Genomic DNA, 527,625 nt, shown 5'->3' with positions numbered 1-527,625 from the left:
ATTATGATCATCATCTTTGAATTTATTACCACCCTCCCATTTCGTATTTATTTAACTTTCTTCCTCTTTGCTTCTTTTTTCTCCTTTCTCATCTCCTGTTCTAGTCATTGAATTTTCTTAATATACTCCCTTTTTCTAAACACTTCTACTGATTTGGAATTTATACCTATTCTATTTCAGTTCTTTAGTGGTTACCCGTAAAACTAACGTACAGATATAACACCTAAGATTAGTCAATATCTTTATCCCCTTTCTTTAAAGATAATTTTAAGCAAATAAACAAAAATAACTAAAACACTTTAACTCTCAAGTTCCTCTCTTATAAACTATCTATTGCTATCTTGTATTTTTAAATTCCCCCTGATGTTTATACAGTGGTTTTCTCAGTGCAGGTTAGGAGTGTTTTCTTTTGGAAAACTATGCAAGGAAGAAATAAAGGCAAGTAGAATGAGATTTGGCTCTTTGCTGTTTGAGGTATACTAACATTGAGTGGACAGCGCATGGGATTTGCTATTAAAGAGAACTGTGCCCAAATTCCTGCTCTTCTACTTATTAACCTTGAGACCTTGGGCAAGTTGTTTCCTCATTGTAAAACAAGCCTAACAAAACCAATTTCTCAGTATTGTTTGAGGACTAAATGAAATACTGTACTAAAAATGTCTGGCATAAAATAGGTGCTCCTTACAAACATAAAAAAGCTCCAGCTGAAAAGGAAAAGAAGTGGAGGGAATACGACTTTTATGTCACATAAATTAGATGGGGAACATTGGCCCTCATTCCCTCAATGAAGGAAGTCATATACTCTGCCATTAGCAGCTCCTCGAATTAGAAAACCATAGATTTTACCAAAGTTTACATGTAACAGATTTTTTAAGCTCCCTTTTAAGTAAGTGACACTTTGGTTTTAATCATCAGAACAGCCACATGGGGTAATTCTTGGCATCCTCATTTTGCAGATGAGGAGACTGCATTTCAGGGATTAAGCAATTTGCCTGAGGTCACAGAACGTGTAAGAAACAGAGCCAGCATGTCGAGTTCTTAGCATGTAGGAGTCCCATCAAAGACGTAGAAGAAGAATCAGGAATAGAGGTACAAAGGCAGGAGCAGTAAGGAAAGTGGACTACATACTCCTTAAGAACTTTGTTGGGGGGGCGGAGTTTGGTATTGGTTTGTAGTCTAGGGAAGCAATCATGTTTCTAGGCAAGTGGGAAGGAGCTAGTGGAAAGAAAAATGACCGAATGCCAAAGAGAGAGGGACTGATTCCCGGGAGAAGGTCTGATGCCCAGGTTGAGGAACAAGGCTTATAGAACTCTATTTCTTCAGAGCTGGTAATAGAAGCATCAAGGAAAAGAAACGCACCACAAACGTTAACTGTTGTTATGACCTAGACTGGAATCTAGCCGTCAAGTGTGTTTTCTTTCCCGTTGCCCCAGGATACAGCAGCTGCCCTCAGTACAAAGGTCTGATACAGACCGGGTCCAGTCTGTCCCTCCCTTTCCCCAGCCTCCAGCCCACAACACCCCTCTACTAGACATGTTCCTTGGTTGGCTTTCCTTCAACTCTGCTTCCTGCACCACCGCCTGCCCACCCACTTACCCAGGGGCCTGGCCAGTCTTCCTCAGGTGCCCCTTCCTCTCATCCCTACCCTAGCCTTTTTTAGCCCAGGGAAGGACCTGAGGGACTCCAAGCAGATGATGGGACAGGACCTCAGAAGCTTTGCCTGACCCAGCTGGTGGGTAGCAGCTGTCACTGAGCCCAGAGCAAAGTGGGTGTCATTCTGTCTGCCCAGTCCTGCCTCTCCCACTTACACAGCCCTGCCCCTGTGGACACCCAGTGAGGCTGGCGGCAGGCCGGGGATCACGAGGGTGGAGGCTGAAGAGGTGGGGGAAGGGTAGAAACTGGGGGGCTGGAAGAGTGGGGCTATTTGCATTTCATCTTCATGGAGGGCAGGGGTGGGCACTGCAGCACCCAGAGAAAATATCATAGGGCCGCTAACTTGAACGTGAAAATCATTTAATGATACCTCTGCTTTTTGTGTCAGCCGGAAAGTGTCTCAAAACCTTACATTTTAATTTCTTTACCGATAAGAATTCATTGAACACTGACTTTGTGCAAATCATTAACGTTGGCTTGTCCAGAAATGATGTTAAACAGTTCCCATTAGCTAAGTGTCTCTGGTCATGAGGTGTGGAACTTTTAGAACTTTACAAATGGTTACACTGAAGTTATTTATTTAATGTATTATTTATTATTGTAATATTTTGGAATGTGTTAAAGGAAAATATTTTTTTAATTTATTACTTACCAAATCATAGGTATTCAGTTTATTCATTCAATAAATATGTACTGAGCACTTACTATACCTGAGGCGTCGTATCAGGGAGATGGCTGGACCCTTACCACAGAGAGTGATAAGTGCCATGATACATGATAAGTTACCAGAGCACATAGAAGGGATGCCTAAACCAATCTCGGATAGTTGAGGGAGGCTTCCTGGACGAAGTGACATCTAAAGTGAGACCTAACTCCCATTCATTAGCTGGACCAAGTCGGGTATGGAGGGGTGGCGTGGAAGGAAAGAAGGCAGAGGGAAAGAACGGATTCTTTATAAGAGCTCAGAGGCAAAGGAGAGCTCTGCTGGTTCTTTCATGTTCTGAAAAGAATTGTCATATGAGTGTTAACCACAGTATGGTGGTGGTGAAGTAGAGCTGCGGCTGAAGAAACGAACAGATAATGGATCACGAAGGGCTTAATACAACAGTGAAGGCTTTCTGAGTTCACATCTTTAACATAACGATAAGAGCAAGCAGTGAGCACATCATCTGATTGATTAATTAATCCTTTGAACTCCTAGAAGGCAAATTAGGTTTGATTATAACAACTTATTATCTTCCATCTTTAAAACCCTGATATTATGTCTTCAAAACTAGAGAGCACAGGTACCATTTTTAAAGATCTCTTTTCTAATAGTTTTTTTAAGGAGGCTAAAGGAGTAATGGAATCATAGGAGTGAAGATTGAAGCGGGGAGGGAGGTATTTTGAACAAGCGTGGAAATCCTCTGACTAACCAGTCTGGCATCTTGAAAGATCTGGAAATTAACAGTTTCCTCCAGGGTGGAGTAAGAATACAAGCTGAAGCAGGCTGTACCCTTTGGGGAGGGGGTGGGGGACAAGGTTGGAAACTTATTTCAAACACAAGTTCTTATAATGTAGTTTTTGAAGCACTGCTTTGAATAAGGAAATCAAAGCGAATAAACAATTGCAGGTTCACCTGGCGTATTATTAGAATATATGATATTCTTGCCTCACAGTCTAAAAAACACCCTATCTATGACTAGACATCAGATGAGTGTACCTACAGAGTGAACTTTCCTAAAGAGAAATTTCCTGTTGGAATCAGTCAGCGACTAGGCCACAGAATTAGTCATGTTGTTTAATTTGTTGAAACGTATCATTAACAAGATTAAAGGCTTTCCAAAAGCTGGGATTGAAGGTAAAGGGTCATTAGCTGTGAACAACGATATGCCTCAAAATGAAGTGGTGATTTATGAAATTAATATTCTAACCGTTTCTTCTCAGTAGTAAAGATAACTGTAGGTTAGCATTCTCAGCGAATTGAGAGAGAAGCAGATAGATTGTGACAGAAACCTAGGCCCTACCGAGGCCAGCTCTCCTCAAGGGTTCTTCAGAGATAAAGAAAGTGCAGAAGGGGACAGCATGCCTCCGAATTACTATGAGGCTTTGTCCCAAACCATGATGCAGTCCCTTGCTGAGCCAGGGTAGGCTGAGGCAGGCCTCTTTTGCCCTTTCTTCCCTGAAAAACAAACTGGCTTTCCTTGCCTTCTTTTCTTACTACTCTAATGGTGAGGAAAGAGCAGTCCAAAAAAATATACATATATAGTCACTCCCTCCACTTCCCCAGTCCCCAACCTCTCCTTAACTCCTGTACGATCCAGCTCTGCCCTTCGCCACCACAGAAGCCAGTCTTGTCAAGCTCACCAACATCCTCCACGTTGCCAAACCCAATGGACCCTTTTCAGTCCTCACCTAACTTAGCCTTTCAACAATACTTGACTTTTACACAGTTGACCACTCCCTGCTTTTGGACTTATGTCCTTCTCTTGACGTCCATGTTTACAAAGAACCAGAAAATGACACTCGTTTAGTTTTCTTCCCTCCTCACCTGCCACTTCTTCTCCGTCTCCTTTGCTGGCTTCTCTTCCTCTGCTCATCCTCTGAATGCTGACGTGTCCCAGGGCTCAATTCCAGGGCCATTTCTCTTCTCTATGTGCATAGCACAGGGAGATCAGCTCGGTGCTTTGTGACCACCTAGAGGGGTGGGATAGGGAGGGTGGGAGGGAGATGCAAGAGGGAGGGAACATGGGGACATGTGTATGCATATGGCTGATTCACTTTGTTATACAGCAGCAACTAACACAACATTGTAAAGCAATTATACTCCAATAAAGATGTTAAAAAAAAAAAGATTTCTACTTTTACATGCTGATGGCATCTACGTTTCTATCTCCAACCCTGACTCTTCCCCAAACTCCATTCTCATATATCCACCTACACTCTTGACATTTCCATTTAGATATCTAATAGGCATATTAAATTTAACATATCCAAAACAGACTTCGCCTGTAAACTGTTTCTCTCTCCGTTTCCCCACACCAATAAAAGGTACCAATATTCACACAGTAGCTCAAGTGAAAGACCTACAATAAGTCCTCTTTTACCCTCAACCCCCATATCCAATCCATCACACATGCTGACAACTTTACCCCCAGAACGAATCTATCCATTTCTAGCTCTCTCTACTTTGACCCTAGTGCAAGCTGCCATGATTTCTTACTGGCCTATTGCACCAGTGTCCTTATTGGTCTCCACTATTGCCCCTCTTACTCAGTCCATGTTCAACATGGCAGAAAGAATGACTTTTTTTAAAGCATAAAATCATGTCAGTTATCTGCTTAGTATTTACTAATGGCCTCAAATACCACGCTGAAGATATCCAAAATTCTTGCTAACGTGCTAAAATTTTCAAGTGCTTTAAATCTGTCCCCTGCCTACTTCTCTGACTTCACGCCATGCCACTCTCCCTCCATTCGCTATACTCCAGCCACATTGTCCTTTGTGTTCCCCAAACATGTCAAGCATCTTCCTGCCTTGGAGACTCTGCACAAGCTGTTCCTTTTGTCTGTAATGCTCCTTCCCTAGTCTTCACGTGGTTGCTCCTTTTCATTCAGTGTTATCTCCCCTAAGAGGTTGTCCCTGCCACTCAAACCAGAGTATTGTCTCAGACTCTCTCAGTTACTTCACGCTCTTTTATATTCTCCACAGCACTTATCACGGCCTAATACTATCTTGTCTTTTTACTCTTTCATTTGTTTACTAACTAACTGTCTCCCTTCTAGAATGTTTAAGCATCACGTAAGGACAGATCTGGTCTCGTTCACTGCTTTATTCTCAGTACTTATGTGCCCGACACATAGTAGATACTCAATAAATTATTGTTGGATGACTACTTTGTCTCAATGTCTAAAAGCTGACATTTGTATAACACCTGCTAGGAGTCAGAGACTGTTATAAAAATTTTACACATATGCCTTCATTTCAACCCCAAAGCACCACTGGAGCCAGGTACCATGATTTCTGTACTTTACAGATGAGAAGGTAGAGGTGAGAGGTCACACATCTAGGAAGGAGGAGCTGGGATTTCACCCAAGCAGCCTAGCTCCAAAGTCTATGCTTTTCAATACTGAATGACACTGCTTGGCTTAGGTCGCCCACTGAGGCCTTCCCAGGTCGGGGAGGGACCCTCCGGCCTATCAGTCCTCCTAACAGCCCTGAGACAAAGAGGACCCTAAGAGAAGGCAGGAAAAGCTGAACACTGTGTTAAGAGAGAATGTCATTCTGATCTTAGACCTTTGAGGCTAGTGTTGTCATAGTGGGATGCTCCAACCCCCCCGTGTATGTGCGTGTGTGTGAGTCAATGTGTCCACTCCCACCACACCCCACCCCCAGTGCAGAGAGGGGAAGGAGAATGAGGGCCAGCATTCCCCTGATTTGGGTCAGTCAGAGGGGAGGAGATCAGTACAGCAATGAAGAGCCCTGCCTATACCTCCAAGAGGCTGCTGCCCGCCTGTGCCTTTGCCCATGAGTTATCCCCCTAGGACCCCGGACCCATGAGAAGGGGACTCAGCTGCTTGAGATCCGCATATGATTTTGCTATGTCTCTCTGGCCACAGCGCTCAGAGGGCGCCTTTCACCCCTCCCAGGACCTGAGACCCCTCTTCAGCAGGGATTCTAATTTCATCTCTGATCTTCCCTCTGCCTCTATAAATCACGGTGAGTCCAGTCACCAGTCATGAGCACAGAACAGTTAAATCTTGCAAAGCAGTCAGACCCAGGTCCACACTCTTTCCCCCTTTCACCACGCCAACCTGACCACTAGCATCTCAAGCCACCACCTCTCTGGATCCTTTTCTCCTTCAGCTAAGTCTAGTCTAAAGCTAAGACTGTTTCCTGGGAGACAGCCCTCTGTGCATTTGTAACAGCCCCTGCTGCTCTGCCAGCCCACAAAAGACGTCCCACTCTTTCTGTACCAATCGGACTCCCCTTAGACCAGCCTATCAAATACTTTTTTTCAGTAAGGCCAATGTTTAGATTTTTGATGGTCTAATTTAGTCTTGCCTCTGTCCAAGAAGAAATTACTTTTGCTATGTGGCAAGTCTGCCCATTCCTTTGTATTTGATCACTGATGGATTTCACCACTCTGGGACCCTGAAATCCTTAGCCACAATCTTGGCTTATCTAAGATCCACAGGGACTTCCCTGAGTCCTGCTGTCAAACCACAAAGATCACTAAGCCAGGCTTTGTTGCTCATTTCTCTGACTATCTTCCCACATAATTACAGAGAACAGAGATCTGTAACTAGAACTAACCTGTGAGCTTGCAGTAGCAAGTTCAGAGAGACTGCTGATAAGCCAGAGGCATTCCCAGAGTTGAATACTACACTGTCTTCTTCCTTGATCCTGGATTGGCTCGAAGATGCTAGCAAAGATAGGAAAACAGTAAGAAGTTAAGGAGCATGACCTGGGGCAAACCAACCCAGAGGCACATGCAATTCACAATTAAAAAGCCAAAATTCTCACACATCAAAACACTGTTTATCTGAGGGTGACCCATGGTGACCAGGTGGAATTTCACCACTCTTGCAGATAACCAGCAGTAGGTCATGTGCAAGCAAGGTGGGTAAAGCTAGATAGAGAAAGGAAATAACTGGCTAAAGCACAGAATTTTAATTTTGTCTATGGAAATACACAACATTACTTCCCATCCCATCCTCAAAGGGGAAGGGTTCTATGTATAAATATGAATTCCAGTGATATTCCTCTGCTCCTTCAATGACACACTATCATCTACTGAATCAAGTTCAAGCTCTTTATTGTGTATTCAAGACCTTTAAAAATTTAGCTTCACCCATGCTCCCTTTTTTAGATTATCATTCATTCACTGTGTTTCCCAGACTCTGGAATTTCATAAACCAGAGAAATTTTTAATTGAGAGATCAATGTGGAGGAAGTTGTAGTGGAGAGCTGTCATTCAAGGCTGCTCAAAATCTTTTGAATACCCTCTCTGCAGTGTGATAATCCTCTATAGTGTAAACCCTCCTTCCCAAAGTCAAGTCCACAAAGCTCCACTTCTCAGCCTCTCTGGTCTCTAGGCTTCAGATCTGTGACTGAGGTTCTGCCAATAAGACACACCCCCAGGAGACTTTGATCTTGGCTTGTTCTGGGGGAAGGGTCTAAGCCTAGACAGGGTGGTGTGTGTTAGCTGCTCTGATGGTGGCTTCTGATTGGACAAGTTCCTGATCCAGAGAGAAGCCACTCTTCACTAGCGAAGCCAGTTTTGCAGCGAGGTTCTGGGACTCCTACCTGGAATTCAATTCTTTAGTCTTCAGGACGGGCTATCTTTTCAACTTCATAAATCCCTTTAGATGTAAATTAGCTAGAGTGGATTTTTGTTTATTTGTTTGCAACCAAGAACCCTATCCAAGAGAGTTGCCTATTATTTTAGTTTGACAAATAAAATTACTTTAAAAACAAAAAGATTTCCTTTCCAGTCAATTGGCATCAGAGATTCACGTCTGCTTAAGACTTTTGTTGTCTATGTGTATGTGCCGGTGCGGGGAGTGGCAATTTTCATTCAGAAATTTCATTCATAAGTTAGAGGAGGCAATGAAGGGAGATACGATCCCACATCAGCCCAGGGAGAGCTAATAAACATGGCATCAGAGAACATCTTAGGTTCCTCTATCCTCCAGACAGTTTCAATAAAGGCAAACAACAAAGTCAGCTCACTTCCTCTATCTTTACCTTGCTACTGTCCTCTGAATAATACCCAGCCTGCCTTCTGTAGCTGCGATTCTGTAGAAAAAAATCTCCACCGTGAAGACAATTCGTCATTACCAAGTAGCCATATAATTTGTTCAATTGCTACAGTAGTTTATCGTTACAATATTCTAAATTCAGTAGCCTTGATGGTTTGGAAATTTATTTTCCATTAATGTCTTTTTCTCTAGACCATTATCTTACGTAGAACAAGAGAAAAAGAAGAAAGAGGCAGAGAGATCATAAGGAGAAGACAGAACCATGGAGTTATGGAGAGAAAACACCGAGAAAGAGAAGGAAAGAATATGTTTCAAAGCTAGGAAACATCCTAGACCAAATTTCCCTTTCTCTTTGCATAGGTACCTTGTATTTCCCTGATGCCATCCCACTTAATTCTAATAACCATCATTTAGGTTGGTAAACAGACTGATATAGCAGATTCTGCCTAAATGAAGCCAGTGGCTATGCCATTTCCTTGAGAACACCTTCCCTGATTCCTAGACCCTTTTTTATAAGCTCACATAGCATCATATATGTCTTCATTTTAGTACTGATCATACTGTAAGTAAATAATTATGCAGAAAGAAACTACTATTACTGTCATTTCGTAATAGAAAGGTCTTTTTAATGTAAAAAATATTTAGGAAGAAACAGCCTTATTTTAAGAAGATGCAAAATGTTTTCAAATGTAGAAAAATCACACCATAATTTAAAATACACATTTTATGTAAGTGTTTTTTATACAAGTTTGTTGACTTTGGCATCTTTATTGGACGCTGCAATAAGGAAGGAAAGCTCAAATGTCCAACTTGTTCTAGTAGTGTGGTTTTTAACAGTTCACCAAGAATGTCGAGCAATGGATGCCATATTCTTACACAATCCAGCAATATTCTGGGTGACCTAAGAAAAGCTAAGGAACAACAGTTCCCACAAGTTTAGCTGCTGTTTCCATCTTATCCTCAGAGCATGAGGCCAGGTGTCTGGCTGGTCAGGCTGCAAGAAGGACTCTCTGCCTGGGGCTGCCCAGCTCAGGCCTTGAACAGCCCTGAACAGTCAGAGATCCATATCAGAAGGATGCTGTGGGGGCCTTCCCTGGTGGCGCAGCGGTTGAGAATCTGCCTGCCAATGCAGGGGACACGGGTTCGAGCCCTGGTCTGGGAAGATCCCACGTGCCGCGGAGCAACTAGGCCCGTGAGCCACAACTACTGAGCCTGCGCGTCTGGAGCCTGTGCTCTGCAACAAGAGGCCGCGATAGTGAGAGGCCCGCGCACCGCCATGAAGAGTGGCCCCCGCTCGCCACAACTAGAGAAAGCCCTCGCACAGAAACGAAGACCCAACACAGCTAAAAATAAATAAATTAATTAATTAAAAAAAAGAAGGATGCTGTGGGCCCGAGGACACCGGGGAGGAACTGGCTTTAGCCTGTGGGCAGGTATATGGAGACCACCTTGCTTAGCCCTTCTAACCATTCTCCGTACATGTTCCTTTTGCTCCCTTCTCCCGAGGTGTTAGAGCTAGGAGCTTGTGCTTTATTCGTATCTAGTTTAGAAGTATTTGAACACTTTTAATAATTTTTCCTCTTTGTCAGCCATAGTACATAACTATGGTATTTTCCAATATAATTTCAAAGTTTAACTGGGGTATTTATAATTTACTTTGGCAGATGCTCTGTAAAGATCATAAAGCTGTTTTTAGTTTCTGCATGAATATATAATGGCTTTACCATTTGTTGGAAGAAACATAAAAACAATCAGTCTTCATTCCATATTACTGTTTTTAAATTCTCAGTCTGACTTCTGTAAGAATCAATTGACTTCTATACATCAGTTCAATAGAATTAATTCCAATAATAGGCACAGTTTACCAATCGGGTGTTATTAATACACAACCATCTCTAATCTTAAAATTAATCAAAGTGATTTTAAAGGTCTTCTTCAACAAACATGACATTTTTTTACAACTGGCAATTGCACACCAGTAATATGAAGATCCAAAGATAATGACTGAGTCTGGTATTGGATTTTCAAAATCAAATTTCTTGAGAGGAATATTTGACAAATCATCTCAAAATAAGTGCCCTCAAAAACCATTTGATAGGGACTTCCTTGGTGGTGCAGTCGTTAAGAATCTGCCTGCCAATGCAGGGGACACAGGTTTGAGCCCTGGTCCGGGAAGATCCCACATGCCGCGGAGAAACTAAGCCCGTGTGTCACAACTACTGAGCCTGCGCTCTAGAGCCTGCGAGCCACAACTACTGAGCCCACATACCACAACTACTGAAGCCCGTGCACCTAGAGCCTGTGCCCCACAACAAGAGAAGCAATGAGAAGCCTGTGCACTGCAATGCAGAGTAGCCCCCGCTTGCCACAACTAGAGAAAGCCCCCGCACAGCAACAAAGACTCAATGCAGCCAAAAATAAATAAGTAAATAAATAAATTTATTTTAAAAAATCAATAGCAATAATCAGTTGTGCTTTATAAAATCCTATTCATCCCCTATGTTCATAGAAGCCCTATTCACAATAGCCAAGACATGGAAACTACCAAATTGTCCATCAAGGGATGAATGGATAAAGAAGACATGGTACATATATACAATGGAATACTACTCTGCCATAAAAAAGAACGAAATAATCCCATTTGCAGCAACATGGATGCAACTACAGATTATCATACTAAGTGAAGTAAGTCAGAAAGAGAAAGACAAATACCATATGATATCACTTATATGTGGAATCTAAAATATAACACAAATAAACCTATCTGTGAAAATGAAACAGAATCAGGGACAACGAGAATAGACTGGTGGTTGCCAAGAGGGAGGGGGGTGAAATAGGGTTGGACTGGGAGTTTGGGATTGGCAGATGCAAACTGGTATATATAGAATGGATAGACAACAAGGTCCTACTGTAGAGCACAGGGAACTATATTCAATACCCTGTGATAAACCACAGTGGAAAAGAAGATGAAGAAGAATATATAGATATAACTGAGTCACTTTGCTGTACAGCAGTAATTAACACAACACTGTAATTCAACTATACTTCAATAAAAAACAAAATTTTAAAAATCCTATTCATTACAGGAACAAAAGATATATCTAGGGTAAATAGAAATGTGTAAGGTTTATATGAAGAAAACTATAAAACTTAGCTAAAGGGCATTTAAGAAGATGCAGATACATCCTATTCCTGCATGAAAAGATTTAAATATTATATAAATATAATATTTATATATACAAATATTTAATATATAATACTACATATATTACGTATAATGTTAATTTCCCCCAATTGATCTACGAAATCAATGCAAATCCTGAAACCCCAATGCTTACATCCATCCGTAGACATTAACATGCAAAGATGTCCCTAATATATTTAAAAGCAATTTATGGGACAATATGTACAGTATGATGCCATATTTAAAACAAACAACAAAAACCCTGTGTGTGTCCACATATACTTGCACACAAAAAGGTTTAGAAGTAAACTACTAGGACCGTTCTGTTAATTGAAAAAAATTCTAAATATCTAAACCTATACAATCAATCAATATAACCATATCTATATATCTGTAGATTAGATAACCAGTATATATTCATGCACAAACCAACCTATAAAATTATATATGATATACCACATATACTCAATCAATCAGTATAACCAAATATCAATTTACCCAATAAATCATGTACCAAAGAGTTATATTTGTCAAATATCCATTTGATAAAATATAGAAAAGTTGAAGTTCCTTTGAAGAAGTTTTTGTTTTAAGATTTCTACTTTTGCCCAACAGTCCCACTACTGGGTATATACCCTGAGAAAACCATAATTCAAAAAGAGTTATGTACCACAATGTTCATTGCAGCACTATTTACGATAGCCAGGACATGGAAGCAACCTAAGTGTCCATCAGCAGATGAATGGATAAAGAAGATGTGGCACATATATACCATGGAATATTACTCAGCCATAAAAAGAAACGAAATTGAGCTATTTGTAGTGAGGTGGATGGATCTAGAGTCTGTCATACAGAGTGGAGTAAGTCAGAAAGAGAAAAACAAATACCGTATACTAACACATATATATGGAATCTTAAAAAAATGGTTCTGATGAGCCTAGGGGCAGGACAGGAATGAAGACGCAGACTTAGAGAATGGACTTGAGGACGCGGGGAGGGAGAAGGGTAAGCTGGGACGAAGTGAGAGAGTGGCGTGGAAATATATACACTACCAAATGTAAAATAGATAGCTAGTGGGAAGGAGCCGCATAGCACAGGGAGATCAGCTCGGTGCTTTGTGACCACCTAGAGGGGTGGGATAGGGAGGGTGGGAGGGAGATGCAAGAGGGAGGGGACATGGGGACATGTGTATGCATATGGCTGATTCACTTTGTTATATAGCAGCAACTAACACAACATTGTAAAGCAATTATACTCCAATAAAGATGTTAAAAAAAAAAAGATTTCTACTTTTGCATCTTCTGAGGATTATTTAACTAACTTATTTAACATATTTTAGGTAAACAAATAGATTTTAAGCTACTAATTGGAAAAAGGACCAATACTCTCATGAGAATAAAAATAATCAGAGCATTTCACACTTCTTTGTCATCTCCTTCATCTTTTTTGTTTTGTTTTATTTTGACATGATGACAAAGAGGAAACTGAGACAGTATAAGTTAAGTCATTTTCTCTGGTAAACTATAAATGAGCTTTTAGAATCATAGTTCATACTATATACCAAAATGAATTCTCAATGAGAATTACCCATTTTGGAATTGCTTCTGACCAAGGAACTAATTTTACAGCAAACTAGTGGTGCAATGGGCTCCTGTCCATGGAATTCACTGATCTCACCAAGTCCCCATCATCTAGAGGCCCCTTAGAGAATGCTGAAATGGTGCAAGGTTGGCATGCTGTCCTATAAGATGGAGTCCATGCTTTCATGCTTTGAGCCAGTGATTAATATATGTTGGTGTTTCTTCCACAGCCAGAATGCCAGGTCCAGGAATCAAGGTATGGGAAAGGAAGTCACTTGGGTCACTTTCACATGTAAGAACCCACTCACAAATATTTGCTTCGTATGCCTGCAACTTTAGGCTCTGCTGGTTTAAGGTCACAGTTCTCAAGGAAGTAATGCTTCCTCCAAAGTCTACAACATTTCTTCTATTGAACTGGAGTTTGAAACTATTAACTGGCCATCTGGAGGTCCACTGAATTAACCTGAAAAGAGGAAGAGAACACAAGGTGCCTCCTCCATCCTAAGCCCACTAAGAGAACAGCAGCCATCTTTAAAAGTTCAACAGTAATAGAAAAGCAAATCCTAAGAGAGATGTCTTAAAATTTAAAGAAATTCAAGAGAAACCTGTAGGCCCAAAGAAGCAGATCTCTCCAATTGAATCCATGAACAGTGTTGCCAGAGAAAAAGAGAAGAAAATTCTAGAACGAGTACTGAAAGAGATCATTGAAAATAACTTCTCCTCAGTTAAGAAAGAACAAGAAGTCTCTCTTGAGTATGTGGAGGACTATTCCTGGATGTGTACTTGTCAAATTCTTGAACTACAGAGGCATAAGATATTTACCGGAAACAGATGAAGAGGAGAGAGAGCTATCCCTTAAAGATTCAAAGAGTAGATTTTTTTTTTTTTTGGCTGCCTCAGGTCTTAGTTGCAGCACGCGGGATCTTTTTTGCGGCATGTGGGATCTTTCCTTGCGGCACACGTGCAGGCTCAGTAGTTGTGGTGCGAGGGCTTAGTTGCCCTGTGGCCTGTGGGATCTTAGTTCCCTGACTAGGGATCGAACCCACGTCCCCTGCATTGGAAGGTGGATCCTTAACCACTGGACCACCAGGGAAATCCTGAGAGTAGAAGTTTTTTAAATTTATACAATAAAGAGGACATAAGCAAGCCCTAAGCATAAAATTATCATAGATCTCCTGAAAATGCTTGATTCTCACTGCAAATTCATCATAATGGCCTAATGGCCCTGGGGTTTTTTGTTTGTTTGTTTTGGTTTGGCTATTTTGTTTTGGGCTTTTTTTTGGTGGGGGGGTAGGTGTTGTTTGTGTTTAAGGCAGAAGAAAGTCTTTTGCAAACAGAGAACCTGAAGGAAAATTTGAACACAATCTGCATCTACAAAATAAATTACAAAAGATCGGAGCTATAGAGAGGAACAGTAAATTTAAGTGATTTTGATGACTATCACAGCAAAGGTAGTTAAGTACCTTAAGTAAAGTGTTATTGTTATGAAATCTAAAATATAAAAAGAGAACACAAAACGTGAGAAAAATGTTTCTGAACTAAATTTAAAGTTTGAAAATGATACTAAAGGATAAACACAAGCAATCTATAATAAAACTTGGTACATAGTAGGGAACTCAATAAATGTTAATTTTCTTCCATTCCTATACCAAAAGAATCTGTAAAAACATAAAGAAACAAAGGAGAGGTGAAAAAAAATAGCTGGATTTTATAAAAAGCTAGGATATAAACATATTGGAAAATTAGAAAGCAATTTTATTGATAAACTGAAGCAAGAGTTGGTTTTTCTGTGTTACCAAAATTGTTCAACCACAGGATTAACTGGGCCAAGGGAGACAGACAAAATTTAAAACTCTAAAATAAGGAAAGATCTACAATAAATAATATGAAAATGATTAGAGGCTGTCATATGCAATTTGTATATAAGTTTTTAAACCTAAGTGTAAATTTCAAAGACGATATGAAATAGACATGATATGATATGACATGGCATGAAATAGAAAACAAAATTTGAGAATTCTTCTGTTCTTTCAAAGCTCAGGAAATTATTCCCTCCCTAGAAGTTTGAGATAAAAGTCCGTTTCATTGTCTTGTCTTTGTAACCTGAATTACATTGGTTCTGGCCTCCATCCAATCAAGCAGAAATTTCCACATTTTACAGAATTCTGCTCGGTTCTCCCAAAATTTGGCGGGAGGTCCGTAGAAGGTACTTCAAGGAAGCTGTGATCAGTCCAAGTTGCTGCCTTCTTTGACTGTTGCCAGACTCTGCTGATGACATTGTCCTTGCCCTTCTAAGGTGCAGATCTTCTCAAACCTCGTGATGTTAAGACAAATTGCCATACTCACGTGAATGGCGGCTCTCTTCCACCTGAGTGATAGTCTGTTACAGGGTTCCCACAGTAAGATTAACGGGGTAAGGAGGTGTTCCAGAGTATAGTAAGGTCTGTCTTTTGGTTTACACACAGCTTCTTCCCCTCAGGGCACAAACTATCTGTCTTGGTTGAGACCGTTCATATTGTGGCCACCACTCCCGTTCGACTCTCAGACTCTCTTCCCATCGTGCTTGACTCCTTTTACGGTGGGCTCTGCCACAGGGTTTATATTCTTCTAGTAGTTTATCACCTCTGCTCACAACCCCTACCCTTATAACTCACCCACACATCAGTTCTCCTTGTGCCTACATCTATGTCTACAGCCCAGGTAGAAGCAAGATTTTATTTCTCTCCAGGAGTCTCCTGGCTTCCATGTAAGTCAGTGATGCAAGCAGAGGTGGGCAAGGATAGCAGGTGCCACATAACTGCACTTACCCAGTGAGTTCAAACTTCAGCCTTGACCTAGCTGGTATGTGCTGTGTATTATATGCGGACCCAGTCAGGTATCGCTCTAGGTACTGCAACAGATGGAACTTACTTAATACAATGATAAAATGCATGTGAGAGTGCTATACAACACCACATACAATGGAAACCATTTTTAATAAAGTCCCCAATGAACTCTTAAATGTCAAATCCACTGGACAGTTTACAGCGTTAATATACTTGATTTCTTTGCAATATTTAAAGCTGTTGGACACTTGTTACCTCTCGAAACTTTCTCTTTGCTTAGCTCCTCTTATACTTCTCCGTTCCCCTATCTCCTGCCTGTCTACCACACTCTCTCAGGCCCTTCACAAGGTCTTCTACTTCCACCTACCTTAGCACTTGCTAAATATTTGCTGAATAAATTAGCACTGATAATCAAATATTTATAATATGACTTAAGCAACCATTTTATAATTAAAAAAAAAATCTTTCACTAAAAAAATTTCCAGGCTATCAACGCTTAAGCACTTTGTCACAGAGAGTTAACTCAATTTTTGTTTTTCTGAAGAAAAAATTCAAGACTAGAAGTGAAGTCGTGCACTTAAAGCTCTTGAATGAGTTAAAATCAAAGATCTAGTGACATTTATACATGCCTGACTCCTGGTTTTGAGCTCTGGCCTCAGACAATACTACCTCTTCAAATAATAAGCAAATAAAAATTCCCGGGGAAGTGACAAAATGCCAATAGGCATTGTTTCTTGTCATTTCCTTGTTTCAGTTTTAATTTACTTATTTGTCTGTTTGTTCTGTGAGAAAGAAGTTAAGAAAGAGCCATATACAACATGCATATTTCTATCTTGTCTATTTCCTTCTCTCCTCCACCCCTAATAATATTTTTAGAGTTTTGAAAAGTAGTTTTCACTTAAATAGATTTAACTTAGTGAGTTTATATATAATATAACAAAATTATTCATTTGAATTATTTTTTATTGAATTATATTCACATAAATTCATTTGTAATACAACAAACTCACTCGTCAGAATATATTTAGCTTACTTAACTTATAACAACATTGGATTATTTTACTGTAAATATCCAGCATACCCTGCATTCGAAAACATTAATTGCTAATTTGATTGACTTTCCATAAATTGCTTGAGTGAAGTATTTTAGGGCTCTATGAATTGGTTTTTAAGATTTAGTCTTTGGACTGTGAAAAAAAAAAAAAAAAAACAATAAAAACGAGGTGTGATGACTCCATAATTGGAACGTAGACCTTCAAGACCCCACATGACGTACTCCCAATCCCACTCCTTAACTCTCTGGCTTTTTCTCCTTCTACCTCCCCCTCACTCACACTGCTCTTCCTTGCTGTACTTTATTTATTTATTTATACTGGAACACTGGTTTATTGTATCAGGATATAACCCAGGAACAGCGAGATGGGAGATATGCATAGGGCAAGGTATATGAGAAGGAGTGTGGAGTTCCCAGGCCCTTACCAGGCACCTCCCTGAATTTCCACATGTTCACCAACCCAGAAGCTCTTCCTTGCTATACTTTAAATATCTAGGCACGCTCTACCTGAGGACCTTCTACTCAGGAATGTTCTGTACTCAAAACCTCTCATGACTCACAAGCTCACGTCTTACAAACCTTTGCTCAGATGCCACCTTCTCCACAGGCCAACTCTGACCACCCTGTTGAGAATTGCAACCTGCCCCTCCCTCCCAGGACACTCTGGGTCTCCCACATACCTTACTCTGCTCTGCTTTTTTCCATAGCACTTCTCATCTTCAAACATTCCATATAGCATGTATGTCCATGTTAAATTTGTGGCTTTAGTGCTTACTGGGACAGAACTTAAGCTGAATTTGAGGCTCCCTCCCACTCTTGAGAAAGAGACAAGGCATAACCACCTGCTTACTCTGTTCACAAAGTATCAGCCAAGAGGGGAGGGAGATGCCTTAGGTTCAGGGCTTCAATCTTTTAAAGGGACAAGTTTTCTGCATTTTCCAAGTAGGTGTCTTAGCTAGGACTTGCTCAGGGCCATGACACCGTGGAAGTCACATACCTTACAATAGAAGGGTCTGCTGAGTCACTGATAACACTTGGATTTCAACAAGAAGCCTCACACTGCTAACAGCAATTGTGAGCTTTAACAATCATGACCTCTCTGGGGGGCATCCATTTGTGTCCATTCACAGGAGCATCTGTCCTTTAGGAGGAGGGAGACACAAGCGGGGTCATTTGCCTTGGTCTCCTCTCCTTTCCAGACCCACATAAAGGCAACCATATACCTCTGCCTACTTTCTGGACATGATAATCAAAAACATTGGGAAAAGAAGAGGAAGAGAAGAGCCTGACCTGGATAATCCAAAAATTATTGACTGAATTGTATGACTAAATTTAGTACTTTTGCCTGAAAAGTACATAATAGGAAAATATATGATATTCAATAAATGGTATTGAAACATTTGGAAAAAGATAACATTATATCCCCATCTTATACCTGATATCTTACACCTGAGTAAATTCCAATAGATTAAAGTGTGAAAAAGAAAAACAAAAAAATACATAATAAAATATAAATTAATATGCATTTATTATTAGAGTGGAGTAAGCTGTTCTTTATAGGTCACCAAAGGTAGAAAAGAACAAATTTGAGAGAGTTCATAGTTCAAACTTTTATACAGAAGAAAAGATATAAACAGATTTAAAAAGAAAGCATACCAAGGAAAATAGTTAAAGGCCTAATTTCCTTCATATAGAAAGGCTTTATAGAAATAAATAAGAGAACAGAATGTTTAAGAGAAAGAAAATAGTCTAAGGAAATGAACAAGCAATTCATGCAAAAGGAAGCCAGAAAGAAACCAAGAACAGCCTTTACCTTGACAAATGCCTAGTGCTGGTGACTACTGTAGAAAACTGATGTTCTTAAATACTTTCTGTGGGAGTGTAAATTGGTACACATTTTTAGAGACAGTGTAGCAATAAGAACCAAGATGAAAAAATGGATGTACTCTGTGATATAGCAATTTCATTTCTAGCAAAGTATACTACGGATATCTCATATACATAACCAAATATGTGTTTAGAAGGATGCTCATGGTTGTTTTTTTTGAAAAGCCAAAACCTGGAACTACCTAAATGTCCATCAACAGTGGACATCAAATAAATAATAGTATATATCCAGACAATGACATTATGCAACTGTGAAGTGGCATGAGGTAGACGTACGTGTACTGATTTGGAAATACATCCATGATATTTCATTGAATGAAAAAAGTAAGCTATAGAACAGTGGGAAAGAAGGGATTATACTTGTGGGCAAACAAACAAACAAAGGATATCTATAAATGTGGTGGAATAATCCTTTGAAGTGTTTACTAATGTGTCCCCCTCCTGCTACCATCACCTCCTCTGCCACTGCCTTCCACCCCCTGACAGCCAGGGCAGCCCAGGCCCTGGGGAAGCTGGGCCACAATGGAACAGAAAACAAAAGAATCAATTCTCAGCTTTTTAGTTTCAAAATAGAATTTTGAAACTCCTGGCAGAGACACCTGTAAGGCAGCTTCTTTGGCTGGGACCGAGGGAGCAGCCTCAGGATTCCTGCAAAGAATCAACAGCCAGTGGACACCTCTGGACCGGCATGAGGCAACACCATCAGCAGATGCAGCTTCGGCCACCTGGCCACCACCAGATGCCCATCCGGAGGGCTGATGGGTGGTAGCCCAGAGCCAGAGGTAGTGGTGGGCATCAGGGTAGATGCCTGCGTGTGCAGGTCTGACGTGTGGCTGGCCATCTCCTCTACAAGGCCTCTGAGCCAACCCCTAGGAATGTAGAACGACAGCAATCCAGGGCAGAGGAAGCTCCTCAATTGACGGAGAAAAGCCTGAAATGCCTGTGTTGTCTTTGAATTGACAAACATTTTCTGCCACTTGACAGAACTGGTGCTCCAAATAAAGCTTAAGATGTTATTTTTAAAAAAGATACATTTTTGCACTTCTGAATGTAGTGTCCTGAAAATAATCATGCCTGCTATGTATAGATATATGCTTGTTTATAAATAGAGATATTCAGGAAGGTATTTCATAAATTTAACGTGGGACACCTCTGGGGAGTGAAAGTGAAGGGATGGGGCAGTAGGGACTTTTCACTTCCACACCATTTGAATTTTTGAGCATGTATTCATCTTATACTCTTTCTTAAAGACCCTGTCCTTAAAGGGTCGGAGTATATGAAATCAAGCAGACAGATAAAGAAATATTTGCAGTAGAGTGTGATACGTGCTCCATTTCAATGTCCAAAGAAGCACAAATGAGACCAGACAAATGTTCCTTAGAGGTGACTCTGCAAGGGTTAAGGTGACTCTTTGAAGACCCTGAGACCTGTTGTAGGTGCAGTGTCCACTGAGATCCCCTCCATCAGGTTTATTTCAGGTGTCTCCTGAGGACCTCATCTGTGAGGAGACGATGAGTTAAGAATTAAATTTCTGACCTAGATCCAGGAAGAAAAGAAATGAAAACTTGAGCAATCCAATTGTATTAATTCATTCACTCCTTTATATGAACACATACAAAAGCTTGCAAATAAAATTCTCTTTTAAAAGACAATTTTTAGAGTGGTTTTAGGTTCACAGCAAGCTTCAGGGGAAAGTAAGAGATTTCCCGTATACCCTCTGTCTCACACGTGCATGGCCTCCTCCGTTATCAACATCCCCCAGAACGCTGGTACCTTTGTTACAATTGATGAACTATGTTTACTCAAAGTCCGAAGTTTACCTAGAGTTTACTCTTGCTGTTGGACATTCTGTGGGTTTGGACAAATGTATAATAACATGCATCTATCACTATAATATCATACAGAGTATTTTCATCAAATGTAACATTTTTAAAAGTCTGATTGGAACAAGCTTTGCAAATAAGAGCCAAAAAAATTGATCAGTATCCTTGAAATATTTTTCACCATGTGAGTTTCCAAGAGTGGTACATGTGACAAAGTAAAGAACATCTATGTCAAATGAACTTATCTACGAAACAGAAACAGACTCACAGACATAGAGAACAGACTAGTGGTTGCCAGGGGGACGGGGAGGGATGGATTGGGATTCTGGGATCAGCAGATGCAAACTATTATACGTAGCATGGATAAACAACAAGGTCCTACTGTACAGCACAGGGAACTGTATTCAATATCCTGTGATAAACCACAATGGAAAGGAATATAAAAAAGAATGTATACATATGTATAACTGACTCACTTCGTTGTACAGCAGAAATTAATGCAACATTATAAATCAACTGCACTTCGATAAAATAAATTAAAAAAAAAAAGAACATCTGTGTCTTTACTGCATTTACAAGGTTTAAATCCTGCCTCTTCCCAGAGTGCCAAACGGAGGGACAACTTGTAAAACTTTAAACATGGCAGGAAAGACTATGTTTTTATTACTACTACTCTTGTTATTATCATCAATATTCTTCTTTTTTTTTTTTTAAGATAGTAGTCATCTTTACTTTTTAAAATTTATTTATTTTTATTTTTGGCTGTGTTGGGTCTTCGTTTCTGTGCGAGGGCTTTCTCTAGTTGCGGCAAGCGGGGGCCACACTTCATCACAGTGCGCGGGCCTCTCACTATCGCGGCCTCTCTTGTTGCGGAGCACAGGCTCCAGATGCGCAGGCTCAGTAGTTGTGGCTCACGGGCCCAGTTGCTCTGCGGCATGTGGGATCTTCCCAGACCAGGGCTCGAACCCGTGTCCCCTGCATTGGCAGGCGGATTCTCAACCACTGCACCACCAGGGAAGCCCAATATTCTTCTTATTGATGGGACTTGGGAAGGGTAAAAAAATGAAGTGGCATTTGAGCAAAGGTTAAACAGATATCTGGGGGACATGAATTCCAAGCTGAGGGAATAACAAGAGCAAAAGCCACAGTGTGGGAGCCTGAGGTGTTTGATGACAGCAGGAGGTCACACAGGTCAGAAAGTTTACAGGGCGCCACTATGAGGACTCAAGTTTTACCCTGAGTGCGATGGGAAGCCCAGGGGAGGGAAGGTTGTGCAAATACGACTTAGAATTTAATGTCATCATTGGGTTGTTATGACTGTCAGGGCAGGGGCAGAAACAGAGCCTCGTTAGAGGTTAGTGCAACACACACATTCTGTGCAAGACAAAGGGTTTGTCTTTCCCATGTGGTGCTTCTGAACTGCCCCCAGGTGTCTTCTTTCTCTCTTTAAGGCAGGCCTCATTGTTCACTATAATTTAATCTCACCATGTAATAACGGCGAGGGTGATGGGTGATTAGTCCAGAGCGATTTTACCCCTCAAACGTTCATAAAATAATCTCTTTTGGGTAGTAATTACTGAAAACTGTAGGTAGGAAGACCAGCAAGATGGTAGTTAAGGCCTAGAACGAGAGAATCAGGAATAAAGACCATGTTTTTGTTACTATTACTATTGTTATTATCATCAATATTCTTCTTCAATATTCTTCTGATGTGGTGGAGACAAGGGAGCTCAAAGATGCAGGAGTTAAAGGAGTTCAGAGGCATGGCCTGAACGTTTAAAAATTTAAGGCCATTTTTTTTTTTTGGCTGCGCCATGTGGCTTGTGGGATCTTAGTTCCCCAACCAGGGACTGAACCCAGTCCCCTGCAGTGAAAGCTCCGAGTCCTAACCACTGGACTACCAGGGAATTCCCAAGGCCACTTTTAATCAAATTATTGTCGTTTTATTTTGAAAACACGGGCTTCTTCGCAGAGTAGGGGATGGCCCTTTGTATATCATGATGTCGTTTCAGGCAGTGGAACTACCGCAGGAGTTCACAGTTACTCAGAACAGGAGGAAGGACTTTCCCAAAGGGCTGCCCTAAATAGAACAGGTAATGAAGAGCGACCCATTCCCTGAATCTGAACAGCCTCAAGCCAAAGCTGGAATGACCACTTGGATTCTATGTGTGTTATTTTGCTAGGGCTGCTGTAACAGAATACCACAGACTGGGTGGCTTGAACTATAAAAGTGTGTCTTCCCACAGTTCTGGCGTCTAGAAGTTCATGATCAAGGTGTTGGCAGGATTGGTTTCCTCTGAGGCCTCTCCACTTGGCTTGCAGATGGTTGTCTTCTTGCAGTGTCCTCACATGGCCTTTTCTCTGTGTGTGTACATTCCTCACGTCTCTTTGTGTGTCCAAATTTCCTCCTCCTATAAGGACACCAGTCAGATTGGATTAGGCACATTCCAACAAACTCATTTTAACTTAATCACCTCTTTAAGGCCCTATCTCCAAATACAGTCAAGTTTTGAAGTACTGGGGATTAGGTCTTTCACATTTGAATTCGGGAGAGACAAATTCAGTTTATAACTCAATGATGGTATATGTTTTTAAGAACCACAAACATACATAACCAAAAATGGATTCCTACCCCAGGGAATAAGTACAGAGGAAGAACAGAGATGAAATTTAAGTGCACCAAAGTACATTGAAAAGAAAAAAAAAAATGCTTAGTACAAGTTAAAGAAAAACATTTCCCTAAAGAGTTAAATCACTGTCAAATCATTTCAAGCCAGTGGTAAGCTGGGTTAATTGTCAAATACTTCAGCAAGATCTAGTGGGGGAGTTAACAGCAGTTATTATCTTAAAAAGAACACATTTCTTTGAAATGCTGTTATGTTTTAGAAGCATATAAAAGGTTTCCAAGGAGAGCCCCTTTTGTGTAATGGTGCACATCGAACTGAGGGGTATGCGTCATTTCTGGGTGACATCTGTGGGTAAAGTCAGAAAAATCCAAAGGCTGCACACTAGATAAAGGTAAATTTGCTTGAACTGGAAGATTTGAGATAGCTTCTGAAGATGGAACACACAAAGCTTTGTAAAACAGAGACAATAAAAGGGGAAATAGCAGGTTTTAGAACCTTGTAGGTTTCCTGCTGTTTATAGCTCACAGATCCAAATATAGTTGTATTTTAAGTTTTTAAAACATTCATTTTGTGTGAAAATCCTTCTCTATAGATAGTCTTTGCCTTAGTGGAACAGGCTAGGAATGGAATATCCGTTAACTTCATATGTCTCTTTAGTAGGAAATGATGAGTACCAAGGATTCCCTCGGCTATCTAGATTTTCTGAACATAAACAAAAGAACTTCTGGGGAAAGAATAGCGGAATAAATAACATTAAAATGAGAGAAAGGAAAATAAAATTAAAATTATTAAAGATTAAAATTGATTTAACTTAATTTTAAAGTAACTAAAAATAAATTTAAAAGGAAAAAAATACATCCAAAGAGAGCTACAAGCGTGTGTTATGACTAATTCTTACGTCTCCTAAATTATTATTTTCTCTCCCGGCACTAATCCCCTTCAGAGACCAAGAGCTTCTAGCCCACTTCTTTATGCTCTATTCCAGCTCTTTCTCCTGAGATTGGTATTTGGGTAGTATGAAACAACTGAACATTTGAAAGTGCCTTGGTAGTGAGTTTTGTTTGGTTTTGTTCTTTTAACGTGAATCCATTAGACATCTGCCTTTATTACATCTGTAAAGGGACCCTCAGTCTAATAAAGCTCTGGATGCATCTGGGCCATGCATCAAATACCTCTGAAGTATTTAGGTGCCACTGTGATGAGAACTTCATAAATAATTATATGCTAGGGCATCACGTTATTCACTAGTGAAGCTTACTCTCTTTAAAGTTGTTTTGAAGAAATCATCTGTGAAATTCCAGTAAAGGATTCATCAGTTTTTTTTAATCCCCCCCTGCGCCCAGCCTACTTTGGCTGTCATCTCCTGTATTCCGTTTTGCTTACAAACGTCCTGAGGGAGATGAAAGCAATTCGAGGGCAGTGCCACTACTGATTCCATCTTTATCACTGTCTCACAGGTACTTTGTTCTAGTCAGGTCCCCCAAAGAACTATTGTTCTGGTTTTGTTCATGGCTAATCTGAGATGGTGTGTCACAGTTCCAAGGAGAGGCTGAATCTCATAATCACTTTATCACCAAGAGAAAAACAAATCAAAAGCCTACTCTGTGTCTGTGGCCTACTTTTCAAATGACTTTCCAAAAATCTTCTACATAGACAATGCGTTATTCAAATTTTTACCTTCACAAAGTGAAAGGTATTACAGTAGGAATAGACAGCACTAAGCAAGTGTTGTTGGCCAAAGATTTGTCTTCCTTCCTTCCGTATTTCTCTTCTTTCTCTCTTAATCTCTCTCTCTCCTTCTCTCTCTTCTACCTGCTTTTATATATTTACATAATGTCTATTTTAATCCACAATGTCAGGGAACTGGCCTTTCAAAGTGGCAAAGCTGAAAAAGGTAAAGCTTCAATGATAATTCAATGGAATAAATGCTATGACAGCAGTATAGACTGGATACTATTAGAGCATGTCTTAGTTTGGGTAACTCCATCCATCTAAATCAGAGTCTAAGAAAAATATTTGGATACAGGTAGTTTATTTGGGTGGTCATGCCAGGAAGCAGAGGTGAGTAAGTGGGTGAATGAGAGAAAGAAGGAGAAAAGCTGAAGAATGTCTTCAATGTGCAATGATGTCCTCAGGGGCATAGTGCCACTGGAGACCCTCTAAGTAACTGTGTGGAAAGGGCCTGAGATCACCTCACTGGATTGTCTGCTGACTCTTGTCCCCTGCTAATTGGGGGTTGCCTCTGGGGGTATTAGCTTCTGCCACACTTCCATGCTGCTTCTGCAACCAGGCTGAGCACTTTCTCCTTGATTCAGAGAAAGCTCCAAGGCAGCAAAACACAGACACATTTCAGAGAGGACTTGATGTGGGGAGTGGGTAAAGCACATAAAACTGTCCCCAGGTAGGACAACAGGATGTGGCACAGAGCACCACAAGTATTTGCTACAGAGAGTATCAAGGGGCTCTTAGTTTGATCTTGGGGTGGTGGAGGAAGAGGAGGTTTCCTAGAGGACACCAAGTCTAAGCTTAATCTAAAAACAAACAACTAAACAAATCAAAGTATTGATGTAAGATCCCTTCCCTTTTCACAATGTTCTAAGTCCATAAAATGTATAATAATAATAGACTGCCATTTAATATACATTTCAAATGTGTAATATTAATAGACTCAGCCTAATGGGAGCCCAAAAGAAAAAAAAAAGCACGTGAAGGGGACGTCATGGTTGAGATGTGGAGTATTCAGGATTTATCCTAAACAGATTCTTCAACAGCCTCAGCACCATAGCAACTGTGAACTCAGTTAAATAACTTTTCTTTTTCCTCCATCAGTTGTTAGTGGTTTCCTAAAGTTGCTCACCTTTGGATAAATTTATCCTTCCCTTTTGGCTCTACAACAATTTTTAACCAGTCCCTGTATTAAATCTCCTCTGTCTGAAATGCTTCAAGTGGTTTTTTTTTTCCTCCTGAATAGAGACTCACTAATATACATACGCGGGTGTGTGTCTATGTGTGTGTGTGTTACAGAAATATCCTTTTATTTGCACTGGTAATATCAAACTGTTCATGTTGTCCCCTATTTCATTTTTTTTCAATTAATAAAACATTTTGGAAATCTTTCCACATCAGCTCATATGAGCTAGATACCTCATTGATTTTAAGTGCTGCAAAATTTTCCCTTGGTGGGACATACCACCTTTTATATAACCCCACTGGTGAACATTTGGTTGTTTCTAAGGTTTTCACTATTACCCACAATGCTGACATTAACAAACTTTCATGTAAGTATTTGCATACTTGCACAAGTATATGGGTAGAATGACACGGAATTTCCAACTTGCTCCAGTTTTAAAAACTGCATTCAAGACCTAACCACTGTCTGTGGCCTACTTCTGGTAATTGGGTCACAGATTTGATTTTCCATGTGGGAGTTTTGTCTTTATTTTACCAGTACCCAAGTCCCTAAAGAGCCAAGACTCTGCTTTGCTCTTGTCTAGACTAAAACTGTCTGCAGAATTGAGGAGGCAGGAAGAAGAGAAAAAACCTCAAAATTAAAAGTTATGAAAATCATGGACTATTTAGGTGAGACTGACCACACACACACACACACACACACACACACACGCACACACCCCTCTCTGGAACAAAAACAGGAGGAATTTACAAGCATCTCACTGAAACTTGTAGAGGGAAGAAATTCTTAAAAGTTTCTACTTAGCAAAAAGTGATAAATACAAAAAGCAGACTGCCAATTATTGCTAACATGATGTGTAGAATATCAATGTTATTATATGTGGTACACTGCTTGTATTATATTAGGGAATATAAAAAATATCTGTGAGGTTTTTAAACATTTGTTCTCAAATTCAGTCCTCATAATCTTTTTTTCCATAAAATCGTGAAGTTGGTAACTGGAGTCAGTGGAGATTTTCAGGGCTCTCTCCAATTCCTACAGTCAGAAGGGCCTAATACACAGTAAGTCTACCCGGGGAAGGTAGTGGCATTTCTGGTGGCAGTTGTGCCTGAGATGTGTCTTGAGTGTGAAGAATAGAGTTTGTCCATCTGACCAGATAAGAGGGGATCCCCAGGCAAGGAAACATCATGGACAAAAGTACGTAAGCCTAAAAGAGCAACCTGTGTTCAGGAACTGCAAGCAGATAAGTATTGCTGGAACATAAAATAGAAGGGGCAGTGTATTAGGTATCTATTGTTTTGTAACACACTACCCTAAGTTTAGTGGCTTAAAGCAACACCCATTTATCAGCTCACAGTTTCTGTTTTTTAAGAGTCTGGGATGTTTCACCTGGGTCCTCCACTTGGGGTCTCCTGAGACTAAAATCAGGGTGTTGGATGGCTGTAACTTCACCTGGAGGCTTGGCTAGGGAAAGATCTGTTTCCATGTTCCCTCAGGTTGTTGGCACTTGTAGGACTTGAGGTTACAGGACAAGGTCCCTGCTTTCTTGCTGGCTCTTGGCCGGGGACCACTCTCAGCTCTTAGAGGTTACTGTCAGGTCCTTGCCATGTGGCCCTTCCATTTTAGCAGTAGAGAACCCCCCCTCACAGTGGATCCCTCTCTTGCCTTGAATCTTTCTAACTACTGCTTCTGCAAATAGAAGGAGAAAACTCATTGCTTTTAAAGGGCTTATGTGATTAGGTTAGGCTAACTTGGATAATCTTACTTTCAACTTACTAGTGACCTTAATTCCCACTGCCATCTTAGAATTCTGCCTAGCACAGGCAGAATCTTGGGAAATGATGTTGAACAAGCCACAGTTCTGGATGCTTCATTTTGAATGGATATTGACCACCTAATGGATGTCTAAAGGAAAGCAAACTGGATGTTAAAGGACTAGAAAACCTCATAAAATAAAGTCTCTTACTTCAGCAAAACTGAGGTGCTTTGCCTCAAGAGGAGGAGACCAAGTCAAATTTTGAAAGGCTGTTCAAAGAGGATGGCTTGGCTTTATCTATGCAGCAGCTGACCGACCGTGGGTGGAAGTCACAGGTAGAACTAGTGCAGTGGAATACAAAGAACTTGTATTCTCTGCATTCTTGTATTCTTTTTAAGGCTCTTAAAAATATTGATCCTGGGACTTCATCCAAATCTGTGGATCCAGAGAATCTGAGAGTAGAGCAGATGATCTTTTACCCAGAGTCAAAATTGCCTCTTTTTTTCATGCTTTTTCCTGTTTATCATATACTTAGCCCACCACCACCACTAACACTGTTTTGTTCCTTTGGGTTTCTCTTAAAGGGGGACTCAAGTCATACACCACGCAAACTTTCTGAAGTCCCTTTGAAGTAAAGTGATATGAAATGTTATATAGACATGAAAAGTTTAAGTGACTGTGGCTGCCTTTTTTTCAGCTACCAAATGGGAGATTGTAGGCACATGCTATAGCATGGATAAACCTTGAAGACTTTATGCTAAGTGAAATAAGCTAGTCACAAAAGGGCAGATACTGCATGACTTGACGTACAGGAAGTACCTATAGTAGTCAAATTCATAGACAGAAGGGGGATGGGGACTTGTTTAATGGCTACAGAGTTTCAGCTTTTCAAGATGAAGAGTTCTGGGGGTGGATGGTGGTGATGGTTGTACAACAATGTGAATGTACTTAATACCCCTGAACTGTACACTTAAACATGGCTAAGATGGAAAATCTATGTTATGCATATTTTAACACAATGTTAAAAAAATTTTTTTAAAAACAGAGATTGTATCAGTGAAAAGGTCCTAGAGTTCCTTAGTGAGGGTCTTTCCCTGGAGATTCCTACTGTATCTTCATAGAACTAAAGCATTTTCATGGAAAAAATTTTCCCAACTCAATTTAATGATTTTTTTTTATTGAAGTATAGTTGATTTTAAATGTTGTGGCAATCTCAATTTAATGATTTTTAAGAATCCTGAACTTCAGCCATAGGTTGGCTACATATTGGAAAGGAGCATAGCTCTTTGAATACAGACTATTTTAATATATTTGATTTATTTTATTTGGTACATATTGTTAAACAACCACTTGACTAGATTGTGATATAGAAGAAAACACAAACACCAGGACTTGTTTCCAACAGGCAAGTCTTCACAGAGTGATAATAGGTTATCTATAATAGGACCTCTTCTTCCTCTAAAATAAGTGTACAAATAAGTAAATATTAGGGTTCCAAATTCCACCTACCTTCATATTCATGTCTAGTTGCTGAATATGCCTTGTTCTAAATATAGACCAGGCAAGAATTGAATGCTAAACATGATCAAGACCTGTCTAGAAATAAATGCTATTAGAAACCTACAATGCTAACCATTATTTTTCCACTTCTAGGAGAGCTTCTATTTTACAGCCTATTTCTAAACTAGAGATAAATCTCTCTCGTTTCAAATTCCTTCTTTCTTAAATTTTCATATATAATATTAGATTTTAAAATTTCTACCCCTGAAACAATTTTTAAATTTGGCATTAGCATAGTATTTGAGGTTTCATTCTTTCAGAAGCCATCACATATGTAATTACACATACTGAAATTCCCCCTACCCTGCTTCCCATGCTGATCTTTACAACACTCAGAAGGGTTTTAAAGTAAAGAATCTCATCTCGTTGGGTTACATATTTTCTATAGTAGCCTCTGTCTTTTATGTTAGTGATAAAATAGCATCAGCATTTTGTTGCAAATAATGAACAGATCTGAAAAGGAAAATAAGGAATATTTTGTACTCTTCCCTGGGGACTTAGATGTAAACTCCCCATTAAAAGCCAATTAAAAAAAAAGCCAATTAAAAGTTTATGTAAAATTATATATTACTATATATATTATATATATGTATACATATATAATTACATAAAATTATTATATATGATGGTAATGCTCAACACTCATTTGTTTATTTCTGAAGGCAGGGATTTAGAGTCATATGTTTTCTAATTACTTAGGCTAATGCCTAACTCTGTTGTAGAGGCTACTGATTCTCCACCTGTAAATCAGAGAGACTGGTGTCTAGGAGTTAAATATGACGTAGGGTTAATTGCAAAATGCTTACAGCACTACAGAAGGCACCCCCTTTCTGTGCCCAATCTGTCGACACCCACGGGCCCATGTTGTGGTGTTTGAGGCCACGGCCTCCACTGCTTCTCCAGTGTCATCATGAGGTTAGCCATATTTGGCTCTTATCTCTATTGGGTGTTTCATCACCATGACTCTGCATGCGAATGTGTGTACATGATACAAAATTAGTCCAGGCTGGAGGCACTTGAGAACGTTCTGTTCACTGACCACAAATTTTAATGAAGCATATAATCTGAACTTGGGTTCTGTTCAATTATTTGACTCCTTAAAATTGTTTACCTTTGTGGAAAATTGTCAGCAGTTACAATCCAATCGTTTTTTCTTGTTTTTTTTCCCCCTTGGCTATAGACCTAAGCTACTGAATTTCTTTTCAGTTCTCCATGGTGGCCATGATATCACAGTCTAGCCTTTTTTTTTTTTTTTCCTGGTTGTGGCATGCTTTTAAAAAATTCTTCTCCTTTTTAATATATTCTATATACTACTAAATTTAACTTTTTTTCATTATATTATTTTCTTTCCTTAAATATGTACACACTTGTCTTCCTCTTTTTAAATAAACCAAACTCTTCCTTATTCAAAAGCTCTGCCATGTATTAAAACTAAAACATTGTTTTTCTTAATTAATCTATATGAATAACAAATTGCATTATGGTTTTCTTGTTAAATGGAAAGGGTTTGTATACATAAATTTCAAGGAGGAAAAGTGAAAGGCATCACTTAGAGGCTCACTAAACTGCTAACACAGCATTATACTGCTTACATTTCACACTTAACTCAATCTGATAAGCTTGGTTAGATAACATAGCTAGAGTTTAACATAAGAAATAGAGTAGGTTAGCATTTCTCAAAGAGTGTTCCATAGACCCTGGTTCCATAACATGTTCATTGTCATTATGCCTGAAATGGATTTTTTATCCAAAAAATTGGGGAATTGGGGAAGCAGTGGTTTAAATAAAGTCAAACAAGCTTATTTCCTGAATAACTTGTAAGCACACAGCATAACCTTTAACATACCAATGTGCATTGTATAGCTCTAAGATTTGGATACAACAAGTAGCATTTCCAGCATGTGTGTCCATGTTTCAGAACACTGATAAAACACACTCTGAGTAATACTGAAATACTGATGAATTCTTGATGATTCGTGAATAGTCTGGCATGGTATACGGTTAGTTGAAGCAATGATCTAAAATATTTTAGTAGTTTCTAAGAATCACATTGAAAAAACTGCATAAAAAGTCTTGAGGTCCTCCACTGTCATTTACGTAGTTAGCTTCATGTTATTTATGCAAAGACAGGTGAGGCATGAGATGTGTGGCCTGTTTGGGGGCTAGGACATGAAGTGAGTAGACAGTAGTCCATTAGAGCAGCTGCTGCCAGGGGAATGTCTAACAATCCCACTCCGGAGATGTCACTGTAATGCCTGATGGAGAATCTGTTTTCAGCTTGGACCAAATGGAAAGTTAAAATTACTTCCCCCCAACCTCCACTAACACACACACACCAGTGAACGCAGGAGGGAGGGAGCTCAGTGCAAGTTTGCAGGTGTGCCTTTTCTCCTTCTTCCTTTGCACACAATGCAGACCCGTGGCTGAGAAGTGCAGCAACCAGAAGGTGACTGTGGGATACCTGAGAATAGAAGCTGATGGGCTAAGGAGGGCAGGGCAAGAAGGAGAAGAGAGAGCGTGGCTCCCTGAGAACCTCCTAGAACCAGTGCACAGGCCCTGGACTGTGGCGTCTGAGTGTTTTGTCACAGGCCGCAAACGAAATCCTATTTGTTTAAGCTACTGTTAGTCAGGCTTGATGTTATCTGCAGCTGGACACCTTCGTAACCAAACCAATAGTCTTTCTTGGCTGGGAAAGGACCGCTGTGGCAATAATACATCTGCAGAACAGGTAAACGGGAAGTCAGATGAGGCTGAGCATATCTGACAAAACAACGGGATGAGCCTTCTGGAGGCACAGTTTCCTGAGCTCTGAAAGGCCTCTTGGGAGGAGCTCATCCTGTAGAAAACAGATGCTTGATATCGTGAGACTGACTCGGTCAGAAAGCTTTGGCTGTTGGGAGAGGAGGGAGTATTATGGAAACAGCACTGATATTCAATTATCAATCTCAAGTATCAAATACTGATGTTTAAATGTGTTTCCCGACCCAGGACTCACTGGACTTCTGTTGGGTTATTAGGAGGAGGGTATCCATAAAAGAAAACCTAAAGGAGACCCTTACCTCCACGGAACCTCAGCACAAGCTTGGCTCCCTTCTGCTTTAAGAACGTAACACGTAAGAGACACTCTCCTCTGCTCTGGAACACAACACTGAAATGCTCTGAGGCCTTAAAAGCTCTGACGCATCATCAGCTGCTTCGGGAGGTGCTGATGCTCCAGCAAGTAAGTGGGTAGATGTCAGGTGTGCTTTGGTGGTACCCAGTGAAGAGAGGAAATTTGTTTGCAGGGACATATGAGATATTGTCTGGGGACTCCCAGAAGTGTCTGGGGGAGTGTTTGCAGGGGACTTCCTCCTCCGGGTAAGCTGGATGGGGCAGAAGTCCATTTACCCAAAGGTAAATTCTAGTAACGTAATCCCATCTAGATCCATAGGCTGGTGAAACCTAAGGTGATTTATGTTACAGCAGCTGCAGAAGTGTTAAGCCACACACTTGGCTTCATCCCTTCTTTCAGCCCCTCGGGGAGGACCTCTTCAGGGCGGAGAGCCACACCACCTAGCTGGAGGACTGACCGGATTATAAACCCATCTTTCCCTCTCCCTTCCCTATGCTCTCTCTCTCTCTTGCAGAAGAAGGCGTGGGCTGTATGCGTCAGTTTAGGTAACATCTTTGATTCTGGCATTTAACTAGGAAACTGGGTGAGGCGAAAGAGAGGAGAATGTAGAAGTTGGCTGCTCAGTGTTGGCCACAGGCTTAGGAAGAGGACACACCGAATGTTACAGTGTCTGTGTTCTCCAGCTCGTTCAGTAGGACAGGAAAGCAGACAAAGATGCAGGGAAGAAATTCTAGGAGAGTATGCGTGTGGCTGGAATAATTCTCTGTATTTCATTTCTTATAAATCATAGCCCAGCGATAAGCAATAAGCAGGATTCAGGTACACCTAAGTGGAGAAACTCAATAATACATACTTGGAGACTAAATGGGGGCAACACTGAAATGAGTTCATTTCTCCCTCCTTCTTAGTGAGTATGTGTAATCACACACACACACACACACACACACACACACACGGGGCATCCCTGAGCATTCCTCTGCCCTACCCAATAGTTGAACTTCTTCAAAAAGAGGGAGAGGGACAGAATTTGGGAGGAAGGCAAAGAGATAGATACATAGAGAAGACCACAGACTTGATTCTTGGTTTTGCACTTGCTAACCATCAAATTGTGGGTAAGTCATATACTGTCTTGAATTCTTAGTTTCATCACTTGTGAAATCCTGTACTATCTACCTCATAAGGGTATTGTCAGGAAAATAAAAGATATGTGTAATAAAGCACTTTGTAAGCAGTGAAGTGATATGTGGATGTTCCTTGTTTGTGCCGTGTGTTCAGAATATTTTGGCATCCAAACAGGGTGTGCAGAAGAGGCCAGAACTTGGAGTGCTGCAGGGTGATTCCAGCAGGTATCCTGCTCAAAAAGGTCAGAGAAATATGCAAGATTGGAAAGATTATCTGGATAGTGAGAATCAGGAAAGCTAAACATTGAGTACAGGGCAGGAATGTCCAGATGTATTTCAAAGGTCTTCATTTGGCTGGAATCATTCACTCTTTTACCACCCAAAATTGTATAGGTCCAACAAAAAGAGAAATACTGTACAATTCCACTTATACAAGGTACCTAGAATAGGCAAATCCATAGAGACAGAAAGTAGAATAGAGGTTACCAGGAGCTAGGGAGACAGGGAATGGAAAGTTATTGTTTAATGGGTACAGATTTCCTGTTTGGGATGATGAAAAAGTTCTGGAGATGGGTAGTAATGATGTTTGCACAACATTGTGAATATAATTAATGACACTGAATTGTACATTTAACAATGATTAAAATGGTAAATTTTAAATTATGCATATTTTAACTGCAGAAAAAGATATTGGTTCAGTCCCCAAGATTTCAAAGAATTCTAACACAGAAGAGCAGTAACAGCATGCTATTTTCAATCCAAGGCCGTGGAAATACACACACTTGGGTTGAAAACCAGGCTTTTTCACTTAATAGCTACGTGAGGGGCCTTATCTTTAAAATGGGGATACTAGCAGATCCTGCCTCACGACGTTGTTTGAGAGTTAGCGGAGATAATGTAGAAATGTACTTAGCAGAATGCTCAGAACATAATAGGTGCTCAATAAAGGTTCACGCTTGGCAGCAGTGGTAGTGAACAGGAGGCCCTGCTCACACTTATGTGCTGTGTGTGAGCAGAAAAGACTCACAAGTCTGGGCTTGCCCCAGCTGAACAGGAAGAGTCTAAAATATGCAAATGAATCCTCACTACAGAGGGAACAGTGGGGATAGAATTCCTAAGATGCTCTTGAAGAAGAAAATGGAAAGAGGATGGTTGATGATTGGGGTTGGGAGTCAGGATAATAGTGATTCTATCCTAAGTAGGGGGGGATTTAAGTTGCTAAAAGACAAGGAGGGCATCTTGTCCCATTTCTTCTAGTCTTGTACTTTGGGCAATGTTAGATACCTTATGGAAGGAAGAGAGGGAGGGAGAGAGGGAGGGAGGGAGGAAGGAAGGAAGGAATTCAGTCATCTCGAGGCTTCCTGCCTTGGTTTCCATTTGTTGACACATTCGTTGACACATGCTCACACATTTTCCCAACTCCACTAAGACACAGCCCTGCCGGGAGTGTAGGCTCCACTCTCTTTGATTTTATTTTCTCTGCAAACACCTGTAGTACACAAAAACCTTTTTCTGCTGCAGGAGGGCAACTGGAGCTAATGTGGAGAACTTAGGCTGGGAATTGGAAATGAATTTAGTATTTTTAAACTTTTCCCCCCAGAAATAAAATGAAATCTGGGCTTTTGAATTCCCTCTGATCTACTAAATAAAAGCTTTCTTTTTCCTTTAGCTGATTTCTATCTCTAGAACTCACATATGATCCCGGGTTTTAGAAGAAGCGCTTGACTTGCTAAATAAAAAGAATGAGAAGAGGCACACTTCTCCCTACACCTTCCTGGGAGCTGCCGCTGCCACGTCTTGCTCAGTCAATGGAAGTGGCCTGTTTAACTTTTGAGAAATAGTCAAACTGTCTTCCAAAGTGGCTGTACCATTTTACATGTCTATCAGCAATGTAAGAAAGTTCTAATTTCATCATATCCTTGCTAAGACTTGTTATGGTTGTCTTTTTTATTATAGCCATCCATGTGTGAAGTGGTATCTCATTCTGGTTTTGATTTACATTTCCCTAATGACTAATTATGTTGATATCTTTTCATGTTTTTACTGTACTTTAACATACCTTCTTTGGAAAAATGTCTATTCAAATCCTTTGCCTATTTTTAAATTGGATTATTTCTTTGGTTTTTGTCATTAAGTTGTAAGAATTCTTCATATGTTCTGGATACAAGTCTCATATCAGATATATGATCTGCAAATATATTCTCCTTTTCTGTGGAGTTGACTTTTCACTTTCTGGAAAGTGTCCTTTGAAACAAGAATTGAGTATAAAAGCAAAAGAAACCATCAACAAAATGAAAAGGCAACCTAGGGAATGGGACAAAATATTTGAAAATCATCTATCTGATTAGAGGTCAATATCCAAAGTACATAAAGAATTCATACAACGCAATAGCAAAAAAAAACTTTAAAAAAATGAGCAGAGACTCTGAATAGACATTTTTCCAAAGAAGACATACAGGTAGCCATCAGGTGCATGAAAAGGTGCTCAACATCACTAATCATCAGGAAAATGCAAATCAAACCAATGAGATATCACTTCCTACATTTTAGAATGGCTATTATCAAAAAGACAAGAAATAAGAAGTGTTGGTAAGGATGTGGAGAAAGGGAATCCTTGTGTACTGTTGGTGGGAATGTAAATTGGTGCAGCCACTATGAAAAACACTAAGGAAGCTCCCCCCAAAATTAAAAATAGAACTACCATATGATCCAGCAATTCCACTTCTGGGTATTTATCTGAAGGAAACAAAAACACTGACTTTAAAAGATATATACACAACCATACTCAATGCAGCATTATTTATAATACCTAAGACATTAAGACAACCCAAGTGTCCATTGAGATGAATAATATCTATGTATTTGTATGTATATGTATATACATATACACACACAATGGAATACTATTCTGCCATAAAAAGGAAGGAAATCTTGCCATTTGTACAGACAACATTGATGGATCTTGAGGGCATTGTGCTAAGTGAAATAAGCCAGACAGAGAAAGACAAATATCATATGATCTCACTTATATGTGGAATCTAAGAACAAAACAAAACTGGACTCCTAGATACAGAGAACAGATTGGTGGTTACCAGAGGGAGTGAAGGTGGGCTGGGCAAAGTGTGTGAAGGTGGTCAAAAGGTACAAACTTCCAGTTATAAAATAAGTATGTCCTGGGGATGTAATAATGCACAGCGTGATGACTATAGTTAATAATACTGTGTTGTATATTTTAAAGTTGCTAAGAAAGAAGATCTTAAAAGTTCTGTCATAAGAAATAAACAATTTGTAACTATGTGTGGTGATGAATGCTAACTAGACAGATTTTGGTGATCAGTTTGCAACCTATACATATATTGAATCATAAGGTACACCTGAAACTAATGTAATGTTATATGTCAATTATATCTCAATAAAAGTAAATTTAAAAAATGTTAAAACATAAGAAAGAATTGAGTATAACTTTGCATGTCACATATAAGAGTATCATTCATGAATTAGGTGAGGTGGAGAAAGAATTGAAAACCAAGAATGGCTGAAGGAGTGTCAGTGTTTAACCTGGAAAGGTGAACTATAAGGTGATGTTTGCTTCAAATCTTTAAATATATAAAGAGCTACCATATAGAATGAACAGCAGACCTGATACGAGTCACTCCAAAAGGGAAAACTGGTACCAAAGGTGGAAGGAATAGAGCAGATTCAGATTCAAATTAAATGACTTCTTTAATCTCAGAGTTGTTTAACTAAAATGAGCTTTCCTGGGAGCTGTCTATAATGGAGGCATTCATGCAACAATTAAATGGTCACATCTCAACAATGTGGTTGGAGAGAATTCCGCATTCTATGGGGAGTTAAGCTAGATAATCTGCTGGGTTTCCTCCAGCGTAAATTCTGTGATTCTACTAAGGTACACATTTTCAAATTATAAAAGATAATATTAGCTAACATAAAAGTTTTTCTTTTCACTTAATCAAGATCTGTGAGAATTTTGAATAGTCATGGTAAAGTTATATTAAAAAGTAGCCATTCCAAAAAAAAAGTAATTTGGTAAAAACCATTCTAGAAATACTGCTCAAAACTTTAAAAGTTTGGAGGTTTTAGCATCCTAGAAAAACAATGTTTTACAATTAATAGAGAATTATTTCATAGTATGATAGTTCCTGTCATGTGTTAATAAATAACCCAGACAAAAATAAACATGATTCTTGCCCATTTAAGTTCATTTTTTTTCTCTCAGTTGTAGGGGTCAGATCCAAATATTTTCTCAGAGCAATGTTACTCTACTCTCCTTCTGTGGGCATGACAGGTAGAAGAAAACTGCTAAATTGTTCACAGAGCGTAACAGCCAGATAATAAAAGTTCTAGAAAACATTGGTTAAAATATTTCCTGGCCCATGGTACAGAGAATAAAAGAAAAAATTCCTTTAGACACAGAGCTTAGTATAAAGAGCTTGAAGCACAAAAAAGGTCAGTAAAATCATTGTTCATTTTCCTTGGAAAAGTTACAAAGCCCAGAAATAAAGTCCAGGAGAAAATTGAGCGTGAAAAAGAAATCCAAGGATAATTATTTTTACTGCTATAAAGCAGGCTTAGCAATAACCACTCAGCCACTTGCCCAGGGCAGCTGAGAATTTGTACCAGATGAACAATTAATAAAGAATTTTGACTAGATTACTCTTATGGGAAGGGTTGACTGGTCAAAGCAGAATCACAAATTGGTAAATGTTTTAAATTTGTTTTCATTTTTGTTTAAGAAAGATGTAGGGAGAGGAAAAATAAAAGTCCCAGAGGGACTTAGAAAAGCAAAGAAGATACAACTTTAAAAAAAGAAAAAACAGGGACTTCTCTGGCGGTCCAGTGTTTAGGACTCCACGCTTCCACTGCAGGGGGCACGGGTTCGATCCCTGGTCAGGGAACTAAGAGTCCGCATGCTGCACATGTGCGGCCAAAAAATAAAAAATATAAAACGAAAAACAGAGCATGAGCTCCTAGAGTACAGATCATTTCCAGGCCTTAACCAAAGGAGATTCACAGTAAATGTTAAAATACAGCAACAATAACAAAAATAGGGACGGTAAAACAAGGTAACAAATTCACCAGAGGGAAAAGTATAAAGGATTACTTAAACGTAAGAAAATATTTGTTGAAAGAAATACTGATTCTGAGGGGGAAGCCCACACACTAGGAGGACTTACATGCATCAAAGAGGAGCATAAACAACTGCGATCAAAAAGTTTAGAATTAGTAGGAAAAATGGTTTTAACTTTAAATTTCTTTTAAATAATTAAGATATTAGAAAATACCTGCTCATGTAAGTTTTTCAACAAGTCCTATCATAAAATGGGTGAGAGTCAGATATAAAAACTAGGGGAAAATGTGTAGTTGTTTTGCTGTTGTTGTTTTCCTTTTTTCTTTTTTTTTACTAACGCAGACTCTCATATCCCCTGTAAAACTCACTGTGGTCTCATTTAAACAAACAAATGTGCTTCCTGGTAGCACTAGAGGGGCATCTAATGGTGAAAAAGTACTATGGTGCTGCTCTTTGGAGGCCTGACTTCCACACCTAAAGCATTAAATTATTTCAGGCCCATAAGATGCCTTTCTACATTAGATTCGGTTATTTAATAAGAAATGGTGACCCAATGGCTGCAGTGTATTGCAAGACGGGGGTTGGGGGGGCAGTTGTGGAATAGTAAAAAGAAAATCTAATTAACTTCTAGATTGGTGACTCCATTTTTCCATCTGTAAAATGGGGATAACAAAATCTATCTTTTGGGCTCTCATGGTGCAAATTCAGTAGACTTCAACCCACCATGGATGGCATAAGTCGCCTCTGGACTTATTACCTAGGAACTAGGCCCCTCAGAGCAATCTTAACTGTTTCTGAGGTGCTCCAAGGGACTCCGAGGTGAGCTCAGGAATAGCCTCACTGGTCCTCGCTCCAGCCTCTTTGTCAGGCTGTCACGCTGCTGCTACAAGGATCAAAGCTCTGCTGAGAGGTCCTCCTTCTGCTCTCCCAAGCTTCCCATTTTTTCCCCCCTGCAACGTGGTAAATACCAACATGTGAGTTTTAAAGGTGATTTCCTGACATTTAAGGGACATTAGAAAGGACGTATGACCGTGAGACTAACTGTAACTTCCACGCAGGTCCAGACCCATTCTAGGACCTCTCAGTGTGACCACCTCTAAACACCTCCCCCAGGCCCCCCTTCCTCGTGGCAGAGTGTGTCAGGCCCTTGGGGAAGCAGATGGGGGCATGGGGCTGGGAGTGCAAAAGGTTTACTGGGGAATAAGACCTGCGGGAAGAAAAGGGAGGCTCTGGGATTGGGTACATGAGCCATCAGATGAGATGCAGATCTGACAAAGATCCTTCGTCTCCAACGGGAGCTCAGGAGCAGAGACTGTCTTTGCAGAGCTGGACCTGAAGGAGTTAACAGCTGGAGACTGTCACTGACCATACTCCTCACAGCGAGGCAAGACTCTTTCTTGAAAGGTTCTCTGAGCAACACACATTCTTGTGTCTGCCACAAAGCTCAACACAAACCCCACTCCAAATCACCAGAAATGCCTCAGCATCACTTTGCTCCCCATTCTAGCCGAACTGATCCCCGACCCCAAGAGAAGAGAAAGTCTGAGGCCTGATTTCCATAGCCTCATGTCTTACCCCAAGACAGACCTCTGTCCCACAGGACTGACAGTGAGAATGTCCATTCCACTCACAGGAAACCCTACTGTCACCCACAAGAGTGTGGCCTGGCCTATGGCCCTAATAAGATAAACACACCAAAGTCTAATATTAGTATATTCCCCAAATATGGATTATTCTATTTTGAAAAGTACCACATGTGCCACATCAAGAGCAAATCCAAATGACACTGTGCCAATCTCAGTAAAGATCCTTATCAGTCTCTTCTCTTCAAGGGTGCCATAATCTTGGAATCTAGTTGTATCAGGCGCACCTTTTTAAAAGAACAATATTCTGTAGAAGTGTTTAGAGTCATATTTTATATGTAAATGCAAGGAATTATCTATATAGTATCAAATATTTATGGATGTATGAAAACATTCTTGACTGAATTTCTCACTTTCCTTCTAAATATAACTATCATGTACTTTCAAATAGTGAGTAATCACCAGGAACAAGCCAAAGTTTAAGAAGAGAGCATTTAAAGCATTTTCTGATTTTCCTCTTCATAGTATATACTTAATATGGTTAGCTTTGAGCTCAAGTACAGATTTTTTCCAAGACTTAATTGCAAGACATTTGTTTGGAACTCAAAACTTACTGCCCATTGAAGCAATGCATTTCCTTTCCTGGGTGAACCCACAAAAGGCAAAGTATCTGGAACTGTGAGGCCTTACTTTTTCTTCTGTTATAAAATACACTTAGAGATATTTTTAAGCAGACAGATAATTCACTCCCTTTACAATACAATTCAGCATGGCTACTCACTGGAAAAGAAAACCCGAAAAATAGGAACAGAAACTCCAAAAGGAGGAGGGACGAGGGGCTTGCAGGGTGGATGTGAAGAGAAAGGCTGAACTAATGTTCCCCTTCCTCTTTTCTGATTTCGATTTGTCTTGGCTTTCACCATCTCTTAATTTCTCCAGTCTCTCTCCATTACCTTGAAAACACAAACCCATGCTGCTGGGAGTGATGGGAAGGGCAGTAATGGAAATTTCCTGCTCTTTCTCTCTCCTGCTTTTGCCTGTTCCTCCAGTGCCGTCTCTCATCTCCATTTCTCTCTCCCCAGTCTCCTCCATCTTCTCTCTTCTCTAGAAAGCCTTGTCTAGTGTCCTTCCTCCCTGAACCACATGCCCCATCGTTCCTTATAATGTATTCTTTCCACCTTCCAATTCACGCCTTGTTTGTCTCTTTCTTGTGCCCTTGGCCACCGCCGAGGTCGGGCTCTCACCCTCTCTCTTCTGCAACTCACATGATTCTCCCTGCCTCTTCTCTTCCGCTTTTCATCCATCCTCCATCCTGTAAGTAAGACACATTTCATCATCTTGCTCTCTTACTTAAGGATCCTGGTACTCTCGGTATCAAATCTAAACTCCTTATATCTGGCTCCCGTCTACCTCCTGTCATGCCCTTGCCAATCCTCCATCCATTTCATCTGACTGATTCCTTCCTAGACCCTCAAGCTGGGGTGGGCAGGACTCCTTCCGGCCCCTCAGTGTATTCTTCTAACTTAGCATTTCTAGTTGCATCCTTCTGCTTCTCCTATGAATCTGTGAGCACCTTGAGGGTAGACACTAAGTCTTTTATCTGTAGTGGAGTGTTGCAGGATTAAGTTCACTCCACTCCCAGTTTTGGGCACAGTGACAAGTAAAGTGAGGCCCTGGAAAAAGGTGAGAAGTGATGAGGAGTGACAAGGTCTAAGGAAGAGCAGCACACGTGAGAGGTGTGTCATTCTGGGCGTCAGAGGCTCTGTACTAGCATAAGGGAAAGGGATCCCCAGTGAAGGAGGGAAGTTCCCAGCAGCTGATGTGAGAGAGGACCACTTTCATAGCAGCCCGCTAGAGCACAGGCAAAGAACTGGGGCTAAATGGACACAAGTAAGCCAGGAACTTCTCCTGTTGTAATATATTATACCATAAACAAAAGCAAATATTAAAAATCAGCAACACAGCTCTAATGCTTAAGTCTTATATGCTCCATTGAAAATGAATGCTAAAAATTCTTTGAAATGCAGTAATTCTTGTGAAAAACACTTCCTATATTTTTCTAAAACAAAAAGAAACAAATATCTACATCTATCTATCCATCTGTTTATCCATCTACCTATCTATCTATCTATCATCTATCTATCTATCTATCTATCTATCTATCTATCTATCTATCATCTATCTATCTATCGAGTACATTCTGAAACAAACCCTGCTGAATGGTACTTAATAAGGAATATTAGTTAAGACTCCCTTTTGCGTTATGAAATCCTCCTTTATTTTACAAAGCCTTTTCCTCTCAGGCAAATCTTGTCCTAAAAAAACAATGCTTTTAACACGAGCAACAAAACTAGACCCAGATTCCTGGTAACACAAACATTTGTCTTAGAATTTAAAATTCTTAGGAGTTGGGGGTGGCCATCTATTAACCATGTCAGGCCATAAGGGAAACACCACTTCACTAATTCTGCAACGGAAATTCTTTTTCTTTTTTCTATCCAAATCTGCTGACGCCCAGAAACAACAACAACAATAAAAATCAATCAAGGTCTACATAAATATGTAATTTAATATAGGTTTTAAAAAGAGAAATAGAAAGTGTTCCATTTCATACTTTAGTACAATGACTATTTAATATATACAGCAAATAAAAAATACTGTTGTTCTTTCTTTGGGTAATGGGGAAGGCAGAGAACAAGGGAAGATGAGGAAAGAAATAGAATTAGAAAGAGATAGAAAGATCTCTTGAGATAGAAAGATCCAGAGACAGAGACCCCAGAGAACTCAATATGCAAGTGGAAAGATAGAGAAAGACAAAGAGCAGAGCCAGAAAGGTAGAAGGGTTAAGCTTTGGTGGTTGATTGAATGTGAGGCGTGAGAAGAGAAAGATGTTGCAAAGGACATAGAGGTTTCAAATCTCAGTAGAAGGTGGTACCACTAACCCAGATGAGGAACACCAAAGAGGAATGGGATAGGGAAAGGAGCTATCTTGATAGACATAGTTTATTTGAAGGAGCTGTAGATGAACCAGGTGAGGTTATACTTAAAGAGTTGAAAATACAAGACTCAGAGCTAGGGACTTACATTTTGAATTCATCCCTTTAGAGATGACAACTAAAACTGTGAGAGTGAAAGGAAGTGCTAGGTGGAGAGTGAAGAAAGAAAAGTGCAAAAGTAAACGTTAAAGAACGACCTCAGAGGAAGCATACAAACGGCCAACAGGTGTGTGAAAAGATGCTCAGCATCACTAATCATCAGGGAAATGCAAATCAAAACCACAGTGAGACATCACTTCACACCCGTTAGAATGGCTATTATCAAAAAGACAAGAAATATCAAGTGCTGGCCAGGATATGGAGAGAAAGGAAGCCTTGTGCACTGCTGGCGGAAATGTAAATTAGGGCAGCCACTATAGAAAACCACTATGGAAGTTCCTCAAAAAATTAAAAATAGAAATGCTATATGATCCAGCAATTACACTTCCAGGTATTTATCTGAAGTAAATTAAAACACTAACTTGAAAAAATATATGCACCCCCTGTTCATTGCCACATAATTTACAGTAGCCAAGGCATGGAAACAACCTAAGTGTCCATATATTATAGTATGTGTATAAACACAATATTATTCATCCATAAAAAAGAATGAAATATTGCCATTTTCGACAGCATGGATGGACCTTGAGGGTGTTTTGCTAAGTGAAATAAGTCAGAGAAAGACAAATACCATACGATCTCACACGTGGAATCCTAAAAAAAATAAAATGAGCTCATAGACACAGAGAACAGTTTGGTGTTTGTCGGAGCACCAGAGGCAGGGATTGGGGGTGGGCGAAATGGGTGAAGGTGGTCAAAAAGTACGAACTTCCAGTTATAAAATGAATATGTCCTGGGATGTAATGTACAGCTTGGTGACTATAGTCAATACTATATTGTATATTGGAAAGTTTCTAAGAGAGTAGATCTTAAAGGTTCTCATCACAAGAAAAAAATGTAACTATGTGTGGTGAAGGATGTTAACTAGACTTATTGTGGTGATCATTGTACAATATCTACAAATATCGAGTCATTATGTGTACACTTTTTATATGTCAATTGTATCTCAAAAAAAGTGAAAAAAGGAATGGCTTCATTAAAGTATTGTGATAACTTTTTAAAGTGAAAGCAATGTGATTGAATATGCAGCATTATTTTGCAATATTTTGGTTTGACATTTTGTGATATATTGATCTAAATGCCTATTTCTAATTTGATTTATGGTTATACTTTGCTTTAATGATAAAGTATCTTGCAAAGATACACAGAATCAAAGGGAAGAAGTGAATCATTGGCACCACTTACTGAAAAAACGATACTCATTCTTCTATTCTATACATTAATTATGCAAAAGTTTTTACTGAAATCCAGATGGTCGATTTCTGTCTTTCCTGGTATCAATTGGTTGTTCTCGCACGTTAATTGGGAAGTGTTGTATTTTTAAATTTTTAACAAATAGGTTGAAGGCCCACTGAAGCTCTTCATTTGGTAGATCTTTAAATTGGTTAGAAAATTATATTTCCAAGTTTTCTCTCAAGTTTTTTAGGTGTGTAGATATGAAAGGTTTAGTAGGTGTCGTGTTTGCATTCATTAGGCAACAAAATCACTTCACGATGAAAACATCGCCAAACTTCAGTTTTCAAAATGCCCCTCTCTGTAATACAGGTTTGTTTTGAAAAGTAATTAATTTCTCACTCTTCAGCTGACTTCGTTTCAGATCTGATTAGACCATTGCTATTTCCTAATGTGGCTGACGGAAGCCACTTGCTAAAAGGTCATTTCTGCCATTTCCTGTTCCCTCACAATATCATCTTCAATCCATAGCTTCTTTGCAGGGATAATTAAAACCATTTGTTCATTTTTTGAGGATTAGTTTGTTTAAAACTGGTTATTATAACCCATAAATCCATGTAAACTGCAGTTTGTGGCAACATGCTGAAAGCAAGTGAATGGATGAGATCACAAAGGTCAAGCTCATCATTGCCATGCCCAGTCTTCCCTGGGACATCTTGTGCACCTGACATGACGCAGATGGAGTGGGAGTGACCATGCTATTCTGTACATAGACGTTAGTAAAGCCTTGAAAGTGGATTTCAAAACGTTAGGAAAGCATGATTTCCTACTCATCTTTAGATTAAAAAATATATATAAATAGGATTCTATTATTTTCTCCCCATACCCCAGGGGTTGGTCTTCTAAAACCCGGAGGATGTGTGTCCCCACTTTGGAGACTACTGCTTCAGAGTAGTAGTTCTCAAACTTTAGAGTATCCAAGAATTTCTTGGAGGTTATTTATTTATTTAAGTCAGATTTATTGAGGAATAACTTACATGTAGTAAAATTGACCTTTTTTTTAAAAAGTTTTATTTATTTATTTATTTATTTGGCTGTGTTGGGTTTTTGTTGCTGCGCGCGGGCTTTCTCTAGTTGCAGCGAGCAGGGGCTACTCTTCGTTGCGGTGTGCAGGCTTCGTACTGCGGTGGCTTCTCTTGTTGCAGGGCACGGGCTCTAGGCACACGGGTTTCAGTAGTTGCGGTTTGCAGGCTCTAGAGTGCAGGCTCAGTAGTTGCGGTGCACGGGCTTAGTTGCTCCGCGGCATGTGGGATCTTCCCGGACCGGGGCTTGAACCCGTGTCCCTTGCATTGGCAGGTGGATTCTTAACCATTGCACCACCAGGGGAGCCCTAAAATTGACCTTTTTAGGTATATAGTTATATGAGTTTGGGCCACTGTGTGTATAACCACCACCACAATTAAGATATGGAAAATTTCTATCATCCCCACAAATGACCTTGTGATTCTCTGCAGTCCGCCCCTTCTCCCTACCATCAACCCCTGGCAATCACTGATGTGATTTCTGTCCTTATAGTTTTTCTTAAAAGTTGAGATAAAATTCACATTAACTTACAATTAACCATTTTAACCATTTTAAAGTGCACAATTCAGTGATTTTTAGTATATTCACAACGTTGTCCAATCATCACCTCTATCTGATTCCAGGAGATTTTCATCACCCACAAAAGAAACCCCATGCCCATTAAGCAGTCTGGAAATATTTATTTTAAAAGCTAGTTAAACATGCAGATTCCCAAGTCCCAGAGATTCTGATTTAGCAAATATGAGTTGGGGCCCTAGAATCGGCATCTTTAACAAGCCTCCTGGTGTTTCTGATGCAGGTGGTCCCCAAACCACATTTTCAGTAACTCTCTTCTAAAGAGAAAGCTATTTCAATGTAGCACAATACAGTCTAATTTTAGAAGAGACATACATGTAGTAATCAGACTGTTTCCTTAGAAGTATAACCTAGATCTCCCTGGGACCTCACCATTGTCTTCCAACAAATGAGGTCTCATTAGCAAGGACAATTAAATTTTTTCTTTCATTAACCCCCTGCTCATTCAGGACCTCTATCTCCTCAGCAAAGACTCTTCAGATATTTCTGAGCATCTACAAGGGATGTTTCACATCTCTTTGTCTCTGTCCTCTAATCAAAGTCACTTAAAGACTCCCTCTAGTGTCACAATTCATGGTGGCCATGCCAAGAATGTCAAAGTCCATGGCAAATATACTGTCTTCCACGCCTCCCTATCTTAGGCTGGGTTCCCTGACTCTGAGATGGAGAACTGTGGGCAGAAAGTTTAGGCAGGAATGCTCTCAGGAGATACACCTGCAAAGAAGGAAGGAAGGCAGATTGAGCAGAGGGAGAGGCCAAGAGCTCAGCTAGTGTTGTGGCCAAATCTGGAGAGAGGATGGCATTTCAGTATTGTCCCATATTGAGGCAAGCCACCTGGACCTTTGTATTCCTATCCTGGTCTAGCTGGCTTGCCTAGTAAAATGACTCCTACTATCATTCCTGAGGAGTCTGAGCCCCTGTTACCATGATTCTGCAGCTTTTGTTATCTGTTAGTTTACTATTAAAACAAGCAAGTGAGAGCCAAGAGACGCTCCTGTGGATTACTTCGACACCCTGCCCCCATTGTGTAGTGGCATCTCTTATCTTCTCCTGAAGATCCAGATCTATTACCCGTCCACCAAGCTCCAGTGAGAAAGGGATTTTGACAGAAAATATCATAATACTCCTGAAGTCAGTGGAGCTTTAAAAGACTGTACTTTGCCTTTAAGATGCTCTGATGTGTAACTTGTTTATTAAAAAAATATTCTAGGTGGAAAAGAAATAATTTGGTGAAATATTTCTGAGCTGCTCTGTTCTGATCCCACAAGAAACCAAAACTCTTTTTTCATCAAGAAATCAAAACTCTTCATTGATCCTGAATCCTTGTCTAGCTACTTCCCACCTCTTTTCTTTCAAGGACAAAATATTCAAAAGATAGTCTATACTAGCATTTTCCAAAGCATCTAAGAAATACTGCTTTCATAGTATTGAAAAGCAATTTTATGGTAAATGCATTTGGGAATCTTAGTTATTAGTAATAGCTAAGTTTTGCTGATGGCTTACTATAAATCAAGCATTATGCTAAGAGATTTCAAAGAATTGTCTCATTTATTTTATTCAGGCAGTTACTCATTCAACAAATATTTATTGAGTTCCTACTATGTACCAGTCCCTGTAATAGATGCTGGGACTATAATGTAATATAGCAACTACAAAAGACATAGTTCCTACCCTTGAGGGGCTCACACTTTAGTGGGAAGAGAAATATTAATCAAAGAATCACAAACAAATGTAAAATTGCAGTGGTGCTTAATGATATAAAGGAGAGATACATGGTAGTGTAGGAGAATATAGTTGAGAAATTGAATTAGAAAAGTTATGGGCAAGGGGGGAAGTGGGGAGGTGGTGGTGGGATGAATTGGGAAATTGGGATTGATGTATACACACTAATATGTATAAAATAGATAACTAATAAGAACCTGCTGTATAAAAAATAAATAAATAAAATTAAATTTTTTAAAAAAAGGAAAGTTATGGGACTTCACTAAGAAGCTAGAAACTGGGCTGGGATTGGAATAATGAATAGGATAAGTTCATTATGACATATATAATGAATATATATATATATATAATATATTCCAGAATGAGAGGAAAGAAAGAATGAAGAAGAAAAAATGTTTAAAATTATTGACCAAGAACATGGGATGTCTTCCCATTTCTTTGTATCATCTTCAATTTCCTTCACCAATGTCTTGTATTTTTCAGAGTATAGGTCTTTCACCTCTTTGGTTAAGTTTATTCTTAGGTATTTTATTGTTTTTGATGTGATTTTATTTTTTTTTATTTTTATTTTTTTTAAAGGAATTCCTTTATTTTTATTATTTATTTATTTATTTTTGGCTGAGTTGGGTCTTCGTTTCTGTGCAAGGGCTTTCTCCAGTTGCGGCAAGCGGGGGCCACTCTTCATCGCGGTGCGCGAGCCTCTCACTATCGCGGCCTCTCTTGTTGCGGAGCACAGGCTCCAGACGCGCAGGCTCAGTAGCTGTGGCTCACGGGCCCAGTTGCTCCCCCGCATGTGGGATCTTCCCAGAACAGGGCTCGAACCCGTGTGCCCTGCATTGGCAGGCAGATTCTCAACCACTGCGCCACGAGGGAAGTCCTGATGTGATTTTAAAAAGGATTGTTTTCTTGCTTTCTCTTTCTGATAGTTCATTATTAGTGTATAAAAAGCAACAGATTCCTGCATATTAATCTTGTATCCTGCAACATTACTGAATTCATTTATTAGTTATAATAGTTTTTTGTCAGAGACTTTAGGGTTTTCTACATATAGAATCATGTCATCTGCAAAGAGTGACAGTTTTACCTCTTCCCTTCCAATTTGGATGCCTCTTTTTTTTGTCTGATTGCTGTGGCTAGCACTTCCAATACTATTTTAAGTAGAAGTGGTGAGAGTGGACATCCTTGTCTTGTTCTTGATTTTAAAGGAAAACTTTCAGCTTTTCACCATTGAGTATGGTGTTAGCTGTGGGTTTGTCATATATAGCCTTTATTATGTTGAGATATGTTTCTCTCTACCAACTTTGATGAGAGTTTTTTATCATGAATGGATGTTGAATTTTGTCAAATGCTTTTTCTGCATCTATTGAAATGATCATGTGATTTTTATCCTTCCTTTTGTTAATGTGGTATATCACATTGATTGATTTGTGGATATTGAACCATCCTTGCATACCTGGAATAAACCCCACCTGATCATGCTGTATGATTCTTTTTCTATATTGTTGAATACGGTTTGCTAATATAATTTTGTAAATCAACTATACTTCAATACAAAAGCTATTGACCAAAATTCTTCCATATTTGATTTTTAAAAAAAAATCAACCCATAGATCCAGAAATCTTGGTAAATTCCAAGCAGGATAAATACAAAGAAAACCATACCTAATCATACCATAGCCAAATCACTGAAAACCAAAAATAAAGAAAAAAATCTTAAAAGCAACCAAAAGAAAAAAGATACCCCCCACACCCACACACACAAGAAGAATCAAGCTGCCTCTCTGGTCAGAAACAGTGGATTCTAGAAGACAGTAGGCTTTAAAGGACTGAAAGAAAAAACAAAATTTCAACCAGAAATCTACATCCATTGAACATATCTTCCAGAAATGGAGAGATTACAACGTTTTCAGATAAAAATGGAGAGATTCATTGCCAGCAGACTTGCACTTCAAGAAATGCCAAACGAAATTCTTCACACTGAAGGGAAATATTACCAGGTGGAAGTTCAGATCTACAAGATGAAATGGAAGACACTGGAAATGGCAAACATGTGGGTAAACATATATGATCATTTTAATCTTTTCTTTAAATTTTAAAAATCAAGGGCACATGTGCAGAACTGCATATGGTCAGGTTGGCACCACCACTCCCAACTGGGCTACACTTCCTAGAATCCCTATGCCTGTGTGGTTCTAGGTAAGAGTTGACCAAAAAAGAACTTACCTGAGATCTGGAAAGCAGAAATAAAGCAGAGGCCATTACTCTGGAAAGGCTGTGGTGGTCAGACACACCGATAGACAGGTGCAGAGATAACTGGCTGATTTCAGTTTGCCCTCATTCTCCTTCTGTTCTGTGTCCAGCTAACCTTGCCAACTGCTGAACCTGCTGAACCTTCTCACCAAGAGTGACCCCAAACTCAGCACCAAGTACTTGACTGCAGGCCCACAGAGCATTAGAATTACTTTGGTAAAAGTTGCCAACAACTACCATATTTTCTTTCTGATATGTGGTACTATTTTTAGTCTTCAGCTTAACTGACTTCCCTTTATGGTATTTGACGATCTCACTTTCCTTAAAGCTATCTGCTCTACTCTTGGCTTTGTGGACACTATAATCTCCTGGTTCTACCTCACTGGTTGCTTTCCAGTCTCCTGATTTCATCTGCCGATCCTAAAACTGTGTGCCCTTCAGGGTTCTGTCCTAGGTGCTCTGTTCTTCTCACCCAGCACACTCTCTGAGAGTGATATTGTCCATTAAATCAGCAAACGGAAGTTGGAACTCTACTAGCTACTGGGAGACCAAAGATAAAAGATACTGATCCTGCCCTCAGGGTACCCAAAGTCTATTGGGGGAAACAGAATATTAGTAGAAGCTTGTTTATAATATAGCAGAGTGAGTGGTGGGAGAAGGTCGGACCATGAAGGGCCTTATGTAATTATAAGGAGTTTTGAATTATTCTTGAAGGTAAAGGGAAATCAGTCAAAGATATCATGAAGTGACATAATTAGATTTTCATTTTAGAAGGATCATCCCAGAAATGATATGGAGAAGAGATGAGAGGGATGAGAGGGTAACAAGATTGGAGACAGAAAAACAGGAGGTTTCTGCAGCCAACCAAAAAGTTATGATTAAGGTCAGAACCAGGACAATGGCAGGGAGATTAAGAAGAGGGGAGAGAATAGATGGCTATGAAAGAGGTAAATTTGACAGGATTTGGTTACCATTTGGATATAAAAAGTAAAGGTATGAAAGGTTTAAGGAGGACCTAAGGTTTCTAATTTGGTTAACAGATTAAAATGGGTTACTACTGAATAGGATAGGGACCAAAGGGGAGAACAAGTTTTGAGGGAGAAAGGATGAGTTCAGTTTTGAGTCTAGGACACCTGCAAGTCCTTATATTAGGATTATTCAGTGTTGGCACTATTGACAATTTAGGCCGAATAATTCTGTGTTTTAAGTGGTTGTCCTGTTCATTGCAGGATGTTTAGCAGCATTCCTGGCCTAACCTAGTAGATGTTAGTACCGCCTTATTCCCAGTTCTGAAAATCAAAAATGTCTCCAGACATTGCCAAATGTTCCTTGGGGGACAAAATCATTCCCTGTCGAGAATCACAGATTTAGATGGAGATTGTCCCCAGGGTTTCAACTGCCACACATAAGCCAACATACTCACATTTGCATTTCAACCGACCTCTTCTTCCCAACTCTAGGCTCATACAATAAACAGCTTACTAGACATTTCCAGATTGGCTGGGCAGGATGAAGGCCCAATGCAGTTAGGGATGATATTTATGTTCCATCTGCACAAATTCTATTCAAAATCCCATTCAAGGTTGTGTCAGTTCTTTAAAATGCATAAGGGGCACAAACTGTTGTCAAATTCTTGTCTGTATAGAGTTTGTATATTTAGGAATGTATTTTTGAGAAAGAAAATTTAAATGAACTAAAACAGTGTTAAGTTGCTGCTCTTCTTAAAATAAAATTGTTTAGATTTTTTTTTTTTTTTTTTTGTACAGCTCTACCTTCTAGAGGTTTCACTGCAGTAAGAAGTAATGTTTGGGGGACGGTAGTCCTCAAAGGATGTCCTGCAGATGTCACAGCACAGCTGACCTTTCCTACTTAACATATTTTGTACAATAGTAAAAAATAAAGTGCACGGGAACTGTTTGGGGGATTCTGAGGTGCACCCACGAATCTTCACGAGCTGTGATGTGTTTTTATGTGGCCGCCTGACATGGAGCAGGCAGAGTGGGGCTGGCTGAGCTGCCCATCCCGTGCCAGTGACAAGCCTGCCCACACTGGCCTCAGATGCCCAGTGAAGCCACTGAAACGAGTGAGGGAGGGCTGTGGAGAACTCCTTTCAGTTTTATCTCCATCAATAAAGTGGCCTTTCTGAAAAAAAAAAAAAAGGGGGAAAGTGAGAAAGAAAAAATTTTATTTTTATTTTGGGACTCTCTTTTCTCCTGGGAGTAATGGCTCCTTAGTACCTAAATAGGTAGATCTCTTAGGACCTTAGGGAAATCTGTGAATTCAGAAACAGACTGTTCACTTACCTGACATTGGCCGGATAATAGGGTTGTCCTAAATTCATGGATTTAAATATGTCAAGGAGAACTCATTCTCTCAGTGTGGGAATACAGCTGACATTTTGGCCTTCATTTTATTATCTTCTCCAATAATACAATGAGAATATGTTTAGAGTAGAAAAGTTTTAAAACATAAAAAGGATAAACAAACATGTTCACGAACTGACTGCTCAGATATAACCTAGATTTTATATCCTTATTATATGTTTTTTAAAAGTTGGAATTTTTTTTTTTTTTAAATAGGAGCACACCACTATTTATTTATTTACTTATTTATTTTTGGCTGTGTTGTGTCTTCGTTTCTGTGCGAGGGCTTTCTCTAGCTGCGGCAAGCGGGGGCCACTCTTCATCGCGGTGCGCGGGCCTCTCACCGTCGCGGCCTCTCTTGTTGCGGAGCACAGGCTCCAGACGCGCAGGCTCAGTAATTGTGGCTCACAGGCGCAGTTGCTCCCCCGCATGTGGGATCTTCCCAGACCAGGGCTCGAACCCGCGTCCCCTGCATTGGCAGGCAGATTCTCAACCACTGCGCCACCAGGGAAGCCCTAAAAGTTGGAACCTTGTTGGATATATAGTTTTGTGTTCTAGCCTTTTAAGCAGTACATTGTGAAGATTTTATGACTCTACTATGATTTCGTTAGCCATTCCTAGTGAACAATTTGTTTTCAATATTATAAATAATGCTGTACAAAACATCCTTGGACCGAATCTCTGATACCATCTCTGTGTATTTCCTCAAGCTAGAGTCCTAGAGGGGTGTAAAATGTTTCCAGGCTCCTGATGCATGCTGTATTGCATCCCGGGAAAACCGTGCCACTTTACACACTCACCTAATGTGTAAGGTAAGCCCCTTACCCCGTTCTTTTCTTTATTATCAAGGCTTTAAAAAAAATTTTTGCCTGTCTGATGTGCATAAGCATTTTTTTTCACCTTAGGATGGGCCATAAGATTTGTGTTATTAGTTGTTTTCTACGAGGTCCAGTGCCCATTGTTACAGTGGGGAAGGAAGAGCATTCAGGCTGATCTGCTGCTTGGGGAGCCTAGGCCCGGTCACCATGGGGAGGGCTGTGAAGTGGGTTTGCAGCCCCACACCCCTGTATGCTCAGATGCCTCCTTCAAAGTCCCCTGCCTTAGGGGCACCCAGCATCTTTATGCTTCTCTCCCCTATCCAATCTTGCTCTCTAAAGGATTTAATAGATGTTGGTAAGGCTAAATTTCTTCACCACGGATAGGCATCTAAATTTTGATTTTATTTGTTTTACTTACAAACACAATGGTAAGTTTCTTCTACCCTGCCGGGTCCTACAAGTCTTGGAGGGTTAAGAGACGACCCCTGTCCTGAAAGACTGAGCTGGTCCTGAGATCTCGTCCTGAGAAAGCGAGATCCATGCCTGTATGTTAAGTATCTACTCTTGAAACCTGAAGGACCAAGTGGCAGAACAGAGGGAGGGAGGAAATAAGGCTGCCTGTGGGAGCAGGCAGACCTGTGGACGAGAGAGTCCCAGTTTGCTCTGTTGGTTGGTGTGTTGGCTTTGTGCTGTGGATGTGGTGGTATACGATATTCTTTCCTCTCTTCCTCCTTCTCTCCCTTCCCTTTCTTCCTTCCTTTTTCACATTACAAAAACAACACATGCTCGTTTGAACCTGCATTTGTTACAACAAGCATGTGTTATTTTTGTAATTTAAAATAATACCAAAGGAAATAAAAGGTTTTCCCTTTCCCCATCATCCACCCCTCTGAGGCAATCATGTTAACAGACTGGTATGTGACCCTCCACACCTCTCCCTGCACTTACACAACACGTACCACCATGGCCTTGGGGGGGACCTCTTCCCTTCTTTTCCTTTTCTTATTATGCCTATTACTATTATTATTATGCCCATTACCCTGCAGCTTGCTTTGTTAACTTAATAATACATCATGTACGTCATTTCAAATCAATGTACATAGGCTAATTCCTCCTCCTTTTTAAAAATAGACAGTTTTTCACTAAGGAGAGTAATAGGTGCACATGGTACAAAGTTCAAGCAGTACAAATGCACATGGCGAAGTGTTTGTCTGCCTCCCATCCTAGACCCTCAGTCCTTTACCCCAAAGGTGACAACTGTACATAATAACAGGATGTTAAGAAGGATTTTTCCTTTCTCCCTGGAATTGGCAAGTAGGTCCAGAGCTGAGGACAAAGAGGCAAAACGACTGTACATTCTAGAGTCCTGCCAACATTTGGGGCTGGACACCTTCCCCTGAGTTGACTTGAGTGGCCGAGAGGTGCCCTAATGCCATTAGCAGGCACCCTGCCTAACGCCCTAGTATATAAGAAGAGGGCTGGTGAGGTGAGAGAGGAAACTGTTAACGTGGGCCTTAAGCAGAGACAGAAGGTAGTTTTCTCGTGCATATTACCCCTCGCACCCCCGAAGCCAGGTGAGCGGGGAAGGGTCCAAGGGGAAGACGATGAATGGGGTTGGCCGTGGCACAGCCGCTTGCCCATGATTTTCCTCAGCATGGATCCTAGAGTTTCCTGTGAGTCAGGAGCACAGTTTCATGGAAAGAAGTGAGAGCCACGTGGCTGCTCCACGCCAGGGGACAACACCAGCAGCAAAGGCTGTGGGATGTGCCACAGGGCAGGAGCGGAGCAGGGGGAGGAAGGCTGCTGAGAGGTGGGTGGTCTCCTCAGGACACTATGGCGGAGGGGGGAACGCTGGGCCTACTGCCCTTGAAGTGCCCCCTTTGGACAATGGCCACACAGAGGGCAAGATGACCACGGTTTAGCTAGAAACAGTGTCAAGCAACAAGGAGAGGATTATAATTGTACCCACGTAAATAAAGAGACCTTCATTCTCCGCCCCAGATGTCTTCTCAGTCTGGGAAGCTCTGGGCAGTCGCTCTCCATTGGAGTAGTGCCACCTCATAGAGTGCAGTTTGGAAGTTTGTGGAGGTGCTTTTGGGAGCTGTCAGAACGAAAGGGAACCATTCTTGGCACCCTTGTCGGGGACCAGGGATGGTAGACGACCTGTAGTGCACAAATGCCACCTTACTGTAAAACGTGTCCCACACAATTATTCAGTGCTCTGCTCGCTCACGTAAGTGAGAAACCTGTATATGATTATCTGAGCCTAGGACCAAACTATGTTTTAAATGTAAATATCTTTATAATCTCATTTTAATATTTATTCAAGTATATAAATACAAAAATTATTTGCAATGTTTTAATATTTGCTGAATTTCATTATGCAGTGATTATGGGTTATGATTTGGCATGCCCCTTCTCCAACAACCCTAAACTTTTAGCTAGGGGCTATGGGACACACTGTGGTATTTCTGCTATAATCGCAGGATTTCATTGAGTTTGTAAAAGGGTCTTATTAAGTAGTGTAGACTTTGAACAGGCTGAGATGGTTGCATTTTTGTTTTAAGTCATTTATCATGTTTTCCTCCTGCTCTAATTGCACACACTAAGGGGAAAGAAAGAGAATTACTGTCTGCTGAGAACCTGAAATATGCCGAGATAATGCTGTGGAACTAACTTGGAATCCTCAGGATCACTAGTTTTCCATTTTATTCATGAGGAAAGTTAGGCTTTAATTATGAGTAAAGTAACCTGCTTGAGTCATCTGTCTCTCCCTACTCCCCGGCCCCCTCGCGCCCCCGGCCCTTTTCACTCACATTTTGAACTTCAAGTGTTTTTGTTTCTCTTTTATGCAAAGTAACCACCTTTTCTCAAAGTGACATCCTTCTTCTTTGGTGGTCGTTTATATCCCCAAACTCTGGTTTCCTTTGGGTCACAACCTAAATTGACTCTGGCTTCTTTCTCTTTTGATTTTCACAGATAATTTTTCACATGTAACTTTTCTTCTACAGTGGCTCCTGAATTTCACCTTCTCTTCCTAACAGTCAAGTCCCTTGACACTTCACATTTGTATACAGGTAGGTTATGTATCTTCTCTAAGCCTAGGTTTTCCATTTGTAAAATAGAAATAACAGTGACTGCTGCTTAATAAGAGCTCAATAAAGGTTACCCAGGATGCCAGTAAGGAAAACAGAATTTACAACTACTACTGAGCCTTGGCAGGCCCTGAAGGGGTTCTATTCAGACCCCAACCGGTGTACTGCAATCCAGTTCTGGCACTGACCACCTGGAGTGAGCACAGATCCCACAAGTTAAAGGGCATAGTCTACAGCATGAATCCCCTCACTTTAGACCAACTGCCTACAAACCTGGGGGGTTCCCAAGCCCCCCTCAAGTGCGATAATTCACTAGAATGACTTACCGAAATCAAGAAAATGCTAAGCTTATGATTACAGTTTTATCATAAAGGATACAAATCAGGAACAGCCAAATGAAGAGACACATAGGGTGAGGTCTGGCAGAGTTCCAAACACAGAGATTTCATGCCCACTCCCCGTGGAATCAGGGTTCATCACCCTCCTAGCACACTAATGTGTTCACCAACCAGGAAGCTCCCCTCGGCTTTGGTGTCCAGAATTTTTATTGGAGTTTTGGCCATGTAATTAAGCTCAGTCTCTAGCATCCCTCTCGTCCCCGGAGGTCAGGAGGTTGGGCTGATATCACATGATCCAAGGCTCCAACCCTCTAATCACGAGGTTGGCTTTTCCAGCATGACTAGCCCACATCAGGCTCTTTCACCATGAGTCACCTCATTAGCATAAATTCAAGTGTGGCTCAAGGGGCTCAAGAGTAACAAAGACACTCCCATCTGTGCCCAGAATCTGAGACAAAGACCAAATTCTTTATATGACAGTCTCCAAAGCACAGTGTGAAAACCATTGACCAACGGAACAAACTCTAAGCTTTTCAACATAATACAGCCTAAATAGATTATAAATTCCACAAGGGTAGGGATCTGGCTTATTCACTGTTATTCCCCCATAGAACAGCACAGTGCCTAGCATACAATGGGTGTTCAATAATGTGTATGGAAGGGTTTCCTTAAACTCAGTCATATGTTGTCTTAGGACTTTTTTTTCCTAGTTACTTCAAGCACCAAGATGTATTTTCCCTCCGCCACATCTAGTGTGTAAGCTCCTGGAGGCTAGAGGCCACTGAACACTCTGACTAAGTGTGTGATAAATGTGATAATCCTCCATTGTGAACAATCTCAGAGAATGATTTACATCAAATGGCACTGTAGTTTAACAGAAAACAGATATCATACATGATCTGGCCAGAACACAAATAATTCACAATGGTAATTTCAGAAAATCATTTACAATTAAATTCTGGTGTCTCTTGTTTAATTGAGAAAAGACTATAAAAGTTTAGGGTGTGTGGAATCGCTTTAGAAAAAGGGTAAAGTGTTCTAAGAGATAGCTTTTTTTTTTCTTTTTTTTTCTACTCTGTTGAGGTGTGATTGACAAAACCGTAAGATATTTAAAGTGTACATCACGATGATTTGAGATATATATATATATACACACACACATTTTGAAAGGATTCCTCGCTTCCAATTAATTAATACATTCATCACCTCACCTTTTTTTCCTAAGAACATTTAAGTTCTACCCTCTTAACAAATTGCAATTATACAATACAGTATTATCAAGTATAGTCACCATATTATACATTAGATCCTCATACCTTATTCATCTTATAATGAAAGTTTGTATCCTTTTACCAACCTCTCCCTATCCCCCTCAGCCCCCAGCCTCTAGCAACCACTTTTTTACTAAGAGATAGTTTTTGAAGCTGTTAGTAGATTTACATTTTATTATTAGAAATATTTCTTAACATTTCTCTCACTCCAGTGATGGTCAGTGTGCTTGGTATGAAGTCATTTTAGATGATGAGGAACTGCACTCTCTTTCCCTCCTTCTTACCTCCCACTCCAACTATAAATATAAATGACTGTTTACTATAACCATTTGGTTCTGAGAAAAAAGACTTTTCCATAACCTACTGCCCACATCCATGCCTATTTCCTCTTTGCTAACTATTTTGATTGTTTTGCCCAGACCTAACCACTTCCTATTTCTTCTCTTGCCTCTATTTACAATTTTGTCCTTTGGAAATTACCACTAAATAGTACTGCTTGTCATCTACACCTGGACCTGCAGTCTTACAGGGGTATTGCCAAAGAATATAGTTAAAGTGACAAAAATGGACCGAAAGTGACTAAAATTTAAATATAAAAGAAACTAGTATCTACCTCATACCCATTAGGAAGGCTGCTGTCAAAAAACAAAATAACAAGTGTTGGTGAGGATGTGGAAAAATTAGAACTTTTGTACACTGTTGGTAGGAATGTAAAATGGTGGAGCTGCTGTGGAAAACATCATGGTGTTTTCAAAAAATTAAAAATAGAATTGCCATGTGATTCAGAAATTCTACTTCTGGGTATATATACAAAAGAATGGAAAGCAGGGACTAGAAAAGATATTTGTACACTCATGTTCATAGCAGCATTATTCACAAGAGCCAAAAGGTGAAAGCAACCCAAGTACCCATCAGTGGAAGAATGGATAAACAAAATGTGGTGTATACATACAAAAGGATATTTTTCAGCCTTAAAAAGGAAGGAAATTCTGACATATGCTACATGAACAAAATTTGAGGACATTATGCTAAGTGAATTAAGACAGTCACAAAAGGACAAATACTGTATGATTTCACTTATATGATGTGTAAAGGAAAAAATATGTTGCCTGCCATTCCGGTTCTACAAGGATCAAGCCATTAGCCACTGCAGTTGCCCACTGACAGTGTGCCTGAGGGGAATTCAGGATGGTGAAAAACAGGAAGCATTCTGGGCTCTGGACACCAGTCCCTAGATAGTTAAGATACATATCTAAGGAAAAATTTCAATGACCCCAGATTCCTGCATCTTCCCATACAGAGAAAAGCACTAACATCATTAACTTGAGATGCCTGTTCTTTGTGATAAGCGGTAATCTTTTGATGTTTGACTACATGTTTTTAATTAATTTATTTATTTTTGGCTGCGTTGGGTCTTCATTGCTGCACGCGGGCTTTCTCTAGTTGCGGCGAACGGAGGCAGCTCTTTGTTGCGGTGCACGGGCTCTAGGCGCACAGGCTTCAGTAGCTGCAGCACACAGGCTCAGTAGTTGTGGCTTGCAGGCTCTAGAGCGCAGGCTCAGTAATTGCAGTGCATGGGCTTAGTTGTTCTGCGGCATGTGGGATCTTCCCGGACCAGGGCTTGAATCTGTGTCCCCTGCATTGGCAGGTGGATTCTTAACCATTGCACCACCAGGGAAGCCCATGTTTTTTCCCCAGTGAAAAAATTCATACATATCCTGGCTCCTCCTTTACTTCTTTGAAACAGTTTCTCAGAGCTATCTGAGAGGTTGTCTCCAAGGCTACAGTTCTCAGTAAGACACTGAATAAACTCAACTCACAGCTCTTATGGTGTGTGTGTGTGTGTGTGTGTGTGTTTACATTGACAGATGTGATGGTTAATTTTATGTGTCAACCTGTCTGTGCCATGGGATGTCCAGTTATTTGTTCAAACATTCTGGGTGTGTCTGTGAGGATTGTTTTGGATGAGATTAATATTTGAATTGGCAGACTGAATAAAGCAGACTGTCTTCCCTAATGTGGGTGGCCTTCCTCCAATCAGCTGAAGGTTTGAATAGAACAAAAAGGCTGACTCTCCTATGATTAAGAAAGAATTCCTCCTGCCTGACTGCTTGAGCTGGGACTTCAGTCTTTTTGTGCCTTCAGACTCCAGCTGAAACATCAGCTCTTCTTGGGTGGCAAGCCTGCCAGATTTCAGACTGGGGCTACACCCTCAGCTCTCCTAAGTCTCCAGCTTGCCAACCGAAGAGCTTCAGACTTCTCAGCCTAGATAATTGTGTGAGCCAATTCCTTATAATAAATCTCTTTGTTTCTCTATCTTTATGTCTATATTTATATCTATACATCCTGTTAGTTCTGTTCCGCTAGAGAACACTGCCTATTACATATGAGATACCAACAGTAGTCAAATTCATAGAGAGAGAAAGTAGAACAGTGGTTGGCAGGCGCTAGGAGCAGGGAGAATGGGGAGTTGTCGGTTAACGAGTATAGAGTTTCAGTTTTGCAAGATGAAGAGAGTTCTGTGGATGGATGGTGGTGATGGTAGCACAACAATGTGAATGTACTTGATGCCACTGAACTGTACACTTAAAAATGGTTAAGGTGGTAAGTTTTATATTATATGCATTTTGCCATGATTTAAAAAATTTTTTGTCCAAAAAAATGACTTAATAGTCTTATGTATTAAACATACCGAAGTTAGCTGTGATGAAAATAACCAAATGTGACAGTGTAACTGTCATTGTGTAATTTACCAACCTCATTATCCATGGTTTGTGTTATGAAATCTGGTATTGGTGGGTGTAACGGCAGTCATCACCAGCCTTTGCCAATTTCTTGAGACTTGTTAGAATGTAGAATAAAAAGAACATCATCATTTACTCAAGAAATACTTAATGAGCACTTACTCTGCCAGGTCACGTGTTACACACTTGGGAGAAAAGGTCCAACCAGATAGTTCTCCTGAAGCTTAGGGTCCAGTGAAGGAGACAGGCAATAAAAGGCAAATAGTACCTATAGACTGTGATAAGGGTAATGAGATAGAAATTTAAAAATAGAAAATAGGGAAATACTTTGATAAAGTGAATAGGGAAGCTTCTCTGAGAAGTAGAATATTAAGCTGAGAACTGAAACTGAGAAAGAACCAGTTATGGAAATATTGGGGGAAGAGCATTCATTACAGGAAGAGGGAACAGCAAGAGTAAAGGCACAATAATCCCTGACCTACTTAAGAAAGTGGTGCTTACATGCAGTGGCATGCCTTAAATGGTGCTGAGTGAAGGGGACTTCTATAAGCTTACAGAGTAATGAAATAGGAGATGTGACATTTTGGCTATAAAATAAGAGGGTAATTAATATTCTGTGATGACTAGATTCTTTTTAAGAAATATTTTGAGGATAAATGTTTGTACAAAACTTTTAAAATCCCTAAAATAAACAGAATAGGTCTTAAAAATGTGAGCATTTGTTGATTTTTATCAATTAATTATATTCACTATGGGGAGACCATTTTTAAGAGATCTTATAGATAATCCTTTTAAATAGAGAAAATTGGTCTCTAATTTAGCTTCTTGATAACTCATATATGATGAAATGGATTTGCAATTGTGGTCCTTAGACCAAACTCAGTATTAGAACAACTGATGTAATAGGTATTAAATCAAAGAGTGGCTCTGGCAGAACAGGTTTCTAGAATACTGGAAAGTATAGAGCAGGGACACCTGGGCTCGCCCTGCTCTCCCTTGCTGGCCTTTAATGGTGCAGGAGTAAAGTCAAGGACAAAAAGAGCCTGACAGCAATACTTCCTTAGTTATAAGTACATAGGTTGATTAAGTTTTTCCTGAATAGGCCTTGAGTGTGATGGAACTTATGGTGCTAGAAGGGTTGAGATTTCCACACTTGACAAGACCTTACATTGAGTGGACAGTTGTGCTGGAAGGATGTTCCCCCATTTAGGAACTTTGAGGGCAAAGGGAAATACTCATGTGTGGCCATCTTGCTTCCACCAAGATTTTCCTTTGCTAGTAAGTTAGGAGCTTAACGTAATTAATAATCTACAGCCCACCATATTTCCACATATGTAGGGAGGCTCTATAAAGTGGTGAATACCAAGGACAGCCATATCTCTCAGTCAAGCATCTCTGGCAAGACTTCAGGCATAAGAGCTGGCATCAGTCAGAACTCTTGAAATTATGAGTGACAGAAAATCAAGTCAAACTTCTTAAGTAAGTATTATTTACTCACAGATATACAAAGGGATGGTTCAAACTTGGCCAGTTCAGGGTTCAAAGAATATTGCCAGGACACTGTTTCTTTTGTTTTAATCATTTGTTTTGCTTTTCTCTGGCTCAGGCATGCTCTCCCTGAATTACAGCAAAGATGGCTCTGAGAGTGCTTGACTTACATGGGGGCTGTGAACAACCGTAATTTTAGTAAGGAAGAGTCCTTGCACCCATAGCCAACTCTGATAAAGTTCTCTGGTGCTGAATCAAGCTCTGTGAGTCTGAGTCATATGCCCAACCCTCATGCCCGGTGAGGTGGGATTAGGTAACTGACAGCCTTACCAGGTCTGGGAGATGCAGGTACTGAATGGAAAAGGGCTTACTTCCATTAGAGGAAGTGGAGGAAGTAGTTTCTCTCTAGTGTAGAGAGAAACCTAGATATTGATGCTTTGGGGGAAAAAGGATAGAAGAAAGTTGTGCCTTTTTATAAGTTTTCAAATGTAACCATAGTTACTTAGTAATTAAGACTTCTAGACTCTTCTCCAAACACCGAATTTACATTTAATACCCACTTAAAATCTTTTAAATTATCAAGTTACCTAATTTCTGAAGATTGCTTACTCAAATTGTTAACGTTTCCTGAAAACCTATAGTGTGATCTGCTAGACACTTTACATATATTATTAAGTCCTCACAACACCTTATTGAGCATTATTATTTCTATTTAAGATGAGGATATTGAGGGCCAGAAAGGTGGGTAATTTGCCCAATGACACACAACTAGGAGTGATGACGTGTGACTGGAGCCCAAATTCACATAGTTCCAAAGCCCATAGTCTTCCTACTTCATACTTCTTCCTTGGTCCAACTTATTTGCTCACAAGTATTTGAGGATTTGAGCTGCAAAAATGTAGAGGAGGGAAAAAGCAAGGGTGTTGACAACCTACTGAAAAAGTGTTAATATTCTTAATATGGAGAGAATTCTTAAAATCAGTTAGAATAATATTTCAAAAACTACATGAAGGATAATTAGACAATTAGTAACAGAAATACAAAAGACTTTTAAACTTATGAATAAATGTTCATCCTCACTGGTAATCAAAGGAATAAAAATTAAAATAGCAATGGATGTTAGTTTTGGGGTACTACATAGACAATGATTTCCTTTCTTTTTCCTTTATCCCCCCCTTCCTCCCTCCCTCCCTCCTTCCCTTCCTTCCTTCCCTCCTTTTTTTCTTCCTTCCTTCCTTTCTTTATGATATCCTGTGTAGGCAAGGGATCATGGAAGCTGAGACGCTTGTACAAACTGATGGGAGTAAATATTAGTACAATCCCTTTATTTTACCCAAATTTAGTTTTTTTAAGATTGTTATGAGAAACCATCAATCCCCTGAGCCGCCCTTCCCATCTCACAACTGTTTTCGAATATTTTAGGTGATTCTTGGTATTTATCTTAATATCTCTAACATCATGCTTGTATTGCTACTTCTTGAGTTTTCAGAACTATCTTGCTAATGCAGTCACATCATAATTTTGGCTAGCTTAATATTCAATATTTACATCATTACGGCTATGTAAATGCCAGGTACAGTTGAACCACATACTACACTATACCTTTCCAGCACATTCTATTTTCCTTGAAATTAATAATTTTTTGTTCTTTTAGCTTTTCATGTATTCATCATTAACTCACTACATTCAAATCCACTAGTGTTGTTTTCCATTTTCTTGACAATAACTAGTGACTCTGATCTTCTTGAAGAAGTCTCTTTGAACCCTGACCTGATCTTATGGAGACTGGTGGCCTTTTGGCCTGTTGCACAGCTACCTCCTTTGGCTCTCTCTTCACTGTCATTTGGGAATTCTCTTTTCCTATCTTGTGTCACCATGTCTTTTCCCCAAGGTCTCTTCCTCTTTCTTGCCTTACTCCCTCTCTTCCTGTGAAAAGGTGCATAGGAAATAAGTTGTTTTTGAGATTTTGCATGTCTGAAAATGTCTCTCTTCTGTCTTCACTCTTTTTTTTTTTTTAACATCTTTATTGGAGTATAATTGCTTTACAATGTTGTGTTAGTTTCTGCTTTATAACAAAGTGAATCAGTTATACGTATACATATATCCCCAGGATTCAGTTTTGTTTTTTTTCCCTATTAACTTTGTTCTTTTGGTTGTTGTTGTTGTTTTTAACATCTTTATTGGAGTATAATTGCTTTACAATGGTGTGTTAGTTTCTGCTTTATAACAAAGTGAATCAGTTATACATATACATATGTCCCCATATCTCTTCCCTCTTGTGTCTCCCTCCCTCCCACCCTTCCTATCCCACCCCTCTAGGTGGTCACAAAGCACGGAGCTGATCTCCCTGTGCTATGCGGCTGCTTCCCACTAGCTATCTATTTTATGTTTGGTAGTGTATATATGTCCAAGCCACTCTCTCACTTTGTCCCAGCTTACCCTTCCCCCTCCCCATATCCTCAAGTCCATTCTCTAGTAAGTCTGTGTCTTTATTCCCATCTTACCACTAGGTTCTCCATGACCTTTTTTTTTTTTTTTTTTCCTTTCCTTAGATTCCATATGTCTTCACTCTTAATTGATAGTTTGGCTGGGTAGTAATCCTTGGCACAAATTTTCTTTCAGAATTTTGAAGGCATTGCTTCATTGTCTTCTGGCTTCCGCTACTGCTATAGCAAGGGCAAATTTCTCCCTGGGGGAAATGTACTGTATAGCAAATATACTTCTTGCTATAATGTACTCATACATAAAAAATACACTGCAAAAGCACCATTTCTGCATTCAATATTCAATACATTTCATTTATGCATTCAATAGTCAATAAATGTAAATATTGTTTAACAGTGCAAAAGTAAAATAAAAAGTTATCTCATTAGCATCTTATTATACCCTGTTAAACAGGCACCTGGGGTTATATTGTTTCCCTCTCTTTTAGCTATGACTTTGGAAGTCCAATGTTATTCTGATTCTTAATTCTTTATATAAAGCCTGACTTTCTCTCTGGAAGCTAGCAAACTCGTTTCTTTGTCCTCAGTTGACTGATATTTCACAACCAGCTTCCTTGGACTGAGCCCTTTTAATCTGGACACTTCCTTCATTTCTGGGAAATTTTCTTGAATTTTGATGATTCAGTGATTTCCTTCCTCATTAATTCTATTCTCACCTTCAGGAACTCCTGAGCTCTGGACTTGTACATTGGACCTCCTGGACGGATCTTCTAATTTTGAAATATTTTCTTTGTCTTTTTGTTCCCCTTTCTGGAGGATTTAATCTAACTTTATCCTCTAAACTTTCTGCAGAGTTCATTTTATCTCTGCCATAAAAATTAGTCTTTACACGTGACTAACTTTTGCCTTTGTTGATTCTTTTTCTTATCTTTGTTTTTCACTTCATTAATTTTTGTTTATGTCTTTATTATTCCTTCTTTCAACTTCTTTTGGATTTAATCTATTACTGTTTTTTAAACTTCTTAAGTTGACAAATTAGCCTATTAATTTTTAGGCTCTAAGCACAATATGGCTTTAGTGCCACATCACAGGATTTAATAGGAGGCATTTTCATTAATGTTCAGTTTCAAGTGTTTTCTAATTTTTTTTCTTTGACTCATGAGTATATAGAAGTATACCTATTATTTTAATTTTCCTAAAATTGATTTCTCATTTGATTGCATTAAGATCATAAATAATGTCCTTTATTTTTTTATTTTTGTTGACACTTGCTTTGTAGCTTTTAATATAACCCATTTCTAATGTTTTACTTGTTCTTGCAAATAACAGACACTCTCCAACTGATGCTTTTTGTTTTTTTTGTATGTTCATCAAATAAAGCTTGTTAATTGTGCTGCTCAAATATCTTATATATCTACTGAGTTCACTTTAAATTAAAATCCTTGGCTTACATTTTTCTTCATAACATGCAAATACTGTATCATGCCTTAAACCTATCTGAGTTTCAAGTAAAAGCCACAATTCTTAGAGGGAAAAAAAATAGTTCTACCTAGAATCAGGAAGACAGATGTGATTTCTTGCTGTTTCCCTTTGCAGATTTTTTTTGTAGTCCACCATTTAGCTAACTGTGTAGCCCTTTGTCAGTTCTGGCGTTATGCTGGGGTCTTCAGTCTACTCCCTGCCCTGTTGGTGCCCCTATAGCTATGGGCACCAGGGACAGTAGATATCCCCAGGGCATCCAGCACCTTCAGTGAGTCCTTACCTTCCCAGACTCTTCTTCCAGCTTCATTCCTGGTTTCAGAGAATTTCCCCTACTTTCACATAAATTTACAAATTCATTTTAAATGAAAATTTAAAATAGTTTATCCAGCATTATTAGGTGTTTTGTAGTGGGAGAGTTTCTGCTAGTGTAACTTTCTTACTTTACTCCTCTCTCCCTCTCGCTCTTTTCCTGCCAGTGTCCTAGTTTAAAAACATTTTATGGATGTAAAAGGGCCATCATCTGTTTTCTTCTTTCCTTTTTCCCCCAATTCCCTACTCAGTTTTTATTTTATTTTATTCTACTATATTTATTTTATTTTTTATTCTGGTTACTTGCAGATGAAGGGAGAGCACTTAACAAAGTGTTGACGAGGATAAAGAGGTGGGACAGCCTTCGCAGCAAAACAGTAACAGAAAGAACTGTTGTCCAGCTTTATAACTGAAATATGTGGGATGTAGGTGATCTTCTATAGTTATGGCTAAAGATGCATCTTCTTGGGCCCTTTCAGACCTACTGGATCAGAATCTCAGGGTAGGGGTGGGGAATGAAGCCTGAGAGTGGACATTTTAACAAGTTGTCCGGATGGTCAGGAGGCACACTAATGTCTGGGAACCACTGGTATGGACCTTTGATTTCTCAGTAGGGTGGGCAGTAAGGAGGGATGAAGCAATTGGACACAGCATGGATGGATTATTAATTGCACTTTCCATCTAGTTACAGTAATGTGGCAGGCAAGAAATATTCCTCCCAGACTCTGGAAAAAGTTTAACAGTAAATACCAAATTTTGGCAGTGTGTTTTATCAAAAGTACTAGTTATTTTAGGGAGAATTTGAGAGAGAAGTTACCTAGAGGTTATGATGGACATCTCTTAAAATAAAACACCTCTGGTTCATCTATTGAACTTTCCTAAGGTCTACTCTTCTACTCTTTCTCATTCAGCCTCATAGCCACAAACTGGGGTCTCTTGTTTCAAGTTTTGTTTTTTTTTTACCGCCACATACCTAGAACTTGATGCTTCCTGTCTTACTCAATTCATAGTTCCTGTCACAGATTAAAATATTATGATCAGATTGATCAAATATGATCAACTGGGTCATCTAGTGGTGACCCAATTTGCCTATAAGATGAAGTCCAACTTCTTCATTTGAGATTACCCAGCCATTCAAGATTCTTCAGTCTATAATCTTTTCCTCTTTCTCTGACAATACCTTGCCACTCTCCAAAGACTATGCCTCTCTCACCTGGCTGGTTTCAATATCTCTGTAAATTAATCAGGCTTGTCAGGACTCTAAGCCTCTACTCATGCTTTCTATCACTCTTCTTTGTTTATCCAAATCTAAACTAGCGTTCAAAGTGAAGCTCAGATGCTACCTTTTCTCTGGTTGCATTTTCTTCTTCACATTGCAGATCTGTCAATCCAAAAACTCTTCACCATTTTTCCACTTCCCAGAGGTTAGCATGCAAACTCTTTCCCTTGCATACAACATAGCCCCACTTTCTCTTTCTGGTCGCATCTCTACAAACTACTTTATGCACTTGACCTCCAGACACAGTGACTCACTTTCTGATTCTCAGTCTTGCCACGCATTTTTAGCTTTCTGTACCTTCGTACCTGTTCTTTCCTTTGCCAGATATGACTTGCCCTTTTCTCAGCCTGAAAAATTCTTGCATATCCTTCAAGAACCTCTTCAAACATTACCTTCTCTGTGAAATCTCCCTGACTTCTCCCAGGTGAAACACTCCACCCCAGAGTACTTTGAGTCTAAATATCCTAAACATGTGTCTCATTGTGTTGTAATTCTTTATTTGTATGTCTGTGTTCTATACTTGATGTGAGCCTATTTGCTACACAGTACCTGGCAGAATACTGTTATCTAATAGTTGCTCAGTAAACGTTGCCCAATGACTGAACACTGTAACCTGTATTGATCTCCCCAGTGCTGTAACTGCAAGGGCTCTTAGTGCTTATACCAATCATTTTGCTAAATTGCCTTAGATTATTCTTTCACTGTTTGAAGCATGTTCTAGATTCCAGTAAGATTAAATGGAGATGCCCTGGTCAAGGTACTTAACTCTCCCAGCCTCAGTTTCTTCATCTGTAAAATGGGTGATAATAATAGCACCTCAATCAAAGTGTTGCTGTGTAAAATGAGACAATGCATTAAAATATTCAGCACAATGCCTGACACACTCAAAGTGGCAGAAGCATTTCATAAACTGTTACATTCTACATTTATGTCATTATCCCTTAGTATTCTCAGAGGGTTGATGTGAAGATTATATGAGAACATATACGTGAAACCATGTTGTAATGCACTATGCAAAACTAGTTACCTTTATTTTCACTGTCTCCGCAACTAGGTTAGAAGCCCGTTTCAGCCTGAACACATTAAGTCCAATCCTCAGCAAGATGCACAAAGCCTTACCCAGCTCAGCTTCTTTCTTTTAAAGTCTCCCATCTTCTTCTCAGCACCCATCACAGGGTCATGCACATGTTAGGCACTCAAGGTAGATTTAAATATAGTAACAGCTCTAGAATTAGCAAGGCCTTTAGCTGAAAGTGAAGCCTTCTGCATTCTTTTTGTTTGATGGTTGTTTTGTATAACTTGCTTGAAACATTTTTCCTTGGTCAATGGACTCCTAATATTTTGGAGATGCTGTATAATTGTATTAGGCTTAGTTTGCTTTGTGGTAGGACCACTTCCCCTTTTGGCATGGATAACAGGGAGGCAGCCTTAGCCAGGGTCCTACTTTTTTCTCTTACTAAAGACATAAATTATATAACTCTTGCACTGCAGAACGACTGAAAAAGTGTTTGATTTGGGTCCTTTCTGACATTTTGGCAACTTCTATGTATCACTCCCCTTTAGAATTTATTAAGGTGTGGTAGTACAACATGTAGAAAAAATAAATTAAAAGGGTAAGGCTTTCAGGTACTGATTGGAAACACAGGTATGGGTACAAGGAATCCAGATAGGTGAAAGTTCCCACAATCTTCAGAAAACGTACTCAATTTCTGAAAAGGCTTTGAAGCAGTGTACAGGGAAAGCGCAATATATTAAGACAGGGCCATTAACCAAGAGAGTCAAATGCTTCTTAAACCCTTAAGCATTTCCTCAACTCCCGAGCACAGGGGAACGACTAGAGGCCTGCCTGGGGAATCCACGGGGACCATCGCAGGTGAGGGCGAGGAGGGCGAGGCGCGCCCCGGAGCCACAGGCTTGCAGATGCTCCGCCCGGCGGCGGGGGCCGATTCCCTTCGCCCCGCTGGGCCAGGGCGGCCCGAGACGGCTGAGCCGGCCGCGCCGGGGGAAGGAGTTTCCGGCGGACTCGGCGCGGTGCCGCTTCCTGTCCCCCTCGTCGCAGCGCCTCACGCCGCTCGTCCGGGACGCGGCTCGCACCGGATCCCCCTCCCCGTGCCCAGCGACGCCCCCGGCCCCATGCAATCCCGGCTCCTGCTCCTCGGGGCCCCGGGCGGCCGCGGAGGCCCGGCTGCGCGGCGCGTGCGGCTGCTCCTGCGGCAGGTGGTGCGGCGCCAGCCGGGCGGCGACGCGCGGAGCTCGGAGGTCAAACTGCTGCACGCCGGGGCGGGGGCCGACACAGGTAACCCCGGGACGCCTGGAGCGCGGGGCCCCTGCGCACCTCCGCCCCCCCACTCCCTGCTGCTTCAATTGGGGAGGAGCGCTGCGCCGGGAGCCAGGAGATCGAGGTTCTAGTCTCCACCTCGCCGCTAACTGCTGTGTAACGCGGGGCCGGGCGCTTGCACTCTCTGAGCCTCATTATGTAACCCGTGGGAACTGGACTTAGGTTTCCGATGACCTGCAATAGTGCTTTCTCCTTACCGCACTGCTTCTTTCACCTCCCGCCGCCCCCCCCCCCCCCCCACCCCGGGATTCTGACTTAGATTACAGCACACGCAGAGCTTAATGCAGCAGCCCTCAGAGGGTGTTGAAAGCTGGACTTGACCTTGCTCTCTGAGTCCCAAGGGCCTGGAAGTCAGTCTGTGCCATGTTCCAGACAGGGTTAGTGGCGGCTTAGAAGTGTACGTTCTCGCCAAAGGACCCCTCGTTAGGTTTTAAATGTATCCACGAGCCTTTCCAAGTTTTACTTGGAGTTTTCATTTCTCACAGATTCACAACTTCTTAGAACTGAAAACCACAATTTAATTTAGTTAAAACCCCTGACTCTATAATTGAGGTAATTGAGACCCAGAAAGGAAAAGTGACTTCCAGAAGATCACACAGCTAACCCTAGGCTGTGAAAGCGCAGAGTCCTAACCACTGGACCACCAGGGAATTCCCAGCTCTGATTTCTAAGCGCAGTATTTCTTGGCTCTATCTGAGATGGTTTTAGGGATCTGTGTGTGTGTGTGTGTGGGTGTGTGGGTGTGTGGGTGTGTGTGAGCGCGCTGGAGTTAGAGCATCTGTGCTGGTTAAGGGAAGGGATGATGTATGTTGTCGCTCCACGTGAATGGCTAAGTGATTCTAGGTAAGATTTTGTCAGTGTCATTGCTTAGAATAACGGAGGTATTCACCTGAAACTGCTAGTTTCATGGTTCTTCTTGCGCCCCCCATCCCAATAATTTTCCTTGTCAGAAGTGAGAGAGTTTAAGTCCCATCCATTTCATCATTCATTCATTAAACAAAAAAATTTTTTTCTTTTTCCTGTACAGGGTTGTGATTTGAGATTTTGCCCCTTTATCAATTATTATGCTTCTAGGGTGTTTGTTTGTTCATTTGTTTTTTAGTCTTTGAGTTGTTTATTTGTTACTTTCTCCTTTGTCCTAGAAGGCAGAGGTCAATGGTAGAAGTGTAGCATAATCTATAACTCGTGCTTTGGAGTGAACAGTCTGAGTTGGAGCCCATCTCTGCACCATCTAGGTATGGGGATTTGAGGGTAGGTTACTTAATTTTGTGTCCCAGTTTCCTTAACTGTAAAATGAGGATAAGGAAAGTATATTTGCTAGGGTTGTTGTAAGGATTTAGTTTATACAATCCCTGGCACATATTAATGTTCAATAAAAATTAGCTTCTTTATTATTCTTAGTGTATGTTATTTTCAGCTATGTGAGATTTATTGTTTCCTTGGCTTTAGAAGAAATGAAACCAGTTCCTTTTAGGTTTGAACTGTGAGAACTGTCTAGGTAGGCTGATGGAGCAGGGTTAATTCATGGGAACTTTAAAAAGAAAAATGTTCTTTATACATGAATAATACATGTTGATTATAAAAACATTAGACACGGCCTCAAAATTTGTGGTATGTCCAGCAAATCAAAGTACAGGCTTTGCTTCAAATATGAGAGTCATGTACACATTACAAACAACATATTAACTTCTTAGACTCAGTCACTTAGCATGACACCACATGGAGTAAATTATGTTAACCCTACTTGCCTTGCCACTGCAAAGATTCTCAAGGTTGAAGGTATGAGGGCTGTGGATAAATGTACCTGAAAACTCACCAGAGATCTGGACTCAAGTAAGAACAGCTGTGAGCCAGGTAAACAGGAGGCAAGTTCTGGGCTTCCCTGGGACATAACATTGGCCATCAGGGTTGAAGTGTCCCATTTTGAACCGGATGTCACACACAGACAAATGTAAACCACAAATAGCATTATGCTGTAATGAATTACAGTTTAGATTGGAAAGATGCTCTCAGCTGCACTCAGACATGTGACTAGTAATTCACCTCTCTGCAAGTAATTGACCTTGCTTCTTAGTAGTTTGGAAAAAGAACTAGACGGATACAAATTATATACTATTCTTATCTCTCCTGGGCTGTATGTATGTCTTATTTATCTTTATATTCCTTTTTGTGCATGTCAACTCTTTGTACCTAAGAAGTATTCAGTGGCTTATTATCTTCCAGTTCATGCAGAGAGGGAGCAGGAGAGGCTGGAATTGCCTTGTTGGCTTTCAAGATAGGAACTTTATAAAGCCTGAGAAGCAGAGGGAAGAGAGGGTCATTTTGTTTAAAAAAAAAAAAAAATCCCCAAACCCACTGCTTTTTATCTTTTGCTATTAGGTAGTCTAAACATCCATAATTTGTAAATTCTTTATATCTCTTTACACTTCAATTGGTTGTATTGTCTGTTGGTTTTAGGAACAAAGCGGTTAACAAGGAGGTTAGCTACTGCAAAGAGTTGTTTTTTTTTGTTTTTTGTTTTTTGGACGGCTGCGCGGTTTGTGGGATCTAAGTTCCCCGACCAGGGATTGAACCCAGGGCTTCAGCAGTGAGAGTGCAGAGTCCTAACCACTGGACCGCCAGGGAATTCCCCGCAAAGAGTTTTCATAACGATTATTGTAGTGTTTTCACAGAAGGAGCCAAACTAGTTCAGTAGGATTCTGATGTCAGACAGGCTCAGATATACTATAGATTAAGATCAAATGATAAATCTGGAAACATAACTCTATAAATCCACTGTGACACATTGAGTGCCATCCTTTTACACCATTATTATTAAAGGGGTTCACTATTTTATCTTTTTGACTTTTGTGTAGAAGTTTGTTTATAGAAATATTTAAAAATATTGATACTTTTTGTACAAGAAATCTGTTCATTGTAGTGAAAAATACAGACAAATCCCCTAAAATATAATCTTTCCATGCAAATTCATGATTGTCATTTTTTTGTGTGTGTTACTACTATCAGTTTTTGTAAAATAAATATATAATATGCATTTATACAAATACATACTTCTTTTTAAAAAATGGAATCATGTATGTTTTACAGTTTATTCTCACTTAGCCATTATTGTTAACATACTAACATAGTGATAAATATTGCTATATATGGTCATTTTAAATAGGCATTAAGTTCATACATTTATCCGTATAATTTATTTTACCAGTTTCCCATGCTTAGACATTCAGGTTGTCTATTTTTAAATATATAAACAGTGTAATAAACATCCATCCATATGTATTTTTGTAACTTTAAGATTATATCCTTGGGTTATAATAGAACTAATGACTTTGGGGAAGGGAAATATAGAACTCCTGCTTCAATTCAGAAATATGGTGTAAAGGGAAAAACTGTACTGTGTGTGTGCAGGTCTTAGCTCTGTATTTACTAGGTATTGAACTTTGGGGAAATTATTAACTACTTTGAACCTGCAGCAGGCTATTTTGACCCTGAGGACATTGTGACTTTTGTGTATTAAAGAATTTAGCAGTAAAATCCCAGAACAGTTGTAACCTAATAAATTGCTGGACAAACAATTTATTGGGAACATGCAGACTAGCCTGGAAATTGCTGATATATTTGGTTTTCTCTTGGGTCTAAGTTTTGTATTAAAAAAAAACAATGGTGACACTTACGGGTTCTTAACCAGGGGTAATTCCCGTTCCCCAGGGGACATTTGGCAGTGTCTGAAGGCATTTTTTGGTTGTCCTAACCAGGAGGAAGGGGGTGCTACTGGTATCTAGTGGGTGGAGGCCCATGAATCTGCTAAACATTCTACAATGCACAGGACAGCCCCTAACAATAAAGAATCATTTGGCCCAAAATGTCAGTCGTGCTGGCTGTTGAGAAACCCTGAACTAAACCAACTTCTTTGGTTGGTTTAGTTCAAAGCTACAAGTCATTGAATTGTGAGTCCATTTCAGAGTCGAATGTCCTAAGGTGTGTATATTCATTAACTTAATTTGTAGTTTACAGTTCAGAAGGCATTAAGCATTAAGCATCTCCCATTTTAGGAGAAGGGCTACCACAGATGTGCCTGAAATACGTAACTAAGAAAAGCATTTTTGAGATTGGTAAAGATTTTGACAATAGAACAGCTTTGAAATATCTGAGGAAAATACCCATATTTCTCCTGGGTTAGCCAAGAACTAAATACAAATTATTAATCATATAAAAAATTTAAAGTCTTATTAGAAGCTATCAATACAAAATAAAACTCTGACAAAGCTATATACTAAAAAATTTGTTATTGATTAAACGTTGAAGAAAGAGCAAAATCTTTTTGGTATTCAGTCCACGCTGATGGCCACAAAGGAAAACAGAGTTGCAGAAGATATAATTGGTGAAATTGTATATGGACAAAAAAAGTGATTGATAAATCCTCACTATAAAATAATTCTTTAAATAAAAGAAAAATAAAAATGTGCTTTATAAAAATTGATCAAGGAGTTCTTTTGGCTTAATTTTGCTCGAAAGCTAACTTACTTGATGAAAATTTATGAACGCTAGTATTATTCTGATTAAAATGTTTGTTTTCAGAATATCCTCAGGGTCAAAATGTTGTATATTCTTCTCTGAGTATGTATCGTCTTTGTAAAGTAGGGATAGCTACACTTGCTTTGCCTGCCTTTACCTTACAAAAATTGTTGTGTTAGTCAGCAGTCATTAGGTTTTTTTTTTTTAATTTTAATTTTAATTAATTAATTTATTTATGGCTGTGTTGGGTCTTCGTTTCTGTGCGAGGGCTTTCTCTAGTTGTGGCAAGCGGGGGCCACTCTTCATCGCAGTGCGCGGGCCTCTCACTATCGTGGCCTCTCTTGTTGTGGAGCACAGGCTCCAGACGCACAGGCTCAGTAATTGTGGCTCACGGGCCTAGTTGCTCCGCGGCATGTGGGATCCTCCCAGACCAGGGCTCGAACCCGTGTCCCCTGCATTGGCAGGCAGACTCTTAACCACTGCGCCGCCAGGGAAGCCCAGTCATTAGGTTTTAAGTGACAGAAATGTGCACAGAAAAGCATATGATTGGTTCACATAGGTGTGAGGTCCAGTGGCTTCAGGCTGGACTGGATGCAGGATATTAGAACATCTGTAGGGCTTGGGCTCTCTCTGTCTTTCCCCATGGTTCCCCTAGTCTCCACTCTTCCTTTATTGGATCTACTTTTTGCAGTATTGGTTTCAATGTCTGGCAGGCTTTCTTCAGCTGGTAGCAGTGACAGCCTTACTGACAGCCCCAGACTTTGACTCTCCTTACAGTTCACAATGTGAGAAGAAGAGAGAATATCTTTTCCTGTGAGCTCGGAAAAATCCTGGTGAGAAATCTTATTGGCCAAGCTTGGATCACAGGCCCATCTCTAAAACAACCACTGTGGTCAGAGAGTGGAATGTTCTGGCAGGCCTTGTGCAGGGTACTCATTTCTGGGCATTTGGATGCAGGGGTAAAGGTTGGGAGGGGTGGTATAAACTACGCAAACCAAATTGGGTGGGTTCCTCACTGGAGAGAGGGATTCTGTTGTCAAAAGAGGAAAGAATATTGGGCATGTAAAACAAAACAGCTGTCCACTAAAAATCAAGTGAGTAATGTCCGAACAGGTTTGTACAAGAGTGTTATGTAAAAGATATATTAATTATTATCTTGAATATAGAAATTATTTTCCTGTAAACTTTTGGGAAATCCCTTTAAGTTAAGATCATTGCAAGTGATAAAATCAAGCCTTGTTACTTTAAAAATGGCCTTAAATTTGATTTCATTTGGAAACTCTTCGATTCTTTTCAGGGTTTTTAATTTTCAAGTCCATATTTTCCATGCTTGAATAAAATATATAACTTAATATATTGGTAGTAGTAGTTATGTGACAGTTTGTGTACTGTACAGGGATTTAGGTTAATCCGTTATGAGTTATGTGTGCTTCCTTTTTTGCATTATTTGTAATAATAAATGTAATTAAATGTTAAGCAGCTTATTCTATAACAATTTGTACTTTTTGTTAACTCATTCTTAGTTATTCTAACAATTTCCATTATGAGTATCTTATATTATTAACTAAAATCTTTTTAAAAAATGATTGCACTTGACCAAAGTATTTATTTGGTTTATTTGAAGAGAGGCATACGTTAGTTTCTTTTGCCTAAATTGTATTACCTGTTGTATAAGTATCCGCATTCTCCTTTAGATTAATACTTACACTACTTCACTTATATGAATCCTTTACAAATAAATGACTTGATTTCTTTTCTTTTCTTTTTTTTTTTACATTTTTGGTTCAGTTTTTTTTTCTTTTTAAATGACTTGATTTCTGAGCATGTTGGAAGATGGGCTATTCTCAAAGAATACAGAAAACAGGGGGTTGAAACAATACTTAATTAAGAAAACAGTATCTATTTAAAGTGTACCAGGGCTTAAAACAATACTTAATTAAGAAAGTAATATCTAAGTAGAAACTATAATCATTCATTCATATATTCACTTATTGAATACCTGCTTAGTTTGAGGTATTATTTTTGGCACTGGGAATACAAAGGTGATTAAAACATAGACTTGGCCGAATGCTATAGTCTTATAGACCGAACAGTGGTCTTCAAACATTTTTCTCACTTATCGCCTAAAAGGGTTTTGCAAATATATATCCCTTTATACATTTTTAGGTTGATATCTAGAAATTTCCCTGATAAGTATGAATAGTTGAAGAGCATGTTGTTTCCATTGTGTTGTAAATATTGACATTTGACACAAAAATTGTTACAATACTCTTTAAAATGTATCTTTTAAATGTGTCATCTGAAAAAAATGCACAACCTAGAAGTTGAGAGTTATATTTTATTTGGTGAACTTTCTGAGGACTTCAAGCCCAGGACACAGCATCTCAGATAACTCTGAGAGACTGCTCCAAAGAGGCAAGGGGGTGGGGGGGTGGGAGCCAGGATATGTGGGAGATTTTGCAATAGAGACCAGGTAGTTGGAACATCAAAAGATTACTGTTAGTTAAAGAAAACCAGATTTATCTCAAGGTAAGGAATTTAGTGCTTTTCTATGTATGGGAAGGTGCAAAGTCTGGGTTCATTGAAATCATTCCTTTGATATGCCCCTCAGGTATTTGGGGCCAGTATCCTGTGCTTTCTTATCCCAAGTCTCCTCAGGGTGCACTGTCAGGGGTGGCATTTTGTTTCCATCCTGAGCTCCCTCAGGGCTCACCTTAGGGGTGCCTGTAATGTGGTGGCTTGATGGCTGCAACATCCTTTGTTTACTGATATGGCAGGCAGTATTTTAGTTCACAGTCTCTCTGGCCCAAATTTGACCAATGTTTGGAAGACATTTCATGACCAATTTTTGTCCCATGTTGCTAGGAATGCTCATTCCTAGGTCAGGCAAAGATTCTTGTTGATATGCAACTCCAGGTGCTACTTTCTGGATTAGGCCCTGTTGATAATTTAAAATTCTCTGGATCCTCTATCTTACTAGTCTGTTATGATCCAGGAGATATTTTCTCTTGTTGCTTCTCCCCATACCTAGAATTACACTGTTACAATTATTCTATGTAGAGTTATAAATGTGATCTAATTCCTCAAGATGTTTAGCCATTATCAATTTTGTTGGAGGCCTGGTTACACATTGGGTAATGTAAGAGACAAGAATCTTATAAAATAGGCAGGGTGTAAGTAATACAGCTAGTAACATTGGCAGTCATAGTGCAGCAGGGAGACACAAATCATAAACAGTTTAGAAACAAAGAACAAATTAAAACAATGATTAGTGTAACTAGTTGTAATCTGGTTGCAATAAACCATCAAGAATTTGGAGAGAGAAAATTAAATCTAGTTTTGCACCAGCTTACTTTTAACAACAATATTCACTTACTTAATTAACTTTAATCTAAACCTAGCCAATCCTGACCATCCACAAACCTTCCATCACTTTCTGTATCCATATTAGTTTCTCCCTTATTTTTTTCCATCCAGAAAGAACCAGCTCTAAGGTAAGCTTTCTTTCTTTTCCCTTAATAAAATGCAATTCCATTTCTAATATCTTCTTTACAGAAAAACACACATTCTACTTTCCTACTGTATACTGAAATGTTTACGTTATTATTTCAGTTAGCTTTCATTACATGTTTAAATTTGATGGACATCTCAAAGACACAGGAAGAGAAATGCCAGTTCCCTCTACAAGGCTTTTGTTTAAGGTCAGAATTCTGAGAAGATATTTTGTCAAACCGGCTTTTTAACTTAACTGCATACACACACACGCACACACACACACACACACACACACACACAAATTAGCCCAACTTGGCCATTTAAGGTTGAGATCTCTTTTAGTATTAAAATTTAGGTACTTGCAAGTGTGATCTGGCTGGCGTATTAGTTGGAGGTTGGCTTTCTGATGCCCCTTTAAAGATGTCAGGTCAGCCTCCTCCCCAACCTCTCAGCTCAGACTTCTTGGTTTCCTTTACTGAGCAAATCCCAGGTTCCCCTAATGTCTTCCAGTTAGGGGGGTCTCCCAGTGTTTTTCAGCCAGGCTCCCCTAATGTTACTGAGTCCAAGCTCACTCTGCTCGCTGCATGACAGGCCAATAAATCGGAGACAGGTGTTGAGGCAGGGAATAACGACTTTATTCAGAAAGCTGGCAGACCGAGAAGATGGTAGACTAATGTCTCCGAAAAACCATCTTATCGGGGTTTGGATGCCAGTTTCTTTTATAGAACAGAGAGGGGGAGGAGATGAGGAAGTAATGTAAAAAGGCCATAACATTTGCAACTGTCCCCTGGAATGGCCAACCTTGGGGAGGGGATGTGTTCATTTCTTCTTTCTTGCAGTCATCCGCAGGTGGACAGGGTCAGGATGTACAAAGGCACTTTGGTTTAACATTCAGGCAGAGGGGCAGGGTTCCCTGAGGCAGTCCATTGCGTATAGACAGCATCCTTTTAGTGAACAAAAGCAGCGGAAAGCAAAGGTTAAAGTAAAAGAAACAGATCCAACATATAATCAGATTTGGCTCTTCCCTGTTACACTAACACCTTTAGATTAGGGGGGGTCACTCCCTAATGTCTTTCAGTTGGGAAGCCGGGTACCTGTTAGACACCGCCAAATGAAACTCAAGATCATCAGCCATTAACAGATCCTAGAACCAGGAGAGACCCAGGTTTGTCTGGACTCTGAGGAGGCGGATGGGCACAAGAGGCCTCTTCTGGTATCAAGGTTCTGGATCCTTGTAGAGTTTAGGCAAAGGAGAGAAGTATGCTCTGGGTCCCTTTGTAATTGGTTGCCAAAACTGTCGACTGAAAAAAATGTACAACGTAGAAGTTGAGTTATGTTTAATTCGGTGGACAGTTTGAAGACTTCAAGCCTGGGACACAGGATCTCAGATGACCCGGGACTGCTTCATCGAAGAGGCAAGGGGGGAGCCAGGATATATAGGAGTTTTTTCAATAAAGACCAGGTAGTTGGGACATCAAAAGATTACTGTTAATTAAAGAAAATCAGATATCTCAAGGTAAGGAATTTAGCGCTTTTCTATGTATGAGAAGATACAAAGTCTGGGCTCATTGAAATCATTCCTTTGAGATGCAGCTCAGATATTTAGGGCCAGTATCCTGGGCTTTCTTATCCCAAGTCTCCTCAAGGTGCACTGTCCGGGATGGCATTTTGTTTCTATCCTGAGCTCCCTCAGGGTTCACCTTCGGGGTGGCTGTAATGTGGTGGCTTGATGGCTGCAATGTCCTTTGTTTATTGATATGACAGGCAGTATTTTGGTTCACAAATGGAATCAGAATATCCTAGTAATTTGTTAGCTACCATCTCTTTTTTTTTTTTAATAGTAATCTTTTATTTATTTATTTATTCTTATATTTATTTTTGGCTGTGTTGGGTCTTCGTTTCTGTGCGAGGGCTTTCTCTAGTTGCGGCAAGCGGGGGCCACTCTTCATCGCGGTACGCGGGCCTCTCACTATCGTGGCCTCTCTTCTTGCGGAGCACAGGCTCCAGACGCGCAGGCTCAGTAGTTGTGGCTTACGGGCCCAGCCGCTCCGCGGCATGTGGGATCTTCCCAGACCAGGGCTCGAACCCGTGTCCCCTGCATTAGCAGGCAGATTCCCAACCACTGCGCCACCAGGGAAGCCCAGCTACCGTCTCTTTTTGAAAATAGATAAAAAGCTCATCTTTAACTGTCAGAAAATGTATGTTATTTCTTTATTTCCTTGATTTGTATTGCAATTACACTTACTCCTCATAATTTTATCTTAATATATTCTTATTCTTGAAAGTTTTATCTTTATCATATTTTTCTGCAATGAAAAATGTCTAAATGTTAAAATGTTTCTATCATTGTAATTATTAGAGCACAATTGTTCAAAAGAACATCAGTATGTTTCAAATTTTTTTAAAAACTAAAATTTTGTGGAAACATACCTATTAATAACATGAGTAGCAGTTTTTCCCAGTTGACTATAAATTACTGTAATTGATATTCCCTAATTTTATTGCTGGAATATAAAGAGTTTTGATATAGCAATATCACTCAATTTTTTGCAGACTTTCTAAGTAAAAAATATGTTGATTTATTATCAAAATGATATTTTTAATGATCTATAAACTGGCAACTTGATTATAGCCTTTTCATTTTGTTCATGGCAAAGAATTGGAAACCACTTGACTTGCAAGTAAAGTCACTGACCCAGCCAATAGAATCATTCTGCCTCAATATCTGGGAAGTTCACTAAAAAGGCTTCACCAAAATTTATCAAATGGCTATGGTTATTTTCTCACATAGAGGCTGCTTTTTTATTCTAATGTACTCAGAAAGAGTTGTTAAAATAAAACTTTCATTCAACATACCTTTGCCACCACAATATTTTTTGGAGAAAACGCTTTTACTTTATCACGTTTAAATACTTTCTGTCAAATTCTTAGTTTTCATAATTAACAAAGGTAGTCTGTACTGTCAATCCAATCAGCCAAATTAGACTTTCTGGCAGAAAAAGTATTTTTCCCTTTAATTCAAATGAATGTGTTAATGTATATTTTAAGAAATGTTATAAAAACCACTGAAAAATAAATTATGGGACACATTTTGAAGGCTAGATTACTAAAGGCAGTAAAACCAACAATAAAGGAATCTCATGGTTACATATTTAAGTTATTTATTTCATAATATATGATAATATAGTTTTGCTCTTTCATGTATAGTAAAGTAATATAGTTAAAATAATTTATTTATGTAAAGAGGACTGTGGCAGAAGTCATGATATTATTTTATTAAATGTGTAATGAACTTTGTTTATGGGCCTTAGAGAACAGTTAAATAGAAATCATGTATAACAATCAGTAATAAATTCATCCATTTCTTTAGACCTCATGATCAATCTTTGCCATTGTATTTAGTGGAACAGAACACTATTTGGTTCAGAAGCTAGTATATAACCTTTTCATTGTAAGAGTTAGAAAATAGCATTTTATAAGATGAGGAATGACTATATTGGAATGAATATTTCATGATGATGTTTGTTTGAGAATAACTTTTTATCTACCTTTTTGAAAGATATACATCTGATCTGAAACATTTAAAAGTTTTCCCTGTGGTTTTTATCCAGTGTATTGTGAAAAATTTGGTAGTGCTGAAATCTATTTCAGTTACATTAAAATGAATCAGGGCTTCCTTGGTGGCGCAGTGGTTGAGAGTCTGCCTGCTAATGCAGGGGACACGGGTTCGCGCCCTGGCCTGGGAAGATCCCACATGCCATGGAGCAACTAGGCCCGTGAGCCACAACTACTGAGCCTGCGCGTCTGGAGCCTGTGCTCCGCAACAAGAGAGGCCACAACAGTGAGAGGCCCGCGCACCGCGATGAAGAGTAGCCCCCGCTTGCCACAACTACAGGAAGCCCTAGCACAGAAACGAAGACCCAACATAGTAATCAATCAATCAATAAATAAATCTTTAAAAAAAAAATCAATCAGCATTAATAATGTGTACTGCTTCAGATGTTCAGAGGTGCCTTTTTTTTTTTCTGTGAATAGCATGTTCTCAAGATAAGAATTGAGAAAAGCTGGACAAATAGCTTACCTTTAAGGTTGTGAAAAGCCAGTTTTTTTTGTTTTTGTTTTTTGTTTTTTTTTTAATCAGTCATCAATTTTATACACGTCAGTGTATACATGTAAATCCCAATCGCCCAATTCAGCACACCACCATGCCCACCCCACCGCGGTTTTCCCCCTTGGTGTCCATACGTTTGTTCTCTACATCTGTGTCTCAACTTCTGCCCTGCAAACCGGTTCATCTGTACCATTTTTCTAGGTTCCACATACATGCGTTAATATACGATATTTGTTTTTCTCTTTCTGACTTACTTCACTCTGTATGACAGTCTCTACATCCATCCACGTCTCAACAAATGACTCAATTTTGTTCCTTTTTAATGGCTGAGTAATATTGCATTGTATATATGTACCACATCTTCTTTATCCATTCGTCTGTTGATGGGCATTTAGGTTGCTTCCATGACCTGGCTATTGTAAATAGTGCTGCAGTGAACATTGGGGTGCATGTGTCTTTTTGAATTACGGTTTTCTCTGGGTATATGCCCAGTAGTGGGATTGCTGGGTCATATGGTAATTCTATTTTTAGTTTTTTAAGGAACCTCCATATTGTTCTCCACAGTGGCTGTATCAATTTACATTCCCACCAACAGTGCAAGAGGGTTCCCTTTTCTCCACACCCTCTCCAGCATTTGTTGTTTGTAGATTTTCTAACGATGCCCATTCTAACTGGTGTGAGGTGATACCTCATTGTAGTTTTGATTTGCATTTCTCTAATAATTAGTGATGTTGAGCATGTTTTCATGTGCTTCTTGGCCATCTGTATGTCTTCTTTGGAGAAATGTCTATGTAGATCTTCTGCCCATTTTTGGATTGGGTTGTTTGTTTCTTTAATATTGAGCTGAATGAGCTGTTTATATATTTTGGAGATTAATCCTTTGTCCGTTGATTCGTTTGCAAATATTTTCTCCCATTCTGAGGGTTGTCTTTTCGTCTCGTTTATGGTTTCCTTTGCTGTGCAAAAGCTTTGAAGTTTCATTAGGTCCCATTTGTTTATTTTTGTTTTTATTTCCATGACTCTAGGAGGTGGATCAAAAAAGATCTTGCTGTGATTTATGTCAAAGAGTGTGCTTCCTATGTTTTTGTCTAAGAGTGTTATAGTGTCCAGTCTTACATTTAGGTCTCTAATCCATTTTGAGTTTATTTTTGTGTATGGTGTTAGGGAGTATTCTAATTTCATTCTTTTCCATGTAGCTGTCCAGTTTTCCCAGCACCACTTATTGAAGAGACTGTCTTTTCTCCATTGTATATCTTTGCCTCCTTTGTCATAGATTAGTTGACCATAGGTGCATGGGTTTATCTCTGGGCTTTCTATCTTGTTCCATTGATCTATGTTTCTGTTTTTGTGCCAGTACCATATTGTCTTGATTACTGTAGCTTTGTAGTATAGTCTGAAGTCAGGGAGTCTGATTCCTCCAGCTCCGTTTTTTTCCCTCAAGACTGCTTTGGCTATTCGGGGTCTTTTGTGTCTCCATACAAATTTTAAGATGATTTGTTCTAGTTCCGTAAAAAATGCCATTGGTAATTTGATAGGGATTGCATTGAATCTGTAGATTGCTTTGGGTAGTAGAGTCATTTTCACAATATTGATTCTTCCAATCCAAGAACATGGTATATCTCTCCATCAGTTGGTATCATCTTTAATTTTTTTCATCAGTGTCTTATTATAGTTTTCTGCATACAGGTCTTTTGTCTCCCTAGGAAGGTTTATTCCTAGGTATTTTATTCTTTTTGTTGCAATGGTAAATGGGAGTGTTTCCATAATTTCTCTTTCAGATTTTTCATCATTAGTGTATAGGAATGCAAGAGATTTCTGTGCATTAATTTTGTATCCTGCAACGTTACCAAATTCATTGATTAGCTCTAGTAGTTTTCTGGTGGCATTTTTAGGATTCTCTATGTATAGTATCATGTCATCTGCAAATAGTGACAGTTTTACTTCTTCTTTTCCAATTTGTATTCCTTTTATTTCTTTTTCTTCTCTGATTGCCGTGGCTAGGACTTCCAAAACTATGTTGAATAATAGTGGTGAGAGTGGACATCCTTGTCTCATTCCTGATCTTAGAGGAAATGCTTTCAGTTTTTCACCGTTGAGAATGATGTTTGCTGTGGGTTTGTCATATATGGCCTTTATTATGTTGAGGTAGGTTCCCTCTATGCCCACTTTCTGGAGAGTTTTTATCATAAATGGGTGTTGAATTTTGTCAAAAGCTTTTTCTGCATCTATTGAGATGATCATATGGTTTTTATTCTTCAATTTGTTAATATAGTGTATCACATTGATTGATTTGTGTATATTGAAGAATCCTTTCATCCCTGGGATAAATCCCACTTGATTGTGGTGTATGATCCTTTTAATGTGTTGTTGGATTCCGTTTGCTAGTATTTTGTTGAGGATTTTTGCATCTACATTCATCAGTGATATTGGTCTGTAATTTTCTTTTTTTGTAGTATCTTTGTCTGGTTTTGGTATCAGGGTGATGGTGGCCTCACAGAATGAGTTTGGGAGTGTTCCTTCCTCTGCAATTTTTTGGAAGAGTTTGAGAAGGATGGGTGTTAGCTCTTCTCTAAATGTTTGATAGAATTCACCTGTGAAGCCATCTGGTCCTGGACTTTTGTTTGTTGGAAGATTTTTAATCACAGTTTCAATTTCATTACTTGTGATTGGTCTGTTCATATTTTCTGTTTCTTCCTGGTTCAGTCTTGGAAGGTTATACCTTTCTAAGAATTTGTCCATTTCTTCCAGGTTGTCCATTTTATTGGCATAGAGTTGCTTGTAGTAGTCTCTTAGGATGCTTTGTATTTCTGCGATGTCTGTTGTAACTTCTCCTTTTTCATTTCTAATTTTATTGATTTGAGTCCTCTCCCTCTTTTTCTTGATGAGTCTGGCTAATGGCTTATCAATTTTGTTTATCTTCTCAAAGAACCACCTTTTAGTTTTATTGATGTTTGCTATTGTTTTCTTTGTTTCTATTTCATTTATTTCCACTCTGATCTTTATGATTTCTTTCCTTCTGCTAACTTTGGGTTTTGTTTGTTCTTCTTTCTCTAGTTCCTTTAGGGGTAAGGTTAGATTGTTTACTTGAGATTTTTCTTGTTTCTTTAGGTAGGCTTGTATAGCTATAAACTTCCCTCTTAGAACTGCTTTTGCTGCATCCCATAGGTTTTGGGTCATCGTGTTTTCATTGTCATTAGTCTCTAGGTATTTTTTGATTTCCTCTTTGATTTCTTCAGTGATCTCTTGGTTATTTAGTAACGTATTGTTTAGCCTCCATGTGTTTGTGTTTTTTACGTTTTTTTCCCTGTAATTCATTTCTAATCTCATAGCGTTGTGGTCAGAAAAGATGCTTGATATGACTCCAATTTTCTTAAATTTACTGAGGCTTGATTTGTGACCCAAGATGTGATCTATCCTGGAGAATGTTTTGTGTGCACTTGAGAAGAACGTGTAATCTGCTGTTTTTGGATGGAATGTCCTATAAATATCAATTAAATCTATCTGATCTATTGTGTCACTTAAAGCTTCTGTTTCCTTATTTATTTTCATTTTGGATGATCTGTCCATTGGTGTAAGTGAGGTGTTAAAGTCCCCCACTATTATTGTGTTACTGGCGATTTCCTCTTTTATAGCTGTTAGCTGTTGCCTTATGTATTGAGGTGCTCCTATGTTGGGTGCATATATATTTATAATTGTTATATCTTCTTCTTGGATTGATCCCTTGATCATTATGTAGTGTCCTTCCTTGTGTCTTGTAACATTCTTTATTTTAAAGTCTATTTTATCTGATATGAGTATAGCTACTCCAGCTTTCTTTTGATTTCCATTTGCATGGAATATCTTTTTCCATCCCCTCACTTTCAGTCTGTATGTGTCCCTAGGTCTGAAGTGGGTCTCTAGTAGACAGCATATATATGGGTCGTTTTTTTGTATCCATTCAGCAAGCCTGTGTCTTTTGAATTTTTATTTATTTTATTTTATTTATTTATTTATGGCTGTGTTGGGTCTTCGGTGCTGTGCATGGGCTTTCTCTAGTTGTGGCAAGCGGGGGCCACTCTTCATCGCGGTACGCGGGCCTCTCACTATCGTGGCCTCTCTTCTTGCGGAGCACAGGCTCCAGACGCGCAGGCTCAGTAATTGTGGCTCACGGGCCTAGTTGCTCCGTGGCATGTGGGATCTTCCCAGACCAGGGCTCGAACCTGTGTGCCCTGCATTGGCAGGCAGATTCTCAACCACTGCGCCACCAGGGAAGCCCAAGCCTGTGTCTTTTGGTTGGAGCATTTAATCCATTCACGTTTAAGGTAATTATCGATATGTATGTTCCTATGACCATTTTCTTAATTGTTTTGGGTTCGTTTTTGTAGGTCCTTTTCTTCTCTTGTGTTTCCCACTTAGAGAAGTTCCTTTAGCATTTGTTGTAGAGCTGGTTTGGTGGTGCTGAATTCTCTTAGCTTTTGATTGTCTGTAAAGCTTTTGATTTCTCCATCGAATCTAAATGAGATCCTTGCCGGGTAAAGTAATCTTGGTTGTAGGTTCTTCCTTTTCATCACTTTAAGTATATCATACCACTCCCTTCTGACTTGTAGAGTTTCTGCTGAGAAATCAGCTGTTAACCTTATGGGAGTTCCCTTGTATGTTATTTGTTGTTTTTCCCTTGCTGCTTTCAGTAATTTTTCTTTGTCTTTAATTTTTGCCAATTTGATTACTCTGTGTCTCGGTGTGTTTCTCCTTGGGTTTATCCTGTATGGGACTCTCTGTGCTTCCTGGACTTGGGTGGCTATTTCCTTTCCCATGTTAGGGAAGTTTTTGACTATAATCTCTTCAAATATTTTCTCTGGTCCTTTCTCTCTCTCTTCTCCTTCTGGGACCCCATAATGCGAATGTTGTTGCGTTTAATGTTGTCCCAGAGGTCTCTTAGGCTGTCTTCATTTCTTTTCATTCTTTTTTCTTTATTCTGTTCCGCAGCAGTGAATTCCACCATTCTGTCCTCCAGGTCACTTATCCGTTCTTCTGCCTCAGTTATTCTGCTGTTGATTCCTTCTAGTGTATTTTTCATTTCAGTTGTTGTATTGTTCATCTCTGTTTGTTTGTTCTTTAATTCTTCTAGCACTTTGTTAAACATTTCTTGCATCTTCTTGATCTTTGCCTGCATTCTTATTCCGAGGTCCTGGATCACCTTCACTATCATTATTCTGAATTCTTTTTTGGAAGGTTGCCTATCTCCACTTCAATTAGTTGTTTTTCTGGGGTTTTATCTTGTTCCTTCATCTGGTATATAGCCCTTTGCCTTTTCATCTTGTCTATCTTTCTGTGAATGTGGTTTTTGTTCCACAGGCTGCAGGATTATAGTTTTTCTTGCTTCTGCTGTCTGCTCTCTGGTGCTTGAGGCTATCTAAGAGGCTTGATGGGAGGCTCTGGTGGTGGGTAGAGCTGACTGTTGCTGTGGTGGTCAGAGCTCAGTAAAACTGCAATCCACTTGACTGTTGATGGGTGGGGCTGGGTTCCCTCCCTGTTGGTTGTTTTGCCTGAGGCAACCCAACACTGGCGCCTACCTGGGCTCTTTGGTGGGGCTAATGACAGACTCTGGGAGGGCTCATGCCAAGGAGCACTCCCCAGAACTCCCTCCGCCAGCATCCTCGTCCCCACAGTAAAACAGAGCCACCCCCCGCCTCCACAGGAGACCCTCCAACACTAGCAGGTAGGTCTGGTTCAGTCTCCCCGGGGGTCACTGCTTCTTCCCCTGGGTCCCTATGCGCACACTGTTTTGTGTGCGCCCTCCAAGAATGGGGTCTCTGTTTCCCCCAGTCCTGTTAAAGTCCTGCAATGAATTCCCACTAGGCTTCAAAGTCTGATTCTCTATGAGTTCCTCCTCCCGTTGCTGGACCCCCAGGTTGGGAAGCCTGACATGGGGCTCAGAACCTTCACTCCAGTGGGTGGACTTCTGTGGTATTAGTGTTCTCCAGTCTGTGAGTCACCCACCCACCGGTATGAGATTTGATTTTACTCTGATTGCGCCCCTCCTACTGTCTCATTTTGGCTTCTCCTTTGTCTTTGGATGTGGGGTATCTTTTTTGGTGAGTTCCAGTGTCTTCCTGTCAATGATTATCCAGCAGCTAGTTGTGATTCTGGTGTTCTCTCAAGAGAGAGTGAGAGCACGTCCTTCTACGCCGCCATCTTGGTTCCTATCCATCTCACAGCCCAAAAAGTTTTTGAAGCTTTTTTTATTTTGCTCTCTGAGCTCTCCCATCTTGGATTATTTGACAATACTCACTCACACTTCCTCACTCTGCAATATACTGTATCTGACACAGGCCAACACAGGCCAAAATACTCTGGTCAATTCTAAAGCTACTCTTCACTTTTAGTAGAACTATATGAGATGGAAAGAGCATTCCTAGGCAGGTTTATGTTGGTTTGAATACTTTTGAAAGCAGGCTTCTCCTCAACGATAATTAAATATGCCCCTTTGTTTGGTCCCCTGGAGCAACGCACCGTTCACCATAGTAAACTAAGTGAGAGAAGGGCTCCTGAAAAGATCTGTGGGGATGGAGAGCCTGTAGGGCCATTCTCAGTCAGGTTAATGTTAGGGAGAACACATGGAAGTGAAGATCTGAAAACTGATCCCCTTCAGACTGCCATGCTCTGTCCCCTTGGAAAGTCCTTGTGTACCCTAATTTAAAGACTCTTAAACAGGAGCCATAATCAATAGTTGTACAGTGTGAGAAATGATATTACAGAAGGATGAGCCAGATACTATGCAGAAGGACAGGAATGGAGTGATCAATACTTGAGTGAGGTGGAGATCGTGCAAAAGGCAAAGTTAGGGTAGATTCAGTAGGGAGATGAAGATATCTGAGGAGTACTTGTGTGAAGGAAAAGTGTGGGAGATGTGGAAGGGCTTCTAGGTCAAGGGAATAAAGCATCAGTTGCTGAGATAAGAATACAAGAGTTAGAGCTGGTTGGAGATGGTTGGACGACATACACAGAGAATATAGAGTTCTGTGTTTCTCATGTTAAATTTGAGGTGTCTCTGGAATATCAAAGTAAAGTGTCCAACAGGCTACTGAGAGGTATGGAACTCGGGAGAGAGATCTGAGCCAAAGTAGACATATAAGACTTTAATTGTACAGAGATCAAATGTGGGCTATGGGTACGGATTAGATGACTCAGTCAAGTGTAGCATGGTAACAGCAGATGGCCAAGAACCTAAGCATTTGAAGCAGGAAGGGCAAATGCCTAACCCCTATGAATGTCTTTTTCCTCTTTGCCTACAGCAGACGTGGCTAATTGATCACTGCCCTGTTTCTTAATGAGTCCAATTTCCATTGTGATTTCTTCTTTGGGTTTTTTGGAAGCTTGTTTCTTGATTTCCAAATGTTTAGAGATTTGCCAGTTATCTTTTTGGTACTAAGTTCTAGTTGAACTCCATTTTGATCAGAAAGCATACTTTGTATGATTTTAGCCCTTTGAAATTTATTAAGACTTGCATTATGGTGCAGCCGAAGATCTAATTTGATGAATGTTTCATGTGCATTTAAAAAGAATATGCATTCTGCCATTGTTGAGTAGTGTTCTATAAAGGTCATTTAGGTTAAGTGGTTAATAAGGTTTTCAGATCTTTACGTCTACACTTGGTCTTAGCCAAAAGGCCAAGAACTGGTTGTTTTTATTTCTATATCCTTCTTTTTTTTTTTTTTCTACTCTTCCATCACTTACTGAGAGAGATATAGTAAAATATCCAGATATGATTTTGAATTTTTCTCTTCCTCCTTTCAGTTCTGTCAGTTTTTGCTTTATGTTTATTCCCCAGCTCCCTTTTTGCCAGTCACCACCTTAGGTTTGCTGTCTTCCCCCACAAAGGGTCACAGCTCCTTTCAGGAGTTATTCTAAATACACTCACTCTCTCTCCTTGCTCTCTCCTGGCCCCTTCAGGCCCAGTGGTGATAATGGCTTTCTGTTATTGCTAGTCCCAGGGTACTGCACCATCCTTGTTGGTTTTCCCGAACTCTACCCATACCTTCATAAATGGTTCCTTTATTATTCTCTCCTCAGTTATTCACTTTGAATGGACTGTCAGTTTCTTGCTGGGCCCCTGATTGATAATGGATATATTTAGGAAAAGCATTTCAGTCAATAGGAAAATCCAGTGCAAAAAGAAAAAGCCTGAAATGAATATATGTCTGACATGCTCAAGGAGTAGCAAAGAGACCCACATGGCTGGAGTAGAATAAGTGAGGAGGACACTAGTAGGAGATGAGCTCAGGAGGGAAATGGGGTGCCAGATCAGAAATAGCCTTTTAGGCCATTGCAAAGATGGGGGTTGAGCAGAGGAGTGGCATTACTTGGTTCCTATTTTCTTATGATCACTGTGGCTGCTCTGTTGAGAATTAACTGTAGGGTGCAAGGGTTGAGACAGGAGATCTGTAAGGGGGTGAGAGGTAATGCTGTTTAAATGAGAAAATGAACTTAAGTAGTAAACCCCTACCTGGCTTGGGTCAGCATTGTGGTGGTAGAGGATGTAGAGAGAAGTGGGCAATACTACATATATATGTAGTGCAGAGTCACTACAGTTTTCTGATGGGTTGTGGGAGAGAAAAGTTAAGAATGGCTGCAAGATTTCTGGTCTGAGAAGCTGGAAGGATTAAGTTGCCATGAGTAAAATTGGGGAATACTGTGGGTGGAACACACACAGATCAGAAGTTCAGTTTTGAATATGTCAACTTGAAGCTGACTGTTAGGCACCTCAGAGTCTGTTGGTATCCATGCTTCGAGTTCTGTGGTCTGGATTAGAGATATAAATTTGGGAGCAAGCAACATATTAGTTGCACTTAAAGGCATAAGACTAGATGAGCTCATCAAGGAGAGGTTATAGATAGAAAAGAAAAGAGGCTAGAACCGGCCCTCCGCACCCAGTGATCGGAAGTTGAGGAGGAGAGGAAGAAAAGGCAAAGAAGACTTGAGTCATAATGAGGTAGGAGGAAAAGAGAGGAGGTGAGAGGGCAAGGAGGAGAGGGCAAGGAGAGAGAGAGAGAGAGAGAGAGAGAGAGTGGTGCAATCCCTGTGGAGTGAGTCGTGATTGGACGCAGGGCTCTGACTCCACTCCAGAAATCACAGTGGTCAGCTCTTCCTGCTACCTGTACCCTGGCAGCCAAGCTGTGGCTAACGACATAGGCTTGGCCGGTTCAATGTTCCTGCCCATGACTTTGAGTCATGAAGGGGTTGTGCAAAGGCTGCAGGAGCAGTTTATTTATGGCAGTGCCCTTTTTATTAGAAAATATATCTGAAGACTTTAAGGATGAAGAATCATGACTTTTGCATCTTAAGGTAGTGTGTTTCCAACTTTCCTACAGGTTTGAGAAATATCAAAATAAAATGGGGGAAAAAGTTGTCCTCTGACTGTGTTGTCCCACAGTATGGATCTAATGGTGCCTGGGGTGGTATCTCAGTGAGTTTATCCTGGGGTGTGACTTTGACTGTGCTTCCTGTTGCCTTCCCTAACATATTGTGGACTAGTTTCTGAGCCTAGGTCTTTTCTTGATGGGTTCATGCTTCCTTGAGGTATTTCGTAGAACTGCTGTAGCAAAAACCCCAATGTCCTCATACTAACCTAGTTTGAGATGGAGTTTCTGTCACAGTAGTTCTGTGAAATAGCTCACAGGAACCATGGGTTGCTTAGAGTCAAGATTAAATGAAATAACATAAATAAATATGTCTATAATAGTATTTGCCAAATAGCTGGTACTCAGTAAGTATTAGCTGATGTCTAGACTAATTCAGAGGAAAATTCCTTTGATTTGCACTCTAAATGTATGTGCATTCTGTATTAGAAAGTATACCCGTGTTTTACACAATGTTTCTACTTATCTCTTAATTTAGCACATACCTGTAATATATTTCTTCATCTATAAAAACTTTTTTTCCCATGGATTTACAAATTTCCTCATTTATAAAGTCTCTGTCTCACATATTTGGGGAATGTGTAAAGGACTTAGAAGATAGTAATCATTCAACAAGTGTTGGCTGTTGTTAGTACCATGATTTAAGGCCTTATTCTCCAGGACACCTCACTAGCTCAAAACTGGCAGTGTTGAAAGATGTGTTTTACACAGCTACTTTTTCTAAGTGTTTTTGAGCCCTTTCCAAGTGAAGTTCCAGTTGCAGATGGGATCAATATGTCTATTTTGCTGTTGGAGAGAGCAAAGCAGAGATTATTTGGTTCACTCCTGCACTTTAGAAGATCAACCAGAAATTAATGCTACTTTAAAAAATTAGAACCATGTAGAAGTGACTGAGAGCTTTTGCTCTGTTTTGCTTGTTTCATGCAGGAATTCTTGGCATATATGCCACTGGGGCTTTGCTCTTTTCATATACCTAGAAATGTTGAATTTGGGAGTTATGTTGCTAGAGAACTTGAAGTTGTATGTAGTAAAAATAAGAACCTATAAAGATGTAAAAAGGTTGCAAATACATGTTAAAGATACCACCTTATGGGTGCTTTGGATGATCTTAAACAAAAATGCATCCTTCTGTATTGTTGACTTTATTAGTATTGCTATTAATGAGAAAATAAAGCTGGTTAATATATTTTATAGTATTTCACCGTTTTGCTAAAATAGCATTTAAAAAGTGAATTTCACCAACACTTCACTTCTTCTTTATATATATAACTTATACTATGGATACTAGTTGTACAGCATAGTGCCTGACATAGACAGGTGTTTCTACGGATGCCCAACACAGACAGATCTGTGGTACACACATCCCTCTCTGTAGGTCAGGAGAATCATTGTTGCAAAAGCCATAGTGTGTTGTTTTCTTACTTGTCTCTTGTAATGGTTGTGTTTCTGTATTCTCTTTTTAGGTGATACAGTTAATATTGGAGATGTATCCTACAAGTTGAAAACGCCTAAGAGCCCGGAACTTGTGCCACAGAACTACTGTAAGAAACAATCATTTATTTTATGAATTTATCACTTTGTATCACTTCATCCATGAATATTTCAGTAAAATATTTATTTTTCCACATATTGTTGTTTCTGTTTCAACTGAAATAAAATTTATACTTAATAAAATGCACAGATCTTAAGTATTCATTTTGATTAGTTTTGACAATTTTATAAATGTGTATAACCACCAAGATTGCTTTCATCACCTCTGAATGTTCTCTTGTGCCCCTTCCCTGCCCTCCTGCTCTCCTGCTCTGGAAGCCACTGTTCTATTTTCTACCATGGTAGATTAGTTTTGCCAATCTAATTCGTTCTTCAGCTTTCTATAAATAGAATCATATAGTATAGTTTTTTTTGTGGTGTGTATTTGGTTTCTTTCCACCGAGAATAATTTTGAGGTTCATCCATATTCCTGTACCGATCAGCTTGCTTTTAATTGCTGAGTAATATTCCATTGTATAAATATACCATAATTTATTTGTTCTTTTGTTGATGGACAGTTGGATGGTTTCCATTTTTGGACTTTTATGAAAAAGGTACTGTGAACATTCCTGTACAAGTCTTGTAGTCATAAGTTTTCACTTATCTTAAATAAATACCTAGGAGTTGATGTGTCATAGGGTGGATGCCTGTTTAACTTTACTAAACATTGCCAAAAAGTTCTCCAAAGTAGTTGTAGTGTTTTACCCTTTGACCAACAGCAGTGTTCCACATCCTTGCCAACCTTGCCATCCTTTTAGATTTTACTCATTCTACAAAGTGTGAAATGGTAACTCATCATGGTTTTTGTTTTATAACAGCTGTATTGAAATACAATTCATATACCATAAAATTCGCCTTTTTAAAGTGTACAACTCAGTGGTTTTTAGCATATTCACAGAGTTGTGCAACCATGCCACTATCTAACTTTAGAACATTTTTCATCAAGTCAAAAAGAAACCTCACACTCATTAACAGTCACTCCCTGTTTCCTCCTCCTCCTCTTCCCCCTGCTGCCCCTCTAGCCTTTGGCAATCATTAATATACTTTCTGTTTCTTTGGATTTGCCTATTCTTAACATTTCATATAAATGGGATCATATAATATGTGGCCTTTGTGTTTGGCTTATTTCACTTATAATGTTTTCAAGGTTCATTCATGTTGTAGCATGTATCAGTGCTTCATTCCTTTTTACAGCTAAATAGTGTTCAGTTGTATGGATATACCACTTTTTGTTTATTCATTCATCAGTTTTGGGATATTATGAATAATACTGCTATAAATGTTCATATACAAGTTTTTATACAGACATATGTTTTCAGTTTTCTTGGATATGTGCCTAGGAGTAGAATTGCTAGGTTATATGGTAACTCTGTTTAACATTTCCAGGAGTTATCAAACTGTTTTCCAAAGAGGCTGTACCATTTTACATTCCCACCAGCAATGTACGAGGGTTCCAGTTCCTCCATATTTTCAACACTTATTATTGTCTGTCCTTTTTATTGTAGCCATCTTCATGGGTATGAAGTGGTATCTCATTATTGTTTCGATTTGAATTTCTCTAATGACTCACAATCACTCCTTTGCTCAAAATCATGTCAATTCTTTTCTCAGAATTCCTTAAAGCACTCTAATACCTTAGGAACAAAGGTCAATCCTTACCTCTCATGATCTAGTCTCAGCCTCATCTCCTGTCACTGTACTTCCCCTATTCTATGTTCCAGTCATTGGGCACAATATAAAATAATTTTTTGTTCACTTTTCAGATTCTTTCAGTAGACAATGCGCTCCTTGAGGGAGAATATCTCACTTTCATCCAATACAAATTTCCATTGACTCTACCTCCTAAATGGCTCTGCGATCTGTCCTCTCTACTCTGTCCCACTTCTCTTTTACTGTATTTTTTTTGAGGTTTTTTCTGTTGGCTTTTTTTTTGGCCATGCCACACGCATGCAGGATCTTAGTTCCCTGACCAGGAATCAAACCCATGCCCCCTGCAGTGGAAGTGCAGTGTCTTAACCACTGGACCGCCAGAGAAGTCCCTTGAGTTATTTTCTTAGTGGTAATTCTAGGGGTTATAATTAACAGTTTAACTTAAAACAAACTTGTTCATATTAATACTAACAATTTCAATAGTATATAAAAACTTTGTTCCAGTATAGCTCTGATCCCTTCTACTTCCTTTGTACTATTATCGTCATACAAATTATAGCTTTATATATTAAAAATCTAGTGACACAGTTTTGTAATTATCATTTTATGAAATTGTCTTTTAAATCAGATAAAAGAAAAGAGTTACAAACAAAAATATGTTTATATTGTTTTTACATTTACATATATAGTTACCTTTACTGGAATGCTATTGTGTGGATTTGAGTTACTGTCTAGTGTGCTTTTATTTCGGCCTGAAAGAAGGACACTCTTTAGTATTTTTTATAGGGCAGATCTGCTAGAGATGAATTCTCAGTTTTTATTTGTCTAGAAATTTCTTAATTTCACCTTTACTGTTTGAAGAATTCTTGGTTGACAGTTTTTTCTTTTCAGCACTTTGAATATGTCATCTTACTGCCTCTGGCCTCCATAGTTTCTGATGAGAAGTCAGTTATTAATTTTATTAAGGATCCCCTCTACATGATGAATCACCTTTCTCTCTGCTATCAAGATATTTTCTCTTTGTCTTTGTCTTTTGATAATTTGACTATGATGTATCTGAATGTGGTCTCTATGAGTTTTCCTACCTGATGTTTGTTGAGCTATATATACTATACTTTCATTTACATCACATACCCTTTGTACTATTGTCAACATATATTTTAATTCCATATATGCTAAAATACTACGATATTTATTGTCATTTTTGCTATAACAGTGATATTTATTGTTATTTTTGCTTTAAACAATAATAGAATTTTAAATAAAATAAATATATAGGTGCAAAATGAAGATAGTTTTAGAAGCTTTTAATATTTTTCCATATTTTAATGCTTTATACTGCTTTTTATTCCTTTCTGCAGATTCAGGCATACATCATCTGAAAGCATTTCCCTTTAGCCAGAAGAGTTTCTTTTAGCATTTCTTTTAGTATGTTTGCTAGATGTGCATTCTCTCATCTGTTGTCTGTCTTAAATTGTGTTTATTTTGCTTTCATTTTCAAAGCATTTTTTTTTGTTATTGCTGGATATGGAATGCCAGTTTTTTTTCTTTTAGTACTTTAAGACACCATTTTATTGTCTTCTGGTTTCTATTGTTTCTAATAAAAAGCCAGCTATAATTTTTGTTTTTTGCCTGTTTGTAACTTGTCTGTTTTCTGTATCTGCATTTAAGATTCTTTTTTTATTTTTTATTTTTCACCAGAAGTTTGGCTTGATGTACCAAGGTACGGTTTACTTTGAATTTATCTTTGTTGGTTTCTCTAAGCTTCTTGAATCTATGGGTTAATAACTGTCATCAGTTTTGGTAACTTCTTGTCCATAACTAAGTTAATTGATTCTCTCTTCTGTTTCGTATGTTCAATGTTAGTCCCATCTGATGATTCATTCATTTCGGTTAATATATTTCATTTCTACCATGTTCATTTGGTTTTCCTTTTTTTTTTTTCCAATTTTTTGGTCACGCCGCCCCACATGCAGGATCTTAGTTCCTCCACTGGGGATGGAACCCACGCCCACTGCAGTGAAAGCATAGAGTCTTAACTACTGGACTGCCAGGGAAGTCCCTAGTTTTCCTTTTTATTTTTCATCTCTCATGCTTGAATACGTGGATGGGAAAGAGTTGGTGGTAGGTGCAGATTTTCTCTGTTGCTGGGACTTCTCATCATGCCAGCCCATGTATGGCCATTATAGGTTTGTTAAAAGTTCAGCTTGTTTACCCTGACACATCTATGGCAGATTCTTCCTCCTCTTGCCATTCTACCAGGGATGAAAGTTAGCTGTGGGTCTCTTCTCTCCTTGAAAGGGCTCGTTACTTTCTATAATCTAGTTCATTTAGATTTCTTTGTATCCTTAGCTGTATGATGGATTTTAAGAAACTGTGATTTTTGTAGATTAACTGGTTTGTCCTGGTTGTTATGTTGGAAGTGAAATTCTCTTGCAATTCTCGCCATCCTAACTAGAAGTGGGAGTCAGGAATATTTATTTTTGATGTTCATTATTTAATGGTTATGCCTAATCATATTATTTTAATAGACAGGTTTTCTTTTCTAGGGGTGAGACTAATGGCTTAATTCTTTAACAAGTTGTTATACTTGTCTAGAGAAAAATTAACAAAATAGATCTATAACATCTTACATGTCATAGGTACGTGATAATTGAAAAAAAAAACCCACTCATTTTTCCTGATTTCTGGGTCTTTTCTTATTATGAATGTATCTAACTTTTTATAATAAACTTCAGCTGTGAAGAATAATATCTGCTCTTGATAGACAATAAGAAAAGTGCTATATAGTTTGAGTTCTGTAGGGAAACAACTACTTGGTGGGGGGAAATTATGTTTAAAATTTTGACTGTACTACTTTCTAGATGTATGAATTTCTTTCCTTCCTTCCTTCCTCCCTCCCTCCCTTTCTTTCTTTCTTTCTTTCTTTCTCCCTCTCTTCCTTCCTCCTTCTTCCTTCCTTCCTTCCTTCCTTCCTTCCTCCCTTCCTTCCTTCCTTCCTTCCTTCCTTCCTTCCTCTCTCTCTCTCTTCCTCCCTACTTCCCTTCTCTCCTTCCCTCCTTCCTTCCTTCTTTCTTTCTTTTTAGATGTGTTAATTTCCATAGTCATTTAACTGCTCTGAGTCTCCTTGACTATATGGGGATGATCATTTCAACGTCACTGATATATTGTAAGGATTAAATAAAATAGCATATGTGAAATATATACGATAGTGCCTGGCACATAGTGCTGAATACATATGAGTTCCTGATACAACCATTTCCCCAGTCTCCTGATTGATTCTTGTTCCTTTTCATTTTCCATTATCCCATGCCTGTGACACTATTGAGTATGGGGATTACTAAAGTCTGCTGTGATTCTGCTTAAGAGATAAGCAAAAAACAGTTTCATCTTCATTCAGTCTTATCCCTAAAAAATGAATCTGGAGTATATTTCAGCTGGATTTAATTTTGAGTTTGCCCTCAGTTAGGTTGTTTGCAGGATCGCCAATGTTGGTAGGTTCTTCAAATACACTTCAGTTTAAAAAGATCAAACTTAACATATTTACAGTGTGGAAAGAATGTTGGCCTTTTCAGTCTCACCTAGACCTGAAGCATGGTCATTGCCTGATAGCTATCAACAAGGGATAGCATTATCCATCCCTTCTTTTAACAACTAAGATGCCATAGTCTCTTGTCTGGGGTCTGCTGAAGTACTTTGTCATAATCACAGATACTTATGCATTTTGAGGATCTTCTTATTCAGTGAGAGAATTAACAAGACTGTCTGTACTAGCTTCAAGAATTCAAGGGATCCTAGCAATAATATCAATTTAAAAACTTGTAAGCATGCGCTTTGAATGAATGTATTCTCATACTTTGCAAATGACTGAGGGACAATACAGTGGCTGGCTCAGACCAAGTCCCAAAGTGTAAAAGGTATCTGTTCCTAAATATAGCAAAACTCCCATAAATTGTCACGAAAACCCCCCAGAAAAACAAAGAAAAGCCCTCAACATTTTCTGGTTTACATACTTTCAATTTTTATCATTGTTTGCATGCATCTCTTATGTAATCAAAAGTTTTCATTTCTTTTGTGTTTCGTTATTAGTAGCTTACCCTTTGAAATATATCAGAAGAGAGTTTATACTGAAATCAGCTGGATGGTTTGTGCCTGCTATCCATTCATCATTGTTCCTACCATATATCAGGAGGATGATAGCATATGTTTTACCCAACAGTAAATTGTTATATTGCCTCTGCTAGTCTTTCTTACGAGCAACTGTGCCATTTGTAAGAAAAAGACTGTTGGGCGTTTTTTAACTTGAAATAGGAAAAGTGGCCAAGCTAATTCAACCAAAATCTCACATATTCACATAAGTATTATGTGGTTGCTACACATTGATTAGACAGATATATTGTACTGCATAATATAACATGTTTTCATGCATCTATTTACTGTATCATGTTCAAATACAGTTCTTTGAACGTTTTCTCCCTCTCTCAGGGACTATTTCCAGAATGGGAAAATTACAGTTCTTTGGCTTCATTCTTGCTATTACATGACTGATTAGAGATTATGGGTTTTGGCCATGAGAGAACTTTGATGGATTTTTTTCTCTCTAAGAGTTATTTTTAAAAATATGTTAAAATATTTTGGAAATGGTGTTTTGTTGAAGTTTGATACCCTATTACTTTCCTTCCTGTATTTATGCTTCATTTTAGCTTTTTGCCTTTTGGATATTGAATATTTTGAAATGAAACATAAAATGATAGACTTTTGTTAAGGAAAGGAACTTTAGCAATTATTATCCTCTCTGGAACTCATTTTATAGTCAGGAAAGTAGGATCACAAGAAAGAGGTCAGAAGACTAATTAATTAGTTGCAAAACCCAGATTTCCTGACATCTGTTTGATTTTTCTTTTATAGTCTGCCACAGTGTCTCTGGCGGCTTTCTTTAGAGTAAGTCCTGCGATGTTAGAAAACTCTTTTGGAATTTAAAAGTGTGAAGGATTATTGAAAAATATTGAAATAGTTGAAGCATGGCAGTTTTATTTTATCTCTATCTTAATTAAAGTCACTATTTAGAGCATTGAAAAATTCAATGTATTTTGTATTATACAAAATATATACAATATATATATTGTATAATACAATACAATTGTATTGTATTATATATACAATACAATACAATATAATACAATACAATTATTGTATTTTAGTAATGAAGAAATAAAAGTCACAATGTTGAACTATGATCCCTGATATTCATATTTAGCATCTATTTAATGGAATGGTAGAAATTCTGCTAACTGGCAGAAGCTATAGACTGGAGGTATTCTTAAGTGGAAGTCTAAAATTCAACTAAAAACCACACAAAAGCAGTATTATCTCTTCAAAGTAAAATTTCTTAATTCACTGACCATTTGATTGAGATAATGAATGCTTATATTTTGTAGTCAGTTGTCAGTTGACAGAAACAGAACTGTTTCTGTCTTCACAGCATTGGGCACAGCAGGACATCTTTTTAGCTCCAGTATCTAGCCCACTGCCTGGCATATAATAGACATAAGAGTTGGACTGTTCTTTAGTTTTTTTATTATCTAGGTCTTGTTACCTCCTGCCTTGACCATTATAACTTCCACTTATCATCTGAGTCCCTAGTCTCTTACCTGCAAGTGTTGAAGTGGATAATTGAAGCTTTTTTACCTTTTTGTATAAAAACCAGATCTCAAGGCTTAGTTGAAATTGGCAGCTGTTGAAAAGGGGTTCCTTCATGTTTTTGTGCTTGAAGTTAAATGATATTGTATCAAAGCTGGTATTTCTTCCAAGGTTTGACTTATGAAGTGGTGCTCCAAGGTAGCAAGTTTTCAAGAGATGACTTTAAACCTGACCTCAGAATTATATTTCTGCTTCCTTACATAATCTTCTTGTTGCAGTCAGTGAACCATTTATATGTGAGGTCATTTAAGGTTTACTGGACACGCTGAACTCTTATCTAAGCAATTAGGGCCCATAAAGATTTACTGCAAGAATTACATCATTGTGCTCTTAAAATGGTGAGTTTGGGCATAATTAACAGGATGAGAGTTTTTTTAGGGGGGAAAGAACCTTTGTCTTTAGTTTGTAAATGATTTTAAGAGGTTTGAGAAATTCATCAATGTTATAAATGACAGAATAGCATGGAAAAGCTATGTCATTTTTGTGTCAGGGTAGATAATGTGGAACAATCAGTGCAGCTACTTGTCAGTTTTAATAAATTAGTGACAGAGGTTACACAAAAGGCCTCCAGGGAGGTGTTACCTCAGATTCCCTTACTTAATCCTCAGTGCTTGAAAAATAATCTGAGAAGCAAAGCCTCCAATCCTTAAGACTTGCCTTATTTTTACTAGTCTCCTAATTGCCTCTCATTACATGAGAATTTACTTTGGAAAAGGATTTCATTTGAGATTTCTTTAGATATATTTTTAAGCATAGAGTCCTCAAAAGGAAGAGTTCCACCAACTTTTAAAGCTCCTGAACATGCCCTGAAGTTTCCTCTGGGGTCTCTATAGCAGTGTTTATTCAGTGCCTAGTTTTTCTTTAATCTTCTTTCTCCCAAGTACCATATTGAAGATGACTTAAAGTTTATTGATGTGTTTTATTGCTTTTTATTTTCTATTTAATGACTGTTGTTGCTTTCTGCAATTTTCATTGCAGATGTACAGTTTTTGAGCTAGGTAGTATGTTAAATAGGCTTCTTTGGATTTACCTGGCAATTTAACCACCATTAATGACATTGTTTAAATGAATTCAAGTACTAAACCCCTAACTTAAAAATCACATTTTCAGTGCATATATAACATATATAATAGGCAGAGGTTTAATATCCTTTATATACAAATATAGCATATAAATTGATGAGAAACATCATATGATCCAGTAGAAAATAGGCAAAGGGTTTAAATAGGCATACTACAGGACAGGGAATCCAGATGGGCAATATGTGCATATGTACATATGTTCTAACCCTGCTTAATAGTTAGAAAGATGCAAATTATACAATAAGATAGCAATATTCATACATCATCTGGGCCAAAATTAAAAGGAATTATAATGTCCAGTACCTACAAGGTCGCAGGGAAATGGCATTTCGTACATTGCTATGGAAGTGTGAGTTCATTTGACTTGTTTGGAAAGTAATATGGTAATAGCTATTAAAATAAAATATCTTCTGGATGTAGCAGTTTCTTTATTAGGGTCTATCCATTAAGGGAAAAATCAGCAGATAAAAAAGATATTTGTACACAATATATATTGAAGCATTTTGTTGTTTTTGATAGTGACAAAAACTAGAAGCAATCTGAGTATATCAGTAGAGGAATAGTTGAGTAAATTATTTTACAGATATATTATGGAAACTTCAGCTGTTAAAAAAGAATAAATTAGATTTATATCTGTGGACCTAGAGGGTGTCCATATGATGTTGTTAAGCAAAAATGGAAGACTGCAGAGTAGTATATAAAGTATGACACAATTTTTGTTTTTGTTTTAAAAAACAAACAAACTTGGAACACGCTTTGCAGGTGTATTATATGTCTCCCTGTACACAGAGAAAAGTGTGGAAGGCCGAACTCCAGGCTCTTTGACTTCTTTCTGGGGCATTGGGTTAGGAGTGGGGTTAGAAATGGAAGGGATCATTTAATTTTTCTTTTTACATTTTTGGATTTTTTTCTTTGTTATAGTAAGTATATATTAGACTGTAACTTTAAAAAAGCTATTAAACTCCCATGTTTAAAGTGAAACTTTATTAAATTAGAGAATACATCCATTATAACTGCTTTTTCTGTGATCTGACTCATACAGGTAAAAAGTTAATGCTTTGTGTTTAAAGAATTTGACAGGACCTAAAAATTCTTGCTTCTTCTGAGATGTGTTCATAACTAAAGGTCATTCCTTGATCTCATTTTATGTTTTTGATTATTGTTGTCTTGTCATGAATATGACTAGCTACATTAAGACCAACAAAGTTGTCTTTTGTAAATTATCACAATTTAGCAATAGTTTATGGATAAGCATTTTAAGAGGCTGAATTGCAAATTGAATTTGGGGTATTAAATTGTGATCTATTGCTTAGTCAAAATATTCTAATATATGTCACCCATCAAATTGCTACTTTCTCTGTGTATCACAATTCTTTTCTACTTCCAGTATGGCTATGATTACTTTGCAATATGGTTTTTCAAAAGAAATATAACTGTTTGTTCCTATCACAAAAACAAAACATCAATACAAAAACTTGGGAAACACTGAAACAAAGGATAAAATGCAAATCATTCGTAAGCCTAATTATAAGCACTGTTAACATTTTAATTCTAATCTTTTAAAAAATAGTGTTATAAGTGTAATTTACATACAACAAATTGTACATACTTAATGTACGACTCCATAAATTTTGATATATGTATGTAACACATACATATATACATATATGTTACATATATACATATATGTAACATATATGTATGTAATATGTATGTAATATGTATGAAACATCACTAAAATCAAGATAATAATCAAATAAATTCATCACTCTGAAAGGTTTACTTGTGCCCCTTTATAATGTCCCCTGGTTCCTCCCTTTTCTGGGAATCACTGATCTACTTTGTAATTTATTTGGATTTTCTAGAATTTTATGTAAATGTAATAATACAACATGTGTTCTATTTTTGTCTAGCTTTTATCTTCATGACCTAATGGCCTCCCAAAGACCCCACCTGCGAATACTATCATATTGGCAGTTAGGATTTCAACATATGAATTTTGGAGGAACACAAACATTCAGTCCATAACTGTGGTGGACTGAACGATGGCTTTGTCATATTTTGGTATTTGGGTAACACTGATCTCATAGAATGAATTGGGAAGTATTTCCTCTTCTTCCTGTGTTTCCCTATGCAAATACAAGAAAATTTGCATAAATACTCTTATTCTAACACCTCTACACAAAAAATGTATAGCTTGATACTTAATGTATATGTATATGCTCTGATTTATTTAATGTATATTGAAGTATTTTTCTAATTTTAAGAAAAACTGAATACCTTTTCTATGCTCAGTACTGTACTGGCCAGTATTATACTTCTCATTTAATTTTGAGTACAGCTATCTGTATTAGATCAGTCCCGTCAGCCCACTTTATAGATGAGTGGCTTATATAAGCTAAGGCTTTATACGTATGCATTTTTTTCCTTTGACACCTTCAAAGGACCTTATTGTACTTATCTTCGTGTTCTTGGTGCTAAGCATATAGAAGGTCCTGCATACATGTAACTGTGTGAACGACTTAATTTCTTAGTTCAGTTAGCGCATGTGGTAAATAATGAGGACTTAGATTCTAAACATATTGTATTATGTCCCTTGCTCCGCTGTTTTTCCCTTTGATGTCCATTATATCCTAGTAGAGAGTGATACATGGTAGACAGGTCACAGTTTAGTAAATGAGCGTGCACTTGCAGTGAGATTAGTTGTGATTCTTTTGAAATCTCTCTTGAGATGGTAATGCATGCCCGGAGTGTGATGAGCCTGGGTTCAGATTCTTTCTGAGCAATCTTATAGGATGACGCTGGTGAATAAAATGTAATGTCTTGGGAAAGCACCTCACACAGGCTGTACTAGTTAGGTAGGTTCCTTTCTCCCTTATTATTTCAGGGTGGGCTCTAGGTGCAGAAGGTAATTTGAGTGTAAACCCAGAAGCTCATTCATGACCACTGAGTCCACACCTTGCAGCCTGCTGTCCAGGGTGCACACCAGGTAGAGGACTGTGCAGGTGAGGATGGGCTTTTAATATCCTTCCACACCTAGTTCTCACTGTCTGAGGGACTGGACAAGGTGCTTTACCTATAATCCTCACAATAACTGTACTCAGTAAGTATTATTACCACTCTTTTGAAAATAAGGAAACTTAGGCCCGGGAGATTCAGAATACTTGTCCAAGGACACTGATAAAGGACAGGATGAGAAATCACAACTAGGTCTGTTTGGCTTCAAAGGCTTTTTCTTTCCATTATATTATGTTGCCCCTTGGGATACTAAGAAAACATCACTAGTTTATATTTATTTATTTATTTATTTATTTATTTTAACGTCTTTATTAGAGTATAATTGCTTCACAATGTTGTGTTAGTTTCTGCTGTATAACAAAGTGAATCAGCTATATGCATATGTATATCCCCATATCCCCCCCTCTTGGGTCTCCCTCCCACCCTCCTTATTCCACCCCTCTAGGTGGTCACAAAGCACCGAGCTGATCTCCCTGTGCAATGCAGCTGCTTCCCACTAGCTATCTGTTTTACATTTGGTAGTGTATATATGTCAATGTTACTCTCTCACTTCATCCCAGCTTACCCTTCCCCCTCCCCGTGTCCTCAAGTCCATTCTCTCCATCTGTGTCTTTATTCCTGTCCTGACCCTAGGATCTTCAGAACCATTTTTTTTTTTTTTAGATTCCATATATATGTGTTAGCATACGGTATTTGTTTTTCACTTTCTGACTTACTTCACTTTGTATGACAGATTCTAGGTCCATCCACGTCACTAAAAATAACTCAATTTCATTTCTTTTTATGGCTGAGTAATATTCCATTGTATATATGTGCCACATCTTCTTTTTCCATTCATCTGTTGATGGACACTTAGGTTGCTTCCATGTCCTGGCTATTGTAAATAGGGCTGCAATGAACATTGTGGCACATGACTCGTTTTGAGTTATGGTTTTCTCAGGGTATATGCCCAGTAGTGGGATTGCTGGGTCATATGGTAGTTCTATTTTTAGTTTTTTAAGGAACCTCCATACTGTTCTCCATAGTGGCTATATCAATTTACACTTCCACCAACAGTGCAAGAGGGTTCCCCTTTCTTTACACCCTCTCCAGCATTTCTTGTTTGTAGATTTTTTGATGATGGCCATTCTGACCAGTGAGAGATGATACTTCATTGTAGTTTTGATTTGCATTTTTCTAATCATTAGTGATGTTGAGCATTCTTTCATGTGTTTGTTGGATATCTGTATATCTTCTTTGGAGAAATGTCTAGTCTTCTGCACGTTTTTGGATTGGGTTGTTTGTTTTTTTGATACTGAGCTGCATGAGCTGCTTGTATATTTTGGAGATTAATCCTTTGTCCGTTGCTTCATTTACAAATATTTTCTCCCATTCTGAGGGTTGTCTTTTCGTCTTGGTTATGGTTTCCTTTGCTGTGCAAAAGCTTTTAAGTTTCATTAGGTCCCATTTGTTTATTTTTGTTTTTATTTCCATTTCTCTAGGAGGTGGGTCAAAAAGGATCCTGCTGTGATTTATGTCTTAGAGTGTTCTGCCTATGTTTTCCTCGAAGAGTTTGTTAGTGTCTGGCCTTACATTTAGGTCTTCAATCCATTTTGAGTTTATTTTTGTGTATGGTGTTAGGAAGTGTTCTAATTCCATTCTTTTACAAGTAGCTGTCCAGTTTTCCCAGCACCACTTATTGAAGAGGCTGTCTTTTCTCCACTGTATATTCATGCCTGCTTTATCAAAAATAAGGTGACCATATGTGTGTGGGTTTATCTCTGGGCTTTCTATCCTGTTGCATTGATCTATATTTGTTTTTGTGCCAGTACCATACTGTCTTGATTACTGTAGCTTTGTAGTATAGTCTGAAGTGAGGGAACCTGATTCCTCCAGCTCCGTTTTTCTTTCTCAAGATTGCTTTGGCTCTTCGGGGTCTTTTGTGTTTCCATACAAATTGTGAAATTTTTTGTTCTAGTTCTGTGAAAAATGCCATTGGTAGTTTGATAGGGATTGCACTGAATCTGTAGATTGCTTTGGGTAGTATCGTCTTTTTCACAATGTTGATTCTTCCAATCCAAGAACATGGTATATCTCTCCATCTGTTTGTATCATCTTTAAATTCTTTCATCAGTGTCTTATAGTTTTCTGCATACAGGTCTTTTGTCACCTTAGGTAGGTTTATTCCTAGGTATTTTATTCTTTTTGTTGCAATGGTAAATGGCAATGTTTCCTTAAATTCTCTTTCAGATTTTTCATCATTAGTGCATAGGAATGCAAGAGATTTCTGTGCATTAATTTTGTATCCTGCTACTTTACCAAATTCATTGATTAGCTCTAGTAGTTTTCTGGTAGTATCTTTATGATTCTCTATGTATAATATCACGTCATCTGCAACCAGTGACAGTTTTACTTCTTCTTTTCTGATTTGAATTCCTTTTATTTCTTTTTCTTCTCTGATGCCTGTGGCTAAAACTTCCAAAACTATGTTGAATAATAGTGGTGAGAGTGGACAACCTTGTCTTGTTCCTGATCTTAGAGGAAATGTTTTCAGTTTTTCACCATTGACAATGATGATGGCTGTGGGTTTGTCATATATGGCCTTTTTTATGTTGAGTTAGGTTCCCTCTGCCTACTTTCTGGAGCATTTTTATCATAAATGGGTGTTGAATTTTGTCAAAAGCTTTTTCTGCGTCTATTGAGATGATCATATGGTTTTTCTCCTTCAATTTGTTAATATGGTGTATCACATTGATTGATTTGCATATATTGAAGAATCCTTGCATTCCTGGAATAAACCCTACTTGATCATGGTGTATGATCCTTTTAATATGCTGTTGGATTCTGTTTGCTAGTATTTTGTTGAGGATATTTGCTTTTATGTTCATCAGAGATATTGGCTTGTAGTTTTCTTTTTTTGCGACATCTTTGTCTGATTTTGGAATCAGGGTGATGGTGGCCTCGTAGAATGAGTTTGGGAGTATTCCTCCCTCTGCTATATTTTGGAAGAGTTTGAGTAGGATAGGTGTTAGCTCTTCTCTAAATGTTTGATAGATTCGCCTGTGAAGCCATCTGGTCCTCGGCTTTTGTTTGTTGGAAGATTTTTGATCACAGTCTCAATTTCAGTGCTTGTGATTGGTCTGTTTATATCGTCTATTTCTTCCTGATTCAGTCTTGGAAGGTTGTGCTTTTCTAAGAATTTGTCCATTTCTTCCAGGTTGTCCATTTTATTGGCATATAGTTGCTTGTAGTAATCTCTCATGATCCTTTGTATTTCTGCTGTGTCAGTTTTTAATTCTCCATTTTCATTTCTAATTCTGTCATTTCTATTTGAGTCTTCTCCCTTTTTTTGTTGATGAGTCTGGCTAATGGTTTATCAATTTTGTTTTTCTTCTCAATGAACCAGCTTTTAGTTTTATTTATCTTTGCTATCGTTTCCTTCATTTCTTTTTCATTTATTACTGATCTGATCTTTATGATTTCTTTCCTTCTGCTAATGTTGGGGTTTTTTTGTTCTTTCTCTAATTGCTTTAGGTGTAAGTTTAGGTTGTTTATTTGAGATGTTTCTTGTTTCTTGAGGTAGGATGCTATTGCTGTAAACTTCCCTCTTAGAACTGCTTTTGCTGCATCCCATAGGTTTTGGGTCGTCGTGTTTTCATTGTCATTTGTTTCTAGGTATTTTTTGATTTCCTCTTTGATATCTTCAGTGATCTCTTGGTTATTTAGTAGTGTATTGTTTAGCCTCCATGTGTTTGCACTTTTTACAGTTTTATTCCTGTAATTGATATCTAGTCTCATAGCATTGTGGTCAGAAAAGATACTTGATACAATTTCAATTTTCTTAAATTTACCAGGCTTGATTTATGACCCACAGTATGGTCTATCCTGGAGAATGTTCCATGAGCACTTGAGAAGAAAGTGTATTCTGTTGTTTTTGGATGGAATGTCCTATAAGTATCAATTAAGTTCATCTTGTTTAATGTGTCATTTAAAGCTTGTGTTTCCTTACTTATTTTTATTTTGGATGATCTGTCCATTCGTGAAAGTGGGGTGATAAAGTCCCCTACTATTGTGTTACTGTCGACTTCCCCTTTTATGGCTGTTGGCATTTGCCTTATGTATTGAGGTGCTCCTATTTTGGGTGCATAGATATTTACAATTGTTATATCTTTTTCTTGGACTGATCCCTTGATCATTATGTAGTGTCCTTTTTGTCTCTTGTAATAGTCCTTATTTTAAAATCTATTTTGTCTGATATGAGAATTGCTACTCCAGCTTTCTTTTGACTTCCATTTGCATGGAATATCTTTTTGCATCCCCTCACTTACAGTCTGTATGTGTCCCTAGGTCTGAAGTGGGTCTCTTGTAGACAGCATATATACAAGTCTTGTTTTTGTATCCATTCAGCCTGTCTGTGTCTGTTGGTTGGAGCATTTAATCCTTTACATTTAAGGTAGTTATCAATATGTATATTCCTATTCCCATTTTCTTAATTGTTTTGGGTTTGTTACTGTAGGTCTTTTCCTTCTCTTGTGTTTCCTGCCTAGAGAAGTTCCTTTAGCATTTGTTGTAAAGCTGGTTTGGTGGTGCTGAAATCTCTTAGCTTTTGCTCGTCTGTAAAGGTTTTAATTTCTCCATCGAATCTGAATGAGATTCTTTCTGGGTAGAGTAATCTTGGTTGTAGGTTTTTCCCTTTCATCACTTTAAATATGTCCTGCCACTCCCTTCTGGCTTGCAGTGTTTCTGCTGAAAAATCAGCTGTTAACCTTATGGGGATTCCCATGTATGTTATTTGGTGCTTATCCCTTGCTGCTTTTAATGTTTCTTTTTTGTATTTAATTTTTGATAGTTTGATTAATATGTGTCTTGGCATGTTTCTCTTTGGTTTTATCCTGTATGGTACTCTCTGTGCTTTTGGACTTGATTGACTATTTCCTTTCCCTTGTTAGGGAAGTTTAGGAGTATAATCTCTTCAAATATTTTCTCAGATCCTTTCTTTTTCTCTTCTTCTTCTGGGACCCCTGTAATTCACATGTTTTTGCATTTAATGTTGTCCCAGATGTCTCTGAGACTGTCCTCAATTCTTCTCATTCTTTTTTCTTTATTCTGCTCTCTGGAGGTTATTTTCACCATTGTATCTTACAGCTCACTTATCCATTCTTTTGACTCAGTTATTCTGCTATTGATTCCTTCTAGAGTATTTTTAATTTCAGTAATTGTGTTGTTCATCACTGTTTGTTTGCTTTTTAGTTTTCTAGATCCTTTTTAAATGTTTCTTGTATTTTCTCCATTCTGTTTCATAGATTTTGGATCATTTTTACTTTCATTACTCTGAATTCTTTTTCAGGTAGATTGCCTATTTTGTCTTCATTTATTTGGTCTTGTAGGTTTTTAACATTTTTTTTTGTCATTTCTTTTTTTTTTTTTCTTTTTTGATGGGTTGTGCTGTATCCCTGTCCTACTGTTTGTTTGGCCGGAGAGGTCCAGCAGTGCAGTTTGCAGGCAGTTGGATAGAGCCGGGTCTTGGTGCTGAGATGGGGACCTCTGGGAGCCCTCACTCCAATTAATATACCCTGGGGTCTGAGGTTCTCTGTTAGTCCAGCAGTTTGGACTCAGAGCTCCCACCACAGTAGCTTGGACCCGACCTCTGGCAGGGAACCAAGATCCTGCAAGCTTTGTGGCATGGTTAAAAAAATAAATTAAAAAAAAAAGAGAAACAAAGAAAGAAAAAATGGAGCAGTACAATATCAAAGAATAAAAAACTAAATAAAATTAGAAAGATAAAAAATATATTAGGAAAAATAAAATATAATTGAAACAACTGCAAAAAGGTAAAATAAAACCACAACAGAAAAATGAGAAAAAAAAAATGGATGGGGGTAGTAAGCCAAAAGGAGAGAACAATAACAAAGTATAAAGAATAAAAAAAAATTAGAAAAATAAAAGATTTATTAGGAAAAATAAAAATATAAAAGAATCAACAACAATGAATCAACAAGGTAAAACAGAAACCAAATCTGAAAGAGGAAAAAAGAAAAAAAAAAAAGTCTTGCTATGGGGGCAGAGTTTAGGCAGGGGTGGAACTTAGGGAGGGACGGGGTTTAAGGTGGGGTGGGACCTAGGCTGGTGGGGGGGTGCCTTTTGAGCATAGGGCAGGGACTGGACGGGGCCTAGGTGGGGTGATGTTCTCACGTGGGGTGGGTCCTCAGCTTAGGACCTGCGGGGAATGGGAGAGGCAGCAAGTTGAATGGAGCACCTGTGGAGTGTGGAGTTCCGGAGTTTGGAGGTAAGGCCCTGGGTGAGTGTGTGTGGGTGGGGCTTAGACCCAGCGCCTTGGAGGGGGTCTCAGAGGGGGTCTCCAAGTGTAGAGGTGGGGCCCTGGGGGCTGTGTGTAGGGGCGGGGCTTGTGCTCTGCACGGCAGGAGGGAGGCTCTTTCCCCCACTTTCTCCCCGAGGGTCTCCCCCATTGCCGCTGGACCCGTAACCGTGGGTGAGTCCAGCTGGGTGTAGGAACTTCTCCCCTTCCCTAGCCACCCTTCAGGGGTGCTGGTCCCAGAGGTCCAGACTTTACTTTTCCTCCCCCTTCCCTCCCTCCCACTCCCTCAGAACCCACGTGGCTGGAGGGGGCCTAGCTGGGCAGAGGATCAGGCCTGGGATCTCAGCAGGTTCCTGGGGGTCTACGTGGGCAGAGGAAACCTGGCCACGCTCCCTTTTGATCCTCTGCCCTCCCAGTGATTTCCCCAATTTCCCCCTTCGGGCGTCGGATCCCTTCCCTTCCCCCAGCTGCCCCTCAGGGACGCCAGTCCTGTCCAGCCTCCACTTCTCCCCCTTTACTCCTCCCACACCCCATGTCCTACCCGGTTGCTGGGGGCTTCCTCCTGTCCCCTTAGGTGTCCGTGGTCCCCCACCAGTGCCGGTAGTTGCCCTAGTTGTGAGGAGACGCAAATTCCACCTCCTCATAGTACACCATCTTGACTCTGCACCCCCGTCACTCATTTTGAAGGATTTATTAAAACTGAATTTGAGCTCTGCATAATTTTCTGAAATTTTAATCTTTACATATAAGACAAATTTGAGTCTGTGGAGGGAGAACACTATAATTTATGTTCCTTTAATATAATTATTGTAAAGCCCTTGAATATGCTTGGCCAAAAATATAGTACCTATTTTTTTGAAGCAAGTATTGGCTAGGAATTGAATAAGGAATTTAGTCTAACTTGAACCAGATGTTTTATTTTTACAAAGAGTAGGAAATCCTAGAATATAGGATCAAGCTCTCTGGTATTACTCTGACATCGGTTTATCATTACATGGACTCTTGAAAGGTAGCATCAAAACCACAATGAGGTATCACCTCACACCGGTCAGAATGGCCATCATCAAAAAATCTATAAACAATTAATACTGGAGAGGGTGTGGAGAAAAGGGGACCCTCTTGCACTGTTGGTGGGAATGTAAATTGACACAGCCACTGTGGAGAACTGTATGGAGGTTCCTTAAAAAACTAAAAATAGAACTACCATATGACCCTGCAATCCCACAATTGGGCATATACCCTGAGAAAACCATAGTTCAAAAGGACACGTGTACCCCAATGTTCATTGCAGCACTATTTACAATAGCCAGGACATGGAAACAACCTGAGTGTCCAACAACAGATGAATGGGTAAAGATGATGTGGTACATATATACAATGGAATATTACTCAGCCATAAAAAGGAATGAAATTGGGTGTTTTGTAGAGATGTGGTTGGACCTAGAGTCTGTCATATAGAGTGAAGTAAGCCAGAAAGAGAAAAACAAATATCGTATATTAATGCATATATGTGGAATCTAGAAAAATGGTACAGATGAACCTATTTGCAGGGCAGGAATAGAGACGTAGACATAGAGGATGGACATGTGGACACAGCAGAGGAAGGGGAGGGTGGGACAAACTGGGAGATTAGGATTGACATATATACACTACCATGCATAAGATAGATAGCTAGTGGGAACATGCTATTATAAAGCACAGGAAGCTCAGCTCGGTGCTCTGTGACAACTTAGATGGGTGGGATGGGGGGGATGGGAGGGAGGTCCAAGAGGGAGGGGATATAGGTATACATATAGCAGATTCACTTTATTGTACAGCAGAAACACAACACTGAAAGCAATTATACTCCATATAAAAAAAAAAAAAGATAGCATCTTGTGCCTGGAAACATTGAGGTCGGGAATTTCTCTCGTGCACTGGGCTGTGTTTATATTAGGTTATGCACGGCAGTTTGCCAGTTTGTTTTGCAGATGTTTGTAATGTACAGTCTAACATCTTGTTTCTATTTCTGGAACACTTTTAAGTATGACTCATGTTTTCTTGAGGTCAGAAGTTTCAAGCATTAATGTAAAATATACCACAGACACCACACAGTAGTACCTAATGCTTTCTCTCAGTAGTTTAATGCGACTTCCTGACAAATTAAACGTTTTCTTTGACAAAATACGCTATACTAAAATATGAATAGGTGAAAACGGGATTTTTTTTGAGAAGTGAGTTCTCTGATAACATAATGTAAACAACAAAATGAATTTGAAATTTTGATAAAAGTAGGTATCATTGGTATCACCAAAGCCCAAGAAATAGAATTAGTGTCCATAAAAGCAAGTCCACTAAATTTGATGGAGCCCTGTGTGGTTCATACTTGTAGGGAAAGTCTTGGACCTGAAGATAGAGCCTGTTAAAAAGATTTTAGAGGAGCAGTAGGACATGTTGGCTGGAGTGCAAGCTTTGGACTCAGTTTAGGTCTCAGTCTTGGTTTATGAACTTATCAACTGTGGACAAATGATGCCACCATAAGAACTTTGATTTTTTTTATTCACAAAACGGGGATAATGAATATTTAACAAATGCTTATACTACTATTGGACACTGTTCTAAGTGCCTAATTTAATCCTCATAACCACCTTATGAGTAAGTTCATTTATCATATCCATTATACAGATGGAGAAACTGAGCACAGAGAATTTAAATAACTGATTAAGGTTGCACAGTAAACAGCTATACTAAAACAGTTGGCATTTAAACAGTTTGGGTTGAGTCTGTATCCTTATATGCGGTAGTCTGCTACCTTCTAGGGTTGTTGTGAGATCTAAATGAGAGTATGAAAAATCATTCGTATTTTTACCCAGCACATGACAGGAAGGCAATAAATTGTGACTATCATTATGAGTTATTAAGGGAAGACAAAAGAAGGGAAAAGAAGAGGTCTTGGTGAGGGTATAGCGTAGACTACAAGGCAAGCCACAGGGTTCAGAAGCTGCTTATCTATATTAAGAAACTCATGTAGAATTGAAATGTAGAGGCAGGCATTTCCGGATGCCTCTGGCAGGCATGGAGTAGTGGCAGTACTGCCACTGGTTGAGAACCATTGTTGAGTGGTAAGAGCAAAGGAAGGGACTGCTGGGAATTGTCAGATATGCCTTAGGGCCAGTGGTTCTCAGCACGTGAGGACCATGCTGAATGGAAGACACTCCCATGAACATACTCAAAGTTCTACACAATTCCCAGGATCAGGCTTTAAATAACTCCATCTCCATGCCTTTCTCTCCCACTTAAGAAAGTACACTGGTGTACAAACTGCTCTTTTATTCTAATTTTGATTCTTCTTCAGTTTGCTAAGAAAAAGATAAATTATTCCTAAATGTCAGCACTTTGCTAACACTGACAACTTGGGAGGGGAAGACCTCACATTTGATTAGGAAATCCTGCCTTCGATTTAAAAAAAAAATCTTGAAAAGAAATATGAGTTCCAGGGTCAAGGCATTCAAAATGGAATGGAACTATACTGAGACTCTGTCATTATGAATAGTTACAAATAGTTATAAATAATAAAAGGTGGGAGGAAGCTGAAGAGACCAACTTGGCTTTACCTGATAGAACTTTGGAAATTTCATATTTTAAATAGTCAAGTCCAGGTAATGAAAGGTCAGGCACATTGCCAAAGGTGAATACAAAGAAGCAACGTAAAACTTTAAGAATAGTGTAGAGAAGACCTGTGGCCAAAGTAAACTGAGATTTGTGAAAATGTAAAAAAACCCAAAGTGTTTACGTTTTTAATTATATATTTGATATCAAAGTAAGAAGAGGTGGTAGATCTGCAGCACAGGGAGCTTTGTGTAATTTTACTGATAGAGAAATTAGAGCTTCTTAACTCTTATTTTGTTTCATCCTTAAACAGCAAGAAGATGGACTTATCTTGAAATAAGAAAGAGTAGACCATATATGACAAAGATTTAAGCCTGGAGCAGGAAAGAAAAATAGTTAAGTGGACATCTGATAGTTAAGAATGAGGTACAGGTGAATTGCTTCCTAACGTTGTGGAGCTCCTTGAGAGATTCTCAGAGGTATAGGTCTTGGGGCAATGTTTTTTATTCTGTTTTTCATTATTGCATTCCTAAGAACATTTTCCCCCAATTGTCTCTCCCCAATTCCATGGAATTTCAATGCACAGATATATTGTATATCTGTTGATGCACAGCATCCCTTTAGTGGGCAACAGACCATTGTAATAACTAAGAATTATTCTCAAGTCCCCCTCCAAGAACGAGTTTTTGCCCCCATGCATGGTGTAGAGGCTTCATAGAGGACAGGAGAGGGTGATGAGTCTCCTGATTTTCAGACATAGAAGCATTGCTTTGGGGAAATTATAAAATGGTTTAATGTGACCTCAGTGATGTGACACACCAATCAGTCTGCCCAAAACCTTGTCCTTGATCTTCCCACCATGATTAAGAAAATCAGAAATTTATCTTTATTTTTTCCAATGATTCAATGTTAACTTTTTTTCAGGGAGGGTAGGGGGAACCACCCTAACAAGATTATGCTGTTGGTGGAGGGGGCTGGGGGAAACACAGCTTTAGTCCTAGGCAAGCGTTCTTAGTTTGATCTTTGAATTCTTTCATGACCTTCCTGGATGATTAAACAAAGTTTAACAAGTATGGGTTATTCAACACATACAGAAGACTTTATGCTTTTTATATACATTTACACACATACATATATATACATATACATAATATCAGTATTGTATGTGTTTATGTATAAAATGCAACATAATAGTAAAAGAAACACTGTACCCACACCCAATTTAAGAAGTAGAATGTTGCGAATACCGTTGAATTTATCCATGAGAATCTCTCTGATTCCATGTCCAAGTATCCTGAATTTATCATTCTTTTGCTTTTTCAAGCACTGTTTTATCACATATGTATGTATTTGTAAAGAATTCAATTTGCTAGTTTATTGAGCTTTATCAAAATAGTGATATTAATCATTAATGTATGATTTATTTTGTGACAAATTTTTTTCTCATTTAAGAGTTAAACATATTGTTGGAAGTAATGGTAGTTCATTCTGTTTTTTGTTGTTGTTGTTACATAATATTCCACTGTGTGCTTTTTATCCATCTCCTGTCTCCAGTTTTATTTTGAGCCACACTGCTGTGAGTATTCTATATGTCTCGATGTATAAGGGCAAGAGTTTTTCTTGTATACCTAGGAAGGCACTTGCTAGGTCACTGGGTGACTTATAAGTGAGCAAACACAAATTAATTGTATTAATACAAACATTTAAAAAAATGTTTAGGGAGAAGATGAGTGGATTGATGGGTGATTTAATAGTAGAGTTAGGGACTTCCCTGGTGGTCCAGTGGTTAAGACCCCACACTCCCAATGCAGGGGCCACGGGGTTCGATCCCTGGTCGGGGAACTAAGATCCCGCATGCCACGTGGCAAAAAAAAAAATAGACTTAGAAGGGCATTATACGGAGTAGTCTTCTATTCCCAAAAGAGTTGGTGTACAATAGACTTAAATTCTAAAGAAGTCATTTAAGTCTACATCAGACTTCCTGTGAAGTTTGAGAGATCTCACAACCCAGTGCCAACTTAAGTTATAGCTTTAAAAAATTTTTCAAAACTGTGATAATCATTAATTGTCTGGGATGATTTGGTCATATCCCCTTTTTAGAACAAAAGAGGTGGGCTTTAAAATTGTGACAAAGTAATGGTACTAGCTGCTCATATCACCCTTGAAAATCACTTTCATTCCTTTGGTGACACATTGTTCAAGCATTCTTATAAGCTTTTTTTTTTTTTTTTCTGGCCACACCATGTGGCTTGTGGGATCTTAGTTCCCCGTCCAGGGATCAAACCTGGGTCCACAGCAGTGAAAGCCCAAGTTTTAACCACTGGACCACCAGAGAATTCCCGTTTCTTTTTTTTTTTTTTTTCCGTTTCTTAATAAGCTTTTAAGTATGGGATTATGTGAGTCTTTGTGATGTAATAAACTTTGTTCTGTTATAACATTAAATCATAATGGTTTTATTGTAAAACAGTGTGAAAATTCACCAGATGTATGTATGAATGTATATATGTGTATATGTATATATGCATGTGTGTGCATGTGTGTATATATGTGTATGTATATATACTATATATATATTTTTTAGCTTAATGTACTGTCTGCATTGGTTGCTTGAAGACTTATATGTAGTATTCTGATTTGCATTTCGTTTTACCTTTTTTCCACCTTAAAGTTTCAGACTCTCTGGCTCAATCAGTAATTCAACATCTAAGATGGATAATGCAGAAGGATCTTTTGGGGCAAGATGTCTTTCTAATAGGACCTCCTGGGCCTCTTCGACGCTCTATTGCTATGCAGTACCTGGTAAGCAATGAATTCTTGTGGATTCCTAAGGGTCTTAACTTTGATAAGCTATTTTGTAAATAAATTAAGAATTTACAAAAATATCAGGATTAGTCATTGCTTTAAAAATGTTGATGTTGAAGGGTGATTTCTTTATAAAGCATTTGGAATAATTTACTTGGGAAGTAAATGTACATTTGCCTTTCATAGCTTTAGCAAATGTTGTTGTAAGTAGAAAACCCTCCACTTCCAGTAGGAAAGAGATCTATCTAAATTCAGGCAATGAGTAGCAGATAGAATCAACAACACTGAGATTACAAAACAAAGTGTAGTTTTATACTACTCAGGAAAAATTCTTTTATCTTCGGTCCACATTTTGAAAAGCCAAATAATTCTGACTTTTTGATGTTATGTGGTCTTTAAAGGGAGCCTAAGGATTGCAGAATCTCTCTTATGTGTTAACTTGCACTCGTTTTTTTTTTTTCTTAAATAGATGAGAAAATAAGTTCAGAGAAATTAAATAACTCACTCAAGCTTTGTCCAGCGAGTAAATGATGGAGCTAGACTTCAGATCTCACATTGCTTCCCCTTTCTGACATGTTATCCTCTTAAATGTTTGTAGTTCTCTGAGTACGGTTGTGAAGTGAGTTGAAATATTCAAATCTTGACACAAATTTAAAAAAATTTACAGGACTTTTTTTCTACTACTTTGTCAGCATTAATAGGCATTGCTCTAATGATTCAAGGAAGAACACTATCAGATGAAGTTGGTCTGTTCCAAAGATACTTTTTAGGAAGAAGAGAAAAAGCTTACTTAAAGTTTCCTTTTGTAACTTGATATTAAATAATTGATTTCTAAGCTATTGAAATATACTTCTTGGTACTTTCAAAATCATGTAGGGCAGGAATGATAAAAATAGAATGGACATATCAGAAACTAACTCCCTCTAGCTCATAAATTTCATACCTTTTATTTGTTCCTAGAACCAGTTTGTGAGGTACAATGTGCCATTGTAGTATTATCCTCACTTTATTAATATACAAGGCAAAAGTGTCTTGTCTAAGAATGCAGAGTCAGCCCCCGAAAATCCCAGGTCTAGAACCTCTTTAGTTTTAAGATGTGCACTCACTACCTGGCTTATTTCAAAGGCCACAATATCTCACTTTGATTTTGTTTCTGGCAAGACTTTGAAGCTTGTTAGAAATGTGGAATGAGCCAGGTTAGGAGATTATGGGAGTCTTGTTGGCTCAAAAATGCACCTCAAGTTTATAAGTATAAAGCTTGTATCTTAAAAAAACAACAACCACCAAACTTTAAATTGTGAATTAGAGCTGAGGCGTCTTTAGGATGTGGAAATACATGTAAGAAAACTTAATAGCCTAAGCTGCCTTCCAAACTCTGCAATGGGTACTGCTGTCATTAGATATAGGATTCTATGCATAGTAATAGCCAGAGTAGATGACATCTTTAAAGGCAGAAATTTGGGGGGCAAGCCTGTTGAACCAATGAGAAATTAAATAGAAATAATTTGATAGTTGTGTTTATTTCATATTTCACTCATATAAAATGAGTTTTGTAGATAGTTCAAAAAAACTCAACAGACCTCTGCCGCCTCGCCCATCTGCTGCTCCTGGTGCTGTCTGTGAGCTTGCTGGTACCACTTCTGTGAAGCAGCAGCTGAGGAGACCTTGGTGCTTGTCTTGCCTGGTGAAGGGTCCCAGGAAACTCAAGACTGAGGATAACATCCTCAGTGTGGCAGTTCAGGGTGCTACCGTGGTACAATTTAACAGTAAGAGGCATACACCACTTTGTCAACCAATGTGAATGACAGGGTTTTTCATTTGGGAGATGGTATTCAGACAATCAATTAAACAAGACAGGAGGTCTTTCTCACCTTCTGAGATGGCCCACACTCTGTCTGTGGAGTGTGTTTCTCTCTAAATAAATCCACTTCTTACCTAAAAAAAAAAAGAAAATTCTATAATTAAGAAGTCAGGGCTTCCCTGGTGGCGCAGTGGTTGAGAGTCTGCCTGCCAATGCAGGGCACACGGGTTCGAGCCCTGGTCTGGGAAGATCCCACATGCCGCGGAGCAACTGGGCCCGTGAGCCACAACTACTGAGCCTGCGCGTCTGGAGCCTGTGCTCCGCAGCAAGAGAGGCCGCGACAGTGAGAGGCCCGCGCACCGCGATGAAGAGTGGCCCCTGCTCGCCGCAACTAGAGAAAGCCCTCACACAGAAACGAAGACCCAACACAGCCAAAAATAAATAAATAAATAAATAAATTAAGCAAAACAAAACAAAACAAGACAGGAAGGCACTGTGATGTGTTCCAGAAGTCAGAAGGAGGTATCTGCTAAAAGAAAACCTGCTACTTAACTCCAAAATTGTGCTCTCATGGGCAATTCATTCTTTTTGTTTTTTGTTTTTAATTTTAATTATTATTTATTTATTTATCTTTGGCTGTGTTGGGTCTTCGTTTCTGTGCGAGGGCTTTCTCCAGTTGCGGCAAGCGGGGGCCACTCTTCATCGCAGTGCGTGGGCCTCTCACTATCGCGGCCTCTCTTGTTGCGGAGCACAGGCTCCAGACGCGCAGGCTCAGTAATTGCGGCTCACGGGCCCAGTAGCTCCACAGCATGTGGGATCTTCCCAGACCAGGGCTCGAACCCGTGTCCCCTGCATTAGCAGGCAGATTCGCAACCACTGCGCCACCAGGGAAGCCCGCAATTCATTCTTATTTAGAGAAACATCATTTGGTATCACCACATCTTCACCACTATGGTGTATGTTTTCTCTATTTAAAACTTTTCCCTTCTTTCCACATATACTGAAATTTATGGGTGCATGGGAAACAGCACATTTTAAAAAACTAAATGACAATAATAATATATTTTTATCAGCATCACATCGAGGCAAGGTGGAGAAAAAAAATCCCATTGTGTGGAAATATCCCCTTTCACCATTAATGGCATGCTCATTCAACTTTTTTCTTAATACTCGTTCAGTAAATTAATTTGTTCTTCCTGTTTAGTAAAAACATACTGTATGCCTTATTGGATTGGAGCATGTCATTGCTTTTAATTCAACGTTGTAAAACCAAGGATAATGTTAAAAACTTTTTGTACATAGTTGCTACATATATGGCAAAATTAATTTAGGGATAGATTAATTATTCTAAAAGAAATGGATTCTGGATGGTTTCTCCTTCAAATCAAATGATTTTTTGTGTGTGAAATAATAACCCCTTTACCCCCCTTCTCCTTCTCATCTTACTTCTTCTTTTCCTTCCTGAATAGTTATGTATGTGTCTCTCCTGACTAATGATATTTACCTTATTTTCACACTTGTTAAATACCTAACATATTGTATCAATATATAGTTGGTAAACATTGGTTCATGTAGTAAATTAATTTAAATCACCCTTTTAAAAAAAGATGAACACTACTTACAGAGATGACTATCGTTTGTCTGAAAATCAAGTAATAGCCAAATTATTACTCTTGATATTTGAAAAGAACTCTACAGGAGACATTAAGATTTATAAGATCTAATTTTGATTATTATTGCTTAAGTAGTAAGTAATTAAGTCATAAATTATTACACACAGTAAAAGTAGAGCTCTGAGGAGAGATATATACATATTTTGGTTAATGCTGAATTTATTGCATTTTTCTTAAAGCTGAGGCTCAAAAGGCTTTAATCTAGAATTACATTTAAAATGCTCTTCTGTAGAGTGACATTGTCAGATAACTGGCTCCAAAGCATATGTTGGGAACTTGATTTTTATTTTGGGACAATTACACGCTCTGCTCTTCAGGAGTTGACCAAACGGGAGGTTGAATACATCGCCTTATCAAGAGACACCACTGAAACTGATCTCAAACAGCGTCGAGAGATCCGCGCAGGCACGGCTTTTTACATCGATCAGGCAAGTGCTTACCACACTCCAACACATGATTGTTTACTCCTGGTCTTTAAGAAATTGATTTTTGAAGTAGAAAAAGAGTAGCTCATGTAATAGTGAAAGATGGATGTACTGTGCTCTCTCAAGACAGATTTAATTTAGTTTTTTGGTTTTCCTGTTCTAAACTAAGAAGGAAATGCCTTCTTAGTTTAGTACTAAATAAGAAGCCATAGTTGAAATTAGTGGTTCTAAAATGTTAGCTAAAGATCAATATGCTGATTTCTTAATTTTCAGTTGCTTCCTATTAATTGCCTATAGAAATTTGTTTTTTTAAAAAAAGAATTAAGGCGATTTTAATATAGGAAATTCTCTAGCACATTTATTAAAGTATTCGCAATATAAAGGTCAAGTTTATAAAGCTTTATTAAACATACTGAAATTAGATATATACTTCCAGGAACTGCAACTTTTTGGAGAGAGTACATAGGTGTAGGTTACCAATTAAAATAATATTTTTTGAAAATTATAATGAAGCTTGTTGTACATTTCTTTAAATATATTGCTTAAAATATTAAATATTGTTCTTTGTTAGGAATACCTAATAGAAAAAAGGACAGAGGCTTTAAACATTTCATAGACAAAAGATTTCAAATATTCAGTAAATTCGTGACAAGATGCTTGATCTTCTTGTTTATAAAAATAAAAATTAAAACACTAGTGAGCTGCTGTTTTTCTTTCACGTATCAGATTGGTAGAGATTAAAGAATTTGCTAATGTCCATTGTTGATGAGGAAGAAGGGATGAGGAATCAGCATTGCTGTTAATGGGAGCGTAGATTGATGCAATTTTGAAAGAAAATTTGGTGACTATCTATCAAAAGAAAAGAAATTAAACATATTTGTATCCAGCAGTAATATTTCTAGCAATTTTTCTTTCCAATGTTATTCACACAAAGTGTGTGAAGTTATATATACAAGGATGTTTATTGTAGCATTGTTTGATATCATATAAAACTGTAAGTGAAAATTATAATGATGTACATTTAGGAGACTAATTAAATAAATAATGGTAACTAGAATTCTCTGTCACCATTTAAAAAAATGAGATGAATCTATATGAGGTGATAGGAAAGAAGTCCAGGATATATGAACTGAAAAATAAATGAAGTTGCAAGACAGAATATATAATATGGTCCCATTTGTGATTTAGAAAAAAAGAAGAAATGTGTAAATGTTTGTGTGTACATTGAAAATTTCCAGAAGGAAACACAAGATTCAGTAAACAGAGCTGACCTCTGTAGAGGTATGACTGGGCATTTGGGGTGAGGCAAGGAAAGAACATTCATAGTTGTTTAAATTTGAAGCTTTCCCAGGAGTGCACACTATTACTTATAATTAAAAGAGCGAAATTGTAAGAAACACTGAGTGAAAGAATTTTTGGAGACCAGAATATTCACATTGTCACGTAGATTGCTAATTAATTACAAAAGGAAAAATGTACTTAAAGTGATTTGACAATAACTACCTTAAACAGTGGTGAGCAAACTTAGCATCATATGGTGGGAAAATCTGAGAAGTTCAGACTTGCAGCAATTAAAAAAGTAGTGCTTTGTGGATGAAGCACATGAGTGTATTTAAAGAAATCCATTTTATTCACATAATGCCAAATGTTCACTTTATTTCTAATTATAAATGGGAAAAAAATGTACTTTTACAATGCTTGCTTCTTTTCTGGACCCAGTGAGGATGAAATGAAGGAGATGGGATTTGAGTTGAGATAGTGAGGGACTGAGGAGAGAGATTAGAAAATGAGACCACAGCCTGTGTAGAGGAGAGGGGATAGGAATATATTTAAGTGACAGTGAAAGAACTGGTTTTGTCTGGTAGAGCATGGATTTAAAAACATATTTTTTGAGTGGATTTTATACCTACATGATTGTTGCAATGCAAATAGTAAGGAAGAGAAAGGGATTTTTGTATGTTTATTATTTTAAAGACAGCTTAAAACTTTGCCTATTCAGAAATCTCAGAAATGGAGTTATTTTAGGTAACTAAGTTTATTGATTAGCTAAAGATTTATTTCTTGAAGCATAATATAAACTACTTAGATGAAACTCTGATATTATATTCTCCTTGCCATTCTAAAAAGCATAGTTTCAGATGATATCTATTTTACCATTTATAAAATATTTAAAGTGCTATGTAAATGTATGGTAGTATTTTATACTTTGTTTTCTTGGTGAATCCTACTTATTATGATAAACATCAGCTCTTTAGGATGCTGTAATGCACTGACACCTTCAGAGCCTGTGATGGAGATATAGGCATGTTAGTCCTTTCTCTAAGTTGCTTCAGGCTGTTTATGAGATTGTATCTGATTTTTTTTTTTTCTTCTCTCTTATTTGGCAGTTAACATTCCTTACTGTTTGCTCATAATCGGATCCTATCAGCTCCTTGCTTAAAGCCATGCAATCCCATCACACCCAGAATAAAATCCAGACCCCTTAACAAGGCCACCACACTCTTCAACCTCATCTCCTTTCTTCTTTCCCTTGCTTTCTAGACTCCAGCTACAGTGACCTTCTTGTTCTTTTAAAAATAGACCAAGTGCTTTCCAGCCTCAGTGCCTTTGTACCTGATATTTCCTCTGCTTGGAATGACCTTCTCCCGGATCTGTATATTCCTGCCTCCTCGTCATTCAGCTTATAAATTCTCATAACATCCTATAATCACTGATCACGCCCATGCCCTTTCCACATGAACCCTGCTGTCATATACATAATGTAATCTTCAGAGCACCTATCACTCTCTGAATTTACCTAATTATTTCTTTGTTTTCATGTTGATTGTCTGTCTTCCCCACTAGAATGTAACTATTTTGCTTATCTCTGGCGCCTAAAAACTGTTTGGAATGTAACTGACACTTATATTTTATGACAGGTTTCTCCTTTGGTTAATCAACCTTGTTAAAATTTTAAGTAAATTAAGAATAAATAGGCTCTGGATGGGACCAGGGGGCTTTCCAATGGAAAATATCTCTGTCCTTTTGACATCCATTTTGAGTCATCAGAATGAATAATTACCATCTGAATTCTAAATATTTGAATTTACCAATTGATTACCAGCTACTCATGTTTGTTAGAGTGAAAGATCTTTATTTTATTTAGAAATTTCTTTTATTTAATATTCTTAACCATTGACTTTGATGTCTGGGATCAAGGGAAAGGCAGTATCCACATAACCATCAGGTGAGGTTTCCTAACGTAGGTGGGCCAACCTAGATGAGAAATACCTGTGGCCATCTAGTGGGTGCTAAGGAGAAAAAGTTTGGGGTTTTCAGTGTGGTTGACATTGTATGCACATATGACTGATGTCCAGGTAATTTCTAATTGACATTTCAGCTGGAAACCTTGACAAAACTCCCAAATCTGAGTTGGGGGTCATGGCCATAGACTGCTTTTTTTCATGCAGGATTTTGGATAATTGATGATAAAATGAGAGGTTGAACTCAATTGCTTCTCTTGAAGATCAAAATTAGGTTAATAATTCTGTAGTAGGGAATTTATATTTTCTTTCAAAATAATGTTTATTTCTTCTGATGAATAAAGTCATAAATGCTCATTTTATAGATATATATGTGTGTGTATACACATATAGTATTTATTAATTAACAAATATTTATTGAAATGACTGCTGTGTGTCTAGGTACAGTGAACAGAAGAAACAAATTCCTCCCATCATAGAGCTTATGTTTTAGTGGGGGAAACAAAATAAACATAGTAAAGAAGGATAGTATAATAGAGCAAGTGATAAAGAGCATAGGGAAGAATATAAAAATTATTTATCTTCCCCTTCAAGACCAACAGTGTGAATATTTTCTGTATTTCTTTCTATGATGCCTATATTCATATCTATTTAATCAAGTATAGTAATTTTTACAAAAATGGTATACTATGCATATAAAGTTTTACATTCTGCTTTTTTAAAAACCTGATATTTTTTTAGGAGCATTTTCCTGTGATATTAGATATTCCTCAAAAATATGACTTTTAGTGTCTGTACAGTATTTCATCAAATAGATGTGACATTATATATTTAATATTCCCATTTTATCTACCTTCCCATGTTGTTGGTCATTCAGGTTCTTTCTAAGTTTTCACTGTTATAAATAACTCCTTGGTGAATATCTCTGTACTTAGATCTTGTTATTACCTTGGATGATTTTTTTAGACTTGAATGCTGGAAATATAATCAAAGGGTCTAGACATATTCAAGAGTCTCAATATACATATATCGCCAAATTGCTTTCCAGAAAGGGTGTTCCAACTCATACTCTCATCAGTATGCACTGAGTGATTGCCTCATGGATTCTTGTCAATATTGAGTATTTCCATGTATGTACTTTGCCAAACTGATAGACTTTAATTTGCTTTAAAAAGTATTAACCAGGTTGAATCATTTTTACGTTTATTGGCTATTGCTTCTGTAAGATGTCAATGAACTGAGTGGATATAGAAAAGGAGAGAGATACTGATGAAATAAACAAGTTACCATCTGTCAAGGAAATGTTGACATATACCCCATGTTTGTCTATGTAAATATTTACTGTAACTTATCCACTTGTTAATGTGAAGGTAACTTAAATATTCTTTTATGCAATTGTTTTGCTAAATAGATTATAGGAACTTTTTGAAAAGAAAAATAGGTTAAAGAACAGAAATATGAAAATTTATATGACATTATGACACTTATGGAGAAATAAGGAGATTAAGATTTTTTGCTACCATATTAACTTTCATTTGTCTTTGAAGGTAAAATAACCCAAGAAAAGCCTAAATTGTTGATATTCTAACCCTTTAAAAATCTTTTACTCTAATTTTTTTCCTTACCTTACTTGTTGACATTCTTATCATTAATTCTGTTTATTGTCCTGTGAGCCAAAGAGTCCTGTGTCCAAAGAGCCGGAGAGGAAGACTTTTAAGTCATTATACATTGCTTGCATTTCTCAAATATAAGCTGTTACAAATTAGCTAAGCTACAAATAAATTGTGATTAAGTTTTTATGTCTGGCTGACAGGAGAGACACTCTATATAGCGTTAATTTGGGGAGTAGAAAGCCAGGATGGGGAGCTTCAAATGATTTTTTTCAACTTTTCTAAACCAGTAACTCTTTTCACGCTAGAATCTTGTTAATTTGTTTGACACAATAATGTCAAGTTCCTTAATATACAATATACATATTTAATATTACATATAAAATGCACTTTAAACAATTACATAATATTTTAATGTATCTCTGTTTCGGATAATTCTTGATTCTCTTTTATTAGTAGAAAAATAAGGATTAACTTTTTTTAATATGCTGCTTAAATGTTACAAGTCACTAAAAGCAACTCCTAATACATTGAATAACAGTGCTATTGATCAGAAGATGAGATTTTTACCTTGTATAAGTGCCGTTTACTTATTTTAGCAAATAGGGAAAAACATTTACTTATTTTTTGAGAATGATTGAATTCTAGTACCTGCACCAAATCCTTTGCAACCGTATTGTTATAATATGTCCCAATTGTCACTAGGACAGTTGGAAAAGGTCTCTCTATGTTTACACTGGCCTCTGTATTAGTCAGAACTCAGGCCATGGCTCCTTACCATGTTGCCATCTTGCTCAGGCCAACTCTTATCTACTCATATGTTAAATTTTTGACAGATTTATATAATTCATTTAAAAAGGATCAAGGGAGATAAAAATAACTTTCATTGAGGAGACCTCTGTTGTGCCAGGTGCTTGATATGACTGCATTTAATCCTCAAAACATCCTTAGGATGGAGGTGACTTCCACATCTTATAGGTGAAATAAGAGTCTTTAGAGGGCTATGGTCATACAACTGATAAATAGCAGTGGTAAGATTTGAACCAGGATCTGTCCAGTTCCAAAGTGTTGCTTCTTTCTGTCATATGCTACTTCCTTGAAAGAGCAGTGATGATGACGATGATGATGATGATGATGATGATGATGGTAATGACAATGACGACAACTACTACAAAGATAATAGTATTTGTAATAATAACAGGCAAGTGGTTTTTTTGGTAAGGTTTACTATGTGCCAGAGGTTATCTTATTTAATCTTTACCATAATCTATGAGATAAGCACCATTACTAGAAAGAAATGGAGGCTTAGAGAGGAAAGTGACTTATCTAAGTCACCCATAGCAGGTGGTAGAGCAACCAAAAATCAATCTGATCCTATTCTGATATTTCAAAATAAGGAACTTGAAATGTAAATTTTTTTCATTTTTCTTTGGCTTCTTCAATGCTGTTACACTGTAACCATTTTGAGTATTTGAATTTCTTTGGAACCTATTTTCATTAGATCATGACTATATTAATAATAATTTATATTTTAATAGGTTTTACAGCTTTAAATATTTTTCTAGTACTGCTTTGATTCATAAATAGTGGCATTGTACAGTACCCCTTGAGGATATTCTCATTTAGTAAATGAGGACACAGACATCCAGATTAATTGTTTGCCTAAGGTCTTTTATCAAATCAGAAGCAAATCTAGAACAGGGCTTAAGACAGTTTTTGATTTTAGGTCATGCAGCTGCTTTTATCTCAAACTACTTTGTATCCATGTGTTAGGTGGTTAAAGCTGCTATATGGGGTGCTTTGTCCAGAAGGATCTTTCTGCATTTTTTCTGATTTCTATTTGAGAAATTAGGTCTCCGGAAGTTCTGTAGCTTGAAGGGCAGGAAATGATCCTTATGGTTGATCTAATTTCTACATTGAGGAATGATCACCAGTATTCATTCCACATAAAATATATATGCACTGCTCCCTTCTTTTTTTTTTTTTTTTAAATTTCACAAGAAAAGTTATACCACAGTTATTTTATTTAAAAATATGTATAGAAAAGTTTTGAAATATGTAGCCTACATCTCTCATGCTGACAGTTAAACTTGTTCAGTTCTGTTTTCATATCAAGTGTGGGCATAGGTAAGTATTATTCTTCATATAAAAATTCTAAACTTACGTAACAGCATCTTTTAACTGAATGGTTACATTTTCATTCCATAAACACTAAAAGCCTGCTGTGAGCCAGTTTTGCACCAATATGACATAAAAAACCAGGGTTCTCACTCCTTGAAGACCTAAGAATCCTGCTGGGAAGATTAAACAGGTATATGAGAGAACTAGGAAAACTTCAGTGTTGTGGTTCCACACTTAAGTGCTGAGCAGACAGAGGGCAAAGGGGGCATTAATACAAGGGGGTTAAGATGCTTGGGCCTCTCTTGGGCCCAAAACTTGTAACACTTTTTTCTCTCCAGCATCTCCTGTTAAGTCTGAGATTTATAGTCTGGTACAAAATGTTGCTGATACATTAAAGTACTTAATGGATTTGCTATTCAGTTGTTTTTAACATCCTTCTTTACAAATATGAGCAGACTGCATTAATAAAGTTTGACAGTACTGATTAAAGTATTTTAATCATTTTATAGACTATTTTAAGAAAGAATCAGGAAGCAAAGAGATACTACAATAGTAATGTTTTCTCCTTTTAGCCAATAATTTTGCCTGCATTTAAAATTTTTAATTTGCATATGCTCTGGGTATATAACTACATTACCAAAGGGCAAGTTGGGAGGAAAGTTAAAAATCTTGGGTGATCTTTTGCACGTCGATTTTCTTTCATTTTTTCCTAAAAAATTATACCACTCTTATAAGTTTATAATCCTCTTTTCATATTCTTATCTTTGAATCCAATTGCACTATAAAGCATACATCCTCATTGCCAATTAAATGTTGTATAAAATAAATAATTTAACATTGAATTAATTAAAAAGTTTGGATTTTTTAAAATTAAATTTTATTTTTTTTATTGAAGTAGAGTTGATTTACAGTGCTGTGCCAATCTGCTGTACAGCAAAGTGACTCAGTTATACATATACAGACATTCTTTTTTTATACTCTTTTCCATTATGGTTTATCACAGGGTATTGAGTATAGTTCCCTGGGCTATACAGTAGGACTTCGTTATTTATGGGAGGATTTATTATTATTTAATTTTAAAATATTTATTTATTTATTTAATTTTTGGCTATGTTGGGTCTTTGTTGCTGCACGTGGGCTTTCTCTAGTTGTGGCGAGCAGGAGCTACTCTTTGTTGCAGTGCGCTGGCTTCTCGTTGCGGTGACTTCTCTTGTTGCAGAGCACGGGCTCTAGGCATGTGGGCTTCAGTAGTTGCAGCACGCATTCTCAGTAGTTGCAGCACGCAGGCTCTAGGGTGCGCAGACCTCAGTAGTTGTGGCTCGCGGGCTCTAGAGGGCAGGCTCAGTAGTTGTGGTGCACAGGCTTAGTTGCTCCACAGCATGTGGAATGTTCCTGGATCAGGGATCGAACCGGTGTCCCCTGCATTGGCAGGTGGATTCCTACCCACTGCACCACCAGGGAAGTCCCAATGGGAGGATTTTTTAAAATATTCTTAATAAAGTTGTGGTAAATCACATAATCATGTATCTTGCTGCTGAAATAGATGTTATAGATGGCGTGATTCAGTCCCTCTTTTCCAGCAGGTAAAATTTCATCACCTTAAGGACAGCTGAGGACTAGACATATTGAGATATGGTGCCTGCTCCAATTAGCTCTTTTAGTAAAGAAGCAGGAAGTAATGAAGGCTCCCATTGGAACGGTGGCAGTGAGAATGAAGAGAGTTCATGGATGCATGAGATATTTAGAGGTTACACTTATATTGTTTGAGGAATCAGAAGTAATGAATCCCGGATGGCAGGAGAATCAGTGAAACTTTAATTGAAGTAGACATTAGGAAGAGGGCCTGGTTTAGGGAAGAAGTCATGAGCTTGATTTGATTAAGCCTGTTGAGTTTGAGCAATCCATATGGAGATATTTTTAAAAGGTATTTGGAAATGTGAGCATGGAGCTCAGGAGAAAGGCTAGGGTCACACAGTATATTCCTCAAAATAATGAAATAAAGAAAATGGAAAAGTCTTATCTATTGTTGTTGTACTTAACATAGCAGATAACAGAGCATCTGCCATGTAATTAATACTCAATGAATGAATAAGAATTTGTGGGTGTAGGTGATCTTTGCCAGTGGAATAACCAATGAGAAAAGAGCGGGGGGAAAGGTTAAGAATAAAATCTTGGGAAACACTTGCCTTTTAGAGGACAGGAGGCAGAGGGAGGGCTGGGGAAAGCCAAGGGGAAACCAACCTGGTAAATGTTCATAGAAGATAAAGCACAAGAGAGGATCAACGGAAGAGAATTGAAGGACAGGAGAACATGAAGATCAAGAAAAAGCTTGATTTTTGGCAGTTTTATTTTTGGTACTTTCAAGTGAGCAATTTCAGTAAAATAAGGGTGATGGATACGTACTAGAGGCAGTTAGTATGTGGACTATTTTCAAGAGGCTTGAAAATAAAGGTGAGGAAAATGGGAGCATATTAAGAGGTATCAGAAGACTGCAGATTTTCTTAAAGTACAGACATGTATGTAGAAGAAAAGGAATCTGAAAATGCAAATAAGATATGGGATAGTTGACGGAAGATTTTGGAGGAGGTGAGAGGGAATGCCATAAGCTCAGAGTACAGAGAGCTAGTCTTGGAAGGGTAGGAGTGATACTTTGTCAAAGACAAAGTTCCTCCTCCTCATCATTTGAATATGCTCAAGTCTTTGCATCATTAAAATAAATGACTGCTGCTACACTGTCCCCAGCTCCATCTCCCTTTCTAGCAACACGACCCTACTTCTCTTCACGGCCAGTTATTTTGTAGAATGTTGCTCGGTATGCGTTTGTCTGATGTTTCCTCATGATTTGATTAAGATCATGCATTTTTTTTTTTTTTTAGCAATAATACTATAGAAGAGATGTTGTGCCCTTTTAGGGGCATCATATTAGAAGCTTAGTACATGAAATTGATACATCTCTTTACTGTATGTTAACTGATCGCTTGGTTAAGGTGGTATCTACCAGGTTCCTTCACTGCTGTGTTATTTTTTCCCTTTGTCGCTTATAAATATCTTGTTGGGGGAGATGTTTTTAAGTCTTTGCAAATATGCTGTTTCTCATCATAATCTTACCCACTAATTTTACCACCCATTGATGATTGTTGCTTCCAACAGTTATTACTATGGGGTGTGCCAAATCGTGACTTTCTGTTTCTAACCCTCTTTCAGAGTAGAGGTTCTTAACTTGAGGTCTCTATTGTAGACATATACCTGTGTGCATTTTACTCTGGAGAAGAGGTGCAGCATTTATTTATCAGGTTTTCAAGAGGTCTTTTTCTATCCATCACTCCTTTTCAACTATATGATCACAGAACCTAACTCCATTAAGGTAGATGAAAGGAATCCTTTGTGTATTTGACTTCTGCTTCTGTTCTCTCTCTATAGCTTATTCCAGATTCCTCTGGAAAGGTGCAATGCATAATTGACCAAGGTCTCCTGGAGTAAATAAAAGCAGATCTGCAGTGTCTGTTGTTGTCCTATGTTGTCAAGACTTTGTCTTCCCTGGCCCACAGTTGGGAAACCACTAAATTTTGATATACATATCTCTAGTTTTATCTCAGAGAACATGTATTTTCATCTCTATGAAATGTTTAAAAGTTAAGTACAATATTTAGTCTGTTCTATAACTAAGATTGATAAAAATTTTAGCTTTTTAAATGTAATATTGCCACAAGTTGTGATAACTTAGTTTTTTTTCTTTTTTTTTTTTAAATTGAGATATAGATGAGTTTCTTTTTATTATGAGCTGTGTTTTCTTGGAGTAAATAGAGTCTTGTGAAAGAAAGCTTAATTGAGACCTTAGCTGAAACATGAATTTTTATAAGAAGTAGTTTATGTTTTATTTTTAATGTTCCAGAAACCATTTCTATAGGTTTGTCCTTTTCTCAACTAGGAAAAATGAGATTCTTATTTTTTTTTGTTCTTTAGGAGCTACTAAGTCACTTCTATCCATGCATTTAAAAAAAATAAAGCTGCTACCACAAGATAGTCAGTTTTGTAGGTTTATTCATGAATTGATCTTATTTTTAAAATAGGATGATCATCTTGAGTCCAATTGTGGTTTTCATAAAAGTTTATTTTTTTATGATAGTACATAGACACTTGAAATGAATTCTGCAATATAGTGCAAAATTCAACAGCTTATTAAAAGGAGGCTTGATTAAGCAATGCCTGTTTTTTTTGCACAGTTGGAAAGTCAATGCTTTGCTATTTGAGAAATTTCTTTGTATATTTAGTCTCTAAAAAAAAAATAGAGATAGTCTTTTTCCTCCCTTCAGATATTCAGATTGTTTGGGGGCAAATTACTATAGGGAAAATTAAATTTTAAGCAAAGGGGTCAGTATAAAACAGACAGATTTTTCTAGTAAAGCAGTATGGTATATATAAGCATGGGGGAAATCTCAACCAGCTCACTGTTTTAAAAATACCACGTGTGTGGCAACTAATATCAGGAAAACTATTGGAATGATAAATGCCATACTGTGGTAGACATATATGTTAAGTTAAGGAGCTTGGACTTAGAAGGGAGGAGATCTGAGACTTAAGGAGGGCCTGAACTAGAGGAGTGGTAGAAAGAATGAGTTCCAGAAATATTAAAGAAGTCCAATCAGCAGGACATGGTGATAAATTGAATGTAGGAGATGAGATAGGAATCGAGGACCTGGCATGGGTGAATGGTGCTCCCACCTTAAATAGAAAGATAAGAGAAAGAGAAGGTTTGGGGGGAAATCTGATGTGTTCAGTGTTGTACAAGAGAGCCTGAGGTGCTTCTAGAGTCTGGTTGGAGACATCCATGTGACAGGACTATGTGGTGGGGCTTGGGGGAACCTGAGGTTGAGAGTCGTTAGCATAACAGTGGTGGTTGCAACTATGTGATTAAGTATGATTACTCAGGCCAGACCTTACAGAGTAAGAAGAGTTTGGGGTTAAAGATGTACTTCTGGAACCACCTACATGGAATGGGCAGGCAGAAAAGAAAGTTTTTTTTAAGAGAATACAGTGCCATAAAGACCAAAAAAGGAGACTTTTAAGGAGAGAGTGATAACATAAATTTAACAGCATTAATCCTAGTCATGTTGTTAAGTACACAGGAGAAATGTCATTGAGGTTTTCTTTTTTTTTTTTTTTAATATTTATTTATTTGGCTGCACCAGGTCTTAGTTGCAGCACGTGGGATCTTCATTGCCACATGCGGGATCTTTTAGTTGCGGCATGCGGGATCTTTAATTGTGGTATGCGGGATCTTTAGTTGAGGCATGCGGGATCTAGTTCCCTGACGAGGGATCGAACCCGGGGCCCCTGCATTGGGAGCGTGGAGACTTAGCCACAGGACCACCAGGGAAGTTGCAAGATTTCCTTTTTTTTTTTTTAAAGCAGATTTTCAAGCATTTTGACCAAAAAGTAGATTTTTCTATTTTGTTCAGCATCTATCGGTTAAAGAAAGATTTTTTTTCACATCTTTAGTACTTTTTAAAAAATTATATTTTTCCCGCTTCTTACCATTTGGGGCCTACTTTATTTCCTATTTTTCTCTATTTCTAAGTTGCTTAAACTTGGAAGACTTATAGGACTATGGTTATGATCAACCTGCCGTAGGCCAATGTGAAACCTGACTCTTTTCTGTTTTGGTAAGTTGTTAATGTTGTCAACATCGAACATGACACTAAATCTGAATCCGTTTTGATGGTGACTCATTTAAAACATCGCAGTCTTTTTTTCTTTTTCTTTAAATTTTTATTGGAGTATAGTTGCTTTACAATGTTGTGTTAGTTTCTATTGTACAGCAAAGTGAATCAGCTATATGTATACATATATCCCCATATCCCCTCCCTCTTGCATCTCCCTCCCACCCTTCCTATCGCACCCCTCTAGGTGGTCACAAAGCACCGAGCTGATCTCCCTGTGCTATGCAGCTGCTTCCCACTAGCTATCTATTTTACGTTTAGTAGTGTATATATGTCAGTGTCACTCTCTCACTTCGTCCTAGCTTACCCTTATCCCTCCCTGTGTCCTCAAGTCCATTCTCTATGTCTCTGTCTTTATTCCTGTCCTGCCCCTAGGTTCTTCAGAACCATTTTTTTTTTATATTCCATATATATGTGTTAGCATATGGTATTTGTTTCTCTCTTTCTGACTTACTTCACTCTGTATGACAGACTCTAGGTCCATCCACCTCACTACAAATAACTCAGTTTCGTTTCTTTTTATGGCTGAGTAATATTCCATTGTATATATGTGCCACATCTTCTTTATCCATTCATCTGTCGATGGACACTTAGGTTGCTTCCATGTCCTGGCTATTGTAAATAGAGCTGCAATGAACATTTTGGTACATGACTCTTTTTGAATTATGGTTTTCTCAGGGTATATGCCCAGTACTGGGATTGCTGGGTCGCATGGTAGTTCTATTTTTAGTTTTTTAAGGAACCTCCATACTGTTCTCCATAGTGGCTGTATCAATTTACATTCCCACCAACAGTGCAAGAGTGTTCCCTTTTCTCCACACCCTCTCCAGCATTTCTTGTTTGTAGATTTTTTGATGATGGCCATTCTGACCGGTGTGAGATGATATCTCATTGTAGTTTTGATTTGCATTTCTCTAATGATTAATGATGTTGAGCATTCTTTCATGTGTCTGCTGGCAATCTGTATATCTTCTTTGGAGAAATGTCTATTTAGGTCTTCTGCCCATTTTTGGATTGGGTTGTTTGTTTTCTTGATATTGAGCTGCATGAGCTGCTTGTAAATCTTGGAGATTAATCCTTTCTCAGTTGCTTCATTTGCAAATATTTTCTCCCATTCTGAGGGTTGTCTTTTGGTCTTGTTTATGGTTTCCTTTGCTTTGCAAAAGCTTTTACATTTCATTAGGTCCCATTTGTTTATTTGTGTTTTTATTTCCATTTCTCTAGGAGTTGGGTCAAAAAGGATCTTGCTGTGATTTATGTCATAGAGTGTTCTCCCTATGTTTTCCTCTAAGAGTTTGATAGTGTCTAGCCTTACATTTAGGTCTTTAATCCATTTTGAGTTTCTTTTTGTGTATGGTGTTAGGGAGTGTTCTAATTCCATTCTTTTACAAGTAGCTGTCCAGTTTTCCCAGCAGTACTTATTGAATAAGCTGTCTTTTCTCCATTGTATATTCTTGCCTCCATTATCAAAGATAAGGTGACCATATGTGTGTAGGGTTATCTCTGGGCTTTCTATCCTGTTCCATTGACCTGTATTTCTGTTTTTGTGCCAGTACCATACTGTCTTGATTACTGTAGCTTTGTAGTGTAGTCTGAAGTCCGGGGGCCTGATTCCTCCAGCTCTGTTTTTCTTTCTCAAGATTGCTTTGGCTATTCGGGGTCTTTTGTGTTTCCATACAAATTGTGAAATTTTTTGTTCTTGTTCTGTGAAAAATGCCATTGGTAGTTTGATGGGGATTGCATTGAATCTGTAGATTGCTTTGGGTAGTGTAGTCATTTTCACAATGTTGATTCTTCCAATTCAAGAACATGGTATATCTCTCCACTTATTTGTATCATCTTTAATTTCTTTCATCAGTGTCTTATAGTTTTCTGCATACAGGTCTTTTGTCTCCTTAGGTAGGTTCATTCCTAGGTATTTTATTCTTTTTATTGCAATGGTAAATGGGAGTGTTTCCTTAATTTTTCTTTCAGATTTTTCATCATTAGTGTATAGGAATGCAAGAGATTTCTGTGCATTAATTTTGTATCCTGCTACTTTACCAAATTCATTGATTAGCTCTAGTAGTTTTCTGGTAGCATCTTTAGGAATCTCTATGTGTAGTACCATGTCATCTGAAAACAGTGACAGCTTTACTTCTTCTTTTCCCATTTGGATTCCTTTTATTTCTTTTTCTTCTCTGATGCCTGTGGCTAAATCTTCCAAAACTATGTTGAATAATAGTGGTGAGAGTGGGCAACCTTGTCTTGTTCCTGATCTTAGTAGAAATGGTTTTAAGTTTTTCACCATTGAGAATGATGCTAGCTGTGGGTTTGTCATATATGGCCTTTATTATGCTGAGGTAGGTAGCCTCTATCCCTACTTTCTGGAGGGTTTTTATCACAAATGGGTGTTGAATTTTGTCGAAAGCTTTTTCTGCATCTGTTGAGATGATCATCTGGTTTTTATCCTTCAGTTTGTTAATATGGTGTATCACATTGGTTGATTTGCAGATATTGAGGAATCCTTGCATTCCTGGGATTAACCCTACTTCATCATGGTGTATGATCCTTTTAATGTGCTGTTGGATCCTGTTTTCTAGTGTTTTGTTGAGGAATTTTGCATCTCTGTTCATCAGTGATATTGGCCTGTAGTTTTCTTTTCTTGTGACATCTTTGTCTGGTTTTGGTATCAGGGTGATGGTGGCCTCATAGAACGAGTTTGGGAGTATTCCTCCCTCTGCTATATTTTGGAAGAGTTTGAGCAGGATAGGTGTTAGCTCTTCTCTAAATGATTGGTGGAATTCTCCTGTGAAGCCATCTGGTACTGGGCTTTTGTTTGTTGGAAGATTTTTAATCACAGTTTCAGTTTCAGTGCTTGTGATTGGTCTGTTTATGTTGCCTATTTCTTCCTGGTTCAGTCTTGGACAGTTATGCTTTTCTAAGAATTGGTCCATTTCTTCCAGGTTGTCCATTTCATTGGCATATAGTTGCTTGTAGTAATCTCTCATGATCCTTTGTATTTCTGCAGTGTCAGTTGTTACTTCTCCATTTTCATTTCTAATTCTGTTGAGTTGAGTCTTCCTTTTTTTCTTGCTGAGCCTGGCTAATGGTTTATCAATTTTGTTTATCTTCTCAAAGAACCAGCTTTTAGTTTTATTGATCTTTGCTATCGTTTCCTTCATTTATTTTTCAGTTATTTCTGATGTGATCTTTATGATTTCTTTCCTTCTGTTAACTTTCTGGGGTTTTTTTGTTCTTCTTTCTCTAATTGCTTTAGGTGTAAGGTTAGGTTGTTTATTTGAGATTTTTCTTGTGTCTTGAGGTAGGATTGTATTGCTATAAACCTCCCTCTTAGAACTGCTTTTGCTGCATCCCATAGGCTTTGGGTCGTCGTATTTTCATTGTCATTTGTTTGTAGGTTTTTAAAAATTTTTTCTTTGATTTCTTCAATGATCTCTTGGTTATTTAGTAGTGTATTTTTTAGCCTCCATCTGTTTGTATTTTTTACAGATTTTTTCCTGTAATTGATATCTAGTCTCATAATGTTGTGGTCAGAAAGATACTTGATACAATTTCAATTTTCTTAAATTTACCAATGCTTGATTTTTGACCCAAGATATGGTGTATCTTGGAGAATGTTCCATAAGCACTTGAGAAGAAAGTGTATTCTGTTGTTTTTGGATGGAATGTCCTATAAAAATCAATTAAGTCCATCTTGTTTAATGTGTCATTTAAAGCTTGTGTTTCCTTATTTATTTTCATTTTGGATGATCTGTCCATTGGTGAAAGTGGGGTGTTAAAGTCCCCTACAAGATTGTGTTACTGTCGATTTCCCCTTTTATGGCTGTTAGCATTTATTTTATGTATTGAGGTGCTCCTGTGTTGGGTGCTTAAATATTCACAATTGTTATATCTTCTTGGATTGATCCCTTGATGATTCTTAGTGTCCTCTGTCTCTTGTAATTGTCTTTATTTTAAAGTCTATTTTGTCTGATATGAGAATTGCTACTCCAGCTTTCTTTTGATTTCCATTTGCATGGAATATCTTTTTCCATACCCTGACTTTCAGTCTGTATGTGTCCCTAGGTCTGAAGTGGGTCTGTTGTAGAGCATATACGCGGGTCTTGTTTTTGTATCCATTCAGCCAGTCTATGCCTTTTGGTTGGAGCATTTAATCCATTTACATTTAAGGTAATTATTGATATGTATCTTCCTATTACCATTTTCTTAATTGTTTTGGGTTTGTTACTGTAGGTCTTTTCCTTCTCTTGTGTTTCCTGCCTAGAGAAGTTCCTTTAGCATTTGTTGTAAAGCTGGTTTGGTGGTGCTGAATTCTCTTAGCTTTTGCTTGTCTGTAAAGGTTTTAATTTCTCCATTGAATCTGAATGAGATTCTTGCTGGGTGGAGTAATCTTGGTTTTAGGTTTTTCCCTTTCATCACTTTAAATATGTCCTGCCACTCCCTTCTGGTTTGCAGAGTTTCTGCTGAAAGATCAGCTGTTAACCTTATGGGGATTCCCTTGTATGTTTTTTATTGCTTTTGCCTTGCTGCTTTCAATATTTTTTCTTTGTATTTAATTTTTGATAGTTTGATTAATATGTGTCTTGGTGTGTTCCTCCTTGGATTTATCCTGTATGGGCCTCTCTGCGCTTACTCGACTTGATTGACTATTTCCTTTCCCATGTTAGGGAAGTTCTCATCTATAATCTCTTGAAATATTTTCTCAGTCCCTTTCTTTTTCTCTTCTTCCTCTGGGACCCCTATAATTCAAATGTTGGTGTGTTTAATGTTGTCCCAGAGGTTTCTGAGACTGTCCTCAATTCTTTTCATTCTTTTTTCTTTATTCAGCTCTGTGGTAGGTATTTCCAATATTTTATCTTCCCGGTCCCTTATCTGTTCTTCTGCCTCGGTTATTCTTCTATTGACTTCTTCTAGAGAATTTTTAATTTCATTAGTTGTGTTGTTCATCATTGTTTGTTTGCTCTTTAGTTCTTCTAGTTCCTTGTTAAACATTTCTTGTATTTTCTCCATTCTATTTCCAAGATTTTGGATCATCTTTACTATCATTACTGTGAATTCTTTTTCAGGTAGACTGCCTATTTCCTCTCCATTTGTTTGGTCTGGTGGGTTTTTACTTTGCTTCTTCATCTGCTGCATATTTCTCTGTCTTCTCATTTTGCTTAACTTACTGTGTTTTGGGGTCTCTGTTTTGCAGGCTGCAGGTTTGTAGTTCCCGTTGTGTTTGATGTCTGACCCCAGTGGGTAAGGTTGGTTCAGTGGGTTATGTAGGCTTCCTGGTGGAGGGGACTGGTGCCTGTGTTCTGGTGGATGAGGCTGGATCCTGTCTTTCTGCTGGGCAGACCCATGTCCGGTGGTGTGTTTTGGTGTGTGTGAACTTTGTATGATTTTAGGCAGCCTCTCTACTAATGGGTGGGGTTGTGTTCCTGTCTTGCTAGTTGTTTGGCATGTGGTGTCCATCACTGGAGCTTGCTGGTTATTGAGTGGAGCTGGGTCTTAGCGTTGAGACGGAGATCTCTGGGAGAGCTCTTGCCGATTGATATTACGTGTGGCTGGGAGGTGTCTGGTGGTCCAATTTCCTGAAGTTGGCTCTCCCACCTCAGAGGCTCAGGCCTGACACCAGGCCAGAGTACCAAGACCCTGTCAGCCACATGGCTCAGAATAAAAGAGAGAAGAAAAAGCAAGAAAGAAAAAAATAAAATAAAATAAAGTTATTAAAGTAAAAAATTTTAAAAATTATTAAAATATAAAAAAGAAGAGGTCAACCAAACCAATAAACAAATCCACCAATGATAGCAAGCACTAAAACTAAGATAAACATAAAAATCATAAACTATTCAGTTGCATACAGCAAACCCCAAGTCTACGCTTGCTCCCAAAGTCCACTGCCTCAATTTTGGGATGATTCATTGTCTGTTCAGGTATTCCACAGATGCAGGGTACATCAAGTTGATTGTGAAGATTTCATCCTCTGCTCCTGGGGCTGCACGGAGAAATTTCCCTTTCTCTTCTTGTTCGCATATCTCCTGGGGTTCAGGTTTGGATTTGGCCCTGCTTCTGCGTGTAGGTTGCCCTCTGGTGTCTGTTGTTCGCCCAGACAGGAGGGGGTTAAAGTAGAGGCTGATTAGAGGGCTCTGCCTCACTCAAGGAGGGGTATGGAATGCAGGGCCTGCCTGCGGTGGCAGAGCCCGACGTGACCTTGCAACAGCCTGAGGCGTGCTGTGTGTTCTCTCCGGGAACTTGTCGCTGGATCACGGGACCCTGGCAGTGGCGGGCTGCACAGACTCCTGGGAGGGGAGGTGTGGATAGTGACCTGTGCTTGCACGCAGGATTCTTGGTGGCTGCAGCAGCAGTGTTAGCGTCTCATGCCCATCTCTGGTGCCCGCACTGATAGCTGTGGCTCGTGCCCTTCTCTGAAGCTCATTTAGGTGGTGTTCTGAATCCCCTCTTCTCACGCACCCTGAAACAATGGTCTCTCAACTCTTAGGCAGCTCCAGAGTTTTTCCGGGACTCCCTCCCGGCTAGCTGTGGCACACTAGCCCCTTCAGGCTGTGTTCACGCAGCCAACCCCAGTCCTCTCCCTGGGATCTGACCTCCAAAGCCCGAGCCTCAGTTCCCAGCCCACACCCGTACCAGCGGGTGAGCAGACAAGCCTCTCAGGCTGGTGAGTGCTGGTCAGCACTGATCCTCCGTGCGGGAATCTCTTCGCTTTGCCCTCCGCACCCCTGTTGCTGTGCTCTCCTCCATGGCTCCAAAGCTTACCCCGCACCTAGCCCCCGTCTCCGCCAGTGAAGGGACTTCATAGTGTGTGGAAACTTTTCCTCCTTCACAGCTCCTTCCCACGGGTGCAGGTCCCGTCCCTATTCTTTTGTCTCTGTTTTTTCTTTTTTCTTTTGCCCTACCCAGGTACGAGGGGAGTTTCTTGCCTTTTGGGAGGTCTGAGGTCTTCTGCCAGCGTCCAGTAGGTGTTCTGTAGGAGTTGTTCCACACATAGATGTATTTTTGATGTATTTGTGGGGAGGAAGGTGATCTCCATATCTTACTCCTCCGCCATCCTGGAGGTCCTCTGACCCATATCTTCTTTATCCATTCCTCTGTTGATGGACATTTAGGTGGTTTCCATGTCCTGGCTATTATAAATAGTGCTGCCGTGAACATTGGGGTGCATGTGTCTCTTTGACTTATGGTTTTCTCTAGGTATATGCCCAGTAGTGGGATTGCTGGCTCACATGGTAGTTCTATTTTTAGTTTTTTAGGGAACCTCCATACTGTTCTCCATAGTGGCTGTATCAATTTACATGTCCACCAACAGTGCAAGAGGGTTCCCTTTTCTCCACACCCTCTCCAGCATTTATTGTTTGTAGATGTTGTGATGATATGGGCATTCTGAGTGATGTGAGGTGATATCTCATTGTAGTTTTGATTTGCATTTCTCTATTTAAAAAAAAGAAAAACAAATACCGTATGATATCACGTACATGTAGAATCTAAAACAGCCAAACTCATGAAAACAGAGACTAGAATGGTGGTTACCAGGGACTGGGGAATGGGGGATGTGGGGACATGTTGCTCAAAGGGTACAAACTTCCAGTTATTTGATGAATAAATTCTCGGGATCTAATGTACAGCATGGGGTTATAGTTAATAATACTGTGTTATAATCAAATAACTTATAAATTTACATGTCAATTATACCTCAATAAAGCTGAAATTTTAAAAAAATTAAAAATAAATAAATAAATTAAATAAAACCTCACAGTCTGCACGTGTTCTCACTTAGTTTATCTGATCTTCACAAAAATCTTGGTAGGGCAGATTGTAATCTTCATTTCTCATTTCTATCAATAGTTAAGGAATCTGCTTCCTTAATTGCATTACTGATCCAAAGATAGCTCTCAGTTTTCTGTTTCATTGGAGATATATCTAAAATGTTACAGCTGAAATGGGAAGTAGCCACATGGCACAGGGAGATCAGCTGGGTGCTTTGTGACCACCTAGAGGGATGGGATAGGGAGGGTGGGAGGGAGATGCAAGAGGGAGGAGATATGGGGATATATGTATATGTATAGCTGATTCACTTTGTTATAAAGCAGAAACTAGCACACCATTGTAAAGCAATTATACTCCAATAAAGATGTTAAAAAAAATTTTTTTAAGTAAAATTTACAGCTGAAAGGAGCCTTAGAGACCACCTCTTCTAATCGCTTCATTTTACAAATGGGAAAGCAGGCCTAAAGAGAGAAAATCACTTGCTTAATATCATATTGGCAGGAAAAGCAAAACCACGATCTAGAACCCAGCTTTCCTGACTCCCGGTCCCTATAATAAGAACCACAGTTTAATTTGCATTACAAGTAAAATCAGGCCATGCTCCGCTGTGTTTGATAGTCTCATATTGCTTTTGTTTCTTGGAAATAGTGTGCAGTTCGTGCAGCCACAGAAGGTAGAACTCTCGTTTTGGAAGGCTTGGAAAAGGCGGAGAGGAATGTCCTTCCTGTTTTGAACAACTTGCTGGAAAATAGGGAGATGCAGCTTGAAGATGGACGCTTCCTGATGTCTGCCGAGCGTTACGACAAACTTCTCCAAGTAAGAAGAGAAAAATTTGACTGCTTTGTCTTAGCTGTTGAGCTGTGGGTTGGCCACTTGTTGTATCAGACATGATTGTGTCAGAACGAGGACAAATGTTCAGGTGGCGCATATCTTGGGCAACTGCCTGAAGTCAGTCATGCGTTTGCAGTTTTGTATGGCTCTTCTGTTTTCCACATCACGTTAGAAGACCTCCCAGATTTTTACTTCTGTTTGCCTATCTAATAACTATTCTTTCTTTCTCCTTTTTCTCCTTTTAATTCTTCTTCCCTTTCTCCCTCCTTTTCCATCTTCTTTTTCCCTTCTCTTGTTTCTCTCAACAAGCCTAATAGCTTCTAGACTGTGCTGGGCACCAGGAAGACAAAGCTGAATAAAGTCCACTTGTTGGGTTCAAGAAGCTCAAAGCCCAGTAGATATTGACAGAAATGAGTAAAATATTTAAAGATACCCTGAAGGTCCCAGCTACCAGCATCGCCTGCCTGAGTTGTTTGTAAGAGCTTCGCAACTAGAACCCCTTCTTCCATCCTGGCTCCCCCAGGGCAGTTAGTGATCGCTTTAAAACACGAAGCAGAACAGGTCATTCCTCTGCTATAAACCTCTAATGCCTTCCTGCTCTACTCAGAATATAATCTAAAATCCTCACAATGGAATACAGGGTCTTGGGTGATCTGGGCCATTACTGCCTCTTTGGCCTTATCTCCTTCTATCCTTCTCCTTTTTCATTCCACTCCAGCTGCTAGTATTCTTTTTATTGTACCATAAACTGCTGGATATGCATTATCCTATCTTATCAGTGCTTTGCACGGGCACTTTGCTCTTCTGGAATGGTTTTCTCCCAGATATCTGCCTGGCTCATTCCTCTACCCCTTTCAAGTCTTTGCTCAAATGTAATACAGGCATACCGTGTTACATTGCACTTGGCTCTAGTGTGCTTTGCAGATATGGTGTTATTTACGAATTGAAGGTTTGTGGCAACCCTGTGTCAAACAAATCAATGGGCACCATTTTTCTAACAGCATTTGGTTACTTCTTGTCTCTGTGTTGCATTTTGGTAATTGTAACAATATTTCAAACTTTTTCATTGTTATTATATTTGTTATGGTGATCTGTGGTCACTGATCTTTGACGTTGCTGTTGCAGTTGTTTTGGGGCTCCTCGAACCACACCCGTGTAAGATGGTGAACTTCATCAATAAATGTGTGTTCTGACAGCTCCACTGATCAGCTGTTCGTTCCCCACTCTGTGTCCCTCTTCTTGGGCCTCCCTATTCCCTGAGACACAACAATATTGAAATTAGGGCAATTTATAATCCTACAGTGGCCTCTAAGTGTTCAAGTGAAAGGAAAAGTCACTTGTCTCTCACTTTAAATCAAAAGCTAGAAGTGATTAAGCTTAATGAGGAAGGCATGTTGAAAGCTGAGACAGGCCAAAAGCTAGGCCTCTTGCGCCAGTTAGCCAAGTTGTGAATGCAAAGGAAAAGTTCATGCAGGAAAGTAAAAGTGTTACTCCAGTGAACACACAAATGGTAAGAAAGAGAAACAGCCTTATTGCTGAAGAAAATTTTAGTGGTCTGGATAGAAGATCCCACCAGCCACAACATTCCCTTAAGCCAAAGCCTAATCCAGAGGAAGGTCCTAACTCTCTTCAATTCTTTGAAGGCTGAGAGAGGTGAGGAAACTGCAGAAGAAAAATTTGAAGTTAGCAGAGGTTGGTTCATGAGGTTTTAAGGAAAGAAGCTGTGTCCATAACATAAAAGTGCAAAGTGAAGCAGCAAGTGCTTATGTAGAAGCTGTAGCAAGTTATCCATAAGATTTAGCTAAGATAATTAATGAAGGTGGCTACACCAAACATCAGAGTTTCTGTGTAGATGAAACAGCCTTTTACTGGAAGAAGATGCCATCTAGGACATAGCTAGAGAGAAGTCGATGTCTGTCTTCAGAGCTTCAAAGGACAGGCTGACTCTCTTGTTAGGGGCTAATGCAGCTGGTGACTTTAAGTTGAAGCTAATGTTCGTTTACCATTCTGAAAATCCTAGGGCCTTTAAGAATTATGTTACATCTACTCTGCCTGTGCTCTATAAATGGAACAACAAAGCCTGGGTGATAGCACATCTGTTTACAGCATGGTTTATTGTTAAGCTCACTGTTGAGATCTACTGCTCAGAAAAAAAATTCCTTTCAAAATATTACTGTTCACTGACAATGCGTCTGGTCACCCAAGAGCTCTGATGGAGATGTACGATGAAATTCACGTTGTTTTCATGCCTGCTAACACAACATTCATTCTACAGTCCATGGATCAAGGAGTAATTTCGACTTTCAAGTCTTATTATTTAAGCAATACATTTTGTAAGGGTATAGCTGCCATAGTAATTCCTCTGACATATCTGGGCAAACTAAATTGAAAACCTTCTGGAAAGGATTTGCTATTGTAGATGCCATTAAGGACATTTATGATTCATAGGAAGAGATCAAAATATCAACGTTAACAGGCGTTTGGAAGAAGTTGACTCCAACTCTCATGGATGACTTTGAGACGCTCAAGAGTTCAGTGGAAGAGGTAACTGCAGAGGTGACAGAAATAGCAAGAAAAGTAGAATTAGAAGTGGAGCCTAAAGATGTGACTGAACTGCTGCAATCTCATGATAAAACTTTAACAGATGAGGAGTTGCTTGCTATGGATGAGCAAAGAAAATGGTTTCTTGAGATGGAATCTGCTCCTGATGAAGAGGCCGTGAAGGTTGTTAAAATGACAACATATGATTTAGAATTTAGAACATAAACTTAGTTGATAAAGCAGAAGCAGGGTTCGAGAGGATTGACTCCAATTTTGAAGGAAGTTCTACTGTGGGTCAAATACTATCAAACAGCAGTGCCTGCTACAGAGAGTCAATTGATGCAGCGAGCTTCCCTGTGGCCTTATTTTAGGGAACTGCCACGGCCATCCCAGCCTTCAGCAGCCACCATCCTCATCAGTCAGCAGCCAACAACACCGAGGCAAGATCCTCTACCAGCGCAAAGCTGACTGTTCACTGAAGGCTCAGAAGATGGTTAGCATTTTTTAGCAATAAAATATTTTTTAATTAAGGTATGTGCATGTTTTAGACGTAACGCTATTGCATACTTCATAGACTACAGTGTAGTGTAAACGTAACTTTTGTATGAACTGGAAAACCAAAAAATTTTTGTGACTCACTTTATTGCGGTATGTGTTTTATTGTAGTGGTCTGAAACCGAACCTGCAGTATCTCTGAGGTCTGCCTGTATTACCAATGAAGGCTGCCCTCACCCTTTTATTAAATACTTCAATGTGCCCTCTGCCCCCAGACTCCTTTACTCTGCTCTATATTTTTCCACAGAGTCTTCTAATATCCCACATGATTTATTTACTTATGTTTTTAGCTCATTGTCTGCCTCCCTCTACTAGTTCATACTTCCACTAGGCCAGGAATTTTGTCACTGTTGTTATCTCAAACTTTAGAACAATGCCTGGCACATGGTAGGTGCTCAATGACTATTTGTTGAATTAATGAATAAGTGCAGTGAAGTCTTTAGATGCCGTGATACAAGAGGGTATAAAGAGGACAACAGCAAGGGACTGGGGGGCTCTTCAAAGGCTGAAGAACAGTGAAGAGCCATTGGAAGGGTCAGGCAAAGAAGGAAGGTATGACATTTAACAGGTGACTGCTGTGGACCAGTTACTTTCATTTTCACATGCATTATCACGTTTAACTTTCGTAACAGCCATAGTAATACTGGTGATATTATTTCCACTTTATACATGAGAAAATTGAGGCTCAGAGGGTATGATAACAAGTTTTTGGTCACTTAGCTAGAATGTGCACCAAGCACTAGAGCCAGGATTTGTGACTCCAAAATCTACGCTGTTTCCGGTCTCAGCTCCACCATATGGTAGTTGCAGGAATGTGGGCAAGTTATGTAACTCCTTTGAACGTCAGTTTATTCATCCATGAAAAGGAATTAAATGTCTATTTGGATTCTGGTGAAAATTAAATGAGAAAAGTTCATGGAAAGTGCTTATCATGTATTAAGTTTTCAAAGAATGTTACTTATTATTATTAATATACCTTGGTAGAAATAGATCCATAAACATAGTTATTTATTGAAGGTCCCTGGGCATTCTCTGCTCTGCTGGTGGTCAACCCCTCTAGAACTACCATATTATGACTTCTAGCTTGAACCAGTTTATTTTCCGTGCTCTTCTGACTGTTCCTTTGTGTTATTGACTAGGGTTTAGAGATCTGACCCACATCACCTTTGTTCCTGGATGCTTCTCCTTTCAAACACCAGTCTTCATTTTGTGAGCCTTCCCTGGTATCCTGTTCCTGATTCCACTTTGCTCCCTTCCTTGACAGTTTGGCTTCGAGAGCATTCTCAAATACAGTTTGTCCAGCAGTCAGGACATAAATTCCTTAGCCTGGCTCTTGCAGTTGTGATCTCTATCATTATGCTGTAATTTTTGATTTCTTACTCTTTTAGGATCATACCAAAACAGAATTGGATGCTTGGAAGATTGTCCGAGTTAGTGAAGATTTCCGAGTGATCGCCTTGGGCTTGCCAGTACCTAGGTACTCTGGGAATCCATTAGATCCCCCACTCCGGTCTCGATTTCAAGCCAGAGATATTTATTATCTACCCTTCCAGGTAAGTAGGAACAAGGATAATTTATTTTATTTTTAAATTTTTATTTATTTTTAATTGAAGTACAGTTGATTTACAGTATTAGTTTCAGGTGTTCAACATAGTGATTCGATATTTTCATAGATTATACTTCATTTAAAGTTATTCTAAAATATTGGCTACATTCCCTGTGCTTGTAGCTTATTTTATACATAGTAGCTTATATCTCTTAATCCCCTCTTCCATCTTGCCCCTCTTCCCTTAAGGATAATTTATTTTTTAAATAGTTTTCTTGTTTATAATAAATTCAATTACTATAAAAGTGTTACTATGTTTGTAGATGTCCCCCTCAGTAGTTGATGGAAAGAAAAATGCATATAAAAGTAAAGAAAATCTCTGGAAACTAGAAAGAAAAGTTATGTGGTATTATTTGTCTGAAAGATTTTTTAAAAAGACCAACTCTTCTTTTAGAAATGACATGTATCAAGAAATGATTTTTTGTTATTAGTTACATAGTGTCTGCTTAATTAAAAGGTTGAATTATGTTTGTCAAACATTTGCATTTAATCTGTTGCATTCCTTATTAATCAATTTGATATGTTTTATGTTATTTTAGGACCAACTTAAACTGTTGTATTCAGTTGGAGCCAATGTTTCTGCTGAGAAGTAAGTATTTCAGATATATATATGGACACTTAACGTTGAATTTGTTTTGCCCATTCATTGATCAACTGATTCATTCATTCATTCAACAACTGTTTGAAGAATTTTTCAGTAGCTATGGAACCAGCTAATGATAAAATTAATAAGACATGATCTTTGATGGCAAGAAACTCAAGATCTAGTAGAGTTTACAGATATGTGTATAAATACCTTACTTTAACACAGTGTGGTAAGGGCCATAATTTCAGAGTATTGGGGGATGTTGTGCTTGAAACTTTATAAGGGCTTCACAAAGGCATTGGCATTTGAGATGGGTCCTAAAGAATGAGTAGGCTTTTGACTGATAGAGAATGGAATTAAGGAGTTCTAAGAAAAAGTTTTTAAAGCATGGCATGAGAGTATATACCTTATTCTTGGATCTATGAAAAGCTCCCGGAGGCTGGAGTTTGGATTTAGATTGAGAAAGGTGGGAGGTGATGCTGGCAGAGTAGTTTTGGGCCAGGTTATGAAAAACCTCACATATTGGGACAGATTTAAGAAATATATCTGTGAACCTAATCAGCTTCTGAGTTTGAAATGGAATATTATAATATGGAACTATTCCCTAAGAATTAAATAGTGGATGTCAACTTTTTCGATTAATTAAATTGGCCCAGCTATTTTATATTTAACAGATTTTATGTATTATAACTATTAGAATAAAATTTAATATCACTTCTTGTTTTCCCCTAGAATTTCTCAACTCTTATCCTTTGCCACCACTCTCTGTTCCCAAGAATCTTCTAGTCTTGGACTTCCAGATTTTCCTTTAGATAGTTTACCAGCTGCAGTTCAAATTCTGGTATGTATAAAATAAATTAATGACTATTAATTTAATTAATGACTATTAATGAAATTATTTTAATTTATTAAAATAAATTAATTATTTGGGTATACCCAAATGTGGCAAAGAAAACTTAAAAGTTAACCCTTGGAGATTAATCATTTCCATTTATCTTGTTATACTCTTCTATAAATATTGCAAGGCCTGAGATTAATTTGCTGTGAAGCCCAGGAAACTGTGCAGAGACCAGTGATGTGTTCTGAGTCCTTAAAGAGCTTACAGCCTTGGACGGGGGAAGGTAGACATGCAGCTCAGGTGAAAGTTCCACAGAGGGAAGGCGGACTTCTACCTGATCATGCAGAGGTTTGCGGCAGTGTAAGTCATGCCTCAGACTCGCCCCAACCTGAGGCAGGGGAGCTGGGACTTTCACACTCAGCACCATCAGTCTCACTGGTTAGTAATCATCCCAGGGGGCACACGTTCCCAGGCACTAGCTGCTCTCGCACTCTGGGAGCCAAGCTGGCTCCAGGAGCTCAAGGGCAGTTTTCTTTGAAAGACTTGCAGCAGCTGGCTGTTGGAAGGGAAAGCTGGGAGGCGCGTGAAGGAGGAAAATGGGTGAGGGGATTTGGTGGAAGACAGATGTTGTCCACCACAGTTTCACGAAGGTCATGACAGTAGTGTCTGGAGTGTTCCCCAGGCAGAGGGAACAGCATGGGCCAAAGGTGTTAAATCACAAAAGGGCCTGGTGTGTTTTTCGGAGAATGATAATAAATTGTATCACTGGAGCAAGCATGTGTGCTGAAGAGAAAGGTTAGGACCTTATTGTGAAGTGCTTTGCATGGTGAGTGACGTTGTCTGGATTTTCTGGTGTGGAAGAAGTGGCCCATTAGACATTATTAAGTAGATGGGATGTGTGGCAATCAGATGTATGTTGGAGGAAGACACCTCTGCTGGCAGTGAGGTGAGGTGGTGGGAGTGTGGATGCACAGGGAGCAGGTAGGAGACTCTGCTAAGGAGAGCATAATCCAAGGTAGTAGTGACACCACTTAGACAAGAGAGTTATTTTCAATCTCTTGTTGCTTTTTATTTTACGTTTCCTGAGGGTCAGTGAGTTAGGTTTCCCAGGTATTGTTTACACTGTTCTCTACATCTGGAACAGCATTTTTCCTCCTATTTATCACATCTTCTACTTTTCATTCTTTTTGTTTTTTCCTTGGAACTTTTTACTTTGACAATTCTCAGATCTAAGAAAAAGTTCAAAATTAGCAAAACATAAATCCATAATCCCTTTAACTAGAATCACCAACTTTTAATGTATTGCCACTTTTGTTTGCACTTTTTTTTTTCTAAACAATTCTGAAAGTAAATTGTAGTCAGTATTCTTAAGTACTTCAGTATGCAACTTCTAAGAATTAGAACATTCTTCTACATAACCAGAACACCGTTATCACACCCCTCAGCGTGTTAACAATAATTCTGTAATGTCATCTAATAGACAGTCCATATTGAAATTTCCCTAGTTGTCCTTGTTAGTAGACTTTTTAAAGTAGGGTAAACCGAATTGGGAAAGCAATTTGGGGGGAAGGATTTGAGGATAATGAACACTTTCTAACTTTGTAGTTATAACAGTGAAGCTAGGAGTATGTGGATGAGATTAACTCCGATTAGGAGTAGAGGAAAAAGAGAAGGTACTTTGCAATGAGTAGGATAGGGAAATGTGTTCAGACATGTAGTTTCAGACATGCTGAATGGGAGTCTATGGGATAGCCATAGAGTCACATCTAATGGGCAATTGAGAGTTTAGGTCTAGAGCTCAAGAAAAAGGTCAGGACTGGAGACAGAGACATGGGAGCCATCAACACATACACGGCAGCTGAAAGATGAGAGTGGGTGAGTTTACCAAGGGAAAGGGTGTGGAACAGGAAGAGGAAACAATATTTGCTTTTGTAGACTTCTGGAAAACATTAGAAACTTATTGGGTATTGTTTATAATGCAATTTCAATGTCATATGTTCATTTGGGTTAAATTTTCTGTGATTATTTTAGGTGTTCTTCATTCCTATGTATTTTTCCTCCTAAATAGGATTCCTTTCCTATGATGTCAATCGAACATGCAATCCGGTGGCTTTACCCGTACACTGTTTTACTAGGACATGAAGGGAAGATGGCTGTGGAAGTTGTTTTAAAAGTAAGTATCTGATGAGGATATATGTATGTGTATAGCTGATTCACTTTGTTATAAGGCAGAAGCTAACACACCACTGTAGAGCAATTATACTCCAATAACGATATTAAAAAAAAAAAAGTATGTATCTGCTTCACCTTCTTTCCTTACCTTTCCCATTTTCTCTTCTTGTCCCTTCTTTTCCCTTCTTCTCATCTCTCTCTTACCCTTCTTTCCTACTTTTCTTTCTCCATCTTTCTTTCTTTCCCTTGTCTTCTCTTCTTTTCCACATGTGGAGGCATTGTCATGTCAGTAATGGGGCGTAAACATTCCTTCTGCATTTATTAGTAGGCATTCTACACTAAGGAAGAGCTTTTTCTTCTCCTCCATGTATTTATTTATTCATTTATATCAATATGCACTTATGGATCCCTATTTTATTCAGTGGGTTATAATTGATTACTATCGTCATTTATTTTGATGCTAAAATTATCCCAGGTTTTGGCCAGTGGGAGCCACTTCAAGCAGACCCTTGGCAGAGAGTCATTGACTCACCCCAAATAATTCCTTTTTATGAAAGACTGTTTTTGTTTTTCTTACACAGTTTGGGTCAAGGTGTATAGATTTCTAAGGAGAAGGTAGAATGTGAACACTAAGCTGTTGTGGTCTTGTGTATAGGCCCTTCATTTTCTGGAGGCCAGAATTTGACATATGGAATGGTGTTAGTTTCTCCCTTATCCCAAAGAATACACAGGGTCTTTGGGAGTACAGAAGTACTCTCTACGCAGCTAATAATAGTGAGAAGGGCTCAGAAGAGTGGAACAATAGATTCTAGTTACTTCAGTGGGATTTTATTTCATATATCAGCCAACCCAAGAAACAGTATTTTCATTGACTGGTGATGTCAATAATAATAATAACAAAATAAAACTAACAAAAAGCCATTCCTCATAAATGCTAAAAAGTATAGTTAGGGGCAGAATCTAAAAGAAAAACACAAAGAAGCAAGGGGAAAGTAATGGTCAATAAAGAGGCAAAGGGAAGTAGAAGAGACAGCAAAGAATAGAAGCAGGGCTAGGGACAGTGAAATAGCAGCCACTGATGAAAGGGAAGAAAGGGGTTTGCTGTGTGTGTGAGAAAGGGTGAGGGAGAGGGAGGGGAAAGAGGAGAAGGTGGAAGGATGTTAAGGAGATAACGAGGAACCATTTGGAAATGGGGAAATTAATTCCTATGCTCAAGGAGTTAGGAAACTACCAGTCTGACTGTATAGTTCACTCAAAGATTCATTCCAGGCTCTGAAAAACAGAACTAGAACTCATCTTTGATTTAAGTAACATCTGAACTACTTTGGCATTGGTCATTGAAATAGAGTACCTAGTGTTTATGAAAAGAGGCTGTGATTACAGATGAGCTCCCTAGATGCCCATCAGCACAAAGTCCACTGCCTTGGGAACAAGAGTACATAGGGTAGAAGAAAATGTCAGAGTTCTGATAAAATGAAGCAATGCAAAGTTTTGTGACACGACCAGGAGAAGGTATTCAGTGTCTAGATAAGTCCGTTATGAACAAAGGTCTTCATTTTTACTAAGAAAACACTTTGATGCGTTTCTGGTCTCTAATTTCAAAATTAGTCATACAAATTCTATAAAGTTATAGAATACCTTTAAAGAGTTGAGTTTTCCAAAGAAAGTAGTCAGTGCTGCTTCATTTTGTTTGGCCTTTATTTTGACCTTTATAGTTAAGGGGAACATAGAGCACTGATTGAGGGTCCATGTTACAAACAGGAATTATTTCAAATCTGATTGTAGAGTTTTAAAAAAAAAGGAAAAGGGGGAATTTTGTTACTTATGTAAGAGAAGAAAAAGTGATTGTCTTTTCTTGCCTTAATTGTGTGAAGAATTATATATCTGTTTTACTCCTCAATTTCCTTTTTGATTAAGAGTCTTTAAATTTCCTATGCCAACAAATGGTAACTCACCTTGCACCTTGAGTTCTTTTCCTATTTTAGTGTATTCTAGCCTACTATTTTTATTCTACTGAAATATTTTAGTTTGAATTATTTATAAAGACATAACCAGTACAGCAAGTGTGGTTCAAGGCATTAGTGTTCATTTCTGTAATATAAATGCTCTGACATTAACCCTATATCAAGTTAAACTGACATTACTATGGCTAGAGTGAAAACATACCTTTAAGCTCATATATATATTTTCTTAGAATTTAATGGGTGTAGGTTCTGAATTCCAATGAATTTAATTACTTGGCTAAGGCTTTACTCCTTTCCAATTGAACCTCCTTAAAATACAGGGTACCCTTTTTTTTTTTTTGGCATGAAATTATGGTGTCAATGATTGTTATTTGTCTACAGCATGGAAGCAATTCCTACCACATTGTGTGACACCATGGGAGTTTGCATATATAAATCGTGTAAAGTATAAAACTTATGTTTTTTATGGTAGCACAAATAAACAATTTTTCTTAGGCTTGGGAAGAGGAATGATTGTCTTGAGTACTTAAGACACTGCAATGAAGACATGATCTGGGCTGTTATGTTTACAGTGTTGAAGTTGAAAATAATTTTCTTCCCCAAAATATGTTTTCTAGAGTTGAGTCATTCTGTTGAATAAGCAGTAATCTGTTCTTTCATTGAGTTTCAACTCTTTCACTATAGTGATAATGTTCTAAAAGTATTGTAGGATTTGGGGGGAATAATTTCTGCCTGTTTAACACTAAAAATGAGTTAAGCTCTTCATAGTGAACATGCTGCTGTTAGTAGGGCATAGGATTTAATTAACTTTCAATTAGTATCCTCATTTTTCATATACTTATTTGTGTTCTCTGTGTGCATTTTTTATATAACGAGCTGGGATTAGGGGATGTAACCTAGTGTTAGAACATTGATCATTGGCCTACCTGGAGAAAGAATCAATGGTCTGGGCCTTTTAAATCCAGTTTGACAAATACTGAGAACCTACACTGTAGAAGACACTGTGCCAGATACTGTGGAAGATTGATTGTTATACTTTATTGTAATCAGTTAAACTAACCACACCAGCAATCAGCAGACTGGTGTCCAGGCAGCTATTAACTTCGGTTGATTTAAGAAATCAACTGATATAGGCCTTATTTTAATTTCCTTTAGCATGTTTTCAAGAGTCTCATTATCCTTTTCTAGGAAACTGGAACCTTCGATTATCAAGCATTGTAGGCTGCAAACTTCTACCAGATCAGGAACTCAACGATTCCATTTCTTGGCATTTAGTAAATTTTAGGGACTATTTTCATATCACCTTAGTAATTAGCTTAAGTAGAATGAATGGTATCTGTAAAAATAGGGGGAAAAATTCTCATTAATTTTTTTACCTTTATTTTTATAACATAGAGTGGGTTTCAGTTCTAATTAAGATGGAACCTTCCAGATATCCAACATTAATACTAAAATAAAAAGTAAATTACATGTCTTTCTGGTAATTTTACAGCGCTTTGAACTCCAAGATTCAAGAAGCTCTGTGCTTCCTGAAGAGGTTGTGAGAGTGGAGAAGATGACTGAAAACCATGTCTTCCAAGCTTCTGTGACCATCCGGATTGCAGAAAAAGAGGTGACCATTAAGGTAATGAGTGAATCAAGGTTTGTACTTCCTAAGATGTGCCTTGTTCTGTCCATTTTTATGACCTATATTGGGTTTATGATTCCCTTATAAGTCTTCTTTGGTTCCATAGCATCACCTCTATATACGTGTATCTGTATATCTATATATACAGAGTCATGTATGTTTGTAAACTGGAAACGTTCAGGAGAAACATAGGGATAGCTTTTCATCGAAAACCAAAGTCAGCCTCTGGGAAAATCAAATAAAGTGTTTAGTAATGAAAGCGTTTTGTGTTCTGAGTCCTTGGTAAGAAATAGTCATTGTTTTCAATCATATTTTAGCAACTAAGGAATGCTCTTTTTTTTTTTTTTTTTAAACTTTGGGTTTATTTATTTATTTATATATGGCTGTGTTGGGTCTTCGTTTCTGTGCGAGGGCTTTCTCTAGTTGCGGCAAGTGGGGGCCACTCTTCATCGCGGTGTGCGGGCCTCTCACTATCGCGGCCTCTCTTGTTGCGGAGCACAGGCTCCAGACGCGCAGGCTCAGCAATTGTGGCTCACGGGCCTAGTCGCTCCGCGGCACATGGGATCTTCCCAGACCAGGGCTCGAACCCGTGTCCCCTGCATTGGCAGGCAGAGTCTCAACCACTGCGCCACCAGGGAAGCCCAGGAATGCTCTTTTCAAATCAAATCTTTGTCAGCTACATGAAACAGTTAAAAGAGGAGCACTTGTAGTTGAACAATTTTTGAGAGGAGGGGAACGATATTTGGTCATAGAGCTCCAACTGCTTGCTCTGCCTCCCTTTTTTCTAACCCTTCCCTTGAGGGTCCTAAGAACCCTAAGAGGTGATAGGAAGCTGACACTAGGAAACACAGCCTGAAAAATGCTGATGATTAGATTGTAAGTGAATGTAGGAAAGAATAGATGCTTGCCTTCTTATGTTACGACAGAGCAAGCATTCATGATAGGCTTTTTTGTTTGTTTGAACGTGATAGTAGTATACTTATTCAGGTCACTGTATTTACTCAGTCATCAAAGGAAACATTGATTATGTCTACCATGAGCCAGGCTCTGTATTAAAATCCACTCAGTGCCTGCGGTGTACTAGTTACTGTATTTTTCTCTTCACATATATTATGCCATTTAAATCCCCCAGTAACCCCGGAGATAACTTTTATTATCTCCATTTTATAGATTAGAAAACAGATGTGAAGAGGGTAATCAATTCACCCATGGTCACCAGCTACCAAATGGCACAGCTGGGCCTTCTAGACAGCACACGACACTCTTCTGTCTCCTTCAGATGAGTGACCTCACAGCTGACGGTCTAGGATAGAGGCAGATGAGTAAGAACTGCATTGGAATGGCTACGGAGATGTAGAGACGGAAGTAACACCAGGAGTCAGGAGAAGGAGTAGAGAAAGTTTCAGAGAGGAGATGGGGCTTGAGCTAAGTCTTATGACACAGGAGTTTTCCAGTGGCCTGGGAGTGGAAAGGTGATAGGACATTTCAGGCGGTTTGAACAGAATGTCCAGGGACATGAGATATGCGCGAGCTTTCATGCTTCCCTTTGGTAATGGCTTTCTAACATCATTGCCTCCCAGCCCTTCAAGTTAGCCTTCTATGTTACCACCAGGATGATCTTTCTTAAAAACAAATCTGATCTTGTCACTTCCAAACTTGTAATTCTTTAGGGTTTGTGTTGTCTACAGTATGATCAAGTCTGGAGTCCCCAACAGGACATGGAAATCCAGGAGACTTTAATAAGGAGGAGATAGGAAATAAAAGGAAGTAGGTGTGAAGGATGGGAGGAGATTTTAAGAACAGATGCTTCTGAATGGCAAAGTAAAACACGAGTGGAAGAAGATTTGTGGACAGTTTAGAAATCAGGAGATCTTTGGTGATTTTGGAGAATCCCAGTAGACTGATTTTAAATTCTGTGCTTATAACTGAAATTTGGGCAAAAACCTTCATTCTCAAGCAGTGACATTGTTATTATAAGTTATAAATAGTATGAAAATTACTTGATTCATATGAAAATGTCTGACAGCATAGGGCTTTAATTTTAGAGGGATGATTGATTTGGAAGTTTGATGAAAACGATCATCAGATGTGTGAATGAGAAAATAATTGTTGCTCTATTGAAATATCAAAAACAGTATATAATTGAATTGAGCAGGAAATTAGTAGGGGCTTTTAAATGGCAGTTGTATGCTTTCATTTAACTATTATTTTGAGAAAAACATGTGCATATTATATTTACCTCTCTTTAATTATAGGTGCCAGCTGGGACCAGGCCATTAAGTCAACCTTGCACATCAGACCGTTTTATACAAACTTTAAGCCATAAACAACTACTGGCTGAAATGATGCAGTCTCACATGGTTAAGGACATATGTTTAATTGGAGGAAAAGTAAGAATAGCAGCCTCACTGCTAAGTTCTGTTTCCTGACTTTTGGTTGTTTTGACTTATCCCTTGAATGATTGTGTTTCCATTTGTAGGGTTGTGGAAAAACAGTCATCGCTAAGAACTTTGCAGATACCTTAGGATACAATATAGAACCTATCATGCTCTATCAGGTAATAAGTTCATTTTTAGCACTTGGACTATAAGCATATACTTTTGGACCATCAGCAGAATTTGTGGATATTCTTCCTTCAGCTGTACCTGTTAATTTTGAAGTACATAAATAACTGAAACAGCTATCAAGTTGGAGTGCAGCTATAATTATTTGGAATTTTTGGAAGTGTGTTCTAGGATATCTGATGTGCCCAACATACCAGGGTCTGTTTTTCAAGAGAGATCCATTTTACAAGCATGTGTACACACACACAGTACATTTAATAGTAATTTGGAAATCTAAACAAAATAGGTTTCAGCAGCAGTGGGAGATAATTAGGTATTCACCAAATAGATTATTATTTTTTTATTGTGGTAAAATGTACATAACATGAAATTTACCATTTTAACCATTTTTTTAATTTTATTTTTTTTTCTTTTACTGAATATTTATTCTTAATTGAAGTATAGTTGTTTTACAATATTGTGTTAACTTCTGTACAGCAAAGTGATTCAGTTATATGTATGTATACATTCTTTTTAAAATTCTTATCCATTATGGTTTATCTCAGGATATTGAATATAGTTCCCTGTGCTATACAGTAGGACCTTGTTGTTTATCCATTCTATCATTTTAATCATTTTTTTTTAGTGTACAATTCATTGGCATTAAGTACATTCACAATGTTGTGAAACCATCACCACTAGCTATTTCTAGAACTCTTTTATATTCCCAAATAGAAACTCTATAACCATTAAATAATAAATTCTCTGCCTCCCTGTAGACCCTGGTAACCACTATGTGACTTTCTGTCCCTATGAATTTGTCTATTCTAGGTACCTCATGTAATGGAATCATACACTTTTTTTTTTTTTAAACATCTTTATTGGAGTATAATTCCTTTACAATGGTGTGTTAGTTTCTTCTGTATAACAAAGTGAATCAGCTAAACATATACATATATCCCCATATCTCCTCTCTCTTGCGTCTCCCTCCCACCCTCCCTATCCCACCCCTCTAGGTGGTCACAAGGAATCATACGCTTTTTGTCCTTTCGTCTCTAGATTATTTTACTTAGCATTATGTTTTCAAGGTTCATCCATGTTATAGCATATCTCACACGTTCATTCCTTTTTATGACTGAATAATATTTTTGTTTATCCATTCATATGTTGATGAACACTTGGGTTGTTTCTACCTTTTGGCTATTGTGAATAATGCTACTATGAACACGGGAGTACAAGTATCTGTTTGAGTCCCTGCTTTCATTTCTTTTAGGTATATATGTTGGAGTGGTATTGCTGAATCATACTGTAATTCTACCTTTAACTTTTTGAGGAGCTGCTAAACTGTTTTCCATAGCAGCCACACCATTTTACATTCCCACTAGCAGCGCATGAGGGTTCCAGTTCCTCCACATCCTTGTCAACACCTGTGATTTCCTGTTTTTTTTGTTTTGTTTTGTTTCTGTGTTCCTTTTGGTTTGCTTTTTATAATAGCCATCCTAATGGGTGTGAAGTAGTAACTCGTGGTTTTGATTTGCATTTCCCTAGTGACCAATGATATTGAGCATCTTTTCATGTGCTTATTACCATTTATATATCTTATTTGGAGAAATACCTTTTCAAGTTCCTTGCCTATGTTTTAATTGCGCTGTCTTTTTGTTGCTGAACTGTAAGAGTTCTTCATATATTCTGTATATTAAGGCATTCTCAGATATGTTATTTGCAAATGTTTTCTCCCATTCTGTGGGTTGTCTTCTCACTCTCTTGATAGTATCCTTTGATGCACAAAAGTTTTTAATTTTGATGAAGTCTAATTTATCTTTTTGTTGTTGTTGCCTGTGTTTTTGGTGTTATAGTCAATAAATCATTGCCAAGTCCAATGTCATGAATTTTCCCCTATGTTTTCTTCTAAGAGTTTTACAATTTTAGGTCTTACATTTAGGTCTCTAACCCATTTTGATGTAATTTTTATATATGGTGTAAAGTAAGTATCCAACTTCAGTCTTTGCATGTGGATATCCAGTTTTCCCAGCACCATTTGTCGAAAAGACTGTCTTTTCTCCATAGGATGATCTTGGCAGTCTTGTAAAAAATCAACTGACCATATACGTGACGGTTTGTTTCTGGGCTTTCTGTTCTACTCCATTGGTTTATATGTCTGTCCTTATGTCAGTATCACACTGTTTTAATTACCATAGGTTTATAGTAAGTTTTGAAATCAGGAAGTATGAGACCTCCAACTTTGTTTTCTTTTCCAGGATTGTTTTGGCTATTCAGGGTCCCTTGAGATTCCAGATGAATCTTAGGATAGGTTTTTTTCTATTTATGAAAAAAAAAAAAGGTTGAGATTTTGATAGAAATTGCAATGAATCTATAGATCATTTTGGGTAGTATTGTCATCTCAATATTAAATCATCTATTCTGTAAACATAGATGAATTTCTGTTTGTTTATGTCTTTTTAAATTTTTTTCGGCAGTGTTTTATAATTTTCAGTGTACAAGTCTCATCACCTTGGTTAAATTTATTCTTAAGTATTTTTTTTTTTTTTTTTTTTTTTTTAATATTTATTTATTTATTTATTTATGGCTGTGTTGGGTCTTTGTTTCTGTGCGAGGGCTTTCTCTAGTTGTGGCAAGCGGGGGCCACTCTTCATCGCGGTGCGCGGGCCTCTCACTATCGCGGCCTCTCTTGTTGCGGAGCACAGGCTCCAGATGCGCAGGCTCAGTAATTGTGGCTCACGGGCCTAGTTGCTCCGCGGCATGTGGGATCCTCCCAGACCAGGGCTCGAACCCGTGTCCCCTGCATTGGCAGGTGGATTCTCAACCACTGCGCCACCAGGGAAGCCCATTCTTAAGTATTTTTGAATGGATTATTCTGGTGGATGTACATGCTGAATATAGTATTATAGAAAAGCAAACTTACAGCTGGTGTTTTTACAGAGTGAAATTTTCTGTCATGTATTTTTTTGTAATGATATCTCTAAGACATTTTTATCCTGCTAATTTACCGATTTCTACGTATTTGTGTTTGGCTGGTTATGGTATCTTTTTACTTCTAGCAGAGTCTCTGTTTTTTATTCTCGGAACAATTTTGGATAGTGGATGTGATATATTATTTACTTACATTTTAGGAAGCACTTTGTGTTTTTAGTTTATTCTTTTGTTTAACTTTTTAATTATTACTGACAATAAATATATTTATATTAAAATTGTTCTTATTTTTGAAAACCGACATTTAAACCAGTTTCTTGCTGTGACCTTATCATAGAAAATTTTGTTAACAGCTCATATTTCAAATGATTCTGTTGAGAGTTTTTTCATGCTGCTTTAAGTTACTTTGTGCCTATTGGTTGAATTGGCCAGAGTTAGAAGCAATTGTAATCACATGATACTGGTAACTTTTGGGCTATAAGCAGAAAAATCTATTGTAAAAGATATTTGAGAATTCTCCCTGAAATTAATTTTTTTTCTTTCTTCTGGGTAACTTAACTCATTCAAAGCACTAAGGTATCATTTAGTATTTTGAGTTACTTTGAAAAGAATTTTGGAAATGAAAGAGAAAGCATCCTGCCTTGGTATAAAACTGTGGAGGATTTATATACCTCCTACTATTTTGTACAGTTTTTGTTATATTTCTAGAAATACAGGTAAAGGTAGTTATATAAAAAAAGAAGAAAAGGTAATTAAGATAATTAACTGATTAAGGACTTAAATGATTCAAATATTTACTAAGAAATACTCCATGATTTTAAAAGATGAAATTTATGAAGAAGCATATAATCCAAGCTTATGAAATCATGAAGAATACGAATTAAGGTGAAGAGACTTAAACCAGTACTGATATCCCGAGTCTTGAGCAATAAACATGTAGGGGAAAGAAAATAAATTTCTACATTATACAGCAGGTGACAAGTCTTGGAACCCACTGAAAATATATATATTTATATATATTTTTCGAAAATATATTTTAAAGTGAGTCTTTATGAATTGATTCTAGGTCTACTGGATTTTTTAAGGGAAATAAGGAAATTGGCAGGAGAGGAGAGTATATTTTTTGCTTAATTCATGGAAGATGCAATGACGAATACCCTGCCCTCTTAGAAAATTACCCTCTTGGTGATGGTTAGCTCAATATTCTAGTTCATCTGTCTATAACTTTCCATAACTCAGGTTAGAAGTGATCTGAGGATGGCATTTTATCATCTCACCAACGTGTTAACCATCAACTTTCTAGTTTCCAATGAAAATACTTTTCTACCAAATAATGGAGAGAAAAAAAATCCCAAATCATCAATATATTTTTAAAACAAGTTAAATTTTATTATAAATATATCATATTCCACTTATAAGTCTAGGATAAATACAAGCATAACTTAACCTTTCCAGCTGCCATTGCTTTGAAATCATATGGAGAAGACCTTTTGAGGATAATATTTCTTTTCTCTTTGACTCCATCCCCATTTATTAGTAATATTATTTCTAAAATTGTACACATTATTATTTTGTACATGAAAATAAAAACTCCCATTCTAATGAAAGCTGGAAATAATTTATGCCTCATCCATTTTTTCCAGACAGTACTCTTTCTGTATTAGATTTCTGTAGTCAGTTTATGGTGATTCTTACACTGTAGTGATAAATTATCCTATGAGCATATGCTTGAACTGTGAAGATTGCAGTCACCTCATCCTGCTATCCATTAAAAGAACCAAACAAGAGAGTATGTATGTATCTATCAATTAAGCTCTCTCAGCTCCACTGAAAAACTACCGAAAGTATCCTGCCATTGAGAATGTTATCTTTATGCATGAAAGAATTAGTTTAATAGGTTGAGAACAGATTTTCTTATATATTTTTGGAGAGTGACAATAAGTTCACAAAAATATTATTTTATTTTAATGTATTTTTTAACTTTCCTGTTGTTTGTTGATTGATAAATAAACAAAGGTAGGAAAATTATACTATTCAATTTGATGGCAGACCATTCTATTACCTGATACTCTTCTGAGATATGAAGTCAGTCTCCTCTAATTTTTGCCACAGGGTAAGATCATTTAGACATATCTTATTGATCTTCTATCTGACAAACATGGGTGATGATATTCAAAAGGCACACAAGTTTTGCCATAAGAATATTTTGCCCATCCTCAGCATGCACACTATCTACCTTATAGATGTCCTTCAAGGATTGGGAAAACTGGTACAGAGATAAGGAAAGTAATCACATATTCTGAAAACCCCTTTTCCAATTTTGCTTTTCTGCTCATTAATTTTTAGAGAAATGTCTGGGAGAAAAAAATGGTTTCTGAAGTATAGACTTCAGGAAGGGATAGAGAAGTGTAATAATGGAAACATGTTTTGTAGGTGAGTTTGTTTCTTTCTCTCTCCATATGGCTTCTTTCCAGGAACTGGATCAAAGCATATATTAGGCACTGTATTGACATTTGCAGGTTTTGTAAGCTGTTAATTAGTTGGTTTTCATGATAGAAACCAAGCTCCTGAGATTAATTTAAGACTCTTTTTGCTTATAATTTCATATTTATTAGTAGTGTTCATCTATTTCTTTGGGACAGAGGAACTAATTTAATAGGATTAAAGATTAGATTTTGGTTTTATAATAATATAGCCCATATTAACGAAAAATTTCTAGAAGTTTGACCCAACATAGAGAATTTAGTGGGAATAAGTAAGTCAACATCTGTTTTCCTAGAAGATGTAGAGATTTCCCTGTTACTTGTACATGTATAAAGCTACACTTAATATGTGGGTTTTGCCTTATTTTTAGACTTGACTATTTTTAGAACTGGATTTCATATGAAGAAAAAGAAAAACAGAGCCTTTACACAGATTTGTGGCAGTACATAAAATAAGTTTTATAATAGGTTATAAAAATCTTAAATCATATGGCTCAAGTGTTAGGTCAGATTCTTTTAACTGGTTATTCTTTTTTTAGTGTTGAAGTCAGTGATTTCATAGTATTGAAGACATACAGGTTATTATTCTTTTCTTTCACACCAGATAAGGGCATATTTCCAGATTTCTTTCCACACCATCGTAAACAGCACCAGTTCTGAGATCTCGTTTTTCTGTTTAAGTACTACTTGGATTAAAAGCCAAGTCAACTCCAATCAAAAATTAAGGTCAAATAAGTTTAAGAGACTTATAATGAACATAATCACTGTCTAAAACATGTTGAAGTCTTAGGATCATTTTTGACCCCTTAGCTAAGTTTTTCTTCCTATAGCTAAACTCAAACCAAATCCTTTTCTTCATCTTCCATCTAATCTACAATTCCTCCTTCTTCCTGTGTATCCTAATACAGTGGAAATATCTTGACCTTTTATTCTCTCTCATTTGTTTTCACTGCCCTATGTCTTGGACTTTTTTACTTGCTTCTTGTCTTTGTCTTGAATTTGCACTTTTTTCATGAAGATTTCAAGAGTCTGTATTCATTTAAGTGGTTTGTATTCAACCTCAGAGACTAGCTTTCTGTATGATTCTGTAGATCATTTTGTTTTCTTGATTTATTTTGCTGTAATCTGTCATCCTTTCTGTCTTCTTAGTATTTTTTCTTTTTCCCACAAAGAATAACCTTCATAAGGCTATCTAGGAATTTACTTGGCTCAATTCCTTCAAATTTCTTTTTTTATAAAATTCATTTTTAAAAAATGTATGTTATCATGCAAGTTCTACATCCTCTGAATTTTGAAATAGAAATGATAAACTGAGAGTAGTTGTCTTTTCATAGAGCTCTTCCTCATTCTTTTTCTTTTATAGTTGCATATTATTCCATCATGTGGTTATACCAGAGTTTATTCAACCAGTCTCCTATATATGGACAATTGGGTTGTTTCCAATATTTTGTAATTACAAACTAAGTTGCAATGAATAACCTTTGCATATGTATTTTCACATTGTTAGAAGTGTATCTTCAGGATTAATTCCTAGAAGTGGAATTGTTAAGTCAATAGGTAAATGTATGTGTAGTTTTGTTAGGTATTGCCAAATTTTCCTCTGTAAGGATTATACCATTTTGCATTCCCACCAACAATGCCAACAGAGAGGGCTGCCAAGCTCTTTAGTGTTTGCCAATTTGATGGTTAGAAATGGTATCTAAGGAGTAGTTTTAATTTGCATTTCTTATATTAGGAAAGAAATTGAAAATCTTTCCTATTTTTAAAGGCCATTATTACGGTCCTTAGTAAATTATCTGTTCATTTCTTTTGCCCATTTTTCTACTAAGTTTTTGGTCTTTTTTCCTCTCAATTTTTAAGTTTCTAATATTAGGCATATTTGCTTTTTATCTATGATATATGCTGCATATATTTTTCTCTCAGTTTGTCAGTTATACTTTGATTTTATTTATGAATAAATTAGTTTTTGCCTTGTAAATTAAAAAAATTTGTAGTTAAATTTATTAATATTTTATTTTCTTGCATCTAGATGTTGAGTCATGGCTAGAAAGCCTTTCCCTATACCCAGGTTAAGGAGGAATTCACTCATGCCTTTTTCAGCTTCTAGGTTGACCTCTGTCCAGTTCTTGCACATAACCCCTTATATTTTAGAACCAGCAGTGGAGTACTGGGTCTTTCTCAAGCTGCCATCTCTCTTTCTGACCACAGCTGAGAAACATCCTCCAACCTTAAGGACTCAAATTATAAGATTGGGTCCACATGGGTAATCCAGAATAATCTCCCCATCTCAAGGTCATTAACTTAACCACGTCTGCAGAGTTCCTTTTGCCATGTAAGGTAACATATTCACAGGTTCTGGGGATTAGGATATGGATATCTCTGTGGAGGGTATTATTCTGCCTACTACACTGACCATTCTGGACGATCACACCACTGAGAACATTGCCACTGATGGTATTTGAGTTACAAATGTAGCACACCTCTTTCAGTCTATATAGTTTTCATATGCATAGTGATTCTACATGTAGCTGCAAGCATCCGACTTCATATTTTTGGTGTAGCTGTGCCCATACATTTGTTGAAGTATGTATTATTTTTTAACAAGTTATTTTCCCTATAATAAAATGTAGGCCTTATCCTGAATTTTTATTTGAAATTATGTATATAGGTATATTATATTACCTATGGGTTTTTTTCAAGGTTATAAAGCAAAAATTACAAAATATTGTTTATAAAATGGGGGTGTTTATAAACTAGGGTGGGTCTAACAGGATTGAGAACGCAGCAAGTTAGACCACAGCATAGGTCTTGGCATAAAGAAGATACTCAGTTGAATATGTACCATCCTAGAGGCTTGGGAAATCTTAAACTATTTTAAGTAGAATGACTTTTGTTTTTAAGTATGTAAGGGATAGATGTGATTATTCAAACATTGTTGTCATTCTCCCCATCAAACACATTTAAGAACTTTTCCATTTATAGCGTTCTCTAATGCAGAAAAGCAGTAGAATTATTTAGATCAATTTCTGATTTTTGAGAACTAATTAGTTCTTACAGGATAAGGCAGGAGGCTGTTTTGAGACAAATTCATTTCAGTTTTAGAATTACAATTTTCTGTGTGTTTCCTATGTTTTTCAAACATAAAATTTTGTGACAATTTAATAATAGCTTTTTGCAGCCTCTTTGAAGTGATTCAAGTTATTTACTAAAATTTATAATTACTCTAAAATAGGCCAGTAAAGTGGTATTTCCTGGCTTTCAGAATTAAGGATGAGGAACAACAGGTCCTAGCTTATTAATTTTCAAGTCATTTTCTTGCCTACTCGACTGTACATCTTTAAAAACAGTAAGTAATAGACAGTGAGGCTCACTCTGAGATGAGAGGAAACTGGGTTGAGGCCCTAAAAGTATCATCTGTTTTTATTTGGAATGCTTTCCTTCACATTAGCTTGATTTGCTTTAGAATGCTAGTGTTCTTGTTACATCACAGTTTGTTTTTCAGTATTGGTCTGTTTTTCTACTTGCTAGCTTTTCAAAAACAACATAATAGAAAGGAGGAATGGAGGAGTTTACAAAAATCAGTGGTTGTTTTCAACTGATAGAAGTCCATCTCAACAGTGTATTATTTTTATAATTGAAACTTTGTGAAACATATCTTAGGCTCTTGTTTTGGTGGAGAAATCATCTCAAAAGCTGAGTGTAATGACAGTTGTAGTATTTTATGTTAAGCTTGCAATTAGAACTACTTGGAGTGTTTATATGATAGAACATAGTACAAAGTTATGTATTGAAAAGGTAGGCTATTTGCTGGTTCAACTTGATAACCTATTAAACTTCTATATTCTAAAAACGCAAAGTGTATCTTAAAGTTTAACTGTGCAATATATGTTATAAAGGTTCATCTTGTTGTATTTGAATAAATTTGCCAGTTAAAAGGCAGTAAGTTTTACATTTGCTTTTTTTAAAAAAGTATCCAAACATGATATTCAAATCTTTTATAACTTTGCAAGTATGTACTAGACTCCTTATTTAATTGAAACAGTGTACATTTTAAGTAACGGACAACATCTTTTGTGTTATGTTAACAAATTTAGTTATCATGAGGTATTTATTAGATTTATAAAAACACACTAGGAGGCCTTTGGGCATGTGTATAAAAATAAACATTACGGTAAGACCAAATCCATTCGCTCAAGGAACAAAACAAAAGCAACCAAGGAATCCTACCAAATAAGGAATTCCAGCCTGAAAGGTATTTCATTTACCATCCTTGGTGATCCAGAAACATAGGATCCATAAACTCGAAGAGGGAAAGAATTTCAAATTTGAGGATTCTCTGTGGAATAGCTCCAAACTTAAGGACACTGTGTGATGAAGTCGCAGTACTGTTGTTGAGAACAAATTGTTATGCTTGACCATCTCCATTAGTTAGGACTTTTGTTTTAAATGTACTTTACAGTAATTTTGATTAGGGGCCTTAGGGCAATCTTTTAAGGGTCTTCAGGAATTTATAGTCACCAGAGATCACTGTAAGAGTAAGAATTTGCTGAAGGTTAGTGAAATTAATGATGAAGTTATGTATTTATATTCTTATGGGGAACATGTCAAGAAAGGAAAGAAAGAGGATAGAACTTTGATTTGATTTTTTATTTAATTAATTAATTTATTTATTTTTGGCTGCATTGGGTCTTCATTGCTGTGCGGGCTTTCCCCAGTCGTGGCAAGCAGGGCCTACTCTTCCTTGCGGTGCGCAGGCTTCTCATTGCGGTGGCCTCTCTTGTTGCAGAGCATGGGCTCTAGGCGCATGGGCTTCAGTAGTCACGGCATGTGGGCTCCGTAGTTGTGGCTCATGGTCTCTCAAGTGCAGGCTCAGTAGCTGTGGCGCACGGGCTTAGCTGCTCCACGGCATGTGGGATCTTCCCGGACCAGGGTTCGAACCTGTGTCCCCTGCATTGGCAGGTGGATTCCTAACCGCTGAGCCACCAAGGAAGCCCCATAACTTTGATTTGATTTTGACTTTCACAAATTTCTGTAAGTACAGTATGTTTTATAAATATGTTTTATTCTTGGAAATAAAAAGTAAATATGTACTTCTCAGCTATGTCATCTAGTTGCCTTTTATGATTTCTAAGTGCTTTGTTTTTCTATTCTTCCCCTATTAAAACAACCCCAATTACTCAGGATCCAGCCCATTTTCTGAATATATTGAATTTTATTGCTGATTTACAAACCAGTCTCATAGTAGAAACAGGGCTTTCTGAGGTGTTTGAACTGAAAACCATTTGGCAGAACCAGAGAGACAGTCAAAAAGAACAGCAAAGGGAAAGGCATTAACAGGCAGAGTTCAGCTAGTGCCTCTGGGAACTGAGTTGAAGTAGCTTGGGGTTTAAGCTAGTAAAAACTGTGAAAATCCTGATTTTACAGTCTATTGACTACTGTTGAGAAATTAACAACCTGAAGAGGGACCTTGGCCAGCCCAGCTCCTGGGATGCTTCCTGTTCCTTTCCTGTGGTTCCCTGAGGCTCTCCCAGATTCAGGTAGCTGCTGGCTGGCAGCCTCTGTGCAGGTGAGGAGTGGTGCCCATTATGCCCTCACATAGGTGGGAAGATGAACAGGGTGGGAGGATTGCCCTGCTACCGTCAGCAGCCTGTTTCTTTAACCTTAGCAAACCTTTTTCAGTGCTGCTTCAAGCAGGAGACTCCACGTTTATCCTCAATGATGCTCCCTGAATCCATTAACTCTTCCTTATCTCCCACATAGTGAAAGGTGTTTGCTGTACAGTATCTCCCATGGGGGAGCGATTCAGAGAGAGCAGCTCTAGTTTTGTGAGGAAGGTTCCAAAAGGGACACATTAAGCCAATAGAAAGCGTTGTCGAGTATTGAAGCCACGGCACACTTCTTAGCTTTCTCCCCATCTGCCATACCCACCCCACAGCCAATTGTTAGTCTAACATCATTTGCTTTTTGCAGGATCCACTATAGCTATGGACATCTCCAGTAGCTCTAACCCACCATCCCTGGACCCATTTTTGAGAATTTGCTGGAAAATGCATTTGGCATATGAAATTTTACTTTATAGAGTTTTTAAGAACACATCAGTTATGTCAGTTGGACATTAATAGACACATATTCCTCTCTCATGCATGCAAGCTCACTCTCAGGATAACACTGAAGTTCTATTTTCTTAGCCAATTTCAATTATATGATACAGAGTTATCAACTATAGTCACCATGTTCTATATTATATACTCAGATCTTAATTCATCTTATACCTGAAACTTTGTACCCTTTTACCAACCTCTTGCTATTTCCCCCACCCCTCAGTCCCTGACAACCACTCTTCTACTGTCTATTTCTAAGAGTTTGACTTTTTTTTTTTAAGATTCCATATACAAGTGATTGCATGCAGTATTTTGCTTTGTCTGTCTGGCTTATTTCACTTAGCACAATGCCCTCAAGGTCCAGCAAATGGCAGAACTTCCTTCTTTTTCATGGCTGAATAATATTCCTCTGTGTGTGTGTGTGTGTGTGTGTGTGTGTGTGTGTGTGTGTGTGTGTGAATCACAATTTCTTATCCATTCATTCATCAATGGACACTCTTGGCCATTGTGAATAATGCTGTAATGAACATGGGAGTGCAGATATCTCAATATTCTGTTTTTGTTTTCTTTGGATGTATACCCAGAAGTGGGATTACTGGATCATATGGTAGTTCTATTTTTAAGTTTTTGAGGTACCTCTATAATGTTTTCCATAGAGGTGGCACCAATTTACATTCTCACCAACAGTGCACAACGGTTCCCTTTTCTTCACATTCTCACCAACATTTGTCATCTCTTGTTTTTTGTTTTGTTTTTGGTTTTTTTGGATGATAGCCATTCTAACAGGTATGAGGTGATATCTCATTGTGGTTTTAATTTGTATTTCCTTGATGATGAGTGATGTTGAGCACCTTTTCATGTATCTGTTAGCCATTTATATATCTTCTTTGGAAAAATATGTATTCAATTCCTCTGTCCATTTTTTAATCAGATTTTTTTTGCTATTGAGTTATATGAGTTCTTTATATATTTTAGATATTAACCTTTATCAGTTATATGATTTGAAAATAGCTTTTTCCATTCAGTAGGTTGCCTTTTCATTGTGTTGTTGGTTTCTTTGCTGTGCAGAAACCTTTTCTTTTTAGTCTGATGTTGTCCCTCTTGTTTCTTTTGGCTTTTGTTGCTTTTGCTTTTGGTGTCAAATCCAAAAATTATTGCCAAGACCAAGGTCAAGGACCATACCACCTATATTTTCTGCTAGGAGTTTTATGGTTTCATGTCTTAACATTCAAGCCTTTAATCCATTTTGAAGTGATTTTTGTGTATTGTGTAACTTAGGGTCCAGTTTCATTCTTTTTCATGTGGCTATACAGTTTTCCAGATACCATTTATTGACACCACTACTGAATATATATTCTTGGCTCCTTTGTCATGAACTTGTTCACCATATATGTGTGGGTTTATTTCTGGGCTGTCCATTCTATCGATCTATGTGTCTGTTTTTATGGAAATACCATAAAGTTTTGATTAGTATAGCTTTGTAATATAGTTTGAAATCAGGAAGTGTGATGTTTCCAACTTTGTTCTTCTTTCTCAAGATTGCTTTAGCTATACAGGGTCTTTTATGGTCCATATAAATTTTAGAATTGTTTAATTTATTTCTGTGAAAAATGCCATTGAAATTTTGATAGGGATGGCATTGAATCTGTAGATTTCTTTGGGTAGTATGGACATTTTAACTATATTAATTCTTCAGTCCTTGAGTGTAAATATCTTTCCATTTATCTGTGTTTTCTTCAATTTCTTTCATCAGTGTCTTATAGTTTTCAGTTATGGTGGTTGAACATTTATATATAGTTATTTTAAAATTTATCTCTTTTTTGGTGAGAATATTTAAGTTCTAGTCTCTTTTATAGACATTAAATATTTCTAACTATTTAATTAGAATATGTTACATTTCATAATCCATTCTCTAAAGAATAGTGGGAGTGACCTTTTTTAGAATGTAAATCAGATCATGCCATTTCTCTGCTTAGAATCTGTCAATGGCTTTCCATTATACTTAAAATAAGAACCCCTAGTCTTGGCTTATGAGCCCTCCATTAGTGCTTTTCTACCTTGGCTGCCTATTAGAAACACCCAAGGAGCTTTGAAAAATTTCCAGTGTCCAGCCCCCACCATTAGAGAATCTGAAGTAATTGGTTTGAGGTGTGACCTGGACTTCAGGATTTTTACAAAAGCTACTCAGTGATTCTAACAGGGAGCCAGGGTTGAGAGATACTGCCCTACCTGATCTTACCCATGCCTGCCTCTCCAGCCATCTCTCTTCCTGATGGACCGTCTGCTGGTTATGTTTCAGCCTCATTGGCTACTTTCAGTCGCTAAATCTGTCTAGCTTCTTTCTGCTTCAGGACTTTTGCACAATATATTGCCTCAGCCTGGATTACTCTTCCCCTGATTTTCACTTGGCCTTTTATCATTTAAGTCACCACAGCTTCAGTATACTTAGAGAAAGCATCCTTGACCCATGGAGCCATTTGCTATCACATTACCCGACATTTTCTGTGCAGCACTGACCACTACATGATCATGATATACATATATATATACACACATATTTTTTTTTTTTTTGCTGCACTACATGGCTTGCGGGATCTTAGTTCCCTGACCAGGGATTGAACGCACACTCTCAGCAGTGAAAGCGTGGAGTCCTAACCACTGGACCGCCAGGGAATTCCCACGGTATATTTTTTTTATTTGCATCCCCTCCCTCCCTCCCTTCCTTCTCATCCTCTGTTCCCTTTCCTTTGTCTATTTTTGTTCTCTTCACCCTGGAATGTAAGATCCATGTTTATCTTTTTCAGTGCTGTGTCCTCAGCACCTGGATCAGTGACTTGCATGTAGTAGACAATCAGTATATGAAGGAATGGATAAATAAATTTTGAAAAATTTACATTATTTTTAAAGGATCAGCTCTGTCAACTTTTCTTTACTAATTTTTATGTTTCAATATTACCTTTACTTTAAATTATAAGACAAGAATTTCTTTTGTCATACAGCATTGTTATTATACTTTTATTAGTGTCCTGAACTGTTAACTTAGATTTATTGTTAGATTTAAATTTTAATGTATTAGGATTTTGTTTCTTCAATTGATTCAGATTCAGCTATTATTAAATACCCACTAGGTGCCAGACATTATCTCATTTAATTATAAAGATATTTTACTCACTTCACCCATTTATCATATTATAAGTCACAGAATTGGAATTGAAAACCCAGCTTTCCTTATACTGTACCCATTCTTTCAACTATGCTACTTTCCATGTTGGCTGTCTAGAAGGGATCTGAGTGTTGTTGAGTGAGGCCAAATGCTATAACTGCTCCATGTGTCTTTACTGAATACTGAACAGGTTATTAGCACATGCCACAACTTTGATTTTATACTTTATTTGTTACTATTGGGTTGGCCAGAAAGTTTGTTTGGGGTTTTTCCATAACATGTTAACGAACAAACAAACTTTTTGGCCAACCCAATAATTATTATAAGGCAAATATTATTTAAACTAGAATTGATTGCTACTTTCCCACCTGTTCTCCTAACAGAGTCAAACATTTGTGATAAAATGTAGCAAAGTTTGCAGTACCATTTGAATAAAATGTGGTTCTTCAGTTTGTGTGTCCTGGGATTTTACTCTATAACATCTCTGCTTTTTGCCTTCCTTTTTGAAACTGTTCTTACCCTCTTTTATATATGTAGTTGTCCGTGAACATTTCTAAACAAGCTTTCATAAAGTTGGTTTACTTGTAAAAAATTATTATCCTTAGGTTGTGATTTTTTGTTGCGGACAATAGAATCCATTCTGGCTGTCTAAAATTGAGAGGGATTTATTACAGAGTATTACGTAGCTTACAGAATTTCTGGGAGAGATAGGGCACAGTATTTAGATTTTACCCAGTTAGGAATGACAGAGCCTGGAGAACTTCAGCCATAGCTTTCTAGAAGAGCGAGTTTCCTTGTGCTGGCTGGCACTTCACTCTCACTTACAGTGTTTTCAGTTCCCAGTTTTGTGTATGTGAGAATGCTTGGTAGAACCTGGGGCGTGTACAGAACTCTAGCTGCAAAGGCATCTAAGAAATGATGTTTTTAGTTTTCTAGCCGCTGTACTACAGCAAGGATAATAGAAGGGATTTGACTGGGTGTCTTCTTGGAATACATATTACATTATTTGCACTTACATTGAACTTGACTTTATATTTTATTGAATGACTGTATTAAGATGTCCTTTTGTTGGGTCAGTTGTGACATAGTGGTTTTGACTTCTAGTCAGCTTCAATCAGAAGAATTTTGTTCTATGTTCATGGAATAAATCTTTAGAGTAGATCGTCTTGAAATAGATCCCACTGGTTACAGTAAAGAGAGCTATAAATGCATCAAAATCGGCTTCTTCCATTAATAGCAGAGTAACTGAAAACAATCATGGTAGTCTTGTAATGCCATCATTATATACATAAAGGAAGCATTTATTATATGTGTGACAGGTTAAAAATAGTTGCTTAAAAAAGAACTTTAGGAAGAAGCATGGAAGAGTTTACAAATAATTTTACAGTGTATGTAAAACGAGGGGCCTTTTTGTTTGAGATCAAACATAAATGACACAGGAATGTTGGCAGCACGCCTTGCATTTTGTTCACTGAGCGTGCTTAGACTATAAATAATGGCTTCATTTCTATTTTGGGACCTAAAAATTATTAACATTCTGTGTTTATGCAATATTTATGCAGTATTCTGACACTAATAGTTATGGACATAATTAATCCCTTATTGTAAAGTTGGTGGCTTGCATCAGCTTGTCTTGGTGTATTCTTTTATTCCCTTAAATCCCAGATTTTCTTAGTATTTTATACTACTGGCAGGATATTTTCTGGTAGCTACTTTTTGCAGTTATTTATCAAACTAATTACTTATATCCAGGTTTCTCAAGGGAATCTCAGAAAAATTAATGTATACCATTCAAAGGTCCTAAAAACCTTTAAGGAATATAATTGCTTTAGGGTTCAAATCTATATTCTCTGGTACATTTTCTGCAGTTATGCTTCTTCTCATTTTAATAGGCCATTTTTATTTTTAGTAGGGTTTCTCTGTTGCAAATCAAAAGAGCAAAATTCAAAATGACACAGAATCTTAATATACATGTATGGGTGTTTTCCAGGGATCTGAATGAGGAGGTGAAATGTTTAAGTTTAGACAATGGTGGCTCTAAAGGAACTAGTTTTCATGTCCTGTTATTTTTAAATTTTTTAAGGAAACAGAAAGAGGAAATGGTTCGGCCTCTATGATATCATTAGCGCTATTTTTATTCTCTTAAGTTCAAAGGTTTCAAGGATAAGAAAAATATATGCAAAACTGAAGGCATTCATCTTTCTTGATTTTTATTAGTGTGCTTTCAAAACGCTCGTATGGAATAAGCACACTTCTTCTTAAAATTTTGTCTTTCCATTTGCTTTAGGGATGTGTGTGTAGGCAGGAAGAATAAGGAAATGATATATGTATTTTTAACAATTCCATGTTACAGTATATGTTAAAGTAAATAAGGATATTAAAACAACTTCATGGTACTAAAACCCAAAAATTCTATAGACAGAGACATTTGAAAAAGCTGTTACTCCATTTTAAAGATTAGCTTAATATTGAAATCATGTTACTGACCCATTTCAGACTGTTCTGAAAAAATTCTGTTAATTAAGTTTGACTAGGTTCAGTTATTCTGTGAAAGTTCAGTTTTACTTTGGTGTCCTTGCACTTTCGCACAATGGAAAATAATTTTCACACAATTGAAAATAATTTCTTATTATAACTAATATTATGGAAAGTGGGGGCAATTATCTTTTTAAGAAAAAGCTGGAATTTTCATCTTTTCTCCCAATACAGGTTCTTAATTATGAAAACCAACTACTTTTATTAAAGAGGATACTTTTTTCCCCATAGGAGGGTTTTTATTCTAATGCACAGATATATTAGAAATGATGAATGGCTCTTTTTCACATGACAGTATGCAGAGACTTGATATGATAAAACTGAACTGAGCTAGTCTTTTAATAAATGCCAAGTGTTTTCCATTTTTTACCCCTCTGAAGATTGAAAAAAGGGAAAATATTTCTGGTCTGTAGTTGTGGTTGGCATTAATAGCTTTGAATTCTGTTGGTCTATTATTGCTTGTTGTGTAGCAGCAAATAATTATTTCAGTTTACTTCAGTCAGTAAAAGGGAGTCTCCAACTGCTAGGTTGGAAAAGGGGAGCCGTACAAACTGGTTGTCTTTCTCATCATCTTTATTAGTAAATATTTACTTATTTGAATGAGGCAAGCATTGTAGACATTGTGTGAATTAACAAGATATGAATGTACTTTGGAATCATCCATCACTACAAAATGAAGTAGTGCTTTTTTATATCTTGTGCAGAATGGTGATTCAGGATGTGTTGGTATGAGAGTGAGGAATTTTCTCTGTCAAAATTAAAAAAAAAAAAAAAAATGTCACCAGTTGCTAGCCTCTGCTCCTTAGGAGTTCGAACCTCTTATGCCAGAGTCACAATCTTCATCTCCTCTTCTTGGGCCCACGCAAAAGACTCAAGAGCTGAGTTGGGTTAGAAAACCATCTGTTTTCAGTCTGAAGCTGGGATTTTCAAAATTAACCCCCAATCATTTCTTTAACAATATGGTTTCAGTGGGATACCTTCTTCATGTTACCTCCTTTCTGAATATCAATAGAAATGCTTAAAGGAAATAAGGCCTACTCTTTCCTTTTTTTTTTCCTTCTTTTTTTTTCACCTTTTAATTTAAACTACTTTGTATACATTTTATTAATATATATCTTCCTGCACTCTCATAATTCCTATCAGAATAAGGAAGGAGTATAAATAAATGAGACAAAGTTTCACATTAAGTTAATGTCTCTTTTTTAAAGCAGGGCTTCCCACGTGGGAGTCATTTTAAGATATCACCTATGTAATGTTTAATAAAAAATAGGTGGTAAGCCCCAACTTGGATCTACTGAATCCAAATCTTCAGGGTGATAAGGCCTAAGCTTCTATCAATATATTTTCCAGAAGTTCCTCCAGCTGTTTCTGATACATATCTTTGGCTTAGAACCACTGTGCTAAAGCATGTTTTCTGTTTGTTTTATGCTCTAGGACAATATGTAATGTAACTCTATACTGACTGTTTTTCTGGAATAATTAATACCAAGAGTTTTCTTTAAATTTACTTGTTTTTATATTAATTTTTAAAAAGATTTATATGTGTATATATATATTTGATTTTTTTCATAATTCAATTATGAAAATGAAACAGCAACATTTATTTCGATTTGTCCTATTTTTCTTGCAAGAGTGATCCATTTCCGGTTCTGTAGCGTAGCCATGAGTGTGAATAAGCTCATTTTCACCATGAACCATCTCAGTAAACACTGATGATGATGATAGATTTAGTCTTCCATGCTCATATAAATTGCATGGAATTTAAAATTCATAGTTGAAAAATTAGATAACATTAACGAGTTAAGCCAAATTTTGATAATGTGTCAAAGTCGGATCTTTAGGGCTATGTTGCTGAGTTTTGTCAATGAAAAAAATGAATCAATAGTCAATCTAAGGAAGAAACGGAAAATTTTACTCGAGCCAACGTGAGGATTATAACCCAGGAGACAGTCTCTTAGAGAGCTCTGAGAACTGTTCCGAAGAGGTAAAGGGAGAGGTCAGTGTGTGTGTGATTTTTTGCCGAAGGGGGTACCTGCAATCAAGCACACATCTCAGTAGAAGGTTGCTGCTAGTCATGAGGAACAGACATCTTAGTTAATAGTTTTAGCGTTTTTCTAAGTATGGGGAAATGCAAGAATCCAGGTTCATAAAAAATTTCTCCTGAAAATATCTAACCACCTGAAGACCAGTTGTGTCAGTTTCCCCAGAGCACAAAGTGCCTTATCCTGACCTTCACCCTGAATTCCTTTTAGGGTGTATTGTAGGTCAGCGGCTGCAGTGATTACTGACTTGATTCTTGTAGAACTGGATGGTGGGCAACATTCTTTATTTTACAGTACCTTCCCTTTTAGTCTTAATTTTGACCAAGGTTTGGGAGGCATTATGTGACCAGTTTGTCCCATGGCAATAGGAATGCTCATTCTCAGGTCAGGCAAGGATTTTGTTCACAGGTCACTCAATGTGCTATAGCTGGACTAGGCCCTATTAGCAGTTGCCAAAAGCCTCTGAACCACCTAGCTTACTAGTCAGTTTTGGTCTAGGAAAAGGTAGTCCTTTTGTTGCTTCTTCCCATAGTAGAGTTACACTATTACAATCATTAATATGTAGAACTATATTGATAGAACTATATATTTGATCAATCATTTCAAGGCACCTAATCATCATTAATTTTATCTGAGGCTCAGTCACACCTTTGGTAATGCAGGAAACAGTAATCTTGTAAAATAGAATATAAGAAACATAGACAGTAACATTAATAAGTAAGTATTTAATAAGTATTGAAGTATTTAAGTTCTTAAACTTCCATTAGGTGCCGCCCAGTATCTCCCCAGTCATCTGATCAGTCTGTTCTGCACCAATCACTGTCTTTAAGGAAAATGATATATTGGCTTCGTACATGAAGTTCACCAGAGATGTTTGTACGTACAAGGCGAGTGGTGGGTCATTGTAACCCCTCACAGGATTGAGAAAGGAATGCTATCTTCTAAGGAGTTACATGGTTGGCCCCAGAAGAAGAAAAATTGATCTTTATGATTAAGTAAGCCTTTCTGGCATTGGGGAGGTCTGGTTAATACATAAAGCAGATGCAAAATGCACACTAGAGGGGAGGGAGGAGGCCCCAACGGGCAGAGAAAAAATTTATGTTTAAATTTTTCTTGTCTTGCCTTAAAATGTGAATTTTTATTGATTTTATTTTTTAAATTTATTGATTTATTTATGTATTTATTTATTTTTGGCTGCTTTGGGTCTTCGTTGCTGCGTGTGGGCTTTCTCTAGTTGCGGCGAGCGGGGGCTACTCTTCGTTGCAGTGCATGGGCTTCTCATTATGGTAGCTTCTCTTGTTGCAGAGCATGGGCTCTAGGCGCACAGACTTCAGTAGCTGTGGCACATGGGCTCAGTAGTTGTGGCTTGCGGGCTCTAGAGCACAGGCTCAGTAGTTGTGGTGCATGGGCTTAGTGGCTCCGAGGCATGTGGGATCTTCCCGGACCGGGGCTTGAACCCATGTCCCCGGCATTGGCAGGGGGATTATTAACCACTGCGCCAACAGGGAAGTCCCTGAATTTTTATTTCATCAGTTTGAATATTATTGTTTCTCAAGTGTCATTATGATTCAATATAAGCCTATTTGTACTTCCCAAGTCAGTACTTTTTTGATAGTGAGAAAATTGAAATGATTAAGACTTACATTTTAATCTTGATTTCAGTACAGATTTGTTGCCACTGTGAATATAAACAAATTCATTCACTTTGCATCTTCTTAAGACTGAAGTTGGGTATCAAAGAATTAACGAAAGCCTTTAAATTTTTGGATAAAATTGACTGTTTAACTTTTGTTTGATGTAAGTGTTACAGAATTTATCTGAAGTTGATAACACAAAACAAACTATTATCTTCAACATTAACACATGCAAGAAAAAATTATTCATATTATATAGCACCAAAATTTTTTATAGTAAGTAGATGTTTATATGCCACTACTATTAATAGCTTGCTTAAACCTGTTACACTGTTTTAGCACTAGTACATTGTGTATGTGCTTTAAAAAATTGCACAACATTGTAAATCAACTGTACTCCAATAAAAATTAATTTTAAAAAATTGCTTGTAAGTGCCGTGCTATTGTTTGTCAATTCCTGTACCTCATCTGATGGCTGTCCTTCTCAGTTTCCTCCATTTTCAAGCCTCTTTAAATGAGTCACTGTGGTGGTTCCTAGCATGGCTTTTCGGGAGAACTCAACTGCAAGAAAATGCACATCATTGATAAGCATCTCCTCCCAGTGAGTCTGTATGGCCTCTAATTCTTAAAAAGGAATCCATATATTTTGGCCCTTTCAGGAGTAAAGCCGATTGAGTTAAATTCCATTAAAGTTGGGTAGAAATTACTGCCATCATCTGTGTAGATACCAAGTGAACATTTTAAAAGAGGGGGAAAATGCTAAATAAAATAGAGAAACAAAACAAAACAAAACCCGTACTATATTATGTGGCTGAGTAATAGGAAAAAAATTCAAATGACCAAGAAAAGCTTCTGAATATCTTTGTCTTTGGTTTGGAGAAGATGACTCCCCAGTTGTTGTATGGAATGTTATATTCAGAGAGAGGTGACTCTAAAGCTAAAGAAACTATCCTCCATGTCTTAAAAATTAATTCTGCATTTTCTTTGGTGGTTGTTGGGGATTGGTTTCAGGATATGACAGCGCGTGAGCTGCTGCAGCAGAGATACACGCTTCCAAATGGAGACACTGCCTGGCGGTCCTCACCCCTTGTAAATGCTGCTCTGGAAGGGAAGCTGGTCGTCTTGGATGGCATTCACAGAGTCAATGCGGGTACATTCGCTGTATTACAAAGGTCTGTATGAGTCACACACACAAAAACACACCTCATAAGCAGCAGATGTGGAACTTTCTCAATCTTCTAATTTAAACTGGGTTACATAGTCCCTGAGAAATTTATAATTCTATATCCAGGTAGAACAGCAGATGTTTTTATTGTTGTAAGCACAGTAGAGTAAAACTTCAAATAATGAACATTTTGGGAAAAGCCACCGCCATAGCAAAATTCTGTGCGTAAGAGCTGAAAAAAGAAAATGTTTAAGTAGTAATTTTAAAACTTTATATATGTTGATGGATATATGCAATAAGTCATACAGCTGCTGTTTCTGCAGTTTGTCAAAGCTTCACTGTTTACAAGCTCCTTTTCAATCCTAAATCTAAATTATTGGTGATACTGTTGGCATTTTTTTCTTTTTTGAGAGAGAAAATATAGTTCCTTATATAAAATGTATAATAGCTCTTTGATTATATTTTCTATAGGCTAAAGTTCACTTTGTGTTTACAAACTTGAACATTTGTGTCACTGTTGTTTTCTTATTTCAGTGTAGGTGGGGCAAATATCCACACATTCCTAGTTAACTTCTCTTTAATGGTAAAACTTCATGTGTAACTTTCATGGAAAATATTCCCATCTTGTGTCACTTCGGGAGATTAATGATACCATTTTTATTTGTTTGTTTGCTACATCTTGATTCTATCACTTGTAGACATTGTTTTTAACTTTTAAATGTAAATTTTAACTTATTGGGAAATTTCAAATAAGTGAAATAATCTAGTTCCCCAACTAACCATTCAAAAGTTTTTTGTCCTTGACAAGATGCAAATACTTAGTGTAATTAAGGATTCTAAGAACACTGCATTAATCCCGATTCAATTTGAGAGCACTTAAAAGTAATAATCACAAACTTCCAGTGATTTACCATAAACATTCTATAGATTTACAGTATTTTTCTCTTCTAAACAGGCAAATGCAAACACAAACAAAATAATACCTACTGCCTCCTTTTACTGGCTATCTCTTGCCTATTAGGACAAGTAGTGGTAATAGCAGCAGCAGCTACCATTAATTGAGTACTCTCTCTACACCAGGCATTGTGCTAAGCCAGCGTTTCTCAGATTCGCAACCGTGGAATCTCCTTGTGGGAATGAGGCTTAAAAATTACTGATGCCTGGGCTGCACCTCCTCAAATTCTGATGTAATTGATCCAGGATGAGGCCTGGACATTGGCATTTTTAACTGCCTCCCAGTAGATTCTAATGTGCAGCTAAGATTGAGAACAACTATGTGAAGCATGTGCCTTACATTAGCTGTTCAATTTTCACAGCAATACTGTGAGGTTGGTATTATTGCCCTAGTTTCATAGAAGATAAAATTTAAATAGGCGGATTAGTTCTTCCCCTTCCCAGTCCATTCAGCTATTAAGGTACAGGGCTGGGACTTGAACCCAGGTCTGAGTGACTCCACTGCCCATGCTCTTAACCTCTGCATTATGGAGTCTCTCCTCTCCTCAGTGCTCACCGAGCGGAGGTCTGTGGGACGACGGTACTGTGGGCATCAGGAAACTTTAGTGGTTGGTTTAAGACCTAGAACAGCAGGTTTCAACCTCTGCAACATCTGGAAGACAATGCTGTTTGTGCCGTGGATGGCTAGGTCCCATCATAGTTGGTATATGAAATAGGATTAAGTATTTCATTGTAAAGATTTTAGATATTTTAAATCCTGTAATTGCAAAGATAGAAATATTTTGATAATACTGTGCCTTAAGGAGTTATGTTAGATTCAAGGGAATATGTACCAGCTGCCTTATTCATTAATATTTACCTTATGGTTATCCTGAGTCAATCATTCAGCTGTTTCTTTTTTTTTTTTTTTAGTTGTTTTACAATGTTGTGTTAGTTTTTTTTTTAACATCTTTATTAGAGTATAATTGCTTTACAATGGTATATTACTTTCTGCTTTATAACAAAGTGAATCAGCCATACATATACATATATCCCCATATCTCTTCCCTCTTGCGTCTCCCTCCCACCCTCCCTATCCCACCCCTCTAGGTGGACACAAAGCACCAAGCTGATCTCCTTGTACTATGTGGCTCCTTCCCACTAGCTATCTATTTTACATTTGGTAGTATATATATGTCCATGCACTCTCTCACTTTGTCCGAGCTTCCCCTTCCCCTTCCCCGTGTCCTCGAGTCCATTTTCTATGTCTGCGTCTTTATTCCTGTCTTGCCCTTAGGTTCTTCATAACCATTTTTTTTTTTTTAGATTCCATATATATGTATTAGCTTACAGTATTGGTTTTTCTCTTTCTGACTTACTTCACTCTGTATGACAGACTCTAGGTCCATCCACCTCACTACAAATAACTCAATTTCATTTCTTTTTTATGGCTGAGTAATATTCCATTGTATATATGTGACACATCTTTATCCATTCATCTGTCGATGGACACTTAGGTTGCTTCCATGACCTGGCTATTGTAAATAGAGCTGCAATGAACATTGTGGTACATGACTCTTTTTGAATTATGGTTTTCTCAGGGTATATGCCCAGCAGTGGGATTGCTGGGTCATATGCTAGTTCTATTTTTAGTTTTTTAAGGAACCACCATACTGTTCTCCATAGTGGCTGTATCAATTTACATTCCCACCAACAGTGCAAGAGGGTTCCCTTTTCTCCACACCCTCTCCAGCATTTCTTGTTTGTAGATTTTTTGATGATGGCCATTCTGACTGGTGTGAGGTGATACGTCATTGTAGTTTTGATTTGCATTTCTCTAATTAGTGATGTTGAGCATCCTTTCATGTGTTTGTTGGCAATCTGTATTACCTTCTTTGTAGAAATGTCTATTTTGGTCTTCTGCCCATTTTTGGATTGGGTTGTTTGTTTTTTTGATATTGAGCTGTGTGAGCTGCTTGTAAATTTTGGAGATTAATCCTTTGTCAGTTGCTTCATTTGCAAATATTTTCTCCCATTCTGAGGGTTGTCTTTTCATCTTGGTTATGGTTTCCTTTGCTGTGCAAAAGCTTTTAAGTTTCATTAGGTCCCATTTGTTTATTTTTGTTTTTAGTTTCCATTTCTCTACGAGGTGGGTCAAAAAGGATCTTGCTGTGATTTATATCATAGAGTGTTCTGCCTATGTTTTCCTCTACAAGGTTAATAGTGTCTGGCCTTACATTTAGGTCTTTAATCCATTTTGAGTTTATTTTTGTGTATGGTGTTGGGAAGTGTTCTAATTTCATTCTTTTACATGTAGCTGTCCAGTTTTCCCAGCAGCACTTATTGAAGAGGCTGTCTTTTCTCCATTGTATATTCTTGCCTCCTTTATCAAAGGTAAGGTGACCATTTGTGCGTGGGTTTATCTCTGGGCTTTCTATCCTGTTCCATTGACCTATATTTCTGTTTTTGTGCCAGTGCCATACTGTCTTGATTACTGTAGTTTTGTAGTATAGTCTGAAGTCCAGGAGCGTGATTCCTCCAGCTCCGTTTTTCTTTCTCAAGATTGCTTTGGCTATTTGGGGTCTTTTGTGTTTCCATGCAAATTGTGCAATTTTTTGCTCTAGTTCTGTGAAAAATGCCACTGGTAGTTTGATAGGGATTGCATTGAATCTGTAGGTTGCTTTGGGTAGTATAGTCATTTTCACAATGTTGATTCTTCCAATCCAAGAACATGGTATATCTCTCCATCTGTTGGTATCATCTTTAATTTCTTTCATCAGTGTCCTATAGTTTTCTGCATACAGGTCTTTTGTCTCGTTAGGTAGGTTTATTCCTAGGTATTTTATTCTTTTTGTTGCAATGGTAAACGGGAGTGTTTCCTTAATTTCTCTTTCAGATTTTTCATCATTAGTGTATAGGAATGCAAGATTTCTATGCATTAATTTTGTATCCTGCTACTTTACCAATCAGCTGTTTCTTTTCATTTCCTTCCTTCTTCCCCTTTCTAGCTCCTCCTCCTCCTCCTCCCTATTCACATCTAGTAACCATGACTGCTGTTCTCCAGGACAGACACCAACAGTTTTTGCCAAGTATAACAGCACTAGCCAACTTAAAATTTCAAAAGGTGCATTTAACAAAATTGCTAGACTCAATTGCCAGTAATAATACATATGACTAAAATATTAACTGACTGATGCTACCTCTAATAACTTCAATGTTCAAAACTGATTAATTTATTTCCTGACCTTCCCCCTATCCCATTAGATTGATCCATGACCGAGAGCTAAGCCTCTATGATGGCTCTAGGCTGCTGAGAGAAGATCGGTATATGCGTTTAAAGGAGGAGCTACAAATGTCTGATGAGCAGCTACAGAAGAGGTAATTTGGGGTATACTACTCTTATTCTTACTGTCAAGTGCACCTTTTTAAAAATTATTCTTCTAAACCTAGGGTGAAGCCAAGGTAACTTTGAACAGCTTAATAATTTGGTGTCCTAGACAAGATCATGTTTTGGCACTTTTTAATACTTGAGTTTGCTATCCAAGATGTACTCTGTACTTTCTGCCTTACTTTTACATAAGTGGTTAAACATTTTATAAAAGCATTAGTTTTAAGAAGATAATCCCTCTTCTGCTGTCCGGAGCAATTCAATTTTGGCCCCAAACTTAGTATCACTTCAGAAAAAACAAAAAGGGAGCCTCACAGGTAATTGGGCCTACCCTCCTAGGAAGTGATCAGTCATTTCTGCGGTTTGTCACCTGTTGCAAGATTACCCTTTGTGCCTTATTTTAACATTCCTTCCAGAGCTGTAACAGCCAAATTCAATGTATGAGATTGGATTGGATCCTGGATCAGGAGATGAAATGAAAACAGCTATAAAAGACATTTTAGGACAATTGAGGAAGTGTAGATGATATTGAATTAATATTAATTTTCTTAGGTATCATAATGGTACTGTGTTTATGAAGGGGTTGACCTAAAACAAATAGACTTCCAGTTGTTTCTCCAGCAAAAATGCGTTTATTCAAGATCAACAAAGAACTGCAGTTTAGGATCTCTAACCATGGCAAGACATGTGCAAGTTCCTATGCAACAAGAAGAGGAGGAAGGACTCTTCTAAAAGGGAAAACGGAAGTCGGGAGAGCTATAGTGAACAAAGAATCCATTGGAGGAATTGAGAGTTCAGAGTGTAGTGGCTTTACATTGGCTGAGTCCTGACAGTCTCTCATTGGCTGAGCTCTTGCCAGGCAAGAAAAGGAAGTTTTTCTTCTTCCTGTTGGGCTCTGCTATTGTCACAGGGCGTGGGAGCTCCCCCTTCTGGCCTTCCAACTACTTAATTGAGGTTTCTGTCTAATGATTTTTTTGCAAAGGAGAATATTTCTATTCCTAGGAGCCGTATGCTGAAATATTTAAGGGATAAAATGGAAAGATGTCTACAATTTCTCCCTCAAATCTGAATGAGATCCTTTTGGGTAGAATAATCTTGGTTGTAGGTTTTTCTCCTTCATCACTTTAAATATGTCCTGCCACTCCCTTCTGGCTTGCAGAGTTTCTGCTGAAAGATCAGCTGTTAACCTTATGGGGATTCCCTTGTGTGTTACTTTTTATTTTTCCCTTGCTGCTTTTAATATTTTTTCTTTGTATTTAATTTTTGATAGTTTGATTAATATGTGTCTTGGCGTGTTCCTCCTTGGATTTATCCTATATGGGACTTTCTGTGCTTCCTGGACTTGATTAACTATTTCCTTTCCCATATTAGGGAAGTTTTCAACTATAATCTCTTCAAATATTTTCTCAGTCCCTTTCTTTTTCTCTTCTTCTTCTGGGACCCCTATAATTTGAATGTTGGTGTGTTTAATATTGTCCCAGAGGTCTCTGAGACTGTCCTCAATTCTTTTCGTTCTTTTTTCTTTTTTCTGCTCTGCAGTAGTTATTTCCACTATTTTATCTTCCCGGTCCCTTATCTGTTCTTCTGCCTCAGTTATTCTGCTATTGATCCCTTCTAGAGAATTTTTAATTTCATTTATTGTGTTGTTCATCACTGTTTGTTTGCTCTTTAGTTCTTCTAGGTCCTTGTTAAATGTTTCTTGTATTTTCTCCGTTTTATTTCCTAGATTTTGGATCATCTTTACTATCATTATTCTGAATTCTTTTTCAGGTAGACTGCCTATTTCCTCTTCATTTATTAGGTCTGGTGGGTTTTTACCTTGCTCCTTCATCTGCTGTGTGTTTCTCTGTCTTCTCATTTTGCTTAACTTACTGTGTTTAGGGTCTCCTTTTCACAGGCTGCAGGTTCGTAGTTCCCATTGTTTTTGGTGTCTGCCCCCAGTGGCTAATGTTGGTTCAGTGGGTTGTGTAGGCTTCCTAGTGGAGGGGACTAGTGCCTGTGCTCTGGTGGATGAGGCTAGATCTTGTCTTTCTCTTGGGTAGGTCCACGTCTGGTGGTGTGTTTTGGGGTATCTGTGACCTTATTATGATTTTAGGCAACCTCTCTGCTAATGGATGGGCTTGTGTTCCTGTCTTGCTAGTTGTTTGGCATATTGTGTCCAGCACTGTAGCTTGCTGGTCATTGAGTGGAGCTGGGCCTTGGCATTGAGATGGAGATCTCTGGGAGATTTTCACCGTTTGATATTACATGGAGCTGGGAGGCCTCTTGTAGACCAGTGTCCTGACTTGCCTCTCCCATCTCAGAGGCACAGCTGTGACGCCTGGCTGGAGCACCAAGAGCCTGTCATCTACACGGCTCAGAATAAAAGGGAGAAAAAAAAGAAAGAAAGAAAGAAAGAAGATAAAATAAAATAAAATAAAATAAAGTTATTAAAATAAAAAATAATTATTAAGAAAAAAAATTTTTTTAAGTAATAAAAAAAAAGAAAAATATCGGACAGACAGAACCCTAGGACAAATGGTAAAAGCAAAGCTATACAGACAAAAATCACACACAGAAGCATATACATACACACTCACAAAAAGAGAAAAAGGGAAATATATATATATATATCGTTGCTCCCAAACTCCACCTCCTCAATTTGGGATGATTCGTTGTCTATTCAGGTATTCCACAGATACAGGGTACATCAGATTGATTGTGGAGATTTAATCCGCTGCTCCTGAGGCTGCTGGGAGAAATTTCCCTTTCTCCTCTTTGTTCGCACAGCTCCCGGGGTTCAGCTTTGGATTTGGCCCCGCCTCTGTGTGTAGGTCGCCTGAGGGCGTCTGTTCTTCGCTCAGACAGGACGGCGTTAAAGGAGCAACTGATTCGGGGGCTCTGGCTCACTCAGGCCGGGGGGAGGGAGGGGTACGGATGTGGGGCGAGCCTGCTGCGGCAGAGGCCGGCGTGACGTTGCAGCAGCCTGAGGCATGCCATGCGTTCTCCCGGGGAAGTTGTCCCTGGATCATGGGACCCTGGCAGTGGCAGGCTGCACATGCTCCCAGGAGTGGAGGTGTGGATAGTGACCTGTGCTTGCACACAGGCTTCTTGGTGGCTGCAGCAGCAGCCTTATCGTCCCATGCCCATCTCTGGGGTCCATGCTGATAGCTGCAGCTCGCACCCATCTCTGGAGCTCCTTTAAGCGGCGCTCTTAATCCCCTCTCCTCGCGCACCAGGAAACAAAGAGGCAAGAAAAAGTCTCTTCCCTCTTCGGCAGCTCCAGACTTTTTCCCGGACTCCCTCCCGGCTAGCCGTGGCGCACTAGCCCCCTTCAGTCTGTGTTCACGCAGCCACCCCCAGTCCTCTCCCTGGGATCCGACCTCCGAAGCCGGAGCCTCAGCTCCCAGCCCCCGCCCGCCCCGGCGGGTAAGCAGACAAGCCTCTCGGGCTGGTGAGTGCTGGTCAGCACCGATCCTCTGTGTGGGAATCTCTCCGCTTTGCCCTCTGCACCCCTGTTGCTGCACTCTCCTCCGTGGCTCTGAAGCTTCCCCCCTCCGCCACCCACAGTCTCCACTGGCGAAGGGGCTTCCTAGTGTGTGGAAACCTTTCCTCCTTCACAGCTCCCTCCCAGTGGTGCAGGTCCCATCCCTATTCTTTTGTCACTGTTTTTTCTTTTTTCTTTTGCTCTACCCAGGTACGTGGGGAGTTTCTTGCCTTTTGGGAGGTCTGACGTCTTCTGCCAGCGTTCAGTAGGTGTTCTGTAGGTGCTGTTCCACATGTAGATGTATTTCTGATGTAATTGTGGGGAGGAAGGTGATCTCCAAGTCTTACTCCTCTGCCATCTTGAAGGTCTCTCCCGCCACTCCCTTCTTGTCTGCAAAGTTTTTACAGAAAAATCACGTGATAGCCTTACAGGGGTTCCCTTATATGTGACTCTTTTTCTCTTGCTGAGTTAGAATTCTGTCTTTAACTTTTGGCATTTTAATTATGATATGTCTGGATGTAAGTCTTTTGGGGTTCATCTTGTTTGGGACTCTCTGGGCTTCCTATACCTGGATGTCTGTTTCCTTCTTCAGGTTCAGGAATTTTTCAGCCATAATTTTATCAAATACATTTTTGACCCTTTTCTCTCTCTTCTTCTGGATCACCTATAATATGAATATTACTATAGTTGATGTTGTCCAAGAGGTCCCTTAAACTATTCTTATTTAAAATTTTTTTTTCTTTTTGCTTCTCTGATTGGGTGATTTCCATTATTCTGTCTTTAAGATCACTTATGCATTCTTCTGTATCACGGAGTCTGCCATTCATTCCTTCTAGTGTATTTTTCATTTCAGTTATTGCATTCTTCAGCTCTGACTGGTTCTTTTTTATATTTTCTAATTCCTTACTAAAATTATTACTGTGTTCATCTATTCTTTTGCTTAGTTCAGTTAGCATTCTTATTGCTAATGCTTTGAACTCTTTATCTGGTAAATTTTTAATTTCTGGTTCATTAGTTGTTTTTTCAGGTTTTTTTTTCCTTATTATTTCATGTGGTACAAATTCCTCTTTCTTCTCATTTTACTTAACTTTCTCTGTCACTATGAAATTAGGTAAAACAGTTACCTATCCCATTCTTGAAGGGGTGCCCTTGTGTGGGAGCATCCCTATGCGGTTCCCAGTGGATTTGGTGGGAGAGGTGAATGTGAAGTGAGTGTGGGTCACATCTTTTCCTAGGGTGTGCTGGCAGCCATCACCTTTTTAGGTGATGGGGCTGGAGATGGAGGGGCTAGAGCCAGAGCCAGGTGTGGCCCAGGACTTCTCCTTTTCTATGTGGCTGTCAACGCCCTACTGGAGTCAGGGTTGGGTCCCAAGTTGCTGGAGCAGAAGCCCTGAGGGTCTGGTCTGAGCTCGTTCCATTCCCTCTAAGTGTGCTCCCTCCCCCCACTCCCAGCAACAGCATCTTCGCCCTAGAGAGGAGCAGCGCTGGAGCAAGAGGGCACAGAGCATACACTTGGCTTGGGCTGGGATGTGGGCTGGGGAGGTCCCAGCACACCAGTCAGATCTTTAGACTGCTCCTGATTTGGCACCTCCACGAACACCAATAATGGCCACCCTCACCCCATCAGATGTTGTGCTGGATCTGAGCCAGCTCCATACCCCGCAGCTAAGCACTCTGCTCTGCAAAGGCAGGCTTCTCCCTAGTGTGGAGCTAGAGCTAGAGGGGCTGGAGCGGGTGCTTAGTGCTGGCTGGGATGGGCTCTGGGCTGGTCTCTGGAAACCAACTAGAATCCCAGGCAGTTTCAATCTGCTTCCTCCACCTTGTTTCCAGGAGTAAGCAAGTGAGTTTGCCTTCTTCACAAGCAGAGTCTAGGTTTCTTAGAGCCCTCCTGTAAGTCCCACTGGTTTGCAAGCCAGCTAGGTGGACTTGTCTTCCCGGAGTCAGACCCCAGGACTGAGGTGCCTAATATATGTTTCGAACTGCTCACTCCCCAGGGAGGATCTCTGAGCCTGTGTAATCCCCCTCCTCTTCTGTGTCCCCTCTCAGGGGCATAGGTCCCAACCTGATCGCTTCTCTTCCCTTCCTACCCAACTCTGTGTGGATCTTTCCCTTGGTGATACAAGAGTCTTTCTGCCAGTCTCCAGTTTGTTTTTAGTGAGAATTGCTCCACCTGTAGATGTATTTTTGATGTGTTTGTGGGGGAGGTGATCTCAGCTTCCTCCTACTCTGCCACCTTGATCTCCTCTCCCCAACCTTATTTTTTGTATATCACTTTTTCATCCCAGACATTTCTTCTGTTTAAATCTCGTCTCGGCACATTCAGGCAGATCAGGTATTCTATCAATTTCATCTTCTGTGCATTTCATCTTTCTCCATGGTATGTTCTCACTAGCCCTAATGTGGATTTGTTGCTCTCCATATGTGTAGCGTACATGTTACCCTAGATCTCTCTCCACTACCAGTCCCCCATTTCCTCTGGTCTCTCTTTCTGCAATTTTCATCAGTTAGATGTTGAACCTCCTGGACTGAACTTCTTTTTTCTCTTACGTTCTATCAATTTGTCAGGACTTTATTGACTTTTCAGAGGTGAGATGTCTAAAAATGGATTCTCCTCTCTGTCTGAAATATCTCTCCCAGTTGAAAGCCTAATTGCTTTCCCTATCAGCACTCCCCCTTTTTTTTAACCTGAGAAACACTATTTTCTTATGATGGTAAACAGTACAGTTTTTCTCTATTTTATTGTTATACACAGTCATATTACAGAATCTGCCTCATTCCGATGATGTGGATTGTTAGTAAATTTCTTTACCTTTTCCTGGTTAACCTTGCTTTAATTTTGTTGCCCGTTTTTGTCTTTCTGAGAATAAATATATGCTCTTTTAGGGTTGAAAAGGTTAGATTCTTCCTTTAAACCACTTGACTATGTCTTTCAAGGCTGTGTTCATTGGGTAGAGAGCAGGCAGCTTGACTAAAAGGACATAGCAGAGCATAAAAGTGGGAAATTTGTACCCTGTGAGAAAATTAATTTTTTTCATTAGTTGTTCTTATAAGTTATACAACCCATTACCTAGCTGAGTTGATCCTGTGTTGTGTCCATGTCTACTATGTCACTCTTGGCATTAGTATTTAAAGTATAAATTAGAAACTCATAACCCAAGTCTTCTATCCTTTTATTCCGTACCTAAGCACAGAACTGAAGTTCAGCAAAGTGATTATTATTTGTCTTCGTCTTTAAGTAAACTCAGCTATTAATGCTTTGTTTCTTTGTCGGGAATTTTGAGATAGAAAAAAGGTCAAAGGTAGAATGAAAGGAAATCAGATTTAAGCTTCTTTGCCTCTAGACCCAGTTTGATAAATTTAGATACCTTTTGGCTTTCAGATAGGAACAATTTTCATATTTGTTTTTGGCAGGAATCCTGTAGCTACAAGTAAGATCAACAAAAGAAAAACTTTAAATTCTTGCAAAAAGAATTTTGGGGTATCTCACATGTTCAAAGGAAGAAAAAGGATGCACTTGGGCCTCAGGAAATAACTGGAACCTAGGACTTTAATGTTGTCCTGACTCTCTCTTGCTCTATACTTCATCTCTTTGTTTCGAGTGTCACAATACCTGATACATAGTAGGTCATTTAGTAAATGTTTTTGAAAAATGAATAAATCTTAACCTAGAATAAATTCTAGAAAACTCAAGGTAAAGTAATTCTATTAATCCAGTTTTAGATAACTTTCTGAGCTAGCAATGTTTCCTTTTATGAACCTACTAATTAGGAATACTTTGGCTTTTAATGACAAATCTGATAACATGGGGTCTCATAATTAACATCTACTAGCAGTGAGCTCCCAAGCCTTTCAGCTTCATAGTATGAAACCCAGTTTCTATACAATTATATTTGACTCCTTTGCTTACCTTCATTGGGGTCTAATCCTTCACCAAGATCATATACCTTGATCGTTTCCTTAGTATTCTTTGCAGGTAATGACATAGCTAATGTTCCCTTAGAAATAGCTTAAGAAATGTTAGAGACTTTCCTTCTTCTGTTGCAAGATGCCAGGAATACTGTGGACGTGGTTGTTAGAAATAACATGATGGCCACGCACACCAGACACCATGCCTGCATTTCTCACAGGAAATAAGGACCGAAATAGAACTACTTCCTTTGATGAGAAAACTGCTTTGGGGAAAGGGGGAGTACAATACTATAGGCTGCTAAATGTGTCCCTTCCTGCTGTTGGTCAGAGCCTAGATGAGGGGGTGAGAGTTTCTGTGAATTACTAATAGTTTATTTTACCAAAAATAAGGCTTCTGGTTATCTCAGGGAAGAAATAAAGATTAGGGGCCTAGTCTCAGTTGTAATTATATATGCTCTAATGTTTTTGCATTTTTATTGAATATTTTTATTGATTGTGATTAAACATTGAAGACAGTTTATAATCTCCCAGTTTTTATTAATCAGTTGTGAACTGTAAGTGGACATTGGGCACAATCCTCAATCCGTTACATTCCCTGAACCCTTTTACTCTTACTCATGTTTGAAGATAGTTAGGATTCGAGCATTCGAGGTAGGTACTCTCCTACCTCCCCCAGAAACCTCAGGATCTCTTTGCTAGAAAATTAGGCTGTATAAATTTTTAACAAAATTCAAGGTAGATCTAGGATTTTATGCCCAAGTCTTTGTGTTTGATTTCAAAACAAAGCGTTGTATGCAAATTCTGATTTTGAAAAATAATCCTAAACATTTTTACGGTCAAGGAAAAGTTCTAAACTCTGTACCTTTGAAGGATCTCATTACTTATTATTGTGTGTATTGCTTATGTCTTTTTACATACAAATGTATCACATATTTGATACAAGAACGAACCTTCTCTCAAAAATTCATTCAAGACCAGATTTAGACTAGCTGCTCTGCTTTTGAATGGGAAACCATTATTCTCAGTTCTTATCACTTATCTTTGCTTTGTCCTTGCCACCAAAGGTCTTCAAAAATTTTCTTGCAGTGGTGGTTATTAACAACAGCAATACATTTATCTGTCTATCTACCTATCTATCTATCCATCCATCTGTCTGTCTCTCATCTATCATCGCACTAGACACTGTGTGGTATAAAGATGTGTTAGGTGTGTCCATGCAGTTTGCTACATTGCAAAAAAGGAGAAATATGGACTGTGTACAGGACTGCATAACCTCCAGGTTCTGAGTTGGAACATTAGTATTATAGCGTGGAAGGCCAGTTACAAAATCCTCTTCCAGTTCATGATTAATATCTTTATAAAAACCTTCTATATTATTATTTCAATTTCCTTAATAAACACATTTGACAAAAACGTAGCATGTAATTTCCTTCAAAGATAGAAATTTATTGAATTTTTTGTTTTATTAAAGCTCTGTTGAGGTATAATTGACATATTAAAAACTGCATATTTAAAGTATACGGTTTGATAATTTTTGGCTTTTTTATACACCTATGAAACCATCACCACAATCAATATAATGACTACATCTACGATCCCCAAAATGTCCTTGGTCCCCTTTGTAATCCCTCTCTCTCTCCCCTTCTCACCCTCCTCTTCTACCCCTAGGAATCTGCTTCCTGTTATTCTATATAACTTGTATTTTCTAGAGATTTATATAAATGGAATCACACACTATTACTCTTTTGGATCTGCCTTCTTTCACTCAACATAATTATTTTGAGATATTCCATGTTGTTATGTATATCAATAATTCATTCCTTTTTATTGCTGAGGAGCATTGGAAAGTACTTTACTCTCTAAAAACTTATGCCCCCAAACAAACATATTGACCGCAATATTTTAATTTTTTAAGTCTTTGTAAAAGATCTTTTGCTTTAAAATTTTTTAATCTTTATGAAATAATATCTGTTTATCTGAAGTTAATCCATATCTTTAGTTTCATTTGTTATTTGTTGTTAAATTCTAGTAAAATTGAAGTTAACCTTGATTTTAAATTTTCATAGTGCATATTTCCTAATTCTCAGTTATTTACCACTGCTTCAGCCTTTGTGTTACCCACCAGTATATCAGATCACCTGAAAGTACATGGCTGATCCTCAGGAATACTCTGCTCTCTAACTTTCAGGCATGGAGAACCTAACTTCATCAGGAAATGACTTTCCATATGACCTATTTATATGTAAGGAAGCCTTTGCAGAGATCCTAACAAACAAAAAGATCCTTCTCATCCTGTTATTCAGTAGTTTGATGGCTGTTTTTATTGTCAGCATACACTTCTCTGCCTGTCACATCAGCTGTCTCACAAACTGCCCCCTTTAATTTTATCCAGCTCATTTGGGTACCCTGCTAGAGTCAGTACCAGAAAACAAGCCACAGACAATGCATGTCATAAGCAATAACCATCCCCCTATATTAGTTAAAACCACCTAGCTTGCTTTCATGTTAATGGTTCTTCTAGGCCTGAATTTACAGCTCAGCTATGGTACCTCTTCCTGACCTATTGGTTTAAGGTGTAAATTGGACTTCCTCTTTTGGCTTGCTTATTGGATTTTGGCTTTGTTTATTCCCTAATTTAGTATCCCTCACTGTCTTGAGTAAAAAATTACATTTGCAGCTTTAATTTTGAACAAAGCACAAATAAGCAGGCTCTGTCTCTGCCACCTTCTTTTGTCCCAGCTAGGAGAGAGGAGGATCAAGGATGAATCCAACATCTGTTGCTGGGCTATGAAGCAGACTTTTCTGGATTATAGCAAATCACTTAGCAGAAGTGGAAAATGGAATAACCTTTCCTTTTAGCTCTCAGATCATAGAATTTTCTCTGTCCAGGTTCTGTTAGGTGACTGTCTAATTACTAGCAATCATGAGCGACCGTGTCATCCTCAGGACTTTCAGGCATTATCTGTGTTGTTATCCTTTCCTCTTTTCCTAGAACAACTCCTTTGAACAGATCATCCCCATGCCATGCTTGGGAAAAAGAAGTCTTTTTTTTTTTTTCCTACCTAGAGAAATGAAATGGTATTTGGTAGCTTTTAGGAATTAATCCAGACTTTTCATATGACCATTTCTAAAAATTGCTTTTCCCTGACTTACAAATTACACTGTCGCCCCCTAAAAGTACAGATCATGCAGTCAGGGACTCAGTGGACCTACCTTTTCTATTGGGAGGACTTTTTCTTCTCTGAAATCTTCAGAGTATTTATTTGATTCTCTCTACACATGTCCTATCTCCTGATATTCTCACTGCCCAGTCACATAACTTGAGTTCTACCACAATAGTTAACGGCAATGAAGAAATGCCATTTAGGTCCCTTTATTTTTGTTTTTCTGAAGATCTTCGCAAGTGTTTGAGTTTCATCTCTCCTTTCTCAGCAAGGATGATATAACCCTCAAAAGGTCTATTTGCACTGCAATTTTGAAAATTGATAAGAACTGAGGATATTACTCATGATTAGATCATGATAAACGGTTTCTAGCTCCTTCTTCAAAAACTACTCAAGTCATTTCACAAAACATGGGAAGTCTTATTTTATTCTTCTGTGTGTCCTAGAATATTTAAATCCTCAGATTCCCTAGCAGAGATTTATCAAAGAGATTACTTTAAAAATCATATGGTTTCCTATAAAATGACAAAAGAGTGAATTATATAGAAGTTCACTTTTCTCTACCTTTTTAAGACCTAAGTATTCTTATTGCCAATCCAAAGTTTAATTTTAATCCAATCCCTTATGCTGCTTAAATTGTCTATATTATAAAAAGTCTTCTTATCCTGAATCATACTTCTTGGTATTTCTATGGTTGACGTAGAGTGGGTTCCTTGCAAGACAGGAGATTTTGAATAAAGACAGGGGACCTATGAAATAAATATGGACTGTTTGGGGTTATGTTTCAAGGGACTATGGAGAAAATTTATCGTAGGTGTAACAACATATCCAAAACGGTGGTTTGTACCAGGGATGGAGTTTCATCAGTGGATGTGGTACATCATAAATATTAATGGTTGGTGATTCTTCTTTTGTTTTAATCTTAGGTTTTTAGAATGTCCCGGCTTGTTTTTTCAAAGCTTGTTCTTTGGATAATAGCTTTAACTGTAGTACAGCCTTATTATTGCCTAGGCTTTAGCTACCATGACCTAATTTCTAACATAAAAGGTTATGTTTTAAAAAATTTTTTTTCCTTTTAGATCGATTTTTCCTGTCCACCCCTCCTTCAGAATCATCGCCTTAGCAGAACCCCCTGTTACTGGAAGCACGGCACAGCAGTGGCTGGGACCAGAATTCTTAACCATGTTCTTTTTCCATTACATGAAACCACTTGTCAAAAGTGAAGAAATGCAAGTGATTAAGGAAATGGTAAGAGTGAGGCCAGCTCTAGCCTGTTGCCTTCAGCTATTCTCTTTTTAAGGTCTTTGTGACACCTGCTTGAGCAGAGTTGGATATTTTGGGCTTTTTCTCACTGTTAATTTCCAGATTTCCTCATAAAATGGTTCTCAGATGTCAACATTTTTCAAAATCATCTGGAGGGCTTGTTAAATGACAGATTGCCGAGTCGGTGGTTTTGGGATGGAACATGAGAATTTGCACTTCTGAAGTTCTCATGGGATGCTGACAGCTGCTGATCTGGGGACCACACTTTGAGAACCATGAATGTAGGCTATCTCTCCGTTTCCCTCATGTGGAAGCAGTTTGGGGATTCCTTTTCCTTTTATATTCAGCCGAAGGTGACTAAATTTTAAGTTCCTACTATTAGGAGAGGCCAAATATATTTTAGTTCCTTAGATTTAGTAGAAAATACTAAGTAGTCCTGGTCCCCTCGGGATTGTAATATATCCTATACTTAACTGATAAGTTGTCTAGTGGCTTGTAGTGTATGTAAACTATTATTGCAGTGTCTGCCTTAACCAAGCACTGTGTTTAGCACGTTTGGAGTTCTAGAACTGCACTATTCAGTGTAGTAGCACTAGCCACATTAAATCAAATTCAAAAATTCAGTTTCTCAGTCTTATTTCAAGTGGCCGATAGCATAGATAAAGAACATTGCCAACATCATAGAGCGTTCTATTGGACAGTACTATTCTAGATCACTAATAACTAACTTTTTACATAAATGCACTCATCCCCTTTGAAATACCAGAATGAATTAATTAATTTTAGGTTTTATGAGCATGGTTGTGGATAAGGGCATAGGCTTTAAAGTCAAATAGCTTGCCTTTAAATGTCAAATCCACTACTGATTAGCTTCTAGAACGTGGGTAAATTACTCAACCAGGCTCTTCATCTGAAGATGGGGATGATACTACTTCTTACATCACAGGATTGATTTAAAGAATAAATGAGTATGTACTGAATAGACCTTCCAATTTTAAAAGTTCCAATTACTTAAATGCCCAAAGAAACCCTGAGCAGTTTGTTTCTGAAATAGTCACATGATACCAGTCATTGTTGTAACAACTCCTGCTCTTTTTAAATTAAAATTTTAAACTTGTTATTATCTATGTAAAAATTTCTTATTATTCAATACAAATACATATTTAATTAGTTTAAAATTGGTGTACTTAAAAGCAATCAGTGTATGGGAACTGTTCTTCAGAGTTCATTGATAAATAGATCATGCCCCTCAGGTATGTGGTTGTTTTTTATTTATTTATTTATTTTATTGAAGGATAGTTGATTTACAATGTTGTGTTAATTTCTACTGTACAGCAAAGTGATTCAGTAATGCATATGTATACATTCTTTTTTGTGTTCTTTTCCATTATGGTTTATCACAGGATGTTGAATATAATTCCCTGTGCTATACAGAATTGTTGTTTATCCATTCTCTGTATAATAGTTTGCATCTACTAATCCCAAACTCCCAATCCATCCTTTCCCCACCCCCCAGGTATGTGGTTTTAAAGTCCTTGAAAAAGTGGACAGCTTGAGCATCTGCCCTTTATACAAGGATACCTTACATCTCTTAGTAGACATAGATATGATTACTACTAAATGAAGGAGTTTGGTTTCAGTAAGAAAAGTGCCTAAATTAGAGTTGAAGCTAACAAAAAAGGATATAATATATGAAAAGTTTCTTATGGGTACACTCTATGCCAGTTTTTAATTGGTTAGAGGCTCCTTTCAGTTTTGTCCTGGTGATGGAATTGTAAATGAAGAGTGGCCTGGTTTTGACTACCTGATTCTTTTTCTTTTTTTAATTGAAGTATAGTTGATTTACAATATTGTGTTAATTACTGCTGTACAGCAAGGTACTCAGTTATACATATATATATATATACATTCAATTTCATTATGGTTTATCACAGGATATTGAATATAGTTCCCTGTGCTATATAGAAGGACCTTGTTGTTTATGCATTCTATATATGCCAGTTTGCATCTGCTAATCCCAAACTCCCAATCCATCCCTTTCCCACCCTTCTCCCCTTTGGCAAGTCTATTCTCTATGTCTGTGATTCTGTTTCTGTTTCATAGATAGGTTCATTTGTGTCATATTTTAGATTCCACATATAAGTGATCTCATACAGTATTTGTCTTTCTCTTTCTGACTTACTTCATTTAGTATGGTAATCTCTAGTTGCATCCATGTTGCTGCAAACGGCATTATTTCATTCTTTTTTGTGGCTGAGGAGTATTCAATTGTATATATGTACCACATCGTTTTTACCTGATTCTTAAAGAGAAAGCAGAGGCAGAAGTGTTTCCTGAGAAGATGAATAAGCAAATTTATCCACGGGTTAAACATGATACCTATAATCAGAGATTTCAAAAAATGTAATTCTAATATTGTTTGATAAGTAGCCATAATTTCTGGTTGATTGATCATATATCCCAATTTATTCTTTCTTTCCTTAATTCTCTTATAAAATAGGTCCCAAATATGCCTCAGGAAGCTTTGGACAAATTGTTATCATTTACACACAAACTGAGAGAGACACAGGATCCAACAGTAAGTCTGGGTTATTTTCCATAGGATTTTCTGTTGTTGACATGCTGCTGCTTTATATTCTTAGAGTTCAGTGCTTTGAAATCTATTTTTTAAGCTGATATATTTATCCCTTATGCTATGCTTTCTTCTATGTATATATCTTAAGCTCCTCATGGCTGGTGTCATAGTAAACAACTTTTAACTTTAGGGGAGTACTTGGGTATTCCAGGAGGTTTGGGTCTACTTCTCTGTCTCCTGTGCTGAGCAATCTCATGTATTCTTATGGCTTCAAGTATCACCTCTGTGTTAATGCCTACAACTTTATCTTCAGCTTCTAACTTCTTCTTCCTCATTGATTCTCTATTTCAGATTGTATTTACATTTTGGGATGTTATAGGGGCAGGAAACTTTTCTTCTTTTGTTCTAGGTCCTTTGGCTAGCCTAATAATTAAATTGACATGAGACAGTTTAATAGGAGAAAAACAACAAATTTAATTTTGTACATGCAGAAGCCCCATAAAAATCTGAAACTCAAAAAAGTGACCAAAGCAGGTAGCTTTTATACCTTTTAGTCAAAGAAACAATAAAATTCTGAAGACTTGACAACACAAAAGAAGTTTGGGCTTGGGGTAGTAATTAAGTGAAGAAGAAACAAAGTTTGTTTATATAGGCTTCTCAGTCCTAAATTTCCTATTTCTTGTGATAAGGATGCTTTCTACCCTCCTGGTACAGGGACGGTATCTTTTTCATGGGAGATTCATTTCCTGCTTTCAGGGGGACAAAGGAGGGTCAGAGCGTCCTTGCACCAGCTATTTGCCATCCTGGTGCCTGGCACATCCTAGAAAATTAACAAATGTTTGATGAGTGCATGAATAAATTAATTAATTAGTTATTAATTTATACATAGATTTCCCTGGAGTTTTCTCTCCCAGAGAACATTACATTTTCATAAAAGAAATAATTCTTTAAGAGGAAAAATAGAAAATTTATTTTTAATAATTTTCAAAAAGACCTTTCATATTTTTAAGCTGAATTACTATAATCATGTTAATCCAAAAAAAACCCTTGAGGTGTGCTCTTGAACTGAATAACCATGGTAACTAAGGGAATGTGCTCACATCCTCACCCTTTTTTTGCAAGATAAAACTGCAGTTAGGGGCTTCCCTGGTGGCGCAGTGGTTGAGAATCTGCCTGCCAATGCAGGGGACACGGGCTCGAGCCCTGGTCTGGGAAGATCCCACATGCCACGGAGCAACTGGGCCCGTGAGCCACAATTGCTGAGCCTGCGCGTCTGGAGCCTGTGCTCCGCAACAAGAGAGGCCGCGATGGTGAGAGGCCCGCGCACCGCGATGAAGAGTGGTCCCCACTTGCCGCAACTAGAGAAAGCCCTCGCACAGAAACGAAGACTCAACACAGTCATAAATAAATAAATAAATAAATAAAAGAACGTGAATTTCTTTAAAAAAAAAAAAACTGCAGTTAGAAATTTGATATTATAAGCATTAAGTACATTAGGATTTTTAAATTAAAAGTACATTCTCAATGTTCAGTTGGTAATAACGTGAGAACAGAAATAGCCAAACCCTTTACTCAACACGTAAGTGGCTCAACCTAAACTTCTTTCTGATTTAGTCCTGGATGTTATTGCAAAGCATTTTGGTATTATCAACTGATGTGGTATTTTTTAAACTCATAAGAAGTCCTTACTGATCACTGGAATGAAATATGAAGCCTGAATTCAGTGTCATGTTTGGAATTAGATTAGAATTTTGTAACCTGGAAAGTTACTGTATGGTTTAATAGGACTCTTGTCATAAGAATCTTCTGCTTGGAGTCATTTGTCATACATTTTCCATGATTAAAATAGGAATTTTTCATGGTCTCAGATATTAAGGTGAGAATTGCTAAGTCATATTTAACCTCTAATACTTTCGATCATAGTGGCTGAAACAATCTTATCCTTAATTCTTCCTACTTTCTCACATCCTTCCTTCTTTCTCATATCCATCAGTTGCCAAGTCCTTGGAAACATTTGTTTGATCCCTTCTCCCCCTTCTTATTGCCAGTAACCTTACTGTAGGACTTTATCTCTTTATAAGTAGGTAACTGAAGTAGCTTTCTGATTCCTGTCTCAGTTTCCTCTGTCCTTCAACTACTTTGCATATTCCTGCCAGGTTAGTCTTTCTAAAATCATGTTACTAAGTCCTATTGCCCTTAGAAGAAGGGCCAAACTCCTCAAAATGTGATTTACGGGTCTTTGATATTAGGGAGCAAGCTTTCCAGCAGGACCCTCTAGTAAAGCTGGGCTGGTTTCCTCACATTCTGCTTGTATTTCTGTTCCTGTTGCGTTCGTGCCTTTGTTCATAGCATTTCTGCTACCCATTTGAACATTTTAAGCCCCTATAGCAGTTTTGTCAAGTGCGCCACTTATTTTTGCATTAAATTATATGCTATTTTGGATTGCAGTTTATGCTTTCTTATATTTAAATATTGTCTCCATGTCTAGAATGCAAATTTGTTGAAGAAGTCTGAATCAAATGTTTTGCTTATGAGTTCTTTGTAACTTAGAATGTGTTTTTTAATAGAAAAAAGGATATGTTGTAAATGGTGGTCATGCTCCTAATCTAGTCCCCAAAGGAGTGTTTAACCCATGTTGTAGCTGAAATATAATGCTAATAACAGCAGACCAACGTCTCATGGAGCTGTGAAATACACGAGGAAGGAGAAACCAATTCACTTTCTGCTTCCTTGCGATGTACAGAGATGGGCTTAAGCGAAGTGTTAAAAGGAACAAACAACGTAGTGTAGTTTTGGCATCCTCCTACCATCCATTCTGAATCCTTGGTTAGTTTAATAGAGTCTCCTTCTCCGTTTCCTCTGGTGCTCAGGGCCACTTTATTGCCCTTGTCAGACTCTGTGACATTTCACCCTGGTCTCTTCTGTGCCTCCCCACCACCACCACCAGTGGACCAGTTTACTTCAAAAGTTCTCCTCTTCTCTTGATTTTCAGTGAAAACCACTATCTTCTAATGCTGCTGATCTTAGTTAGACATTAGGCCAGTAATAATCTGATGCATTAGATTCCTACTAATGTGTAGGTCCCGTTCCCTTCCTCTGTTAGATTTTTTTCATTTTGAAGAGGCTGACTTTGAATAATAATTGCTGGACTCCCCTGGTGGCGCAGTGGTTAAGAATCCGCCTGCCAATGCAGGAGACATGGGTTCAATCCCTGGTCTGGGAAGATCCCACATGCTGTGGAGCAACTAAGCCCACAAGCCACAACTACTGAGCCCACGCACCACCACTACTGAAGCCCGCGTGCCCTAGAGCCTGCGTGCCGCAACTACTGAGCCCATGCACCAAAATTACTGAAGCTCGAGTGCTCTAGGGCCCGCATGCTGCAACTACTGAGCCCATGTGCACCAACTGGAGCCTGTGTGCCTAGAGTCTGTGCTGCGCAACAAGAGAAGCTGCTGCAGTGAGAAGCCCTTTGACTGCAACGAAAACCCAACGCAGCCAAAAAAAAAAAAAAAATTGCTGCCATTTGTTGAGCACCCATATGTGTCCAACATCTGCTAAATGCTTTAGAATAATTTTCTAATTTACTCCTCATAACACCTTAAAAGGGAAGGGAAGGCATTATTATTGCCATTTTAAAGATGAGGAAACTGGGGCTTCAAGAGCTTAAGAAACTTACCAGAATCACACAGCTAATAAATGGAAGACTGATTTGTCTGACTCCAAAGCTTATAAACTTTACTATTACATTATGCTGCCTGCTAAGATAATTTCAAATTCAAGTCAACAAATATTCATTGGTACTTACCATGTCCTGAGTTCTATACTAGCAGCTCTATTAATGGGATTTGGGGAAGAGTAAGAACACAAAGGGAAATTATTCTGACAGTGTCAGAGAAGGATTCCAAACTGTAAGCTGCCCCCCAAGTGACAACTGGTTGACACCTCTATGATCAGAAGCCTAAATTGTCCACAACTCCTTTTTTCTATTTCAGAAGTCATAGATTTACTTAAAACTGTAAGCATTTTCTGGCCATCTTAACAGTTTGGCTTTGTGTAAGCAGGAAAAAAAAATGAACAAATGGTTAATTGTACATAAGGGCTATTTGTAAGTCAGGTTCCATCTGTACAATGTAACATCTTACCTCCATCCAGCCTCCTCCCCCCCCCCCAAAAAAATGTATACACAGTACTTTAATTGAATTTAATTAATAAATAGTTTTTATGGAATTTTTTAAAAAATGTCTTTAAGGATGTTTTCAGTGTAAATTGGTTTCTGTTTATTTTATTTGTAATTCATTAACAGTACATATTTCTTTTAAGTTTGGCCTTGTCCTTAGGAATAATGAGTTCTGCTATGATACCCATCCACAGGCACTTTCAGCAAGTTGAAACAAGACTCTTAACAGCCTGTCTTTGCCTTTTGGTAGGCACAGTCATTGGCAGCATCCCTTTCTACCAGACAGCTGTTGAGGATTTCTCGTCGGCTGTCACAGTACCCTAACGAAAATCTTCACAGTGCTGTCACTAAAGCCTGTCTTTCCAGGTAACCATATTCTCCTTTCTCACTGAATTCAACTTTCTGGGTCTTTGCTAAAACAGTAACATAAGTTTCACAGTCTGTACTCACAGGTCTGGAAAAAGTATCAGTCTGAATATGTAGCTATTTCAGCCTTGTGTTCAGTTTTTACAACATATATTACCTTACTTAGGCATACTAATAGATTAAAGAGATTTTTATAGATGAGAAAACTAAGTCACTTACTCAAACCAGACAGTAGTAAATAAGTAAAAGGAGGTTTGGTATTTGAATGCTGGCTCATGTGTCTTCTGAGCGAGTGCTCTTAAGCACTTAGCACCTCCCAAATTTGCACTGGAACCTTCCATGCTTGGTAGTACTGTCCTGTTGCCCAAATTTGACAAAACTAACATCTTTTCAGTCTACACTAATATTTTTCATACTTGTTTGGAAATTATTAATAAAACATCAGCTTATATAATTTCCTTACAGAATCATACTTGCATGAAACTATTTTTAAAAGAATAATAAGAAAAGATTAATAGCAGTGTCCGATAGATCTGGAGATTTCTTTTAGACTCTTTTCATATGATCTGGTAATTATTTTTATGGTGGTTTTAACTGTTGTCCATTCATTCCTTGATATATTAAAGGAATTAAAAGAGAATCTATATCCAGCTTAGGAGGATCTCTAACTGCCCTCTATAAGTTTTCAGCTTAGTGGACAATTTTTCTTGTAGTTAAAGTAAGCTCCTTATGTTGCAACTTGAATTTGTTCTGTGGTGAAATGAGGCTAAAATGAGGTTTGCTTCCAGTGTCTTTGGGGTAATTCTTTGAATAACTAATAATTATGAGAAATAATAAAGTTGATTCTCCTTTTCTTTTAAGTAGATTAATATTAGACTTCCAAATGAAAATTAGAAAAAAAAAATGCTTCAATTGCCTATTTTTTAGGGTCATGAACTGAAGAAGTTATTGGGTTGCCCAAAAAGTTCGTTCTTTTTGGACAACCCAATATATACAGAAAGATAGATTCATTATCTACCCAGGTTTCCTTAGTCAGAACTTGGTTGTTGATGTGTATTAATAGAAGTAAATAGTCAATGCCAAGTAATATAAACAGCTTCAGAGCCTAAGGGAAAATAATACTTTGGAAGGAATGAAATAATCATACACAAAGCATTCTAGAGACCATTCTAGAGAGCAAATAGTGAAGACAAAACAATTCACTTTGAGTCTAGTGTAATCTTGATACCTAAACCAGACAAGAATAATGTATGAAAGGAAAATTTTAAATCAAATTCATGGACTGTGTACAAAAATCCTAAATGAAATCCAATTGTAGCTAAATATATATATATCATATCTATTTATATGATATATATATATAAATAAATTATGAGCAATTTGGAGTTATCTCAAGAATGTGAAGAAGGTTTACTATTCTTTTTTAAAATTCACCATATTAACATATTACTGAGAAAAATATCATTTTAATAAATCAGTAAAGAAGGATTGGATAAAACTCAACAACCAAACTTAAAAACAAGCCAAAGCAAAAATAAACAAAAAATATTCTTAGTTAACCATGAATGGATGGGAAATTTTTTAATCTGATAAAGGGTATCTACTAAAACTTTATAGCAAACATTCTTATGGTAAAATACTTGGCTTATTCCCTTTAGAGTTAGGAACAAAACAAGAATGTCACCTTTCTATACTTTTAGATTGGCTAAAGATTATATGATTGGCTACATAAAAAATTCAAAAGAAGCTACATATAAACTATATATTAGAACAAATAAAATATAATGAGATTACTTATGTACCCAAGTCAGTGCTATTCCTATATATTCCAGCAAAAATCAATAAGGAAGTCTAATTTTTAAAAATAATACCATTCAAAATAATAATAGAAAGCTTTGAGCATCTAAGAATAAATCTAATGAGTGACATATAATGCTTTTATGGAGAAAAACGTAAATCTTTATTAAAAGCTGTAAAAGATAGCTGTGGGAAATGGGAAACTATACTATGTTCATGAAAGGGAAGATTAAGTATTGTCAGGCTGTTTGTTTCCCTGCAAGTTGATATGTAGATATAATTTGGTCAAATACAACCAAGGTTATATTGAATTGGACAAGCTGATCTCGAAATTAATATAAAGGGTCAACAATATCCAAAGAAATTTTGAGGAAGATTTAAGTGGTGTGCTTTCTCCATCAGATATCAAGATCCATTATAAAGTTATATTTATTTTAAGTGTGGTATCGGTGCTAGAAAAGACAAATAGACCATTAGAATAGACTACAGAGCCCTGAAACAGACCCACATATTTCTGGAAACTTAGTATATGTTAGAGGTAGCATTATGAATTAGTGTGGGAATGGATGGACTTGTCAATAAATGGTTAAAAATAAAAAATATCCACTTTATTCCCATACGAAAAAGTAAAATCCAGATATATGACAAGAACACTGTAAGCCACTCTGCAAGTTATAAGCCACAAACTAAGAGATGTTTCACAAGATTTCTAATCTCAAAAGGATTGCTATTCAGGAACTATAAAGTATACACATTAATGAGATAAAAGCATCACCCCTAAATGGCAAAAGGATTAATAGATGTGCAGGAAAAGTTAATTCAGATAACCAACAAACATTTGAAAAGATGCTCAACTTACTATTGATCAGGGAAAATGACATTTAAAACAATTATCAGCTATCATTTTATACTTTTACAATTTTTACCTGTAAAAATAGCATTTTCCATGAGCAGAAGGAAATGGAATTTCATGACTGCTGTTGGGATGGAAGTCTTGTCAGTTTGGGGGTGATCTTACAGTAACTTTATGCCTTAATATATTAATACTCTATGAATTGACGATTCTACTTCTTGATAATCACCTTAGAGATAGATTTACATGTATGTATAAGGAAGCATGTAGAAGAATGTTCATTGCATCATTGTTTGTAAGAATGAAAAATAGGAAACAACGTATCAGTCCATCAGTAGGGAATGAATATATAAACTGACATATTCATATAATGAGGTACTATACAGCAGTTAAAATGAAGTAGATCTACATGTATCAACAGGTATGGATCATGACAACTTAACATCAAGTCAAAAGTTTGAAAGAGGAGATTTTGTATATGATGCTATTTATATAAAAGTTTACATATAATAAAAGTGCAATATAGTTTTTGCTCACACATATGCAGCAAAATAAAAATATGGACAAGAAAGGTATACACCAATTTCAGAGTAAGAGTTAGCTTCAGGGATAGAGAGAGATGAATAGAATACTTAGTATACTGTAATTTTCTGTATGCTTGAAGTAGTTCATGGTTAAAACTATTTAAAAACTAAAAAATACTTTCCATATTCATACACATACTTCACTGAATCAAATAATGCATTCTTCCAGTGTTATCAACTGAATACAATAAAATTCTATTTTGTTACCACCCCATGACCCTTTGCAAATAGTAAAACAGCTATCTTGTTTATGTATCATCTGTTGACTTTAGCAAGGCTACAGAGTCAAAAGCCTTTTTATTAACCTTCTCTTTAGGATAGCACAATGGCAGGAAGGAACAACAAAAAAAAATTTCATAGAAAATTTTAGAAAAATTGATATGATTTATATTCATGAAGTCTATTATTAAGCAGACAAAATCAAAAGAAACTCTCTAGCCTAAATTTGTTAAACATTAAATTTATTAAATATTAGCATGGCTCTTTTATCTTGTTAATTTAATTTTTAAAATATTTTTCATTTATTTATTGTTTATGCCAGTTGAGTTCTGACTGGAACATTTCTTCATCTGAGGGAATGGCTCCCTAAGCACCTCTCATTGCCTATAATTGCCAAGTCTTGGAGATAGATGCATAATTCATTTTAGATAGTTGAAAACCTAAGAGGCCAAAAGGAAGAAAATTTAGAAGGTTAGGAAGATATCAGGTATTTTGTATTCCAAAAATTACTTTATTGTGGAAGAGTTAACTATAAATCCCTATAAAATGAGTTTTACTCCATTCAAGTATTTTGCATTCCATTAAATTATTTACTTTTGGAAAATCTTGGGATGATGATCCTTTAGCATAGAAATTTGGGGCAGAGTTATAAGAATTTAATCAGAAATGAAGATTAACTACCTTTGACATTGAGGTTATGAGGAAATTTTCCATTCATCAAAAACTTAGTTTGTATACAGTATTTTTCAAAATTCCCTTGTGATATAAAATGAATAACAACTATATAAAATTTCCACTGTTTAAGTTATTAGCTAATTAAATTTTTAAAGTTATAAGCCTGCTAGAACTAATACACAGTGTTAAATGAGTATAATGATTATTGTGGATGTGAATTTTTTGTTTTCCTGAAAAATGATTTTGTTTGCAGGAAAGACTGTTCAGGAAGTTTTGGCTTAAAAACTGCTGTTCAGTTTTGTTTTGTTTTCTTTTTTAACATTTTTATTGGAGTATAATTGATTTACAATGGTGTGTTAGTTTCTGCTTTATAACAAAGTGAATCAGCTATACATATACATATATCCCCATATCTCTTCCCTCTTGCATCTCCCTCCCTCTCACCCTCCCTATCCCACCCTTCTAGCTGGTCACAAAGCACCGAGCTGATCTCCCTGTGCTGTGCGGCTGCTTCCCACTAGCTATCTATTTTACATTTGGTAGTGTATATATGTCCATGCCACTCTCTCACTTTGTCCCAGCTTACCCTTCCCCCTCCCCGTGTCCTCAAGTCCATTCTGTAGTAGGTCTGTGTCTTTATTCCTGTCTTGCCCCTAGGTTCTTCATGAACTTTTTTTTTTTTTTTTAGATTCCATATATATGTGTTAGCATACGGTATTTGTTTTTCTCTTTCTGACTTACTTCACTCTGTATGACAGACTCTAGGTCCATCCACCTCACTACAAATAACTCAATTTCGTTTCTTTTTATGGCTGAGTAATATTCCATTGTATATATGTGCCACATCTTCTTTATCCATTCATCTGTCGATGGACACTTAGGTTGCTTCCAAGTCCTGACTATTGTAAATACAGCTGCAATGAATATTGTGGTACATGACTCTTTATGGATTATGGTTATCTCAGGGTATATGCCCAGTAGTGGGATTGCTGGGTCATATGGCAGTTCTATTTTTAGTTTTTTAAGGAACCACCATACTGTTCTCCATAGTGGCTGTATCAATTTACGTTCCCACCAACAGTGTATGAGGGTTCCCTTTTCTCCACACCCTGTCCATCATTTCTTGTTTGTAGATTTTTTGATGATGGCCATTCTGACTGGTGTGAGATGGTATCGCATTGTAGTTTGGATTTGCATTTCTCTAATGATTAATGATGTTGAGCATTCTTTCATGTGTTTGTTGGCAATCTGTATATCTTCTTTGGAGAAATGTCTATTTAGGTCTTCTGCCCATTTTTGGATTGGTTGTTTGTTATTTTGATATTGACCTGCCTGAGCTGCTTGTAAATTTTGGAGATTAATCCTTTGTCAGTTGCTTCATTTGCAAATATTTTCTCCCATTCTGAGGGTTGTCTTTTCATCTTGGTTATGGTTTCCTTTGCTGTGCAAAAGCTTTGAAGTTTCATTAGGTCCCATTTGTTTATTTTTGTTTTTATTTCCATTTCCCTAGGAGGTGGGTCAAAAAGAATCTTGCTGTGATTTATGTCATAGAGTGTTCTGCCTATGTTTTCTGCTGAGATTTTGATAATGTCTGGCCTTACATTTAGGTCTTTAATCCATTTTGAGTTTATTTTTGTGTATGGTGTTAGGGAGTGTTCTAATTTCGTTCTTTTACATGTAGCTGTCCAGTTTTCCCAGGAGCACTTATTGAAGAGGCTGTCTTTTCTCCATTGTATATTCTTTCCTCCTTTATCAAAGATAAGGTGACCATATGTGTGTGGGTTCATCTCTGGGCTTTCTATCCTTTTCCATGGACGTATGTTTCTGTTTTTGTGCCAGTACCATACTGCCTTGATTACTGTAGCTTTGTCATATAGTCTGAAGTCTGGAAGCCTGATTCCTCCAGCTCCGTTTTTCTTTCTCAAGATTGCTTTGGCTATTTGGAGTCTTTTGTGTTTCCATGCACATTGTGCAATTTTTTTGTTCTAGTTCTGTGAAAAATGCCACTGGTAGTTTGATAGGGATTGCATTGAATCTGTACATTGCTCTGGGTAGTATAGTCATTTTCACAATGTTGATTCTTCCAATCCAAGAACATGGTATATCTCTCCATCTATTTGTATCATCTTTAATTTCTATCATGAGTGTCTTATAATTTTCTGCATGCAGGTCTTTTTTCTCCTTAGGTAGGTTTATTCCTAGGTATTTTATTCTTTTTGTTGCAATGGTAAATGGGAGTGTTTTCTTAATTTCACTTAAAGATTTTTCATCATTAGTGTATAGGAATGCAAGAGATTTCTGTGCATTAATTTTGTATCCTGCTTCTTTACCAAATTCATTGATTAGCCGTAGTAGTTTTCTGGTAGCATCTTTAGGATTCTCTCTATATAGTATCATGTCATCTGCAAACAGTGACAGCTTTACTTCTTCTCTTCCCATTTGGATTCCTTTTATTTCTTTTTCTTCTCTGATTGCTGTGGCTAAAACTTCCAAAACTATGTTGAATACTAGTGGTAAGAGTGGGCAACCTTGTCTTGTTCCTGATCTTAGTGGAAATGGTTTCAGTTTTTCACCATTAAGGATGATGTTGGCTCTGGGTTTGTCATATATGGCCTTTATTATGTTGAGGTAAGTTCCTTCTATGCCTACTTTCTGGAGGGTTTTTATCATAAATGGGTGTTGAATTTTGTCAAAAGCTTTCTCTGCATCTATTAAGATGATCATATGGTTTTTCTCCTTCAATTTGTTAATATGGTGTATCACATTGATTGATTTGCATATGTTGAAGAATCCTTGCATTCCTGGGATATACCCCACTTGATCATGGTGTATGATCCTTTTCATGTGGGGTTGGATTCTGTTTGCTAATATTTTGTTGAGGATTTTTGCGTCTATGTTCATCAGTGATATTGGTCTGTAGTTTTCTTTTTTTGTGACATCTTTGTCTGGTTTTGGTATCAGCGTGATGGTGGCCTCGTAGAATGAGCTTGGGAGTGTTCCTCCCTCTGCTATATTTTGGAAGAGTTTGAGAAGGATACGTGTTAGCTCTTCTCTAAATGTTTGATAGAATTCGCCTGTGAAGCCATCTGGTCCTGGGCTTTTGTTTGTTGGAAGATTTTTAATCACAGTTTCAATTTCAGTGCTTTTGATTGGTCTGTTCATATTTTCTATTTCTTCCTGGTTCAGTCTCGGAAGGTTGTGCATTTCTAAGAATTTGTCCATTTCTTCCAGGTTGTCCATTTTATTGGCGTATAGTTGCTTCTAGTCATCTCTCATGATCCCTTGTATTTCTACAGTGTCATTTGTTACCTCCCCTTTTTCATTTCTAATTCTATTGATTTGAGTCTTCTCCCTTTTTTTTCTTGATGAGTCTGGCTAATGGTTTATCAATTTTGTTTATCCTCTCAAAGAACCAGCTTTTAGTTTTCTTGATCTTTGCTATCGTTTCCTTCATTTCTGTTTCATTTATTTCTGATCTGATCTTTATGATTTCTTTCCTTCTGCTAACTTTGGGTTTTTTTTCTCTTCTTTCTCTAATTGCTTTAGGTGTAAGGTTAGGTTGTTTATTTGAGATGTTTCTTGTTTCTTAAGGTAGGATTGTATTGGTATAAACTTCCCTGTTAGAACTGCTTTTGCTGCATCCCATAAGTTTTGGGCCGTCGTGTTTTCATTGTCATTTGTTTTTAGGTATTTTTTGATTTCCTCTTTGATTTTTTTCAGTGATCTCTTGGTTATTAAGTAGTGTATTGTTTAGCCTCCATGTGTTTGTATTTTTTACAGATTTTTTTCCTGTAATTGATATCTAGTCTCATAGCGTTGTGGTCAGAAAAGATACTTGATACGATTTCAATTTTCTTAAATTTACCAAGGCTTGATTTGTGACCCAAGATATGATCTCTCCTGAAGAATGTTCCATGAGCACTTGAGAAGAAAGTTTATTCTGTTGTTTTTGGATGGAATGTCCTATAAAAATTAATTAAGTCCATCTTGTTTAATGTGTCATTTAAAGCTTGTGTTTCCTTATTTATTTTCATTTTGGATGATCTGTCCATTGGTGAAAGTGGGGTGTTAAAGTCCCCTACTATGATTGTGTTACTGTTGATTTCCCCTTTTATGGCTGTTATTATTTGCCTTATGTATTGAGGTGCTCCTGTGTTGGGTGCATAAATATTTACAATTGTTATATCTTCTTCTTGGATTGATCCTTTGATCATTATGTAGTGTCCTTCTTTGGCTCTTGTAATAGTCTTTGTTTTAAAGTCTATTTTGTCTGATATGAGAATTGCTACTCCAGCTGTCTTTTGATTTCCATTTGCATGGAATATCTTTTTCCATCCCCTCACTTTCAGTCTGTATGTGTCCCTAGGTCTGAAGTAGGTCTCTTGTAGACAGCATATATACAGGTCTTGTTTTTGTATCCATTCAGCCACTCTATGCCTTTCGGTTGGAACATTAAATCCATTTACATTTAAGGTAATTATCGATATATATGTTCCTATTACCATTTTCTTAATTGTTTTGGGTTTGTTATTGTAGGTCTTTTCCTTCTCTTGTGTTTCCTGCCTAGAGAAGTTCCTTTAGCATTTGTTGTAAAGCTGGTTTGGTGGTGCTAAATTCTCTTAGCTTTTGCTTGTCTGTAAAGGTTTTAATTTCTCCGTCAAATCTGAATGAGATCCTTGCTGGATAGAGTAATCTTGGTTGTAGGTTTTTCCCTTTTATCACTTTAAATATGTCCTGCCACTCCCTTCTGGCTTGCAGAGTTTCTGCTGAAAGATCAACTGTTAACCTTATGGGGATTCCCTGTATGTTATTTGTTGTTTTTCCCTTGCTGCTTTTAATATTTTTTCTTTGTATTTAATTTTTGATAGTTTGATTAATATGTGTCTTGGCGTGTTTCTCCTTGGATTTATCCTATATGGAACTCTCTGTGCTTCCTGGACTTGATTAACTATTTCCTTTCCCATATTAGGTTAATTTTTAAATACAATCTCTTCGAATATTTTCTCAGTCCCTTTCTTTTTCTCTTCTTCTTCTGGAACCCCTATAATTTGAATGTTGGTGTGTTTAATATTGTCCCAGAGGTGTCTGAGACTGTCCTCAATTCTTTTCATTCTTTTTTCTTTTTTCTGCTCTGCAGTAGTTATTTCCACTATTTTATCTTCCAGGTCACTTATCCATTCTTCTGCCTCAGTTATTCTGCTATTGATCCCTTCTAGAGAATTTTTAATTTCATTTATTGTGTTGTTCATGATTGTTTGTTTGCTCTTTAGTTCTTCTAGGTCCTTGTTAAACGTTTCTTGTACTTTCTCCATTCTCTTTCCAGAATTTTGGATCATTTTACTATCATTATTCTGAATTCTTTTTCAGGTAGACTGCCTATTTCCTCTTCATTTGTTAGGTCTGGTGGGTTTTTACCTTTCTCCTTCATCTGCTGTGTATTTCTTTGTCTTCTCATTTTGCTTAACTCACTGTGTTTGTGGTCTCCTTTTCGCAGGCTGCAGGTTCATAGTTCCCATTGTTTTTGGTGTCTGCCACCAGTGGCTATAGTTGGTTCAGTGGGTTGTGTAGGCTTCCTGGTGGAGGGGACTAGTGCCTGTGCTCTGGTGGATAAGGCTGGATCTTTTCTTTCTGGTGGGCAAGTCCACGTCTGGTGGTGTGTTTTGGGATGTCTGTGACGTTATTATGATTTTAGGCAGACTCTCTGCTAATGGGTGGGGTTGTGTTCCTGTCTTGCTAGTTGTTTGGCATAGGGTGTCCAGCACTGTAGCTTACTGGTTGTTGAGTGGAGCTGGGTCTTGGCGTTGAGATGGAGATCTCTGGGAGATTTTCGCCATCTGATATTATGTGGAGGTTGGAGGTCTCACCAATGTCCTGAACTTGGCTCTCCCACCTCAGAGGCACAGCTCTGACACCTGGCTGGAGCACCAAGAGCCTGTCATCCACATGGCTCAGAATAAAAGGGCGAAAAAAAAGAAAGAAAGAAAAAGATAAAATAAAATAGAATAAAAATATATTAAAGTAAAATACAAAAAATAATTATAAAAAAAGGTTTTTTTAATTAATTAAGAAAAAAAAGAGAAAGAAAGAAAGAAGAGAACAACCAAACCAAGAAACAAATTCACCAATGATAACAAGCACTGAAAACTATACACACGCACAAAAAAAAGACAGACAGAACACTAGGACAAATGGTAAAAGCACAGCTATACAGACAAAATCACAAAACAGAAGCATATGCATACACACTCACAAAAAGAGAAAAAGGGAAAAAAATATATATATATATCATTGCTCCCAAAGTCCACCTCCTCAATTTGGGATGATTCGTTGTCTATTCAGGTATTCCACCGATGCAGGGTACATCAAGTTGACTGTGAAGATTTAATCCGCTGCTTCTGAGGCTGCTGGGAGAGATTTCCCTTTCTCTTCTTTGTTCGCACAGCTCCCGGGGTTCAGCTTTGGATTTGGCCCTGCCTCTGCGTGTAGGTCGCATGAGGGCTTCTGTTCTGCGCTCAGACAGGACAGGGTTAAAGGAGCAGCTGCTTCGGGGGCTCTGGCTCACTCAGGCTGGGGGGAGGGAGCGGTACGGAGGAGGCGGGGCGAGCCTGCGGGGGCAGAGGCCAGCGTGACGTTGCAGCAGCCTGAGGCGCGCCGTGTGTTCTCCCGGGGAAGTTGTCCCTGGATCACGGGACCCTGCCAGGGGCAGGCTGCGCAGGCTCCCAGGAGGGGCGGTGTGGATAGTGACCTGTGCTCGCACACAGGCTTCTTGGTGGCGGCAGCAGCAGCCTTAGCATCTCATGCCCGTGTCCAGGGTCCGCGCTGATAGCCGCGGCTCGTGCCCGTCTCTGGAGCTCCTTTAAGCGGCGCTCTTAATCCCCTCTCCTCGCGCACCAGGAAACAAAGAGGTAAGAAAAAGTCTCTTGCCTCTTCGGCAGCTCCAGACTTTTTCCTGGACTCCCTCCCAGCTAGCTGTGGCGCACTAACCCCCTTCAGGCTGTGTTCACGTAGCCACCCCCAATTGTCTCCTTGGGATCCGACTGAACCCGGAGCCTCAGCTGCCAGCCCCCGCCCATCCCGGCGGGTGAGCAGACAAGCCTCTCGGGCTGGTGAGTGCTGCTCGGCACCGATTCTCTGTGCGGGAATCTCTCCGCTTTGCCCCCCACACCCCTGTGGCTGCGCTCTCCTCCGTGGCTCCGAAGCTTCCCCCTCTGCCACCCGCAGTTTCCGCCCGTGAAGGGGCTTCCTAGTGTGTGCAGACCTTTCCTCCTTCACAGCTCCCTCCCACTGGTGCAGGTCCCGTCCCTATTCTTTTGTCTCTGTTTTTTCTTTTTTCTTTTGCTCTACCCAGGTACGTGGGGAGTTTCTTGCCTTTTGGGATGTCTGAGGTCTTCTGACATCGTTCAGTAGGTGTTCTGTAGGAGTTGTTCCACATGTAGATGTGTTTCTAATGTATTTGTGGGGAGGAAGGTGATCTCCACGTCTTACTCCTCCGCCATCTTGAAGCTCCTCCTGTTGTTCAGTTTTTTTAAGGATATAATTTCAAAAATCTAGATCTTTAGATTTTTCTGTTACTCAACTTACTCTGTAAGTCTAACAGATCTTCATTACTTTTATGGGCCTTAAAAAAATGTTTGGTTCCATTTATAAAACTTGGCTAAATTAAATATCTTCAAACATTTGAAATTTGTTAATAAAATATATATATATATATATATATATATAGTTTCCTTTTAAGTACTTCAGATGTCTGAAGTTAACAAACAAAACCTTCTTGAGAAACTGAATAACTCACAAGTATAACACATTAAATTTATAAATAGGATGATCCATGTTATCTTAAATGTTCCAATACTGTTTATAAATTTAAGATTTAAAATCAGGTATAAATTAATTATACATTCTAAATAGAAATCATAGGCTGCCTTATATCCCCTGAGCCCCTCAGTCTTTTTCTCTCACTCTTACTACTAATATTCCTCCTCTCAGACTGGTAATTTGAGGGCATCCCCTATCCTTATTCTAGCTCATGCTACCATTCTTAGAAATCCTATTTTATTCCTTAATCCAAGATTAAGGAATATTTAGATTAAGATTTCTGTGACAAAGACATTTGTCCCTATCCCATTTCTGTGACAAAGACACAGTTATTCTAGTTAGCCTAGGATTACTACTTCTGTTTCTGTTTCCCAGGATGTGGTTAAATCTTTATTCAGTTTTCTTATAACTAAGACGTAATGAGACTAGAGACTTTCTAATTGTTTTTTTGTTGGCAGTAAGTGAAAATAATGATAATAATGATTTTTAAAAGACACTCCAATGCTTATAATTGTGATAAGTGTACTTGAGAACTTTATAACAGGATATGTCATTGCTTTGGTTATAGAGAGGTAGGATAGAAAGAGTGATATTCTTTCACTTATCCACTTATTTTACCAAAGGCCACAGAAGAAGAGAAAAAAGCAAGTAGAAAGTATCAGTGAGCAATGAGAAAGGAAGCAGTTAAGTAACCCCTTGAAACCTAGGAAAAAAGTAAGGGTTGGCCTCATATTACCTAATATACTTCATTCTCCTCATTTGTTAGGTGGGCTAATATCTTTTAGAATACAGGTTCTAGATGTAAATATATTTCAACTTCCATGCTACCTCTGATTACTTGGTAGTGGTCTCTGGTGTGACGTTGAAATTAATCTGAAGCATGTTCAGTCTCAGCAGGAAAGAGTACAGTATTGCAAGCAATGCCTGTCCCTGCCTTTGAAAGGGAGGTGTACATGCCTTGTTCGCTATCCTCCACAGGCTTTGGAGGGCAGTCTAGAAACGTTCCAGTACAGGGAATGTGAGGATGTGTTGACAGACAGGCTATATAGATGCAAGGGGTTTCTGGGAATAGCACACAACGTCTAAGCTTGAAAGTGGTCACTGTCAGTCAAGGTGGTTTGACAGGTCATTGTCAATCAAAGGAGATGCAGCCACAGGGCCTAGTGTTACCAGGTTAGATTCTAGTTTGTGAGATAGTGGTGAGAGAAAGGTAGGTGCCAAGACAAGGGCTCAGGAAACAACATAAAAGCCCAGTTATCGGGTCTGAGAGACAAAGTGAGGGCTTGGTTTTGAACAAGGCAACAATCTAAGAACTGTGATGAAAGGTTAAAGATGAACAGCGGTAAGTCTCACTTGATACTGAACTGATTAAAGTTATATAACGCCCCCCATCACAGCCTAAAACCAAAATGAGGCAGTAGGTGAGAGATAGTTGGTTTCAGTTACGTGGTTTGGAATGGACAGGGAATCCAACAGTTTTTTACACACTCATGCTTTTGCCTTCTTGCTCACACCAACATCTCTTTTATTAAAGCTTATACTCAAGGCTACGGGAACCACCAAAGATTTAGAGCTATGGAAAACCTAAATTAGAAGTGTATGTTCTTAGTATGTTTATTTGAAACATAGGATTAGTTTACAGTAATATAGCACAGGTAACTGTGGATTAGAAAGCAGTTCTGTGGGCTCACTTGTGATCATAAATTCCGGATATAACTTTATTTATGTGTGAGGGAAACTCTGTTTTCATGTTCTAAGCCCATGATGTTCATACAATCGAATTGTAAATGAAGAATGCCTCTGTCACTCACAAGATAGTTGTTTTGACAACATACATATAGAATAGATAAACAGGTATATTTTTTAAATGGAAGGAAAAATCAAGCTGAATAATCTTAAAGTCATCTAATAATTTGAATTAGAAAATAAAGAAAACCTCATTAATCCACCTCCACTAATCTGAATTTGTGATTGCCAATTTGAAGTAGGTTAAATTGTGGTTGTTTTATCTATTTAAGAAAATTTGAAAAGCCAGTTAAATGATAAATAAGATGTATGAGGTATACTAAATCCATTTTAAAAAACAAATTATTTTCATTCTTGTCCTGCAAAATGTTGTATGTTAACACATACTGCTAATTACACATTAGTTTTCTTTACTAAAGGAGATTCAACAAACATACACTTCATCTTCACACATACATGAAGTTTATATTTATTCTGAAATATTTTATTATCTAGCTTCCACAAATCAGGACTGATCATCCTTAATTGGTTATAATTAGTAAGAGTGAGTGTGTCTGTCTAAGTGTCAAAAGATATTTGGGAATCACAGAAAGCTTTGACTTTATCAATCCATCCTTCCCACCCCACCAGGTTTTTACCAAGCCTTGCAAGGTCAGCATTAGAAAAAAATCTGGCAGATGCTACAATAGAAATAAGTACTGATAATAACCTGGAGCCAGAATTGGAGGATTACAAATGTAAGTATTTGATTTGTTTCTTTTTTAAGTGAAATAATAATTATTAAGCAATTGTATTATTTATTATTTTAATTTCAATTAAAAATGTTTTTGGTTTCCACCCATTTTGTTTTATGTATTGAGTTGAAAAAATGAATCTTTTATTTAAAAAAAAAAGTTTCCAGATACCAGATATAGTTCCTCCCCCAAGAGTTGCAATTGACATGAATATATTAAAGGCTCAGAGAATTCCTACTGTAAATAAACATGTAATTTTGTTTTACCTTTTATTCCAAATGTATTTCACCATAGGATCTAGCAATCTGTTTTCTTTGCACAACATTTACATTTTGGGGACCACCAGTGTCCTACAGGGCATGTTTTGGAAACTGTTCTAGGTTGATGTAGACTAAACTAATAATTCAGAGTACCATTTCATGCCTTCTTACTCCTTTCATTTCCACCTGTATTGTCTCTGTGGTATTTTTCTTCTTGATAGCCGTAAGTATAATTTAGAGTTTTGGGGAAGTTTAGATCTTCCTGTAGAAGTACCCTGTTCTTCATTTAGAGCACAATGAAAGGTTCTCTGTTTTTTGAGGGTAATTACCTGTCTTATCAAAATATCCAATGTGTGATCACTCTGTAAAGGGTGGACTTATTGTGGCTCTCTTTATAGATGTTTTTAATAGTCGGGGCTACACCGAGATAAGAATTTGATGTTAAGGAAATAGGTGACTTTTTTAGAGTAAAATTATAAATTCAACATACTGATGGATCTGGGTACAGATATGCAGAGCCAACTCAAAGAGACAGAATAACTCTGGGATTTGGAGATTGAGAACATTACTTACTTGAATGGTTTAACGTATCCAAAGAAAGACTGCATCATTCAGACTATAGATTGTTTAGTCTTGGCAACAGGCCAGTGTTAGCAGTCCCCATCTAAGCCTTGCATTGGAGGTAAGGAGCCTAAGTTAAGCAACTTTTGACTCATCTGGTCCCATTCATTTTTAATATCATTTCTGTTGTAGAGAATTCATGTAATTCATTCTCCTTGTTCAGAGGATAAGGTTCACCGAAAAACCTTCTGATGAGGATTTGGCTTTCCACGCAAGGCTCCCTCCATATAAAATGCTGATATGGCAACCAGTGTATCATATAGTCTATATGACATTTGCAGCTTTCATTGCAATGTAATATTGCAGTTCTAGTTTTATATATCAGAATTTATGTATAGATCAAAATATATGTCTTTAATGTTCTCCCGGGAGTTAGGTTTGCCCTCAGTCATAATGATAAAATCAAGTTTTGAGCCTACCAGACTGAAGGCCTTGACAAATTTACCAAAATAATGCCATCCTATGAGATTTCTTAGAAGATAGCTAGCCAGCTTTGTCCCAGGGAAGTACTAGCCTCACCATTCTCTGAGTTCATTTCCCTTTTCTAGCCTGAAATTTTAGCAGTAAACATTAGTTGAGTGAATTAAATCATCCTAAAGCCCTAAATGTACTGAATAGATATCCTCCATTAAACTAAACTGTAGATGGTATCAAATGCTGTTTGAACCTGAAATCATGTGTGTCATCTCAACATACAAGTATGTGGTAAATTCACTGATGCAATCCTGGTCTTTCCCTTTACAGTTTTATATTGGGTCTATTTCAGAGACCTGAAAGTAGTCAATAAATAGTAAATTCTCAGCACAGCAGTTCATGTTTTCTTTCCCTATAGAACTCGTGAATAGAAGGAAAATGGCAAAGAAATATTGGAGGGAGAGGTCTACTGTGCTTTGGCAAATGTGTAGCACTCAGCAGTGATTAAACAGGGTGACAGTTTAATTATTTTTAGCTCAAAATTGTTCACGGTACTCCATAGATGCAAATGTTGCGTTCTCTCCTTGTCTTTCAAAATGTTTTAGCACAAAAACAGCAATTTTCTTATTTGAAATAGGAGGAAAAAAATATGGGTCAGTTGCTTAAGGCATTGTAATTGTCTGTCTGCTTGCTCGGGTATTTCCGCAGGATGGAATATTATTTAGAATCCACATTGCAGAAAGAATATCGGACTATACTAAATTCTGTTTTTAGCTCTACCCATACTAGCTGGGTGATTTTAAGCAAATTATTTAATTTATGTTCTTCTTAGCTTCCTCATAATTCTTGTCTCATTGTTAAGAGATTTCCATGAAATTATATGAGAAAACAATGAGCTGAAGCTGAGGTCTGGCACATGGAAGGTCCTCAGTAAATGATAGTTTCTATTATGGTCAGTACTACTGCAACAACTACTACTATTACGTTATTATTATTGACCTTGGAATATGTCAGGTAGTGAGCATGTGTATCTCCTTACTGTAGGGAATACATGTGAGATATGTACCCTGACATAAATTTATCACTTAGTTTCCTGGCTTCAAGGAGCTCATATTCTATCCTAGACCAACTATTTAAAGCAAATAGGGGACAATACAATAATTATTATCACAGAATAACTGTAGCACCTGTGGTGCATATCTGGAAGTACAGATCTCCTGGACCATTCCTAAAAATAGTAATTTGAGAGGTCTGGGGTCAGTTGGTTCATCTATATTTTTAGCTAGAGCTCTAGGGGACTCTCCTATGGGGTTTTTCAATGGGTGGGTCCTAAAAAAATTATATTCAAGGTACTTCAGAGCTTTCAAATGTATGTATTTTAGAGTTTCTGACCAAACAAGCTCATAAAGGTGGCTTGACTGAGTTCTGGGTTTTTTTTCCCCTTCTCTTTTTTATCTCTATGCTGTTTGCTACATACGTTGTTTTAAATAAAAGTTATTACATTTTGGAACATCTTAAGCCTTTTTGTAGAGCTTTTAAGCTTTTTATGTAGTGCTATGATGTTTTATTACCACCTTCAAGCTTATTTCTTTTAGATGTTAGATGAAAATTCCTTGATGAGCCCACAAGGTATTAAAGATGCAGTACTGCATTCTATTTGGGCTGGACTTGGCTTCTCTGAGGACAGCGCTACCAGTAATTCTCTGTCCTGTGTGAAATGTTTAGGTGAAGTCACATCTGGATCTCTGAGGATTGGAGCTGTTAGTGCACCGATCTATAATGCCCATGAGAAAATGAAAGTGCCTGATGTTCTGTTCTATGACAACATCCAGGTAAGATCAGGACTTTGCATTCGTGGATATATCCCTCTTACATTGTGGTAATTAACCCCAATTCAAGTGAAACTGATGTTTATATTTGTAATTTGCTCAGTTCAATTCAGATGATGCAGAATGAGGTGTCAAAACATCTTTTATTAAGGCGTTGTAAAATTATAAACTCTTCCCAGAGTTACTTGAGAATTGGAAGAGTTGCTGCAATGATTAGAGTAATAAATTTTATATGCAGACGTAACTATATTTTAATAAATAAAATGAATATATTATTAAATTAAAAACAAAAGGCACTAATATTCATCTTCTCTTTTGCATTCCTGTTAGTTAAATCATTTCAAGTAGTTCAAAAAGGGATGTGTCCTATGCATTCTTTTCCTCACGTTTCTTTCCTTTTCCCAAAAATTCCTAGTATTTTTCTAGTCTTTACTTCTTCTTATCTTTTTTTAAGAGAGGAGGATAGATAATTTTCCACTTGTAAACTAACCAATAATTATGAGCTTCCACTAAGACACAGAAATAAGTGTGTATCCAGAAAGCTTTATTATAGATGTTCACTTTAATAAGAATTTTTTCCAGAGAAAATTACCCATAATATAAAAAGATTTTTTCTTTTCCAGATTTTCTGTGAAGTGCTTATGTATTTATTTTATAATAAAAACCATACTTAAAATTTTCTCTAATATTTGGTCACTATTCTGCATGTAAATAATAATCCTACATTTACAAATTATGTTTGAAGAACTTCTACTTACCATTTTCACTATATTAAGGAATTAGAGAATTAAAATAAAGAATTTTTTTATCTGCTATTTCCCAATCCTATTTGTTGTTCGATGGGTAACATAATGTATATCTCTACATTACGTTTACAATAAAAGGTATCTCAGCAAATTCTTCTTTCTCAGTAAAAGTCTTGATTAAATGTTTTTGAAATATGTCCAGATTATAATTATCTATGACATAGCAAAAAGCATAACCTGAATTTGCTTTTTATTCTTCATTCTATGGGCCATTAACTAATACTGGTTTTATTTTTCTTCCAGAGCATTAATGCTCTTATACAAGCAGTGGACAAATGAACAGAAAATAAGGTTACTTATAAAACACAAAGGAATAAAGAATCTTGCCTGTCAAAGACAAAAACATGATGGCAAGGAAAATATAATATTTTCAAACATTTATGGTATCACACTCTGTTCATGTAGTAGAAAGTCATAAAGGAAAAAGAATCAGGGAGATTTCCCTGGTGGCACAGTGGTTAAGAATCTGCCTGCCAATGCAGGGGACACGGGTTTGATCTCTGGTCTGGGAAGATCCTACATGCTGTGGAGCAACTAAGCCCGTGCACCACAACTACTGAGCCTGCGCTCTAGAACCCACAAACCACAACTACTGAAGCCCGCACACCTAGAGTCCGTGCTTCACAACAAGAGAAGCCACCGCAATGAGAAGCCTGCGCACCACAACTCAGAGTAGCCCCCGCACGCAGCAATGAAGACCCAACGCAGCCATAAATAAATAAATAAATAAATAAATAAATAAATAAATAAATAAATAAATAAGAATCAGGAAACTTTGTCATAAGTGACAGTTTGAAAAACTCCATGGCAACAAAGGTTGAAAAGACTTCCCAGCGTATAAAAATGTAGGAAATTCAGTAGCAGGGAGGGCCATTGTACCCTTGAACACAGTGTCTGTTGCCATGGTGTTTGTGACATAGACGTTGAGGACCGCAGGGCTGCTGTGAACTTTACACAGTGGCCCTGAGGGATTTTCTGCAGCCTGTCTCCAAACGTACCTTCTCTTCATAAAGCATTATGAATTAACCATTAATGAAAAATTCTAGCTGTACCAATTCTAGGAATGGTGGCTTGATTAAATTTGCTTTTGTTGCATATATTATTATTGCATATTATTATTGTGTTTTATGTTGCACTTCACCTTTGAAACAGTAGTCTTCAGTGCCTCTTGAGTATTTAGGTGCTTCTCTACCATCTTGTTCTATACCCTGTGGTCCCCTTGCCACACCGTGTTGTAATTGATTTTTAAAACATGTTTTGCACACTACTAAGATAAAGCCTTGCTGTTGTTGTCTTAATTTTAATTTTGTGTCTCTAGCAAATAGCACAGTGCCTGGCACATAGTGACTGTTGAATAAATATGTGTTGAGTGAATTCATGAAAGAAGGAAAAAGATTTTGAATGTTCATAATTAGGAGTATTATTTTATTATATCTGTCATGAAGGAATTATAGATCGGTGCACTAACAGCTCCAATCCTCAGAGATCCAGATGTGACTTCACCTAAACATTTCACACAGGACAGAGAATTACTGGTAGCGCTGTCCTCAGAGAAGCCAAGTCCAGCCCAAATAGAATGCAGTACTGCATCTTTAATACCTTGTGGGCTCATCAAGGAATTTTCATCTAACATCTAAAAGAAATAAGCTTGAAGGTGGTAATAAAACATCATAGCACTACATAAAAAGCTTAAAAGCTCTACAAAAAGGCTTAAGATGTTCCAAAATGTAATAACTTTTATTTAAAACAACATATGTAGCAAACAGCATAGAGATAAAAAAGAGAAGGGGAAAAAAACCCCAGAACTCAGTCAAGCCACCTTACACTTGCAGTAGTAAGGAGGAGAAATTGTAAGAAAGAGAGATTAATAGCCTCTTAAGCCTAATGAGCTTTAGATTTGAAAAACTTTTAAAAAATATCTACCATGTGTCAAGCCTTTCTTAATACAGTAATTAAAATACACACACACACACACAGTTCCAGGGCTCAAGTTGCCAGATTCTGTCAAGGGAAAAAAGCAAGCAAGTACACTTGGTTACTATAGAGCATGATGGAAGTATGCACAGGTTACTGTGGTAGCATTGAGGTGATGGTCCCAGATTGGAATGATCCTGGAAAATGAGTTCACTAGGAAAAGTTCAGAGAGAATCTCAGGCAGAGACACTAGTATTTGCAGAGATATGGCTATGTGAGAGTTTAGCTTATTCAGGGCGCTACATCTAATTAATTGTCATGGCCAGAGCTGAGATTCAAATGGAGAGTGACAAGGGATTAGGCTGATGAGTTAAAAGGTCAGATTATCTGAGCCTTGCTAATTAAGGAATTTGGAAGCTATTCAGAAGTGAGGAAGCCGTTGAAAACTTTGAAGCACATTTCTACTTTTGTTAACTTTGCATTCATTCTTTAATGTTGTCTGTGAGTTGGAACAAAGGCAGAGAGGGACTAGTTAGGAGGCTGTTTCGATAGTCCAGGTGAACCTTAGGAAGGATCTGAATGAAGGCAGTGATAGTGGGGACAGAGTGGAGGGGACACATTGCAGGGCTATGTAGGAGGTAGGTAGAGTCAATGGAACTTTGTGTTGGATGAAAGTCAGAGAGGCTTCCTCACGGAGCACATAGTCTGCTGTAAAAGTAAGCAGAAGAGTAAAGAGAAAAAGATTCTACATTGCGCCCGTGATTGGAACACACAGTAGGAGAGTGATGGGGGATGAGACTGAGACTCCATCAAAAAAATAAGGAGTGACCCTTGTTCCAAAGGTATTAGGAGTCATTTAAGGAATTTGGGGGGGGGGGGAAGTGACATGATTGTGAACAGAGAAGTGACTGTCAGTACTGTGGAGAACACATTGACTCAAGGAGAGACTGAAGTCAGAGACGCCACATTGGCTGATAAAAATCTAGGCCAGACATGATAAAAACCTAGATGAAAGCTGTGGGGATGGAATAGAATGGATAGATACAGTGGACTTTTAGGTGGCTGAATAGCTTGGACTTGGTGTTTAATTGGCTTTTGATAAGGGCCAACTGAGATGGACAAGAACATGATGATGATGGGGTCGGGTTGTAGAAGATGATGCTATTAATTGGGATAAGAAGTACAGGATAAAGAATGAAGCTGAGGAGAATACGGGGCTGGAGTCAAGAAGAAAAGTCTTGCTGTTGAAGATCAGTGTAAAGTTGGTGGTTGAAGCCATGGAATGGATGAGAGGATTTAGGGAGAGCAGGGTCAGAAGTAACTTGTTGAGCACTGATGTGTGGGTCCCCAACTCTGCACGTAGCCCTCCCTCACCCGGTGGGTGCCCATGTACAAGTAGGCAGAACCTGCTCTGCCCTATACTGTGACCCCCCCCAGGAAAGCATGTAACAAGGTAGTGAAAGAGAACAAAAGAAGGAAGAAAATCAATACTTGAGGAACTGCCAACTAAAGAAGATACAAAAGACCATAGAGAGAAATTGTTAGAGGTAAGAGGGAATCAGGAGAGAGAGACAACTGGGAGAGAAGACTTTTAAGAAATTGTCTATGGTACCAAGTGGGACAAGAGGTTAAGGAAAGAATTATATAGGCCGTGACCTTAGCCTTAGCTAATGTTTGTTGACTTGAATAATTTAGTTAGGTGCAATGAGGGCATGAAGTAGAAGGACATGAGAAAAAGTTAAGAAGACTACAAGTATAGTTTAGATTATTTTTCAGTGTTTACATTGCTTTTTTACCTGCTCTCTAGGTGCTTATTCCAACTTTCCTATCTGTTCTTCATGCATATTAGCCCAGGTATTTCTGGAAGAACTTAATGTTGTCTGGAAATTGGCACTGATTTTTCATCTTACTTAGAAGGAAGAGGTCTACAGACCACGTTATCACTAGAACCCAGATTAAAAGAATGTTCTAGGGACTTCCCTGGTGGTGCAATGGTTAAGAATCTGCCTGCCAATGCAGGGGACACGGGTTCGATCCCTGGTCCGGGAAGATCCCACGTGTTGTGTAGCAACTAAGCCTGGGTGTCACAGCTGCTGAGGCCTGTGCACCTGGAGCCCGTGCTCCATGGCAAGAGAAGCCACCGCAATGAGAAGCCCGTGCACGGCAACGAAGAGTAGCCCCCGCTCCCCGCAACTAGAGAAAGCCCGAGAAAGCCCGCACGCAGCGACGAAGACCCAACGCAGCCAACAATAAATAAATAAATAAACAAATAAATAAATAAATTTATATTAAAAAAAAAAAGAATGTTCCAGGGTTCCCCTTTAACTAGGATAACCATGTACCCTCCCTCATTTGCTTAAGATAGTCCCTGTTTACATTTGTTGTTCCAACATATTAATAACATCTCTTTTTATTCTAAAAAGTATTCCAGAATGAACAAAATAGCTCACCCTACTTCAAACCTTGTTAAAACTCCAGTTCCATGGTTTATCTGCAAGCAGTTTTAAAAAATTAAAATTACCAAGATAAACATTAAGGAATACTCATCTGTTCTTGAAGGAGGGAAAGAACTTTCTCAGTTTTTCTAAAAAAAAAAACTCTGAAGGGAAGGATTGCTTAATGTGGCAAGAAAAAGGAAAATATTCTAGATGTCAAAAAATTCATAAACCAAGTTAAAAAAGGAAAAGTGAGGGCAAACTAGAAAAATATCTGCAGCATATATGAGATAGAAAAGGTCAATTTGCCTTTTTTACGAATAGAGAACTACAGTAAGTACTTACGAGACCATGATTGTTTTGATACAGAAAACCAAGAGAAAGTAATAGGGACATTAACTGTTCTGGGATATAGTTCTCCCTTCAGCTCCCGGATGAGCCTTTGTGACCTACTTATGATTGTCCTATTTTTCAAGATACAAAAGAGCAATGTAATTTCCTCTGTGCCTATTGTGAACAGCTTTAATCTTGTTCTTTGATTATATTGTGTCATGATTTGAATTTAAAAATATGAAAGTGAATAATATATTTTTAATTCTAAAGCTATATATACTTTGAAGGTAATGGTTAAGAAGAAGTCAGTGTAAAATGTTCCATGGAAATCTCCAATTATTTTAGAAAGCCTTTGTATATTTGCATTAGTAAGTGTTAATTTAAATATTATATTAAATTATAAGCCAACACTGCATAGTACAATAGCTGAAAAATATTTGAGTTGAATCATAAAAACTCTTTGAAATACGTATTGGTCAGTGGTTGAGTCTTGCTAAGGGGGACCATTTCAGGTTTTCAATATCAGTGACCACATTGGTTATATAGCTTATTTATAACCACAGCATTACTTTTAATTTTTTTAAATAATCAAATTGAGTATTGTCTATTATAATAGATGCTTTACTTTCCATGAAGATATCTTTATAGTTAACTTTCTTATTTCACCTTGATTATGCAAAACACAATTAACCTCTAGTCGTTTTTCCTCTAGCACATGATAGTGATGGAAGATATGCTCAAAGACTTTCTTCTTGGAGAACACCTATTATTGGTTGGGAACCAGGTGAGTTATGGCTGGAACTCGGGTACTAATGAATAAATGATAGTAGCAGTTTAAAAGCAGTAAGTTTCTTTTCCTTGTTGGAGTACGTTTTTAGAAATGATTTTTTTCCCAACTAAATGACTAGTTGAATTAAACAACAAGGATCTTCTACCTTCTAAACTTTAGAATTACCTTATACATATCTGCTCTTCTTTCCCACGTCTGTCACCCTAGCCCAGCTCGTCATCACCTATCACCTGGATTACAGCCGTGGTTTCCTAATATAGCTTCACCCCAACCTTACTTCCACTGTGATCTACTCTCCACTCTGCAGCCAGATTGATACTTGCTAAAATAAAATCTAAGTCTCTCTTTTTTTGCTTAAATTTGCTCCCCATCACCCTTAGGTGTAGTCTTCAGTATGGCTTGCAGTGTCCTGCAGGAGACAGCCCCTGCCCACCTTTCCAGTCCTAAGGCTTGGCTCCCTCCTTGCTTGCATTTGGTGTTAGCTTGAGCCACTCTGAGCTTCTTTCAGTTCTTCTCTCCCCTCTGGTCCTCGGTTACATTCTGTTCTCTCTGCCTGGAGCACTCCCAGTCCCCTTCCCACACCCCTTTTCTCTAACTCCGGGGCATGTTCCCTTGTGCCTAGCTTTTAGGTTTCCCCTGCTTCTACATAACTTCCTTCCATCTCCCCATCATCACACTCATCATATGTCACTGTATTTACATGTAGAATGACTATCTTCCCAACTTGTCTATATGCCCCTCAAGGGCAGGGACCATGGTTCTCTTGCTCATCTCTGTGTCCTCAGGTCCTGGCACAGTGCTTGCTGCTACATAGTAGATATTGAATGTGTTTATGGAGGGAATGGATGGACATTTTATATCTAGAGGCTTCTGATAATTTTCCTCAATGAAATTAACAGACTCATAATGAACAGCACCTTTGGTTTTTTAAATTAGTTTGAAATTAAGGATAACAAGCTTTCAGAAGAAGTTTGGTCTTTTTGTTTTTTAACTTATAAAAACAATACATATTCTTTATTTAGTCCCTCAAACTTACAAAAATATATATATTTTTTTAAATAAAAAAGGGCCAATTGGGTGGTTTACTGGTTGAGTTCATAGGCTTGGATGTTAGCTGGCTAGAGGTCCAATTACAACTCTTTCACAGATGGCTGTGACTTTGGGCAAATTGTTAATCTTACTAAGGCTCAGTCTCCTGATATCTAACCTAGGAATGCAAATCATGTGCACGCTATTGGGCTAATGTATGGGTCACATGAAATAATGCATGGAAAGCACTTCACACGGTCCCTGGCCCATGATAGGTGCTCAGTTAGAATTAAATCTGTGGATCACTCTGTTGTTAAAAAGGACTTTAATACTCTGTTTTATTTTTTTCTGAACAAGAATTAAAGGGTGAGCAATAAAGTATTCATGGTCTTTTTTCACTATTTAAAAAGTCCTGATGAGTCTATGTACCAGAGTGGGAGGCTGAAGATCAGTTAACAGTCCAGTATTCAGTACTTGATATTGAAGCTCTGGAGGTCAAATTCTCATCTGACTCTGAAAACTGATGACTCTCATCTCACTTTGCAAAATGATGGCTTCATAGCCCAGAGTACCTCACAAACTTGTTATAAGTCGTTAAACCCTGCTATACTCAGTGTATCTTTTTCAGGTCTTCTGTTGTTATTTGAATTGCCTTAGACACAGTCTGCTGGCATCTCAACAGCTGCAGACCAGAGAGTAGACCAAGAGAGTAGGCAAAGAAAGTAGACCAAGAATACACAGAGCTGGGGCTTGAGGAATAATTTTTGCTGAGGAACAGGCTTTCAAAAGGAAGGTCCCTAGGGGTCAAGTTATGATGTTCAAGCAGCTTTGAAATATCCTAGATGATACTGATGTCCTTGGGGTTTAGTGGGTGGGATACAGAAGGAGTTTCCTGGTAAAGGTAGGGTTTACATTTGAGTTAGATAATAGAGTCAGGGTTTCACAAGAGTTGTCTAGGTTGAAAGGTTAAAGTTAGAGCCTAGCCAGTAACCAGAGAGACAGGGAGAACATTCTAACCCCTGGGGGCTGGGGAGAGCTATACAGGATGAGGGCTGAGGTGGAGCAGAGGATTGCTTCCTCTTTATGATAAATTAAAAAGAGGCTATGAAAGCGCTTTGAAAGTACTCTAGAGTGCTATACAAATGTCGATGTGAAATGCAGTATGCTACCTCTAGTCTATTTTGAGTCCCAAAGAAGAGAACAAGACACTAGGGCAAAGGGCTAGGCATTGGGTGGAGCGAAGAGCAGCTCCCTCTCTACACATACATGGGTGGACCCCAGCATCCGGTGAGGGTGGGAGGTCCCACTGGCTTTCAGGCTTGCGTAGAGTTGCCTAAGGAACCTCTGGGTAGAGCCTGCAAAAGGTGCTCAGGAGGAGCAAGGCAGGAGGCAGGGATTTCACACGAACGTCGTCTGTCAATCAGTGCTGTCACAAACCCTACCTGTTGTCAGCAGATCAGCATCTTGCCTTCTTTTACTCCTAGTCTGTCACCCTCCACTTTGGAGAAAAAAGAAAAATTGAAAAATGGAGATTGTATTCATTATAAATTTGCTACACTTAGCTGGCTTTTTTCATGGCAGAAAGTTTTTTTATCCTTTCATTATAAACCTCTAAGACACTGATGGTCTTAGATTTTATAAGTAAATTCTGCTACCTGTGTCCATGAAATTATCTAGTGAAAAAGTCTAAGTCTTTTAGGTTATCATTTGATGTCTTCCATTGTCTCATCCCACTCCACTTGCAGCCTTGTGTCTCATTTCTCCCCTGAAATTCATGTCCTCAGGTAAACACTCTGTTTTCCAGATACCTTCTTATCAGTGTTATATTTTAGCCTTTGATTGTCACCAGCGTACTCTCTTCTTTCTCCCATCTTTGCCTATTGAAATCCTTCCAATCTCAGAGGGCAGTGTGGTGTCATGGAAAAGCAGAAAGCTGGGAACCCAGAGATCTATCTTCCTGTGCATATTTTTCAACTCTGTATGTGATATTGGATAGATTGCTATTCCTCCTTAAAGGGCTTTGTCTTTTTTCTTTTCTTTCTGTTTCTTATCTATAAAATGATAGGATTGGAATGGGTGTTTTCTAAGGTCCCTCTGGTTATAATATTCCATAATATGCTTCTTTAATAAAGTCTTCCTGAACACTTCAGCCTGAAGGTTTGGCCTCATTCTCTGAACTGTTACAGCACGTCATTTATAGATTTCTTTTGACTTCTGTCAGACTTACGCGTCCACCTGCCACCTCTCTACTGAAAAGAGAGAGCCCCTTGATAAGTCTTAGTTATTTTTGCAACCTCCCTGATGCCTTGCATACAATAGACATTCAACAACTATATTTTAGAGGACTGCCTAGAACAAATTTCTAATGAGTAGCCAAAATGCTTTAGAAGCAATATGAATTTAAAATTTAGGCTTACTTGGTTTATTTTCAGGAGATTCTAAGACAAATTGACTCAATTTCTTATTCAGTAAATTTGCAACTGTTTGGTGAAGGAAACAGTGAATAAGACAGAATCTAGGGAGTAAGAGAAAATACTTAAGTGGCCCAAACAACTGGGTATGATTATATTACTGATGGGATCTGATCAGAGACTGACAGCATTATCACTAGGACAGAATAATGAAACACTAATTTTTCTAATAATAATTAAGTGCTAATTAGTATTTAGCTAATTAAATGAGATATAACTTTGCACATACTTAATTTACCAAGTCAGCGAGTGAAAATTGGATTTAAGGTGGCTGGTTAAAATCTAAATAGAACTTTTTGAGTGCTTTAGCCAACTTCAGTTCCTTTCAAACTTGTTTTCAAAAACTAACATCTGTTTTAAGATATGAACAAGATTCTGTGGTTAGACTTTTATTTTTTCCCAGCTTTATTGAGGTAGAATTGACAAAAAAAATTGTATTTAAAGTGTACAACATGATGATTTGATATAACCATACATTCTGAAAGGATTCCCCCCATCGAGTTAATTAATATATCCATCACCTCACATATTTACCTTTTTTGTGTGAGAACATTTGTTTTACTGTCTTAGCAAATTTCAATTATACTATACAGTGTTATCAACTGTAGGCACCATGTTATACTAATATATAATATATATTTTATGTTATAATATATATTACTAATATATATATAATATTATATGTTATATAATATATATATATATAACTAATATATCCTCAGACCATACTCACCTTATAAGTGAAAGTTTGTACCCTTTTACTAACCTCTCCCTATTCCCTCCACTGCTCAGACCCTGGCAATCACTTTTCTACTTTGTCTCTATGAGTTCAACCTTTTTTTTTTCTTTTTAAGATTCCACATATAAATGATACCATGCAGTATTTGTCTTTCTCTACCTGGCTTATTTCACTTAGCATAAGGGTCATTACAGTTAGACCCTTGATTGCTTCCATTTGGTGTGCATGAGGGAGAAGGAGCCACCTGTAGTATTTACTAGCAAATGCAGACCAAGTACCCCACAGAGATGTGTTTTTCTAAGGACTGGTATGCAGTTATGTGTTCTCTTTCCCCGTGCTTTCCTCGGAGTCCTGATCATCTAGGAGATATCTTTTTCAGGAGTGTGTACTTTTGCAGTCATAGTAACTCAGGTCCTTCGTGGATACCTTTGAAAACACCCTACTTCATCAGTGGTATTTCGGTACCTTAATATCTTACACACCTTCTCATCTTCACCCTTTATCCGTCTTGTGAACCAAAACAATGAAAAAAGAAAAAGACCAGGAAGTGAAGCTACAGCTGGTAAGTTAAGGTCTACTGATGCTCAGCTGTCACAGGGTAGTGTCACTGGTGTTTTCACTCAAATGAAAAGTGACAACCATCTGGGAAAACACCTATTTCAATTACATGATTTAGTTTGAAACTAAGTAAACCATTTGTAGCAATTGATCAGGCTCCTTTTTTACTCTTTCTCTTTCTAAAACATTACACGATGACTACTCAAAAAAAAACCCCAGAAACAAAAAAACAAGTCAGATAGAATTGAAGCTTTGGGGATTAAATATTGGCAGAGAAGCCAGCAGTGGGTTGTTACAATTATACAATAAAGTGTAATGAATGCTGTTAACACAAACTGTCTATAGACTGATACAGTTTACCCAGCCTTCTTTTTTTTTTTTTAATATTTATTTATTTATTTATTTATTTATTTTTGGCTGTGTTGGGTCTTCGTTTCTGTGCGAGGGCTTTCTCTAGCCGCGGCAAGCGGGGGCCACTCTTCATCGCAGTGCGCGGGCCTCTCACTGTCACGGCCTCTCTTGTTGCGGAGCACAAGCTCCAGACGCGCAGGCTCAGCAACTGTGGCTCACGGGCCTAGCCGCCCCGCGGCGTATGGGATCCTCCCAGACCAGGGCCCGAACCCGTGTCCCCCGCATCGGCAGGCAGACTCTCAACCACTGCGCCACCAGGGAAGCCCCTACCCAGCCTTCTGTTTGCAAACTAAAAACTGGCTGAAGTTCATGAAAGAAACTTTTCAATAGTCGAAGTTTTTAATTTAGAGATGTTTTGAAAGATTGCTGTTACCAGTAGCAACTTTTATAATGAGGAAATTAAAGGGAATAAGTGTTGATTTTGAGGTATCTCAAGGTTTATCATCTTTATTGAGCCAAATCCCATCTTTTCTTTCCATGTAATACTATCTTTTCCAAGAATCTACGACGTTAGACAAGGTTTCATAACAGTTGGGAAGCTAAAAACAAGTCTATAAAATCACTTACCATAGCAAAATAAAGTAGGCCACATCTTCTTTTGATGAAATAAAATTGATTTTTTTTAATCTTTTCAGTTTTCTTTGTGGGATTTTATGGCACAGCACATTGACCCTCCAGTAAATGAAGCAGAATTGCTGCCTGTCAGCCAAAAGGGATAGGGTGCCCTGAAATTACGTGTTTGATGCTCCCTTAGTATACAATGCTTCATATTGTAGAACCACTTTAGTACGCTGCTACATGCATTATTTTCTACTTACTGTAATTATAACATTACATGTACCTTTCATGCAATTAGGAGTTTCATGCTGGCTTTTTAAAAAAAATCATAGCATGACTTTCTATTTATTTCAGCTTTACTGACAGGGAAAAAAGAGAAATGGCTATTTACTTTCAAGCCAGTAATGCTTTTTCTGTCACAGCTCTACTCAAGAATAAGCTTTCTTCCTCCCCATATCTTATTTTCTTTTGATTTGCAGAGCTATATTCTATTTGATATACAAAGTATTTGTTGTGAATATTTTGGGTTATAGATTCAGCTTATAGGTGCATAATGTTTTTGTTGTTTAAAAACTCCGTAAGAATAAACTTCTGTTTCTGAATAAGAATACTTAAGTTTTGAGAGGCAGTTGCATTTTATCAGATACTTGAAGGAAGAAATATTTTAGTAATGTGGCGTTCTAAAATGCTCAGGTACCCCCCTTACATAAGAATTATTCTTAAAATATATAGTATTTGTTTTAAGAAATGAAAATTTAATCATCTGCATATAATGTTTCCTGATTTCTGATGTTAGACAAATTGCAAAGCAAGTCATCAAAATTTAATTTATATTTAATGAGGCACAACTAATAATTCACAATTACTTCTACATGAATATAGTCCAATAATTTGCCAGATTTGTCAACCTTTTTTTTTTTTTTTTTTTTTCTTTCCATTTTAAGCGAGTCCTTTGTATCATTTTACCAGATAATAGCACTCTGGTGAAATTTTTATACTTAAGCTCTCCTTGTATTCCACAGTCTATATTTTTTACCTTTACCAAAATTCGTATATATTTTGTCTTCCTTAAAAAATAAAAAGTCAGCTCTGGCTGATTTTCATAGGGGAGGCCTTCTCTGTCTGACTTTCATGTGCTTTATGTTTCTAGAGTACTGATTCTTCAGGTACTCTTCCCAATTCCATGACACTTTCTGACCTATCAGCAGTGAGATAAATCGTAGAAAGCAACTCTAAATTTTATGAATATTTTCCTGCTAAAAGTTGAAAGTGGCTTCCCCTTGCCTATCAGATAAAATCTCTTTCATAGGGAAACACTCAAAGCAACCTATGACCTGGCTCCAAACTTCTTGTATAGTTCTAGTTCTTCCAGATCAGAGTTTCTTACCCTCCCTAAGTACACTATGCCCTTTTGTTCTCCCAGCCATTTTTCATATTGTTTGTTTCATATGGTGCTTCTTCCCCTCATCTTTGCCTATGAAAATCCTACAGTTTTCAAGAGCTCGGATTTTTTTCCTCTATGAAGCCTGTCCTAGACACCCCCAAATAGAAATAATCTTGTTTTCCTCTGAACATTTATAGTATTTTATCACTATCTAATTCATCTTTCTTTTAAGGTTGTTGTGATTTTTTAAATTTCATCTATAATTGAATTACAAATTTCTTATGAGCAAGGATTAAAAATGGTAATAATTGTTATGTTTTACAATTTCCAATATACTTTTAAAAATCATTTCATTTAGTTCTACGGCAACGCTTTGGGATAAATATTTTTATTTTCCATACTTTACAAATAAGCAGACTGAAACTCAAAAGGTTAAAATATTTGCTCAAGATCACATAGCTAGTTAATGATTGAGTTAGGACTCAGATCTCCAAAGCTCTTGCATTTTTTCACCATACCACACTAACTCTTATACTAGTAATACAACAACAACAATAATAGTGTATAATAGCTCACTTATGTTGAGTGCTTATAATAAGCCAGGAACTATGCTTTACATACAGAGTACAGGGCATTTTAAAATTTTCTATTATGAAATTTTTTAATATATTCTATAAAAAGTAGGGTATATAATGAACTCCTTTGTACCCATAACTTAGTTTCAACAATTATCAGCATTTTGTTCATCTTGTTTTATCTGTATTGAACATGTTATCTATATGTTATCTTTTAATACATCATTCTTTTACATAATGCATTTTTCTTACAGTAGCTCAGTTTTTATCTCTAATATAATCACAATCCCATTATTACACCTAACAAATTAATAATAACCCCTTAATATACTCTGATACCCTATTTTCAGGTTTCCTCAATTATCTCCAAAGTGTCATTTTACAGTTGGTTTGTTTCAGTCAGCAGCCAAACAAAGCATGATCATTGCGTGTAGTTGATGTACCTCCTGAGTCCCTTTTAAAGCTGAAAGATACATTCTCCTGTTCTCTTTATCCTTAGAGGTATTGACCCACTTTCATGAATATAAACATTTTATCAGAATTATACCAATATCAATGAACTTCCAATGAGGAAGTATTTTCTAAAGTAAATTTCATTAAGCCAATTTAACTTCTTGATTAATTTACATAATGAAATTAAACCATATTCATTTCTTCCAGGCTAGAAATTTCTTTTTTTTTTTTTTTAATAAATTTATTTATTTTATTTTTGGCTGCATTGGGTCTTCGTTGCTGCCCGCGGGCTTTTCTCTAGTTGCGGTGAGCAGGGGCTACCCTTTGTTGTGGTGCGCGGGCTTCTCATTGCGGTGGCTTCTCTTGTTGCAGAGCACGGGCTCTAGGCGTGGGCTTCAGTAGTTGTGGCACGAGGGCTCAGTAGTTGTGGCTCACAGGCCCTAGAGCGCAGTCTCAGTAGTTGTGGCACACGGGCTTAGTTGCTCTGCGGCATGTGGGATCTTCCCGGACCAGGGCTTGAACCCGTGTCCTCTGCATTGGCAGGCGGATTCTTAACCACTGCGCCACCAGGGAAGCCCTAGAAATTTCTTTCTGAATTTATTCCGATGCTTTTTTTCCTGAATTTTCATAGCATTTAATTTTGAAATCTTTTATACACTGTGAAAATCAGTAAACATACATTTAATACTAACTAAGGAGGACTCTATACACAGTGTTATTACATAATTCTATATAATCCTTTGTATCTCATACCATCTATTAATTATAGGCTTATAATTAATGGACTGAGTTTTCTCCTGGTATAGGCTTAGTAAATGTTTGTTGAATTATTTAGTATTGAGATGCTGTGAATATTTTATTGCCAAAATTAAAGAATGTGTGAATTTTGTTAATTAATCATTTGAACTGAGCCCTGGCAGATTGCTAATGTGTCAGATCAGAAATATACCATGTTGCTATGCCAGAATAATTATCTAATATCTGTAGAGGGGCTGAACAGTTTGTCCAGAAATTTTCCCGCCTGTGTCCCCAGCTGGTAGTGGCAGCAGGGAATTTGATAACTAAATGTGCCCTGTTTCTAGTAGCTACAGCGGCCTAGGAGTCCCAAGGCCATGAAATATTTGGTTTCATCAAATATAATGACACTCATCTTTATTTTATATTACATTATTTTGTATCCTTTCTCAAACCTCTTGCTATGAAGTTGCCTGAATTGCAACATGGAAATTCTTTGCCATGCTGCACACTCTCTCTAACATTCAGTTTATCTGTCCAGTGTTTCTTAGTGAATATCTTTCTTGCCTTTGTTCTGATTTTGTATATTACTTTTGTAGACACACTGATTTTTTTTCCCCCACAGTATTTGTTATGGCTGCTTTGGTTGTACCTAATGACCAAACTACCAAAGAATATATCTTTGCCATTTATAGCAACACATTATTTCAAAGGGAAATTGCAGGGATGTGGATTTTATTATTCGTGTTTGAAAAGGAGGTTATGACTTTGCCAGGGAACTTTATGTGTGTTTAAAGCCATGCAAACTGGTAGTGCAATTGAAAAGCGTGTTGTTTTGTCTGACTTTCGGGTACTGTTTTTTGACTCTGTTACAGGGAACCCGTTTATGGAAATGTTTGGGATTGTGTACTATTTAGTTTTAATTTTTTTCTGATTACATAACTAATGCATGTTCACTGAGAGAATTTGGAAAATAAGAAACTTCCAGTGAGTCATACAGCAGTGACCTCTCATTTTGTTATTGGATTAAAGAATATTAGAATAAGATAGTGTTTAGAGATCAGCTTGTCTAGGCCCTCTTTATTCAAATGAATAAAGATGGTGGTAGAAACCTGCACCTGAGACAGATTAAGGAGGGATTATTGTCTGAGTCTCCCAACTGCTAGCATAGTGAGTATATTTTCAGGCATTTTGGACAAAGAATTAGAAGTTTCAACATTTGATGGAAATTTTATGGTTATAAAAAAGCAATTTATTTCTCCTGATTTTGTTGTAATGTTAGTTTTCTTGTTGTTGTTATTTTTGACTGCAGTTGGTATTTGTTGATGATATCCATACAGTAGCTTTTCTAAAAGGAAAATTAGGACCCTATGAAAAAAATCTTTAAGTAGTATACAAACTGAGCTATGAAAGTTATTGAAGAATTAGGGGGAACTGGAAGGAAGGCCCAAACGTAAGAGGCTTCAGAGAGCATGAGGGAGAGCTGAACACCGGCTGTGGCAAACACTCACTTGACGTCCGTTTAAAAAGTTACTGCAGAAGAAAAGTTCCAGCTTGACTTCCTCACCTTCTCCCTCTTGAACCTTGGATACCATACAGGGAGTTCCTGGACACATGTTTTAGGCTATTTTATAATCTTGGAGTAACTGATCTTTGACTCCACGACATTAGGCTATAAACTCTCATGTAAAGCAATTCAGGGAGGCTACCTCCTGACATCTGTTTTGCCATATAGTGAAACAGAAAACAGCCCAATCTTTCAAGTCAGAGTGGATTTGCCTTCAAAATCGCATTGTGTGCAGGGTCTTAATTGCTTAGAACTTAAGTTTGCTTTTCTCTAAAACAGCAGCATTACCTCCTACTGACATGGCTCGCATGAGGATTTGAGTGGTGAAGCACTGAAAGGGCGTGTACGCATATAGCAGCGGGCTTCATAAATGTCAGTTTCCTCCTCTTTGTTGGCACAAAGGGAGCCTGATGTCCCTGAAAGAGGTTTCCACCTCCTTTAGCAAGAGCAAATCATACGACTGCCCTTTCCTTTTCGTCTGTTCTTTCCTCAAATTTTAATAGTTATTACCTGCAGGTGACATGTGCGTGCCGGTGAGAGGGACATGGAAGAGGGCCGATCCCGGCCTCCAGGAGTGTGTCTTTCTGCCGAGGCACCTGACACGTTACTAAGGGACAGTGTGGTGAGGCCTGTGAAAGACAGTGGTTTAGGGACGCGAAGAGGAAACCACGCTGGTGCTCCGAGCTGAAGGAGAGAAAGCATTGGGAGAGTCAGGCAAAGCTTCAGAGAAGCTGGGACATTTCATCAGAACCCTAAGGAGTGAGTGGAAGGTGGCAGAGAGATGGGGAAAGGCAGCCTAAATGAGTCAAAAGAAACAACCTCAGCAAAGAAGCAGCAGCACAGAGGTTCTGGAGACGGCTGGCTGCTGTTTGGGTGAGACTTGCAGAGGGCCAGCATGGCACGCTTGCAAGTTCATCCGCTGTGAGGGATCCTTCAACATTTCCGTCCCAGGACAATTACTCTTAGCCCAGATGCCACCCCTAGACCCATTTTCTCTTGTCTGCTCTCGGTTCCTCTTTAGCCCTTTTCTCCCACTCTGCCCCTTGCCCCCCTTGACAAGATATGGATAGACTTTCCCAGTCCTGTATCTTCTAGACCAGGAAGGCAAGCTCTTTTTCTTTACAGGGTTTTACTTCTGATCTCTCTGAGGAAACAGGGTAACTGAAATAATGAGCCTGAGAACGTTGAAAGAGTCCCAGAATCTTTCAGAGTTCTTGAAGTCATGTCTCTGATCCTTGCTCTCACAGAAGCTGGAAGCAGGTTTACCTCCTGTCCCCGTGTCTGCGGGGCTTAATATAGCCCTTCTTCCTCCTAACCCTGTCAAGGGCCGTCTGACTCCTACCTCTGTGAAGGTCCTTCTTTCTAGTACGTTGTCGCAAAAAACACAATGGGATGGAACGGTAATGATAACAGTAAGCGTCATCCTTAGGAGACAATTTGTAGTTTTTAGAATCTCTCATTCTACAGGTTGCTTCTCCCTTTTTAAATGTTCACTCACTAAGTATTTTCCTCAGTAAGAGTCAATTATGATGTAAAAACTATTTATTTTGTGCTTTTTTAAATTAAAGGATACAAATTGTATAGACAGAATAATGACTAGTAAGTAAAGATAAATATGCACAGGAACAAAATGAAAATGGTAACAGATTTATTTTGGCAGTTGCACATTGGGTAGTGTTTTGTTTTCGAAATTTCCGATTAAGAAAAATGAACATGTGTAGTTTTTATAATGGAAAAATAAGATGCTATTTATGTATTTATTCAATTAAAAGTAATCCTGCAGATTTTCTTTTCTAGGTGAAAATGATGACTGGAAAGAGCAAATTGTTTTAACTGTTTCTTTTTGCTCAGGATATTTACAGAAATTCCTTCCTAGGTCATGCTTTTAGCATTTCCTTGAAGGAATAATCAGAGCTTTTCAAATGAAGCCAGAAATGACCTGATGAGATCTCTGTTTCAGAAAAATAACTAAACAGATTGTGGACTGGCGAGTTGTAAGTCCGGAGGCAGGAGACCAAAGAGGACCCTTTCTAGGAGTCAGAGCACGATGACGATGGGCTGCCCTGGAGTAGTGACAGCGAATTAGAGAGGAAGGAGCAGATATGGGAAGCAGGCCCTGCAAAGTGAACATGTTCAAAGTTAAACTGCCTTTTTTTAAACTAGACTTTCCTCTCCCACCCAGCAAATGCACTTCCCCTCCCCTGTTTCATGTGCCGTAAGTAGCATCACCTTCCACCCTGTGGCCCAAGACAGAAAGGTTGATTTCTCCGGCTGCTCATCCCCACATCCAAGTGCTGTTAGTTCTTTCCCTTAAATATCTCTTAAATACATGCATTTCTCTCTGCTCCTTACTTTAAGCCACCTTCATCTCCTGCCTGAGCTTTCTAAGGAGATTCCAAACGGCTTTCCTTTGCTTTCAGTCTTGCTCTCTGCCAGATCGTTTCACCAGAGTGATTTTCCAAAAATGAAAGTCTGATCCTATTACTCCTCTGCTTCATTGGCCTTTTGGTGCTTTCAGGAAATGGTCCAAACGCTTTTACGTGGCTTCCAAGACTTCCAGAGCTACACCCTGCCTCCTGCTCTAGCCTCCTTTCTTACCCTTCCTCATTCCTGCTCCTGGACATCCCTCAGACCTGTCCAGCTCTCCAGCTCACTAGTGCCCACAAGTCTTCACACACACGGTTCTCTCTTCCCGGAACACTCCTCTTTCTGCTCCTTCCCTTTACCTCTTTAATTCCTTGATATTTCAACTGAAATATCACTGTGCATAGTGGGACTTCCTGAGCCCTTGGTTAAGTCTTCAAGCCTTTTGGATGTCCCACAGCAGAACACTTATCACATGTATATCTATTACGTTTGCTTAATTGTCTGTGTTTCCTACTAGATTGTAAGCTATGAGTGTGGCTCAGGAGCTGTCGCTATTTTATTTACCGTTGTAGCCTACTCAGCTAGTGCAGTACCTATAACATTAGGTGCTAAAACAGTTGATAAATTAGACAAGGAAGATAAGGAAGGGAGGAAGGAGAGAAGAGAAAGAGAAAAGAGAAGAAAGAAAGAAAGAAAGGGAGAGAGAAAGAGTGAGAGAGTGGGAGGGAGGAAGGAAGGAAAGACAGAGGGAGGGAGGGAGAGAGAGAGGGAAGGAAAGAAGAAAGAGAAAGAGTGAAAGAAAGAAAGAAAGAAAGAAAGAGGGAGGGAGGGAGGGAGGAAGGAAGGAAGGAAAAAAGTTTTTCAAATAGAGACTACAAAGATTCTAGTGACAGTTTGAATGAGATCAGGGAAAAGATAGACAAAAACATTCCGAGATTCATTCATTGAGCAGCTGGGTACATGACAATACTGTTATATTGGGGTTAAAAAAAAAGAAGAGTAAGTCTGGGTGGAAGCATAATGAGTTTAGTGTGAACATCTGGTGCAGAAGTTCAGTTGACAATTAGGAATGGGGAATCTCATCTCAGCTAGAGCTTAGGAAAGAAGTGTGAGCCATATGTGATGACTGAAGTCAAAGGAGTGGGAGGGAGTGGGTGAGATTCCCAGAGACAGTATATGGAACTAGAAGACGTCTGAGGTTGGAGTTCTGAAGACCCTAACTTTCGTTAAAAACAAGACAACTGGCCCCAGATGGAGTCACTTATGCTAAATCCTACGTCACAAAACCCAGACTTAACTAGGTAACAGTTTCAGCCTCTCCCAGAAATGGAATCTTAAACCAGTCAATGAGGAATCACTGGTCAGCACTAGTGAGGTCATTTGCCTGATAGACCCCTGCCTTCCCCTAAAGGAAGTGACCTTGTCCCAACCTAGTATAACAATTTTGCTAGTATAACTTCCTTGTCCTGCTCCTTTCTGCCTATAAAAGTCTTTCATTTTGTATAGCTCCTCAGAGCTCCTTTCTGTCTGCTAGATGGGATGCTGCCCAATACATGAATCACTGAATAAAGTCAATATGCTCTTTAGGGGCTTCCCTGGTGGTGCAGCGGTTAAGAATCCACCTGCCAGTGCAGGGGACACGGGTTCGAGCCCTGGTCTGGGAAGATCCCACATGCCGCGGAGCAACTGAGCCCGTGCACCACAGCTGCTGAGCCCGCGAACCACAACTACTGAGCCTGCACGCCTAGAGCCTGTGCTCCGCAACAAGAGAAACCCCCGCTCGCCACAACTAGAGAAAGCCTGTGCGCAGCAATGAAGATCCAGCGCAGCCAAAAATAAATAAATTTATTTAAAAAAATAAGATCTTTAAAATTTACTCAGTTGAATTTTTTTTTTTAACACATTTAAAGAAGACACAGTAAAAGAGCTTCTTAGCGGCAGCCTGGGACTTCACGTTGCATTGTCCTACATTTATGGGACTTGTAAGCTCCTAAAACAGTGCTCAGGAGGAGTTTGAAAAGGCATGGCTGACTCTGTAATTTTGGAAGTGGGGAGGGAGCAGGAGCTCCCCATAGTAGTTTTTCATGACTTGTTTCTTTCAAGAAATCCTTTGTATTTCTGACATTACAATGCATTTATGACATATGTTTTTCTCTAGGTTTCTTGAACAGAGCTGATATATTAACACACATTTTACTCACCTGAATTTATTTACGTAAAATTTTATGTTGATTGCAACATGCCATTTAAAGCCCACATAGCTATTTTACCATACATTCGAATGTGAACATTATAAGAAATCAATAAGTGTTATTTATTGCTGGAACGTATGTTACAGAACTCAGCTTTTTTAACCACTTCTACTCTTCCCACACAACCCACTTGTTAAAAGATTTACATCCCATTAACAGAGTATTCCACCTCTAAGTGAAAACTTTAAAATGGAGCAGTGGCATGGGAGTGGATTCCATTTTTAACAGTCTGTCCGCTACGAAAGGACAGCAACTCTCGCCATCAGTAAGTGGTAAGGAAATGAGGGCATTTCTAGGAAGAGCAGATATAGTTGAGACTTATTAATAAACCCTGGTTATAATTTTAGGTTTCCAAGGTTTTAAAGGACTAAAAAGTAGGACAAAAGGAGAAGAAATTAGTGTTTGATTAAAACAGAAGTACAGTATTATATTTATCTTTATATAACTAAAAACCACACTTCTGAAGAGCTGATTAGAAAAATCATTGTTTTTACACTTACTTGATTTCCTTTAATGCCATTCTTCACATCTGAAATAGATAATATTCTGCTCTAATGTCTACACTTCAGTGTAAAATTATAGAACAGAAAAAACAAGTCACAGAAGGCTAAAAATAATTATGAATTTCCTTTTAAATAAGAACTTAGAGCTAGTGTATTTAGAAGTAAAATTTTTTTTGAAAAACCTTTATGTCATAGAAGGTGTGCTGTATACGTTTACTCGTTTGGTTTTCATTAACAATAAGCTAAAACAGTAAGTAGGTTTTGGTAAGAGATTCTTCTGGTTTGTTTTACCTGCAGACAAAAGTTACTTTTAATGCTTCTTTGTGTAATTACAGGGCGTAGGAAAAAACAAGATTGTTGATAGATTCCTTCACCTGCTCAACAGACCTCGAGAATATATCCAGTTGCACAGGTAAGAGGATAAAACCCACAACCTCTTAAGATCTGGTTTAGTCATTTATTTTGCTCCCAGTACAATTTAAAAATACTTTCTTAAAGGCCCATTTTTAATATACCAGTTTCATTTCTGTTCCTCCTACTGTTATCTCTCCTCTCCTTAAAAGGTAATAAAACCATGCAAAATTTATTTTTAAAGTGACTAATGCTTTATAAACATGAATTAATAGATATTTTGTGGACAAAGAGTGATGAACATTACATTCAGGAAGCAGTTTTCATCAACATAAAGGCTCTTAAATTAGAAGAAAAATATGTAGAGACTAAGTGCACTCTCTAACAGGAAGCTAAAATCGCTCACAAGGAGAAACATAAGCTATATGAATCTCAGGTGTGAGATAAGGAAGTCAAAACTATGAAGCAGTAAGTTTTTAGTCTCCTTGCCTTCCTTGAAAACATTTTGCGGATTATTTAATTTTGTGTGATCAGAATGCTGGTCCAGGGATAGCTTTTAATCAAATAGATTTTCTCAACATGGATTGTTTTTAGCTTTATCAATGAACCTGTTCTGAATATTTTAAAAATAAAATATAAGCAGCAGATCCACCAAAGGGGAGAGAGAAAAAAAAAATCAAGGAATATACCAAGTAATAAGCAACTTAAAAGTAGACTGAATTGTTATTGTTTTAATCCCAGGAAATTAACAAAAATATTGTGTAGTGGAAATAACACTGGATTGAGTTACAAGAATTGGTTTCTGGTTTGGATCCTTTCACTAAATAATGATGTGTTCTTGAGAGGAAAATGTAGGAGAAAAGAAGGTAGAGTTAGTGGACTAAAGGAGAAAGAGAAGAGGACCAAAGTGAAGCTGAGAGATGGTCAAAAACTCCTTCTTGGCATTTACCCCTCTGGCTGTGATGGAGTAACTAGTACCAGGTTAGTCCTACCACAGTAAATAACTATAAAACTGGACAAGACTCACAAACACTGGGAAAGGAACAACCACTAGGGACTGGTGAGCTGAACAATCACCAGAGGTCCCACATGGTTAAGAGACTTGACTAAACTTACTCCTGGTATTCACAAGATATCCTGTAAAGTTTATGCTTTAGAAGTAGGATCAATCTGTCCCTAGAGTAAAAGCTACTTTATGCCTACCCTTAATAAGTTTAAAAATAACTCTTGAAAAAACAAGGATGTTTGCTATTTAACACTATTTTGTAAGTTTTTCTCATACAAAATGATTTTAAAAGTTAAGGGGATGTATGTTGGGGGAAAATGTTTTGAAAAACATTTTGAAAAAATTGTTTTGAAAAAAATCAAGCTGATTCAGAAGTAAATTAACTGCTTAGCTGAACAAACTTACCGAGCAATGAAAGAAGACTACAAAAATCCAAACATTTAACAACAGAGCATTCACAATATGAAGCATTCAATTGAGTATTACTAGGCATACAAATAAGCAGAAAATAGACCCCAAATGGTCAATAGAAATAGACCCTAAAATGACAGATGATAGAATTAGCAGATAAGGACTGTAAAACAGTTGCCTTAAATATGTTCAAGCATATAAAGGGCATATAAAGGGGGAATGAACATAATGAGGGAATAATTAGGAATTCTCAGTACAGAAATAGCAACCTTAAAAAAGCAGTCTCACATATGGGCAATTAGAGTTTCAAAAAAAAAGGACGAAGAATGAGGCAGAGTAATACTTAAAGATGTAATGGTGAAAAAATTTCCAAATTTGATGAAAAGCATGAAGTCACCAATCCAGGAAGCTCAATGAACCTCTAACAGGATAAGCAGGAAACCACAATAAAGTACATTATAATCAAATTGTTGAAAATTGAAAAAGGAAATCTTTAAAGCTGCCAGTGAAAAAAAGACATATTACATATAGGAGGAAAATCATAAAAATGACTACTGACTTGTCATGAGAAATAAATAATTGTGAAATAAATTTCACAATTCAGTGAAATAGTTGTTTTTAAAGAGCCAAAAGAAGAAAAAAAAAAGTCAGTATACAATAGTATATCTGGCAAAACATTCTTTAGAAATGCAGACATTCTTGGATGAACAAAAACAGAGTATTTTTTACCAGCAAACCTGCATAATATAAGAAAATTACAGTTCAGTATTTTCCATGAGCATAGATACAAAAATCCTTAACAAGTATTAAATCAAATTCAACAATATATAAAAAGGATAGTACATCATAACCAAGTGGGTTTTATCCCAGGAATATAAAGTTGGTTTAACATTTGAAATCAAATAATTTAATTCACTCTATTTACAGCATAAAGGAAAAGCCATATGATCATTTCAGTCATTGCCAAAAAACAAACAAACAAACAAAAACACTTGGTGAGATGCAGTGCTCATTCATGATAAAATGTTACAGCAAATTACAAATAGCAGGAAACTCCCTCAACCTGTTAAGAGGCATCTATGGAAAACCTATAACTAACTTATATTTAATGGTAAAAAAAAACAACAACTAAATACTTTCCTCCTATGATTGGGGAAAAGGCAAAGATATTCACTTTTCATCATTATGCTACAGGTCCTAGCCAGTGCAGTAAGGCAAGAAAAAGTAATAAATGGCACATATGTTTAAATAGAAGAAGTAAAATTGTCTAGAGACAACATGATTGTGTATATTAAAAACCCTAAGAAATCAAAAAAAAAAAAAAGAAAGAAACTATCAGAACTAAAAAGTAAATTGAGCTAGGTCACAGGACACAAGGTCAACGTACAGAATCAGTTGTATTCCTATATAATTGCAATGGACAATGGGAAAATTAAAATATTTAGATACCTTTTATAATAGCATAAAAACATGAAATACTTAGAAATAAATCTAACAAAATTTGTACAAATTTTAGTTTACTAATTTTAATAGGACATGGCTAGGTCATCTCAACTCCTAAACTTCTATGGCTCACCTAATACATAGCTTCAGAAAATTTCTAGCCTATTCCCATATCGTCTCACAGTTCTTCTTTATATGAATTACGCCTTATGTAAACCTAGGAATTTCAACTTACCTTTTTTTTTTTTAAGAATTTACTATGTCAAGATTACAGGACTAGGTGTTTTAGGAGATATGGAAAGAAATAAGAAACATAATCTCTATCTTTAAGGAGCTGTAATACTGTTCTTGTTTGTGATTATTTCAGTCTTTCATGTTCCACTTAATCTAAAAAATTAACTCCTTTTTTTCCTCACCTTTAAGCCTTTCCAGCAGTTTTTTCCCCTACATGAACAAAGTTTGGGGGAAATAATGAAAGAATCAAAATGTTTGCTAGTTTCACCTGAATAACTTATTTGTAACATATCACAGTTCCAGTTTTTGAGCCACAAGACACGCGGCAAGGCCCATATTTTATGTTTTAAGGATGATACAGTGAGCATTGCAGTTATTCATTCTTATTTGTGCTGTTTTATCTCTTTCATTTTGGTTTCATTGTGTTTAGTCTGTATAGTGATGCCCTTAAAAATATGTAATTACTTGGAAGTTTTAATGAATTATATACTGATGCCACTTAATTGTATAAATTAGAGCCAAGACAAATGAATTTAAATTTTATATTTTAAAATAATCAAGCAGAAAACCAACTTTTCTCTTAAGGATGACTTCAGAGGTTGAAATCAGCTCTCAAATTTATGCTCAGAAATACGGAAGTCACTTTATATGAGGGTCCCTTTGTATGGTGAGGCAGTTTTTAGATTTCTGTATATTGGACATTAAAATATTTTTAAAGAAAGATACATTAGGCTGAGCTAGCTCAATTAATTCTGATTGTAGATTATGAAGGTTAGTTAATATAATCAGTAAGAAAGGAAGCAAAGAAATGTAACATGTACTTAGTAATTATTCTTGGGTCTATGTCACCATCACATTCATTGTAAACAGGCCTTTTGCTTATAATTCATTATCTTTAATAGTTATAAGAAGTTTTAATAAATCTTATTTTTCTAGGAATTATTCCTTGTCATCTAATTATTGGCATAAAGTTGTTTATAATACCACTTTATGATATTTCAATGTCCTTAGGCCCAGTAATGATATTATCATTTTTATTCCTGGTATTGGTTATTTGCCTTCTCTCTTTTTTTCATGATCAGTTTTGCCAGGAGTTATCGATATTATTGGTCTGTTCAAGCAACCAGCTTTTGGCACTGTTGAATGTCTCTTTTGTATGTTTCTTTTCTATTTCAATAATTTCTGATTTTATCTTTATTATACCCTTTTATTTTCTTTGGATTTAAAGTGCTGTTTATTTTTAAACTTTTTTATATGAATGATTAATTGATTTATATGTGTTTGAGGCTGTCTATATTTGAATCTCTTTTTGAGTCTTGGTTTTCTCATCTCTGAGTAATAGACGTTGAGAAGGTCATTTTTTATATCTCTTAGGTCTTTATTCTAATATCTTTGAATAGGCAAGAAGAAGACAGTATTTAATGTGCTTTAGAAAATTTAGAAGATTAGAGATACAGTCATCCCTCATTATTTGTAGGGGATTGGTTCTAGGACCCCCGTGGATGCTAAAATCCACAGATGCTCAAGTCTCTTATATAAAATGGTGCAGTATTTGCATATAACCTGTGCACATCCCCCCATATACTTTAAATCATCTCTATATTACTTATAATACCTAATACAATGTAAATGTTATATAAATAGTTGTAAATACAGTGTAAATGTAGTGTGAATAGTTGCCACATGACAAATTCTAGTTTTGCTTTTTGGAACTTCTGGAATTTTTTGTTGTCCCAAATATTTTCAATTTGAGATTGATTGAATCCATGCTGCAGAAACTGTGAATACAAAGGGCCAACTGTACTATGCTTTACTTTCTACCTAGAATGTCTCTTATACCAATCTTTTGTTGAAAAGTAGCAAATAATTCAAAAATAGTAAAGAATTACCTGCTGATTATATCCCATGGTAATTCTGATATTGGCTACATAAATATATTTTCTATGAAAAAACTTTCTAAATTCAAAATGTAATAAAATTTTCAAAGTTACAGATTTTTATTGTTTTTCCTTATAGCACTCATTGCTATATCCTTGATTGATGATAGTATTACAAATAAAATATCTACTCATTTAGATACTGTGGTACCTCTATTTGTCAGTATTTGATATTTAATTTGTTATGTAAAGTTGGAAGTAAAAAAAAAATCTCCATTTCTGTTTAAAATATATATTATTAAAGGATTTTCATTAAATAGACTGACATTCCCACCAATTTCAATGTGGACAGTTTTTTTCTTTATTATGTACAATTTTATGACTATATTTGTCATAAAATTAAAGCTCATGAAATTGACTTAAGAGAAACATATGTTTTAAAAGATCTAAAAATAGCAGTCAAAAAAAATGTTTGGAACTTCTCTGATTTATGGGTGACCTATTTAATGTCATTAACTCTGTCAATTTTAGATTCCTTTTAATGGATTTGCAATGTTACCATCTAAGTAATCAGTCACACTCAATTTAGTTTATGGATGCATTCCAACAAAATTAGTTATGCGCCATTCAAAATATAATCTTGATAAGTAAAACCGTCACCAAACATACATGAAGAAAACATACAACCAACGTACTTTTGAGTATGGCCATCTTATGTTTTAATGATCAGATCTCATAAAATGAGCAAGCTAGGCAATTCATGTTTTTAGTTAAAATCAAGATGTTGTCCTAAGAGTATGATTTAGATAATTTAAAAGATTAATGAGTATAATGACTTTTATGGTATATATTTCAAGCAGAGGAGACTACATGGCTCACATTTGTGAAGTGTATTTATTTACTTCTTTTCCCCCAATATTATGTTAATTTGACATTAAAGAGGACACTTGATATGTCAACTTCTGTAGCTATATTTCCTCCTTGGATAAAAGTATACTTCTGTATCAAAATCAGAATTATCTTAGTTTTGAAATTCTTATGTTACCATATTTTTTTTCAACTGCTACCCTTCATATAAGAAGACGATGGCACAGGTCCAATCATTAGCATGACCCATATGCTTGTTTATTTTTCTAATACTGGTGCCCATTGTAAATATAGAGTTTTCAGGTCCCCCAGCAAAGTCCCAACTTTCTCTTCAGTGAGGTTTTCCCAATGTATGCTCAACTTATTCCAGACTGAACCATTCTCTGTCCTACTCACAAGTATTGAACTTGTATGCATACCTGTCTTTATTCTTCCCTCTAAAATATACTCTGTTTCTCCCTGAATACTTCAAGATTTGGTCCACTGTTACTTCTGCATGGAACTTTTCTGATTTGTCATTCTGGGTGTATTTGTTCCCTCCTCTGAAACGCCACAGGACTGAATTTGTACCACTGTGATAGAAAGAACATGGATTTTAAAAGATAAAATTATGTCTCTACCATTAACTTTTTTTTATTATTATTAAAAACTTTAATAATTTTTAAAAATTTAATCATTTAGATTTTTTTAAACATCTTTCTTGGAGTGTAATTGCTTTACAATGGTGTGTTAGTTTCTGCTTTATAACAAAGTGAATCAGCTATACATATACGTATATCCCCTTATCTCCTCCCTCTTGCGTCTCCCTCCCACCCTCCCTATCCCATGCCTCTAGGTGGACACAAAGCACCGAGCTGATCCCCCTGTGCTATGCGGCTGCTTCCCACTAGCTATCTATTTTACATTTGGTAGTGTATATATGTCCATGCCACTCTCTCATTTCGTCCCAGCTTACCCTTCCCCCTCCCCGTGTCCTCAAGTCCATTCTCTACATCTGCGTCTTTATTCCTGTCCTGCTCCTAGGTTCTACCATTAACTTTTATGTGGCCTTGAACTCCTTGAGTCCTAATTTCTTTACCTACCAAACTGAAATAATAATACCCTTCAAGATGGTTGTTAAAATTAGGTGAAAATGTTTGCCAAGGACCAAGCACAATGTCTGGCACATTTTAGGTCCCTAAATACTCAGGCTAACTCATAAGTATTAGTTTCTTGCCACATACCCCACTTCCTCTCACTCTGATTTGCATTATAATTTCTATATCTTGTGTCCTTCCCCCCTCCCCCAGTCATGGCTCCCCAACTAAATAAGGAATTTTTTGAAGGCAGGAGTCAGGTTTATTCATTATATATTAATTCATTTCACCTAATTTGTATTTATTAGATTCCTGTTGTTTGCCCATAGCTGTTTGGGGGCACGGATGATGTACAGTCATTCCTAGTATCTGTAGGGGATTGATTCCAGGACCCCCACGAATACCCAAATCCTAGGATGCTCAGGTCCCTTATATAAAATGGCATAGTATTTGCATATAACCTACACATGTCCTCCCATATGCTTTAAATCATCTCTAGATTACTTATAATACCTAATACAATGTAAATGCTATATAAATAGTTATAAATGCAATATAAATGCTATATAAATAGTGGCTGGCTCACAGCAAATTCAAGTTTTGCTTTCTGGAACTTTGAGATTTTTTTTTTCAAATGTTTTCAATCCATAGTTGGTTGAGTCCTTAGATGCAGAACCTGTGGGTGTGGAGGGCTGACTGTATAGATGATGATATTGATTTTGACTAGATGTGCTTGCTTGCTTGTCAGTGGGTGAGAATACATCAACATTTATAATACAGTGTTGTATATAAGCCAGAAAGAAACATGTGCAGGTTCTGTGGGACCCTTGAAGAGAGGTACCCACCCCTCTGAGTGTGTGCATGTGATTTGGTGGAAGGGGTCTGGAGAAGATGGCACTCAAACTGAGTCTTTAGGGATAAGTAGGAGTTTTCTAAGTGCAGAACACAGAACAAGGCATTGTAGTTATTGAAAACAAGCTGTCTAAAAGTAGGAAGTGAAGGCAGCTTGGGTAGCATGGAATGTATGTGGGTAGATGCAAGAGTTGATGCCAAGAGGAAGATGTGGACCTTGTGGGGACTTCATGGGCCTTGCTGAGGTTGGATTTTATCCTGAATGCAATGTGATGGCATTAAAGCAAGATCATTAGGACCATAGTCTGTGGGTAGATCAGAGTCAGATGAGACTTGAATCACAGAGAACACTAGGAGGTGATTGCAGTAATCCAGATAAAATTGTTGGAGCCAAACAAACATACTGGCAATGAAAACGGGAAGAAGGGAAGTGGTGAAGTGGATTTAACTGGCTAATTTTAGGTTGATAACTATATGGAGGCTGAGGAGAATAAAGAAGAGTGGACAAGGGGAGGACTACTGCACTGCATTGTAGATGGTTATTGTTAAAACCCTTGTTTTTCCCCTTTCATATTTTTGTATACTTTTTCTTTATGAGATCAAATGAGATAAAATGAAGTGTAAAACTGTAGCACTGACCTTCTCCATATCAAATATCCTGGAGTGAATGATGACATGCTTTAAAAAGCACAGCATAATTCAGCATACAAGGCTTTCCTCAATCTGAAGAAAACTGAATGTGACAGTATAAATTTTGAAATTCACGAAGTCCCAAAGGGCAAATAGATGTATCGGTAAGAAATAGAAAAACTAAAAGCTTTTTTGAAGTCTCATGGAAAAAATTATTATTGAGCCATCAAGACATTCTGATAAGAGCAATAGAGAACTGGAGATCATGACATCTGATGTCATAGACTGCCGGGATACTCCTTCTGTCTCATCTTCCCCATTATGAACTTGGAAAGGCTATTTTAGAAACATTTTTATCAGCAGTTAGACAGTAGTTTTCCCACTAAGAATGCCTTCTACTGCCTTTTCTTACAGAATGAATTATGCCACTACCTCTAACTTTTCCATGTAGATCTTTAGGTTTGTAATAATTTTTGACTCCAAATCCATTTAAATTTCTGTACTATTTTTACTTTTTCATTTAACAAACGTGTAACTAGCAGCTACTCTGTGCTAGGCACTGTTCTACACTGTTTTCAAATTGTAACTCATTTTTGCACACAACTCCGAGTTCAGTACTGTTACCATCCCAGTTTTGCAGATGAGGACAGAGGCCGAGAGGTTAAAAAACTTGTCTGAGGTCACATAGCTGGCTTCATACAGTCTGGCTTCAGCCTTATGCTCTAACCACTGCACTGTGCTGCTTCTTGACTTTGTCATGCTGATCAAATAGTATTTTAGTGTTAGTAGCACTTCAGTAAGTACCTCACTAAAGTACTAGCCATGTGTTAAGATTGTTGGTCAACCAATTCTTAGATTTAATACTTCAATCTACATATAATAGCTTGATTTTTTTAAATTCTAGCTTCATATTTCTAATCCTTGCCCAGCTTGATCCCAAAGTCTTTCCTTTGGCCAGTTATTCCATATTTTCCCTTTTGTCTCCAATAATAATATCCTTATTAAATTTCATTTTCTGTTTTCTTGACTACTTCTCCAGATTATTAAACTTCTTTTGTGTCTTAACGCACCTCTCCTGAGGTGTATCATCAGTGTACTTAACAGCTCCGTTTTCTGTTCTGTCACCCAGGTAATTCATAAAATTGTAAACCAAATCAATGCCTGTGATCTTTTATATGATGTTCCTCCCAGGCTGACACTGCTTCAGTTCTCGGTGCACTCACCAAATGGTTGTTGTAGGTTATAGAGGTGGGTGAGTCAGAGCTGCAGACAGACCCTGAAACTGGAGATCCCAGCCAGCAGGCTGCTCTAGACTGTCTTGGAAGAGAAGACTGGAAACAAGCAGGATTCTATGGGATTCTTTTTTATTTTTATTTCCTAAATCACAAGCTAAATAAGCTTGAGAACCACTGATACAGTGTGTGTTTTTTCTTTGTTTTGTTATATCCTTTGCCACTAGAGGATAGCTACATTCTTTTCAAGTGTTACATACTTTTTTAGTTTGAGAAAAATTTCAAAAATCAAAAAAATGTAAATAAAAACATGTAGCACATACCCAAATTTATCGCTCATATTTAACAACTGTTAATATTTTCCTCAAATTTGATTCTACTCTTCTTTTTGCAGAAAGGAAACGCTAATTATAGCTAAAGTCCCCTTTACCACCACCTCCAATCTCATCTCCCCTTCTTCAAGTCAATCACTATTCTCAATTTAGTTTATAACCTTCCAGTCATTTGTATGCATGTTTTTTTAATTTGTAAAGCAAATTTTTGTTAGGAAAATAGTTATTTCACACTGATTTCCACTGTAAAATCATTGATGCTCTGATGGCAGGGGTGGGGGGGGGAATTTTTTAAAACCTTTAGTCCTTAGTTGTAATAAAACATAAACTCAATCTTACAATTGTTTCAATATCAGATTATCTTAACATGCTTAACATCGCGCTCCAACCACTTGAACCTGCTCTCCTCTCTGGAGAGCTTCACCTTCAGGTTTCTTTCAGCAGCATCCTTAGTTAAGCTGATAGAGTGAAGAAGTATCTTGGGCCAGTGTCATATACTTCCCAACCACCTTTTAATTCATTAAGATCTAAAATGTTACTTTGTTGAGCTTTATAAAGTGCCAATTCTTATAAGTGAGACAGATATTGCTGTAGCCAGACCCTTCAGATGACAGCAACAGTGACAACATGAGCTGAAGGAGATGGGGTGAGGTGCTTAAATTAAGCAGGTAGATTTGTGTCCTAATGCGATCACTTAGTTCACAACACCGTTATCTATTTCTCTTAATGGATATATATCTGTAATGTTTTGTGCAAGAATTAAGAGCACTGCTGGAAAATCTTAAGAATTTTTTCTTTATTTCATTTGAATTTATTCCTTTATGCATCCAAATAGTCAACAGATATCTAGGTTGGGTACTCTAGAAGCAGAGCCAGAGATGGAAATGTCTGTATAAGTGATTTTAGAGGGAGAGCTTTTAGGTGAGACTTTCTGGGAAGTGAAGGAATCAGGATAAGACCGTGGAAAAGAAGTGGTTTTATTTATTTTTTAGTTTTTTAGTTTTGGCCGCCCCATGCAGCTTGTGGGATCTTAGTTCCCTGACCAGGGATCGAACCCTGGCCCCTGTCAGTGAGAGCACGGAGTCCTAACCACTGGACCGCCATGGAACCCCCAAGAAGTGGTTTTAGGTGAAGTCTGGCCTCAGCCTCCTCACAGGGAGCTCTGGAGCACGAATGGCACTACTCAGTTATCCCACCTGAAAGCAAGAGAGCCAGGCTTCTTTGCCCCCACGTCAGTGAGGCGTTAGTCAGGAGAGGAATCAGGGAGAACCTCTAACTTCCCAGGCATTTCTGGACAAGGTACTCCCCAGTGATGGAGGGCAATTCTTTGGAGAGGGGTGCAGCTGTGAGCTTTTAGAAGTCAATGGTACAGTAGCTGTGGGATGGGTGCCTTTGGTAGCAGAGGAGATCTGGGTAGGACACCAACAGCATATACTACCAGACACCAACAATATACCCTACCAGAAAACTCAGCCTCCCATTGAGCACAGCCCCTAGCACTGTTCTAGGCCTTGAGAAATGCAGTGATGAACAAGATAGACAAGGTCGTTGCTGCCATGAAGCTTTCCTTCTAGTGGTAAAAAGGAGACATGCAATGAACAAATAATTCAGTAAACTGGAAAATATCAATGCTATAATGGAAATGATATAAAAAGTTTTATAGGGTAATGTGATAAGGAGTAAATGGATAAGTTTGGCAGCAGTTACTATCTTCATAATTGTGCTGGGATTTACAGCAAGACATGCTAGCATTTTAGCAGCTTTGTCTGTTCTGGAGATTCAGTGGTTGAATTGACCCTATGTAAGATGGATCCATAAAAGATTACAGATTATAGGAACTAGAGACTTGTGAGAACTTGGACTAGTGATAGTTTGAAATAGGATTCCAGCCAACAGCTGAAGTTACCAGGCCTAGCTAGGGTCTGACCCAGGGGGAATAGGGTTTTCAGGACTAGGGTTACTAGGGATACTGGTACTAGTATCAGTAAATCCCCAAATAGGAGATTTATAACCTCTCTGAGCAAAACCAATGAGTCATGTATCTCATTCCCTGGTTAGAATAGGAAATCAGGAACTGAGCAGGGCTGAGCCTGCAGCTGAGTGCAACTGAATAAAGTAGGGATAGCACTATAAGCTCAGCAATCTACTAACAAAGGTGTCTTTCATGTTATACACACCACATTCTGAATGTGATTTCTTTTACCAACTCTTAGTGGTAGTGGTATAAGTTGTGTATAATTGAATATCATTTTCCACCAAGGACTTAAATTCTGCTGCTGCATTATTTGAACACTTTTACTAATACATATTTCCTGGTTTCTGCTGGCAGCTGATCAGATGACAGTAGTGCTACATAGTCAGCAGTGTTCATTTGTTTTAAGATGTGGGTTTTAGGAATGCATTGCATCAAAAAGTATAAACCATTCATTATAAAACTGGGCTAAAATAAAACAGAAGCCTCAAATTTTTAAAAGAAAAGCATGAGTTTGGGTAACCTCTTTGAGCCCAAATTTCATCATAGGATTGTTGGAGGTATTAAATGACATATGTCACATGTGTCTAGAACAGTGCCTGGTGTGTGGTAGGTACCCAGTTAAAATTAAATCTCTTCTCTATAAGTCTGTATTGTCCATATATCTTCTGCCCCTTCCTCTCTTCTTAGCTTTGAATTTGCAGTTTTCTTTTTAAAATATCCACATTGGTATCTCTGGAGCATTTCAAATCCAAAATGTCCATCTCTTCATACCAAATTTTCCTTTATAAATGTCCTCCAGCCCCTTTTCTATACCTCATTCATGGTGGGTATCAGTAAAGCAGTGTTGATTATATGATTGGTAAAGGAAAGAATGGATGTTTCCTCTCTGAGCTTATGGAATCCTGTATCCAGTCACCTGGTCTGTAATCAGTATCCCTTTTTCCTTTCCCAGTCCTTTATCTTGACAGCCAGTTATTACAAAATCATGTCTACATTTTTCTAGGTCTCCCAAATATTTTCCTCTTTTCCTTTCCTACAGTCACTGGCCATACCTAGACTATTACAATAGTTTCTTCTCCTTCACCTAGAATTGTGACCAAGTCCTTTCAATTCCATCCTCTAGGCCATAGATCCATTCCTCATTTTCTCTTGCCTGGACTTTTACAGTAGCCTCCTGGTTAAAAACTCAGCCTTCACTCTGTCTTTCCCAAGCCTTGTACTGTTCCATCAATAAAGTTGATCACTTATTCTCCTGCTCAGACCCTTCAATGACTCCCATTGCCAGCAATATCAAGTCCATAGTCCTTAATCGGAGCCCCATCTGTTTCATTAGTCTTACTTCCAACCTTTCTCTCCCACATACTTAGGCTTAATCCATACGAACAGCTTGTGGTTCCCAAGAATCACATGCATATTCACAACTCCCTCACTTGCCACTTGCAGCTTTGATAGCCTGGAATGCCTTTCTCTATCAAGTCTGTCTGGAAAATTCTTACTTTTTCTTCAAAATGCAAATCAAAGTCTTTTCTTCAAGAAAAATTTCTTAGACCCTTCCTTCTCCTTTTCCTTCACAAGCAGATGTTTCCTTTCTTTGTGACAACATTAGTACAAAGCGCTTCTTAAAGTGGGGAGCACGTACCAAGAAGTTCAAGACCATCCACTGGAACATGGGAAGACATTAGAATTTATATTTACTTTGCTCTTAAAAATATGAAATAAGCATTACCAATATTTAGTATACTGACTGACACTGGCACCCTCATTTGTTCAGTTTGTCACATATGGGAAATGGGACGTATCCAGAGAGAATTGTGGGAGTTTGTATTATGAGAACATGACAATGGTGCTCTCAGGTACTCATTTGATTGCACAATATGACCACACATAACAGTTTACTGTGCCCAGTTTAGCAGATTTGTGGTTTACGTTACCCAGTGTTAACTAAGCCAGCCCTCATATAATGCATAGTGGTTTAAAAGATTCTTGAAGAAACAACCCTGGGTTGAAAATATCGTTAATAATGTAAACATAAACAAATGACATGGAATCGGCAGAAAATTATGTAAGTATAACTATTGATGGAGCATCTGATTTGATTGGATAGAGACAAGACTCTTGAATAAGGTTACAGAGGACATCACACATGAAATGTATTCACTCCATGATGATTCAAAACAAAACACTGCCACAGCGATTGAAAGCAGACTTGCACACAGTGCTACAGGATGTCACCAGTTAGATATGTCACATAAAAACAAGAGCTTTAAAGCAAAGCCAGAACTATTACAATATTTTGGAGTAAGGTAGGAACTGACCGTGAAAATCTTTTATACTACACAGTCTCACTTATAATCTCATTGTAAAGTATTTAAAAGATCTGTCAAACCTACCCATTTGTCTTCTACAAAGTCAAGAGTTCACAATTTGTTGATCTGTCTGTGTGTTAATGGCGGTTAGAGAGATGCTACGTAACAGATACTTTAAAAGTTAAAAAAAAAAAACATTTAATTTGACCCTTCAAGCTACAGGTCATGTTTTAGCAGTAAAGTAGAAAATAACTCCTTAAAAAAAACTTCTCTGGAGAGAGTGTTTTTAAATCAGATGTTTATAACTGTTTCAGTTAGTTTTTTTGTGGCTGAAAATAATGTGGCTGAAAATAATGTATGTCGCTCTGTGATATTGTGATATAATAATTATATGTTTGGTCTTCATTCCCTTTCCCGGCACAAGAGCTTCTAAAACACTTGTAATTTCCTGCGTGATAAGGGTATCTTTTGTTAAAATATTTGGTCTTCGTCTCCAGTTCTAAGACCCTTGGAATCTCCAGAGTGATAAGAGAGTCTCATAAGATGACTCTAGGGTTTCTAGAGAATTGTTGGGTGTGGAAAACCCACACATTTGGTGTCAGAAGTAGAAATAGATCGTAGTACTCCTAAAATGTCTCATGTCTGCACACTAAAACAATTTAAAATACAATTTCCTACAAATGAAGAGTTTCAGTGAGTTTTGAACCTATTCGCGCAAAATATATATAAAATGTGACGCTGTCTGATTAGTTTGCAAGAACACTGATATCAGGAAAGCTGGAAATTCCCAAACCTAACTGTAACGAAAACCTTTGTATGTTTTGATAGATGAGATTGAAAAATGCATGTTAAGCTATAGGGACTGCAGTCAATGTTGCACTTCTGTTTGGAGCTACGTGTCTTCGTGAGCTCTTTTTCAGCTATAATAAGTATTGAAATAAACTCAATTTAGGACTGGACCTTTAAATCACACAAGTAATAAAATGTATTAATCACATTATTCTTTCTAAAATATCCTTCTTTAATTTTTACTGAGAACAAAAAGGGTTTTTTTTGTATTATTAACAAATAAAATTTTAAAGTGTTTTTAAGGTATTGTTTTTCATCTTTAGCTCAGTTGTTGTTTCTATTTTGGTATACTTTAGAAGGTATCTTCTTAAAACAAAAACATTTTATTAATGGTACATTTAGAGCCACTGACCTAGAGTAGGCTCTGCTATTATGCACGTCATTCTTTATCACAGTCATGTGTTTCCACCTCTGTCTTCCCTGCTAGACAGTGTTCTCTCACTAAGGGCAGGGGCATTTCTTTGAACTGCCTCCTCCAGCATGATTTCTGGAATATGGTAGATGTTTGATAAGATTTGTTAAGCAAATGAATAAATGCAATGTCTGTTCCTTCCCATCCATCTTTGAGACATCCATTTAGAGAGTTCTCTAAATGGATAGATGATTGGTCTTCAATTCCCATGAGATGAAAGTCAGACTCTAACACATGATATTTAAGAAGAGTGTGCATTCCGACTCACCCTACCTATCCAGCTCTACTCCCCTCCATGCAGCTATGTTCTAGACATGCTCAGTGCTTCCCCAAACTACTCTTGTGTCTCCAAACTTCGACATGTTTTTCTGTTCCTCTACCTGGAAGCACCTTCCACCCATCTCTGCCAGTTAAAATCAAATTTAATCATCAAGATCCTGTTTTCTTCAGTCAGAATTAATTGCCTTCTCCTCTGTGTCCCCATTGAACTTTGTTTTAATTTCTATTATAGCCCTTATCACATTCTGATGTACGTTATTTTTTATTTTTATTTTATATTTATTTATTTATTTTGGCCGTGCCGGGTGGCATGCAGGATCTTAGTTCCCTGACCAGGGATCGTACCCATGCCCCCTGCATCGGGAGCGTGGAGTCTGATGTGAGTTATATTTATCTTATATGTCTCTTGTCATGTGAGCTTCTTGAGAGCAGGAGCTCTGAATTATTCATTTTATAACCCTTCATGCCTAATAATCTGCTTTACAAATTGGTAATACATAATATAATTTTAATACACTCACGGGTTTATTCATTCTTTATGCAAACATTTCTTACATGCCTAGAAGGTACAAGGCATGATGACAGGCTCTAGGTATATTAAAAATATATATATATGATATCCTCTTATCTATAGATGGTATGCCTAGTGAGGGGACAGTCATATAAATGTTACCGAGCAAGGGCTCTCTGCCCAATGCACATAGAAGCCAATACCAGGGCTCAAATCTGTCTCCTCTGTCTGGGGTTCAGTCAAACCTTCATGAGTTAGGTGAGGAGGGTTGGTATGCAGAAGCGCTGGCAGGGCAGGTTTTGATTGGACGCTTTGGAAAGTGGCCGTTTGTGGTAAGGTGTGTTAAAGGGGGCTTCAGCACTGGGTCTTCCTGGACAGTGGACCCTTCGCCTCTGAAAGGGACCCCGTGTTCAGGTTCTGGTCATGTCCTGGTCCTTTGGTTCCATGGCCGGGGGAGGGAGTGGGTAGAAATTTTGGTTCTAGGTGTTACTTGAGGACAAAATTTTCTCCTCTGTGCATGCTTGGCCTGCATGACTTGCAGTTTTGTTCTGCTGTCTTTGAAAAGTAATTCAGTAACTTGTTAGAAACAGGATAGGTCCAGTTTGGGCTGGTTCTGCGGTTACATGAACAACTAAAATGTTTCATGAGTGTAAAATACTTTCTACGGGCCAGTAGTTCAGCTGGGAGTATAGAAGTGAGAAATATTTAATGCTTCAAAGAGGAGGCAGTATTTGAGTTGAGCCTTTAAGGAACGGGCCTTAACAGTGTGTCAGGCAAAGTGGGGAGAAGGGAAGAAAAAACTTCCCAGGAAAAGTGCACACAATTGGGCACAGTGCTTAAGGAATTACCAGCAACTCAGGGCAGCCTAGGGTACGTGACTGGAGTAGCTGACCGGAATGCACCCGTTTCAACACATTGTTGAACACCTAGTAGATGCTGCTCACTTTTCTAGCATGAGTGACTGCATCAGGAACAAAAGAGCTAAAAACCCCAGGCTTCATATTTATATTCTAGTTGCTAGTGAGAGAGAACAAGATAATTAAAATATGTAGTCTGTCAGATGATAAGTGCCATGGGGAAAATAAAGCAGGGAAGGGGGGCAGAGTGAGGTGTATAATTTTCATAGGTTGACCAGGGAAGGCCTCCCCTGAGAAGTTGACTTTTGAGTAGCCCTGATGGATAGTAGCCTATTTCCAGCCTTTTGCTCCTATAAACATGCCTTTTGTATTTTAAGTTTTATCTGTGTATTAAGTACTCTTTTTCAGGTTTTCGAGATCCTCTAACCTTGAATAAATAGCAATAATACCTAAACTCAAGTGAGAGAACAGGACAAATGGACCACACCTTCATATTCATCCTGAAAGAGTAGAAGAGATTTGCCCAGGAGACGGGAGAACTTTTCAAGTCCCAAGGTGACCTAAGCTGCTGATATCTTGAAAAGGCGCAGTAGTTGAAATGCCCACCAGCTCCAGTCAGAAAATGCTGCACGTAATGCCGCTTCAGCCTCACGTGGGAGGTTCTCCACAGTGATTATCCTGACACAGTTCATAAAGCAGTGAAAAAAACAATTGCCATTTTATACCCACTCATTTATTTAATTTGGGGTTCAAGAAGTGTGCTAGATACCGGAAGAGAAAAAGTGGCCAGAGGCTGAACTAGTTGTGCAGTGTCAGCTGTCTTCCACTCACCCCGGTGAGCTCTGTTGCTGTCTTCCTAATGATGTCTTAAACGCATTTGTATTGGAACAGCTAGGTATATTATGGAATGGCATTCAAAATCTCCATCAAATTTTAAGGAAAAAACGTGAGATGGCGAAGAAATGTGCCAGAGGACTGCTCTGTCCTCTGCCCTCTGATTCCTCAGAGGTATTTGTTCCTTCTCCTCTGCCATTAAAAATGACACTGGAAAATAGGCTGGGGTTGAAATGAACTCTTTAACTTTCGTTGCTAAAAGCAATATATATTATTTTTCTTATGATTCAGTAGTGTCTTCCTTTAAGAACACCTATCATAAAAACTTAGTAAAATAGGTATATTACAGAAAACTTAAACATGGATTTTCTTTAAGTTAAGAGTTCTCCAAGTAGAATGCTTAATTACATACTGTTTTCTATTTGACCCAAGTGGTTCAAGTGTGATAAATAAACCAGAGCATTGGGAATTGTTTCAAGTTGATGAACAACCAGAAATTAGGATAAAATAATTCATGGATTATAGTATACCAAATACTATTATGATAATACAAAATGCAACTTACATAGTAAATTTTAAGCTGTAAGTATCACACGAGAGGTGTATTCTGGGTTATTAACCAAAAGAGGCATGCCTGACCAGTTTCACTGAAAGCTGGTGAACTTAAGTCTTCTCTGACTTAAATAGTTGAAGGCTGTTTATCAGTTGTCTCAGTGATCAAAAATATTTATTTTAACTTTATTTTGAATTGCCTGTGGTAAAATATCTTTTGATATTTAGTTTCATGCAAGATCCAGTTTCTGCTGTGTCAAAGATGGCACATTATTAGTATGGTAAGATAAGTTTACTTAAATATATTACGAATGTAAGCTCAGCAAAGGAAGGAATGTTTACTTTCACAGATACTTATCCATCTTATCTAAAGCAGTGCCCATGAATAGATGTTCAATAAATATTTATTGAATGAATAATTATGGTATATCCTGATATGAAAATGTATTCACTTAATTTTTGACTCTATCAAACTTTTATGTTGTTACCCAATTAATGAGGTGTTTAAAAATATAAATTACTAGATACTATATTTTCTGATAAAGATTTATCCAGTGGATACAGTATTTACCCGCCTCACACTCTGGTTTCATCTGTGTGTGCATCTTTGTACACTCATTTAGTTTTGTACTTTAATCTTCATTTCATTTTATTCCTTTTCAAAAACTGATGAGAAAATGCCTTGTTTAATGTCAGAGGAAAAGTTAAATAAGAGACCTGCATACTGTTTTTCTTTTTTTGTCTGGTAAGGGGGAAATGAAGTTCCTACAAAGAAATTAGGTCATTTTGAGTCCCTAAAATTTACCAAGCCAGAAAGCTAGTGTTCAGAGTAAAGACAAAAGATCCTATGTTTAATATCCTATCTTAGTATATTTATTTTTAAAGACTAGACAACTTATAAAATGTTCAGATTTTGTGAAAGTATTTGATTATCAGCATGGCTTTGAATATTGGAGGAATTTCTTTTTAAATAAGTGTTACTATATTGCTAGGAGACGTGGTAAAGAGGGTAAGTAGATTTTGAAAACTATTTAGAAAATTTTAGCTTCCATCAGATGACTGTTTTGCTGTGGCTATTTTCTACCTGCTGTTCCCAGAAGAGCCTACCTCTGGAGGGCAAAGTGCTGCACCACAGTAGAATTCCTTCCATAAATACTATCCCCCTAATGTCTTCCTTCCTTTTATGGTTCGTTAGCATTTTATGCATCTGGACATAGTGATGAGTGATTGACAACTAAATAAACTATTTGTCCTCCAAAACAAGTATTTTAAGAGCTGGAGTCCTTTTAGTCACTTTGGCAGAAAAAATATTTTGCTTATCTTACTAAAAGGACTTTTCCCTCACAGCATTCAAAGCACATATAATAATAATATCTCTCTCACTTTTATCTTTCTTACTTTTTACTCTACTGTATTTCCTCATATGTTCTCTTTTGATTCCCTCTGTAGAGATGAGTAATCTTGGGTTTCAAGAGTTTAAGTGGTTGGGACTTCCCTGGCAGTCCAGTGGTTGAGACTTCACCTTCCAATGCAGGGGGTGTGGGTTCGATCCTTGGTCAGGGAGCTAAGATCCCACATGCCTCACGGCCAAAAAACCAAAACATAAAACAGAAGCAATATTGTAACAAATTCAATAAAGACTTTAAAAATGTTCCACATCAAAAAAAAAAAAAAAAATCTTAAAAAAAAAAGAGTTTAAGTGATTGACCAAACTAGGAGGACTCAGATTTAGGCCAGTGCTGGTTTTCAACTAACACTGCAATAATCATAGCTAATTTTTGTCTTCCTTTTTTTGTATTGTATGGCAACACTGCTTATATTAATGACTGTTTCTGTTTGAGGGCTCAGGGAAGTTTCTTCCCCAACACGGCAAAATAAATTTGTCTTTCATAGGCAAAGTAGGAAGGGAGTGTTCAGAGAGCCCAGAATGTTTATAAACATTCATGTATTCTCAAATTTAATTAATTCTCAAATTTGTTTGCATCCCCTGTGTCTAAGTACCACTCTCTCTTTTATTAGTGATAATTATTATTAGTACTTCTTATCTTTATTTCATTACTTGCTTTAAAATAAGCCTTGTGGAAGTGATATTCTTGTTTATTCCATGACTTCTTCACTTGAAAATATCCTTCAACAGCACTTACTTCTCAAGTAATGTTATGCTTATATCTTATTTGTGAAAATTACCATTTAATTCTATTTTTATAATCATCCCACTTTTTAAAATGTTGAGCAAATATTTGTTAAGTGCCTCCTAAGTGCCATATTCTATCTTTCCTTTCTCATGCTTGGCTTATAATAATGAGTGGACTCTTACTATAGCCATCTCTATTTTAATGAACTACAAAGTTAGAGAAGATTTCTATTAGCTATTTAAAACTCTTGTGTGTCTTTTTTCTTCCGTCACCCTTGTGTTTCACTATTATTGTTTTTCTAAAAGACAACTAACCATAAACCAATTTAAATACAACTTACTAAAATATTATCCTCAAAGTAAACATTGCTATTTTGAGATCTTTTGCTCCTCAATAAATTCGAAGATATTAGCTTAATGTACCTTTATAAGCAACATCGCAAGAACAGATTGTGCTTAACTCTCCAGAGGCCAATTTTCTTTCCTTATTTTAATAAAAACCTGGTCTTTATTCAATCTAATTACTTTTATTGCATCTGGAATCATTTTAAATTACTATTGAAACATTAATAACTCCAACTTAAAAAAAAAACTTTAAAATCACAGAGTTAAAAGAAGACTAGAGTTTAGCACCATATTTCTTTGAGGAGCCCCTTTATTGACACAGGCTTTAATTGATGGACTGCTTTAGTTTGTAAGAGAGTAAGAAGTGAGAACAATTGGTGCTAACGTAAATGTCAGCAATTAGCTGAACATTCTAATTAATTCCTCAAGCATTGCTGATAACTGTTATGTACTGGAAAGACATCCCTTTATTAAACTGTAGGCTAAGGAAATGTTACTAAGATGTGTTTTCTTCTCCTCAGTATTGTTGAAATTGTTGAGTCTATTTCAACTTTTATGAGCTTATGTTTCAAAGCCGTTATTGAGAGGAACAAATCATAATAGAATTGAAATTGTAACAAATAAAATATTCTCTTAGGGTCGTTGTTTATTTGTGTGGAGAATAAATATATTTTGATCCAAGATGCTCCTAAATACAAAGCAATGATTTTAATCAAATATTTTCCGAAAAAGAATCATTATATTGTCTTTAAGAGTCAATTCACATGCTACTTGTGACAATAGTCATCTGATCATTTACTGAGTTGAAGTTTATAATATTGTAAGATAACTTGAAAAACAAGCTTTTTTCTTTTTGTGTGAAGTACTAGTCAGAAGATAGTGGGTTATTTTCTACTCTTATATAATAAGGGACTTACATATAAGCCAACCCATTTTTTAAAAGTTGAACGTAATTTTACATATTTTACTAGCCTTTGCAATCCTTTGATGTATAAGACAAAGGACCAATAATAAGAATAGAACAAAGCCACTTTTTTCCTTGAAGCTCCTCTTTCTCATAGCCTACTCCACTGAAAACCATGATTCCCATTGGTATTTATCCTCATTTGTTGTCCCTTTTGGGAATCATCTGATTTACGCTTGTTCTCTCAAACCTATGGTTTTTATTTCTAGCACAAAAGTCTTTCGAGAAATCTAATTTGACAAATTGTATGCTATCAGAATTCAAGTGTTATAGAACAATTTCATTTGCCTTTTTAAAATTGGAATTCAGCTTGAATTTCCTGTTCTTAATCTGCTATGAAGCACTCTAATTATTAGGGTAATGGCTGAATTTCCTTTCTACTGACAATGATACAAGAGTTGCTTTTTCCATTTCGGTGCTGGGAGGTGTCATGTTGTTGCCTATTAAATATATGACAGCTGAGGTGTGAAATTCACTATGTTGCTGTAAAAAATCTGTGTGAACACGTCTTTCTCTTCCTCACTTACCCCCTTCTGTATTGCCAGAATATTAACAGTGAATTTAAGTGATATTAATTAAACTCTGTTCTTATTTGTTTAAAACCCTAAAAAAATTTTAGCAGACAAGAGCATAAAGTATATCCTACAGTAAACTTATGAGACCCAGGAATACAAAAAATGGATGTGTGACTATATATCATTATATTGCATAAGAAACATTTTATTCATACTAAAGTTGATAATCACCAATACATGTCACAATATATTTTCACTTTCCTTTAACATCCCTCAAGGCTTTATTTTAGATACATTTCAATTTGAAGGTTAGTGAAGGTAAAACAATAATGTTGAATTCTTTATAAAGTGTAGTGCTAAGGCTATAGAAAACAGTAGATCACAAGACAGGCACCAGGCCCATGAGAGCCAGTATCATGAGGGTAGGAGCTTGGAACAGAGGTCAGGAATGGCAATAGGCCAGACCTCCAGGGAATAAATTAAAGAAAACAATCACTGTTTAGTCAAGTTAGAGGGAGAAGCCTTTCAACCTAGGTGCAAAAAAGTCAGGTAGTCTAGAAATTGTAAATGTCAATAATCGTATTGCCAACATACTTGCTCAAGCCCTGGTAAATGAGAACTCTGGTGCAGAAGTTTCCTGCTACAGTAATAAGTGTAAATACAACTCAATTTGAAATCCATGATGGATGTAAACCATCTCCCCCTCCGTCCCCTGACTAGTCAATCCCAAGTGTACGTCTCAACATGACTGTACCTTCTGATATACACTCATAAGTGAATAAGGAAGATTCCTTACCTTAGAGTCAGCCTTAGTCTAACCCAACATTTATTAAAGTGGGTTCTGTAGTTCCAGATTCTCTGTTAAAAAAAAAAAGAGTTCCATGATCCAATATATTTTGAAGTCCATATACTGTATGTTGCACTAGAAGCTACAGTGTTGATTTTTTAACTTTTAACATTTTTGTTCATTTCATTCATGGATTCATTTATTCAACAAAGATTTATTAAATTCATCCTGTGAGTCAGACATCCACTAGATGCTGGGGACAGGATGAGGAACAAGGTAGATATGGTCTACACTCTGAAATCTTAACAGTCTGCATAGAACGACAGATAGTAAAAATAAGCAACTACGATATAGTGTGGTAAGGACTGAAATAGGGGTGACCCAGGACTCAAAGGGAACATACAGCAAAGCCACCTAATTGGTCTAAAAAGGGTCCACAGGGGTTTTCTAAGAAGTACCATCTGTGCTAAAAACCTGAAGATCAAGTAGAAGTTACACAGGAAAGGAACTTTTAGTCACAGCAGCAGCAGTAATGATCGCAACAAATAGTTAAAGCTGGCATGTAATTTTACTCTTTCTATCTGCCATATATTGTGCTAGATACTTTCCCAAGGGTTCTATCAGTAATCTTTCTGGGTAGGTTTTATTATTTACTCAAAATCATATAGTTAATAAGTGGCAAGAACTAGAATTTAAATCCTGTATGGTCTGACTCCAAAGGGTTTTTTCCGCTACTCCACAAACTGCCTTTCAATGCAATTAACTGATTTTGATTAAATTTGTTTTGCTAAGGCAAAAAATGACTTGAGTGATATCTTAAGTTTGCTTTGTCAGTGATTGTCATGTAGTATTTATTAGGGTATTTTTTAATAGAATCACATTTTATATTTTAATAATTGTGATAAAATTTAGCATTTGGGTAGAAGTCTCAGAAGTATATTATGGCACTGAGTTCTGAAGTTCACATTCCACATAGTATCTTACACAGAGAAGGTACTCAAAACAACGCAGTTGTAACTTCACATTTTACTTTGAATAAGTGGTAGGGTAGTTTGAAAAGATAAGTTTGAACTCTTGTAAAGAAAGATGCTACTCACATTTTGGAAGTAATTTAATTCTCTGTATGACATGATCAGGATGGCCGTAGGATTTTTTATTTTTTAGATAGAGTATATGTAGAAGGTGAAGATATGAAATCGAGCTCCTTAAAAAATGTCTGGACCTACCTATGACCAACAGCTTATATACACACATTTTTGGCAAGAATATTCATAGGTGATGTGAACTTCATATCTCATCATGTGTGGAGGTGCATAACATCAAGATAACTCACTATTAGTACTTTTGAAAATCCGGATCTAAAGGAGAGTCAGATAAATAGTAGTAGGTAGACTTAAGAAAGTAAAATGGATTGCCCTAATCCTAACAGAAATGTTCAAAATCCCATGGTTCCTGGAGTGAGGTGAGACAGTCTTGCTTTTGCACCTAGTGATGGCAGATTGGGCCAGAAAGTGTAATTCACAGACCTGCTTTAATTGGCCACGTCAGCATGCCACTCATCACCAAACTCACCATCAAAGTTATTTTTAATTAATCTAAATATTGTATATAAAATACAAATATATATTTTTAATTTCTCCTTTTCACCTTCAGGGAGTTATTTTGAGGAGTGAAATGGTCACAAGGGAAATTACTGGAAGAAAAAAGACAAGTAAAGAACCTGGATAATCTGTAAACTTGGATTAATTCCCAAACCGTTGTAATTTATATTGACATCAACAAAATACTATTGCTGACTGGAATTTCATTTGCTTTTTTATTCATTTTAGGGAAAGCTGGATGGCGGTGAAAAAAGAAATGCTCTTGTGTTGTATTTTATTCGTGATCAAATGTCAGTTTATTTCCTTACTTACTATAAAATGTGTTGGTTTAACTTTAGGGACACCACGGTCCAAACCCTTACTCTTCAGCCTTCTGTTAAAGATGGACTTATTGTGTATGAAGACTCACCTTTGGTTAGTAATACAATTATATGAATATTCTCAAACGTATTTTTTTGAATGATAATTATATTTCAGCCTTTGAGGGTGAGAAATCTCCCATTGGTTCTAATATGTTTCAGTCTTAACTGGAAAACACTCATTCATATGTCATTAGGAGAGTGGATATTTGAATGCAAATTACTGGGAAAATAACATGTTTTCTTATTCTGTTCGTCTCTCTCCAGAGTGAGAGATTTTGATATCCTCTAATGATTACTTTTCTATTCCAGAATTTTGAAAAAAGAAAGAAGTTTGCTGTTTTCAGATGTACAGACTTCAAAATTAGATAATGCTTCTAGAATGTTTTAAAAAATGATTTTAATTAATAAAATATTCGCCCAATGTTTTAGGCAGCTGAGAAGATCATTTCTCAGCTTCTCACATAAGACCCAAAGAAATCTGGCCTGCCAGGCACACCTCTCTGTGTAGATAAATCCTCGGCAGCAATGGCACAAATAAGCCACCATGAGAACCTCTGTGGTCCAGACTCCAGCGATGGGAGTCTTTAGGACCTCCTGCCTGAATTCAACCAGATTGGACCTGACTTTTCTGTGAACAAACATGTGAAGGCTGGAGTTAGGAGTAGAAGCTACATGTTTTCTCTCTCTCTTTTTTTAAATTCAGCTTATTTTTATGCTAAAATTAAAAAGAAAAATCCTTATTCATATTTTTAGAATATGTAATAAAATATTTGTGGTAGAGAGAATCATCTGTGTCTTGATCTATATTTCCTTAAAATTATTTGCCAAAATTATGTAATGATAAAAGTTTATGATATGGTCCATTTTATGTTATATTTCTTACTATGTAAAAAAATAATCTTTGGTTTACATTTAAATCCATTGACTATCTCCTCCTATGCACTCTTTACTTTTTTTTTTTTTTTTTTAATTTTTGGCCATGCCGCTCGGCTTGCATGATCTCAGTTCCCCGACCAGGGATTTAACCCGGGCAATGGCAATGAAAGTACCAAGTCCTAATCACGAGGCCACCAGGAAACTCCCTCCTATCCACTCATTAAAAATGTTTTTAAGGATTTTTCCGAGCTTTTACCTTTCTTCTAATAATGTCACCACTTAGTCATCTAAGACCTAGAACTCTTTCTTATTTTTCCTTTCACTTCTTCCCATCTAATCAGTTGCCAAGGCTATAGATTATACCTCTGGAAAACTCTTCAGATCAATATAATGCTTTTTATTTCCATTTTTTTCCCATGCCTCCTTCCCTAAAATCAGGTCCTCACACCACTTTTTTACCAAATTGTTATGGTACTCCCCTTTTAGTCTATTCCGCATATTTCTACAGGATTAAATGTACTAACGTGTAGCTCCAAACTCCATTGTTATCATGTCTGAACTCATAAATCTTTAATTACATCCTATTATTTAGTGAGATAAAACACATATTTTTTGGTCTGGCAGTCAAGTTTTTAGTAGTGGAGACCCGATCTACCCTTTCAGATCCTATTCTCTCTTTTCTTACATTTAACGTCTGCTTCAGCCAAGATAGATATTCATATTCACTCTTCCCTCAGTGGGCTGCAGGATTTCTTGAGTTTGACCATTGCTTTCCTTTGTCTTGACTACCCATCTCCTCACCATACATACTGATCTCTTAAAATCATACACTCTTTTAGAGCCATCAAAAGTGCAATGTTCTGATATCCAGTATTGATTGTGATGTCTCACTCCTCTTAACCCCCATGGCACTTTAATTTCTCTATTCGTTATACTAGTTTTAATACTCCCCTATCCTGGGGTGTGAAATGTTGTGAATTCCACCAACATAGGGATAATTATGAAGCTGAAGGAAAATAAAGTGATTACTGCAGAGTTAGCAGTTTAGTAACTATGAGAAGCTTTTGGTAGAGATCCATGAATTTTGTTTCCGGCTCTGCTACAGACATTTTTGTGACAGTGTATTTATAACTTACATAAAACCACCTATTATAAATCCAAATCAATGAGTGATGAAATTTTTAAAACGTTTGCTTTCATTTTTTTGTTTATGGTAAATGTTCTGTCTTCAAAGGTTAAAGCAGTAAAATTGGGTCATGTTCTGGTAGTAGATGAAGCAGACAAAGCCCCAACAAATGTCACCTGTATTTTAAAAACTCTAGTAGAAAATGGAGAAATGATTCTAGCAGATGGAAGACGCATTGTTGCAAGTGAGTATAAAAAGCAACTTTTCTTTCAGTATATGCAATTTTTATACCTCCGGTATCAAATCACACACTTAGCTGGCTATTTATCTGCAAACAACAAGCATAAGTTCAATATAAGTCAAGTTGTCTGTATTGACAATTATTTGTAAAAATCAATATGCCTGAATCTAGCTTTGTCAGTTTCACTTTCTTATAGCCAGAAAGCATCTTTGAGCATTTCAATAGTAGTTTTAGGACAAATCAGCTTCATATTTTTTCTACTCTGAGAATACAAACATATAATCCTTTGTATACTCATCTCTCAATTATTTGTGTGCAATTTATATTCTTTCATTGTTATGTGGAATTTTTAAAGCTCTACCACGTTTCTGTTACTCATAATATTAAAATTAATGTTATTATTACTCAGTATAATTAGAAAAAAATTGCTGGGCATTTTATATCTATCATATATATATGTATGAATATATCGGTGTGTATACATATATTACACACACATACCAGCTTCAGGAAGAAGTTAGTTATTCTCTGTTTTGGAGTATCTTCCTCCTTTTATTTTATTTTTGTTGTTGTTGTTAGGGGAGATGTACATAGATAAATCTCATAAGTCTGTTTAAGCTACAAGGAAAAATTAAGTTTGTCTAATGCAATGTGAGAACATTTTCTAGTTTCTAATACAAAATTTTTGTGTCATGAAAAGACTTGAAGATCTATAACTCGCCATTAAAAATATACAGTCAATAGTAAGGTAACCAAACAAGTTGAGACTAATAACTGAAATCTTCAATATTCAAAGAGAGTATATACAGAAGACTCCATAAAAATGTACAAATGCATCACCACAGAGAATTCTTCTTGGACACTGTCATTGCAAGACTGCTGTTTCTAAGCCTAGGAAACTCAGCACTAATAAAAGTATTCTAACATTTCAGTTTCACAATGAATTTATGGGAAAAAATGAGAATTTGACTTAAACAGCCTGATTACTATCTTTTAGAAAGATCATTCAGACTCTTAAGATTAGAATGCTTCCTGACCTTTTCAGAGGCATTATGAGTACAGTGAAATGGAAAGCAAGAAAGAATTGCTGAAACAAACTTATAATTAAACAGTGACTCTCTCCTGGTAACCCTTTACATGTTTTTAATATATTTTTGAAGGATAGTCTAGAAGCAAAGGAGTCATCATAATTCTTAAATTCAAGTTTGATTGTAGATGACATTTTAAACACAAGAGCAACTGAAGCTCTTTTGAACATGCTTTCATAAAGCATCACTTCTACGGCTATGTTTCTCATTTTCTTTGCCTTTTAAAATTTTCATGTTTTATTGCTATTTTTATCTTAGTTAACTAATTAAGTAAATTTTGTGTGTGACCACATACCCTTGTATTTACCACTACTGAAATTAGTGGAGATCAAACATTAAAACTAATGGTGGTATTAGTACATGAATATATGGCACATTGAAAGGTTACTTTTTGGTATCATAAGAAAATACAAGTATAGGTTCTTACAGACTCATCTCAGATAAAACTCCAGGTGTTTCACAACTATCATTTCTTAAAGATGGACAGCCTAAGGCTAAGATTTAAATAAACCCAGATGACAGGTGTTTCTTCTTAAAATAACCATAATAAAGTTTTTACTATCTTAAATTATGGTTTGGACTAGCAGTTCTATCTGAAATGTACATCAGCAAGTAGTATATAATATTCACTTCCTTTAATACCTTAAACATTTGCACGAAGAAAGTTCCAGTCAACTTGAAATTATGTATTTTAAGAACTATGGTAGAATCCCTTGAATGGAAATTAATCACCTTTGCTCTAATGAATTGACTAGGTGGTCAAGACCTTTATTCTATGTGGTTAAATTTCAGGGTGCATAATCTAAACAGGAATTACTCCTTAGCTACAGAATGAAGGCTTTATGCAAAGTGATGCAGCTGCTGATTGGATAAAAACTAAAGGATGTTTGGATTATCCTTTGCGTATTCTTTGGATTATCTATTGTTATAGCTTCTTTTTTTTAAAGGAATAATAGCATCTCAAGCCAAGTTTAAGTACCATAAGACAACATTCAGAAAAGTTTGCTTTTTAGACGTGCATTTAATTTACATAAAAACGCAAGTTCCCATATAGTTTAGTATACGCTTTACCAGTATTCTGTTCCTAAGCAAACTTTCTCAAAAATGTTTTTGTTTTCTGCAGCCAAATTGTTACAACCAGATTTCTTAGAGTTGTTTTACAATTGAACAGTATGACTACTTATGTGATTTTAAAGGCTGTAACTTGATACTCTTGAGAATTATTAAGTATCTATAAAGAATAAATAGAAATTATGTTTTTCAGATTCTGCATTAGTCAATGGAAGAGAAAATGTGGTAGTGATCCATCCTGACTTTAGGATGATTGTTCTGGCCAACAGACCTGGATTTCCCTTCCTAGGCAATGATTTCTTCGGTACCTTAGGTAAAAACAATCTTGATAATAATAATAAAAACAATAGCAATAACAGTAAAAATATTGTCTTAGTAACAGTACTGTAATGGCCATCACTGAATGCTATCATGTGCTGTCACCATCACAGCTACCTTGTGAGAGTACCTGTTAGCCCCATTTTAGGGAAGGAGGGTATCCTATTCAGAGAGATTCTTGTTTTAGGGTCAGTCAGATAAGTATTAGAATGGCTGCATATCTATGTGTTTTCTTACACAACTAAACTATACTTTGTTATTTAGGGCCTCTTAGAGTAAAACACAAAATAAGGAATGGTTTTTAGTGTTTGTTTGGTTTTCATCACATCCCCCTATGAAAAGGTTTGAGGCCAGCTCTGGGGAGACTGATTCTCGTCGATTGGAGAGGCCCTGGGATAAACTGAAGCATCAGGAGCCTTTAAGAAGAGCTTCGTTTCTCTGTGGCGAGTAGGTAATTCTGGATACTGGGCATTCCATACTCAACGTGAAGCGAGCTCAGTCTCCTAGTAGGATTTTTCTTTGTTTTTTGGGGTTTTTTTTAACAGCTTTGTTGGAGTATAATTGCTTTACAATGGTGTGTTAGTTTCTGCTGTATAACAAAGTGAATCAGCTCTACATATACATATATCCCCATATCTCCTCCCTCTTGCGTCTCCCTCCCACCCTTCCTATCCCACCCCTCTAGGTGGTCACAAAGCACCGAGCGATCTCCCTGTGCTACGCGGCTGCTTCCCACTAGCTATCTATTTTACGTTTGGTAGTGTATGTATGTCCATGGCACCTTTTGATCTAGCAATTCCACATAAGGAATTTAACTAGGGATATTCCCCATGCAATGATTTAAGTACAAGGATAGGCAATATAGCATTGTTTACAGTAGCATAAAAAAGCAAAAAGAAGAATACAACCCAAATGTCTATCCAAATGGGACTGAATGAAGAAATTCTGTTATATCCACACAGCAGATTACTGTGCAGCTGTTACAAACAAATGGGATAAGTTTACTCATGCTGATACCAAAAATAATCCTGGAAATATACTAAGTGAAGCAATAAGAACAGCGTGTGTAGTAGTCTACCATTTGAATTAATAGAAACTAAAAGGCGAGGGGGATATGTTACATGAATATGCTCGACATGCATAGAACTTCTCCAGCAGCACACTCGTCTCTTACGTCCTCTTACCTCGCTGACCTTGCTTCCTGCTCTGCTCTGTGCTGCTCTACTCAGCACTCACCCTCTTCCAGCTGCTCTGCTCTCCTGCCTCTTGAACACGCCAGCTGTGCTCGCCTTAGCGTCTTTGCGTCAGCTTTACCTGCCATGCTCTTCCCTCAAACATCTGCATTTGCCCAATTGTCACCTTCTCAGTGAGGCCTACCTGACTGACTTCCCCCACCATCACCATTTCTGATGTCCTATAAGTGTGCTTTTTCTTTTTTCCTTGAAACATACAGTTTCTAACATTTGTAATTATTGTTTATTGTCTCCCCATGCCAGAATATAGACTCCATGAGGACAGGGGTTTTTGTGTTTTTGATCTCTGAGTTATATAAAGTATGTAGAGTATTACTTGGCACATAGAAGGCGTTTAATGCTTATTTGATGAATGAATGAATAAGGGTTCAAATATAGTTTTATATTAGTGTTACATTTGATTTTCAGCAAGAAAGACAAAAGCTGTTCTTCACATTTGTATTTGAATGGGTTTAGCTTATGAGATACAAGCATGAAGTTGTCATGGTTGCATTTTATTCAGTTGCTTTCATGAATATATGATAACAATAAAATAACGATTTGGGTGGTTTCTAAGTCAAAGTAAGTTCTAAATATCCTTTCTTTCTAAAATGAACATACCGAATAATGCAAATCTATTTACTTTAACTTCCTTTGGCCCCTTGTCCTTTGGAGTATGAATCAGAATTATGTGAACTTTTATATGAGAAGTTCATTTCTCTCGAGCATAGATTATATTTTCTAGTATGTTCTCAGTTTTCTAAATTACGGATGAAATATTTTGTGTTTCTACATTCCTTTTTCTTGATTTTAACTTAGACATTGTCTCTGCACGTTTACTTTTCCAAAACCTACTTCTAAAGTATATTCTAGCAATCTGCACAAGATATAAATTGTTTAGAGAGTGATGATACTAATTCCCCCTTTTTTAGTATACATGAAGAGACATGCATATATGTGTATAATTTCTGAAGATATTCATCATGTGTTAAAGTTAAAAATGCAGTCTCAGAACCATATGAGGAGTATTTTCCAATTAATGGAAAAAGAATAAATTATCAAAACTATCTATGTTTGTATGTATGCATTTTAAAAAATACTAATATGTATGGAAAAATGAAGACACTGAACTATTAACACTGGGTGCCTATCGGGGAAGGAGTGGGATTAGCAGAGACACGAGAGGACTTCTCTTTTTTGCTCTTTGTATTTGAATATCTCCCAGTGAAATTGTATTCAAGTATTATACAATTTTTAACAAAAATAAATCTATGTAGAATAAACCACACATCAGTCAGTTTCATTTTCTTTTGCTTTAGTTATTTGCCTTTTTCTCTATACCTATTTTTGGACAGGCTTTCTGTGCAATTTTACACATTTAAAAATAGAAGTGCCTTGGTGAGCAACCCATGGCTCTTTTAACGACCATTCTGTATTTCCTATGGCATTATAATGGATTAGTTGCATGCTGAATGTGAGTCTTTTTTCTCTTGTAGGTGATATTTTCAGCTGCCATGCAGTTGATAATCCCAAACCCCACTCGGAGCTCAAGATGCTCAGGCAGTATGGCCCCAATGTGCCCGAGCCCATCCTTCAGAAGCTCGTGGCTGCCTTTGGAGAGCTGAGGAGTTTAGCTGACCAGGGCATTATTAACTATCCTTATTCTACCAGAGAAGTTGTCAACATAGTCAAGCATTTACAGGTATGACACATGCCTACGCTAAAAGTTTAAAAGAAGCCATCAATCTTGTTTTTTTAGACTGCCTAATTTATACAAAGTCTTTCCATTTCTCTATAATTCTGATTCAAGTGATATAATATGAAATGTCTATAATCTAAATGAACATTTTCTCTTTAACCTTTGAATTGACTTTGGCAAGGTTCTGTGCCATGGCCATTACCAAGGAGCTAGGAAATTTGGTGGAGGTTTTTTTGGGGGGGTGTGGGAAGACAGGAGAGTGAGACAGTAGGGAAACTTTACTCCTGTTTGACTTTATACAACAAGCATATGGTATCTGAGTGAAAAATATTTTCATTTTGAAAAAAAAGACTTGGAGATAAAAAACAGACTGGGGGGCTTCCCTGGTGGCGCAGTGGTTGAGAGTCTGCCTGCGGATGCAGGGGACAGGGGTTCGAGCCCTGGTCTGGGAAGATCCCACATGCTGCGGAGCAACTGGGCCCGTGAGCCACAAACTACTCAGCCTGCGCGTCTGGAGCCTGTGCTCCGCAACGAGAGGCCGCGACAGTGAGAGGCCCGCGCACCGCGATGAAGAGTGGCCCCCGCTTGCCACAACTAGAGAAAGCCCTCGCACAGAAACGAAGACCCAACACAGCCAAAAATAAATAAATAAATAAATAAATTTATTTTAAAAAAAAACAGATTGGGAACTAACAGTATTGATTACATACCTGTAAATACTGTGAGAAAATTTTATAAGCTGGAGTAAGCGGGCAGGAGAATGGAATTCCTTAGAGCCATTTGTGATACGTAGTCCACCTTGGTAAAGAAGACAAAAAGCCCATGTAGATTCTGCTTTTATAGCAAATAATGGTTTCCAAGCTAACAGTCACAACCTAATAGCTCTTGACCTCTGCTCCATCCCCACCCTCCAAGGAAAACCTAGAAAGGAAAATAGAAAGCTTTGTTCTGCCTGTAAAACCATGATAAATCCAGCTCAGATCCCAGCGCCTAAAGAAAATCAAGACAGAGGCAATAAAGGACCCAGACGACCCCACCAGTGTGAAGTTAGCTGTTAGTAGTACTTGTTTTCTTCCCTATTTCTCTATTCTCTGTACTTTTTACATTCTTCTTCCTTTCTTTTCTTGTTCCTTTATCTTTTTCTTTCATTTAGGTATAGACTTGTGACTTCTCTAAATACTTCTGTATAGATATTCAACACTCTGCTTTATTTAAATAGCATTTTTAAGTTTGGTCAATCCAGTACTCATTTTAAAAGCAGGAGATTTCAGAAAGTGGTGGAAGTCACCGAACACCAGGATCTGAGTACCGATTTAACATTTGAGAGAAAGAACTGTTCCCCCTCAAATTCTGATATTTATTTAAAAAGAAAAATATTAAGTCATCAGAGCAAACCTTCAAAGAGAAAAATATTCCTCCTATCTGGTTATCTGACAAGGCTAGTAAAGAAAGGTCTGGTAAAGTTCATTTGATCTTTATTGTTCTGTCAGTTTGGGAAATCTTTATAATACCGTGTATTTTATCACATGGTAATAAGGGAATTTTTTTTTTTTTTATGAATACAGAAATTTCCCACTGAAGGTCTCTCCAGCGTGGTTAGGAATGTGTTTGACTTTGATTCCTACAACAACGACATGCGGGAGATTTTGATTAACACTTTGCACAAATACGGGATACCTATTGGAGCAAAACCTACCAGTGTGCAGCTGGCAAAGGAGTAAGGCAAACTCACTACTGATAAAGTACTCTTGAGTGTTACTGTTCTGGTTCTCAAATGCTGATTATTCTGAATCTACTGTCATACTCTACTAAACTGAGTTGGTGCAGAAATTATTTTCCATGAGTAAACGCTTCAGTTATATGTTGCTATTTGCTGGCTGGATTTCAGTTAAATAGCATTATTTATAGGTCTGTAAATTGAGAACTTCAGTTATTTCGAATGTCCCATGAGTAGATGTAATGTAATCAAATAAAGGGAAATATTTGTTTCTTTAACAGCCTCTGTCCTTTTGTTGAATTCCTATGACTCTCATTTTTTCCTAATCTAGTCCAAAATCATTGTACAAACATGAAAGCTACATGAAGAGATAGTATGTATTTAGTTAAGATGTTCTTATTTATGTCACCATATATTTTTCTGTTATGATAGTTTTCTAAATTTATAATCATATTAACTTGAAATTTTGGGGTTACTTATTTCAGCTTGACAGATGAAAGAGGCAGTGAAAACAAGTGAGTTTTGTTTCATGTGGGCTAGTTGCCTGCCTTTTATTTTGTAATAACAGGCTACATGCTTAACAAAGAATCTTGCAAATATGATGTTGTTGACCAGCAAGATAATTGACAGTATTTATTAGTAGGGTAATTAAGTCAGTGCAAATTCACTAGAAAACAGTTTTAAATACGCATAACTTATTGATAATGCATCTAATGCTATTTTTGTCTATAAGAAAGTCAATTATCATAAATTCCCAAGGGACAAAAATTACCTTTAAATTATATATATAACTGTCGTCTCATATAGGAGGAACTCTCTACCTTTCTTAGAAAAAATTTGTCAAATATAAATTAATGATTAATCCAGCTATATATGTATATGTGTGTATATATATACACACACACATATATATTCTAAGTGTTTACATCATTATTTATTCTTTTAAGTTATTATAAAACTTGTTAGAATATATGCCAATAAAAATAAATTGTTAAAGCTTTAACAATTTCTTCAAGGATTTCTTAAAGAGAAACAAATATTTCCCTTTAGTGGTAAAGGAGCAAGATGGAGTTATGTTAGAAATTATCAGTGAATTGGTTTATATTATTAATAAGTTAGTAAATTTTCTTTTTGAGAAGAGTGATTTGGTGTCAGTTGCTAATATATACACTTTTCTGTAAAATACTATTTTACTGATTGATTACCAGTATTTATGGGCATTTTGAAACTAGTTTGGTGATTTAATGGGTATGGCTTATCTTCTATATTAGAGAGTTCAAGAAATGTCTTTAATATGCAAACTTCTATTAGTACTCATGTTTTTTACTTCCTTTTTATAAATTATATCTTTAGTTTCAATTGGAAATAAGATGATTTTTATTACCATTAACAAATTTATATAGAGTTCTAACTTCATGGAAACCAGAGTTGTGATTTTAAAATAATTTTTTTTGTACTCTTGTACAACTTGAAATATAAATTCAAATACATATTAGTTGGTAAGATCAATCAAAAGAAACTTGTTGGCAATTTAAGTTTTAAGGAAGACAGATAAAATGATTTAACTTATTCATTACTGTCTCCAGTTCTAAACTGAAAAATTCTTGCCATGGCTTGTTCATTGTTGCCATGGCAAGTTAATTCCAGCTCTAGTACTTACTTAAGAGTGGAAGCAAAAGTACAATGAGCCTGGAAACAAGATGGTCATGCCTAAGACCAGGATGGAAAGAACTAGTTGTCCACCCACTGTGTATAGCTAAAAATAGACTTATAGCCCATGTGGGGGATGTGTGAGTTTTCCTTCAGGGTGGAGATAATAGTAGACTACGATTTGCACATTCAAAGCATTTTTTCCTCACCTGTAAATTGCAAGGACTTGAGCAGCTCAAAAGTAGTGATGTTTTATTACCCTTTAGTGAAAACCACAGGTTCCATATGTTTTATTTCTATCGAATTATCAGCCTTGTACTTTGAGAGGGTAGCATGGTAAAGTGAACACAGCAATGTCCTGGGAATTCAGCAGTTAGTCACATGTTCGACCTGTATGTCTGGGTCAGACATGAAGAAACAGATTTTACCCTGTTTGTAAAATTGAGAGCATTTTATTCTAGATAGCATAACCATATACCTTTTCACCTAATTAATACATTTTTTAGAATGAAAGGGCACTATTAATAATAACTCTGTAAAAAGAGATTTGTAAGATAAGACTGTCCTAGTGAGGCCAGAATATATTTTCATCTTTATAAGGTTAATAAGGTTCATTCCTATTCTGACATCCTTTGTATTTTAATATAATCTTAATTTTCTTTCATCTGCAAAAACAAAAACAAATTAAAAAGAAGTGATACTAACACTTTCTGTTTCCCCCCTAGAGTAGCACAGTTAATAGTAATCACATAGACCTCCGAAGATTTAAAGTTGCCCTCATGCAGTCTTATGATTTGCTTTGACTTTTCCATACCTTTTGCTAAGCCTTTTACTTCACTAGACCTTTTGCTACATCCGTTCTTTGAGGGTGCTCCTGCCCATCTCTGGAGATACTATGTTACTGAAGAAGATCCGCATTGGATTTGTGTCCCTAAGGAAGACGGACCAAATGTTTTAATTGCTATTAATATCCTTTTGCCCTGAATGAAAAAGTGTTGCTGTCAATTTTCTTGTTCTCTAATCCAGCCTTTATTCGATAGGAGCAAAATTACATTGAATCCAGAATAAGATGGTCACATTCACACACAAGATAGGGATGGAGAAGTAATTGACCATCCACTGCATATAAGTAAAAAGAGATGTAAGACAGATGTTGTAGAAGAGGGAAGTTTTCATGTGTCTTCTACAGCACCTTCCTCCTCAGCTGAAGTCAGAATATACTTTGGCTGTTTGGTGATGTCCCGTTAGTACTCTTTAGTGAAATTCCTAAGAGAGATCCTGTCACTTTCCCTTTTATTCTCCTAAATAGTGCAGTGATGCTACCTATCCCATAGGTCTCTGTACATTTTTTTTTAATTTTAATTTATTTATTTTTGGCTGTGTTGGGTCTTTGTTTCTGTGTGAGGGCTTTCTCTAGTTGCGGCAAGCGGGGGCCACTCTTCATCGCGGTGTGCGGGCCTCTTCACTATCGCGGCCTCTCCTGTTGTGGAGCACAGGCTCCAGACGCACAGGCTCAGTAGTTGTGGCTCACGGGCGTAGTTGCTCCGCGGTATGTGGGATCTTCCCAGACCAGGGCTCGAACCCTTGTCCCCTGCATTGGCAGGAGGATTCTTAACCACTGCGCTACCAGGGAAGCCCTGCTTAGTTTATTCTTAAGCCAGTTTCTTTTTTTTTTTCCCCAAAGCATTCATTGCCTGTTTGTCACTGGCAAAGTACTACAATCTACCAAACATTTATTTGTGTAAGTCAAGTAGAATAAAAAATTTGAGGAAATTTAAAGGCTTTTATATGTAGGATTTCTCTATGATGCATATTTACTAAATGAAGGGTGATATCCCATTTATTTTTTAAATAAATTAGCAAAGAAAATTAAAACACTAATAATTCCACCATCCAGAGACAACCATTGTTTAATCCTTCTAGATCTTTTCCTAGGATTCTATGTGTTATTTCAACTGAGAAATATTTCTTTCTAGTTTTTCTTTTCTGAGTTTTTCTTCTTAATAGGAGAGACATGTCCCTGAAAGGAGATCCTTTTTTAAACACTTCATTCTCAATCTTCTTTGTTGAAAAGAAATATATCTATAATGGTTTAGATTCAAGTATGTATGACATTCCTCCCATTACCCCACTTTTTTCTCCTTCCCTCTTGTTAGTTGAGTTTTTAGACTTAAGGTATTTATTCTAACGTAATGAACAGATCATAAAGCATATTTATTCTAACGTAATGAACAGATCATAAAGCATCTAAGGTGCTTTATGCCAGGCATTTCTCTGGCATTTCAACACAAAGTAAGGAATAAACACATTAATATCAACACTTTGTGTCTTTATGCATATGTTTCAATGTCATTATCCTTTACAGACTCATAGAAATGCTGTTGCTAGACAGACTGTACATCTAAAAATGACTGTTACATGTGACTGCTCTTTTACGTTGTCCCATAGCTGGTGAAGAAGCCCTATGGAGTCTTGTAATTACTCCTCCAATGTCCTCTTGATATCTGTATTCTCTCTCTGCTTTCAAATGCTTTATTAAAATTTTTTTAACTTCATTTTTCCGGCAAAATAAGGTAACTTTATGTGGTCTAAGACCATATTAGCCAATATTTTTATTAAATTTCTCTAATAGGTTCGCATTTTAAATAATTTAAAAACACAGTGGTAGCTGTTGATAGTAGTTGCCTTTGGGAGAGTCTCTGGAAAGGGGAAAGGGGGCCTCACTTTCTATTCTAAAATGTGTATTAGTTTTTATATTTTATTTTTTAAATGTCCATAGACTCTCTGGTCCCTGGAATTTTTCATTCTGTTTTCTTATTTAAATAAAATTAAAATGTTAAAGTAAAGGTCTATTCTGAAATTGCTATTTCGTGGGACCTTTGCCTCCAGGACAGCAAAGCTTACACCGCTCTGCAATGCCTACTCTAAGGGTGTAACATTGGCACCCTTACCAATGACAAATGAGAAATCAAGTTAACCGGACATTGCCACGGCAGTTCAACACAATATAAGTAAGTTTTATGCATTGGTAGACATCAACATAAACGTATCAAGGGAGGGAAGACAACACATTTTTAAGGCAGCAAAAATTAAAATATTGATATTTATCAAATGCTTACTAAGGGCTCTAAGCACTTCACAAATACTAACTCAATCTATACAACAATTCTGTTTTTTCTATTGGGCAAGTAATTCCTTCCTATTTTATTATCTAGTAGGTGTAAGAGCGTGTGTGTGTATGTGTTACAGATGAAGAAACTGAGGCTCAAGAGACTCTAAGTAACTTAACAAATTATACAACTAATAAATGGCAGGATGGGAGATTCAAACACAGATCTGTCTGTTCCAGAGCCTTTTTGTTCACTCACCATGCAGTCTCCACATTCTTGCATGAGAAAAGCAATGTAATCAACACTGGATTGCAAGATTTTAAAGATAATGCTTCTAAAGAAACTTCAGAGTTGTTTTCCAAATTTCATTTCCTACCCTTTTGGGACATATATCATGCAAAATACACATTTAACTTTTATGTTAGTGACTAGGACCATCGTTTTAATCACAGTGTCCTTTAAATTAATGCCATTTGTCATGGATTACAGAAGTAAATAAAAACATCTTTTTTATACGATGCAAGCAAATTTGCTTATATCTTTTCTCCTACAATAAGGATTTGATTTTTGAAAAATCAAAATAGGTGACATTCACAAATTCTTCAAAATGAGTAGAACGATTCTTTTCTTTTTTCAGTTTATTCGATATAGAATCCTTTACTTAGAACTACCATCCTCAAAATCACACTCATTATATAGTTAGCTTTGGCAGAATAATTATAAATCACTGTGCATTTCCTGTGCATCTGTGAGTTGCTTCTAAGTCATTACAAATTAGAGTTGGCCTCCATCACAGGTCCAATAGCTCCTGTGTTCAAAGGTGGAATGGATTCCCCAGGGGAAAGGTAGGGTATACCTTCCTGTAGTCCGGGTTCAGACAGATCAGGACGAATCTTGTTGGGGAGGTACTCAAGTGATTCAAACTTACAATACCGGATTAAATAGCTTTTAATGTCCTTCAGACTCATAGATTCTATGGTTCACTGCCCCTAGATGAATTGGATAGCTGAACAAGTTGTCACTCTTCTCCCTTATATCAGCAACCATTCATTACTTTATCAGCCAGTCTCACAGCATGTTTTAACAGAACTCCCGATGAAGGTAGCTAAGGTCACGCTTTCCTGTTGTAAGAGGTGTTGATATTTCATTGCAGTGTGTGTTACATGATCATGTTTAGTATTGATCTTTCTCTTTAGAGTAGTGCCAGGTGTGCACATTTGCAGACAGAATAGCTTCATCTATATTGAATGTGTCTTAAAAGGGTATCTGTCTAGAATCAGTTTTCTACATTAAGACTTATCCTGTGTAATTGGAACATCAACAGCAGCTGCTTCTTCTCTGACCAAGACCAACTACAGCGTCTTCCAAGTACCAGAGACATCAAAAACACCCCCAACCAGGGCCTCCCTTAGGAGTAATTTCATAAGGTTTATCTTTCAATATAAGAATGATTATCAGTTTACTATTTATCCCATTAAATTAAAAGATTCACTTCTTAAAGTTTTGTGCTTCTCCTTCCACTTTCCAAACTATTATATGGTATAATTTTCTTTTTGAAGTCTAGTTTTTACAGATGAGTTCATTACATTGATCATGAAGTTCTAAGGTGTGCAATTCCACTCTGCATCATGATTTGCTTGCACTTCGTGAAAGAGCTCTTAGTTTTCAAAAACAGTAAGATTTACGTAATGACACTATTATAAGCAGAAGGGTGGTATTGGGCTTTATAGTTTCACAGTCCTCGCCCTTTATTCTCTTGGTATATTATGAAGTAGCTTCACAGCCATTTTATTTGCTTTCAGCTCCTTTATGGGGATGCAGAGAAAAATTTTAAAAATATAACCAATCTACATAGAAATCGTCCAGATCTATGAATCTTCTTCTATACTCATCTTCAGCAGTCTCACAGAATTATCTTTGGTCCTTTAGGCATTTGTAAGTGATATCTGTCACCTGGCTGAATAGAAATCCCCAATCCCGACCAATAGGTAACTCTTCCAAATACACTTGCAAAGTAGATTGCATTGTTTGTTGAGAGTCATGTAGTCAGGATGCAGTGAGGAAGATCTGCCATGGTGGTTTGCAACTTGCCATCAAGATGAGAAGCAAGTAGGTGAAGATGTTGTCAGTTGTAACATAACCAAGTATTCATTCATTTAACAAACACTATTGAACATTTATGTGGTAAACACTAAGCAGGGAGTTAGAAATATAAAGGTGAAGAAGGCTCAGTACCTGCCTTCAAGGAGGTCATAATAATTGGGGAAGCACTGAAGTAAAGAGTGACTTGTGTTCTGTGAGAGCCACACAAGAGCAAGCGAAGAGGTGGGGTTGCTGCCTTCTGCCCTGGGGGACAGTAACCCAGCTGAATCTTTACAGGATGACTAGGCGTTCTCCAGGCAAATAAAGGAGAAGAAAGCGCTTCAAGCAGAGACAGTTTTAAGAGGGCATGGTGCCTTTTGGAAAATGCAAGTATTTTGGTGACTAAAACTAAAGATTAAGTGAGGGCATGCTATGTGGTGAGACTAAAAGGGAGAGAAGAGTTGGGGGAACCATAGAAGAATTTGAAGCCAGAAAGTAGCATGGTCTGATTCATAATTTAGGAAGACCCCTTTAAGTTTTCTAAAGATAAGAAACTGAAAGGCAGTGAAACTGAAGGCAGGAAGACCTACCTGCTGGGAAGCAACTGCAGTAATCCCGGTGATGAACAGTGAGAGTTTACATTGTGGCAGTGGGAATGAAAAAGAGGGACACCGGTGAGAGAGGTTTCCATAGCAGAATCGATGGATTCTGAGTGCCAGAGATACAAGTGAGTAAGATGTAAGCCTTACCTTCAATGAATTAACAATCTTTGGAAAACATGTAAGCTCCCAACCTTATTACGCAATGTTATGTTCAAAGTGCTACATTTGCAGTCGGGTTTCTCATCCTATGAGTCCTTTTTGTGGGAAATAACAGGACTCAAACAACTTTTGTTTGTTTGTTTGTTTTCTGGGAAAATTTCCAACTGGGAAAGTTTCAGTCCCAGTCATTATTGATGTGAATAATTAGAAAAGGAAAGAATTTAAGATTGGAAAATACTGAGATGTAGTTGGTAAAGCAGATGGCAGAAAAAGAGAAGTTTTGCAGTGAAATTTGAAGAGAGATGAGGGAAAGGAAACCCAAGCCCCAGAACTGTAGTTTCACAACTTCTATGAAGAAGAAGAAAGCCAGAGATGTGTGGAGCAAGGTGACAACATCTGCTTTAGCATGGAGTGACCCTGGGCACCAGCACTGACACTGCACAGTGTCAAGCTGGATATTGGGGAGCAATTTGAGAAGTGTTAGCCAAGAATAACGTCTCCCTAAATCTTTTTCCATCCTATATCCAAATGAATCTTTATTTCTGTGACCACAGCAGGACCTTGGTGGCAGAGGTGCACAGTCTAAGTTATAAAGTGAAAACCATAATGTCTAAATGCAGAGCCAGCCAATGAAAGGAAAAGCACATGTACATACTCGTGTCCATATCATTTGCAGCAAAGCAAAATTTATTTACCAGTAACATGTGCGACTGTAGGGAAGGGAAATTTGGAAGTTTCTAGCAAACAAGGGAGGGTAATTGGGGATAGTAGTACCCATTATTACTAATTTAAAGTGTTTAAAGTGGCATTTCTGTTTTCTCTATGTAGTGTGTTGACTTTTTATTTTAGTAAGTATAAATATTTACAGGGGATTTCATAGATTTACTTCTGACCATGCTCTCTAAAACTGTTATTCTCTATCAGGTCTTAAATTTGAAAATTGCAAATTCTATAGAACTCTATCTTAAGAGTTTCTAAGAGTTCCATATGTACAAATTTCCATGGAAACCCAGAAGAGCAAGAGATTCATTCTGCCCAGAAAGAAATATGGGAGAGGGATGCAAGGGGAAGTAACATTTGAATTGGGCCTTAAAAATGAGAAGGATTTCATCAAAGAGACAATAGCAGAAAGGAATTCTGGGCTGAAGTAATAACCTCATGGAAGCATGAAAATGCATAGCATGTTCAGGAACAGCAAGTAGCAATTTGAGGTAACTAAGGCATACATTAGCTGGAGAGTAAGAGGAAGGGGTAAGAACCAAAGGTGGAAATGTTTGTCAGGGTTATTCTATTAAAGGTTCCAGTAAACTCAGTTGGATAGTCCAACTTAATTTTTACCAACTTTTAATGAGTGAGGCCTGCTAAAATTGGAGTTGTTCTTTTTCTTCTCAAAGATGGTAGTAATTGGTGAATTTTTGAGTGTCGGTGGAACTACCCAGAGGGGTTCCATTATTCCCATGAAAATTAGTAGTTCTTGTGGTAAGGAAATGTTTTCAGAATTGTTGATAATAGGTATATCAACAACTTTTGCATAATGCCCCTAGAAAGATCCAAATCTTTTTCATGTGTTTCTTTCATACTCCAGAAATAGTATTGGCAAATGTTCAGAGAAGGCAGAAGTTTGCCACAACATACTATTTAAAACCCCAGCTCACCTCTATGGAAGAATCTTAGACAAATCTCTTGTATGTCTTTCAGACTCTATAACTCAACTTTGGTGTCCATATGCACCGTGTTATGAAATGTATGCATGCTTAAAAACAACTTCTTTTTCCTTTCTGTAACTTGGCTTAGTGCTATAATTTGACCTGAGTCATAATTTTGAAAGTCACCTTTTTTTTAGTTAAAAGTTTTTCTTCCAGATCTTTATTAATTCTTCCACAAGGGATTAAGAAACATCACAACATATGAATTGAAATACTTCATTGTTTTAAAAAACATAAATTCATGAATGACATGATAAAAAGTAGTACTATTTATAAGTCTTAAGTTCATCCACTTCCCCTTTAAAATCAAATCCAGACATCATTCCAGCTAGGACTTTAACAAACTTAAACAATACAAGTGACAGGATCTTAAAACTATGGAAAATGCCATTGTTGTTTCAATCAAATCGGTATAACAACTTAAGTCTGGTTGGAGTTAAATGACAGATTTCAGTAATGGAATATAGGGCCTTTTGCTAACTGGTTAGTAGTTTAGAATTACCCCCAAATTAATGTTGAATATGTTTCGAATTCCAAAGCTTGTTCATACACTCAGTTATAATTCCCCTTCCCCCTAACTACTAACTTACTGAAGGGGAGAGAGTTAGTAACCGTCAAATTTTTCCACAACTTATTGGGAGGTCTTAGTAGTGGAAAATAAATGAGAGGCTTTGGTTTACCTCAACTGGCCAGCCTGGAGCCCACAGGAAGTCTAGAAACAACTCCCCGTGTTACCAAGGATCTGACAGAGTCAGTTTGATTGTGCAACACCAGAACACCCTGCGTATGTGACTTTCAGTTGCAATTGTTAACGCTAATAGCATCTTGTTATATGGTTCTAGAATAGATTCTATATGGGGTACCTGAAGGTCTTTCCCATACTCTGCCAACCAAACTGCTAGTACTATTTTTAAATGGAACCAGGCAACCTGTAATTTCCATGACTGTTACTTAGAATGAGTTGGCAAGTTCAAAGCAGCTTTCATGAATATCCCTGGGGGTTGTCAGTAAAAATTGGAAGTCGAGTAAAGTTACTTTTTCCCAAATGGATAAAGGTTTTTGGTTTTGTTTTGTTTTTAGCATCTGTATGATATTCTGTGGGATTATTAAAGGATATATTAGACATGTTTTTTAGGCTAGATTTCAACCTATCAACCAAGCATCATTTTTATTAAGCAATTCTCCACTTCTGATTAGATTTCCAGATGTGTAACTGTTTCTGTTGTCTTCAAAGAGCCAATTTAGGATGTATGTAGAGCTCCTTTAAAAAAAAAAAAAAAAGCAATTTTGTCTATCAGGCACCTATTCTATTGATAGGTATAGATAATTTCATTCTGATTATTTATTTTAACTCCAGAGCACTAAGGTAATGTAAGATCTACCACTGGTACTTCGCTCCACTCACTTCAGTGATCATAAGAGACCTCCCCCAGCTGTAAGAAACCAGAACCTTACAGATTATCCCTTTCATCTCACAAAGGAAGAAATTAACACTCAGAGAAATTGTCTAACTTTCCCTTTCACAAATTTGCTAGTTAAAAAAAGAACTAGCACTAGAACCTACTAAGTCTTCTACACTAGAGGGAAATTAGGTGTGTCTCCTTCCTTTGTTTTCTCCTCTATATTTAGAGACTTAATTCTCCTTTGGTGAACTGCTGAAAGCAATGAAGAATACTGTTCATCCTCTAAAAAAGGAGAGAGAGATTCCAGTCTACGAGATGTTTTCAAGATCTGCCCTTTTGACATGGAAATGTGTTTTTATTACATTTACGAGAGAACACAGTAATAGTAAATCCCCTGACTCACTGCCTCTTCCACCTCATTACCGGTAGAAACATGGAAATAAGTGGATGACCAATCAGGATAATTGTCCACGTACTTAAAATGTATTTTAAATGACAGATACAAAAACACATACGTACTTTTGAATGATTTATGACTTAGAAAAATTTCAATGTAAGTTTCTTTTAAATGTCTTTCCTTCTGTGTTAAACATTAGCATTTCAAAGGACAAAAATCATATTCCACCAGAAACCGTGATTTCGTATTCTTTTTTTTTTTGTACAATTTAGCAAAACTTTTTTAAATTTAATTGTATTTATTTTTTATACAGCAGGTTCTTATTAGTTATCTATTTTATTCATATTAGTGTATATATGTCAATCCCAATATCCCAGTTCATCTCACCGCCACCAGCCCCCACTGCTTTCCCCCCTTTGGGGTCCATACGTTTGTTCTCTACATCTGTGTCTCTATTTCTGCCCTGAAAACCGCTTCATCTGTACCATTTTTCTAGATTCCATATATATGCGTTAATATATGATATTTGCTTTTCTCTTCTGACTTACTTCACTCTGTATGACAGTCTCTAGATCCATCCATGTCACTACAAATGACCCAATTTCGTTCCTTTTCATGGCTGAGTAATATTCCATTGTATATGTGTACCACATCTTATTTATCCATTTGTCTGTCAGTGGGCATTTAGGTTGCTTCCATGACCTGGCTATTGTACATAGTGCTGCAATGAACATTGGGGTGCATGTGTCTTCTTGAATTATGGTTTTCTCTGGGTATATGCCCAGGAGTGGGATTGCTGGGTCATATTGTAATTCTATTTTTAGTTTTTTAAGGAACCTCCATACTGTTCTCCATAGTGGCTATATCAATTTACATTCCCACCAACAGTGCAAGAGGGTTCCCTTTTCTCCACACCCTCTCCAGCATTTGTTGTTTGTAGATTTTCTGATGATGCCCATACCAACTGGTGTGAGGTGATAGCTCATTGTAGTTTTGATTTGCATTTCTCTAATAATTAGTGATGTTGAGCATCTTTTCATGTGCTTCTTGGCCATCTGTATGTCTTCTTTGGGGAAATGTCTATTTAGGTCTTCTGCCCATTTTTGGATTGGGTTGTTTGCTTTTTTAATATTGAGCTGCATGAGCTGTTTACATATTTTGGAGATTAAACCTTTGTCCGTTGATTTGTTTGCAAATATTTTCTCCCATTCTGAGGGCTGTCTTTTGGTCTTGTTTGTAGTTTCCTTTGCTTTGCAAAAGCTTTTAAGTTTCATTAGGTCCCATTTGTTTATTTTTGGTTTTGTTTCCATGACTCTAGGAGGTGGATCAAAAAAGATCTTGCTGTGATTTATGTCAAAGAGTCTTCTTCCTATGTTTTCCTCTAGGAGTTTTATAGTGTCTGGACTTACATTTAGGTCTCTAATCCATTTTGAGTTTATTTTTGTGTATGGTGCTAGGGAGTGTTCTAATTTCATTCTTTTACATGTAGCTGTCCAGTTTTCCCAGCACCACTTATTGAAGAGACTGTCTTTTCTCCATTGTATATCCTTACCTCCTTTGTCATAGATTAGTTGACCATAGGTGCGTGGGTTTATCTCTGGGCTTTCTATCCTGTTCCATTGATCTATATTTCTGTTTTTGTGCCAGTACCATATTGTCTTGATTACTGTAGCTTTGTGGTATAGTCTGAAGTCAGGGAGTCTGATACCTCCAGCTCCGTTTTTTTCCCTCAAGACTGCTTTGGCTATTCGTGGTCTTTTGTGTCTCCATACAAATTTTAAGATTTTTTGTCCTAGTTCTGTAAAAAATGTCATTGGTAATTTGATGGGGATTGCATTGAATCTGTACATTGCTTTGGGTGGTATAGTCATTTTCACAATATTGATTCTTCCAATCCAAGAACATGGTATATCTCTCCATCAGTTGGTATCATCTTTAATTTCTTTCATCAGTGTCTTATAGTTTTCTGCATACAGGTCTTTTGTCTCCCTAGGTAGGTTTATTCCTAGGTATTTTATTCTTTTTGTTGCAGTGGTACATGGGAGTGTTTCCTTAATTTCTCTTTCAGATTTTTCATCATTAGTGTATAGGAATGCAAGAGATTTCTGTGCATTAATTTTGTTTCCTGCAACTCTACCAAATTCATTGATTAGCTCTAGTAGCTTTCTGGTGGCATCTTTAGGATTCTCTATGTATAGTATCATGTCATCTGCAAACAGTGACAATTTTACTTCTTCTTTTCCAATTTGTATTCCTTTTATTTCTTTTTCTTCTCTGATTGCTGTGGCTAGGACTTCTGATTGCTGTGTTGAATAATAGTGGCAAGAGTGGACATCCTTGTCTTGTTCCTGGTCTTAAAGGAAATGCTTTCAGTTTTTCACCATTGAGAATGATGTTTGCTGTGGGTTTGTCTTATATAGCCTTTATTATGTTGAGGTAGGTTCCCTTTATGCCCACTTTCTAGAGAGTTTTTATCATAAATGGCTGTTGAATTTTGTCAAAAGCTTTTTTTGCATCTATTGAGATGATCATATGGTTTTTATTCTTCAATTTGTTTATATGGTGTGTCACATTGATTGATTTGCATATATTGAAGAATCCTTGCATCCCTGGGATAAATCCCACTTGATCATGGTGTATGATCCTTTTAATGTGTTGTTGGATTCTGTTTGCTAGTATTTTGTTGAGGATTTTTGCATCTATATTCACCAGTGATATTGGTCTGTAATTTTCTTTTTTTGTAGTATCTTTGTCTGGTTTTGGTATCAGGGTGGTGGTGGCCTCATAGAGTGAGTTTGGGAGTGTTCCTTCCTCTGCAATTTTTTGGAAGAGTTTGAGAAGGATGGGTGTTAGCTCTTCTCTAAATGTTTGATAAAATTCACCTGTGAAGTTATCTGGTCCTGGACTTTTGTTTGTTGGAAGATTTTTAATCACAGTTTCAATTTCATTACTTGTAATTGGTCTGTTCATATTTTCTGTTTCTTTCTGGTTCAGTCTTGCAAGGTTATACCTTTCTAAGAATTTGTCCATTTCTTCCAGGTTGTCCATTTTATCGTCATAGAGTTGCTTGTAGTAGTCTCTTTGGATGCTTTGTAGTTCTGCGGTGTCTGTTGTAACTTCTCCTTTTTCATTTCTAATTTTATTGATTTGAGTCCTCTCCCTCTTTTTCTTGATGAGTCTGGCTAATGGTTTATCAATTTTGTTTATCTTCTCAAAGAACCAGCTTTTAGTTTTATTGATCTTTGCTATTGTTTTCTTTGTTTCTATTTCATTTATTTCCGCTCTGATCTTTATGATTTCTTTCCTTCTGCTAACTTTGGGTTTTGTTTGTTCTTCTTTCTCTAGTTCCTTTAGGGGTAAGGTTAGATTGTTTATTTGGGATTTTTCTTGTTTCTTGAGGTAGGCTTGTATAGCTATAAACTTCCCTCTTAGAACTGCTTTTGCTGCACCCCATAGGTTTTGGATCATCGTATTTTCATTATCATTTGTCTCTAGGTATTTTTTGATTTCCTCTTTGATTTCTTCAGTGATCTCTTGGTTATTTAGTAACGTATTGTTTAGCCTCCATGTGTTTGTGTTTTTTACATTTTTTTCCTGTAATTGATTTCTAATCTCATAGCGTTGTGGTCAGAAAAGATGCTTGATATGATTTCAATTTTCTTAAATTTACTGAGGCTTGATTTGTGACCCAAGATGTGATCTAACCTGGAGAATGTTCTGTGCACACTTGAGAAGAAAGTGTAATCTGCTGTTTTTGGATGGAATGTCCTATAAATATCAATTAAATCTATCAGGTCTCTTGTGTCATTTAAAGCTTGTGTTTCCTTATTAATTGTCTGTTTGGATGATCTGTCCCTGGTGTAAGTGAGGTGTTAAAGTCCCCTACTATTACTGTGTTACTGTCAACTTCCTCTTTTATAGCTGTTAGCAGTTGCCTTATGTATTGAGGTGCTCCTATGTTGGGTGCATATGTGTTTATAATTGTTATATCTTCTTCTTGGATTGATCCCTTGATCATTATGTAGTGTCCTTCCTTGTCTCTTGTAACATTCTTTATTTTAAAGTCTATTTTATCTGATATGAGTATTGCTACTCCAGCTTTCTTTGATTTCCATTTGCATGGAATATCTTTTTCCATCCCCTCACTTTCAGTCTGAATGTGTCCCTATGTCTGAAGTGGGTCTCTTGTAGATAGCATATATATGGGTCTTGTTTTTGTATCCATTCAGCAAGTCTGTGTCTTTTGGTTGGAGCATTTAATCCATTCACGTTTAAGGTAATTATCGATATGTGTGTTCCTATTACCATTTTCTTAATTGTTTTGGGTTTGTTTTTGTAGGTCCTTATCTTCTCTTGTGTTTCCCGCTTAGAGAAGTTCCTTTAGCATTTGTTGTAGAGCTGGTTTGGTGATGATGAATTCTCTTAGCTCTTGCTTGTCTGTAAAGCTTTTGATTTCTCCATCGAATCTGAATGAGATCCTTGCTGGGTAGAGTAACCTTGGTTGTAGGTTCTTCCCTTTCATCCCTTTAAGTTTATCATGCCACTCCCTTGTAGAGTTTCTGCTGAGAAATCAGCCTTTAACCTTATGGGAGTTCCCTTGTATGTTATTTGTCGTTTTTCCCTTGCTGCTTTCAATAATTTTTCTTTGTCTTTAATTTTTGCCAGTTTGATTACTATGTGTCTCGGCATGTTTCTCCTTGGGTTTATCCTGTATGGGACTCCCTGGACTTCCTGGACTTAGGTGGCTATTTCCTTTCCCATGTTAGGGAAGTTTTCGACTATAATCTCTTCAAATATTTTCTCAGGTCCTTTCTCTCTCTCTTCTCCTTCTGGGACCCCTATAATGCGAATGTTGTTGTGTTTAACGTTGTCCCAGAGGTCTCTTAGGCTGTTTTCATTTCTTTTCATTCTTTTTTCTTTATTCTGTTCTGCAGCAGTGAATTCCACCATTCTGTCTTCCAGGTCACTTATTCGTTCTTCTGCCTCAGTTATGCTGCTATTGATTCCTTCTAGTGTATTTTTCATTTCAGTTATTGTGTTGTTCATCTCTGTTTGTTTGTTCTTTAATTCTTCTAGATCTTTGTTAAACATTTCTTGCATCTTCTCAATCTTTGCCTCCATTCTTTTTCCAAGGTCTTGGATCATCTTCACTATCATTATTCTGAATTCTTTTTCTAGAAGGTTGCCTATCTCCACTTCATTTAGTTGTTTTTCTCGGGGTTTATCTTGTTCCTTCATCTGGTACATAGCCCTCTGCCTTTTCATCTTGTCTGTCTTTCTGTGAATGTGGTTTTTGTTCCACAGGCTGCAGGATTGTAGTTCTTCTTGCTTCTGCTGTCTGCCCTCTGGTGGATTAGGCTATCTAAGAGGCTTATGCAAGTTTCCTGATGGGGGGAACTGGTGGTGGGTAGAGCTGGCTGTTGCTTTGGTGGGCAGAGCTGGCTGTTGCTTTGGTGGGCAGAGCTCAGTAAAACTTTAATCCTCTTGTCTGCTGATGGGTGGGGCTGACTTCCCTCCCTTTTGGCTGTTTGGCCTGAGGCAACCCAACACTGGAGCCTACCTGGGCTCTTTGGTGGGGCTAATGGCAGACTCTGGGAGGGCTCATGCCAAGGAGTACTTCCCAGAACTTCTGCTGCCTGTGTCCTTGTCCTCACGGTGAGACACAGACACCCCCTGCCTCTGCAGGAGACCCTCCAACACTAGCAGGTAGGTCTGATTCAGTCTCCTGTGGGGTCACTGCTCCTTCTCCTGTGTCCCGATGCACACACTTCTTTGTGTGTGCCCTCCAAGAGTGGAGTCTCTGTTTCCCCCAGTCCTGTCAAAGTCCTGAAATCAAATCCCACTAGCCTTCAAAGTCTGATTCTCTAGGAATTCCTCCTCCCGTTGCTGGAACCCCAGATTGGGAAGCCTGACATGGGGCCCAGAACCTTCACTCCAGTGGGTGGAGTTCTGTGGTATAAGTGTTCTCCAGTTTGTGTCACCCACCCAGCAGTTATGGGATTTGATTTTATTGTGATTGCGCCCCTCCTACCATCTCATTGTGGCGTCTCCTTTGTCTTTGGATGTGGGGTATCTTTTTTGGTGAGTTCCAGTGTTTCCTGTCAATGATTGTTCAGCAGTTAGTTGTGATTCTGGTGTTCTCGCAAGAGGGAGTGAGAGCACGTCCTTCTACTCCACCATTTTGAACCAATCTTCTCTGGTTTTGTATTCTATGCAAAAGATATCTAAGCCTTGCGTGGTCTTATTAAGTATATGGAGATATTTTGTCAGATTACTCTTTCACTGAAAATAAAATGATTTTCTAAATCTTAATATGTACCCTTTTAATGATCATCAAGCTCATTTCAAGCATACATTTCAATTTATAGCCACATGTACATGCCTTATTTTTAAAGAACTTTTAACTCTGAATCATTTTTGGCCTTCACTTAGCATGGAATAAGAAATTTATACTGAATTAAGTGACAAATTAATGGTTCCTTTTTTAAAGATTCAAAGAAAAGGTAGTATGATTAAAAAGTAAAGGCTTATTCTAAAAAATTTGTCTGTGGTTTTGTACTTTAGCATTACTATATTTGTTTCTGCAAGTTATTTTATTTAAATGTAACTTTAAATAAAATGGAATCTAAACACAGAATAATTCCATTAGAAGTCAGAATAGTAGCTCCCTTGGTAGGGGTAATGACTGAAGTGGTCCATGGGAGTTTCTGAGTGTTGGTGATGCTTGGGTGCTGGACACACACGTGTGCTCAGGACTAAGTGGCACATTTATGTGAATGTTTCTGTAGGTATATTATATGGCAAGTCAAAGTAAAAAAAAAAAAAAATTAAAGTGCTAAAATAGACCCTATGAAACTTGCCCTTTACAGCTTACAAGCATGTGACTGGTAGTACTGTGTACAATTTATTATTTGATTTCAAATTTAGGAGAATAGAATGAAAAAATTGATGGATTGCTCCATTGTTTTTCCTAAATCCTTCCTATACTGTAATAGGAATTTGATATTAAATTGCTAAGTATTTACCAATTCAGGGGAAAAATATGTAAACCCTAATTATATTTGCCATTAAGGTAAAAACAGACTAGGACCTTACCTTCTGAGTTTCTGAAATGTGAAATCTTTTTTCTTTTCAAAGTATATTTTAAACATCATATTAAAGACTATCTTTTAATAAAATTAAATATAACTCACTTCTAAGTAAAGCATTCTTCAAATTTGCTTGTGTGGTCGGTAATATATGGCTCATTATTTTTTCCTATGACTTGGAAACAGGAAGAAATGTTTATTCTTCAAATTAATCCTTGACAGGTTGCCTCTGCCAGAGCAGACCTTCATGGGCTATTGGACAATTGGTCAGTTAAGAAATGGAATGCAAAAACTATTGTGTCCAGCAGAAACTCATCATATAGACGTAAAGGTTGATATCATTATTTCTTCATTAGAATATTGAATGTTATCGATTTTTCTGTATCTTCCCTGGAGAAAATCCATCCATTCAATCTCAGAAATGACTTGTTCTGATGTTATTTTAGAATAGATTAACTTCTGCTCTAATTCTTAAGCCAGTCGGGCCTCTGAGGGACTCAATGTAGGTAATGGCTAATGGCCAGTAGAATTCCTAAGAGCTATCCTGTATTTCAGGAAAGTCAGATAGGACGGTTACTCCATTATATTTGTTTTCGTGAAAAAGGGCAAAGGAGTATCAGTCACTAGTTGCAGTAGAAACCCGTCTAGGTTTGACTGTGGGGAATTAGATGCTTATAAAATCATTAGAAAGGACAGGAGGAACAGAGTCAAGGGACCATTGCTGGACTTTTGGTTTCAAGATGAGTGTTTTTGCTTCTGCTACCACCCCTGTTGTTGGGAGCTGCACAGTAAGGCAGGATCAGTAAACTTTTCCTGTAAAGGGCCAGATAGTAAATATGTTAGGCATTGTGGCCATACAGATTCTGTCACAACTACTCAACTTTGCCATGGTAGCAAAAAAGCAGCCTCAGACAGTACATTAACAAATGAGTGAGACTATGTTCTAGTAAAATTTTATTGACAAAAGCAGGGAGATGGCTCAGACTTGACCCGCCATAGTCAAGTTTGTCTTGACTAGGCCACAGTTTGTCAACCCTTGTAAACAGAGCATAGAATCTGACTGCTCATATTTGTCAGAGCCTCCTTATCTGCTCTGACTGCAGGAAGATGGTCCCTGCCTCTCATCTGCCTTCCAAATCTCATGCAATTACATTTAATTGGCAGAACCTAAATCACATCCAGTCTGGCCTCTGAGGGACTCAATGTAGGTAATGGCTAATGGCCAGTAGAATTCCTAAGAGCTATCCTGTATTTCAGGAAAGTCAGATAGGACGGTTACTCCATTATATTTGTTTTCGTGAAAAAGGGCAAAGGAATATCTGTCACTAGTTGCAATAGGAGTATGAGGAATGTAGTTTTTAGTCTTCTAGCTCCTAAGATACAGACTAGATAGAAGGGGTGAGAGCGCCCATGGATGGCAAAATAGTAAATATCTAACCCAAACATTTTTGATTAACTAAGGACTGTAAGGGCATGCAAATCAATGTTCAAGAGTCAACTGTATTTAAAAAATTATTCTCCTAGTTTGGACAGCTCTGGGTCCCAATACTTGAAGTTCAAAACTTGCTCTTGGCTTAGGAAAGAATGAAGGAATGAGAACTCCTATGGGATTTTACATCTGCTATATTTTGTGAGTAAAAAGAAAAGAAAGTGAGAAATAAGATAGCACATGTGAAAGCATTTATAAATGCAAGTATATGGTATTATGATTGTTATAAGTATCATGCTAGTCAGTAAAATGAGAAGAGGTATATCAAGATGTGGAATATTTGAATTGAAAATCTGTATTTTGGAAGAACTTTGGCTTTTCTACTTTTTGCTAACTACCCAAATGTCTTAACTCAGATACCTATTTTTTGTAGGGTCCAGCACTTATAAACATACAGGAGTATCCAATAGAAAGACATGAAGGAAGATCCCAAACCTTTACTGAAGAATGTGCCTCCTGGAAGTTACCATTGGATGAAATTAACTTAATCTGCGACATCGCTACATCACATGGTATGTCAGTTTATTCTTTTGATTTTTCCTTCCTGCACTGATTTTTTTAAAAGCAGGATCAAAATAATCTCTAGACATCAAGAAGTCTATGATAGACTCAGTAACTGTGTCATTCTTGGATTGAATGGCAATTATATGTAATTTAGAACTAATTTCCTATAACAACCTAACAAAATACTATTGTAAAATCCACATAAGCACTGCTGAGTTTATATGCATGTGTCTGCTTCTCATTACAATTGTAGCACAAAGTTAAACACACCCAGGCGTGTGCTAAAAATAGAAGAGGGAAAGAAAAAGGAAAAACATTGGATTTTTTTGGCTCGGATTCCAGTTTGGTGGTTGCATGAACCCTGAAAGCAGGGCTGGAGGATTTGCAGTCATTAAACCTCTCGTTGTAAAGAATGGCAAATAAAGGATGTGAATTTTTGGCATCTACGTCTCTGGACTGTTGCCATTACCTACTGATTCATGCAGTGTGCCCTGGGTACTTTTTGGCAGAAGTTTTCAATTGATGGCAGTTACTAAGGTGATATAAACAGAAGTGATGGCAGGGGAAAGGGAGAAATTCTCTAACTTGTCTACAATGGAGGTTATTCAGGCAAAAATTCAGAAGCAAGTTTTTGTTCATGTAAGTTCTGTGGATGTTTTCTCCAACATCAGCTATGTTGAGTAAAAATATGTGCTTTTAAAACGTACAGGGTTTTTGTTGGTAACAGACTGGTGTTCCTATTAAGATATTTTACATTCACTAGTAGAGAATAAGTATGAATCTTACGGATAAAATTTGAACTTTGCCCTTGTCTCATATTTAGAGATTGTAAGTAAGTATGCTGTGATCCTCTGCCCCATGCCAGTGACAGGTGTCATTAAACCTTGTCACAGTCTCACAATTCTCAACACAGCATTCCAGGCAGCCACTGTGAGCCAGTCAGAATTGGTCCTTAAAAATGAAACTCATTTTCTGTCCCTCACATAATTTAACCCTCTGTTTTAGTATTGTCCACATTTGCAAGCTAGGTTTTTGTGTTGTTTTTTATTTCTTTGTTTTTTTACCTATTCTGTATTGGTGAGAGAAAAGAACATTTTCTTGGGTTAGCATCAGGGTTAAATATACATATATATATGTGTACATATATATATATGTGTATATATATTTGAGCCAAAGACCAAACAGCACTTAATGCCTGCAATAAGAGAGAACAATTGTAAGTTCATGAAGTACATTTCTATTTTTTTTTTTTTTTTACATTTCTATTAATACTGTTATTATATTCCCTGGTCCCTATACTATGTACAAAGGTGCTCAATAAATGTTGAATTGAACTTATTTGTGCTGATAGTAGAAGCATTAAAAAGATTCTTAAATTATAAGTTGTGTGATTCTATCTGATATTTAGAACTGTAACACACACACACACACACACACACAGTTCACATTGTCTCCTAAATAATATCTTCTTCTGCCCTTCCATTGATTTGTGTTTCTTATCAATGTTAGCTTATTTAAATTTACCATATCTTTATATATATTTAAGTTTTCTATATCTTTATGTATATTTGGTCTTTATGTGTAGACATGACATATACATGCACACACACATACACTATATTTTTTTTCCAGATTTTCATATCTTGTGTCTTAGTTTTGGGTTCAGAAAATATGACCACTGTAAATAGATACCTGGATAATGAGTGATGTTAATAGCGTTTATTATACAGAAGCAGCTTAATCCCTTGCTTCAAGGTTCCCAGAAATAGAGATTATGGGAAACATAGTCCAAAGCCTGGCTTCTCTAAGGGAAGCCCTCAAACCAACAGCAGTGACATCTCCTGGGAGCTTGTTGGAAAGGCAGAGTCTGAAACCCCACCTCAGACCCACTGAATCAGAATCTGCATTTTCATTAGATCCCCAGATGATGCATATGCACTTGAAAGTTGAAGAAGCACTGAAATAGAATTCAAAAAAATGGACCTAGTCAAGTACTAGTTTGAAAAGACAGAGATTTTGTAATAATAAATACACAAATATGAAAAAAGATAATTTGGAAAATAAGATCCATAGAGCTAAGAACAAAAAATGGAGTTACTTATTTACTAGAAAAGCCTAAAGATCTAGTAACTAGCTGGGAAATGCTGGATTAGCAGATAGAAGATGCTGACCAGCTGTTGTCCATCTGAGCCAACAATAAAATAAGAGGAAACAGACTTTTATTGAGGCATAAAATACTTTCATACAAGGAAGAATTTCCTGACATTGAGGAGTGTTAAATATTTAACGGTGTTAGCATGAGATGTTATAGAATTCTTTGGGGACCAGATACTTACTTCCAGGAATAGGTAGGTGTGGCCCAATGTACAGTTACAGCAGGTGTGAAATTGCTTCTCAAAGTGCTCTTCAACCTAATCAATCCATTTGCAGATCATCTGCTGAGTTCTGATTGTGTGCTGTCTCACGATTCAGTTTTCACTGGACCTTTTGACCAGTCAGAAAATCTATTGCAGACCATGGAATTAACTCTTTTTTGTCATTTCAGAAAATGAGGAAAATACTCTCTATGTAGTTGCATGCAATCCCGTTTCCTTATACTTTATGAATATGACTGGGAAAAGCGGCTACTTTGTGGACCTTTTTGACATCTTCCCAAGAACGGCCAGTGGAGTCTGGCACCCATTTGTGACAGTGGCACCACTGGGAAATCCCCTCAAGGGTCAAGTGATTCTCCATGAGCAGCAGGTAATGACATGGTCTAATTATGCCCAGGGAAACTGATGCAAAGGAGAAGGCAAGAGTGTTTTTCAACCTATAACTAAAAATATGTGCTTTCATAAAGATTGACTAAAAATATGTGCTTTCATAAAGATTGACTAAAAATATGTGCTTTCATAAAGATTGAGGACAGGGGCTGAAGGACGGGGTCAGGAGTTGTATTTTATCAGTACCACAAGGCAGGCTAATATCTTCCTCTCTGAAGAGACTTCTCAACCTCAGCACTAATGACATTTGAGGCTAGATAATTCTTTGCTGTGAAGCTTACATTCTCTTTGGGGAGACAGACAACAAACAAGTAAGCCAACAAATAAATACCAATTTCAAGTAGTGATAAGTGCTGTATAAAAATAAGGTAAGGTCCTAAGGAATGATGGGGGTAGGGTAGGAGGAGATGAAAGGGTAAACAGTACTCAAAAGAGTGCTCAGATATCTCCCCTTAGGAGATGACATTTTACCTGAAACCTGAATGGCATTCTTTATGTGGAGATAGCCATGTAAATATACTGAATGGAATTATCTTAGTCTGTTTGGGCTGCTGTAACACAAGTACCATAGACTAGGTAGCTTATGAACAGAAGAAATTTATTTCTCACAGTTCTGCAGCCTGGGAAGTCCAAGATCAAGGCGCTTGCATATTCAGCATCTGGTGAGAACCCACTTCCTAGACAGCTGTCTTTTCATGGTAGCCTCACATGGCAGTAGGAACAGGGATCTCTTTCGTGTCTCTTTTATAAGGGCACTAATCCCATTCATGAAGACTCCACCTTCATGACCTAATCATCTCCATAGGCCCCACTTCTTAATACACTGGGGCTTAGGACTTCAGCCTACAAATTTTGGGAGGACATCAGGCCATTGCAGGAATACACTGAGATTCTTTAGTATCTAATGATGCTCAAGTTCCAACCATCACTACTATTGTAAGACAGCACTAATGAAAAGTACAGATGCCCAGAGTCAGGCTAAAAGTAATTCCAAACAGAAGATATAGATCAAAAGACAGTCTGTGTTTCAATTAATGAGAATTCTCCAGGTCTAAGTTAATCTGTACTATCCAATAGAAAGGAGTACAATGTTTCTGCAGACCTATTACCCACCTAGTATCTACCAAATAGTATACTAAGCATATTATTCATTCATCAGATATGTATCATGTGCCAACTATTAGGGATACTACCATGAACAAAACAACAAAAATCCTTGTTCTCAAAAGCTTATGTTCTGGTGCAAAAGGTAGACAATAAGCAAAGTAAATAATTACATCTTAAGTCAGAAGATGAGAAGCAAGGGAGAGTAAAATAGAAGGCTGGGAGGAAAGTTGCCTTTAAAACAGGGTGGGCGGGCAGGGATTGCCTAACTGAGAAAGTGATATTTAAGCAAAGATCTGATAGAGGTGAGGGAGAGAAGAGATATCAGGAATAAGAGAGTTCTAGGCAAAGGAATTATAAGTTCAAAGGCCCAGAGGCTGGAACATGCCTCCCCATCTTTAAAGAAGCGTGGTGGGGAAGACTGAATGAGGGGGAGGGTATAAAGAGGTGAGGTCAAAGAGGTCACTCAGTGGGTTGGGTCAGGGACGTGGTGGAAGGGTGGGGAAGCAGATGTGTAGAGCCTTGTAAATCATTCTACCATTCTGCGGCCTGACTGTGAGGAAAGGGGAATGTCTTAGAGGGTTTCAAGCAAAGGAGAAGCAAGATCTGACATATTTTTAAAGGATTTCTCCAGCTCCTCTGTGGTGAATAGTCTGTAGGTACTAAGGCAGAATGAAGGAGATTGATGAAGAGATTTTTACAATGATCCAAGCAAGAGATCATTGCAGTTTGGAGGAGGATGGCGGTCATAAGTAATGATGGATTCTGGATATATTTTGAAGGTGGGACCAACAGGATTTCCGAACAGATCAGATATATGAGGTGAAAGAGAGTAAACTAAGGTCAACTTTAAGATGTAGGGCCTGAGCAACTGAAAGGATAGACCTGCCATGAACTGAGATCAGGAAGGAATTGATTTGGAGGGGAAGATTAGATGTGTGATTAAATTCGAGATGCCTATAACATATCCAAGTAGATGATTCTGGTGTTTAATGGAGAAGTCAGAACAGGAAACATACATTGGGGCATCACTGGCATATAAATGTTATTTAAAGTCATGAAACTGAAAGAGATCACTAAGGGAATGAATGTGGGTGGAAAAGAGAAGTCTGAGGACTAAGCCCTGGGGCAATGAAATATTAAGAAATGAGAGAGGTGAGGAGGAATCAACCAAGGGGAACTGAAAATGAGTGCCCAGTGAAGTAGATGGTTACACCAGGGTGTGGTATCCCAGAAGCCAAGTGATTAATATCTCAGGGAGGAGGATCAATTATTAAATACTGACAAATGTGTCAAGGAAAAGATTACATACATTATTCCGTGTTATTCTTCCACAGGCCCAGTGAGGTAGCTTTAGCAATATTTACATGTGAGAAAACTGAGTCTCAGTAAGTTTAAATAACTTGCCCAGTAAATACATGGTAGAACTGAGGTTCCAACCAAATTGGATTGACATCACCAGAATTAAACTTCATCCATGCTGTTGCTCACTGCAGAAACGTGGGGAAAAGAATAGTCTGAAAAATTTTTTAAGTATTCATAATAGGAAAATATGGAAAAAATGTAATGTTGTTACTTGTTAAGTATTTAAACACACTATGAGAGTAAAGCGTTACCTAGAAACAGTACTTTTAGACTGTTTCTAATCAAGAATAAAAAATTGCATAAGTAACACAGCAGTATTTCATTGAGTAAGTAAGTCAACTTTAACTTTAGGCTTTGCCTAAATAATTATCTTAAATTATGAGTTAATAAAATTTTTTCTGGTCTTCACAATTTTTTTCAATATGGCTTTCTCCTAGAAGCAGAATTTATCAATATCCAGCTATTGCTTATAAAGGTTTGTGTACATCACTTTGGAATAAGGGTTTTACTTTATAGATTTCCAACAAAATACCAATGCCATTGAATTGAATTCTACAGCCAGAAGAATCTGTCATAAAAAGCACATATCTTGGTGATTTTTGATTCAGGAAACCAATCAAATTTAAATAGGAGTCTAAATTTGGAGTATTTATTCAAACAATCTTGCCAGATTTTCAGCTGTCAGGTAAACTGTCAAATTTACATATGCCAATTCTTTAAAAGTACGAGATTTTCAGGTTCTCAGGAAATATTTTATTTTCTCAAAAGATCCAGTTATTTGGCAACATTGCCGACCAATACCCTGCTCGCTTATAACGACTTTCATCAAAGAAAATCTGTTTTTCAGTGTAAAGATGTGCTTGACTTGCACAGCCCGCACTTTCCCTCCTGGCATTCTTGCATGCTACCTGGTTTACCCTTGGACCAGTTTCAACAGTTTTCCAGAAGGGTACCTCAATGCTCTCAGCAGGCACGCACAGCTTATCAGGATACTTTCGCTACCTGTACTCTGAACTGCCTCTTCTTTTCCCAGAGAGGATATATCAGCTGTCTGTTTTATATTATGTCCCTGCTAGGATATAAGACCTCCTTAATTCCAAACGAACAGCATGTAACTGTAAAATTTAACAAATGATAAGTAATTGTAATCGAATAAAAAATATGTGCACTGCCATCAGTTCCTTCTCCCCCATTCTGCCCTGACAATGGAGCTAAAATAACCTAGAGAAGTACTTCCATTAATTCATCTCTCCCTTGTCTTTATAAAGCTTGGCAACAGATACATTTCCCTGGTTAGTTTAAGAAGTTGTTCAAAAATTCCTGGCTAAAATAAAATCTTAAGTGAGGAAAGGGAAATTTTGCCATGCCTAAAAATAAAGCCTCCTCCCCCCCACCCGCCCCATGAGATGACTTATTACATCTGTACAAAGTTTAGAACTTCAGACTTTAGGACATTGAGGTCATCCAGAGGTTACTTTTCTCCCAGTCAAATACAAACATAATAAAATTGCTCACTCGCTTCTCCTCCCTGCCCCCCTTAAAGGAGAGCCAAAACCACAGTTACATGTACTCATGTGTGATGCAGAATTCTATTTTTGAACTCAGACAGACTATATCATTAGTCATTTACAGAAGGAAACCATTAACATCTAAAAGGATGGAGCAGCAGAACTCCTTCATGTTGCCAATTGCTTCTAGAACTAATTCTAAATACAGCAGTGGCTGGAAACATATATATGTGTGTGTATATAAACATATATATATATATGTTTTCTGTTACTTAGAAAGATACAGTTTTTCAGTTCACTTATGCAAAGTTATGAGTATACAAGTATTAGACCCTAAAAAGGAAGAAAAATGCAAAACTGTACTCATTTTTCTGCATAATCATATCTGTTTAATCATCTGCTTATTTCTTCTACTTAATCATATTTTGGGATCAAACATTATTTTTAGGACTTTCTGTTGCTTAGAAAAGTTAATATTACCCCAAATTGCTTAAGTGCTAACAATTTGTGTTAATGTTGTACATATTTATCGCAAGAGAGAGTTTCTCCTTTAAAAAATACTTACTCAAAAAAGATTTAATCTAGAATAGAGACTGTAAATTTTTAACTTATTAATACATTTTCTTAAGGGAAACTTTAAGGGTTTTCCTTAAGGTTTTCATCATTTTCAAACTTTCAAATGCCAGGAATGGTGCTTCATATATGACATGTTGATTTTAAAAAGAATATTACTAACACACATTCTTAATGGAGAATTGCATATTATACAGAATGATGCATTCTAAGAGTGTTTATGGAAAAATTTAAGCGTTGTCAACATGCTTGGTAGAAAATTTTAATACAGCCAAGATTCAGAGTATATGGAATAAAGGAGACTTTGGAACAAATACTACTTTAATTCTTGAGCACTTCAGTAAAATTGACTAGTAAAATAAATTGAAACCACACTATGAGGTCTCAGATTTGCAGATGAATCATTAACCTACTTGCATTTCTTTCTATTTCTCTCTAACTGGATTACGTAATAAAGGGCAAGGGTCATGGTTAATTCATCATTGTATTCTCCTTTGTGCTTTAAATATAAGCTGCTCAATAAATGTTATGGAACAAATGAACAGACTTTTCATGTTTTGTATATATTTTGCAAAATACATATTAATTCTTCGGGTGCTTTGTGATTTTATTTTCCCCAAAGAAAGTTCTTGAAATGAAAAGTTCATAAGGGTTAGGATAACTGAAGGGGCCCAAAATTTAAAACAAAACAAAATAAATAAGACAAAACAAAATAAACAAAAACAAGAAAGAAAGAAAAGACAATTGCATAACAAGGCCTGACAACTTTCTGGTGCCTTTTTGTAAACCTGTTAGTCTAATCTTCAAATGTCTTTAAATTTTAATGAAAAGAGCCCACTTCTTTGCATCTCTTTAAAATATTTAATCTTTTCTGGCTTTCTCAATTTTAAATTCTTATTTCATGTGTTTCTGTTCACTTATTTTAATGCCTAAGGTTAATTTTGTTTTTAATTTTTTTCTTGAAAAAGTCCTCCTAATTACTGAGAGATTATTACTTCATTTGCATAACTGTGATTAATGCTGCTGGAGCAATCTCTTGTCTGTACGTTATTACAGCACCAGCTATGAAAGTTCTCAAGCTTAGTGAATGTCAAGATGAAACACTCATTACTAGCTAGGTTCTTGGGGTCCTTGATATTTTCTTGCTAACCCATCTTTATAACATGTACATATTTTCTGAGTTGAACCTGGATTTGTGAAAAGAATAAATGAGATTCAATTATGCACAGTGTAAGAGAGTTTTCAACAGAACATTCTTTAAGTGTAATTTTGATAAAAGTAAATGGGCTTTTAAAATTATCGATTCTCTTAATTTCCTCATTTGTATGTAATAAAACAGAAATCATGGTTAAACGAGCCTATATTTACAAGGCGATGGTTTTAAGATAAAATCTTCAAAGAGAAGATTCTGCATTACATAATTAGAAATATCTTCATTAAACCATCTAATACTTTAAATTCTGTATTAGGGAAAAACATTTAGTGTCTTCATGGTGTCTCTTAAATATTTCAGTATTGTCGTCTTCCCTTTCGTTTATTTATCACTATTGCCTTTATTCCCAGGCTGCCAAGAGGCTGCTGCTAAATAAATAAATAAATAAATAAGCAAACACGCAAACAAACAAACTGTTCTCTTTATTTCCAGAGCAATGTCATCCTGTTGTTGGATACCACTAGCCAAGCCCTTCATCGTCTCATCTTACCTTCAGAAGAGTTCACACTTAAGAAGACTTCCTGGTGGAACAAGGAGGAAGCTGTAAGAAATATCCAACTTGTCCAGCAAATTGCCAAGGATTTTCCATAGCTTTGTAACCGTAAAAATGCATGCCTGCCCATCCCTTGCGGTGCCTTTTGTTTGCTATAATGCACAAGAGAATTCTCTTATTATACACTTGTAAATTTTAATATGATACAAATAGGTAGACATAGATACATATATAATTCAATATCAATGGCTTCTTTTTGTATCCATCATAGTCACATGAAGACTTGTCAGGACGCAACTCACAATAATAGGACATCATGAGCCATTTGAGTGTGGTAATCATGACAAATCCCTAACATGCACTTTAATATAAGTCACTTTAATAGTTTTCCAGTTATGAGTTTGTTTGGATTTATGTAATGAACCTATGAGTGCAACAGCTGATTGTATTTACTAGATAAATAAACGTTTTAGCTTATTAACTAAATTAAACTAGTAAACATTTTGGCTAACCAAGGAGAATTTTTTCTGCCATTTAGAAAAAGGTAATGGATATAAAATAAGGCTTACCCTCTGCCCTGCACGACAGCATACTTAGGTCTTAAAAGACCACGAAGAAAAGAGTTTAAATGTCATAAATATATCCAAATCTAAGAAACAAAATATTTCCTACGTATTTATGCTATGGTACAAGTTCCACATTGATCACCAGGTAGCATGTTTATTTCTAACCAGTATTTGGCATTTTTTTTAATATTCTTTTTTTTAATATTTATTTATTTATTTGGTTGATTGTGCTGGGTGTTAGTTGCGGCATGCGGGCTCTTAGTTGCGGTATGTGGGATCTAGTTCCCTGACCAGGGATCAAACCTGGGCCCCCTGCATTGGGAGCGTGGAGTCTTAACCACCGAACCACCAGGGAAGTCCCCTAAAATATTATTCTAAAGATGTTTTAGTGCACAGTTCACAATTAATTTTGAAATATATTTTAATCTATGTTACTGTAAGAGTCTTGGAGTGGATAAAGAGGTAGCTTCTCAGAGAATTAACATGTTTTACACGTTGAAGAACTTTATTTAAGGAAAAGCAGCTGAATAGACATGAATGCATCTGACACATTTAAAGTGAATATTTTGTTTTGTTTTGTCTTTAGGAAACTTACAAAATGTGTAAAGAATTTGCGCACAAAAACTGGCTAGTATTCTACAAAGAAAAAGGGTGAGCTCTTTGTTGTAGAAGATTTAATCTGGGATCCTTATTGTGTCCATTCTGTTTCCTCCTTTAATTATGCTTGTTTATTGTAAAACTAATGTAATAAAATTAGAAATATTTTATTCTAAAAGTATCTTATCCCACATTGCAGAACATTGAAAAACAGACATAAGAAAAGACACTGCCCGTAATTCCGTATACAACCACTACTAGCATGGCCGCTCTCACTTCTCATTTTTAATTCTTATGCATACCTTTACATAGTTTAGAGTTTTATATATCTATTTTCTCAATTAACATTTTTCTATGTTATTATCTAGTCTTAAAAACATTGTTTTTAGGGTTGTATAACATATCATGAAATGACTGTGCCATGGTTACTCAACCAATATCCTCACCATTTCCTTTCAGAGAGTTTTCTTTTTTTTTTCTTCAGGAACACCCTGGCTGTGCTGGATGTTCTAGAAGGGCGAACTCACACCATCTCACTTCCCATCAACCTCCAGACAGCTTTTCTCGTAGCAGAAGACAAATGGCTTCTGGTGGAGAGCAAAACACATCAGTGGGTAGATCTACATGGCACCTCATGGAGTGTGCTTAGTTATCCAGCATCCTTACAGCTCTGTCTTCCTGTGTCTGTCTTTTAACAATTTCTGTATTTGGCAGTATCTCTATAGGTGAAACTCCGAAGAAGAAGGGATGGGAAAATTTAAATAAATTAAATGTAACTTCGCAGAGTAATTATAAAAGTGTTTCAGGGCTTCCCTGGTGGCACAGTGGTTAAGAATCCACCTGCCAATGCAGGGGACACGGGTTCGAGCCCTGGTCTGGGAAGATCCCACATGCCGCGGAGCAACTAGGCCCGTGAGCCACAACTACTGAGCCTGCGCGTCTGGAGCCTGTGCTCCGCAACAAGAGAGGCCGCGATAGTGAGAGGCCCGTGCATCGCGATGAAGAGTGGCCCCCGCTTGCCGCAACTAGAGAAAGCCCTCACACAGAAACAAAGACCCAACACAGCCAAAAATAAATAATAAATAAATAATAAATTTTTTTTTAAAAAGTGTTTCAGAAGATGACCTTGAAATTAACAGTGAAAACATAATGACTTTTACAACTGATCCATATTTCTTTAGGATTTTTCCTGTTAGCACACTGAGAAGTCACTGTATTCTTGCCAAACTAGAGATACTTCAAAATAGATTTTTAGTTTATCCTCTCTTCAGAGGGCCACAGTCTCCATCCAAATGCTGTTGCTTTTTTGTAACTTCACAGAATCCACCCCTTAGAAGCTGCTTCTTCATTTTATCTCGTGTGCTCTTATTTGGTTATGTTTATGTTTGTGTTGCCTCTTCCATTGGACCGTACACTTCTTGATGAAGAGGACATTATGTACACTCGGCATAAGTGGGGTGCACAGTAAATTTTGAGTCACCCTCCCTCATACATTACATCTGCTGGCTTCATGCAGATTCTCTGCCCCTCTGCTGACAAGCAGAAGTGACCTGCTGCAAAAGATTCCTGGCTATATATATATTCCTATATTAGAAATCTTACAGACAAGTCGATCAAGGGGATTACAGCAGTGAGGGCTTCTGTCCCTTAGCTGGTCACAAATCAGAGGTTGGGCTTCTTCTTACTTGCGGATCAGTCATATTAACAGCAGGCTCCATGATAGTACGGATGTGTTTCTTTACAGTCGCTTTTCTTTTTTTTTTTTATGGCCCTTCCTCTTACAGGAAGTATTGGATTTTCAGTTCACATTTATTACTGCACTGTTATTATGCACTGCTCTGATACAGTGTTAAGAAGTTATTTTTAAAATTCATGATGAAACTCTGAAACTGCAAATTATACTCAGAATATAAAAAAGAGGCTTTGGCGGGGGGCGGGCAGGGTATGGGAACTCCGATTTTTCCTAGTCTGGCCTCATAGTTATTAGAAAAAGAAAGACTTTTCACTTAGATGTTTTGTTTGTTTACAGGAAATATCTTTTAACTAAGCCTGCACACATCGAATCTGAGGACAGTAGGGTTTGCCAGTTGTATGTGCTGAAAGAGGAGCTGCCTAGCACGGGGTTTGGAGTCACACAAGGTAAATACTGTGTTCTGTGTGTTTGTGGCTGTATGGGTACATGCCTGCATACGTACTGTCCTCTAGAATCATTTAAGGACAATAGTATCGACATGTTAACTTTATACCAAAAAAGAAATCTTTGTCACTACCCTAGAAACAGTAAATAAGAATCTATCGTCTTTTAAATTCTGTCTCTGAAATTTTTAAACTAACAAGTCAGAATGTTTACATATATGTAGGTTCCAAGTCTATTTTAGGATTGCATCATTTCTTTTTTACACAGACCATCAGTATTTCTACTTTATTCATCACAGTTTTGGGGGGGGGTGAAAAGTAATTATGAAAAAATTCTAAAATATACCATTGCTAAGACTGGTTTGGGCCAGTTTCACCTCTTTCTGCAGAGTGCTATTATATTAATCTTGATTGCTAATAAAAATTTGAATTCTTGAATAAATACTTGAAATCACTTTGAGAAGATGCCATGATCGTGAAAACTGAGTTTTCTCAGACAAAAAGCCATGAGTGTAATTGGAAGCGTTTTCTATTTTTTGATTTGTGCTTTTCTGTTTGAGTTGGTGAGAATGAAATCTTGCAAAAATTAGTTCCTGGAGCACTTCAGGGGCATATGGTGTTTAATGTTTCTCTGACACTTTTTAGAAACAGACTTCAGCATACCTCATAAAATTTCAAGTTATCAACTATCATCTGAAAATCTGAGTTCAGCTGTGGGACAAAAGATTGCCTCTCCTAACCGAATTCTCTCAGATGAGAATAGTTATGCTACAGTCGTTGTTGGTTTCCCAGATCTCATGGTAAGCATAAATTTCTTAAATGATTGAATAACTATTTCTTCCCCCCATTTTGGCCTATACTCTATAAGCCTATTTGAGGGGTAATTAAAAACGTAATGATTTTCTGGTAAACATTTCACATCAACCTTCTGTTTTCCAGACCAGTCATTAAAAAATGCATTCTATATGGTTTCATTGCTTGTTAAAAATTAACATATACATTGTAGTGCAATTATATAATTTAGTAAAGGAAAACCAGTATTCTCCATACATGGGAGTTCATGCGACAGGTAAATACTTAACATACTGACAGTGATTTTATATCATGCTGTCTTAATGTGTGCTCATGTCATCTGTCAAGAGGGACAATTTGAGACTAACAAAATAATATTTCTTCTAGAATTTTTTAAAGTGGAATATGTTGGAGTCTCATTACTGTAGGTTAAGTTTTTCAACACTCATGAACACTAATTCACTTTCCATTGAGTTTTGCTCTGATTTATATCTTTGCTGCATCCAGATTATACTATAAATGCTGGTGGTCTCAATTTAATTTGCTTTTAAATGGATCCTTCTGCTGTTATTTACTATTATCTGTAAAGAAGAGGCTATTCATAATTGACTCTAGGTGAAACTAGGTACCATCTTCCCCTGATGGAAATGTGGGAACATGAAATATAAAGGTTATTTCAGCCCAAGTTGCCATCTAATAACCTTAGATGTAACTCCATGTGTTTTGATTAAACATTTAATTTTCATAATTTCCTTTGTAGCTTTTAGGTGGGATGATAGAATCACTTAAAGATAAAAAATATTGGCTCTGCTTAATAGTACACCAGTCTCACATGCCTCAAAATTTTAATGTAATTAATGAATGATGAGTACTTCAGGGTATAAGACTTTTGAAATCCAAAACCCGATGGATAATGTGTGGTTTAGGACTTTGCCTTATGTCTTCTTAATTATCAAGTAAAAAACATTTGCTGTGGATTATATATCTGAAAATGAAACATGTTGTTGGAATACAGCATCTACGGCAGCCTTGATTAAATGAAAGAGTTATGTTTAATATGCTTTCTACAATGCTTGCTGCTATCAGTAGAGAAAATACTGGAGCTACTTTTCTGAAGGCGGAACTGTTTTAAAAATTGATCTTTTGATTGAAGAAATTAGTATAGAAATATAATGTCACTATAAAAAGGTAAGAAAGCTGAGTATAAGGTAATGTTTATATTGACCCTCTAGAAATCCTTTGTAGACTGTAGGACTAGTGACCTTGTTAAATTAAAAGCTGCATCCCCTATATTTATTACCCACATATCAGAGATGTTCATGAATTTTTGTTTGATGATAGATTAGATCATTCAGTTAGACAGCCTTTCAGCATTAGATTAGATCATTCAGTTAGACAGCCTTTCAGCATTTTATGAGAGCAGTCATATTTTTTAGACCCCAACACAAGTCAGGCACTGTACTATTCTAAACCATTTTATACATGATAATTAATTTTTACAACAATTGCACAAGGTTTTATAGATAAAGAAACAAAAACAGAGAGGATATATCCCCCAGGCCACAAAGATATTGAATAAGGGAGCTGGGATTTGAGCTCAAGGGTGACTGTCCCTCAAATGCATATCCTTTCTACTATATACTACAGTACCTTTCTGACTTTATGTGAATTTCTTTTGATTCTTCACAAAACTATTCACAAAAGGGCATGTCATCTCTTTTTAACTTTTTATAGCATTATCAAAGGCACCTAAATTATTATGAACTTATTATAACTTTCTTAACCTACTACCAGATGGCTACAAAAACCGACAGCAAGTATCATAGTGAATCCTCAATAGTGAAACGTTAAAAGCATTTGTTTCGATATCAAGAGTAAGACAAGGATACCCACTACCACCACTTCTCCTAAACATTGTTCTGAGCGTCTTAGACATGATCCATGAGACATTTTTTTGATACTTTGACTTTCCTCAAAATTAAAAACCTCAGGCTTCCCTGGTGGCGCAGTGGTTGAGAACTGCCTGCCAATGCAGGGGACACGGGTTCAAGCCCTGGTCTGGGAAGATCCCACATGCCGCGGAGCAACTAGGCCCGTGAGCCACAATTACTGAGCCTGCGCATATGGAGCCTGTGCTCGGCAACGAGGGGGGCCGCGATAGTGAGCGGCCCGCGCACCGCGATGAAGAGTGGCCCCCGCTTGCCACAACTAGAGAAAGCCCTCGCACAGAAACGAAGACCCAACAAAGCCATACATACATACATACATACATACATAAAAAGAATGTAAGCAGACAAGAATAGCATTAAAAAAAAAAGCAAAATAATTAAAAAAAAAAAAAAAAAAACCTCGGGCTTCCCTGGTGGCGCAGTGGTTGAGAATCTGCCTGCCAATGCAGGGGACACGGGTTCGAGCCCTGGTCTGGGAAGATCCCACATGCCGCGGAGCAACTGGGCCCGGGAGCCACAATTACTGAGCCTGCGCGTCTGGAGCCTGTGCTCCGCAACAAGAGAGGCCGCGATAGTGAGAGACCCGCGCACCGCGATGAAGAGTGGCCCCCGCTTGCCACAACTGGAGAAAGCCCTCGCACAGAAACGAGGACCCAACACAGCCAAAAATAAATAAATAAATAAATAAATAAAAATTAAAAAAAAAAAAAAAACCTCCACTCTGTAAAAATGACACTGTTAAGAGAATGAAAGGACAGTCTACAGGCTGGGAGAAAATATTGGCAAATCACATTTCCAGCAAAGGACTTGTATCCAAAATATATAAAGATTTCTTAAAACTCAAGAGTAAGAAAATAATCCAGTATAAAAAATGGGCAGAGTGGCCCATCATGAGGTGTCAGAGGTCAGAGGCTGAGCAGATGAGCAAGGTATCTGTGGTGTGGGAGGGAGTAACAACTAGCAATGGGAATCAAGTCCAGCCAGGATGAAGATGGCACCCCATGAAGGGGCAGCCTGGTGTGGGATGTGGGAGCCCAAGTAAGGTGAAGAGTTTGTTGATTCGTGTGCATAGCTCAGTGTGGGCTATCAGGCCAAGCAGAGTGAGGAGGGCATTGGCCTGGAAGGGAAAGTTAGTGGTGGAGATGGGAGATGAGTCATATACAGTGGAACTGAGCCAAAAAGTAAGTATATGAAGGGTAATGACGTCTGGGTTTCTCACTCTTAAAGAAGGGAGTTACAGATACAGAAGGAAAGAAAACTAGAATGAGTCCTGTAGTGGTTGGATTGGAATTGTGTGTATCTGGGTGAACTCATGGTTTTCAATGTATTTAAGTAGATATAGAAATAAAATCAGAGGTAAATGTATTAAAAAAAATGGGCAAAAGACTTGAACAGACTCTTTACCAAAGAGGATATATGGATGGTAATTAAGTACATGAAAAGATGTTCAACATCATTAGTCATTAGGGAAATGCAAATTAAAACCATGATGAGATACTACTATTGCCTATTAGAATGGCTAAAAAAAAATTTAAATACTGACAATACCAAGTACTGACAAGGATGCAGTGCAAATGCAACTCTCACACATGTTTATGGAAGAGCAAGGGCAAACAATGACCAAGACATTTCTGAAGAAGAACCAAGAATAAAAAGCAGAGGTACTTGCCCTACTAAATTTCAAGGCTTATTATAAAGCTTTAGTAACTAAGACCACATGGTATTGGCCTAGGGGTAGAAAAATATACAGTAGAACAGAATGGAATGCCCAGAAACAGCTGCCTGCATACATGAAACTTTTCTGATAACAGTGCTGATCAGTGGGCAAAGGTTAATGATATTTGAACAATTAGCTATCCATGTGAAAAAAAGACAAGCATGGAGCCCTGCCTCATACCACTCACAGAAATAAATTCCTGGGGGGTTAAGGAATTAAATGTGAAAGGCAAAACTTCAAAATGTTTAACAAATACATAGGGGAATATCTGTGATCTTGGAGTAGAGAAGGATAAATATATATGTGGTAAAAATTTAAAGTAAAGCAAGAGAAAAAAATTAACACAAAATTCCAGAAGAATTAATGTCTAGGGAATATGAAAGAGATGTGATTGAAAAGGGGTCCTCCAGGGGCTTGAGAAATACTGGTAATACTATTCCTTATGCCAGATAGTGGATGCTATAGGATAGTTATTTATTTATAGTTACTTAAATTACCTGTATTGTTATATTCCCTCATTTTAGCTATAATTCATTTCAAGATAAAAAATGTGTTGCATATTTCACACTTGTCTGAAAATTATGATTATTGATGAAGCAGCTATCTTCTGTACCAAATTCAAAAAGGTTAAGGAATAATTTGATTTTCTTATATTTGTGAAATATAAGTTTACCACTGGTATCTGCTCAAAGGACTGCATTGTAAAAGTTGTGAATGTAGTTTATAATACTTCAGTGCTTGAATTTCTCTCCTTTGTTTTTTAGTCACCTAATGAAGTTTATTCTTGGAAAAGGCCAACATCTTTGCATAAATCAAGGGTCACTGATACATTCTATGGAGGGAAGAAGAAAATTGGAGCTCCAAAGCAGAGCAATTGTGTGACTCTTTTGGATACTAATCAGATAGTCAGGATTTTGCCCCCAGGAGAAATCCCTCTAAAAGATATCTACCCAAAAGGTAAGAAACTTACCAATTCCTATTTTATCAAGCTAGTCAAAGGTAGTTTGGTTTTGGTAGGGATATTTAACTTATCATTATCATTTTATATTTATGAATATGAATAATTTTAACAGAGTTTAGTAACTAAAAAGACCTATATGTGCTCAGAAGGGTTTCACTAAACTTCTCATAGGAGTTTAAGACTTTTGCCTTAAACTCCTGTGTCTAAAGGCCAGGGACTTATGCAGCCTGATTCACTTACCAATGCTCTCAAAGTCAACATATGTTTATTACTGCATAACTTACACCAGGTCCTGTGCTGATCACTTTTCCTTGCATAAATTCATTTAATCGTCAAATTCCCATTCTATCATTAATGTACTCTCAAGTTTATATGCAGGGAAACTGACAGAGAGGTAAAGTAACTTGCTAGGGTTCTCCCCAGCAGTGGTCAGCAGAGCCCACATTTGCACCAAAGTCTTCCAACCCAAGGCCACAGCTACTCTTACTGAACCACACCGGCTTTCATCATAAAGGATAATTATGAAAATTTTTGATCATCGAGCCACTGATTATTATTTGCATCATAGTGGTAGTAATATTGTCCTGTGTTTACATTCATTATATTAGTGTGGACTTCATAAATATAATACTAAACACATTATAATAATCTGTTACTGGGTTTGAAAAGTCCTGGTTATATGATAATGTTAGAATTAGTTCCTTCCAAATAAATCACCATTTCCTTAGAATGTTTTTTATGGTAAAAGAGGCAGGTAGATACACTGACAATTGCAGTGCAGTGCAATAGGTATATTCACAAGGTGATATATAAACACAGAGGAGAAGCTTACAACCCAGGCTTGTGATTCCGAACTGACTCTTGAAAGATGAATGGGAGGGAATCAAATGAAGGAATTGTTCTAGGAAGAGAAAACCCCACGAGAAAGGTACAGAGGCATTACAGAGCACTCCAGGAGTTACAAGAAATTCTATACCAGAATTCAGTGCACCTTCATCCACCCAGAAACCTGTGGGTCAGCCCTGATGCTTCTCCCTCATCCTCCACATCATCATCAATCGCCATGTCCTTTTGATACAACCTTAATATACCTTATATCCACCCACTTGTCTACAGTTGAGTTGCCAACATCCAAATCACCACCATCTTGAACTGGAACGCTGCAGTAGCCCTCTGACAGAGTTCCCTCTTCCATTCTTCCCCCACCCCCTATTCTCCACACATCAGACAGAGTGTTGTTATTTAAGTATTTTATTGTTCTCATTTGTTCTTATTAGGGACCAGTTACACAGAGTAAAATTCACCCTTTTTAGTGTATAGTGCTGTGAGTTTGACAAATACATACAGTTGTGTAACCATCACCATAACTGATAGAGAACAGTTCCATCTCCCCAAAAACCTCCCCTATGCCACTCTGCCATCAAGCCTTCTGCCTCTCCCCATACCCCCACTGATCTGATTTCTGTCCTTATTGATTTGCCTTTTCCAGAATGTCATATAAATGGAATCACACAGTATGTGGTCTTTTGAGTCTGACGTCTTTCACTTAATTTTATATATTTGAGAATCATATATGTTGTGTGTACCAGTTGTGTGTTCCTTTTCATTGCTGAGTAGTAGTCCATTGTGTGGATATACCACAGTTTGCTTATCCATTCACAAGTTGACAGATATTTGTATAGTTTCCAGTTTTTGGCAATAATTAATAAGGCTGCTATGAACATGTTTGCACAGATTTTTAAGTGAACATAAGTTTTTGCTTCACTTGGGTGAATATGTAGGAATGGCATTTTTATGTCATACGATAAAACTGCCCAACTGGTTTCCAGAATAGCAATACCATTCTGCATTCCTGTCAGCAATGGTGAAAGTTCCAGTTGCTCTGCCACCTTTTCAGTGCTTGGTATTGTCAGTTTTTCACCATTCTAGCAGGTGTGTAATGATACCTCCTTATGATTTTAATTTTCATTTTCCCTAGTGCCAAATGATGTTGAGCATCCTTTCATATCTATCTTCTTTAGTGAAACGTCTCTTCAGATCTTTTGCCCACTTTCTGAATTGGATTACTTGCTTTCTTTTTAATGATTTTTGAGTGTTCTTTATATATTCTAGATATAAGTCCAGTATCGGATACATACTTTCCAAACATTTTCTCCCATTTTGGTGAAGGGCCAAATCTCTTATGTTTTCTTCTAGAAATATCATATTTCTAGATTTTACACTTAGATTTGTACTCCACTTTGAGTTAATTTTCTTATATGGCGCAAGGTGTGGATTGAGACTTGTTTTGCATTGGGATAGTCAATCGTTCCAGTACCATTTGCTGAAAAGATTGTCCTTTTTCTATTCAATTGTCTTTGGACCTCTGCAGAAAATCAACTGACCATATATGTGAGTCTGTTTCTGGATTTTCGTTTGTGTTCCATCAATCTATATTGGGTTGGCCAAAAAGTTCGTTTGGGGTTTTCCATAACATCTTCCATAAGATGGTATGGAAAAACCCAAACGAACTTTTTGGCCAACACAATATGTGTCTGTCCTTTCACTAATACCAGACTCTCTTGATAAAGGAGAGAATCTTTGTCATCATCCACACTTCATTCATTTTCACTGCTGTACATACAGTACAGCCAATTTATTCACCTGTTCTCTATTGGTTCACATTTATGTTCTTTACAATTTTTTGCTATTACAAGTATTCTTGTACCAGTCTCCTTGTGTATATGTAGGGAGTCTGTAGGGTATATATCTAAGAGTGAAATTACCAAATTGTTACCCAAAGTTATTGTTCCAGCAGCATAAAAGATGAGGCTACTCTCCATCCCCATCTTCTCTTGCAAAGGTCAGACCTTTTATTGTGCACGTCCCTGATTTCTAGTAAGTGTGAGTATCTTTTTATATGTTGTGATTTACTCTTCTGAAAATTGCCTGTTTATATATTTTTGCCATTTTTCTCTTGGTTGCTAGTTTTATTTACCCTCATTTTTTAAGGTAATGTTCCTTAAATATTCCAAATGTATAGAAAGTGCTTAGGTTAGTGTCTGACACAAAGGAATAATTTTTTTTAATACATTTAGTTATTTATTTTTGGCTGCATTGGGTCTTCGTTGCTGCGCACAGGCTTTCTCTAGTTGCGGCGAGCAGGGGCTACTCTTCGTTGCGGTGCGTGGGCTTCTTATTGCGGTGGCTTCTCTTGTTGCAGAATACGGGCTCTAGGTGTGCGGGCTTAGTTGCTCCGCGGCATGGGGGATCTTCCTGGACCAGGGTTCGAACCTGCGTCCCCTGCATTGGCGGGCGGATTCTTAACCACTGCGCCACCAGGGAAGCCCAGGAAGAATTTTTTAAATGTGGGCTGTAAAAAAAAAAAAAAAAAATCCTAAGAGAATGGTAAAGGGAGATCTCAGGATGCCAGCTGTGCACAGGCCTAGGGATCAACCAGTTAGGATTAGAAAAGTTGGGAAGATTTCAGGAGCGATGCCTCCAAGAAAGTGAAGTTGATAAACCCAACTATTTGAACACATTAAGACGTTTTGACATAGGGAAAACTTCGAGGATAAATTTGTGCTAGGTACACGAAAAACTAAACCAACAACAAAGCATGATTATTAACTCCATGAAAAGAAAAAGCAATAATACTATTATAAGACATAGCTCAGCTGTAAAGAGTAAATAATGTAAATAATGCCTAGAACTAAAACATGAAGACAGCACCATAAGGATGAAGGTGAATACCAAAGAAACAGCTTTAAAAAGTTGAAAGCGGGCTTCCCTGGTGGCGCAGTGGTTGAGAATCTGCCTGCCAATGCAGGGGACACGGGTTCGAGCCCTGGTCTGGGAAGATCCCACATGCCGCGGAGCAGCTGGGCCCGTGAGCCACAATTACTGAGCCTGCGCATCTGGAGCCTGTGCTCCGCAACACGAGAGGCCACGATAGTGAGAGGCCCGCGCACCGCGATGAAGAGTGGCCCCCGCTTGCCGCAACTAGAGAAAGCCCTCGTACAGAAACGAAGACCCAACACAGCCAGAAATAAATAAATAAAGTTATAAAAAAAAAAAGTTGAAAGCATCTCGGAGAGCAGAAAATGAGGGGTGAGAGGAGTAAAGTCAAGGCTGATGATTTTTTCCTTCAGTCTGTTTGGCTCTTTAATCTATGTGCCTATAGATCTCTAATGATAATTCAAACTAAATTAATCTTTTTAAAGTAAATGGAATCCCACCACCTGATTAGTCAGGAACTAATGCACATCAGCCTTCTATTAAAGAAATCAATAGCAATTGTAAAGGCTACTCTCCTGGTGGCTTTTACAGAGATGGTATAAATTGTGGTTAATGCAGATGGGGAGAGATTTACTTCTTTCTTCCAATCATTTTCCTTCTAGTTAAATGTTAGCTTTTTTTTTTAATACTTTAAATCATAGGCCTCAGCTCTTTAAATACAAAATAATGACTCGATTGAAAGCAGTGTACTGTTTTCTGAACTTTGAGTAAATTCAGAGATTTGGTATCAGCACAATCTCAGGGCACACACCACTCTTTTAATCTGTGAACACAGAAGTGCATTTAACCTAGTAGTTAACAGAAGTACATCAAATTACATTGCTTGAAGGAGTGAATTTTTTATATAATTTCATCTTCCCTCTGAAAATGCTCTTGGTTACTTTGTCTGACGGTTTTTATACCCCCTCCTAACCTTGGCACTGTGTGTCTAAGCTGTCCCCACTCTATATGGGAACCGCACAGTAAATGCTGCGGCAGTGACTTCCCTTTAATCGTTAGTGAACTAATCCTGAAATATAATTTATACCTCTCTTCGAAATCCACCTGGATTATAAATGTAATGGAAATTTACTGAACCTCCATCCTCTCTACAGTTTTGAAACATTTAAAATGGATAGACAACGATTTGGCTAAGTTTGGAGGGAAATCTGGCCACGGTTTTCACTTCCTTAATTCAATCATGTATTCTGAGCTGATTTATTTTCAAATCCGGAAACATCAATTCTGATTATTTTTCAAGCCTTACCATTACTACCATCACTACCACCACCCTTAAAGTGCTTTATAGCCACAAATTGCCTTTTCTGATACATGAAAATATGTTTTAGCACGAGGAATAAAATTCTTGCTTTCTCCTTCCTGAAATAGACACAGCCATTATTGCATTTTCTCATCCTCTTTATGCCATGGAATTCACTTGCACATTGAAAAAAAAAAAAAGGAAAGAAAGAAAGCTGTAGAAAAAAAGATACTTAAAATAAGTTGGCTTACTTTGCTTTCTCAGGCAGTCTAAAAGCACTGGTGGCGGTAGCTCAGCCTAATACTACTACTTGTGAAAAAGAGAGTGTGTGTAAATGGCAGGCCAGATGCAACTGGCTAGCTAGGCAGCTCTAGTCATCCCAGCAGCTTCAGTAACTGGTCATTTTTGGCAAAGAACCAGGGTCTATAAGTAATTCAACCCACTTCAGTTAGGTGCTAGCCGCAGGAACTGTCAAAAATGATATATGGTGCAAAACTTTGTCCAAGACTGACCTTATATCCCAGGTAACGTTTCCAATGCAGGTGGTGCATGACTTACGATAAGCATGTTGGCTTTATACAAATGGCTATCTGAGGATGGCCAATTCAGCTGGGTGGTCGGGTTAGCATAGTAACTCTCTTTCCTTACTCTCTGCTGTCCGTGGACATCACTTTCCCTTCCTCCTGCCCCCTTTTGCCCTCTGGGACCACTCCTTGCCTAGCTCTGCAGCTCATACCTGGCCCCAGGGCTATGATTCCCACCCTAGAATCCTTTCGAAGTCCCTAAAGGCTCACAATGATTTAAAAAAAAAAAAAAGGAACTTTCCTCCTTATGCTGTGGGCTCCTCAGACAAGGCAGGAACCACACACATCTCTTTCCTGTGTATCCCCAATGCTTCGTATAGTGTCTGGTGCAAAGTAAGCTCAACCACGTTTGATGAATAAATAAGAGATATATTGAGGTTTTCAGATGGCCTACTCAAAAATCTTCAGCTGCAAACATGAAATTAAAATGCCAAGTTTCTTATTTTTTGTAAACTACATTGGATAAATTCAATGTGGACATTCCGGATATCTCATTCTAATCAGAAGTTGTAGTAAGAGGTAGACAACAGACAAAAATCTTTAAGAGTATGGGTTCTTTGTAGGGGAATTTTTTTTTTTAAAGAGACATTGGTGGCCAAGATTTTGTAAAATAAGGCATTTTTAAATTGTTGCCCTACGGTCAGCTCAGGTAGGATCTGTGTGGAGTGGTGGGCAGAGCAGAGATTTTAAGGCCAGAAGAAAGACCTGGTTTTGAAAGCCTTCTCTATCACTCTCCAGGCAAGTCTCATGATTATACCACCTCTGTAAGTCTCTACTTCCTCATCTCTCAAACAGGAATCCAAGGTCTTTGTTGTTGTCAGTGTTAAAAACACTATCTATAAAGACTAAGCAGTGTTCCTGATGCAGTGTTCCCGACACAATGGTGGCAGCTGGTGATGATGAGCCTGGTGGTGGTACTCAGGGCTTTGGGGAAAAAGTCAGTAAACGCCTGGAATTTGCTGGGAAACAACTCTGGAATGGGAGTTGAGGACTCTGGCCCCCATATCTCATCACCCTCTCCTTCCCCGCCTTTTCCTATTCTTCATGACCCAGAGTACTCGCCCCACTGCCCAATCCTCACCTCACCTTTTCTTGTCTTGAAGAGTCCTAAGAATTACAGCCACTGTGGGTGGAGCAACTACTAATCGGGTGCAAATAATGTTTGCGATGCTCAGATGCTGTCGTTATCCCCATTTTACAAATGATGAAGGCAGGTCTCAGAGAACTAACTTGGCCAGCGTAAAACATAGTTAGGAAATATCAGAGCCAGGATTTTCTACCAGGCCAGTCCAATTTCAAAGTAGGTGCTGATTCCACTGTGTTATACCGTCGTTGTTGTGATTTCCTGGGAAGGAAAAAGAGAATTCAAATGATGAAATAGTTTCAGATAAACTGTAAGTGCTAAAACATTGACCCATCTGGGGAAGCTATCAAAGAAAATGAAAGGAATTGAGGTAATTCTCTTGACAGTAAAGAATCACTAACATGCATCTATTTCACAGTCTCTGTATTTCCCTGACAAAAACATAATTCTGAGAGTCTAGCCTCAAGGCTGGAATTGGCCGGCCCAGGACCTTGTCACGTGGGACCCAGAGTTCTGCTCTACGCTAGTGATAACTTCATTCCACTTTTAGCAGCATCCATGCTTTCTTTAGGTCCTATTTTTGTATCATACAGTAATTTAACACTCGGCTCGTGTCTTGACTTGTTTGCAGATGTTATCCCTCCACAAACAGCTGGTTATATAGAAGTCACTGATCTCCAATCAAAGAGACTCCGATACATCCCTATTCCCAGGTAATCTGTTTTCACCTTTGTTCCTGGCCTGTGTGTCAGATTAAAAAAATGAGTGAATTCTTATCATGTACTCCGAATAAATGTGTGCCTTTTGCTTCCTTAAATAGCAAGCTCTTTTTTGCTTTTTTCAATTACAGTTGGTTTATATCTTGCTGTCCTGCATTACTTTTTTTTTTTTTTTGGCCATGCCGCACAGCATGCGGGATCTTAGTTCCCCGACCAGGGATCAAACCCATGCCCCCTGCAGTGGAAGCATGGAGTCTTAACCACTGGACTGCCAGGGAAGTCCCTGTTCTGCATTCTTTACTGCCGTTTTTATTTTCATTTTGGAAAAAAGTTCAAATGTTACCTAGGTATAAGTCTAACAGCCTTCAAGCCTTCATTTCTCCTTTTTGATCTGTCCTAATGATAAATGTTTTTGAAACAGCATTTTTTAGTACAGCAAAAATTTTCGTATTTATTAATTCCGTATATTAGTTTTCTGAGGTAAATGTATTCAAGATGTCAAAGGAATTTAAATAGCATTGGTTTAATATTGTTTTTAAATATGTAACTGAGCATCTACCATTGTGAAGGCTATACAGTAGCCAAAGGGTTCCAGAGATTTGGAATGGAACTCATTTCCACTGGCTGCTTTTATTACTGTTCAACAGTGGAAGCAAAGCATTCAAACTAACTAGACTAAGGGTATAAAAGAAGAAACAATGACACTCCATTTCTTCCTTGACAGACACATGTGTCCTCACTTGTAGCCCATCCCTTTCTGGATGCATCCGTGCCTGATCTCCCTTTCTCAACCTAAGTGTGTACCTGCTTTTGTACAGATTGATGTCACATCCCCTCCTAACATGTACTCCCTCACAGGCAACTGAGGCCTCACAACACATTGGTTAAAGGCTCACCCAAAATCCTGGGGAAAGGAGCCTGGAGAGGCTTCCAATGTCAGAGGAAGGCCAGCTACACCTGTCAGTCACCCACACGTCACCAGACCTCCTGTTGACCCACGCCTCCAACTCCCAGAAGAAAATCACTCAGCATGACAGTACAAAATAACTCAGAAACACAGTTTCATTTCTTAGGACCTTTTAGTCAGGTTCGAGAAATATGAAGAATAAAAGTATTATCCAAATAAATAGATTTACTTGTTCCAACATATATAAGAATGCCTTCTTGGAACATCTTAATGTGTCAGTTTAATGAAAAATAGCTTTTCGTCATTTGGGGAAATTTCTTATTCCATTGTATGTTCATTAAAACAAACTATTAGTTCAAGTAGCAAAAGAAAAGAACTTTTTTTTTTACATTTCTAAAACATGATGATTTTTTTCAATATTTCTCTTAATTTCTCCCTAATTGGCCCTAGCTTTTTATTTCAGTGCTTTTCTCTGTTAACTTTCTGTATGAACCATATGTTATACCTGCCATAGAAGTAACATCTGGAAGGGCAGCTATATATATACAGCCAGTGCCAGCCGATCACCATACTTCATTCATTTAGTGCTGTGCTGTCCAGTAGAAATAGAATGTCAGCCATATATGTAATTTTATGTTCTTAGTAGCCACATTAGAAAAGTAAAAAAAGAAACAGGTGAAATTACCTTTAATAGTGTTTCATTTAACCCATTCTGTTTAAAGTATTACTATTTTGAAATGTATTCAATATAAACATTTTAATAATACTTGACATTCCTTTTTTCTTCTGAGTCTTTGAAACCCAGTATGTATTTTACATTTACAGAACATCTCAATTTGGACTTGCCATATTTCAAATGCCACGTGGTTTAGAGTCTGTTCATTATCAGTATATCCTGAGTTTCTCTTGAGATTAACTATTGCCGTTTTTGGCATATATGTAATCCAAGGGAACAACCCATCTGGATTTCAGTTTTGTTGCTGGTTGCTTAAATTTAGTATTCTGCTAGATAGCAGGAATTTTCCATTTGATGGCTAACTTCAAATAATAGAAAACACAGTAAAACTATATGTGACTGCAGGGCCAAAATAAATACATCACTTTCACTCTCAGTAAAATGTGAGTATTATTCCTCAAATTTTTGTATTTTTTGCATTTGTAAAATGATACTACTTAGCTCTGACATTTGGGAGTATATAAATCTGGGCTTCACTCTACTATAATTCGATGTATTCCTTAAAGACTTTGTTATTATATATAAGGGGAATGTGCATTTTTTTTAAAAAGGTGAAGAGGAGAGTCTAGACCTGGTGTGCAAGTTGTAGTAAATATGTGATATCTTCAAGCACATTTTTGACATACTGAAGAAATTGCCCCTGTAAATTTAAAGTTTCATGGTGGAGAGTTAAATAAGCAACCAGTAGGTACTGTGCTCAATAGAATCATACATATTGAGCACTTGTGGCAGAATTTCAAGCATCATAGGTGGATAGATTTCATTACTCTTGAGTAGCCTTTTGCTTCGCCATCTGTACCTACTAATTCTTTTCCTAAGGCAAATATTTTTTGAGAGAGCACCATGAGATGAATCCTGTATTATATGAAATGTTACCTTCGTTGAGTCCTTCTAGTACTGTAAAGTAGTTCTGAAACACTTCTTCCATCCTACTGTTTTTGTTCTCTTCATATAAACATTTTCTAAGACTTCCATGTTCCACAATGGCTGGCTTTGTCACTCTGTGTTTAGTATCTACTAAGGCAGCCTGATAAAAAGGCTAAAGTCGCCTTGATTTATTCTTTAGTATATTATAAGAATTTACCCACTATGTAGTAGTTTCGTGGTTTTAACAAATCTACATTGATAGTGTATTATGTTTTTATTATCTATTAGATCATCCCTTTAGACCATTTATTTCATACAGAAAATATCAGATGTATTTAGAGAGCCAACACTGGTAATTAGAATTTATAATCTGTGTTTCTTTTGTATAGTGAAAGCTATACTGAGGTAAAGGAAGTGTGCAGTTGACTCTTATAGGCAAAAGTTGCATTCCTAGAAATGACTATTTCTGATATATCAGAAATAGGTATATGTATGAAATATATAATACAAGAAATATATAAATTCTTTATTATAAATCCATATAACTTTCTAAGTTAGAAAAGGCAAATATTAAATACAAATGCAATTAAAGCACATAAACAAGACATCAGTTTCAGCAGTGACCTTAGACCCCTAAGGAGTGTGTCCAGCACTGAGGGTAGGTGAGGTGTCGGCTGGTTTAGAGTTTCTTTCTTCCTGACAGTGAATGCTAATGTCATCCAGGATCTACAAATACAGGAATATGTAAATAACCAGTAAATAACTATGTAGTTTTTCCTTACATGTGGATCTGTTGGTATCTTATCTTTTAATTGTGCTTACTATTAGAATGTTTTTTTAAAGCATTACTTTTCTTACTGAAGTATAGTTAATTTACAATGTTGCATTAGTTTCAAGTGTAAGCACAGTGATTCACATATACATATATATATATTCTTTTTCAGATTCTTTTCCATTATAGGTTATTACAAGATATTGAGTATAGTTCCCTGTGCTGTACAGTAGGTCCTTGTTGTTTAACTATGAGAATTCTTTGTAGGAAGTTTAATGAACCTGAAATCAGGTTAAACTAACTTCATTACCTGGACTTCACTGGTTGAACACTGATTTCTTTTGCAGATCAGACTTTCTCTCACCATATACCACGTGGCTATCTACTATCTCGGACACAGATGCACTGCTGGCTGAGTGGGGCAAAGGTGGCGTTGTCACTGTTGATATGGGAGGTCACATCCGGCTTTGGGAAACTGGACTGGAACATCTGCAGCGGTCACTCATGGAATGGAGAAACATGATTGGGCAAGAAGGTGACAGACTTATGCAGGTACTACTTGAATTGACCTTACCTCTTAAGGGTACACATTCAGTTATAAATTCATTCATTTAGTTGCAAATGCCACAGTCGTGGAAACTCCCGGCCCAGTGACTCAAATGTAGTTTACTTAAATAGCTAAAATAATTTTGGGACTCGTAATAGAAAAAGACAGATCTATCCTTCCAGATAGTGAAAAAGTAAACATGTGCCTTTTTTGTCTGTCAGTGCTTAAATATATAGGTTCCTCACCTCACAACATGCAAATACAATCATCAACTTTTTTATTTTTTAACCTTAAGCATTAATCAGTTTCCAGCACCACCTTTGCATCTGTTCTCACTTCTGCCATTGTCGTCAGCATCTCCCCATCGCTACCAAGGAAACAGAAATACTGAGCATCTAAAACGCAGCGCATTATTGTAAGGCCAAAACGTTTAGACTAGAGAAGATAAGAAGAATTATGCATCCAATAGAGATGTGTTTTTACCAACCTCCTTATTTCCAGAGAATGGAAGTTTAGCAGTCATAATAAGTAGACCCAACCCTGCCCTAGAAAGAAATGTGGGAACAGGTCACCACAGAGGGAGGAAGTTCCACAGCTCCAGAAATGGCTCAGTCACCAACTAGTCTAGTTGCTGTCTGGAACTAATGTGAGCAGTGAGGAAGGCTGTGTACCCATAAATACTAAACCCTATTATAAAAGGATTTATTTTATTTGTAATTTATTTATTTTAACCTTCAGAGGAAAACTTCTTTGTTTACATTTCATTTCTATCCAGCAAAAAGAAAGGTAGGTTCCTGCCAAATGTGTTGCTCTGTAAAGAACCAGTTAACAAGATAAGAAATTTCTACAAACTACTCCATTGATATCTGATTAATAATTACTATTTTCTGTGGTTATTTTTGTGATATTCCTTAGAGGAGAAATATGTGTGTGTGTGTGTGTGTGTGTGTGTGTGTGTGTGTGTGTGTGTGTATTTGTAAATGAGTAATACATATTCTTAGATTATAGGAACATTTTGAAAATCGCAAACCAATATAGGCCAGCAGCCCCAAATCCTTTTGAAAGGGTATGAGTATATTAATTTAATTAAGCTAAAACAAATGTATTACTCTAAAATGAACATGTCATTAAGTGCAGTGGATCTATCCCAGTAACAGACTGAATGTTGGTCACTATCCATAACAGTAATTAGAAAATTAATTAACTATGGTTCTGCTTCTTTCATTATTCTGAAGATTAGTTTCTTCTCCCTTTGAATGAAGCTCCTCTTTTCATTACAGTAATTGATGCCTCATAGTAAATACTATTGTGTTTGAATTTCTTATATTTTATTTCAATTTCTCATGTGTTATAACAAGGTTATAACAATTAAGTTTATCTTTCACAACAGAACTTTTAAAAGGAGTGTCACTCGTGATTTTGATAACGGGTCTTCACTGGTACAAAAATTAACCCCTATTTGTGTTTTAACCATGTAACTCTCTTCTTCCCAGTGACTTTCCTGCCTCTGTTGTACATCTTTGTATCTCCAGCTCTTAGCATGATGATTGGTACACAGTAGACAAATATGCTTGTTTATACTCATATATACGAAATTGAAGCTTTTTGACAACAAATGGAATTCTTTTTTTTTTTTAACATCTTTATTGGAGTATAATTGCTTTACAGTGGTGTGTTAGTTTCTGCTTTATAACAAAGTGAATCAGTTATACATATACATATGTTCCCATATCTCTTCCCTCTTGCGTCTCCCTCCCTCCCACCCTCCCTATCCCACCCCTCTAGGTGGTCACAGAGCACCGAGCTGATCTCCCTGTGCTATGTGGCTGCTTCCCACTAGCTATCTATTTTACATTTGGTAGTGTATATATGTCCATGCCACTCTCTCATCCTGTCACATCTCACCCCTCCCCCTCCCCATATCCTCAAGTCCATTCTTTAGTAGGTCTGTGTCTTTATTCCCGTCTTGCCACTAGGTTCTTCATGGCCTTTTTTTTTTTTTTTTCCCCTTAGATTCCATATATATGTATTAGCATACTGTATTTGTTTTTCTCTTTCTGACTTACTTCACTCTGTATGACAGACTCTAACTCCATCCACCTCACTACAAATACCTCCATTTCGTTTCTTTTTATGGCTGAGTAATATTCCATTGTATATATGTGCCACATCCACATCTTCTTTATCCATTCATCCGATGATGGACACTTAGGTTGCTTCCATGTCCTGGCTATTGTAAATAGAGCTGCAATGAACATTTTGGTACATGACTCTTTTTGAATTATGGTTTTCTCAGGGTATATGCCCAGTAGTGGGATTGCTGGGTCGTATGGTAGTTCTATTTTTAGTTTTTTAAGGAACCTCCATACTGTTCTCCATAGTGGCTGTATCAATGGAATTCTTTTAACTGTCTCAGTTTATCAGTTGTAACTGAATAAGTATTGAATGAATATATATAGTTTCTAAGTTAGAAATGAACAGAAATATAGTATCTAACATCTCAAAAATAATCAAAATACTCCACTATATTATACAAGGCAGTATCTGATCCTTCTACAAACCAAACATTTTCTAGGAAATGTATAACTTTATGTCTCCAGTTCAAAGTGCAGCTATAATAGAAATAAGACTTATTCAGTAATAAAGTTACATAATTCAGAATTGAATGATAGTTCCATTTGTAAAATTAGAATGTTAGAATGTTATCTAACATTCTCCTTCCATCTCTGATGTTCCTTGATCCATTTTGTTGATATTGAAAATATACACTTACATACATACTCAAACTGAGAAACAAAGTATATGAGCATATATCTTTATGTCTAAACAGACAGAATTCATTGTCCAAATAATCTGCCGTTGTTGTAATTTTTGGTCACATCTCTCCTGTTCCTTCTCACTGCTTGGTAAATAATGAGACAGCATACTTAATTGCTTTTATTTAGACCAGCTTATGTTACTATTTACAAGTAGTTTGTACAACCAAATCTAAATCTGAATCATTCCAGGAGCAATGGTAATAACAAGCAAAAATGTGTCTTTTACAGCTGCCTTCCTAATCAGTCCCTCAACCCACTCCTCATTTATGGACCCTTTATTCAACATTGGTCTGCTCCTGATTTGGGCTCTTGGAAAATACCTTCCATAGAAGTACTGAGAAAAGAGAATATGTTCTCAGGACCATACTTATCTCTTGCTGACTGCCAGCAGCTTCCCTGTCAATGGCAGAGTAACCTGATCTCCATCTAGTGGCCAAATGGCCTTACTTTACATCATAGAAATTAAAAGGCCTGGTTTACACTCCAGTAGTTTGAGGCAGCCTCAGACCTGCTGTTAGGGGAGGTTTATACAAGCCTCTTCAGCGGTTCTTATTGGTCATGAGATGCTCCTTTAGGTCAACAGTGAAGGCCAGGCAGAAAATCTGCCATGCCATTCACCACTTATTGGCCCCCATCTTTCCCTGATTCCTTTGCCTGGTGTCAAAAGAACTGTTTATCTTTAGATAAACTCTGTCAGTTACATGTTTTATCCCTATCCTTTATGACTTTGCTACATATCAGCCTTCTTGAGGTATTAGCTTTGAAGCCATTGTTGCTTTGAATTTTTGTTTCTGTTTAATGCATTCATTGATAGTTTTCTTTAATGAGTACAGCTTGCAAGAGAGTATATTTTGAGCTTCATATAAAATCTGTTCATTAATTTTACATGCTTTGATAGGAACATGTGTTTTTCTTATAGTAAACAACTATAACAACAAACTCAAAGTATCACTATAACTGTAGTCTAAGGACCCATTATTAAGAATTCATATTTACTACTTTTAGACTCGATATTTTCAGAAGCACAGGTTAATTATAAGCAAAATTTTTCTGACTAGGTTTTATAGTGTTCTCTATAAAGCATAGTTTTCATATTTTTATTTAGTTACATTTGGATTCCTCCCAAGAAGGCTACACCACAGTTTTCCTCAGAAATCAAATCATCTTCTCTAAAAAGCTCCTGGTGACTCTTCTTGCAGGAGCAAAAAGGCTAAAAGATTACAGTTTTCAAATGTTATTGTCTAATTACATAAACTAATCAGAAACTAAATCCTTCATATATTACTCGTAGAATCTCTTTGAGGCCTTTTTGAATAATACTTCCTTAACTGTATACTTTAAAACTTGATAGAATCTTTGAAACAGTGTGGGACTGGAACTTATTGACCCTTATATTTAAGATAGTGCCTGGTACACAGTAGTTACGGTAAATATTGAAAATAGAGAGAGGCATAGACAAAAATACATAGAAAAGATAACCGGTTTATACTAAGCACCTAATCTTTCAAAGAAGATATTCTAGGAATATGAGTAAATGTCACTTGCTGTACTTTGGTAACTAGGCCTAGCCTTTTCTTTAACTACACATCCAACGCTTATGATTTTTTAAGAATGTTAAGGCCCACTTCCAGTTTTGGAAACCACAAGATTATTTAATTGGTACTCTATTAGTAAATTTAGTTTTTGACTCTACAAGCTACATTATCTCCAGATCTTCTGTGAAAGTTTGCAATTCTTTGTTCTTCTTAAAGGTCATATTCCACTCCTGTACTTCACTCTTAGCTTTGGTCAGCAATTCTGAAAACACTTAACAGTCTGATTAAGTGGCTCATTGTTATAGAGTGATACACATTTTATAGGACTGTTATACGTACATATATCTTTGGGAATCTTCCTTGGCCCAGAAAGGCAATACTTCTTAAAATTTTTTTTTATAATTTCCCACCATATCTCCTAGTGATATATCAGTAGAAGTGGTTTTCATCAAGATGGTCTAGCTATTTGCCTATGTGGTAACACTTGGTCAGTGCCTCTAATGATTTTTTCTTTGTTTATTGCTGTTAGAGAAATCCCAAACATAGAAATTCATTTTGAATCTAGACTTTGAATAAGGTTTTCAGGCTTACCTAATGAAAATGCAAGATCCCCTGGAGAGTGTACTACCCAGTAGAGTGCTGACAGCCCAGCTCTCTGGAAGGTGGGGGGCAGTTTACAATGTTTGCCAGTTATCGAGATGTAAATACTCCTTCCATGGCTGATTTAAAGCTACCAAAGGTTAACAATCTACTCACAAAGTCTCTGAATATTTAGCAAGCATCTCTCGCAAACTAGTACAATCTGGTTCCAGCATGCCCCTGGCTTGATTAAGCCTTTAACTAACTCCCCAAGGAGAATTATGACAGTTACCTGACTGCAAGGTCCTTCAGAAATAAGACAACGGAAATGTGGATAAGAAGAAAGAAAGGCAAAAGAAAAGGGAAAGAGGTACTGAGAACACGCATAAGATGGTGTCATGATATCTCTGGGAGATGTGGAAGCCTACAGTTGTCCCAATTACAGATTAGCAATGCTCTTCTTGAACAAAGAATTCAGTTTGAGCAAAGAATTGGAGAGAAGTCTATACTCAAGTGGGATAACACTCATGGGTTCGTGCATAAGGGCCTCCTTTCTTATAAACTCTTTCAGAAGGAAATTGCCAGTCGATTTTTACATTCCTCCAGAAGTAATGCTTCCATTGGATCACAAATTTGTCAGTAATTGCTAAATGTAACTAAAATTAAATCAACAGCCACCTTCCCAAGACAAGCAAATCAACAAGTTTATGAGTTTAAAGAGGCCATGAGTTTTCATTAAACTTTTGTGCATATCCAACAAAAAAGATAACCGTAAAAATTATGAAAATCATGGGTATTAGAGTTTTAAAGTAATATTAAAAATAGAAATATCATTTAGCTTTTACATTTTAGAAAAGGCCTAAACTTAGGTAATTGCTTTTCAAATCATCAGCAGCAGAAATACTTCAACTCCTTTCTCTCATGACAGACCTTAAGATCATTATTTTATATACTATATCCCCATTGCATACTGCTTGACAATATAATCAGCAAGTAAAGAAGTAATCTTAGTACTATTTATTTAAAGTATAAAGGAAAACAAATTAATTCTGTAATATATCAGTTATAAATTGAGATATCAAATGCAATGAATATGTTGACAATCAATGGCTCTAGAATTTTTGTGGTTCTAAGCTCATTATGTATATAGTTATGTATAATCAACACATCACAATGGCTATAGAAATAAAACCTTGCTGTTATATTTATAGAGAATATTGTAATTTTATTTATAAGTGGTATAGCCTATTGTTTAAGAGCATGAAATTTTAAGTAGTCAAACTCATGTTCAAATCCACGTACCACTTTTTAAGTGATCTTCGGCAAATTACTCATTCTTTCTAATTTTCACTTTCCAGTCATAATATAAAGACAATCCCAGTGTACTTTACAAGTTGTTGTAAGAGTGAAATGCATTCATACTTGTCACAAAGTATTTAGTAAACAAATAAAAATTAGAAACTCAGAAGTTAGGTAATATTGGGCTACAGAATTCTTTAACACTTACATGGAAACAAAGCCAAATTAAAAGGAAGCAGTGTTACCCAAACACCTACTATTACATCATGACCCAGTGAGTTACATAATTCATCATCTGCCTTAGTGTTGAAAGAGAGCTTTGCTTATAATCCTGTTTAGGAAAAGTTTTGTCAGGCCCAAAAAAGGAATTGAAAAAATGGTCTGGGCCTAAACTTGTCAGCTTGAAGAAAAGCAGGAAATCAATGGTAGGACAATTGTCAGCAGAGGAATATAGTGTTTAGCCTTATTCAAAAGACAAATTAGAACAGGACCAAAAAACACACAGTGAAATATACATCATCTTTAGCCGAGTCCTGAGAACAGTAAAAAGCAAGCCAAATTTGGAGCTGTCTTTCCTAGTTTTTCTGTATACAACGTTCTTTTGTCTCTATAACATTCTAAAAATGTCTCTCTTTTTATTTTCTGTTTCCTTACAAGTTCAGGGCTTGTAAGTGCCATCTCTAACCTCAAGTGCCATCTCTAACCTCTCCCTTTTAATAGTTCCACCCATTCTTACATTTATTTATTTAATTAACATTCGTTGATCATCTAGACTCACTAGGATAAAGAAATAAATAAGAGACAGGTACAGACCCAGGGAACTTACAGTCAAGTAGTGCTATAACCAAATAAACTATGGTGCAGTGTGGTGAAGAAAGTGATGGAAGCATGATTAAGGGACCGGAGGACAGCAAAGAATACTTAACTCTATCTTTGGAAGTGGTTTTAAGATAAAATAATACCAGAATCTGGTTTTTACGGAAGGGGAAAGGGACTCCTGACAAATCGAATACAGGTTTAGTTTTGCCTCTTACCAAAATCCCAGTAAGAAAACAATAAAGGATCAAAAAAGGTACAAAACCACAAGATTAGAGATGCAAAACACTTTGGAGGATTAAAAAATACATGTGTAGGTGATGACTGAGTTAGTGACTGGAGAGAACTAAAACCCTAAAATTCCTCTGGGGGGGAGATGCAAGCTTTACTCTATGGAAGCCCATAAAGCATCAGGACTTGAAGACACCATGTTCCAAAGAAGGTTAGAGTATAGGGCAGCACTGAAAATTGGCAGATTACTTGAAAGCCCACATAGAGGCCATTTAGAAATACGGATTTTCTCCTCCATCTTATGCACCTGGGCAGCCGGCTCTCCTCTACCCTTGCAAGAAACGGGAGCCATAGTGGAGATCTGCACAGTTTAAGACAGGAGTGAGACCATATAGCCAACAAGAAGATAAAGTGAAGGTCTGCTTTCCTTATTTAGATCTCATGAAGCTGGCATCCATATTTATATCCCTTAAGCAGGAGATTGGGAAAATCCTTTCTGGAAACTGACATGCCCAAGAGAAAAGCCTTTCTTTTTTTCACTTTTTTATTTCTTAAGGAAAATATTTTTTTATTTGTTTTCTTATCATTTTGAGTCAATATACACAAATAATGCAGTCTATAGGATGAAACAATCATTTTTGAGATACATTAAGTTAATAAGGAGATAAGTAAAAATGTACTAACGTACAAAATTACATTAAAATTAGTACATTGTTTATCCATAGGAAAGCTATTTGTATCCTATCAAGTGATTTTTTTTTTAATTTTTATTTGAGTATAGTTGATTTACAATGTTGTGTTAGTTTCAGGTGTACAGCAAAGTGAATCAGTTATAAGTACACATATATCCACTCTTTTTTAGATTCTTTTCCCATATAAGCCATTACAGAGTCCTGAGTAGAGTTCCCCAGTAGGTCCTTATTAGTTATCTATATAGTAGTAGTTATCTATATAGTGTATATAGTGTATATGTCAATCCCAGTCTCCCAATTTATTCCTACCTCCCCCTACCCCCGGTAACCATAAGTTTGTGTTCTACATCTGTGACTCTAGAGAAAAGCCTTTCTGGTGCTGACATTTGGAAATTTCTCCCTACTAGCCTTACAAGAAGACCCACTTGTTGGCAAGCCCTACTTTATGCAAAAACAAAAAACAAAAAACAAAAATTTCAATCTACTTTTTAATGACTTATTCTTAAATATTAATGGATAGCCTCTTATATAAAAGATGGAAATCAAAACAAATGAACAGAGAAATAGAGATGATACAGAAAGCAGAAAAGCATTTCACAAAGTGATAATTGATATTCTCAGAGAGGTAAGAGAAAATATTATAAAACAGAAACATAGTGCTATTTTAACATAGTAACCTTCAAAGAACCTTCAAAGAAAGATCTCTTGGAAATTAAAAAGTAGTAGCAGAAATAAATTAATAAAAGGGATTGGACATTAGGGAACTCTCCCAAAAGACAAAGAAATTGAAAATAGAAGAGAGAAGATAAGTCTTATCTGACTAATAAGAATTCCAGAAAGAGAAAATGAAAGGGCAGGAAATGACCCAAAAAGTAATTTAAGAAAATTTCACTAAACTACAGGACAGATGTTCCATTTAATAACTGGAAAACACACACCCTCACACATACACCCCAAAGTATATTCACTTGAAATTTTAGAACCCTGTGGGTAAAGAGACAAAGCTGAAAACTTCTAAGTTGAGGGAAGTGGGAAACAGGTTATATAAAATGTACTATAAATCCTAATAGCATTAGGCTTCTCCACAGCAGCATTGGAAGCTAAAGGGAAAATTATTTCCAACCGAGAATTTTATACCCAGCCAAGCTATTAATCAAATGTGACGGTAGACTAAAAACATTACTAAACATGCAAATCTCAAAAAACTTTCATTCTTTATACAAAAGGAGGGAATAAATGAAGAAAGAAGAAGAAAGGGTGGAAAGAGTGGTCTTAGCCGGGGAAGAGGCAAAGGTAATTCCCAGCATGATCATGAAATGATGTTCTAGAATAACAGCTGTGCCTGAAAACAACTTCTCCAAAGCAAAGTGGGAAAACAGGGTTCCAGAAAGAATAGATGTCTTGAGGGGAAAAAAAGCTGGTAATGTGATAGAATAACTATATTGAGAGAATTTTACAGCTCTGCTGGAGAATTTGGGGAATAATTAGTGAGAGATAAATAAAATAAAGCTAAGAATTAGTAAAGAGTACATATTAGTGGGAAAAATGAAAAATTATATACAGTAATAGTATGTAATAGTATATATAAGTATATAGTAATACGTATTATTATAATTAGAAATATATAGTAATATATAGTAACATATATTATTGCATATAGTAATATAGTACCATATAATAGTAATAATAAAGTAAACAATTAATATTGATTTAACTCAAGTTTATGATGGCACTCTATTATTATGATAAGGGGAGGGAACATGAGTAATGTATGTTCTAGGTAAGATAGGTGAAATAATCCTTACCTTTCATAGTAGGAAGTCAATAGATAATGTCTGAAACTTAAAAATAAAGAGAATGTAAGAATATTATTTAGAAATATGAAGGTAAATAGCAGGAGACATAGTAAGCAAAGTTGAAGTGACTGGCTACCTTTGGGGGAGTGGGAATTGGGGGGTGAAGATGGTGGAGCTCGAGGTTGCTATTTTTGTTATACATCTTGTAGTACTATTTGGCTTATTAAACTATTTACATTTATTACTTTGATAAAAATTAAAAATTGGTTTAGAATAATAACAAGTGGGATTTCACCATGTAAATAAGAGGAATAAGAGTAGCCATGAAACAAAGATTTCATTTAACTCATCTTTGGATCCTAGACACTTTAAAAAATACATATTTTTTAATAGAACTGAAGAAACTGGTTAATTTTCCTTATTTCACTTTGAAATGACTCGAGTACTAGTTATGAATAAGATGGAGTAAGCACACACTTACCCTGTCTTTTCCACTGAATTCAGCAATAAAATCCGGACAGGATACATTGAGCAACTATCTGAGGTCTCTGAAAAAGAAGTGATAGCACATGGATTGAGGAAGACCAGAATTTGAACTACCATTGAACTAGATGTGTTCCTCCTTTTCCTCCAGAGTCTCCTGGTCTTGACTCAAGGCCATCTGAAAAGGAAGTGGGTACTCTCAGCAAACTAGAAATAGAAGAGAACTTCTTCAGCCTAACAAAAGGCATCTGCAAAAGTCCTACAGCTAGCAACATATTTAATGGTGCTTTCCCCCTACGATTGGGAATAAGGCAAGAATAACCACACCCATACACCCATCACTCCTGTTCAACATCAGACTGAAAGTCCTAGCCAGTGCAACAACAAGAAAAATAAGTAAAAGTATACAGATTGGAAAGGAAGAAATAAAACTGTCTCTATTTGTAGACAACATAATTGCCTACCTAGAAAATCCCACAGAATGTACCAAGAAAAAACAAGTAACGTGCAAAATAAACCAAGTCTTTCAACTAATAAGTGAGTTTAGCAAGGTCCAAAATTAATCATATTTCTATATCCTAGCAATTAATAATTAAAAACCAAAATTTTAAAATATATATACCATTTACAAACAGTTCCACCTAAAAATGAAATACTTAGGTATAAATTTAACAAGGCATGTATAGGATATGTATGCTGAATACTACAAAACACTAGTGAAAGAAACCAAAGATTTAAGTAAAAGGAGAGTTCACAGATTAGAATTCTTAACATAATAAAGATGTCGATTCTCTCCAAATTGATTTGGAGAGTTCCAACCAAAATCCCAGTAGGATTTTTTTTTATAGCGATAACAAGCTGACTCTAAAATGTATATGGAACAAAAATACTCAAAACAGTTTTTTAAAAGAATAAAGTTAGAGGAATCATACTACACAATTTTAAGATTTACCATAAAACTACAATAAGCAGGATGGTATGATGTTAGCAAAAGGACAAACACATAAATCAATGGAATGGACTAGAGTATTCAGAAAGTGACCCAGAGACATATGGCCGATTGATTTTCAACAAAGGTGCCAAAGCAGTTTAATGAAAGGATAACCTTTTCAACAAATGGTGCTGGAACAATTGGACATCCACAGCCAACATGAAAAAAACCTGTTAATTTTAAAAATAAAAATAAAAAAATAAAATGACTCAGTGGCTGCCAAACCAGGAATAATAGTAGTTGACTACAGTAAATGGCACCTACCATGTCATCTTTCATTGTTGCATTAAGTGGAGAATGTAAAGCTAATTCCAAATCTTAAAAACTCCAAAGGTAAAGAAAGCTAATTTGTTTAGACAGTTTAAAAAAAAAAAAAAGTCTTAACCTTTGGTATATTTTGGGGGTAAGAGAATGCTCCAGGGATGTAATTCACAGATGGAGAAACTCAAGCTCAAAGAAATTAAGCAAGTTGACCAAGGTCACAGGGCTAGTAAGTGGCAGAGTCAGTGGTTCTGTAATGTGTGCTCTTTAACCACCATGCACTCTGGCCCTGGCAGCTTTATCAACTTTAACCCTTTAGTCAGGTATCCAGGGTGCCCTCCCCCTGCCAAAACCTGAAAATGCCAGTGGAGTTAAAACTAGGCATTTGTCTCTGTATAATCCCATCAGATCATGTTGGTTCCCATGGATGTCAGGAGTCAAGGAATATTATACAGCTCTGTGGCAAACAGTAATAAGAATCTTTCTTTGGTGCTCTTTAATGGTAATGATAGAAAACAGAATTCTGTGTGATTCTTACGCCATTTCTTAAATCCCTGACACTCTTTCTTTTGATAAATAAATAAAATAGGTTAAAATGTTGCAAAGTTTCCATGTTGTTCAAGTGAACAAGGCAGCAGGATCTGAACTTGGTTTCTAGAAGAGCAAGCCTGCCGGCAGGAGAGGAATAATGACAATCACAGGTGTGGGGTGGGAGGGTGTGATTCAATGAGGAGAAGAGTGGATTGACTGGGTATCCGTCATCACCACGAAACAACCTTACCGTTGTGTAGCAATGATCTCATCAACCTTTCCTTTCCCAGCGCTAACGATTAACTCTGGGGAATCTTTCACCTCTGTTTTAAAAATGGGACGTTGAAAGACAGGACCCGCACATCAATACAGCTTATCCTCAAGGATGTAGGTGAATCACTGTGGAATGTTTAGAGGAAAACTGATGTCTCTCAAATTTAAGAAGGGTGATTGTCAGTTCCAGTCACCAGTGAAAACAGTAGTGCTGTGATTGTGAGAAGGCAAGATTCCCAAATGTTTACCTATCTCAATATCATTTTTAAAAAGTGTTTGTGATAAGATATAGAGAACAAACTAGTGGTTACCAGTGGTGAGGAGGGGCAAGAGAGGGCTGGAGGAGTGAGAGGTACAAACTATTGGGTTTAAGATAGGCTCAAGGATGTATTGTACAACACAGGAACATAGCCAGTATTTTGTAGTAACTGTAAATGGAAAGTAATCTTTAAAGATTATATAAAATTAAAAGTTAATAAAATTTTAAAGTGTTTGTGATAAAGCAAAAGAACATCAAAGAAAGCAGAGGTCAGGTGGCACAGAGAAAAATAAATTCCATCATTCCTTTTGTGACAGATAGGTTATGTTAAATCTGTGATCATTTCACTTGTTAGTACTTTGCTTAACCACGTCAGCTTTTAGAACTGCATTGGTTCAGTGTGTTGTCTCATTTAAAAGTTTAAGCACGTTGAAAAGCACAAGACCTGACAGGGGTTAAAATGATTTTCTAGAACTAGTTTCATTTGAACCTCTTAGGATATGCTGTGGGAAGATAGAGATGTGAGAATAGGTCTTCTATATAATTACTGCTCACTTTCCAGGCAGAGCACAGCCCTTATATTTCCTCCATGATTGCCTAATAACTAAACCATCAATTTCTCTGCTTCTATTAAAAAACCACTGAAAGCCCTGGATGCCAGAGAGAAGAGTGTACTATTTCTAGGGTGGGAGTGTGAAGCCCACAAGCTGCAGGGCGGAGCAGAAGCCTGGCTGGGACACAAAAGCTAGAGGAAATAGACTAGCTGGTCTGTCCCAGACAAAGCTGGCACTTTATTCACTTAGAAGTTGCTTTTTTTTAACAAACCGCTGTGTTCCCATGATTTTATTTAACCTGTCGAGTATCGATCCTATTTCAGCCATGTTTGTATACCCACGAAATAACTGTCGCTGTGTTTTTTAATGAATTGATTTACCAGTAATTGTCTGCATGTGAATAAAGTGAAAACTTTTAAGTATAATCTCAATCTGTACTAATGAAGAGCCTTCCAGCATTCCCAAGTTTCAAGCAGCAATTGATACCTATAGATCCAAATATAATTACATATTTGTCATCATAAATACCTTTTTCATTGGGGAAGTTTTCCTGTCATATCATTATGTCTACAATCTAATGGCTCTATTAGTTGAATCTCAGTTCCTTAAAAACTCTGTCTTCCTGCCCCCGTATTTCTAGTTGATTCTCACATAACAACAGTGTTTATACTCCAGACCTGGCTTTAGGAATGTCAACAAACCATAATTTCCTAAAGAGATGATGGTGATCCAAGCTGGAGAGTTTCTTTGTGGCATTGGCAGGTTGTCATCTATTGAATTAAGGAAGTTACGGACCAGCAATAGATATTTGAGTCACTTGACAATCAGCCAGCCAGAGTGTTCCCGTGGAGCATTACTCTGTAGCCACCAGCATAGGCCCTGTGGAGGGTCAGAGAATACTGAAATATGAAGCATGGTTTTTACCTTCAGGAAGTTTATACTATATAATTGGGGAGGTGAGACTGATAGTCATGAAACAGCAGCCAGTGGTACAAAAGAATGTGTAGTTCAATGTTAAATTGTGGAGTTTGAGCCCTGTGCTGTAGTAGTTCAGAGGAGAGGCACCAATGCAGATGAAATTCATAAGCAAAGGAGATGGGGCTTTGGTTGAACTTTTATTCTATTTATGTATTTGGATAGTTGAAAAGGAGAGGAAAGGGCATTCCAGACAATCCAAAAAAAAATGACCACAGGCATAGATACAAATGAGCACTGTGTGTTTCCTTAGTAAGAGGAAGGGTTGTGCCATAGGCTTGGATCACTGCAAATCCATGAGTGACATGGACACAGATACCAGAGGAGCAGTGAACAAACATCACGGCCGATTTGATGCAAGCACAAAGCCCAGAGGGCAAATCCAGGTTCAACACCAACTATCCCAAGAAAACAGGGGAGTGTACACCAGACCAGAGGCAGGAGTACGAGCTGGGTCTGGGACCACCAGAAACCTACAGGCTGGGAGATTTTCAGAAGACATTGTGTGATTTACTTTCAACACAGTCTTGCTGGCGTGGGACTTTTTAAAAGCAGTTGAAAGAAAGCTCACCTTCTTGGCAACCCTTGGTCTGTCTTAAGCGTATCTGTAGCATATTGTAAGACAAGCTTAAGGGAAGCAAATGGTGTTTGGGGGGGAGTAATGCAATAAGGAGTCACCTGAATAGGAGGAAGCAGGCCATGTGAAGGCCCAGTGAGATTTTTAGGTTTCCTGTGCCCAGGAGCTGCTGAAGGTCATTGAATAAGGAAAGTGTATGGAGTAGTGAAGGATGTATTAGGAGGATGGACTTGGTAGTGATGTGAGGTCTGGAAAAGAGCCCTGAGTGAAGCAGGGCAACTGGGAGGCTGAGGTATGGCCAGGTGTGAGCCGATGGCAAAAGGCCAAATAGGCACCTGGATGCAGGCGTACTGCGTGTCTCTAGGGTGGGTGTCTGGCAGACCATTGAAGGAGTCAGGAGAGCAGAGAGGAGATAGGGTTAGGGCATTTTAAGTGTGCTGAGTTTGAAGTAATGGTGAGATATTCCATTGACATTGTGCAGTCAGCAATTGGAAAATAACAATTGGACTCGAACTTCAAGCTAGCAAGAGTTCCAGTGATCTTTAGCATGGACGTTTTCACTGAAACCATGAAAATAGTTAGCTGCTAAGGAGAGTAGAGAGATCAAGCAAAACGATCAGGACAAATAAGCTATTTAGAAATACGTAGAGTCAGATGTTCCTGAAAGCATATTCTCAGAACCCTTTTTTGTCAGGAATCCGTGTCCACACTGTTGGAAAATACTGTATAACCTAGAAGACGCTTAGAGATGAAGTTACAATTAGTAAATATCTGGCTTTGAGAAGTCCCAGTAAAGAAACCTCTTTAATTTGTTTAACCCAATAGTTCCTAAATGTGTTCAAAATCTTTTTAATACTTTAGCAAGTTGCTGGTCTCTATAGTCCTGGTTTTCTTTGCTCCAGTTCACTGTGGACCCTCTATAGTAGGTCTCTTAGGACAAGAGCCTTATGCTAATTCTAATCCTGACTCATGTTACAGCCTTGTTGCATGGCATTTATGACTAAAGAGAATATATTTGGAATGCTAGGGTTAAGTTGACAGTTAAAAGAATAGTTTCCCTCCATACCTTTGAAGAGAGGACCTATTATTTCATGTGATTCCATATTCATTATGGAAAAAGAAAAGGTACTGAAAGTGACAAAGATTCAGCTCACACTAACTTAAACTACAAAAGGGGGTTTATTGGCTCATATAACCAAGAAGTCCCCGGGCCTTAGGCACAGCTCAAACCAAAGGCTCAACATGTGTCACAGGACACAGACTCTGTCCTCTTCGTTATGCTTTTTCTGAGGTGGCTTTATTCTTACAGTCTTTCTCCATCTGGTGGCAAAGATGGCCCTGGTAGCATTAGGTTCTGCATGGTTCTCATAGCTGGTAATCCCAGCCAAAAGGGAGTGTCTTTGCCAGTAATTTCATCAGAAGTCCTCAGAAGTGCTCCAACTGGTCTTTGAGATCTCATGCCCATCTCTGAACCGATCACTGTGACCAAAATGATGGGATACTCTTACGTGGTCAGACCTAGGTCATGTCTCCACTTCTAGAGTTTGGGATGAGAGAGAACTGTATCAGTCCCATCTGAACCACGTGTTAGGAATAAAGGAAATACCCCAGAAGAAATACTGACTAAGCAAAAAACATGACCGTGTGATTTTTTTTTTTTTTTTTTTTGTAATTTTGACAGCTACCTTCCAAGTGACAGCTGATGACCTTCCAGTTTAGGGTTTCCTGGAGGCCAAGACTATTGTCAGGTTTATTTTGTTTTGCACTCAGGATGACATTCATGAAACATGACCCTTACCAAATGCAAAATGATGATAATTAGGCCAGTGATGATTATATAGCATCCATTAAATTTATCTTCTGTTTCATTCCTAGACTGAATACCTCAAAAATATGTGCTTGGTTTTCTAAGTACATGTAGGGCAGAAATAAATATTCTAGTTACAGTTTTCTTATGAGATTTTCCAGTTGCCAGGGTTCTGAATGAAATTGTCAAGTCTTTCTTGACAGTGCTCTGATGATATTACAGTGGGTTTTCCCCCCCAATGAAAAGAATTCACTAATATTGAATAATTTTCATTATTTTTCCCTTTTATATACTTCTGTTGTAAATGCTATTAAAGCCCTATATTTCACATTGCTGGTATGAGTTGAATAATCCTTTCCGTAAAGAACAACGACATCTATAGAGCTCTAGTAGGGAAAACTAAAACTTAAATAGGTTTTGTGCTAGCTGAAGGGGAAAATGCTGCATTTGACTGTGAGCCATCATGACCTCAACCACTCTGCCATCATATTTACATAAGAGTCATTGCCCAGAAAGAGAAAACCCTGACATAATGTCAGAAACAAATTCACGTGTTTTAAGTCTGGTTTGAGTTAACCCATAGAACCCCCAAGAAATACATAAGGCTATTTCACAGCAATAAATAATAGCTATTATTGTTACTCTGGCTCTCTTAATACTAAAATATGATTTTTTTCCTATCCTATAGCCCATAATTACTAAGCTGCATGTCTCTCTAGTAAGGATAAGCTTCTGACTGCTCTCAGGAGTAAACAGCAACAGACCTGATGATTCTGAATATAACTCTTCTTCTCACCGAAACTCAGGTTGAGAAATATTTAGGTAGATTTATAGACAGACATATATTTATATTTACTTATTTCTATTTTTATATTATTTTATTTTATATTTATATTTACTATTTATATATTATATGAATAGGTTATATATTATATTAATTATAAATTATATTTATAAATAAAACCACCTCTGAGTTTTTCACTATATCTTCTAATCTTTGGTGAGTTTGACAGGAGCATATGTTCATCAAAGGCAGCTGATAATAAAAACAACAGAAAGAAAAAGCATTCCCCCTCAGAGCCTTAAATCCAAGCTCTATTTATAATTTCTCTTCTCAGGTATAGACAAATAATTTACCCTTTTGTTTTTCTTCACCAAATCTAATTACATCTTTTAAAACTGTTTGCTTATTTTACCTTTCTCTCTCTACATTTTTTTCCATGAACCACTTTAAAGTAAGTTGTAGGCACGATTCCCTGTTACCTCCAAACACTTTGGTGAGTATTTCCTCAAAACAAAAGCACTCTCCTACATAACCACAATACAGACCTTAAAATCAGGAAGTTAACATTGATACTACATTAATGTCTAAAACTTATACAAATTTCAAATAAAGATTAAAAAAAAAAAAAAAAAAGCTCTTTTAGAAGATGAAGGAAGGGAAAATTCCTCCTAATTTGCTTTATTGAGGTCAGAATAAGCTAGTTTCCAAAATCTGACAAAGGCATTACAAGAACAGAAAATAACAAAGTAGTGTTCTTCATGAATACAGACCAAAAATAAAATAAAATAAAACTTATACAAATTTCAGATGTCCCAATAACATCCTTTTTAGCAAAAGGAAACAATCCAGATCATGTGTTACAATTCAGTTAACACATCTCTGTTATCTTTCCATCCAAAACAGGTCCTCATCTTTCTTTGACTTTCATGACCTTGACATTTTTGAAATGTATAGGCCAGTTATTTTGTAGAACATCCCTCGGTTTGGGCTTATCTGATTCAGTTTATGCATCTTTGGTTGGAATATCCCAGAAATGATGCTGTGTTTTTCTCAATGTGTCCTATTAGGTGACACACTGGATGTCGATTTGTCCCATTACTGATGACGTTAACTGGTGACGTTTAAACATTTGGTCAAGGTATTATCTCCGCTGTATTTCTCCACTGTGAAGTTACTGTTTTTCCCCTTTATAATTAATGCATGTGTCTCATGAGCAAACATTTCAAGACTAGGCAAATATTTTGTTTCTCATCAAACTTTCATCCATTAACTTGATCATCCATTGGTGATTCTTGCTCGAATCAATTATTACTACTATGGTTGCCAAGTGGTGATTTTGTCTGATTCTGTCATTCCTTCTGCATTTATTGCTGGCATTCTGAGCTAAGGAAGTGCTCTCCCTTCTCCCTTTGTTCGTTTGTTTTTTATTAGTATGGCTTCATGGATTTCTGTCTTACCTAATAGCTTATAGTCTATTGCCATTCTTATTTATTTTAATGCTCAAATTGTTCTAGACTTATCCAGTGGGAACCCCTTCAAGCCAGTTCCCTTGTCCTTTTGATATGCCTCAGTCGTTGTTTTGAGTACATCCTTATTTTGTGGCACAAAAAGTAAATCCAACTGCTTTTGTCACTGATTTTCTGTACCGGGACAAATACTGTTTCTTTGAGCAGTTGTTGGGGGCGCTGCCTGTTCATTTAGGTCAACCTGTTAATACAAAAGAAGCATTCTAACCTACTTCTGTTTAACCAAGTCACCAGTGAACCGACCGTCTTGAGTGGATGTCCGGAGCACCCAGAACATCTGCAGCTCATGAGCTTCTCTCCGATACACCCTCATCCTTCTGCTCCCACCCATTGAGTGGTAATTAACATTTGATAGAAGACATTTCAGCAGAGCCCTCAGGTTTAACTACCTTACACATAGCAATCCCCCATACCAGGGGTCCCCAACCCCAGGCCGCGGACCGGTAGCGGTCCACAGCCTGTTAGGAACCGGGCCGCACAGCAGGACGTCCCCGGTGGGTGAGCGAGCAAAGCTTCATCGGCCGCTCCCCATCGCTCCGCATCACTCCCCGCCGCTCCCCGCTGCTCCCCATCGCTCCCCATCGCTCCCCGCTGCTCCCCATCGCTCCCCACCGCTCCCCATCGCTCCCCACCGCTCCCACCGCTCCCCATCCCTCCCCATCGCTCCCCACCGCTCCCCATCACTCCCCATCGCTCCCCATCACTCCCCACTGCTCCCCATCGCTCCCCACTGCTCCCCATCACTCCCCATCGCTCCCCGCCACTCCCCACTGCTCCCCATCGCTCCGCATCGTTCCCCACTGCTCCCCATCACTCCCCATCGCTCCCCACTGCTCCCCATCGCTCCCCATCGCTCCCCGCTGCTCCCCATCGCTCCCCACCGCTCCCCATCGCTCCCCACCGCTCCCACCGCTCCCCATCCCTCCCCATCGCTCCCCACCGCTCCCCATCACTCCCCATCGCTCCCCATCACTCCCCACTGCTCCCCATCGCTCCCCACTGCTCCCCATCACTCCCCATCGCTCCCCGCCACTCCCCACTGCTCCCCATCGCTCCGCATCGTTCCCCACTGCTCCCCATCACTCCCCATCGCTCCCCACTGCTCCCCATCGCTCCCCATCGCTCCCCGCTGCTCCCCATCGCTCCCCACCGCTCCCCATCGCTCCCCACCGCTCCCACCGCTCCCCATCCCTCCCCATCGCTCCCCACCGCTCCCCATCACTCCCCATCGCTCCCCATCACTCCCCACTGCTCCCCATCGCTCCCCACTGCTCCCCATCACTCCCCATCGCTCCCCGCCACTCCCCACTGCTCCCCATCGCTCCGCATCGTTCCCCACTGCTCCCCATCACTCCCCATCGCTCCCCACTGCTCCCCATCGCTCCCCACTGCTCCCCATCGCTCCCCATCGCTCTCATTACCACCTGAACCATCCCCCAACCCCCGTGGAAAAATTGTCTTCCCCGAAACCAGTCCCTGGTGCCAAAAAGGTTGGGGACCATTGCCCTACACGTAGCAATTGCACTCAGAGTCCCAGAATGCTCTGTCATTCAGAATCACCGATAGTGGAGGAAAATCTACAAAGATCTGAGATAATATAGCCACCACATATGTTGATTATTTTTCTTCATTATAACAGAGTCGTATTGTGATCAAGCCCTAAGTAATCATCCATTATAATCTTTGTCTCCTTAAAGATTTGGTCTGAGATAGATAACTTTTCCCCAGGCCATTGGCCAGGGGCTAAAAGAATATAATTATAGTGACTTTTTATTATTATGTTATTTGACACTTATCTACCAATCCTGCCATACTTCATCATTAACTTTAAATAGCTCCAGATTGTTCTTGATCCTTTGGCTGGAATTGTTATTTCTAGTGACCACACGAGGGTGTCTGTGAGCTTGGAACAGGAGTATTTCAGTTAACTTCAACAACTAATAGCACTTCAACAACTAATAACTCGTCATTTCACTGTATTTGGAAGTTATAATTTAAAAGTGTACTCAGATTAGCCAGAAGACTTGAGTCAATGTTCCTTCCGTTAGAAGATCTCTAGACTATGAAATGAAAGGCTTTTATGAAAAGAATTCAGAACTTTTAGTTCTGCCATGGGGTACAGAGAAATTTCCTGAGGTCAAGAACTAAGACATCCATATCCTCTTCCTGGTTCCATCACTGATGAGTGGTTTTGGGCAGTCATATCTCTCTGGGCCTTAATTTCTTCATCTAGTATAAAATGAGATAGATTGTAAACTGATCCTTTAGGCCCTTCCACAAAAGGCAACAATGAAGACAGTGTCTAAAATTAAGATATGCATCAAAGAACTTCTCCATCCTAGTGATTCGTTTTTTATTGACTGCTTACAATGTGCTAGCTGCTTTCAGTACATTCTCTGATATATCATTACAACCACCATTTCAGGTTACGTATTATTGTTCTCATTCTGAGACTGGGGTAAGTAATTTGCCCCAGGTCACTCTTCTAACAGTGAACAAAGCTGAGATTTCAGCCTAGGTGTCTCTGACGCAGATGCACACATTTTTATTCCTGTTCACCACATAGCTTCCCTAGAGCCAAAAGACTAGTTTCAGTGGAGATCATTCTCTGCACAGTGGAGTTTAGACCAAATGCTCACAGGTGCTGGATGGGGGAGACACAGGCCAGGAGGGTCTAAGGTGAACAGGAAGTCATGCCCCAACTAGGAAGGCAGTCTCTACTTAGCTGTTGCCATGTGAAAATGCAGGCTTGTTTTCTAGAGAAGACCAAAATTCATATTTTCAAATGAAATCTGATTAATTTGGAATTTTGGCAACAAAATTAGATTTTGGGAGGTTAGAAGGATGGCAGAACACTTTGGGACCCACAGATCTCTCTCCAGGGTGGAGGTGGCCTCAAGAAAGGAAGCCTCATTCTCTTCCAAGCTTTTCCAAGTAATTAGCCTATATTGGTAAATTTCTTTACTTGCTCCACAAAACTCTTAAATTCTCCTAATGGCATTAAGCGTTTAAAACAGGGATTGGCAAATTATACCAACTGTTTTTGTATGGCTCACAAGCTAAGAATGGTTTTTACATTTTTAATGGTTGAAAAAAATCAAACGAAGAACAATATCATGTGACATGTGAAAATTATATGGAATTCAAATTTTAGTGTCCATAAATAAACTTTTATTGGAACACAGCCCCATTCATTTATCTATGTATTATCTGTGACTCCTTTTGCACTCCAAGGGCAGAATTGGGTAGTTGCAACATAGATCATATAGCCCACAAGGGCTAAAATATTTACTATTTGGCTCTTTACAGAAAATATTTGCCAATCCCTGGTTTCAAATACAAGAGCCAAAAAGATACAGTCTACCTCTGCTTTCTGCCCTCTTATATACTTACCCTGAGATAATTTTTTTAAATGGAATCTGCTTAAATCAGAGGGAAGGAAGAAAAATAAACATCTCAAAATATTATCTAGGTATAAATAGATAAAAATTACCTTTCTTCTCCCAAAGTTATATACACGTCCTCTAACAAATCTCAAAGTATATCAACTATGTATTTAGTTTTGCATGAGGTTTAAGTCACAATAATAAACAACATAACAGTATTAATTGTCAGGGGAAAAAATCTAATCTAATGAATGGATAAAGAAGATGTGGCACATATATACAATGGAATATTGCTCAGCCATAAAAAGAAACGAAATTGAGTTATTTGTAGTGAGGTGGATGGACCTAGAGTCTGTCATACAGAGTGAAGTAAGTCAGAAAGAAAAAAACAAATACCATATGCTAACACATATATATGGAATCTAAAAGAAAAAAATGGGTTTTGAAGAACCTAGGGGCAGGACAGGAATAAAGACGCAGACGCAGAGAATGGACTTGAGGACACGGGGAGTGGGAAGGGTAAGCTGGGACGAAGTGAGAGAGTGGCATGGACATAAATACACTACCAAATGTGAAATAGATAGCTAGTGGGAAGCAGCCACATAGCACAGGGAGATCAGCTCGGTGCTTTGTGACCACCTAGAGGGGTGGGATAGGGAGGGTGGGAGGGAGATGCAAGAGGAAGGAGTTATGGGGATATATGTATACGTATAGCTGATTCACTTTGTTATAAAGCAGAAACTAACACACCATTGTAGAGCAATTATACTCCAATAAAAATGTTTAAAAAAAAAAAAAAACTATTCTGGCCCAGAGTGTTTTTATTGTTTATGCATCTTACAAGTGACAAAGCAAATTCTCCAGTCACAGAAGAATGAGAAGAATGAAGCTAGAACACTCTCCACGCAGCTCTTAAACATGCATTTCCATGCCCTGTGCCTTCCCTCATGTTGTCCTCTCTGGTTGCCCTGCCCACCACTCACTTCTGTGTGTCATTCTTCAAGGCTGAGCAGTTGACTCCAGCCTGCCCACCCCCAGCAGAATTCACCCCTCCCTCCGTGGCGTCCGCATGCCCTGGTCACACTGCAATCTCTTACTTTGATGTGTGTCAGGAAGGCAAGCTTCCCAAGAGCAGAATTCATGTCCCATTCCGGCATCTGCTTGAGAGCCTGACACCTGGTCAGAGCTCAGTAAATTCTTGATGAATCAGTGAATCTGTACATGAATGTATAATTAATTTGGTTATTTAAAGCTTTTATGAGGTCCCTCAGAGGGATGGTAAAAGCTGCAAACTCCTTTGGTGATTTCTAGAAAGCTGAGTCTTTTGTTTCTGTGAGTTCACTGTTCACTAGCTGACTGTTGCCTAGGTTGGCAAAGAACCAAATGGTGATAAATCTCCCACCCCCTAGTTTTTCCTACACTGGTTAGTTTGTGGCTCCAGAATGAACACCTGTGAACCAGGTAGCTAGAACTGAGTTTGATTTCCAGTTGTAGCCAGTGACCGTAGGCATGTCGCTTAACCCCTCTGAAGCTGCATCTCCCCATCTGCGAAATGAAGCTAACCATAGCAGCTACGTCACGGAATTGTAAAAACCAAACAAGATAACATATGTTCAAGTGCTCTGCAAGCTGTCAAGTAGTATATGAATGGGAGATGTTATTACTTACTATCATAAATCTGTATAATAAATGGAGGAATGATGATAGAGCATGGGGAACTAATTTTAAAATTCATAAGGAGCTATTGAATTAAATTTGAAAATTTTAGGAATCATGTTGAGTATGTGCAATAACCCATTTTATTGGAGGAGGGGTTAACTCTTTGATCATAACTTACATAGATTAGGATGAACAGTCCAAGGAATTGGATTCTTTCCTGTCCCAACCAGTTTTGTGGAGGCGTGATGTTTGTTGCAGAATGATTCTAATTTTATTTCTAACTTGTGCAAGCAACCACTTGTGGTAGAATGTCTTCCTTCTGAGATAGGACGCTTAGTGCATGCAAAAAGCATTCTGGTGTACTGTATTTCCTTCAGCTCTAAAATTCTGTGGTTTGATATAAGCCTGGTTACTGGAAATGAATTCTGTTTTGCCACTAATAGACATTGTAAAGTTGGAAGTGCATTTCAACAGGAAAAAAAAAAAAAATAGCACCCCCCCCCCTTAACAAACTTTTGGAAGTTATAGGATGAAAGAAAAAACAATAACCTTGTGATTAAATACTAACAGTACTTTAAAAATTAACAGTGCTCAAAATAGCAATCAAAAAAATTTGCTCTACTCAAGATTACTCACAAGGAAACACATACAAAGTAAAAGTATTCCACCAGAAATACAGATAATATGATTTTCCGCCTGACTATAACTCATAGACTGTTCATCTAATTCAATTATGCCTACTGATTCCCTAGCATTTCCTTATAGTATTCTTGAGTAATTGAAGATAAAAGTAAGTTACGCTAAACATTACAATATCTAATCTTCACCTAAAAAATGGAAGTTTGTTTGAGGTCCAGAGTCTTTCTACTCTGATCCCTTCTACATAGACTGCTGAGTTAAATTTTCTTAAATAACAGCTCTGAACATGTCACTCTAGACCAGAAATGTTCAGAAATTGTGCCATTGTCAATCTGAAATACAACCCACTCTTCCTGACACCCAGGGCCTCCACAGCATGCCCCAGCCTGCAAGCACCCAGTTTACACTCTGGCCAAGCTAAACTACTCCCAGGACACAGCCCATTCTTGTTCTCCCCTGCACTTTTGTTAGTGGTTGCTTGCCATCTGCAACCCATTCTCTTCTACCACTCCCTCTTTCCTGTTTCTGTAGGTCACAGCCATCCAATCTCAAAAGTCCATCCCAAACGCTTCCTCCTCCAGTCTACCCCTCCCCCAAGGTGGATGTGACCTCTTCCTCCTCTGACTGCACCCACTAGGCTTATACCTTTTGTGTGGTACTTACACAACCTCCCTTGAATTACTTGTGAAATTGTCTTACTCTCCTTTACAAGGTTTTTAAGTGTTTAAAGCCAGGGACTGTGTTTTCCTCATACTTATTTTTCCTAGGTCCTGGTATGTGTTATACTTAACAAATTATCAATAATTTTTCAAAATTAAAGCATTTAATCCAGCAATGATTGGTGTTAGGGGTTCAAGCTGGTGAAGGCCCTCTTCCTGGTTCATAGCCAGTGACTGTATGCTTATAAAGTGGAAGGGTCATGCTCTCTGGGGCAAGCTCTCTGGGATCTCTTTTATAAATGCACTAATCCCATTCATGAGGGCTCCACTCTCATGACCTAAGCACCTCCCAAAGGCCCTACCTCCTAATACCATCACATCAGGCATTAGGGTTTCAACATATGAACTGGGGGGGACAGAAACATTCAGAACATAGAACAAATCAAACAGTAAGTCTTCTGATCCATGAGCATGGATGTCCTATTTGTTTAGGTCTTCTTTAAATTTTTTCAAGAATATTTTATAGCTTTTAGGGTGTAAGTTTTGCACTATTTTATTCTTTTTGATGCTATTGTAATTGGAATTGTTTTTTGTTGTTGTTGTTGTTGTTTTATTTATTTTTGGCTGTGTTGGGTCTTCGTTTCTGTGCGAGGGCTTTCTCCAGTTGCAGCAAGCGGGGGGCCACTCTTCCATCGCGGTGCGCGGGCCTCTCGCTATCTTGGCCTCTCCAGTTGCGGAGTACAGGCTCCAGACGCACAGCCTCAGTAGTTGTGGCTCACGGGCCTAGTTGCTCCGCGGCATGTGGGATCCTCCCAGACCAGGGCTCGAACCCGTGTCCCCTGCATTAGCAGGCAGATTCTCAACCACTGCGCCACCAGGGAAGCCCTGGAATTGTTTTCTTAATTTCATTTTCAGATCATTCATTGCTAATGTATAGAAATGCAATTGACTTTTATTATAGATCTTGTATCCTGCAACCTTGCTGAACTTACTAGTTCTTATAGTTTTTAGTAGATTCCTTAGAACTTTCTATATATGTAAGATTATGTTCTCTGCAAATAATGGTAGTTTTACTTCTTTCTTTCCAATCTGGATGCCTTTTGTTTCAGTTTCTTACCTAGTTAGTCTTATTGGCTAGACTCTCCAGTACAACATTAAATTGGTGTGGCGTGGACATCCTTGTCTTGTTACTTATCAAGGAAGAAAGCACTCAGTCTTTCACCATTGAGTGTGATGTTAGCTGTGGTTGTGGGTTTTTTGTAGATACCCTTTATCAGTTTGAGGAAGTTCCCTCACATTCTTAGTTTATTGAGTGTTCTTATCATGAAAGAATGTTGAATTTTGTCAAATGCTTTTTATGCAGCTATTAAGATGATCACGTGGTTTTTTTCCCTTCATTCTATGAATGTGGTGTATTATATTAATTGAATTTCATGTGAAACTTGCATGATAATATGCAAACTTGCATTCCTGGGATAAAGCCCACTTGGTCATAGTGTGTAATCTTTTTTTAATATATTGCTGAATTTAGGTTCACTATCATTTTGTTGAGGATTTTTGCATCTATTTTCATAAAAGATATTGATCTGTAGTGTTCTTTTCTTGTGATGTCTTTTTCTGGTTTTGGTATCAGTATAATACTGGCCTCAGAATCAGTTGAAAACTGTTCCTTGTGAACAATTCTAACAATTCTTGCAAAGAGCTGCTATGAATTCTATAAGTGTCCAGTAGGATTCAGTGGTGAAGCCATCTGGGCCTGGACTTTCCTCTGTGGGTAGTTTTTAAGTCACTAACTCAGTCTCTGTACTTGTTATAGGCAACCTGAGATCTTAAGGGTATTAAGTTATATGAGGCTAGGACTTAGGAATGTCTTACCTATTGCTTACACCTTCCCTCCGCAGGATTCTAAACCAAGGGAGCTATAAACACAAGAAAACTAGCCAAAAGGGACACAAAGTACCAATATATATATATATACTAATTTATGAGTAAATGGACCAGTACCCAGCTACTCTTGATGCAGGAGTAGCAAAAATGAAGAAAGCAAGACCTGGGCCTGGCAGCTGAAGCAGGTCTTCTTGCTTCCTTCCCTTAGACTCTAAGCCATATTTTCAGAAGCCCCAGCCTTAACTCCCCTCTCAGGTGCAGGCACAGGAGAGGTAGAGCAGAAAGAAACAGACCAACTGGACTTCCCTAAAGGACATAAGTCATAAACTGGTCAGCTCACTTCACCAAAGTGGGAACTACCAGGAAGCCTATTACACATTTAATGCACAATGATGGCACACTTGGAAAATGTAGCCCAGTGGGTGACCTTTGCCAAGTCAGATTGGCAATTCCTCCCTGCCAGATGCTAGGAAGGGAGATGTAACAGACAAAGGCTGAAGGAAGGAGCCAAACTTCCTCTTCTACAAGGAGCAAAGCTGTGGATTATATCCAGTTCATTCTTCCGGTCCCAAACTAATGGTTCCTCTTTTTTAACAAATGACTCACACCTGTTTATTATGGTGAGAATCACAGAATGGAGGAAATCTGGCATAACTCATAAAAGAACCAACTCTGAAACCGGACAGACTAGCCTTTGTATCCTGGCTCCACTCCGTACTATCTTTGTGACTATGAACAACTCACTGTCCCTCTCCAAGCCTCTGTCTCTGCACATTAAATGGAAATGATAATACTTGACAGGGGAGCTGTAAAGATAAATGAGATAACCCATGCGTATAGCAAGTATTAATATATGTAATCCGTGCATATTTCAGCATATGGCAAATATTAGCGCTCGGTAAATGTTTGGTAGCGTTAATACCTTTAGGTACCTCAGAGATCCCAAGGCAATCCTGATGAGTAAACTGAATCCCGGAAAGATTAAGTGACTTATCTGAGATTATACGTTTACTTCATGGCAGAAGTTGAAAAGGCAGTTCTATATTTTTAGGACTCTTCCTTTCCTTAGGAAAGGAGAACTGAGGAAGAGGGAATTGGGGGAATCATTCTTTCTTACTATTTTTACAGCATGAACCTTATGATTCCTCTGCCCACCTCAGTCCCCTCCGGGAACATGAAATCTCATGCTCCTTCCCCAGGAGAAGCACTGGACCCATTCCAGCCAGGGGTGGCCTCTAGGAGATGCCATCACCCTCTCTCAGTGTTATACCCCCTTTCCACCACATGGGATAAATCCTTCAGGAACTGCTCCGTGCCCTCCACTCTTGCAGAAACTCTGAGGAAGCAAGAAGCTCCTTTTTCAATTTGACCAAATAACACATTCCTTCCATGATACTGGAAAGAACCAACATTGCCCAGATCCGTGGAAGTGGAGATACAGAGGAATGTCACACAGGTGCTGATCTCTGAGGCACACTAGCCCTGCCACTGCCTCCACTCTCTCCCCACACCCCACGGGGTCGTAGAGAACATCTCATTCTCATTTTATATTCATCATTTGAATAGAAAACCCAAAAGGAAATCTCAACATCCTCTGACCCTGAGTTGTACTCCTTATAGATCATATCCTAGAAATTGTGCGATCCTTCCATAGTGGTGCGAGAAAGAACCCTAGCAGCTGGCTGCAGTGGGATTAGGGCTGATGATGGTAATCATAGGATGTCTGCAAAATCTGCAGCTGAGTAAGGAAAGATCTCTGGCATTTCCATAATAATTATATAATTTGGTTATAGCATATAACTCTATTAAATATTATAAACATAATTACCAGCATCAATTTTAAATTTATTATAACTAGGTTTATAAAGAATAAGACTTTAAAGTGGGAAAAATTTAATGTTTTAGCTAACTGACATCTCATAATTCCTGTCAGTTTGAAATATTAATAGTCTTCTATGATCATAACAAAATCTGTTTTTACTACTGTATAGCAGAGGGAACTATACTCAATATTTTGTAATAACCTATAAGGGAAAATAATGTGAAAAAGAATAGATGTGTGTGTGTGTGTGTGTGTGTGTGTGTGTGTGTGTGTGTAACTGAATCACTGTGCTGTACACCTGAAACTAACACAACATTGTAAATCCACTATAGTTCAATTTTTTAAAAATCTGTTTTTAAACTCCAGTGCCCTGTAACTTTTAAACTCTTATGCTAAATGGAAAGCATCAGCCTAACATTTTATACTTTCTCATAAAGCATTTCTTTATTCCTGAAGACTCTAGGCATAAATGATGTCACTCGTAATTTATGACATGACTTGCTTTTAGCAGTACTCTGATCTGTGTGTTATTATTGCTATTATGAAGGTAATTATAATTGTATCACTCCTGAGATGATAAAAAAAAGTTTTTGTAGGTCTGTATGCAAAGTATTTGAAGAAAAAGATTATTTTACTGCCTACCAAATGTAGCTTCAAGCAAGAACTATTGTGCAGGACCTTTTATAGACATAGATGAAATTCCTTTTGCCATTTGAACAGTGTTTACATTCAGGAAAGTTCACAGTTAAGTCTTTGACATACTGTGAAAGGATCTTTTGTTCTCTAGAAAAACATACTTCCTCATCCTTTGAGTCACCTTGTTTTTATTCCCTTGTTTACTTTTCAGGGGAAATAATGCCCACCCACCTACCCCCCCCCCACCCCCCCCAGTAATGTCAAGGGAAGAACTGTTTCAGAAATCAAGATTGTTCTCCAAGAGGGAAAAGGGCTTGGTTATTGGCAGAAAAAAATCAGAAATATTTTTAAAACCTGAACGAGATAAATAATGTAATCTCAAGCTTCAGAAAAATTACTTGGATAGGATTTTTTCCAAGGTTAAAAAAAGGGGAATCTTTTTTTATCATCATAATTAACAGTGACCAGGCTCAGGAAATCTGAGACACTCTACTTGGGGCTACAGACAGAGTCCAGAGGCACACTTTTCTATTGTGTTAGTAAAGAGCTCCTCTGCTAAACTGTGTAGATTCTCTAAGACGTGCATCACTTAATGTTTCCTCCTGGTTGGTGGGATCCAGAACTAGTTTTATGATAAACTCAGACTAAGGCCACTCCTATATAAAGTTTCTTAGTGATATTTATTTATCAACAGAAAATGTGACTAATTCCATGTGTGACTTCAAAACTGATTTTGAAAGGAGGAAACATTGCTCTTTTGTTCATCACCATATGCCCAGTGCTGGCACAGTGCTCTGAACTTACTGGACACCCAGTAAACATTTGTTAATTGAATGAATGAAATAAATACACACACTTTCAGGAGGACAATTTCAAATAACAGTCTTTTGAATGAACACATGTGCTTGCTTTTTTTTCAATCTTATTAGTCTGTAGATGTACTCTATGTGTTAGTGTGGTTATATATCCTTACCTAATTTGCATAAGTGAAAGATTACTTGAGGTTTAGGGATTATCTATTCAAACCCTTCTTCAGTCACCCTATACCTGAGTCATCCAGAAAAATGAGAAAAATGTATCCTAAAAGCTTCTATTCCTCATTTACATCCTAGCTTGTACCACTAGCAGGGCATCAAAGGCAGTGATCTTCATGCTCTAGGACATTTCCATCGGAGGTATTTTTGGTCTGTAAATGCTAAACAGAGATATGCTTTACTACTGTTAGAAAAGCTGGTGTGTCATATGTGGGACAAAGGGAAGGGACTGAAGCATGCCCATCACTGTTAAGCCTTCTATACTGTCCTCCATTTACTCTTTGTAGCTCTCCATGTGACAGGCGATGATATCCCCATTTGACAGATGAAGAAACAGGATCTCATTGTGTAATATGGCGATACCTAATGTCCTATGGCCAGTAAGTGACACTATCAGCTTTGTATCACAGAGCAGGCATTGAGTCTGCAAGTCTTGTTCAAGATTGGCTGGTATAAAACTGATTCAGACCATATATAAATACTATATTTTACTAACCTTCTGGAAGAGATGCTAGCCCTTTGAACCAATGTCCAAATAACTGGTATTCATTACTTTCTATAAATCTGACATACATTAAGAAGGAAAAAGTGATTGTTTTTCAGAAATACTCCTCACTTTCTTAAACCATGATACACTTTATAAAACATTGAATTCTGTAACTCTCAAGAACACACTTATTATTTAAATACCGTGTGATGATAGAATAAAAAAGAATCTAATAGACCTGGCTTTTGGAATGAGATAGACTGGGATTTGAATCCTAGCGCCACCAATTAATAGCTGTGTGACAATGAGTTGCTTAATTTCTCTAGGCCTTGGATTCCTGGCCTGCGAAGTAGAAAAAACCATGCCTAATATGGAGAATTGTGAGTATTAAAAACATTATATATGAAGTGCCTGCATTGTAAACAACATGAGGGCCGGGTCATGAACGTATTGTTCACAGTCTCTCCCCCATGCCCGGAAGAGGCACATGGGAGACACTCATCATCAGTATACATTGAGTGAATGAATGAATGAATTCTTCTCAGCAGCAAGATTAGGCTCCATTGTTCAACTCTGCACATATAAATCAGGAACTTTCTTTCAGACGCTTCAAAGAGAGAAAAAAATAGTACACATTTTCTTCTTTGCATTCTTGGAAATGCCTTTCTTCTTCCAGATGAATATCACTTTAACAAGTGAACAGTAAAAGTAATTGAAGAGCAAAGCCTAAGTTGGAATTTTTAGGCAATGAACTGCCTTCTTCTTGGCTCTTTGGCATATTTTATTCTCATTTTTTAAGGTATCCATCTCTCTCAGATCACTTGGAGCTGCCATACGACTAGAAATGTTTTGAGTCTCCTTCATGCCACATCTTTTGCAACTCAGAGCAAACGTGTTTTCAAGAGCTCAGAAGTCATCAAGTTCTCATTCCAGCTGCCAGAGCCATAAAGGGGCTGCAGCATTCTGGGCAGAGAGAGCATAGCGTTAGAAAACATCAGTTTGGGATTTGTAATACTTGCAGTACCATGGAACTTCCTGTGTGAGGTCATGAATGAACAGCAAATCATGAGTGTTAGTATAAGCATTGGACATAAGTGTTATTATAAGAGTTATTATAAGAAGATGCAGTGTTATATAAGAGTGCAGAATTCTCATTCAACCTAAATTTCAGAGAATATCCTTGATTAAAATCCTGAGTTACTTTTCCCAATGCTGATATTAATCTGATATATATCTGGCACATCTCTACTGAAAAATGAATGTTTTGTACTAACCAGTGCCTTTTTCACACTCAGAAAATAAAACAATAGTAATAATAGCTAACACATATAGCACTTAGTGCGGCCAGGCACAGTTCTCAGTGAGGATGTGTCTTAACTCTTTTTAACCCCACACCATCCCTATGAGGTAGGTACCATTATTATCCTCATTTAATAGATGGGGTACCTTATGCAGCTAATAAGTGTCAAGAGCCAGGATTTGAATCCAATCAAACTGGTTCCAGTGTCTGTGCACTTAGCCACTACGTTAGAAGACACTTTTGAGTAGCAGGAATACAGGTCTCTGTGAAGACTGAACAAAATATATATTCGATCATCCAAGAGAAGTGCCTATAGGCAAGGCAGACCACCCCCCTACACTCCCTGACCAGGGATCAAACCCATGCCCCTTGAGTCTTAACCACTGGACCGCCAGGGAAGTCCCGACACTCTGTTTTTCTTCACGTGCAACATACCTAGGTATCACTTGTAGGTTGAAGGCTGATATGAGGAAATCCTCTGAAAGAGCCTTCCAAGGATTCTCCCAAAACTAAGAACATTCACCACACTTCCCTGGGGGGAAAATGCTGTAATATAATAGCACAATACAAAACATCCGAGTTAGTCAGCTGCCATACTAAGGTTCTTATCTTCAGATTCTGATGAAGTCTGTCTTTATGAACTTCCAAGCAGAATTATTCGGTTTTACGTACAATAGGAAACAAGAAAGGAGATAGCAGATTCAGTCCGTCACAGGGGCTTGTTCCTTAAGAGCTGCACTTACCCAGACTCACTAAAACATTTCCTTGTGGGAGTGATCATCCCACTAGGGCCTCTTCCAGCACATGGGCCACCATGCAGAACTAGAGAAAGGCTCTCCTCGGGGGGAGGACGGATTGCCAAAGGGCCCTCTCTGGATAAGCCAGTTAGGAAAAAAATAGCCACTTCCTCCAGGCTGCTCACCCCAGAGCCTAGCGCCGGTGATGGGAGCACAGTGGGAATTTCAGCCCCAGTCACACGGCCTCAACGTAGACTCACCCTGTACAGCCCCAGGCAGCTGCCCCATTAGGGACACACCAACCACCCAGGCCCCTGCATTCTTTAAACTCTGTGCCTGTGTTAACTCATCCCAAAGCCATATACATGAACCTTAGCTCCCTGAACCCTGTTAACAATGGAAAGAGCCAGGTGGAAGTGGCACTTGGAAGGAAACCCAGTTCCAGGCAATGAGAAGGAAGCTTTGCGTTCATTCATCACTTAACTGCCTGTTGAGAATCTCCTGTGCACCAGGCATTTTACTGGATGCCAGCTGTTCAAAGACGAGAAGTCCTGAATGTCTGTCCTTACTGTCAGGAACACAAGCAAAATTGTTGTTGATAAACCAGTGATTATCAGGAGTGTGATGGCTGACGGCGGCTGGGAGTCCAGGTAGAAGAGGTTCCGGATCAGGCAAAGGGATCCTTGAAGCTCCAGAGAAAGGACAAGGCAGGGAACCAGAGCACAGATGCGTGCGATAGGGAACCAAATTGGGACCTGGTTGCTAGAAGAGGGATCCAAGGTAGGGGCTTGTTCCCAAGGGAAAAGGCAAGGGATCAGATAAGACTTAAAGTGCAGAGAGAGTGGGACCAGCAGCAGGACTGGCTTGAGACTGAGTGGGATTTGGGGCTAAGTCCGTAGCTGGTGGGCCCACCTTAGCCTAGGGCCTATAGAAGTACCTGAAAAAGCCGAAATGTGTCTGTTATGCTGTAAGTTTTCATAAAGAGTTGTAAGAAACAGATACCAGAAAATTTATTGGTGAATTGTGCAGACAATATTCAAGCTTCCAATTTTTTTATTTCAAAATTTAAAAAATTCTGCTTTCAAAAAATTGTTAGTATGGGCTTGGAACAAACAGATCTTTATAGACAAATATAAACAAACATGTATGGAACCTTCTATCAGATGGTGAGATGTGTATAACCCAGTATTGCCTGAGGCAATTGCTGCCCAGAAACAGAGTTTAACTCAATACGCAAATGGCATAATAAACTCCTCCAAAGGGTTGGGTTCTATCTACATGCCTGGTTAATATAGGATGATCATATAATTCTACGTATAAGACTGAAAGGGGTGCTATTAATAATTACATTGGGACAACAGGCATTAACAGGGACTGTCCCAGCCCAGCAGGACATATGATAGACTGGTTATTAGTCATTTCATTCTATTTGTCTTATTTTATGTAGAATGCAGTTTTGTAGGATCCCTCTGATATTTTGGAAATATAAATTCAGAATATATGATCATATAAAACATTTGCATACCAGGAAAATGTTTTACCACTCCTCCCACTTACTGTTTTTTAATAAAAGTCTTCTTTGCATTATAAACCCATAATGCATTCTAGAACAGCACACAGTATGAATTCCAGTTAGCATGGCTAGCTCGCTACCTAAGATCTTGGGGTTGCCATGGGAGATGTTATTCTCATGGTCAGAATCTCCCAAAATTGATGGAAATTGCTTTCTTTTAATAAATAGGAAGAACATAGCAGCCATGTTAAAACTAATCATCGACACCACGGCGGTAATGGCTCCTCACCAATAAATAGATGTTATAACTCTTTACAGAAAAACTGAGCCAGGACACCTAAGAAGATTTAGAATTCCAAACGAACTTGACCTGCTGTACATGACCCTAACTGAGCAGGTCCCCCAAACATTAAATTTCTAGAGAGATTGCACAGTGAAATAATCCATCTGACTTTGACTAGCACTGTAATTTTTCTCAAAACCAGTGATCTCTAAATGCTTTGAAAACTAATTATTCTTTATAGATTTAATCTTTTAGTTGTAATTTGTTTTGTTTTATTAATACCTAAGGTTACCTTTTCTCTGAAAGAACTGTTACTCTTACTCGAAGTGCTTATTCTAGTACCCTCCTTCCCCCAGAAAATGCCTCCAACCCTTTTATCCAGTTCTTGCCCACAAACAATGTAACTCCCCTACTCCTTTTCTTTGTCATTTGTCTTCAATCAAGTAGGTACTTGAAGATTTTTTTACAATATACATATATATCTTGGAAGAAGAAAACAAGGATTCTTTGGAACAGAAAGTGTGCTGTTCTGTGTAAGCGTGTTGTTGATAAACCAGTGGTTATCAGAGATCAGGACTGGATAGGAGAACTTCTCAGACTGATTCCCTGTTTCCCTCTAACCTGTTTTTGTTGATCTTGTCCTCTGTTTTTGTGGGTTTGTGTTTTTTTTAAGCAGAATAAAGCAATTGTTTGGATACTTTACTTCAATACACTGGAAATATCACTTTCCAAAAGTAATCTAACGTTTCATCATCACCAGAATAATCCACTGGCTTGACTTATTATCTGGTAATAATTGCCACCAAACAAAAGATAAATCCGTAAGAAGCCTCCGACTTTGAAATTTATTCTCCCTGCTGTTTTAAATATAAACAAATCAGATATTGGACAGAAGCTCCAGTTTTAGCATTAAGTAGCCCGGTCACTAGATAAAACTCATCTAGTGTGTTTAAAAATAGGCCAAAAACCTAGAAATGGAGATTTTTAACTAGCAAGCGTATGATTTTTAAATCACTAAATTGGTTCTCCTATATGTTTCAGTTAATCTACCAACACTTTGAATGATTACTATTTTTGCCAGATTGATTTATTTTCCCTCTTAGTCTAGCCATCTTTCAGGTTTAAAACTTTCAGGTTTATTGAGCAAAGGGAGTATCCTAAAAAAATTCATCGCATCTTGGTTTGTGTAAGTGTACCAGCAGGAGAATTTTATCACTCCCTCGGGGTGACTCAGAGCCCTTCAGGTCTGGCTGCCTGTTAAACTATTTCTCTTTATTTATGGTCTGTGTAGTGTGAGGGAGAGTGAAAGTTGGCCCTCGTGAGCATTCCCTAAGCCTGCACGTTGCTTTGCTTTTGCTCCAAACACTGACGTGAGTAGACTACCACAAACCAAAAGGTCACTTTGCCATTTTGTTCAGATTGAGAAATACTTTAGATAATTATCTGTCTTTTGTATCTAAGAAGAATAGGAGCAGGGGGAGGGAGTTGTTTCATTTCCTTGAATTTCCTTTGCTAGGCTGCATGGGGCTCTCTTGAAATTGTGAAACAGAGTGGAGATGCCGCCCATCTCAAGTGCACGTTGCTCCCAAGCGTGGCGCACCCATTTGCTTACAGGTTGCTGTTTCTGGAAATCCTTTGTTCTTACGAAGATAGCTCACTTGATGCCCTGAGAGTCTCCCTCAACGTGTATGAGGCCAATCTGTATAAATCAGATAATATTTCCTCCTCAACTATGTCAAAGGTTGCAAACATTTATTGAAAGGCACACCGTGTGGTTCAGCTATGGGCTATGGGCTGGTGCCTATAAGATGCCTAGAGAGTGGAAGAGGGAAAGCCACACATGGGTGAAAAAGACTGTTGTGTCACAAAGGGCAGCAAGGAGAAGGCTAGAGTGCAGCGAGAGCCCAGGGAAATGAAAGCAGCTTTTGTTTGGGAAATTTAGGAATGACTTCTAGAAGGTGTCATTTGCAGGATTACACTCCTCATGTCCAGATACCTGCAATTTGTCCAAATTATAGCTTTGGATTTCATTAATCTACCTTCCGTATCGTTTTTTTCACAACCAGCGTATCTCTCATACTTAATCATCTCCAGACAGATGGCTATATTCCACAAAACTTCTATTTAAAGGAACGTGTTTGGAAATTTTAAAATTCTGTTGACTTTTTTAAAAAGTCTTTTAAGCCTAATCTCCATAATGACTCTCATACAGTCCCTACTTTCTTCAAACTTCAAGCTACACTCCCCCATATTCTCAGACAATATTTCAGTCTTTTGCTTCTGAAAGAAAATAGAAGCGATCAGAATGCAGCTCCTCCAACTTCCCAGGCTCAGATGTACAAGCCCGCCCGCCTGCCCACAGCTGTGCCAGGACCCCCGCCCGCTCCATCAAAGGCCGGTCTCTCCTCCCACCTTCACAGGCATTTTGCTCCATCCTTTGTCTCCTTCATTCTCTCTCCTTTCTGGATCCTTCCCATCAGTATTTAAACACGCTCTAGTGTTTTCCTAAACCCCACAGATCTCATTTGCTATCACGCTAATTCATGTGACTCTAATCCCTTTCGCAGCAAAGCCTCTTAAGAGAACTTTCTACACACACAGACCTCCAGTCGCTCACCTCTCCATCTAATGACTCCTGTCCCCTTCCCCCGCCTTCTACAGAACTGCCCTTGCTGGAGTACCAGGTAACCTCCACATTGTTGAATTCCATGGGTACCTTTCCAGTCACCATCTCTCTGGCCCTCATGTGCATTGAACTCTGCACACTCTCTCTGTGTTGAAGCCCCATCTTGCGTTGGCTTCCATGATAACCACAGCCTCTTCCTGACTCCCCTTCGCCTCTCTTGTCTGCCCGTCTCAGTCTCTTTTGCTGATTTGGTTCTCTCCTGGGCCACTACCCTTTTCATTCTGAATGCTTTTTTCAGGGAACTTCATTCACTTCCATGACTTCAGGTGGTTGGTGCTTGTAAAAAATATGCTAACAAATAAAATAGAGAAATGGTGGGAATTTATAAAACTGTAAAAAAAAAAAATAGAGTTCTCTCTTTTCTTCTGTTTTTTAATAATTAATAATATGTCTCTACTGCATCATATATTTGAACAATATGTGTTTTGAAAGCATCTTTGCATAGATATAAACATGTTCCAAACTGGAAACGACACATGGGGGCCTCGCTGAGTACAGCCCCCTTCGTTCTATAGATGCAGAAACTGAAATACAGAGAGATTAAGTACTTTTTCTAGAGTCACACAGCTGCTTTGTGTCTTATTTGAACCTCACAAGAACTCCATGAGGGCATGTGCACTTCTTAACTATTTAAGACATGAGAAAGCTGAGGTGCTGAGAGTTTGAATTTTGCCCATTTGCAGAGCTTGTAAGTAGCAGAACTAGAATTGGAACTCAGGTAACCTAGTTTCCAGGCTGCTGGCATGCTCCGTACTGCTTCTCTGCGTTCCTAGGATTGGTACAATTAAATTATATTCAAAATTAATTAAATTATATTTAAAAACTGAGATTATCTTTAAAAGAGAGAGGCAAACACACAACAGCAACTGCAGCGTGGACCATTACAGCACGGCCTGATTATGAGGAAGAGTAAGAACTTAGGAGGAATTTCACATGATAAAAATTCTAAGTGTTTATCTAAAGACTGAGGTTGATAGGTAGGTAGGTAGGCAGGTAGGTTGGTTTTTTAAATGTACCTGCTGATTACTGGTGAACTGATACCACGGTGATCAATGCATTTCTCCCTGATGTTCTTCAATAAGGGAGAATAAGTTTAGGAGTGATGACCCCTAACTTCTTCTTTGGTTATTGGGGTTTCCACATAAACCTCGGTGTGCTCTGATTAGCTAATTCTACTTTTTGACTTGGCAGAATGGGTGGGTTAAGGGATGAGGCATTTCATAAACCTCAATGAATATGCCTTTATGCAGGTAGATTGTACGGGTTGCTGTAGCAAGAGCTGTTTGAGCACAGACGAAGGTCTCTCCGTGTCAGTTATCACCTAATCCCCTTGTGTCCAGCTCAGCACCCCTCCTGCTGTTCCTTCTGCCTGAAATCCCCAGCCTCCTGGACTGCCCACCTCTTTCTCTTCCTTCAAGATTCTTCTTGGGCATTGCCTCTTCCAGGAAGCTTTCCCTGATACTTGTCCCCCAGAAACTAACGCAACATTGTAAATCAACTATATATAAAAGATTTAGCTCACTTTCACTTTCCCATTCCTACTGTATGATACACAGTTAACATTTCCCTACCCCTGCTTTATGATTTACACATCTTCTCAATAAATTTGTACTGGAATTTTGGTTAAACCAGTGTTCAGCATTCATATTGTGATGAGTATCAACCAGAAGAATCGTGTAGTGTACTTAAATTTCATTTCTGCCAGTCATGCCCCTTGATTTTCCGGTAAAGAAAGCTAAGAGGAGATAAGTAACTTTGGCCAAAACCATTCCACCAGTTAGTACCAGAACCAAGATCAAAAGCCAATCTTCTAATTTCCAGTAAAATGCTTTTTTCCATGACATCGAGCTGCCTCTCAAAAAAATTTTTTTAAGTTTAGTCTTAGTGAATCAATTAGAAGAAAAACCAAACTTTTACATGATTATATCAAAATATTCTTTACACTTAACTTTTATTTTACTCAAACTGATTTCCATGACAGCTCATATTTCTTATAAACTAGGATCAAAGTAAATGTAGATAAGGATCCCTGTGTAAAGAATTTAGAACTAGAAAGGATTTAGTCTGGTTTTTTCACTTTGAAAATGAGTAAAACTAAGGCCCAGAAAGGTTGCACGATTTGCTCAGCATCACACAGCAAGTGAGGGGCCACACTGGGCTGGAATCCAGGCTTCAGCTGTCAGGCCAGTCCTCACTCTGTTGCGTAGCACCCTCCTCTGAAACACTACTTAATTCCTCTCAGGCACTTTCTTTCATTTGAAATCTGTCTCTTACAGATGCCTGACCTCATTCTCTATCTACATGAAACTTACTCATCCCTAAAAATGACATTAAGGCGTCAAAATAAGTCAGAAGTGGGGAATAAAGCGTGTTTCTTAAAACCAGGGTTCTGATAAGCTACTGTGCTCGGCTGCACAACTTAGAACACTACACTGTGTTAGCCACTGGGGTACATGATGTCAGTGGAAGGAGACAGGATGAAAACATTCCTGAGTGTCGTGCAGAACTAGAGTCACACCGCAGAAGTCAGCACAGGCACTGGGAGGGCGCAGGGGAAGTCTGGCTGCCGCCCGCTCACCCCAGTTCAGCCCCAGGGCCCCAGGTTAATTTAGGGTCTCTGTACTTTGTCTCACGTTCCCTCTCCTCTCCCCTCCGATGACCCGTTTCATGGCCAGGTGGCCGGGTCACGGCCACACAGACACAGCTTCACATCTGGAGTCCTCAGACAGGGGCGCAGAGCGAGATGAGTGGGGTTGGGGCCCAGGGAGAGGAGGGGAGCCACGCGAGACAAAGGCAGAGGGAACTCGCCGGGAGGGCAGCCGGGGCTCTGTCCTGTAAGGAGTGTGAGTTCCAGGGTGTAAACAGGAAACAGGCAGAGTCACACTGTTGAAGAAACTGGAGAACTCACACAAAAGAGAAGAATGACAAACTCACTTATGTTTTATTATATAAACCCCTCACCAATTACAATCATTCTAGGAATCGTTTGTGTCTGGTTACCATGTAGCTCAATATCAATGATACATAGCATGATTTGTGTCTTATAACTATGGCCTAAATTTCATTAAAAAGCTTTACCCTCTGGAATTTAGTGTTCTAAGTTTGTTGCTCACAAAGAGCCTTCACAATCTAAAATTAAAAGAATGTCTTGCAAAGCCAAACCCAATGGTATTCTTTTCTCCTCTCCCAAATTTCCTGCTTTCCAGTTTGCCTCCTTCGGTTCCAGGAGAGCAGTTATCAGGCTTCCATATATTTTTGGTGGCATCTACGCCGCTGGAGCCATTCTGCAGCTTTGGAACGGCCACAGTGGCGGTGCCTGTCATGCAGCCGTTCACTTATTCACCACACATTTACTGAGCTTCTGCGATACGCAAAGACCAGGTGCTAAAGCTGATACGAAGAATAAGACCCAGTCCTGCCCTCTGGATGTTCACAGTATAGAACTGACGCCACTTTATATATGTGGCCACATTTTCCTACACAGCCCGTAGCACTGATTTTTATCACTTAAAGAAATATTTTCTTTAAAAATGTATGTGCATGTATGCATACAATAAATGCATACATTCTAGTTATTCAATGTATGTATTTTGCCCACACTCTAAGTGGTGTTTTACACTCTCAGTCCATTTGAGCTAGTTCAGCAGCCTGGAAGGGTCCCTCACCCAGTGAGGGACAGAACCATAAATGCTCTCAGCCGGTGAGTGACATACCACATTCTCCTGAGCTCTGTGTATGTGCAGTGCATATAGCTTATTTCTCTACGGCCTCTCTTTATGCCAGTGTTTTGTATTCTGGTTAATAGTTTTGACTCATCATGGTTGTCAAAAAGTGTGGGAGACCAGGGGATAATGGGGGGAGGGACAAATTGGGAGATTGGGATTGACATATACACACTACTATATATAAAATAGATAACTAATAAGAACCTGCTGTATAGCGCAGGGAACTCTACTCAATACTCTATAATGGCTTATATGGGAAAAGAATCAAAAACAAAAAAAGGAATGGATATATGTTTATGTATAACTGATTCACTTTGCTGTACACCTGAAACTAACACAACATTGTAAATCCACTATACTCCAATAAAAATTGGGGAAAAAAAAGTGTGGGAGAATGCTGGGCCTCCTGGAAGCAAAGGAAGAATGTCTTGCTCGATGTGAAAACACAGGTTTTACAAGAACTCCATGTGCCTTGAGGAAATGGTTGAGGAAACTCAGGGTAAACATCAGTAGACAATGACTTCATAAACATTTAGAGTCTGAGATGATGAACCAACAATGGTATGAAGAATAGCTGGAAGAAATGATGGCTGGTGACATAACCTGACTTTAGCATAAACAAAACGGAAAACCATTTGCCAATGTTGGATGATGGAAATACCTCTCCATGGGGAGGATACTATGATAACTTGTCCACCACGGATTCAGTTAGCATTCCTCTTTTCAGAAAAGAATTCCCCCACGCTAAATGTGTTTGCATGGAGCTGTGCTCAGTGCTTTCAAGAATTTTTAGAACCTGGGTCTTATTAAAACCCCCTTTTGCTTCTCCCCACCCTAGTGGTAGGATGGCTTTTCTACCCACCCTTCCTTTTCCTAGCTACACTTAGCACCTCAGAGAATTCTGTTGACAGGGAAAACACAATAGTTTTAAAAACTGCCAAGTAGGTTTTGTGTTCTGGGAGGAGCACAAGGGTTGGGTATGAGACTGAAATCGCCTGGCCAGGAAATGCCAGCAGAGATCATTTAACTTCAATAATAAAGCACGTGGCAGTAGATGTCTCTCTTTTTTTTTTTTTTTTTTTTTTTAATGGTACAGTCACTTCAGTCAACAGTTTGGCTGTTTCTTTTTTTTTTATTTTAATTTTTATTTATTTGTATTTACTTTTGGCTGTGTTGGGTCTTCGTTTCTGTGCGAGGGCTTTCTCTAGTTGCAGCAAGCGGGGGCCACTCTTCATTGCGGAGCGCGGGCCTGTCACTGTCGCGGCCTCTCTTGTCGCGGAGCACAGGCTCCAGACGCGCAGGCTCAGTAATTGTGGCTCACGGGCCTAGTTGCTCCGCGGCATGTGGGATCTTCCCAGACTAGGGCTCAAACCCGTGTCCCCTGCATTGGCAGGCAGATTCTCAACCGCTGCGCCACCAGGGAAGCCCCAGTAGATGTCTCTTGCCAAAGCCACCTTGTATATAACAAAACCAAAACATTTGCAAACTCTGCCGTAGTAGAAGTGGCCTTGCATCGCCAACCTTTTCTTTGGCTTTGGAGGTCTCATGGCCGGGCTTGAATTTACTCTAGCGTTGAATGTTAACCTTTTGAAGTGTCTGGAAAATAAAAGAGGCAAAATAGAAAAGGCAGAATATATAAAGACCTGACAGTTTGCCCTGCGTTCAACGTCTTGGAATTTAATTAGCAGTTGTTTTGTGAGAATGCTTAGAATACTCAACGCGTCCAGTGGCAGCCGGAGGGGTACTTGTCCGTGCCAGTAAACATGCCAATTATTTGTGGTTTTTTTAACCTGTGTTTTTGGCACTCACCTACACACAATGATAACAACATTTGTTTTCCCTTAAAGGTTTGTTTGTACTTATACCATCTTAACCCATGCACTATTCTCTTGATTCCATTATCCACGTTCTGTATTCTTAGATTTTCTGAAAGTCTTGTTCATCTTTTGTTCCTGTTTCCATTTAAACAGAAGAAAGAGATGAATAAATAAAGACCTCTAAGTAAAGTGAGAGGTGGGGGCGGTGGATGGATTCTGCAGCCGGATCATTTTATTTTGGGCAGACATTCCAACAGCTCTGTCTGGCCCAGAGAGCAGGAGAGAGGCAGCTACCCTAGACTCGACAGCAGGGAGTCAGCCCCGGCCCGACGGGTCCCCAGAAACTGAGCTGAGGCCGTGGTAGGGATCAGAGTGAAGCTGAGGGAGGTGCCGGGTCAGGATTTAAGAACAACGCAGAGCCAATGGGGCCATGTGTTTCCTGCCTCTGTTAGAAGATGACTGTCTGCTGACCAATGGCTGAGCACTGCTGTGCTGTTTGCCAATTATGAGCCGGCAGGAAAGAGCAGGAAGGGTCCCAGCAGATACCCAGCCGACAGCTTATCGTGGAGAGGATAGTACGCAGAAGATGAAACTCTTACATTCTGTTGCCGAGCTGCCTCTTACACATGCGTAAAATACATATTTATTAAGCATCTATTATGTTCGAGGATGTAGGTATAAGCCACTGTGCTAACCACTACTGTCCGATAATAAAAGGTAAAGTAAAATATTCATAAGTTGGTATTTTGCCCTCCTGTTAGCCCAAGTCTGAAATCTATAAAGCGTTGTTCATTTTCATCAGACTGGGGGTTTTTGTTGCATAGTAATGGACTGAGTGAAAAGAGTCATTCCAGTGAGGAAGATCTTTGTCAGAAACTATAAACACGGATAGAGAAATAACATAGGATGCACATGGGGATGTATTCCAGAACATCACATCAGATAGAGGAAGGAGGGTGTTTGCGGTTACAGTTTCAAATATTTTAAAATATTTACAAAGCACATCACTTGTGCCAGAAAACAAAGTAGGCATTGTCTCTAGGAGTGTTCAAGCAGAAAGGGGGAGGGTAGACAGAGTTAGGTTGAGTCTGGGGAGGTGGGCAAAAGGTCCCCTAAGTCAGGAGGGAGGGCTACTGGTCGACTTGAAGAAGCCTGTGAGAAAGAACAGGGGTCCTTTCTAAGCCAGAAGGCTCCACCCGCTCCATCAGGGCAAGAGCCGCTCTGGGACAAGCCACAGACCGTCCCTTCTGCCTCTCACCCGTAACACCACAATTGCCTCATAGGCATTTGTCTTCAGGGCCAGGGAACAGGCCTAGCGTGCCCCCCGCCAACCCCTTACCCTGTCCCCCACCTCAAACAAAGGAAAGAGGACTTTATTTCCCAATCAAGGGCACTTGCAGTGTGAATGCCATTGGGGTTAATTATTTAGTGCAAATGAATATCAGCTACAGTATAATTTTTTAATATTAATGATCAAAAATCAGATCATCCCCTGCTTTTCAAGAACTAGGAGGGATTAAAGAGGGCAGGAAGTCATTGAATATTTGAAAGCAAATGTTGCCACCAGCCAGGGAAAAACTGGACATAAATTACATACTTGATGGCTTTGCCAGAGATTGAAATTGGGACACATAGAAACTGCCTATGGACAATGGTATTTTTGTCATGTGTTATCATTGTAGAAGCTGCACGTTGTTTATGAAAACTGGGTAAGGTTTTTTTTTAACAAGCTGTCTTCATTTGAAAGACCATCATTCCTAGGGACATGTTAATGTGACTTTCATTGTATCTATGATAGAAATTTCTAACTTTCTATCATAGAATAAGAATAACCTCAGACAATAATCTTTTAGGCAGATGTATTCAGTACCTTATTATGGTCTGTATTACTCTGTGCTGTGACTTTGTTCCACTTTATAAAACATCCTCCTGGAAGCAAAGATCCTGTTTCATGTTATCTCCATTATCTCAGTGAGTAGTAAATGTGCCATAAACATACACAGAAATGTTTGAATAAGAAAATGAATGAGCGACTGCATTGAATTGCCTGCTAATCATCAAACTGTAGGCAACTGTACTGATATTATTATGGCAATTTTCAATGTCAGAAAATTTAAGGCACATCTTCTGGAAGTAGGACATCCTCCAAAGATCAAGACTGTGGCTTCTGCCCTGCTGCCTCTCATTCATCCTGTAATGAATGAATCAATTAGTTTGCATGCAGTAGACCCCAAGGAGCAGAAAACCCAACTCACAGTACCTTAAACTAAGGACATGTCTTATTTGCTGATGTAGAAGACCAGAAGCAAGTGACTCCACGGCTGGCTCAGCAGCTCAGCGGTGTCGTCAGGGACATAGCCTCCGCCATCCTCCCCTCTGCCACCTTCTTCTCATTGCCACATGGTCACCAGATGGAGACCACAGCACTAAGCATCACATTCTCACTCTGTGCGCCAAGGCAGCAAGCGCATGTATGTTGTAGGGGAGGGGAGGGCAGTCCATGCAGGGCAATGAAAGAGCTCTTGACCTGAGAGGAAGATGTTTCCCAGAAACCTCCTGATTTTCTTACATCTCGGGTCGCCTACCTTCCCCTAGACCACTCACTGGCAGAGGGGAATGGGATGGCCGGGCTTCCGGTGGTGCATCTGACTTCTGTTTAAAAAGGAGAAAGAAGGAGTGGGCGTTAGGGAGGCAGCTGGAAGCATCTGCTGTGCCACACCTAGTCTCCAGTTGGAAAATAAGAATAAGCTGTGTTGTCCAGTCAGTCCTCCAAGAACTAACTTTCCCTCCAAGATTGTATTCTGGCTATTTATGTCATTTTACTGATGGTTTTTAAAAATCATGAGTTTGAGGAGGAGCCTGAAATATATGGGCCTTGCCTAGAATTACAGGGCTTTCGTGAGTCATGTCCCTTTCCCTACTCTGGCTTTGGGTTGCTTTACTCTGGGACATTTTTATGAGTTATAATTTAGAAGCTCCATGTTTTTTCCATTTTGATTCATCTGAAAGAGGATAACAGTTCTTATGATTATAGCACGCTTATCTAAAAGGAAGTAGGTTGTGTCCGCTGTGAGAAACACGTCAAAGGCATCCATTTGCATCCACAGTTTTAAGAGTCCACAGTACTTTGTGGTTTGGGAAAAATTTTGATCCATTTAAGTGAATACAGTAGGGTCTATTTCAGTAACTGGATTGACTCACTTGAGCTCTTTCTAGATGAAACCAACCCTCGAAGGAAATGCATTCCAAGTCCTTCGCAACACATCCTTCAAAGAATTCAGCAGCTTATCAACTTTCTGAATGGCCAGAGGCTCTGTAGCATCCTCTGTCCCTAGGAAACAAGCTTCCTCAAATAATAGGCCTTCCCTAGTATCTGTTGCAGTTTCTGTCCTGCGCTGGACTGTCCTAGACTTCCTGCCTTGTAACTTTTATGAATCATTTTCAATTCACGTAAGAGATGCCCTAAACTGCTTTGGAAACTGCTTGTCAGGTGAGTTCCTCCCATCCGCCTAGAGAAATAGACTCGTGTGAGTATAATGGCATTCATAAAATGACACAGAATTAGATAAACTCCCCAAATGCCTCGCTTTTAAGTAAGTATCCTTGGAATTTTATGGTATATGTTTCTCTGGAATAAATCAGGTTTGGGCTGATGATTGTTTTTGTCAAGCATTTGTCAATTTTGTAACATCTCTAGACTCCCATTCGGGGTTGGTGTGGGGCTGACTTGTTGTGAACCACGCCATTCCCCAGCAGATGGCCTGGAAGACACACAGGTGGCAAAAATCACACCAGTTCCTTTCTGCCCAGAAAGTTCATAGCAAATTTTCTGCCTCCCTGAAAGCCCATTAGAGGTGTCTTTGCAATTTTAAGAGTGTGATTTTGGAGGTAGCTGAGGGGGGCTATTTGACAGGCTTTTTCTTTTGCCTTGTGCCATCATTTTTAGCACTTCTTAAAAGGCTATTCTCTTACAGCAGAATAACTGAATTGTCGTGGAATGTCTGAAGGAGATTGATTTTTGATGAAAGTAAAGTTACTAGACGCATAGGACTTTGCTTTCTATACCTCTTCTGAGGTTCTTTTATTTATTTATTCATTTATTTACTTGTTTATTCATTTATTTGTTTTTATTGAAGTATAGTTGATTTACAATGTGTTAATTTCTGCTGTATAGCAAAGTGTCTCATTTATACATATATATACATTCTTTTTTATATTCTTTTCCATTATGGTTTATCTCAGGATATTCAATATAGTTCTTTGTGCTATACAGTAGGACCTTGTTGTTTATCCATTCTTTTATTTATTTTTAATAAATAGTATACACACACACATACCCTAAAGTGAGGAAGGGTGTTCAGAACAGTTATTCTGATAATGCTGTCATTGCCCAGACCATTTTTGGAACTTCATCTTTAAGAATTGGCCTGTAGGGACTTCCCTGGTGACGCAGTGGTTAAGAATCCGCCTGCCAATGCAGGGGACACGGGTTCAATCCCTGGTCTGGGAAGATCCCACATGCCATGGAGCAACTAAGCCCGTGTGCCACAACTACTGAGCCTGCGCTCTAGAGTCCGCGAGCCACAACTACTGAGCCCACGTGCCACAACTAGTGAAGCCCACACACCTAGAGCCTGTGCTCCACAACAACAGAAGCCACCGCAATGAGAAGCCCGCGCAGCAACAAAGACCCAGTGCAGCCAAAAATAAATAAATTTAAAAAAAAAAAAAAGAATTGGCCTGTAGAAGTATCACAACTCTTACAAAGCAAACTAGTCTCATTATTGTATAATTGTGCCTGGTTTTGACTAACATCCCTTATTTACCACATTTTGAATCCTTGAATCAGCTAGAGCATGTCAGTGTTAGGTGGAATGGAAGAAATTATTTAGTTGAACCCACTTAGTTTCTGATGAGAAGGTTGAGGCCCAGAGAAGTTAATTGACTTTCCAAATGGTACAAAGCAAATTAGCAAATAGTTCGTACCAGAAATCAGCTCCAAGTATCCTTTAGCTATTTATTAAAAATCAAATCTATTTTTAAAGAATACAAAATGGCCACCATTAAAGATATTCAAATAGAATCTGCTGTGGATTCCGCAGATCCTTCCAGAAACAGTCCAGAAGTGTTTTGAGCAGCATTATTGTAATAAATGTGTCTTTATGTATGAAAAATAAGCTTACCATCTTATTATAATAAACGTATTTCCATATATAAGTTCCATTATGTTTGTTTAAAAAAAATCAGTTAGGCTGTAGTCATAACTTTTATACAGATGTCTTAAAATGACAGCAGAATAAAACTCTATCGCAATTTTGAAATGTTTCTTGTTTTTCTCATTTCTCACGGAAAACATCTATAAGATACTGCTAAGATAACCAAACATTATCTCCCGGGCTGAGGCAAGCTTGTCCTTGTGCTGTGCTGTCTGATGAGATACCTGCTGGCTACATGTAATTTAAACTTAAATTTTAGTTAATTAAATAAAACTTAAAAATCACGTCCTTTAGTATTCAATAGCCACATTGGGCTAAAAGCTACCATGTTAGACATCTCAGGTATATATATTTCTATCAACACAGAAAATTTTCTTGGTTAGCGCTGGTCTAGAATTCTCATGGTCAGTATACATATTTTAATTTACTGATTATCTCTTACACGGCCTCTAGAAAAGCTGGAAAGTGGTGGCAAGTTTGGGGGACAGTATTTTAAATGCTTATTTGTTCTCTAAATGTTGCTAGCTATTCTGCATAGTTTAATTTTTAGAAAGAAGAAAAAAATTATTTTCACCCATCTTTTCGAGCATGATTATATGTGTGGAATTCATATCAGTTGTCATGTCCTGGCTGCGAAATTTTAAAGTATGCTGAAGTTATGGCAAAAACTCTGTTAATGATGCCAAAGCTAAGGGTAGAAAGATCTGGTTAATTAAAATCTCTTTATGATGTCATAACATTTGAAATGAACTAGTCCGGACATAAGACAATGGAAGTTAGGTTGAATTCATTCTTAATAGCCATTTTATTTGCAAAGGCCTTAAGTTATCTACCTATCTTCGTTAATCCTAACATCCAGAATGAAAAGTCCACTTACTAACAAGGATTGGGTCAGCTCTCAGGACTGACCTGGCATCATGCTACAGGTCTATTTGCAAGCTCTCCTGCTCCACTATAAGCAATTTGAGGGCAGTGACCAATCCTCCATGGCTTTTGTTGGCCCCATGGTAGTTCAAATGAAGTCTTGCCAATACATTTCCCGTTAAGTGTTATTTGAACAAATAAATAAATGTTTCATCTGGTCTGCGTTGAAAATCATTCTATTTGGGAAAAGGCTCATAGGTTACGTGGATGTGACTGCTTCAAGTTCTTTTCATTGTGGAGTAATATCTACGGAGCTGACTGCTAGGATGGAATTCCTGCGTGGTTATCAGTCCTTTTGGTGAATCTGTGCCGAATTAAATTAGGGGCCAATGAGTGAGCCACAGGCTCTCTAAGAGGAAAGCTAGTGCTGCTTATTCTGTTTGATTTGCAGGAATAGTAAATCCAGTTTCAAAATCGAGATGAACTAGGAGAGCTATAAATACCATAATAAAATTAGAGTGGGTCCAGGAAATAAATAAGCAGTTTTCAGTGTCTGTGTGTATAACATATATCACTGAAGCACACAAAGATACATTTTCTGTTTTCCTTTTCTACATATTTTATATAAAGTGGCATTTCTCTGAGGAATGGGATTTCTTGGAAAATTAAGTAGGTAAATGTATATCTGCTGTGACTCGGCTGGACCAGCTGGGCAGTGATCCTTTTAAACCATTGCGAGCTCTCTCAGTCAGTCTCTGGTGAGATCCATTTCCCCTGCTTCTGGTGGGTCTTGTTCTTTATGTAAATGCTCAAGGCATACTCTGCGCTAGAAGAATTCTGAAGCTGTAACCCAGTCCAGCACCTTTTCTTTAAAGGATATTTTTTAAAATTAAATTTGTCTCCTTCCCAACTAAATGGATGTAAAATCCGGTGAAATTTTTGCCAGACGCTAACAGCATCTGTTGTGTCCTGTGGCCTGAGGTTACGCAATACCTTAAGGACTTAGGGGGAAACAGTTCTTCTTTCTGTCCTGCAGCTCCTGGTGTTGGTCACAGAGAATGATAGTGTCTCATTTCTTCATTTTTAGATCACAGTCAACAGAGAGAGCGGTGAAGACGTGAGTTCCCCCAAACACGGCAAGGAGGACCCAGACAACATGCCGCACGTGGGCGGCAGTACTTGGGCTGGCGGCACAGGTTCGTAGCGGCATTCTCCTGGGTCGGGCTTCCAGAGACTTCGCAAGCCCGTGTGCACATCACAGCAGCCCCAAGAAGGCTCCGGAATCAGCCTGCCTTCTCTGTCTCCCCCGTTAGTCGGCTGGAGTGTGCCTTTACCCTCTGTCCCAGCATGACATCAAGACACGGAAAAACCCTGGCATTTGGAGTCCCGCAGACTCTGCTACCCTCTGACCTAAGACCCTTCTGGTCCTCCCAGGGTTGCTTCATCCATAAAAGGGGCATAATATTAACTGCCTCACAAGCTTGCGATGATGAGGATTCAATGAGATTATGATTGTAAAGCGCTGAGCTCAAGACCTGGCATGAAGAATGTATTCATTAGAAGTGTTAATCCCCTCTTTTAAATTCCATGCCCTTGGGAATCATGCCAGAAATCGACAGTAAATTCTTTCTTGACCAGCTGACTTTGAAAAGAAATGGTCCTGGTCCTCCACATCTCAGAAGTGAGCATGTTGAGGATGCAGGGTTTTGAGATAAGAGGGGTGGTTGTGGTCTGAACCGATGACTGGGGTCCACTCCTTCCTCTTGGCCGCCCGACAAGAGCATTGTTCCCACAGCTGCTGCCTTCCTCTTTCCTCTGCGGCAGCTGGAGCAGACACATCTGCAGAGCCGCAGGAATAGGGCCAGACTGTGTGCGCACTGTCTGATCTTATCACGGCCATGAGCGGTGCTGGCATGAGCTCTGTTCTTCGCCTTCCCTGAGGTTGGTCTGTGCCTCTTGGCCTTGACAGCCTCGGGAGGAAATGGGTTTCTGTGTTCGGACAATGTGCTATCAAATCGGCCTGTGGACTCCTTGCCTGCTCTGTTTATTCATCAAGCATCAGCTTGAAAGAAAGGATATTTTGAGAAATGTCCTTTGATCTGGAAGTTAGTGTCAAACCAGCAAGATTTAATCCATGTGGAATGCATTGTGGGACGAGCTGGCCAGATGCAGGTTTCCCAGCAATGGGCTCCTCTGGAGCAGACGTTCTCGCTTGTTATTCAGCTTGTGTCTACTAGCTCACATATCTGTCCAGACTGAAGACCCTGCTTTTGCTTCCCCCAGCCTTTATTTTTCAATTTATCAAGGCTCTTTTGCTGCAAATTTTTTTTCTCTTTGTCACTCTCTTCCCTCAGAATTCTCTATATTGAACTGAGCTCTGACCCAACAACTCATTTGATTCCTTCTTCGTCATCAGAACCCGTCCATTGCCTCTCTCCCCCTTATCTTAACAGATTTAGGATGTTCAAGGTTAGCTTCAAGGTTATACCTTGAAGTCTGGACTCTCTGGCAAGCATTTTCATTTAAGAAGTTCAAATTAAAGGCTCTTGGAAGAGGAGGACGTGAAGAACTCTGTCCTCACGCCCTCTCCACCCCCATATGACTTTGCCAAGGGACCGTGCTTTCCCATGCTGTCCGTCACTCACACCAGCCTCTATAAACGGTTGTGGATCCTTTCCTCGTTTCACCAAAAAGGATGTCATCTCAGCGCCCTTGAACTTTTAAGCTCTAATTCATGACCCACCCATACCTCCAGGAGGAAAGGAGTCAGGTCCCAGAAACCTGACTTGTATCTCATCATCAGTGTCCAATTTCCAGTCCCCTCCGCCTATAGGCCGTCCACAGGTGACAGCCAGGAATCACACACATCCAAGAGGGAATTTTCCACCAGCCATTTCTAAATAAAAATGAAATAAGATGTGCTGGAATCAAAGGATAAATAAACTATAATTAATAGGCTGTTCTCATGGTATTTCCCAAAAGGAAATGACCTACCTGGACTTTGATAAGGGAAACAGAGTATGCTGAGTTCTTTCTTTTAACTTATTACACCACTTAAGTCTTCAAGGGAGAAAAGAAAAATGTAGCATAATTTAACCAAAGCCTAAAAGCTTTCAAATTTTCCACTTTATGAAACTTAGAAATGACCTCATTCTATGTGACTGGTAGTTGTGTAAATAATAGTAAGAGCAGTCACTTATAAAGCTCTTATTTTGTGCCATATACTGTTCTGAGCATTTTAGCCTCATGACAATCCCATGAAGTAAATAATATTAGTATCCCCATTTTACAGGTGATGAGACTGAGCTTACAGAGAAGTTAAGGAACTTCCGTCAAGGACACATGACTAGTGCATTGGAACCAGGATTCAAACTCAGGCAGTCTGACTTAACTATAGAATACTGTACTATATAATACTAGTATACTATACTAATCTATACTATACTATACTATAATATGATATAATATTCAATATTGTGCTGCCCCTCCAATATTGGATTCTCTTCTAAGTTCCCAAGTTTTTTGTGAATGAACAAAAGAAACTGTTTACTAGTATTTTAATCATTATAAAGCAGGGGTAATAAACTGGTAGCCCAGGGGCCAAATATGTAGCCAATCTAGCCAATATATGCATTTTGGGGGTCAAGGCAGTGTTTTAAAATAATATGAATTTGAATGTGTTGAGACAAGGCACATCTTCTCTAGTTAGCCAAATTCTCACCACTTCTTATAACATTACCTACCTAATCTTCTAGGCATTTAATTTTACATTGTAAGTTATGCAATATTACATAATGCACATTTTCAAGCATGTAAACTTGCGTTTGTATTTATAAGCTGTCCTGAAGCTGGCAATGTTTATCTGTTGTATATTATTCTAAGCTAAAAGTCAAAGTTAGTATAATAATTGGCTTCTAATCTTGGCTCATCCACTGATATGAGGTCATGAGTAGGTGACTTAACCTCTCTATGCATTATTTTTATCATTTGCAAAACAGAGGAAACAGGATCGATAGCCTGGTCATCTTTCTTTTATTTTAAGGAAAAATGAGGTTACATGTGAGGGAAGAGGAGTGTCGTTCATTGAACTGACAAATATATACTAAGTATTTATGATGTTCACGCCTCTTGTAGGTACAGAGCTACAAAGCTATGTAAAATATAATCCCATTCACACTATAGGTGACAAGAAAAGAAAAAATAAATTTTAAAGAATAACAAATAGTGCATAGGAGTATTGATGCCTGTGAGGTAGAGTCATCAGGTGAGGGGTCATGGAATTTGGACTGAGCCTTGAAATCTGCGTGGGATTGGCTGGATGGAGAAGAAGAAAGCGTCCTTGATAGGGGGATGCCCTGTGTTTCCAGAAGAAAGTCATTTGAATATTTAATTACTAGTGAAGTACAATTCATATACTGCACAGGACTGCCTTAAAGCCATGATCTGACTTCTGTTTTGTGATCTGGATCAGACTAATCACCTGGACTTTCTGGTTTCCTCCCAGGGGGAAGAGACACTGCAGGTCTGGGCGGCAAAGGAGGTCCTTACCGGCTGGATGCAGGCCATACAGTGTACCAGGTCTCTGAGGCTGAGAAAGATGCGGTTCCTGAGGAGGTGAAGAGAGCTGCAAGAGAGATGGGCCAGAGAGCGTTTCAACAGAGGTGAGTGGACCCCATTGCATCCGGAGCAGTGTCGGCCACTGTGATGAAATGTCAGTGGACCCTGAAGTAGACCCAGATTTGTGTGATTCTATTCCTCATGCAGCAACTTGGACCCACAAACTGAAATCCGTAGCCACCCCCCTCCCAGTGGAGACAGCCGAGTGAACATAATCTCCCACCCTTTCTACTCAGGCCCTTTTAAATGTATTGATTACATATGGTCGTATAGAGGAAGGACTTGAGCACGTTAGAAAGTAAAACCAAAGATACTCCTCTTCGGAGAAACTAAAGGTCAAATCATTCCATCCACATCTATTCCCAGGCCACATAGGGAATTCAGATAATGCTACGTGATGGTCCCTTCCTGCCCTCAGGAATCTTGTAGATTTACGTGGAGACAGGACTAGTGTACACACACACACTCACACTCACACACCCCCTGGTTAAGGCTGAAGTCCCGTGGTACGGCAGTGCAGAGAAGGGTAAGGTCCGTGGGCTGATGTGAGGTGAGGCCTGAGATCAGCCAGTACTTGGACATTCCAGGAAGGGAAAACTAAGGGACCAGAGGAGCCAGCTCTCCTATGCAGTATAAAGGGTACCAGCTGGGGGCGGTGGGGAGCGAGGTTGACTGTGGAGGCCCTGTCAGTGGGTGGAGGCCTTGAAATCCAGGCCAACCAGCCTGTAGCTTTCAGATGTGCTGGAACCATCCTGAGCCACTTTGATTGGAACCATCTAAAAAATGAGAAGAATCCGCATGACGCTTTCACTAGACATCCACATGTGTTCATCAGCTAAAAGTGAAAAATACCCAAGGAGCAGCAAGATCTCCTTCAGGAGTGAGGGCACAGACAGGGGTCTGGGAGGCAGATTTATACTGCTGTGCTCAGTGAAAGGAGCTGGGCGCAGTTCAGGAAAAGCACGCTCCAGGGTATGTGAGTTCCGAAGTTCCTCCCACGCAGGACATCTGGTTTTACATTACGTGCTGTGCTTACACATCCTGCAAGTAAACAGTCCAGAACAATGGGGACACAAAAATGCAGGTCCCTCCTGCCACACCCTCAGGAAAGCCTGCAAGGCTTAGGACCCTCATGTACTCAGCAGGTAGGTAAGACAAGAGTGTCACTCCCAGCCCACTTCTGCTGGCTTCCCTGGAGACCTCAAACAATTAATTTATCCTCGCTGGGCGTCAATTTTTTCTTCTGATGGTGGCTCCCCTCTCCCTTCCTCTCAGAGAGGTTATGAAGACAAATCACTGTGTTAGGAATGAAAGCAGTTTAAACTTCTCAAAAAAGGATGGGAGGAATCCTATAATACAAGGTCTTGTTAGAATTAAAATATGGCTCTATGATTCATATAAACAATAAATATTTATTTAGGAAAAGAACCAAATAATTAGATACACATCATCATCTCCTCCCCAAATGATGAGTTCCTATTGTTTCCACGCGGAAAACCTCACAAGTCCTGTCTCAGTTTTTGTGTAAGCAGACAAATGGATAGAGGAGTTCACAGGGAGAAAGAAGGACCTTAAGTAGTGCTTGGGTACAAGTACACAAGCCCTTCTCTGATTTCCATGATAAGGGTGAGGAACCTGGTTCTATTAGGGACCATTGCGCCACAGGGGAAAGAAAGTAAGGAGCATCTGTAATAATAAGACAACTAAATTTAGTGGCTATAAAGGAGGAACGAGAAAAAGTGGAGAAGGGAATGAGAAAACCAGACACCTCTACTAAGCGCTGCAGAGAAGAATCTAAGTCCGCGTGAAGGAATACTGGAAGGTGGTTGAAATACAGAGGAGATGGACAAAGCGATGAGAAAGGAGAAGATGAAATAAAAGCACATGGAGACCCTGAGAAAGACAGAAAACACACAGAAAAATGTTGCTTTCTACTTTCGTGTAGTAATAATCCTATTTGATGGGTATTCAATTTAGTACTGCTAAAGATTTTTCTTAAACTTTTTATTATGAAACTTTTTAAACAGAAACAAAAGTAGAGAGTAACGTATAATGAACCCTGTGGACCTGTTCCCTCAACCTCAGGAAGAAAAATCTGATTCCATTCCTAGTCCCCATCCCTGGGTTATTTTGAAGCTAATTCAAGATTTTCTGTCTTTTCATCGTAAATATTTCAGAGTGTGTCTCTGAAATATTTTACTTAAAAAAAATAAAAATACAAAACCATTATCATGTCTTTAAAAAGTAATCATTCTTCACTGTCATCCAATAGTTTTGGATGCTTTAGTTTTAAAGCTATTTTGCAGTTTTAGGTATATGCAGAATGAGGTCAAGTCCCTGCATTTGTGCTTTTATAGCACCCTGTACCTTTTCTCCATAGCTCTTATCACTCTTTCCCATAGTGTTATTATTTGTGTGAATAGCTTATTTCTTCTTCACTGACTTCCAGTTCATTGAGGGCAGGATATTTTGCCCTCTAGTATATCCCCAGTACCTACGCCCAGAACCTGGTGCCTGGCAAGCACATACATATTTGTGGAATGAATAATACATAAGTGCATACAAGTAATGGTATCACCCTTTCATCCTTAATTAAAAGACTGGCTAAAGCCAGACTGACAGCCAGACCTATCCATCAGCCTAGAGGTCCACCATATTGCCTCGAAGAGCCTAATTCTACCGACGGGTTCTTGATATTATCAACATATTTACTTAGCATTCATTTGTATCTGGATTTCAGCTAGATACTGGTTCGTACATATCAAGAATTGCTTAGGGCTTCCCTGGTGGTGCAGTGGTTGAGAGTCTGCCTGCCAATGCAGGGGACACGGATTCGAGCCCTGGTCTGGGAAGATCCCACATGCCGCGGAGCAAATGGGCCCGTGAGCCACAACTACTGAGCCTGCGCGTCTGGAGCCTGTGCTCTGCAACAAGAAAGGCCGCGATAGTGAGAGGCCCGCACACCACAGTGAAGAGTGGCCCCCACTCGCCGCAACTAGAGAAAGCCCTTGCACAGAAACGAAGACCCAACACAGCTAATAAAGAAAGAAAGAATTGCTTAACTCAGGAAGAGTAACAGGTGGACAAGTGTAAGACATGTATAAAGCAGAACAGAAATAGTAAACCAATAAAACAAGAATGAAATAGATGGCGAGGTACTTTTACATGCTTGGAAAAGCATTTAAGGTGGACACCAACTGTGGAAATTGTACCCACTACCATTTGCAAAACTAATCAGCCCTACACACTAGATTTCAGCTTGTGTTTGTTTTCCTCATAATTGATCCAAAAATTATAGTATTTAAGTCTGACCTATACGAAAAAGTAAAATGAGAACTAAAATTCCCAGACTCTTATGTAACAATAAATATACCCTTTACGAATATACTGTGCCAACAACGTGCAGTCAGTCCACATAGATTACTAGGATGTGAAGCAGCTGTGCCCTGAAGTTTTGATCAGGGTTAAAGCAGCAGAAAGACCTATTTTCAGCTCACTTTGTGGGTTTGAGAGTATTAGCCCTGGGAGTCTTGTCTCAAACAGAGGCTAAAATGTCCTATTTTCTTTCACTGCTCCCTGCTTCGGTCTTCATCTTTCAGAATGTTATCAGCTTTGAACACCTTGTAGGTGATTTTTGTGAAAGCTGACACAGCTTGGAATATGATTTCCAGATCTCTTCATAATTAGAGCAGCATGTGGTGTGTTTTGGGTGCAACACAATCGTGCCAGAGGTATCCCTATAACTGGAGTTAATTCTGATCTCTCTACAATGACCAGTCTGCCTGAGTTGACTTACTAACTGCCTGGCTCCTTCCTTGATATGTGTGTGTGTGTGTGTGTGTGTGTGTGTGTGTGTGTGTGTGCGCGCGCATGTGTGTGTGTGTGTGTTTCCCCTGCTAAGGACAAGCTATGCCTACATTTTTTTTCTAATCTCCCTTCTTTGGAAAAGTACTAATCTCCCTTCTTTGGGAGAGAGCACATTAGCCTCCCAGGTTGGTAGCATGTCCTGCAGTGTCATTGTGCCCAGCTTCTGTCAGGCTTGATACTTGAGACATATCTTAATCTAATGAAAACTTATAGAGAGGTTTAAGAGATTGCCAAAGCTAAACATAAGAGGCATTGTTAGGAGGTCAAGTCCTATACACATATTCCTTTTCGTCCTTCAGAGCAGAGAGTAAATTAGATTTAGAAGAGCACCTTGGCTTGTCACCTCAGGAAACGACCATTCAGATATTATTTACCTGTCAGGTATTTACCTTTTGATAGCCAGTGTTTTCAAAAGTGCTATCCAACAGCATTTATTGAATGCCACTGGGTGCCAGGGTTTGTGCTGGTACTGGAGATTCTGAGAAAAAATAAGACATGTTCCTTACCCCAGAGGATTAGAAGAGAAAAAATGAGAGTACATCACATGTAGTAAAGGTATTTTTCATTAAATTTTTGGCTCAGGTATACACACACGTGTGTGTACATGCATTTTTGTTTACTGGATCTCAATATAAAGCTTATTTCCTACTGTGGAAAATAAAGTTTGAAAAACACTATGATAGGGCAAAATAGACATATGTATTAACAGCAACGAAGTGTATAGGTTCCATAGCAGATAACTGTGGAAGATATGTGAAAGAGAATGATCATGAAGGGATTGAGCCAGACTTCATAGGACGTGAACTTTGAGCCGGGTCTTGACACCTGAGGTGGCATTAGCTAACCCAGCCAGGTGGTAGGGCAGGAATTGCATATCTGCCCTCATGGTGGTCTAAGCCTAACATTATGTGATTCTAATAAGCCTTTAGTGCTCTGCCCTGTGATGGATGGATTCTTCCCAGCGCTTGGCCAGACAGGGAGGAATAGAGACCATTCATCCTCATTGAGCATTTGGGGGTTCTGTTCCAGCCCAAGGCAATAAAACTATACTCCTGATAAGAGTTTCAGCTCTACAGCTAGGATCCATACCTCCAACATTGTGTACATGCACACACACACACACACACACACACACACACACACACAGAGCAGCTTAGAACACCGTGTTGTGGTTAGGCTTTTGAGATATGCATTCATCATTCCCTGTCCTAGTATTAGTACCCTTTACATTTATAGAAATTTGTAGAAATGTGTATTATGGATAAAACACTGTAAAACCTTCTACTTAAAATTAGATTAAGATGCTGCATTTTAAATAATTGAGTCTTATTTGTATTTCAGTCACCATATCAATTTATTTTGAGCATCTATTATGCTAGGGATCATGGTAGGCACCGTGCAGATAAAGATGAGAAAGATTAAAGGAGCAAAGAGTCCAGTTGGGGAGACAGAGAGCAGACAACTATAGCATAGGTAGCAATGCTCTGACAGAGAAAAGCATGAAGTGATTCAAGAGCACAGAAGACAAATCTGAAGATCAGAGCAGGCTTCCTGGAGGAGGTGACCATTGATATGAGCCTTGAAGAGTTCGTGGAAGTTAGTAGGCAAAGAAGCAGGGAAAGGCACTCTGGGTGGGAGAGAAGCCCATGCAGGGGCTCAGGGACAAGGGCACACAATGGGTTGAGGAAACTGCAAGTGGGCTGGCAGGGCTGCGGCAGAAGCAAATAATGAAAAACAGTAAAAAGGAGCACTGTCCTGGGAGGACAGAATTTCAATGCCACAATAATATTAAAACACAATTATCCTATTTAAAGTACACAGTCAATTTCAGAAAACTCCTCTATTTTACATAGCAACACATTTATTTACATTCTCTGGGCCTGAGCTGTTATCATGATCAACCAAATATATGTCCTTGGTCTTAAAAAGCAACCCATAGGATCTCTCTAGGAATCTGCCACACGAACTGACCATCTGCCAGCATCACGACACGTGTTTGGGATACAGCAGCGGTGTGCTACAGAGCTGAGTCATACTGGCTCACGTCAGCCAACTGCACACTTCTTTCTAACTCAATGCTCAGGGGCCTCACTATTGATAGCTTAACATCAACCACCACAGAAATCAACAAACACTACAAATCAGGGCTGCTTTTTCCTCTACAGGGCTACTTAACCATTTCCTAGTGCATCACCGCACACACATTCCTCTTTTGCAACGTTAGCTGGAGACATCACTTCTTGCTTTTTTTCCTCAAAGGCCTCCTGAGTTACCGAGGATTTTGCTACAGTTCTTAGCCGTAGATGAATGGAAGTAAAAGAGGCACAGGTACAGGCTTTCAGCTGTTGTCTTTTTTGCCCTCTGATTTTAGGCTAAAGGAGATCCAAATGAGTGAATATGATGCTGCAACCTATGAAAGGTTTTCAGGGGCTGTTCGACGGCAGGTGCACTCCCTCCGAATTATCCTGGATAATTTACAGGTAATCAACATGTATGGGCCAAGAAAATAATCTGGGCCCCAAACTAGACCCACCCCAAAACTATTGGAGAAAGTTATCTGAACCCTAATCAGCCAGTCCAAAAAAAATGAGTCAATGCCAAAATGTTTGCATAAAACTGTGGGTCACTCCATGGCTTTCTTAGTTCAGTTTGTCAGGTAAAAAATATTTGACCTCACCTTTCCTCCTGTCCAGGAAGCAGTAATTTAACCAGTGACCCTAAAAGGCATCAGACTTCCTGATTCTCCTCATCTAGATCTATGAGTGTCCCATCTCTACTAGAAATCCACAGATAGAATTCTCTCCCTACAAATCATTTTGTTGTGAATGACTCTCTCAGGCAATGACAGGAACATTTTGGATCATCCAAACTGTGCATCCCCTGTGCACCCTGACCCCCCCTCCCCTGGTCCCCACATTGCCGGCCTCTTTGCAGTTTCATAGGCTGGTCATCTCAGAACTAGTTCATGTTGCTATTGCCCCTAAAAATATTAAGATGCTTCAATATTTCTTTTTTTTTAAATATTAAGTTGTTTTTGCATTTGATTTATAAGATAAACACCTCATGCCAGAGTCTGTAAAAAGCATGTCTGTATTATCTGTGATAACAGAGACTAGTAAGACATTTAGCATTATTAATAAGATTTCAGAGGATGAATTTAAGTGAACAAACTGCTTTCGAATCCATTAGAAGCATAAGATGCTTCAATATTTCTTAAGCAAAGATTTGTTATTTGGAGATTTTACACTTAAGATTGTGTTCTGACCAATTTGCACAGATAATTAAGGAAGGGCTAAGTATTCTGAAAAATCACAAATTATGTAAGATTGTTTTGCCTGAAGAGAGAGAGAAGCCACATTTCAGGGGAGAGGGGGCGGGATTAGGAACCAGGCTGTGGTGTGCTCCTCCGTTCTGCTCTGGAATCTTCTGTCCTTTCCTTTGAAGTCCATGGCCTTCAGTCCATGGCCCTTTCCCTCTTTGGTTCTTTTGGGGGGAAGTTTTATTATTATTTGCTAGTTATTGGAGGTAAGAAGTTTTCACTATGCACTTTTAATCTACCATTTCAACCTCAAACTCTGAGAAAGCCTCATTTCTAAATAGATCTAAACTACATCAGGAGATTAGGAAAACTTACATCACTTCCAAAGGGAAAGGAAGGAGAAAGGTCTTTATAATTATTAACTAGATGCCTAATTTCAAAATCTAGGGAGTATAAGACTTAAGTCGTTTGCTTTAAAAAAAAATCCATATACAGTTATTTAAGATAAAACAGCGTAAGATTTTTTATAAATTATGTGAACAACATAACATTGAATGATTGGATTTTCTTCCATAGTCACTCACTTAAAAGTGCTCATTTCCCTGAACACTGAGGGCAAGTTCTGGATGGGCTCTGAGCTCCAGGGCAACACAGTAGGCAAATAAGACCCAAAATGAGTGGTTCACAGGAGATGAGGGTAATGGGAGGTATGGTGCTGGCACTAAGACTGAAGAGTGAGTATAGTCCCATCATTCATTCATTTCTTAAGTTCTTGATGGGATAGAAAAATAAAATGCAGGGCTTCCCTGGTGGTGCAGTGGTTAAGAATCTGCCTGCCAATGCAGGAGACACAGGTTCGAGCCCTGGTCCGGGAAGATTCCCACATGCTGCGGAGCAGCTAAGCCCGTGCGCCACAACTACTGAAGCCCGGGTGCCTAGAGCCCGTGCTCCACAACAAGAGAAGCCACTGCATTGAGAAGCCCACGCACCGCAACGAAGAGTAGCCCCCACTTGCCGCAACCAGAGAGAGCCTGCACGCAGCAACAAAGACCCAACGCAGCCATAAATCAATAAATAAATAAATTTATTAAAAAAAAGAAAAGAAAAAGAAAATACAGTCCCTGCCCTCAAAGAAGGAACTTTAAGAAGACAAGCAAACAGTTTCCTAAGTTCTGTAGAGAAGTATGTGCATGATTCTATGGGATGAATGAGAAAAGGCTTCACCGAGGATGCAATGCTTGAGTTCACTCTTAAAAGATGCTGAGGAATTTTCCAGGTGGTTGAGGAGTGAGGGCATTCCAGACACAGGACACAGCACATACAAGTGCACAGAGGCATAAGAGAGCACAGTGAGTTCAGAGAATAGCACGTTACGCAGTGTGACTGAGAAGACCGTGTACGTGGTGGGGGACAAATGGCAAGGGAGAAGGCTGACACAGTTGTAAGGACCAGATCGTGATCTGGCCCTGGATGCCGTGCGAACTTGCACACAGCATTGGGTTTGACCCGGTGGACAAACAGGCCATTGGAGGATTCACAGTACTAGGAAGAGATGCAAGAATACATTTTTAATTGAAGGAATCAAAATCCTCATCTGGTATTAGTTAATATCTTGATTGATATTCACTGGGCACCATGCTAATTACTTTTACAAACATCAATGCATTTAATCCTCACATCAACCCTTTAAGATAAATGGTATTATGTTTACAAGATCAGCCAAAGGAAGAAAAGTCAGGCCCAGTGCTGTGACTTCTCAAAGTAGGACACCAGTGAAGCCTGGGTTAGGATTAGGGTTAACATTAAGGAATGACTCTTCTGTGAAACACCACAGCAATGAGACCAGTATCAGAAAACCATGTTTAGTTTTGCTTCCAGCTTGCAAAGAGAGAAATGCAAGAAAATTGTGAAGGACTCAAAGAAAGGCAGCAGATAAGACTAAATAGATGGAAAAGATTTTTTTTTTTTTTGCAACAACAAAAAAAATCTGTAAAGGTATTAGGGTTAATAACTTTCTAAATACCCTCAAATAGAGTAAATAATTGCCTCAGGGAAGTTTTCATTCTCTTCTCCCCTAGAAATCTGAAAAAGAGAAAATAATGGCAAGGAAGAGCTTTAAGATATAAGAAAAGGAATAGAAGTAATTTAATCCTTAAATGAGTACCTAAAATGGATATAGAACTTCCATCTCCAGAAATCTTTACAAGTAACACCAGCATTTTAATAACAGCAAGCATTTATTGAGCAATTACCATGTGCCAGTTATTCTACTAGGTGCCTTACGTTATCAGCAGCAGCACCAAGATCTCTTCCATCATCATCAACACCATCATCATCATCATCATCATCCTTAGTGGCTAATAATGCCAGCTCTGGAGCCAGACAGCCTGGGTACTGTAAAATGGGAAAAACAGATAAAAGGCAGTTATTAAGATTAACTAGGATGATTTGTCTTGTAGGAGCGGATATCAATGGTGCCATAACAGGCTCAAGGGCAGTCATAGCAGAGACAGCATTGTGGGACCCCTGCCATGCCCTCCAGTTTCCTTCTTTTATTTTTTCTTCTTCCTTAAAAGAAAAATTAAATTTATTTGTGATTTAAAAAAAAAAAAGATTAAGATGATACACATAAACCCCTTAAAACAGTGCCTAGCATATAGCATTCTCTACAGAAGAATTAGCTTCATCATTTCCTTCATTGCACCTACTGATATTCATCAACCTGGACTGCAGGCCAGGCACCCAGTCAAGTACTTTACATTCATTGTGCTATTTAGTCCTTACAATAAAGAGACTGAGCCACATAAATTATCTCAATTCTCACAATCTTATGAAATAGATATTTTGTTCCCACTTTATAGTAAGGGAACTGAAGATTAGGAAGGTGACATAGCTTGTCCTGGGTCCCTGTGGCTAGCGTAGCAGGTGTCTGAGCCCAAAGCCCAGGTCCCTGTGATTTCTTAAGCCTGTTACCTTCTTCCAACTCTACAACTCTGTGAAAAGTATAACTTTCACATATACTCTTAAAACATTTTGCATCATTATCCAAATGCCAACACAGGATCCTCATCTGGTATTAGTTAATGTCTTGATTGGTATTCACTGGGCACCAAGCTATAGTTACTTTTACAAACATCATTGCATTTAATCTTCACATCAACCCTTTAATATAAATGATGTTTTATTTACAAGACCAGCCAAAGGAAGAAAAGTCAGACCCGCTGCTGTGACTTCTTAAGTATTTTCAAGTGTTTCCCTTATCGAATCTTTTTTTTTTTTTTTTAATCCAAGGTGTTATTCTCAAGTGGGGCTTCTAATCCTCAATTTGGAAAGATAGTGCCAGTTGCAAACAGCCGCTGGCCAAGGATAGACAGGACCTCATGTGGAATATGAATCTTTAGATTGCAATGGAAACAGGAAGGCCTGGATTTGGTCACCTTTTGGCCATCTCCTGCCAGTCCTGTGTGGTTCTGATTGACTAATAACATCCAGCTGTCTTGAGGTTATTGTGTAATCCCAGTAACAATGGGTGTTTCCTCAGTGATCAGCACAAAGTCGGGCCAGGAACTAGCAAATCATCATTCGAGGTGACTTTGAAAGCACAGCTTCAAGCCCATGCATTGAGAGGCTGGGCTGAGATCTGAGGAGAAGGAACGTCTTGCCGCCCCTGTCAACGCTGCTTCTGCATGTGCCTCTGTTGCATCACAGGTCACTCTTCTCAATTAAGACAGCTGTCATCAGTGACCTTCCTTTGCTTCTTGACTGGATTCTTCATGGGATACAGAGTCCTGGTGATTGGACCTTTAATGAATCAGTAGCAAGAGTTTTCTCATTAGAATAGTAGGGTCTATAATAACTTCAATTATACTCGGTTCAGAATCTGAATCTCTGATACCAGCTTTCCCTAACAATAGAAAATATCCATTTCTACAAAAAGCCACTGATTTTAATCGTATCTTCTCTCCAGTGTTTTTTCTAATCTACAATCAGTAATTTCATTCTCAGGCTAAACTAAATTAGCCTTTCTCTGATTGCTTTGCCTAGCATGATATCTCCATGAACCAACAATTACGTTCCTTTTTTTTTCCTTTAGTGGTTCAGAATGAGCTTGTGTTCAGATAAATGGTGTTTGTGAACCCTGATGTGTGACGTGCACTGTGCTTGGCACTGAGGGCACAAAGATTAATAAGATGTTGTCTCTGTACTCACAAAGGTATTAACTTCAAGAGGTGGGGAAGACAGGCACCTGCACAGATCATTTCTGTTTAATATGTAAGCGTCTAGGTAGAGGAATGAACAGTATGCAGTGGATGCCCAGAGGAAAGGGATTCTAGGATAGATTTTGAAGGAAAGAATCCATGACCTGAGTCTTGAAGGACACACAAATATTAACCAGACAAAGAAGGGTGAAAACAATGCCCAGCCGAGGGCACAGCACAGACAAAGGCCTGACACTGTGGTCTCAGGTGTGAGCTGAGGTCCAGCCAAGGGCAGGATACCACTCAGTGTGAGATGCAAAAGGCTTTGAGGCTGGGAGGCAGGTAGGTGCCAGGTAAGGAACTTTATTCTGAGCCCCTACTTTGCCATATGTAAAGAACGGAAAACATTTCCCCACTCGCTTTGTTTAATCTATGGTAACTGTGTTTCACCCAGTGGACATTTACTGAATATCTATTTCGTCTAAGAGTTCTTGCCTTCAACAGCTAACCTTCTAGTGAAGAAGACACGTTTAGTTGTAAGAGAAGACACAATATGGTAGATGCCACAGAAAGGTTTTTAACAAAGCGCTATGGTTATGTAGACAGATGTGTGAGCAACTTCTAGGCTGGGCAGTTAGGGAAAGACTCACAGAGGAAATGTCATTTGAGCTGGACCGAGAAGGATGAGTATGGTTTCAATTGGCAACTCTTCTAAGGATGCGGATGGAAAGATGGTCTGGACCAGAGCTTCTCAAACCTTCTGTGGAGAGGGGCCAGGTTTTTTTTTTCAACTGATCACAGATGAATTTTTCTTTTTTTAACCTTTTTTTTTTAAGGTCAGTCCTTCAAACACATTGTTAACTGGGAAAATAATGCCTTCATGTTTGTGTTTCTCTAACATTCAAGTAACAAATTTAGTGGCTCCTAAGGAAGCTTATTTCTATAGTAGCTCAGCTGATTGTTCCCAGTAACTCCTTACAAAGACTACCTTGTTCTTCAACTCTCTTTTCCTTTTAACGGACTAACACTTTTATGAAATAAAATAGAAATGAATTACTGAAAAAAATGATATAAAAAATAACATATGAAATACAAGCCCATATTATTTAATATTAGATTCAACAAACATAAAATTACTTTGTCAAATTGCCGTATAAGTTTCTAAATGATTACTGTCAACTTCTGTGACCTGTTTCATCACAGACCAGTAACAAGTGTTCACACACCAAAGGCAGTCTGGGTAGCTCTGGTCAAGACAGAAGAAACCTATGAGCAGAGGACAAAGAATGCAAGGCTGTTTAGAGAATGGCAAACAGTCCAACATGACTAGAGTTCAGAGCTTTGGGATGGGCTTGTGGGCAGGGAGTAGTAGGAGAGAAAACTAGAGAGAAGGTGAATCCATGCTGACTGTCTTTTGTAATCAGTGAGGAGCATGGACGTGACTGAGAAAGGGAGTGGTGTGGTTTTATCTTCTTTAAGAAGTTTCATAATCGTGGAGTTATTAAGTCTTAGAGGAGAGAGAGGTGGAAGAAGCCAGGAAATCATATCATAACATTACTTCAGTTATTCAGGTAAGAAGTGATAGGAACCCAAACCAGGGTAATTGAAGTGAAAATGGAAAGGATGGGACAGTTGGGAGGTATGACCAGAAGACAGTGACTGATGGAACATGGGGTGAAGGGGATGGTGAGGTTTTCAAGCCCTAGGGGACAGAAACAAGGAACACAGGAAGAGGAGAGGCTTGTGGAGAAAGCAGATGTTTGGTTTGGCTGTTATTATGTTTTCTCACTACTGGGACACCTATGGAAAAATGTCAAGCAAGCATGGTATTTGAAGATTTTAAGATATGACTCGAGTTCAAGAGCAAGGTTAGGACCAGATAGGCTTACATATCTGTATAGATATGTCTGTATTTTTATGGTCATCTGTGTAGAGAAATGGCCCAAACCAAGAGGGAAGATGTGTTGATGAAGGTGAGGGTATAGAGCAAAGAGGGGGAAAGGTGAAGATGGGCCTGTCAAGGAACATCTGCATTTCTGGGGAGAGGAGTAAAATGCTAGTTACTCTTTCTTAGCACACGAATGGCTTGTCACTTAGCACCTGGCATCAGTGGCCATGAGAGGACAGTGTCAGCCGAGCGCAGCCTAGAAGTACAGTCCTGACTTCCAGGCTGCGTGAGCAAAGGCATCGAACACAATCTTTGCCGGGTGACCATTAAAAGGATTAAAATACTAAAAAGCTGTAAACAGTACAAAACCCAGATGACAGAAATTGGAGAAGAATGCTAGTGACATACAAGAAGCTTTGAAGAATTTTTGCGAAATTTAATGCAGTGTGACCCCTATGAATAATAGTACCAAAGACAATTCAAACTTCCTAAGAAATAGCATTCCTAGCAAGTAAGTACAGGAGACCACAAATCACATTAACATGTCTTGCTTGGAGAGGCAGGGAGTAGAAGAGAGAACCCTAGAGCTGGTGAGAAGCAGATCACTTGACCTCCATGTTGTCACTGCCAAGCAGCAGCATTTGAAAGTAGCAGCTCTGAGGAGCAGTGGGGGGGTGGGGGGGTGGAGAGGTCTAGACTTTATGCAGTGGCATAAAGCGACAAGCTGGAAAGGCAGTAACTCTGGGAAAGGGGCCAGACCAGCCTCAACTTATACTTGGCTTGAAGACCAGATCAAACAAATGCCAAATGGCCCCATTGCAATGGCTTTTCCAAACAAAATAAGAAATGATGTGGAGATGAAGTTCTCATGCTGTGACTGTCCATAGTTCCAACTCCTTCCCTGCAGAGCTCTTGAGCTAGTAGTATAGGTTTGCTTCAACTACTAACACCAGTCTAAAACCTTCAAGGAGAATTCTAATAATAACAAAGTGAAGAATCCATCCAATCTGTTGCTGAACAGTTTTGAACAGCCATCCTATCATCCAAGAATGAGGACACAAAAAAATTAAATAAGATGAGCTCTATGAAATAATTCTGCAGTGAGGCAGAATAATAGAAATTCAAGATGTAGAAGAAGAAGATGCTTATAGGCTAGAATATTTTCTTCAGAAAACACCACATTTTTAGAAAACATCTGCTTTGTGTTCTCAAAATTCAAAGAAACCTGAAGTATGTGAAATAAGGAAAGACTAGGAGAAAACTACAAGTGCAATGCCAAAGCTGAAATCTACATTAAAAGTAGAAAGAACAGACTCAATCCAGTCTTAAGTACTAATGTGAATGGAAAACTTGAATTGTTATTCCATAGTGAAGAGGTAAAAACTATGAGAAAGCTGGTCAACAAAAACAGAGCAGAGAGCTAACACATAGAGCCATGAGCCATACCAACAAGTAGAACAGTACTTGGCCCATGGTAAGTGCTCAGTAAATATATGCTGAATCAACGATATTCCCGAAGAGGCCACCAAAAACACGCATAAACAATAATTCAAGTAATAGTAAAAGAAAACTGTGCTGAGCCAAAGACAGCCTTAAGTCAATGGATCAAAAGACCTTTACTGAGTACCAGGCAAAGTTAATGAGAAGAGATAAGCACCTCACCACAGCCTCATGGAATTTTAACATTTCAAAAACAAAGAAAATAAGAATGTAAAAAAAAAAAGAAAGAAAAAGAAAATATCCTAAAAGCATACAGGCAGACAAAAACTAAGCTATTGTCCAAGAAAGAAAAATTCATCTTACATTAATTGTCCCTGAAACATTGAACACCAGAGATCGTGAAACAACATCTGCAGGATCTAGGGGGAGAAAAGTTGTGACCCAAGAATTCTCCACTCAGTCGAAGTACAAAGGTGACAGAAAGACATTTTCAGATATTCAGAGACTTAAAATATATGTCACTTAAGTATCCTTTTGAAAATAATTTTGAAGTAAATATGTATACACACATGTGCACACACACATCTATACATACATATGTGTAAATATTCCAGCCAGTTAAGAGAGGAATCAAATTCCTAAGAATGGGAAACCTGTGGTATAAAAGGACCAGCAATGAGCACTGGGAGCAGTTAAACACAGAATCAGATCTAAATAATTGTGGTAAATATGTTTAAAAGAAAACTCAACTGTCAAGAATAATGTTTTTAAAGATACACAATATAAAAATAGTAAATTTAAAAATAATAAACAGGGCCTAAATTCCCATATTATCTCAAAAATTAAACAAAAATCAGAGGTTGATATCAAGAAACAGAAGGTTTGTAGTGAGGTGGATGGACCTAGAGTCTGTCATACACAGTGAAGTAAGTCAGAAAGAGAAAAACAAATACCGTATGCTAACACATATATATGGAATCTAAGAAAAAAAAAACAGTCATGAAGAACCTAGGGGCAAGACGGGAATAAAGACACAGACCTACTACAGAATGGACTTGAGGATATAGGGAGGGGGAAGGGTAAGCTGGGACAAAGTGAGAGAGTGGCATGGACATATACACAGTACCAAATGTAAAATAGATAGCTAGTGGGAAGCAGCCGCATAGCACAGGGAGATCAGCTCGGTGCTTTGTGACCACCTAGAGGGGTGGGATAGGGAGGGTGGGAGGGAGGGAGACGCAAGAGGGAAGAGATATGGGAACATATGTATATGTATAACTGATTCACTTTGTTATAAAGCAGAAACTGACACACCATTGTAAAGCAATTATACTCCAATAAAGATGTTAAAAAATAATAATTAATAAATAAATAAATAAATATTAAAAAACAACAAAATAAAAGAAACAGAAGGAAGCAAAAAGTGGGATAATGCATATTACATATGAGAGTGAAAAATACTATTTTATTCCTGAAGATGATTAGAGAAATTGAAGTTAAGCCAGGCTTTTTATTGAATGCTATGTATTGCTGAAGTAATGCCAGCAATATTAAGACATTTTTTTAATAAATTTATTTTATTTTATTTATTTATTTTTGGCTGCGTTGGGTCTTCGTTGCTGCGCACGGGCTCTCCCTAGTTGTGGCGAGCGGGGGCTATTCTTCGTTGCAGTGCACAGGCTTCTCGTTGTAGTGGCTTCTCTTGTTGCAGAGCATGGGCTCTAGATCGCAGGCTCAGTAGTTGTGGCTCGCGGGCTTAGTTGCTCCGTGTAAGCCTAGCTTTTTAAAAACTTAATCATGCTGATATTTTTTTTATTGTATTTCTTGCAAGTTATGACATGTTTTTATAAATATTCCTGATTATTTTGTGGATAGGGGACTGTCGGGGGCAAGAGCAGAAGCAGGGGGACCATTGCAGTGGTCCAGGTGGGAGGAAATGACAATTGACCTAGGGATGATGTGGACACAGTAACATATGGTTGGAAACCACCGGAAGTTGAGAGGCTTTGCCAGTGGTCCAGGTACGAGATGTGAGGGAAAGAGCAGTCAAAGATGATCCCCAGGTATGTGGCCTGAACAGCTGAAAGAATGGGGTTGCCCTGTTGCCTTTTGTTGAGAGAACTTGGGGAGAGCGGGCGATGGGCTCTAGGGCTCAGTTTTGAACTGTTAAGTTTAAAATGCCTGTTACACATGCTCACTGATATGTGTAGTTCCCAGCTCCTTTGAAGTACAAAATATCTAATTCTTGAAGGAAAGATGTGAAATTGCTCATAAAAACAAATTGTAAAATGACAGTAAGTTGTCACCCAAAGTAATAGTTTAGTTCCACATCACCATCCAAGAGTACAAACTCTTCTAACAAGAATCGTCTTTGTTAAGTACATGAATCACCATTTTTTTTTTCTGGCAATGAGATGTCACTTCAAGAAACAGAGAATTCCCTAAAATAAGAAGGTCTGTATCTGCTCTTTTTTTTTTTTTTTTGGCATTTCACCATTTAGAGCAGCTGGCAACCTAACAGGTATTTAGTAGAATATTTTTTTACTATGTCAAAATATCTAGAATCAGGGACTTCCCTGGTGGTCCAGTGGTTAAGACTCCACACTCCCAATGCAGGGGACCCGGGTTCAATCCCTGGTCAGGGAACTGAATTCCACATGCCACAACTAATAGCCCGCATGTGGCAACTAAAAGATCCTGTGCGCCGCATCGAAGATCTTGCACGCGGCAATGAGGATCCTGCGTGCCGCAACTAAGACCTGGCACAGCCAAATAAATAAAATAAATAAACAAATATTTTAAAAATATTTTGAGAATCACAAAGAAAAATTTTTTATTGTTTCCACTGATTTATAATTTGTTATTTTACAAATACTGTACAAAAGTTAACCTTAATTCTTTTTCGTTTGAATGGCGCAAATTAATAGCAAAAAGTATCATGTTGGTTGAACATGGAGAAATGTTAAAATAATGAGAGCTAATGTTTAATGAAAGAATCATAGCTTCCAAGTATCCTCAATATCCATTTACATGTATTTGTTCACCCAACAAGTATTTAGTGATGGTCATCTGTATGTTTTACTCTGTAGAATGGACGTGCTTTCTACAAAAATTACTACTTAAACCTTTCTAATCTTTTCATTAAATAATTCTAAAGGAATAATAGAAGACTGGCTTGCTTGTAGAGTTTATAGATAAAAGAAGTCTTGCTTAACCATAACCCAAATAAGTGAAGACTTAAGATTAGTCAGAATACTTTCAGGGCTGAAATCACAAGACAAAGTCCACAAACCACAAGATGATTGGTTTTTGTCAAGTTTATTCCTCCTAAATGTCCTCACTGCTATAAATGTGTGTGTGTGTGTGTGTGTGTGTGTGTGTGCACGTGTGCTCACGCTTTCTGATTAACCAAATTATTTCTCAGAAAATGAATTAACCAGAATATGTCATCCTCTGAGCATTTCAGTTAATCTAAGTGTTCTTTACATGAAAGTAATAAAACTATATTTCTTTTTTAAGAAAGTCTGTAACATAGACTTTTTACTAGTGAAACCTATCTTTATATGTAATGAATTCTCATTAGTATGAATTTATTACATAATACAAACCAGATGGACATATTTATAAGAATACTTTTCTTCATGCAATAGGAATATACAATAAAGAACATGTCTGGCCCTTTGTCATAAATAAATGCATTTATTTAAATACAGTAGGAACTTACTATTTAAAGAAGTATTTCAATGAGTCCCATAAAATACACAGACCAAAATAATCAATATTTCTATTCCAGCCCTCAGTAAATTTTTAAAGAGCCCCCCTTCCAGCCCCATTGCCTTTAAGAGCACCCATTCTGACGGGCCTCTTCCTGTCTTGAGTTTCCAAGTATTGGTGGGCTGGCTAGATGATAGATAATAAATAATCTGTCCATATTTATCTGCAAGTTATATACTTGAAAATGAATGAATAGTGCTACTATATAAAAATGTCTTTGTGCCCATAGTTCTGGATCAAAAGGCTGGTACATGCTTTCACTTCTCAAAAACAAAAACTACTGGTTCATGTTCCTAAAAATATCAATAACAAGCAGAATCAAAAGTAGTTCATTTCGGGACTTCCCTGGTGGTCCAGTGGTTAAGACTCCACGCTCCCAGTGCAGGGGGCCTGGGTTCAATCCCTGGTTGGGGAAATAAGATCCTGCATGCTGCACGGCATGACCTAAAAAAAAAAAAAAAAAAGTAATTCATTTAGCCACAAATAAAAATTAAAAAGAAAAGAATTTTAGCCACCAGAATGGCTAAAATTAAAAGAAAAAAAGAAGCTGTCAATGTCAAGCGTTGGTGAGGATACAAGTAAGGGAAACCCTCATGCACTGCTCCTGGGAATGTAAATTGGAAAAACTACTTTGGAAACCTGTTTCGCAGTATCTCCTAAAGCTGAGCATATCTAGGATTTCCACCCAACAGAAATACACACATACCTACTGCAAAAGACATGTTCAGGGATACTCGTGGCGGCATTACTCGTAATACCCCCAAACTGGAAACAACACAGTTGTAGATGAGATATAAATTGTGATGCATGATCAAAATCACATGATTGGACATTGTTACAGCAGAGACAGAGAATGAAGTGCTGCCTGGCACAACAACATCGGTGCCTGTCCTGGGAATGATGTTGAACCAAAGTAGCCAGACACAGAAGAGTACATACTGTATGATTCCACTTTATGAAGTTCAGAAACAGGCAAACCTAATCTGTGATGATAGAAGTCAGGTGGGGGGGGTTTCCTTTGGCAGGTGCCAGGTCAAGTCCAGAAGAAGAGGCCCCGGGAGGCTAGGAAGGTGCAGGTGTTACAAGGACGTGTTCACTTTTAAAGTTCATGGACTCTGCACTTAAGATTTATGCACTTTATTACGAGTAGGTTATACTTAAATTTTAAAAGCTGACCCGAAAAAGGGGGTAGCAGATTTATTGGAAAAAGCATATTCCTTCTTTACTCTCACCCCAAATTTTATTGAGTCTTTTTCTTTTATTGGTATACAAAATGGAAACAAAGTCTTCAAGCTAGAGAGGACCTTAAAAGATGATAATCATGTATAGGAAAAGAAGCAAACCAGCACTAGAAAATTAAGACCTAAAGTCCCTAGGTTCTTACATAATGGTGAATCCAGAGACAGCAGACAAACATAACATTCTAAGGGAAAAATAAGTATTTTGTAATCGATAACCCCCTTACCAAGGGCAGTAATAGGTCCCCTAGAAAGGACCCCCCTTTTATTATCATTTTTACTAATTATTAGCATGTACACCAAAAGAAGAATTCCGCAGTGCTGTTGCGCTGGTTGTTTGACATACCTTCACTGGGTCATGGCCCTATTGCTCTTAAGTCGGACCTTTTCCCCAAATTCACACCACCTGTAATTCCCCTCTTGTGCCTTTAGTCTGTGACAGCAGCCTCTATGCTCTAACACTGATCTGGAATTGATATCAGTAACACAGGATTTTGCAAACCTCTCATAAGGAGTTAACATTTGTTCACTTATAGTCTTGAAGAGCTGACTCATAATAGATTAGCTTTGGTAGTTAGCTTAGCTGGCTGGTGAGATTTCTACCTCACAAACCTGCTAAAGAAAATTGAAGACAAAGTTCTTCTGGTAAATGATAAATGTACTAGTATACTTCAGTCAAATATAGGAATATCTAAAATAGCAAACCATTATTATTCCACATAGCTTCATTACAGTGGGATCTTTATAAATATGTTTAGAAGATAATGCACTAAATAATTATATTTAGATAATAATGCTCCTATCTGATTGTCATAAAGCATGCAATTGTCTGTGGTATTCTTTGGCAATCTTAAATTTAAACCTTAGGAGTATAAACTAGCATAATGGAATGCTTTCCTGGGTGTGACATTCAGTAAATCTTATCACTTTTGTTATGGTGATATGGTCATTTGTTTGTTTATGTGGTTTTACTTAATTATGTCTGTATGCTTATTAATATAGTTTTTAGATATTATTCAAAAACGTATATCCAGGGACTTCCCTGGTGGCTCAGTGGTTAAGAATCCGCCTGCCAACGCAGGGGACACGGGTTCGAGCCCTGGTCCGGGAAGATCCCACATGCCGCAGAGCAGCTAAGCCCGTGCGCCACAACTACGGAGCCTGCGCTCTAGAGCCCGCGAGCCACAACTACTGAGGCCGCGTGCCACAACGACTGAAACCCTTGCGCCTAGAGCCCGCGCTCCGCAACAAGAGAAGCCACCGCAATGAGAAGCCCGCGCACCACAACAAAGAGTAGCCCCTGCTCGCCGCAACTAGAGAAAGCCCGCATGCAACAACAAAGACCCAACGCAGCCAAAAATAAATAAAATAAAAACAAAAATTTATTAGAAAAATATATATATATATCCATAGCATAGGCATTCATGTGTTGATATAAATAATGAACCTTATTAACAGTTCTGATGTCCTGTTTCTTGTATAATTGTTCTTAATATTTCTTAGATCTGACTCTATCCCAACTTAGAGAACAAGCAATTGCTGAGAGTCTTAGACAGTTATTTAGGAGATTTTTAGTATCCCTAAAACTCCAGATAATGAAATGAAAGATTTTCATCAAGTTGTAAATCTGCTAGGTTTTAGCCGTTTTGTGCTTTCTTTTGAGTGCTGATGTTGGGGCAGAAAGATGAAGTTTGGAAAACAAAGTTTGTTTCCTGTAATTAATTATCCACCCAAGTCTCAAAATGCTTAATTATCAATAGCAAACTAGCTTCAAATAAACTACATCGAAGCTAATGTCAAAATAGACATGGAATGAACTAGTTTCCTAAGCAGTTATTTTCTCCATAATTTGTTGCACTTAGCAGGCAATTCAGCTATTTCTATTATTGAAGAATAGATTTACTAGTGAAAAAAACACATTCCTTCAAAGTCACTTTTTAGACTTTGATTAACACTTAGAAGCTTACAAATTAGGGACAATTCCCAGTTATTTGAGAAAATATTACTGGTGGACTTCCCTGGTGGCGCAGTGGTTAAGAATCGGCCTGCCAGTGCAGGGAACACGGGTTCGAGCCCTGGTCCTGGAAGATCCCACATGCCGCCTTGAGCAACTAAGCCCATGTACCACAACTACTGAGCCTGCACTCTAGAGCCCGCGAGTCACAACTACTGAGCCCACATGCCACAACTACTGAAGGCCGCGCACCTAGAGCCTGTGCTCCACAGCAAAAGAAGCCACCACAACGAGAAGCCCACGCACACCACAACGAAGAGTAGCCCCTGCTCGCTGCAACTAGAGAAAGCCCCCGCGCAGCAATGAAGACCCAACACAGCCAAAAATAAATTAAATAAAATAAATTTATAAAAAAGAAAAAAGAAATGCAGAGTATCAGGCCCCAGCCTGGACCTACTGAATCAGAAATTGCTTTTTAACAAGATCCTTAAGTTATTTATATGCCCATTAACGTTGGAAAAGCCCTGTTCTCCGTAACCTGCAAGCTGGTCCCAAAAGTATATCTCATAAAACTATAAAAGGATATTTTTAAATCCTTTTGAGAAAAAAAAAAGAGAATTTATTTTTGAATTATAAAAGTCACAAGCTCATTATATGAAGATTGGAAAATACAGGAATTTAAGGAAAATAATATCACCCGTAATTCCACAACACAAAAATAACCATGACTATTAATATTTTTGTTTTTTCCTACATACTTTTCTTTGCATACATATATATATATATATATATATATAATATACATGCATATACATTGAAAGAATACTATATATGCATGCTTTTATATCATACTTTTATCACTTAACATTTTATAGTAAGCAATCAACTTTTGTTCAATACATTTTTATTGAACACCAGCTAGGTATCAGGCACTGTGCTAGAAGCTGAAGTTACATAAGGGCTCTTATCCCCATGAACCTTACTTTCTAGCAGAGCAAGCAGATAAGACAAAGAGATAAACAATACATTTGTAAATAGTGATAAGTACGAAGGAAGTAAAATAGAGTAATAAGCTACAGAGAGACACAATGCTTTTTTTCTTTTTTAATAACTTATGCTCATGATCTGGCCCTCTTCAGTTCCTTTAAGATTGACAGTATAATTTCTAGTCTTACAAAAAACTGTGATATTCTCTACACTTAATATTTGGATAAACTGAGAGTTACATGTTTTACTTAATTGAATTACATAACACTGGAAATTTAACAGCTTCCCTTAAACTTTTATTTATTTATTTATTTATTTATTTATTTATTTATTTATTTATTTATTTATTTATTTTTGGCTGTGTTGGGTCTTCGTTGCTGCACGCGGGCTTTCTCTAGTTGTGGCGAGCAGGGGCTGCTCTTCATTGTGATGCATGGGCTTCTCACTGCGGTGGCTTCTCTTGTTGCTGGGCACAGGCTCTAGGCACGTGGGCTTCAGTAGTCGTAGCACGCAGGCTCAGTAGTTGTGGCTCGCGAGCTCTAGAACGCAGGCTCAGTAGTTGTGGCGAACGGGCTTAGCTGCTCCACGGCATGTGGGATCTTCCCGGACCAGGGCTCGAACCTGTGTCCCCTGCATTGGCAGGCGGATTCTTAACCACTGTGCCACCAGGGAAGCCCCTCCCTTGAACTTTTAGATGGGTGTGCAGTGTGTGAGAGATAGTTCTTCATGGTCCATGAATCAGTCACTCCAACTTCTGCTAGCTCTAAGCATGCTGTGATCTATTTTACAAAACCTAGGGGTTTCTCCTCTCTTTAATTGCAAGGTCTGTCCTGTGAAATGTAATGCTCTATGCATATGTTCTTCTAACAAATTTAAACCCAGATTCCTCCTCTCAGGGAGTCTTACCTTCATAGGTCTTGTTGGAAGTGTTGTCATTTCTGCAGCAAAGAATCTTGCTTCACTTATAGTATATTTGCATCCTACGGCTCCATCTATTTGCTCGTTATTCTTATGCTCTACTGTAGTGTAATGTTTTTTTAATCCATTTAAATAATAATTGGATATTTTAGTTCAAATTAAAAGTCAATTGCCTATGCTGCCAATGGAAATAATTCAGTAGAATGATACCTGCTATGCTAAGCCAAGATCATATGTTTGTCCTCCAGATATGACAACCAGGTCACAATTAACCCCTCTGCCTGTTACCTTGGCAAGTTTCTTTTGCCATCAACTATAATATATATTCTGTTTTCAGACACACCAAAATATGGGGAGGGGAGTAGACTTATTAGATAGAATTTTAGCATTTTATATTTCCTCTACGGTGAGATGGCGGGGGCTTAAATTTATTTTTACTACAGTTGGAATCTGGAATCTGCATTAAAAATCACAATAAATCACTTAATCTGTAGCTATTGCGATGGTTCTTTACAGGGTGAAAGCATCACTGGTTAATAAAACCATGTAGCAACTAGTGGAATTGGGTAGGGAGTCCTCAGGTCAAGGTCATTGACCTGACAAGGTCATTGCCTTGTCAGTATATTGATGAAACTTTGAAAATCAGTGCTTAGTGGTAACAGTGACACTGCTGTTACACAGCATGTCATGTAATTGTGTTCCAGTTCTAATCCCGTATTCCTCTTAAACCCAGCTTTAGAATCCAACTTCCAAGGCACTACTGCTGACTACTGCTCTCACATTCTCTTGAACTTTCTGCAGTTCTTATTTTCCAGTCTAGGCTAGTCAGTGAGAGTCTGTTCTCATCTATGAAAGGCATTAGAAGCAGTGCTCTGCAGCTTGGTACCTCCAAGAGTTATAGATTCTCCAGATTGAAAGGTACCTAAATGGTCATCCACAGCTGTGTTTCCCAGCAGAGAGTATCCTGGAGGCCTGAGGAATTATCCACTCCAGACGTCAGGAATGATGCAGAAGAGGAGATGGGGGCCAGGTCCCAATCATGTTGCAGGGGAGGGGACCTGAGAAGGAAAGCACTGAGTGATGGAGCTTGTCTGTGTTATCCGTAGCTCAGTGGGAAAGGATTCTAGGAGACTCTGCCCACCCCTTCCTCCCGTCGCCTGTAGCTGTCTATCTTATAAAGCTACATGAGCTCATTGAGCTATGCTCCAATGAGTCCCATTGTCCTATAAGATCATGGGGCTCTTACCAAGGTTACACATCAGGAAAGAACGTATTTCCAAGGGGCACATACCTGGTAGTTCCTGAAATTAACTACTCACCAAATTTAATATCTTTGTGCCGGTACCTTAGGAGTTTCTCTCTCTTTATTTCATGTACCCGTGAATATATATCTGTATTCAAATGTGGTGTTTTGCACCTGTTTGCAGCAAGGGTATCAGGAACAGGAAAACAATACACAGAGTACTACCCAGAGTTATACCCTGTGGAGCTTCTTTGTGTAGTGGTTGATCTGCCCCTAAAATAGAGACTGGCTGCCTAAAGCTTGACTTTTTCAATGACAGTGCTGTCACACAGCCACCTCCGATGAAACCGTGATGAAAGTGTGCTTAAAGTAATGTGGACTTAATTGTCCATAATGTGTCTCATCATCGTAATCATCAACAACATCGTCACCATACCAGCTAACACAGATTGCCAGGCTCTTTCTCAGCTAATTCCATGTAGTATCTCATTTAATCTTTACAGTAACTCACTAAAGTAGAAACTAGTGCTGTCTTCACTTTTAAGATGAGGAAGCTGCAATGCAGACAGGTTCAGTAACTTGCTGGAGGTCAGATACCTGATCACGGTGAAGGAAGGACCGGAGCCAGGCTGTCTGACTCCAGAGCACATGATCTTAACTACTGCTCTTGTTTGCATGCGTGAAAGTATTTTAGCTTTTCTTCCCACTTCTTACTGTAAATATCAGCTGTGATAAACCTATACCTGGATTGGGATATTGTAAGTCTTTATCATTTAACTATCATCTTAGTCCGCTTGGCATAGTTTTAAGTATTATGTGCGAATATCTTTAGAAAAGTAATTCAGGAGATTTCTGAATACAGATGATCAGAGCGGCAGTAGGGTACAGAATGTTCACATACTATTGTTCTCAGCTGTTCCCATTTGCACTGTAAGTCACAGAGAACCGGCATAACAACTTCTCCGAAAGGAAGAGTCTGAAGATCACGTTTTCTCTGTGCTTGCAGACAGAGTTAACAAGTTCAAGCTGATTATTGTGTTACCTAATAAATTCTCTAGGAGTACCGTGACAGAAAATCCATAAGAAACGCATCACCATTACATTTCCAGATATTGCATGTTTCTCCAGAGGTTCATTTGCATACCGTTTTCCTGTTCATGTGTGTTGTGAGTTCATTTCATCATTCCATATGTTAAAGCACTTACAATGAACGAAATCTACACAAAGGGCATTTCTTTGTCAGCAGAGCAGACACCGGTCCATTTGTGAAACTGTGTCCGTGCAGAACCATCCCATATTGAAAAGATCCCTGGTGTGTTTCCTGTTACTCGTGCATGAAATGTGTCAGGGACCCTGCAGAACTAATTAAAGTAAGGATTTGTGTGTATGTCATTGTAGGCTAAAGGTAAAGAAAGACAGTGGCTAAGACACCAAGCTACTGGGGAACTAGATGATGCCAAGATCATTGATGGGCTGACTGGAGAAAAAGCCATCTACAAACGCCAGGGTGAGCTGGAGCCACAAGTAAGTACCGGTGCGCTAGGAGCCTCAGATCTGCAGTTTGGTCTTCTTTACAGGCAGATGCTTCCTTGAGTTGCTGTCTTTGTCAAAACACCATATACCCTGAATATGGCAATCAAGGAAAGCATTACACTTTTTAAAATTAGAAAAAAACAGAAATATTATACTGTTTATTATATGAGTCAAGATCCCAGCATGAGTCAAGAAACACCAGGCACACTCAAATTGAGCAATTTAAGGAACAGTTAATATTTACAAAAGTAAGGGTGGCGTTTAGGAAATCCAAAAAGAGATGGTGTGGTCTCCCAACGGCAAGGATCTGACCCATCCCTCGGTCTAAAAGGGCAGAGGAGAGAGCACTTACTGGAACCTGGAAAAGCCCTGGAGAGGGCTGCCCACCAGGGGCTGTGGCCTTCAGCAGAAGGAGAACCCACCCACGGTCCACAGCAGAGAAGGGGCTGAGGGAGTAAATATTTCACCCTCACCCTCTGATCTCCTGCCAACACCTTCCATCAGCAGAACCCACCGGGAGCCAGCAGCCAGGAGAGAGGCCAGTGCCATTTGGAAAACAGATCAGCTCCCAGAACACAGGGCAGGGTGCCCTGGAGGGGGCACTGAAGACACTTGGTGCCACTGAATCCCAGAGGGTGATGCAAATGAAAGCACGAGAGCAATCTTGGTGGTTTTCCGCTGTTCTGTTCCTTTAAAGATCTGTGTCTATGTTATAACCGAAGAAATTTTTAGAAAATAAGGAATTCTCCCTTAAATAACTCTAATTGTAGTGTGTAAAGTTTTCGACAGCCATAATATTAAAATATTTGCAATAATACAATGACCAAAAAATGGCAATAAGATGAGTCTCTTAGAGCATTCTGTGACTTCCAGTATCTCCAAGTAACCAGAATTGCTGAGTAGCCACTGAGAGCTGGGGGTGCGGTGACAGGTGTGGGGAAGGGAGCCACTTACTCCATCTAAATGTTGATTCAGAGAGGTTCCTGTAGTCACTGGCAGAGTTCTTCCTTCTGTGTCCTTGGTATGCGTCAACAACTGCTTTCTTTACTGACTCCCTGTGGTCCACAAATGTGTTTCGATTCATCTGAAATTGTGAGTCGCCATGGAAGTGGATGAGGCACTATTCTTAATTCTGGCAGACTCAACAAGCTTTTAAGAAATATATTGAATTTGTCTCCAACCCTTACACTCCAATACCTGCAGTATTTTCTTGAAATGACTACTTCTGCTCATTAGTTTGCATACATGTCAGCGAGTGTATAGTAACAGAATAATCTGGAATTTTTCTTCTTTTTTCCTGTAAGTAAAAACTGACAAGCATACTTCTGTTTTTCATTCTGCAAATTGGCAGGCCTGGGTTCAAAATCAAACTGAAACTCACAAGAGTTTCACATTGTAATTGACAGTTGTTGCTAAACTGCGGTTCGATGCCGCTTTCATGACATTAACTGCCAGGAAAAGTAAAGAGTAGTAGTAATTCAGTAAGTGGAAGGAGGAGAAAACTGAAAGCTTCCTAAAGACAAAAGACACAGCAGAGATATTTTCCTTTACTTCTTTGCTGGAACCCCCTGCCCCTCACATCGCCTGGTTTTAGGAATCTGACATTTCTTGCAGGCTGTGTGGAAGTGATTTTTAGGTCCCTACGCAACAGGTACTGGTAAAATTGCTGTGGGCTTCCAAAGGAGCTCCATCTTGCTAGAGAAACTGACGTGAAAATGAAATGCTGGGGTTTATATTCTTCCAGATAATTGTTTTTAAGACGACATCAGCCTCACTAAGGGAGTCTTACTAGACTAGGTTTGTCCTTGAAAGGACCATATTCCAAAGGAAAATCTTTCCCATGTGGCCCCAGCTACCAGGACAAGTCTGAAGCTCCATTTGCTGAAATGTCATCCATAGGTGCCTCCCCACCTGCCAGGACAGCCTTGTGCCGGGCCCAGCCTACAGCTGATCTGCGGGCCTGGCGGCTGGCACCCTGGGACCTGCGTGCGGGCCCCAGAACAGCAGCCAGTGACAGTGTTCTGGTTCACGAGGCTTTTCTGTTGTCTCTCCCTCAGCTGGGCAGCCCCCAACAGAAACCCAAGCGCCTGCGCCTGGTGGTGGACGTGTCCGGCAGCATGTACCGCTTTAATGGGGTGGATGGCCGGCTTGAGCGCTCGATGGAAGCCGTGTGTATGGTCATGGAGGCCTTTGAGAACTATGAGGAGAAGTTCAAGGTAATGGCGCGAACTGAGGAGGATGAGAGGCCTCCCCAGACCCCGTCTCTGCTCAGGAGTCAGCCCCGAGTTAGGGCGTGAGGCTGGCTAGGGGATGTTCACCCAGAGTGGACGAGAATCTGCGTCTTCTCGTCAACTCATCTGTCAGTGTAGAGAAAGTGAACCTTTTGTTTCATCTGCTCTAATAATCAAAACATGATAAGACCATAATTTAGAGACCAGTTGCTACAGAAGAAAGCACTGCGCTTTACAAGTTGTGTGATATTATCCATGAGGACAGGGCGGGGCGGGGGGAGGGGAAACGACATATAGAAGCACCACAAGTTTCTCCCCAGATTTCTCAAGGCCACCATCCCCATCCCAATACCCCACCCCCCCACCCACCCATTCTTGCTCCATCACCAGCCAGGCAGCCTCTCAAGGTTCCCAGCATTGCGTTGCCTTCGCGCATGAGCGAGCGCTACACAGTAACAGGCATGTCCCCAGATGACAGTGAAGGTTGTTACCCTGGGAGAAATGCAGCTTCTCATTTAAACAGTTTCCATTCTGTTATTGCCAAGTTTGCTCTGGGCAAGCAAAGGAGTCATATAATACCTCCTCCTTCGGAGACCTGAGCATTGAGGAGGGATCTCCTGCCGCCATGTTACTGCCCGAGACGAGCCCATCAGTCTGCTCGTAATCAGCCACAGGGGCACCCGCACTCCTGGCTCTGACCAGAACAAATAACCTGAACACTGTGCTGGGTAATTATTATCAGAAATTCAGTTGAGAGGAGTGGTATATGTGCAGACATAGGTAACGGGTACTCAGTCTATCCACAGATATTCTCAACTGTGTTAGGGATCAAACAGGTCCTTCAGAAATAGTCCATCTTAGATGATGCTTTAGCTTGACATCCTGCCCACGCCTCGGATTGCCGTACTGAGCCGTGTCCGTGTGCCGTGATGGGTACAGAAAGAAACAGACTGAAACCCATCCCTTCATTGACTTTAGGCTCACTTCCGTGGCTCCGAGGCTCCCAGAGTCCCTTGTGTGAAGCTCTACGTGAGAGATTCCTTTTAGAATGAAGGGGAAGGGCAAAGGCAGCTTGAGTCAATGAGTGCTGTGGTTGCCAGGCTCTGCCTAAGCACAGGATACAAAGACGAGTAGGACGTGGACTTTCACCGTGGGAAGCAGCTCTGTTTCCCTGAAGAACTGGAATGTGCTTCCCCTTGTGATCAGTGAAAACCATGGAGCTGTTCCAGACTCCGTCTTGGTTTTAGCTGCCAGGAAGCTCCAAGCTAAAATCCAAGACCGGCCAAGCCAACTCTGTTATGTCTTACGGCTCTCAGACTAGTGTTCAGCGTTTTCCTTCCCTTGACCCTCCCGGCCTTCAGATAAGTTTTTCTTGATTTTGTTTTTTTAGTTTTTTATGTTTTTTTAAAATTTTTTATTGAAGTATAGTTGATTTACAATATCATGTTAGTTTCAGGTATACAGCAAAGTGATTCAGTTGTGCATATATATATATATATATATATATATATATATATATATATATACACACACACATAAATATATTCTTTTTCATATTCTTTTCCATTATAGGTTATTAAATGATATTGAGTATAGTTCCCTGTGCTACACAGTAGGTCCTTGTTGGTTATCTATTTTATATATAGTAGTGTGTATATGTTACCCATCCTTCTAATTCATCCCTCTCCCCACCCCCCTTTCCCCTTTGGTAACCATAAGTTTGTTTTCTATGTGTGTAAGTCTCTTTCTGTTTTGGAAATAAGTTCATTTGTTTTTTTGGGTTTTTTTTTAGATTCCACATATAAGTGATATCATATAATATTTGTCTTTCTCTGTCTGACTTACTTCACTTAGTATGATAATCTCTAGGTCCATCCATGTTGCTGCAAATGGCATTAATTCATTCTTTTTATAATTGAGTAATATTCCATTATATATGTACTTTTTATTTTTTATGGGCTTAATATTTTTTAATGTTTTACATCCTCTCTAGTATAAGGTGTAGTATAATTCTTAAATCACTTGGACCACTGATCACCAGTGAATGGTTAGACATCCATTGCATCAGCATAAATCCCACCTATGTTTTAAAACCTTGGGTTCTGCCAATAGTTGGATCAGCCCATTCTCCTCTCTTGTGGATCCTGAAGGCCAGAGTACCTCAGCTCCCTTTGAGTTACATGAAGAGTTTAACCCCTTATAGACCACAGCAAACATACCACTATTAAAATTGGCATATTCATAGTTATCTAGAAAAAAATTTAGTTAGAAAGGATTTCTATATCTCTGAAAGCAGAATTGCTCTGTTATGTGAAGCTACTTCTTCCAGGTTTTTAGAAAGATTCAGTAGAAGTTCACCAAGAAATTGATTGACAGAGCTCCCCAGGACTGGGTCAAGGATGAGACAGAAGGCCGGAAGTGGCAAAGCTAACAGGGGGTGTGTTGCATGTCCCACTGCATCTCACACTCAGGGTGTATGGAGAGACTCATATTTGTCCGCTTCTCACCATTAAAAGTCTGTAATCTGGAAGAACGATTAGTAAAACCGGACATGTTGCATAAAAAAGAAATAATGTCAAGGAAATAGCATTTCACAAATTGTTATTTTGTTTTGTTTTGTTTCTAATTGACAATTAGAAACCAAACTGTTGCCATATGACCTACTGAATTTCAACTAAATTCAACCAAATTACAAACATAGAGCACTTGCTGAGAGCAGAGTACTCTGCTAGGTACAGAGTTCCCTGCCATCCTTGAGCTTGTAGCCTTGTGAGGGAGACCTATAAAAACTAATTCTGGGGACTTTCCTGGCGGTCCAGTGGTTAAGACTTCGCCTTTCAATGCAGGGGGTGCGGGTTCGATCCCTGGTCGGCAAGCTAAGATCCCACATGCCTCCCTGCCAAAAAAACCAAAACATAAAACAAAAACAATGTTGTAACAAATTCAGTAAAGGATTCAGAAAAAAACAAAAAACGAATTCTGATAGAACACTCAATGAGAGGCACTCAGTACAAAAGGCACAGGAAAGCATGCCTTTCCAGACACTCCCCTTCGGGGCACCATCCTCAAAGCAGTATTTTGCTGACAGTCTCTTCGATTGCCACAACACTGTAAAGAATTTCCTCGGTTTTCATCTGTAAAACCACAGAAATATTGAGAAGATACCATACTAATATATGACTTTTTAAAAAAATTTTTATTGAAGTATAGTTGATTTACTGACAAATCCAGGGGAAATTAGAGTAAGACAGCACGATAAAATGAACTTTTTTCAAGGCTTGAAGAAGCTTCATCATGTTTTATGCTCTTTGATTTTTAACAGGAAGTACTTTAACGGTTTGGGTTTTGTGCATTTTCGTATACTTATAAACATACCCCCTCACATTTACTACATAAGTCCCTTCAGAACTTTTTTTAAGAGCATAGAAAGTCTGATGAAACTAGAGCATTAAAATCTTTCCAACAAAAGGAGAAAACTCTGAAGATTTCACAAAACAAGCTCTTTGAGGAAAAGTGGTACTTAGATGGGTATCTGGAGGGATGGGAAAGGGCAGACAGGACGGGAGAGGACTGCAAATTCCTCATTACGACCACGGCCTTTAGAGCTGAGCTCACCTCGCAGGTCATTCCCTCCAGTTTCCTCATTCCTCAGACAGGAAACTGAGACCCAGAAACATTAAGGGCTTTGCCAAAAGTCAGAAGGCTAGTTGGAGACAGAAGAGGATAGAGCCCAGGTCTCTTCTCCTTGTTTTCCCTTTTTTGTTTCATTTTTAAACATTCCCCTTTATTTCCAATTTTTTTTATTTTGAAAAAATTTTAATCTACAAAAAAGTTGAAAAAACTGTAAAATGAACACCCATATGCCTTTACTTAGATTCACCAAGTGATCATTTTCTCCCGTTGTTTGCTTTATGTTTCTGTCTAAATACACAGTCTTTTTCTTCTCTCTGATCCATTTGAAAGTGTTATAACTATCATAATACTTTACCTCTAAATACTTCATTATGCTTCTGCCAAGAGTAAGGACATTCCCTAAATGATCTCAATACCATTATCACGTCTAAGAAAATCATCAATAATTTTATATCTTATAATATCCAATCCATGTTCACTTTTCCCAGCTATTCCAATGGTTGCCATCCTGGGCTATAGAATATAAACCATCCCAATAGTGTCTAATTACTTTTCCCCCTACAATCTGGGATCCAGTCAAAGTCCTCACCTTATTTTTGGTTACAATGTCTTGTTAGCCTCTTTTAACCTGTAGCAGCTGCCTTTCCTACCACTACCATTCTACTTTTCATGATGGTCACTCTCTTGAGGGTCTAGATCATTTGCCTTGTAGAATATCCCTCATCCTGGATTTGTCTAGCTGTTTTCTCATGGTGCCATTTACCTTGTCTCTATATTTCCAGAACTCCTAACGGGCTTTCCCTCACGGCAGCTACCCTGGAGACTTTGTAAAGTCTTCCCACCATCCCTGCCAACATAACTAAGATTTTGAGTGGCCACAGGCTATCCAGGCTCTGCTGGGGCTCGCCAGGCCTCCTTTGTATAGGGTGAGCAGGTGGTGGGATGGAACCTACTTGCATTCTGCGAGAACTTTTCCTGTTTATAATGAAGTATTTTGAGGTATAAGTAATGGGTACACATAATGCAAAGTGTAAAAGGCACAAAAGGAGTCAGAGTGAAGAGTCAGCCCCCGCTTCCTCCTCTCAGTTCCCAGTTACCCTCCCTGCTGGTGACCACTGTTGATAGACTTTCTTGGCATCTTCTCAGAGACATGTGATGCATACACATCAAGTGACAGAGTACCGTTCACTCTGTTCTGTGTCTTTACACTATACGATCTTATCCAACTCGTTTCATCTCTCTGTACTTCAATTTTCTCATTTTTGAAGGAAGCGTAAGGACAAGGAGTAACTAGTGAAAATACGTCATTTACTCAGCAAATATAAAATGAGGCATGAGCAAATGACAGTTTTAGGAGCTCCTAGTGAAAAATGTATATTCCATAGCCCAGGATGGCATCACATGGGGTGTCACATGTTAGGAATTCAGCAGTGTATGCTGAGACTCCCCACTCCCCAGTTCCAGAAAGTTCTTCATGTTGTCTTCCTGTAGTTATCCCTCCATTGTAAAGCTGTCTAGTCTGTATTTGCTTTGAAACACTCAGAAGCCACTGGCCTGGCCTGCAGATCTGGACTCTTCCCCGCAGCCTCTCTCTTGGCATCTGCTTTGTGTTCTCTTTGGCTTGGGCTCAGCTCCTGGGCTCTGGGACATTAGAGTCCAAGTCCAGGAGGCTCATTTGGAGGCAGCCTCCACTTTTATTCCACCTTAGCATGACCCATGAGCAAGAATGACTGAGAAGGAAAGGTAATTCAATGGCAGAACACATTTCAAAGGCATCTGGAGTTTTTTAGGTTTCTCATAATTGTTCTACCCACTGAATTCAATTATTCTCAAGAACAGCATTTACAGTAGGCTTAAGACAGGAGCAACATTATTTGCTAATAAGCAGCATAAAGTCCTCTAATCTTATGATCTGCAGAATTTTTGATGGTCACATAGCACTTAAACTCTGGTATGAAAAGTGGAACGGTAACGGTTACGGGAACCATGTCATTTAAGTCAGGAAGCATTTTTTTCCTTTACCTTCATTCCAGTTTGTTCCTCTTGATGTCTCCAAGCCCCTGGGAATGTTTTCACTGTAACCTTAAAGTAGACCTCTTGTGCAAAAGCTCTTAATGCCTTATTTTTTTTTCTTCAGAGTATTTAATAACACCAAAAGTTAAGTGTTTCTTCACTGAGCATTCAAATAGTGACACTGGAAAATAGATTTATTGAGTTATTGAGAAATTGGACTTTGAAAAAAAACTTCAAATGTATTGTTTCTATGGAGACATATAAACCACTTCTAAGGTCATGGTTTCCTAACAGAATTTTTTTTTTCTTTTTTTTCGGCTGTGTGGCTTGCGGGATCTTAGTTCCCCAACCAGGGATTGAACCCCGGCCCTCGGCAGTGAAAGCGCCGAGTCCTAACCACTGGACCACCAGGGAATTCCCCCAACAGAGTAAAAGGATCCCCTGAAGGATGTTGGAGGGCAGAGGTGTGTGGGCAGCACTTTTTACCCCTTCCCCCTACGTCCCCAATTCAACCAAAATAATTCCACTTATACTGATATTGCATGACATTTCACAATCTGGACTTTTGTGCAATATTTCGTTTGGAGAAAGAGTTCCACTGCTTAAAAAAAATTTAGAGTTAGGAAACTGCTATTCTAGGACCAATACTGGATTGTTATTTCTTACAGACTCTGGGGGCTTTGTTTTTGGAAAAGCCTTCATCAATCCTCACTTAGATTTGGATGATTCACTCCCTTGACAGAAGAAAACAAGGCACAGGTGTTCCTACAATTAAGTGAAGCAGACTTTTTCGTTCCATTTCTTGGATGTGCCTGTTGAATTTTCATAGAGCCTTGGGAGCAGAAATGATCTTGGAAATTATTTTCACCAACCTCTTTGTTTTAGGATGAGGAAATCAAGATGCAGATCCCAAGGTCACACAGCTAAACTGTAAACAGCCAGAATGTCTGACTCCCATTTCAGGGCCTTTCCTTTGTTCACGTTTTATCCCTTGTTCTTGCAGCCATCTTATTTCTGCCCAATCAGTATACTTACAAAGCTGTAATTTAGGAGTAAATAGACCATTTACATAAAGTATTCTGTCTTCTCCTCCCCTTAGCACTCCATCATCCAAAAGAGGTATACTAGACATACTTTTCTCAAAGATATCTTGGTCGGAAAGATGTGGAAAGATGTGACTCACAAACCAGCACCTGCTGGGAAAAATTCCTTCTATCAAAAATGTAGTTCAGCATCTGTAATTCACCTTTCCCCAATATCTCAGGCATGTTTCAAATGTTTAGAAATGGAAATCAATCATCTTATCAGGCTCAGGCTTTGAATAAATTTTTTAATTTATTTTTTTTTGGCCGTGCCGCATGGCTTGTGAGATCTTAGTTCCCTGACCAGGGATTGAACCCAGGCCCATGGCAGTGAAAGCTCTGAGTCCCAACCACTGGACCACCAGGGAATTCCCTGAATAAATTCTTATTGCTGCTTGAAGGTAGGACCAAAGAAGGGTGTACAGACTTCTCTGAATCCATTCAGAGTTAAACACGAGTTCAGAATTGACTCAGTTGTAGATGTGGAAGTATTGGCCAATCCAACTATTCAAAAAGCCTAAGTAGAGACTGGGAGAGGGCGGAGGGGCAGGGGAGTAGTTAGGGAATGGTTATTTCTCTATAGTAAAAGCATTGGACTTAGAGTCAGAGCACCTGGGTTTGAATTCCACCTCTGCCAGCACTAGATCTCTGACCTTAAGAAAGTCTGTTAATCTCCGAGCATCGATTTTTTAATTTGGGAAATGATGTTAATAACACCCACCCCAAAGGTGTGGAGAGAATCAGAACGAAATGAGATATACAGAAGCACTTTGTAAACCATAAAGGATGGTACGAGTGTTGACATTATACCCATGAAATGTATTGTCCGATCCTTTCAATGACCCTGTGAGGTTAGGTGAAACAGAGATTATCCCTACGTGTCAGAGAGATTAAGTGATTTACAAGCATACAATGTTAGAGGTCATCTAAACCAGCATTATTTATAAGGTAGAAACAAGATTTGGAGGGGTTAGGTGACTTGCCTGAGGTCGAAACCTTGTTAAAGTCAGAGCTGAGTCTAGAATCTTTGACCTTCAGAACATTGTTCTCTTTACATTAACTTCCATAAGAAAAAAGGTTAGCGAACTAGTACCGTAGATTATTGACTATACCCTAGAGTTCTGTTGGCACATCTCTTGACCTTTTAAATTATATTTACCTTCTAATCCTTTGCTGCCGGCTGTCAGCAGTGCCACCTGAGAATGGTGTGTTTGTAGGTCTAGAAGGAGATTCGAATTTCACACATCATCAGGCTTCCGAAATAGCCTCAAATGATTCTCTTACTTACTTAAAATATAGATAAGTAATAAAACATAACTTCTCCTAAAGTTAGCAAATGATTATCCTTCCCAGTAAAAATTTAAACACAAATCTTATTCATAAAAATGCTAGGAGTTCTTTGTTTGAAGCAAAGCTTTCTTTGCCATCTAAGTATTATAAATCATCCTAATCTGATGATAAATCTTTGTGTCTTGCACTGAAACTCAGCATTTTGTTTTCATTTTTCATACCTTTCTCTAAACAAATGAGATTTTCAAAAGAAAATATAACAAAAGGGCATTTAAACAAATTTCTAAATCAAAATAAGTATTAAAATTGGTCCTCTCTAGTTGAGGCTTTTCTTTACTGCTGTGGTTTAATGTTTATGTTGGATGTTAAGTGCAAGACTCCACGGAGATTTAAGGGATGCTCTGAAAAGTGCAGAAATCATGATCATAAAAATTTTGAGCTACCCAGAAAAAGTTATGATCTAAATGTCAGGTGGTTGATAACAACAGTTAGGTTCTTGTTTAGTGACCCCTATGATTCCTGCCTGGAAGCAAGCTTGAGACCCTATCAGGTCTGATTTGACAGTGGTCACGGCAGGAAGCAGACTGGGTGAATGGCAGAAGCAGACGTTAGAAATACTAACTACTAGTAAGTATAGTTCATATCCTTTTTCCTTTAACCCAGGAAATTTTGAGGATTAGCTCTCTGTAAAATGTGTTGGGATCCTTGGAGAGCAGATACTAGATAATTATGACATAGAAGGATTGTTTTTCATGGAAGCTTAAAATGATCTACAGTAACACCAGGGAATGCTCCACATTTGGATGTACTTTGAATTCCTCTCAAGCAGTTTATTTACTTTGGGCACAGAAGAATCCCCAAGCCCATCTGGAAGATGAGAACCAGAGCCTGCAAACCATTTTATAAGCCCCATCCTGTCCTTTAGGTGTGTCTTCTCAGCCTTTGCAATACTAACTAGGCCCAGACAAAGGCAGATCCTTCTGCAAATTGCACTTTCCTTACTGCAAATAAAGGAAGGAAAAAAAGGAGGAAAAAAAAGGAAGGAAGAAAGGAGGGAGGAAGAAAGGAAGGTCTGCAACTCACCTATCTCATTTGCCTGAAAAAGTATAAGATGCTTTTTTTCTCCTGGGCAGATAATTAAATGGTAGATGATAGATAGATCAATCAAATGGTAGATGGGTTTGTGACTAAAATATTTATGGAGTGTTCAATCAGTCTGTTTTTGATAAAGGGCATCCAACAATTCATTTGACTGCTATTTGTTTAATAATTAACTAGCAACATTTTTCCTTGCAGTAACCAGTTATGTCAACCCTGTAAGCAGACCACATGGTCAAATATTTATTTATATAGTGTCACCCATGGTCATCTGGTTAGTAAGAACGTTAACCATCAGTTAAAGGGAAAGAAAAAGTCTAATATGTATATATATATATTTCAAGGAACTGATCTTACCCCCTTATGTGTAAGATTCCCGTTTAACAGATTACTTCACCAGCCCCCTAATGAAAGCAGCCTGCCTGGCACCTTCTCAGGAGAACTTTATTCTTGGCTTAAAACGTTCCTGCCGTGACTATTGTCAAATCAGTCTGGACAGGGCCTGGCACATGTTTCCGTGGAGGAATCGTGCAGGTTTTCTCCACATCTGTGCCAGTCCTCGCACTGAGCCCGTGGTGACCTTGGTCAGGCATATACTGGAGCCAGCACTCCCCTATAGTAATCCATCATCCAGAGCTGTGCCGCCTTTAGGTTTCAAGCTTTGTTACCTTTTCACTACGTTGACAGCAAACTGTACATAGAGTTTCTTTTCATATATGGAATTTGTTACATCCCTGGAAAGCATTCACTGCCGAGCTTTTTTAATGTATTGGTAAATTTCCCTCACAATTCTTTTGTATTTAAAAAAAAACACCCTAAAACCAGGCATAGAATAATGTCCCTGGCCCCTGCCCAAGGCCCCACTCTGGCTCTTCTCTGGCCATGCCCCTACCATCAGGGGAGGAATCTATGGGGCCAAGGGGACAAGCCCACTTAGAGCTTCTTTTCTAGATCATGCTCCCAGTTCCTGGGATCCCCAACTATCCTGCTCAGGTGACCCCACGTCTGCTCGTTGGGCCTCTATCTTAGGTCCATCTTTCTGGGGCAGACTGGCCAATTGTGTGAGCGCCCAGAGCTGAGGATGACTGAAGGATGTGACGGCACGTGGACATGAGGACTGGGTGTCCACACACGTGCATGTGAGGCACCTCGTGGTGCGGGACAGAGCCAGCTACAGAAAGAGAAGGGCGTGGGCTGCAAGCCAGGGGCCAGGACTACCCACACAGCCATGTTCTAGCACAGAGCTTCGAGAATCCAAGTATTCAAAATTTGACCCTGGCTCTCCAAGTCATTATAATGTATGTTTATCAAAGTTGGAGGACAGAACATATTTTATTTAACAATTTGTACAGCCTGATTTTAGCTTTCAAATATTTAGACATCCTATACGGGCCTTCATTTGTCCACTTACTTCTTCAGTTATACACTTGTCTCTGTCCACTCTCATTCTCTCTGCCTTCCTTTTAGTCTCAGAAAAAGAAGTGTCCTCCCTCCCTCTCCAAACTTGACCCTCTGACTGTGACCCTGATCTCTTTCCCCACTGCCTCCGCTCTGCTGCCTATAAAATGCAGTCACCTCTCCCCCAATACCCATCTAGCTGCTGTTCTATTTCTCTTTCTTATACCACAAACCTTTCACTGAAATTATCCCCACAAAGGTCACCATTGATTCTGATGCCCAGAAGTCATGAGTCACCATTCTCCTTGATGGTTATGGTTAGCGTAAGTCAGCACAGTTGCACAGCTGCTTCCGAAACCCTACACACTGATTTCCAGGGCCATCCCGGTTACCTGAATCTGCCATTGCTCTTCTTCCCTCTGCCCTGTGTCTTTCTTCCACCCCAACAAGGATACTCCCCAAGGCTCGGTTGAGGGGGTCCTTTGCTCTTCTCTCTCTATGCATTTGCCCTTGACAGCTGCACCTCTACCTCCTGGGGATGACAGCCAAGTTTCAGACGACAAGAAATAAGTTTCTTCTCTGATATCTCCCTGAACGCACGATTCCAGCGTGTCTAGAATGGAACTCATCTTCCCCAAGTAACCCGACTGCCTTCTGACTTCTTATTTTTGCATAAAAATTATTTCAGCAGAAATTTTTCTACTTTTCATTTTTCATACAACGGTTTCAGTTATGTTATGGGTTGGTTTTTTTTTCAGCTAGCTTGGGCTAACCACCATTTATCACATGAGTGCTGGGAGAAAAAAGATACATTGCAGCTTCCAAAGAGCTTATTTGTAAAAGAATGTAGCCCACATGGGAAAGGAAAGCTTCTTAATGCCCCAACTTGACTGCAAACTCTCTCAAAATACTTCAGCAATTAACAGACCAGACCCACTCATAGATACTAAAATGCGTTAAGATGAATTAAGATACAGCCTTCCCTTCAAAAACCTCACCAGTGGGCTTCCCTGGTGGCGCAGTGGTTGAGAATCTGCCTGCCAATGCAGGGAACACAGGTTCGAGCCCTGGTCTGGGAAGATCCCACATGCCGCGGAGCACCTGGGCCCGTGAGCCACAACTACTGAGCCTGCGCGTCTGGAGCCTGTGCTCCGCAACAAGAGAGGCCGCAATAGTGAGAGGCCCGCGCACCGCGATGAAGAGTGGCCCCCGCTTGCCACAACTAGAGAAAGCCCTCGCACAGAAATGAAGACCCAAAACAGCCATAAATAAATAAATAAATAAATAAATAAATAAATAAATAAAAATTTAAAAAATCCTCACCAGTTAAAAAAGAATAGACATGAAAGGGAATCATTGCATTGCCCTCAACACCTTAAGTAGTGTTTTGCTCATGGTAGGTGTTCAAAAGACAGCTGTTGATTGATGGTCAGATGGTGAATAGACAGTAGTAATTCTTAAGCATTTTGACCCGTAACACTCCAAGTAATCCCTAAAATATTTTGCCCCAGACCCATACCCAGAATTTTCTTTGCAGATCCCCCAGTTGCTCAGATACCCTAAGGTCTATTCCAATCTTTATATCAGCATCACAAAAATTCTTAGAGGGAGATGGGAGGACAAGAGGGAATTTGGGGGCAAACCCCATGATTGGAGAGAATCACCTTGCCCCAATTATAGTTGCCTCAGATCCCAAACTTCTTTCCAGATTCTGTAAAAATGCTGCACCTTTCTCTCAGCTCCAGCCTTTTCTCAACAGACAGGACTTTCTCTTGTGTATTGTGAGAGAGGGAATTTAAAAGGTATTTCCTAAACTGAAAAATCTATGTTATGCACCATTAAATAGAAAAGCAAATTATAAAATCACATGGTCAACATTATCCATTAGTTAAAAATAATGTTGATGCAGACATGCATGTGTGTGAATGTGCAACCCCTCACACATATATTGAAAGGAAATTCAAGCTTAGGAACTTATACAAGGAAACATTAACAGAGGTTATCTTTGAGTAATGGGATCATGGATAATTTTTACTTTCTTTTGTTGTGTTTTTCTATAATTTCTGCAGTGACTGTTTCGCTTTTGTGTTCAGGAAAAAAGTATGTGTATTAGTTTTCTATTGCTGTGTAACAAAGTACCATAAACATAGCTTCTTAAAGCAATACCTGCTTATTAAGTCATAGTTCTGTAGTTCAGAAGTCCGGGCAGGCTCAGCTGAGTTCTCCGCTTAGGATCTCATAAGGCTGAAATCAGGATGTCAGCCAGGCTGGGCTCTCACCTGAAGGCTCTGGGGAGGAATCTCCTTCCAAACCCATTCAGATCGTTAGCAGAATTTGGTTCTTTGCAGTTGTAGAACTGAGGTCCCTGTTTCTGTACTGGCCCTCAGGCAGGGTTGTTCCTAGATGCGATGCTTGGGGTCTTGCTCTGTGGTCCCCACCATCTCAGCCACAGATAACTCCCACATGTCAAATCCCCCCCATACTTCAAATCTCCCTGTCTTTCCCTTCTACTAATAGCCAGAAAAAACTCTACTTTTTAAGGGCTCATGTGATTAAATTAGGCGTACCCAGATAATCTGTTTTGATCAACTCAGAGCCAACTGATTAGCAACCTTAATTACATCCACAAAATGTTACATAACATAGTCATGAGTGATGTCATATTCACAGGTCCTGCCCACACTTAAGGGGAGAGGATTGTATAGGCTGTGTATACCAGGGGGCAGGAATCTTGGAGACCACCTTAGAATTCTGCCTACTACTCTGTGTGTGTGTGTGTGTGTGTGTGTGTAATTTTTTTAAACTCTCCCCTAAAAGTTAAGAATGGAATTCTTGGTAGCCCCTGAAACCCTCATCATACTTTCTACCTCCTGCTGGAAAGCAGAGATCACACAAGGACGGACCAGAAGTGAAGGAGCCTGGAATTGTTTTGCCTTGTTGATAAACACACATCCATCTCTCTGCTTTTCTCCATGGCCATATGTTGAGCAATTCTGGGCAATAACAAACCAAAGAGTTGGAGGCTTATAGGTCTAATGACAGTTCTTTAGTGGACAGAGGCTTCTAACTCTCTGATTCTCTTGCATATAGTATGACATCGCTGGACACTCTGGAGATGGCTACAACATTGCTCTAGTTCCAATTAACAAAATCCCCAAGGACAATAAGCAAAGACTAGAAATTCTCAAGGTAAGTACATTCAGTTACCTCTATATCATGAAAACTTCCACCAGATTCAGTAAAGTATCTTCTGGTCACTGAAAAGATTCACTGAAGAAGCAGCAGTTACAGGAAAGAAAAAGACTTTCTGTTTCACAAACATTTAAGCAGTAAACTGAGAAAGCACTTATCATGCCTAAATTCCTTTTTTACACCATACAAAATTTAAACTTTGTTCCCTACATATTTTTAGGGTACTCAGGATTGTATCGGGATTCTATTCAGCCCCCTATATTTCAGAAGGAAAAGAATGACTCCTTCTAGAGTACTCTCTAACCCAAATTTTATGTATTTCTTAGTATTTTCTAACAATAAATTCAGTTTCACATACTTAGATCTACAATAGAAACACACTCACCATGATTCTAAAGTAAATTTCCTCCCTTGCTATTGATGTAAGTACAATGCATAGGTTGTAATTTTGTTTATTGGAAACTCAACCCATTCCTTATTTTTCTTCTGTGTCATCTCCATTCTCCAGTGTGATACCAAGTTTCATATTTTCTTACATTTTCTCACTTTAAATGGCAGCTTGAGCCTTAAAAATCAGTGCCAAATGGGATAGTTTTGGAACATTTCCTGTTTTTAATGAAAGTCTTAACCACATTCAAATATCACTGTGTATTGTTGTCACACTAAGGTGCAAATTAAATAGAACTCACTCAGAGTATTTGTGCTTTCTCATTGTCAATAGAAAAATCATCACGTTTGTTAAAAAAAGGAGCTTCTCATTCATGGCCTTTGTACGATGTCTCTTCCCCCCAGACGATGCACGCCCACGCTCAGTTCTGCATGAGTGGGGACCACACATTAGAGGGGACAGAACACGCCATCAAGGAAATCGTCAAAGAAGAAGCTGACGAGTACTTTGTCATTGTCTTAAGTGATGCCAACCTGTCACGCTATGGAATACATCCTGCCAAGTTTGCCCAGATCCTGACAAGCAACCCTCAAGTAAATGCTTTTGCCATTTTTATTGGATCTTTAGGTGATCAAGCAGCCAGGTAAGTGTCATCCCAGGATGCAGCAGGGGGCAGGGATGGAGATACTTGAGTACCTGACACATGCCATTTCATAGGCTTCCCATCGTGAGGGGCAGTGGCGGGGGGAGGGTGGGAATGGAGGAGAAACAGAAACCAGAGTTGCTGCCCTCAAGCAGCTGAGAGTCTAGGTGAGGGGTTGGGACGTTCTAGCTTATATCTGGATGAGCAATAATACTTTAAGTTATTTATTTTTCAGTTTATATTTAAACTAACCAACAATAAAATAAATAGCAAATTGATTTGTCCACCAATAAATTAAACAGTACTTTATACATTTTGCTTTTTACATCAAGGTGCTAAGCTCAGTTCTATTCAGTTCATGCTCAAGTCATATTCAAAGTAGCAAACATCTACTATTTTCCTAGCATCAGAGATTGGGTGTCTGTGTCTCTACATTGTATGTAGACAGGCACACACATATATGTAAATAATACCTAATATGTGTGTCTACATATTTATAGACATAGATAGATCATCTTCTTTCTTATATTTCTCCTTCATGTATGTCTGTAATTATAGTAAGATGCTGCACTGAATATGCTGAATATTCAGTAGAGAAATTTATGGTCAGATAATAAATACCATTGTGGATCATCTGAAAGGAGAGATCTGGAAACACTTTTATTTCTTAAACACACTAACATTTATCTTTTTGAATTATAAACAGGAAGACGCACGGTTTTTCTCTGCTTAAAGTACTTGTAAGAAGCAGAAAACGCAATTGAAAGTATATCTCCTCAAAAAAAAAAAAAAAAAATCCTGCCTCCACACAAAAGGCCACATACCCTTTTATTACTCCACCTCTTTTACCTGTCACACCCTGTGGTACAGAGTCCTACAGACTAGGAGATGTTTTAGTGTCCAAAGTGCTGACATATTTTTCTCTTCCTTTCGCCTTGCTGCAGGATTGCAGAGTACGGCTAAGAACAGACTTAATATCATGTAATTACAGTCACTTTATTACACCTGACTTTGCATTTTTCTCAGTTGTATGTGTTAGCCTCTTCGAGGACTTCCGTGTCCTCAGACGTAAACCGTGCCTTTTCCACTCAGGTTGTCTTCAGGACCAGCCCAGGATGAATCAAACGGCAAGCTCAACAAATATTGGTTGAGCTGAAATAGCTATTTTGTCTTTCTAGTGAACAGATCCTGTTTGAATACTTAAGAAAACACAATAATACCCTTGTGGTTTCCTAGGGAAATGATCCAACATCCACTGGCAAAAGATATGTTTCAGAATTAGCTGGTCTACTGGGCATGCCAAATGTATGATACTACACAGGATGGTGGACTTTTATTAAATGTCATTCCAAAACCAAACTTTGTTGGCACAGTGAAAAGAGGCGTTCTTTTGGGTAGAACTGTGTCTTGTACTTATATTGCCTCCAAAAATGGCCCTTTGTTCCAAATGATAAATTGACATTTTAAAAAATTATCATAAGCCTGTATAACCTCAGTGTCATCAAAACAGCAATTGCATAAGTCAGATTACATTTCACATTGTATGATGTGGGGCAAAAAAGAGAGAGAGAGAGAGAGCGTGTGAGAGAGAGGAAGAGAGAAAGAACCACTTGGGGTTTGGCTGGGCAACATTTTTCAAGACCTGTTTTCTAAGGCAGGAAAAGCAGTTAGAAGTACAGGGTGAGGCCAACACGTTCAATGGATCCAGGTGAGCTAGTCCCAGATTGGTCCCTAGGGCTCCATTCTGTCCAGGGAACATAAAAATACCAGGAAACTACAGTAATAAAAGGGAGAGAATTTTTTCTTTGCAAATTCGCTGATTTTGTCACTGAAAAGACCTTTCTTTCGGTTCAGTGCTTTCAGTGTGCCTCTCCCTGTAGCTGTTGCCTAGTGACAGCGGGTTCCACTGCAGGCAGGGGCAAGGTATTAAAGAGTGAAAGCTTCCCTCCCTAAGAAACCATTCGGATGCTGAGGTTTGCAGGGGCAGGAGGTGGAAGGGGAGCCCTGATTTGCAATGGTAATTTTCTTTCCCCATCCATCCTGACAGGCTTCAGAGAACTCTACCAGCTGGCCGGTCTTTCGTTGCCATGGATACCAAGGACATCCCTCAGATTTTACAACAGATTTTCACCTCCACCATGTTGTCCAGTGTTTAAGAAGTGCCCTTTATCATCCCGATGACCCTGGGATTTGAAATAAGCTAGGAAGAAAGAGTATTCTGAAGAAAAGAAGAGGTCTATAAAGTGCCCCCGAGTGATGACTGGATAATTCTGGCATTCCCGGGCCTTCCTGCGCTTGCTAAGTAATCAGAGTTCAGAGAAGCAGCCAGAGTGAGGCCCATGCATGGAAATCTACAACCATTGATGGGTTTACAAGTCATTAGAGGAAGCGAGTTGACCTGCATTATACAAAAGGTCAGGGTTAAGGGAAGGTGGTTTGAGAACTATGGTGCGTGGTCTGTTCCCAAAAACCTGACAGAAAGAGTACCTTGCTTTTGCCTTAACACAGCACCTGGTCACCTAGGATAACAAAAGTGACCCCAGCAAACTAAGCCTCTGATGCCACATTCTGACACTGGAATACAAGTCTGTGCAAACCCACCCAATCAACTCCTCTTCAATAATTATTTTTATTTTCTCCTCCACTCTGTATTGCCCAACAAACAATGACTTTACAGTATTTAACCCACTGAAAAGTCCTTTCAATGGCAATATTCTATAAAAGGTTGGGTTTTCTCAATAATTTCATTTTCTTAGCCAAAACCAAAAGGAATCAAAAGATCCTTAGATTGCTTCCTTTCCCATGTGACTTTTAAAAGGTTAAATAATAAGGAGCAAATGTCCTACTCTCCGTGCTGCTGGGATTGGAAGGATGTCTTGCCTTGAGTTTCCTGTTTCTTCTCCTTCTTTAGTGCTCCTCAAAAGTTTCACACTCCTCCGTTTTCGTGTCCAAAATGTAATGCTCAAAATAACAAATGCATATGTTTTTACACAAAGCAAAGTAAAAACAAGGCAGTATGTTTGAACTGAATGGTAATGAGATTTCTATAGCTATAAATATATATATATATATATATATATATATATATATATATATATATATATATTTAAGCCTCATTCTTTTTTTTTATTCCCACTCTCTCTTGGGCTGACCTTTACTTATCAATAGACTCGATGTCAGTTTTTTTTTTTAATCAAATGCTCCAGCAGAAGTCAGTCTCTTTCCAACCATATAATAAGTTTCTCTTCACCTTCAATGGTAAAGTCCGAAATGCTGGGGACACCATTGTGTCTGTGCTTTCGTAAGACAAGTTGGAAAAATTAGTCTTGTTAATAATGGTAAGTTATTCACCCATACATAGTGGGAATTGTACGATTCATTTTACTTTAACTATAGGAAAGAAAAATAGATGGCACCCATTTGTTTCACCAATCCATCTCCCTATCAAAGAAATAAAAGCAATCAGATTTCCAGTGCAGTATTGCCCAACAAGTTTGCGTGGCTTGTCTTGTTTCTCTAGACAGACGCTTGCTTTGTGTACTGAATCATCCAATGATGCAAACGATTTCAATCCAAGAAGTATCTTTAAAAATGCAATTGCAGGGCTTCCCTGGTGGCGCAGTGGTTAAGAATCCGCCTGCCAATGCAGGGGACACGGGTTCGAGCCCTGGTCCGGGAAGATCCCACATGCCACGGAGCAACTAAGCCCGTGTGCCACAGCTACTGAGCCTGCTCTCTAGAGCCCATGAGCCACAACTACTGAAGCCCACGCGCCTAGAGCCCGTGCTCTGCAACAAGAGAAGCCACCGCAATGAGAAGCCCCTGCACCGCAACGAAGAGTAGCGCCCACTCGCCGCAACTAGAGAAAGCCCGTGCATAGCAACGAAGTCCCAGCTCAGCCAAAGATAAATAAAATAAAAATAAATTTTTTAAAAATGCAATTGCATTAATAACAACAATAATGATAATGATAAGAACGGCAGCTAGCATTTACTGATTACTATGTACCAGGTATGCTAAGTGATTTCATACATTATTCCATTCAATCCTCACAACAGTGCATGTAAAATAGGTATTTTTTAACCTCATTTACAGATAAGGAAAGTGAGGCTCAGAGAACTTAAATCACTTTCCCAAGATTCCCATTTCTAGACTATTGACTAACTACTCATTGTACTATTAACATCCTCATTTTACGAAGAAGGAAACTGAGGCTTAGGGAAATTCAGGAAAACAAGGGCAGGGGCAGAGCTGTGACCCTGGACTGTCTCCTCTCATGCTTTATTCTTGCAAACCTAGATGTCGAGCTTTTGGTGCCTTTTTCTCCTTTCTCCCAGTGCAGTTTCTCTTCTTGCAAAATGACCACATTTCCTAGAGCTCCCTCTCCCCGGTACTCAGAAGCTATCTGCACAATTTGAGCACTTAGAGGAGGGAGTGGGGACCAAGGACATGGGACACTGCTGGAGGGACACTTCTAACCGCTCCTTCTTGGGCCCACAGCAAATTGAGGAAGTGTCCATCCAAGGGGCAGCTTAACCCCTAGGGGTGCCCCTTTGCTAGAGGGTCACAGCCCCTGAAAGCCTTTGGAAGTTGAATCCAAGAGTGATTGACGGAACAGCCTTTTAATGAATCCTGCCTATGGGTAACTACCTGAGTAAGCAGAAGCCTTTTTTTTTTTTTTTATAACATGGAAAGAATGTTCTCAAGTAATTTAATTTCCCTTTCCCCACTGGCCAGACATCCTTTGCAAAAGTTATTTTTTAAAAATATGTAACTCCTGGCTTTTCTGATTTGTAAGAGGGAAGGATGATGGGGGAGGGGAGTAGAGAGTGAGAAAATGAAGGGCTTCTTTTCACTTCTTGCAATACCTAAGAAGTTGTGCCTTTATTATTAAATGCACTTAATTATAGGCCACTCCAAGCTGTTCCCAGGCCCTTCTTAGGGCCAGGACGTTATAATAAACGTATTGTGTGCCTCAGGGGGGGGTTCCAGAGAAAGGCAGCTAAACCCGTCCTCAGGGAGCCCGTGTAATGCTGAGAAGGTTCATTGTGATCCCCAGCAGCCAGGAGGAATGAATGCCATGAATCGTCTCAGTAGAGGATGCGTTTTCCCCCCCGGAGTCCTTTGTGTGCTCCAGCAAAATGACCTCATCACATACAGGCGGCTCAAACGCAGCCACAAGAAGAGGGTGGGAGCAGGAGTACGAGAGCCCAGCACATGTTTGGAATGAGTCATTTAATTCTTTACATTGGAATGAATCATTTAATTCTTTACATTGGAATCAATCATTTAATTCTTTACATTGGAATGAATCATTTAATTCTTTACATTACACCCTTTCCTGTGAACTATCAGGAGGAGAAATCCATCAATGCCAGAAAGCTTTACTCCAAACAAACTTTCAGGCTTTGAGAGCCATTTAGAAGTGGTTTTCCGTGGGGAGCATTGCCAGCGTCCCTGAAGGCAGCTCCGGAGGCTCCAAACCCTCCCTCCACCTGGTGCCTTCTCGTGCCTGTCAGATCAGCCAAAACGAGATTCCTCAGGGAACAGAGCAAAGAGATGTGGGACCGGGGATCAAGAGGCAGCCTCGCTTATTTGTTGCGTTTGTATTTGTTTCCTCCCATCACAATTGTAAGAGATATTTCACAAGTCTAAGCTGATACCTCATGTGCCTAGACAGATTTTTTTTTTTCTGGAATTGCATCTAAGGAATAGTCAAACGTCCATTCGTATTTAGTAAACTGTGCATCACTTCTTCATCTTATTAAGAAATAAAATGTCCCCTTTTAAAAAATCATTCCAACCACTAACATAGATGGCTTTTTAAAATACTTAATTGAAGAGTAATTCACTACCAATTTCTGGTCAGGGTTATATTTTAAAATTCTTACCTGTTGCCTTTCCTTTACCTTTTTTCTAGGACTTGCTGTGGCAAAAGTACTACAGGTAATGGAAAGAAATTCCAAAGTTCCATCTTGTAGTGGGAGGATTTCCAAACTCTGGGTAGAATTAGTCAGTAGGAAGGAAGTTCTCAATGCTGCTCGGCTGTTAACTACCTGTGCAGACTCGGGCTAGTCACTCGTGGGCTTCAATTGCTTCATCTCTGAATTAAAAGGGTTGGACAAAATGATCTCGAATACTGAAGTCCCATGTTCCTTTATCTCCTACAGAACTGACTTTGTCCCTTGTATGTCTTAGAGAGCCACATCATTTCAGTGTATTTTTGTCTCAACCCCACACACATTTTAACCCCTACTGTACAGAGGATTTTGGCACGTATCTCAATCGCCCTAACAAAACTGTTATTGAATGAATATGCATTCTAAAAGCTACATAAGCTTCATTAGAATTGGACAAGAGGGCTTTTTCCCCCCAGCAGCTGGACAGATATTTCTGTTGGATCATGATTCACAAGATTTCTGCCCATTGTCTCTTGCTTTGCATTTTGCAGCCATAAAATAAAATTCCATATCTGCTGATCTGCACAGTGGGATCAAAAAGTATCAGGAATTGGAAAACTACTGTATGCTGAGAGCTGACCTTTGGGCCACAGCTGAACAATGTGCAATTGTGTATGTGGTTTTTTTTTTTAAATTGTTAGATCCTGTAAACAAAAATCTCCTCCAGAGGAGGAAAAAAAAAATGCTTGCCAAGCAAACTCTCAAGATGAGAGCGATTTGACACTCTTTTTTTTTTTTTTTTTTTTGAGACTAAGTGCTGTCTGGGGCTTTCACCTTCAAACAGAGACAGCGTCCCTTCTGGCCCAGCCGTGCACATTTGCTTTAGAATGCCAGGGTTACATAATTTTAAAACTGAGTGGCACTTGTGGTATTTGGCCACTCAGAGCAAAGTATAACACTCTTTTAAGGTGGCTTGGGTCCAGAAGGTGGCGAGAACGTCATGTTCTGCTCTAAGAAATCTCATCAAGGGACCTGTCAGCTCTAAAGAGCATGGACCACCACGCGTGGTCCCCCCATCCCGCCCTCAGCAGGCACCAAAGGCACCCCTGACCCTTCGCTCTTCTCACGGGCTTCAGTGAAAGGGTTTGGAGCTGCCAGCTCTTCCCCTATAGGAACAACTGAAGGATCTGTCAATAAACCCTGACTCCAAAGATGATAGGTATGACCCCAGAGGAGTTCCAGAATATAAGGATTTATTGAAATTACATGCAACTCTGAAGCATTAGTAACAGTAACTGGAGCTTGACCTGGAAATGGAAGGAAATTGTCTGTCTGAATTTCCCAAAGCGAGTGTGCCTGTCATGCCGGCCGGAATGTGGACAGAAAGTAACGAGCCTGTCAAGAGTCCTTTGTGTAATTGGTCTCATGATGCCATACTTGAAGCCTTATTCGTTGAAACTTGAAGAAAAATAAAGTGTATTTACTCAGACAGGACATTCAAGTTGGACTTTCAAATGTAACATATTTATATTAATAAATACCGATGCTAATTTATTGAGACTGACCATTTCTTCATTTCGGAACTAATAATTAAGTAGTCGTCCATCATCAGGCTCCAGGAATAGAGTGAGTCTCAACAAAGCTAGGTGGTCCGTTTCCTTTTACAAAAGATTTTCTGGCCCATATGAAATTCAGCGCTGAAAACGCTGGCCCAGAAAGGAACACTTAGGGGCCAGTGAAAATAAGTGACAGCACTGGGGAAGCAGCCTGTTGACCACTGTTGGCCTTGCCTCCCAGCACGTGGGATGGGGGATGGGGGATGGGGGATGGGGGTGTCCCCATAGATCCCAGAGCTGGTGAGGAATCCAAGGGTCTCTGTAGCAGGCCAGGTTGCCCAGATTCCAGGGTGTGTGCACACACAATTAAAAGGACAGATGATGGACTACCTGGGAAGGCCTAAAGCTTAGTTAATGGACACAGGCACTGGGGAAATACAGCTGTGTGTTTTGCAGTGAACAAAGAAATGGTCTGTTATCTGAAAAGTATCCCTTAGGACCCAGATGCTTTTGAACAACTATTTTCCAGGCAGATAGAATATGCATGTCCATACATGGCAGGCTTGAGTACAAAGATGTGATATTCAATGTGTGGTGCCTGAACTAAAGCATCTCTTTTTCTCTCTCTGACCTTTCCTACAAACTGGAGGGAACTGGAGCACTATCTGCAGAGGTGGAAAATTGTCTCAGCGCCACAAAACCTCCTGAAAGCAGACATTCACTCACTTGGCAGGAATACAGCCCTGCACAGCTGGCCTGGCGCCTTGCCCCCTCACATCTGAAGTCTATCTTTAGAGAGGGGTTTCTCAGCGAGAGGGGCTCCCCTCTTTTAAAATACAAACAGCTCTGGGAGGCCATCCATCACACGCATCTTGGTTTGAATCCCTCATTCACAGGCTTTCCTCCTAGCCCAGCTGAGATGAAGGTCCTCAGACAGTACTGCGACTGGGGGGGAGGAGAAGAAGGGGGTGAGGGACGTTTGCCACTTGGAGCATCACCCAAGCAGAGGAATGGGCCTGGGGCACAGCAGGAGGGCATGAGACATGGGCACATGGCGGGCTGTGCATTTGGTCCTCCTGAGAGCACTCACTGAAGGCTTCCACGGGTGTGCATTGGTGGCGGTTGCGTTCTCTTCCATCTTGTTTTTAATTTTTTAATATTTTTAAGAGATTCAAGTCCTTTTTTTAAATTAATTTTTATTAGAGTATAGTTGATTTACAATGTTGTGTTACTTTCTGCTGTACAGCAAAGTGAATCAGTTATACATATACGTATCTCCCCTCTTTTTTTTTTGGATTCTTTCCCATATAAGTCATTACAGAGTATTGAGTAGAGTTCCCTGTGCTATACGGTACGTCCTTATTAGTTATCTATTTTATATATAGTAGTGTGTATATGTCAATCCCAATCTCCCAGTTAATCCCCACCCCTTGCCCCCTTGGTAACCGTAAGTTTGTTTTCTATATCTGTGACTTTATTTCTGTTATATGTGGAATCTTAAAAAAAGGTACAAATTGAACTCATCTTGCTTTTTTAGAGACATCAGATTTCCACCTGTATTTTGCCCTCCATCTTATGGAACCTCTACCTGTCTGACATCTGGGTTACAGAAGCAGGCGCAGCAGACATGTCTGGGAGGGAATACCCTAGCCATGATTAAGGGCCTTCAGCCCAAGGACAAGGCCTTTCAACTTTGGAAACCTACTCAACAGCCCCTGAACCATGTCTCTGGTGAAGTGAACAAATCGGATTCTTTTTTATGCCCTGTTCAGTTTGCTAAGAGAAGAACTCTTGCCCTGCACTGGGGACCTTTCAAAAGAGAACTTTCACCTCTGAAAGTCTGCAGCATTTATTGGAAGCCACTTTCCTCCTTGCAGAGGCAGGGCTGGTCTGCACCCCACAGGACAGCCCAGCAAGCCACGGGGAAGTTGTAGTGCTAAGAGCTGTGGAATTCCCAAGCTCCATCCTGGTGAGGCCTAAAATGAGGTCAGAGAGAGCCTCTTCAACTCAGAACATTCCTTTTGTGGAATGAGTTCTGAGCACACTTCTGCTGGAAAGTTTTCTGAAGTGTCTGTAATTCAGCCTTTAGGAAGAAGATGTTATGTAACAGTTTCTAAAAGCCCTTAAGGATGTCCTGACTGCTGTCTGCTGCACACGGTGGGGTGTTACTCCAGGACCTTGCTTCAGACAGGTCTGGACTCAAAGAGGGCTAAAAATCCTCAACAGAAACTCTCCAGTAATTAAGCAGCACCCAGCAACAAATGAGCACAGCCGTGTGGCTGACAGGGTCTTTGTGCTTCGGCTGGGAGTCAGGCCTGTGCCTCTAAGTTGAGCGAGCCAAGTTCAGGACATTGGTCCACCAGAGACCTCCCGGCTCCACGTAATATTAAACAGCAAAAGCTCTCCCAGAGAGCTCCATCTCAACGCTAAAACCCAGCTCCACTCAATGACCAGCAAGCTACAGTGCTGGACACCTTAAGCCAAACAACTAGCAAGACAGGAACACAGCCCCATCCATTAGCAGAGAGGCTGCCTAAAATCATAATAAGGTCACAGACACACCAAAACACACCACTGGACGTGGTCCTGCCCACCAGAAAGACAAGATCCAGCCTCATCCACCAGAACACAGGCACCAGTCCCCTCCACCAGGAAGCCTACACAAACCACTGAACCAACTTTAGCCACTGGGAGCAGACACCAAAAACAACAGGAACTACGAACCTGTAGCCTATGAAAAGGAGACCCCAAACACAGTAACTTAAGCAAAATGAGAAGACAGAGAAACACACAGCAGATGAAGGAGCAAGATAAAAACCCACCAGACCAAACAAATGAAGAGGAAATAGGCAGTCTACCTGAAAAAGAATTCAGAGTAATGATAGTAAAGATGATCCAAAATCTTAGAAATACAATGGAGAAAATACAAGAAATGTTTAACAAGGACCTAGAAGAACTAAAGAGCAAACAAACAATCATGAACACCACAATAAATGAAATTAAAAATTCTCTAGAAGGAATCAATAGCAGAATAACTGAGGCAGAAGAACAGATAAGGGACCTGGAAGATAAAATAGTGGAAATAACTACTACAGAGCAGAATAAAGAAAAAAGAATGAAAAGAATTGAGGACAGTCTCAGAGACCTCTGGGACAACATTAAACACACCAACATTCTATTTATACGGGTCCCAGAAGAAGAAGAGAAAAATAAGGACTGAGAAAATATTTGAAGAGATTATAGGTGAAAACTTCCCTAATACGGGAAAGGAAAGAGTCAGTCAAGTCCCGGAAGCACAGAGAGTCCCATACAGGATAAATCCAAGGAGAAACACGCCAAGACACATATTAATCAAACTACCAAAAATTAAATACAAAGAAAAAAATATTAAAACAGCGAGGGAAAAACAACAAATAACATAAAAGGGAATCCCCATAAGATTAACAGCTGATCTTTCAGCAGAAACTCTGCAAGCCAGAAGGGAGTGGCAGGACATATTTAAAGTGATGAAAGGGAAAAACCTACAGCCAAGATTACTCTACCCAGCAAGAATCTCATTCAGATTTGATGGAGAAATTAAAACCTTCACAGACAAGCAAAAGCTAAGAGAATTCAGCACCACCAAACCAGCTTTAAAACAAATGCTAAAGGAACTTCTCTAGGCAGGAAACACAAGAGAAGGAAAAGACATACAATAACAAACCCAAAACAATTAAGAAAATGGTAATAGGAACATATATATGGATAATTACCTTAAAGGTAAATGAATTAAATACTCCAACCAAAAGACATAGACTGGCTGAATGGATACAAAAACAAGACCCATATATATGCTGTCTATAAGAGACCTACTTCAGACCTAGGGACATATACAGACTGAAAGTGAGGGGATGGAAAAAGATATTCCATGCAAATGGAAATCAAAAGAAAGCTGGATTAGCAACTCTCATATCAGACAAAATAGACTTTAAAATAAAGACTATTACAAGAGCCAAAGAAAGACACTACATAATGATCAAGGGCTCAATCCAAGAAGAAGATATAACAATTGTAAATATTTACGCACCCAACATAGGAGCACCTCAATGCATAAGACAAATGCTAACAGCCATAAAAGGGGAAATCGACAGTAACGCAATAGTAGGGGACTTTAACACCCCACTTTCACCAATGGACAGATCATCCAAAATGAAAATAAATAAGGAAACACAAGCTTTAAATGATACATTAAACAAGATGGACTTAACTGATATTTATAAGACATTCCATCCAAAAACAACAGAATACACTTTCTTCTCAAGTGCTCATGGAACATTCTCCAGGATAGATCATATCTTGGGTCACAAATCAAGCCTTGGTAAATTTAAGAAAACTGAAATTGTATCAAGTATCTCTTCCGACCACAATGCTGTGAGGCTAGATATTAATTACAGAAAAAAATCTGTAAAAAATACAAATACATGGAAGTTAAACAATACACTACTAAAAAACCAAGAGATCACTGAAGAAATCAAAGAGGAAATAAAAAAATAGCTAGAAAAAAATGACAATGAAAACACGATGACCCAAAACCTATGGGATGCAGCAAAAGCAGTTCTAAGAGGGAAGTTTATAGCAATACAATCCTATCTCAAGAAACAAGAAACATCTCAAATAAACAACCTAACCTTACACCTAAAGCAATTAGAGAAAGAAGAACAAAAAAACCCAAAAGTTAGCAGAGGAAAGAAATCATAAAGATCAGATCAGAAAAAAATGAAAAAGAAATTAAGGAAATGATAGCAAAGATCAATAAAACTAAAAGCTGGTTCTTTGAGAAGATAAACAAAATTGATAAACCATTAGCCAGACTCATCAAGAAAAAAAAGAAGACTCCAATCAACAGAATTAGAAATGAAAAAGGAGAAGTAACAACTGACACTGCAGAAGTACAAAGGATCATGAGAGATTACTACAAGCAACTCTATGCCAATAAAATGGACAACCTGGAAGAAATGGACAAATTCTTAGAAAAGCACAACCTTCTGAGACTGAACCAGGAAGAAGTAGAAAATATAAACAGACCAATCACAAGCACTGAAATTGAGACTGTGATTAAAACTCTTCCAACAGGGGCTTCCCTGGTGGCGCAGTGGTTGAGAGTCCGCCTGCCAGTGCAGGGGACACGGGTTCGAGCCCTGGTCTGGGAAGATCCCACATGCCGCGGAGCAGCTGGGCCCATGAGCCACAGCTACTGAGCCTGCGCGTCTGGAGCCTGTGCTCTGCAACAAGAGAGGCCGCGATAGTGAGAGGCCCGCGCACCGCGATGAAGAGTGGCCCCCACTTGCCGCAACTGGAGAAAGCCCTCGCACAGAAACGAGGATCCAACACAGCCAAAAATAAATTAATTAATTAATTTTAAAAAAAAAATTTAAAAAAAAAAAAAAAAAAACTCTTCCAACAAACAAAAGCCCAGGACCAGATGGCTTCACAGGCGAATTCTATCAAACATTTAGAGAAGAGCTAAAACCTATCCTTCTCAAATTCTTCCAAAATATAGCAGAGGGAGGAACACTCCCAAACCCATTCTACGAGGCCACCATGACCCTGATACCAAAACCAGACAAAGATGTCACAAAGAAAGAATATCACTGATGAACATAGATGCAAAAATCCTCAAGAAAATACTATCAAACAGAATCCAACAGCACATTAAAAGGATCATACACCATGATCAAGTGGGGTTTATCCCAGGAATGCAAGGATTCTTCAGTATATGCAAATCAATCAATTAGATACTACATATTAACAAATTGAAGGAGAAAAACCATATGATCATCTCAATAGATGCAGAGAAAGCTTTCGACAAAATTCAACACCCATTTATGATAAAAACCCTCCATAAAGTAGGCATAGAGGGAACTTACCTCAACATAATAAACACCATATATGACAAACCCACAGCCAACATCATTCTCAATGGTGAAAAACTGAAAGCATTTCCTCTAAGATCAGGAGCAAGACAAGGTTGTCCACTCTCACCACTATTATTCAACATAGTTTTGGAAGTTTTAGCCACAGCAATCAGAGAAGAAAAAGAAATCAAAGGAATCCAAATTGGAAAAGAGGAAGTAAAGCTGTCACTGTTTACAGATGACATGATACTATACATAGAGATTCCTAAAGATGCTACCAGAAAACTACCAGAGCTAATCAATGAATTTGGTAAAGTAGCAGGATACAAAATTAATGCACAGAAATCTCTTACATTCCTGTACACTAATGAAGAAAAATATGAAAGAGAAATTAAAGAAACACTCCCTTTTACCACTGCAACAAAAAGAATAAAATACCTAGGAATAAACCTACCTAACGAGACAAAAGACCTGTATGCAGAAAACTATAAGACACTGATGAAAGAAATTAAAGATGATACAAATAGATGGAGAGATATACCATGTTCTTGGATTGGAAGAATCAACATTGTGAAAATGACTATACTACCCAAAGCAATCTACAGATTCAATGCAATCCCTATCAAACTACCAATGGCATTTTTCACAGAACTAGAACAAAAAATTTCACAATTTGTATGGAAACACAAAAGACCCTGAATACCCAAAGCAATCTTGAGAAAGAAAAACGGAGCTGGAGGAATCAGGGTCCCGGACTTTAGACTATACGACAAAGCTACAGTAATCAAGACAGTATGGTACTGGTAGAAAAACAGAAATATACATCAATGGAACAGGATAGAAAGCCCAGAGATAAACCCACATACATATGGTCACCTTACTTTTGATAAAGGAGGCAAGAATATACAATGGAGAAAAGACAGCCTCTTCAATAAGTGGTGCTGGGAAAACTGGACAGCTACATGTAAAAGAATGAAATTAGAACACTCCCTAACACCATACACAAAACTAAACTCAAAATGGATTAAAGACCTAAAGGTAAGGCCAGACACTATCAAACTCTTAGAGGAAAACATAGGCAGAACACTCTATGACGTAAATCACAGCAAGATCCTTTTTGACCCACCTCCTAGAGAAATGGAAATAAACACAAAATAAACAAATGGGACCTAATGCAACTTAAAAGCTTTTGCACAGCCAAGGAAACCATAAACAAGATGAAAAGACAACTCTCAGAATGGGAGAAGATATTTGCAAATGAAGCAACTGACAAAGGATTAATCTCCAAAATTGACAGGCACCTCATGCAGCTCAATATCAAGAAAACAAACAACCCAATCCAAAAATGGGCAGAAGACCTAAATAGACATTTCTCCAAAGAAGATATACAGATTGCCAACAAACACATGAAAAGATGCTCAACATCACTAATCATTAGAGAAATGCAAATCAAAGCTACAATGAGGTATCACCTCACACCAGTCAGAATGGCCATCATCAAAAAATCTACAAACAGGGCTTCCCTGGTGGCGCAGTGGTTGAGAGTCTGCCTGCCAATGCAGGGGACACGGGTTCGAGCCCTCATCTGGGAAGATCCCACGTGCCGCGGAGCAACTGGGCCCGTGAGCTACGGTTGCTGAGCCTGCGCGTCTGGAGCCTATGCTCCACAACAAGAGAGGCCGCGATGGTGAGAGGTCCGCGCACCGCGATGAGGAGTGGTTCCCACTTGCCGCAACTGGAGAAAGCCCTCGCACAGAAACGAAGACTCAACACAGTCATAAATAAATAAATAAAAGAACGTGAATTTCTTTAAAAAAAAAAAAGCAAACTGGGCTATTCATTTCAGTAACAGTCAAGTGGTCTTAGTTTGCATTCAATTTCCAATCAGTTTCTCAATCTATTTCATCTGAAGTCTTCATATTACCCACTATAAAAAAAAAATCTACAAACAATAAATGCTGGAGAGGGTGTGGAGAAAAGGGGACCCTCTTGCACTGTTGGTGGGAATGTAAATTGATACAGCCACTATGGAGAACAGTATGGAGGTTCCTTAAAAAACTAAAAATAGAACTACCATATGACTCAGCAATCCCACTCCTGGGCATATACCCTGAGAAACCATATTCAAAAATAGTCATGTAACACAATATTCATTGTAGCTCTATTTACAATAGCCAGGATATGGAAGCAGCCTAAGCGTCCATCAACAGATGAATGGATAAAGAAGATGTGGCACATATATACAATGGAATATTACTCAGCCATAAAAAGAAATGAAATTGAGTTATTCGTAGTGATGTGGATGGACCTAGAATCTGTCATACAGAGCAAAGTAAGTCAGAAGGAGAAAAACAAATACTGTATGCTAACACATATATATGGAACCTAAAAAAGAAGAAATGGTTTTGAAGAACCTAGGGGCAGGACAGGAATAAAGACGCAGACGTAGAGAATGGACTTGAGCACATGGGGAGGGGGAAGGGTAAGCTGAGACGAAGTGAGAGAGTGCCATGGACATATATACACCACCAAATGTAAAATAGATAGCGAGTGGGAAGCAACTGCATAGCACAAGGAGATCAGCTCAGTGCTTTTTGACCACCTAGAGGGGCGGGATAGGGAGGGTGGGAGGGAGATGCAAGAGGGAGGGGATACGGGGATGTATGTACAGGTATAGCTGATTCACTTTGTATGCAGCAGAAACTAACACACCATTGTAAAGCAATTATACTCCAATAAAGATGTTAAATTAATTAATTAATTAATTAAAATAAAAGCCCTTAAGTAGTATTACCTCAGCACAAAAAAATCTAGTGCTTCTGAAAAAGGAATGTGACCCCTTAAAGAAAAATAGCTCTTTTTCCCTCTTCTAAGGAAGATCAGGGGTTCTTTCTTTGTTTGTTTTTTTAGGTATAATTGACATATATCATTATATTAGTTTCAGGTGCACCACATAATGATTCAATATACGTATATATTGCAAAATGATCACCATAATAAGTCTCATTAACATCCATCACCACACATATAAAGAGGACCTGTTGTGCATTTCCTGATCCTTGGCTCTGACCTCCCTCCCCTTCATCACTGCCGTCCCCAAAGTGCTTACAAATAAAGACCATGACATCAATTTCCCTCTTAAAGCCACTTCAGCGCCTCCCTATGATGATCTCATTTGTCCCGTCGTTGGGACATCACTAAATCAGCCTGTCCCACCCAGGTCTCCTGTGAAGAGGCCACATGGCTGGCACCCTGAAAATACTATATGAGTCAGGACAGGGACAAGCACAGAAGGCAGGGAGAGGTTGACGTTTGTTATGAGAAGAGTCACCCTGCTTTCTGTAGTCAGCCCCATCCCCGCCACGCCGTAGCACCCGAGAAACCCACCCTCAGCTCTGTGTGGTGCAGGTTCAGCCTCCGTGAGGTCACGGTGGATTTCTGGACCTGCCCCTGTCAGCTCTGTGACTTTAGGCAAGTTTCCTGGCCTCTCTGAGCATCACTTTTCTCCCTTCTGAGATGAGGACAATAATTTCATATCTCAGGGTTCATGTGAAGATGGAAGTAAAGTAATGAAAGCACCTCATAAACAGAAAGTGAGTCCAGATCAACAGGCATTTGGTCTTAGGCCCATAGAGGGACATGGCCCCTTGGAAGGTGAGGGTCTCTTTGGCTAATTTTGTTTGGGGACCTTAGGCCTGGTCAGACACCTCAGAATGGATGCAGGGCCCAGAGCGGCCCGTCCCTCAGGAGGAATGAAGTGGGGACCGAATAAAGGAAAATGGAGGGCAGAGCAGCTGGGGGTGCAGGGCAGACGATGGGCAGCCCCTCAGCCCCAGGACTCTGATCCCTCCCATGCGCTCTGCCTTACTTACACTTACAGACGTGGTTGTGATCATGACGTGTTTCCTGGTCAGAACTTCGTTTCTGTCTCTGGCTGAGGGGAGGTGAAATGGCCTTTCTCAGGAGGGCCTCCCAGGAGTTTGCAAGGCAGCCACAGGCTCCCCTTTGGGAGCTGTTAGCACTGGAGCTGTTTTTAAAATAAAGACGATAATAGAGTCCATCTGGGATGTCTTCCTGTCCTGTACCTCTTCCTCAAACCCATGGGAGAAGACCTGACTCAGCCAGGTATTCAGATATTCCTTGAAGGAATTGGTCCCTTTAGTGAGTCCCTTGAGGGGGAGGCAACTAAGGAGTCTTAGAAGGTTAATTCTGGGCTGCCGTGTTCTATATACTGGGAGAATAATAAAAATTATTATTATTAAACAAAATAATAATAGCTGGCCTTTCTCTAGAACGTCCCACATGCCAGGCATTTCCTAAGCACTTTACATAGACAAACTCATTAAATCCTTACAACAATTTCATAAGACAGCTACTGTTCTTACTCCCATTTTATTTAAAAAGCAAAGACAACCATCTAAAAAATACAACAAACGAGTGAATAAAACAAAAAAGACGCAGACTCACAGATCTAGAGAACAAAGTAGTGGTTACCAGTGGGGAAAGGGAAGGCGGAAGGAGCAACATAGGGGTAGGTGGGGCAAAGGGTTATTATGGGATTATGTGAAATCATGTGTGTGCAACTTTTGAAAATTGTAAAGCACTGTAAGATTTAAAGAATCATTCAATTAAAAAATTTTTTTTCATTAAAAAAAAAAGAGCAAAGACAACCAGTCTACTGTAAAAGAGGAAAGAAAAAGCCAACTTGCAGACTGAGGGAGAGAGAGGTACACGCGGCAGGCACCCTGATCACAGTGAGAACGGTCTCAGGAGCTGAGTGCATCGTGTCGTCACTGTTCCCAGGTCTGACTTCCCTGTCGCGGGGAAGAACAGGTATCAAGACCCGTTTGCCTTCAGCCCGGCCTGGAGAAAGCAGTCAGGAAACTTGAATAAGGAGCTGTGGGCTGCAGGGGCACCGTGGTCCTGGGAAGCGGGATGTGGGCTGGCTCTCAAGGGTGAGCAGTCAGGGGGGCCTGGTGGGGAGGCGGGGGCCAGAGTGGTCCAAGCCAAAGCCTGAAGCTGGGATGTCCGAGGGGCAGCGGCGGTGACAGGTCTCCGTGTTTAGCTGCCACCGTCCGGCCCTGAGAAGGGGCCTCCTCCTCAGAGCCTCCAGGGTGGCCTTCTGGGCTGCTCAGCTGCCAATGCCAGCCTCGACTGGCCGGGGTGGGGGGGCGGGGGGAGGCCAGTGGGCAGCCCAGGCCCTCCTGGAGCCCAGAGTCATGACAGCACGACAGAGCACGCCTCCTTACGTGGCGGGACTTCCTGACGTGGCTGCTCTGTTTTGCTTTGCATGTTTGTTTCTCCTTGAAAATGAGCTGAGAACCTTTTACCCAAGATTACAAGTTGGGCTGGTGATGAAAGGTCTGTGCCGTGCACAAGGAGCCCTCGGGGAAGAGCGTTCACATTTGCAAGCCCTTTTGTTGAAAATAGCTTGCTCTGTGGGAAAAAGTAAAAAAGGAAATTAGCTGGGAGGATTAGAATCATCTTGGCCTTTGTGAGGCTGCCTGAGATCCTTGGCTAATCATCATGGCTGCCAAACATTTCAACCTTACACACAACCCAGTAAGATCTCTAGATTCATAAATCTCTAGAAGGCTTAGGAAAAAATCAGTCGGCCCATGTTCCCAAACCCAGGCAAAATCATGCTTCAGCAAGTCGTTTTGCAAAGGGCCTGACAAAGTATGGATTAGTCAATGGGATGGATGGATGGATGGATGGATGGATGGATGGATGGATGGATGAATTAGTGGGGTAACTCAGTAGGTAGATGAGGGGGTGGATGGATTGAAGGGGAGAAAGTCTACCCTATTTAAAATACCTCAGAGAAAGGAGATTCCCAGGGCTCTTGTTAGTACCCACAATAATAATAGTGTAGCAGAGGTAGAGATTCAGCTTTAGCCTAAGCGGGAATTCTGTCACATCTGCCAGCGTGGCAACATAGGACCACTTCTAATCCACTTATATGAAAGATGAGGAACCTCGTGAAAAGGATTTCATCCCAAGAAAACAGCAAATCAGACACATAAGCTTGACCCTATAACAAAATCTTAGTAGTGGGAAGGACAAGGATGCAGAGGCGTATTGAACATGAATTTCTGTCCAGGTCAGCCCCTGGTGACAAGCACACATCCAGGCAGCTGTGTGCAGAAGACACAGTGACACCCAGCAGAGACCATTCTTTACGGGCACCTGAGAAAGCTCCAAGGGACCACATGCTGCTTAGCAAGGCACAGAGGCCTTGACAAAAAAAAAAATGTCCTCAAGCTCATGGGCATCAGATTCGAATCATGACTCCTGTACTAACCAGTTTTCTGTCCTAGGGAACTTTTTAAAAGTATATTTCTGGGACTTCCCTGGTGGCGCAGTGGTTAAGAATCCGCCTGCCAATGCAGGGGACACGGGTTCAAGCCCTGGTCCGGGAAGTTCCCACATGCTGCAGAGCAACTAAGCCTGTGCGCCACAACTACTGAGCCCGTGTGCCACAACTACTGAAGCCCATGCGCCTAGAGCCCATGCTCCGCAACAGGAGAAGCCACTGCAATGAGAAGCCCGCGTACGGCAACGAAGAGTAGCCCCCGCTCGCCACAACTAGAGGAAGCCCGCGTGCAGCAACGAAGACCCAATGCAGCCAAAAATAAATAAAATAAAATAAATTTATAAAAAATAAAAATATATTTCTATTAAGATATAATTCACATACCATAAAATTCACCCTTTTAAGGTATGCACTTCTGTGGTTTGGAGTATATTCAGACAGCTGGGCAAACATCATCACTACTTAATTCCAAAATATTCTCATCACCCCAGAAGGAAATCCCATGCTCATTAGTAGTCATTCCCCAGTGTTCCTCTCCCTAGTCCCTGGCACCACTAATCTATACTTTCTGTCTCAATGGAGTTTCCTACTGGACATTTCCTACAAATGGATTCATACAATATGGCACCTTTTTTTGCATCTTTCACTTACCACAATGTTTTTAAAACTTATCAACATTGCATCATGGAGCACTACTTCACTCCCATTTTATGCTCAAATAATATTCAATATTATTGAATATATACCAAATATATCAAATATACCATATTTTGTCTATCCGTTCACCAGTTGATGGACATTTTAGCTGTTCCACTTTTGGGCCAATATGAATAATACTGCTGTGAACATTCCTGTACAAGCTTTTGTGTGGACATATGTTTTCAGTTCTCTTAGATATGTAACTAAGAGTGGAATTGCTAGGTCATACAGTAACTCTATGTTTAACTTTTGAGAAGTTGTCCAACTGTTTTCCAAAGCAGCTGTACCTACCATTTTATATTCTCACCAGCAAGATGAGGGCTCCAATTTCTCCACATCCTTTCCAACACTTGCTATTTTCTGTCTTTTTAACTATTGCCATCCTAGTAGATGTGAAGTGGTGTCTCATTGTGGTTTTGATTTGCATTTTCCTAGTGACTAATGATATTGAGGACATTTTCATGTGCTTATTGGCCATTTGAGTATCTTCTTTGGAGAAATATCTATTCAAATCCTTTTCCTATTTTTTAACTGGCTATTTGTCTCTTGTTGAGTTGTAAGAATTCTTTAAATATTCTGGATACTGGACCATTATCAGAGGTGTATGATTTGCAGTTATTTCCCTCATTCTGTGGGTCATCTGCACTTTCTTAATAGTGTTGTTTGAAGCAAAAAAAGTTTTTTAATTTTGATGAAGTCCAATTTATCTAATTTTTTTCTTTGGTTATTTGTGCTTTGGGTGTCATATCTAAGAAACCATTGCTTTATCCAAGGTTATGATGATTTATGCTTATGTTGTCTTCTAAGCGTTTTACAGTTTTAGCTCTTACATTTAGATCTTTGATCCATTTTGGGTTAAATTTTGAGTATGGTGTGAGGCGGACATACAACTTCACTCTTTTACATGTGGATATTCAGTTTTCCCGGCACTGCTTGTTGAAAAGAGAATTCTTTCCCAATTGAATTGTCTTGGTGTCCTTGTCAAAAAGTAATTGACCATAAATGTATGGGTTTATTTCTGGACTATCAATCCTATTCCAATGATCCATACATGACTATCCTTGTGCTACTACCACATAGTTTTGATTACTATAGCTTTGTAGTAAGTCTTGAAAATGAAAAATATGAGTGCTCCAACTTTGTTCTTCTTTTTTAGATTATTTTTGCTGTTCTACGACCCTTACATTTCCATTTGAATTTTAGGATCCGCTTGTTGTCATTTCTAGAAAAAAGAAAAGGCCATCTGGGATTTTGGTAGGGATTGCATTAAATCTGTAGATCACTTTGGGGAGTACTGCCATCTAATAAAATTAGGTCTTCTTGAACAAAAGATGCGTTTCTATCCTTTGAGGACTTCTTTCATTTCTTTCAGCAATGTTTTGTAGTCTTCAGGGTATAAGACTTGCGCTTCTTTTTTTATTCCTAAGTATTTTATTCTTTTTGATGCTATTGTATGTGAAATTATTTTCTTAATTTTATGTTCAGATTGTTCATCGCTCATGTACAGAAATACAATTGAGTTTTGTATATTGATCTTGTATATGGCAACCTTGCTGAACTTGTTTACTAGTTCTGATGCAAGTGAAAACACCACAAAGCTCACTGTTCTTACTAAGCTTCAGCCATTTTTCTTAATTAAATGCTCCCAATTCTTGCAGGCCTTTAGTTAATTTCCACAGTTCTGAAAAGTTGATTCTGACCATTTTTCCAGTGTTCTTGTCACTTTTATGGAGGAGAAGATTTTTCCGAGGTCCACACCCACCAGCTTTACTGACATCACCCCTCTTAAGGAAGCTTTTTATACCTCCATTTCCTCAACTGTAAAATGTTTTGTTATTGTTTCACAGTTTTGGGGAAATGATCAATAAGATAATGTGGTCACAACATTCTAAATCAAATATACTTCAATTTAAAAAAAATAAGATAATGTGGTAAAGCACATACCACCTGGCACTAGCGAGTATTCAGGAAGGCTCCTATCACTGGAGAAAGAGGCAGGAAGTGGCTGTGAAGATGCAGTGGCCATCTAGCCTTGCTCACTATCGCACAGCGGTGCCATCCTCAAACCACCACGCTTATACCCAAATAGCCCTCCCCCTAACCCTAGCCTGGGCTTATACTCAACTCCTCATACAGCAAACCCTCCCTTTCATTCCTGTCTCCCTGTCAAAGCCTACCTTTCCCAAGCTGTGAGTCATCAGTGTCTGATCTCTGCCAGGTGGTGACGTGCCAATGACTCGTAAGCCAGCCAGCCAGGTAACTGAGGGTCTGAACCTGGCTATGCTCACAGGTCTGAGTGAGGTTCACCAAGCCTGACAGCAGCCACGGCCAGCTTGGGAGAGGCAGAAAGAGGCAGATTTCAAACCACACCAGCTCCATCCACCTTGACCTCAGGCCCAACCTGGCAGGGAGGACTTCCGTGGTTTATGAGAGATACTAAGAAGCTTAAACCTGGAGGTTTTCAACCAGAGAGAGCAACTGAGTGCTCACGATAAACCTCAAAGCCCTGCAGGCCTTCCTTGCATTCCAGCCACCTCAGCCTCACGGGGATTAGTCAGTTAGTTGGGCGCCCAGCCCCCGGAGGACGCGGTGCTCCCCCGGCCCCGTCTCCAGATGCTCCACCCACGCCCCACCCTCCAGGCCACCACAGCCTCTGACTGACCTCACATCTGCTGCCCCTTTGCTGGACCTGCCCTCCCACCCCCTCCCCCATCTACTTGCCCCAGTCCTTCAAGGCCTAACTACGTGACCTTCTGAGAGAAGAGTTTCCAGAGAATCTTCTCGCTACTGCTCTGCCTCATAAATTTATCCAGCACATGTTTACGGAGCAGCTGCTACGTTTCAGGCACTCTCCTGGGTTGGGGATACAACAGTGAACTTGCTCTGGTGGAACATACATTCTAGTGGCAAAAACCAGAAAAATAAACAGGAAATATGTAGGCAGTGATAAGCTCTGAGAATAAAAATAAGAGGGTGAGGGTTGTATTGGGGGCACTATTTTAAATAAGGTGCACAGGGAAGCCTCTCTGATAACAATTGAGCAGAAACCTGAAGGAAGTAAGGTAGTGGGCTGCTCAAATATCAAAGAGAAAAGCATTTTAGCCAGAGGGAACAGCAAGTGCAAAGGCCCTGAGGTGGAAGCGTGTTTTACAAGCTTGAAGAACAGCAGGGAGGCCAGTGTGGCTGGACTGGAGTTAACAAGGGGGAGAGTGTCAGACAATGACGTCAGAGAGATAGCGACCCCTAAACTATGCGGGACCCTACAGTTCAGAGTAAAAAGTTTGGATTTTACATGATGTAAGTCTGGTAGTCAATGAGGGTTCTGAGCAGAACAGTGACATACTCTGAATTGCATTTTGAAAGGATCACTTAGGCTGCCATATTGAGAATAGGTGGAGGAGGGTCAAGGGTGGAATCAGAGAGACTGGTTAGGAGGTCATGGCAATGATTCACACATGGCACAACGGTGGCAGGGCCCCAGGGGAACAATGGAGGTGGTGAGAGGTGATCAGAATCTGGGTATATTCTGATGGTGGAGCCAGCAGGATTTGCTGATGGATTAGCTGTGGAATGTGAGAGAGAGAGAGGAATCTAAGATGATGTCAAGGCTTTGGGTCTGTGGAACTGAAAGCAGAAAGTTGCCACTTACTGAGATAAGGAAGCCAAGCAGATAAAGTAGAAGGGGTGAAGCTGGAGTCCCCATCTTCTGCCTCCAAGGCCGGGCTCCTCCCTCAGAGCACAAAGACCCAGCTGTGGTGAGACATCCCTTCTGCGGGGATTTCCTGAGCCATCTACAGATATCTGCAAGTTTTATCTTTCGACTCTCCATGGCTGTGGACTGGGGGCACTTTGGAAATCTCCAACGAAGACCCTCTTTCCTCGGGTCACATCGTCTGAATACGCTGGGAACCAACAGAGTTTGTCCAGGTCCCAGTGGCTGACAAGAGGCAACGCCCTGGACTCCCACACGCGCAGACCCTGAGCTGAGTCTCCACAAGGCTGGCAGGGGAGGAAGACAGGACATCCGAACAGCAGTTCTCTGCCTTGTCTGCATACTGGTGTCACACGGGGCAGCCCGCCCTCCAGGCCAGTTCATCACAACGTCTGCTGGACCAGGAGGGTGGGGGGCATGAGGTGGAGCTTGGCATCTATGAGTCTGTTTCCCAGATGATCCCAATATCCAGCCAAGGTTGAGCACCACCACCTTGGATCAACAAGTACTTCTCCGGGGCCTCCTGGTGTTTCCTGATCCAGCTGTGCTGAGCCAGGGGCGAGCTCTGGAGGGGGTATGGAAGCATCCCTGTCCTTACAAAGTCAGGGGAAACAGGCAGGGGCTGCCAAACACCCTTTTGCTCAGAACTGAAACCAAATCCATCTCTACAGGAAAGCACTGAGGCTCACCCAACCCCACTCCACATCTCCACCTCCAGCCCTGCTGTGAAAGTGAGCATATTTCTTCTCTTTTCTTTTTTTTTTAAGGCAATCTGGCCAAGCTCTGCCCGGGAATGTCTCCCAGCCAAGCCCACCTGTGTGTGGAATGTGGCCTAGAGGTGAGAGAGCTCAAGGCTGAGCCGGGCGTTGGGTGTTCATTCCCACCTGGGCGCTGGGACAGAAGGGGTGATGGCAGGGAATTGATGGAAACAGGTCAGATTTCAATTACAGACGCAGGAGCCCGGAGACCTGCTCCCCTGCAAAGCCCGGGGTCAGCCGTTCCACAGCCAACAGACAGAAGAGCCATTCATCCCACAGAAGCTGCCCCCAGGCCTGCGGGCAACTGGGACCCCTCCCCGGTCATCTGGCTCCCCAGACACTTTTGTGGACAGAACTCAAATAACTTATTAAGGTAAGATGAAACGAGAAACGTTTGCTCCTTGAAAATTGCTAACATCTGGCCTGGCCAGCACACCAGAGCGAAGGCTCTTTGTAACTAAGGGAAGGGGTCCCCAAGGAGCTTGGGAGGGGGACCGCGGCTGCTCCCTCCACACCCACCTCCCAGCCCGCCCACGGGAGCCGCGAACTGTGATGCAGGGCCGGCGGGGAGAGAAGAGGGTCCTCATCAGCCCAGCTGGGCTTGAACCTCGACGCCGCCGTGACTGCGCATGAGCTCTTGAGACGTCGTTTCCTCGCAGTCTTGTCCAGAGCGTCCAGCGGATTCTGTGAGCAGAGCTGACACGGGAACATCTTCCGTTCCCTTAAGTCTCCCTCCAGGCTCCTCTCACCTGCCCGTGGACCCATTGTTTGATAGACTCACTTATAGCTGAGTCAGACTCTCATTCCCACACCCCAAAGACCTCCTTTCTGTGGGTCCAGAAGGAAGTGAAAGGACCTGGTTGTAATCTGAATGTTTGAGTCCCCCCAAAATTCATATATTGCAATTCTATCCCCAGTGTGATGGTATTTGGTGGTGGGGACTTTAGGAAGTGATCAGGTGATTAGTATCTTTATAAAAGAGGCCGCCCCAGAGCACTGTCTCTACCCCTCCTCCAGGTGAGGACGCAAGGAGAAGACGGCCGACAGTGAACCAGGAAGAGGGCTCTCACCAGATGTCGAATCTGCTGGCACCTTGACCTTGGACTCCCAGGCTCCAGAACTGAGGGAAATAAATGGTTTTTGTCTAAGCACCCAGTCTATGGTATCTCCGTTATAGAAGCCCCAAAAGACCAAGATAGGCCAGGATGGGGCCAAAGCCTGACCTCATAGAGGACATGTGGGGACAGGTGTGGCTTCAGAGTCAGGTCAGGTGCATGACTAAAGAATGGCACACAGTGAGGTGGTTGACTAGTTGACTGGTCCCAGAAAGATCCCTGGGTTGCCATTCACAGGCAATGACGGGAGGTCTGGAGAAGCATCTCAGGATGTTACCATCACCCCTTTGCCTGTCCAAGTCAGTGACAAGAGGGGGAAGGAGCAAGGGATGGCAGTTCCGGATCTCCCACGTCTACGAGGTGGCATCACTTAATGTGACTGCAGCTCCCTCCTCCTTCCAAGCTGACTCCAGATAGGGGCTCTGTAGTGGATTAAATGGCCCCACTTATTTGCTGTTCTCTAATCGGGAGGTGGAGTTTATTTCGCTCCCCCTTGAGCCTGAGCTGGCTGGTGACCGCCTAAGCGTCGGAAGGTGGTAGAAGTGATGCTGGGCCAGCCGCCTGCTGAGCCCTGGAAAGACTCCTGCTGCGGCACTTTGGGAAGCCCTGAGCTTTCATGTAGAAAGCCTGGCTCCTCTGCCAGGAAATCGCGTGGACACAGCGTGCAGGGAAGGCCACGTGGGAAGCGGGGCCTTGAGACAACCTGGAGAAGCCACCTGTCCTCAGGCCCCAGGAGACCCCAGCTGACTCCAGCCCCAGGCGTCATCTCATCGCAACTGCATGGGAAACCCCAGGAGAGACCAGCATAAGAACTGCCCAGCTGAGCCTAGGTAACCCACAGACCCGCAGGAGGCAACAGAATGGTCACTGTTTAAAGCCATCAAGTCCGAGGGTGGTTTGTTCTGCAGCAACAGATGACTCTGCAAAAGTCCCCCTGCTGCCCCACGTAAGAGCCAGATCCTACAGTCAGAATCACCCCGCTTCCCCCATCCACAGAGCCCCTCGGGCGCACATGCTCCTTCAGTTCACCTCAGACTTGCTCTGTGCCACACAGTGTGTAAGTGCAGAAGCCTCCAGGATGGGCCACACGTGGAGCTGCGAGACTGTAGTCTTTGCAGACAGGTTTAAACCACTAGCAAACTTTCTACTCCCCGTTTGCTCTCCTCCACCCACCTGAGTTGTCCTCCAATTCAGACCCTCAAAATCACCATCCATCCTTCCCACTCACTGCCCTTCACCTGGACTGCACTCCCCCTCCCCTCAGGGCCCACCTCCAGGTCGGGGCAGGGTTCTCCCAGCCCTGAGCCCAGACTCTGCCTCCCCGGTTCCCTCCACAGCCTCCAGCTTCAGGACAGCTCCAAGGGGTGGACTCAGCCTCCTCCTCCCCAGAGCACTCCAGACCCTCCTCCCCTTCCTCTCCCACCGGCTCTCCCCACGCACCCACCTGACAGGAGCCCCAACCTTTCAGATAAACAGGAGGATATTAAAAACCCTCATTCCGCACCTGGGCCTGCACTCAGATATGAAATCAAATAACGCTCCCCAGTAGGAAACTAGGAGGCCCCTTCACTCGACTTAGTACCTGCCCCGTGCCCTACTCTGCTTTGAGGGCCAAGCGTGACTTATGGATATTTTATGGAAAATTCCAAACATAAACATAAGCAGAAAAAGAGTAGATCCTAAATATTCTCAACACACACACAAGGTAACCATGTAAGGTGATGAATATGTTAATGAACTTGATCGTGGTAAGAATTTTACGATGTATATATCAAAGGCCATGCTGTACACCTTAAATATCTACTATTTTTATTTGTCAGTTATACCTCAATAAACCTGGGGAAAAACAACATAAGCAGAGAGATAACCACAGTAAACACCCACGGACCATCCCCGGGGCTCACAGCAAATCTTGTTTTCTATCACCTCATCTGCTCTCCCCCAATACCCACCCTCCAGGTTATTCTGAAGCAAATCCCAGACATCACATTCTTTCATCTCTAAATATTTCAGCATGTATCTCTAGAAGCAAGGACTATCCTTTGCAACCACAATACCATAGTTCATAGGTTTTGAGAAATCTCATCTGGGCCAGGCCCTGCCCAGAATGCCAGGTAAGGCCCACCTGTGGAATGTGGCATAGCGATGACAGCTCCAGGTGGGCTCCAGGTGCTATTTCCTCCCAGTTCTGGGCGCCGGATGGGACACGGTGGGGCGGGGAGCCAGAGCACAGTGAAAAAACCACAGACAGACAGGAAGGAGACTCCCAGAGCTGACTGGACTTGCAGCCATTCCCTCTCTTGTCACCGTCCTCCACCAGAGCCACCTGCGAGGCCCAGGCAACCTTGGGTGGTCTCAGAACTGTGGACGACCTGGAGGTAAAAGTGGGTCTAGTGGTCCACCATCACCCTGAGAACAGTGCAGAGTCCGGCGATTAGCCACCCATCGCAAGGGCCACAGCCCGTGGCCTCAGACCCCCATCCTCACCCCCATTCTGCCCTCTCCAGCCACTCCCAGAATGCTTAGCCCAGGAGCATGGCGGGACTCCTATATTTTCCATAAATCTGAAGCCTGGGCCAGAACAGGGAAAAGAGGCGTGGAAGATTCAGTGCTGTTTCCGTTAGGTAGTGTTTTGAACATTTGAATCTTGCAAATTCCTAAAAAACTGTAACTGTGCCTTATGCCTCTTTGTATGTCACTTATTGTTTCCACACCAGAGTTTCTCAACCTCAGCGCTATTGAATTTTAAACCAGGTCATTTTGGGGAGTGGAGGAGGGGGCCTAGTCTGAGCGTCGAAGCAGCACCCCTAGCCTCTACCCCCCTGGGTGCCAGTAGCAGCCTTTCTCCTCCAAGTTGTGACAACCCAAACCGTCCGCAGATGTTGCCAAATGTCCCCTGGGAAGCAAAACTACCCTCAGGTTGCGAGCCACTGATCTATACTCAACTGTTAGTATCTTTATTTATTTATTCTTCTAATTTGTCTCAAATTCCTTCTGAAAGACATGGTGATTTACTGTGTTAGAGAAATTAGAAACGAAGGACTGATTGGGGAAATTCTCTTCAAAAGCCTCAAGGGTTTTGATCAAATTTTCCAGCAGTTTTGCAATCATAATTGTTATTAAGTGTTCAAATACGTAGATTAAATTTAAACCAGAAGCAGCTCGAGTAAATAAAAACTAAGCCATCAAAGCAAATAACTGTGGTATGTTGAGTGACTGGATTCTGTGTAAATGTTTTTTCTGTTTTTCAAATTTTTATTTTTGCAGTTAAAAAACTAGAGACTGTCCTGAGTTGGGGATAGGAATAAGCCTACACGTCGTGACACTTTTCCCGTCGAGTCTCTGAGAACTGAGGTCTGTTTTGCAGGCCTTGACTAGAGATTCCAATCACCTTCTTATTCCATTATTTTTTCTTTTTTTTTGCATTCCTAAAAGAGGCAAAACACCCTTCAGGGTGTCCACATTGCAGCAAAAACTATAACGGCTGTGGAATGATTTACAACCAGTCGGTTGAGCCTTTCCTGGAGTTACCAGTCTTGCTCGTGTCTCACTTCTGCTGCTGATTCCAGTTGATTACAATTTCACTCCAATCTACCATCAGAAATGTAAAATGTCTTATTTGAACCCACAGACATTGGCCCCGGAGAAGGTCCCCAGGTTAACGGTGGTCGGCCAAAGGCAGGGTCGCTATAGAAACACCCTGCGAAGCTTCCATCCCACTCACTTTCCCCAGCCCCTGAAGGTCTCGTGCCCTGAGGGGCGGCTCAGCCACTGTGGGGCTGGCACCCACTTGCAAGGAGCTATTCCAGAACCCCGGGCTCATGTCAAAACGGGTGCCACAGAGGCCCTGTGAGAAGCCTCTTAATCTGAAAAATTAAAGGAAGGAAAATCGGATCTGAGGACCCTGCTTGGAGGAAGGTCCTTGTTCCCCAAGGAATCCAGAGTGAGCGAGAAGCACAGGGCCGGGGGGTCCGGGACTCTGGGGGTGGCCTCCTCAATGCCTGGGAGGCCGCAGAGCCTTGTAGGGTAAAGGTCTTGGACCCCAACACGTCCCCAGCTCCAGGGCAAGGGTTCCTTCATAAATGAGCTGTCACTTTAGAAAGCAGAGAGCAGGGCCATTAGGTAATTGACTGAGAACAGACCGGGCTGATGAAGAAACAGAATGAAGGACCGTGAATGTCTGTGACCCCTGCAGGGAGGCAGGGAGGCCAGGACAGGGATGCCCGTCAGCTCGGAGGCTAAGCTGCCTCCGGGTCTGTGCCTGAGACCAAGCCTCTCTCAGGCCCCGGGCCCGGGGCTGCCTGTCCCCACGGCCACATGCGGTGGAGGTGGCAGAACGGCCTTCCCCAGGGGCACAGCCAAACTGCCCGCACACTCTCAGCCTCTCTGCTCTGAAGCTCCAGCCCAAACCCCGCCCAGGAAGGGGGAAAAAAAGACTCTTGTCAGAGACTGAGTCACAGCAGGAATCTCCTTAAGACAGAAGATGGAAATTTCAACCTTCTCTACTTCCTGAGCAGGGCGGTGAAAAGGGAGACTGTTCAAAGGATGGGGACCCCGGGCACACACTGGGCTTCGGGACTCGGACTCGAGTGCCCTTGGCCAGGGCTCACAGGGCAGGGGGTGGGAAGCACTGACCCTCTGGCACAGAGGATGCATTCAGGCCCCTGGGGTCCCAAGCACCTCAATGGGCGCCCCAGCCTGGCCAGGGGCTGCCTCTCTCCCACAGTGGGAAACAAGGCCAGCCTTGGGGGGCTGCCCAGACTGTCCAGTAAACCCGCCTGCTGAGCCCAGCTCATTCCACTGCCACCGCGGGGGCCCTGGGGACTTGTATAGAAGCCCATGCTGCCAACAGAGGGGGCTTTGTTTCCCAGACTGGGCTGGGCTTTTTGCTCCTCGCCCTTCATGGGGGGACAGGGCTGCTGAGGGGAGTTTATGTTATTGTTACTTGCAGCTTGGCAAAACTGTAAACGTGAGAGTTCCCACTGACAGAAGATAGAGGGCGTTTTCTCTGCGGGCCATCACACGCTGCTCAGGCCAGGCGGGCATCTCCCCGCAGAGGGTCCGAGGTGCCAGGAAGGAGACGTGGTGAACCCTGTTCTTCTCAGAGGAGGAGACCTGGGAGACCCATGCAGAGCCGCGGCAGAAACTGCACCCTGAGGTCCGGAGTGAGCTGCGCGCTGAGGTGGCGCCCCCTTTTCTGGAAGCAACGGGAGACTTTGCTGCAGCATCACCTGGGCTCTCGCTCCCGCTGGGCCCCGATGCTCAGCCCACCCAGGGCCTCCCCCAGCCCGAGCTGCTGACAGCCATCCCTTCCCTCCCCAGAGGAGGAGTCCCTGTTCCTGGAGCTTTCGCGGTATCTCAGTGAGTCTTCATGACAACAAGTTCATTCATTCATTCACTCATTCAGTCATTCATTCATTCATTCACCCAACAATACTTATCGATGGCCAGGCTCTGGGGTCAGAGAAGAAAACAGGGCGGATGTGGAGTGAGGAGCTGCTGGGGAAGGCAGAAAGCAAACAAATAATGACAAAAGGGATGGATAAGTGGTAGCAACCACAATAATAACCACTAATTATCAAGAACCGGTGGTGTTTTAGAAACAAACAAACAAAAAAAAGAACCGGTGGTGTGCTGGGCATATATAAGCTCACTTAATCCTCCCGATTCCTAATTTTACAGAGAGGACTAAGGAACTTGGCCAAGGCCACCCAGGTGGTAAGTGGTAGAGCTGAGGTGACAGCATCAGAGATGCCCAAAGCCTGGTCCCCCAGAGGCAGCCCTCAGCTTGCAGAGGCCCCGGGTGGCCGATCAGGAGCCTGTGGTGGAGACCCAGGAGCCCCTCTGGGGGTCGGACTGTTTGCAGAGCCCCGGCCTGTTCTGCACGATCAGAGGCTGATCCTTTCAGGAGTTTAAGCCATGCCTTCGGGAGAGGCAAACATTGCTGATTCGGTTTCCGCCCTCCCACTGCCCCAGACACACTGGGGTTCTCTAAGCCCATCCTGCTGGGCTGGGTCCTGAGGATCCAGAAAGTCAGAGTCTCATTGCCAGAAAGACCAGTCCTGACCAGATGCTTCCAAAAGCGACTTAGGCAGGACTGTGACATGTGTATAGCCTGTGCCCCAGGCCCTGGCCTTAGAAGAAGGGGGGAAAGAGCTTGGACAGGGAGTCGAACAGCCCGACCCTGGATCCCTCTCACCAGCTGCGTGAAGTTGATTAAGACACTTGCTGTCACGGGTCAAACGTTAGGGGTTGGGGGGAACCAAGGTCAGCTCCAAGGTCTCCAGCCTGGAGCGCGTGCGCTGCGAGCGGGACCAGGATCCAGGGGCGGGAGACTGAGTCGGAGGAAGTGCTGGGTGGATGCAGGTGGAGCTCTCCCAGAGAGAGCGTCTGCCCAGCCTGTGAGGTCAGTGTGACTGGGGTGTACACGGGTGGAGTGAATGTTGAACAGAAGCTCCATCTGAACCCAAAAGGAGAAGGTTGTCATTTGGTTTTTGCTTATTAGACCAGTGAGATTAGGAGGCAGTGACCCAACATCTCAAAAGAGCAACAAATCCAGGGGTGAAACCAAAAAACAAAGTGCAACATATTAACCCAGGTCAACAGCTGTAATGGGTCAGGAAAGGGGCGGGAACGCTACCACCGTCAACAACCCCCAGATCCCATGCCCCTCCCTGGGGAGAGCCAGGTGGCACCCGAGAACCTGTGGCTGGTGGTGCCGCCCCTCCTCCACTTCAAGGTGGGGCTCAGAGCGGGGACCTTGGTTCTTCGGAGACACTGGTGAGAACATTTTTCTATTTCTCATCCTCTCCCGCTTTGCTTGACAGAACAAACCAAACCATAAACCGTGACTTTCTCGATCGTGAAGCCCCACGTGAGTCGTGCCCGCAAACCACCTTAGAACCCAAGTGCTGGGAGGATGGTCCTGTGGGCAGGAGGAGCTTCTCAATACTGAGAAAATCCAGTGGAAAAATATCCCCAGCATCTGGGCTCCACTGAGCAACCAGCCACTCTGGAGAGGCCAGCTGAGCACGAAGCTCCCGGACCTGGGCTGGAGACAAGCGTCCAGGTCCCCCTCCACCACCCGCAGGGCCTGGAGCTCCAGCCGCTAGCCCTCTTCAGCCGACGCCCCGGTCCCTTTGTTCCCTAGAGCAGCCACCCTCGGTCACCCCCTGGATGCTGGGTACGCACCATAATGAGGAGCCCTCTCAGGGGACTGACCCAGGAAAACCAGAGCCCAGCAAGGAGGCCAGGGCACGTCCTGGAAGCAGGCTCAGGCCAGCTGGGCAGGGTATCTCAGGGCCCCAGTCCCCGGAATGCGGCCCAGGAGGGCAGGCGCGCTTTCCAAGGAGCAAGCCTCCTTAGCCCTCCAGTATTTCCTCCTGTGGGTCAGGGCGCAGCTGGAGGAGAGTCAGAGCAGCTTTCTCTAAAGCAGAACCCACGCAGGGTGGCCTGACTCTAATGGAAATGCCACATGTGTGGAAAGTGTGTGTGTGTGTGTGTATATCCATTTCTTTCCTTCCCTCTCCCTCTCTCTCTCTCTCTCACACACACACACACACACACACACACACACACACACACATGGAGAAAACCAGTTGAGAGCCAAGAGACAAACAAGTCCTCATTCAACAGGCCTTTACTTAAGCAAAAACTGCGGGGCTTCCCTGGTGGCGCAGTGGTTAAGAATCTGCCTGCCAATGCAGGGGACACGGGTTCGAGCCCTGGTCTGGGAAGATCCCACATGCCGCGGAGAAACTAAGCCCGTGAGCCACAACTACTGAGCCTGCACATCTGGAGCCTGTGCTCCGCAACAGGAGAGGCCGCGACAGTGAGAGGCCCGCGCACTGCGATGAAGAGTGGCCCCCACTCGCCGCAACTGGAGAAAGCCCTCGCACAGAAACGAAGACCCACACACAGCCAAAAATAAATAAATAAATATAGACAGACCGTAAAAAAAAAAAAAAAACTATGCTGCAGCAGGATGGGTTTTCTGTCCTTTCGAGTTTTTCTTCTGAAGACTCACCTCTGGTGGGCAAGGGGACATTTTTAAATTATGTTACATCAAAGTTGGGCCAAGAAAGAGTCACATTCGTGAGAGAGAATGTGTTGGCCTGCCCAATCTCCACTATGATGATGTAACCACCATCACCCTTCCAGGCTGGGATGGGAACAGGTGGTCCAGGGTAGGACACTAGGCAGGAGTGGGTCACCTAGCACCTTGGGGGGTGGAGAGAGAGACAGAAGGGGACACCTCAGGAGAACAGGTATGGACCCAAGGCCAACAATGAAGAAATGTTTTTCAGCCTCTTTGTTCTATGTCATTTGGGTGACGGTCAGTCAGGTTCAGTCACAAGAGGAGACATGGGGTGGTCCAGTGGTTAGGACTCCAAGCTTCCAATGCAGGGGACGCCAGATCGATCCCTGGTCGGGGAACTAAGATCCCACATGCCACACAGTGTGGCAAAAAAACAACAACAACAACAGGAGACATGGAAGAGACTCGAGAAAACGATGTGCCCCAGAGAGGGGGTCATGGGAAGCAGCAGTACCAGTCAGGAGGCAGTCAGGAGACAACAGGGCGAAGGGAGAGCTTAGGTTGTGGCCTTTATTGGGGTTTCTACAAGGAAGGCAAAGCAGGGCAGAATGAACAGCTGAGGACTGGCTAGTTGGAATCATGTCAGCAGGCTTGCATATAAACAATACAATCCCCTTGACTCTGAGCGTCTTTGTGATTAGTTCCAATAAAGAGTGGGCTCTTTCTGGAAGTGGGCGGCCCCCGAGGGATAATGAGCTTGGCAGGGATAATGACCTTGGGCTGACCCACTTGAAATCTCTGGTGGAACTCAAAACTGAACCAACACTAAACCAAGGCACCTGACCCAAACTCCTCCCTCCCACCTGTGCCACGTGTCTGGTGTTGGAGCCTTTATAGGCTGGCTCAGTTACTCCAGACCACGTCAAAATGTTATTTCAGGATCGTTGTTCCCCTCAGAGAGTGTAGCCAAGACATCGGTACCACCCCGCCCAAGGCTGGCCACATCTCACATTTCTGCGAGATGAGGAGAAGCTGGAGGAAGCCCTGACAACGTGGAGAGGCCACCAATGCATCTGGCCTCCAGACCGTGGGAGGGGACCCAGTCCAACAGCAACAATAAGGCAACAAGCCTGGAACTAAAAGCAAACAGCAAGTGGGGGCCAGCAGGGCAGCATTCAGAGTGAACTCACTGATACAGTGCGTTATCACCACAACCAGATAGGCACGGTCAAAGTGAGTCTGAGCCATCGCCCAGGATGACCTTCAGGGGAACTGAGCTGCGTTGGATGGAAAGCTGCCTGATGACAAACCAGCCTCGCTTGCTGGTTGTCTCTGGGCCATCTTCACAACCACACCTGCCACCTGCCCGCTCACCTTGAGAGTGAGGAAGCCCCAAGGTGAAAGCTGAGGAATGTGCCCGCAGTGACAAACCTGCTATACTGGACTCCGGAGCAGATCGTTTTTAACATCCCTCCATACGATGAAATTATTTTCGTTATAATAATGAAATGAATAAAAATGGCCAGAAAAAAACAGCAGACAGTATTGAACTCTGCATATGTCATTTTGCCATTCTTAAATGAAAAGCAACTCACCGAATAGGAGAAAATATTTGCAAATCACATATCTGATAAGGAGATAATATCCGAAATATGTAAAGAACTCATACAACTCAATAGCAAAAAAAAAAAAAAAAAAAATTCCATTTGGTGCAGAGGATCCGAATAGACATTTTTTCCAGAGAAAACATACAGATGGCCAACAGGTAATGAAAAAGTGGTCAACATCACTAATCATCAGGGAAATGCAAATCAAAACCACAATGAGATATCACCTCACGCCTGTTGGAATGGCAGTCATCAAAAGGACAAGAGATAAGTGTTGGTGAAAATGTAGAGAAAAGGGAACTCTTGTGCACTGTTGGTGGGAATGTAAATTGGTACAGGCACTATGGAAAACAGTATGGAGTTTCCTCAAAAAAATTAAAAATAGAGCTACCATATGATCCAGCAATTCCACTTCTGGATATTTATCCAAAGGAAACAAAAACACTAACTCAAAAAGCTGTATGCACCCTTATGTTCATTGTAGCATAATTTACAATAGCTAAGACATGGAAACAACCTCAGTGTCCACGAACAGATGAATGGATAAAGAAAATGTGGTGTATATATATATATACAGTGGAATATTGTTCATCCATTAAAAAGAAAGAAATCTTTCCATTTGTGACAACATGGTTGGACCTCGAGGACATTATGCTAAGTGAAATAAGTCAGACAGATAAAGACAAATACCATATGATCTCACTTTTATGCGGAATCTAAAAACAAAAACAAAAACACCCACCAAACACAAAGTTTCAAAGAACAGATAGGTGGTTACCAGAGGTGGGAGCCTTTTGCTATTTCTTACAGAACTAAACACTCTTACTATACAATCCAGCAATTGTGGTCCCTGGTATTTAACAGGAGTTGAAAACTGTGTCCACAAAAATGCCTGCACACAGGTGTTTATAGCAGCATTATTCATAATTGCCAAGATTTGGAAGCAACCAAGATGTCCTTCAGTAGGTAAATGGATAAACTGTAGTACGACCAGATATCCAGACAATGGACTATTATTCAGCACTAAAAAAAAAAGAAAGAAAGAAAGAGCTATTAAGACAAAAAAGACATGGAGGAAACTTAAAAGCATATTACTAAGTGAAAAACGCCCATCTAAAAAGGCAACATCGTGTATGATTCCAACTATAACTATATGACATTCTGGAAACGGCAAAACTATGGAGACAGCAAAAGATCAGTGGTTGCCAGGGGCTGGGGGATAAATAAGTGGAACACAGAGGATTTTCAGGGCAGTGAAAATACTCTGTATGATAACATGATGGTGGATACAAGTCATTATACATTTGTCCAAATCCATAGAATGTACAACGCCAAGAGTGAACCCTAACGTAAACTATGGACTTTGGGTGATTATGATGTGTCAAGGTAGATTCATCAGTCATGACGAATGACTCCCACTCTGGTGGGAGATGGTGATGAGGCGGGAGGCTGTGTAGGTTGGGGATGGGGGGTAAATGGAAAATCCATACCTTCCTCTCAATTTGGCTGTGAACTTAAAACTATTCTAAAAATAAGAAAGTCAAGGAAGGAAGGGAAGGAGGGAGGGAGGGAGAGAGGGAGGAAAAGGGAAGGGAAGGGAAGGGAAGGGAAGAGAAAGGAAGGGATGGGAGAGGAGGGCTCTTACTTATAGCAGAGTGCCAAGAGTTGGCCAGTCAATATGTAGGGGGCACTGGAGTTGGAAAAGCATCATTTTCCAGCCATCCTAGTAAACGTTGGCTCAGGCAAGAGTCGTCAGTGTATACTAAAGTAAATTTTGATGAGGAACAGGATATTTACGTGGTCTTAGTACGTCTCCGCACAAACCCTGTGTTAGTTACAAGGAAAAGAAAAAAGAGGAAACAGTAATTCTACAGTGGAGAAATCAGACAGCACCTTAACAAAGGGATCAAAATTAGCATCACCAGTGAGGGACACTGTGTGTTTCCAGATGTGATACTCTGAGGATGGTACCTAACCGAGGTCATATTCTAGCAGAGTATAAATAACCTGGATCTAATCATAAGAAAACATCAAACAAACCTCAAATGAGAAATGTTCTATTTCTTAAAAAAAGGAGGAGGGGACTGTATTCTTCAAAAATATCAATGTCATAAAACACAAAGGAAAGCTATAGAAATGTTTTAGATTAAAGGAGGCCAAAGAGACCTGACAATCAAATGTAATATGTGACCCTAGACTAGATCTTGTACTGAAGGTAAAAAAAAAAAAAAAAAAAAAAATGTGATAACATTTTTCTTTAAGTGACAAAATCAAAATGTGAATGGTGGTATTGTAGCAATGTTAAACTTACTGAGATTGATAACTGTGCTGTGGTTTTGTAAGAGAATCCACTTCACCCCTTAAAAACATCGAAAGGGCCATGACGTACGTAACTTTCCACCAAATGATTCAGAAAAAAAATGTGTGTGTTTATGTGACACACACACACGCAGGTACATACATACAAATGATGTAAAATGTTCACATTAGTGAACCTGGGTAAAGGGAATACAAGTGTTTTGATGCCATTTTTATTTTTGCAACCTTCCTATAAATTTGAAATTATCTCCAAATAAAAAGGTTTTTTTTTTTTAAATTGCAATTGAGTATACAGGTCTGGAGTTCCAAGGAGAGAATGGGACAAGAGACAAATACAGGAGCCATCAGGACATAGGTGGTGTTTAAAGGCATGAAAACAGGTGAGAGCTACTGGAGGAGAACGTCAAAGAGGAAGAGAAGGGCCAGCACCACGACCAGGAAACACTGGTGTTCAGGACAGAGAAAGAAGCAGAGGAAGAAGTGGGTGAGAGGAAACCAGAGGGGTGAGGTGTCATGGAAACCAAGAGAAGACAGTATTTCAAGAAGAGTGACTAACTGTGACAATTGTTGCTAAGAGGTTGTCTAAGATGTAAACAGAGATATGACCACTGGATTTAGCAAGATGGAGATCACGGGAGACGTTAACAAGAACAGTTTCAATGAAATCACGGTGAATGAGGCCTGATTATAGTGTTTCCAGGGTCAGTACAAGGTAAAGAAATAGAGCAGCATCAGAAGCTGTTGTAGTCAGTTCCTATCACTTCATGCCTTATAGGGGACAATGTCATCTGTCTGGTCACTAAGGATCTGTATCTTCTATGCTTGTGCCCTGCACCTACCTTGTGAGGCAGAGCCCACCTCTCACTATAGAAACCCGAAGTTCCAGATGCTGGCTACTGCAGCTCCCTGGCAGGTAGACCAGGTAAGTGACCTGGGCTCTGTCACTTACAAGAAGAAGCTTGGAGAGCTCAGAATGTATCCTGGCAAAGGGCAATGGTGATCAAGCTGGTAAGACCTCCCGTTCCTACAGGCAACAGGGGCTCTGTTTCCAGTCAGCACCCAGAGGTGCTGAGGTGGCAGTGAAGTGGCAGTGAGCCCTACAGCAGAGCAAATGTGTCTTCACCATTCGGGTCTTATGGGAGGAGTTGGGGTGTTCTACCTCGCCGTGAAGCTTCCAAACCAGGTGTCCCAATGCTGTTGGAACGCTACAAGCTGCCCAATGTCTTAATAAACTCTCTCTCTGTGTAATCAGTCGGGGCCAGTTTCTTTTGCTTGCCACTATGAACCACTGGAAGAGTATCTTGCATTTTCTTGGCTAAGGAGGGGATTCTGTTATGCTGTCTTGCCCAAATTCTGCCTCTCGAGGGTATATCAAGTATCCAGTGTCCTTGGCCAACAGTCACTGTGGACAGAATGGCCTCCCAGTGGTCCCCCTCTGAGGATATTTCTCAGCCCTGATACCTAAGACCTCCAATGTCTCCAGACCTTGGCCACCTCATTACCACTGGAGTGAAATGCCCCAATGTGGATGTGTGTGCCTGCCCCCCACTTTATCTTGGCTTTCTAAAAACTCAGCTCTCGCCACCACCATCCCTTCTCCAGGGACTCCTCGGAGCCTGTGGTTTTCTAGCTACTTCCCTGTTGAGTGTGGGAAAGAAGATAAGGGAAGAACACAAGGTTGAAATGCTTCCAGGAGCATCTCGTAGGTTTGTCTCTTATTAAGACTGGTTTGCTGTTCTCTGCCTGAAATCAGACCATGCCTGTCATCACCCTGGGCTGACGCAGGAGGAATCAGACCCTGTAGATGTAGGGAATCCTCAGTGGTCTCCCCAGCCACACGTGGCACAGACCCCAAAGCAACTGGACAGAGCAGCCAGGATGGATTTCTAACCACGACACTGACAAATGCCAAAACCATGCACTGGCGCCACCTCCTTGGTCCACTGATTCTCCATATGGTGGGTCTTTTCCTTCACATATGACTGTGTCTGAGAAGCCCGACGCCTTCCCACAAGCCTCCCCACTCTAATTGCATGTGCGGTCTCTGAGGGAGCCTCATGCTGCCTTTGGAGCTTCGGGGCAGTCAGCACTAGATAGCAGGGGACTCTGTACTTGCCCTGCTCCTGTGGGCATAGGATTCCCGGGGCAACATTCTCATCTTTTCCAAAGAACTCTTTTGTCACGTGCCTTATCCCATTGATTTACTGCAACTTCCCTTGAGGTGGAGAGGGTATCGATTTTGTCCTCCAGCTGGGAAAGGTGGGGCATAGAGAGAGCGGGAGGGACTTTCAGTGTGGCAGAACCATGCCAACTCAGGGCCCCGATGCCAGTTCTGGTCTGTCCACGTCTGCTCTTGATGGCATCATCCACTGTGCCTACCCTTTGGTGGATAAAGCCTCCCGTTTCCTCCCTTTCTTCTTCCTCTTTCAGCCATTAAATGAAGCATTCTTTGGAAGCACATCATTCTCTAGGGATTCACCAAAGCTAAGTTATGATTCCTAAAATCTAGACCAACAAAAAGATGGTGTAGCTTTGCCCCCAAGGAAAAGTGGCTTATTCTTTTTTTTTTTCAACCCCAAACTCTCAGTCCATCCCTCCCCCACACACCCTCCCCCTTGGCAACCACTAGTCTGTTCTCTATGTCTGTGAGTCTGTTTCTGTTTCGTAGATAAGTTAGATTCCACATATAAGTGATATCGTATGGTATTTGTCGTTCTCTTTCTGACTTACTTCACTTAGTATGATCATCTCTAGTTGCATCCAAAAGTGACTTAGTCTTCAAACAAGATTTGTGTTGTTCGGTTCATCATCTCCTGGGCCACTGATCTGCTTCCCCTGGTGGGACTGGTCTACTCCAAAGCCGGAACATCTTCCCACGCATGGGGCTGCCCTAAAGGAGGCTAGACAGAGGGTAGGGCTTGGGGAGTAGGAGTACGCTGGAGTCACCCATGAGGACAGAAAAACACTACCCAGGCGGAGCTGTGGGAGATGGTCACCCCATACTCCCTCTACCTCCTCTCCTGGGGTTGGAGGTAAGGATGGGAGCTTCTGGAATGCTCTGGCCTCATTGTTTCTGACTCCACAAACGTCTCTTCCATGTCCCCTTCCCAATCACAAGCCATGTCATGTCAAAGCTGTAGGGCTCTGAGACCGTCCCCAACCCCTCATTTGGCAGTCAAGGTGACCTTGCTTCAGACATGTTGCAAAGACAGAGGCAGAAGGTCAAGCAGAGACGTGTTCTGGGGTGTGACATGGAAAACACACTTGGGATTCATACCTGGGGCTCTTCGGGCCAGCCTGAAGCCCAGCGTGTGGCATAAAGGAGAAAAATGGCTGGAAAACTCCCGAAAGCTGACTCTGCAATTCTTCTGAATTCTCGCCACCACAGACGTAGCCAAGTGTCCGGAATGGATGAGAATCAGAGCAGCAGCCTCTTGGTTTTGGAGTCCAGCTCTGATGTTCACACTCCCTGGGAGACACCCCAGCACCCCAATCTCCTCAGAGTCTCTGGGGCTCTGACGTTGATGAGGGTCCTTAGAAGCAGTGAATTCCTAATGAAAGTCTGAACTTCATTTCAGCCATCTGGTGGTCTCAGACAACATCTTTTCCAGCTTCCCTGCTACTGAGGAAGCACAAGGCCCCTCTTTGTCTCCACTTTGAAGTGGCTCGAGTTCATTCTGCACCCACAGTCCCTGTCTCTCTGACCCCAGGCGCTCCTCTCCCACAAGGAGCCAACAATAGTCCCGAGTAGAATCTCCATAGTCGGTTGGTGGGAAATGACAGGTGAGCCATGTCATCTGGGGTCCATGCGAGTCATGCCCCGGAGGGGACACCGCAGGAACCACCAGCCTCCGTGGAGCCAGGAGGGGGACACAAGGATCATCTTTGGAGAAGGAAGCTGTTAGGCTGAATAATCCCTAGAACCTGTGTTTCCTTACATGGCAAAAAGGACTTTGCAGACATGATTAAGGATCTTGAGGTGGAGGGATTATCCTGGGTTATCTGGATGAGCCCAGTGCAATCACAAGGGTCCATACTGGAGGGAAGCAGGAGGGTCAGAGTGAGTGGCAGCAGGAGATGTGACAAGGGAAGCAGAGGTGGGAGTGAGGGGAGTAAGGGGCCGCAAGTGAAGGGATGCAGGGGGCATCTAGCAGCTTAAAAGGGCAAGGAACCAGATTCTCCAAAAGCTTGAAGAAGAAATGCAGCCCTGCCAACATCTTGATTTTAAACTTCTGACTTCCAGATGGTAGGAAAATACGTTTGCTTTGGTTTAAGCCACCACTGTTTTTGGAAAATCATTACAGCAGTAATAGGAAATGAATACAGAGATCTAGGGTAAAGGTTCATAGGACCAGGAGGGCAAACTGGGATGGCCCATCAGGTGTGGTCCCCCCAACCGAGGTCACAGATTTTCTAGCACTGGGTGATTCAATGACAGCAAGTAACAGAAAAATCCAATTCACCTGCCTTACACACAAGAAGCCCAAAGGCAGGAAGGTCCATCCAAGCTGGGCTGGTTTGGCAACTCAGTGATGTTACCAAGGACCTTGGTTCTTCCCATCAGTCCATCCTTCTAGGCTTACTGGCCTCTCAGTCACAAGATGGCTGCCAAAGTTCCAGCAGTCACATCCAGGCACATTGGCAAGATTCAGGAGAGGAAGCTGTTTCACCCTTGAGTCTCTTTTTAAGAGTGAGGAAAGCTTTCTCAGCACCCACACTCCACACCCTCTATGCCAGAGGACCTCCCCTCACATCGACCTCATTGGCCTGAATTGGTGCATGTATAAACCAATCCCTGGAAAGCAGTATGGGAGCACGTTGATGAGATTTAGACCAGTGGAGACCTACTCCCAAAGTCAGTCTCCCTGAAGCATTTGACTATTGGACCGAGGGTCAAAATCAGGGTTGCGTTAACAAGAAAGAAGGGGGTAAATCCATGCTGGGGAGGCATTCAGAAGTGTCTGCTCCACTGGTGCTTGGGGTGGGCTTCACAGGGACCCAAAAGTGTCTCTCCCTGTGACTCCACACAGCTCGGAGCTCACATGGCCTGCTCTCTCTAGCTTTTCTCCTTCACCTAAGGAGGGACAGCGTTGGTTGGCTGGTTTCAGTCACCTTGGAGCACTCCCGCCGAACAGCCACCTGGCCCTTGAGCTCTCCCTCACCCGCCCAATCGCCTTGACCTGCAGTGTGGAGCCTGATCCAACCATCTGGGCCTCAGGTAACAGGGCCGGGTTCTGCTACCTCCCCAGCACCCTCCACCTGCAGCCACAGCTGAGTGAGGACATTCGTGGCTACTTTCCTCAGAAAGCGGTTCTCAAGCTCCATGGATTTCTCTGCCGGGTCCTACTACCCCCTGAGGCAGACAGTTGCCCCGTCAGCCTGCTGGGCTTCAGCCTCCTCCGCCTGCTCAAGACGGGCAATCGCGTCCTTGGGTCCCTCTCCATCCGGCCATACTACGGGCTCCTCTTCTCTGCAGCCACTGCTCACCTCATGGAAGGCATCACAGTGTTTTGTCCCCAGGACAGAGGACTCATGCACTTGCCTCACTGCCCCCCTCGCCTACCTTACCTTCCTGTCCCATCCACAAGATGGGGCGGGAAGATGTGCAGGAAAAAAAATACCAAACAAATAGACTGGGGGCGAGAGGGATAAGGAAAGAAAAAGGAAAAGGAACTAAGTGTAATGTGGTGCCCTGGGTTAGATACTGGAACAGAAAGAAGACCGAGTGGAAAAACTGGTGTCGTCAGGTTAAAGTCTGCAGAGAGTTCCGTGCATTGTCCTGGTGTTAATTTCTTACTTCCGACAAGTGCATGATGGTTGTATAAGATGCTAACATTGGGGGAAGCGGGGTGAAGGGTATGTGGGAACTCCCTGCACTACCTTTGCAACTTTCCTGTAAATCTACAATTATTCCTAAATAAAAAGTGTATTTTTTCAAAAAAAAGAAGAAAAGTAGTTTCTGGCCCTGCCAGGTTCCCACTCCTTGCTTCCTTGGTGATCCCCCTCGCTGGGGAAAATCCTCTGTCCAGGCCCCAACCCTGAGACCAATGCTCACCAGAGGAAGAAGGAATTTAAGTTTTAAAACCGAAGTGTTTCTGGCATATCTCGTTGCTAGGGATGTTAGTAAAGTACTTGGGAAACTGGGGAAGGAGGTGTGAGAATCAGTGGGTAAAAGAGGTTTCTTAACTGCAGGACCACTCAAAACCGTTGATAGGATCCATGCTTTATAACTCTCTGAGGAGGGGCTTTATCATGAGATGTTTCCCCAAAATTACTTAACAAGGTACCTTTCTTCCTTAAGCCCCTAGTGGAATAAGTCCCACTGTCTCTGTGGGAAGACCGGCTCCAGCTCTCAGGTCCTCTGTGGCAAGTTGCTCTGCTGCCTTTCCAGCCCCACCCTGAGGCCCAGTTCTGGCGGTAGCCACGCTCTCTAGACCCAAGCCACCCGGGCACCTCAGTCTAAGAAATGGGTCTGCGTCTCGCTGCCTGAGCAGCCTGCTGAGAACCCAGGTCCTCGGTGATGCAATCACCTTGTTTAAATCAGAGCCCAATCATGCGAGGAAAGACAGAGCCATGCTTTTGCAGATGAGGAAACTGAGGCCCAGAGAGATGAAATCGCTTGCTCAGGCTCACTGCGGCTGCTGATGAACCTGTGCCTTACTCGCCTGTCCGATTTCCTCCAATACCAACCAGCTCCCGGAGGAAGCTCGTGCTGGGGCCTTTGTACCTTCATCGCCTGGTTCACCATCCCCATCCTGCTGTCCTCTGCTCTGTCCAGGGCCAGTACTCGCTGTAACTTTGTGGCTTTGCTGACGGCCAACTGCCCCCTACCTTGTCCTTCCTGTTCCCACACCCGTTGCTGGATTTGCTGCCCACGGTCGGGCCCCCCTGGCTGCAGTTCACCTGCCCTCTCCCAAACCCCAGCCCAGACGAGAAGGAGGGGAAGGCGGGAGGGGTGGGATGAGGGGGGAAGAACAGAAGGAAGGGCCGCTTCCGTGCCAGACGTCTGTGATGGGTCTAGCAGAGAGTGAAAGGACGTTGAGAACCCAGTGTGGGGCCTGGTGTCCCCAGCCCCAGTGACCTGCCTACCCTTGTCACTGGGAACTGTCACAGGCATGGGGTGTTCACTATACCTGGCCACTGAACCTTCCTTTCTGCTCCCCTTCAAGTGACCCAGCTGCTAACTAGGGGTCCTGGCAGAGCCTTGTCCTGCAGATTTCAAAGCTCAGGGGGCCCGTGAGCACAGACCCAGGGTGACACTCTGCAATCTGTGAGCCAGTGGCATTGGTCTCAATGAAATGAGACCAACTGGTCTCTGAAATGCTTTTATGCTCCATGGGTTTACTTTGCAAAGGAAGGCCCCAGGCAAAGACATTGACCTTTCTCTGCCTTTCACTTTGAATTGCATTAAAATCGGGATATTTTCCCATTTTATTCACAACCCATCTCAGAACAATAAACACCTCAAGAAAAACCAGTAGCTCTGGGAGCTTCACAGCAGGAACATTATAACTCAAAACTTACGATTCTTTGTTCCCAAGGGAATCTGTTTTCAAGGATAAGTAGTAATTGATTTAATGTTAAAATAAATGCAAAATGAGTAACCACACTGAAAGTCTGACATCACTGAACAAATGGGGAAAATATTTTGTAAAATGTATTTATTTATTAAACATTAAACTCTAAGACTGCTACAACTTTGGGGTGGCAGCCCAGGTGTCTAAGGAATAAAAACTGGGATGAAATGACTCCCAAGGTAATTCACCTCACAGCATCTAGCGAGTCAAGGCAGAGCCCTCAGACTGCAGACTTGCTGAATGGCAGGTGCTGAGCGCTTGTCTTAATTGATTACCGACCTCCACTCCCCGAGAGCTCATTCATCCGCCATCCATTCAGAGATCGTTTACTGAACTCTCCTCTGTCACATTCCCCTGTTTTAATTTTTTTCATAGCACTTGTCACTCTTTGAAATTATTTTTTATCTATTGGTTCTCTTTTTTTTTGGTCTGTCTCCCCCCTGGAATGTGAGCCCCACGAGAGCAGGGACTTTGTGGGCTCTTGTTTGCTGCAGACCCTCCAGAACCTAGAACGACGCCTGGCGTGAGTGGGAACAAAATACACGTGTTGTAGGTTAATGCCATCGTCATGAGCTTCCATCCTCACTGACAGGCAGGTTGTGCTGCAGAGCTTGAGTTCAAACTCCAGCTCTGCTGCTAACTAGCTGCATGGTAGGCAAGTGATTTAACCCTCCTGTGCCTCAGTTTCCCCATGTAACCACCGGAGTGTGATAATGGACCCTCTCTCTTCCCATCCATTGAGTAAATATATGTGAAGTACTCAGGATAGATTCTAGCATATAAATACTCAAGAAGCAGTAGTTATAATTATTGAGTCAGGGCCAAGCCCAGGCAAAACTGTTTGTCTCCAAACCCCACCCTCACCCTCACTGTTGCTGGTCTGGTCTCTTCTCATTTTCAGCCCCATCTGATGGAGGTGCCTGGCGTTCTTAAATCCCCCCAGCTTCTGAGAGCCTCCCACTGCACACGAGCCCAGAGCACCTTCCAGGGCCATGCACCATGCTCCAGAATGAGCCCCCAGCTCCAACACTTCATTTCTCCACCTAACACTCTCCATCCCATTGCCTGGGAACCAAAAGATCTGGGAAACCAAGCTGCAACGAAGTGTGCAAACAAACCTGCTATCTCCCCTGACAAATAGTTCCTGGACAGATGGTAACTAGCATTACCGTGTTGATCATTTTGTAACATATAAAAATATTGAATCATTGGACTTCCCTGGTGGCACAGTGGTTAAGAATCTGCCTGTCTATGCAGGGGACACAGGTTCGAGCCCTGGTCTGGGAAGATCCCGCATGCCGCGGAGCAACTAAGCCTGTGCACCACAACTACTGAGCCCACATGCTGCAACTACTGAAGCCCGCACACCTAGAGCCTGTGCTCCACAAGAGAAGCCACCGCAATGAGAAGCCCACGTGCTGCAATGAAGAGTAGCCCCCACCAGGAGCAACTAGAGAAAGCCCGTGCTCAGCAATGAAGACCCAAAGCAGCCAAAAATAAATTAAAAAAAAAAAAAAATTGAATCACTATTTTGTACACCTGAAACCAATATAATACTGTAAGTCAATTATACTTCAATTAAAAACAAAAAACAAAAAAACCAAGCTCACAGATAGAGTGGTGGCCAGAGGCAAGGGGTGGGCAGTGGGAGAAATGGGTGAAGGGGGTCAAATGTACCAACTTCCAGTTATAAAATACATAAGTCCTGGGGATGTAATGTACAGCATGATGACATATAGTTAATAATATTGTATTGCATATTTGAAAGTTGCTAAGAGAGTAGATTTTAAAAGTTTTCATCTTACGAAAAAGAATTTTCTGGTAACTGTGTGTGGTGACGGATGTTAACTAGACTTATTGTGATGATCATTTCAAAATGTGTACAGACATCAAATCATTATGTTGTACACCTGAAAGGAATATAATGTTATATGTCAATTATACGTTAATTAAAATAGAAAGATAGGTAATTTTTAAGAAAAAAAATAGTCCCTGGACCCTCCCAAGTGGGCAGTGGAGTGAAAAGCTCAGCATAAGTGGGGTCAGCTGAAGGCCCAGCCCCATGTCCTCAAGAGCTCCTTCCCCTGGGGACCTCTCCATAATGACCTCTGTCATCACACATGGCCTCAGAGGGGCTGGCCCAAGTGCAGGCACAGGACTGTCCCCGTTTCCCCACAAGACAGCGGAGGAAGGTTAGAACACCTATTGACTTTCCTAAGGCTCCAGGATGATTAGAGGACTTCCCTGGCAGTCCAGTAGTTAAGACTCTGGGCTTCCAATGCTGCGGGCTCGGGTTTGATCCCTGGTCGGGGAACTAAGATCCCACATATCACATGCTGCGTAACACAGCCAAAAAAAAGAAAAAGCTACCTCATATGGTGGTTGTGAGGATTAATAAAAAAAAAAAAAAAAGGACAATTAGTGTCTCCATTCCTTGGTGCCACTTTTATGCTGCATCCTCAGCTGGGTAGGGGGATAAAGAACTTCCCTCCACCCTCTTACGTTCTGTACCTGGGCCTGAGAATTAAACTGACATAAGACAGATTGACAGGAGAAAAGCATACAAATTTGATTTAATATTTTCACATGTACCTGGGCGTCTTCGAAAGGAAAATAAAGACCTGAAGAAGACGTTCGTCCCAAAAGCTTATATACCTTTTTACACAAAGAATGATAAATCGTGGGGTTGTGACAACGACATAGGAGCTTGGGTTTGGGGCAGTGAATTGTGGGGCGGTGACTAGGAATTATAAGGGGGAAAACTAATGAAAGATTAATTGTTTTAGTGGGCTGGTTTGTACAGATCCATTTAGGCATTACCTCTTGGTCTCCAGTGATAAGAATGTTCTCTGGTAAGGGGAGGGCACCTTTCTCAGGGGAAATTTTATGACCTGCTTTTAGGTGAAAGAGGACCGTCAGGGAACCCTTCCTGCCTCTGCTATTTCTCAAGTGCCCTCAGCTCAAAATAATCAAAATGCCAAAGCAGCATATTTGAGGTGACATGTTCTGATTCCCTTCAGCTGGAACACTCCTTCCTCTCTCCTTCTCCTGCCTACGTTCACTCACAGTCTGTGTCTTCAAATCTGTATAGATCCACTTCCTCCAGGCAGCCCTCCCTGATGGGACAAGTCTGGACGGGATCCCCTTCTTATGCCTCCTGCCCAGGCTCCTGCTCACCCAGCATCCTAGTCACCTGGTTCCCTGTCTGAACCCCCGAGAGCGGGACCACAGCATCTTACCCATGTAAGATGCTCTCTCCATCACCAAGCGCAGGGCCCAGCATGGATCAAGCTTTTGGTTACTAACTATTGAGCTGTTAACCTAAAATTTATTTAAATGCTCAGATGATGTGTTTCTTTGCTTCTGGTTGGAAATTCAGCCGCTGAATATTGCTTAAAAAATTGATTTCCGTGAAACATGAGAAAGTGAAGAGCTTAAGGGGAAAACAGGAGGAATTTCCCCTCTGTCGTGCTACCTGCAGCTCCCAGGCTCTGCCCACAGACTCTCCTCCACAGCCAACTGCTGCCTGAGAGACTTCTAGGCGGTGGAAATAATCCACAGTGGGTTGGGCTGAACTGTTCCGGCTGGGGCAGGCGCCAACCGCCTCCTCACACACTTGTCAGGCTGCGGTTTGGTGGGCTGGTTCCCGGCCTTAAATTAAATACCTTCTTAGACGATGGGGGGGGATGAAGGACGGGTCCTCTCAGAGGAATCCCCCGCATCTCGCTTGGCCACACCCGGCGCACCGGGATGCCAACCATCGGTAAACAGCTCGAGAAGGCCTTGCACTGTGTGGATACATGATAGATTCTGCCTCGTGCAGGGGTTGCCCTCACTTACTCTACTGGGGAGAAGCCAGCAACGTTCCCTGACGAGACAAGGAGAGAGAGAAGAGCTCCTTGCACTGTAGCCGTGAGAGCCCAGCATGTCTGAGTTAAACGTAGTCTGTCTGAGACCAGACAGAAAAAAAGTTAAATATCTTTTTAATATATATTTTTAAAGGTGATCTATGCACATTGTGAAAAAAAAAAAAATCAAGTAGTACAAAATCTAGTGAGAAGAAATCTCTTCCCAGCTGGGATCCTCCAAGACTCTAGCCCCCTCTCGTTCCAGGCTCTTTCAAATATGTCATCTCGTTTCATCTTCATTTCATATATTTTTAAAATTTTAAATGGACTTTAAAAAATTTTTTTTTCCTTTCAGTATTATTGAGATACAATTGACATACAGCACTGTATAGGTTCAAGGTGTACGGCATCATGACTTGACTTACATACATCGTGAAATGATTATCACAATAAGTTTAATGACCATCCATCACCTCATATAGATACAAAATTAAAGAACTAGAAAAAAACCTTTTCTTTTTTTGGGATGAGAACTCTTAGGATTTACTCTCTTAACTTTCATGTATAATATACAGCAGTGTTAATTATGTTTATCATATTGTACCTTACATCCCTCATACTTCTTTATCTTATAACTGGAAGTTTGTACCTTTTGACTGTCTTCATCCAATTCCCCTTCCCCCCACCCCTCACCTCTGGTAACCACAAATCTGATCTACTTTTCTGTGGGCTTGTTTGTTTTTGAAGTATAATTGACCTACAACACCATGTAAGTTCCTGTTACACAACTTAGTGATTCGGTATTTCTATACATTTCAAAATGATCACCACGAGTCTAGTTACAATATGTCACCATACAAAGATATTACATAGTTATGGACTATTTTTACTAAATGCTAATTTTATTTTATTTTATTCACATATTTAAAAATGAGTTAATTAATTAAACAAATGTTAAATAATAAAAATGTTCATTCTCCTTGAAAAATATTAAAACATGATAAAGGTTTTAAAAATAAGACTGACAAAAGATTGAAATAAAATAGAAAACTAGCAAAATGCTAACAGTCAATGATGGGGCTCTAGGTGATTTTTTTTTTTTAATTTCATACCTTTCTAATTTTTCTAAAAATTCTACCATAAATAATATTGTTATATCATTAAAAAATCACTTAAAAAAAAAAGACTTGTTGGGGTATTTTTGACAGACAATAAACTGCACACATTTATGTGTACAATTTGATATATTTTGGCATGTATATACACCTGGGAAACCATCACCATAATCAAGATAAACAATATATCTTCTCTACCTCACACCATACACAAAAATTTACTCAAAATGGATCAAAGGCCTAAATGTAAAGCTAAAATTATAAGAACACTTAGAAGAAAGAATAGATGTAAATCTTCATGACCTTGGATTAGGCAATTGTTTCCTAGATATGACACCAAAAACACAAGCAACAAAAGAAAAAAATAAATAAATTTCACCAAACTTTAAAGCTTTTGCACTTCAAAGAACACTACAAGAAAGTGAAAAGACCCACACAATGAGAGAAAATTTTTGCAAATCATACATCTTATGAGGAAATTGTATCCAGAATATACCAAGACCTTTCATATTTAAACAATAAAACAACCACCCAAATTTAAAATGAGCAAATTTGAAAAGACATTTCTCCAAAGAAGATACATAGATGGCCAATAAGCACGTAAAAGTATGTTTTATATTATTAGTGATTAGGGAAATAAGATATCACTTTAGACCCACTAGGATGGCTATAAGAAAAAAACCAGACAATAACTCCTATTGGCAAGGATGTGGAGAAAATGGATAGTAAGTTGTAGCCACTTTTTTTACCATCAAACAAAGCTGGTATGAACATTTGTATACAAATCTCTCCTAGCAGTGTCTTTCAAAGAGCAAACGTTTTTAATTTTGAAGGGGTCTGATTTATCCTTTTTTTTTCTTTCTTTCAAGGATCTTGCTTTCAGTACTTTATCTAAGAAATCTTTGATTTATCATGGAAATCTAAGAAATCAAAGATCACAAAAACCCAATGTTGGGACTTCCCTGGTGGTGCAGTGGTTAAGAATCCACCTGCCACTGCAGGGTACACAGGTTCAATCCCTGGTCCAGGAAGATCACACATGGCGCGGAGCAACTAAGCCCAAGCGCCACAACTACTGAGCCTGCACTCTAGAGCCCGTGAGCCACAACTACTGAGCCCACGTGCCACAACTACTGAAGCCTGCGCGCCTAGAGCCCGTGCTCCACAACAAGAGAAGCCACTGCAATGAGAAGCCCATGCACCACAACGAAGAGTGGCTCCGGCTCACCACAACTAGAGAAAGCCCACGCGCAGCAACGAAGACCCAATGCAGCCAAAAATATATCAATAAATAAATTTATTTTAAAAAACCCAAAAAACCCTATGTTTTCTTCTAGGCGTTTTATAGTTTTACATTCAGGTCTTATTTTGTACACATGGATATCCAATTGTTCCCACACCATTCGTTGGAAAGACTGTCTCTCTAATACTTTCAGCTGGCTCTTTCCCCACACTCAGCTAGTTTCCTCACATACATGCTTCTGTATTCAATACTGCAGTACTCAGTGAAAGAACTAGAATTCTTTTTTTTTTTTCTTGCAACTAGACTTTTCTTTTTCCTTTTTTTTTTAACTTTTTGTTTTGTATTGGAGGATAGTTGATTAACAATGTTGTGTTAGTTTCAGGTGTACAGCAGAGTGATTCAGTTATACGTATGCATGTATCTATTGTTTTTCAAAAGGTTGTTACATAATATTGAGCAAAGTCCCCAGTGCTCTACAGTAGGTCCTTGCTTGTTATTCATTGCAAATAGAATTCTTTTTCTGTGCATTCTTCTCTCCTCTTGGTCTCCCCAAACTCTCAGATCCAACTCCTCAATTCAGGGAGACCAGCAGGCTCTGCCTCAGTTCCCCTCCCTATGCTGCAGCCTGGAAACTCTCTTGAGACAATAAACTGGAGCAATCGTAAGGCTCACCTTGTTTATTTGTCACATCTCAGGGATCACCCATACTTCCTTGCCTGATCTGATTGCCAATATCTTAAAAACCATTGTTTCATGTAATTTGTCTGTTTTCTGTTATTTCAGGCTCACAAGAGAGTAATTCCTGTTGCTGTTACTGCATTTTGGCTAGAAGTGACAGTTCGAGTGAGTTTTTTAAATTGACTGCTAGATTTTGAGAGTAAGTATAAGGAGGTCAATCTCCTCTGGAAGATCAATTTTCTAATTAAGTTCCAAGTCTAGAAAGTTGGAGGGAAATAGTCACTATAAACATTGAAATTCATATCACTCCCACTTTCCAGGAACGTGGTGCCATTTTGCAGAGAGAAGTTGTCCACACTGGTGTATCTAAAGCATGTGGTAAAATTGCCTTCTCTGGAGGTTCTAAAACCTTCTAATGGTTCCTTTCCTTTCTCTTATCAAAACTCTACTCAAATTCCAAGGGAGAGTCATAGCTGTTAAGAGGACTAGCCGCTATAACCAAACCTCAGCCTAACACCTGCAGTGTTTTCCTACAGGAATATAAACCTAAACTAAATAAATAACCAAATAATATACACACATAGAATAAATATGGATAAAATACACACTTTAAATAGTGCATTCTGAGGCAATATCAGTGCCTGTTACAATTCCATATCAGATATATTTTGCATTTGGTTTTTCAGTTCTTATTCTGTTTTCCTCGTGCTCCCTTCTGCCCCTCGCTGGTCTCCTCTTCTTTTTTCCTGGTTCTTTCTTCTCTCCTGCCTAATCCTCAGAGAACCCTGGGTGCACTCACAGGAATGGACACACTCAACCTCAGCTCAGAGTTACCAGACAGCTTTGGACTCCACCTTCCCAGCCAAAACAAAAAACAAAGAAAATTAAAACTCACCTTTAATTAGATCGCTGGTGTTTTTACTTTTAATATACTAGCACATTCGCTGCTTATTTTGGCTCAGGTTGAAAAATCAACCTCTAGCAGAGAGAAGAAAGATTAATAACCATTGTGGATGGCATATTGTGCGCCTGGTGTTTTATATACGTACATAGAATGAGCAAGCGTCATGGAACGAAATCATAAACCGACCTCCCTTCATAACCATCCTGTTGGGCTAGTTTTTCTCCTGCCCTGGATGAAAACTCAGGCAGGTCTCAGGATTCTTCTGGCAGTCCAGTGAGAAATTAGAATGCCCAGTACCTTATAATAGTCAAAGCCCAACTTTTTTTAAAAGCCCAATGACTAGCCTTCCCCCACAGCTCAGCCTTATTGTAGGCAGAAAGCCTATAGCACAGAGGGGAGATATAATTACCTTTTCTCTTTTCCTCATCTTTTTTCCAATTTTACTCCACTTACTCATCCTTACCGTTTTGCTAACCATCATTTCTGAACCCTCCTGGGTCAGTGAGTGGGGAGACAGGGAGGAGGGAGAAGTGGGGCATTAGAAGAAGGAGAGTTCCTCCTTTTCAGGTGCTGTCATGAGCTGACTTTGCTCCCTCTGGAAGGAAAAGGTGTTGAAAGCTGGCATTGGGGTTCTTTCTAGTCTCATGGGGCAGATGTGGGTTCTTAGTACATGCCCCCAATCAGCGGGACTCTCTTGCAGTCCCCTTGACAAGAACATGTACATCCATCGTCTAGATGATCTAGATGAAGAAGAACACCCCAGAAGGAGGGAACGGTGAGCACAAAGGTCCTGAAATGGGCGCACACGGTTCATGTCCAAGGAACAGAAGAGACCCATTTGACTGGAACACAGGGAGTAGGGACATAAGTGGGAGGAGATGAGGGCAGAGGATAGTGGGGACCGGAGCACGTGGGGCCTCCTAGACCAGGACCCTGACTGTACTCTGGGTGGGGTGAATGGGAAGTCATGAGTGTTGACAGGAGGAGTGACATGATCTGACTTTGGCTTTGAAAGGATCACTCAGCCCCTGTGTGGAGGATAGTTTTGGGAGAAAGGGAAAGTGGGAAAGGCTGAACATTTGGAGATTAACTGGGAGGATCTGTAATAATCCAAGTGAGAAAAGATGATGGTTTGGACCAGAGTGGAAGTGCTGGAGGTAGTGAGAGGTGAATGGGGTATATTTTGAAGATTGAGTCAATATCATCCATGAAGGATTGGATCAGGAATGTGAAAGAAAGAATAGAATCAAAGCTGACTCCAAAGTGTGGGGCGTTAACAAGTGGAAGGAGGGGTTTGCCTGAGGAAGTTTACATATTTGAGATAAAGATGGAATCAGGAGTTTGTTTGAACAGATTAATTTGGAGATAATGTTAGATAGCCAATTGGCAAAGTCAAGCAGGCAGCTAGGGGCATGAGTCTGGGATCCACCTAGAGACATAAATCTTAGAATCATCAGCATATTAGATGTCATTTAAAGTCATGCAACTTAGTTGATCAAATGGGAATGAAAGTGAATAAAGAGGAGAAGTCCAAGGGCTAAGCCGCAGGACCTCCAACCTTCAGATACGGAGATACAGAGAAACAGCAGAGACTGAAAACAACCGTTAGGAGGAGAACCAGCAGTGTCCCAGAAGCCAGGATGAAGTAAGCCTTCAGGGATGACCAATTGTTTCAAATGCTACCGAGATCAAGAAATTGCATTGACCACTGGCAACATGGGGGTCATTTGTGACCTTGGCAATGACAATTTTGGCAAAACAGTGAAGACTGATTTAAGTGTGGCCAAGAGAGAATGGGAGGAGAGGAAGCAGAGACAGTGAGTGAGACAAATCTTTTGAGGACTTTTGCTCTAAAGGAGAAAAGAGAGGTGGTAGCTGGAGGAAAACGTGGAGTGGTGAATGGAGGTATGGAGTTTGGTTGTGTTTGTTTTTCAGGTAGGAGACATTAGAGCGTGTTTGTGCTTGCTAATCGGAATAACGCAGGACAGAGTAGAGAGAATTGCCAGCGTGAAGTGCTTAGGTGGTCAAGAAAGGAGTAGATCTAGTGAACATCAAAGGGGCTGGTCCCATGATGGTCTAATTACAGGAAGGAGGGCAGAGTAAGCAGGCACCATTACAAGCAGGATGGTGGAGGGAGCATGTGGAAATTCTATTCATTTTCCCAATGAAATACAGAGTGAGGTCACCAGCAGAGAGGGAGGAGGGAGGGAGGAGGGAGGAAGAAAGAAGAGAAGGTGTGAAATAGCAGTTTAGGAGAAAGGAAAATAGAGTCAGATTGCAGGGCAAACCAAGGGCCCACTTGAGTTATGGCATTAAGTGAAATCAGGCAGCAAGGGTGTGCGCGTTTCTCCAGTCTCTTCGGCGACCCCAGGGCAGACATGGAGTAGAGACACTGACTTCAAAGAAACACAAATTAAGATAAAATGCCATTTTTTCCCCTTTTTTAGCCAGGCTGCGCGTGGCGTGGCATGTGGGATCTTAGTTCCCCCACCAGGGATGGAACCCACGCCCCCTGTATTGGAAGCGCTGAGTCTTAACCACTGGACTGCCAGGGATATCCCAAGACAAAATGCCATTTTAAAAAAATTCACTTTAACAGCAAAGATGTTTAAAGTATCCTCAAAGTATACTAGGGAAGAGTGAAATAAAACCCTCACACATATCTGGTAAGAGTATAAATTGGTACAATTAACTTCAGAAATTATTCCCTGACTCTTAAAAATACTTATTTTGCACCTCTAGGAATCTATTTTAAGAAGACAATAAAAACTAAGAAAAAATGCACGTAAGGATATTTATGCAAGTATTATTTATACTTGGGAAAAATTGGAAATAATTGAATTACTAACATTAGCGGAGGAGTAACAAAAATAACAGCAGAACCATCTATGAAATAGCAACATTCATGGAAATTGATGTTTACCAAGAGTCTTTAACAACACGAAAAAATCCTTAAGATATAAAGTTATGGCACTAAAAATAGTCAAGATAAAATGCATTTTTAAAAGTCACTGGGAAAATACCAAAATGTTCATTGTAATCATCTTTGAGTAGTAGGATTATAGCTGACTTTCATTTTCTTCATTATTGCTTTCTGCATTTTCCAAAATGGGTATTTCTGTCATAATCAGAACAAAAATGCTATGTTTAAAAATATGGTCCATCCTTAAAGGATTGGATGGATTTGAAGACATTGTGGTTCTTTCTAGTCACATGGTATCCTCACAGTCTCATATTTCAAACTGTGCAAATTCCAGGTACATCCAAAAATTCCCTCCCAAGCAGTCTCAGTTTACCTCATCAGAGTTGAACATTCTAAAGCTTTAACCTGAAGATAAAATGTAATAATTCATTTACAATGAACTATGTATTCAAGGTATAATAACAGAATCTTGTTCTAGAATGATTAGTGTCTCCTAACTCTTTTTTTTTCTAGACTTGCCCCAGCCCTTCTCAGAATTTGAAGATGGCCTTCTGGACTCAGGAACTTTAGACTTCAGCAGATATCCTAACTAAGGTTTGTAAAATTCTTTTTTTTTTTAATTGAAATATAGTTGATTTACAATATTGTGTTAGTTTCAGGTGTACAGCAAAGTGATTCAGTTATGTATTTTTTCAGATTATTTTCTATTATAGGTTATTTAAAGATATTGAATATACTTCCCCGTGCCATACAGTAAATCCTTTTTGCTTATCTATTTTATATATATAGTAATTAGAACACTCCCTCACACCAGATACAAAAATAAACTCAAAATGGTTTAAAGGGGACTTCCCTGGTAGCACAGTGGTTAAGAATTCTCCTGCCAATGCAGGGGACACAGGTTCGATCCCTGATCCAGGAAGTTCCCACATGCCACGGAGCAACTAAGCCTGTGTGCCACAACTACTGAGCCTGCCCTTTACAGCCCGTGAGCCACAACTACTGAGCCCTCATGCCACAACTACTGAAGCCCACACTCCTAGAGCCCATGCTCCGCAACAGGAGAAGCCACCACAATGAGAAACCCATGCACTGCAACAAAGAGTAGCCCCCCGTCAACACAACTAGAGAAAGCCTGCACACAACAACAAAGACCCAACACAGCCACACACAAAAAAAAAGATATATAAAAAAAAATTGGTTTAAAGACCTAAATACAAGACATGACACCACAAAACTCCTACAAGAGAACATAGACAAAATATTTTCTGACATAAATCCTAGCAATATTTTCTTAGATCAATCTCCCAAGGCAAAAGAAATAAAATTCTTTTACTTATAAATTCAACAAAGAAGTGCCTCAAAAGGAACTTCTACTCATGTATCAGTCAGCTATCACTGCATAACAAACAACCACAGAATTTCAATGACATACAATAATGAGCATGCATTTCACTCATGCACTTGTGTGTATTGGCTGGAGCCAATATGATACCGGCTGAGCTTACTGGGCAGCTCTAAACCACAAGTTGAGACCAAATCTGCTCCATGTGTCTCTTATCCTCCTAGGACCAGTGGGCTAGCTTGGCATATTCTCATGACGATGGCAAATGCATGAAAAAATAAGCCCAACCATGCAAGTACATGTCAAGTCCTTGCTTGTATGTCTGTTAACAATCCATTGGCTAAAACAAGTCACTTGGCAAGCACAAAGTCAAGAACAAATAAACTCTGCCTCTCTAGTGGAAGGAACCAGAGAATCACACAGAAAAGGGTGTGAAATCAGGGAGAAGTGAAGAACGAGCCAATAAATCAATCTACTATAACCAGGAAAGAAAGAAAAACAGAGAAAATGCAAACACGAAAGGTGGAAACTAATTTAAAAAGAGTAAATTCTTCAGTCAAAATCTAATCATGGACAGTTCCTATTCCTAGTTACTTTTTCAACACCTCTGTTGAAACCCAACCCCCAAAGCCCCAATATTCAGTCCCTGAGCATTTCTCAACCCCATCTCCTCCAGAGGAGAGATGGGAGCCAGAGATACAAACTCAGTGGGTCAGCAGGTTAATGGACACCATCCTAGAGAAGAAATACAAACCTTGGCTTTTCTCTATCCCAGGAATATCAGACACTGAAGCCTCTTCCAGCCCTGTAAGCCAGCCTCACGGCCATCCAGTCTGCCCTGCACCCCAAAGCCCCATCACAGTGATGAGGAAACAGGTCTAGAGGATCATTTCTTCAATCTTTCCTGGAGGCTAAAGGCTGAAGCCCGAGCTACGTGCTATTAGGCTCCTTCTAAATGGGAGCTTTGGGGATTCTCTCATTACAAGGGGACCACCATTTATCTGAAACAGAAAAAGGAGCATGCCTTAATGCCATTAGACTATGCTTAATGAAAATTTCTCCTTCTCCTTCTCCTTCTCTCCCTCTCCCCCTCCCTCCTCCTCTCTTTCTCTTTCTTCCTTTCAAGCCCACTTCCAAAGCTGACCTGAATCTCCAGCAAAGGCTCTGAACCAATCCAACCACACAGCTTGGGGCCCAGAGAGGCACCATAGAAATGATTTTCATTCCCACGTTATACTCACATCGCTCACAACAGTCAGCAGTTCTACATTCTGCTCTGAAACATGGTTGTTAAGGGGATTTGACTCTAGGTTCAGACAGACCTGCACGGACACCTGTCTCCTCTCCTCACCTACCATGTGAACTTAGGCAAATTGCTTAACCCCACAGGTTCCTCATGGGTAGAATGGGGCCAATAACAGTGGCAGACTCATAGGACTATCGTGGATATGGTGAGATAAAATATGAAAGTGCTTAGAAGAGTGCCTGCCACATGGTCCACGCTCAATCAAGTGCAGCTGTAATAACTTGATGTGGAAACCATAAACCTCCAGTGGGAAGACACTCAACCCTGGTGAACTCTGAGGAGCAGGAACCCCAGATCGTGAATCTTGTGTCTACAGTATTTGGAACACTTGAAATACTGGTTCCCACTGCGGAGGTAAAAGGACAGCATTTGGGCCAATCTGGAGTTAACCACTCCTGGGTACTCAAATGTTACAATGGGGATTTTTGTGGTCTGAGCAATACATGCAAAAACGCAGGTGTCTGTGGCCAGTGAACTTAAACATGAAGCAACAGTCACCCAGCAACAAGCCAGGAACACCTGTTGGTGTCTGTTAGACGCCACCCCAGGGCACAAACCAGCTCTTTCCTCCTGCATCACTGGGTGGATCGACAAACTTTTTCATGTGACTGATTAAGATACTAGTTGTCATCACAACTTCACTTTTTTTTGTTGTTTGTTTTTGTGGGTTCTTTTTTTTTTTTTTTTTTGGTTTGGTTGGTCTTTTTAAATTGAAGTATAGTTGATTTACAATGTTGTGTTAGTTTCTGGTGTACAGCAAAGTGATTCAGTTTTATACACACACATATATATACACATATATATATATCCTTTTTCAGATTCTTTGCCCTTATAGGTTATTATAAAATATTGAGTATAGTTCCCTGTGCTATACAGTAGGACCTTGTTGTTTGTCTGTTTTATACATAGTAGTGTGTATATGTTAATCCCAAACTCCTAATTTATTCCTCCACAACTTTACTTTCTAAATAAACTGTGCCTCCTTTTGGTAAATTCAATGTATTTCCTAGCACCCTTGATTCAATTTGATAAAGATGTGTGGAGTGTTTGCACTGTGGCAGATGCTGTGGGTATTTGAAATGGAGAAAGAATGAAAGTAGGCTTTTTTCGAGTTCTTGCTATGATTAAACAAACTTGTGGGTGTTGTTTATGAATCCCCTGCTCTACTTTGTTTAAGGAGGGTAGATTCAGAGAAAGATCATTTGTGTGACTAGGAGTAAGAAGGTAAAATGGGAAATACTAATGCTTCATGTAAGAACGATGAAGCCATTTCCATGGCCTAAAACAACACAGGTGGATTTCTCATTCCCAGTGCAATGTTCCTGGTCAGCCTATGGCTTCCTTCCACGCGGTGATTCAGGCACCCAGGCTCCTTCCTTCTCGTGGACCTGTCATTCCTTATGGCCTCAAAGTCCCCTGCACCCTAACTGCAGAGGGAAAAGATCATGAAGAAAACCCACCCACTTCTTAAACGCTCCCTCCCAGAAGCGACAGATTCATCCTATTCACATACCACTGGCAAGAGTTAATCACGTGGCCACTCCTGGGTACAGGAAGGCACGAACACGGAATCCTCTTTCCTGTTGGGACAGCAATAATTCCCCAAAGCATAAACTTTTGGTAAGTAGCTAGCTATCTATGTGTATGCAGGTTTGTCCATTGCTATATTATTTTGCCTATTTCCCCCACTCTGACATGAGCTCCATAAGAGCAGGGATTTGTCTTTGTTCATTGTAGAATCCCCGGCTGGTGGTGATGCCGGAACTGAAAGTTGGAGGAGTTGCCCAGGTGGAGAGGTCAGAGAAAGGCCATCCAAGGGGTGGATGGCACGTGAAAAGGCAGGAAGTATGAGGGCGTGGTGTGTTAGGAGAGCTGAATCTGCCTACTCTTGCCAGAGAGAAGAGTGGGGTCTGGGCCAGGGCTTAGCAGGAGCTTGAGTGCAGGGCCCAGAATGGGCAGGGCCCTGGCCTCAGGCTAAGGAGTTGAAATATATCCTTAAGTACCACACAACTCAGAAATTCCCCTCCTAGGTATATACTCACCCAAAAAAGGAAAGAAAAAAGAAAATTATGTCCACACAAAATGTTCATCATAGCCAAAAAGTAGAGACAACCAAAACATCCCCCAATAAATGAATGGATAAACAAGATGTGGTAAATCAATACAATGAAGTAGTACTCAGCCATAAAAAGGAATGAAGGACTGATTCGTGCTACAACTTGGATGAACCTTGAAAACATTACCTAAGTGAAAGAAGCCAGACACAAAAGAGCACATGTTGTATGAGTCCATTTATATGAAATATGCAGAATAGACAAATCCAAAGAGACAGATATAGACTAGTGGCTGCCAGGGGTTCAGAGGAAAGGGGAATGGGGCGTGAGGACTAATGGGTACTAGATTTCTTTGGGGGGAGATGACAATCTTCTGGAATCAGATAGTGGTAATGGTTGCCCAGCTCTGTGAATATACTAAAGACAACAGAATCGTACTCTTTAAAAGGGTGGCCTCTGTAGTACGTGAATTACATCTTAATAAAGCTGTTATTTTAAAAATCTATCCTTAGGACAATAAGAAACCATGAAAGTTTCAAGCAGGTGATGATCATGTGGTCAAGATATGACACTGGTGGTTATGTCCACAGTGGATTGAAGAGGATGGAGAACAGAGCATGCAGCCTGGTCCTCCCAGTGAAATGTAACAAGCAACTGAACTAAGGGCCCAGAATTAACACCCCCCAGGTGAGTTAACACTGGGTCAAAAGACAGAGAAAATGGAGAAAGCACAAAACCAGCTTTGCGGCTCTCCCTGTGAAACCACATCTTCTAAGCTGTGCCAGCAAAACATGCACAGAGGGACTTCCCTGGCAGTCCAGTGGTTAGGACTCGGCGCTTTCACTGCCGTGAGCCTGGGTTTGATCCCTGGTCGAGGAACTAAGATCCCCCAAGCTGCACACTGAGCGGCCAAAAAAAAAAAAAAATGCTCAGAGCCCGAGAAGTACCAGGCATGCCTCTAGTCCTACTTCTTACACTTGAGGAGCTGCTGGGTCGCTATGCCACACATGCTGCTGGCACAGGAATTCACCCCCCAGGCTGTTTGTCTTTTCAGCACCAAAACATGGAGCAAGTTTCCAAGGTTCTCACCCCTGACAATCTATGTTGTGCAACTCTGGCTGCTGGCTCTGTGGTTGACATTTGGTCATTTTTCTTTTAAAGTATTAATAAGTAAATGCACATATCGGAAAGCTATTTGCATATCCTTGGAATAGCAGGGAGCCACGTTTTACGAATTGGTAGGTAAGTGATCCAGGCAGCAAATTCAGTACCCGCCAAATTTGATGCCCTGCCCTACACCAAACTCTACAACTCATTGGGTTTCATGAACACCTACTGTGTGCCAGGGACCAAGTGATACGGAATGGATAGGAAAATGATCTGTGTTCTTAGGAAGTTCATAGGCTGGTGAGAGAGAATGACTCTGAGGCAGATGGGTGTGAGTTTATGGAAGTGCGCTGATGGAGGGATGCACGTGCATCTAGCCCGCGGGGCAGGGAGAAGTCATGGGAGGCTTCCTAGAGGAACACTTCCAGTCTGGGAGGACTCCACGATCTGTGGGCCCTGAGGCTGGCTTTGCATCTATCAGCTCATGGGGTAACTTCCTGGGTGGGAAAACTCAGTGGGCACGCAGAATAAAGGCGGTGGGGGCAGGTGTTTCTGGGATGGCAAAGACGGACCAAACATGAAGACTTTTCATAATATTCCAAGGTAATATTCCAAGGCTAGAGAACAGGAAAATCCAATCTATAGTTGCCTTTGGGAGTTTGTTGACTATGAAGGGCCCCAAGAGAGTCTCCTAGGCTGCTGAAAATGTTCTATATTTTGATTTGGATGATGACTGCAGGAGAGAGAGAAAGAAGAGTCTTTAAGACTACACTGAAGAACAAAACAAAACCCTAGGCCTACTACAATAACTAGACTTATTCATTATATTTTTTTAATAGCACAAAAATTATTTACCATGTAGTTCCTATTTACAAGTGTTTTCTTTTTTTTTTAATTGAAGTATAGTTTATTTACAATGTTGTGTTAGTTTCAGGTATATAGCAATATAGCAAAGTGATTCAGTTTTATATATATATATATATGTAAAAAATATATTTTCTTTTTCAGATTCTTTTCCATTATGGTTTATCATAGGATATTGAATATAGTTCCCTGTGCTAAACAGTAGGACCTTGTTGTTTATCTATTTTATATATAATAGTGTGTATCTCTTAATCCCAAACTCCTAATTTATCCATCCGCCGACCTCCACGTGTTTTCATCTGTGTGATCTCATTTATTTCTCTGAATAAGCCTCAGCTTATTCAGGACACATATTTTATGCCAGAAACTCAAACTCCAATGCATTAAATAACTTGCTCAAAATCATCCAACTAGGAAGTAGCAGAGCCAGGATTTGAATTAATTCTCCTAGCTCATAATTCAGCTATATTCCTGTTACCCAAGCTAGTTTAAAAATTGGGAGCTATTAATGTCACGTTCTAACCACAGGTCGTGCCAAGAAGGCCCAAGAAACATCTCTTAGCTGCTTCTGACATGAACTCCTTTCAACTCAGTTCAGCCAAGCCTCGGTCCAGCCTGTGCCAGGCACAAACTAGCACCTGGGGGACCTGGTGTGAGGGGACATCACCTACACCTTCCAACAGCTCATGGGCTAGTGGAGAAGACAGGTTGTGCACACCTGGTTATGGTCGAAGCAGAGTATGAAACAGGGGCTACGCTAGACACACAAAGGGCCATGGGATGGCAAATGAGGCCGCCATGGTTTTCAGTTGGCATTAATTTCATACCCAATAAGTTTGACTGTCTTGGGAACCAAGCTGGGCAGCTGCCCAGCTCCTGGAAGAGCTGGTTCTATATACTTCTCCTGGTAATTCCTGTCTCCTCTTTTCCACATATTCCCTGAGCCTGGCCTGGGAAGCAAAGGGAGCCTGGAACTTCACTCATCAGCCCCTTCCCTGGAAGTCACATGTTACTATAGCAACACTGACCTCGGTTCTGACATTGTCAGGCACCAGCTGGAAGGTTGGTGCAAACACTGGGTTTCACTGACAAGGTGCAAAGTCTCTGAAATCACTGCCTGATCAAAGTCCCAAGAAGGCCAGCCTCTGACCCTTGAGGGGCAGGAGGCCAACTAACCCAGATTTTTCCCGAGGGCCAGCTGGTGTGATAGGAAGAACGTGAGCTTAACCCAGGTGAACCCAGAAGTGGTCCAACTCTGCCGCTCTGTGCTGCCAGGACCTAAGCCTCAGTCCCTCGTCTGCAGACTGGGGATGATGATGTCTGCCTCACGGAACTGCCCTGAGAATGTGATGAGAGCACCTTTGTCAAATGCCTCGCACGTGGTGCTCTTATAACTGGCACTGAATTCCCACCATGAGGAGAATTTTCAGAGCGTCTCTTTAAAAGCTCTGGCCAGGATTCACTCAATATCTCATTCACATAAACATCCCTCTTTGAAGATTACTTCACACTCCTTAAATGCTAGACTTATCTATTTAAATCCCAGAACAGGATGTCTTCAACTTCGGAAACCGCAGGGTGACCTCGGAGGCCATTGTGCATCCCTGGAAAGGGTGCAGTTCACGTGACAGTCACCTCACTCCATGGCACAGATGAGACGCAGCTGAAATGGTGACTTTAGGTGGGGCCTGCCCTGCAGGCTCTGTGGACAGCCCAGCCACGCAAGTGGAATTCAGTTCCCTAAAGTAGAACAACAGCTCAGGAGGCCCGCAGGGAGGACCAGAGACCTGGGAGGGACAGCCATGAGACAGGACAGAAAAGCCTTAAGAGGTCAAGGACCCACCTTCATCCTTCACAAAGGGTCTTCCCTATACCCTTCAGACAAATGATACTCTATCCTTTAAAAATGAAAGAGTGTCAACCCTCCTGCCCGCTCACTATCAGATTAGTGTGTCCAACTTAGCCGGGATCCCTATCTATCCTGGTGATATGGAAAGAGGTGACAGCTTCAATTGCCATTCAGTCTTTTAGGGAAGCAGGACAATGGAAAAGAGGGCTTGTGTTTCCCGACCCCTCCACCTCCCCTCAGACCATCCCCAGGTTCCCTGTGTCTCTCTTGGATGGTGGAGCCAACGAGAGATTCAGAAAACAACCATCTCAACTCTGAGCAAAGAAACCTGGACCAGGTGCCCACCATCTTAAGAGAGATAAAGTAGTGATTGTCTAGTGCAGAGTCTTAATGATCAGGAGAAAAAGCTAATCCAACCTTTCGGATATGTTCGTGCATCTGTCTCTTTCTCTTCCTTGGGGGGAGGGCGGGGGGGCACAGTTTTGCCTTTAAAAATGGGATTTAATACAACATGAAAAGAATTCTGGACATCAGGATGTGGCGGGATTGAAAGGCAGAATTCGCACAAAGGAAGAGTGACTACTGTGGTATCGCAGATCACAAATTACAAACAGTTGTGTGCAGTCTAAAAACACCGTTCAACAGCTGGTCAAGGAGAAGCAATCTCTTCCCTTTCTCAAACGAGATTAAAAATTAGAGGAATCTAAAATATGGCACAGATGAACTTTTATGAAACAGAAACAGACTCACAGACATAGAGAATAGACTTGTGGTTGCCAAGGGAGAGAGGGGATGGGAAAGGGATGGATTGGGAATTTGGGGTTAGTAGATGCAAACTATTATATACAGAATGGATAAACAACAAGGTCCTACTGTAGAGCACAGAGAACTATATTCAATATTCTATGATAAACCATAATGGAAAAGAATTTATATATATATATATATATATATATATATATATATATATATATGTCTAACTGAATCACTTTGCTGTACATCAGAAGTTAACACAACGTTGTAAATCAACTATATTTCAATTAAAAAAATAAATAAATAAATACAGGGATTTCCCTGGTGGCTCAGTGGTTAAGAATCCGCCAGCCAAAAAAAAAAAAAAAAGAATCCGCCTGCCAAAGCAGGGGACAAGGGTTCGATCCCTGGTCCAGGAAGATCCCACATGCCACGCAGCAACTAAGCCCGTGTGCCACAACTACTGAGCCTGCGCTCTAGAGCCTGTGAGCCACAACTACTGAGCCCGTGCGCCACAAAGACTGAAGCCGACGCCCCCTAGAGCCCGTGCTCCGTAACGAGAGAAGCCGCCGCAATGAGAAGCCCGCGCACCGCAAGGAGGAGTAGCCCCCGCTCGCCGCAACGAGAGAAAACCCGCGCACAGCAACAAAGACCCAACGCAGCCAAAATAAATAAATAAATAAATGAAATATAAATAAATTAAAAAAAAAATACAAAAGGATCCAGATGTCATTTTGCCATGTGCCCTGGGACCCATGGGGCCGTGGCCCTAACCTGTTTCGTAACTTCTCTGAGGATCAGCTCCAAGCACAATAGGCTTCCTCAGATCAAGGTGACCTCTCTCCCAAATGTTTTCCTCGGCTGCTGCTCGCTGGCTCCCTTGCCTGCTAGCGTTACGCAACTTCTCTTATCTGCACGCGAGCAGTTGATAAGTGAACGTCCTTCTGGACACAGCTAATCTCTCCATCAGCCCTCAATCACTTGAGATTATAATGGTTAATTATACTTCGGGTTTGGGGAGCTCATTTTCCCCCTGGTACATTCATGTCTCTGATTTCACCTTCCTGAAACTTTTTTGTCAGAGACACAATGTTTGGTCACTTAAAGCTTCAGCCGCAGCATCAGTTTTCTTGTGTCTAAAATGAGGCAGTTGGGCTTCCCTGGTGGCGCAGTGGTTGAGAATCTGCCTGCCAATGCAGGGGACACGGGTTCGAGCCCTGGTCTGGGAAGATCCCACATGCCGCGGAGCACCTGGGCCCGTGAGCCACAACTACTGAGCCTGCGCGTCTGGAGCCTGTGCTCCGCAACAAGAGAGGCCGTGATAGTGAGAGGCCCGCGCACCGCGATGAACAGTGGCCCCCGCTTGCCGCAGCTAGAGAAAGCCCTCGCACAGAAACGAAGACCCAACACAGCCATAAATAAATAAATAAATAAAATTTAAAAAATAAAATAAAATGAGGCAGCTAGGGACTTCTCTGGCGGTCCAGTGGTTAAGACTTCCCCTTCCAATGAGGGGGTGTGGGTTCCATTCGTGGTCGGGGAGCTAAGATCCCTCTATGCCTCGCGGCCAAAAAACGGAAACATAAAAACAGAAGCAACACTGTAACAAATTCAATAAAGACTTTAAAAATGGTCCACATCAAAAAAAATCTTTAAAAAAAAATAAAAAATAAAATGAGGCAGCTTGACTGGATGAGCTTTTTGTGTTTCAGCCCAAGGAAATGCCGCCCATCGGGGCAGAGCTAGGACAGGGCATCAGATGCCGGCCCCTCTTCTGTTTGGGAGACTGTGCAGCCAACCCTCCTTCCAGAATGATCCTGAACTCTGCGTCCTTTTGAGTTTCCTTTCCTCCGAGTCTACACACCTACCAAAAACCTCACTGTGTAATTTATCCTGTTTCCCAAGTTCCTCTCTGTCTACCTGAGTTCTCCCAGGGACGTACTCCACACCCTTGTTTCCCTAGACGGGCAGGCCCCTCACTCAGGATCCTTCCATAAGCCCGCGACTCTGCTGCTGCCTTCCCCACGCCTTGCCCTCCAGATACCCTTGACAAGCGAGAGGTCACACTCTGGTCCTGCCCCTCCCGGACCTGTTCTTGGCTGGGCAGGGGCTTCCTTTGGCTGAGACTCCACAACCAAGCCATGACTCTTTTGGTTCCAAAACAGGCTCTGGCCCTGAGCCTAGGACAGTAGGTCACACGCCTCCTGGGAGCACGTGGAAATGGGCCCTTCCCATGCGATGCATGAAAACTCAATTACAGAGGTAATCCTGTTTCGAAATGTTGACAAGCAAGGACAAGCCCAGCGGAAGAAGGGCCACTCCAGCCCAATAGACAGATCAGGCTGTTACCAGCTCAACACCAGACCCTCTGAGGGCTCTGCCCCCTCCTCCAGGTCTCCAAAACCAGGGCCCACATCTTTGTCTCCTTCCGTCTGATTCATAACACACACGTATGCATACACAGGCACACATATACATACAAGTGCACGCGCACAAGCACACATGCATACATCTACTCAAACACACCCATGGTGTGCTGACACCATGTTCTGTCCACAGGGGTCTCGGAAGACTTCTCTGACTTTAGAACCCTTGAGTTCTAGGAAAAGGTAAATATTGTGTCAGGATCAGCCTAGCATCAGACATCTCCCTGGAGTGACAAGGAAGTCCACCTCTTCCCCTTACTGCCAATCATGGAACTGAAGTTCCACCATTAGAGATTCATTCCTTTTGACCTCAAAGATCTCTCAGTCTTCAGAGCTCTCTTCTCCCCCAGTAAACTACAAGTAGCTGGGGAAAGGATTATTATGGGCCCCCAGCACCAGTCTTGGCCCTGGATTCATTTTTCAGATGCTTTGGCAGGATGGGAGCAAGGCCCTAGAGAAGGGAAAGCAAAAAGACCTGCGAGAGGATGGTAGCCCAGCGAGGGAGCAGAGGGGACAAGGTGAGCAAGCACCCCAGACACAGTGTCATGCCCAGCCTGCCTGGGCTATGGAAGAAGTGAGCCGTTTCACTCATTCCGTCAACAAATATGAACTGAGAGCTTACTATGTGCCGGGCACCATGCCCGGCACTGGGGATACATGGCAGGCCAAACTAGAGATGGTCCTTGCCTTCATGGAGCTTATGGTCCACTTGCAAGAGAGTGGGGAGAAATTAACCCAAAAAAATCACCCAAATGAACATGTCATTGCAAACCAAGATGAGTGCCCTTAAAGAAGGTGCTACAAGAATAGCACCAAGGACCAACCTAGGCTGGGGGCCAGGAAGACTTTCTGAGGAAGTGATGCTTGAGCTGATCCTAAAGAAGCAGAATTAACCAGAAAAACAGAGAAGAGCAGGCAGTCCAGGGAGAGGGAATTGTGTGTGCAAAGGCCCTGCGGTGGAAAGGAACCACCTAATGCTGCCATTGTGCATAATCCTTACCCTTCAGTAAACTTTGAACTTGAAGGAAAATATTCCCTTCTAAAAATGTATTTCCCTTTCCCTTTCCCCTTCCACTTACCCCTGCCCTTCAATCAATACAGAGTGACACAGAGAAAGGTGAGCTGGGCAGGAGAAAGCCTTAAAAAAACAAAAGCTGCAGACAGCAGCTATGACAGCTATTTCCTGTTTGGTGTCTCTCACCACAAACCTCCTTAGGCAAATAAATTAGCACAGGAAAACATTTTGGAGAAGGGTGTGGAAGAAACACATACTGAAAAGCCAAACATATTCCATCTGCTTTTCTGAGAAGAGCTGCAAGTCTGAGGTAGGGGCCAGAGCGCACTCAACTGTAGGGGCCAAAGAGACTCGTGGACATTTAGTCCTAGGTCTGTGTTTAACCTGGAGGAAGCTGAGGCCCAGAGAGGGGCCGGGATTCACTCACCGGCAGGGCTGAAGCTTGAAGTCCATCTCTTGGCCCTTTGTCCTGTGTTCTCTCCCTGCCTTACTCCCTCTGGGCCCATCAGACCAAACCTGCTGGTTTTCTTCACTCAGACAAGGAATAGTGGGGTTGGAACTGCCCTCTGTGACCACTGTAGGTGATGCTTAATTTTGCCTTGGGTACGGGAGCCCAATGTCCTTGTGTTATGAGGAGGAGGGGGAAGAGGGCTAGATGCTTTACCTCTATATTCGGTTTTCACAATGACCCTGGGTGATAAGGACTCACCTCCCCATTTTATAAATGAGAAAACAGCACGTCTGTGCCCAAGATCAGCCAGATACAGGGCGGCAAGGTGGGATTTTAACCTGGTCTGGTTTGAAAGCCCATACTTTCTCCCCTTTTCCCCATCCCATCCCAGAGGGATATTTCTGTGGAGAAACCTCCTCAGGGTCCCCAAGCTCAGCTGGTTGTCAGTAAAGCCCCCATAACCACCTACTGCCCCTCAGCTCAGATGTGCCTTCTCACACTTGGGGCCGAGGTGCCGATACAGCCCGCCTCGGTCATAATTCCCCAAGAAGACATGCCATTTGTTCCTCTGTCCCAGCCCAGAGGCTGGCTGGGGTGTGGATGTGTGGGCTGGCACTTGATCCTCTCATTTTGGGTGTGTGTCATATTTTTTGTTTTGTTTTGCTTTAGCTCTCCCTCCCAGGAGTTTGAACAGAAAATTCCCAACTCAACAACATACTATTCACATCCTACCAGCTCTGCATGCTCAGAATCTGGTCTTGTTCTGTTCCAGAAAAGCCCACTGGCTGACACTCTCCAAGGAACAATCAAGCAATTTGCAAAGGCCACGCTGTGGGCACTCAGGTCTTGGAGGAGGTGGAGTTCAATAGACCTCACTGGGGTGAGATTACCTACAATGGCATTTCCCAAGGTGCGTTCCAAGGAAGAATAATACGCTGTGGATTATCGGTATTTTTTCCAAAAAAAAGGCAGGTTTTTTGGCTACAGGATTTCTCAAAGCCTTCAACATTCTGTGGCAGAGATGACTAGTTGTCCTCCAATACCCATTCTCTTTGTCTTTCTTTAATAATAGAAACCTCAAATTTTATTTTTATTATTATTTTTTAAACTTTATTTTTTATCTATTTTTTTTTTTGGCTGTGCCACGCAGCTTATGGGATCTTAGTTCCCTGACCAGGGATTGAACCCAGGCCCTCGGCAGTGAGAGCATGGAGTCCTAACCATTGGACTGCCAGGGAATTCCCAGAACCATCACATTTTGGTTGAGCACTTATCTGCCCAGCAAGAGACTTTCTCCCAGCCTCTCTTGCAGCTGCAAATGACCATCTGACTAAGATCTGGACAAGGGAATGTGAGCAGAAGTAATTTGTGTCCCCTCTAGTCATGTCATTGAAAGAAATAAGCCTGTGCTTGACTTGCTTTTTCTCCTTTGTGTTGGCTGGGATGAAATGTGATGACAGGAGCAGGAGCAGCCACTTTGCACCAGAGAGTCACTCAGCCAGCCTTGTACTGCTCACCTCTGGGCTGTTAGTGAGAAAGAAACTCCCATCTTGTTTAAGCCACTATATTTGGGGTTCTCTGATCCATCACCTTAGACTGAATCCTACGTAATTTATGTACTAATGTGCACAATAAATCTCTAAGTGAAGTATATGCAGCACTTTTCAAGCACCTATGACCTTAATACCTACTCTTCAAAACAGCTTAGGAATGTGCTCTTGAAATGCATCTTGGGAAACATGGAAAACACTCTTTTCAACATTCCCAGAACCCCAAGCTCTGACTCAGCCCACAGCCTGCTTGTCCCCAGTTACTCATCCAACAGAGGTTAGAGCACAAACTACCCTCCTCCCAACACTCTTCTAAAGGAATCCACTTCTCTTCTCCAAACCACTGACCTTCTCCTCACAACAGGCCACAAAGCTCCATACCCTGCACATCTAACTTTGGGAGTCCAGGTTCCAGGAGACCATAAAGAAAGAGCTGGCAAATGAGGTAGATCCTCAAATCCTAAAGAGGCTACTAATAAAAAGGTATAGTGTCCCAGTGGGAAAAAAAGGTTTATCCAAAGCAGATAAATGTTCCCAAGCATGAACAAAAAACAGTTCCAGGTAATGGGAAAATTATGTTTAGAAAACAAGTCAAGGGCTCATTTGATGAAAAAAGATAATATTCCCACATCGTACTTAGTGGTGAAAGACTGATAGCTTTTCCTCTAAGATCAGAAATAAGATGTGCCCTCTCACCACTTCTTTTCAGTATTGTACTGGAAGTTCTAGCCAGGGCAATGACGCAACAAAAAGAATTTAAAAGGCATTCAGATTGGAAAGGAAGAAGTAAAACTATTCCCATTTGCAAACGGTATGATTTTGTATATAGAATTGGCCCCCACCACACACACACACACGCAAAACCCTATTAGAACTAATAAATAAGTATAGGAAGGTTGCAGGATACAAAATCAATATACAAAAATCAAGTGTATTTCTGTACACTAGCAAGGAACAATCTGAAAATAAAATTAAGAAAACAATTCCTTTTACAATAGTATCAAAAAGAATGCTTAGAAATAAATTTGACAAAGGAAGTGCAAGAGTTATACACTGAAAACTACAAAACATAGTTGAAAGAAATTAAGAAGATATAAATAAACTGAAGGACATTTCATGTTCATGAATTGGAAGGAAGACATAATGTTGCTAAGATGGCAATACTTCCCAAACTGATACATAGATTTGACACAATTTCTATGAAAATCCCACTGCCTTTATTGCAGAAATTGGCAAACTCATCCTAAAATTTTTCTGAAAATGCACGGAATTCAGAACAGCCAATATAATTGTGCAGAGAACAAAGGTGAAGGACTCACACTTTCTGATTTCAAAACTTACTGCAAAGCTATAGTTATCAAGACTGTGTGGTACAGGAATAAGGATAGACATATAAATCCCTGCAACAGAATTAAGAGTCCAGAAGTAAACCCGTACACATAGGGTCAATTGATTTTCAACAAGGGTGTCAGTACAATTCAATGGGGGGAAAAAATAGTCTTTTCAACATATACTGATATGACAACTGGATATTAACATGCAAAAGAATGGAGTTGGACTCCTACCTCACATCATATACAAAAATTAATTCAAAGTTGACCAAATACCTAAATGTAAGATTTGTATAATCTTATAGAACTCTTAAAAGAAAATATACGAGTAACTCTTCTTGAGCTTTAATTAGGCAATGGTTAGATATGACACCAAAAGCACAGGTGGCAAAAGAGAAATAGATAAATTGGACTTCATCAAAAGTTAGTGCTTCAAAGGACGCTAACAAAAAAGTGAAAAGACAACTGACAAAATAGAAGAAAATATTTTCAAATCAGGTGTCTGGTAAAGAACTTGTATACAGAACACATAGAAAACTCCTACAACTCAACAATAATAAAGACAACTTATTTAAAAACGGGCAAAGGCTGTGAATAGACATTTCTCCAAAGAAGATACACAAATGGCCAATAAACACATAAATAGATGTTCAACATCATTAGTCATCAGGAAAATGCAAATCAAAACTGCAATAAGAAAAAAAAAAACTGCAATAAGATACCACTTTACACCCACTAGGATGGTTATATTCAAAAAGATGAACAACAGCAAGTGTTGCCAAGGGCGTGGAGAAATTGGAGCCCTCATACATTGCTGGTGGGAATGTAAAATGGCGCAGCTGCTATGGAAAAGTTTGACAATTCCTCAAAAAAGTTAAACATAGGGTTATCATATGGCCTAGAAATTCTACTCCTAGTTATATACCAAGAGAAATTAAAACATATATCCACACAAAAATTTATACATGAATATTCATAAGAGCAATATTTGTTAGCCAAAAAGTAGAAACAACCCAAATGTCCCTCAACCAAGGAAAGGATAAAAAAAATATGGTATAGCCATACAGTGGATTATTATTCAGTCATAAAAAGGAATGAAGTAACGATTCACATACAACATGGATGAACCTTGAAAACAGTATGCAAAGGGAAAGAATCTAGATACAAAAGACCACATGTTGTATGATTCCATTTATAAGAAATACCCAGAATAGACAAATCCATAGAGGCAGAGAATTAGATAGTGATGCGTGCACAACTCTGTGAATATAGCTACTCAAAACTACTGAATTGGGAATTCCCTGGCAGTCCAGTGGTTAGGACTCCACACTTTCACTACCAAGGGTGCGGGTTCAATCCCTGGTTCAGGGAACTAAGATCCTGCAAGCCACATGGCGTGGCCAAAAAAATTGTTTTAATTTATTTTAATTAAAACTACCGAAATGTACACTTCAAAATGATGAATGTTTGGGTATGTGAATTACATCTCAATAAAGAAATAAAGAAAATATTTGGGTTCAACCCAAAAGCTTTCCCAGAAATTTGGGGAAAAGAAAAAGGTTAAAAAAAAAAAAAAAAAAAAGAAAAAGGTTAAAGAAAAGGCACTTTATTGAATAGTTTCACAACGCCCTAAAAAACAGATCCAATTAGTAGTTAGCTTTTGAAAATATAAATAAAATTATAAGTACTTATGCTTTGGATTTGTGTTCTACAGGCACATAAGGATTGGAGTTTTTTTTATAACTTGATTCTGATTATCAAAGTAATGTCTGGTTATTTTAGATGTTTTAAGGATAGAAAAGCATAGCTAAGAAAAGTATGGACTCTCCTGTTTTGTATGCCTCTCCCCATCCTCCACAAAAGGCAGGTGGGGGGTGTGGGGGGGTCACTGGCCTCTACAAGCGAAGCCCACTCTATGGGAGACCTTGCATCTGGACCCTCCGGCTCCACTGAAGCCACCTGGACGTGAGCACCCAGGCCAGCACATCAAATCTTCCTCAGCACACAGATTTTATGAGAGCACCATCATCTATAAGTCCTCCAGCTGCCCCAACGTGCCCTGGATTTTGAGTACACCTGGTATTTCCCCTAATTGAAGGAAAGAACCCGTGGCACCTAAAAAGGTGCTAAGAAATGAGGAGAATGGAGATAGAAGAGAAACCCAACTTTCACTAAAACTGCAACCCTCAAATTAAAATTTCCCATCAATCATATGCCAGCATTTCCCTTTAGAGCGCCGAATGAACTGCAAAGTAACACTTTCTCTCGTTTACCATCCTAGTGCCTAGTGCAATGCGGCAGCGCCCAGGGTCCATATTAGAAGTCAAGCGACGTGTTATTTCCACTTGAATACTATTTGGATGGAAATATATTGAAAGAAATCAAGAGAAAAAAAAAAAAGGAAAGCTTACAAAAGACAGACTTCCAGTTCAAACTTTATTTGCATACAAAAATATATTATAATGGGAAAAGCATAGTACTGTCTCCAACTATATATAATTAATTACAAATATTTTCATAAAAGCACTTTAAATTACAGAAAAGCTATGTTTTAAGAGGAAATACAACATTAGCATGAGTCATCTGTTCTAATACTCTGCAAGCAGGTAAACAAAGTCAATTTCTAACTTGCCCAGAGATGAGCCCAAAGGCATTTTTAGGATGAGAATGAGAATGGCCTGGTGGTAGATGAGTAGCATCTCTGGCCCCTCCAGCAGCAAATTCTGTAGCTGATTTTATCAGGTCCTCAGAGCTCTCTGAAGCTTCTGCCTTATGATGAAAGGACCCAGACCTTCTTGCTTCACATACCTGTCAACAGGAGACAGAGAAGGTGATCCACTCACGAAAGCCAACAGTTCCTATGCTGAGCCAGAGCACATCTCTCAGACAGGCATCAAAGCACCAAACTTAATGGCAGGCTTCCCACGTAGTATATGTCTGATTTACTGGTATGACCGGCAGCCTGCTGCAATTTCCATGAAGTCAACAGGCAGGTCACATGGGTCTACTACAAACTGTGCTGCAATTACAATCATCTCTGTCAGAACAGTCTTCTGATGGAGGATGGTACAGCACATAAGAAAATGGGCAACAAAATCTTCCAGTAAACAGAAACTGCACAAGAACTTTCCACCTAATACTTAGGTCTGTCTGAAACCATGTTTAAGAACAGAGTTCTTTTTAAATAACCAGCTTTGGATCTATTTTTTCAGATTCTACCCAGCTATTTAGCAGAGTATAGCATAAAATATTTCTTAAGGAAAATCAACTCTTTCATTGTAAAATGAAAGGGGCTAGGATGCAATTCTCCAGGCCTGTTCTGTGACCGAACAAGGCCCCCCAGGGGTAGAGTTGCTGAAACTGTCATCCGGGAAACTCTAGCTGACCCTTCTGGCTCTTGCAATCCTGTTCTTTGGAAATAGACTGGGTGGATTGATTCTCAGGGTCCCGTCTTCTAGGCACCCCCGTAGCAGTTATGATCTAACATCCTCAGGTCTCAAAATTTTTGGTCACAGAAAATGGGGTGCCATTAGTGTAACTGCCAGTGGGAAACAAGGTACTGCATACTTAATCCAGGTCTTTTAGTAATTGGCGTGGGTCTTTGGTTACAGGGTCTCCCCAAGCCAATTCTCTCTTTGGGGACCCAACCCTCTAGAAGTCAGACCTCACCAAACCCCTGATCTAACTTGTGAAATTTTCTCTGGCCCCTGAGATGGAACCCCCTGGCTTGTCAGTATAATGCTTGATGGTCAATAGGCTGATTTCTTTTCTGAAAAGCCTGGCAGGCCACCATGCTGGTAAGGCTCCAATCTTGCTCTAACTACTACTTTACTCTCCATTTCTCAAACAAAATGCCATTGTTTGCTGGTGGTCAGTTCTCACTGTTTGGAAAGGCACACAGTCTACTTCAATGTAAGCTTACCCTCAGAATTTCTTTCTGAGCCACTAGGGTCCTGTTTCTGAACCTAAAGAAGCCTTATGATGTAACTTCCTGCCCCAGGCAAGCTGGTAAACATTACAGCACTTTATCAGAGGTGCTGGTTGGGTTTTCTGTTTGATTTTTTTTTTTTTTAACTACCAGGCATGTACTCACTTGCTAAAGTTCTGTCGAGATCAGCAATAAAGTCTTCTAGCTCTTTCGTGTCTCCTAGTTTGGCTGAAAAACAAGAGTTGGGGTTCAGTTTCCATATCCAAGACAGCTGATGACTCCGACTTTTCCAGAATTATGCAACCATCTCTTTTTCTTCAGAGACTTTATTAAAGCGTGTCCTGTACCAACCCTAAGTGGCTGCTCCAGTGTTTACTTATAGTCAACTCAGAAACTTGTTCTGAAGATTAGCCTAAATGTTTCTTTCTGGTTTTTGTAGTTCATCACCCCCCCATACCCCACCCCTATCCCAGCAACCAGGAAGAAGTATCTCCCTTCACTACCTTAAAAGTTGGGAGATGCGGGGAGACAGGGACAGGGAAGGAAGATTAAAAGTTTGAACTTTTTGATTGTGCAGGATTTGAGTTAGTCAAAATATTCGGGAAGCACGGCATTGTGTGGAATGGACACCCAGATTCCCTAATTCCTGCTAAACTTCTTCCCTGATGCAATTTTGTTCATGCTATCACTCCAGGGCAATGCTTCAGCCCTCATGGTCCCTCCAGGATGAAATGAACTAAGAACTACAGTTCCGTGTCAAAATGGTACAGAGAAGGCGACAGGAAGCTCCTGGGTCTAGAGAACCTCATCCCATCCAGGTGCCAGCACAGAGCAACGAGTCCTCATTATCATTTTGTTCCCTCTGTATCCTGAGACATGTACTTCTTTCTGTGTATCTTACTTTTTTCCTCTAGAGTTCATCATTCATGCCCTGTCTGAACGCACTACTGGATATTTTAATTAATTAGCCCCCGCTGGCCACAAATAGCTCATTGTCCTTAGCTTTTAAAGTCAATTTGCCACTAGGGCTTTCTTCTCCTCTTTAATTCCTACCTCTTGAGGATCAGGTAACAAATCTGGGCACATTTTAAGCCACTTTCTAGACTGTTCTGTCTCTCTCAATTCAATAGATCCATTACAGACGAAGGGCTGGACAACGGCAGAGTCCCCAGTGACTGCTAACATTGTTCTGTTGAGAAGAGAATTTTAAAATGTCCTTTTGAAAAAGGGGGAAATTCTGCCTTCATGCCAGAGTGAGAAAATGATGGAATCTTCATATTTCTTTTTAACTATGTTCCACTTTTATTGCATTCTGCAACTATTTTCAGCAAGTATAATGTTTCTTAAGGGAAAAAAACTGCTTTTGTTTTCAAAAGGGCACTTGCCCAATATAAAAGAACATTCAGATCTCTGGCTGGAGACACTTTGCTAGTTCCAAAGTATAAGAAACTGCTCATGCATCTTTAAAAACCTTTTCGGCCTATTAATATCCCAGTAGAGGCAGGATGGAGCTGCCATTTTGAATTATGTTAGATCATTACTTGTTTCATAACGATGACCCCATTTAATTGCTAAATTGGTCATCTGAAAGCATTAGTTAAAGAGTTAATGCAAGAAAAAGAACCCACCTTTCTGCAAAGCCTAACTGCTGAGTTTGATGTTCCAGAACCAACCAGTCTTGGGAGGGCACTGTCATTTGACACTGTCTTGATGACACCACAAGAGAGAAAGCAAAGTCTAGAGTCTACATGTCTTTTCTCCCTGTGAATTTGGTTTCCTGCCCCCCAGTTATCTGATTTCACTTTCACGCTGATCAAAATCCTGAGAAATAACAAAATCCACTCCATGCTCTACTATACTAAGATACTAGTCTTCTCTATCACATTTGGGAAAGATCGGTTAGGGGGAAGGGGGAAGAAAGAAGAGGCTGAGGAGCCGGAGGAGGGAGGAAGGAAGCAAAAACACTCACAACCCAACTAATGAACTTACCTTTCCGAGGAGGGACAGCGGGAGAGAGCAGAGCTGGAGTGCTGTCTGTTGGAGAATTCAGTTTTTCATCACTGAAGCTGAAGCTGTTTCTATAAAGTGAATCTGCACCTTTCAGGAAAGAAAACATAACTCATTAGAAACAATTTTCAGTCTTATGGTCTATTGCCAACCAACAGTTTATCTCCAAAAGGAGTAAAGTTATAATGAAAACAGGTTGGTTTCCAGATTTTATATTTATGCCCCCAGATGATTTGAGGCAGGAGGGTGTGCCTGTGTATGTGTGTGAGTGCGTGTCTCCAATTGGGCACACCACAGGCCCTTGCTTCCCTAAAAAAAGAAGGGGGTGACAGGATCATCGTGACCAAACCAGACTCCTTTGTGACAAACCGGAGCCCACTGCCCAGTGGGTGTCTGACAGCTAAGCCAATGCTTGGCCGATGAGGGTGAGGGGCTTCCCTTGGGATTTGAGACATAAGGAACCATCTTTCCTGAAAAATGTCCCTTCTCCCCTCTGAACCCCTTAAAATACAAAGACAAGGTTGGATCCCATGACTTAATAATCCTCCCTGCCTGCTCATGAGAGCGTCTTTGTTGTGGTTTTCCTGAGCTCCTACATTCTGGGGATAAGCTAGAGGGTCAAAGATAAAGATTTCTTCTCCCAGAGGTTGTCTATTACAGTTTGGGTGATTTGCTGCCTCCATTGTCATACCCTCAAAGACCAGAGCAAGAGCAAGGCAAGGTCCCAGAAGCAGGGCTGAGCTGAGTCAAGGAAACCAGCCCAGCTACTAAGTATTCAGATGCCCTTGAGCAAGATAATGTCTCCGGGCCTCAGTTTACCCATCCATAAAATGGGAAGCTGGACTAAATAATCCTTAAAGTCCCTTCCAGCTCTGAAGTTCTGAGATTCTATTTCTCTAAGTCCTGCCAAGGGGGAGGAAACCAACCCATGGCCAGCCAGCCGTGTGGCTGTGACACAGAAAGGAACTGCTGGCTGAGCTGCACTAACTCAAAGGCTCAAAGGCAGACCCGGTGGCGGAAGCAGGATGTGGCCTCTGAGGTCACAAAGGAACAGCCTTCCCAGTTAAAACAAAACACAAAGCCAGGCACAGCTGTAGCAGAGATGAGCTCTGAGAAGGCTGTTCGGGTGAGGGAGGGTGGCTGAACCATGAGGAACTGGCCAGGCTCCCTGTCCTCCTTGGGATTCGCTCAGTTTTATCCAATCACCTCCAGCTCAGGAAAAGGCAAAACCATCTTTCTTTGGTCCCCTTAACTCAAAATGAACAGGACTAAGTTACAAAAGACATGCCAGAATAAAAAAGGGTTTTCAGAAGCAGAGGTTTCTGGTCCTAAGAGAATTCCTCTTCATCACTCAAGACTTCTCCAAGTTCCTGGAGCAGTTCCTGAGGCTTCCTTACTGGGCCTCCCACCCTCCCCTGACCAGGTGGCCCCAGAGCCATCTTGTCTTCCTGGCCGACACACCCATCACGTTCAGTTTTCCAAACATGCCCAACCCTCACAGTCAATTCTTCCTTCTTAGGTCCAGCCCGGGTCACCTAAAAGGACGACAACCATTTTTCAAGGCTTTGATGATGAACACCTACTGAGATCTGAAACACCAAACCTTACCCTTACATTTCCCCAGAAATTATTTCCCAGAATAGTGGTCCTTTGAGAAGAACTGCGTGATCAACGAACTCTAAGAAACACCAAGCACCCCTGGACAGTCCTCTGATATAACCCCACTTTAACATGCCTGAGACATCTTGTGATAAAGAAACAGACTCAGGGACTTCCCTGGTGGTCCAGTGCTTAAGAATCCGCCTTCCAGTGCAGGGTACGCAGGTTCGATCCCTGGTAGGGGAACTAAGATCCCACACGCTATGGGACAACTAAACCTGTGCGCTCTAGGGCCCGCAAGCCACAACGAAGAGCCCGGGCGCCGCAACGAAAGATCCAGCATGCCGCAACTAAGACCCAACTCAGCCAAATAAATAAATAAATATTAAAAAAAAAAAAAAAGAAACCAGCTCAGCCCTATTTCCCCTGGTTTCCTTGCCCTTGGGACACTTTTTCGGTGGCACCTCTATTACTATTTCTCAAGACGCTTGTACTCAGTGGAACTCAACGTGGGAAGCCCTTCTGCTCGCTTGTCAGCTGGGCCGCCCTCTGCAGCAGTCCGGATTTTCTCAAGGGGAGGGCTTTTCCCTACGCACAGGAAAGTGGTCACGCCCATCTCAGACCTACCGCGTCTCGTTACTGCTTGTCGCCACGTCAGAGGCAGGAGAATCGCCCCAAATAGAACCCGAGAGACTTGTGGGGAAAAGATGAAGTAAGACTGAGGGGGCAGGAAAACCACAGAGGGCCCTGGGGAAGCAGGCCTCGTGCCCAGACTCGTGAGCCAGGAGAAAGGAGTATGAGGCCTCTGGGACATTATCCTTGGCTCCAAAGGACACCTGAGAACATCAGCCCCATCCCTGGCCCAGAGTGCTGAACCCGGGACTCGCTGGCAGCACCCCTGGTCTCAGTCTCACCACCACACCCTGCACCGCAGGCCCTTCTCCTGACTTGGGACTTCACCTCTGTTCTGCCCTGACTCTCCATCAATTTAACGTCCGTGTATACTCATCCCTTGGGAGGGGGCAAACACACACACACACACACACACACACACACACACACACAATGTGTTTGCCGCACACACAGGTTGACCAAATGCTGTTGAGTCTGGGGGGAAGGAATGACCTAGACATGGAAAAGGTCATTGCAAAATGGTAGGAAAAAGGAATCCAGTGAGAATTCATGAAAAACTCAGGTAATTCACTTGGTTTTGAGACTCTGTAGCGTCATAGTATACTAAGACCTCACCACGGCTTACGTCTTACCCTTTAGAGCCTGGTGTTTATATGCCTTTTTGATCTAAGTATTTTCCTCAAACTCAGAAAATATATAGACAAACTGTTATTTGACTGACAAATTCAGCTGCCAACTATTAAATGCACTGTTCAAATAATCAGAAGTTGCCTCTTACTGATAATGAACTTGTGCTACTCCCACAGTGAAGGAGGGGAAAAAAAATTCTAGTTACAATACACACACACACACACACACACAATCTCACACACCAGCTCACTGCTACACCTTGATGCCTCTCTATTTCCATGAGTTCCAGTGCACAATCCAGGCCCAACCTGACTCCAGGCTCCAAAGTGTTCAACCATCAAAAGGAAATGAACCCCCAGCACCCCTGAGCCAAACTTCCCCACAGCTGAGTTCCACCCTGTGTTCATAACTGCTCTACACGTCATTCCCCAAAACAATGACCAGGACAACCGCAGCAGCCCCAGAAGCGGCCACCCTAGAGATGTGTGGCACCGAGGCCGTGTGAAAGCTGTGTGACCCTGTGCAAGTCACTTCATCTCTGAGCCTTAGTTTCTTCTCTTGCGAAAGGGGAATCAGTAAGCCAGGCGCTCCATGTGATACCTCTGGTTTTCATTGCTTTTATTTTATTTTCCCGACAAAATGGAGGAAGACACGCTCAGGAGAAGAAAGGTCACCACAGGGAATAAGAAGACTCAAGATTCTGGGCCCGGGCTCCTTCCACTTCTTCAGATAAATTCCTAAGAGAAAATTTATCTTCAGAGGTGCCCTAGAACAAACCTCCCAAGAACAAACCCACAGACACGGAAGTACCCCAAGCTCTAGACCTCTCTTTACCCTTTATCCAATAAAATTTCATTCCACGGACTTACTTACAGTGAACAAGATTTCATGCTAGGTGTATATTAAAAGGGAAGCAAAGCCTGACTTCCCGTTCTTTTCACTCCCCTAGAACTCTATTTCTTGAGTTCTAGAAACAACAGCTCATTAGTCTGATAAAGGACAGGAATGTGTCACAGGCTGATAGCATAGTAATGTATTCTTGCCCCACCCAGTATTAGATGCTGCCGTTAACAGGGGTTCAAGGGACACATAACAGTGATGATATGGGAAACCGCGGCAGGTGGCAAGACTAGATATCTTAGGGCCTTACAACATCTACCGCTATCGGCTCTAAAGCCCCATCAGAAATGTCCTTGGCCAGTCAACTTGGTGCGCTGAAGCCAGGAACCTCGAATTCAGGGACCAAGTTTTCTAAGACATCATCAGAAGCAATGTGAGCGGGCTTCCCTGGTGGCGCAGTGGTTGAGAGTCTGCCTGCTAATGCAGGGGACACGGGTTCGAACCCTGGTCTGGGAAGATCCCACATGCTGCGGAGCAACTGGGCCCGTGAGCCACAACTACTGAGCCTGCGCGTCTGGAGCTTGTGCTCCGCAACATGAGAGGCCACGATAGTGAGACGCCCGCACACCACGATGAAGAGTGGCCCCTACTTGCCGCAACTAGAGAAAGCCCTAGCACAGAAACGAAGACCCAACACAGCCATAAATAAATAAATAAATAAATAAAGAAGCTTTCATTAAAAAAAAAAAAAGCAATGTGAGCATATTAAATATGCAAACATCTAACTACAGGAGCTCCAACAGAGCTTGGGAAACTCAGCTACAAAAACAGAGGCTTGTTTAAAAGGTAGACGTGCTTTTTTTCCTTTGGGGGTGGGGAGAAAGGTAATTTGGTGTTGGCACCAGCGTGTGCTACTCCAGAGGAAAGGGAAACCACAGACAGTAACCCTGGCCCAGAGCTCCTGTAAATATAGAACAATCCCACACATTGCAGGCAAGCAAACGATAGTAATTAACTGAGAAAAAGAAAGCCTTGGACGTGTTTCCCTTTTGCCACAGGGAATGGTATGCGGGAATTGGGGGAGGTGGGTTGAATCTCCTCCTCAAAATCTAAATTCCAACAGCCTCACTGAAAGTGGGATAAAATAAGAAAACGTTTCTCAGTTTCAGCACTATCGCCCCCGATTCCCTTCTGAGACTGCTCAGTCCCTCTAGATACCCCTCCAGGTGTCAGCCAGTGACACCTGTCACCTGCCTGGAATTCCTAACACACATGGGTACACCCTGAGGGCTCCTAACTCCTCACTCTCTCCCGCCTTGAACAAGTTCAAGTTCTGGTCTCAGTGGCTCTTAGGCCAGATCAGCCAACAGGCTACCTGTCATGCATGCCCCACCCCCCACCCCTAGGGCCATACAGTCCCCTCTCCCAGGGCCAAGCTAGAATAGTCGAGGCAAAGAAATACAGACGTTCTAGGTCCTGCACATGCTAAAGAAGCCAATTCCTCATTCCCTACAATGGCCCTGCAAAATCATAATAGCCCCAACATACGGAGTAGACTTCAGACGTTTTCTGTTAAGTAGCAAAACACTTCCCCCCTCAAAGGAAAAAGGAAACTCCAATCCGTCAAAGATATAAGTTCGTATCACCTTTTAAAGTTCCAGTTAATATTAGAAACTTCTTATAAAATCAATTGGTGGAATCATAAATTAACACATTGGTTAAAATTTAGTATCTGATGAGTTAAAATGTCATTAAACACATTTCGGAAGTCATGCTGTATGCTTACAGTTTTGAAAATACTGAAAAAACAACAGATTTTTCAAAATAAGTTCAAACCAAAAATGTTCACAATGCCTGAAGCACCTCTGCGGATCACGTGTGAACCTCACTCACTGCCCCAGCTCCTAACTGTGCCCTTTTACTGCCGAAGTTGAAACTGCTCTCATGAAAGTGCCTGGTGTTGCCTGGTGTTACCTGTTGGAACCGAAATCTAGAAGAAAGAAACAAAAGGAACTATTTTCATCAACCCCCATTTGAATGCCACCCCTAATGTGAAGTTATCTTGCCACTGCTATTTTGGTCCTCTTCATGTCTTAGGAGGATTCCCTGTAAGTGGAAACAGGAAAGAGTATTTCCTTATTAAATATCCGTTCTTCTCTCCTATCTAAGTAACTTGCTTCTCTGGGTGAAAGAAGGAATGTCTACTTTTTCTCCTTTGGATGCAAGCAAGCGAAATATTTTTTAATTGAAGTGTAGTTGATTTACAATATTGTTTATATTGTATAGTATATTGTATAGTTTCAGGTATACAGCAAAGTGATTCAGATATATATATATGCATACATATATTCTTTTTTTATTCTTTTCCATTATAGATTATTACAAGATACTGAATATAGCTCCCTGTGCTATATAATAAATCCTTGCTGTTTATCTATTTTATATATAGTAGTATGTATCTATTAATCCCATATTCCTAATTTATCCCTCTCTCCAGTTCCCCTTTGGTAACCATAAGTTTGTTTTCTATGTCTGAGTCTGTTTCTGTTTTGTAAATAAGTTCATTTGTACTAGTTTTTAGATTCCACATATAAGTGATATCATATAATATTTGTCTTTCTCATCTTTTTTTTTTTTTTGAGAGAAAAGGAAGGGTTCTTCAAAAAACAGGAATGCAGTAGGTACATCTTCAGAGAGATGGAGTTGTAAAAGGTAGAGTGAAAACCAAGGTCCCAAGGGTTTAGACCTTCATACATAACATTTTCACACAAGACACTGGCTCAAATGTCTCTGACCTACGTGACATAGCGTGGCATGTGCGTTTTATTATTTTCTTAAAAGCATCAAACAGAGCAAATATTTTCTTCCTCATCATGAGCTTATGGATGTTTCTAACATCATCATTAAATAACATCCTATCCAGTTCACAGCTAGAGAAAATGAGGCCCACTCCTCATGCAGGGCCCTAAAAGAGCTCAGCCTGGGCTCCACAGATCCGGCCAGGTGACCACTGACTTGAAGAGACACCTTCAAACACAACCACCATTGATAAACAGGCACATGATCCCGGTCCAGTGAGACTTCAAGTCTATCCCGGAGGACCTGGTTCACATACCAGCCAGCCAGCCATGGTGACAGAGCAAGGCCTTAGAGAGAGAGACAGCCCAACTGGTTCCACTATTTTGTCAGAAAAAAGGAGACAACAGTGCCTACATTCCAGGACTGTAGTAGAGATCATAGGAGATACATTTAAAGCAAAGCAAAGAGATCATTAATGGTTAGAGCTAATAAATAATAATAGTAATCATAGTAAAAGCTTGGCAAAAGAGAGCTGCTCTTCCACGCACCACAACTACTGAAACCCATGCACTCTAGGGCCCGCGTGCCGCAACTACTGAGCCTGTGCGCCTAGAGCTCGTGCTCCGCAATAAGAGAAGCCACCACAATGAGAAGCCCGTGCACCACAAGGAAGAATAGACCCCGCTCGCCGCAACTAGAGAAAGCCTGCGTGCAGCAACGAAGACCCAATGCAGCCAAAAAATAAATTAAAAAAAAGAGAGAGAGCTGCTCTTATTACGATCATCCTGGTGTGTCTCCCCTTTGGTGGGCTAAATTTCAGTAGGATCCGCGTCTCTCAAATATTCTCTTCCACAGAAAAGCATTAAACAGACAAATGAGTATAACAAATGTCTGTGATCCATTCTTAGCGGCAATTAAGACACATATTATGCGTCCTTAAGAAATTACTATTTAGATACACACTGCTTCTGCCAGGACTATTTCTAACCTGCCTCGTGGAGGCCAAACTACACATTTATAGAAAAGACTAATGTCATCTGAGCCTTCTTTATACCCTCCCATTTACCTCTCTAACCACCAAACTAAGGGTTAGTTTAACAGTTAACAACAAAAGCAGAAAACAAAGTACACACACATACCCTAAGAAAAACTACAGACTATTCCAAATATCTCCCCCAAAACTGTTAAGAATGTGTTTCGAGTGCCTTTTCTTTGAGGCCTCTGAAACAGATCCCAGATCTGAAACCCTACCCAGAGGGAGTTGCAATCACCCATGAATGGGTGAGCTCAGACCGTATTCTAGCCAAATGCAGCTGTGGTTTAGAAAGGAGCTGTTCTTTGCAAGACAGCGGCACTGGACAGACTGTGCCAGCTTTCTTTCCCACGGGGGAGAGAATTTGTACTTGATGAATAACTTGCTCCATGCCCCAGTAGAAGGAGACATATTTAAGTTTGGCTACGGACATTGAGACAAATTTCAAAATTTTTTAGACTTCTCTTTGAAATTGAAAATAAGCGGTCTGGTCATTAGCAACGAAGTCCAAACATACTGAACGGAAAATTAACAGCATACGATTCCATCCCCTTTCACCTCAAAAGCTGCAATTATTTCTAACACTTGGGCAGGGCTGCCAAGAAAAGTCAAGCTGGAACTCAAGTTTCTGACTCAAAGCCTGAACTGGGTGGCGAGTGGCCTTTATTCCTTTTCAGAAGGACAACTCATGTGTAAGCCTAGGACTATATCTTTGCCCTGTAACAAGGGGGAGCTTCAGATTTCAAAAGAAGGGAATCACAAGGAAAGGTCATTGTTTTTATTTCCAGAGTCAAGGACAACAAAGGGAGTGACATTCATGCTTGTATCCCATCTAGGGAATGAAGCCTCAAGAATTACCCAGAAATGTTTAAAATTCACTTTGAAAAATAGTAAGTAATCCAGGTTGGGTAAAACAGCAGTCACATAATACTGAAAAGTCACCCGATTTGCTATTTGACGCCTAAAAAGGTATCCAAAATCCTTACAGGACATTCGAGTTCCTGGAAAAAATGGTCTCTCTTTTTAACAAGGTTGTTTAGGACAGAGAGACGCTGGGGCTAGTCTGCACTATGAGGAAAGTCACCAGAAAGCAGCTCTGGGTCCATCTCCTCTCTGCCCACCCCCAGCTGGGGGGGGAGTCAGAGCCAGCCGTCCACGTGATGGACCTGCCTGAAGGATGAGGGACACTTTCTAAATACTTGAACTCAGCAGTGCCAGGGATTCTTTCAAAACTTCGGGCAGTGTAGCAACAAGTCTGGGAGCTCAGGGCCAGAAGAAAATGCAAGAAGTGTTTCAAAAATCTCAAGAACGGGAGCTTATGAAACCTTTCCTGGTTTCACAAATATGTCCATATCGTGCCCTCCCATGCGCCCCGACCCCATGCCTGTGGCACTTGCTCCACATCCTCTGAAGATACCGCTGAGAGGGGAAAGAAGGGGGAAGGAGAGGAGGACGGGGAGCCGCGGGAAGGCCTGGCTGGGGTCCCAGGAGTCCTGCCGCTTCGACCCTCCTGCCTCCTGACACCTGCCGGCGGCAGGTAGACCAGCCTGCCCTCCAAGAGCCTTCCCGAGACCATCCTCAGGGGTCTTGCCCCCGCCGGGCCTGCAGCCCCGGAGACGCCTGGAGTCCTAGAGACCGCGCTGAGCTTTGGGGCTAACTCCGCCCGGCCCCGATAAGCAAACTGAGCCCCGAGCCCAGAGCGCTCCTCCGCGGGCCGGGTACGGGGAGTCCGCAGGGCTCCGGCACCTTCCCCGGCGGGGCCACACTTACTCTCCGAGTCGCTGAAGCCGCTGCTGTCGCTGACGCTGGCGCTGCTCCGCCGCTTCATGCGCTCCAGGTGCTCCTCGTAGTGGAAGTGGCGCTCGTGGAAGGGCGACGCGAAGTCGGCCAGCACCGCATCAAACTCGCACAGCGCGTCGCTCAGGTCCCCCGCGTCGGCCGAGTCCAGGGCCGGGGCTGGGGAGGGACAGCGGGCTCAGGTGAGGGTGGGGCGGGGCGGCCGTCCCAGCCCGGGCCCGGCAGGGGCCGCACCGTTCCCGAGGATCGCTAGCTAACGCTGACGGCGCGCTGGCCCGGGGACAGCCCGGCTGCCGCTGCCCGCTGCTCGCTGGTATCTTTTAATACTCTCCACCACCCCCTGAAGTGCGCCTTGGTGTCGTGCCCGTTTTCGAGATAAAGAAACTGAGCCTCGACCCGGGGAAGTTGCAAGCCAAAGGTCACGCAGCTGAGCGACACAGCCGAGCTCTTTCCCACGCGCTGTCGGGGACTCTTCCCCGCGTTCGCTCCCCCGGGGGCGCGTGTGAACCGGGTGGCGGTGGGAGGACTGAGTCAGGATGCGCCCGTGACGTGTCGGGCTCGGACCCGCAGCCCCGCGTGGGGAGGAGGCTGAACCCGCCCCGGGGCAGAGTCCCGCCGGTGAGGCTGGGGGAGGGATGTAACGAGACGACGCGGGATCCCGCTTCTTTCGCGCGAGGCCCGGCTTTAAGGAGACCCCCACTCACCTGCGGCCGCGGCGGCCGCGGGGCTGCCCTGCGCGGCGGGCGGCTTCATGGGCGGGCTAGGCCCGGCGCGCGTCGGGGGGTCCTGCGAGGTCTGGGCGCGGGGATCGTGCAGACGCTCCCGCTGAGGCCGCCCGTCCCCTCTCCTGGCCTCGTCCCGCTCTGCCTGTCCCCTCGCCCGGCTGCGCTCCCGCCGCGCCGCTGCCTGCGCCGTCCGCCCGCCAGATCTTTCCCCGCCCGCAGCCACCCGCAGTCCCGAGGTCTTATAGCCGCGGGCGGGGGCGGGCCGGGGCGGGGCCACGGGAGCCTGGCCGCCGGGTCTGTCCCTGCCGCCGCGCCAGGGACGCCCCTGTCCCCCAGGCACCGCCCTCGCCACGCGCCCGCTGGGGAACCGCAGTGACGCGGAGTCGCCGGAGCCCAGGTTACAGCCCCAAATATTTACCCGCCTCTTTCCCCGCGCGCCCTGACAACGCGCCCCACGAAAGTAGCTTTGGCGACACCAGGGCCCCAAAGAGTTTAGGGCTGGCGCTCAGCTGATTCCCACCCTGTGCGCTAAATCTCCACGAGCCTCAGTTTCATCATCTGTGAAATGGAAATGCTGAGCCTCCTGGGTTTGTTGTGAGGAATAAAGTAGACGAAAGCCAAGCCAAGCCGTGGAAGACCCAGACCCATATAAGAGCCGCAGAGGGAGTCTCCCGCGTGTCCCCTCCCCATTGCCCCCAAGGGACTTGAGGATTGTGGGCGGATGGAGTAGAGAGGGTAGGGGGCCAGAGGGACAGAAGTCGGTGGAGTCCAGGAGTTGACGAACCTTAATTGTTCCCATCCCCGAGCCCCAGAGCCTGACTACAGTCCTGGGTGTTCACGGCAGCCCCGACTTTGTTCGGGAGGAGTTTGTTAAGAGAACAAATTACTACGTAGATGGAGTGCGAACCCGGCGCCTCTCGGTGTCCACACTGAGCCACCTCGCCCAGCCGCCTGGCAGGGGACGAGTCCTGACCGTGAAAGCCGTGCACACTGTGCTGCCCGATGCGGTAGCCACTTGCCACAGGTGGCTTCTTAAATGCAAAGCAACTAAAATAGAATAAAGTGAAATTTTCAGTCCCTCAGTTGCACTAGACACATATCAAGTGCTCAACAGCCATCCTCGCTCCAAGTCCTATTGGACGGCGCTCCCAGTGTCTCTGACCCTCAAACCGGTCTCAGAGGGAAAGGAGGCATCTTACTGCGGTTATCAAGGGCCTCCTAGGGCAGGTCTTGGCGTGCACCATTTCCAGGCCCACAGCAACCCTGAGAGGTAGAACTACTGCTTCTGTTCTACACAGGAGGAAACTGAGGCACAGAGAGGCTAGGTGATAAGCTAGTCACATAGTGATGGAAAGGCAGGTCTGACGGAAGCAACCTCAGTGTCCATCGACAGATGAATGGATAAAGAAGATGTGGCACATATATACAATGGAATATTACTCAGCCATAAAAAGAAACGAAATTGAGTTATTTGTAGTGAGGTGGATGGACCTAGAGTCTGTCATACAGAGTGAAGTAAGTGAGAAAGAGAAAAACAAATACCGTACGCTAACACATATATATGGAATCTTAAAAAAAAATGGTTCTGATGAACCTAGGGGCAGGACAAGAACAAAGACGCAGATGTAGAGAATGGACTTGAGGACATGGGGAGGGGGAAGTGAAGCTGGTCGAAGTGAGAGAGTGGCATGGACATATATACACTACCAAATGTAAAATAGATAGCTAGCGGGAAGCAGCCGCATAGCACAGGGAGATCAGCTCGGTGCTTTGTGACCACCTAGAGCGGTGGGATAGGGAGGGTGGGAGGGAGACGCAAGAGGGAAGAGATATGGGGATATATGTTTATGTATAGCTGATTCACTTTGTTATACAGCAGAAACTAACACACCATTGTAAAGCAATTATACTCCAATAAAAATGATAAAAAAAAAAAAAGAAGGCAAGTCTGTATGGTTTCAGAGCCACTTTGGGCTTCACCACACCCTCCCTTTCTCCACAGTGCAAGGTGGAGAACTGAGCAGACAGGAGGAAGAGGCTCCAGATAAGAGTGCAGATAACCCAGGTCCTTGAAGCAGCAGTCAAGGCATGTGCATCTTTTTCCTTCCTTTTCCCACCTCCCTTATTCAATTCTTTTTTCTCTCCTCATGCTCTTTGACTTGCTGTGGTACCCACTGGGCATGCCCTGGGATAACGGAGCAGCAGCCCGTCTGGGAGTTGAGGCCAGGGAGCTACCTTCCAAATGAAGCTCTCCCTCTTTGGTCAGGCTGGGGTGTAGGGTGGCGGACACCCCAGCCCAGCTCTTGCCTGATGGCTCAGGGGCCCTCTCAGCTAAAGAATCAGTTAAGCTGATCTTCAAAAGAGCCTACAGAACAGCCCCACTTTTTAACAGACATGCCAGTTTACTAAGAGAGTGACAGTGAAGATCACCTATTTCTACCAGGAGAAGTTGGTTGGTTGGTGTCTTCTGCACCCCATTGTAAGGGAACTCCCTTGCCCAAGTGCTGGGGAGATAAACGGGCAGGGGCCTCAACTCAAAGTGTCACCACCTCTAGGACGGTGTCACTTCCATTATGGAGAACTACTGCTCCCTCTCTTTCCTAATTATAAATATAATATGAATGTACAGGAAAATATAGAGAATTCAGTAATAGCACTCTGTGTACCCACCAATGAGAACTAACACATGTTAATATTTTGTCATTTTTGCTTCAGATTTTTTTGAGATATAACTTATATATGATATAGTATGCAAATCTTGAGTGCACAGTTTGGTAAGTTCCTACCTGTATATACACCTGTGTAATTACTATCCAGATCAAGATGTAGTATTTTGTCATCACCCCAGAAGGGTTCTCTATGCCATTTTGCAGTCAATAGCACCCCATAAGTAACCCCTATGGCAACCCCCGTTCTGAATTCTGTCACCAGGAATTACTTTTGCCGACTAAAACTCCTTAAAATCATACTGTATGTACTCTTTTCTATCTGGCTTCTTTTGTTTAACATAATGTCCAGGAGGTTCATCCACGTTGTCGCGGTCTGAATCCGTCCTCCTGTTGGTGGAGATTTGAGTTGTGTTGCTGCCGTTGCTACTGTAATGTAGTGCAGCAAGGAGTATTCCTGCACATGTCTCCCAGCGTACAAGAGTAAGAGTCTCTAGGGTATATATCTAGAAGTAGAATAACCAAATGGTATGAGTATCTCTAGTCATTGGCTAGTATAAATAAAGCTGCCGTGTACAGCATGGGCATTTCTTTTGGTGCACATAAATACTCACTTCTCTTGGATTTATACCTAACCTAGAAGTGAATTTCCGAATCACAGGATAGGCATCTGTTTAGCTTTTGAAGATACTGCCAAAGAGTTTTCTGAAGTGGTTGAATGAATCTACGTTCCCGCCAGCCATGTAGAAGAATCCCAGTTGTTCCATATTTGTGTCGACACATGATATTGTTAGACTCATTCATTTTAGCCATACTGGTAACTGTGTACTAGTATCTTAGTGTGGGTTCTTTTTTCTTCTTCCTGTAGCTTTAATTCACATTTCCGTAATAAGTAATTAAATTGACCACCTTTTCATATGCTTCAAACATTTCTTAACAAGAGAAATTGAACAATGCAGAAAAAGTTGAAATCCCCTTTTTCATCCTTCCAAGTCCTATCCGCTCCCTCCCCAGAGAGGAGCATTACCATGAATTTGGTAAGTACCCTCCCAGTCCACGTTTTTGTACCTAAACTATATTTATATGTTTACATTAAAAAATATAGTATTGCTTTGTATGATTTTTAAATTTACATAACTAATGTGAACATGCTTTGTTTTCATTCAACTTTGTTTTTACATATGTTGGTACACACAGATCTAATTTATGCAACTAGATCTAGTTTATTTATTTTTATCGGCCAAATAGAATTCTATTGAATGACTACAGAATAATTTATTTATCCGCTCTCAAGTTGATGGACACTTGGGTTGTTTCCACTCTTTCTCTCTCACCAACAATACTTAGCTAACATGCTCTTACCTATCTCTTAGTGTACACATGCGAGTCCACTTCTCTGTTCACCTTGAATCCTTTCCTAGAACCAGACGAAAGGCAAAAGTTAAACCCTCTGTCCCTTGAGCCTTCTGGCTGGGTTCCATTTTCTGTTCCAGGGCTTCCTGTGGTCCCCAGTCACCTGATCATAGTGATGAAGATGGTAAGTAACCTCACCGTGCAGATGTGACCTCTTCCCTCACTGAGGAGGGCTGGGGAGCCTTGTCTTTCATGAGCCCTGAACCTAAATTAACCATAAAATCTTTACACTAGAGTTTATACATATTTCAAGTTACAGAGGTCACTCATTCACACAGGTCTCCTTTGAGAAAAAAACTTGAGGTAGCTTATAATTTTGAAACAGGAAATCAGAACTTCTTTCATTTTTAAAGACCAGTTCTTTATCTTAATTGGCATCTCTTCCCCTTGTACACTGTTAACCACTGTCTCCTTAAAGCTTTTCTTGAATATCCATCTAATCACCTCACCATTTCTTCTCAGGGCCCTGTTGAATCCTCCTCTTCATAATTAAAGTCTGAGTCCCCTACAGGTCTCTCCTTGATCTTTTCTTCTCATCTATACTTTTGCCAGGCTATCTCATCCCCTCTCAAGATTGTAACTAACATTTACAAGTTTTCAAATTTCTATTTCCAGATGAGATTTTTTTTCTCCTTAGGTCTCCTATAGCCAATCATCAAAAACTCCTAGCATTCCTTTACAGACACTGTGTGGAAGAAACTTCTGTTTCCTAATATCAGCTCTCCCCTTCGGACCCACGGATTCCTGCAATAAAGACTGTATTTCCCAACCTCCCTTGCAATTGGGAGTGGTCATGTGACTTGATTCTGGACCACAGGCTTTGAGCAGAGATATTCTATGCAAACCTCTAGAATGTAATCTCAAGGGAAGGGGGCAGGCACCCTCATCCTTGCTTCTCCCTGATGGATAGAAGACAGACTTGCAGCTGGATTTCACACCATGAGGTGGAAGCCATATATTGAAGATGGTGGCAAAAGGATAGAAGAATCCCAGATCCTGATGTCTTGGTGCCTCCATACCAACCGAACCCTGGTGAGAGACCTACATGAGAGAAAAATAAAAGACAATGTCTGGGATAGGGAGGGTGGGAGAGAGATGCAAGAGGGAGGAGATACGGGGATATATGTATATGTATAGCTGATTCACTTTGATATACAGCAGAAACTAACACACCATTGTAAAGCAATTATACTCCAATAAAGATGTTAAAAAAAAAAGACAATGTCCATCTTGTGTAAGCCACTATTGTGGGGATTTCTGACCCTTATAATTGAACCTCATCCTAACACCTAATACTTTACGTGAATCTCATCAGGAATCCCTCAACTCTGGAGGTGTAAGAGATAGTCACTTCCTTATTGCTTAAGCAAGTTTGAGTTATGTTTCATTAACTGTATTAGTTTTCTAGGTCAGCCGTAACAAAGTACCACAGACTAGGTGGTTAAAACAAAAGAAATTTATTCTCTCACAGTTCTGGAGGCTAGAAGTCCACAATCAAGGTGTCAGCAGGGTTGGTTCCTTCTGAAGGCTGTGAGGGAGAATCTGTTCCATGCGTCTCCCCTAGCTTCTGGTGGTTTGCTGGCAATATTTGGCTTTCTTTGGCTTGTAGATGCATCACCCTGATCTCTGCCTCCATCTTCACATGGTCTTTCTCCTGTATGTTTTTGTCTGTGTATCTTCTCGTCTTCTTAGGACACCAGTCATACTGGATTAGGGTCCACCCTAATCCAGTATGACCTCATCTTAACTTGATTACATCTGTAAAGACCCTTTTTCCAAATAAGGTCACATTCACAGGTACAAGGGGTGAAGACTTCAACATATCGTTGGGGTAGGGGCGTGACCATTCAACTCACAATAGTGATATAAGCCAAAAATTGACCTATAGTAGTGAAAATCATCTTAAAGAAGAGAGTAATGTTACACTACCTGGTTTCAAGACTTCCTGTAAAGTTACATTTATTAAAACGGTGGTATTGGCCAAGGATTGGCAAATAGACCAATGGGACAGACAGGAGCTCAGAAATACATACACACATACCTAGTTAATTGATTTATGAGAAAGGTGTCAATGCAATTCAACAAGGAAATAAAAATCTTTTCAACAAGTGGTGCTGGAAGAACTAGATATCTGTACAGAAAAAAATTTACAATAACACCTTCTATACACCCTACACAAAAATTAGCTTGCAATGGATCATAGACCTAAACATAAAAGCTAAATTTGAAAAGTTTCTAGAAGAAAACATAAGAGAATATCCTCAAGACTTGGACGTAGGGAAAGATTTTTGGATGGTATATAAAAAGCACTAATTATTCTTTTAATTGAGAAATCAGACTTCACCAAAATTTAAAACTTTTGTTCATCAGATGTTATTACAAAAAGAAAAAGGCAAGCCCCAGACTGAAAGAAAATGTGGAAATCCATATAACAGACACAGGATTTGTTTTTAGGACATAGAAAGATTATCTACAAATTAATAATAAAAAAACAACCAACCTAGGAAAAACAAAACATGGGCAAAACATTTGAACACGCACCTCACAAAAGAGGATATAGGAATGACTAATAAACACATGAAAAGTCAAACATGCAATTACACTGTGATCTAGCAATTCTTCTACATTTTTATCCAAGAAAAGTAAAAAACAATATAAGAATGAATTTTTACTCATAATAGCCAAACACTAGTAAAAACCCAAATGTCCATAAACAGAAGAATAGACACACAACTGTGGTACAGTCATATACCAGAATACTGCTCAGCAAAGAAGCAACAAACTACTGACACAAGACAACATGGACGAATCTTAGGAATACGATGCTTGCCAAAGGATGCTGCAGCGGGTTGAATAACAGCCTCTCAAAGACATTCAACTCTAATCCCCGCAGCAACATGGCAGAAGGGAATGTTGATAATGGGGGAGGCTGTGTTTGTGTGAGGGCAGGAGGTATATGGAAAGTCTCTGTACTTTCCACACAATTTTGCTGTGAACCTAAAACTGCTCTTCAAAGTAAAGTCTATTTAAAAAAAAAAAAAAAACAGTAAATGAAGTCATGGCATAGAAAACAAGTGACCTTTCAAAGAAAGAAAAATACCTCCACGTGATTTTTTTTTACAGAGTTATCTCAATATAATCAACATACAATAAACTGCACAGATTTTGAATATACAATTTGAAAAGTTTTGACATCTGTTCATAAGATAGTGAATGTAGCCACCACCCACAAAGGTTTCCTCCTGCCCCATTGTCATCCCCTCCAGCCCCATTCTCAGGCAACAACTAATCTGCTGTCTGTCACTGTAGATTAGTTTGCATTTACTAGAATTTTAAATAAATGGAATCATACAGTATGTACTCTCTTTCTGTAATTATTTTGAGATTCATCCATGTTGTTGTGGGTATCAATAGCTCACTTATTTTTACTGCTAAATAATATTCCATTGTATGGATATACCACAATTTGTTTATCTATTCACCGGTTGATGGACATTTGGGTTGGTTCTAGTTTTGACTATTACAAATAAAGCTGGTACACAAGTACGGGCAGATGGTTTTGTTTCTCTTGGATATATACCTAAGAGTAGAAAGACTGGATCATACAGTAGGTGTGCTTTTAACTTTTAACTCTTAAAGAAAGAAAATACTTTAATGTGATTTTAAACAAAAACAACCCACTGTGAGTCTCAGGCAGAATCAAGACAGGAGTTTCCCTAGTGCCAGGTTCTAAGACTTTCTGCTGCCACCATCTGGGGAGCACAAAGAGGAGAGAGCCGTCCCCAGAAGTCCACTCCCAGCACCAGGATCTTGTCCTGTTTTCTCTGCTCTCTCCTGCAATGTTGCCTCCATCCCATCATACCCACAGCCCGCAGCCATTCAAAAGCCATTTGCCTAATTTGATTACGGGTGAAGAATTGGAGTGGTTCAAGCCACAAACATAACTCAGTGGGAAAGAAGAACATGGGCTTAAAGCTACTCTCCAGCCCTTTGTAGCATCTTAATGTCACAGAGGAAAAAAGAACTTCTAATTCTGGAAATGAGCTAGCACTCTTTTTGCACCCCAAACCACCTTGGCAAGTTGCAGAGGTGCTATTTATTCCAGCGTCAGGCACAAGGTATGTACTTAATTTTCATTTGAATGAATGAATGTCTACCACACACATTCCTCTAATTAGTCACAAAAGAGACAGTTGGAGAGAAAAACAAATATCGTATATTAACGCATGTATGTGGAACCTAGAAAAATGGTACAAATGAGCCGGTTTGCAGGGCAGAAGTTGAGACACAGATGTAGAGAACAGACATATGGACACCAAGGGGGAAAACCGCAGTGGGGTGGGGATGGTGGTGTGCTGAATTGGGTGATTGGGATTGACATGTATACACTGATGTGTATAAAATTGATGACTAATAAGAACCTGCAGTATAAAAAAACAAACAAACAAACAAAAAAACAACTAATACTAAACTTTCTTTGGGTTATTTGTATGGAAATATGTTAATATAAATGTTTCAGACACTACATGAAATTTCTAAAAATCTTATATGTTCTGGTGTAATGTTATAAGTCATAATTCTAGTTATTACTTTAAAATGTATATCTCAGAAATAACTAAATGTCCTTGTCAATTGCATTATTATGAACTTTCATCAAATCTTTAACTGTGTCATTTTTAAGTCTTTTGTCATTTACAGACAGTTCTGGGTGTACTCTGATGCTTTCGCAAAAATGTTCCTATAAAAGGGTTTCATCTTCAAGGAATTCATGGAAAAGACTCTGACAAGTACAGGTTTCTGGTAACTGACTATACTGCTGAACTGAATGAATAAGCATTTTCAGAACTCTAATGGAAAACTGATGAATTCATAAAAGTGCTAACAAAAGATCAAGATGAAAAAAAAAAATTAATTACATGGGACTGAGTGAACTGATGAGGATGAGTATAATTTTTGTGACTTTCTGTTTGATTAAAAAAAAAAAAAAAAAGATACAGTTGGTTTCAGGCAAGAGCATGTAGTAAACTAGGGGTCAGAAGGCCTGGACTCTGGTGCCTGCCTTGCCATTAATCTACCTGTGTACTAGGGGGAGGACATGGAACTTTTCTGAGCTTCGATTTCCTTAAATGTAAGATAAGAAAACAACCTGACTTCTTTAGCTTTGGGGCCATTTAAATAAGATGACACACGCAAAAATCCTTTATAAAATGTGTACATTTACAAATTTATCTACAAATGTATTAGCAAATAAAAACAGTTCTACAATATGACTTTTTTTTACATTGTCTTCCAAAATCTCAAACCTGGCTCATACATTTAGCTCTACTTTGTTAGGAAGTTAAGGAAGAACAAATTTTTGCCAAGCCTAGTAAACCAAGCAGTTGAGCCACAAAGAGTTGAATTGACTTTCCAAAGATCCAGGGAGTCATTTTTCCGGCAAACTCGAATCTGGCACTCCTTTCTGAGGACAAGTTCATCTCCTCTTTATCTCCGGGTTTCCATCAGCACTTCTCTGTACTGCTGTAAACCTCTGACACTGTTAAATGTGGAGCTGGCTTAGTCAGTCTACCTGAAAGCAAATGCTAATTTCACCATTACACTATAGAGAATAATTAACTCGATTATTTTATAAGTGGTGTTAGTTAATCTTCTCAGATAAAGACCACCTAGCTCAGGACTTCCCTGGTTGTGCAGTGGTTAAGAATCCACCTGCCAATGCAGGGGACACGGGTTTGATCCCTGGTCGGGGAAGCTCCCACATGCCGCGGAGCAACTAAGTCCGTGCGCTACAACTACTGAGCCTGTGCTCTGGAGCCTGCGAGCCACAACTACTGAACCCGTGTGCCACAACTACTGAAGCCCACGCACCTAGAGCCCATGCTCCGCAAGAAGAGAAGCCACTGCAATGAGAAGCCCACGCACCACAACAAAGTGTAGCCCCCGCTCGCCGCAGCTAGAGAAAGCCCGCCGCAGCAGTGAAGACCCAATGCAGCCAAAAATAAATTAAAAAAAAAAAAGACCACCTAGCTCAAATACATAGTCCAATATTTTAAAATTACAGTAAAACTAACAGTCCATTAATGCAAGAGATTATTTCCACCGTTGTTAGGGGGGGAAAAAAAGACATACAGAGATCTAAAATTCAGAATGGGCCAAATCTTCATTTGACCTTTATTTGCCTCCAGCTTTACATTGCCCATCCCCACTACCCAGGGTTTATTCTGGATGAACATCTGATTTGGGTTGGGGTTGGGGGACAGGACTGTAGATGTGAAGTGGTAAATCATGGCCGTCTGAGGTCCTGACAGTGGATTCTCCATCTTCTACGTTCCATGACACTGTTTCGTGCATTCCAGTCGGATCACTTGACTCTTTCCTATGTTCTAACACAGATGCCCACATGAGTAGAAATGAATAAATGAAGAAACACACACACTTAGCAGACACACCACTAGCATTGTACGTATGGAAAGAAGTAGAGAGAAGAACGCAAAATTCCCTTCTGAATAACACCTTTTACCAGACTCTCCTGGTAGAGAAAACTTTGAGATGACCATACTAATTGCAATGAAATATAAATAAGGCAATGACAGGTTTTCAATAATAAAAAACAGACCAGCTACAGGGGTTCCCAGGGTGGTGAAAGTAACATACCTCCTGACCCCACCCTGTGGAGAGGAACTTACTATAAAGCTATCCTCTTCTCTCCCTGGATGATACTTTCATCCTCTTGAAATACTCTTCAAAAGGATGACCTTTTGAGAAGGAAATGTAGTCTAACTTTTTTAAAAATTAAGAGTTTGGGTAACTTTGCATGAAAAAGAAACAAAGAAAGCAGGTTCTATGTTGTCAACATAGTAGAAAATTTTAGTGTTCAGTAAAACCTCATACTGTAAGTAAAGTAGAATCCAGTAACTTAATATGTTCAATGGGAAAAAAACATCAATGTGAGTACAGAACTTTTAAGCTCTCTCATTGAATGTGTCCCAACATCAGCAGCTGTTCTTTGGTTCATCCCCAAAACATGAACATCACTAAGAGTAGGAATTTGTTCTCTAATTTCACTAAATGGAAAAAGGACTCCTTGGAGAGAAGCTTACTGAATATCTTAGGGAAGGGGAAAAAAATCAGTTTGAATCTGGATTATCTTGTTTCCAGAGAGCAAAGATGCTTTTCAAAAACAGCTGCAGTCGAGTAACTCAGAGTGAGCTCCCACTTGGCATGTAATGACAATTTAAGTTTTATCATCTTCATATACAGTGTAAATGAGTGGTTCTCAAACTTGAGAGAGCATCAGAACCATCTGGAGGTGTTAAAACCCACATTGCGGGGCCCACCCCCAGAAGTCTGTAACAGGGCCCAGGAATCTGCATTTCTAACAGATTTCCAGGTGAAACTGCTGCTGGTGGTCCAGAGACCACACTTTGAGAACCATTGGTATAAATGATCTTAGTTGAACTGGGCGATTCTGTGAGCATCTATGAGTTCATTATGATCCTCAAAAGAAAAAGTCAATATAAAATGTACAGAAAGGCAGTTGTAAAAAAAATTAAATTTCTTAACATACATGGATATTTGTATCTTCCTTTTAAGTACGTGTTGGTTTATAAAGCATAGTTCTTTTAAAATCTGTGAAGCAATGAATAGATATCCACAGGTACCAAAAGCAGGAAAAACGAAATAACATGATAGAAAGAAATCCGGTCCTCAGTCAACACTACTAGAACACAATAACTAATCAAAATTCTTGTGTTCAAAGATGACAAACTAGCCAAATGGCCCAAAGAAGAGAATTAACTTGGTACCTCATCATCTAGGGGGAAAAAACCTCTAAATGCTCATTGTAATAAGATGTTCACACACTCATAGCTCAGTGATATATTTTCAATTAATATATCAAATGAGGTTAATATATAATAATGGCAAGACAATGAGTTTGGCAATGTCAGCCATGTGAAACCCAAACCGACATCCTTTCCGAGGAAGACGTAAGTTTCATAAACTAAAATCTATGAGAAAGTAATAGACTTAAAATTCCCACTGATAAAACCAGGTGCAACTGAAGTATAAAAGGTATTTAACTAAAGACTCAGGTTTACATTACCGTGGACTATAAAACCAAATTGAGGTATCCACCAAGAACCAATCAGTGGACAATACACAAGGTCTAATATTGTCTTGCTTTGTTTTTATCTTTAGAATCTGGTAAGATTACTACAACCACAGGAAAATGCAGAAATAGAATCAGGTCAAATTACTGTTAACTCCAAGGGGATGTCCCTGAGGAGATATAAGAATAAACGTAAGAATAAGAACAAAATAAGGATAAAAGCTTATAAACTGCACAAAGGCTGACATGTGAAGGCTAACAGCAGTTTTATTCATAATAGTCAAAACCTGGAAACTATCCAAATCCCCATTAATAAGTGAATGAATAAGCAAATTGCAGCACATCCATACTATGAAATACTACTCAGCAAAAAAAAGGAACGAAGTATTGATACATGCTACAATACAAATGAATCTCAAAAATATCATAAGCCAAAGAAGTTAGACAAGAGTACCCACAGTATGATCTTTTTACTTTTCTTTTTTAAGGCACGATCTTTGTGTTAGTGTATGTGGAATAATTCTTTAGCTGTTTAAAATATTTATAAGGAGTTAGTTTATTGGACTGGTGACTTCATCAAATGTTTAGAAAATTTTGATAAGACAGTTTTCAGTCAATGTTGAAATGCATGGGGGGATTCAATTTGTCAAAATTCAATGTTTTAATTTATTGGTTGTGGAAGTCATGTAAATACTCAAAAGGATATAAATTTCAGTGATTAAAGGAATGTTAATTGTTCAAAATATGCATAAGAGGAATACACTGTTACATTAAATAAGGCATAATAGGAGGAAGTGGTCCTCGCTTGCACAAAAGCCTCTTACACATTCAATAATGCATCAGCATGCATCAAACAAACACCTCCAGTCTTGGTCAGCACGAACACACGCATTTGGCAAAGTTCTCATCAGTGTGCATAGATGATCCTGGGTTCTGTTTTTTCCACTTAATGACATTTCATATGTACACTATTAGCTATAGAAATAGCCCACAGGACTTCCCTGGTGGTGCAGTGGTTAAAAATCCGCCTGCCAATGCAGGGGACACGGGTTCGAGCCCTGGTCCAGGAAGATCCCACATGCTGCAGAGCAACTAAGCCTGCAAGCCACAACTACCGAGCTTGCACTGTAGGAGCCGCATGCCGAAACTACCGAGCCCTCGTGCTGCAACTACTGAAGCCTGCATGCCTAGAGCCCGTGCTCCGCAACAAGAGAAGCCACTGCAATGAGAAGCCCTCGCACCGCAACGAAGAGTAGCCCCCGCTCGCCGCAACTAGAGAAAGCCCGCTCACAGCAACGAAGACCCAACGCAGCCAAAAAGAAAAGAAAAGAAATAGCCCACAACGTTGTTGTTTTTGAGATTCTGATAAGGCATCTGTGATATACCATAGTTTGCTGACCTTTTCCTCCATTGTTGGGGCTTAAGTTCAAAGTCATTAAAAATTATAGTTACCAATCGTTTCTTTCTCGCCATGGTACACTAGCAATACCCAGACCTGGCTCAGAATCCCAGCTCCACCTTGTCATAGCCATGTGACCTTGAGCAGACCACCTGACCTTTCTGATCCTTACTTATCCCAGGGTTTCCAAAAAGGATAAAATAAGGCACACCTGCAGCTCCTGGCACATAGTAGGTGCTCAGAAATGTTGAGCCCTGCAGGGGGCGAGGGCTCTATCCTTGGTAGGGGAACTGAGATTAAAAAAAAAAAGAAAGAAAGAAAGAAAGAAAAGGAAAAGAAATGTTGAGCCTTAGATCTAACATGTATTTTCCTGATGTACATACTCTTCAGAGCATCCAAGCCTTTCAGTTTTAGTGTAACAATTATACCACTTTGGGCCTGATATTCTTCATATTCTAGCCATAATCTTCACTGCTTTTCTTTTTTGAGAGTTGATTTACACTTCCATTTTTCATTCCTTCAATCCATTATATTCCTAAGTTTTGTTTGTTGTGTTTGTGTTTTTGCTGCTACTTTTTCCATCTGCTCCTCTGTCTGTAATCCATGGCCTTCAAATCATTTGTGCTGCATTTTCTCTTCTCCTGTTTGATGTCTATCTTTTCAGTCTGTTTTCTTTAAGCATACATTGGTGTATATATTTTAAATAAGATCATACGTTATATTCTGTTTGTAACCAGTAACCGTATGATCAGTTTCCACGTCAAATATGTTTTCTCATTATTTTAATAGATGTGTTGGTAAATCACAATTTAATCAATTCCTCATTTTTAACATTTAGATTGTTTTTACTTTTTCACTTTTATAGGTGATGCTTTGATGAATATTCTAGTAGCTATATCTTTAGGCTCATCCATGATTGCTCCCTTAGAATTAATTCATACATGTTAAATTGCTGGGTCAAAAAACCATAGAATTCTAGGTCTTTTAGTATGTATTTTCACATTATCTAGATAAAGATTATACACAATAGGGTTATAGCTTCCTGCAGAAAATCCAAGGCAATATTATCACATCGATTTCCTTTAGATACTCCCCTACAGATCAATCTTCAGAAATATTAATATTTTGAGCCGTTTTCCTGTATAAAAAATTATAAATAAACTATTATGAGCTCACATTTTTACAATCTGATACAAAAGAAGTAACTACTCTCTGGAATGTCACCTTTAGTAAACCAGTGCTCTCTGAGAGCACCTTACAATGTAGTGCCTGTTTTATAAAAGCACATTCATTTGATTTTGAGATCAGTATGTGAGGGGGCCTGGGGGCATTCCCATCCTCTTTTGTGCTCTCATTCGCCCTAGCAATGCCGACTAAACACTTTGTTTTCAACCACAGGGTCTGGGCCCTCCATAGCTATACCATGCCTTTTAGATTAAATCTGATTCCTTCCTTCAAGTGGATGCTTTATTCTCATAGCCAACAGGTCACAGAGTTCAGAGAAAGAAGATCATGTTCCATAATGTTTATTAATGTCTTAAAACTATGTGCCCATCTATTCTGAGTCTGAAAGAAATCGAAGTTAGTCTTACAGAAAATCAGGTGCAGTGAATCAATCAATTAATTAATCATTGCTGAGTGCCAACAATGTGTAAGGCAGCAGAAGTCCTCCAAATCAGAGAATAAGCTTAAAATACATTGGTAAATATTCTTCTTTCATTTTGGTTGCTTTTCCTGGAATATTGGATGAATGTTTAAGTTTGCAGTTTGTTTTTCTAGATGTTATTTTTTCTTAGCCTGGAGGAAGACCATCGTAGCTAAGTTTTTAAAGTATCGTGTTTTTCCTCAAAAGATGCTTTTTAAATTGAGGAGATTGAGTGTCTTGCAATATGAATATTGGCTTTATGTGTTTCCTCTTCTGTGAAATGTCCATTTATGTCTTTTGCCTATTTTTCTATTGGGTTATTGTCCTTTGCTTAACGATTTGTAGAAGTTCTTAAAATATTCTTGATAGAGATTCTTTGTTATATATGATACATCTTCTCTATTTGTACTTTACCTTTTCACCTTCTTTAACATGTCTTTTGATTAATACTAGTTTTCAATTTCAATATAGTCAAAGTCATCACACTTACTTGATGATGGGCTTTTTCGGGTCCAGTGTTTAAGAAATCCTTCCCTACCCTCCAGATCTAAAGATATTCACTCATTTTTTTTCTGAAAGTTTTAAAGTTTTGCTTTTGATATTTGAATCCTTAATCCATCTGGAGTTGATTTGCATGTCTGATGTGAGATAGGAATCTGATTTATTTTTCATATGGATAATTTTTTTCCTGTTCCATTTATTGAATTCCTCATAAATAATCCAGGAAACACAAATCAAGACCATAAAGAGATACCAATTTACATCCATTTAGTTGGCAAAAATTGAGAAGTCTGACAGTACCAAGTGCTGAAGAGGATAGATCAATAGGATGGTGAGAATATAAACTGTTACAACTGCTTTGGAAAACAGTCTGGCTTTATACTGCAAAGTTGAACATTCATACATCCTACAGTGGAGCCACATTCCATTCATAGGTATAAACCGAGGGCGACTCCAGCAGGTATGCACTGGGAGAGAAAACCACTTATGAGAATGCTCATTAGAGCAAGAAATGTGAAAGCCTAAACTCC

General features: G+C 39.5%; 2 protein-coding genes and 3 long non-coding RNA genes across 8 annotated transcripts; 1 reads left to right on the top strand and 4 right to left on the bottom strand.

Moving 5' to 3' along the window:
• The first annotated feature begins 70,105 nt into the window (after positions 1–70,105).
• Positions 70,106–426,595, top strand: VWA8 (von Willebrand factor A domain containing 8). 4 transcript variants are annotated; one of them, XM_082435349.1, is made up of 45 exons: positions 70,109–70,394; positions 93,419–93,496; positions 117,487–117,617; positions 121,412–121,522; positions 142,631–142,798; positions 147,298–147,462; positions 148,055–148,104; positions 148,834–148,942; positions 151,008–151,112; positions 154,568–154,699; positions 156,958–157,092; positions 157,182–157,259; positions 179,146–179,306; positions 183,497–183,610; positions 195,239–195,407; positions 197,923–198,000; positions 202,428–202,543; positions 216,863–216,969; positions 219,987–220,093; positions 226,291–226,362; positions 242,306–242,382; positions 267,541–267,616; positions 269,675–269,810; positions 272,160–272,279; positions 275,013–275,218; positions 276,781–276,932; positions 295,352–295,460; positions 296,992–297,130; positions 299,668–299,867; positions 306,083–306,193; positions 307,296–307,360; positions 307,791–307,916; positions 309,336–309,445; positions 310,088–310,242; positions 314,665–314,857; positions 322,178–322,259; positions 325,895–326,099; positions 376,320–376,428; positions 379,737–379,893; positions 386,088–386,196; positions 406,015–406,140; positions 408,207–408,365; positions 421,985–422,083; positions 422,879–423,117; positions 425,165–426,595. In XM_082435349.1, exons 1-45 carry the CDS (start codon positions 70,232–70,234, stop codon positions 425,271–425,273), a joined length of 5,718 nt encoding a protein of 1,905 aa, XP_082291475.1. In that variant the 5' UTR covers positions 70,109–70,231; the 3' UTR covers positions 425,274–426,595. The 4 variants fall into 4 exon arrangements, with proteins under 4 accessions (XP_082291478.1, XP_082291476.1, XP_082291477.1 ...); XM_082435350.1 differs by lacking the exon at positions 121,412–121,522 and having other exon boundaries at positions 70,108–70,394; XM_082435351.1 differs by lacking the exon at positions 408,207–408,365 and having other exon boundaries at positions 70,108–70,394.
• Positions 357,135–359,712, bottom strand: LOC309647791. The gene is made up of 2 exons (XR_014256300.1): positions 358,827–359,712; positions 357,135–358,663 (listed from the first exon to the last, which is right to left on the bottom strand). It is a non-coding gene; the product is annotated as an uncharacterized lncRNA (long non-coding RNA).
• Positions 426,596–429,337: 2,742 nt separating the features above from the next.
• Positions 429,338–439,047, bottom strand: LOC309647785. Its single transcript, XR_014256294.1, has 2 exons — positions 430,413–439,047; positions 429,338–430,373 (listed from the first exon to the last, which is right to left on the bottom strand). It is a non-coding gene; the product is annotated as an uncharacterized lncRNA (long non-coding RNA).
• A 1,796-nt stretch (positions 439,048–440,843) lies between these two features.
• LOC309647795 lies at positions 440,844–476,875 on the bottom strand. The gene is made up of 2 exons (XR_014256303.1): positions 476,388–476,875; positions 440,844–441,903 (listed from the first exon to the last, which is right to left on the bottom strand). It is a non-coding gene; the product is annotated as an uncharacterized lncRNA (long non-coding RNA).
• A 20,917-nt stretch (positions 476,876–497,792) lies between these two features.
• RGCC (regulator of cell cycle) lies at positions 497,793–511,599 on the bottom strand. Its single transcript, XM_082435452.1, has 5 exons — positions 511,341–511,599; positions 510,610–510,795; positions 501,288–501,395; positions 499,464–499,526; positions 497,793–498,178 (listed from the first exon to the last, which is right to left on the bottom strand). The coding sequence occupies exons 1-5, from the start codon at positions 511,387–511,389 to the stop codon at positions 498,171–498,173; spliced, it is 414 nt and encodes a 137-aa protein (XP_082291578.1). The 5' UTR covers positions 511,390–511,599; the 3' UTR covers positions 497,793–498,170.
• Between the last annotated feature and the right edge of the window lie 16,026 nt (positions 511,600–527,625).

Source organism: Balaenoptera physalus, assembly GCF_965194825.1.
Source record: "Balaenoptera physalus genome assembly, chromosome: 18".
Classification (NCBI taxonomy): domain Eukaryota; kingdom Metazoa; phylum Chordata; class Mammalia; order Artiodactyla; family Balaenopteridae; genus Balaenoptera; species Balaenoptera physalus.
Note: the sequence above shows the minus strand (reverse complement) of the source record. Positions and strands in the feature narration are given on the sequence as shown.

Bases quoted from the DNA above. Each gene is read 5' to 3' on its own strand.
- VWA8 (XM_082435349.1), top strand. From the start codon at position 70,232: ATGCAATCCCGGCTCCTGCTCCTCGGGGCCCCGGGCGGCCGCGGAGGC. The intron at 269,811-272,159 runs GTGAGTATAAAA...TATGTTTTTCAG, and splicing joins TGGAAGACGCATTGTTGCAA to ATTCTGCATTAGTCAATGGA. The intron at 295,461-296,991 runs GTTGATATCATT...TATTTTTTGTAG, and splicing joins CTCATCATATAGACGTAAAG to GGTCCAGCACTTATAAACAT.
- RGCC (XM_082435452.1), bottom strand. From the start codon at position 511,389: ATGAAGCCGCCCGCCGCGCAGGGCAGCCCCGCGGCCGCCGCGGCCGCA. The intron at 510,796-511,340 runs GTGAGTGGGGGT...GTCCCTCCCCAG, and splicing joins CGCGGCCGCCGCGGCCGCAG to CCCCGGCCCTGGACTCGGCC. The intron at 501,396-510,609 runs GTAAGTGTGGCC...CTTTCCTGAAAG, and splicing joins CGGCTTCAGCGACTCGGAGA to GTGCAGATTCACTTTATAGA.